This window comes from Ambystoma mexicanum, chromosome 7q (genome assembly GCF_040938575.1).
Source record: "Ambystoma mexicanum isolate Mex_15411 chromosome 7q, UKY_AmexF1_1, whole genome shotgun sequence".
NCBI classification, from domain to species: domain Eukaryota; kingdom Metazoa; phylum Chordata; class Amphibia; order Caudata; family Ambystomatidae; genus Ambystoma; species Ambystoma mexicanum.
In genome coordinates this window covers 845,748,979-846,325,694 of record NC_090941.1, presented here as the reverse complement: position 1 = coordinate 846,325,694, position 576,716 = coordinate 845,748,979, and the positions used below count along the sequence as shown (strand labels likewise).

At 45.8% G+C, this 576,716-nt stretch overlaps 1 protein-coding gene across 1 annotated transcript; it reads right to left on the bottom strand.

Moving 5' to 3' along the window:
- Positions 1 to 241,167: 241,167 nt before the first annotated feature.
- Positions 241,168 to 529,321, bottom strand: GPR83 (G protein-coupled receptor 83). Its single transcript, XM_069639272.1, has 4 exons — positions 528,348 to 529,321; positions 394,938 to 395,063; positions 291,183 to 291,316; positions 241,168 to 242,590 (listed from the first exon to the last, which is right to left on the bottom strand). The coding sequence occupies exons 1-4, from the start codon at positions 528,732 to 528,734 to the stop codon at positions 241,966 to 241,968; spliced, it is 1,272 nt and encodes a 423-aa protein (XP_069495373.1). The 5' UTR covers positions 528,735 to 529,321; the 3' UTR covers positions 241,168 to 241,965.
- Positions 529,322 to 576,716: the final 47,395 nt, after the last annotated feature.

The following is a 576,716-nucleotide window of genomic DNA, read 5'->3' as shown; positions in this document are numbered from 1 at the left end:
GGCCGCGGCAATTGTTACTTCCCATTCCCATTTGAGTCCGCTAGGACTCAATGGGAATGGGGAGGATGGAAGCACCGGCACTGTGCGCAACAGTGCCGGTGCTTCCTCAAACTCTGCAGGCGGGTGCCGTCCCACCCGCCAGGTCTACCCTGGCAGGCGGGAAGGCACCGGCCCGCAGCACTCGTTGTTTGCCGGTCCAGAAACAGCAGTGCCAGTAAGCTTACCAGCACCATTGTTTCCAGACCGGTAAACTGGTAATGAGGCCATTTGGGTTAAAGTTGAAATGGGAACTAGGACACTTTGAGTCAATAATATTAGTAGAAGTAAGTGTAAAAGAGAGCAAATCACATTGTAAAGCTACACTAGAGAATGAATAATGAATTGCCCTATGTTGTTTTGTGTTTCACTCGGGCATGAATATGGACTTTATAAAGCAAAAGAACATGTTTAAACTTGCTTGCCACTCATTCAGTCTTGTGGTCTAGAAATTCTCCAGCTTGCAACAGGAGAAGGCCAGTAGCAAACTCTTCTTATGGTCATTCATGATCATTTATTATGGCCTCTCCCCTCCCTTCGACCATTCATGTTACATGGTGGATCTTGCCGCTAAAGCCTCTGCATGATAAAAGCAAATAACCTTTTAAATAAAGGATTAGTGCAACTATAATGTCTGTTCTGTCCTCCCACCATAGGATGGTAGGGCGTGATCACCAGGAATGTCAGCATGGTAGTAGTGTCAAGTAAATCATTTGCATGCTTATCTGACAATAGAAGTTATTAATTTCATCTTGCACTAAGATTTATACAGCAGGGGCATCAACTGATTGTAGGCCCTTCAAATTGCATTCGAAGTATATATTGTGTGTACAATTTTGATTTATCTAACTAATTTCGAAAACACCAAGGAAGTTACTGTTAAAATGTATTTTAAATGTGGACGGTGCATTGAAATCATAAAATAAGAATAGAGTGTATAACTTTTCATTTAGCAGTTTAAGTGTTTTAATTAATTATTTCAATACAAGGGATGTCAAATGTATGTACTGGGAGGAGGAGTGACGATGCACATGAATATTGATTTTCAAAGCAGTAACTTTATATGTTGGCAATATGAGTCTACTCACATCTGCTTTTTCACTAATCCCAAGTTGAAGAAGGAATTCAAAAGTATAATGTTTATAAAATAAGTATATACAAAATAGAAGTAGCAAAGCTACTACTTAACAATTGCCTCTTGGAAACTGAACTTTGAAGAAAACGATGCTAGTCCATTTGCATACACTGAAGACCTTGGTCAGTTATCACAGCGATTCTCTGTGGAACACACCCATGGAAACTCCTGGGAGTATAGCAGTTCAACGGATAGCATGTTGCAATCTATCTATTTTGAATAAGGAGGTCTTTGTTTTAAAATGATCATGCAGCATACTTCAATGCAAAAGATTCACAGTGAATGGAACAGAACGAAAATAAAACCAGCAAATGTAATGCAGTGTAATTCAATTATTTATTTATGTTTATATCCATGAAATATTTATTTCAGACATTTGAAAAATGGATGTTGAACTTTATTAATCAAATAATAAAAAAGCGAATGAAGTAACATATTGAACAGGTCAGAATATTAAGCTTTTCTTCATCGGCCAACAGGCACATCTGACTAACCTGTCATTGCCACTGAGCTTGTATTCGACCGGGCAGGGTTTGCAACCAACACAGTGACGTTTAACTCCCTAATGGTTAGGTAATTACAATAATATGGCAAGATACTGATGGGGGCGTCGCTGTTAGCTTTCTCTACTATCAGAAGTAATGTGCCTATTCAAAATATGGAGAAAGAAGATTTGGTATACCTCTGCACTCCCAAGCTTTCGGAGGGTATCAGCCTCCATGCCATCAGCTCACTCACCCGCCAAGCCCTTCACACGCAAATATACATCATTGGGCTCTCATTGGAGGCCAACAATAAAATCGGGTGTTTTCACCCGTCTGGAGACACAAACAGTTGAGTGATATGGATTTGACAAAGGGTCCACAGAGCATTGCAAATTAAAAGTATGTTGTTTGAAAGCTGCACCTACACATGTTTTCATTGTGCTCTTTGATTGAGACATTTGACATAAAAACTGTAAAATCTGCCTTGTTTTTTAGAATGAAGAGGAAACCACCTACTAATACAACAAAGTAAAATTAACTATCTCATTGGACAAACATATTATGGCTCAGTTGATTTCAGTGTAAACCAAAGTAGAATCAAAAATGTTATATTTCAGCTATTGTAATTGCTGTACGCCTACTGACCATCCAATGTCAGTTCACATCAGAGGCGTTGCTAGGGAGGGGGCTGAGGGGTCTATAGCCCCGGATCTTTTGGTTGTAGCTCTGGATAGATCCTCAGGAGCTACAACCAAAAGGCTAGCTAGCCCCGAGTCCCGACAGACTATTAGCCCCGGATCTTTCCCATACTTAGCAACACCCCTGGTTTACATTTTGATATAATCCCTAAAGATATATTAACACCTAGACTCATTTAATTCATTCCGCATATGATAATGAAAATTGTTCTTTTGTGCGAAGAGCCAGTGAATGAAATCGGTGTGGGTATGTGTTGCATGAGTGAGCGACTTCCGCATTTGCGTGGAGAAACGTGAATATATAAGTGCGTAGACAGTACATGTAACTCCGTTGTGCGCCAATGTCATGACCAGGGACGTTGCTTTGCGAAGCGGCAGCTGATGTCAAAAGCATCAGGGTGTGCTATGATTCTTTGCCACCAGAGAACGTTGTTATGGGTAGGGAGCTGGTCATGGACATGTACCAGCTCTCCCGTAGGATGCTATTGGGCACCAGCATCAGGAGGCCCGGTGCCTCAGAGGTTAGAATGGTGGGGGCTGGACATGGACATTGCATAAGCCCCACCCAGAGGTGCTATATAACGCCAGCACCTAGGAGGCTTTGGTGCCTCAGTGGGTGTCAGGACTGGCCCTGCCAGCTTTTGAGGACCACCCCTGTCTGCTGAGCAGGGGACCAATGGCAACGTGGCCTGCAGGCCCTGCTCACTCAGGGTGGGCCGGCAGGCCATAATCAAAGACACTCACTCAGTACATGTGGTTATGGAGTCTGCAGCCGTCTGTCCTCCAGGTGCCTGCAGGGCTCCCTTTTATTAGCTTGCATCATGGCCCATCTTAAAACCATTAAAGGGGCAACACACAGAGGAGGTTTCACTACACCACAGACGTGACCTTAGCTTGATCACGTTGCAGATTACATTATAGCAAGGTAGCGGAAGGGAACATGGGCGGTTCACAGATATCAATCCTTCGAAATGTAAGTTATGCTGTATGAAAAAAAAGTTGAATACATCAATATACGGTGCGATATGGATGTCATTACAAATGGTCGAATTAAACGGTGAAACCTTCCTTTAAAAGAATTCTTCATAATGATGCACTTACAAATATCCTTTTCAGAGCTCAGCAATGCTGTAAAATCGCTACCTGTTCTTTTTTTTAGGGGTGAGATTTTACTTTTGAGTTTCACAGCTGCCAACTCCATTAGTTTCCCACTGAGCTCTGCAGACGCCACATTAAGAAGTGCACACCGGCTTTTACCGGAGCTTTCACACTGAGCATAAAATGAGATGCTTTATGTGTATGTGTGCTTATGAGACTTGATTTTACCCTTTTGCTGCGATCAGCAGATGAGTGCCGCTTTTCTAAAAACAACACACGTCATCTCTACCTACGTAAATAAAAAGCTGCCTGGAGAGCGAGAGGCAGAATGACTCACCTGTGCATTAGGAGGTTCATTAAGCGACCTGAGTGAGCCTCTGAAGCAGCATTGGGGCTGTGACACAGTCCCTGCCATGGCCAGGTTAGCAACAGCCAGTTCCCCAGCTCTACCAACCGTTCTGAAGCCCAGCGTAGTGGGAAGTTTCTGTCTGTGTCAGTATTTCTCTGGAGGTTAAAACACTTATTTCTGCCCCTCCACATACCCCTGGATTGTTCTTTATATTTTGGCAAGTACTGTTTATCTGGGCAGTGAGCTACTGTCTTCCCTCCCATGAGTGCTTCACGTATCTGGGAACATTTTGATTTAGGTTACCCTGTACAATGAATTCAGCTGTAGAAGTGCGCTCGTCCTCCTCCGCGGCGCACTAGTACAGGGCATAAGATTGAAACTAGTACTGGTTACTCTGCTTGTGGAAGCCATGATTCACTATAGGACCTTTTATTTGCGGGTACTCAAATCGATGGATACAACAATGAAGTCTTATACATCGAGGAGTATAGCAAGAGAATATGGAATAAATACTCGGGCGATAGTGGGCAATGTTGTGATAGTCTCCATTGGATAGTAAACGGAAAGGCGTGTGAGTGGGATTGGGGTATTTAAAGGGTAAACGGAGAACACAACCTGTTATTACCAATAGGTGAATATGTTTAAAGACTCAAAATTATATTCTCATATTTCCAAATAGCAAGATTCATAGATTATTGATGATGTGTTGGTTTAATTCATTGCCAACCTTGGAAGTACTAGGCCCTCACATGGGGATTATGAGAAAAATATAGGTAGGATATGCTCAAAGGCACAGGACACTAAAGCCCTTAATGATTTATTATAAGAAATGAATGGCACTGTCATGGTCCAAGGCCATCAGGCCAATCTCCTCCTCTTTGATAGGCGCTTCCCTTGCCTCATCAATTTCCTTTCATCTCCTGCTGTCCCCACCCCCTGGGCTACCTTGCACTTTCTTCCCTCCTCTGGTTCCTTCCTCACCTACGCAGGGCATACCTTTGATTTGTCCCACCTCCTCGGAAAACCTTTAAGACTGGCAACCTTCTTCATCTTGCCACTCTCAACTCTCACTCTGCTGTCAAACACTCCTCTGACATCTGCCACCTCCTGGAAGAACTTGACCTCGATGTCCTCGGTCTTACCGAGACATGGTTCGTGGCCAGCTCTGTCACGAGCTTTGACACTCTCCTCCCTGATGGCTACAAGATCCTCTCCGCACCCAGATCCACCCGGTCTGGTGTAGCCCTGATCTTTCCTGAGTAGATTCCTGCCTCTATCATTCCCACGTGGACATACTCCTCTTTCAAATGCCTTGTCTGCAGGCTTTCTCTCTCTCCTAGCCACTCTCTTACTGTGGCCACTATCTACTGAACTCCTGTTCACATCACCTCATTTCTCTCTGCGTGGGCGGACCTCTCCTTCTCCCTCCTGGCCTCAACCACTCAACTCTTCCTTCTTGGTGACCTCAATATCCATCTAGACTCTCCTTGTTCCTCCTCTGTACTCTTCCGTGACCTCTGTGATTCCCTCTCCTTTTCTATCCTCCCTTCTGGCCTGACACACTCTGCAGGGCACACACTTGATGTCTTGATCTCTTCCGGCCTCCCCCTCTCATCCCTCTGACCACTCCTCTCTCCTGGAGCAATCATTCCCTCCTCTCCTCCCATCCCCACCTCTGTTCCCCCAGGCCAAACCTACCCCAGCACTGCCACCTACCTTCTCGGACATCCGGCCCATGAAGCGTATGTCAGTTGAGGCTTTCGTCGCCACCTTCTCTCACCCCCTTCACCTCTGGCTGACTCACATCCTGATGTAGCCCTGTCTATGCTCTACTCTTCTATTTCCGATACTCTTGATGCTCTTGCCCCTGTCATAAGGATCCGTTTGAAGCCCAAAGCCAAGTGCAATTCTTGGTATGACTCTGACCTAACTACACTTAAACGTAAGTGGAGGGTGGCTGAGAGGAAATGGATGGCTTTTTGTTCATCCTCTGACAAACTGGCCTGTCGCCTGCTCCAAAGGCAATACCGACTCTCTGTCCACACTAATAAAAGAGCTCACATCCAAGCCTGTGTCTCTGCGGCATCTAACAACTCGCCCAAACTCTCTAAAATCTGCAAGGAGCTGGCCAACCCTGCTGCAGTCTCTACCTCTCCTGTCGCCTGCCAGGCCCTTTGTACGGCCTTTGCCTCTCACTTCATCTAAAAAACAGAGGATATTCTGTCCACCCTCTCATCCCCTCCCCCTCTTCTCCCCTCTCCTTCTGTGAACTCTGGCCCTCCTATAGCCACCCCGCCACCCTCTTTCTCGTCCTTTCCTCTTTTCTCCCCTGACGAGTTCTCTAGACAAGTCCGATCTATGAAAGTCTCATCAAAACAGCTCCTCCCTGTTCTTCCGAAGCCATCAAGGACCACATCGACACCCTCACTCCTGCCCTGGCTGATTTCTGCAACCTCTCCTTCACCTCATTGGCCCTCCCTTCCCCTCTGTAGCACTCTCTTGGGCACCCTCTTCTCAAGAAACCCACAGCTGACCCTTCTTTCCCGGATAAATATCGCCCAATCTCCATCACTCCTTTTCTGGGCAAACTCCTGGAAAAGCTGGCCATCTCACAGTTTAACCTTCACTCTGATTCTGTTGGTTGTCTCCACAACCATCAGTCTGGCTTTATAGCTGCAAGAAGCAAGGAAATTGCTCTCCTAAACATCGGTAAAGATCTGCTCTCCAACCTTGACTCTAACATTCCCTCTGTCCTCATCCTACTGAATCTCTCTTCTGCCTTCGACACAGTCAACCATACCATCCTGCTCAACCGTCTCTGTGACAACCTGGGTATCACCGATCGGGCTCTGGCCTAGCTGACTTCTTTCCTCTCTGATCGACCCTCCCAGGTCCAACTTGGGTGCTTCCTTTCATCTATCTCCCTTTTTACCTGCAGTGTACCCCAGAGGTCTAACCTCTCACCCTGGTTTTTCAACCAATACCTGGAAACTCTCACCCACCGCATTGCCATTTTCTGCTCCAATTCTCAGTGCTATGCTGATGACACTGAACTCCTTTTCAGGCTTCCCTCAGCGACCTCTTCTCCTTCTCACATCTCTGATTGCCCATGTGACATTCAGGATTGGTGTGCTGCCAGCGATCTCTGCCTGAACGTCAGCAAGACGGAGATCCTCCTCATCGGCACACCTTCACCCTCCTTTCCTGTCACTCTCTGGCCAGGCTCCCTTGGCCCTCCTCCTAACCCCACCTGTGTGGCTAAGAACCTCATTGTCATCTTTGACTCCACGCTTTCCTCCTATGCCCACATCTTTGATGTCTCTAAAAAGTCAAACTTCCTACTGCACCTCCTCAGAGGTATTCTGCCTTTCCTCCCCTTCCCACAGAAGCTCACTGTCTCTCGAGCCCTGGTTCTCTCTAGGTTGGATTATTGCAACAGCCTCTTTCTAAATCTATCTGCTTCTACTCTCCACCCTTTGCAACTTCTCCAGAACAGGACTGCACGACTTGTCCTTGGCCTCAAGCCCTGGGATCGTATCTCTCCAGCCCTGAAATCTCTCTACTGGCTCCCAGTGGCTGCAAGGATTAAATTCAAGACCCTTTGCATTGTCCACAAGGCTTTCTGGGGCTTGGGTCCAAAATACCTTCAGCTGTCCCTCCGTAAATACCTTCCCTCCTGATTCTTTGCTCCTCCACCTCTAACTCCCTCAAAGTCAGTTGTTTTTCAAAGAAATGAGCTGGGGGTTGATCTCTGTCTTCGGTTGGGGCCTCCCTCTGGAACAGCCTCCCTGCCACTCTGAAACCTGAGGAGAACCATCTCCGGTTCCGGAAGCACCTCAAGCCCTTCCTCTTTGCTTCTGCCTTCGCTCCTCCTCTCCCCTGCTGATCTGTTCTGTCTCTGCATCGTGCACCTGGTTACCCTCTGACTTTCGGGCCCAGGTACCTGCTCACCCTGCCACCCACCTGCACATGCACTTCCTCCTGCTAATCCCTGCACTGGGGCCTGTATCTGTAACCCTACATCCCCCCCTCTTTCTCTGCTTATCAGACACACCCTGTCTGTTGCTTTAAACCTAGCACTTGCCACTTGCTGGCTGCACTACTATTAGATAAAGATTATTTATCTTTATTTTTATTCCTTTGCTCAGCACTTTCCACTGCTCTCCCTCTCCCATGCACTTTCCCCTTTCCCTCTCTCATGCACTTGCACGTTCTCAATGTCACTGGGCCTAGTAAGATCAGTGTTTTGTTCTCCCTTGTTCCCCTTCCTTGCCTCGTCGCTCTCTGAAAAACTTGTGTACGAGCGCGATACAGATAAAATATCAATATCAATATCAATAAGAAATTGGAAAGATTGTCTGAAAAATATTTTAACAAATTTGTACATGACATGAATACCCTAAAGACTGATTATTTATTTTAATGGTTGTTTAGCAGGATAACATAACAATTGGTTTTCAATTCAGTTTGTTGCCTCATGCATGCCCCATTGGGGCTCCAGACTGAAAGTATGCTGTTCATTAAGCACTAAAATAGTGCTACATCAGTTCCGCACAGGGACTCCAGACTGAAAGAGGTGTTGTTCACTAAGTGCTACATGCCCTATAGTGCTGCTGACAGGGAGGTGAAAATGCTAGGTAGCAGCTAGCATTAAAGGAGTACCACAGAAGTGCTCGAGAAGCATGCTACCATAGGAGGAAAAGCATCAGAAGAAATACATGCATTAACTATTAAAGAACAATATCACAGGCCAAACTTCCAGGTTTTATTTAAATAAATCAATTGGAAATCTATCAGGACCTGGGGTTTATTCTTTAAAAAGTAATAGAGCTTGTCAGGATTCATCGGGGTAATATTCTTCAAAAGGTTTATATGCAAGGAAGGAATACTAATATCTTGTGTTAGTGGATCATTATATCTGGATGAAAAATGAGAAACCCACGTTTCTTCATTGATATTATGACACATGCCATATGACGTAGAGAAAGGGGCTAGGCTCTGTGCAATAGTGTTCCAATAGGCTCTAGAATCATCAGAAAGAGCAGCCTCTGAATTCAGAGTTTTCCTATACTGCCAACCACACCTGGAATTCTCTGCTCGTTTTTAAAAAACAGAAAGTAAAGGTTTTCATGCTTTACGACGGCCAGCATCAAACCAACTTTGTCTATGCTGTAAAACCCTTCTAACATTCTCAGTAGTAGGATGATTACTAGGACAATTAATGATTTTCATAAAAGCTTCTACAATAAGGCTAGAAGACTAAGCTGGAGAGAGACAGAGTTTGATCTTCCTAAACGTGCCATTAATAAATTGCCTTGCTTTCTTAGTGGGATGAAACAGCTTTCTCAGTCAGATCAAACAAAGACCACTTGCCTGTCCTTCATTTTTTAGCTAATTTAAGAGAAATCAAATATCTGTTGGAGGGAGAACATACATTCCACATAAATGATGTAATTGCAAAAGTTAAAATCAAGGGATTATGATCACTATCCAACGTTGAAGCAATAAAAAATAAATGATTGTGCTCCAACTGGGAAGATCTACAAGAAACTAATGAATTTTAAGAGATACTTTGCCACACCTAAAAGTAGATTTCCCAGGCCGATAAGATGGAAATCTACCATTGGCTGATCTAAACCCTAATTCATAAAACAAGGCAACAAACAGAAATACGGTCGTATCAGTACGTGAGTCTTCTAGGATTGGGGTTGATATCTCAACGAATATCTTCATCTTCACAAAAATAATCATTGGATAAGTCAAAACACATTTTTAATCGTGCTATTAAAATAGAAAAGTTCTCGGAGCAAAAATCTTAAAAAATTGAATAAGACATATTAATCACATTTTTAAAAAATTATCGTAGGGTGGCCAAGAACATATCCAGGTCAGAAAGGCATTACACACATTTAACAATGGAATATGGTTGTCTGAGGCAGGAGAAATTAATACTGCAAGTAGATTCTCCGAAGAAAGTTGCCCAATCAAACCTCTGGCCACCACTGAAACTGCAGTATATGATGCTGATCCCCCACTATTTCTTCCCCTCCTATTCTGTTTAGCAGCCGCAAGAACAAAAAACTCCAACAACATCAATGTCAGGGAAATGTAAATACCAACTTTCATGAAAAAGAAGGATATCAAATGATGAAACAAATTTAACAAAATCCTTGGCAGATAATTTAATAGCAAGGCCAGCTATATTACATAATAGAATTCTAAGCTCTCTAGCATTCAAACCTATTGTAGGTAGAGCAGACAACGAGTTGAAAGAAGGAACCAAAGATTTAGAGCCTTCCAAAGCAGTTTGTGCAATCTCCACTTCATCAGAATAATTGTTTACCTTTGGTGAAGTACACATAGATGTATTAGAATGAATACGGGTCCTCTCATCACTCAAAATCGACCTGTTTTACTTAAGGGGCATCAATCTATCCCCTCTATGGAGGAAAATACATTAAAACGTCTTTTAACAAAATCCCAGAGCTTAAGATGTGCCTAGTATTAGAGAGGCTAGCAAATGAAGGTGGGAGGTCAAAAAAGTCAAGGGGCACAATTGTTATGGTGTCAATGTCATCATTCACCTGCAACAGGTTCCTTAAAACAAAGCTGGCAATATCAGCTTGCTGAAAAGTGATTGTCATACAAACGCTCCCCAAATCTTTTTTATTAGGTCCAACCCAATTTGATCTTCTGGCCACTAAAATATCATGGAGTTGTAGAGTATCCCCCTAAGCCTATTATTAATAAAAATATTGATATATTAATCAGAGAAGAGGTTGTTTCTCCAACTACCTCGGACAGCGCAGGAACATTCATTACCACTATGACTAAAGGGCCGCTTGGGGCGTGGGAGAGAAAAAATCTTGAAGTTGGTCCATGTTTAAAAGAAGGTTGTGGGAGGGTTCTGTGTTAGGTGATGACTTAAAGACTTGTGAGAGATGTGCAGAGCAGACTGAAGTCTTTAAATGATCAGAACTCACTGTAATTGTATTGTTCTTCTTACTCTTATTGTTGGATAATTTCTTTTGTCTGACGTTAAAAGACAACTACTCTTATCTGTGGTTTGTAACCCCGGCTTTACCCTGCAGCCAGTAAACCTTCACACACTCGACACACCAGTTGTGTCATATTTGGGGGGGTCTCTAGATGTTACTGTAGGAGCAAACCCCTCGCGCACAGATTTTTCTAACATACGTAAGCATTCAGATGAATTGATAAGAATACTTTCCACATTTCTAAAAGATTTAAAAGTTGCAGCTTTAGGCATACCATCAATACATGGTTCAGACAAATTATGTATATACTATTTCATAAGGGTCAGGAATAAATTACCAGTAGTCTGTATAATAGAAAATCCATTAGAGAGATTAGAGGAGTTATCCACTTTCTCCACTGGTTTCTCTGCTACACTATTTATTACTATATGTTTCCTAATTTACTTTGTATTTACTTTCAAAACGCTTTAGTGTTACTCCATGGTTTATTCTTAGGTTTCCCAGTTTTTATACTTAATGGTTCCTTTGAATTCACTTGGCTATTTACTTTGGCATATTTCTGTTGATTAACAACAGTCTGAGTGAAAGATAAGTCATTAGTCAAATCAAGATGGAGTGGCGGTGTGAATACACAGGCATTCTCTAAATGAGCACTTTCCATAGTGACAATAGATTCTACCTGAATAATTTCTGTTTCCAGAGCTTGATAAAAACAGATCTAGGGTAGTAGGTGCAGGCTTTCTTTTTTGAGAGATATTACATTTAGGTGAAATGGCCTTATGTTTCCCCATTAGAAATGCCAAATCGGAGGCCACCAGGGGGCGCACAGGCAATGGCAGCCTGAATCCCGTGCTCCGTCAGCGGCCAGGTCAAACTGGGGATTGAGCCCCCCCCCCGACACCCTCCCACAGAGAACGAAGGAGCTGGGACGGGCAGTGAACCCCTGGGGCCCCCATCGAGAGAAACAGCGGCATCGGAGGCCCCCTCGAAGGCTGAGAACCAGAGCCGCGGCCTCGGCGGCAAAACCGCCTCCGGAGAGCCGGGCGGGGGAGGAGCCATGGGCCGCCTAATCCAGAGGTCTGCTCCCACGCCGTGTCTGGCGCTCCATGCAAGAGGACTGAGGAGCGGCGAATCCGTCTCCCCCCGCGGACCCGAGTACATCACCTGCGGATGCGGCGACGACCTCCTCCCGCGGCTCCCGATCGGGTGGCGTGGACCGCCGGAGACCCGCACCGAGACAGGAGGGGGACGCTTCCCCCTGGACAAAGTCCCGGGGAGAAGGGGGTGGTGCCGCTGGGGCTGGGGCCCTTCTCCCCCCCTTTGCCATCTTGCCGGCCAGCCCCGAGGGGCCTCCGGCACCCCGGTGCGGCGTGAAAGGATCCCCGCGACCGGGCCGTGGACCACCCGCAGAGGAGGGGCCTCCCCCACCTTTCCCCGGGCCCGACGACCGTCCCCGCGAGGGACGCCACCAACACCACAGGCAGGTCGGAGTATCGGCTCTTCACCCCGGAGGGAACGAAGCGCCCCCCCCCCTCCCTGGAGTGCGCAGAGGACCCCGAAGGCCCCAGGACCCCTGCTCTGGGTGTGAGGCCCCCGCCGGAGGCCGGTGGGGCGTGTGCCCGCCCGACAGCGATCGCTCAGACACCTAGGAGGCCCATTGAAGGGAGTGCGAGTTACCAGCAGGCCCGCCAGGTGACTTTGTAGCCCCCGCGGGAGCGAGGCACACTCAACGGTAAGCGGGGGGCAATCAGATGGGCTGGCAGAGGGAGCTACAAAAAAATTGTTACCAAGAGTCCAGTCCCCACGCTCTCAGCCCGCCCCACTACAGTGTAATGGCCCAGTCTGAAGCCTCAGCGCCCTCGGCAGAGGCAATGGAAAGGGGCTTCGCCTCCATTTTGCAGGAGATAAGAGACATGCGCTCCGACTTTGCCCAAAAGTTCGACAAAATGGGCCAAAGAGTCGACAAAGTGGAGGACAGACTCCTTCAGGTTGAATCTAACCAGTCATCCTCAGCGACCCTGGAGGTAGAGATGGACATGAGGGTATCTGCCCTTGAAAAACGGGAGGAGGAGAGGTCGAGACAAATGGACGATTTCGAAAACAGAGAACGGAGAAACAACCTCAGATTCTTTGGGGTCCCTGAGGCGGAGGGGGAGACGGAGAGAGAGGTCACCCGAGTGGTGCGAGACATTATTGCCCTCCACTTTGGAGAAGAGATGACCACTGAACTCATATTTGATCGGGTGCACAGGGCGGGGGACGCGCAGGTGGACCTCGACTGATTCTGGTCCGGTTCCACTATTATGCCGACAAGACACGGGTGCTGGAGGCCGCCAGGAAAGCTCAGGAAGTTACGTATAACAACTCCCAGGTCTCCATCTTTCAGGACCTCCCTGCATATACTTTGGCCAAGCGCAGGATGTGCCGCCCCCTCACACAACTGTTAAAAGCGAAGGGGATACGATACAGATGGGGCTACCCCTTCTCTCTAACCTTCGAATACCTGGGTCAGCGGACGACGTTGATCACCGAAGAGGACATCAAGGGGGCCATCCAGGACTACGTGACGGACCCAACCCCTCGGAGGGGTCCAACTGGACCCGTTTTGGGTGGAGCGAAAGGCCAGGGCCCGTCGAGTGAACGAAAGAAGGAATGTGGCCCAAGGAAATTCAGGAAGATGAACACACCCTCCCCGACAAAGGAGGGAGGACCGAATGACTCCGAGGAATAACGCCTGGTATCCAGGCCGGGATCGGCACGGGAGTTCGGAACACGGGGACGTGTAATGGGGCATGACCACTTGTTGGTCTGGAAATGAGAAACTGGAGTCTAAGTAGATCCCTGATCCCCCAGTAAGCAAGTATGGCAGGGGCAGCTGGGGGGACGAAGGGAGGGGGGGTTCACGAAGATAGGTGTTTTTGAAACGATTGCCTGGCCGAGGAAGGCGGGCTGGTGGTCCGGCCGAAATGCCAGAAATGGAGGAACTATCTGGCTGGACGCCGGGGTGGGGTGGGGGGGGTATGAACTAGTTGGGGTTTGTTTGTTGGGGAAAGGGTTTGGGGGGCAGTTGGGGAAAGGTTCCGAAAGTGTCCAAAAGATGAAACAAGGGGAACAAGAAGGGAGTCATGATGCGATGACATTGGCTAACAGAGAGGAAAACATAGATCATGGCTGATGCCCGGCCGGCCCTGGGTATGGGCACCCTTAACGTGCGGGGGCTGAACACCCCCACAAAGAGGTCTCTGGTTCATAGGGAGTTTAGAAGGGCAAAACTGGACCTGCTCTTTCTGCAGGAGACACACTGGGCAAAGGGGAAAGAGCCTAGAATGCGAGGGGGAGGAATTGGGGAGGACTTTCACGCCTCCCACAAGGCCAAAAAAAGAGGGGTGGCCATATTGGTGGCAAGGGACATGGGCTTCGAGAAGGAGGCCATCCAGAGAGACCCCGAGGGTCGGTACCTGATGGTGCGGAGTTCCTTGCAGGGCTCCCCCTTGACTCTAGCAGTAGTGTATAGTCCTAACGAAGGTCAGGCCCAATTCTGGGAGGAGGTAGGGGACAAGTTGAGGTTGTTCGTGCAGGGCCCACTGGTGGTGGGGGGAGATTTTAACATGGTCCTAGACCCAACTATAGACAGAAGACGGGGTGGCCCCCAGAACCTCAGACCCGCGGATGAGGCCATGGCGCAGCACTTCCAGAGGGTTAATGGGGACCTAGGACTGTCAGATACGATCCCAACTCCCAGATTAGGGACCCCCTCCTTTACCTACTATTCAGCCATTCATAACTCGTTTTCGAGAATAGACCACATCTTGGTGGTCGAGGTCCTCATTCCATATGTAGCGGGCTATAGGATAGGCCCAGTCCCCTGGTCGGATCACGACATGGTCCGAGTCACCTTAACGATGGGTTGGTGTGAAGAACGTAGAGGACGCCTGAAATGCAATGATGCCCTATTAAGAGATGAGGTACTCGCCCAGGAGATCCTGGGCTCCATAGCGGAGTTCTTTGAGTTTAATGATAATGGAGAGGTGGCCAGGCACACACTTTGTTACGCCTTTAAGGCAACCCTACGGGGAGTCCTCATAAAAATAGGCTCCATGAAGAAGAGGGAGAGGGAAGCCCAGGAGAAAGCCCTGCGGGGATCCCCGGACCAGGCTTTAGAGCATGACCATGTGGCTGCACTGGAGGACTACAGGCTCCAACTGAAAGATCTGCTCCTACACAAAACCGAGAGGAGCCTCTTAATGGTAAAACAAAAATACTATGAGAAGGGGGACAAAGCAGATAAGATCCTAGGCTGGAAGCTAAGGGTGGTCCAGAGAAGCAGAAGGGTGAAGGAGGTAAGGGATACCCAGGGGCATCTCGGCCGCGACTCCTCCCATATAGGAGAGGCCTTTCGCCAATACTACAGAACCCTCTACTCCTCGGAGTATGACGGGGATGATACCCAGATAGAGGATTTCCTGAACTCCATACAGATCCCATCCCTTTCACGGGAGATGGCAGAGGGGTTGGAGGGCCCGGTGACCGAGGGTGAGATTGACAAGGTGATAGGTGGGATGAAGGTGGGAACCTCACCCGGGGATGACGGCTTCACCGTCTATTTCTATAAAAGATTCCACTCCACCCTAGCCCCGTTCTTAGCGAGAGTCTTCAATGCTGTGCTGGAGGATGGCATCCTCCCCGAGTCCATGATGGGGGCCATAATAGCAGTTCTGCCCAAGGAGGGGAGGGACCCCGCAGAATGCTCCTCATATCATCCCATATCTCTGTTAAATATTGACGTCAAGATTCTGGCCAAGGTGGTGGGGAGGCGGATGGAGGGAATTATGCCAAAGCTAATCCATGGCGACCAAGTGGGCTTTATTACGGGAAGGCAAGGGTCGGACAATATACGCAAGACAATAGACCTGCTCCACTTTGCCCAAACGTCGGGGCTAAACGCATGTGTCCTCTCCCTGGACTCGGAGAAGGCCTTCGACAGGGTCGAGTGGCGATACATGGGGCTCCTCCTCCAGAGGATGGGCTTCGGGCCTCACATCATGAGCTGGGTGACCACCCTCTACAGGGCCCCTACGGCGAGGGTTCAGGTGAACGGGAGCCTGTCCGAACCATTCCCCCTCTCCCGAGGGACAAGGCAGGGCTGCCCTCTCTCCCCCCTGATATACGTCCTCACGATGGAGGCATTGGCAATAGTGATTAGAGCTCACCCGGACATCAGGGGGATCAGAAGGGGTGATGTTGAATTCAAACTTTCTCTGTTTGCAGATGACATCTTGGCCTATCTGGTGGACCCTGGCTCATCACTTCCCCCCTTCCTGGCGCTGGTGGCCGCGTTCGGTCGCTTCTCAGGTCTGAAAATCTGTCTTGCTCCCTATGAGGACAATAGACCCGGGGCTCGACCCTCTGGACTGGTTTCACGGAATTAAAGTGGAGAAGGCCACTGTACGGTACCTGGGGGTACTCCTCACCAGAGATATATCGAAATTGAGCGCTGCTAACTATGACCCCATGATGGCAGAGATCAAATCAGATTTGAGGAGATGGGACAAGATGATCCTATCGTGGTAAGGCCGAATGACTGCAGTAAAAATGAATATATTACCACGGCTTCTCTACCTCTTCACGGCTCTCCCAACCAACATCACAGCTTAGACGTTTAGAGAGCTACAAAAGGGGGTTCGGGACTTTGTGTGGCAGGGGAAAACCCCGAGAATAGGAAGGACCACCTTGACTCTGCCTTAGGGGTGTCACGGTATTAGTTTTATGACGGTACAATAACCTTCTTGCCAAATGACGGTATATCATGGTTATCGCGGTATAGCAGGTGGAGTTAACTAATCTTAACAAATATTTTCTAAAAGGTCATAAATTGTAAGATTTATCATCACAAACAAAACCATGCACCCAGGGCCGGAATTGGGCTTTTCAACATACTTTCCACCCCTTGCTTGCACCAAACACAAACGCACATGTGGAGAGGAGGGGAGGGGGGGGAGCCCTGCTGCGACTGGCAAAACAAACTGAATAGCTTTTCTTAAGTGGTCATTTAGGCTTTTAGCTCCCCCACTGGCTACTGGTGAAGATAAACATGTTGCCATATTGATAATCTGCATGCCACAGATCAATGGAGTCTGATGGTAGTATACGCTTGTGCGCATACACACACACACGCACACGCACTCTCTCTTTACGTTGCAGCCTTTAGTTTACTTCTGGGCCAAAAGGTGTTCAGTAATCACGGACATGTTACCCTTTGGTATGGCAGCAGGGAATACCCACAGAGATGATTACATTTCTCAGTGTGACTTATTATATGTAAATTCAATGCTAGAACCAGGGAAATCCGCCATTGTCATATGTTTAGAAAACATTATCCATTATAAATATATAAACCCCAAAGCCGCCAACCCAAAGTCCCGGGAGGATAGCTCAGCGGCAACGTGCGTGCCTTGGAAGCAAGACGACACGAAGCAACACAGGTTCGATCCCTGGGTCTGCGCTTAGAAACCTGTGGGTGTTTAAGCGAGTTATAAATAGGCAACTAAGACAAAAACAATTACGCAACTAAATAAACAAAACCAATTTCTTTAACAGCGCCTCGATGCCCTGGGGCTGTGTGAGCGCTTTAAAAAAAAAATGTAAATAAAAAAAAGTAAACCCCTTTCCTTCTTGGCACTGTATTTATTCTTCCTATTGCTAACATGTTGATTTTGTGTCAGGCACGTGCGGTTTATGGAATGGCATTAAAAACTGCTCAAACTGAAACTACTTGGCAGACGGCACATCCAACCGTGCAAGACCAAGACTGTGCAGAACTTGCTTACTGCAGCCTTTCCAAATCAGATTGAAAAGCACACTTAACGGTATGAACGGTATACCGGTATAAACAATGTGACGGTTATTATTGTTCAATTAAGTGGTTCACGGTATCTTTAACGGTATACCGTAATACCGTTACATCCCTACTCTGCCTAGGGAGGAGGGGGGATGCTCCCGGACTTTCACCTCTACTTTTGTGCCGCCCAACTGCACGTCCTACTGGAGCATATGAAAGAGGGAATGGGGACGAATTGGTCATACTTGGAAGACATGGATGCCCATCCCCTGAAAGTCCGAGACCTCTTGTGGGCCCCTCGCAGGTCGATTCCGCAACACTTAAGGTCCCACCCGACCCTGGGAGTCCTCTGGGACATTTGGAGAGAGGGCCCCCGGACTGCTCACCTCACCACCTGGCCGTCCCCGATGACCTGTCTCTGGGGCCACCCCCTTAGATTAGGAGGCAGAGGGTTCCGGCACTCTCAGGAATGGTCGGATAAGGGAATGGAATGGGCGGGGCAGTTGTTCAGAGAAGGGGAATTCCTAACCTACGAGGACCTGAGGGACCTGAGGGACGCTCTCGGAAGAGATTCGCTATCCATCTTCGAATACCTCCGCCTGAAGGGCATCCTCTGCGACCCGACATGGGGCCCGAACCTGAGGAGATAGCTGACCCCCTTCGAGAAACTCCTCGACCTGGTGACCTCAAGGAAGGGGGCGGTGTCCAGCATGTACAAAATCTTAAACACCTACGACCTTCAAGGCAGAAGGAACTTTCGTATGTTTTGGAACAACCTAGAAGGGAAGAGATCTTCGAGGACTCCTGGGCCAGAATCTTCAAGATAGCATTTCACGGAAACTTGTTTACCTCGGACATGGAACATAACTTTAAGGTGTTACAGGGGTGGCACAGGGACCCCGTGAAGTTGTTGAGGATTTTCACGGGGGTCTCGCCTAGGTGCCCGAGAGGATGCGGACAGACTGGCACCTGAGGACACATGTGGTGGCTCTGCCCGAAAGTTCAGGACTGCTGGGGTTCAGTGCGGGATTGGATGGCGGAAGTAATAGAAGAACGTTTGCCACTAAATCCCTTAACAATGTTGTTGGGTCTCCCCCCGGAGGAAACAGAGTTATATCGATACCCTAGGATGTGGGAAACCATGCTGAGGGCGGGCAGAGTGGCCCTTGCCCAGAAGTGGAAAAGCCCGAGCCCCCCCCCAAAGAGGACTGGCTGCTAAAAGTGAAAAATATGTTCTTGATGGACAAACTGACTGCGATGGTGAACAAAGAAAGTAGCACGTTCCTCACAAACTGGTATGGTGTGCAGCAGTCTTGGGGCTGGGACGTTCATTGATTTTGATGCTAGGCTTCCGGCCTGAACGAGCCAGGATCGACCCCGAAAGGTGAGGGTTTCTTGAATGTGTTTGTTGTTTCTAAAAATGCCAATAAAAACTAAAGTTTAAAAAAAAAGAAATGCCAAATCATATCATATCATGTGTACAATTCATATTATCTGAATAAGTGCAGAAAACACCAACAACACAAATTGATCAGACAAAATAAAGAGTAACAGGAAATATAGACTTTTTAATAGTTCATTGAATGTTCAGAGACCAAGGACAAAAAAACATTTATACTTGTAAAATCCTGTATATTTAGAGGTGTGAATCGTAAGTCCTTCCAAATTCACCCAAACGTTCAGACAAAAGATGAAAGACAAGTGGGAGGACACTGCTCAAACAGCTCCAGGGGCTGCCATAGTCTGTCTCCTCCACCCTTCCTCACTTGTCAGCACTGTGTAGTTAGATGAAGCAATCCACCTAAACGTTTGTTTCTGTTAGCTAAAGTCAGAATCGATGCAGGCGGCGGAAAAGATTTTAAAACGGTAAAGAAAATTACAAACCTCATAGATTTGGAAATAAGAGAAAAACACTTCAGTGTTAAAAACAAACAAAAGCCCTGAACAGACATGAATAAATTAATAAATGCCTTGCGAACAGCAGTCAGGTGATCTTGCAAAGCGAAATAACTCAGAGCTGTAGGCAAGGCAGAAACAGCGCCATGCATTAAGCAGCCGAGGTTGGAAACAACAAAGACAGACCGCTGCACATGTTTACATTTGAGACCTTGCTGTGACCAGACAACCTGGAGAACAGGTTTATAGAATAACCCTCACCTCTCACAGAAAACGTCAAGCAGCAGAACGGCTACTCACAGTACCGCCCAACCTCATGACGGCCTTTACCTGGCCCTTTGCTGTCTACTACATGTGGACAAGCAGTTTTTAAAAGATCCTTACAGAGGGAAAGCAGCACACAACATGAACGGGTCTTGCAGCTAAGTAATTGGAAACATCAGCCACTCCTTTCACTGCCTCATGTCTGCCCTAAGGGGCCCTTTGCCTTAAATAATTATTTCAAAGTGAGTATAAAAAGTTCTCCCAAATGTAATTAGGACCATTGCCCTGCTAACTCCCTGGAGCGTGGGGAAATTGGGAGGTGGTTTCCACTAGGTGGTGTTAATTCAATTAGAATAACATTTTGTGTGAAATGCAACAGTGCTTTTGCACTATATTTAAAGGCAAGTGAGATTATACTTCTTGCAGAAAGCATTGCATTTTTCTGCACGCACAGTGAATGGGCTGATAAAACATTATTGACAGAATGAAAATAGGGTTATTGCAGTTTGCTAGTGTGAGTTATATCCTGCTTTCCATGTACTAAAGCTGAGGGATGGAGTTGGGCAGGAGAGTAGGCAGTCTGCGGCAGTCTGCCTTGTGGAAAACACCTAGTTTGCTGCTGAGGTCCGTTTTCACTGTTTGCTAAAGGAGGAGGAGCCAGCATTTAAAACCTGCCACCGGCCGCGGAGTTAGCAGGAGAGTTGGCAGTCTGCAGCAGTCCGCGGCTGGAGGTGGCGACGGGTCGGAACTGCGAAGAAGAATCCAGAAGACGCCTTCGAAGTCATCATCACCGGATGGAGGAAAGCGGACTGGAACACCACAGTCCTTTGCGACCAGGGCCCTCGTCAAAAAGAGGTAAGACCCTCATAGAGGAAACCCCTGTGCTGCATGGCCAACACGGTCAGAGTTCATCTTCCCTCCCGCTTGACCGCCAAGAGCAGATTGTGCCTCCAAAAACAAACGCTCCCCTCGGCGCCGCTGACCGGGATTCCGTCAGCCAAGTGTGTCCCCCGGAGGTGGATGCTTGACCGCCTGTGACTGGAAGCGAGTTAGGATGTGGAGAGAGGGAGGGGGAGGAGGAGGTGAGGAGGTTTGCCAGTCCGGAGGTACGGGCACGAGGTGCATGTCTGTGACCCCGGACTTTCACGCGAGGGATGAAGAGAAGGGGCTGAGAGGTGCGCTTGCACCCGTCCCCCAGCCAGAAGAGGTTGTGAGCCTGGAGGGGGGTGGAGGAGGCCAAAAGCCAACCTCTCTAATAACTGAGAAGGGGGCACAACACCAAAGGGACCCTATGAAGGAGAATTACTCTGCAAAACCTGCACGAGAACCTGAGGTGGGGGGTCGCTCGAGGTAACCGAACAATTGAAATCGTTATCCACCCAACCCCCGACATTGAAAATCTTCAAAGCCCGCCCGGCGCAAATAACACAAACAATTGTCAGGAGATGGAAACTTTGGGGAAATCCCAACCTTTACTGGACTCATTGATAATCACAGATAGCATTTTGGGCTTGGAGGACGAGCAGGATCAATTACAAGTGAGAGAAAACCCCCTAAATTGAACGAACAACGAGGAGCTACAAGACAAATTAAAGAAGCGAAAAAATAAAGCTACTATTAAGAAGAATCAGAAAAATCAGAAACCTAAGGATTCGAAGACTATAAAAACCAACAAAAAAATGGCTTAACACATCCTTTGATCTTTACAAAGAAAAAAGGGGTTAGACAGAAACCAACTGAAATGTACGCTAAAGAAAAACAGACATATATAAAGATCAACCCAATGAGTAAAGCAGACATAACAGACCAATCAACTGTCTCAGACTTTTTCTTAAAAAGCAACATAAAACAAACCCAAACTTGGGTGAGCTCTCGGATGCAGAAATTCTGCAAGGGGCAGACATAGCCCCAACACTACAAAAACAAAGCTCTGAATATGGCCCTACAAATCAGACCGAACTGAAGGTCCCCCGGGGAATGGGGCCATTTCCGCCTTTAGTGGAGGAAGCAAACGGCGAATTTAACACGCCGAAACAAATGGAGGGTACGGGGGTATGCATACTCCACTAAGTGCAGATGTGAACCTAGGCAAGGAAAAGGGTAGTGAGCCTAACCGGATAACTCAACTGGGAGAGATGGTCATAGAGGGCGATAGCAGCCCTACAAAAGGACAACAGGGCGGCGAGTCATAACCCCAAACACATGAAAACCGGGATGAAAGAGAGGAACGCATAACCCCGGATATAATCCTTCCAAAAGAGCATGTAGCCTCCGAAAAGAAGAACAATTTGAAAACCACGAGTCCAAAGGGTGAGAAAATACCGGCAGCTACTAACAAGAACGTATCTACTGACTTTGAACTGAATGTCATTAGCCCCAAGGGCGCAAGTGACAAAGAACCTAAACAGATCCCTTTCAAATCACCTCCAAGAAGGCGAACCTCAAAAAGATTAATGGAAACCTCGCAAAAAGAAAAATTCACAAAAAAACTGACTCAATGGCGATAATGTCCACTATAACTATCGCGTTGGCACCCTTTTCAAAACTCTATGAGTCACTCAATGACACACTTAAGGACCATACCTCATTACTAGCCATGATGTACACTAAGATTACTTTTCTGGAGGGTTTCATCACCGCGGCACCCAATTTAAGGGAGGTTCATAAACCTAGCCCCCTTCAAAAACCTGGTGAAGGACCGGAATACAAAGTACATTTAAAGGATCAAAACACTGAAACAAGTAACGTGGAAACAAGGAGCCAAAGTTTGCAAACAATTCCGTGGAAAGGAGGGCAAAAAGACAAACTAAACGCATCTAGTGGACTGCAGCTGGAAAAAAGCATTCCAAAAAAAGAAAGATCATAATGTTTTGGTACAACCTGCTTCTAGTCGGTCTCTAGAACAACCTGTCCAAATAACACACCAGGATCAAGACCAAATCAAAAGGTCGAAAAAGATAGAAAATCCTAACCAACATGCAACAAATCAGAAAACCTCAAACGGGTGTGTCGTCCTGGAACTGAAGGCGGCAATCGAGACAAGGCCTCTCCATAAACCACTGGAACTGCCCTACCAAACACCTCAAAACTCCAAGGGAGACACATACCCAGTGTTCTCTCAGTCATCGGGTAAGAAAATCATTGAGAGAAGGCTTGTAACATTCAAGGGAACAGAACGTCAGGCAGAGGTATTGTCACGCTCACCTGAAAACTCCGCAGGAGCGATGGATTCTCTCGACCTCTGCTCTCCCATCTGCTGAATTCTGTTCTATCTCCCTCTCCTGGGGTTCTTCCTGTAAGAGTAGGTAAAGGACAGGTTAAAGGAATGGTTCGGTCAAAAAATGTTATTGTCCCTACGGGTGGGCCATGTGTTTTTAAGCCTAAGTCGCACGATTTTAGAAAAATTTCCTATGGACCTTACCCGAGTTTTTGTCCATTAAACGCACACGAAAACAGGCACCAGGGCGCTGCCATTTTGTGATAATCCTATCACTTGCCCCATCGCCCTGGCTGACCTGCTTTTGCGGCACTAAATCATATCCCCGCCCCTGAGCGTGACATTATCAAAACATTCATATTCCCCACCTCTCTCCGTGACATTACTGTGCTGAGTAGGCAAACGCGCCCAGTCGTCTTCTACGCCACTTCACACAGAACCCGGAAACCAACACAGATCAACTCACAACACAGCGTGCCACAATTCGGAATATTAAACTGTACTTTAAAATCAAACAGCAACACGGTACATTTGCTAAAGTACATTTATTTGACATTAAATGTTTATAGAATATTCATCAATTTGCATATTAAATCGGAATGTGATTTTTTTTCTTTTCTCTCGATCCGCAAATCCGTAAAAGTTTATCGTGAGTCACGCGCTGTTCCTTTATGGTACACAGGGTGTTGGATTTCGTTAAAAGAAGCACTTTGGTCGCACAGTGAACCGCAAGGCTGTTCCATCAACTAGGCACTAGGCCAGCCTAAAGGTTGATATGTTGCTTCTAGCCGCTAGTACCACGTAAGGGCATATGGGCCCTTGGCGATCGTCCCATAAGATCGTCAAAGTGGTGCAGTTGTTTACGAGAAGCTGCAGCTGGCGGTTGAAAAAACCATCTGCCGGGGTCTGAAACTGGTGGCAGTAGCAGTAGGGTAGGATATACCTGTTTTGAAAACATAAAAATTATAAATAGTCTCGCCAGCCGATCTTTATTACTATTATTCATTTTATTTATTACGGCCGATCAGAAACTATTTGCTTGCAAGGATAGTGCAATGGAGAATGTTCGGCTCTAAAATCAATGTGAAAGCTAACGAAATAAATTGAGGTTAACACACAATGAGAAACGACTGTTTGTCTACATGCGTGTGGAATGTGGACCTGCATGCCCATGTGCCCGGTACAAAGACGATCCCACAAACGTTTTACTTGCTCTTCATTCATTCATTCATCCATTCATTAATTCTTCATTCCGGTACAATAGCGTCTAAAGAGTTACTTACATTATATTTGCAATATCCATTGTGTCTCTGCGTAATGCAGTCCGTAAATCCCACTGTGCTCGTGACAATGATTTTTCGTATACTGAACTAACATGAAACTCGGTCTAGTTTCCGAATGTTCTGCCTTATCGTCTCTTACGTTATTGCCCACCTCCTTCAAATGAAGTCCTTTCGGCATGGTCCCTGTCTCTCAAGGTCAAAAAACAATAGAACCTTATACTGCAGTGCGAGTTCTGGGCCTCTTCAGGACGCAAGCTGAAAATCAAAGCCGCTGACCTTAACTCGAAATGAGCATACATTCTTACTTTGCAACATCCCGTAGTAAAGCCATCTGTGAGAACTTGAATTTTCGAATCCATCTATGTACTGGGCCTCAATGTGCAAATGCAAACTGGCTTCTCTCCCATCTGCAACGGGTCGCTTGGCGCGTTCTAAGGCCCCCAATTTTGTCCTCGTTGTCCGCGAGCTTTGCAGCCCTACAGAACCATAACTATGGGGATATTGACTTTTTGGGGGAAGGTCAGGGAAAGTATAAAGTACCCAAAGAGTTGAGTTGAAAGTGAGATTTATTGTTTGTTTGTTTTATTATTTGCTATACGCAAGCCACCCTTCGGTTAACAGTGTGCAGCATTTACATGAGATTGCGAAACATAGTTACATCAACAAAAATATATACATACACATATTGACAAGGTCAGCGATATGAGGTGAATAGAGAGAGAAGTCAAAGATGACACCCAGGTTGTTCGCCACCCAGGATGGTGAAGGTAGGGGTTAGGGTTTGCATACTTTGTATGTACACTGTACAATAACATTTTAGACAATCAGATTATAATGATTTAAACCGGGATTTGTACTTCTCAACGAGTTCTTCTTTGGGTGGACATGGCACAGTGGCAATGTTTGGTGGCAATGCATCAGTGCTCTGCACAGAAACTCTCAAAATTCCATATCTGTGCTTCTCGAGTACAGCATCAATAAGGCCTTTAACAAAGTTGAACTCCATTTCCTCATAGACTGGTTTGATCACCCATTGCTTACTTCTTTTTGCAAAGGCCGTAGTATAGCGAAGCATCCCTACATTACCTGTAGTTCTAGATTGTTCACGGCACACATTTTCGTTATGGGCCAAGACCGCAAGTAGAGTCCTATATTTCATGCCCTGCATGCTGAAATGCAAGCGCTTTGGCCTGTACTTTAAGCACATATTGTGGAACACTTCCAAACCTCCTGTGTGACAGAATTCTGTCAGCCCCCTCAAATCTCTTGATAGAGTTTTATCGAAAACAATCTTCTCAATGGCTTTGTGTGTGGGTGAAGATGGAACCAACCACTTCTTCTTCCGTGCCTCTTCTGGGGACAAAGGGCCATGTTCACATTGGTGGAAATGTAGGTTTTCTGTCCAGCGTTGAACGTTGGTACAGTGGTGCATCAGTGACAGCCATTTTTCAAGTACGATTTCCACTGACCCTTCACAAGTTTTGGAGCTCCACCAAAGATGGTTGCTGATAGACTGGGACCACTGTGAAATACTTTCCAAACCTTTTTTTTCCCCTGCAGCTGAGATTTTCTTATTGATTGATTTAGCAAGATGCCATACATCACATTGATGTTTAATATGTGGGAACTGCTCTCTCATTGTCTTGGCAATTGAAACGTGTCTGTCCGTGGCTATGAGGTCGATGTGCATTCCCCTCGATTGTAGATATTCCACTGATTTTATAAATCCTAGTTTCTCCATGGCCACTGAGGATTTACATTGGGACACCTGCACGACCACCGAACTCACAATTTTCTTACTATCCATGTCCTGAAAGTGGTAGGTGCAGTACTTGGCAGAAAATCCAGGGCTGTCGCACTGTCCATCGCCGGCTAGCCTGAATCGTTTGCCTTCGAATGTACTTGCTAGAGACAATTGTTCAATTTTCCAAGCATCACTAATGGCCGGAAATAGATAATCACGTTGGTATCTGTGGTACTGCGTTTTAGAAATGAAATGGAGTCCCACAAACTGAAAGAAAGACTTTAACTTTCTAAAACTGGAGCCACTAAAAAGTAATGCAGCTGCACACAGTAGATTGCCTGCTGGCAGTTTCCCCAGCATCGGTTGTGCAGATCATGAGAACGTATGATTTAATCTACAGGCGGCATGTATTGTGACGTTACTGCCTTGTTTTTGACAAGTCACATGAATCAATGGCTTCCGACATACTTTCCCTCTGACGGAATGCCCACATTTCAGCATACTTATAATATCCATCAAACAACCGTCGAATGCTATGTATTTGCCCTCTTTCATAAGACTGTCATCCGGCATCACACTTATTTCGGACTGCATTGTTGAGGACATATCAGCAGCATTGAAAGAAATATCGCCGATATCAGGTTCTGATGCGTCGGTGAATGCTGCTGCTGGTTCATGCTCTATCATTTCATCTGTTACTTCAACATTGATGGGAGAACACAACATTGTCGACAGCTTTTTGGGTGGCATTTCTTTGGCGGGTGTAGATTGTGTGAAATGATCTGCGACTACTTCAGAGCTATCTTCAATACATTCAGTATCATCTTCTTGTGGTGTTGCAGTCGCACTGTAGCAATGGTCCATTACAACTTTACTGGATTCTCCGGACACATTCATTTCATGTTCTGGCCATTGGACATGAGCATCTCTAGTCTCAACACACGGCGTCTGAATTAATAGTTCCTCCATAGTGTAAATGGTCTGGCAAGCAACATCTCTCATTCGCTTCACTGTCTGTGTATGTATAGTTCGTACACCCACTGTAAGTGACTCCAATCAAGCAATCCCACTAAGTCAGTGCCTTGTCTGGGATGCCCAAGGAAAGCCCTTATTTATATATTTTATGGCAAGTTATAATCTGGATGATGAACCCTTGTATAACACCCCTCTCTTAGAATCCCCCTGACCCCACTGAGCCAAGAAGTAGGTTTGTTTTGCAAAGTTAAAAGGTTTATTTGAAAAGTTAAAAAATCTATATATATATATATATATATATATATATATATATATATATATATATATATATATATATATATATATATATCACACTTTTATAATAAATTAAAAATTGATATCGCACTTATGAATATAAGGTTGATCAACAATGGGTAATCTGACACTAGCACACTTCTTTACAATCAATGAGGAATTAGCATAGGATGGATAAGGCAGCGAAAATACTTTTATGGTTTCAAGGGAAAAGCAATGAGGAATAAAATGCAGTACAGAAATAACTTGATATGATTTTAGCAAAAGATAAGATAATCACTTTTTCTCTGGCAATTCACCCCCCCCCCCTATGCAATGTAAGAAATGGAAGGAGAGCACACAGTCTTCAAGAATCCCAACAAAAATGCACTACAAAATGCAGTTCCCCCCTAGCAAGCTTAGAGAAAAACAGGTATGATTTTAAAACACAGGCAAGATACTTTGATGTGGTTGCAATTAAGTGAAAAATACTTTAAAAAGGCTTTTAATTCCCTATAGGGGGTTCAGGGTAGTTGATAGATACTTTGAATCAGTTCAGGATCACTTTAGCAATACTCTATGAATGATTGTCAGGTTGCACACGAATTTCAGAAAGCAAAGCAAGGACATATATTTTTACACGTGGCTGAAATTGAGCAAAATGTCAAATCGCGGCAAATTTAGTCGCGTGCGTCGAGCGCGATTACGGAGGCACTATAAGGAGTAGGAAGTCGGTTCTAGGCTCGTTGGAAAGCTTAGAATCTTAGCTTTAAGATGACAGTTAAAACTCGGTTCCGGAGATACGGCCGATTTAATAAAGGTAGTTTTTCGGATTTGAAATCTTAAAGCTCAGATTGACAGATGACAGTTTTCAGTTTTAAAGATGACAGAATGACACGATTCTAGGAGGCAGTTCTAATAGTCTAAAATAGTTTGGATTAGATTATTTTAAACTAAGAGATTGGTTTTGCACAGTGAGTACTCACACTATATGTTTGAAATAAGCCGTCAAGGTCTGGTCAGGTAGGACGGGACTTCCGGCGGGTGGTTCTGAAGTCCCGGCTATCTGGGTCAGCTCTGCTCTCTGGGTCTGTCAAGCACCAGTTCTGCTCACAACGGTCTGGTTCGTGGTTCTCTCTGGTTCCGGATACAGCACTGCTTTCTGGATACTGCTACAGGTTCTTGCAAAAGTTCTTGGCAAAAAATTCAAACAGCTCGCCCGGCTGTTGAAAAGTTTGGTTGGTTTTGAGGCCTGCTGAAGAGGATTCAGCTTGTGGATTCAGGCCTCTCTGCTACAAATTCTGGAGTTAATTTCTGCTACAGGTTCTGGAGATTGATGGATTTGAAGTCTGGATCTCTGGATGTGAAGTCTGAAGTCTCCCGGCAAAGCGTCCCGCAAGAAAGTGGAAAGTGAATCTCCCTACCTGTCCTGCACTGTCTGCTTTTATGTGTTTAGAAAGTGGGTGTGTGCGTGGCATAACTGAGCCTGCCCCTCTCTACTTGTCATTGGCCCAATTCTCCCCTCTCCCATGATTGGGGGAAGGAAATGGGGTGTCAGAGTGATGCTGTAGGTTTTATGGTCAGAGGAACCTCCCCTTGTCAAATTGCACACAAACCTATTTCTGACCCCAATACATATTTATCAGATACACAAGTGGTTGACATTACATGTACATATTACAGATGAATTAAGACAGGTCTCTGTTCAAGCCCCATGTTCCTGCGAGCTGGGATTCAGATATGACAACATTTTGCGCTTTTTGGTCGGTTTACCAATATCGGACATTTACCAAAAATTACACAAATGTGCGCAAGGAGTATGGACATTAATTGATGAAGTGTCCGATTTTTAACATGCAGACATTTGGAGTAAGACCCTATTTTCCGCTAGCAACCCCCCAGAATACACCACAGGGTCCCAACACCTCTTAAAACGTGCACAGAAAAATCACAAGAATAATGATATTACTTATATAATTCTGACAATTCCGTACTATGAATTATCCGTCTTTTTTAAAATTATGCTCTGGCCCAAAGGGGTGTGGTTTCCCCCAAGCACATGGTGGAGTTTCTGGTTTGTCCACTTGCCCCAAGCTCAGCTTGCCCTCACAGGCACTGCCCCTCCCAGTTTCTCCCAAGAGGATGCCACTTTACGGCCCCCCCAATATAACATTTGTCTGAGTCCAGGACAGGGCTTTGTTCAGTTTCCTGTAGTCCCCAGGTGCCACTCCCCTAATTCAATCAGTGAGGTGTAATCTCCTTTTGGCAGGGGCAGCAGGATGCAGCCAGGCCTGGGAAGAGTTGTTGAGCCAGTTCAACTTCTGTCGGGGGTAGTTGTCAGGCAGAATTCAGCTAAATGTCACTTTAGTTCCCGTTTTTCTACATTCAACCCAAACTTACAATTTTTACACATGCAGCTAGAACACTGATTCTAAGTTCAAAACTATGACATTTAAACAATTGCAACCTATGTGACACTCACAAGTAGGTCACTCATTTATTCCAAACATTTCGATTTTAGTGGCTTTACCCCCAAATTCACTTAAGCTGCTGACATCCCCAGCTATTTTTTTTATATATACATTAAATAATTACTTCCTTCAAGTCATTTCAGAATATAGTTTTACATTGTATCCACCTCTTAGCAAGTCTTTCCTTGGCCTGGTTTGGGTTCATTTGTTCAGTTTTACCCACAATTCTGGTGGTTTTAAAACACCGGCTTTCTGATAGTGGTGGGCACCAGTATTGCATCCCTTTTGACATTAATAAAATGAATTCCCCACAATTCTGGGTTGCTTTTGGCAATCAGCATTGCCATTCCCAATGGTTTCAGGCTACTGTGTGTGTAGCCCCATGGTGGTTTTAGGCAGTGCCCTCCTGTGCTCACAACATAGGCAAAAATGGGTGGCAGCCTATTCTTCATGTTTTCCCTGTGCACTCTCTGGGGAGTTCTGGCCATCATGATGTTTTCAATGCCAGTACTGCACAGTTTATGGTAGGGCTTGGCTACATGGGTAAAAACATCCCACAAGCCCCCCTCTTGCGATGGCCATTCTGATCTTTCACTGATGGAACTCGCAAGATCTGAGATGTTCGCCTCATCTTCTTCCAATTCCGTAGATGGCACAGTTCAGCATCTTTTCCTCCCTCCAGTCGATCAATCAGTTCTCCTTGCTGGTCCTGATGGGAGGATTGGGCGGTACCCCGGGCCCCTCGTATCTTCGCCCCCGGTCCCCAGGTCGCCTCCTTGGTCAGTCTCCGTGGTTTCATCTCTCCTAGGATGATAAAGCAAAAGCGGCAATACCTATTCGTAGACATTTCTCCACCACTATTAATGGTGTGGCGAACACATACATTTTATACATCCGGTTACATTTTTCAGTCTTGTTTTAAAAACAAGATATAACAGGAAATGTTGACATTAGGTTACTATATTTTTGGTATGTGGAATATTTTAGGGTTGGAGCTTTTATTTATCTGGGGCAGCCCCCTCTGGGATTCCAGAGGATTCCTCCAGTTGTTGCAGTGTGTGCCTAGGATGGCAACACTTTAGCTGATTTATATGGACCCACTTATCTTCCCCTTCCGCCAGGCTACCTTTAGGGATGCAGATCTTATAGGCTACAGGGGAGATTTTGTCTAAAATTTCAAACGGTCCCTTCCATGTAGGCAAACATTTTCGCTGTTTGGCCTGGTTCCTTTGGAAATTGTATAGATAGACCCAGTCTCCCACATCATATTCCTTCCTGGTGCGTTTTCATGCTATCAGCTGATCTTTCTAGATTCCGCTGAGCATAGGCAAAAGCATGTTGAAGGTGTTTCCTTAAATTCTCCACATACTCATGAGTTGTGGAGGCATTTATCAACGTCTGCTCTTGGGTCCTGTAGAGCAAATGCTGGGGAAGCACCATCTTACGTCCGGTCATCATCTCAAATGATGACATTTTAGTTGCAGATGAAGGGGTAGATCTGATGGCCATTAGGACCAGAGGTAGTTGGATATCCCAACTTGGCCTAGAATCTGCCACAAACTTTTTTAATATGCTCACAATGGTTCGGTTGTATCTCTCTACTGCTCCAGAAGAAGCTGGCCGGTAAGCAATATGTAGCTTCCTTTTGACCCCCAGTATCTCCCACATCTTTGTCATTACCTCACTGGTGAAGTGGCTACCTCTGTCTGACTCGATCCTTTGAGGTACACCAAAACGGGAAAAGATGTGATTGATCATCAGGGCAGCTGCAGTTTCTGCCTTGCAATTTGGGGCTGGGAGACATTCCACCCACTTGGTAAACAAGCATGTGACCGTCAACATGTACTCATTCCCCCGAGAGGAGCGAATCACGGGGCCTATGTAGTCCACTTGTAAATCTGACCATGGCAGTGTCATTCCCCTCTTTTGGAGAGGCGCCCGGTGCGTGAGGGATGTTGGCTGAAATTGTGCACACACAAGACACCCCTTCAAGTATTGGTCTAGGTCCTGCCCCATGTGTGGCCAGTATGCAACCTCTCTTAAGATTTCCAGTGTTGTGTGAAACCCCCTATGACCAGCGGTGGCCGCATCATGGGCGTGACTTAACATCAGGCTTTGGAATGAGGTAGGAACCACCCACTGATCATGGCCAGCTTTGGATTTCCTTACCAACAAACCGTCTTGGATTCAGAACATTTTTGGACATTTCATCAACACTCTTAGGTCCTCTTTCCCAATGTAATCGGTATCCTTCAGGGGAAAGTTCTCAGGGTCCTCAAGGTGTTGGTAAAACTTACCAATGATTGGATCCCCCTTCTGAGCTGTAATTAAATCAGCATCAGGGGTCTCCTTACTCCATTGGGCAGTTGAAAGATCATTGTGAGCATTTTTCTGGGACGTAGTGATAGCAGTGACCTGGATTTCCCCCAACAGGGACTCCGTTTCTATCAGATCCCCTTGGATGGCCCCGGTTTTGGCCAGCTGATCAGCTAAGTCATTTCCAGTTTTGTCTGGTCCCTCTACTTTGGAATGACCCTTGATCTTTTCCCAATAGATGGTCATCCCATTTGAGGTGACCAGATCATCAATGTTTTGGATTAACTTCCCATGTTTCAGGGGTTTGTTATTAGCACATAACATGCCTCTGGTTTTCCAATTAACCAGATGCTCCACGAACCCGTTCCGTACATAATCTGAATCTGTGATTATGACCAGTTCGTGGAGTTGATTTTGGACAGCGGTGAGGATGGCTTGATGCACAGCCATCAATTCTGCCACCTGACTACTTCGGGGACCAATTTTGTATCCAGTGGAGGGTTCTGGAAAGTCCTTCACCCATGCATTCCCTACGCCGGCCACCAGTTCTTTCTCCCCGTTGTTGTCAAAATGGTAAGAGCATCCATCCACATAGACAGTGGGCATTCCCTCACACTTGTCTTCTTCAAAGACTTTGTGTGGGGAATTAAGGTATGCCTCCATGTTGTCCTTGATTTTTAGACTTTCGTCCTTGAGACAGTTTTCTCTGGCACAATCATGCAAGTCAGCCAGACCTTGCGCGAGGGGACTCTTCTTGTTTTGGCCATATCTGACCTCCACAGGAAAGCCTTGCATTGACAGAATCCAGGAAGTAATTCGGGAATTACTCACATTTCCGGCCCGGATTCTGTCACTTTGGAGATATTGCAGAGGCTGGTGTGGAGTCTCCACTATGATGTGTTCCCCCTGGATGAACGGGCGGTAATTCTTCAATGCCACACCGTTGCCAGGAGTGCCTTCTCACAATCGTTGAATTTTTCCTCCACAGAGGATAAAGTTTTGCTCGCATAGGAGATTACTTTATTGACCTTTTCATGCTTTTGGTATAACACTGCCGTCAAGCACATGTTAGAGAACCCTGTCTCCAGGAAGAACTCCTTGTTTCTGACAGGGTAAGCTAGGCAAGGCGCTTGTGAGAGGCTTCTTTTGAGTTGTCTTACTGCCTCGGATTGTTCTGGACCCCATTCCCACTTGACCCCCCCTTCAAAAGATGAATCAGGGGTCTGGTGATCTCTGCGTAGCCCTCAATGAACTTTCTGCTGTAATTAGTCAGTCCAAGGAGGCTCCTTAGTTCCCGCAGAGTTGTGGGGTCCTTCAGTTTCTGAAGTGCTTCCACTTTCTTTTCCTGGGGACAGAGTCCCTGAGGAGTAATCTCATGCCCCAAGAAATTAACACGGATTCTACCACACTGTGCTTTCTGAAAGGAAAGTTTTGCTCCGGCGGCCCTCAACTGTGTCAGAACATAACGGATCTCCGCTATGTGTTCCTCCACAGATGAACTTTTGATGAGGACATCATCTGCATAGGCCAGGTTACCCCTCGCACGCAGGTCGGGCATGGCCTTATGTAGGAAAATGTTGAATTCATTGCCGGAGTTGAGGTATCCGAAGGGAGTCCGGGTCCATGTGTACTGCTGGCCCCCAAAGGTAAAAGCCAGTTTGTATTGGTGCTCCCTACTGACAGGCACGGTCCAGTATCCACTGGTCAGGTCTATTGCTGTGAATACCTGTGACCCCTGGATCTGGGCCAGCCCTTGGTCAATGTAGGGCAGAGGCCATCGGGAAGTATGGACCCGTTTGTTGAGCTCCCTAAGGTCGGCGCAGAGTCTCCATTGGCCGTTTGGCTTCAATATTCCCAGCACTGGATTATTGAAGGTGCTGTGGACTGGACGGATTATTCCCCGGGACTCAAGATTTTTAATTATTTCAGTAAGGGACTCAATGGATGCGAGAGGCAAGCGATATTGCTTCACAAACACTGGAGTCATGCCAGGGTCCGTGGGAATTGTTGTTGTGTGGATGTCGGTGCGACCACAGTCATATGAGTCTACCTCAAAGAGATCTTGGAAATCCAAGAAAACTAGTTTCAACTTTTGCTTCTGTTCCAGAGTCACACAGGCATCAGCTAGGTTGACTCTCTCTTCCACCATCTGCCTGAAGCCTAGAAAGACTTCTGGTTTGGCTATCTCAGCGGCCTCCTCCAGCTGGGTGGAGAAGTCCCTGGTCAGAGTGCAGATTTGGACTGGAGGCTTCAGGTGGGAAAGGCAGCCCTCATGGACCTGGAAAATCACGTCATCCCTCCTGAAGTCACAAGTCACATCTTCCTTACCATAAGGGCAGGAAGTGTACACCAGGAAGTTCCCCCCATGCCGGGTGAAAAACCTTGTTGGTGTTGTATTGTCATCACTGTCACTGTCAAAACAGTCCTTGGGGATTGGTCCTAACAGTTCATTTCCTAGATCAATGGAAAAATGTCGGTCATCAACCGCCATTCCAATAATGGTAGAGTAATACTCTTTAAGTTGATGTTATCCACCTCTATTGGAATGGTGTCATGTTCTAAGTTGACTAATGGTGTTGGGTTTACCCCTAACCTTTGCTGTTGGAGAAAAGCATTTAGATGAATATAAGCATCAGGGTTTTTCAATTTTTGTCCTCTTTTAACTTTCACTTCCAGGGAGAATTGTCGGGTGTTTTCTGGGATGGTGACTTCCTCTTTAAGCTGAATTTCAACTGCATAAGGTAGCAATTGAGCTGACCTAAATGCTTTTTCTTGATCATCAAAGCCCATGGGATTATCCGCTAATCGGGACCAAGCTTTGAAGTTTATTAGGTCCAAACTAATGGCGAAGCGATTGAGAATGTCACTGCCTAAGTAAAAGGCGGCAGTGACGTCTCGCGCGACCCAACAATTATGGACTATGCTCTTGTTGCCAATGGAGATTTTGAGCATACACCTGCTTGGCAGGAGATGTTTGGAATTGGGTGTTTCCAGATCCATTTCCCATTTGTCTATCAGTTTGAATGTGGGAATGGCGGGATCTTTTGGGAGTTGGCGGAACATGGCTTCGCTGATGAAGCTCTAACCGTTCACACACACTCGAGCGAGAACAGAGTCCTTCCCATCATTTAACTGAACAGGGATGAAGAACTGCTCTCCAATTTGCTGAATATCAGCCAGGCTCTGAGCTGATTTCACATCTTTCTGGACTATAGGAGTGGGAGTGTCTGATTGTGGATCGGTAAAGAATTTCAGAGTGTTTCCTTCCAGTGTGGAATTCCACCTTAAACTGGAAGGAAGGTTGATTTTCAGAAATAGAGAGGACCCCCCATCACCCGTCTGTTGTCCTACTGCTATTACTGTCACGTCTGGAATTTGGTTGTTCTGGAAGTGAAATTCTACTTGGTCAGATTTTTGTTCAACCATGTGGCAGGTGCCGTTTAAACTAACATGGTTGACACTCTGTTTTAATTTTATTGGTCGGCTAGTCTGGGTCCAGAGGACCTTGTTTACACAATCTATTAGGCGTGACAACCTTCTCAGGAGGTCATTCCCTAGTAAACAAGGGGTGCCCTCTGGAGTCACTACTATGACCGGGTGTTTCACCTTGTGTCGCCCAATTTTGATGTCCAAATCTACAGTCCCCTCGACAGGAATTTCCTTCCCGTCAAAGTTCTGCAGTTGTCCAGGAAGAGAGATGAGAGGAATACAGTAATTCTCCACCCTTCCTGCATTTAGTTCATCAAAGGCCCTTTTGGACAGAAGGGTAGCTTGGGATCCAGTGTCCACCAGTGCCAAAATTGAACCCTGCCCCTGTACTTGTACCGGGCATAGTATCTTCCCTCCTTCTCCTCAAGGGGGCACAGATAATGCACATTTTTGGACAACTGGTGGGCCAATTTTCTGGTTTTGGACATTGCAAGAGAAGAGATTTGGGCAGAATTCTGTGGAGAGCCTTGGGAATCTGAAATAAAAAGTTGGCAGCTGGAAATGGTTTCGGGTTCTGGGCCGCCCCCCCCCTTTTTGGAGGCAGTCATCAGGATAGGTTTGACCCATGGGATTTTGGTATTGTTGGTTCTGGGATAGAATGATGGGCGGCGACAGCTCAATCCCCACATCAACCCAGTCTGTTGATTCGGTTTTAGGTTCCCCTGGTTCTGGTTCTGGGCCGCCCCTGCCTTTTGGGAGGCAGTCACCAGGATGGGTTTGAACCAGGGGTTTTTGGTTTTGTTGGTTCTGGGATAGAATGATGGGCGGCGACAGCTCAATCCCCACATCTACCCAGTCTATTGATTCGGTTTTATTCTGGGATAGAATGATGGACGGCGACAGCTCAATCCCCACATCTACCCAGTCTGTATTGGAATCCCTTGGGACCCATTTTTCTTTGGGAGGAGTTCCCCCATCTCTAAAGGAGAAGATCCTTTCCCCAGGATCCTCGGAGGATCCCTCTCCCTCAAATTGGAATATCTGTACCTCCTCCACAAACTGGGCCTGTTTGGGTACTTTGTTTCTCCTACCCCCCCTCTGCTCCTTTGGAGGCAGACTTCCAGGGGCAGGAGATTTTGTTTCCGGTTCCTGGGTTTCCAGGGGCTGTTTACAAGTGGGGAAGGAAGCTTCCTCAAAGGCTTTATACCCCCCTTCCCCTTGTGCCTCCTCCCTGGGAACCGGTGGGTTATCGGGGTGCTGCCCCCGTCATTGTTCTGGAGCACCAGGTCCAGAGTTTGGGGCATTCTGTGCCGGCATGCCCATATGAGGGTTCTGTTGAGCCCTCAGCATGCGGCCCAAGTCCTGTGCCATGTTCTGAACCTGGCGCTCAAGTTGGGAAACCCGCTCAGGTTGATACAGGGTTCTGTTTTCTCCCCTGGGCTGATCCCGGGAAGGGTAGCTATCCCTTCTCTGGTAATACCCCGGGTTGGGAAGATTTGGGTACCCCTCCACCCTTGGCCTCCCCTCTCCCGGATTAGGTTGTCTGGGCTCAGGGAATTGGGAAAAGAAGGATGGATGATTTTGGGGTTGGAAGTTGGGCAGATACCTGGAGAAAAATTTCTGCCCAGGATTTGGAGAATTTCTGCCCTCCTGTGGGAAGTTAGGAGGGAAGTTCCCTGGGTTAGGTGCTTGGCTGGATCCCCCCCCTTGGGCTGGAGGAGTCCACACATAACCTAAGATGGGTCGGTTTCCCTTGTAGCGGGGACTTACATAATCAGGGGAGCGAGGGACCCCATTTGTGGGACTACCTCCTCGACTCCCTGTCTGTAACTGGCCCGAGGGCCTTCTGGGCTGTGAATTATTTGGCGCAGGCAGGTTTTTAGGCCCCCCATCTCCAAATCTAAAACGGGGCAACCTTTACCTCCGCCACCTTGGCAGCAGCAGGGATGCTGTTGGTTTTGGGGTTTTTCTGCGCATTACTTTTGTTTTCTATGGGCTTCTGCACCTCATAGATCCGGGTGGCTTGCTCAATGACCCAGTCTAAAGTCTAAAGATCTTTTCTCATGAAAATCTCTCACGTGCTGGGTCAGTATGTATTTGGGGAGAGCATGGAAAAACGTATTGATGAACTCTCTGCTGTCCGTGCGCACCCTTCTGGTGGTCTGCGCAAAGGCACGCTTCAATTCTTGCACGAACTCTTGTGGGGCCTGATCCTCCCCACATTGCAAATTGTAGGCTGCCTTGCGAGCCTCTTGAGGATTTCTATGAACAGAAAAATGTTTCAAGATGGCCGCCCTATATGCGGACCATCTTGAATGGTTTTGGTCCTCCAGCCCTGCAAAGAAACTGGAGTATTCTGGGGAGAATGTCCATTTGACGTACTGGATGCAGCTACTGCTGTCCTTCAAATGGAAAGTCTCCATCATTTGCTCATAGAGCTCCAAGTGTTCCCAAACAGAATACTTGGCGTTCTGATGATAAGGCGTGATGACACTCCTTATTGCCTTTATTTGTTTCAATGGGTCCTTAAGCAAGGCCCTTTTTGCCTTATTGGCCTTTTTGGTTCGGGTAACCCTTGTCCATTCATCCTCCAACTCAGAAGCACTGCTCCCAGAGGTGCCCGTCTGATTTTCCCGGATTCTGCGAGCCTGGGAATGGCTGGCAGAATGTGGGAACCTGGTCTCCTGTGTCCTGTGACGCTCAGAGGAGTCTTCAGATCCCTCCTTGCTGCCAGGATTTAATGGGTACCCCCCCACTGACCTAACTGGGCATCGGTTTTCAGGATGCCCTTAGTGGGCCTACTCTCCTGGTGTTCCCCACTAAATTGCACTGTGCTTGGGTGCCCATACCCGGATGCCTGCCCCTCCATTCCTGGGTGGTACTGGCCTATGAGCCCCATACCTTTAGCTGGATAGTAATCTGCCATCCCTGTGGCCCCGTGCTCATATGCGCCAGGGAACATGGGGGTGGCAGAGTCCAGGGACTGGTAGAGATGAAGGCCTCTGGCACTGGGGCTCCTGAGGTTATGCTCAGGTATTTCCCTTTCCCAGCGAACCTCATCTCTACCAGCCCCTGCTCCCTGTTGCAATGCAAGAGCCTGCGCTTTCAGTTCCTCAGTTAAGGCCTTACTAGACTCTATCAGTCTCTCCTGCATGGCTACCTGTTGCTGGAGCCTATCATTGTGCTGGCAGAGAGGCTCATTCTCTCTCTGTGCCTCCTGATTGGTCCTGGAGTACTGGGCCAGTCTTTGCTGCAGGAGGGTTACCTCCTGAGTCCCATCCCTACTGGCCTGCTCCTTTCTTGCCAGAGCCTCTTCCACCCTCCTGGTGTGCTCTAACAGGTTCTGATGCTTTTTTTGGAGGTCACCCAGCCCCTGGAGGGCCAAGTGATTTTCTTCAGTTTTTCTTTTTAAATGGCAGACTTCCTGGCCTAAGGTGTCCCTTTCCTGACTAAGAGTCTGCATCTGTGCCGCCAGGTCGTCCCTTTGCCTTTGAAGGGCACCAGCTTTCTGGCGCTCCTGATCAAACTCTGCCTGAGTATCCAGGTCTTTCAGGATCAGTTTATTGCTCTCTGCCTTTTCCCTACCTAGGTGGCTTTGCAGGGTGACTACCTGCTCAGCACATGCCCTATTGAAATCTAATTGTTGCTCTAGCTTTTTCTGGCTCTGCAGTAGGGAGTCCAAACCTTCTTGGTACTCTTTCTGCAAGGCCAGAAATCTGGTATCCTGGTCAGACTTTTCCTGTTGCAGGATACACATGTCCTCTTTGATTTTCATGAGATACTGTCTGCTCTCATTTTCTGACTCCTGGCTTCTCTGCATCCTCTGCTCAGAAGAGACCAGGTCAGATTGGGCCTTCTCTAACGCGATCTGTTGCCTATTTGCCAGATCTTGGCCTTCAGCACATTTGTCCTGCATGGCTCCCATATATAGATACAAATATGCCGCTATCCTAACCATCTTGTCGTGTTCATCTTTAGCTTTAGGAGCCATGTATAGTTCACTCAGGGCCACATGTAAGGGACCCTGATCTCTCCAGTTATCTAACCCAGTTGCAGTGACCTGTTGCGTGATTGCCTGCAACCACGCATCCTGGCCCTGCTCAATCCATTCACCTCTCACAAATAGCTTATGTAATAAGTGCTCTCTGGCTATTTTGATGTCTACCATTGTCGTCATTCTGGAATTTGAGTTCCTTCCTGACTTACAGAAGTTTGTATTTTATTTTGCAAAACAGACCGTTTCCGTAGAGCTTCCTTTGTGGGGTGCTTTCACAGTGTAAAACAGCGTGGTGATCTAACCGGATATGTGTATCTGGTCAGTTGGCACACTGTATTAAGCTGCACAAGTCGTAAATCTAACCCAGAATATCCCGGCTCTGAGCCCCCACTTTGTAAGTGACTCCAATCAAACAATCCCACTAAGTCAGTGCCTTGTCTGGGATGCCCAAGGAAAGCCCTTATTTATATATTTTTATGGCAAGTTATAATCTGGATGATGAACCCTTGTATAACACCCCTCTCTTAGAATCCCCCTGACCCCACTGAGCCAAGAAGTAGGTTTGTTTTGCAAAGTTAAAGGTTTATTTGAAGAGTTAAAAATCTATATATATATATATCACACTTTTATAATAAATTAAAAATTGATATCGCACTTATGAATATAAGGTTGATCAACAATGGGTAATCTAACACTAGCACACTTCTATACAATCAATGAGGAATTAGCATAAGATGGATAAGGCAGCGAAAATACTTTTATGGTTTCAAGGGAAAAGCCATAAGGAATAAAATGCAGTACAGAAATAACTTGATATGATTTTAGCAAAAGATAAGATAATCACTTTTTCTCTGGCAATTCACCCCCCCCCCTATGCAATGGAAGGAGAGCACACAGTCTTCAAGAATCCCAACAAAAATGCACTACGAAATGCAGTTTCCCCCTAGCAAGCTTAGAGACAAACAGGTATGATTTTAAAACACAGGCAAGATACTTTGATGTGGTTGCAATTAAGTGAAAAATACGCTAAAAAGGCTTTTAATTCCCTATAGGGGGTTCAGGGTAGTTGATAGATACTTTGAATCAGTTCAGGATCACTTTAGCAATGCTCTATGAATGATTGTCAGGTTGCACACGAATTTCAGCAAGCAAAGCAAGGACAAATATTTTTACACGTGGCTGAAATTGAGCAAAATGTAACGCTCACCTGATTCCCGTAGAGGCGCCGGTCTTGACTGGGCGTATACCGTATCTTCAAAGGTGATGTGTAACACACGGCTGGCTCTTTGGGCTGGACCTCTGTGCACTGTATGTCTGGCTCGAAGGGTAAGATGTCTGCAGATAGAAAATATGGGATTAAGGAACTGGGTTATTGAATGTCTCTCTCTTCTTCCCTTTCTCTTCTCCTGTAGAACCCCAAAGGTTAACGCTCTCACCTTAGGTAAGTGAACGCCGTGCTCTCCATCTGCCTCGGGGCAGGGTGCTGTAACCAGTTTCTTCACTGGATAAGGGGAGCAGGCCTCTTGACTTCAGAGGACTGCTGTCCGTCGTTTACTGCACGAACGGTAAGTTTCGAGTAATTCTAATGTCTTTAAAGTCTTTAGTAATGATGTTTCTTGTTTTGCAGGGTTCCGGCGATGGCGGATGACGGGCGGAAGTGAGTTGAAGATGGAGCCCGTGTGATGAATAGAAGCGCCTGGGAGCACGTAAGTAAGCGCTTGTTGCCTGCTTCACGATGCGCTCTAACTGTCTTTTTATTTTGCAGGTACAAGTTCGGAGCGGCTGCAGGGTGCCGGAATACCCACTGGGTTAGATGTGGAAAGGAGTAATGGCACGTGAGTATTAAAGTTCCCCAATGTCTTTAAACGCGCCTTGTTTTGTCTTTCAGATGCGGGATGCAGCGCCGAAGGCCTCCGGAGCGTGCGAAGAGTTGGTAAGCTTTTGTCTTTCAGATGCCGGAATGCAGTGTGAAGACCTCCGGAGCGCACGAAGAGTAGGTAAGCCTTTGTCTTTCAGATGCCAGAATGCAGCGCGAGGCGTTGGTGACAGCCGATGGACCAGGTAAGTGAAGAGCTGTCACTGAAGACCGTAATGCTAACCTGTTCTTTCTTGTCTTTATAGGTGTTGCTGAAGACTGGATTCAGGATGGTAAGCCTTTTTCCTTAGGCCCAGGATCAGATGCAGAAGACACGATGAGCGTTCTGCTGCAGAGGATGCAGAATAACGCAAAGCAAGATTCATCCATCGGGTGTGGTTTAAATAGCCTCCTGTAGTGCTTAGGTGTCTCCTTCCACAGCCACGCCTAGGTAAGAAAAGAGTTCCTGCTTTCCAGAAGAGTTCCAGTGTTCTGAATCTAGGGAGTGGCTCCTGCCCCACCCAACAGGAAAAGTAGTTCCAAACAGAAGAGGATCAGAGGCTCAACTGGCAGGCAAGTAAGCAGCATGGTCTGCTGCAGGTAAGTCCACCCAAGCATTATGAGCCCGGCGCTTCCAGCGCTGGGACTGGGCATATTTATGAGCCTGGTGCCACTGGCGCCAGGACTGGGACCAAAAGGTCCCAATTGGGACTGGTTGGCACTCGGAACCTGGGTTATGGATCTGCTTCCAAGGGAGTTGGGAAAACCCTGACCTTTTGGAAGCAGAGATCATGACACAAAATGTCAAATCGCAGCAAATTTAGTCGCGTGCGTCGAGCGCGATTACGGAGGTTCTAGGCTCGTTGGAAAGCTTAGAATCTTACCTTTAAGATGACAGTTAAAACTCGCTCCTAGCACAAACGGTTCCGGAGATACGGCCGATTTAATAAAGGTAGTTTTTCGGATTTGAAATTTTAAAGCTCAGAATGACAGATGACAGTTTTCAGTTTTAAAGATGGCAGAATGACACGATTCTAGGAGGCAGTTCTAATAGGCTAAAATAGTTTGGACTAGATTATTTTAAACTAAGAGATTGGTTTTGCACAGTGAGTACTCACACTATATGTTTGAAATAAGCCGTCAAGGTCTGGTCAGGTTGGACGGGACTTCCGGCGGGTGGTTCTGAAGTCCCGGCTATCTGGGTCAGTTCTGCTCTCTGGGTCTGTCAAGCACCGGTTCTGCTCACAACGGTCTGGTTCGTGGTTCTCTCTGGTTCCGGATACAGCACTGCTTTCTGGATACTGCTACAGGTTCTAGCAAAAGTTCTTGGCAAAAAATTCAAACAGCTGGCCCGGCTATTGAATAGTTTGGTTGGTTTTGAGGCCTGCTGAAGAGGATTCAGCTTGTGGATTCAGGCCTCTCTGCTACAAATCCTGGAGTTAATTTCTGCTACAGGTTCTGGAGATTGATGGATTTGAAGTCTGGATCTCTGGATGTGAAGTCTGAAGTCTCCCGGCAAAGCGTCCCGCAAGAAAGTGGAAAGTGAATCTCCCTACCTGTCCTGCACTGTCTGCTTTTATGTGTTTAGAAAGTGGGTGTGTGGGTGGCATAACTGAGCCTGCCCCTCTCTACTTGTCATTGGCCCAATTCTCCCCTCTCCCATGATTGGGGGAAGGAAATGGGGTGTCAGAGTGATGCTGTAGGTTTTATGGTCAGAGGAACCTCCCCATGTCAAATTGCACACACATCTATTTCTGACCCCAATACATATTTATCAGATACACAAGTGGTTGACATTACATGTACATATTACAGATGAATTAAGACAGGTCTCTGTTCAAGCCCCATGTTCCTGCGAGCTGGGATTCAGAAATGACAACATTTTGCGCTTTTTGGTCAGTTTACCAATATCGGACATTTACCAAAATGTACACAAATGTGCGCAAGGAGTATGGACATTAATTGATGAAGTGTTCGATTTTTAACATGCAGACATTTGGAGGAAGACCCTATTTTCCGCTAGCAACCCCCCAGAATACACACAGGGTCCTAACACCTCTTAAAACGTGCACAGAAAAATCACAAGAATAATGATATTACTTATATAATTCTGACAAGTCTGTACTATGAATTATCCATCTTTTTTAAAATTATGCTCTGGCCCAAAGGGGTGTGGTTTCCCCCAAGCACATGGTGGAGTTTCTGGTTTATCCACTTCCCCCAAGCTCAGCTTGCCTCACAGGCACTGCCCTTCCCAGTTTCTCCCAAGAGGAAGCCCCTTTACGGCCCCCCCAATATAACATTTGCCTGAGTCCAGGACAGGGCTTTGTTCAGTTTCCTGTAGTCCCCAGGTGCCACTCCCCTAATTCAATCAGAGAGGTGTCATCTCCTTTTGGCAGGGGCAGCAGGATGCAGCCAGGCCTGGGAAGAGTTGTTGAGCCAGTTCAACTTCTGTCGGGGGTAGTTGTCAGGCAGAATTCAGCTAAATGTCACTTTAGTTCCCATTTTTCTACATTCAACCCAAACTTACAATTTTTACACATGCAGCTAGAACACTGATTCTAAGTTCAAAACTATGACATTTAAACAATTGCAACCTATGTGACACTCACAAGTAGGTCACTCATTTATTCCAAACATTTCGATTTTAGTGGCTTTACCCCCAAATTCACTTAAGCTGCTGACATCCCCAGCTATTTTTTTTATATATAATTAAATAATTACTTCCTTCAAGTCATTTCAGAATATAGTTTTACATTGTATCCACCTGTTAGCAAGTCTTTCCTTGGCCTGGTTTGGGTTCATTTGTTCAGTTTTACCCAAAATTCTGGTGGTTTTAAAACACCGGCTTTCTGATAGTGGTGGGCACCAGTATTGCATCCCTTTTGACATTAATAAAATGAATTCCCCACAATTCTGGGTTGCTTTTGGCAATCAGCATTGCCATTCCCAATGGTTTCAGGCTACTGTGTGTGTAGCCCCATTGTGGTTTTAGGCAGTGCCCTCCTGTGCTCACAACATAGGCAAACATGGGTGGCAGCCTATTCTTCATGTTTTCCCTGTGCACTCTCTGGGGAGTTCTGGCCATCATGATGTTTTCAATGCCAGTACTGCAGTTTTATGGTAGGGCTTGGCTGCATGGGTAAAAACATCCCACACCACGGGTAACTAGAGGACAGATTGGAAAAGGGATGTTCAGTTTAAACACAAGATAAAGTGTAGTACAATTGACTGGAAAAAAAAATAAAATAGTCCCCAGCACAAAAACATTTCTAAAGTTATGAACTGATTGTAACTAACCTTAATTTTGTTTCTTTTCTTTGCAACTTTTTTGACTCGACCTTCAACATCTGTACGCTGTAGCTCCGATTCGTTTCCGCATCTCTTCCCTTCCTGTTGCGCTGCAACGACTATATTTTCTGTATCCGCATAGACAGCACGGATTGAGGCTCCATCGACTCTCTGAAACACAGTACTTTCATTACTATGTATCACAATATTGTTAGCATAAAACACACGTGAGGACGAACACACAGGTACATCTCAATAGATAAACACGATTTAAACATTGTGTAGAACAATCAAACGACAAGTATTCAAGTTCTGATGACTTAGTTCGATGGAACTGTCAGTATCCATACCTCTGGCTCTGCATGGACTGCCATGAATGATTGTATTGGAGAGAATGCATCAGCAACTCCCTGAAACACAGTACTTGCGTTAGTATGGTTTTCAATATTGTAAACATACACACACTTGGGGTCGACGGCACAGGTACATATAAAGAGATAACCACAAATGATGCTTTGTCTAAAAGAATCATGGAATATTTAAATATGATCACATTTAATCAACTTATTTCTCCGATTTCTTTACCTCTGCATCATCTAAATGGGATGTTGTGATTGTAGTGGAAACTCCATCATCTCCCTGAAACACAGTACTTGCGTTAATAGGGAAGAAAGTATAGCAAATGGAATCACGTTATATGATCACGCTCGATGGAGCTGTCAGTATCCATACCTTGTGCTGCTGAAGAATATCTAGGGATGTTGTAAATCTAGTGCGCACTTCCGAAAGCTGTTGCGCCGGTTCGTATCGCATGGTCCCACTTCCACTTCCCCTGGAATTACATGAATGTCAGGCTCTGCATCAAGTGTGGGGGTTTACGCTTCAACAACTGCCTGAAACATAGTATTTGCATTAGTAAGGATTGCAATATTGAAAACATAACACACACTTCGGGTCGACCGCACAGGTACATATCAATGGCTAACCACGAATGAAACATGGTGTAGAACAAACGACAAGTGTTCCAGTCCTGATGATCACGGTCGATGGAGCTGTCAGTATCCATACCTTGTGCTGCTCAAGAACATCTAGGGCTGTTGTCAATGTGGTGGACGCTTCAGCATCTCCCTGAAAGACAGTACTTGCATTAGTATGGATAACACTAATTATAACTGAAAAGAAACACCAGGGGACGACAACTAAGGTGTATATCAATTGGAAAGCACTAACCAAACAATTGGTAAAATAATCACACGATACATAAAAACTATTACTTGACATGCATAAAACAAGTCTGTAGCGGAATAGCCAAGTAAGATTACCTTATAAGTGCTAGAAGTGGTTGATAACTGCGAGCACGTCACGGAAGTAGAATGTTCTTGCTTCAGATTCAAGGGTTAGTCAAGCAGTTGTAAAGGTAAATTATTGTTTGATAATGAAATGCCAATATTTAAAATTGCCATGTAAGGAGACAGAATACTTGAGTAATGCATTTGAAAATGCGCAATATAGCACAGTTCCCTGTGCCCATATATAGATTTCGCTTGTGGGTTATGAAATCTAAAAATACTATATTGATAAATGTCATTATTCAAAAAGCTATACACTCCTATCAATGTCGAAAGTATTACAAATTGGAAACAACACCTAAAATATCAATTAGTCCATTCGGCTACCTACACACTACCGCAAGGCCTAAAGCTAAAAACGGACACTTGACTCACCAGTGGCGGAATGTGGATGAATAGAGTGGGAATAGTGTTTGCAAGCAATTTTCGTGTCGTTCGCCGTTTATTCTTCTTTGTTACCCAAGATGTGGCGTACATGTTCGAGGGAAAGTGCCGGCTGCAGATGCGGTATCGATCACCCCTCTTGTCCTCAAAGACTTGTTGGACTCTACTTTCAAGCTCATGCAGTGTATATCCGCAATGTCTGACCCATTCTCTTATTCGATCAACAGTTTTCGGGAATACATGCATTGTAGTGCCTTCAGATTTAGCATGGGTCTTCGAAGGGCAACCCCTAATCGAACAGGCAGGCATTGTTGAAAATTGTGAAAAGTAAAAATCGACATTATTAAACAATCTTAATGAATAAAAATGTGATACAAAAGTAAATGAACCATACAATGTTCAATGCAAAGTTTGTTTTACTCGCCGGAACTATACCAGGTCATCATGTGCGGCTTAGTGTTTGCATAAGTTGCAGACATTTGTAAATGATGTGACTAAACTCTGAACATGTGACTCGTCCCTTGGATGTTCTGTCTTGCACGAGAAGGAAACATGCTTAAATTATAGACTGGACCCGCGAAGGATGCAATTCAATGACAATTGACACAGATGAAAATAAATAGATCTATTGATAGCATAACAATTGAAACTCAAGTCAATAGCAATGAGCCAAATGAACATAGCACTATTGGGTAATCTAATCGCAAATAAATAGAAATTTAAAAATGACCGAAATATGACTAGGATACATGGCGTTACCTTGACCAACAAACAGTTGGATTCAGCAGGCCGAGCAGTATGTTGCAGGAGCACAGGTAGATGGCCACAGGTAGCACACTGACGAGTTTGCTCGAAGCGGTCACAGATGGCACGACGATGAGCAGGTTAGCATAGATCTCAGTGCTTCTCAGGTAGAACGTTCAGGAGTTGACTTGCAAAGCACAAAGATGTTCTCATGAGACATATCAAGTGGTTTATAAAGTATTAGAAACAGGGGTGTGTTTGTGAATGAATGTCATGTGCATGTCGTGGTATTATGTGGTTTGCAGGGGGGCGGCCAGCGCCAGGCTTGGCCTGCCTGGAGACACGGGGTCTGAGGAGGCCATGTGAGCGATTGCCCATTTGGGATGGGATACCTTTTGAAGTGTACATGGTGTTTGGCACCTTGGCCGTTATCACCCCTGACAGCACACCATGGCAGCGCTCATCCAAGGGTGCGAAATGCCTTTGATAGGGGAGGGGTGGGTGGATGGATGGGCCGGTGGGCATGCAGGCAAGTGTGTGGGAGCGAGGGGCCATCAAGCCCCTCTCATCCTTTACTTCTCAGTAGAAACTCAGACCAAGTGCCTCCAGTAGTGGGTTCGCCCCTTGCCCTTATGTGATGTTAACTTTGGTTGACATTTGCGTAGATTGGACCACTGAGCAGGACACGGGGCATCCATTTTTGTACCCCCTTTTGACTCCATCTTGGTGACCAGGCCTCACTGCGATAGTACAGCACGCAGAGCACATGGCCGCCACCCTCGTTCCCACTCTGACTGGAAAACTCCGGAGGTATTTACAACAGCTAATAAATGTAACACATCACTCTTCCTCTGAGATCACTGTCCTGCATGTGAACCAGCCTGAACTAAGCACATAGCTCGTTCATCTCCACAAACGTGTCCTTGCCCACGCACCCTCGCCAGTGGAAACTTACTGCCATTCTGACCCTGTGTCCCTGCAAGGTATTCTCTTCATGTGCCAGACCACTTACCACGCCATGATACCCACCTAGCAGATCTCCAACTAATATTAGACCCCTACCACAGTATATCGTTGCCTATCAATAACAAATGACACATACCGGAGATTCTTGTGAGCACAGACCCGCACTTCAACCAGTGTATTATAGTGTTCAAGACCCTTAACCTAAGGCCTGTATAATCCAATGTTAATTGATAGTATAGATATATGTGTGACTTTTATAGAGACATAACCTACTGAAAGACTTTGAACAAGTGTTATTTAGTGCATGCATTATTGAGAATATATTATGTTAGCTTAGATAGTGACCACCCCGCTTCACAGCGACCTGACCTTCACCCATTCGGAGCACAGATGTCTGACGTCCAACCTTGAATGGAGACACACTTCATTCATTTAAAAAATCAAAAAACCGTTGTTAAAATATATGTGGTGTTTTATTTTGTATCTTATTTTGATGGCACAAAAATACAAGACTTTACACATTGTAGAGGTCAGGTTGCAGCACAGCGAGGGAAAATCCCCTTTACTGACCGCTGTCACTCGGGAAAGTTTCTCTTATGGCACGAACGGCAAAGGCGGGTATTACTCTTCGAAAGCGGTGTCCAAGCCTCCCGTGAAGCCACCATGTAAAGGAACGATAGGCCACCAGCCGGTACCACCGGTGAAAAAGAATGATGCAAACTGTTTTTAAATGAACAAGATAAGTTTATTAAACGTTTGTGTCAATGACAATTCTTGTAACTAATGGCATTCTGCTTGGAAAAATGCTATCTAGAGACTGCACACTATTGAACTACTTTCATGCGTTAACATGATATGTATATGTAATTTTGGATACAGTAGAAGATCATGAAATAGGAGTGGCATCACAAGCAGAGTATACTTACTCGTTACTCGGATTGCGAGGACGAACAGTTGCGCGAAGTTCGTGCATAAGCACCATCATTATCCTCAACACGGACAGTGTGAGGCAGGCTGCCCTGAAGTCTGGAAGCTCGGTGATGCATTGCGGTCTTGGCTCGCCTTCCGAGATGTAGGCCACGCATCCCCAGTTTTCACAGCAGCAGCAGTTCTCCTCCTCGGTTGGCATTAGCTCGCACCGATTGCATGTGCACCAGGTCGAAACACCGTCCATGCGACTAGGTCCAGTGTCTTCATCCGTTGATTCGTCCTGCTAACTGCCGTCCGAAGCCCCATCGTTTTCGCGTGTTTCCCTTTCCAGTAGTTCCTCCTCGGTATACTCGGGCTCGTACATGTAGGGCATTATTGTAGCCATTGTGTGGTAAACAAACTAAAATAATTTATAGCGATGGTACAGGTGTTCACACGGGCTACAAGCGGCAAAGGTAGCTGACCAGAGCACAGAAACGAGTCACAGAATACTCAAAGTAACACAGAGAGAGGAATGGAATCAAAATCTGCTGCTGTGTGTTGTGAAACGGTCTGTTTATACTTATTGAGTTCCGAGGCTTCCTGCCGTTTCCATGGCGACACGTCATTAGCTCAAGCGCAGCGATTGTTGACACGAGACGTGCTTTGGTGTTGTGAAATGGGCGGGACACGTCTGCTGATGACAGGCACAGGGGCGGGGGATATGATTTCGTGCCACAAAAGTAGGTCAGCCAGGGCGATGGGGCAAGTGATAGGATTATCACAAAATGGCAGCGCTCTGGTGCCTGTTTTCGCATGCGTTTAATGGACGAAAACTCAGGTAAGGTCCATAGGAAATTTTTCTAAAATCGTGCGACTTAGGCTTAAAAACACATGGCCGACCCGTAGGGACAATAAAACATTTTGACCAAACCATTCCTTTAAGTACTGTGCCTGGCCCTGATAACAACCCCCCTCCCAACTTCCTGAGTGAGCGCAGTGTTTAGGGCCTCACCTCTGATTTTGGTAAGGCGTGCTCTCCGTCCTGGCTCTGCAGGGGCGCTATGGTGCGGGCCGGATGGCTGTTGTGCTGTATGGAAGCTGTCCCCACTTCTGTGGTTTGCGGCGGAAGAAAAGGCGAGACCGCCTCCTAGAGTTTTTAGAAAGTTCAGGTGATCCGAAATAAGTTCAGGGACAGTTAATTCACTGGCCCTTATATGGTGGATGTGAGAGTTCAATGTCCAAGTGTCCTCGGAGGCCCAGTTACTTCACTAGGCACAGGTAAGGCGAAAAGTATTCCTTTGGGTACTCGAACCCAGAATTGTCTTTAGCGACTAATCCGCCTTTCTCTTGTCTTTTTCCTAACAGGTTTTGTCAAGAAATACCTCTGCAGAAAGGAAATCCAACGGGCTGCTGATGCCAGATGGTCCGCGTGATGAAGATTGAGCTGAAAAGACGATCGGACCCGCCGAAAAAACAGGTGAGTAGAAAAATGAAGTTCGCTAATGCTTTCTTTTGTTTCCTCCTTTCAGATGCGGAGCTCGAAGAAGCAAGGATGCCATCCGGCCGAGGATCGGGTATGCAGAAAGCTGTGGAATTGCTCCGGAGGCTGAACCAGGTAAGCGCGTGCTCACTGCTACAGAGAAAACACACGAAGCAAGTCTTGCTCTTTGGGTGTGGCTTTTATAGAGAGCCTCGCCCAAAGACTAGAGCATTGCATGAAGTCCAGATTGGCACAAAAGGAATCCATGTAAATGCAACAGGAAGTCCCTTGCTATTCTATGGGGGGTAGGCGGTTCCTAATGGGGACATGGATATCAACCTGACCTTGCCCTCCAAGCTCTCACCCATAATGCTGATAACAACCCCCCTCCCAACTTCCTGAGTGAGCGCGGTGTTTAGGGGCTCACCTCTTATTTTGGTAAGGCATGCTCTCCGTCCTGGCTCTGCAGGGGCGCTATGGTGCGGGGCCGGATGGCTGTTGTGCTGTATGGAAGCTGTCCCCACGTGTGTGGTTTGCGACGGAAGAAAAGACGAGACCGCCTCCTAGAGTTTTTAGAAAGTTCAGTCGATCCAAAATAAGTTCAGGGACAGTTAATTCACTGGCCCTTATATGGTGGACGTGAGAGTTCAATGTCCAAGTGTCCTCGGAGGCCCAGTTACTTCACTAGGCGCAGGTAAGGCGAAAAGTATGTCCTTTGGGTACTCAAACCCAGAATTGTCTTTAGCGACTAATCCGCCTTTCTCTTGTCTTTTTCCTAACAGGTTTTGTCAAGAAATACCTCTGCAGAAAGGAAATCCAATGAGCTGCTGATGCCAGATGGTCCGCGTGATGAAGATTGAGCTGAAAAGACGATCGGACCCGCCGAAAAAACAGGTGAGTAGAAAAACGAAGTTCGCTAATGCTTTCTGTTGTTTCCTCCTTTCAGATGCGGAGCTCGAAGAAGCAAGGATGCCGTCCGGCCGAGGATCGGGTATGCAGAAAGCTGTGGAATTGCTCCGGAGGCTGAACCAGGTAAGCGTGTGCTCACTGCTACAGAGAAAACACACGAAGCAAGTCTTGCTCTTTGGGCGTGGCTTTTATAGAGAGCCTCGCCCAAAGACTAGAGCGTTGCATGAAGTCCAGATTGGCACAACAGGAATCCATGTAAATGGAACAGGAAGTCCCTTGCTATTCTATGGGGGGTAGGCAGTTCCTAATGGGGACATGGATATCAACCTGACCTTGCCCTTCAAGCTCTCACCCATAATGCTCCCGACTGATTTCTCTTTGTGCCATCATGAACTGGGTATGAAATCGACTGGACAGTTCGACCTAACCTAGTACCCATGACAGTCCTCCCCCTCAAGACCCCTCCCAAGGATGTGTTTCCCGGACCAGGCTTAGTGGGATTGTTCTTATGGAACTTGAGTAATAACCGAGGGGCATGAATGTTCGCACTTGGCTCCCATGACCTGTCTTGAGGACCATATCCCTCCCATTCTACCAAATATCCTCACTATCTTCGAATCTAGTATTTGTTTGTCCTCAAATTCCGGTTCCTCCCCTGGTACTACTAGAGGGGTTGGGGGTGTTAAAGTTCTAGTCCCGGGCTGTACTGGCTTCAACAAGGACACATGAAACACAGTATGCATGCACATTTGTGAGGGTAGAGTTAACCTCATGGCGACTGGAGTTACTACCTTTTCTATTGTGAATGGCCCTAAGAATTTGGGTTGAAATTTCCTGGCTCCCTTCAATGCTAAATACATGGTTGCTAGCCATACAGGATCTCCGACTTGGTAGTTAGGGGACTCTTGTCGATGACGGTCAGCATACTTTTTCTGTGTGATCTTAGCTGTCTTAAGGTGTTCTATTGCATCTTTGTTTGCTTGCGAAATCCTTTCAAGTAAAGTCTCTATGGCTGGGATTTCGATGGCTTCTGGTGGGTCATATGCTGAAGTTCTAGGGTTGCGGCCATACAGAGTGTAAAATGGTGTCATGTGTGTGGAGGCATTTATTGAATTATTATAAGTGTATTCGGCTCTCCACAAGATCTCTTCCCAGGAGCGTTCTGTCTGATGTAGTAGACAACGGTGGTACTGCTCTAAAGTCTGGTTGGTACGCTCAGTTTGGCCGTCTGTTTGAGGGTGGTGACTGGTAGACAACCGGATCTCAATTCCGGCCAGAGAACAGCAACGCTTCCAGAACCGAGACAGAAATTGGCTCCCCCTATCGGAGATTAATATGGATGGAAACCCATGCAACTTCACGATATGGTGGAGGAATTCTCTAGCCAAGACCTGAGCTGACGGAATCCCTTTAAGAGCGATAAAGTGGGCCATCTTGGTGAATAGATCTACTACCACAAGAATGGTGTTGAATCCGGAACTGGGAGGCAAGTCTGTGATAAAGTCCATAGAAACTGTATGCCAAGGTGTGGGTGGTGTAACCAGTGGTTGCAATAAACCGACAGGCATTTGCTTTGAGGCCTTGTTTTGGGCACATGTCCCGCATGAGTTGACAAAGTCTTGAACATCCTGGCGCCAGTTTGGCCACCAGTAGGATCTCTCTATCTTCTCAGTAGTCTTACTCACTCCAGGGTGGCCTTCCATTGGTGAATCGTGATAGTTTACAAGTATTTCTTCCTGTAGGGTACGTGTTGGAAGGTACAGGCGGTCTCGATAGTACGGTAGGCCATTCTTAACGGAAATGTTGACTCCCTTCTTTTCCCATGTTTCTATTTCCTTTACGGGCAGGATGTCTTTTACCTTCTGCTTGACTTCTTCCCATGAAGAATCATTTCCGCACAGACCGAGGATCTTGTCTCCAGGGATGATGTCCACCGGATTAGGAATTCTGTAAGCTTGTTCTCCTTTGCCTATGCGCGATAGAGCCTCCGCTTTCCCATTTTTAACTCCAGGCCGATAGGTAATCACAAAGTCATACTCTGATAGGAATAGAGCCCTACAAAGCTGTCTAGATGATTGTGCTTTAGCGGAACGCAGGTACTGGAGGTTCCGATGATCTGTTATTATGGTAATGCTATTATGGCCTGCACTGGTCTCCCCCTCCCATTGGTTGCAGAGGTCACCATAGACCAATAGCAGCAACCGGGAGGCGGGAGCCTGCCCAGTGCACCCAGGCTCACAGGAGGCCCTGCATTCATTTCTCCTTCGATCCTCTGCACCTCTGGAGCCCTCGTTTTTGCTTTAGAAGACCTCCTGCTGCTTTACAAAGAACTCCAGCAAATGCAGCACCTCTCAATGGGTAAGCGCTCCATTTTTGGTGTGTTTTGCGCCTGATGCTCCGCATTTTGTGCTTTAAATTGGGAAAATACCTTGCTGGCAAAGCACTAACTACCTGGAGAACCCTCGCCTGGTTCATTTCTTCGAAAAACCCTGGTTTCCACTCTATTTTTGCCTCTCCCTCATTGGGGCCCGTTGTTTCTTTCCTGCCTCCAAGATGGCTGCTCATTTTCCCTTTTGCCTAAGCTCCACTGGGCCTGCACTGGTCTCCCCCTCCCATTAGTTGCAGAGGTCGCCATATACCAATAGCAGCAACCCGGAGGCGGGAGCCGGCCAAGTACACCAGGGCCCACACAAAGGCTCCTGTCAGCTTCCCTGTCTGCTTTACAGTCTGCAACATGATATGTCTGCCACAGCCAAACCCTCACTGAGGCTGCTACCCCTGGACTATTGGACTACCATGACTCTTACAACACATTCTGCTGTGGTTAGTCCCTTCTTTCGGACTTCCTTTGTACTACCTACTCTGCTGGTTCTCCTTCAGCTCTCCTTGTTATGTTCTCAAATTGTAGTCGTTTCTGTACTCACCCTTACCATCTGACTCCCTCTTGTCTCCTTAACTACAGGACCCTCATCTATCCTTAAAGTCAAACTTGGGTGTATTTTGCATTTAACTTGAAAGTCAAACTTGGGTGTATTTTGCATTTAACTTGAAAGTCAAATTGGGTGTATTTTGCATTGAACTTGAAAGTCAAACTTGGGTGTAATTCTGCATTTAACTTGAAAGTCAAACTTGGGTGTAATTCTCGATTTAACTTGAAAGTCAAACTTGGGTGTATTTTGCATTTAACTTGAAAGTCAAACTTGGGTGTATTTTGCATTTAACTTGAAAGTCAAACTTGGGTGTAATTCTGCATTTAACTTGAAAGTCAAACTTGGGTGTATTTTGCATTTAACTTGAAAGTCAAACTTGGGTGTAATTCTACATTTAACTTGAAAGTCAAACTTGGGAGTAATTCTGCATTTAACTTCGCCCATTGATTGTAATCCTGCTAGCCCAGTGACTGTCTCATACCGCTGCACCTGCTTTCTCCTCCCCCTGCCTCCTCTCTTCATACTCATGGCGTTGTCTGTTTCTCCCATCTTTTCCAACTGCTTCTCTATCAAATATCCTTCCCTTCTCACTAAGTCTGGAAAGAAGAAGTTTAAAAAGGATATCTTGGCCTCCAACCCTGGTCTCCATATAGCTGATACCTGTACCAGCGCATCTTCCAGACACATCCTCTTTGTTGTTCCTTCGCCTGATCTATGGACCCCCCATATGATCTCTGTGCTCTGTCCTGTCTCCTCCTCTCCCATAAATGGTGGCACTCACTGGGAAATCCTCATGGCTTCTTTTCACTCCTCCAGAATCATCCTTAACGTCTACCTAAATGGCACTGTCATGGTCCAAGGTCCCCAGGCAAATCTCCTCCTCTTCGATAGGCGTTTCCTTCGCCTCATCAACTTCCTTTCTTCTCTGGCTGTCCCCTCATCTCATTCCTTAGCTACCTTGCCCACTCTTCCGTCCTCTGCCCATCTTCTGGCTACCTCCAGAACTCCGCAGGGTGTACCTCTGATTTGTACCCCTCCGCGGAAGGTCTTTAAGGCCGGCAACCTTCTTCATCTTGCCACTCTCAACTCTTGCTCTGCTGTCGAACACTCCTCTGACATCTGCCACCTCCTTGAAGAACTTGACCTTGACGTTCTTGGTCATACAGAGACATGGTTCACGGCCAGCTCTGTCACGAGATTTGACACTCTCCTCCCTGATGTCTACAAGATCCTCTCCGCACCCAAGATCCACTCGCCCTGGAGGGGGTGTAGCCTTGATCTTTCCTGAGTGGATTCCTGCCACTATAATTCCCACTCAGATCTACTCCTCTTTCGAATGCCTCGACTGCAGGCTCTCAATCTCTCCTAGCCACTCTCTTACTGTTGCCACTCTCTACCGACCCCCTGGTCAAATCACCTCTTTTCTCTCTGAGTGGGATGACCTCTCCTCCTCTCTCCTGGCCTCAACCACTCAACTCCTCCTCCTTGGTGACCTCAACATTCACCTTGATTCTCCCTGTCCCTCAACATTGCTCTTTCGTGACCTCTGCGATTCCCTATCCCTCTCTATCCTCCCATCTGGCCCAACACACTCTGCAGGGCACACACTTGATGTCTTGATCTCCTCTAGCCTCCCCCTATCTATTCCTCTCTCCACTCCCCTCTCCTGGAGTGACCACTACCTCCTCTCCTCTCATCTCTCTCTCTCTCTTCCCCCCAAGCCAAGCCTACCCCAACACTGCCACCTACCTTCCTGGACATCCGGCCCATGAAGCGTGTGTCAGTCGAGGCTTTTGCTTCCACCTTCTCCCCACCCCCTCTTCCTCTGGCTGACTCACACCCTGACACAGCCCTGTCTTCTCTCTATTCTTCTATTTCTGATACTCTTGATGTTCTTGCCCCTGTCATGAGGATCCGCCTGAAGTCAAAAGCCAAGTGCAATTCCTGGTATGACTCCGACCTAGCTACACTTAAACGTAGGTGTAGGACGGCTGAGAGAAAATGGAGGGATTCCTGCTCATCCTCTGACAAACTGGCCTGTCGCCTTCTCCAAAGACAATACCGTCTCTCTGTCCGTACCAAGAAGAGAGTCCACATTCAAGCCCGTGGCTCTGCGGCATCTAACAGCTCGGCCGAACTCTTTAAAATTTGTAAGGAGCTGGCCAACCCTGCTGCAGTCTCTACCACTCCCCTTGCCTCTCAGGGTCTTTGGAATGCCCTGGCCTCACACTTTATCTCAAAAACCCAGAACATCCTGTCCACACACTCCTCCACCCCCTCTCCTCTCCCCACTCCGTCGGTACTCACTGACCCTCCTCCAGCCACCCCCCACCCTCCTTCTCTTCCTTTCCTCTCTTCTCCCCTGATGAGGTTGCCAGACAAGTCCGATCTATGAAAGCCTCATCAAAACAGGTTCATCCCTGTTCCTCTAAAACTCTCAAGGACCACATTGATACCCTCGCTCCGGCCCTTGCCAACTTCTGCAACCACTCCTTTGCCTTAGGATCCTTCCCCTCCCCTCTTAAGCACTCCCTTGTGCATCCGCTCCTCAAGAAACCCACAGCGGATCCCTCTTGTCCGGCCAACTATCGCCCAATTTCCATTACCCCTTTCTTAGGCAAACTCCTTGAAAAGCTGGGCATCTCTCAGCTAAACCTTCATTCTGATTCTGTTGGCTGTCTCCATGACCATCAGTCTGGCTTCAGATCTGGCAGAAGCACGGAAACTGCTCTCCTGAACATCTGTGAAGATCTGCTTTCCAACCTTTACTCTAGCATTCCCTCTGTTCTCATCCTACTTGATCTCTCCTCTGCCTTCGACACGGTCAACCATACCATGTTGCTCAACCGCCTCTGGGATAACTTGGCCATCACCGATCTGGCTCTGGCCTGGCTGACCTCTTTCCTCTCTGATCTACCCTCCCAGGTCCAACTTTGGTCCTTCCTATCATCTGTCTTCCTCTCCACCTGTGGTGTTCCCCAGGGGTCTAACCTCTCGCCCTGGCTTTTCAACCAATACCTGGCTACTCTCGCCCGCTGTATTGCCATTTTCTGCTCAAACTTCCAGTGCTACGCAGATGACACTCAACTCATTTTCAGGCTGCCCTCGGCCACCTCCTCCACCTCTCTCATCACTGATTGCCTAACTGCCATCCAAGATTGGTGTGCCGCCAATGATCTTTGTCTTAATGCCAGCAAGACAGAGATGCTCCTCATTGGCACACCATCACCTTCCTTTCCCCTCACTTTCTGGCCCGCCTCCCTTGGCCCTCCTCCTATCCCCACCTGCTAGGCCAAGAACCTTGGTGTCACCTTTGATTCCACACTTTCCTTCGCTGCCCACATTGCTGATGTATCAAAAAAGTCAAACCTCCTACTGCACCTCCTCAGAGGTATTCTTCCTTTCCTCTCATTTCCCCAGAAGCTCACTGTCCTCCAAGCTCTGGTTCTCTCTAAGCTGGACTATTGCAACAGCCTCTTTCTTAATCTACCTGCCTCTACTCTCTGCCCTTTACAACTTATCCTGAACAGGACTGCGAGACTTGTCCTTGGCCTCACGCCCTGGGATCATATCTCTCCAGCTCTGAAATCTCTCCATTGGCTCCCTGTGGATGCAAGGATTAAATTCAAAACCCTCTGCATTGTCCACAAGGCTTTCTGGGGCCTGGGTCCAACATACCTTCAGCTATCCCTCCGCAAATACCTCCCATCTCGAGCACTCCGCTCCTCTACCTCTAACTCCCTCAGGGTCAGTCGTTTCTCAAAGAAACGAGCTGGGGTAGATCTCTGTCTTCGGCTGGGGCCTCTCTCTCGAACAGCCTCCCTGCCACTCTAAAACTTGAGGAGAACCATCTCCGGTTCCGGAAGCACCTCAAAACCTTCCTCTTTGCTTCTGCCCTCTCCTCCCCTCTCCCCTGTTGATTCTGCTCTCCCTCTGCACCATGCACCTGGCCACCCTCTGTCCTCTGGGCCCAGGTACCTGCTCATCTTGCCACCCTCACGCACTGCCTCCGGGCCACCCCCTGCACTAGGGTCTGTATCTGTACCCATACAGCCCTCCCCTTTTCTTCCTGCACTTTCAGACCTACACGGCCTGCTGCCATAAACCCAGCACTTGCCACTTGCTGGCTGCACTCCCATTGTGTGTTGCCTTTTTATTTATTATTTTATTATTATTTTTGTTTTTTTTCCTTCTCGCTCCGCACTCTCCTTTTGTTCTCCCTTCCATGCACTTCTCCCCATTCTCCCTCTAACCTGCACTTGCATGTTCTCAATGTCACTGGGCCTAGTAAGATCGTTGTTTTTGTTCTCCCCTGTTCCCTTTCCCTGCCTGGTCGCGCTCTGAAACACTTGTGTATGAGCGCGATAGAAATAAAATATCAATCAATCAATGGTATGTTTAGTTCCAGGCAAGTAATGCCTCCATTCCTTGAGGGCTTCTTTTATTGCAAGCAGTTCTTCATCCGTAACCCCATAATTTAGTTCTGCTGGTGAGAATTTCTTCGACCAGAAAGCCACGGGATGAAGTTGACCAGTATCTGTATTCCGTTGGGACAAGACCGCTCACATGGCCACGCTTGATGCATCAGTCTCTACAATGTAAGGGAGATCTGGTTGCGGGTGTTGTAGTACTGGGGCGGATGTAAATCGACTCTTCAGAGCACAAAAGTCTTCCTCAGCTGCCGGGGCCCATTCGAATTTCCGATGCTTGTGTAAAAGGGCGGTAATAGGATGCACTAAATGTGAAAAACCAGGTATAAAGCGTCTTTAGAAATTTGCAAAACCCAGGAAGCGCTGCACTCCCTTTAGGGACGAAGGTGATGGCCAGGTGAGAATCGCCTCTACTTTCCTGTTGTCCATATGGATGCCTTGTGGTGACAAGATGAATCCAAAAAACTCAACTTCGGTGACATGGAAGGAGCACTTTTCAAGCTTGGCATAGAGGTGGTTGTTACGCAGCTTGTCAAGAACCACCCGTACATGAGATACATGCTCTTGCACAGAAGCCAAATAGATGAGGATATCGTCTATGTACACTACGGCACAGGTGGTCAGTCATAATCTCGAAAATAAAATGTCAAAAGACAAAAATGTCGAAAGAAAAATGTGGAAAAAAAAATGTCGAATTATTATTTTTTTCTATATTTTTTTTTTGGCTCTAGTATTTATGTAAAAAATAGGTAAAAACAAACAAAAAACGTCATAAAAAAAATTCGACATTTTTTTTCGAGATTTTTTTTTCCACATTTTGACTTTCGAGATTTTGCCATTCGAGATTATCACTATGAACCTACGGCACATACGTCTAGCAGTTCTCGTAGGACATCATTCATGAAGTGTTGGAAAGGTGCTGGCGCGTTGTATAACCTGAACGGCATAACCTGGTACTCGCAGAGGCCATACCTGGTGCGGAACGTGGTCTTCCATTCATCACCCTCTTTAACACGCACCTAGGCCCCTCGAAGATCCAATTTTGTGAACACCTGCACATGGCGCACTTGATCGAGTAATACGGGTATCAGAGGTAACGGGTACCATTTTTTCACCGTGACCTTGTTTAACGCACGATAGTCAATGCACGTCCTTAGATCCCCCTCGTTCTTAGGGACGAAGAAGAGGGGAGACGCCACGGGGGATTTGGAAGGGCGGATAAAACCGTTTGCGAGGTATTGGTCCAGGTAAGCCTTCAGATGAGCGTTTTCCCCTTCCGTCAAAGCATATATGCGGCTACACTGAACCTTTGCCCCTGGTACCAGGTCTATTTGACAGTCATAAGGACGATGCGGGGGCAGGACGTTGACTTGTTCCTTGGCGAATACATCTCGGAATTCCTGGTATTCGGGAGGTAAAACTCCCAACATCCCCAACCCTGGAAGAGTCTTCTGCGATGCTGTTTTTGGATGTTCCAACGCCCCACCTGACTCGTAACAGTGTCTGCAATCAATCCCTGGGGAAGGTTATTGATCTACCACACAAATCTATGAGTGGGTTATGTTTCTCGAGCCAAGGCATGCCAAGGATCATCTGGAACTGCAGAGCCGAAATCAGATCGAATGAAATTTCCTCCTTGTGCCCGTCTTGACAGAGCATAATGACCTTGGCGGTGCAACAGGTAACTGGTCCTGATAGTAACTGAGTTCCATCGACAGCGGTTACATTGTCCACGGTTTCCTTCGAACAAATTGGTAAACTGATCTTGTTGGCCATCTCAAGGTCCAGATAGTTCCCTATGGCTCCACTATCCACATAGGCTTCTAGTGCATGTAAACTGGAGGGTCGGCGCTGGTCCACAATGGTAACTGGGATGGTAAAATGAGAGGTCAGGGGAGTTTTTCTTGCGCTCGACAAACTGACCTCTAAGTTTGCCGGGCGTTGGAGTTTTCCACTTCAGTTATCTCCTTTACCCCATCCATGGCGCCTACAGTCTTTTGGAGTGGTTTGACCGGGCAGTTGCGAAGAAAATGGCGGGATTAACCGCAGTATAAGCATAATTGTTCTTGCTGCCTTTTATCACGTTCAGTCTTAGAGAGGGGACCTCAGACTCCCCCAAGTTGCATGGGTTCAGGATGTGTTTCCGTGGACTGACGAACTGATGTCTCCTTGGGCCGCATGTAAAATGTCCTGCTCTCCGTGCGTGAGCGGTCGGCCCTCTGGGTCTGCAAACGATGATCGAGCTGAAGTGCAAGGTCTGTGTACTCGGTGCACCCATCGGGGGGATTAACTACTTGTGCCAGGACGTCTTTAAGCTCTCCTCTTAGCCCTCGGTAGAAAAGGGTTGTCCTTTTTTCCTAGGGCCAGTTTGTTTCGGCTATCAGGCGGTTGAAGAACGACACGTAAGCCAAAATATCCTGATTCCCTTGTCGCAAAGATAACAACTCGTCGTCCAAGACCTGCCCTTGTGTGCTACGGGCAAAAAGCTTTTCCAATTCACGTTGAAAGCCCGCAAAATTACGAAGCAAGGGGTTATCCCGGTTGACTAACTGTACAGACCACTCCGCAGCATGTCCCCCAAATATGACAACACAAAGGCTACCTTGGACTGGTCTGAGGGAAATAACCCCGGTTTACACAGAAAACGATACTGGTTCATAAATGTGCTGAATTTTTTGGGCTCCCCAGAGAACCTCTCCGGGGGCGCCAGAGGTATATTGCCAGGAAGGACTACTTGTACTGGAGCTGCTATGGGCTGGGGTGGTGCAGTTGGTGTAGCCGTGGCTCACCCTGGTAATGGGGTCATACCCGCTTGAGTCTGAAGCAATTGGCGAGCTATCTCATCTGTCTTATCTTGGTTCACTGCCAATTCACGCCTCAAGGCGTTTGTCTCCGAACGAGCTGCGTGTACCTCTGCCCTCAGCTCCCCCAATAACTGTGACAGTTGGTCTACATCCGAGGTCTCCATTGCTCAGGCGGAGGGGTTTCAAGGTTGGCTTTGTGTTCTGTCACGCTCACCTGAAAACTCTGCAGGAGCGCGGATTCTCTCGACCTCTGCTCTCCTATCCTCTGAATTCTGTTCTAACTCCCTTTCCTGGGGTTCTTCCTGTAAGGGTAGGTAAAGGACGGGTTAAGTATTGTGCCTGGCCCTGATAACAACCCCCTCCCAACTTCCTGAGTGAGCACGGTGTTTAGGGGCTCACCTCTTATTTTGGTAAGGCATGCTCTCCGTCCTGGCTCTGCAGGGGCGCTATGGTGCGGGGCCGGATGGCTGTTGTGCTGTATGGAAGCTGTCCCCACGTGTGTGGTTTGCAGCGGAAGAAAAGGCGAGACCGCCTCCTAGAGTTTTTAGAAAGTTCAGTGGATCCAAAATAAGTTCAGGGACAGTTAATTCACTGGCCCTTATATGGTGGACGTGAGAGTTCAATGTCCAAGTGTCCTCGGAGGCCCAGTTACTTCACTAGGCGCAGGTAAGGCGAAAAGTATGTCCTTTGGGTACTCAAACCCAGAATTGTCTTTAGCGACTAATCCGCCTTTCTCTTGTCTTTTTCCTAACAGGTTTTGTCAAGAAATACCTCTGTAGAAAGGAAATCCAACGAGCTGCTGATGCCAGATGGTCCGCGTGATGAAGATTGAGCTGAAAAGGCGATCGGACCCGCCGAAAAAACAGGTGAGTAGAAAAACGAAGTTTGCTAATGCTTTCTGTTGTTTCCTCCTTTCAGATGTGGAGCTCGAAGAAGCAAGCATGCCATCCGGCTGAGGATCGGGTATGCAGAAAGCTGTGGAATTGCTCCGGAGGCTGAACCAGGTAAGCGCGTTCTCACTGCTACAGAGAAAACACACGAAGCAAGTCTTGCTCTTTGGGCGTGGCTTTTATAGAGAGCATCGCCCAAAGACTAGAGCGTTGCATGAAGTCCAGATTGGCACAAAAGGAATCCATGTAAATGCAACAGGAAGTCCCTTGCTATTCTATGGGGGGTAGGCGGTTCCTAATGGGGACATGGATATCAACCTGACCTTGCCCTCCAAGCTCTCACCCATAATGCTCCCGACTGATTTCTCTTTGTGCCATCATGAACTGGGTATGAAATCGACTGGACAGTTCGACCTAACCTAGTACCCATGACAGGTACACACAGGAGTCGAAGAGGAGACGGAGGAAGAAGCGGCACTTTCGGTGCTAGCCCAACAGGTATCCATTCACAACATTCTTCAAAACAACTTAACTGGACCGGAATCTGCTGGACCTCGCACTCTCCCACTGAGCAAGAGAAGTGTGATCATCGACTTGGAGGAAACAATCAACTTGTCGGACTTATCTCAATACTCTACAGAGGAGGTAGATTTGGAGAACCACTGAACAGAAGAACAAAACCAGCCACCACAAAAGATGTCTATTAACAATAGTAAAGCCAGCACCAATGGAAAATCACCACCTTTTATGTTGTTAGCTGATAAAAGGAAAAAAATTGATAACGACCAAAGGGAACTCCGGGAGCATACGAAACCACAGGAAAAACGCTCCCCGAGAAAATTAAGAAATAATCAAACATGGGATAAACACGCAAGTACACACGATGAAGAAAAAAGAAGAATGAACTTGAGAGAGAGAAAAGATGAGAGACCAGCAAGGGAACAAAGGACACATAACTCTGGAGGCAGCTCCAGACACTCACAGGGTTCAAGAAATAGAGAAGTGAGCAAAACCTTTAACAAGGAGGAAAGAGTACTTACAAGGACAAAATAAAAAGTGCTAGAAACTTTTCTCTCGAAATCATAGGAATATCCGACGGGACAATTTTGAACAGGAAAAATGTGATGACATTGTTTCACTGTATACCGTCCCTAAGAACAATCAATTCAAGTGACATTAAGATTGTGGAATTTGGAACATGAGGAAAACTGGATAGCGTTTCTTTACATATCCCCTTGCCTGTTGTGAGAGCAATGATAGCACAAGCTGTCGAAAGCTTTCTGATATTGGGTTACGAGTTAACAAATTACAATGATGTCAAACGAAAGTGGGAGCGAAGTCCACGAGAAAGAATGCAGACCCTAAATTCGGGTGAACTTATGAGGCAAGATCACCCAAAATCCAGCACAAGGGCTGTAGAAATAACCAGTAAAGGAAATGGAAAGCGGGAAGACCTCGAAGCGAAAAAACTGTTGGAATTAAATCCTAATAAAAAGTCTGGCGAGATGGGGGAAGAACAGGCCTGTGAAGAAAAACGACACAAAGTGGGGTCTACATCACCACAGAACGAAGCAAGAGGGACTTTCAAAGATCCTACGGGGGTGGGTCGATTCCCGAAAGGCCCACTATCAAAAATAAAGATAACATTTAACCTGGAAGAATGTGAAAAAGAAGAATTATCACCTTCAAAGATGGAAAAAGAACTGAATCAAGTAAAAGAATACCAGAAATGGAGGTGGATCTTAAAGGCGTTGAATCAGAGCAGCCGTAGTTAGCAAATCCAGAGAGAGGGACTTGAAGACGCTTCAGCAAAGGAAACCTGGGGGAAGCTTTCCTCTCTGAAATTTGCCTCTTGGAACACGAGAGGCTTTGCACACCTACTAACTCCAAGCGATGTGTGCCTAGGAGACTTTGATGTCTTGTGTCTCCAAGAGATGTGGTTAAGAGATCAACAATGGACGGCTATGAAACATACATTTTTCCGGCAGCGAAAGGGCTCTCAGGTAGACCCTCTTCGGGTCTCTTGACTATGTTGCGGTCAAACAAAGAGCTACGAGTAACAAAAGTGATAGAATCATCATTATACTTCTGTGATACAACTAAAATGGGAAGGGAGAAACCAAAAAACACCAAAACCGAAGGCGGAAGATATGATAATAATTAACACCTATTGGAATCCCCTAGCCATAAGTGATGACCAATTCCTAAAACAAGCTAACAGTATCATGAATAAAATCATGTCCGATTATCATCTATGCCATCTGATTATATGCGGAGACCTAAATCTAGAATATCCAAAAGTGAAACGGACTAACTCAATTTCTACCCTAAAAACTCCTGCGATAAAAAGGGGTATAAAATGGGCAAAATTAATGAAAGTAAGGGTCCTCACCTCTTGAGAAACAAAGACGAAAATCTGACACCAACTTGGGAAAAGGACTCATTATCAGCCACCCTGGATCATATCTTTGTTACTTGTGAATTTCTTACGTATATCACCAATTTCCAGGCTACTCGCACCAAGAAAAGTGATCATAACCTGCTTGAATTTGAGTCGAAATCCCAACATGAAATAAGAAAAACAATGGAAATGGAGATTGAAGAAGCAAGCGGAAGAATAAGATTAAAAGTGAAACCAGAAGATGTGAGAACGCTAACCAAAACATACACTAAAAAGAATTAGTTACCAAAAAGATAAGGTGGCGGATTACGATCAATGTTTAAACATCTACAAACATAAAGTTAATGTCTCAGTGAAAAACGCTCATGATCAAAACCACACCTACGATAAAATCCTGGTTGAAGAGAGGAAAAAATGACAGTTAGACAAGCAAATAAGACTCTTGACAAAAAAGATATGGAAGCAGCACTCAAGGCAAAAAAATAATTTAAGAACTGGCTGAGATCCCGCAAAGCATCTGTGTATCAGGCAGATGCAGAATACATGTTAAAATTGATGAAGGGCCAAACTCGAGGGATTTCTGGTCAGTGATCAAGACAACATCAGGCACCTCTCTGAATGTAATCCATAACAACGTAGGAGAAGATAAGTGGATAGATCACTTCACGAAGCTTTTCAAAAACCCAAACATAGGGACGATGAGTTCCGATAACAGGACGAAAACAAAATGGGACCTTCCTACTGATATAACATCAATTATAACGAAAATTAAAAGACTGAACACCTCCAGGGCCCCGGGGCCTGATGGCCTGACAAACGCCCAATTAAAAGAAGCACCAGAGAACTGAGCACTATTCATCAGTAAAGTATTCAATACCATAATTGAAACGCAATCCATTCCTAGATCTTGGAAAAAAGCCATCATAGTCCCGGTTTATAAAAACAAACCTAGACAAAACCCGAAGAACTACAGGCCAATAGCATTATTAGACGTTATTGGCAAAGTATATTGTTCAACTCTACTGGAGATGTTTCAGAAGTGGGCAATAGACAACGATCTAATGGACCCATTCCAGTCTGGCTTTGTAAAGAACGCAGGAACCTTGGCCAATATATTTCTGATTAACATCTTAAAAAGCAGGACCAAGGAAGGAAGACCCGGCCTATACATGGCTTTCATTGACCTGGTTCAAGCATTTGACCAGATCAATAGGGAGCATCTATAGGAGAAACTGGAAGCCAAAAAATGTCCCAGAAACATACTGGAACAAATTCAAGCTCTCTATACAGAGACGTCCCTATCAATTCGCCTGAACCAACAGGGCACGCTATCAACCCCTATACAAACATCGAGAGGGTTTAAGCAAGGATGCCCTCTGGCTCCCACACTATTTAACGCCCACGTATGGGACTTTAAAGATTGTGAGACTGCAGTGAGATTGTACCAACCAAAAATGGGAGGAGAGGTGATATTGCGCCTGTTATACGCGGACGATCTAATTTTATTAGATCAAACACCGATAGGGCTGCAAAGACAACTAGATAATTTAAGCCGATACATCGGAAAGAACAACTTGGAAATTAACAAGATCAAAACCAAGATAATGACGCTGCAAAAAACCATTAGACCTAACATCGCATTTACATGGTATCTGGAAGGTGTAAAAATTCAAACTCTCTCAGAATTTAAATACTTGGGAGTTGTTATGAGTAATGCCTTAACAGAAACAAACACGCAGGAACATCTAGGGGAAAAAATAAAGAAGTTAACAACTCAAGCAAAGGTTATTGAAAGGAAATTCCGTCGATTTTCAATCAAACCAATTCTCCAATATTATCGAACAAAAGTGATTCCATCATTAACATATGAGGCCGAGGCTTTTTTGAACTTACCAGAGGAGCTGTGGATAAAACTCTGAGCTGGGGGGAAATCCGCGGCAAAATTGCCGGTTTTTGGCGCGATTACCACCAGCGTGAAATCCGCCAGCGGTAATAGCGCAAATTTTCCCCATTGGGCCCAATGGGGAATGAGAAATTCCCGAATGGGCCCAATGGGGAATGGGCAATAACCCTTCCGCCAAACTCGTGATCCGGCGCTAATACCGCCGGGGGGTTTGGCGGTAGGGCTATTAGCGCCAGTGCTAATAGCGCCGGCGTTACCGCCCAACTCGTGATGAGGCCCTATATCTGAAGATTTTCCCAAATAGACAACATCGACAAACTTTGATGAGAGCATAGCTCAATTTTCTGTCAACTAATGAAGTAAGGGCAATCAGAGGAATCACAACTACACATGGCTGTAGATTCTGTGAGAGACCGGACCTTAAGGAAACACTAAGACATCTCCTTCTGAACTGTAAGGGCCTTACAAAAGAAAAAAACATTCATATGATCCACTTGTTCAAGGACTTGTACTCCTATGAAAGTCACGCAATTTTTACAGCATATTGACCTTGGAAAACCTTAATCCTAAAATAGGAACAGTAAGGAAACAAAGAAAACGGGAACTCGGCTTTGGAATTTAGAAAGAAATTGTAAAAAAAATGTGTGAGCATTTTAAATCAATAAAAACAAAAAAACAAAAAAGCTGAGGGACATTACATGTAAAAAAGAGCAAAAATGCTTTCTCTGTGCTGTATGCGCTGTGTAAAACAGGGCACAATTCCTAGCACCGACAGTACAGCGTTTAATAAATAATAGCTAAAATATACAGAATCCTGTGGTATTGACAGGTATAATTCAACACTTTGGGATGTGATTAGGTGGCCATGCTACATGGCCTAAATAGCTTGATAATGTGTGACCTATTTATTTATTGTTTATTTATTTATTGTTTGCTTGTTATGCTCTTGTACAATAAGAATATACTGTTTCAAAGAGCCCACATGGCAACACAGCACTCCACCTAAGTCAATGCCTAGTATGGGATGCCCAATTGAAACCCTTATTTATATATTTTTATGTCAAAAGTTATTTTATTTCTGGATGATGTACCCTTATATAACGCCCCTCTCTTTGAATCCCCCCGACCTCACTGAGCCAAGAAGTAGGTTTGTTTTGCAAATTAAAAGATTTATTTGAAGAATTGAACAATATATATCACACTTGTATATATATGAATAATATCTGAATATCACACTTATGAATATTTATGCAATGATCAGCAATGGGTAATATTACAATATCAACAATCTCTTAGAGAGAACAGTAATGATTTTAAACAGGTCAATTGCTTTTAAATGTTGTTTGAATTGAAAGGGAAAATGCTAAAAATGATTTTAATTCACTAAATGGGATTCAGAACTAGTGAGAGTTGCTTTGGATTGGTTCAGGTAGACACTAGCAATGATTGTTGAATGATTGGCAGATTGAAAACGAAATTCAGAAGTTAAAAGCAAGAAATAGCTGTTTTTACATGTGGTGAAATTGAGCCAAATGAGAAATCGCGGCAAACATTACACCGCACGAAAAATGCTATTAAGGAAAACTATAAGGAATGAGGTTCTTAGTTTGTTTGAAAGCAGTGGATGTTAGCTTCAAAATTACATTTAATTTCGTTCCTCAAACCTGGAACTTTGTAACAATCTCAAAGACTTCAATCCTGAGGCTTTTGGCCACAAAAGGTATGGGGTAATAGCAGAATATCTGCTTAAATTCCCGTCGCATGCATGCAGACGGAAATATTTAAAATGTAGATTTAACCAATATGAAACAAACGAGATCTTGTTTAGAAGAAAGTTAATATCAAAGGATCAGAATTATTGCCGTTATTGTAAGGTTGATGGACAATGTGAATCACTACAACATCTTATAATTGAATGCCCAATTTTAAATGATATTAGAGTGAAATGCTTCGGGGATAAATTGTTGGTACAAAATGGCACCAGTTCTGCACAAATATGGAATTGCTTGTTTTCTAATCCAAGATTGACTATACAGCTTGCAATTGTGCAATTTCTAAACATAATCTTCCCCGATCCGAATTCAACTTCAAACACTGCTCACACTAATTTAAAGTGAACAGTGAATGTTGACCCAAATGAGAATATGGAGGATCTTATCTGTTGACAATTTAATTACTTTGTGGTATTTTGTTTTGTTTAGTTATAGTGCTCAAAAATGTGTTAATTAACTTTATCTTGCTTTTTTCCTGACTGTGATGGGCTGTAAATATTGTTTTAACTATTTTTCCTTTTTCTTCCTTTTCTTTTCTTCTTAAGATGAGGAATAATGTATTTATAACAGTGTATATAAAACATTTGAAAAGTTGGTTTTCCAACTATGACAAATAAAAAAAAAAAAAAAAAAAAATGTCGTTCCTAGCACGTACGGTCCAGAAGTTACAGAGGTTTTAGTAAAGGTCGATTTTTCTCAAAAAGAGATCAAGATTTTACAAATGAGACTGCGCTTTTGAAGATTTACCAACAAGGATGGCCTTATACTAAGGGGCTATGAAGATGCAAGATACCCAACAGTCAGCCACCAGAACAGGGCGCCTTCCTCTCTGAATTTTGTCCACCAGGACACTTGACTTTCTTCAGAAAAATATTAGCGCACAGATGATTATCACTACAATTATCACAGAATTATATGAATGAGAGAAGGATTCAGGATAGACGCAAGAGATTCTACAATGCAGTGTTGGTTATGTTGGAATGGGTTGGATTGGATTACTTAATACTAAGAGATTTGCTATGGACAGTTCTATGCTAAATACTCACTACTATGGCATTGGAATGGAATGGGCCCGTCAAGGATCTGGTCAAAGGTTTGGCTGGAATTTGCTCGCCACCATACAGGTATCAGGCGCTTGGTTCTGCTCTCAGCAAGGCACTCTGGTCTGCACGGCCTCTTGGACTGGATCTGATGGGTTCTTGGTTACAGCTCTGCTGGACTGATCTAGATCTTGGGTTCTAGTAAGGGTTCTTGGCCAGAAGCAGCAAACAGCTCACCCAGGCTGTTGAATGGTTTAGGCCCCGTGGAAGTTTAGGGGTTAAAATCAGGTTGCTAGATTTTAAAGGCCTGCTGAAAAGGGTTCAGCTTTTGGGTTAGGCCTCTGCTTCAGGGTTCTGGAATCTGGTTCTGGAGTCTGGATCTTCCTTCAGAGTGCTTCGCCAGTCGATCAGTGATGAGTGAATGTGTGTCCTCTGCCTGTCCTCAGCAGTCCCTATTTATCCATCTTCCAAAGGGGTGTGGAGGCTGATTATACCATGCCCAACCCTCTAAGGATCTGATAGGTCAGATAATTCCCCCTCTCCTAATTTGAGAAAGGAACAGTGTGTCATGATGTGTTATCATGTGTCAGAGTGACACAGTGTTTAGGTGCAAAGAAAAATCCTCCCCTTTTCTTCTGTTTCAGAAAATCTATTTTTCCTAAAAAACATATTTACAATATCCCCAACTTGTTAATATTACATATATACATCACTGATTAATTAAGGCACGTCTCGGTTCAAGTCCCATCTTCATACTAGTTTTTGTTCGCAAATGACAATTTTTCGCGCTTTTGGGTGGTTACTCAGGGTCAGTTCTGTACCAATGTTTATACATGCATACACATACCATCTACGCATATTCCTGTAATTTTTCATGTTCCTAACATAATCACAATTGCTAGAATATGAACTTTTTCGTGGTTCAGTCTTTGAGTGTCACACCGATTCCAAATTAGTTTTAAACTGTGAGCAAATTTTTCATTTTAATAACCTATAAATCCCATATTTTTACCAGTTCAGTACAATTTGCTATAAGTCTTTTCCACAAACATACAGTTACTTCAGTTTCAAATCCACATTTTCAGTCTGGCCCGCCTCCAAGGCTTGGCTGAGCCAGAGAGTCACATGGGCTTGTCTTCCTGGGCAGTTGGTGTCAGTCACACCCGAATTAGCATTTTCTTTCAGTTCAAGGAACCCATTGTCTCTTTCCCAGAGCAGCAGAGGAAGTCTTCTCCCCTTCTCATTAGCATTCCCATGAGATATTCTCTCCTTTTGGTGGGAATGAACAGGGTGGTGTGTTCTCAGTGGGGGAAAACCTCTTTGAAGTGTTATCTGAATCACGTTATCTTATAGTCAATTGTGACATTGTTCCTTGTGAAAAATTACAGTTACAAATTTAAAATAAGCAAACATACTTTCAATTCTAGTCTTTTTCAATGTGAAAATCAATGTGTGGCAGCCTATATTGCATTTGATGGAAGTCCCTTCTTTGGCATATTTAGCTTTTGAGACACAAGTTTCACCTGACTGATTTAGAGATCGCCAGTGTCTGACAGAGGCGAGTAACGGTATTGCACCCATTTTTGACATATTCCTTTCCAGCAAGCATCTTTAAAGTGGATTTTATTCTGATAAAATATGCTTCTGCTGACATTATATTTATGTGGATTCTTGAAGTAGAATGATGTTCAACACCCAACATGGAGGTTGGATCTTTTGGGTGGTTTGTGAGCCATGAGTGAGCCATGATTTTTGCAAATTTGACAACCAAAAAAAACAGATTTCCACACAGCTCTGTGTTTCTTTTGCAGTCATTTTGCTCTGTGGGCAGTCAAATGATGGGTTTTGGCAGTGGTCTCCTGTGTTTCCACTGACATAGGCAAAAGTGGATGGCGGCCTATTTTTCAGATTTTTCCTGCACACTTCTGGCTGATTTTAGTGCGCATAATGCTTTCCAGCGGCCATTCTGAGGTCCCTGATGCAAGCAGCGCACAGGAATGTTGCAGGGCCTGGACGAGCGGTGTAAAAACATCCCACACTGGGAAGAATTGGTGTGGGAGGTCAAGGCCCTAAGGATTCATAAGGGTCAAGGACATCGATTCAGCAACTGTAGGATTACCAGAGGAGAGAAGGAGGGAAGGAGGAGGAAAAAAGGAAAGTCTTAAGGAGCTTCCGGAATTTGGGAAGATCCTGTTCAAGGCGCAGGGGGGTGCAGAGGGCTATTCCAAAGGAGGGAGCCTACAGAGGAAAGTGAGCGATCCCCTGCCCTCTGTTTAGCAAAACACGTTACACACAGAGAGTTGGTGCCAGAGGATCTAAGTGGTCTAGAAGGAGAATATTTAGTGAGATAAAGTTGAAGATGGTGTGGTCCTATGGCCCAGACACACTTGTGAATGATGCAGAGGGATTTGAATTTAATCCAAGCAGCAACCAGGAGCCAGTGAAGACTTTTTAATGCAGGAGAGATGCAGTCCCTGGGCTTAAGGCCAAGGATAAATCTTGCTTCCCTATTCTGGATAAGCTGGAGGGGTCGCAGAGTGGAAGACGGAAGATTCAGGAGGAGGCTGTTACAGTAGTCAAGTCTATAGAGAACCAGGGCATGAGTCACATTGAGCCCCTGAGGGAAAGTGAGAAAAGGTAGAATTACTTTGAGAAGGAAGAGCTGATAGTTGGACTTCATGGCAATGTCCTGAGTGTGAGGGAGGAAGGAAAGAGAGGAGTCAAAGATGACTCCAAGCTTTCTGGATTCAGTTGAAGGCACAGGGGGAGAGGCCAAGGAGGAATGCCAGAGTGAAGGGAAGAAGGAGGGAGTAGGGGTCCCAATGGGAAGGATCTCGGTTTCACAGGCATTGCAGCAGAGAATATTAGAGGCACAGCCGGGCTGGATGGCAGATAGGCAGTCAGGGATGATGGAGGGTGCAAGAGGGTCAGTAGGGAGTCTAATGAAAAGATGTGTCATCTGCGTAACACTGGAAGTTGGAGGAGAAAGAGGAGATGAGGCATGCAAGGAGAGCAAGGTAAATGTTAAAGAGACAGGGGAGAGTATAGAGCCCTGAGGGACACCACAGGTGGAGATGGAAGTAGGAGAGCTGAAGTGACCCGCGATGACTTGGGAAGAGCGGTTAGTGTGGAAAGAGGACAGCCATTCCAGTGCACATTCTGAGATACCAAGTGTATCGGGAAGCCTTTGTATGAGGATGGAATGGTTAACTGTGTCATATGCAGAGGAGAGATCAAGAAGGATAAGGACATCTCGAGAGTTGGAGTCAAGAGATGTGAGCAGTTATTCAGGGGTGTTCAAAGAGCAGATTCCATGCCTATGGATGCTCGGAATCCAGATTGATGGTCATGGAGGCCTCCAACAAGTTCAGTGTGAGAGTTGAGTTGGGGCAAGGCCAGCTTCTCAAGTAGCTTCCCCAGGAAGGGGGTGATGGGGATAGGACGATAGCTGACAGGGCAGTTAGGGTCAGAGTATGGTTTTTTCAGGAGTGGGCGCACAAGGGAGTGCTTTAGGGGGGAGAGGAAGATCCAATGATAAAGGAGTGATTGTAGAAATCATTGAGAGCAGGGGCAAGAGAGACAATGTTATCCTTGACGGTCCTGGAGGAGTAATGGGAGACCTGTTTAGAAGAGACCTTCATGGAGCAGACAACTCTGGTAACTTCTTCAGGTGTGACAGGAGAAAAGGAGGAAAAGGAGGAAGGACGGGGGAGTCTGGTGGAGGGGAGTAGGATGGGTTGTGAGGGAGTGTATAAAGGATGGTCAGAATGTCCTGACTTTTGGTGGCAAAGTGTGAGGACAGTGCATTGCAGAGGGCCTATGAAGGAGAAGGGGAGGAGGAGACTGCCGAGGGGTTGGCTAGTTCCTTGCAGATTTTGAAAAGTTTATCCATGTTATTGGATGCATCGGAGACCCATGCTTGAATGTGGGCTCTTTTCTTTGCACGGATGGCAAGTCTGTATTGCTGTTGTCGTACCAAGTATTACGCTTTGAGGCAGGTTGCAGACGGATCCTCATACTGGGGCAAGAATGTTAATAGTGTTGGTGATGGAAAGATGGAGGTTGCTGAGGGCAGAGTCAGAGGTAGAGTCAGAGGTGGGTGGTGAGCGGGAGTGAAGGTGAAGGTGATCGCAGTCACTCGTTTCATTGGGCGGGTGATAGTGAACGAGGTTGGTGCGACTTTTGGGGGAGGCGGTCATGGGGCCAATGGGACCCAGATGGAGGAGAGGAGGCAATGGTCTGGCCAGGAGGGGTGACTAGTGGGGGGAGAGAGAGAGGTCAGAGTGTATGAGGGCATCCAGATTGTGTCCAGCTTTGTGGGTTGGCCCAGAAGGGAGAATAGAGAGGGAAAGTGAGGATCAGAGGTCAGTTAATAGAGTGGATGCAGAACCAGGGGAGTCCAGTTGAATGTTGAAATCACCCATAAAGTGTCCTGAGTGTTAGGGAGGAAGGAAAGAGATGAGTCAAAGATGACTCCAAGCTTTCTGGATTCAGTTGAAGGCACAGGGGGAGAGGCCAAGGAGGAATGCCAGAGTGAAGGGAAGAAGGAGGGAGTAGGGGTCCCAATGGGAAGAATCTCAGTTTTACGGGCATTGAAGCAGAGAATATTAGAGGCACAGCAGGCTGGATGGCAGATAGGCAGTCAGGGATGATGGAGGGTGCAAGAGGGTCAGAAAGGAGTCTAATGAAAAGATGTGTCATCTGCGTAACACTGGAAGTTGGAGGAGAAAGAGGAGATGAGGCATGCAAGGAGAGCAAGGTAAATGTTAAAGAGACAGGGGAGAGTATAGAGCCCTGAGGGACACCACAGTGAACGAGGTTGGTGCGACTTTTGGGGGAGGCGGTCAGGGGGCCAATGGGACCCAGATGGAGGAGAGGAGGCAATGGTCTGACCAGGAGGGGTGACTAGTGGGGGGAGAGAGAGAGGTCAGAGTGTATGAGGGCATCCAGATTGTGTCCAGCTTTGTGGGTTGGCCCAGAAGGGAGAATGGAGAGGGAAAGCGAGGATCAGAGGTCAGTTAATAGAGTGGATGCAGAACCAGGGGAATCCAGTTGAATGTTGAAATCACCCAGAAAGAGAATTGTAGAGGTGGACGAAAGTAAAAAAAAGCAGAAGTCAGCCCATTCAGCGAGGAATAGGGACGTGGCGCCTGGAGGCCGGTAGCTGGAAGCAATGGTCAGGGTGGAGGTGGGAGAGGTGACCAACATGCAAACCATGCTTTCAAAGGAGGAATAGGTCTGGGTAGGTAATATGGAAGCAGGAACCCACTCAGGGAAGATTAAGGCAACCCCCCACCAGTGCAGTGAGGTCAAGGCTTGGAGATGATCTTGAAGCCGTCAGGGAGGAGGGAGTCAAAGGCAGAAGGAGACAAATGTCAGAGGAGTGTTTGTTGGCTGAGCAGGTGTTGAGAGTTGCCAGGTGGAGGGGGCCAGCGCTTTTGAAGGTTTTCTGAGGTGGGGAACAGGGGCGTGGTACACCATTCAGAGGATGGAGGGAGAGGGAAGGGGGAGATGCAGGGAAAAGAAGGAAGTTAATGAGAGAAGGCAAGATGCGGTCAAAGTTGGGTTGTGGACGCTGAACCAGAATGGTGCCCGTGTGCTAGACATTAACGAAGTAACAAGAGGATGCAAAAGTAGCCAAGAGGACTTCCCACTTGGTGCCACCATTCATAGAGACGTGTGAGGAGGGTGAGAGAGTGGAAATGAGATCTGAAGAGGGGACAGAGAAAAGGATATCAGTGAAAACATCTCTAAAGGAAGCTCTGTCATAGGTGTCTGCAATGGTAAGTCCAGGGGACAGATGTAGAGAGCCATAGAAGGCATGGCTTTTAGCCAAAGAATGAGGTGAACTCACTAGGGAGCCTAGTAGATTGAGCCGGGGAGAGTATGTGAAATGCAGCAGGAATAGAATTGCATTGGGAGAGTGACACAGAGATGTAACTATACACATGCAATTGATTTTAAAAATGGAGGCAGCAAACAATGCAATTTAGATGGTGCACAGGAAATGCAGAAAACCCAAATTCTATTTTAAAAGCACACCCCAAATTCGACTTTAAATGAAGGCAGCAAACAATGTAGATGGTGCACAGGAAATGCAAAACACAAGTGAGAGTAATAAATGCAGTGAAAGGAATGAAGTTAGTTAGGTGAGGGCGGAGGAGGTGAAAAACACTGATGATGCCTCAAGAGAGTTAGTTAGGGAGCTCAGCCAAACTCACTATCATGACAGCAGGGATTGTGGGAAGCCTTTGAGCCAGTAGCAGTGAAGGAATTAGTCAGGTGGACAGATCATAGTTAGAGAAGCAAATCTATGGCTTTCCAAGCCCTTCTCGGCCCAGGCAGGCACAGACTGGGCCTTTGAATGAGGGCCTTTGAGTTGGGAGCCAGCTTAAACCTTCCGGCTCCTTATTGGCTCAGATGTTTAGAGAGTGGCCAATCAGCTGAGGTGAGGCAGACCAACGACTAGGTACCTTTTCTCTAGGAGCCAGCAATAAATTAACCCAGTTTCAGAAAGAAATAATGCCTTTTCTCTGACACATGGTTTTGACGCTACACATTCCATATAGGTGTTTGCCTTGTGTTTAAATAATATACTATGTTTCTTTGCAATCATTGCACACTTAGGCAAACCACCAATGATTGTGCATCTGTTTGTTTTGTTTGTTAATTTTTCTTAAGCATTTGCCCTTCTTTCTTTGTTGCATCTGTTTAAATAAGATTAATGTGATTTGATCCACATGTACACCAGAAAACGAAAAAGTTTCATGTTAAACCTAAATGCAGAAAATTCTCTCTGCATTTACTAACACTGGCTAAATAAAAAGCTACAGTGCACCCTTGAAGGGCTCAATTGCTCATCTTTTTTGAATACGTATGACAGTTAGCTTAATGAAATATGCATGCTGAATAACATAGCCTTTACTAAGATATATATGTAAAGAGACTTAAAGTAAGTGGCACGACGCCATCCCTCTTGTTTCGAGGAGGCAGGGCAGGCTGCACCAAATGATGCTAGTTGTAAATGATGGCGGCCATGATGGAAGTTGCGATGTTGGTGAGCACCTCATGGCATAGACCCCAGTTAGGCAGAAGAAAGCAGTCCCCAGGTCATACTCAGATGACTTAGTGTGACTGCAGTGTCACATAGAGGCAGATTAAATTGTTAGAGCGCATTTTCGCCATGCTCGCATTGCAGATAAGTACAAATATAAAAGCCATAGATATTTAAAAAGTAATGGAAAAACTATAAAAGCCATAGATATTTAAAAAGTGAAGGAGGCAGTGAAAGGGACTTTACCTATACGGGACTTTACCTATACTAATTTCATTCCCATGGGAATTGATATCCATATAAAGAAATCCTCTCTTATCCTCTACTTCCTCATGAAATTGCACAGTAGGGTATGGAAAGTGCTCCTGTGGTACAGGAATACGCAGTGAAGTGGGAGGGGTACTCATCCTTGTATTAGAAAATCATAAAATCATTTTTCTATATTGCTTTGGTGAACCGATATCCTGCGTACTCTTAATTGATAACACTGTTTTCCAATCCAAACCTTCAGAATCAGATGAAACTCATTGCAACCTGCATTAAAATTGAGTGCACATGCTAAAAATCCACAACCCCACATTCACACTGGAGGGCCAACTGATCTAAATATGTGTACATATATGTAATTTTTCAATGACCCCTTTCTTTCGAACCAATGCTTGTATTTGATACATGAGAAAATAAAATGTTCTAAGCTTGCTGACTGAATTCAGACACGAATTTTATGTAAATATTAACTGAAGAGAGTTTGAATACACTGACCGAAAAGCAGCAATGTTGTCATTTACTGCTTAAAGGTGTCATAGTAATGTTTAGGATTAGAAATGTTAGGAATATATTTCATTGATTTAAGGTGTAACTGCATATATGTGCCACCTACTAGTGAGATTGTCACAGTCAGGCACCTCTAATAGTGTGTATAAGTTTTCAACATTCATGTGTTGTGTTGACTTACCCGCCATAAAGTAAGGGGACCGACCACCTTTGGTTTTCTTTTATTCGACTACATTTGAGTTACAAAGATCCACACAGTTTGTTTCTTGTCTCAGAATTGTGGGGCAGGATTATATATCAAGGAACATTGATGAATCAAGGATTGCCACTTAGTGAAAAGATCAATATTTCAATAAATATCTCAATAGCACTGAAGGCATTTCCTTCCCTGCCCCACCTCTTGTTGAATGATTACCGCCATGTGTGGGCTCCCCAGCCTCCCCTGCCAGGAAATACTAGAAGTGTATTCTACTGTGTAGAACATTTGTTTTATAGAAATGCCTTCCACGTAAATTGTACAACTGTTTTTGTATCTGTAACCTTGAAATTAATTAAAACATTTAACACCTTTTTCCCCTCAAGATGGCAATGTACCGCAGTTGTTGCTACCGTGAAATACAATTTTTCCTGAACAAATGTTTAAAATTGCCCCACAACTTATCAGTGGGTACCAAATGGAAGGTGCTTACGGATGGTAATTCTGCTTACTGCTGCTGTGGAGTTGGCTACTACTTAATGAAGATCTTAACAGAGCATGAGATGAATGGTTGGGGTTGATCATATTATTCTGTCACTCTGTCAACATTTAAACACCATCAATGTTAATATGTTGTGCGTAAAGAATGCAAGAAAAATCCATTGTACCTATAATGTATGAGTAGAACACAACATTTCAGTTAAATCAAGTCATACGTACTTTTAGTACTCATCCCTTGAATGTATGCGGTTGTCGGCAACTTTGGAAGGTGTCTGTATTGGGCTGATCAATTGCAAAGTCTGCCGGCCAAGTCACTGGCGGTATCCGGTCAAATAAACCGTCACTGGCACTTCATGTGTTGAGCTGATAAAGTTATGTATACAATAGTGCTGGCCTATAAGGTAATGACAATTAGCTCACATGAAATGCAAGATTTTCAGTTACTTTGCATGCACAGTGAAATTGAGGTGACCGTCCAAGGGTGGCCACTAGGTGGCACTTTAGCGTGTGTGGGTGGCTAAGTAGGCGGCTCTTCTACCCTTGCCTAGTTATGATATTCTGTTGGCGGGTAATACACATCTCTTTATTACTGGATGAACTTTAGTAGTTCGTCATTTTTGAATACGGCCCTTCAACGTGTGCGTCATAGTGATTAAATGATTCTGTGCGTATGACATTGTTTTGCCGAAGTAAAGTATTCTGTGGTAATTCATTTTTTAAAAACATTTAATCGAGGAAGTAAATATATATGCTTTTAAGGGTTAGGTGGTGTAGTTGGGATGTTGGGGGTAGGGGTGGTAGTGGGGAGACCAAGGGTTATGAGGGACACCCATAATACAATTCTAAGTGATTTCTGTCAATGTGAATGATCACAGAGTACATTTTCGGCAAAAAAAAACGTAGAACCATTCTGTGGTATATCGTTAAACGTTACTGTTTTGGTTATAAATGTTTTATTGCGCTTTGCGTTTTGTCGGACAATGACGAGTACACTTTTTGTGTGCGATATTTCTCACTTCTTCCGTCTACGTCCGTCACATACAAATGTGGCTTTTAGGATGGGCAAGCTGGTAAAATTACTTGGCGGAATCAGGCTTGGCAGTTTTCCAGCATGTAACCAGTGAAGACTAACATCAGGCATGGCAAAGTACAAGCAGACTTTGAAAGCTCTCCTGTTCACAGGGGGGCTGTGCAATTGAATTGCAAATGTGTGTATTTCACTCGAATGCTAAACGCATTCTGTGCCTCCAGTCCTACTACTTCAGCTGTTCAATCTGTTGGGTCATTTCTTTGCAGATGAGGGCTGTACTTCCACATGGACCTGTCTGCTGTAAAGTGCAATGGCAGATCTCTCGAGACTGCTGAGACAATATCTGCCTTGCAATTGTTCTGCCTGAAATGTCTGATCCACGTGAACAATGTATTCTAAAATTGCCTTTTACAATTGAAGCTCTGAAAACTCTAATACTAGCTGCAGGTAATGGGGATGCATTATGTGTAATATTTCTGAAACAGATCTGCTTAGTCGCTCCACACAAAAGAACACATTTTCTATATCCACAGCCGCTCCCCCACACGTCGGACTGGAAATGGAGGGTTATGCTGTCTTCACTCCTTGCCTTCCCTCGTTGCAGAAGGTCAAACCAAGTGCCTATATTCTGATAGTGTCTGTTCTCATATGCCCAGATCCTCAGATTCTGAGGTTGTGCAATGCATTACTGCCAGTCAGTATGACAAGCATTGATAAAGCCCGGCTTTTGTAGTTGGTCATTGCTTTTTACATTTATAAGTATGAATTACCATCAGTTGACTATTATTACTTGACGTATTAGCCTCTGCTGGCTGATTAAATACTTCAAACATTTTTCAACATCAGCTGAGGCACAAAGCCTGCAATTTACACAACCTGTTAGGGAGACCCTTGAGATGCTTTTGATCCCTATAGCTTTCAGCATGGCATCATGAATAATTTGCCAGGCAATAAATGATGTGCCACAAAGAGGTGTAATCCTTAACAATCCAGTTAATACAGGCAAACTAGAATACAGATAGCCGTTGTACTGTGTGATAACTATTATTTGCAACAAGTTGAAAGTGTTGTGCTATCTCAATACTGTCAAGACTTGGGGAGCTACATGTGGTCATAGCCATCTGCCACGGGAAAACTTGCCCTGGCGTTGTGGATCATTCTTGCCACGCACAGTTCTGGGAACTAAACATCTCATGATTCCCAGCAGCAGCGTGCATCATGCACGTGCCGCTGGGTCTTGAAATACTTTGCACCTGCGTGTGCTCCTCGCTGATTGTTTTGAACGTTGGAGGCATGGGCAGGGTGCGGATGCGGAGTGAGGATGCCGACTTGGGAGCAGGGAAGCCGGCATTATGGTGATAAACAGAGCGTCTGGGAAATAGAATCTTGAGCTGTGATGGTGAACTTCTGCAGCTGAGGACTCAGGTCTTGTGGAGGAGTAGGTAGATGCATATACCCTAACTCCCATCCCCTCAACGTCGTCATACTGGAACAGCAGGAGAAGAGCTGTATGTGGGACCCCCTCTGCTGTCCTTATACCGCATCAAGTGTACGAGAGACTATATGCACCCAGACAACCGTATCGAATGTACCCTCATACTGAGAGAGTGGAAGGATGTCTGCACGGATCTTTGGACATCATGCAACAATTAGTGAAATCTGACGAGGGCAGAGTGATGTCATGAAGAAGATATATGAAGACATACTGAAACGATATGAAAATACTTAAGAATAACGATGTAACAGAAGCAACAAGAGAAATGATAAAGTAATCATGTATGCAAAAAGAAGACAAATTAACTTGCTGATTAATAGGTGTAAATACACAGTAACACAAGGTAGATGCGACATATAGAAGCTTGCTACAGAGGAAAATATAACGTGTCAAGGATGGCCATAAAAGGAAAAAGGATGTCGTCGTGTGCAAAGATTCAGTCCAGCTACCTCAGAAACAGACCAGGGCTGCAGAGTCAGGAGACACTGGAAAAAAGCTTTGTGTTCAAATGAAGAGGAGTCTATGTTGACTTGCGATCCAGTAGGCTAATTGAGGAATAACTGTAAAGCACAAAGGGAGGAAGACGGATCACCCATGGACGTGAGACATATTACTCTTAGATTAAAGAAGAAGAAAACATTTGCAAGAGCCAAGTATTGGACAATTAACAATGAATAAGGCTCCTGTAATATGCAGTGAGCAAGTCTCTAGAGGCCAAGAGGAGCACTAATGCTTAGCATAATTGAATCAAACAGCAGTAAATAAGAGGTCAAAATGGACACATTTGCGGTCTCTTCACACGTGATGCAGAAGTCGAAAACAAGGGCTATTCATTAAGCCTTGGGTGAAGATAGTGATGTGCTCCTACTCCCTTGAATATCCCAGAACAGACAGGAGACTACAAGGTCAACTACAGACAGTAAACATTGGCTTATGGTCAGACTGATGAGAGATGATGGACTAACTGCTTTTTAATGTGTTCTCAAAACCCCTCTGTGACTTACTTGTTTCTCTGGGTGTCCGGTTTGCAAACTATGCTGACGACAACCACTTAGTTTTCAAACTAACTGGGGTATACAGCAAAGACGTGAATAAAGTAAACAACGTTTTTGAAGCCATACGGATGGCGGTAAATTCATTGGCTCTTAATGAGTCAAAGACAGAGTTGCTTGTTACCACGTTATCCACGTACCCAACAAAAACTGAAAAAAGCTAGATTCTCAGTACAAATGCTTTACATTAGGAGTCTTTTTTGATTCACACTTGTCCTTTAAGATACATGTTTCTTACCTTAAATCATCTTGCTCCTATTACACAAACCTACTTTGGCAGATTTGTCCTTACCTATCAGAGGCAAATAGAGCCCTGATTGCTTCAGCAATCATAAACACGAAGCTAAACTATTGTAAGAGTCTCTTGATGGGCACTTCTAAGGCCAACATAAAAAGGCTCCAAGTAGCACAGCAGCTCCAAGATTTCTACCTTTTGTAGGAAGCTGCATTGGCTCCCAGTCGAGCAACAAATCCAATTCAAGGGTTCTGTCTTCTATCTTGATGTATAAGTGCCTCTCAGGTGAAGCGTCCCTCTACCTCTCCTCAAGGATAAAGAAATTTCCGTTTAGGCGGACTCTACGCTCAAACAGTAATATGATGTTACATCAGCCTTGTGTGGTCCTTAAGAGGATTGGTGGCACCAGTTTCAATGCATGGGCACCAGCCATCTGGAATTCACTCCCCTTACATCTCAGGAGCTGTGTCTCCACAATTCTTTAAAAAAAACAACTGAAAACAACACTGTTCGATCGAGGGACAATTTAGTAACTATTAGACTCCCGCTATGACCAAGATACCATCTAATGCAGTCTTCTATGTGTTTTCCTGTTGTCTGTCTTGTGAGCGCCCTGCGGCATGCGAGCGAGTGTTACAATATAAAACCCTGCTTTATTAAATTGAGAATAAAGTAGTACCATGCCATATTCTTTTAGTCTGTCTGGTTATTCGGTGTGAGATCTTTATTAGTAATTCCATCTAGAACAAGGGACGCTTCAAGGTGCTAGAGCACATTCTTCTCATTCCAACCGAGTGGTCCAGGAGGCAGCTTGCGTTCCAGTGCGCTCAGATCACTGGCGCTGCCTGCTAGATGTTCCGCCTGCTACAACACAGTTGGGGTAACTTAGAGAGGTCCCGGAGCCAAAGATAAGTATTGTGTGCACTTGAATCATTCTTACTGTGTGTAAGGTATCTACTCTGTGAAGTAAAAGAGTCACTTGTTTCCCCACAAAGCATTGTGTCTGAATTAAGTCACAAACTGGATTGGCTTATGGGGAGAGGAAAAGACAGCTTGAGGCAAGAAGCTGGGGTGGAGAATTACACCATACAATTTGTGCGCAAAAGCATCAGCGTTTGATGGAGGGTATAGATAGACTCTGATTTAATGTTTCATTTCATCACGTGTTACATGTTTCACTGTATCTCTCATTCCATCATGTATTGATATTGTTATGTGCTCATTATGCATTCATTCCGTCATGTACTCATTTCCTGTGTTCATTCAGGCATGTGAATATTTTGACAATTAGGCTATATGGGGTAGGTGTGTAGGCTTGTAGATTGAGTTTACGGTAAGCGACCATACAGGTTGTTGACGATGCCCTCAACATCTTTCATGATGACCATCCTTGCCTCCTGGTTCTACTCGTCCTCCAAGCCGCTTTTGACACAGTGGACCACCAGTCACTCACAGACACCCTACATCAGCGCATGGGGATCAGTGACCATGTCCTATGCTGGTTCAAGTCCTACCTAGCCAACCACCAGCAGTTTGTTCAGATGGACTCCTCTAGATCACCAATGCTACCCGTCACCTGTGGAGTCCCGCAGGTTTCCATACTCTCACTAGTGATCTTCAATCTATACATGGAGCTGCTGCGCTGGGAGCCCCTCTAGACACACACAGCATTCATATCCACCAATACGCAGATGACACACATCTATATCTCAAGATTGACTCCATCAAGGACATCCACAGGCTACAAACCTGCCTCTCACTAACCCAGTCTTAGATGTCCAGTGCATACTTGAAGCTCAAACCCTCCAAGACCAAATTCCTACTCCTCACCAACAACACCAAACACCCAGACATACAGACCTCGCTATCAACTATGAACCTTGAGGGCTTCACACCCAAGCTCACCTCCTGTGCCATGCCCCTTTGAGTTCCACATCAAAAAACACCTCTCGTCCAAGACATACCTAGCTAAGAAAACTCAGACAGCCTGTTATCAGCTCTCCCTCCTGTGGAAAGTCAAGCCCTTCCTCACTCAATACAGCTTTAGATCCACCATTCAAGCACTGGTCCTATCCCTCTTGGATGGGGGCAATGCCTTCCTCAAAGGCCTCCCGTCGTCTATCCTGTGACCCTGAGAAGTGTCCTACATGCGGCCGCATGCCTCATCAAGGGTCCACGCAAATATGACCACATCACTCTGGCCCTCATCGACCTTCACTAGCTCCCACTGCACACACGAATCACCTTCAAGTCTTGCTGCATCATCTGTAGGGCAGTCACCCTTTCAAGTCACTTAGCTACCTCACAGAGAAACTCAGCCTCTCCGGCAGGTCACGCACTACGAGAAGCCAGGACACGTCCAGACTTGAAATCCGCTGCTGCAAAAAGGAAAGGACCAGAAAACAATCCTTCTCTGCCTATGCCCCAAGACTATGGAACCTCCTCCCTGTCAGCATCAGACTTGCCCCCACGCTCCTTCAATTCAGAAAAGAACTCAAGACCCACCTCTTCAAGGAATCGCGCCTCCTTAATACCTAGTCCATCAATTTGCCCCGCGCCACCTGCCTTGCTAGATGCCGGTTGCCCCTCTTCTCCCCCCCACCTTGTAAAGATGTACCCCTTCTAGGTGTCCCTTTGTATCTTACCACCACTGTATATCGGTTCTGTTGTTACCGCTGAAAAGTGCTCCATTATGCATCTGTACTGTTGTATACCTCTATAAAGTGCTCAATAAAAACAATAATAATGATAATAATGAAAACACTATGGCAGGATTAGCAGTGTAGCTGGCTCAGTGCTACCTTAGAGCGAATGTTCAGATCGCAGCAGGATTTAATACAATGGCAAACTTCAGCGTACAGCAAGATTCAAAGCTATGTCAAGAATCCTAAAGCAGTAGGATTCAACACAATGGCTAACTTCAGAGCGCATCAATATTTAAAGCTAGGGCACAATTCCTAAGGCAGCAGGATTCAACGCAATGGCAAATCTCAAAGCACAGCACATTTTAAATCAGTGGCAAAGTTCCTATGCAGTAGGGTTCCACACAATGATAAGTATGAAATTGTACTAATAAAGTAGTGGCAGGATTTCAGGAGCACAGTGATGACTGTGCTTTCAATTCTTACCGCCTTACCCAATTGATGCAGTATATACAGTGTCAAACTTCGGGCCACATCAGAATGCAGCAAAATTGTGAGCAGTTGAGCAACGCATGATTCAACACAATGGAAAACCCCACAGCACAACAGGACTCAACAACAATGGGAAACTAAGGAGCGCAGCCATGTTCAACACAATGGGAAACTAAGGGGCGCAGCAAAGTTCAAAACAATTGCACACTTCAGTGATCAGCAGAATTCAACACAATGGTAAACTGAGGAGCGCAGCAAGGTTTAACACAATGGCAAACTAAGGAGTGCAGCAAGGTTGAACACAATGACAAACTAAAGGGTGCACCAAGGTTCAACACAATTGCAAACTTCTATGCTCAGCAGAATTCAGCATAAGGGCAAACTGCGGAGCGCAGCAAAGATTAACACAATGGCAAACTAAGAAGCATAACAAGGTTGAACACAGTGGCAAACCGAGGAGGGCAGCAAGGTTCAACACAATGGCAATATTCAGTGCACAGTAGAATTCAACACAATGGGCCTCATTACGACCCTGGCGGAAAGTGACTGACCGGACCGCAACAGCGTAAATAGCGTTTCCGCCATTGCACGAAGGAGAAAAGTGCGGCTAATTACGACCCATCGGGCACGAGCATTACGCCATGGCGGAATCCGAAAGGCTGCGATGGCGGAAATGACCCCAAAACGGCCCTTACCGCCGCCGTACGCTGCACCAGGTGCAATACCGCCACCCATCTTAGCGGTCACCGTAATGAGCGGTCACCGTAACGAGCGGGCACCGCAAATTACGGGCACCGTAAATATACGGAAACGGAAGTAAAAGCATGTGGCCGGAACGGGAAACAGCACGCCGCACAACTATAAAATCCGAATCCCAACACAACCATTAAAAATCCGACCCTGACACACATCCCAACCCGTTAGCAACCCCAGTTAAAAAAATAAATATGGGAAAGTTAGCCAAGAAAGCGTGTGATCGCAAGCGGCAGGTACACTTCTCCCGAGAGGAACTGACCGTGCTCACCGAGACCCTCCAGGAAAATGCCGCCGTCGTCTTCTCCAGTCAAATGACCAGGACGGCCCTTGCCAACAAGAAGGCCATATGGGCCCTGGTGGCACAGCGCGTAAGTGCGGTGGGGACAACACCCCGCACGCCACAGCAATGTCGCAAGCGGTGGGACGACCTGCGGATCCGCGTACGCAGCATACTTTCTGCGAACAGGAACATCGCCACAGCTACCGGGGGGGGTTCAGAGTCGCCCATCAAGTTGACCCCCTGGGAGGATATCTGCGCCTCCACCATAGGAATGGAGAGCATAGAGGGAGTCGGAGGGATGGAGAAAGGAGTGCCGACATCCGGAGAATCAGGTAGGTTGGCCAAGAGAAACAATGCGAAATCCACAAAACACGAACATGTGCAGTACCATGTGACCCCATAGTGCAATACATACTTTGCCCTGACAGCGCCCTCTAAAAGTCAGAATGAATAAACAAATCAATCAAGATGCCATAAACAACCCCTACATGTGCAGCATGCACCCCCTAACTGCAGGCAGCCAAATGAATGCATCCTCAATCCACACGAAAATGAGACCACCTCCAAGGCCCAGTCCCAAATCAGCCTCATGTACCACCCCAATGCATTTGATACGTTGCCATTCCAAATCCGACAGACCCATAACTAACGCTCGCCCCTCTTTACTCCACCACAGGGTCCGATACCAACGACGAGCTGCAGGACACCCCTACCAGCACGCCTGCAAAGAGGGCCAGGACCAACGTCCCAAGAGCCTCCACCTCAGGTGCAAGGATCAAGACACGGCAGCAGCAGGAATCAAGTGGCAGCACACTGGAGGGGACTGCAACAGGCACCCCAGCAGCCAGCAAGTCCACAACCCCAGCACCACAGGTCCCCCCAAAGAACGCATCTGATGGCACTGCCTCTGGTGGTAGCAGCACCATAGGTGACACAGCTGTCATGCCAGCATGCTCCGACACGGAAAACAGTGCTGGCGACGTAGGTACCATCCATGACCTTTCCCAATCCCCCTGCATGTTCCATCCCCTACACCATGACGAAACCACGCAGGGGCACCCTGAAGACGACGACTGGCCAACCCCCACAAGTCCTGTGCCAAGGCAACATGTGTTGAGCAGCCCCCCTGTCACACCACCGCAAATGTCCATGGCCCAGCAGAGGCAACAGTCCCTCGACCTGCTGATCGAGCAACAGCAGGAAGTGTCCACGCTACTCAAGGACCATGCAAATGAATGCGGGGGTTCCAGGGCAGCCATGGAAACATCCACCGAGACACTCAGGGCACAAATAGAGAAAAGTAGTGAGAGCCTCAGGGGAGAAATGGAGAAAAGCACCGAGAGCCTGAGAGCACAAATGGAGAAAAGCACCGAGAGCCTGAGAGCACAAATGGAGAAAAGCACCGAGAGCCTGAGAGCACAAATGGAGAAAAGCACCGAGAGCCTGAGGGGGGAACTGCATGCGACGTCCAAAGACGTTTGTGCTGAACTTGCTGCTGTGCGCCGTGTGCTCTCGGAGCTCTCACAAACCCTCAGAGACATGCATGGACGCGAGCAGGCAGAGACATCATCCGTGGCAAGTTCCGTCCAGGGCAGCCCCCAACGCAGATCTGGCAGGAACCTGCGCTCCACGGGCAGGGGTGCCCCTGATACCCGTAGAGGGGGCTTGCAATAGCGTCCAACCACGGACAGCATGCATATTTGGACACTGGTGTTGGGGGGGGAGGTAGTAGGGTGGAGGGGGTGTGTTGGGCTTCACTGGGTGGCGGGTCCATAGGGTGTATAAATCAAATCACATTAACAATACAGCACCTCATTATCATCCAATGACATGTGTGGACATTGATATTTGCGTACGAGGCCTTCATAGGCGTACAGTCCACAATGTGCCTGTACTACACACACACAGTGCCACAGGTCCCCTTTCCGTGTAATAGGCACCATGCGTGGTTGCTAGAAGCATGCATCTATGATGCTCTGTCGGATTGCACGTGCATCCTGTGCCTCATGGACTCCTTGAGGTGCCTCCACATCCCCACCCTCATCATCATCATCATCTTCAGGTGCATGCAGTACAGCGTCAGGGGGCATGGGCACATTCCTACGTATGCACATGTTGTGCAGCATGACACATGCCATGACCATCTTAGAAACCTTCTCATGGCTGTACATGAGTGCCCCGCCAGACCTGCTGAGGCTGCGGAAACGAGCCTTCAGTAGGCCGAATGCCTGTTCAATGACCACACGGGTACGTGAGTGGGCATGGTTGTAGTCCTCCTCATGCTCGTTCTGTGGGTTCCGGATTGGTGTAAGGAGCCATCTCTTCAGTGGATACCCGGCATCACCTGTATGAGACGAATAAAGGGTGTCAGTGGAATGATAGTGCTAAGTAGCCCCCCCCCCCCCTCCTGCAAGGTCATTGACGCATCAAATGGGCCACGATGTCATGCATGGAATGAGACTCACCGAGTAGCCAGGATCTGTGCCCTGCGTGTCGCTCCATGTAGCGTGGTATTCTTGTGTTCCTCAGGACCATAGAATCATGGGTAGATCCTGGAAATCTGGCACAACAATGCGTAAATATCTTGTTGGAGTCACACACCATTTGCACATTGATTGAATGAAATTGTTTCCGGTTGCGGTACTGGACCTCCATGGCATGTGGGACAACCAATTCAACATGGGTGCAGTCGATGGCACCAATGCAACCCGGGATGCCGCCAAGTGCATGGAATCCCACTTTTGCGTTGGTAATCTCCTGGTACGTGCGTGGTAGTGTGATGTGGTCGTCGGCGTGCTTCAGGAGGGCATCGTGCACTTGGAAGAGTGTCCGTGAGAACAGTGGCTGTGAAATGCCATGCAACTGTCCCACTGTGTGCTGGTAGGTGCCTGTGGCCAGGAAGTGGAGTGCAGACACCACCTTCAGTAGGGGTGGGATGGCGGTTGGGCTATCTATCATGCTCACGAGGTCAGCATGTGTCATGTCCACAATGGCGATTATGGTGTCCCGGTCCAAACGGTAGAGGGTGTGGATCTGCTCAGCAGTGAGGTTGAACGGATCGGCTCGGAGGCGTGGGATTGCGGGCCGCCTGCGTGGTGGTAGTGGCAGTGCTTGTGGGCCTTGCTGACCCTGCCTTGCCCTCCTCCTCCTCCTTCTCCTCCGTCTCCCCTGTGCGCCCGGTTGTTGTACCTGTTGTTGTTCGTCGTCTTCTTGTAGTTGTAGCACTTGCAGTGCTATCTGGTCCCCCAGGCCCAACATCGCTAGTCCTGCCGGTAGCATTTTGGAGTGGGAGTGGTTGTGGGAGGGGTTTGGGTCTGCTATATATGTGCTGTCGGCCTGTATGGCCTCCACCTGTGCTGATTGAATGAATCTGTGGCAGATGCAATCCCTTCTGGCCGAGCACGTCCCGCACGTAAGGCTGCATTTGGCCGCATGGCATCTTGGGATTGGAATCATGTATCAAATCCCGATGGCAGTGTGATGTACTTTGACTGATTTTCATGCTATGCTCCCATTGTTACACATGCTATGATTGCAGCCGCTTACATACCTGTGAAGAGTCAGTGGTATGTAGGGCTCGATCGATGGCCGACCCTCATGCAGCACAGTAACGTACTTCACCGACGGGCGTGGCGTCCCATTTGTGATTGCAGCCAGTTAGCATTATGACACACAGCCGCACTACATTGATGTAATTGTGAATGCAAGCGTTCACAGAAGCCTTTTCGACGTAATGTTGCAAGTGAGGAATTCGAAGGCCAGCATTTTTGGTTTTGAAGTAGCGGCGAGGATACGCCCACAGGTCTGGCTGGAAATGTAACGTTCTATTGTAGAATGTCCTTGGGACATGGCCCATAACGAGCAAGCAATGAATGATATGAATTGAATGGGATGCGCAATAGCGTAGTGGACGATAAGGCAGGACGTTCCCAAATCCATCTTGCTTCACAACACTACAGATCCGGCCAGGAGCACAGTGGTTTTTGCAGACTGCATTACGCACAGACGCGATGGAAGTTTCACATATTATGTGAGTGAATATTCATGCGTTTTCATTGCGGGATGAGGGAATGATGAATGGATGCATGGACAGATGATTCCGTTTAGGGTCTGCCATGTACATGGGTTTTTTGAATCACTCCCCTTCCCCTGCGCTATGTGATGCAAGGCTGCCATAGTGGGACTTACGTCTATCTGCCCTTGTCGGATCCTCCCTGTCTCGACGCGCCTTCATACACTTGTGTCTAGGCACGTTACTAATCCCATGTCATGGGTTCTATCTTGACGGACGCATGCACAGTAACCGACGTTGCCAATGGTGTATTTACCTCGATTGATTTCGTTATGAATCGATACTGATTTAGGGGTCTGTATATTCCTTTGGAGTGGGCTAGCATGCATATGGGTGTGGATTTGGTGTGTTGAATGAAGATTGTAATGCATCATGAGTCCCGTAATGCAATCGGTTAATTTGTGTTTCTTTTGGGTGACAGGTATCTCCTGCCCTATTGCAGATGCCATCTCTACGCCACTCCTCCAGATGGTTTTTACTCTCGACACCTGCAGCTTCGGGTGAATCAGTGGAGCACCATTTCGATCTTATGGGACGATCGCCAATGGGCCACATGCCCTTACGCTGTACTGGTGGCTAGGTGCAACATTTCGGCCTTTCAGCTCGACTAGTGCCTGCCTCATGGGACGGACCTGCGGTTCTTGCCGCTTCCATGTTGCCTTTTGGAACGTTGATGTAGGCCCTGTGTGCCATGATGGTACAGGGCGTCACACAAGTGGAAGCTGGTCAATTATTGCAGATGCAGCCCTCGGTGATGATGGTTGTTTTGGTGTTATTTTGCAAATTGCTGTGGGGCCTTTGTCATTTGGATGTGCATTTAAATTGTATTCCGATATTTGTCGTGTTGCGTTATTCTTTGCAGGTGATGTGGCGATTTTCGATTTGTGGCGGTATGTATTGCGAGATGATCTGCATTGTGTTCCGCCTTCTGAGTTGAGTTGTGTGGTACAGTACTGGCCGCGTTTGCCTACGTAGCACAGTATGGTCACGGATAGGGGCTGCCATTGTGACTGTTTACATGATGTGCTGTTCAGGGGCGGGGGATTGGCTTTTGGCCGACTGGTGCCTGTCAGCCAGGTCGATTGGTGGAATGATGGGATGTTCAGAATGTGGCTGGTCACAGGTGACTGTGTTTGCGTGCGTTTGTTGGAGGGGGACTGGGGTCATGTCCATTGGAATAGCTTCTGTATTCATGCCATCTGTGCCCTGCAGCTCCCATCGGCCCCTCTTGGGATGAGCCTGGCTGCTCAGTCACTCTGCCAACTTGTGTGGTACATGCTTCTGCTGATGGTTGGTTTGTTTACTGGCAAGAGTACAGGGCTGGTGCAATCCCCCTCAGGATGCTGTTTTGGATGTTGCCTTGCGCTGGTGGCAAGCGATGGGGGACTACTGTTGTTTTGTGTCATGTGTTCTTGATTTTCATTTTGATGTATTGTACCTTCACATGCCTGTGCTGCATCAGTACGGCTATGGTGACATGCCGTACATGGATGCCCACTCACGGGGCGCTTTGAGCCCCTGCATGCATTTCTACGTTGGCATGCATGGGTGAATTGTAGATTTCACTGGTTGCATAGTGTGAGTACATTGCGCCTGCCAGGAGTTGTGCAATGTGGCCAGGGAGTGGAGTACAGGCACTCAGTGGGCCATTTACGGTTGGTTCACGATGCCGTATTTCTCGCCATGGCGGAATGGTACTTTAAGACGTGCTTGATGGCGTTCAGTACATGTCCGCTAGGGTCAGAATTCGCGTACCGTTGCGCCATGGCGGTGATTCCGGTTTTGCAAGGCGCGCGTGCGCGTACTTGGTGCAGTTAGCGTTGCCGTTCACTGCGGTGTCGCTAATGGCATCGTACTTTACGGTGACGGGTCATAATCGCAACGAGCGGTGTTCGATGGCGGTATTGCATTTCCGCCATCATTTTTCCATTTCCGCCAGGGTCGTAATGAGGCCCAATGACAAACTAAGGGGCGCAGCAAGGTTCAACACAGAGGCAAACCAAGGAGAGCAGCAAGGTTCAACACAATGGCAAACTTCAGTGCACAGCCAAATTCAACACGATGGCAAACTAAGGAGCACAGCAAGGTTCAGCACAATGGCTAGCTAAGGAGCGCAGCAAGGTTCAACACGATGTAAACTAAGGAGCGCAGCAAGCTTTAACATAATGGCAAACTAAGAAGCATAGCATCATTCAACACAATGGCAAACTAAGGAGTGTAGCAAGGTTCAACACAATTGCAAACTTCAGTGATCAGCAAAATTCAACACAATGGTAAACTGAGGAGTGCACCAAGGTTCAACACAATGGCAAACTTCTGTGCTAGGCAGAATTCAACACAATGGCAAACTGAGGCATGCAGCAAGGTTCAACACAATGGCAAACTTCAGTGCACAGTAGAATTCAACACAATGGAAAACTAAGGAGCACAGCAAGGTTCAACACAATGGCAAACCTCAGTGCACTGCATAATTCAACACACTGGCAACTAAGGAGCACAGCAAAGTTCAACACAAAGGCAAACAAAGGAGCAGAGCAAGGTTCAACACAATGGCAAACTTCAGTGCATGGCAGAATTCAACACAATCGCAAACTAAGGAGCGTAGCAAGGTTCAACACAATGGCAAACTTCAGTGCACAGCCAAATTCAACACAATGGCAAACTAAGGAGCGCAGCAAGGTTCAACACAATGGCTAGCTAAGGAATGCAGCAAGGCTCAACACAATGCAAACTAAGGTGCCCAGCAAGGTTTAACATAATGGCAAACTAAGAAGCGTGGCATCATTCAACACAATAGCAAACTAAGGAGCGTAGCAGGGTTTAACAGAATGGTGAACTAAGAGACAGGGTTATATGCCTCAGGTGTTGAGACAAATATATAAAAAGTTGAATTGAATTAAACACAAGCATTTACAGTCAAAAGACTACCTGTTTTTATTAGCTCCTTTTCAACAACTGCCTACTAGACATTTGAAGCAGAGCAGAGTTCTGTGCGTCAGTCCCAGATGGTAGCGGCCGGTGTGGTTTGCAAAACTCTTAATTTGTTCACCGCCAATAGGTTCAGTGTAAGTGATAGAGAGGGTACCCGAATGGGAAGAAGAAGATGAATGTCTGAAGGAGGGGAGTTGGGATGGATATTTGAATCAAGTAGCAGGTGTGTGCCTCAGGTTAAATTGGTTAACATTCCCTCATGGTAAAGTCCTTCTCATCTCCAGATAATATCCATATTCAGCACTCATCCAATAGGAACAGGTGGTGTTCTTCCCGGTAACCTTTTATTCAAGAGTGAGATCCATCCCTTAGCGATCCTGCTTTTTAAAATGTGCAATATTCCCATGCTTATGTCATGATTATATCACAGTTTATAATTGGTTAAGTCTTTCCATTTGCTTGCTTGATAGTCAAACACTCCCGTAGAATACACACCCAGTGTTCATTGGGTAATCATCAGTTCTGTACATGTGACAATAAAAAAGAAAGGGCCAATTTGCTCTTAATAATTTTGAATACAAGATCAGTTGTATTCAATAATTCATGGTAGTAACCTGCCACCATGATTAAATATGAATTTCTGAAATCTGTTATAGTGAGAGGTCTGGATATGTGGCATGATTATGCTAGATATGTATTCATGATATAATTATGAATATAAATGATTTTATTTATGATAAGAAATGCACCCTTTTCTTTGATTGTAAGTAGTGTGATTATGGACATATGTTAAAAAAAGTTTTAAAATGCTAATTATAATGTTGATATAAATTGCCCATGGTTTCCAAAGGAGTTCCAGCCTTAGTTTTGTTTTTGTGGTAAGCCTTTCAGTCAATGATTGATTTAAGTAATATGACAGGTCTCTTTGTTCTCATTGCATTAGCAGACCATATGGTTGACGTTAATGAGAGAACAGGGTTGAAAGGTGATAGCTAAGTGCAATAATTTCCCTTTAAATTCAGAGAATGGGAAGAACAGAGCTTTAACTGGTTACCTCTAAATTACCAATATCTGTTTGCATTTTATTTTGTATTTTATAAGAATATCCCCTCTTTAGATGGACTTGCAAAGGTTGAGGCAGCTCATTAACTCAGAAGACCTGCTCACAAGAGACTTGGCGTGAGAATTCAATGGGGTTTTCTGATATGATAAATGAACCTTCCACCATAGCCGGAATGTATGACACTCAAACCTAAGGTTATTAGAAGTTCAAACCTGGTGTTATGTTAACTTAAATATCCAAAAAGCATATAACATTGCTATAGTCACATTGAAAACCATTGATTTTACATGAACTGTAATATGTCATATTGGAAGTGCACCATATTGCTATAGACTTTGCACAATAACTCGACAGCGGATGGAAAGGAATATACTGTTTTCATTTACCAATTTTACATAAAATCTATTGTCATATTACAAGGCTGAGGATAACAAGCGTTGGAGAGGGAATGCCACACACATTTTATCATGTACATTGATACAATCTTCCATACATCCTCCATTGGCAGTTTAAATAAAATGTCATCTTTCATGCATAATTTCTCTGATATAAAGTCTAGAATCATCTGTATTTGGGGCAATGTCTTCATGTGCAGCAGAAATGTGTTTCTTTGGAATACATGGCAACATCCTATAAAATTACAGGATAATTAACTTGACTTTTATGTGCAGTTCCTTGATTTGTAGGGAATGAAGCAGCATATGTTGAAATATACTGCTGTTCTGTATCTCACCAATATGTTGGATTTGTATATTACTGTCACTATCTATTTTTGGGAAGAGGGCACCCCCATCTACATCAAATATTTTAAATACTACAGCACAGACTAACCCCAGACCATACATTGATCGCGAGTCAACTTTTGGTGCACAAGTTACTTTGGACCTGGTCCAAATCTGTCCAGCAGTTTGGACTGTATACTTTGGCAAACATTGACCTTGTTTGTCTATGGGAAAATAAATGGGAAGCAGGCCGCACTTTAGATTTTAGTTTTGTTTGACGCTTAATAACCTTTTTTATTTTTTAACTAAACTTTGCAGTCTGGGAGGGGCCCACAGGTCCTAATTCACTTTTGAAATTTCAGCCAAAACCTCGAATCAAAAGTTATTAACGATAGAATTTTGAGGGGGTTCCTATGGAAACCCAACTCACCTTAACTATAGGGCGGTGACAGCTGCTCTATAATATATATATATATATATATGTATATATATATATATAAATATATATATATATATATATACATATAATACATCTATATTACACGGCCCACGGTAGCAGCCGTGTATTTATGTAATTATGGTTAAGTTGCTAAACCCATAGGAAGACATTTTTTTGGTTTATGGGTGGCTTATAACTTCACTCCCCCTGGAGGAATCCTCACCAAACTTTGCAAAAAAAAAAGTATATGGGCCACTCTGAATTTGTTTGCCACATTTGGTGAGGTTTCTTCAAGGGGGGGCAAAGTTATAGGGGGGTCCCAAAAAAATGTTATTCCCATAGCCTGAATGGGCAAATTCTTTGTGCATGCCTACAGTCCAAACAGCTGGAAGGTTTTTAACCAAATTTGCGGCAGGGGCTTGGTTATGATATGATATGATAGGTTAATTATAATGCGCTTAATACCCAGAAGTTTCTAAGCGCAGACCCGGGGATTGAACCTGTGGTGCTCCGTGTCATCTTGTTTCCAAGGCAAGCACGTTGCCCCTGAGCCATCCTCCAGAGACCAGCGTGCTTTTGTATGTTTGGTGGAAATCCGAGCCGTACTTTTGGTGCAATGAACTGAAATGTATGTCTCAAAAAAGAAGTGATATCTGGCTCCGCTCCGCGTACCAATTTCCCTGTTCGCTCCGCGGACACAAGTCTCATTGGCTTGCAGTATGCCATGATGTAGGCAAACAGTGGACGTGGCCGGTGGTTTGCTGGAGGGAAGTGTGCCGTGCGTCACAATTTTGGGTGATGCCGCCATGTTCTATCTGTGGACAGTACTGCGCAGAAAGGGACTGGCAAGCATAGTTAACGGCATGTGGTGATGGGAAGAAGGGAGGGAAAGGGTGGGGGAGTGAGAAGGGGTTCATCTGATATATTTCATTAGGTGGAAGAAGATAGTGGTGTGCCTGTAGTATCTGTGCACCCTGCGCCAATTTGCGGGTTCCTCCACAGGGACTACCTTGCATGTGAATGGAGGCAGTCTTCGTTACAGCACGATAGCTTGTGCGGTGACCTCCTTCCGTGGCTACTGGTGGCAGGTCAATTGCAGAAGGGGAGTGCATTGTACAGGACATGAACATTTTAACATAGCATGTCGGGCAGTTATGGTTAAGTTGCTGAGCCCAAAGGAAGACCACTTTTCGGCACGCTTATAACTTCGCTCCCCCTGGACGAATTCTTATAAAGGTTTACAAAAAAAGTATATGGCCAACTGTGAGTTTTTTTGGAAAAGTTGGGTGAGGTTTCGTAGAGGGGGGCAAAGTTATAGGGGGTTTCAAAAACTGTTTTTTTCCATAGACTGAATGGGCGAAAAGTTTGCGCACGCCTACAGCCCAAACGGCTGGTCTGATTTTAACCTTAACCAAATTTGCCGCAGGAGTGGGGGCTTGGTTCTGAAGGTGTGCTTTTGTATGTTTGGTGCAAATCCGACCACTACTTTTGCTGCAAAGAACTGAAATGTACATCTCAAACAATTAGCCATATCTGCACAATAGCTCGTGTGGCAACGTCTTTCCGTGGTGACTGGGGGCAGGTTTATTGCAGAAGGAGAGTGCATTCCACATGCCATCAATATTTCAACATACTGTGCACTATGGTGTGCTGCGTGTAGTAAGGCCTTAGCCCCTTCCATGCATGGCTGGAGGCCCTGCACTGACAACTATGTGCCCTGGTTGCAAGTAGGTTTCCCATTGTTGCTTTGTGTGTGTGGTTTCTCACCATTGCATACATTGTTGATTCCCTGGGTGTCGTGATTGTTAGCACATCCTACAGTGTTTAGTCCATGGCTAGAGCTGATGGAGTGAACACTCCTGCAGTGTGTCAACTGGGTGTAATGTTGAAATACTGTGTACATAGAAGTGGATATGGTACAACTGCATATTTTATCGGCTTGCGTAGTTTCTTTTGCACAGAGTGCTGACTTCTGTATTACACTATGAAGTTGTGTGCAATTAATAGAGTGCTGGGAGCAGGGCAACTGTTGTGAAGATGTTGTGGTCCGGTTGACAGTAACACCGTAGTATGTGAATGTCAGTGGGTAGGGGTGCCGTAGGCCGTCTAATGTTTGTAGATTCTGGTAACTGTTCAATCTTTCCATGCATAGCTGTATGACAGTGCGGCAGTTGGGTAGGAGTGCCGTTGGCTGTGGTACGTTTGTGGCTTGTGGTACTTGGGCACAGCTTCGCATGCATGGCTGTATTACATTGCAGTGGGTGTGGCAAAGGCCTAGACTCTTGGGTGAATGGCCAAAGGCTGTAGGCCGTAGACCATGCACCCAAGAGCCTAGGCCTTCACCACACCCACCACAGCCATGTAGTTTTCACGCTGCATCTTGAAGAGGGTGGTGACCTTTAAAGAATGGTTGTGTAGCACATTTTAGACTTGGTAGAGCTCCTGGAGTGAGCTGGTATGTGTATATTGTTGGTTGCATGGGTGTGTTGAATATTAGAACATCCTACAGTTTTCAGTGTATGGCTGGAGATGCTGCAGTGACAAGTCCTGCAGTGTGCCTAGTGCGTGCAGTATTGGAATACTGTCAATATAGAAGAGGGCAGGTTTGAACTGGATGTTATATGTGCTTGGGTACTCTCCTTTGTGCAAATTGCTGGAAGTAGGCCCGATGTTGTGAAGATTTTGTGCTTTGGTTGGCAGTGACATAATACTTTGTGAATGGAAGTGGGTATGGGTGCCGGAGGCTGTGGTATGTTTAAGGATTCTGCTAACTGTAACATGTTTCCATGCATCGCTTTCTTATGGTGTGTGGGTTGGGTAGAAGTGCAGCTGGCTATGTTACGTTTGTGGATTGTGGTACCTGGCCACATGGTTGCATGCACAGTTTCATTATGTTGTGCTCGGTGTGCGCAAGGCCTAGACTGTTGGGTGCATGGCCAAAGTCATGATGGGTGCTGCTATGGATGATTTTGGGTGCTGAAATGCTGCATTCTTTTGCAGAACTTACTACTCGATGTGCTTTGGAAGCACATGCGACTTAATGGTACATATGCATTGCTGTACAGAAATGATAGTGTTGGATGTAGAGGTATTGGATGTGATTGCTGCATTTGTGTGTGAATATATCACAGTACCAAATGACGGTGTGCAGCAAAAAGAACAGTGGGAAGGGAAGAAGGAATGTCCCTGCAGTACTGGGGCGCAGCCCTCACTGTAGCTGGGAAAGCGCACATGCCACATCCTGCCCTTCTGAGCTTGGTAGCCATGGAAATGGAACTGTGGGGATTATCCAATCAGTTGCTTATAGAGTATTTCACAGGAAGGGGCGGTACTATTTTTTCCCAATACTGTGTGTAGTGAGGTTGGCACAGATGTAGACACATTCAGTGCTGATCGTCGGTGATACCTTTGTGCAAGATCTCCACAGGTATGCTGTGCAAAGAGGCATTGCTGCTAATTTCGGGTTGGAAGGAGTGGAGGCTTTGTGGGGCAGTCTCTATGAGTGCAGATTTTCCAGTATGCTTCACCCTTGCAGATATGTGGCCTCTGTCGCGACTGTTCCATCTTGTCGTGGCGCATTATGGTGCTCTACATTTGGGTTACTTGCCATGTGGACGTTTGCTCTGTCACCGGAAGAAGTTGATGAATGGAGTGATGCATATTTTCCCCACTGCCAAGGTGGTTTTCTCGTGTATACCACCAAGAGGAGTATGGGACAATGCCAGTGTAATTTGTCCGCAGCCAGACCTCGGAAGGCGGCTAATAAACAGAAGCATGTGTGAATTTATGTTCACTGATGGGATGTTCTCCACCCACTATGAGATCATGACTTTCACCGCCATTGGCAATGCTATTTTCTTTTATACTGTGCAAGAAGCATTGACCAGAATTCTTTAAAAATATAAGGAGGAGAAGGAAACAGAAACTGATATAAAGAGCAAAAAGAAAAAAGGTTATTTGCAAGCACGTTAAAAAGAATGTAAAAAAACTAAAAAAATATATATATCTTTTCAGAGCCACCACTAACGACGACATCTCCTACCCTGTGTCAAATTTGTTCCCCCCTCCCGTTTCTAGCACGATAAGCCAGCGCACTCCACAGTAGTTTCAGGATTACACGTGCCACATCCTGGACTTTTCAGGATTGGAAGGCATGGAAACGGCAATGTGGAGGCTAAGGCATTGCTCAATAAGGTTTCTGGTTGTGGTGTGTACGCAAGAACTGTGGCAGAAGGTCTTTTTGCACTGTATGTCCTTCTTTAGCATTGATAACATACGTTCAGTGCTGTGTTTGAGCGATATATGTACCAAGTTTGTATGAAATGGGTTAGTGCTGAAAATAAGTCTGTGCACTGTGCAAGATAAGCAGCAGGTATCCTGTTTGTATGCATTCAATGAGTGCACTTGGTTTAGGTTGCTAAGATGCAATCAGTGTTGCTTTTGTGCGATATTTTAATGTAGGAGATGGGTTAGTCTGGAAAACAATTTGTAGCAATATTTGGAAGGAAAGAAGAGAGTTCCTGTTTCCATATTACAATGGCTGATATGGGTAAATGAAAACATTGAAAGTATCTACCATTGAAGTGGCACTTGATAGTAGGTGATGGGAGACAAAACTGTATGTTTTTTAAGAACGTTATGGTGGTTCACTGGCAGATACCGTGCTCAAAGGCACTTATAATGGGCTTGTAAACATATTGCACAAAAAGTATTCTGTAAGTGACTTCAATCCAGCACTCCAACTAAGTCAATGCTTAGGATGGGATGCCCAATGGAAGCCCTTATTTATATATTTATATGTCAAAGTTCTTTAAATCTAGATGATGAACCCTTATATAACGCCCCTCTCTTTGAATCTCCCGACCTCACTGAGCCAAGAAGTAGGTTTGTTTTGCAAATTAAAAGGTTTATTTGAAGGATTGAACAATATATATCACACTTTTATTAATAGAATAACATCTGAATAGCCCACTTATGAATATGAACAGTGATCATCAATGGGTAATATTACATACAATATCAACAATCTCTTTAATCAGCTAGGAGTAGGAATAGGGGAATAAGGTAGCAGAGAATACTTGCTATGGGTTCAAGGAAATGCAAGACAGGAAAGAATGCAGCACAGAAATAAAACTTGATATGATTTCCACAAAAGACAATATGATCACTCTTTCCCCTGTGACTACTCACTCCCCCCGCTATGCAATATGAAGAGATGGAAATGGGGGCACACAGGTTTCAGGAATACAATCAATAATGCAGTTCAATCCCAGTTCCCCCAGCAAGCTTAGAGAGAACAGGTATGATTTTAAAACAGGTCAATCACTTTTAAATGTGGTTTGCAATGAATGGAAAAAATGCTAAAAATGACTTTCATTCACTAAAGGAGATTCAGGATAAGTGAGAGTTACTTTGGATTGGTTCAGGTCAACACTAGCAATGATTCATAAATGATTATCAGGTTGAAAACGAAATTCAGCAGTCGAAAACAAGAAACAGCTATTTTGACATGTGGTGAAATGGAGCTAAATTGCAATTCGCAGAAACTTTTCTGCGTGCGGGAAACGCGATCACGGCAAAACTATAAGGACAGTTAAATTTCGGTTCTAGGACGTGCGATTCAAAGGTTACAGAGGTTTTTGTGAAGGTAGATTTTTCAGAACTAAAGTCAAGATTTCAAAAGTGCCAAGATGATTATTACTACAATTATCAAGGATTATGTGGAGGAGAGGAGAATTTAGGATAGACAAAAGAGGTTCTATAATGCAGTTCTGGACAGGTTGAAATGGATGGAATAGTCTTACTCTAAACTAAGAGATTGGTTATGTACAGTTCTAGACTGGATACTCACTCCTCTGGCTTGGGAATGGAGTGGGCCCCATCAAAGATCTGGTCAAGGGTTTGGCTGGGATTCTTTCTCGCCACCAGACAGGTCTCAGTTCTGCTCTCAGCACTGCACTGCAGTCAGCGCGGCCTCTTGGACTGGATCTGAAGGGTTCTGGATACAGCTCTGCTTTCTGGGTCTGGATCTTGGTTCTAGCACAGGGTTCTTGGCTAGAATAGCAAAACAGCACAGCCCAGCTGTTGAATGTGAGAGCCCCTTGGAAGTTTAGGGATTAGAATCAGGTTGCTAGATTCTGCAGGCCTGCTGAGAAAGGTTCAGCTTTTGGGTTAGGCCTGTCTGCTTCAGAGTTCTAGAGTTGGGTTCTAAAGTTGGGTTCTGGATCTATGTCTGGAGCTCTGTCTAGATCTTCTTGCAGGGTGCTATGCCAAGAAATCAGTTTAGTAGTGGAAAAGTGTGTGTCCTATCTGTCCTCAGCAGTCCCCATTTATGTATTTCCAAAGTGGGTTGGGAGGCTGATTCTCTATGCCCAACCCTCTAAAGATCTGATAGGAGAGATGATTCCCTGTCCCCTGATTGGAGAAAGGAGCAGCGTGTCATCCTGTGTCATCATGTGTCATGTTTATGGCTTAAGGGAAAGACCCTCCCCTTTTCTCTATACAGTGTATCTTATTTTTCATAAAAACATATTTACAATATAAGCAACTTGTTAATATTACATAAATTACATGACAGATTAATTAAGGTACATTTCTGTTCAACTCTAATCTTCCTAAGAGCTTTGGTTCAGAAATGTCCACTTTTTGCGCTTTTGGTGGGTTTCTCAATATTAGTTCTGCACCAATTTTTAGACATGCATTCACACCCCATCTGGGCACATTTCTGTAATTTTTTATGTTCATAGCATAAACACAGTGGCTACAATATGAATAATTCCAGGGTTTGGTCTCAGAACACCGCACAGAGTCCAGCTTAGTCTTAAACCGTGAGCAAAATATTTCATTTTAACAATCTCAAAGTTCCACATTTTTGGCAGTTCAGTGCAATTTGTTATAAGCATTTTTCTAAAACATATATGTAATGTGCTTTCTGAATCCACACATTGGTTTGTCTTTGCATAAAAGGTCTGGGCTGACTCAGAGGTCACATGTCTCTCCATCCTGGCAGCAGTTTGTTGTCAGTCACACCCAAATTAGCATTTTCTATTCAGCCCAAGGATTCCTTTGTCTGCACTGAGAGCAACAGGCCAGGGTGCCACTCCCAGTTCCTTTTGACACCAGCCTGTCAATCTCTTAGCCAAGGGCAGGGGGAAGTCTCCTTTGTCCAGGGAGAAGGTGTGGAATTTGTTTGAACACAGTGTGGGAAACTTTTAACTCTGAAAACCAATGTCCAAAAACTGTCTTATCGTATAGTATAACTCACATTTTTAACACATCCATTAAACAATTTCTTGCTTCAAGCCTTTTCAGAATATAGTTTTAAATTGTATCCACCTGTTAGGCTTCTGATAGAAAATCTTTCTTTGGCATAGTTTGGGCTCAATGTACAACTTTACACAAAATGGTTTTAAAACGCCAGCTTCTGGTAGAGGTGAGTAACGGTATTACACCAATTTTTGACAGGTTTCTTCCAGCAAGCAATCCTCAAAAGTGGACTTTGTTCAGATATAGATACACTTCTGTGGACCTTATATTTATGTAGATTCTTGCGGGAGAATGATGTTGACCACCCAACAAGGAGGTTGGATCTTTTTGGGTGGTTTGTGAGCCATGATTTGTGCAAATTTGACACCAAATATAAACTGATTTTGAAACCATCTCTGTTTCTTTTGCAATGATTTTGCTCTTTGAGCAGCCAAATAATGGGTTTTGGCAGTGGTCTCATGTGTTACCACTGACATAGGCAAAAGTAGATGGTGGCCTATTTTTCAGGTTTTCACTGTGCATTTTCTAGTGATTTCTAGCGAGCAACATGCTTTCCGGCAGCCATTCTGATGTTTCTGCTGCCAGCAATGCACAATGATGTTGCAGGGCTTGGATTAGTGGATTAAGACATCCCCCCTCTTGCGATGGCCGTTGATCTTCCATCAATGGAAATTCGCAAGATGTCAGCCTCATCTCTCCGGATTCCACAAATGGCAAAGTTCAGCATCTTTTCCTCCATCAGGGGTGGATCGCTTGGTTCTCATCACCAGTCCTGAGGGAGCATTGAGCGATACTCCGGGCCCCTCGGATCTTTGCTCCCGGTCCCCTGGTCGTCCTCCTTGGTCAGTCTCCATGGTTTATCTCTCTCTCTTTCTCTCTCTCCCTCTCTCTCCTATGATGACAAAGCAAAAAACATATTTGTAGACATTTCCCCACCACTATTAATGTAGTGGGACGGACATATACATTTTATAAATCAGGAGACATTTGCATTATTGTATTTTATAGACTATATTTTAGGGTTGGAATTTTATGGATCTGGAGTGGCTCCCTCTGGGGTTCCAGAAGACTCCTCCAGTTGCTGCAGAGTGTGCCTAGGATGGAAACAATTTGTCAGTCACACCCAGACGTGGACTCCCTCCACACTGTGCTTAGAGAGGCACAGCTTCACCTCACTGATGAGGCCCAACAAGGCTGAAACACGTGTATGGGGTTGCTTTTGGTACTCTTGTTCAGAGAGGAATTGCCATAGCATTTCGGTGCTGGACTGCCCATATGGGCGGGACAAAGACTGATATGCAAATGGATATTTCCCATCTGTGAAAGGCACAGAGAGCAAAAAGCGTGTGCTGCAAACTCTCACCTCAGAACAGGTTATAATGCCATGTTCTTTCTGGAGAGGAGCGCCAGCTACCTTTTTTGAAATATTTGTAAGGAACTTTGGGTTGGTCACCCTGAGTTACCTGGGGGCAACCAGACGTGGACTCCCTTCTCACTGTGCTCAGAGAGGCAAAGCTTCACCTCACTGATGAGGCCCAACAAGGCTGAAAAACGTGTATGGGGTTGCTTTTGGTACTCTTGTTCAGAGAGGAATTGCCAGGTTTAGGTCGAAATGACCGAAAAAAAAGGTCGAAACAACCAAAAGTTCTAAAAATGCTACCACCAAAGGATCGAACACCAAAAGTTTGATCCTCTGGTGGTAGCATTAAAAAAAAAAACGGGGGCTGCTGGGGTGTCCCCCGCATTGCCCCGCTCACTATACTTTATAGTATAGTGAGCGGGGGATGCGGGGGACACCCCTGCAGCCAGCCGTGAAAAAAACAAAAAAAAAACAAGAAAAGAAAAGGAGCCTGCAGTGCCAGTTCCCAATCACAGAAGTGAAAGGGAACTGGCGCTGCAGGAACCAGCGTGAAGGTGAAGGTAAGTGGGGTTTCTTTATGTTGGTGGTGTGGGTGGGGGTATGCTGGGGGTTTGGATGCAGTGGGGTGTTATGGGTGTGTTGTGTGTGTGAGAGAATGTGTGTTTTAACAATTATCGGGGCTGAAATGTCCGAAAACAAAGTGTTCGAACTTTTGGTCATTCAAGCACTTTGTTTTCGGATATTTCAGCCTCGATAATTTTTCATTCGGTCAAATCACTTGGATTCGAATTGCCATAGCATTTCGGTGCTGGACTGCCCATATGGGCGGGACAAAGACTGATATGCAAATGGTATTTCCCATCTGTGAAAGGCACAGTGAGCAAAAAGCGTGTGCTGCAAACTCTCACCTCAGAACAGGTTATCATGCCATGTTCTTTCTGGAGAGGAGCGCCAGCTACCTTTTTTGAAACTTTTCAGAATATAGTTTCAAATTTTATCCACCTCTTAGGCTTCTGATAGCAAATCTTTCTGTGGCATAGTTTGGGCTCAATGTACAACTTTACACAAAATGGTTTTAAAACGCCGGCTTCTGGTAGAGGTGAGTAACGGTCTTACACCCATTTTTGACAGGTTTCTTCCAGCAAGCAATCCTCAAAAGTGGACCTTGTTCAGATATAGATACACTTCTGTGGACCTTATATTTATGTAGATTCTTGCGGGAGAATGATGTTGACCACCCAACAAGGAGGTTGGATCTTTTTTGGGTGGTTTGTGAGCCATGATTTGTGCAAATTTGACACCAAATAAAAACAGATTTTTGAAACCAGCTCTGTTTCTTTTGCAATGATTTTGCTCTGTGAGCAGCCAAATGATGGGTTTTGGCAGTGGTCTCCTGTGTTACCACTGACATAGGCAAAAGTAGATGGTGGCCTATTTTTCAGGTTTTCACTGTGCATTTTCTAGTGATTTCTAGCGAGCAGCATGCTTTCCCGGCGGCCATTATGATGTTTCTGCTGCCAGCAATGCACAGTGATGTTGCAGGGCTTGGATTAGTGGGTTAAGACATCCCACAATTCATACCTGTACTTTCTAGTGATGGGTGCCCATGTGGAGGAATATGGATGCAGAAATTGTGGATAGTTTTATTGAACTTTCTACTGGAGGTGCATTCGAATCACATGACACTTGAAGTCTGAATGTGTAAAGGTACATATGAAGTGCTGTACACAACTGACAGTGTTAGATGCTGACATCTCGAATGTGATAGGTGGATGCGTGTGTGACTATTGAACAGTTCCCAATGAGGTAGTGCAGGACAAAAAATAGTAGAAAGGAAAGAAGGACTGCTCCTGCTTCACTGGGGCGCGGCCCTCACGGTAGTTGGGGAGGCACACGTGCCACATCCTGCCCTTCTCTGCATTCTGGGAATGGGACGGTGGGGATTATGCAATCAGATATTTAGAGTGTGCTTCACAGGAAGGGGTGGTAATTGTTTTTTGATTACTATGCATTGTGAGCCTGGCAAAATGGAGAGACGCACAGTGTTGCTCATCAGGGATGCCTTTGAGCTAGATCTGCACAAGTATGCCATGGAAAGAGGCTTTCAAGTCAATTTCGATGTGGAGGGAGTGGAGGCTTTGTGGTATGGTGTCAATGTGCCCAGTTTCGGCGTTGTGCTTGAACGTTGTAGACACGTCTCCACTTTCGCTACTGTTCATGTTGTGGTTGTGCACTACAGAGCTTTGCATTTGGGTCTCGTGAATTGTTCACATGTGTTCCGTCAACTGAAGAAGTTAATGAAAGCAGTGATGCACAGTTTTCCAACACGAAGGTGCTTTTCTCATGTATATCCCCCAAGAAAAGTATGGGACTCTTCCAATGTAAGCTGTCCCCAGCTAGAGATCGGAAGGTTTCTTATCAACAGAGGCATGTGTGAATTTATGAGCGCTGCTGGAATGCTCTCCTGTGACAATGACATAATTGGTACTCGAAATGTGCACCTTTTCCATGCAAATGGCGTTTCTTTGTCCCCCACTGGCGTTGCTATTTTGTTTTACAACCTACAAGCTGCATTGAAGACGTTATTGAAAGAATGTGAGGACGACAGGAAAACAGAAGCCACTATAAAAACGGAAAGTAATTGTGTTATTTTGCAAGCACCTAAAAAACAATAAACAAAGGCTCTTTTCAGAGCCACGACAACCAAATAAATCCACCATTAGAAAATATATACCCTACTGGTCGGATCTGGCGGGACATGTAGTCTTGCGAGATTTCAGACGGAACCGAAATCGCGCAAGCCCCATTAAGAAGGCACAGAGGATACGGAGCAGGTCATGCTCCCGGCACTCCTCATAAGGGAGACATAAAGAGACTTTTGGGGCATTATTCACCAAACCTCCCTATCCTGTAAATGGCCTTTTGCATAGTTTATTACTCTAATAACATCAGCAGTACAAAGATATAAAGTTACAAATCCAGAAGGCATCACAGAATTTTTGTACAACATCTACCCTGGTTGAAATGTATTCCCCCCACTCCTGCGGAGAGCACAAAAAGTCTGCGGAGACAGCGGTAGTTGCAGGATTACACGTGCCACATCTGGGGCTTTTGAGGATGGTGGCCATGGAAATGGGACTGTGGAGGCTAAGGGATTGCTCAATAAGGTTTCTGGGTGTGGTGTGTATGCACAGACTGGTAGAAGGTGTATTTGTGGAGAGAAATGCAAAAGCGTGCAGGTACGGCTGTGCGCTTCAGGAGTCAGACTGTATGGATTTTAGGGGAGTCCTAGATATATTGGTTGAAAGTGAATGTAAAACACTTTGCATTGGCAGCTGATTTTGGATTCTATAATGTGGATGTGCACTGGTATGGAGTGCAATAAAGTGGCTGAGTGTGGATCCTCTTTGTGACATTTTGGTGACGCACGAACATCCAGCCATTACTATTTTTCATTCTGGAGGGAAACGTTTAGGACATGTTACCGGAATTTCTCTGTAGTTTGCGATGAAGGAGGCACTTGGCCAGGTTATGCGTATGTTTCCAAAATGCTGCATAATTTTTTGGACCTTTATGCAGACACGAATGTGGCTGCATTCTTCTTGATTTGGCCCGCAAATAGAGAAAGCAAGCGATATTCCCACGAAGGCTATTAGTTCCTTTTTCGGACATGTGGCCATGTCCTACTTCCACAATGGAAATATTACGTTTCATAGCACCAATGACGTTCATCGGACTGATCCTAGCAATCAGGTTTGTCTGCGGCCTATCCAAAATGCATTGGTGCCCTTTTTGGAAGTATAGCAAGGATTTTTCTAGTAGGTAATGCACTCTTCAACCCTTCCAAATGCAAACAAACACACAAAGAAGCCTCTTTTTACAGCCTGCCATTTGTACCTGACCTGACTGCAATGTTTTTCACAGAGCCACGCCTCCCATTATTTGCCACGCAATGTGCAGAGCGTATAGACTGGGTACTTTTTTCCTTTTTCCGTTGTTTTGTATGTTTCTTGGTTTTGTAACACACAACACCGAATTAAAGGAAGGAAAGGAAAGGTACACAAGGGCCACCACCTATAAGGATAAGATAGGGCAAGTGCAGAGAGAGGAAGATGTTGGTTGGCCTTCACTTAAGTAGGTGGCAGTAATTGTCATGCTCCCGGAACGAACATTCCCAAGCACTTTGAAGTTACACCCTCCTGCAGAGAAGCGCGTCGCAGCACATACACAATACAGTGACCTTTGACAGGTAATGGTCTGTGCGCAGCATATGGTCTGCAAGGGTGCTTTGGGGCTCCGCTGCCTTACAGGAGTGTCATTGGTTTCGGCGGGAACAGATGCAGAGAATGGTGTAGAGGAAAGTAACCTACTACATTGTTGGAAGGGCAGTACACTGTGCACTATTGCCTTCTGTTTCGGTTTTAGGTGCTGTCGCATGGAATATGGTCACTTGATGGTACGGCATTTGCGGTTGCACCAGCATTCACGGACATGAGTAAATTGTGCAATCCATGACTGCTTTCAACAAGGAGAAATGCAGCTTCATTACATGGAGGAAGAACATAATTATTCAGGCAGCCCCACGCAGCCACAGTATGTTTGATACCACTGCTGACATTCATTGAGATCCGGAGGTTCTGCTGTTTACTTAGTTGTCCTTACATTTAGTTGTATGTAAGTAACCAAGCTGCAACAGTGATGCCCTCTTGCAGACTGACTACACACAATGCCACTTGCAGTGAACTGCATGTACCGCATGCGAGAATTTAACACTTTACCTCACAGTGCTCAGTGCGGAGATGCTGTGTCTGTTTCATGGGTCACGGAAGGGCAAGCAGCACATTAATCAAAGTAATGGGCCATTTAACACACCCACCGTACACTGCAGGATGCTGTTCCTTCCTCGCACTGGGCCTCAGGTAGCCAGGCGTGCTGCAGCCAAACTTTGGTAGGTTTGTACAGCAAAATACGTAGGCAGTACGGCGGCTTTAAATGTGGTAGTCTACCACATGCATCCATAGGGTTGCCGGCAGGGCCGGTGTTAGTAGGACACAGAGGCTGCAATACCTATGCGCATAATAGCTGTAGAATGGACAGACGTGCCCTCCCATATCTAATTAAAAGTGCAGTAGAAGATGCGGACATGCAGCCAGTACTCAAGTCCTATGGATACCTGCGTTGTGTTTGCACATACGCCGGGCAGGTGCATTCTCACTAGGAAACCTACATTTTGCTTACATGCTGCCATCTCGCACAGTATTGTGCGCCACAGAATCACCATGCAATTTCAACACAAAAGGAAAAGCTACTTACACACTCACCAACACTTAACATGTACATGTTTAATGTGTACGATACATAGTCCCTATTAGGAAAGGGAAGGGGTAGCACAAATAGATACATACACAGGGGAATTTTGGATTTTAACAGTTCGTCATGAGGGGAGGCAAGGATTGGGGTCTCATTGTTACGTTTCTGCTCACAGAGATATTGTTGGGGATGGTGGGCCGGGAAATGGGGAAGGGGTTGACGTGAAGGTAGGGCAGTGATATTTGCTTTCACCAATAATATGTCCTTGTACAACATCTTTTAAGGGGTCTAAATTGTTTAGCAATTGTTCTATTTTGACCTCCAGGCTGTATAGGTTGCCTTTTAACACGTTTCCTTCATTTCCTGTGGCCTTATGCTGTTGTGCAAGAGGTGCTGCTTCTGCTGCATTGCTTTCCTTTCCAGTATGTTCTGTTCAAGATATAAATATCTCTTAGGTGTATATGAAGCATTACATATTAACTGTCTTACTTTTCAGACTGTGCTACGTACCAATGGCGTTACTAACGTTACTCATTTCGTCACGAGGGAAATTCTTTTCCACCCATTTCAGGGTGCTTTGCATTGCTGGGTACAAAAAAAGTATAATGTTTCTTTACTGTTGTACACTGCACAAGCTGTGCAATTATAGGAGAAGTTTCCGTGTACTTGTTGTGTTGTAGTGATGTTCTGCTCTCAATACTTTGCAGTCCTTACTCTGCCATTTCCTTCTTCCTTTCCACGTGAAGCTACTTTGCGGTAATATTGTTGGCCCCAGACATTACTTCGCCTATTCTATTCTATTATGGTGTACACGCTATGCTTTTGCTCTGTTTCTTTCACAAGTACAGAGTTTGCAGACCTACTCCATTTTGTGATGTCATCTTTCATGTCATGGGTGTAAGTCTTAGCAGTACACAGTGGTGGCGCGAGTTATGGTTGCTTAGCTTACCATAACTGGCGAATTTCTGGGGTTTTGGGGTTTTACGTTTAGTCATAATACGGATAGCTTTTGAATTACTACAGAGTAACGGCAATGTCCCTGTATGAAACTGAACGAAATTTGATAGGTTTTTCTTAGGGCAACTGAACATTGACGTCCCTTTAAGATCGTTTCTTCACTGAATTTGATAGGTTTTTAGTAGCACAACTTAACCATAACGTCCCTTTAACAACGTTTTTTCACTGAATATATATATATATATATATATATATAGCAGAAAATAGTATTTGGTGTATTGAGATGTTCTGTGGAGAAATGGGATTGTAAGGCAGGCCCTTACATAATAGGCCCCACCCTGGACCAAAAACTGTCTGCCTGAAATTGGTCCATGAGTCATCCCCTAACCAGATTGCGCAATTCTCATGCACGATGCATCTCTGCACAGCCAGGGGAGCTTGCTGTGTGAGGTTGGCTGGGAGTGGTACCATCGCTGATTGTGTCTCCAAGCCTGTATGATGACTGGAGCTGCCCCAACCAACCCATGTCTTACCTTTAGCTACTCCTCTCTACCACCTTGGGTTGCTCTAGTCACCTCCACGACTTCTCTACTACCTTTAAATGTTCCTGCCATCTCTACCTTCTCTGTTGATCGCACTGCCTCCTTCCTGGTATGCATTGATTTAAATGAATAGAAAATAAATAACAATATTTATATCTAAACATTTATAACGTAAAAATACAGATTTAAAAAAATATATATATTAAGGGGTTAAAACGAGTGAAGAGGGCTTGTGGTAGGATTATAAACAAAGGGAAATGGGGGTGAAGGGAACCCCTTAAATTATTTTTAAAAAATCAGTATTTTGTTTGTTAAAAATGTTTAGATTAAAAAAGTGTTTGTTATTTTTCTGTGTGCTAAAATCACATGTAACCGAAGAGACAAGGAGGTAACATCTAGGGAAGAAAGCGAGGGGGTGAAATCAGAAATAAAGAATGTAATGGTAGGTGACAGGAGTGGCAGAGGTAACAGAAGATTAGTGGAAGGTGGCAAAATGTGGGTAAAACCAGAGGGGAAGGAGGGTTACATGTGATTTTAACGAAAAGAAAAATAACAAACACTTTTTTATCTAAACATTGTTTCCCTTCGTTTATAATACCACCCCAACCCGTCCCCACCCATTTTAACATCTTACCCCACCACCCATATATATATTTTTCAGAGTTTGTGCTAGGTAAACTACCCATGCAACTGCGCCGACACCACCAAGCACAAACCGCAGTAAATGGCCCGGTCACCTGTGGAAGGACTGAGACCCTGTGAAGAACTGCAAAGAGAGGATTACAACAGAAAAACCAAACCGATCATTCAGAGGAACAAAAGAGAACGTCCCAAGCCCATACGGATCCCAGAGTCGTTCCCCCAGAGCAGTGAAGGTAACGGGGAGAAGGGAAGACCTGAAGACCAAAAGGCACTTGTTATGTCATCAGAGATACTCATGCCAGTGTAAGTGATGAACACTTGAAACAAAAACTAATGAACCTGAACTGTATGAATGTGAGTAATAGAATCACAGAAGATCCTGATAGGGAAACCAATAGTGCTTGGGGATCACTACCGTGAGAAGAGTGGAAACTATCCCATTATTCAACAAGGAAAGAATGGAACATAACAGAGAGAAAGCATTGTGAACTGAAATACAGAGAAACCCCAAAGACATATATATATATACAAAAGAGACCAGGCTGGAGAGAGCTGAACTATAATTGTACAGAAAACAAAAGCCACACAGGGAAACATGCTTTCCAAAGTTACATAAAGCCCATTAAGCCAGATGCAAAGAAATAACAAAAGTTAAAGACATTTCTAATGAGCAGAGAAAAGTCAGAAATAGCTTGAGAGAACTAGGTGAACAGATAAAGAAAGTAACAAGAGATTATTTAAACATTGCAAATTAACAAGAGAAAGAAATAAGACAACTGCAAGGAGCAATCATCAGGAGAAGGGAGTCATTCTCCTGAACTTAGTGTGTTCAGAATAGTAGTAGGGTCTGTTAGTGCTAGTTTTGGACAGCAGACCTGTTGCTTTTGGACATTCACTGACGAGCACCTTAGTTAGTAAAATGGATAGGGAATGCCCCGTGGTCATAGGAAAAGATAGGCCTTATTCTTTAAAAACACACGTAAATGTCCTCAGAGTGTCCGAGTCCTTCTTCTGACCCACCACAGAGGTTAAACACACACAAGTACTTATCACAAAATAGCTACAAACCTATCTATCCCTATTCAAAGAAACTACGGGCCTAATTCACATAAAAAACCAAAGTCCGTGCAAGGTAGTAGCTTGAGTGCAAACATTACACGTCCCAAATGTACTTTGCTGGGAGCTGATTCACAGAATGATATGCCAGCAGAAACCTGCAGCGCAAAGATAAATGAGTAGCGCTTGGCACGCCCACAGCATGCCCCAGGATATAACGAACATAGCGCTGTCTAGGTACTCTGCACCCCAATGTGAAGTGTGACATTGGCCGGACCAATGGGTAAGAAGTAATCAAGGATTACTTACCAGCAATCACCATTACTTCCACTATACTAATGCAACCAACAAGCCCTCTTCCCAGTAACTCCACAAATCTGCTGCCATCCTACATTAAGGCCGCACCCACATACCCTCATCCCAGTACCTCCACTAATCTGCACCCCATAACCCCACATTAAAGCTGCACCTACAAGTCCTTGTCCCAGTACCTCCAGTAATCTGGACCCCCAATCCCACATTAAGGCTGCACCCACAGGTCCTCATCCCAGTAATTATCTGCACCCGAAAATCTGCATCACCCTATGAACCCTCCCCTTCCACACAGTAGTTGCCCCAACAAAGTGTAAACTCACATGCATGCCCCCCCAATACCCATCACCCCAATGGCCACACTTCCATAGCACAGTACTGACACTTGGTGTTGGATGAAATGTCAAATGTGCAAATGTAATCCTTTTGAATCAGCTTGCTGCATAGGTCCATGATGAAGCCCAAGCCCACCTCAGTAGTCCTCACCCATATCCAGGTAATTCGGCTACAACACTCTCTTGACAACAGCTCACTGGGTGTTCCCTCCATACCCCTTGAACTTAGGAACACAACTATTGAACTGCCACTGATGTACTAATCATGTTGGCTGCTGTACACATAGACCTGTATGCTGTCCCACACTCATTGTCTGTTGTGCAAAGGGCACAGTCACCTACCCAACAGAAATGGATCCCCACACCCACTCACAGACCCTAGGAGCTGCTGAACAGGCTGGCGGGCATTGCTCAGTATGATGGTGGTGTCCGCCATACAGTGTTTTTAAGTGCAAGGATACCTGCCAGCTATGCACCTTCAGCAACCGTGCCCAGTTTATTGTTGGCCACGTACCTTCTTCAACCCTTCTGGCTTGCCTCTTCCATGAACTTCACCTGCCAGATATTCTCCTCCAACATGATCACTTGAAAGCAGTGCTGGTGGTCCAGGACAGTCACCTCTTCCATGGCTTCCACTAGGATCACACTCAGTTGACAACAGCCAACCACATGTTTCCTGAAGCTAAAGCTTGGTCATTTGCCCTTCAGGTGACAAAGTCCTCATGTGAGGTGGGGAGCCTATTGAATAAAAGAGATCCAACACCCTTTCTTATCATCCACAATGAAAATAAGCCATATTTGTTGTGGAAGTGTAAGCACCATGGCAGCATCAACGTACACTAAGTAGAAAACCACACATTCTGGAGAAGTGAATGGCAGAGGTGAATGAGCTATCTCCAGATTCCTCAAATATCCCTGCACTGGAGAACATCTGGCCAGACAGCTGAACATATGTGTACACATCCTCAATAAGAGATGATAAACATCTTCCGAAAAATACCCCATCACAAAATGTTGAACTACATTGTCACCAGAAGACACACAATTCAAATCATATTCTACCACCACAGATACACAGAGAGCAAACATGTAATCCCCCTGCACCATAAATGGCACGATCCAACCATAGCTTACTACCCACACCCTTGTGATTCTCAATTCCCTACTGGCGAAAACATATGTCCACATGGCCATATGTAAGTAATGCCACCATGCCTACCTCAAGTAACCCCCACCATGAACCAATACCCATAAAAACATTTTAAAAGGAAGTGCCATGCCAACCACAGCATACATGGTTGACACACCAGCACACTCCATGTACATTTAAGAACACCTCCCTACATCAGCCAAAGCCCACATACGTACATTGGCCATGATGACATCATACTAAACATCATACACACCCGAAGTATGCGCACATGTCCCGCAGTGCCCTAAAACCACCTTACTGCCATAGGACACACTCAGTTGGAAATCATTTAATAAAGAAAGATGCACATGGCCAAAGAACTACAAAAGCACACATACAACAGCAATCCAAGAAATGCTGCACATGGCACAAAGAGATGGCAAATTGTTGCATTGAATAATAAAATATTTATGTATTCATGGCAAAATATGTACAAATATGGCAGAAAAAAAAGGCTTATAACAAAAATAAATAGAATACAATGAAACCTACTATTACAGAACTATGTACAGGAGTCAGTGGGCTTGTCCATAGACATTTCAGACAATGCGTATTCCAAGACTGATTCACCTTCAACATCTGCCTCCTGCAGGCAGGCCTTCATTGTTTCCTGGAGGGCTTGCAGGGCCTCCCTCATCCTTGACTCTATATCCTCCTCTGCCCTGCAAGACTCCGCCAGAATAGCAGCCCGCTCCTGTGCCAACCTCTTTGCAGATGCAGCCATGGCCCTGGCATTTGCCACCTCAAGTACCCGCTGCCTCTCCTCATCATGCTGCCTCAGGAATTCCACCTGGGAAGACACCAGGACATGTACCCACCATATTGCCTCCTGCCTTACATGCACCACGTGTGTACCTTGTTGTCTCCTCCTGGTAGCTATTCTCTCATGGATTTGCCTCCTGAGCACCAACATCTCCTGCTGTCTGGCAATGTGTCTCTTGTGCATGTACTCTCTCTGATTTGTCGACAGTTTGTGTCGGGAGAGTACTGCACCTGCACTGCCAACACTTGCTTGGGATTCCTCTACAGCCTGTTCCCCTGTTTGTTCCTGGGCAGGCTCTGTGACCACCTCATCTGCAACAGTATGGACTTCCACCTCCACCAGGAGCAAAGGCACATCCAGACTCTCCAATGGGAGGACAGGGGCACAGGAGGCCATGGTGTTGGCTAACATTGAGGCCTCAGTGGAGGTTGTCTGGGGCAAAGATAGGGGTGCGGGGGCAAATGCAGTGGCCTGACCATTATGCTAAGCAATCAGCCTATAAGTTGCATGAACAGCATCACAGAAAGACACCTGCTGTCTCAAGCCACCCACCAGCAGTTGCAGCACTCCATCACAGATGGCCTCATCAACCAGAAGTACAGTATCTGTCTGGGTGGAGGCATCAGTGAAGGTGGGAGTGCTGCAACAGATGACCCTGGGACAGGAGGATGTGCTGACCCCTCCACTGTGGATGGCTCAGCCTCCTGCTCAGAGCCAGATGTGCACATTCCCCTCGGTAACCCCACCTTACACCATGGGTCAGCCTGCAGTGGCCTACTCCTCCTTCTCCTCCTCCATCACCCCTGACACCTCCAATGAGGTCTCCATACCTTGGAGCCCCTGTGTGGTTACATCACCACCACCCTGTCCCTCTGCTACTGAGGTGTCCAACACAATGATGGGAACCAGGCTCACCTTCTCAGCAGCAGTGGCATCAGAATGTGACGGGGTCTGCTCTTGCATCTGGAGTCCTTGGCCCTACTAGGAAGCTCCACAGCACAGGCTGCACCCTCTTCTTCAGCCATCGCAACTGTGGAAAAGGGAAGATACAACACAGGAATCAATCACAAGCGCCAATGCATGTGTTTTCTCCTCAATTGTATCAGTAGTATGCAGTCATTATAAGTCGACAAGCAACTTCCTCACACACACAAGCCCATGCTTGGAAATCTGAATGAATCCAGGCTCACAAGTGAAAGGAAAATGGCAACTCACAATGATGGGACATGCACATGTGAACATAGCACATTTATGTGTGGCCAAATACACATGAGAACAACTCATTACACATCCCAATAGCAAAGAAGCAGTGACCCAAGTGTATCCTGCAGGCATGGCCACGGAAAGGGCCCATGGCCACATGGGTCCGTAGCATCATAGTCACATCTCCATACAACCATATCTTGCGACATACACCCCAGACAGCACAACATGAAAGCATGCAACATGTGCATGCGCCCGTTGCAGAGGATCAACCAGCAAAGTTATCGGTCCCAAAACAAAAAACTGTTATGATGACATACCACGTATGCCCCCTCTTTCAGTGGCCTGGCTGGTCCCAATGATGAACCAGATTGTCAAATGCACTAAATTGCCATGACCAGACATCCAAACACATGTGTCAGTCTCACCTGCTGATTAGCTATGATGAAATCATCATTCTGTAATTCAACAACCCAAAGAGGAGGTGTGCATGAATGTACCTTGTATGGTCTCAAAATCTCAATCTGGTGCTGTTCTGTGGCCTTTTTGCATTGTGACATTATCAATTGCAAAATGCGGAGACCTTTTAGTACCAATACAAAGATCGCCAGCAGTTTTTTTAAATGCTTTACCAAGCCAGGTAGGCATCCATGAAAATAGAGCAGTAAACCAGCCCTCATCCTTAACTGCACTGGTTTCTTGCACCATTTTTGCGTGCACATTTTGCAGAGTCATTATTGCCTCAATCGAGCTCCCATTCTGCTCATCGTGTGGAGGTATAAATGTACAACAACTTGAGCTAATATTTGTGCACATGCCTCCCTCCATGGCAGTGAGGAGGTTGAGGACATACCTGTTCTAGACAGTCCCATTAATCTGATTTCTCTCAGCTGTTCTTTAATCACATTAAACCCCTTTTCTGTGGCATTTATGGCCTGCAGTAATTTCCATCTTGTTATCTACAACCATTTGGTACCATCTTAAGTCAGGGATGAGAATGATCGTGAAGAATGTAGGTGCATTGCTAAAAAGCCTGTTCAGATGGGATATTGTCTATCTCATCCACTGATTCTTTTGAGAAATAATTGTCTCTTTTTCTGTGTTGTGACCTTTTCCCCTTCTTGTCGCTTTTTACTAGGGGTAGTCTACAGTTTGCACCAAATCACTTTGAGCTACTACCAGTGCCAGTTCATGCAAAACTACTATTCAGCAGATGGGCATGTGAACCACAGGCCCAAAAGTGGTTCCTCAACGCTGCTGTGTCTTCTTTCATGCCTGACAGGTCCATGATGCATTTACACCCTTCATTCTTCCCTACCTGTACTGTGCCATTGTTTCTGAAACACAGCGATGCAATCTTTATTTTTGTTATGTGTACTGGCCCTTGTTAATCCTCCACCCATTTCAGTAGTCTGGCATATTTGCTCCATTCTTCCAGGCACTCTGTATTTGCAGGTTCAATAGGAAGCCACAAGAATTCTATAAGTGCCTCTGCTCTACACCCCATTATCCCTTCTACCCAACCTTGAGGGGTGCATTCTTCTGTAATGTGTAGCTGAGGTCTGTCCCAGCAAAATGGGGTCTCTCAACCTCTTTTGTCTTTACATTTCAACAAGGGGTGGTCTCTCACTCTCGTGTGACAATATATATTTTATCACTTTGTTGTCCATTGTTTTTGCTTTAATAAATCGATCTTTGTAAGGAGAATCTGCTTTTGTGACCCATTTTATAAAAGCTGAATTTCCCTGGAATCGCCCCTGTGTTTTGCATAGTGCAATGTGAGTTAAGCAGTGTGCCTTCCTTACTGGTATTTCCTCATCCATGAACAATATGGAACCACTCAAGGCATACGGAAAGGAGTGAGCACACAAAACTGTTTTCATCCTATTTCTCCCTTCTCACTTTAGTCACCTAGCGATACCTCATGTTATTAGTCTTATGAGTGAAACCTTGAAAATGTTCTCTTAGGTGATATCCATCATCTATCACTTCACTTTTCACTCTAGTTACCTCTTCACTTATGGTAGCAACTACATTAGTTGTATCATCGCTTACAAATTTCACAGCCTCTGTATAGGCCATACAAAACAAACAGAAGGCGCCATCATTATGTCAGGCGAGTCCATCGTCTGCAGGTATCTTCTTCTCTTCTCATGTGTAAACAATAAAAATACTCTTTCTCGTGCTTGTGAAAAATACATAGGCCCTCACTACGGGTCCGGCAGTAACCGTGCCTGTAAAACCGGCAGGTAGCTGCCAGACCCGTAATGATTTACTGCCGGCTGACTTGCCGGAAACACTGGGGTATTACAGCTGGTAGGACTCAATGGGAATGGGGACCACAGAAGCACCGGCACTGTTAATAATAGTGCCGGTGCTGCCGTGACAGTCTGTGGGCCGGTGCTGTTCCGCCCGCCAGGGCACACCTGGCGGGCAGAACAGCACCCGCCCGCAGACTTGTACTTTGCAGGTCCAGAAACAACGGTGCCATTAAGCTGACCGGCACCGTTGTTTCCGGACCAGCAAAGTTATAATGAGGTTCAAACCAAGCAAAGGGTCACACGGATCAATATACTAATTATTCAATTAATAATTGACTCAGGTAGGTATGGGGAGGAGAAAAGGCACAGTCAGGTAAAGCATTATATCATCATATTTCAATATATATAAAAAAAGATCACAATAGAATTCAAAAATTCAATCACACGATAACATCATAAAATATATAAACATCAAAAAGGTCTAAAAGCAACCTATCTGACACTGCTAAACATAATTCATTTCCATCCATAAGAATGAAGCAGTGTACAATAATCAATGTAAAGGTGCTGTCAAAAAAGTGCTAAGTGCCTACTACGAGTATCTTGAAAATAATTGCAAGGTATCATCTTAAACGTAGTTTCGACAACAAGATTAATCTAGTTCAGTCATAAGAACTGATAGTCGTCTTCATCAGGGCACGAAAAACAGACATCTAATATCGAGTAACCCACAACATGTTTGGCATACAAGATGTAAATAAACATACAGGTCCCATAATAACACATATAATGTATTTCAAACTTGATTGTAGATATGAACCTCTGGTGGAACGCCAAAACAGAAAAATAAAGGAAAAAGAAGAAAAAAAGCAAATTCAAACTTCAAATAATAAACCTGACTGTGCCTAAGGAGACCCCCCAAAACCCATTCAAATTCAATTTTAAGGACTACCAATATCAAGTAAACGATGTTCACCTTGATGGGTCCATGTAGGGCGCAGAAAACAATTGCTTCATTCACGCAGCCCAATGGGACACATATCATGTCAATTATTCATCTGTGGAGACAAGGTACAATGACTGGGATTAAAAGAAAATATAACCCAAGTTCTAACCAAATTACACAGAGACCCTAACTGAGGACGTGTGAAGAGCAGCATGCATAACAGCAGACTAACCTACCAAAATGGGCCAATGAAAGCAATCCCATGAATCCTGTGGTGAAACGTGGGACCATATGATGGTCTAAGTACGCCAATTTAGAAAGTGCTGTGGCGCTTCAAATGGGGCATTCAAACGGAATTAAATTGTAGATGCGCCAAAAAGTGTCAACCTTATGCAGAAGAGAAGAGGAAAATACAAACAAGATATGTAAACAAGTCTGTAATATTAAACAGGAAGCTAAACAATCGATGTAGCACTTAGTAGTTATCTTATACAAATATAAGTTAAAGTAATCGATGAAAGCAAAACACTGCATCTGATACTAAAGGCAGAGCTAATGATGAAAAAATAGAACATGCTGTAGCTCTGAACCTGAATAGAATATGGCAGGTAAACTCTGCTTAGTTGGAGGAATTAATCTGAAAAAGGCTTGGTCTAAACACCACACATATGTAGATAACTAGCTCCTATAAACTGTAGAAGGACTCGCAGATTCTCGCCCTTAAGGAACAAATATCACACAAGGATAATTACAAATCCTAGTCAAGACGAGCTCCGAAACAAGAAGGGGGCTGCTTACCGTAATGGAAACCGAATCTGTTGTCGAAACAATAGCGGAATGCTAGAAAGTAACCGTTCTCAGCGTTCTAAAAATCAATGCTGTTATATCCACAGTCATAGACTGTGTGCGATGGAACACGCAGCGTAAATGCGTTCCGCCCCTCATTTCGCAATAATGATGGAAATTGAAAAGGAACTGGACGCCCAACTAAAAAAGAAAAAAGTAAAGGTAAACAAAGGACAATGTAACATCCTCCAAATGGATCTACTAAGTGACACAAAGGAATAGAATAAAATGAGGCTGAAATTTGTCAATGCCAAAAGAAGGGGAGGGTGGTGAATGAGCGAAAACTACTGCTAAAGATTTATAACCCTGAGAGAGGGAGCCCAGACTACATTAAATCATAACTTGGCTTATGTAGCCAAAAAATATTTCAGGGCACACAATTTAACCACTCTTCTTGTCGGTTAAGGCCTGATTCATAGCTGTGGGTATTATACATTCACCATTGTTCGCGTTGTGCCAGCCTAGATGATGTATTATTGGAGTCAACCCCTAATACTTTCTCAAGAACCCACTATTTCATATCGTTACAGCTGTGATTATTGTCCAAGAAGTGAGATACTGAGGGGGCTGTGAGAGTCTTAGTTCGTATTTTAGATGTATGTTCAAAATTATAATGAGAGCCATAGTCTGTGTCATAGTATCACTTTTCGCATTGCTGGTCGGCTCTTGTCCTCGCTCTTGTCTGTGGTCTGGTCAGTTGTTCTTCCTCTTCTTCATACTGGACTTCGTTCGACAGGGGGGGCGTACCTGCACACTTTTTGACGACACCTTTTTGCCATGCACTTTTACTGCAGTTGGCAGTGCATACTAGACTGTGAATGGGCCCTCAAATCATGGCTTGTGCCACATTTGGACATTCAGGCAAAATTGAGTATATTTAGAGGAGGCCACAAGTGAATAGGGACAAGGGGGTATTACAGAATTCACATCTAATATCCTTTCACTGTTGATGTTGGTTTCTTCTTGGCTCCCCTGTAGCGTTTTGCTCGGTCAAGAGATACATTTCAGACATTTAGTCATGGCAGTTAAATAATCATGCATCTCATCACCTAACACTGTAGCAGAATTCTCTGCATCCAATCGAGCCTGTGTGGGAGGAGCAATGGGAATGTGCATGTGTCTACCCGTTATTATTTCATGAGGTGTGAGGTGGTGGTCCGAGCATGGATTACATAAGGCAAAAAGTTCCAGGAGAAACCAGTGCAAAAAAGTTTTCTTTAGGGTGTCTTTCCATTTAGCAATCCGTTCCTTCAGAAGGCGTAAACAGTGCTAAGCAGGGTTGTTAATTTGAAAAAATAATTAATTTACAAAGTGTGGTCCATTATGTGACTGCAGCACTTCGCAGAACCCACATCGGAGAAACACCTCTGATACCAGGAATTTGGCAGCTGGACCTGCTTCGATCCAGCGGGAACAGGGACACACCACCACAATCATATATTGGTATCCATTACAATTTTGGAGAATATCAACATGTGCAAATGCCAAAATGGACCAGTAGGGTGGGGTATTGCTCTTCTCACCATTCGCAGAGTATGCCCAGAGTATATCACTGGCATGTGGCACAATTAATAACACAATGAATAACATGCTTGTGTAGGTTGGGAACAAACCAGTGTTCTCAAACGTCTGCTGCTACATATTCTCTTGTGGTGTGCGCTGGATGGTGCAGCTGTTCTAACGCTACTGTGAGCAACTCAAGTGGAATGACAGGATTTCCTGTGTTGTCTTGTTGCCACACAAGGTCACTGGGGGATAGGAACATTCCCTTTTACCCAAAGGTCCTGCTCTGCCTTTGATGCATGTCCCTGTAACTCCACTAATTGTGTTAATGGAAAGGCATTATAGCTCTCTTTTATCTTCATTTTGAGCATGTATTTGTGTGTGGCAATTGTTACTTCTGCTATCCCTGTGAAATATGCTGCTCTTTTTGCTTCAGTGTCTGCAGCTAAATTGCTGCATGAAACCAAGGCTGTGGCCCTAATATGGGCTGCGCACTTCACCATGGCAGCCAACGTGGGATATCCCAGTGCATCTAGTAATCTCCCTAATAACGGATCATGCCATACTGGTGTACCATCTACGCACTGGAATCCCCGCCTTCTCCATCATGATAGTCCAGAATGTACTGTAGATGTTACACAGGCAGAGTCAGAATATCTTGTCACTTCCTTGAGGTCATGGTCTTCCAATGGCAATATCATTGTCACTAACGCAGCTGCCTGCACCAGAAAAATGTGCTGGAAATCTGATCTTGCCAAAATCATCCACCTTGCTCCTCATCACTGCTGCTCCTGAATGCTTCAATCTGGTGCTCTGATCGATTGTCTATGAACCATCAATGAAGACCACCTCTGCTCCTCTCTAGTTTTTTTCTTTTACAGGGGGTACATGTTCATATATGACTGTATATGTAGAACAGTCATGAACCCATTCCCCTCCTTTAACTGGTTTAGCTATAAATCTCACAGGGTTTACCGTGCTACATAGATCAATGTTTATTGATTGGTTGGACAATATGACCTATATATATCCAGATGCCCACTGTCTAGTGAGTGTGGATTTTGGTTTCTCTAGGAGACAAATGGGGATTGCTTCACATACAATGTTACTGCACAGCCCATCGTTATTGCAGATGGTTTTTCTATTGCAAAGGCAGCCAATGCTTGTTCACATGGAAAATGCCCTCTCATCACTGGATCTAAGATCCCACTGCGATATACCAGGGCTTTGGGCCCCATTGAAGTTATTTGCATGAGGACAGCCATCATCGTGTACCCATTTGAATGTGAGGATGAATAAAACTCTGCTTTGTAATCTGGTATCCCTAGCATGGGAGCTGTACCTATTGATTCTTTCAGGGCTTCAAATACATTGATCATCTTGTCTATCCACATTGTGGGGCTTTTGTCCTTTTGTATATCCTTTAGTCCTTCCAAAAGGGGACAAACATACATGCTGTAGTCAAAGACCCACCCACAACAATAATTGCATAGTCCCAGAAATTGCTGTAAATCTTTCGCTATCAGTGGATGGGGTGTGCGTGCAATTGCCTCTGCTCTTTTGGGTGTCCTCCTCCTCCCTTCCTTTGATATTATCTGGACCAAATATAATACTTCTTCCTGACAATACTGCAATTGTTCCCTGTCCACCTTATAACCCTTGTCTGCCAGGTGTGTCAAGAAAGTCACAGAGTCTGTCCTGCACCCCTCTTGTGTGGTGTGGAATACTAACAAATCATTGACGTACTGTATAGTGGTATTGGGTGTCTATACATTACACAAGTTCATCTGCAGCACTCAATTAAAAATACCAGGAGATTCACAGTACCTCTTTGGGAGTCTTGTGTGTTGGATCCAGATTCCACTGTAGGTACATGATGTGAGATATTGAGAATCTTCATGCGATGGAATGGAAAAGAAAGCATTTTTAAATTAATCACTGTAAAACATATGGTGGTGGGTGCCATGTTACACAGAATTGTAGCCAGGTTTCACACAATGTTAAACTCAGGATCCACATGGTTGTATAAATGGCATATATCTCGTATGAATCTCCAAGACTCTGCATTTGCTTTTTTCACTGGGTACACCACTGTGTTGCATGGGGATTCAGATGGTACAATGATACCTTGCCGCATCTATGCGACTATACCATTTAAAGGGGGCGGGGGACACCCCCGCAACCCCCGCTCCCCTTAAATGGTAATTTTTTTTTACTGCAACATTTTTACTGTGATTTTATTACCGGATACCGTTTTGACATGGGATAGTGGTTAATTCGGGGTACAATTGCTCCCTTGTTCAGATTTATTCGTACTGCTCCAATCCCTATTAACAACATCATAACGGCCTCTAGTCTATAGTACACTTGGTACTTTTGCCAAATCTTGTTGCATAAATGATGGTACTTTTTTAGCTAACAATATTATCTGAGGTATTTATCTATACTGTATCTGCAATTGGTATGGAAGATATATTAAATAAATCACTTTATCATTGGTATCGACATCGTCAAATATTTCGTCATCAGTCATGTCACTCAACCGTAGTGTTGAATCTAGTGTTATGGCTGTGCGCCAGCTAACACCTTCATCGTCCATCCTGTGCAACACTACTTTGCCCTCTCGCACTAGTGCCTCCTCTAAATGTATCTTTATAATCTCTCCTTCTGCCACATCTGTGGGTGCTTCGGCTCTGAACAAAAACTCAGTAGGTAATCATAACAACTTGTCTCGTATTCGGGGAAGCCATCCCAACAACACATGTACCCTCTAAAGAAATAACTCTGAATTTAGGGGTATCCCTCGTAATGCTTTCAAGCCATAAAATGCCCGTAAAAAGTATTTTGCATTTGCATAATACATGCCTGGTGTCGAACATATTATCTCTGCTTCAGCTAATGAAATTGTCATGTTTAATTTGGCCATGAGGTCTCTTCTCAATATGTCAACCGGTGTCTTTTGGGAATACTGCAATGGCACGGCCATCATATCTTCTCCTACTGTCATAGATAACTGTTCTGTAAATGGATAGGCCCAGACAACCCTTATGTATCCATAGTTATTTCTGACAGTGGAGATCTTGTCGCCCGCTGTCAACCAAAAAGGAAAACGTCCTATCCCCTATTGTCATCCCCACCCGGGGTTCTCTTTCCCGGTCAGGAATTATTGATAACACTGGACACATCAGGCTTCTCTGTGGGCTGTCCTATTGTGAATACATGCTCTTCCCTGTTCCTGTAAAAGAGATCTCTCCTACCACTGCCACACCCCCTATTGTGGATACCGTAGTGTGTGGCAATATATTCCTGTCCCACTGTCTGGACTGTTGCATTTGCATTTGTAATGGGTTCAGCGCTTGCTGTGGCTGTTGTGAGTGCTGTATCTGTGGCGTATGCTGCTGTGGTGGCTGGTGCATCTCTGGCTGCAACCGTGGTTGAGTTTGTGGTTGTGACTGTTGCAGGAATTGTTGCTGCTGTGTATTTTAAAATTAACCCTGGCCTTGTTCAGAATATTGCGGGGGAAATACAACCCCCCCCTCTTGGGCCAGTTTGTTGCCATACTCCACTCCTACATGCCTGTGCGTAATGCCCACATTTCCCACATGTCCAACACTGTGATGTTGGTACTCCTGTTCATTATTTTCCCTTCCAACATTTGTATCATTGCCCCTTCCACCATTACCTTTGATTAATTCTTCTGCACCAATTTTCCTTCCTCTCTTTGTCTCTCCTCTATTTTGTTTCTCTCCTTCTCCTGTCTCAATCGACAATAATGGACAATATTCAACCTTATCTTGGGTCTTTGTTTAATTTCAATCCCTACTATTTTCTTTATCTGTTTCTGCACTTCATCAGGGTGACCTTGGCATAACATGTGTTAAAATATAGGTATATTCTTGTCCCATCCCTCCCTTGTTTCTAACCACCACTTCTCTTGAATTTCTTGTATATATGTCGCTGGGTTTTCGTCTGAGTTAATTTTTGATGTCATATGATGGTAAGGTAGCCATCAAGTTGTTTTTATCTGTTTCTGGCCATGGCACATATTGAGCCAGCCCCCTCCCTTTTTGCAGTAATGGTAACTGCATCACCTTTGCTTTGCATATGGGCACAGACATGCCCTTTGCCTCTTTCGATGTCCTCAGCATGTAGCTTGCTCGGTGTCCAGGCACATTTCTTAATCTGTTCACATATGGTGTTCCCCTTACTGAATTTATTTGGACGAGCCCCAGAAGTGACAGGCTCTCTTTCCGTACTAGCTTGTCATCTCACAAGTCTATTAAAGGATACTCTGAGGAATTCAGTGGCAACTGTCTGCGCCTCGTACGTTTACTATTCCTGACTTCATTGGAATGTACGTTCCTGCTGAGTTGCTAACCGGTTCGAAGCTTCAGAAAATCCATATTAGAATATGTATTATCTTCTTGTAGGGATCATCACATAAGTTCAGCACTTTTGGTCCTGAGGAAGGTGGACTCATTTATTTATACCACCGAAATGTAAAACCCTTGTGCCCTGATTTATTCATGCACTTGGGATGCGCCACATTCAGATTAACCCGGCACATTATGTAGACCCCTGATCTCTTGAACTATTAATGCTTCATTTAAGTATAAAAAGAAGCTGATTAATCCTCAGTAGCCTCTGAGTAGAACAACAAAATACTATAAGGCTCTGGATAAACATGATTAACTGTGTGCATGAATACCCTTTGTTTATATTGAGCTTTTCACTTATGTCACATCTGAGAACTGTATCAGTTACAACGGTTGCCATTGAATGAACTGGAATTCTGTATAGGTGTGCTGGTGGACACTCTTTTTTAGCTTTGTATCTTTCTTATGCTAGTAACAAAGAGAGATGCCAGCACACAACTACCCTCCTTTACACACTTAGGTCTTAGATAACCAAAATCAGAAAATCTCTGGCATTGTCATAGCCAGTATCAATGTCATGATGCCTACCCCCAGGCATCCGGACCAAGCCCATCAGCCCCGGGAGCAGGCATCTAGACATTTAGTAAAACCTCAGCAGCCCCGGCTAGGGGCTATCTGGGTTCAGTCCTGGCGCCTTAGGCGCCAGGCTCATAGTAGTAATCAGTCCTGGCGCCTAAGGCGCCAGGCTCATAGTCATTACTTACCTCAGGCAGACCATGCTGCAAATGACTCCAATCCAACATGAAGCCTGAAAGGGACTATTTTTCTACAGGGACTATTTTGTACTCGGGTGTGGTTCTAGGGACTTCTTACCTGGGACTACTTTTAAGGCTATTTAAACCATGCCCGACCAGCAACACATGCTTCGCGTTATTCTGCATCCAGCAGCGTAACGCTCACCGTGCATGCAGCCTGCATCCAGTCTTCTGCCACGTCTGCCTCGAATCCAGAGCTCCTAAAACAAAGAGAAAAGAAAGGGACAAGGTTAGAAAACGAACTTATTTCTATTCCACACCTGATTCTGGATCCATCTCATCTCCGGACCTGTAAAGAACATCATTTCTGCACGTGCCGCACCTCCAGCTGCAGCGCCGCGCCATACTCACCAGTCTTCACAGCATCCTTCGGGTCGGCGCTGCCTCACTCATTTCTTCGCCGAACTTCGGCACCTAGGAGACAAAAGAAAACCACAAAGTGAGCCGAGGGAACCAACAAATATAATTCTTACCACCATAGACTTACCTGATTTACCACCGGAGGCATCCTTTTGTGACTCTCCATATTTTCACGTGCCGCATCTGTAAAGAGAGACAAAACAACACGTTTTCCACGTGCAACATTTACCGGACAGCGCCGGGTAATGCAGACTCTTACCTGAGCGCCACCAGCTGCCACAAGAGCATCTTTTCACGAGCCAGCTGCAAGACAAGAAAGGAAGGGGGGAACAAAAGTGAACATCGGACATATTGAACTCTATGAACTTAATACGTACTGGTCCTCACCAGGAACCTCAGAGTCAATACTCTCCGGAACTCTTCTGAGCCTTCAAACCAGTGAAGTAACTAGAATCGACGCGCCCCTGCAAATCCACGCAGGATGGAGAGCTCATCTTTCAAGAATATAAGGAGAATATTTCTACAGGTTAAGCAGACAAGATTAGGAGGGCAGATCCAGTCAGTCATCGCTGCACTACGCATCACGTGGGTGGAGACCGCAGCTGTCCGGGTCCGACCGACGCCCCTGTGGGAGCCAGGTGAGCGTAACAATCAATACGGGTACACACTACGGGTACACAATAGATGATTTAAAAGATTTGAATATTTTAATAATCAAACACAATTTTATATATAAACATAAAACAATCAAAAACCTAGGAATAAGTCTTGTCTGTGTCAGAAATATTTGAAATACGCTAACAGATAGAAAAGCAATGTCTGAACAAATTTATGAGTGATAGGCATCTTTCATGATTCACGTTGAAGTACTTACCTCACATTGATCTGTCAGAATTGACTTCTGATTCTGTGATAACTACTTCTGTTCCCGTTTCTTTGACTTAGACCGACTTATTCCTGTGAGTCCAAACAAGATACCAAGAAACTGGTTACAAAAGATCCACCCTCTGGAACCAAAGGCTCACGCTTGGAGAACATTTTTGTTGGAATTATACTTATTTTAGTTGTGAACACTTTTTGGCCAGCTGAAGATATTTTCTCTTACACATTGCCATTTGTTTAAGGTGTGAGGGTCAGGATAGGGCGTTTTGAATACAAGGACAGTTTCTCAGTTGTTGACATCCTGACTTTGACAGATCCTTAGTTTTTTTGGTTTATAGACAAGGAAACTACTCTTTAGCATAGGATAGGGAGGCATTTTCCCAACCCTTTTTCTTTTAATAAATATCTTCTTGTGGAACATGACTACCTTGTGTCTGGCTCTCATTTCTGACCCCTCCAATAATCTATTCTTTCAAGTGTCCCTGTTTGGGTGTCTTGTGCCGCCTCTTCTTCATCTTCCTCTTCTTCATCTTCTCACTCTTCTTCCTCCCCTTCTACCTCTTCCAACTCCGCGTTAATCCTGCCTCCACTAACATACACCCCTTTTGATGTCATCTATTATTTTTCTGCTGATGTCAGCTGCTTCTCGCATGCTCCCCATCTCTGTCCTCTTGCACCCTTCTACTGGTTACAGCATTCACCTCCCTTTTATACTCTTCTCTCCTTCTTTCCTGGTCATCCTCTTTTGTCAATGCTTTCACGTTATGATTATCCGTTCCCTTTCCATCAAATTAAATTTAAATACTATATGTCCTCCTACACATTTCTCTGACATAACTGTGGATCCCTGTTCCCTTCACCCTTTTTAACTCTTCTTTGGCTTCTTTTAGTTGCATTTCTAAGCTATGTTTTTATCATATTCTACTCGCTGCGCTAAGGTGTGCATCTAGCTACCTCTTTTTTCCCTTTCTTTGTTATTAACTTCAGCCTCTGGGGAAATGTGTCGAGGGTTACTATAACCCGTAGCAGCTTGCAATGGATATAAACCTGGCACAGTTCAATACGAAGGACATGGTTGAGGGGGAGGAGGTGCTCTGGGCTTCACACACCCTTCTTCCTCTCTTCTACTTATACTTTCCTTTTTGACCTGCTCTTCATCCTCAAACATTTTCCATAATTTGAGTATGCTTAGCCTACTCTTTAATTGTTTCCACATATGTGTGGCATTTAAATAAGTGTGCATAATTTGCAGAAGATGCTTCGACTGTGTCCCTTCTTGGGGACACGACTGCACCATTTTGCCAGCTGTGTCTTTGACTCACTGTACATGCTACTTCAAAACGTTTTGTTCATATTGGGTAAGCAATGGGCAATGGGTGTGTCTGCCATTATAATAATATAAACTCAACTTACCAACTGTTTTTCAATACTCCCGTTTCGATACACTTCCAACTTTCTTTCCCTTTTTCTCCTCCCTCACAATTCCCCACAATATCAAGAGAATATCCCTCCTAGCTCACACAAACAAAGCACAAACTCAATCTACTCCATACACCTCCACAATCCTAGCTACTAGTCTGCCACCACACAAAAACACCTCTACTGTCCTTCTGAATACCAAAACAATATCAACACAATACCACAACAAAATCTATTCTAAACAGCTGTGTTACCGCATACGGGGTATCTCCTCTTTTCATTTCTTACTGCCTCCTGAAGGAGACAGGGCTTTACACAATTAATCATCAGAAGTATCTCTTCTCTCTCTCTTCTTTAATACTCTTTAAACAGCAAAACAACACAACAATACAAGACGATCCCCTGCAGGTATTTTCGTGCACAGATATACTCACACTCACCGAAGGCCTTACTTCCAAGACTCTAGGCCCTGGCCATAACCACTGCCGCATGTGGCACCCATGCATACACCCCTTGTGTTGCATTTTCATTGACAAGTTGTGGGGAGTGCGTGCAGTGTTGGGTGCATGGTCGAAGGCGCAGGCGGAAGGCCATGCACCCAAGAACAAAGAGGTGGTTGTGGGGAGATCCTGCACTCTTGGGTGCAGGGCCGAAGGCCATGCACCCAATAATACACTTATACATACTTTATGACGTATGTTCTGTGGCCTCCTTGTACGCACAGAAAATGAGGGGTCCAATAAGGCCAGTATTTCAGCCTGTTCAGTGCACGGGGGAGTTGTTAGATTTGTAAGGACACGTGTGGTGTTAGGGAACATTGAAATTGACAACATGCCATGAATGCATTATTTTTTCTAATGGTTATCATTATATTCATTAGTACGCCGCCATGGGTGGCACATGCTACGGTGGTTGTGGCCAGGGCCTAGAGTCTTGGATGCATGGCTGTCGGCCAAAGGCCGAAGGCCTTACTTACAAGACTGTAGGCCCTGGCCACAACCACTGCCACATTGCCACCCATGCACACACCCGTAGTGTTGCGTTTTGATTGGCAAGTTGTGGGGAGTGTGTGCAGTCTTGGGTGCATGGGCAAAGGCCATGCAACCAAGAACAAAGTGGTAGGTACTAGACTTGGAAGTCACTACACACCCATCCCATGTAAGATCTACAGACATACACCTAGGAGGGAAGCCTCTGGGCAGAGGTACTGAAGGATAACACACCTATAGAATAACCCCTACTACCACACATCACCGAGGTGGTTGTGGGGAGACGCTGCAGTCTTGGGTGCATGGCTAAAGCCCATGCATTCAAGACTGAAGTCATAAGCAGTGGAGTTACAAGTTAATATGGGTGTGGTGGATTGTGGTCGTTGTTTTGATGCCCTAGTTTCTTCACTTCATGGCTGCAGACGATGGTCCGAAAAGTAAATTTATAAGCAGCTAATTTACAAGGACCATGTTTTACATATGCAGCGATGGTTGTGGATAGGAAATGTACTCCTTGAAACTTGGTTGTAAGACGTAGGTGGTAGGTTACTCACCGCAGACGAAAGGCCAGCCTACAGGCACTGCAGCATATTACTACCATAGATTAGACGAGTAGATTCCCATGTGTAGAATATACCTGCCAATATACTTACTCCTTACTTTGTTCAGAATCCATAAACTTTTTTAAAATTGGTTTTCGTACTTGGCTTGCAGTACTAGTACTAGTTTGCAGTTCGTTTTGGTGCCATCTGCATCATAACGTAGAAGCATAAGTATTATGTAGGCACTATGTGATTGTATCAGTAAGGTAGAGCGATTGTCTGAATTGCAAATACTACATAATCTGCCATGGTTTGCATTTTGTACAAGTTGCTGAAATGGAATGCTCTCCCAATTTGGTATGGAAATATACACAAAACGCTCATTTGGGTTTTCTTCCTGTATCACTTTGTTACAGAGAGTGCATGTATGTTTCCTCATGTACGAAATTTGGAAGAATTAATTTGCAAGTATGCTTTTGTTTTCCAATCCTAATAGTATGTACATTACAAATTATTGTGGATCTTCTTGTGAGTTCATAGTGAATCTCACCATTCCAGCACAGTCGTCCAATTGTTGCCTTACTCCATGAACACTGTATGTGTTGTCAGGATTGCTTGTTGCATTTCTATGCAGCACTAACATTTGCAAACAGAATTGGTCTGTGCTGTGCAGGTAAATATTGTTAACAATTGGTGGCAATTGAAATAGAATATTCATTGCTACATTTGCATAGCAACTTACCCCACATTCCTTTGTAAATTTGAATGGGCCAGCAAGTTCTGTATCTGAGTGCATTTTTCAGTTTTTCTGTTGCTTCTTTGCCGAGGTGCCTGGTTTACATTCCCTAATAGGTTCTTCTATGTTTGCGGCAATTGATGAAACTCTAGCTTCTTTTCTATTTTTTGCGGAATTTCCTGTTGCATTCTGTTGCATTTCTGTTTCATTTACTTTTCTTTTACCATGTTTCACTTTATCTGGAACAGGGTATTGTTTCAGATGAGGGGTGTACAGTGAACGCAATCTATTGTATTCTAGAATGCAAGGAATATCAGCTTTGACTTTACTTGAATCAAAGTTTATTAGCAATAGACCGTCAAGTGTACGTAAGCGTGATAATGCTACGTAGCTCATGCCTTTCTTAAACACTATCTTTCCTATATCTATCAATGCTTTCTCTAGGGTAAGACCTTGGGATTTATGAATGGTAACTGCATATGCAAGAGTTAGAGAAAATTGCTCTCTACGTACATACATGTTTTTGAAGAGAAGAAATCGAGCCATTGAGCGCCCTATCCTTTTCACTTCTGAAACTTTATCAAAGCGAATATTTACAAACTGAATGCTGCTATCACGTGGGTATGATTGAAAGCCAACAACTGTGCCCAGTGCTCCATTAACTAGCCCTTGCTCTATGTCAAGGTTACGTTTAAGCATTACTCTACAATTTAATGATAATTTCAATACTTTTTCCAACCCAGCTGTGTTGGAGATTGAATTTTCTAAACTATTTAGTCTTGTTGTGGCTTGCTCACACATGGGTACTGTCAAACTATGTACGTCTAGTTTGTCTGTGGCGCTAATTTCTATTATTGCTTGCATTTCTTTCTTTAACATTGTTTCATTGAATTTGAAACAGCTTGCAAGAGTTGGCATTAAGGCCATACAATTGACATGTTTGTGCGCTATTTGTTCTATAACATCAGTTGCACATGCATTATCGCCATAAAGTGCATGTATATGCCGCTTTTTCAATACAGCTTGTGCTTCTTGCGATAATACACTAACTGTAATACTTTTTAAGATGTTGGCATAAGTGAGATCTACAGATTGCCGCATGGTCTCAGTTAATTCTCTGTATTGGAAATGTTGCCAAAGGTTAACATTACCTATGCTACCAAAACTTTTCCGGCAGAGTTTGTGGCCTAAGGTTTTAAAAATCGGTTCACCTTTTACTGGTGTCAATTGTAGAAGATCTCCGAAAACGATAATGTGTTTCCCTGCAAAGAGTTCTTCCTTATTACTTTTAAGTACTTCTTGCAATCTGAGATGAATCAAAGCCAACATTAGATTGGAGACCATGCTCACTTCATCTATTAGTAGCATTTTCATTTGTTTCAATACTCTACGTAATTCCATTTCAGCTTCTGCAGAAAGTTTGTAGTAGTCTAATTTATTTTGATGCTCTACTGGAAGCAGTAGTAATCGGTGTAAAGTCACACCGCCTATGTTGTAGGCAGCTAAACCTGTGGGGGCTGTTACAACAGCTGACAGTTTGTTGTTTGTCAATTGTTGAAGGAACTTGCTGATAATTTTGATTAAGAATGTTTTCCCTGATCCAGCTTCAAAACTGACGTATAGCAGTATAGGTTTGTAATTTTGGCAGGTAAATGTTTTATTTTCGTGTTGTACGCCATGCACAATTTGTTTTGTTACCTCTTCAAAAATGGTGCGCTGATCGTTGTTAAGTTTTCCTTGTTGTACAGTTAAGTCCTCTGTATCTTTTTGATATTGAGACATGGTGTTTTCTACTTCTGCCATAGCAACTTCAGCCTCATTTGCTATTAGTGGTTGTCCTAATGGTTCTTGACTTCCTGTTACAGAAGGTTGACTACTGTCGGAAGAGTCTTTATCTAGTTGGGCCTGAATTTCTTCTTCCTGTTGCTGCTCATTGTGTAACATTGTTTTGTACCGCGTAAAGTTAACATCGGTGATAGTGCTTTCATTTGCTTTGAAAGCATCTTCATAGCACTCATAATTATCTAGTATGTCTTCCTCCTTTCTCCATGGTTTGAAAAGTTGTAACAGAGACATATAATATAGTTCTTTCTGTTGAGGAGTATTTAATGACAATCTCACATGATTAATTAAGCTTTGTTTATTAAGTTCACTAAGCTCCCTTCACAATTGGTCACTCTATATCTACGTTTTCTTTCATCGAGTTTTACATTATTTTTGTATGCAAAGCTTTGAGCTATGTGGTATAGACACATGCTTCCCAGAGTGGTACTCCTGTTCGCATAGTATGTGTCCAGTAAATTGTTGTTTAGAATGTCTTGGCTGTTGGGATTATATCTGGCAATTGTTTCTATGTCCTCATATGATTTTAGCACTCTTTTTCTAGATTTTGCAGGACGAAGACTGAGCCATACTATGTTGTCTGATTTTCCATACAAAGCAGTGGCGGTTAAATGATCTTCTGCTTCATAGGCCCCACATTCTCTACGAGAGAGCATTTTTATGCCTAGGCTGTACATTTTCTGTGATAATGTTTTGTCTGATGCTAGGTCATCCCAGAGGTCTTGAAGCTCTCTTTTTTCTGCTTTTGTTTTGTAGGCTGTAACATATCGTGCAACAGCAGTTGAATTGTCTGCAATGTACTGCACATCTATGTTTGCATTCCATAATAGGGCAAAGATTGCATTGTAAACAATGATATATTTTGATTCTTCCCTTCTTTTTATGTAATACGTGTTTTTAGGTGATTTACCTTTAACACTATGTGGAACCGAAGACATGCAGTTGTTTACTTCACCTTTTTCTGGAACTGTTCTAGGGAAACCAAAGCGGCATTTGGTGTAGTATTTATCTTTGTTTTTGTATTTACAGCGACAATATTTGCCACATTTGTGTCTTTGAAATTGTAAAATCTGCCCATCCAGCTCACTGTGGGCCTCATTACGACCCAGGCGGTAAGGGGTTTACGGCAGCGTAAACAGCGCCGACCCTTACCGCCTGATTCCGAGGTCCCTTAGCGCCATGGAGGTTTTAACACCTGCTTTTAGCAGGTGTTAAAATCCATGGCGCTAAGGGACCATGGAGTTAATTACGCCACCGTAATTTACGGTGGCGTAATTAACGCCTTCCCCACTCCCATTATGCCCTATGGGGCAAAATGGGAATGGGGAAGGGAAAATGGGGATTTACCGCCCCGCCAAGGTTGGAATGGGGCGGTAAATCCGCCAACCACCATGGCGTAAACGTAGTTTACCATGGTGGTAAAGTCACGGCCCAGGCGGTAACTTACCGCCTGGGTCGTAATGAGGCCCTATGTGTCTGTTGTGAAGGGATTTCACATGTGACATATTTTTGGATAAACTGCAAAACAGTGCTATCACTGTCGTGCCCAAATTTCGGTGCACCTTTGATCCATGACAGCATGTGAATATGCTGTGCTCCTCTCACTTGATATTCTTTTCTCCAAAAGAAGTGTTGCACTTCTCCAAGGGGAGGAACAGTTTTATTGCAAATAAAGTGTAGCATTGCAATGAAACGATGATGGAAATATCTTGAGACATTAACTGGATCTAGAGAGCAAAGTTCTCCAGGTGTTAATATATCTATGTTGTTTTTGTTGCTGTTTGCTAGGCGTAGGAACTCATGTAAATCTTCCCATGCATATTCTGCAAAACTTAGCGTAACAAACCAAGTTGGTGGTCCAAGGTTTCAGATCATGCAACGCACGTCTCTGTGCCGTCTAAACCAGTATTCCTTTGTACCACGCATGCTTGCAAACAAATTTGTTATACTTGATTGTAAAACCTCATCTTTTTCTTGTACTGCGTAGCTGACATATTTTGAAAGTGCGTTCCAGATTTAAGAATATGTGCAACTCCATAACATAGTGTTGCTAATTCACTTTCACAGAGTAGGTGGAATACGTATTCCACATTTTGTCTAAATCTGGGATCTTGCGAATACATTCGTAATGAGCGGTATTCTGATGCCCCAATCTGAGTGGGTCTATCATTGTATCTCCCACCTTTGCCAGTAGGAAATAGCATTGGAAAAGTACGTGCGTCTATACTTTTTTCCCAAATACTCATTGGTGACTCTTTGGTTTGTCGCATTTGGTAAGTTTCTAGTGCATCATCTATAGTTTCATTGGAATGCAATGGATGAATTGTGCAATGGTCCAAAAGAGTGGATACTGTAGCTGGATCCAGAAGTTCGAATAGTCCAGTTTTGATGGCTCTTGAATTATTTCAGTTGTTTGCCTTAAGCTTTCATCAATATTTATTTCCTTGTAGTACTCATTGTTGTCTTTTAGATATTGCAATGCTTGTGTAACTTTGTGTAAGTCTACTCATTGTTGGCAATTTTTTTGTCCTTTGTTGGTACTCCATTTACCAAGACTATTAAAGAATGCTCTATTGAACGTTCCACTCCTAGAGTGTGCACATTTTCCGTTACATCTAAGGGCAAGTAAACTACTTTGCCACAAATGCATTTCACCAATTCAGAGGAAGGTAAATTTGCTGTTTTTGGACGAAGGCGTATAATTGCTTGAAATGGGTGAACTGTTTGAATTATTATGCTCTCATACAAATTGAGCTGTTGCAGGATTTTTGGTAATGGAAACAATTCCAAATTATTTGTAATTGCACCTGAAGGAGTGTGGTTATTGTCTAATTTTGCAGTACAGTAACTGCAACATATTAGGCGTTCAGTTATTTCATATTTGCTTTCAGCTAAAAGGTACAAAGCTAATTCAAACCATTTAGAGTCTTCATTGTTTTCTATTTTGTATGCTCTGTCCACATTTTTTGTGTTCCTTTTGTAAAACTTTCTGCGGCAACATACACACACATGGTTTGGTACTTCAGCCGATGACCTTTTAAATTTTAGTATTTCTGTTCTGTATGTGTGTAATAGAAGGTTGCTATGTGCATAATTGTCGCTACTATGCTCTAAAACTGTTGCATTTTCTACGTGGCTCTCACTTCCAAAATACTTTTTCTGAATACAGTCCATTTCTTCTTGTAAGTATTTGGGTGTACCATGCAGAAGAGTGGTATTTAAATTGCCTAATTCTGAAGCGGGACTTTTTGCACAGTATATTTTATACACTAAATTTCTTACTTTGGAATGATGTACTGATATTCTTTTGATATCATGGAAGGTACTTTTGCAAATAGGCCCAGAAATGCAGGCTAATGAATGTCCTTTTAGTCCTGTGCGTTTCCGCACTACACAAATATCCATATTTTGCAGCACTTTCATTTTACTTTTGTCTTTACCTTTTACATAGTGATTGAGGAACAGACGTAAAGATTTGAAAGCTTTGTTTGGAATGGCACACATTGATGTGCATGGCCATTTCTATACTGACGGTGTGGTTCTGCTGAATCGAGAGGTAATTCTGAGTTTTCAGAAGATAGTTTTGTAAGCAGTGTTTCTTGTTCCATGATGGTAGTATTGATTTTCTCATACCCTCGTCCACTGCTATGGATGGCAATTGTGTTTGTTTGATTTTGTTTGTATGCTTCTTCATTAAAATATGGCTCTGTGGTTGTTGTGTGACTCCATTCACCACCACAAACATGCACAAAATTATTTTTGTTCACATTCCGTTTATTGCTGAGTTTCATTTGTAGTTTGGTACTTAGTTTTGTTAGTGCTTTCATCCTTTTTAACACTAATATGAACAACTTCCTTTTGAGAAGGATTGCACTGTCTACGAGTGCTGCTTTTTGGTAGGCATTCTTTGGTGTCTGTTGAGATTTAAAAAAAGTATACTTTCGTCTGTTGTCCAATGTATGTGTGCTGTGTGCATAAGTGTGATGGGGAAGCTCTTTGGCATGGTGTGTCAACGCACAGTGACCTCTAACTATCATTTGGTAAGGCTACTTTACTGTTTGTATACTAGTACAATGTGCTTTCGATGAGAGTACAAAGTGCCCTACTTGTGACAAGAACCATTATTAATAACCGAAATGCCAAAAACCTGCTACCGCAACTTATTTTCACAATCTAACGTTCTAAGGATTTCCTATGTTATTTCAGTACCAAACACACAAGGATTTGTCAGCCATTCCACCTGTTATTCTTTGTTCAATAAATTGATATTTGTCGGTAGAATGGTTTACAAATGAATTCTTCCTTTGGTGCCCAAAATAAACAAATAACCCACGCAGCCTCTTTAAGGAGTAGTTAAAATATGAAGGTTGTACTGTACTTACTTTTTTGTGTAAAATGACCAGGTTTCTTCGGATATGTCGTCTGCAGTATAGATGCTGTTGATTCTCAGGAGAGTAGTCTTCACTGTGAATTAAAAAAACAATATCAATTACTGCAGTGTGTTTGCAGCCGTCATGATACTGCAGACTTTACTTGTACTTCTTTCGTCAGAGGCTTCAACTTTCATATTTCAACCCAGTCCACGTGCACATTTCACTTCTCTCTGTGCAGTCTTTGCATACTACTTTCAATATGGTACTTGAAAGTCCTTCAAAATAACTACATTTTTTAAGGGTTTGCAAATGCCTTGTTCTTTACAAAGTGTAGTATGCATAGGAGAGAGGTTTGTAAGTGATAGGGCAAAGTAGTAGATGGGCAAACATTTTGTACACAATCGGGAGCAATTACTATTCTCATACGATCACATTGCAAGTAGCATGACTGTTGGCAGTACAGAGTACAGAACTCCAACATTTTCACATACAAATTTGAGGTCTGCCCTAAATTATACTTCTCAACTCACACGCATTTGGCGGGTATCACCCGCCTTGTAAAGGGCAGACTCACCCGCCAAGCCTCCTGCACGGCCATTCATTGCAATGGGCGTCTCACCCGCCAAAAACAAAATCGGCTGATTTCACCCGTCTTTCAGACAAAAATGGTTGAGAGCTATGCCTAAATAGGCATGCTTGCAACGTAGGTTCAGGTTATGCAGAAGACAGTAAGCAGTCATGCAATTTGTTAATGACAAATCGGCAATCTTGCACTTTAAAAGGGGGAGCCTTGTTATGTGTTCCCTATGGAAATTTACCAGCATTATTTTGTCTATTTGAAATCATAAGGCTTCCACATGTACTCTGATTAAAATGTACATTCCTGTACTCTATACTGATGCATGTGGACATGCATGGAGCTGTACGTAGAAATTTGCAATCCTTGCACAGTAGCTTGTGAAGTAGGTGCTTTGCAATGGTATGCGATTCCCATTAAGAATCATCGACAGTAATTTTGAAGTGCGCAATGTTGATGACGGAGTTAAAATTAGCGATGTTCTATGTGATTGGTGGATGATTGTGTGCCCGCTTAGTTGTGTCCAATGAGGGACTCGCTTTGGTACCGCTGTAGAAAGGGTGGAAGGACTGGGTAAGAGTTACGTGCCGCACATAGGCAACACTTGTCCGCTGGTAGGGCGTGTCACATACGGGTTTCTACAGCAAATCCTGCATGGAAAGACAACTGTAGGCATCAGCCAATCAGATGTTCACATTACTCTTTTGTGTCAAAAGACGGTGCGCACACTGAAAATGGCAGAGGTGCAGAGGGTCAGAGTTTTGCTGCTTGGAGACATTTTTGTGCAAGGCTTACAACACTATGCCGAGAGTAGGCATGTGGCACACCATTTCGATGTGCGAGGAGTGGAGGTGGTGTGGAGCGCTGACACTGATGCCACTGCTGCAGCAATTCTGCAAGTTTGCAGAGACATGCGTAGAATGACCACTCCTCATGTGGTAATTTTGCACTACGGTGCCTGCCACTTGGGATACCTCACTTCACGTACTTTGTTGGCACATTTGGCACAGTTGGTTGAAGCACTCATGACCATCTTCCCAACATCGAAAGTTATTTTTTCTGCTTTACTCCCGAGACTACAATGGAACAACACTTCTGTTTTCTGTCCAGATCATAGCATCGGGAGGTGCATCATCAATCGCGGCATGCGAGCATTCATGCTACAAGTTGGTATGTTTTTTTGTAGCCACGATAACATTGCTCCAAGCAATGCACATTACTTTGAAGGAGATGGTGTTGCGCTATCCTCTTTGGGAAATACAATGTTCTTTTGGAACATAAGGCTTGCTTTAGAGAATGTTCTGTAATGTTTGCAAGAGTAAAGCAAGGACAAAAAATACAAAAAATACATAAAATACCACATGTCTGTACGATATGTGGCCAAAAATAAAAAAAACGGCTCTTTTCAGAGCCTACCTTAAAGGGGAAAAAGGGGAATAGTACTTTAATGTACCGTCGTCACGCTCTGATCCTGTACATGTCCGCGAACATGGCGGTAGTTAGCAGCCAGCACATATTACCAACGGGGATTGAAGGGTGGAGCCGCATGTAAATGAGAATGAGCGGAGCTAAGGATTGGTCCATAAAGTTCAGTAGGTGTGTTCTGACCGACGTACTTTAGTAAGACCGTCTTTTCCCTCACAGGACACCACACAGCCATGGCTTTGCATGCTCGAAAACAGATTATCTGGATTGTGGGAGACTCATAAATACATTGGTTGAAGGTGGATGCAGAAAGCAGCTGTTTATCTACAAATCTCAGATTTCCACATGCGGAAGTGCACTGGCATGGCATGCGTGGCATGAGATGGCTGGACTTGGTACCTCTATGTTACTTTACAGACAGAGCGTCCTCCAGATATACTCATCATTCATTGTGGAGGAAACAGTTTAGGCCATGTATCTGGAATTTCTTTACAATTTGCCATGAAGAAAGGACTTGCGAAGCTCATGGACGTTTCCACATTGTCAAATTCTTTTTTCCCGTATTGCCCAAAGACAAATATGGTTGCGTTCTTCTGCATTTGGTCCACAAATGGAGAAAGCGAGACGCAATGTGAATAAGGCTGTGTGTGCCTTTTTAAGAGATGTCGGTATGTCCTCTTTCCACAATGAAAACATTTCGTTTCGTAGCAGTTTCATTTTTCAAAGAGATGGAGTCCACCTCACATATGCTGGCAATCAGATGTTTATTCACAATTTACAAAATGCATTGCGCCCTCTTTTGCAATCACACTAACCTATCTGACAATCCGTTTTCCCCAATCCACTGTTTTTGACCCACACAACACACCACCAAAAGGCTCTTTTCAGAGCCGCCACTTACTCCCAACGTACACTTTATTGCGTTTGCTCCACTTGCACCCTCCCTTTTTCCCCTCTACGACTGTCCGCAAACTTTTGCTGAACTCCGCAGGGGTCTACGGCCTTCACTTCATAGTTCTATTATTACACTGAGAAAGGCGGCTCTGAAAAGAGCCTTTTCTGTCACTTTTTGTTGTTTTTACATTTATTGTTTAGCAGCACTCGACACACTAGGAGAAGAGGCGAGAGGAGGGTAAGGAAGGGACACCAGCCATGGGGATAAGAAAGGGTAACTGAACAGAGAAATATTAAGGGTGATCTTTATTTAGGTAAGGAGCAAATCTTCTGGTGCTCGGTGACTGCAGCCTCAAAAGCACTTTGAAAACTCTCCCCCCTGCGTCACAATACGTGCACTCTACTGTCACCTTTGAAAGGTAAGGGTCCCCAGCATTGCAAATGGCTTGTGAAGCAGCTGGAGGGAGGCGCTCCCCCACAGGAGTGTCTCTTGTGGTGGGAGGATCGTATTGCCAGGATGCTGTGGAGGAACTCAAACGACTACGCTCTTCACATGGCATCACTTTGCGAATGTCCGCAGTGTGGAACGAAGTGAGGTGTGACTTCATGGTTGTCGTACCAAAACTGTACGCTCCCAATCTCCCGCGACACAAACCACATCGCACTGGTTACACTTCACCAGGTTCGCACGTGCTTCTGGTACGTTCCCATAAATGGAAAACAACCGCCACACACATGACTCCCACCGAGTGTTCCTAGTGCAGAGTTCCTCCACTTCATTCTCTTCCTCCTCCTCTTCCTCAATCTCTACATCCTCACCCATATATCTCTCTGGTGGCCCTTGGTGAGGTGGTGATAGTGGCGGGTTTAAGGGTGGTGCAGAGGCTAATTACCCAACAGCAGCCATGGAAGCCATACCGATTAGTTTCCTTTTGGTTACTACAGCAGTAAAGGCAACGCACCTCAATCTGCTATAGCTAGATGGACAATGAAGATGCACTCGGGGGTGTGGCCTTTTGAAGGGGCGCAGGGGTGTGCCTCGTGACCGTCTTCATCCCTACAAAGCGGTACACACATTTTACACAGCAACTCCTGAGGTGGCCTATTGTTTGGGATATGTGAAATTACATTTTTACACTCCACAATACTTTGCCTTGTGTCTACAAGTTTATTTATATTGTTGCGGAAGCACACAAACCGCGGAAACTAGTCCCCACGCTCAGCATAGGTGCGGTCACAAGATGACGTCCTCAACACATCCTCCCCCATAATGAAAGTCCCCTGGACAGCAAATGCAAAGAATCAAACATGCGCATGCACACAAGTGTCCTACGGACAGTGTTCGGGTTCTGAAACTACTTCAAAGTGCGACACAAGTGAGACGGACAGTTAGGAACTGGCGCAGTGTGCGCAATCCTTACGTTTGTACTGCGCATGTGCACGCATGCTATGTTCACTGTACGGACAGTTCCAGTGTCCTTAGGACAACTCCATTTTGTTTGCCTATGAACTTGCCGCCCACCGTGCCTGTTCTACGGACGGCACCATTTTGACTGCGCCCAATACGGACCGCTATACTGTCCTTCACACACTCCCTTTTTACTCATTTACACCCATTCCGGACATCTTGTGTGTTCTACGACCATGTATTATCTCGTTTCCAAGCGGTACGCCAACGTAGTATATCCTTTGGACACCCCTTTCTGTTTATGTACGCACATTTTGAAAAGATGGTGCAGTCACACATCACATCCTTCTTACTTCGTATTAGACAGCACCCACATTCCATTGCTTGCGGATAGGTCGAACAGGCGCGCTGTTCGCGAACATTTTCCGTCTTTTTAAAAAAAAAAAAAAATCTACACACACACTCTTTCTCTAGAACTACTGCAAAAAAAACATTTCAAACACACACACATCAATCTACAGAAATAGCGTGGGAAGCGGACACGGAAACAAATATGGGGGAATTAGGATTCAACACGGGCTGGTTATGAGGAGAGGATTTGTGAGGGGAAGAAGGGATGGATATTTCGTCAAAACGTCTATTTTCCTGTTCAAGGTTTGGTGATGGTTCACTAGGGAATGGAGAAGCAGGGCAGGTGCAGGTGGGGCAATGATAATGAACTTTTCCTCTCACACAGTCCTCCACAAACTCCCATAAACTTAGAAAATTGTTGTTCAAGGCGTCCATTTTCTGCTCTATCCTTTTTATCCTGTCTTCTTCTGTCTCGTTTGTTGCCCTTTCTTCTTTTCTTTGCTGGTCTGTTAAAAAAAACAATACATAGGTTGAATGCCTCTAAAATACTGGTCACTATTTTGCTTATGCAGAGCACTCTGTACCATTATTGTCGCTGTCTTCAGACATTTCATCATGTGGGAAATGCTCCTCCAAAGTACTTGCCATTTCTGAACTAAACTAACACCCAGACCATGATATTTGTGATGTCATCTTTGATGTTTTGGGTATTAGTCTTAGCAATGCACGTAGATGGTGCGAGTTATGGTTGCTTAGCTTTCTATAATGGGGGAATGTGCAGTGGTGTTTGGTTGTACTGTGAAGTATAACATTCCTTTAGTGAAATTGTTTCACTGATTGTACATAGATATGTATGGCAGGGAAGGAAAAGAAAGGGGCTAAACAAGGGAGGTTGTCATTGATGTCAGCATTGACATTTGAGATGACATCTTTCATGGTCTGGGTGTTAGTGGTAGCAGTGCACAGGGGTGGTGGCAGGGTTGGGGGCTTAGTTTACCATAACTGGTGAATTTCAGGGGTTTTTCGGTTTTAATTTGAAGCATAAAGGGGAGGTGGAAAGTTTTTTTAGTGAAGTGTACAGGTTTTTGTTAGGGCAACTTAACCATAACGTCCCCTCAACAAAGTTTTTTTTTAAGTGATATATATATATATATATATATATATATATCTATATATATATATATATATATATATATAGTACATGGCCTGCGGTAGCGGCCATGTAGTTATGGTTAAGTTGCTAAACCCATAGGAAGAGCACTTTTTGGGTGGCCTATAACTTCACTCTCCGTGGACGAATCCTCACCAAACATTGCAAAAAAGTATATGGCCCACTCTGAATTTTTTTGCAAAGTTTGGTGAGGTTTGGCCCTGGGGGACAAAGTTATAGAGGGGGTTACCAAAATTGACTGAATGGAAAAAAAACTTTATTCACGCCTACAGCCCAAACCGCTGGACAGTTTTCACCAAATTTGCGGCAGGAGTAGCGGCTTGGTCCCGAATTGTAAATTTGGTGGAAATCCGTCCAGTAGTTTTTTTTTAAATGATGAAAAAGTAGGTCTCAAAATATTAGTGATATCTATGTCCGCTCCACGGACACACTTCCCTGTTCGGTCCGCGGCAGGACTCCGATTGGCTTAGAGGGCCCGCTGATTGGATGGTGAAAAGCGTGAAGTCTGTCAGATTTTTAGAAACGCCTGCCATCTTGGATTTGCGGACAGCGGCCGGTGTCTGCGGACATCACGGTAAAATCATATTAAAAAAGACAACATTGCACTTGTCAAACTTGCCAAATCATCTCTGGGGGGGTGAGGGGTGATGAGGATGGGATGGGATATGGCTGCAAGAAGCAAAAAAACAGGTGTGTTTTGCCGCAAAAGTCTGCTAACAGTTCGAGAAGTTCGGGGACACTTCAGTGTTTGGGGGCAGTTTTTGGATGGCATTTAACTTTGGCACCACTCAATGGAACTGCATAAAGTTTTGCAATTATATTCCTGGCCTGATTCCGAATGAGTTTGCAAAGTTTGGTGGGATTTTGTCAAGAGGGGGCAAAATTAGAGGGGGGTCCCAAAATAATGTAAAGGCTTATAAAGGAGGTGCCGTTTGATGAATCTACACTTAATTTGGCAAACTGATAATAGATCTAGATATAAATGTTTTTGCGAAGTTTGGTGGGATCCTGTCCTTAGGGGCCAAAATTAGAGGGGGGCCCCAAAATATTGTAAAGACTTATAAATGTGGTGCCATTTGACAAATGTACACAAAGGTTTGCAAAAAGATTATAGATCTAGATATAAATGTTTTTGTAAAGTCTGAATGGATTTTGTCAAGTGGGGGCCAGGTTATATGACGACTGTATGTGCATACATTTGACACTTTTGAAAAATAAAACAAGGGTGGATTTCCAGAAAACTTGTGTAAGGAGCATTGGCAAGCACCCTGAAAGCATGGTTTTGCAAAAGTGCCCATTTTTTTTACAAGTGTCATAATGTAGGTACAAAAAATAGTGATATTTCTTTGGTGACTGAGGTGTAGCCTGTGGCCATGGGCAGTGGCCAGATTGTCCGGGTCATGGAATAAGGTCATGATCCGGACAATCTGGCTACTGGCCAGCCATGACCATGAGGGACAACATATGGGTTTAAAGTGGCCATGTCCACCTGGGACTGGCTTTGTGGTAAAGTTATTCGAAATTGGGATAGATTTGAAAGGGAAGAAAAATGTGCTTGTGGTAATAAGGTTATAGGGTTCTCTTTTCGCCTTCTACATGCTTCCATGGAAAGCGAAGAGGGGCCCTGTATGGAACCCCGCCTTCCCTTTCCATGGTGGCCATCTTGGAAAAGGATTTTCCAAGATTTTAGGAAGAAAAATCATTGTTTTTAGCACCCCGGGTTCCCACTTTGGGAACCTACGGTGCTAATGGCCTTCATCCCCCATTACATGGGCTTAAATGGGGGGATAATGGTCCAGAGACCTCAATATCCACGCTTGCTTCGCTTGGGCTGATAACTTGGGTTGCCGGGCCGGTATCCACTGTTCCAGTCCCTGGAACGGAGGATGAACGCCGCAATATTCCCATTAGCATAAGACAAAATGCAAATGGAAATGTTGGAAAATCTTATTGAGTCTATGTTCTTTACTGAGAAATATAAAGTAGATGGAGTCTATACATTTTTTTGTTCTATTTTTCAACTGTGAAAGGTGGTTCCTAAAGGAACATTTCTTTTTTTGTTTTTGGATGTATTTTTCTTTGGCAGGAGAGCTGAGAACGAAATGTGGGGAGGAAATGAGGGAAGAGGCACCAAACACTAATATGGAGGGGTAGGTGGACAGGGGAAAATGTTGCCCGTGTGTTATTTCAAAGGTAGGGGGGCAGTGTTTCACATGCTCCTTGATTACAGCAGTGGTGATGGCTCTTGGGGAGGAGGGATGGCATTAGCTGATGCCATTTTAAGATAAATAGCAGTTTTGGTAAACGTATGTACTGTGTACTAGATTGTTAATGAATAATGAGTAGGAATAGGTCTTGAAGGTGTGCAAGTGAAATTTTGAAGTTGAAAGTTCCTAAATCAGTAGAAAATGCAGTTCCGAACTGTCCGCGAAGCACGGATCTTATTGTGAAGTGTGGACGGGTTCGCGGACACGTCATCATGCCGTGCGCCAGCGTATGGTCATGTGGCACTGTCCAGAAGGTCCGCAATGAAGTCAGATGTTTGTAGACGTCTACGGATGCAAAACTAGTTGAAATAGTTGCAAAAAGTGTATAGAAATGTTAAAAATGATTCTAGAAGGTGGGAAATGGCAGAGTTTTAAGGTGACACTTAGCAAATTGGACACAAATATTGCAATATTGGGTAAGTATGATAGTAGTAAGTTGTAGGAAAAAACCCATGAAATTCACTGAACAAAAGGTTGTTAAAAGGACGTTATGTTAAGTTGGACTCATAAAAACGTATGAAATTCAATGAAAAAGCTTTGTTAAAGGGACGTTATGGTTAAATTGCACTAATAAAAATGTTTGAAAAGCACTGAAAAAACTTTGTGAAACGTTATGGTTAAGTTGGACTCATTAAAACCTATGAAATTCAATGAAAAGACTTTGTTAAAGGGACGTTATGGGTCAGTTGCACTAATAAAAACCTATGAAATTCAATGAAAAAACTTTATTAAGGGACATTATGGTTAGGTTGCACTAATAAAAACCTATGAAATTTAATTAAAAAACTTTGTTAAGGGGATGTTATGGTTAAGTTGCACTAATAAAAACCTATGAAATTCATTGAAAAATCTTTGTTAAAGGGACGTTATGGTTACAAGTAAAACCGAAAAAAAAAATGAAATTCGCCAGTTATGGTAAGCTAAGCAACCATAACTCACACCACCACGGTGCACTGCTACGACTAACACCCAGGACATCAAAGATGACATCACAAATGTCATTGATGACATAACTGATGACATAACATGTGAAATACATTTTGATGAAAAGTCCCTACAAGGAGTTGTGTTTATATTGTTGGTAACAAGATGTCAGGGGTGATCGGGAGACCTATCGTGAAGTACTTAATCTATTAAATAATGTACTCATCTAAAATCATTGTATTGGAGTGTTGTTGTTAATACAGAAACCTAACTACATATAAACATAGGCAATGATTGCAGCATGCACCATAGAAGTACACTATTTATAATCTTGTAATTTTGGTTAGTACAATAATCAATGCTACCTTATTAGAGTTTTGAGTCATGTTAAACATGTAATAAATAGCTAACTATTCAAGACTTAGAACATTTGTGCTGGTACAAACAATACATATAAATAACCACAATATACAAATCAGAGACACATACAGGGAAACTAAAGTAAGGAAGAAAGAAACAAACAGCATCATCAGAAAATGTTAATGAGATTAAAGTTTATCTCCATGTATACAAATGAATTGTGTGTTGGAGGCCTGCTCATTTCCCCATGTATGTGCACCATGAGCTGAGACAAAACCCTAAGGAAAGTATTTAAAGAACATATGACAAGGTTAGCGTCTAGATATATAGCACCTTTTGCAATTTTAATATTCTGACTGTCAGTGAACAAAACCACCTGGCCTATATATGTCAGTGAACAAATATAAGTGGACCAGATATGTGATGTGCTCAGTGATGTCATCAAGGATATTTGTGATGTCATATTTGATGTCCTGTGTGTTAGTCTTAGCCGTGCACGGTGGTGGTGGTTGCTTAGCTTACCATAAATGGCGAATTTCAGGGGGTTTTCGGTTTTACTTGTGTACACCGGGACCCCCAACCGGCACATAGAGCTGGGGTTTGCACAATAGCACTTTAATATAAGATAGCAGCACCCTTGAGATGGATGTGGGTGCAGATTAATACTCCAACTCCAAATCAATAATGACAACTCAAAGGTTTGGAAAAGGGAGTCCATTTAATGACAAGTACAAAAAACGGGGAGTCTCATGAATATCAGTGGATGCGTGATCTTCTCTCTCGCTTCACAACTCCAACGAACTTCATAAAAAACACATCATTTATACTAAAAACTTGTCATCACTGATGTTTAATGCTTTAAAGTTGGCATGCAATTCTATTGGTTCTAGAAAGGTAACTTTAATATAGGTACTATATCTGTATATGGTAACAGAGTAAGGGGATTGTATAAACACTGTTAGGTGGGGCATCTAAGCCCCTCCTTCAAAATGGCTACTGTAGATGTCACTAAAAGTATGACGTCTCATTGGTTCTACTAACTATAGGACCCTATATTACTTGGTCCATTATGATTGGGTTGGCACCAACCCCACTCATACTTTTCCACTTTGCTTAGCAGCATGCAGAATGGTCGGCCAGTTGCAGGGTTCCCCCTAGATCCCCTGGCCTTCCTCCAATTATTGTTATAATCAATCATCACTTTAGTGGTCATGTGTCAATTATTTCACTGTGGTTGGCCTCGAGACTGTGTCTCCTGTCTAGAAAAGTTCTGATATCTTTGCCTGGCCCACTGCCATGCGTAGGTGTGAAAGTCCCACTTCTTCTCGCTCGGCTGATCACGTGATTCAGACACCGTGAATTTGCCTCTTCTTCATGTAATTAATGTATTTGATTTTCGTTTCACCCACCACCTGCCTTCAGTTTCTTATCTTGACCTTTCTGAGCAGGATATTCTGTTCTTTGCTTCAATTAATTGTAGCTACTGGTAATCTATTTTAACTGATCCGACCTTGGCTGCTTTGGCATGATTTGCCTCTGCTGAGTTTCGTTTCTGCCGCTTATTCTCGATTTGCTAAATATGAAGCTCTCCTCATGTGGCCTCTAGTAACCTTTGGTTGATTCTGCTTCTTATCCATAGTGGAAGTATACTTATAGAATGTGCTTCTTTTGAGGTAGATATGTATAGGTGGTGCTAGCCGCAATCCGTCTTCTACTAAGCATAGCAAGCCGCACAATTTTCTTAGCTTTCATGCGGTTCCAAGCATATGTACATGCGTAAACTAGTTGAACATCTTCGTCATGCTTAAAGCTTAAGCTTCTTACATTTGACATCGTCCTTTCACTTTAGGTCCATGATGTCCCTTGTCCATGGCGTTTCGTCTCTTTACGTCATTCTCTGGTCGTCATCTCTTCTATATGTGAATCAGTCCGGGCTCTCGTGTCGTCACCATTTGTCTTCCATTAACACCTTTTTGGTTTCTTCAGGGATTGTACGCAGACGATCTTCATTTCATTTCCTTCGCTGATATGGTTTTCTCAATGGGTACCTTACTGTCCATGGTTTCTTAGGTATGGGTATTTCAATAGGTGCTGCTCTTTTGATAGGTACTGGACAGAGGCCAACTGCAGCTCTCTGCTGTTTTATTTGCTCATCATACGTCACATATTTCGGTGTGAACGTTCCTGGTACTTCAAAATGGACAGATGGAGTGCGGACTGTACTTGGAACTTCCTCTACACTCCCCCCTCTGGGCGATTCATCAACCACTTTCACCTCTTTCTTTGAATTCATCTTCTTTGGTTCCTCTATATTCCCTTTTGCTTCTCTGCTTGGGTCCATTCTTTCTTCATCTTCTGGGTCTGTACATGATGGTCTGAAAAAATGTCTCTTTGGGGTCCATATTTATATGACTCCTTTTAAACTTCCTGCTGTTCTCACGTGTTCGTCCTTGTTCCATGTCATCAGTTGACATTGTCCATTTGGGCTGCAGTAAATTCATCTCTGCACATAATTTCTATGCTTTCTGAGATATAGAAACTTTGTTCCTTCTGGTGCATGAATGGTAGCCTCCACAAAGTCTCTTATTTCTTCATCAGTTAGGTCCTTGGACTTCCATTCGGGTTCGACATCAATCATGATCTTAATCCCTATGGCCTTTCCGCAGTTTTCTGGCACTGAGAGATTATTATCTTGATAACACAAAATGCTAGCCATATCATCACTAGCACGCCTCCTAGGAATTTGAATGCATCTGCCATCCATTCTGAGTGATCCAAACCAGCTGTCATCATCAGCTTTGTCAGTTTCATCGATCATTTGATTCTGCAGTTTTATCAGCATACCTATGGCTTCTATTAAAGTTCCATTTTCTTCGTCATGAGATGGTATAAATGTGCAACATGATTCTCCAATTTTTGCACAAACACCTCCATCCATTGCTGTCATCACGTCAAGTACATATCTGTTCTGGAGAGTCATTAGTCGGATTGCCCTTAACGCTTCCTTTATGGCGTTGAATCTTTTTATGGTTGTGTTGATGGTCTGCAGTAACTCCCATCTGGTTATCTGCAACCATTTAGTATTAGCTCCAACCTGAATTCTTGGCATGAAGATTGTCATGAACACTGATGAAGTGAGGCTGAACAGCCTGTGTTCATATGGGATTGCATGAAAAGCTTCTTCTGATTTGGCAGAAAAGTAATTTTCTCTCTTCATTTTGTTCATTAATTCTACAGATCTCTTCTTCCTCAGGTGAGCATCTGCTTTCGGAAAACGGTCAACATTCAGGTCATTTTTGCTGTCTGAACATCAATTTGTACGGCTACAAAGATCTTTGACTTCCCCATGCTAAAAGGTAGGAGTGCACAAACAAAGCATTCCCCCTCTGAACTGTGTCTTCCAACTTCTTTCATGTGCTGGTACCAGATGTTGATTCCCAAATGTGCTGTGCTGTCCAAGTAATCGTTTAGTTCACTGTCATCTCCTTGTATGCTTCTCTTGATTCTTAAGGTTTTCATGTAGTTCGCTATAACTACATCCCTGAATGCATCTGTATGGCTTCTTCTTGCTGGAGTATCATCAGGTATCCTGGTCCATGGTGCAGGCCTCTTCATCTGTACCATTTGGGTAGACAAAAGTCTGGCAATTCTTTCCTTGTCCTCTTGCATCTTTTTTCTTCTGGTTAGAAATGTCCATATCCACTCTGCCATTGGTCCAGTATATGGCTGTAGTGTAGAACATGTACTTGTCCCCTTCATTGGATCACGTCTGCCTGTCAATGTTGTCTCTGTTGATTTATTCTCCAACTCCTCTTGTCTCTTCAGGGGCTACGCTTCCTTCATGTGATTCTTAACTTCGCTACTTGTGGAGCTTCCCATTGTTGGTACTCCAACCTTCCCCTCTTCTTTGACCTGTGGTTCTGTAGTTATTGACACTAGGCCTGGCATGTGTGCATTCAATGTTTGCATGCGTGTGGTTGTCAGTTACCCTTGCTACATTCATACTCTGCCAACCCTGCCTCCGGCTTTCGGATTTGCTTGTTACCATAAGTGTGTGTGTGCCATTGCTAATCACATCCATCTCAAGTTAATTCATTCCACCATCAGACCTCCTAGGGATTGGAATGACTATGTAAGGTATGGGTGCCTTCGTAGGCTTCATGCATGCATCATTAGGTGGGTGCACTGGAATTGAAATGCTTTGTGCACCAATACAAAATGCAGTTCTAATCGTCAGTGACAGTAAAACAATGATGAATATAATACATAAGTACATAATACCCCTATAGGTCAATCTACAGCATTTACTTCCAGAAAAATACGAACGTCTCTCCCCCTGAGGGAGGACGAGGTTGCTGTTTTGAATCCCCATCTCGATCATCCATTTAATTTTTTTATTTTTTTTTATTTTAAAATGATTGTCATGATGCCCACCCCCAGGCATCCGGACCAAGCCCATCAGCCCCGGGAGCAGGCATCTAGACATTTAGTAAAACCTCAGCAGCCCCGGCTAGGGGCTATCTGGGTTCAGTCCTGGCGCCTTAGGCGCCAGGCTCATAGTAGAAATCAGTCCTGGCGCCTAAGGCGCCTTAGGCGCCAGGCTCATAGTCATTACTTACCTCAGGCAGACCATGCTGCAAATGACTCCAATCCAACATGAAACCTGAAAGGGACTATGTTTCTACAGGGACTATTTTTTACTCGGGTGTGGTTCTAGGGACTTCTTACCTGGGACTACTTTTGAGGCTATTTAAACCACGCCCGACCAGCAACACACGCTTCGCGTTATTCTGCATCCAGCAGCGTAACGCTCACCGTGCCTGCAGCCTGCATCCAGTCTTCTGCCATGTCCGACTGGAATCCGGAGCTCCTAAAACAAAGAGGAAAGAAAGGGACAAGGTTAGAAAACAAACTTATTTCTATTCCACACCTGATTCTGAATCCATATCGTCTCCGGACCTGTAAATAACATCATTTCTCCACGCGCCGCACCTCCAGCTGCAGCGCCGCGCCATACTCACCAGTCTTCACAGCATCCTTCGGGTCGGCGCTGCCTCCATCATTTCTTCGCCGAACTTCGGTAGCTAAGAGACAAAAGAAAACCACAAGGTGAGCCGAGGGAACCAACAAATATAATTCTTACCACCATAGACTTACCTGATTTACCACCAGAAGCATCCTTTTGTGACTCTCCATAATTTCATGTGCCGCATCTGTAAAGAGAGACAAAACAACACGTTTTCCACGTGCAACATTTACCGGACAGCGCCGGGTAATATAGACTCTTACCTGAGCGCCACCAGCTGCCACAAGAGCATCTTTTCACGAGCCAGCTGCAAGACAAGAAAGGAAGGGGAGAACAGGAGTGAACATCGGACATATTGAACTCTATGAACTTAATACTTACTGGTCCTCACCAGGAACCTCAGAGTCCATACTCTTCGGGACGCTCCCGAGCCTTCAAACCAGTGAAGTAACTGGAATCGACGCGCCCCTGTAAATCCACGCAGGATGGAGAGCTCATCTTTCAAGAATATAAGGTGAGATTGCTGTGAGGGCATTTCAGAGGTGATTAGTTGGGGAGGACTGTGGGGGTGTCATCACTTGAATCCACCAGTGGCTAAATCCATCTCTCCACTTGCAGGAGAATATTTCTACGGGTTAAGCAGACAAGATTAGGAGGGCAGATCCAGTCAGTCATCGCTGCTCTACACATCACGTGGGTGGAGACTGCAGCTGTCCGGGTCCGACCGACGCCCCTGTGGGAGCCAGGTGAGCGTAACAGAACGAGAAGCCTATCTACAAATCCCCACCCAGGCGTTATGGAAACCTCAGAAACCGACCAACCAGCCCTATTGTTAGGGGAACTTAGGGCAGAAGTGCACTCCGCGCGCCAAGAGTCTAATGCCCTCAGGAGAGAACTAATTGTGTCAAAGGAGCGCACTGAAGATTTTGCTAGACAATTACTGCAAAACCAAGCTGGGCAAGCACCATTACCTGGATTCGGGGGGAATCCAACTCCTGTTTCATCGAGCAATCCTATGCAAGTGGTTCTATCAGGGAGCATTCCTTTAGCTCCACCTGAACGTTTTGCTGGGGACCCAAAAAAGTTTGCCGCGTTTATGAACCAATGCCGCTTGCACTTTTTATGCAGACCTGGAGCTTTTCCGAACGACCAAACCAAAGTAGCCTTTGTACTATCATATCTTAGTGGCAGCGCAGCGGATTGGTCAATTCCGTTAGTTAACCAGGATGACCCTCTTCTTCGGGATTTTCAAGGTTTTCAATTGAGCATGGAAAGACTATTTGCCAGACATTCACAGGGACTGGTCCTGGATAACGAACTTTTATCATTACGACAAGGTAACCAGGATCTACTAACCTATATCGCCACTTTCAATAGGTTAGTGGTGGAAACCGGATGGCCAGAGGTAAAACGAATTACATTATTTCATCGTGGACTTCGGGGTGAACTCAAAGACAGTTTGGCCCAAGTTGTGAACCCACCTCAGGATTGTGCAGAATATATAGACTTAGTGGTCCAGTTAGACCACCGACTTCAGAATAGAAAGGCTGATCGAGCTAAGTTCGAGAATCGGGTATTGGTTAAACCCAATGTTCCCCTCAAAGGAACAGATGTATCAGAACCGATGCAGATCGGGGGGGTCAAGGGACCCTTAACTCAAAAGGAAAGAGAAAGAAGACGGCAGATGCAATTGTGTCTGTACTGTGGGGCCTCAGGACATTTTCTACGGGATTGTCCTTTAAAAACATCTAAAAGAGTAGTCAGAGTTGCTGATAAAAATCAAACAGAGCCTGATTCTGGAAAAGAACACGCCCGACAAGCATAGAGGTCCGCTTGCCGAGCTTGAAGAAGGATACTCAGACCTCGCACTTCATCATACCAATGGTCCTTATAGATCCAAGGCAGCCATCACGTATGCACGCAGTGAGGGCATACATTGATAGCGGGTCCATAGGAAACTATGTGGATCACGAGTTGGCTTCTAGGATGAATCTATCTCTCTGCAAAAAGACCACTTCGGATGTCATCACCACAGTCGATGGAACTGAAATTGCCTCTGGGCCTGTAACTCATTCCACTGCAGAGATGACACTATTGAGTCAGGATGGGCATCGAGAGACTATTGTGTTTGATTTAATCAAAGCCCTGCAGTTCCAAATAATACTGGGGATACCTTGGTTGGAAACACATAATCCTTGTATTGATTGGCGAGAGAAGAGAATAACCTTCCCGGATTGTGCACATACTTGTTACCCAAAAAAACCCTTGAACCAAGGACTGGCCACAGTCGCTACTCTAGTCATGCAGTTACCTCAGGAATATCAAGAATTCCACAATGTTTTCCAAAAGGAACAGGCAAACACTCTACCACCTCACAGATCATACGATTGTCAAATCGATCTCATACCCGGTGCACAACCTCCATGTAGTAGGATCTACGCCCTTACGGAACCCGAAAACCTTCACCTACGACAATACTTGGACCAATACCTTGCTAATGGCTTCATTCGTCCATCCAAGTCCCCTGCATCTTCAGCTTTGTTCTTCGTGCCTAATAAGGAAGGTGACCTCAGAACGTGCATAGACTACCGCGCATTAAATCAGATCACGGTTAAGAACCGATACCCATTGCCTCTGATCCCCGAATTACTAGACCAAGTAAAGGATGCTTGCATCTACACTAAATTAGATCTCCGAGGGGCATATCATCTGGTACGTATAAAGAAAGGCGACAAATGGAAGACTGCTTTTCGCACTAAGTACGGGTTATTCAAATACCAGGTGATGCCCTTCGGGTTCTGCAGTACACCAGCAGCCTTCCAGTATTTTATGAACGATGTCCTTCGTGAACTCATTGACGTCTGTCTTGTTGTATACATACAAAGGGGGGTCTGGGACGATATTATAGTGTACTTCTCTTCAGAATCAGACCATGTGAAGCACATTCGTGCAGTCCTTGAGAAACTACGCCAGCACAAGTTATATGCAAAATTGGAAAAATGCGTTTTTCATGCTACGGAAGTTTAATTCCTTGGATTTATCCTGACTCCAAAAGGAGTCCGAATGGACCCTTGAAAGGTGGATGCAATCCTCAAGTGGTCATCACCCAGTTCAGTTAAAGGGGTACAAAGCATGCTCGGATTTGCTAATTTCTACCGCAGATTAATTCCGGATTTCTCACATGTTGTACACCCTATCACAGCACTTTTGCAAAAAAACAAACGCTTCTTGTGGACCGAAGAAGCTGAAAAGGCCTTCCAAGAACTGAAAGCGAAATTCACGTCTGCACCTGTCTTAAAGCATCCACGCCCCGAAGTTCCATACATAGTTGAAACTGATGCATCCAGTTTAGCCATGGGAGCTGTCCTGTCCCAGAAGGATCCTGAAACCGGTCAACTTCACCCAGTAGCATTTTGGTCCAGAAAGTTCTTGGCACCCGAGTTAAACTATGCGGTTACCGATAAAGAATTATTAGCCATCAAATCCACCTTGAAGGCTTGGCGGCATTATGTTCTCGCTGCCAGGCATACCATTACGGTAATCACTGATCACCGGAACTTGCAGTATTTAAAAACAGCCAAGGCCCAATCGTCGCGTCAACTTCGATGGCCATTGTTCTTTGCCAAGTTCGATTTCGTGATCACTTATCGACCAGGTTGTAAAAATGGCAAGGCAGATGCCTTATCCCAAATAGGGATGGGAGAAGCATATGCGAACCCGGAACCGGTGCCTATAATTTCAGAACAAAGAATTCTTGGCATAACCACTCTACAGACACTAGAGGATATTCAAGTAAAGATCCAACAACTCTCCGATCCAACAGCCCTGCAGGACTGGGTGAAGAAAGGCTCGGACTACTCAGTCATCAATGACATACCTTATTATCAAGGGCGACTATTTCTACCACACAAGGAACTACAAGAACTAGTCATCTCCAATTATCATGACACCCTGATGGAAGGACACCCAGGTATCGCAAAAACTGAAGCTAAAATTAAGAGACAATTCTGGTGGCCCACCTGGCGAAAAGACGTAAAGTCATTTGTAATGTCTTGTGGCATTTGCGCCCTAAACAAAAGTCAGAAGAAAAAACCAGCTGGCCTCTTACAACCTTTGGATATTCCACCAACACCATGGCACACCTTATTGTTAGACTTTATTACAGATCTACCTCCATGTAATGGATTTAACACCATTCTAGTTATTGTGGATCTTTTTTCCAAGATGGCCCACTTTATTCCTCTAAAGGGATTACCTTCTGCTTCAATTCTGGCCTAGGAGTTCCTCGAAAACATTGTTCGGATACACAGATTTCCTTCCGTATTGGTCTCTGACCGAGGTAGTCAATTCATTTCACATTTTTGGAAGAAATGTTGTCAACTGGCGCAAATCGACATGAGGTTATCAACCAGTCACCATCCCCAGACCGATGGTCAGACGGAGAGGACCAACCAGACCCTTGAACAGTACCTACGTTGCATGCTACACCAGACCGAAAGTAATTGGAAAGATATTTTATGGATTTCCGAGTATGCATACAATAACTCTGTACATTCAGGAACCGGACAAAGCCCCTTTTATACCATATATGGACATCACCCTTGAACCTCAGAACTAGATTCGCCTCAGCATTTAGAAATGCCTGCAGTTAGTCATTTGCATTCTACTATTACACAAGCCTTTAAAGAGGCAACAGAACATTTGAAACAAGCAAAAGAGAAATATAAGAAAAATGCTGATCAACATAGAAGTGAAACTCCACAATACCAGATTGGGGATCAAGCTTGGGTGGCTACAAAACACATACCTCTGAAGGGAACTCTGACTTTTAACCCTAGATATTTGGGACCTTACACTATTAAGGCCATTATCAACCCAGTAGCCGTCAAATTGAGATTACCCTCTAATATGCGCATTCATCCTGTCTTTCATATTTCACTTTTAAAACCAGTTCAACCAGGAACAAGATTAACCAAACCACCCACCCCATTTTGATAGATGGAGAACCTGAATTTGAGGTAAAAAATATCCTGGACTCCAAGATGGTTAAATCAAAACTTTTTTATTTAATCGATGGAAGGGCTACGGACCACAAGAAAGGTCATGGGAACCTAGTGACACGTCCATGCACCTCGGTTGGTGAAAAGATACCATCGGAGCTTCCCAGACAAACCAGGGCCCAGGGGAAGAACAACTTTAGGAGGGGCCTTGGGGGGGAGTGCTGTCATGATGCCTACCCCCAGGCATCCGGACCAAGCCCATCAGCCCCGGGAGCAGGCATCTAGACATTTAGTAAAACCTCAGCAGCCCCGGCTAGGGGCTATCTGAGTTCAGTCCTGGCGCCTTAGGTGCCAGGCTCATAGTAGAAATCAGTCCTGGTGCCTACAGCGCCAGGCTCATAGTCATTACTTACCTCAGGCAGTCCATGCTGCAAATGACTCCAATCCAACATGAAGCCTGAAAGGGACTATTTTTCTACAGGGACTATTTTTTACTCGGGTGTGGTTCTAGGGACTTCTTACCTGGGACTACTTTTGAGGCTATTTAAACCACGCCCGACCAGCAACACACGCTTCGCGTTATTCTGCATCCAGCAGGGTAACGCTCACCGTACCTGCAGCCTGCATCCAGTCTTCTGCCACGCCCGCCTCGAATCCGGAGCTCCTAAAACAAAGAGGAAAGAAAGGGACAAGGTTAGAAAACAAACTTATTTCTATTTCACACCTGATTCTGGATCCATATTGTCTCCGGACCTGTAGAGAACATCATTTCTACACGCGCCACACCTCCAGCTGCAGTGCCGCGCCAAATTCACCAGTCTTCACAGCATCCTTCGGGTCGGCGCTGCCTCCATCATTTCTTCGCCAAACTTCGGCACCTAGGAGACAAAAGAAAACCACGAGGTGAGCCGAGGGAACCAACAAATATAATTCTTACCACCATAGACTTACCTGATTTACCACCGGAGGCATCCTTTTGTGACTCTCCATATTTTCACGTGCCACATCTGTAAAGAGAGACAAAACATGTTTTCCACGTGCAACATTTACCGGACAGCACCGGGTAATACAGACTCTTACCTGAGCGCCACCAGCTGCCACAAGAGCATCTTTCACGAGCCAGCTGCAAGACAAGAAAGGAAGGGGGGAACAAGAGTGAACATCGGACATATTGAACTCTATGAACTTAATACTTACTGGTCCTCACCAGGAACCTCAGAGTCCATACTCTTCGGGACGCTCCCGAGCCTTCAAACCAGTGAAGTAACTGGAATCGACGCGCCCCTGCAAATCCACACAGGATGGAGAGCTCATCTTTCAAGAATATAAGGTGAGATTGCTGTGAGGGCATTTCGGTGGTGATTAGTTGGGGAGGACTGTGGGGGTGCCATCACTTGAATCCACAAGTGGCTAAATCCATCTCTCCACTTGCAGGAGAATATTTCTACGGGTTAAGCAGACAAGGTTAGGAGGGCAGATCCAGTCAGTCATCGCTGCTCTACGCATCACGTGGGTGGAGACCGCAGCTGTCCGGGTCCGACCGACGCCCCTGTGGGAGCCAGGTGAGCGTAACATGATTTAGTTTAAACATAAACTTTTCATTTGTTTCATTGCAATATATCACATTCTTAACAGTAACATAACATAAAATTATTGGAAGAGAGCAAATTTCTACAATGGACAATTTTTGGATTTGGGTCTTTTGGATGCTCAAGGATGTCCGCAAGAAATTGGACAACTGTATAAATCAGTTTCTTATCTTGGCCTTTTAAGATCTTCAGCCATCTGGAGTCTCCTCCTTCTTGTTGGTCGGATATCTTAAATAGATCGCCAAATTAAAGTCTCTTGTCGGCAAGGGCAGGGCAGAACATAATAAGATGTTTCAAAGTTTCAGGTGTATTTTTGTCCAGACAAAAGCAGCAGAATTGTTCCGTCTTGGGCATTTGTCGAATATTGGCTAGTCTTTGTCTAGTCAGATAGGTGTTTAGGAGGATTTTCATGAAGGCAGTACGAATGATTGGATCTGGGAAAAGTGCCAAGTATTGCGGGAGTTTGTAAATTTCTCGGATGTCAAGTGAGCATTATAGGTTCATGGAGTATCTTTGTTTTTCTTCTGTTGTTTTAGCCCAATCATTTTGCTGCATTTTTAGCTTCGCGCGTTGGGGGCGGTTGGTGAGCATTTCTATTGTGATGTCTTCTTTCGCCATTTGTTGGAGTATGGCGGCTTTCCACATTTTCAACAGAGTGTTATTAGTGCTAACTTTTAATACACTCTTAAACAATATTATTTCTGGATTCTGCCAGTTCTGTTTGTGAGTTGCAGATATTGAAACAATTGTCCCTACTTGCCCGAACAATGGATTGTCTAATTATCTCTGGAGAAAGTTCTCTTGCTAGGCTATGGGAAGTGTCAAAATCAGGTAATAATTCAGCAAGTCCCTTTACTGTGCATGTTCAAAATATATGAGTTCCCAATCAGTGCCTCTGATTTGCTTCATTCCCGAAGACATGTTGTGTCCTTGTCAGTATCACAAAAAGTGAAGTCTCTTGCACTACTCTCTCGATCTGTCCCTTGGCGGAAAGTTCAAAATCTTCTCAGATAGTTCTGCTGATGGTTAGAAAGTTTGACTTGCATCATGATACCATGCAAGAGCATGCTCATCTGCGTAGAATTGGCTGGGTCTCTGATGGATTTAAGGACATCAACACTGGAGGGTCTCCCAAAAAGTTCTGGGAAATCCTCAATTAGACAGAAAAGGACGTTGCTTGCCAGTCTGCTATCTTCTGGTGACAGAGACATTTGTCCTCCCCTTGTTGAAGTTTGGAACTGTTTGGCCCTCACTCAATGAACAGCTTCTACAATTTCGGTGTCCGTGGAGCGCAACTTGGATAATAATTCTGTTCAGAACTATACTTAAACGTTCTGTGTTTGCTGGATCTCGAAGAAATGTCAATACGTCCGTGGTTCTCCCAACGAGATCTGGACAGTCTTCAATTAGGCGAAAGAACAGTACTTATCGCTTCTTCCTCAGCTTGGGACATTTGGTTTTTCCTTGCTGTATTCCAGAAGTAGGAGGAACTGCTCGGCAATTGCAGTGAGCAGACTCCTTATGGTTTTTAATTTTCAGGATGTTGAAGAAAGTCAGTGATACTGGTGAGCCTCCCCACCAATGATGGGTATGATCTCAGCACTAGTTTGAAATGTATATTACTACGTCCTTGGTGATGTCGCTACTGTGGGACACCATAGGTAATTCCAAACAAGGTCTCTGTGTTGAAAGAATCAGGATACTGTATTTTCTTCCAATTTGTGTGTCCTTGACCAAAATTTGGCATATTCTTTTCTAATCAAGGCTTCAGTGTGCCTCAGTCCAAAGTTCAAAGTCGACAGACTATGTTGTGGCTTATAAGTGCACTTTTCTTCTTCACCCTGCAACTAGGATGCACAGAGTGTCGGTTTCTATGTTCTTAACCTCCTTTTGCTCAGAGGAATGTCTCAAAGGAAGTCACAACTTTGCACAAAAGTTCTTTGTCTTTGCTTTGCTGCTGGCCATGCGTCCTTCTTCCTCATCATGGATCGCGTCTGCACGTGCTGTGGTTCTTCCCCGTCGTCTGTAGTCTCTTCGCATTGGGGTGCAGGCAGGGGGCCTTCTCTGATGTATGGCTTGATGTCACCCAAAAAGATCCAAGCTCTTCTTCCTTGCAGCTTCACTGCAGAGGGAATGCAGTCTTCCACTGTAAAGAAACGTTAAACCTTGGCTCGTCCCACTTCTTTCCCGTGTGGTTTTTTTACCAGGACGGTGTCTCCAGGGAAGATTGATGGAATACATAGGCTCTGAGCTGTGCCTGCAGTAGTATATCCTTCTGTGTTCTGTGCTGCCCTGCACCCTTTTCGTTGTCGCTGCAGATGGCCTGAAATTACAGTAAGACAAGATGTCATGCAATTCAAGTCATTTTACATTTCAAACCCTAAGATATGTCTTGTCAGCTGAGCATCACATCTAGCGCTGTCTAGGGGGATCAGGGGAGTGTGCATCCTTCTCCCTGTTGTTTTTTCATGCGACGTAAGATGATGGTCAGAACCAGGCTGGTTTCTGAGTACATACAGTGCCAAAGGAAGGCAGTGTAACCATGAATTTCTTAGAGTAAGCTTCAACTTGGCTATCCTTTCCTTTAACAAGCTGTTGAGCTTCTCACAAAGCCTGTTACCTTGTGGTGATACGCCAACGAGAACTTGCGCTTTATACCAGGCAACAAGATAATCTGTTCAAAAACTTCATTGACAAAGTGAGTTCCATTATCTGATCTCATGACTTCACATACTTCCCATCTGGGAAATACCTCTCTAACAAAAAATGTGGCCGCACAGGTAGAGTCTAGGTGTGTACATGGACCTGCTTCTATCCATCTAGAGAATGGACACACCACAACAATTAGATACCTGTACCCGTTACATACTTGAATCATATCGACATAATCGACATGCAAGTGCTGAAAAGGTCCATTGGGCCTTGGGATGACTCCTCTAATTACTTTTAGTGTGTACCCAGCCGTGAACTGTTGGCAAATTATACAGTTCACTATAAAAAATGCAACTTGCTCTGCTAAGTTCGGTATGAACCAGTCTTCAGCGAGTGTTGCCGCGAGATTCTCTTTTGTCATGTGCGCTGGATAGTGTAACTGTTCCAATTCTATTTTTAACAGGGCTACAGGCATTACTGGTTTACCAGTGCTGTCTTGTCACCACAAGCTTTCGGAGGGGTTTAAAGAACACCTTTGCAGCCTCCAAAGATTTTTTTCCTCCTGTGGTGCCTCCACTTGGAGTTCCATTAACTGTGTTTGGGCCTCATTACGACCCTGGCGGAAAGTGACTGACCGGACCGCAACAGCGTAAATAGCGTTTCCGCCATTGCACGAAGGAGCAAAGTGCGGCTAATCACGACCCATCGGGCACGAGCATTACGCCATGGCGGAATCCGAAAGGCTGCGATGGCGGAAATGACCCCAAAACGGCCCTTACCGCCGCCGTACGCTGCACCAGGTGCAATACCGCCACCCATCTTAGCGGTCACCGTAATGAGCGGTCACCGTAACGAGCGGGCACCGCAAATTACGGCCACCGTAAATATACGGAAACGGAAGTAAAAGCATGTGGCCGGAACGGGAAACAGCACGCCGCACAACTATAAAAACCGAATCCCAACACAACCATTAAAAATCCGACCCTGACACACATCCCAACCCGTTAGCAACCCCAGTTAAAAAAATAAATATGGGAAAGGTAGCCAAGAAAGCGTGTGACCGCAAGCGGCAGGTACACTTCTCCCGAGAGGAACTGACCGTGCTCACCGAGACCCTCCAGGAAAATGCCGCCGTCGTCTTCTCCAGTCAAATGACCAGGACGGCCCTTGCCAACAAGAAGGCCATATGGGCCCTGGTGGCACAGCGCGTAAGTGCGGTGGGGACAACACCCCGCACGCCACAGCAATGTCGCAAGCGGTGGGACGACCTGCGGATCCGCGTACGCAGCATACTTTCTGCGAACAGGAACATCGCCACAGCTACCGGGGGGGGTTCAGAGTCGCCCATCAAGTTGACCCCCTGGGAGGATATCTGCGCCTCCACCATAGGAATGGAGAGCATAGAGGGAGTCGGAGGGATGGAGAAAGGAGTGCCGACATCCGGAGAATCAGGTAGGTTGGCCAAGAGAAACAATGCGAAATCCACAAAACACGAACATGTGCAGTACCATGTGACCCCATAGTGCAATACATACTTTGCCCTGACAGCGCCCTCTAAAAGTCAGAATGAATAAACAAATCAATCAAGATGCCATAAACAACCCCTACATGTGCAGCATGCACCCCCTAACTGCAGGCAGCCAAATGAATGCATCCTCAATCCACACGAAAATGAGACCACCTCCAAGGCCCAGTCCCAAATCAGCCTCATGTACCACCCCAATGCATTTGATACGTTGCCATTCCAAATCCGACAGACCCATAACTAACGCTCGCCCCTCTTTACTCCACCACAGGGTCCGATACCAACGACGAGCTGCAGGACACCCCTACCAGCACGCCTGCAAAGAGGGCCAGGACCAACGTCCCAAGAGCCTCCACCTCAGGTGCAAGGATCAAGACACGGCAGCAGCAGGAATCAAGTGGCAGCACACTGGAGGGGACTGCAACAGGCACCCCAGCAGCCAGCAAGTCCACAACCCCAGCACCACAGGTCCCCCCAAAGAACGTATCTGATGGCACTGCCTCTGGTGGTAGCAGCACCATAGGTGACACAGCTGTCATGCCAGCATGCTCCGACACGGAAAACAGTGCTGGCGACGTAGGTACCATCCATGACCTTTCCCAATCCCCCTGCATGTTCCATCCCCTACACCATGACGAAACCACGCAGGGGCACCCTGAAGACGACGACTGGCCAACCCCCACAAGTCCTGTGCCAAGGCAACATGTGTTGAGCAGCCCCCCTGTCACACCACCGCAAATGTCCATGGCCCAGCAGAGGCAACAGTCCCTCGACCTGCTGATCGAGCAACAGCAGGAAGTGTCCACGCTACTCAAGGACCATGCAAATGAATGCGGGGGTTCCAGGGCAGCCATGGAAACATCCACCGAGACACTCAGGGCACAAATAGAGAAAAGTAGTGAGAGCCTCAGGGGAGAAATGGAGAGAAGCACCGAGAGCCTGAGAGCACAAATGGAGAAAAGCACCGAGAGCCTGAGAGCACAAATGGAGAAAAGCACCGAGAGCCTGAGGGGGGAACTGCATGCGACGTCCAAAGACGTTTGTGCTGAACTTGCTGCTGTGCGCCGTGTGCTCTCGGAGCTCTCACAAACCCTCAGAGACATGCATGGACGCGAGCAGGCAGAGACATCATCCGTGGCAAGTTCCGTCCAGGGCAGCCCCCAACGCAGATCTGGCAGGAACCTGCGCTCCACGGGCAGGGGTGCCCCTGATACCCGTAGAGGGGGCTTGCAATAGCGTCCAACCACGGACAGCATGCATATTTGGACACTGGTGTTGGGGGGGGGGGGTAGTAGGGTGGAGGGGGTGTGTTGGGCTTCACTGGGTGGCGGGTCCATAGGGTGTATAAATCAAATCACATTAACAATACAGCATCTCATAATCATCCAATGACATGTGTGGACATTGATATTTGCGTACGAGGCCTTCATAGGCGTACAGTCCACAATGTGCCTGTACTACACACACACAGTGCCACAGGTCCCCTTTCCGTGTAATAGGCACCATGCGTGGTTGCTAGAAGCATGCATCTATGATGCTCTGTCGGATTGCACGTGCATCCTGTGCCTCATGGACTCCTTGAGGTGCCTCCACATCCCCACCCTCATCATCATCATCATCTTCAGGTGCATGCAGTACAGCGTCAGGGGGCATGGGCACATTCCTACGTATGCACATGTTGTGCAGCATGACACATGCCATGACCATCTTAGAAACCTTCTCATGGCTGTACATGAGTGCCCCGCCAGACCTGCTGAGGCTGCGGAAACGAGCCTTCAGTAGGCCGAATGCCTGTTCAATGACCACACGGGTACGTGAGTGGGCATGGTTGTAGTCCTCCTCATGCTCGTTCTGTGGGTTCCGGATTGGTGTAAGGAGCCATCTCTTCAGTGGATACCCGGCATCACCTGTATGAGACGAATAAAGGGTGTCAGTGGAATGATAGTGCTAAGTAGCCCCCCCCCCCTCCTGCAAGGTCATTGACGCATCAAATGGGCCACGATGTCATGCATGGAATGAGACTCACCGAGTAGCCAGGATCTGTGCCCTGCGTGTCGCTCCATGTAGCGTGGTATTCTTGTGTTCCTCAGGACCATAGAATCATGGGTAGATCCTGGAAATCTGGCACAACAATGCGTAAATATCTTGTTGGAGTCACACACCATTTGCACATTGATTGAATGAAATTGTTTCCGGTTGCGGTACTGGACCTCCATGGCATGTGGGACAACCAATTCGACATGGGTGCAGTCGATGGCACCAATGCAACCCGGGATGCCGCCAAGTGCATGGAATCCCACTTTTGCGTTGGTAATCTCCTGGTACGTGCGTGGTAGTGTGATGTGGTCGTCGGCGTGCTTCAGGAGGGCATCGTGCACTTGGAAGAGTGTCCGTGAGAACAGTGGCTGTGAAATGCCATGCAACTGTCCCACTGTGTGCTGGTAGGTGCCTGTGGCCAGGAAGTGGAGTGCAGACACCACCTTCAGTAGGGGTGGGATGGCGGTTGGGCTATCTATCATGCTCACGAGGTCAGCATGTGTCATGTCCACAATGGCGATTATGGTGTCCCGGTCCAAACGGTAGAGGGTGTGGATCTGCTCAGCAGTGAGGTTGAACGGATCGGCTCGGAGGCGTGGGATTGCGGGCCGCCTGCGTGGTGGTAGTGGCAGTGCTTGTGGGCCTTGCTGACCCTGCCTTGCCCTCCTCCTCCTCCTTCTCCTCCGTCTCCCCTGTGCGCCCGGTTGTTGTACCTGTTGTTGTTCGTCGTCTTCTTGTAGTTGTAGCACTTGCAGTGCTATCTGGTCCCCCAGGCCCAACATCGCTAGTCCTGCCGGTAGCATTTTGGAGTGGGAGTGGTTGTGGGAGGGGTTTGGGTCTGCTATATATGTGCTGTCGGCCTGTATGGCCTCCACCTGTGCTGATTGAATGATTCTGTGGCAGATGCTATCCCTTCTGGCCGAGCACGTCCCGCACGTAAGGCTGCATTTGGCCGCATGGCATCTTGGGATTGGAATCATGTATCAAATCCCGATGGCAGTGTGATGTACTTTGACTGATTTTCATGGTATGCTCCCATTGTTACACATGCTATGATTGCAGCCGCTTACATACCTGTGAAGAGTCAGTGGTATGTAGGGCTCGATCGATGGCCGACCCTCATGCAGCACAGTAACGTACTTCACCGACGGGCGTGGCGTCCCATTTGTGATTGCAGCCAGTTAGCATCATGACACACAGCCGCACTACATTGATGTAATTGTGAATGCAAGCGTTCACAGAAGCCTTTTCGACGTAATGTTGCAAGTGAGGAATTCGAAGGCCAGCATTTTTGGTTTTGAAGTAGCGGCGAGGATACGCCCACAGGTCTGGCTGGAAATGTAACGTTCTATTGTAGAATGTCCTTGGGACATGGCCCATAACGAGCAGGCAATGAATGATATGAATTGAATGGGATGCGCAATAGCGTAGTGGACGATAAGGCAGGACGTTCCCAAATCCATCTTGCTTCACAACACTACAGATCCGGCCAGGGGCACAGTGGTTTTTGCGGACTGCATTACGCACAGACGCGATGGAAGTTTCACATATAATGTGAGTGAATATTCATGCGTTTTCATTGCGGGATGAGGGAATGATGAATGGATGCATGGACTGATGATTCCGTTTAGGGTCTGCCATGTACATGGGTTTTTTGAATCACTCCCCTTCCCCTGCGCTATGTGATGCAAGGCTGCCATAGTGGGACATACGTCTATCTGCCCTTGTCGGATCCTCCCTGTCTCGACGCGCCTTCATACACTTGTGTCTAGGCACGTTACTAATCCCATGTCATGGGTTCTATCTTGACGGACGCATGCACAGTAACCGACGTTGCCAATGGTGTATTTAGCTCGATTGATTTCGTTATGATTCGATACTGATTTAGGGGTGTGTATATTCCTTTGGAGTGGGCTAGCATGCATATGGGTGTGGATTTGGTGTGTTGAATGAAGATTGTAATGCATCATGAGTCCCGTAATGCAATCGGTTAATTTGTGTTTCTTTTGGGTGACAGGTATCTCCTGCCCTATTGCAGATGCCATCTCTACGCCACTCCTCCAGATGGTTTTTACTCTCGACTCCTGCAGCTTCGGGTGAATCAGTGGAGCACCATTTCGATCTTATGGGACGATCGCCAATGGGCCACATGCCCTTACGCTGTACTGGTGGCTAGGTGCAACATTTCGGCCTTTCAGCTCGACTAGTGCCTGCCTCATGGGACGGACCTGCGGTTCTTGCCGCTTCCATGTTGCCTTTTGGAACGTTGATGTAGGCCCTGTGTGCCATGATGGTACAGGGCGTCACACAAGTGGAAGCTGGTCAATTATTGCAGATGCAGCCCTCGGTGATGATGGTTGTTTTGGTGTTATTTTGCAAATTGCTGTGGGGCCTTTGTCATTTGGATGTGCATTTAAATTGTATTCCGATATTTGTCGTGTTGCGTTGTTCTTTGCAGGTGATGTGGCGATTTTCGCTTTGTGGCGGTATGTATTGCGAGATGATCTGCATTGTGTTCCGCCTTCTGAGTTGAGTTGTGTGGTACAGTACTGGCCGCGTTTGCCTACGTAGCACAGTATGGTCACGGATAGGGGCTGCCATTGTGACTGTTTACATGATGTGCTGTTCAGGGGCGGGGGATTGGCTTTTGGCCGACTGGTGCCTGTCAGCCAGGTCGATTGGTGGAATGATGGGATGTTCAGAATGTGGCTGGTCACAGGTGACTGTGTTTGCGTGCGTTTGTTGGAGGGGGACTGGGGTCATGTCCATTGGAATAGCTTCTGTATTGATGCCATCTGTGCCCTGCAGCTCCCATCGGCCCCTCTTGGGATGAGCCTGGCTGCTCAGTCACTCTGCCAACTTGTGTGGTACATGCTTCTGCTGATGGTTGGTTTGTTTACTGGCAAGAGTACAGGGCTGGTGCAATCCCCCTCAGGATGCTGTTTTGGATGTTGCCTTGCGCTGGTGGCAAGCGATGGGGGACTACTGTTGTTTTGTGTCATGTGTTCTTGATTTTCATTTTGATGTATTGTACCTTCACATGCCTGTGCTGCGTCAGTACGGCTATGGTGACATGCCGTACATGGATGCCCACTCACGGGGCGCTTTGAGCCCCTGCATGCTTTTCTACGTTGGCATGCATGGGTGAATTGTAGATTTCACTGGTTGCATAGTGTGAGTACATTGCGCCTGCCAGGAGTTGTGCAATGTGGCCAGGGAGTGGAGTACAGGCACTCAGTGGGCCATTTACGGTTGGTTCACGATGCCGTATTTCTCGCCATGGCGGAATGGTACTTTACGACGTGCTTGATGGCGTTCAGTACATGTCCGCTAGGGTCAGAATTCGCGTACCGTTGCGCCATGGCGGTGATTCTGGTTTTGCAAGGCGCGCGTGCGCGTACTTGGTGCAGTTAGCGTTGCCGTTCACTGCGGTGTCGCTAATGGCATCGTACTTTACGGTGACGGGTCATGATCGCAACGAGCGGTGTTCGATGGCGGTATTGCATTTCCGCCATCATTTTTCCATTTCCGCAAGGGTCGTAATGAGGCCCTTTGTCTCATGTTATTGTAGCTTTCAGGTTCATTCCGTGCGACAATCATTTTTTCATTTACATTAGTGACTTCCACATTCATGATCGTCTCGCTCTTGGATGCCATACGCTTGGCTTCTGTGTCTGCTGTGTCCGCTGTGGGAGCCAGGTGAGCGTAACAGAACGAGAAGCCTATCTACAAATCCCCACCCGGGCGTTATGGAAACCTCAGAAACCGACCAACTAGCCCTATTGTTAGGGGAACTTAGGGCAGAAGTGCACTCCGCGCGCCAAGAGTCTAATGCCCTCAGGAGAGAACTAATTGTGTCAAAGGAGCGCACTGAAGATCTTGCTAGACAATTACTGCAAAACCAAGCTGGGCAAGCACCATTACCTGGATTCGGGGGGAATCCAACTCCTGTTTCATCGAGCAATCCTGTGCAAGTGGTTCTATCAGGGAGCATTCCTTTAGCTCCACCCGAACGTTTTGCTGGGGACCCAAAAAAGTTTGCCGCGTTTATGAACCAATGCCGCTTGCACTTTTTATGCAGACCTGGAGCTTTTCCGAACGACCAAACCAAAGTAGCCTTTGTACTATCATATCTTAGTGGCAGCGCAGCGGATTGGTCAATTCCGTTAGTTAACCAGGATGACCCTCTTCTTCGGGATTTTCAAGGTTTTCAATTGAGCATGGAAAGACTATTTGCCAGACATTCACAGGGACGGGCCCTGGATATCGAACTTTTATCATTACGACAAGGTAACCAGGATCTACTAACCTATATCGCCACTTTCAATAGGTTAGTGGTGGAAACCGGATGGCCAGAGGTAAAACGAATTACATTATTTCATCGTGGACTTCGGGGTGAACTCAAAGACGGTTTGGCCCAAGTTGTGAACCCACCTCAGGATTGTGCAGAATATATAGACTTAGTGGTCCAGTTAGACCACCGACTTCAGAATAGAAAGGCTGATCGAGCTAAGTTCGAGAATCGGGTATTGGTTAAACCCAATGTTCCCCTCAAAGGAACAGATGTATCAGAACCGATGCAGATCGGGGGGGTCAAGGGACCCTTAACTCAAAAGGAAAGAGAAAGAAGACGGCAGATGCAATTGTGTCTGTACTGTGGGGCCTCAGGACATTTTCTACGGGATTGTCCTTTAATAACATCTAAAAGAGTAGTCGGAGTTGCTGATAAAAATCAAACAGAGCCTGATTCTGGAAAAGAACACGCCCGACAAGCATAGAGGTCCGCTTGCCGAGCTTGAAGAAGGATACTCAGACCTCGCACTTCATCATACCAATGGTCCTTATAGATCCAAGGCAGCCATCACGTATGCACGCAGTGAGGGCATACATTGATAGCGGGTCCATAGGAAACTATGTGGATCACGAGTTGGCTTCTAGGATGAATCTATCTCTCTGCAAAAAGACCACTTCGGATGTCATCACCACAGTCGATGGAACTGAAATTGCCTCTGGGCCTGTAACTCATTCCACTGCAGAGATGACACTATTGGGTCAGGATGGGCATCGAGAGACTATTGTGTTTGATTTAATCAAAGCCCTGCAGTTCCAAATAATACTGGGGATACCTTGGTTGGAAACACATAATCCTTGTATTGATTGGCGAGAGAAGAGAATAACCTTCCCGGATTGTGCACATACTTGTTACCCAAAAAAACCCTTGAACCAAGGACTGGCCACAGTCGCTACTCTAGTCGTGCAGTTACCTCAGGAATATCAAGAATTCCACGATGTTTTCCAAAAGGAACAGGCAAACACTCTACCACCTCACAGATCATACGATTGTCAAATCGATCTCATACCCGGTGCACAACCTCCATGTAGTAGGATCTACGCCCTTACGGAACCCGAAAACCTTCACCTACGACAATACTTGGACCAATACCTTGCTAATGGCTTCATTCGTCCATCCAAGTCCCCTGCATCTTCAGCTTTGTTCTTCGTGCCTAATAAGGAAGGTGACCTCAGAACGTGCATAGACTACCGCACATTAAATCAGATCACGGTTAAGAACCGATGCCCATTGCCTCTGATCCCCGAATTACTAGACCAAGTAAAGGACGCTTGCATCTACACTAAATTAGATCTCCGAGGGGCATATCATCTGGTACGTATAAAGAAAGGCGACAAATGGAAGACTGCTTTTCGCACTAAGTACGGGTTATTCAAATACAAGGTGATGCCCTTCGGGTTCTGCAGTACACCAGCAGCCTTCCAGTATTTTATGAACGATGTCCTTCGTGAACTCATTGACGTCTGTGTTGTTGTATACATAGACGATATTCTAGTGTACTTCTCTTCAGAATCAGACCATGTGAAGCACGTTCGTGCAGTCCTTGAGAAACTACTCCAGCACAAGTTATATGCAAAATTGGAAAAATGCGTTTTTCATGCTACGGAAGTTTAATTCCTTGGATTTATCCTGACTCCAAAAGGAGTCCGAATGGACCCTTGAAAGGTGGATGCAATCCTCAAGTGGTCATCACCCAGTTCAGTTAAAGGGGTACAAAGCATGCTCGGATTTGCTAATTTCTACTGCAGATTAATTCCGGATTTCTCACATGTTGTACACCCTATCACAGCACTTTTGCAAAAAAACAAACGCTTCTTGTGGACCGAAGAAGCTGAAAAGGCCTTCCAAGAACTGAAAGCGAAATTCACGTCTGCACCTGTCTTAAAGCATCCATGCCCCGAAGTTCCATACATAGTTGAAACTGATGCATCCAGTTTAGCCATGGGAGCTGTCCTGTCCCAGAAGGATCCTGAAACCGGTCAACTTCACCCAGTAGCATTTTGGTCCAGAAAGTTCTTGGCACCCGAGTTAAACTATGCGGTTACCGATAAAGAATTATTAGCCATCAAATCCACCTTGAAGGCTTGGCGGCATTATGTTCTCGCTGCCAGGCATACCATTACGGTAATCACTGATCACCGGAACTTGCAGTATTTAAAAACAGCCAAGGCCCAATCGTCGCGTCAACTTCGATGGCCATTGTTCTTTGCCAAGTTCGATTTCGTGATCACTTATCGACCAGGTTGTAAAAATGGCAAGGCAGATGCCTTATCCCAAATAGGGATGGGAGAAGCATATGCGAACCGGAACCGGTGCCTATAATTTCAGAACAAAGAATTCTTGGCATAACCACTCTAAAGACACTAGAGGATATTCAAGTAAAGATCCAACAACTCTTCGATCCAACAGCCCTGCAGGACTGGGTGAAGAAAGGCTCGGACTACTCAGTCATCAATGACCTACCTTATTATCAAGGGCGACTATTTCTACCACACAAGGAACTACAAGAACTAGTCATCTCCAATTATCATGACACCCTGATGGAAGGACACCCAGGTATCGCAAAAACTGAAGCTAAAATTAAGAGACAATTCTGGTGGCCCACCTGGCGAAAAAACGTAAAGTCATATGTAATGTCTTGTGGCATTTGCGCCCTAAACAAAAGTCAGAAGAAAAAACCAGCTGGCCTCTTACAACCTTTGGATATTCCACCAACACCATGGCACACCTTATTGTTAGACTTTATTACAGATCTACCTCCATGTAATCGATTTAACACCATTCTAGTTATTGTGGATCTTTTTTCCAAGATGGCCCACTTTATTCCTCTAAAGGGATTACCTTCTGCTTCAATTCTGGCCTAGGAGTTCCTCGAAAACATTGTTCGGATACACAGATTTCCTTCCGTATTGGTCTCTGACCGAGGTAGTCAATTCATTTCACCTTTTTGGAAGAAATGTTGTCAACTGGCGCAAATCGACGTGAGGTTATCAACCAGTCACCATCCCCAGACCGATGGTCAGACGCAGAGGACCAACCAGACCCTTGAACAGTACCTACGTTGCATGCTACACCAGACCGAAAGTAATTGGAAAGATATTTTATGGATTTCCGAGTATGCATACAATAACTCTGTACATTCAGGAACCGGACAAAGCCCCTTTTATACCATATATGGACATCACCCTTGAACCTCAGAACTAGATTCGCCTCAGCATTTAGAAATGCCTGCAGTTAGTCATTTGCATTGTACTATTATACAAGCCTTTAAAGAGGCAACAGAACATTTGAAACAAGCAAAAGAGAAATATAAGAAAAATGCTGATCAACATAGAAGTGAAACTCCACAATACCAGATTGGGGATCAAGTTTGGGTGGCTACAAAACACATACCTCTGAAGGGAACTCTGACTTTTAACCCTAGATATTTGGGACCTTACACTATTAAGGCCATTATCAACCCAGTAGCCGTCAAATTGGAATTACCCTCTAATATGCGCATTCATCCTGTCTTTCATATTTCACTTTTAAAACCAGTTCAACCAGGAACAAGATTAACCAAACCACCCACCCACCCCATTTTGATAGATGGAGAACCTGAATTTGAGGTAAAAAATATCCTGGACTCCAAGATGGTTAAATCAAAACTTTTTTATTTAATCGATGGAAGGGCTACGGACCACAAGAAAGGTCATGGGAACCTAGTGACCACGTCCATGCACCTCGGTTGGTGAAAAGATACCATCAGAGCTTCCCAGACAAACCAGGGCCCAGGGGAAGAACAACTTTAGGAGGGGCCTTGGGGGGGAGTGCTGTCATGATGCCTACCCCCAGGCATCCGGACCAAGCCCATCAGCCCCGGGAGCAGGCATCTAGACATTTAGTAAAACCTCAGCAGCCCCGGCTAGGGGCTATCTGAGTTTAGTCCTGGCGCCTTAGGTGCCAGGCTCATAGTAGAAATCAGTCCTGGTGCCTACAGCGCCAGGCTCATAGTCATTACTTACCTCAGGCAGTCCATGCTGCAAATGACTCCAATCCAACATGAAGCCTGAAAGGGACTATTTTTCTACAGGGACTATTTTTTACTCAGGTGTGGTTCTAGGGACTTCTTACCTGGGACTACTTTTGAGGCTATTTAAACCACGCCCGACCAGCAACACACGCTTCGCGTTATTCTGCATCCAGCAGGGTAACGCTCACCGTACCTGCAGCCTGCATCCAGTCTTCTGCCACGCCCGCCTCGAATCCGGAGCTCCTAAAACAAAGAGGAAAGAAAGGGACAAGGTTAGAAAACAAACTTATTTCTATTCCACACCTGATTCTGGATCCATATTGTCTCCGGACCTATAGAGAACATCATTTCTACACGCGCCACACCTCCAGCTGCAGCGCCGCGCCATACTCACCAGTCTTCACAGCATCCTTCGGGTCGGCGCTGCCTCCATCATTTCTTCGCCGAACTTCGGTAGCTAAGAGACAAAAGAAAACCACAAGGTGAGCCGAGGGAACCAACAAATATAATTCTTACCACCATAGACTTACCTGATTTACCACCAGAAGCATCCTTTTGTGACTCTCCATATTTTCATGTGCCGCATCTGTAAAGAGAGACAAAACAACACGTTTTCCACGTGCAACATTTACCGGACAGCACCGGGTAATATAGACTCTTACCTGAGCGCCACCAGCTGCCACAAGAGCATCTTTTCACGAGCCAGCTGCAAGACAAGAAAGGAAGGGGAGAACAGGAGTGAACATCGGACATATTGAACTCTATGAACTTAATACTTACTGGTCCTCACCAGGAACCTCAGAGTCCATACTCTTCGGGACGCTCCCGAGCCTTCAAACCAGTGAAGTAACTGGAATCGACGCGCCCCTGCAAATCCACAGAGGATGGAGAGCTCATCTTTCAAGAATATAAGGTGAGATTGCTGTGAGGGCATTTCGGTGGTGATTAGTTGGGGAGGACTGTGGGGGTGCCATCACTTGAATCCACAAGTGGCTAAATCCATCTCTCCACTTGCAGGAGAATATTTCTACGGGTTAAGCAGACAAGATTAGGAGGGCAGATCCAGTCAGTCATCGCTGCTCTACGCATCACGTGGGTGGAGACCGCAGCTGTCCGGGTCCGACCGACGCCCCTGTGGGAGCCAGGTGAGCGTAACATGATTTAGTTTAAACATAAACTTTTCATTTGTTTCATTGCAATATATCACATTCTTAACAGTAACATAACATAAAATTATTGGAAGAGAGCAAATTTCTACAATGGACAATTTATGGATTTGGGTCTTTTGGATGCTCAAGGATGTCCGCAAGAAATTGGACAACTGTATAAATCAGTTTCTTATCTTGGCCTTTTAAGATCTTCAGCCATCTGGAGTCTCCTTCTTCTTGTTGGTCGGATATCTTAAATAGATCGCCAAATTAAAGTCTCTTGTCGGCAAGGGCAGGGCAGAACATAATAAGATGTTTCAAAGTTTCAGGTGTATTTTTGTCCAGACAAAAGCAGCAGAATTGTTCCGTCTTGGGCATTTGTCGAATATTGGCTAGTCTTTGTCTAGTCAGATAGGTGTTTAGGCGGATTTTCATGAAGGCAGTACGAATGATTGGATCTGGGAAAAGTGCCAAGTATTGCGGGAGTTTGTAAATTTCTCGGATGTCAAGTGAGCATTATAGGTTCATGGAGTATCTTTGTTTTTCTTCTGTTGTTTTAGCCCAATCATTTTGCTGCATTTTTAGCTTCGCGCGTTGGGGGCGGTTGGTGAGCATTTCTATTGTGATGTCTTCTTTCGCCATTTGTTGGAGTATGGCGGCTTTCCACATTTTCAACAGAGTGTTATTAGTGCTAACTTTTAATACACTCTTAAACAATATTATTTCTGGATTCTGCCGGTTCTGTTTGTGAGTTGCAGATATTGAAACAATTGTCCCTACTTGCCCGAACAATGGATTGTCTAATTATCTCTGGAGAAAGTTCTCTTGCTAGGCTATGGGAAGTGTCAAAATCAGGTAATAATTCAGCAAGTCCCTTTACTGTGCATGTTCAAAATATATGAGTTCCCAATCAGTGCCTCTGATTTGCTTCATTCCCGAAGACATGTTGTGTCCTTGTCAGTATCACAAAAAGTGAAGTCTCTTGCACTACTCTCTCGACCTGTCCCTTGGCGGAAAGTTCAAAATCTTCTCAGATAGTTCTGCTGATGGTTAGAAAGTTTGACTTGCATCATGATACCATGCAAGAGCATGCTCATCTGCGTAGAATTGGCTGGGTCTCTGATGGATTTAAGGACATCAACACTGGAGGGTCTCCCAAAAAGTTCTGGGAAATCCTCAATTAGACAGAAAAGGACGTTGCTTGCCAGTCTGCTATCTTCTGGTGACAGAGACATTTGTCCTCCCCTTGTTGAAGTTTGGAACTGTTTGGCCCTCACTCAATGAACAGCTTCTACAATTTCGGTGTCCGTGGAGCGCAACTTGGATAATAATTCTGTTCAGAAATATACTTAAACGTTCTGTGTTTGCTGGATCTCGAAGAAATGTCAATACGTCCGTGGTTCTCCCAACGAGATCTGGACAGTCTTCAATTAGGCGAAAGAACAGTACTTATCGCTTCTTCCTCTGCTTGGGACATTTGGTTTTTCCTTGCTGTATTCCAGAAGTAGGAGGAACTGCTCGGCAATTGCAGTGAGCAGACTCCTTATGGTTTTTAATTTTTAGGATGTTGAAGAAAGTCAGTGATACTGGTGAGCCTCCCCACCAATGATGGGTATGATCTCAGCACTAGTTTGAAATGTATATTACTACGTCCTTGGTGATGTCGCTACTGTGGGACACCATAGGTAATTCCAAACAAGGTCTCTGTGTTGAAAGAATCAGGATACTGTATTTTCTTCCAATTTGTGTGTCCTTGACCAAAATTTGGCATATTCTTTTCTAATCAAGGCTTCAGTGTGCCTCAGTCCAAAGTTCAAAGTCGACAGACTATGTTGTGGCTTATAAGTGCACTTTTCTTCTTCACCCTGCAACTAGGATGCACAGAGTGTCAGTTTTTATGTTCTTAACCTCCTTTTGCTCAGAGGAATGTCTCAAAGGAAGTCACAACTTTGCACAAAAGTTCTTTGTCTTTGCTTTGCTGCTGGCCATGCGTCCTTCTTCCTCATCATGGATCGCGTCTGCACGTGCTGTGGTTCTTCCCCGTCGTCTGTAGTCTCTTCGCATTGGGGTGCAGGCAGGGGGCCTTCTCTGATGTATGGCTTGATGTCACCCAAAAAGATCCAAGCTCTTCTTCCTTGCAGCTTCACTGCAGAGGGAATGCAGTCTTCCACTGTAAAGAAACGTTAAACCTTGGCTCGTCCCACTTCTTTCCCGTGTGGTTTTTTTACCAGGACGGTGTCTCCAGGGAAGATTGATGGAATACATAGGCTCTGAGCTGTGCCTGCAGTAGTATATCCTTCTGTGTTCTGTGCTGCCCTGCACCCTTTTCGTTGTCGCTGCAGATGGCCTGAAATTACAGTAAGACAAGATGTCATGCAATTCAAGTCATTTTACATTTCAAACCCTAAGATATGTCTTGTCAGCTGAGCATCACATCTAGCGCTGTCTAGGGGGATCAGGGGAGTGTGCATCCTTCTCCCTGTTGTTTTTTCATGCGACGTAAGATGATGGTCAGAACCAGGCTGGTTTCTGAGTACATACAGTGCCAAAGGAAGGCAGTGTAACCATGAATTTCTTAGAGTAAGCTTCAACTTGGCTATCCTTTCCTTTAACAAGCTGTTGAGCTTCTCACAAAGCCTGTTACCTTGTGGTGATACGCCAACGAGAACTTGCGCTTTATAACAGGCAACAAGATAATCTGTTCAAAAACTTCATTGACAAAGTGAGTTCCATTATCTGATCTCATGACTTCACATACTTCCCATCTGGGAAATACCTCTCTAACAAAAAATTTGGCCGCACAGGTAGAGTCTAGGTGTGTACATGGACCTGCTTCTATCCATCTAGAGAATGGACACACCACAACAATTAGATACCTGTACCCGTTACATACTTGAATCATATCGACATAATCGACATGCAAGTGCTGAAAAGGTCCATTGGGCCTTGGGATGACTCCTCTAATTACTTTTAGTGTGTACCCAGCCGTGAACTGTTGGCAAATTATACAGTTCACCATAAAAAATGCAACTTGCTCTGCTAAGTTCGGTATGAACCAGTCTTCAGCGAGTGTTGCCGCGAGATTCTCTTTTGTCATGTGCGCTGGATAGTGTAACTGTTCCAATTCTATTTTTAACAGGGCTACAGGCATTACTGGTTTACCAGTGCTGTCTTGTCACCACAAGCTTTCGGAGGGGTTTAAAGAACACCTTTGCAGCCTCCAAAGATTTTTTTCCTCCTGTGGTGCCTCCACTTGGAGTTCCATTAACTGTGTTTGTCTCATGTTATTGTAGCTTTCAGGTTCATTCCGTGCGACAATCATTTTTTCATTTACATTAGTGACTTCCACATTCATGATCGTCTCGCTCTTGGATGCCATACGCTTGGCTTCTGTGTCTGCTGTGTCCGCTGTGGGAGCCAGGTGAGCGTAACAGAACGAGAAGCCTATCTACAAATCCCCACCCGGGCGTTATGGAAACCTCAGAAACCGACCAACTAGCCCTATTGTTAGGGGAACTTAGGGCAGAAGTGCACTCCACGCGCCAAGAGTCTAATGCCCTCAGGAGAGAACTAATTGTGTCAAAGGAGCGCACTGAAGATCTTGCTAGGCAATTACTGCAAAACCAAGCTGGGCAAGCACCATTACCTGGATTCGGGGGGAATCCAACTCCTGTTTCATCGAGCAATCCTGTGCAAGTGGTTCTATCAGGGAGCATTCCTTTAGCTCCACCCGAACGTTTTGCTGGGGACCCAAAAAAGTTTGCCGCGTTTATGAACCAATGCCGCTTGCACTTTTTATGCAGACCTGGAGCTTTTCCGAACGACCAAACCAAAGTAGCCTTTGTACTATCATATCTTAGTGGCAGCGCAGCAGATTGGTCAATTCCGTTAGTTAACCAGGATGACCCTCTTCTTCGGGATTTTCAAGGTTTTCAATTGAGCATGGAAAGACTATTTGCCAGACATTCACAGGGACTGGCCCTGGATAACGAACTTTTATCATTACGACAAGGTAACCAGGATCTACTAACCTATATCGCCACTTTCAATAGGTTAGTGGTGGAAACCGGATGGCCAGAGGTAAAACGAATTACATTATTTCATCGTGGACTTCGGGGTGAACTCAAAGACGGTTTGGCCCAAGTTGTGAACCCACCCCAGGATTGTGCAGAATATATAGACTTAGTGGTCCAGTTAGACCACCGACTTCAGAATAGAAAGGCTGATCGAGCTAAGTTCGAGAATCGGGTATTGGTTAAACCCAATGTTCCCCTCAAAGGAACAGATGTATCAGAACCGATGCAGATCGGGGGGGTCAAGGGACCCTTAACTCAAAAGGAAAGAGAAAGAAGACGGCAGATGCAATTGTGTCTGTACTGTGGGGCCTCAGGACATTTTCTACGGGATTGTCCTTTAATAACATCTAAAAGAGTAGTCGGAGTTGCTGATAAAAATCAAACAGAGCCTGATTCTGGAAAAGAACACGCCCGACAAGCATAGAGGTCCGCTTGCCGAGCTTGAAGAAGGATACTCAGACCTCGCACTTCATCATACCAATGGTCCTTATAGATCCAAGGCAGCCATCACGTATGCACGCAGTGAGGGCATACATTGATAGCGGGTCCATAGGAAACTATGTGGATCACGAGTTGGCTTCTAGGATGAATCTATCTCTCTGCAAAAAGACCACTTCGGATGTCATCACCACATTCGATGGAACTGAAATTGCCTCTGGGCCTGTAACTCATTCCACTGCAGAGATGACACTATTGGGTCAGGATGGGCATCGAGAGACTATTGTGTTTGATTTAATCAAAGCCCTGCAGTTCCAAATAATACTGGGGATACCTTGGTTGGAAACACATAATCCTTGTATTGATTGGTGAGAGAAGAGAATAACCTTCCCGGATTGTGCACATACTTGTTACCCAAAAAAACCCTTGAACCAAGGACTGGCCACAGTCGCTACTCTAGTCGTGCAGTTACCTCAGGAATATCAAGAATTCCACGATGTTTTCCAAAAGGAACAGGCAAACACTGTACCACCTCACAGATCATACGATTGTCAAATCGATCTCATACCCGGTGCACAACCTCCATGTAGTGGGATCTACGCCCTTACGGAACCCGAAAACCTTCACCTACGACAATACTTGGACCAATACCTTGCTAATGGCTTCATTCGTCCATCCAAGTCCCCTGCATCTTCAGCTTTGTTCTTCGTGCCTAATAAGGAAGGTGACCTCAGAACGTGCATAGACTACCGCACATTAAATCAGATCACGGTTAAGAACCGATGCCCATTGCCTCTGATCCCCGAATTACTAGACCAAGTAAAGGACGCTTGCATCTACACTAAATTAGATCTCCGAGGGGCATATCATCTGGTACGTATAAAGAAAGGCGACAAATGGAAGACTGCTTTTCGCACTAAGTACGGGTTATTCAAATACCAGGTGATGCCCTTCGGGTTCTGCAGTACACCAGCAGCCTTCCAGTATTTTATGAACGATGTCCTTCGTGAACTCATTGACGTCTGTGTTGTTGTATACATAGACGATATTCTAGTGTACTTCTCTTCAGAATCAGACCATGTGAAGCACGTTCGTGCAGTCCTTGAGAAACTACTCCAGCACAAGTTATATGCAAAATTGGAAAAATGCGTTTTTCATGCTACGGAAGTTTAATTCCTTGGATTTATCCTGACTCCAAAAGGAGTCCGAATGGACCCTTGAAAGGTGGATGCAATCCTCAAGTGGTCATCACCCAGTTCAGTTAAAGGGGTACAAAGCATGCTCGGATTTGCTAATTTCTACCGCAGATTAATTCCGGATTTCTCACATGTTGTACACCCTATCACAGCACTTTTGCAAAAAAACAAACGCTTCTTGTGGACCGAAGAAGCTGAAAAGGCCTTCCAAGAACTGAAAGCGAAATTCACGTCTGCACCTGTCTTAAAGCATCCATGCCCCGAAGTTCCATACATAGTTGAAACTGATGCATCCAGTTTAGCCATGGGAGCTGTCCTGTCCCAGAAGGATCCTGAAACCGGTCAACTTCACCCAGTAGCATTTTGGTCCAGAAAGTTCTTGGCACCCGAGTTAAACTATGCGGTTACCGATAAAGAATTATTAGCCATCAAATCCACCTTGAAGGCTTGGCGGCATTATGTTCTCGCTGCCAGGCATACCATTACGGTAATCACTGATCACCGGAACTTGCAGTATTTAAAAACAGCCAAGGCCCAATCGTCGCGTCAACTTCGATGGCCATTGTTCTTTGCCAAGTTCGATTTCGTGATCACTTATCGACCAGGTTGTAAAAATGGCAAGGCAGATGCCTTATCCCAAATAGGGATGGGAGAAGCATATGCGAACCCGGAACCGGTGCCTATAATTTCAGAACAAAGAATTCTTGGCATAACCACTCTAAAGACACTAGAGGATATTCAAGTAAAGATCCAACAACTCTTCGATCCAACAGCCCTGCAGGACTGGGTGAAGAAAGGCTCAGACTACTCAGTCATCAATGACCTACCTTATTATCAAGGGCGACTATTTCTACCACACAAGGAACTACAAGAACTAGTCATCTCCAATTATCATGACACCCTGATGGAAGGACACCCAGGTATCGCAAAAACTGAAGCTAAAATTAAGAGACAATTCTGGTGGCCCACCTGGCGAAAAAACGTAAAGTCATTTGTAATGTCTTGTGGCATTTGCGCCCTAAACAAAAGTCAGAAGAAAAAAACAGCTGGCCTCTTACAACCTTTGGATATTCCACCAACACCATGGCACACCTTATTGTTAGACTTTATTACAGATCTACCTCCATGTAATGGATTTAACACCATTCTAGTTATTGTGGATCTTTTTTCCAAGATGGCCCACTTTATTCCTCCAAAGGGATTACCTTCTGCTTCAATTCTGGCCTAGGAGTTCCTCGAAAACATTGTTCGGATACACAGATTTCCTTCCGTATTGGTCTCTGACCGAGGTAGTCAATTCATTTCACCTTTTTGGAAGAAATGTTGTCAACTGGCGCAAATCAACGTGAGGTTATCAACCAGTCACCATCCCCAGACCGATGGTCAGACGGAGAGGACCAACCAGACCCTTGAACAGTACCTACGTTGCATGCTACACCAGACCGAAAGTAATTGGAAAGATATTTTATGGATTTCCGAGTATGCATACAATAACTCTGTACATTCAGGAACCAGACAAAGCCCCTTTTATACCATATATGGACATCACCCTTGAACCTCAGAACTAGATTCGCCTCAGCATTTAGAAATGCCTGCAGTTAGTCATTTGCATTCTACTATTACACAAGCCTTTAAAGAGGCAACAGAACATTTGAAACAAGCAAAAGAAAAATATAAGAAAAATGCTGATCAACATAGAAGTGAAACTCCACAATACCAGATTGGGGATCAAGTTTGGGTGGCTACAAAACACATACCTCTGAAATGAACTCGGACTTTTAACCCTAGATATTTGGGACCTTACACTATTAAGGCCATTATCAACCCGGTAGCCGTCAAATTGGAATTACCCTCTAATATGCGCATTCATCCTGCCTTTCATATTTCACTTTTAAAACCAGTTCAACCAGGAACAAGATTAACCAAACCACCCACCCCATCTTGATATATGGAGAACCTGAATTTGAGGTAAAAAATATCCTGGACTCCAAGATGGTTAAATCAAAACTTTTTTATTTAATCGATGGAAGGGCTACGGACCACAAGAAAGGTCATGGGAACCTAGTGACCACGTCCATGCACCTCGGTTGGTGAAAAGATTCCATCGGAGCTTCCCAGACAAACCTGGGCCCAGGGGAAGAACAACTTTAGGAGGGGCCTTGGGGGGGAGTGCTGTCATGATGCCTACCCCCAGGCATCCGGACCAAGCCCATCAGCCCCGGGAGCAGGCATCTAGACATTTAGTAAAACCTCAGCAGCCCCGGCTAGGGGCTATCTGAGTTCAGTCCTGGCACCTTAGGCGCCAGGCTCATAGTAGAAATCAGTCCTGGCGCCTACAGCGCCAGGCTCATAGTCATTACTTACCTCAGGCAGTCCATGCTGCAAATGACTCCAATCCAACATGAAACCTGAAAGGGACTATTTTTCTACGGGGACTATTTTTTACTCGGGTGTGGTTCTAGGGACTTCTTACCTGGGACTACTTTTGAGGCTATTTAAACCACGCCCGACCAGCAACACACGCTTCGCGTTATTCTGCATCCAGCAGCGTAACGCTCACCGTACCTGCAGCCTGCATCCAGTCTTCTGCCACGCCCGCCTCGAATCCGGAGCTCCTAAAACAAAGAGGAAAGAAAGGGACAAGGTTAGAAAACAAACTTATTTCTATTTCACACCTGATTCTGGATCCATATTGTCTCCGGACCTGTAGAGAACATCATTTCTGCACGCGCCACACCTCCAGCTGCAGTGCAGCGCCAAATTCACCAGTCTTCACAGCATCCTTCGGGTCGGCGCTGCCTCCATCATTTCTTCGCCAAACTTCGGCACCTAGGAGACAAAAGAAAACCACAAGGTGAGCCGAGGGAACCAACAAATATAATTCTTACCACCATAGACTTACCTGATTTACCACCGGAGGCATCCTTTTGTGACTCTCCATATTTTCACGTGCCGCATCTGTAAAGAGAGACAAAACACGTTTTCCACGTGCAACATTTACCGGACAGCACCGGGTAATACAGACTCTTACCTGAGCGCCACCAGCTGCCACAAGAGCATCTTTCACGAGCCAGCTGCAAGACAAGAAAGGAAGGGGGGAACAAGAGTGAACATCGGACATATTGAGCTCTATGAACTTAATACTTACTGGTCCTCACCAGGAACCTCAGAGTCCATACTCTTCGGGACGCTCCCGAGCCTTCAAACCAGTGAAGTAACTGGAATCGACGCGCCCTGCAAATCCACACAGGATGGAGAGCTCATCTTTCAAGAATATAAGGTGAGATTGCTGTGAGGGCATTTCGGTGGTGATTAGTTGGGGAGGACTGTGGGGGTGCCATCACTTGAATCCACAAGTGGCTAAATCCATCTCTCCACTTGCAGGAGAATATTTCTACGGGTTAAGCAGACAAGATTAGGAGGGCAGATCCAGTCAGTTATCGCTGCTCTACGCATCAACTGGGTGGAGACCGCAGCTGTCCGGGTCCGACCGACGCCCCTGTGGGAGCCAGGTGAGCGTAACATGATTTAGTTTAAACATAAACTTTTCATTTGTTTCATTGCAATATATCACATTCTTAACAGTAACATAACATAAAATTATTGGAAGAGAGCAAATTTCTACAATGGACAATTTATGGATTTGGGTCTTTTGGATGCTCAAGGATGTCCGCAAGAAATTGGGCAACTGTATGAATCAGTTTCTTATCTTGGCCTTTTAAGATCTTCAGCCATCTGGAGTCTCCTTCTTCTTGTTGGTCGGATATCTTAAATAGATCGCCAAATTAAAGTCTCTTGTCGGCAAGGGCAGGGCAGAACATAATAAGATGTTTCAAAGTTTCAGGTGTAATTTTGTCCAGACAAAAGCAGCAGAATTGTTCCGTCTTGGGCATTTGTCAAATATTGGCTAGTCTTTGTCTAGTCAGATAGGTGTTTAGGCGGATTTTCATGAAGGCAGTACGAATGATTGGATCTGGGAAAAGTGCCACGTATTGCGGGAGTTTGTAAATTTCTCAGATGTCAAGTGAGCATTATAGGTTCATGGAGTATCTTTGTTTTTCTTCTGTTGTTTTAGCCCAATCATTGTGCTGCATTTTTAGCTTCGCGCGTTGGGGGCGGTTGGTGAGCATTTCTATTGTGATGTCTTCTTTCGCCATTTGTTGGAGTATGTCGGCTTTCCCCATTTTCAACAGAGTGTTATTAGTGCTAACTTTTAATACACTCTTAAACAATATTATTTCTGGATTCTGCCGGTTCTGTTTGTGAGTTGCAGATATTGAAACAATTGTCCCTACTTGCCCGAACAATGGATTGTCTAATTATCTCTGGAGAAAGTTCTCTTGCTAGGCTATGGGAAGTGTCAAAATCAGGTAATAATTCAGCAAGTCTCTTTACTGTGCATGTTCAAAATATATGAGTTCCCAATCAGTGCCTCTGATTTGCTTCATTCCCGAAGACATGTTGTGTCCTTGTCAGTATCACAAAAAGTAAAGTCTCTTGCACTACTCTCTCGATCTGTCCCTTGGCGGAAAGTTCAAAATCTTCTCAGATAGTTCTGCTGATGGTTAGAAAGTTCGACTTGCATCATGATACCATGCAAGAGCATGCTCATCTGCGTAGAATTGGCTGGGTCTCTGATGGATTTAAGGACATCAACACTGGAGGGTCTCCCAAAAAGTTCTGGGAAATCCTAAATTAGACAGAAAAGGACGTTGCTTGCCAATCTGCTATCTTCTGGTGACAGAGACATTTGTCCTCCCCTTGTTGAAGTTTGGAACTGTTTGGCCCTCACTCAATGAACAGCTTCTACAATTTCGGTGTCCGTGGAGCGCAACTTGGATAATAATTCTGTTCAGAACTATACTTAAACGTTCTGTGTTTGCTGGATCTCGAAGAAATGTCAATACGTCCGTGGTTCTCCAAACGAGATCTGGACAGTCTTCAATTAGGCGAAAGAACAGTACTTATCGCTTCTTCCTCTGCTTGGGACATTTGGTTTTTCCTTGCTGTATTCCAGAAGTAGGAGGAACTGCTCTGCAATTGCAGTGAGCAGACTCCTTATGGTTTTTAATTTTCAGGATGTTGAAGAAAGTCAGTGATACTGGTGAGCCTCCCCACCAATGATGGGTATGATCTCAGCACTAGTTTGAAATATATATTACTACGTCCTTGGTGATGTCGCTACTGTGGGACACCATAGGTAATTCCAAACAAGGTCTCTGTGTTGAAAGAATCAGGATACTGTATTTTCTTCCAATTTGTGTGTCCTTGACCAAAATTTGGCATATTCTTTTCTAATCAAGGCTTCAGTGTGCCTCAGTCCAAAGTTCAAAGTCGACAGACTATGTTGTGGCTTATAAGTGCACTTTTCTTCTTCACCCTGCAACTAGGATGCACAGAGTGTCAGTTTTTATGTTCCTAACCTCCTTTTGCTCAGAGGAATGTCTCAAAGGAAGTCACAACTTTGCACAAAAGTTCTTTGTCTTTGCTTTGCTGCTGGCCATGCGTCCTTCTTCCTCGTCATGGATCGCGTCTGTACGTGGTGTGGTTCTTCCCCGTCGTCTGTAGTCTCTTCGCATTGGGGTGCAGGCAGGGGGCCTTCTCTGATGTATGGCTTGATGTCACCCAAAAAGATCCAAGCTCTTCTTCCTTGCAGCTTCACTGCAGAGGGAATGCAGTCTTCCACTGTAAAGAAAGGTTAAACCTTGGCTCGTCCCACTTCTTTCCCGTGTGGTTTTTTTACCAGGACGGTGTCTCCAGGGAAGATTGATGGAATACATAGGCTCTGAGCTGTGCCTGCAGTAGTATATCCTTCTGTGTTCTGTGCTGCCCTGTACCCTTTTCGTTGTCGCTGCAGCTGGCCTGAAATTACAGTAAGACAAGATGTCATGCAATTCAAGTCATTTTACATTTCAAACCCTAAGATTTGTCTTGTCAGCTGAGCATCACATCTAGCGCTGTCTAGGGGGATCAGGGGAGTGTGCATCCTTCTCCCTGTTGTTTTTTCATGCGACGTAAGATGATGGTCAGAACCAGGCTGGTTTCTGAGTACATACAGTGCCAAAGGAAGGCAGTGTAACCATGAATTTCTTAGAGTAAGCTTCAACTTGGCTATCCTTTCCTTTAACAAGCTGTTGAGCTTCTCACAAATCCTGTTACCTTGTGGTGATACGCCAACGAGAACTTGTGCTTTATACCAGGCAACAAGATAATCTGTTCAAAAACTTCATTGACAAAGTGAGTTTCATTATCTGATCTCATGACTTCACATACTTCCCATCTGGGAAATACCTCTCTAACAAAAAATGTGGCCGCACAGGTAGAGTCTAGGTGTGTACATGGACCTGCTTCTATCCATCTAGAGAATGGACACACCACAACAATTAGATACCTGTACCCGTTACATACTTGAATCATATCGACATAATCGACATGCAAGTGCTGAAAAGGTCCATTGGGCCTAGGGATGACTCCTCTAATTACTTTTAGTGTGTACCCAGCCGTGAACTGTTGGCAAATTATACAGTTCACCATAAAAAATGCAACTTGCTCTGCTAAGTTCGGTATGAACCAGTCTTCAGCGAGTGTTGCCGCGAGATTCTCTTTTGTCATGTGCGCTGGATAGTGTAACTGTTCGAATGCTATTTTTAACAGGGCTACAGGCATTACTGGTTTACCAGTGCTGTCTTGTCACCACAAGCTTTCGGAGGGGTTTAAAGAACACCTTTGCAGCCTCCAAAGATTTTTTTCCTCCTGTGGTGCCTCTACTTGGAGTTCCATTAACTGTGTTTGTCTCATGTTATTGTAGCTTTCAGGTTCATTCCGTGCGACAATCATTTTTTCATTTACATTAGTGACTTCCACATTCATGATCGTCTCGCTCTTGGATGCCATACGCTTGGCTTCTGTGTCTGCTGCTTGATTTCCATGTGTGATAAAATCTGTCCCCTTCGTGTGGGCGGCGCATTTCACGACTGCTATGCCCACTGGGATCTGTAGTGCCTTAATCAGCCTATCCAATAGGGCTGCGTGCTGTACTGGCGTGCCATCCGCTTGGAGGTAGCCCCACCCTTTCCAGCGCACTAAGCCTGCGTGCACTGTTGATGTCACATAGGCAGAGTCACTGTACACCGTTACTTCCTGGTCTGCGTGATTCTCAATCGCGAGTATCAACACCAATAAGTCTGCAGCCTGTGCTGAATAATGAGATGGTAATCGTGCACTAAGAAGCACTCGAAACTCTCCATTTGCTGTGTGCTTCATCACAGCAGCGCCTGTATATCTTTGTCCATCGTTTTGATCGATTCCATCAGGGAACCATCAACGAAGACAATTTCTCCTTCTGCCAAAACATTTTCTTTTAGTCTGGGAATTTCATCATAGAATTATTCATAATTTGCACAGTCATGTATTGGCTCTCCTTCAGTGATTGGTTCTGCTAAGAACATGGCTGGGTTCACTATCTTGCATTGGACTACCTTAATCGATGGATTCGATATGATCACTTCATAAGCAGAAGCTCTCTGAGATGTCAATGTGCCCTTCGGTTTTTCTAGAATAGCAAATAGCGAGTGCTCGATGTACAACGTCATTGAGCATCCCATCACAATGGTTGTAGCCTTCTCTATGGCGATGGCTGCGGCAGCTAAACTTTGTTCGCAAGGGAAATGACCTCTCGTCAATGGGTCCAAATTTCCATTATAATATGCCAGGGGCTTGTACCCCAATGTGGTTCTCTGTGTGAGCACTGCCGTCATAACGCTGCCATTTGTGTGTGAAAACAGGTAGAATCCCTCTGCATAGTTTGGAATCCCTAAAACTGGTGCCGTGCAAATGGCTCTCTTGAGTTCAGCAAACCCTTCCTCCATGGTCTCAGACCATTCAATCTTTTCTTTTGTCACCTGTGCCTTCTTTAGGGCCTGTAGCAAGGGCTTGGTATATGAGCTGTAGTCAGCCAATATAGTCAACAGCTGAACAGAATCATGTCTGCATCTCTCCTCTGTCGTGCTGCAAATTAAGATGTCATCCACATATTATAAGACAACACTTTCTAATGCAATGTTGCTTAGGTCCATCTGCAGGACTCTGTTAAAAATAGGAGACTCACAGTACCCCTGGGGTAGCCTTGTGCTTTCAGACGCATTTGTCTGAATGTAAATGACGTCAGATCTTGTGAGTCTCGATGCAATGGGATTGAGAAAAAAGCATTTTTTAAGTCAATCACTGTGACATATTTTGCCTCAGCAGGAATATTACATAGGATTGTAGCTGGGTTAGGGACTAAAGGGAACTGGGCCTCAACAATATAATTTATTGGGTGTAAATCCTGAATTAAAAGCCAAGACCCTCCCTTTGATTTTTTAATCGGGAAAACCACAGTGTTGCATGACGATTCTGACGTTACTTAGATGGCCTGCTCCATTATAGCCGAAATTGTCTTAAAAATTCCTTCATCTGCCTCCCTAGACTGGGATATTGTTGTGCTTTCGGAAGAATTGCTCCTGGCTTCAGTTTCATTTTCACTTCTCTGACTCATTTCAATAAGCCTACGTCATAGGGGCCTGTGGTCCACACTGAGACAGGCACCTGGGCCATGTCGTCCTTGAAATATTCAGGACGGTTCTGTGCCATCATCATTCTCTGAGGCACTTCTCTTTTGATCATTTTCACCCAAAAGTGAGGTTCACCTCAACTGCTTTTTCTCCCCTACCTGCTTGCTCGTCAAACAGATCGTCATCAGTGACGTCAGTCAATCTGTACCCTTCTTCAATGGCGATTACTGTGCACCATTGTCGGCCTTCATCATCACAACCATCAATCAAAGCCAGTTTCCCTCGTATCATCAAGGGAAATACTTGTCCCTTTTCCTCGTGCATAGGTATTCATGGCCTAAATAGAAATTTGTCTGGGGTCCTCATGGTTTTCTCAGCAAGGCCTGGCAGCCCTGCCATTAGCACGCATACTCTAATGGTACAGCCCTCATAGCTGTGTGTCCTGCGTATGCTCTAATCATTTCGCATACATTCAAATAGTGCATTCCTGGAGTTGAACATACTATGCCCCCCTTTGTGAACGAGATTGTCATGTTTAACTTCGTCATTAGATCTCGACCCAAGATGTTTACTGGGGTTTGTTGCAAATATAATAGGGGTACATTCATATCACATTCTCCTATAGAGACTAGACGTGCATCTGTAAAAGGAACACGACTTGTAGATCCTGTGAAACTCTGAGTATTTATAGCATCACTGTGTCAACTAAGAAGGAATTTTCTTTATCCCTATAATGACATCCACCCTTGGTTCCTGGTGAGGGTCTGGTGTCACTGATAGGATATAACACATCAGGGTTCCCAGTGAGCTGTCCTAGTCCAAATATAATTTTGTCCTACCTTGTGCGAATGGACTTCCACCATCACCAGTTTTACTCCTCATTCCAGGGTTCACAGCCTGACCTGTACTTACTGTCTGTGACAGTTGCATTGGCGACTGTTGAAACTGTCCTTGTGGAAAACTCATCGAATTCTGAGGTTGCAAGCTTTGCTGTGCTTTTGGCGTTTGTTGTTGCACCGTGTGATTCTGTGCAACTCCATTTCCTCCCTGTTGCAAAAACACAGGTGGATTCACCATACTTGCTCTTGTTCCTTGGTTGTTTCGCATCATGCCTTGACTTCTGCATGTGCGTGCTAGATGTCCTGTCATCCCACACAACCAACATATTGGCGGTGGTCTAATTATTTGCCCATTTGACATATCTTGATTGCCATTTTGCATGTTTTGAAAGCCTCCTTCATTACTCTGAAAACCTCCCTTATTACTCTGCCATCCTCTTCCTCTGAATTCTCTTCCCCTGGAATAAAACCCAGTATTGCCATGATTATTCTGTTGTGGGTTATTGGCTTTCTGCATGCTCGACCCGTCTTTGCTAGTTATCATTGCCCCTTCAATGGCATATTTTGACAATTTCTTCTGCACTAATTTTGCCTTTTCACCATTTAGTGCAGCCTCTTTTTTGCGATTCTTTTCTTGCAGCAGCCTGTAATAGTGTGCTATGGTCAACTGTATTTCAGACCACGGCTTGGCCTTGATTCCTACCAATTTCTTGAGCTGTTTCTGTACCTGCTCTGGCAGCCCTTGGCATAATATATGGTAAAACAAGGGTATAGATTTCCCCCAAGATTCACGAGTCTCAAGTACCCAAGCGTCTTGGAAGTGCTGGATGTAAAACAAAGGGTTTTCCGACTCCTTCATTTTCTGAGTCATGATGGCTCCCATGTCAGAAGTATCTGGATATAGGAATCGCAATGCTTTCCATACTGTGGCTCTGCAATTGTTGAATGGTGCTCCGTCATGTGCAGTATTAACTGTGGTCACACCAAGGTAACCTGCCCGTGTCCACACATCGTCTTCTCTATCACCAAGTATGGCGATTAAAAGACCTTTGATATCCCCTATAGCTAACGTGTTCCCTCCCGTCATTTTTTCTAGCTCGTGTATCCCTTTTCCAGCTCCCGATGTCAACACTGGAAGCTTATTTTTCAGGTTTTCCCAATCCATGTGTGGCCATGGAATATACTATGGTCTTGTTCCACCTTTCTCGAGCAACGGACATTGGGATGCATAGCCCTCTCTCTCTTCTCTCATTGTTCTTCTGTCTATTGCAGGAGTAATGTTCCCACATCGCCGCCTACCTGGCAATGTCCTTAGCCGGCTCACATAGGGTGGTGGAGACACCCCCCACTGACCGTGAGATACTTCTTCGTGTCGGTCTGACTGTGTGGCTGATTCTGATGCCCTCGGTGCAGACCCACTAGAATCTGACCATCTTATCCCTATAAGCGATATTCAATCAACACTACAGCTAAGTCAATGCCTAGTCTGGGATGCTGAGGAAAACCCTTATTGATGTATTTTTATGTCCAGTTCAGTACTCTGGATGACAACCCTTGTATAACACCCCCCTCTTAGAATCCCCCTGACCCCACTGAGCCAAGAAGTAGGTTTGTTTTGCAAATTTAAAAGGTTTATTTGGACAATTCAACAATATATATCTATCACACTTTTATAATAAATTAATATCTGATAGTACACTGAGGCATATGATGTGGATCCACAATGGGTAATGTTACAGTGGTACACTTGATTACTTAGGAGTAGTATAGAGGATGAGGTAGCTGAGAGTGCTTTTATGGCTTCAAGGACAACGCAATGATGAATGAAATGCAGTACAGAAAATAACTTGATATGGCTTCAACAAAAGGCAATGTAATCACTTTTCCTTGACAATTCACTCCCCCCCATGAAATGTAAGAAATGGAAGGAGAGCACACAGTCTTCAAGAATCCCAACAAAATGCAATACGAAATGCAGTTCCCCCCCAGCAAGCTTAGAGGAAAACAGGTAGAGGTTTGAAACACAGGCCCAAAATGCTTTTAAATGTGATGGCAATGGATGGGAAAATGTGCTAACTGATTTTAATTCCCTCTAGAGATTCAGGGTGAGTGAGAGATGCTTGTTGGTATTAGTTCAGGCTCACTTTAGCAATGCTCTATGAGTTATTACCAGGTTGCAAACGGATTTTAACAAAGGAAAGAATGGAGCTGCTATTTTGACAAGTGGAGAATTGAGCCAAAATCGCAAATCGCGGTAAATTTCGCGAGTGCATAAATCGCGTTTGCGGAAAAATATATAGGGAGTGGGAAGTCGGTTCTAGGTTCGTCGTTCCTAGCCCAAACGTTTCCAGAGATACGGACGATTTAATAAAGGTAGATTTTTGGATTTAAAGTAAAACTCAAAATGACAGGTGACAGCTTGCAGCTGCAGAATTGACAGGTGACAGTTGTGCAGCTTTAAAAATGACTGATGACACGATTTCTAGGAGGCAGTTCTACTTAGGTTAACATAGCTTGAATTAGATTATTTTAACTAAGAGATTGGTTCTGCACAGTTCTGCTAGGTACTCACAATATAAATTTGAACTAGGCCTCGTCACGGATGTGGTCAACACGTCCGGCGGCGGTTCTGTCTGCTCGGCGGGTCAATCAGGCACCGGTTCTGCTCACAGCGATCCGGATCTCTGGTTCTGCTCACAGCGGTCTGGGTCAGCTCTGCTCTGCAGGTCTAGCCTCTCTGGATACAGCGGCCTCTGGTTCTGGATACTGCTCTGCTTTCCGGTCTGGATCAAGTGGATTCTGGATGTAACACTGCTTTCTGGGTACTGGCAAAAGTTCTTGGCAACGAATTCAAACAGCTCGCCCGGCTGTGGAATAGTTTGCAGATGATTTTAAGGATGCTGAGGCCTGCTGAGAAGAGTTCTAAGTTTGTGGGTTTAGGCCCTTGCTTTAAGTTCTGAAGTAAAGTTCTGGTCTTTGGAGATTGATGGATGTGAAGTCTGGAGTCTCCCGGCAGAGCGTCCCGCAGAAAATGGAATTGAATCTCTCTACCTGTCCCAGCAGTCTCTTTTTATGTGTTTTGGAAGTGGGTGTGTGCGTGGCATAACTGAGCCTGCCCCTCTCTACTTGTCATTGGCCCAATTTTAGTGGTTTTCAGTTCAGTTTAACTTAAACTGCTGACCTCCACAGCTCAGCCAGTTTTGTTATGAACATTGTTTTGGGCTCTTTTTCTTTCCAGATTTTGTATGCACACAAAACTTTATTCTGCCAAATGTCTGCTGGTGTTCAGTGAGATTTTTGAATATCCTGCAATGTTTGAAAATAGGCATTTTGAGCTTGCATTCAGAGAAACCAAGGTGATTTCAAAGGGCTTTTTAAGCTAACGGGCACTGCTGTTTTTCCTTTGGCGCACATTCCACTCATGGCACCCCTGGCCTATCACGCTCGCACTGGTGGGTGGAAGGTTAGGCGACCATTTTGGTGTGCGCCCAAACTGCGCGGTTCTCCTGGATTCTGGCGCACATGTGGGCTTTTTGGCCATCTTGGAATTTCTAAGCCCACAGCACCAAATGTTGCAGCTTAATGACTCAAACGTGGGTCAATACACCTGACAAAGCCCCCCCACCTGACTGCACTTTGAATTTGAGTCGAGGGGGAGTCGGGTGCGAAGAATGTTTTGACCCACGCACTGGTATGTCTGCATCATCTTCTTCCAATTCCGCAAATGGCACAGTTCAGCATCTTTTCCTCCATCCGGTTGGATCGATCGGTTCTCCTCTCCGGTCCTGATGGGAATATTGGGCGGTACCCCGGGCCCCTTGGATCTTTGCCCCCGGTCGCCGGATCCTCCTCCTTGGCCAGTCTCCAGGTTTTCTTTCTCCTAGAACAACAAAGGAAAGCGGCAATACCTATTCGTAGACATTTCTTCCCCACCATTGATATAGTGGGGTGGCATATACATTTTATAGTCAAAACATTTGCGTTCTTATTTTAACAAAAAACAAGATACAATTATAAGACATTTTTTTTTTCCAAATCATAATATTTTAGAGACTATATGAGGGATATTTTAGGGTTGGAATTGAATTACTCTGGAGCAGTCCCCTCTGGTATTGCAGAGGACTCCTCCAGTTGTTGCAGAGTGTGCCTGGGATGGCAACACTTCAGCTGATTAATATGGACCCACTTATCTTCCCCTTCCGCCAAATTACCTTTGGGGATGCGGATTTTGTAGGCAACAGGGGAAATCTTGTCTATAATTGCAAAGGGTCCCTTCCATGTAGGCAAACATTTTCGCTGTTTGGCCTGGTTCCTTTGGAAATTGTATAGATAGACCCGGTCTCCCACATCATATTCCTTCCGGGTGGTTTTCAAATCATAGTGTGTTTTCATACTCTCAGCTGATCTTTCTAGATTCCGCTGAGCATAGGCAAAAGCATGTTGGAGGTGTTTCCTTAAATTCTCCACATACTCATGAGTTGTGGAGGCATTTATCAGTGTCTGCTCTTGGGTCCTGTAGAGCAAATGCTGGGGAAGCACCATCTTGCGTCCGGTCATCAATTCAAATGGTGACATTTTAGTTGCAGATGAAGGGGTAGATCTGATGGCCATTAGGACCAGAGGTAATCGGATATCCCAACTTGGCCCAGAATCTGCCACAAACTTTTTTTATATGCTCACAATGGTTCGGTTGTATCTCTCCACTGCTCCAGAAGAAGCTGGCCTGTAAGCAATGTGTAGCTTCCTTTTAACCCCCAGTATCTCCCACATCTTTGTCATTACTTCACTGGTGAAGTGGCTACCTCTGTCTGACTCAATCCTTTGAGGTAGACCAAAGCGGGAAAAGATGTGGTTAATCATCAGGGCAGCTGCTGTTTCTGCCTTGCAATTTGGGGCCGGGAGACATTCCACCCACTTTGTAAACAAGCATGTGATGGTCAACATGTACTTGTTTCCTCTAGATGAGCGAATCACAGGGCCTACAAAGTCGATTTGCAAATCTGACCATGGCAGTGTCATCCCCCTCTTTTGGAGAGGTGCCCGGTGTGTGAGGGATGTTGGCTGAAATTGTGCACACACAAGACACCCCTTCAAGTATTGGTCGAGGTCCTGCCCCATGTGTGGCCAGTGTGCAACCTCTCTTAAGATTTCCAGTGTTGTGTGAAACCCCCTATGACCGGCTGTGGCCGCATCATGGGCGTGACTTAACATCAGGCTTCGGAATGAGATAGGAACCACCCACTGATCATGGCCAGCTTGGGATTTCCTTACCAACAAACCGTCTTGGATTCGGAACATCTTTGGACATTTCATCAACACTCTTAGGTCCTCTTTCCCAATGTAATCGGTAACCGTCAGGGGAAAGTTCTCAGGGTCCTCAAGGTGTTGGTAAAACTTACCAATTATTGGATCCCCCTTCTGAGCTGTAATCAAATCAGCATCAGGGGTCTCCTTACTCCATTGGGCAGTTTAACGATCATTGTGAGCATTTGTCTGGGACCTAGTGATCGCAGTGACCTGGATTTCCCCCAACAGGGACTCTACTCTATTAGATCCCCTTGGATGGCCCCGGTTTTTACCAGCTGATCAGCTAAGTCATTTCCAGTTTTGTCTGGTCCCTCTACTTTGGAATGACCCTTGATCTTTTTCCAGTAGATGGTCATCCCATTCGAGGTGACCAGATCATCAATGTTTTGGATTAACTTCCCATGTTTCAAGGGTTTGTTATTAGCACATAACATGCCTTTGGTTTTCCAATTAACCAGGTGCTCCACGAACCCGTTCCGTACATAATCCGAATCTGTGATTATGACCAGTTCGTGGAGTTGATGTTGGACAGCAGTGAGGATGGCCTGATGCACAGCCATCAATTCTGCCACCTGACTACTTCGGGGATCAATTTTGTATCCAGCGGAGGGTTCTGGTGACTCATTCACCCATGCATTCCCTACGCCGGCCACCAGTTCTTTCTCCCCGTTGTCGTCAACATGGTACGAGTATCCATCCACATAGACAGTGGGCATTCCCTCACACTTGTCTTCTTCAAAGACTTTGTGTGGGGAATTAAGGTATGCCTCCATGTTGTTCTTGATTTTTAGACTTTCGTCCTCGAGACAGTTTTCTCTGGCACAATCATGCAAGTCAGCCAGACCTTGCGCGAGGGGACACTTCTTGTTTTGGCCATATCTGACCTCCACAGGAAAGCCTTGCATTGACAGAATCCAGGAAGTAATTCGGGAATTACTCACATTTCCGGCCCGGATTCTGTCACTTTGGAGATATTGCAGAGGCTGGTGTGGAGTCTCCACTATGATGTGTTCCCCCTGGATAAACGGGCGGTAATTCTTCAATGCCCACACCGTTGCCAGGAGTGCCTTCTCACAATCGTTAAATTTTTCCTCCACAGAGGATAAAGTTTTGCTCGCATAGGAGATTACTTTATTGACCTTGTCATGCTTTTGGTATAATACTGCCGTCAAGCACGTATTAGAGAACCCTGTCTCCAGGAAGAACTCCTTGTTTCTGACAGGGTAAGCTAGGCAAGGCGCTTGTGAGAGGCTTCTTTTGAGTTGTCTTACTGCCTCGGATTGTTCTGGACCCCATTCCCACTCGACCCCCCCTTCAAGAGATGAATCAGGGGTCTAGTGATCTCTGCGTAGCCTTCAATGAACTTTCTGCTGTAATTAGTCAGTCCAAGGAGGCTCCTTAGTTCCCGCAGAGTCGTGGGGTCTTTCAGTTTCTGAAGTGCTTCCACTTTCTTTTCCTGGGGACAGAAACCCTGAGGAGTAATCTCATGCCCCAAGAAATTAACACGGGTTCTACACCACTGTGCTTTCTGGAAGGAAAGTTTTGCTCCGGCGGCCCTCAACTGCGTCAGAACATAACGGATCTCTGCTATGTGTTCCTCCACAGATGAACTTTTGATGAGGACATCACTACATAAGCCAGGTTACCCCTCGCACCCAGGTCGGGCATGGCCTTATGTAGGAAAATGTTGAATTTATTGCCGGAGTTGAGGTATCCAAAGGGAGTCCGGGTCCATGTGTACTGCTGGCCCCCAAAGGTAAAAGCCAGTTTGTATTGGTCTTCCCTACTGACAGGCACGGTCCAGTATCCATTGGTCAGGTCTATTGCTGTGAATACCTGTGACCCCTGGATCTGGGCCAGCCCTTGGTCAATGTAGGGCAGAGGCCATCGGGAAGTATGGACCCGTTTGTTGAGCTCCCTAAGGTCGGCGCAGAGTCTGCACTGGCGGTTTGGCTTCAATATTCCCAGCACCGGATTATTGAAGGTGCTGTGTACTGGACGGATTATTCCCCGGGACTCAAGGTTCTTAATTATTTCAGTAAGGGACTCCATGGATGCGAGAGGCAAACGATATTGCTTCACAAACACTGGAGTCATTCCAGGGTCCGTGGGAATTGTTGTGGTGTGGATGTCGGTGCGACCACAGTCATATGAGTCTACCGCAAAGAGATCTTGGAAATCCAAGAAAACTTGTTTCAACTTTTGCTTCTGTTCCAGAGTCACACAGGCATCAGCTAGGTTGACTCTCTCTTCCACCATCGGCCTGAAGACTGGAAAGACTTCTGGTTTGGCTATCTCAGCGGCCTCCTCCAGCTGGGTGGACAAGTCCCTGGTCAGAGTGCTGATTTGGACTGGAGGCTTCAGGTGGGAAAGGAAAATCACCTCATCCCTCCTGAAGTCACAAGTCACATCTTCCTTACCATAAGGGCAAGAAGTGTACTCCAGGAAGTTCCCCCCATGCCGGGTGAAAATCCTGTCTGGTGTTGTATTGTCCTCATTGTCACTGTCAAAACAGTCCTTGGGGATCGGTCCTAACAGTTCATTTCCTAAATCAATGGAGAAATGTCGGTCATCAACTGCCATTCCAATAATGGTGCCTGCGGCTAGAGTAATACTCTTTAAGTCGCTGTTATCCACCTCTATTCGAATGGTGTCATGTTCTATGTTGACTAATGGTGTTGGGTTTACCCCCAACCCTTGCTGTTGGAGAGAAGCATTTAGTTGAATATAAGCATCAGGGTTTTTCAATTTCTGTCCTCTTTTAACTTTCACTTCCAGGGAGAATTGTTGGGTCCTTTCTGGGATGGTGACTTCCTTTTTAATCTGAATTTCAACTGCATAGGGTAGCCATTGAGCTGACCTAAATGCTTTTTCTGAATCATCAAAGCCCATGGGATTATCCGCTAATCGAGACCAAGCTTTGAAGTTTATTAGGTCCAAACTAATGGCAAAGCGATTGAGAATGTCACTGCCTAAGTAAAAGGCGGCAGTGACGTCTCGCACGACCCAACAATTATGGACTATGCTCTTGTTGCCAATGGAGATTTTGAGCATACACCTGCAGAAGATGTTTGGAATTAGGTGCTTCCAGGTCCATTTCCCATTTGTCTAGCAGTTTGAATGTGGGAATGGCTGGATCTTTTGGGAGTTGGCGGAACATGGCTCGCTGATGAAGCTCTTACCGTTGTTCACACACACTCGAGCGAGAACAGAGTCCTTCCTATCATTTAACTGAACAGGGATGAACAACTGCTCTCCAATTTTCTGAATATCAGCCAGGCTCTGAGCTGATTTCACATCTTCCTGGACTATAGGAGTGGGAGTTTCTGATTGTGGATTTGTAAAGAATTTCAGAGTGTTTCCTTCCAGTGTGGAATACCACCTTAAACTGGAAGGAAGGTTGATTTTCAGAAATAGAGAGGACCCCCCATCACCAGTCTGTTGTCCTACTGCTATTACTGTCACGTCTGGAATCTGGTTGTTCTGGAAGTGAAATTCTACTTGGTCAGATTTTTGTTCAACCATGTGGCAGGTGCCGTTTAAACTAACATGGTTGACGCTCTGTTTTAATGTTATTGGTCGGCTAGTCTGGGTCCAGAGGACCTTGTTTACGCAATCTATTAGGGGTGACAACCTTCTCAGGAGGTCATTCCCTAGTAAACAAGGGGTGCCCTCTGGAGTCACTACTATGACCGGGTGTTTCACCTTGTGTCGCCCAATTTTAATGTCCAAGTCTGCAGTCCCCTCAACGGGAATTTCCTTCCCGTCAAAGTTCTGCAGTTGTCCAGGAAGAGAGGTGAGAGGAATTCGGTAATTCTCCCCCCTTCCTGCATTTAGTTCATCAAAGGCTCTTTTGGACAGAAGGGTAGCTTAGGATCCAGTGTCCACCAGTGCCAAAATTGTACCCTGCCCCTGTACTTGTACCGGGGCATAATATCTTCCTTCCTTCTCCTCAAGGGGGCACAGATAATGCACATTTTTGGACAACTGGTGGGCTAACTTTCTGGTTTTGGACATTGCTAGCGAAGAGATTTGGGCAGAATTCTGTGGAGAGCCTGGGGAATCTGAAAGAAAAAGTTGGCACTGGAAATGGTTTCGGTTTCTGGGCCGCCCCCCCTTTTTGGAGGCAGTCATCAGGATGGGTTTGACCCTTGGGATTTTGGTATTGTCGGTTCTGGGATGAGATGATGGGCGGCGGTAGCTCAGTCTCCACATTTCCCCAGTCTGAATTGGCATCCCTGGGGACCCATTTTTCCTTGGGAGGAGTTCCCCCATCTCTGAAGGAGAAGATCCTTTTCCCAGGATCTTCTGAGGATCCCTCTCCCTCAAATTGGAAGACCTGTACCTCCTCCACAAAGTGGGTCTGTTTGAGTCCTTTGTTTCTCCTACCCCCCCTCTGCTCCTTGGGAGGCAGGCTTTCAGGGGCATGAGATTTTGTTTCCGGTTCCTGGTTTTCCAGGGGCTGTTTATAAGTTGGGAAGGAAGCTTCCTCCAAGGCTTTACACCCCCCTTGCCCTTGTGCCTCCTCCCTGGGAACCGGTGGGTTATCGGGGTGCTGCCCCCGTCATTGTTCTGGAGCACCAGGTCCAGCGTTTGGGGCATTCTGCGGTGGCATGCTCATCTGAGGGTTCTGTTGACCCCTCAGTATGTGACCCAGATCCCCTGCCATATTTTGGACCTGGCGTTCAAGTTGTGAAACCCGCTCAGGCTGATACGGGGCTCTATTTTCTCCCCTGGGCTGATCCCGGGAAGGGTACCTATCCCTTCTCTGGTAGTACCCCTGGTAGGGAAGATTTTGGTACCCCTCCACCCTTGGCCTTCCCTCTCCCGGATTAGGTTGTCTGGGCTCAGGGAATTGGGGAAAGAAGGATGGATGATTTTGGGGCTGGAAATTGGGTGGATACCTGGGGAAAAAGTTCTGCCCAGGATTTGGTGAATTTCTGCCCTCCTGGGGGAAGCTAGGAGGGAAGTTCCCCGGGTCAGGTGCTTGGCTGGATCCCCCCCCTTTGGCTGGAGGAGTCCACACAAAACCCAGGATTGGTCGGTTTCCCTTGTAGCGGGGATTTACATAGTCAGGGGAGCGGGGTCCCCATTTGTGGGACTACCTCCTCGACTCCCTGTCTGTGACTGGCCCGAGGGCCTTCTGGGCTGTGAATTATTTGGTGCAGGCAGGTTTTTAGGCCCCCCATCTCCAAATCTAAAACGGGGGCAACCTTTACCTCTGCCACCTTGGCAGCAGCAGGGGTGCTGTTGGTTTTGGGGTTTTTCGGCGCATTATTTTTATTTTCGATGGGCTTCTGCACCTCATAGATCCGGGTAGCCTGTTCAATGACCCAGTCTAAAGTTCTTTTCTCATGAAAATCTCTCACGAGCTGGGTCATTATGTATTTGGGTAAGGCATGGAAAAACGTATTGATAAAGTCTCTGCTATCCGTGCGCACCCTTCTGGTGGTCTGCGCAAAAGCACGCTTTAATTCTTGCACAAACTCTTGTGGGGCCTGATCCTCCCCACATTTCAGATTGTAGGCTGCCTTGCGAGCCTCTTGAGGATTTCTGTGCACAGAAAAATGTTTCAAGATGGCCGCCCTGTATGTGGACCACCTTGAATGGTTTTGATCCTCCAGCCCTGCAAAGAAACTAGAGTATTCTGGTGAGAAGGTCCATTTGACATACTGGATGCAGCTACTGCTGTCCTTCAAATGGAAAGTCTCCATCATTTGCTCATAGAGCTCCAAGTGTTCCCAAACAGAATACTTGGCGTTCTTATGATAAGGCGTGATGACACTCCTTATTGCCTTTATTTGTTTCAATGGGTCCTTAAGCAAGGCCCTTTTTGCCTTATTGGCCTTTTTGGTTCGGGTAACCCTGGTCCATTCATCCTCTGACTCAGAAGCACTGCTCCCAGAGGTGCCCGTCTGATCTTCCAGGTTTTCCCGGATTCTGCGAGCCTGGGAATGGCTGGCAGAATGTGGGGACCTGGTCTCCTGTGTCCTGTGACGCTCAGAGGAGTCTTCAGATCCCTCCTTGCTACCAGGATTTGTATGGGTACCCCCCCCACTGACCCAACTGGGCAGAGGTTTTCAGGATGCCCTTAGTGGGCCTACTCTCCTGGGGTTCCCCACTAAATTGCACTGTGCTTGGGTGCCCATACCCGGATGCCCGCCCCTCCATTCCTGGGAGGTACTGGCCTATGAGCCCCATACTTCTAGCTGGATAGTAATCTGCCATCCGCGTGGCCCTGGGCTCATGTGCGCGAGGGGACATGAGGGTGGCAGAGTCCAGGGACTGGGAGAGATGAAGGCCTCTGGTACTAGGGCTCCTGAGGTTATGCTCAGGAGTTTCTCTTTCCCAGCGAACCTCATCTCTATCCGCCCCTGTTCCCTGTTGCAATGCAAAAGCCTGCGCTTTCAGTTCCTCAGTTAAGGCCTTACTAGACTCTATCAGTCTCTCCTGCATCGCTACCTGTTGCTGGAGCCTATCATTGTGCTGGCAGAGAGCCTCATTCTCTCTCTGTGCCTCCTGATTGGTCCTGGAGTACTGGGCCAGTCTTTGCTGCAGGAGGGTTACCTCCTGAGCTGTGTGCCTATTGGCCTGCTCCTTTCTTGCCAGAGCATCCTCCACCCTCCTAGTGTGATCTAGCAAGCCCTGATGCTCTTTTTGGAGGTCACCCAGCCCCTGGAGGGCCAAGTGATTTTCTTCAATTTTTCTTTGGAAATGGCAGACTTCCTGGCCTAAGGTATCCCTTTCCTGACCAAGAGCCTGCATTTGTGACACCAGGTCGTCCCTCTGCCTTTGAAAGGCACCAGCTTTCTGGTGTTCTTTATCAAACTCTGCCTGGGTATCCAGGTCTTTCAAAATCAATTTATTGCTTTCCTCTTTCTCTCTGTCTAGTTGGATTTGCAGGGTGGCTACCTGCTCTGTGCATGCCCTGTTGAAATTGATCTGTTGCTCCAGCTTTTTCTGGCTCTGCAGTAAGGAGTCCAGACTGTCTTGGTGCTCCTTCTGCAAAGCCAGAATTCTGGTATCCTGGTCCGTCTTTTCCTGTTGCAGTCTATCCATGTCCTCTTTTACTTTAATGATATACTGCCTACTATCATTTTCTGACTCCTGGCTCCTCTGCAGCCTCTGCTCAGAAGAGACCAGGTCAGATTGGGCCTTTTCTAATGCCATCTGTTGCCTACTTGCCAGATCTTGGCCTTCAGCACATTTGTCCTGCATGGTTCCCATATATAGATACAAATATGCCGCTATCCTAACCATCTTGTCGTGTTCATCTTTAGCTTTAGGAGCCATGTATAATTCACTCAGGGCCACATGTAATGGACCCTGATCTCTCCATATATCTGACCCTGTTTCAGTGACCTGTTGCGCGATTGCCTGCAACTAGACCGTTTGGTCCTGATGAGTCCACTCACCTCTCACAAATAGCTTATGTAAGAAGTGCTCTCTGGCTATTTTGATGTCTACCAGTGTCGTCATTCTGGAATTTGAGTTCCTTCCTGACTTACAGAAGTTTACATTTTATTTTTGCAAAACAGACCGTTTCCTTAGAGCGTTCCTTTGAGGAGTGCTTTACAGCGTAACACAGCGTGGTGATCCGACCGGATGTATGTCTCCTGTCAGTTAGCACACTGTGTTAATCTACACAAGTGATAGTTCTAACCCAGAATCTCCGGCTACGAGCCCCCACTTTGTTAAGCGATATTCAATCAACACTACAGCTAAGTCAATGCCTAGTCTGGGATGCTGAGGAAAACCCTTATTGATGTATTTTTATGTCCAGTTCAGTACTCTGGATGACAACCCTTGTATAACACCCTCCTCTTAGAATCCCCCTGACCCCACTGAGCCAAGAAGTAGGTTTGTTTTGCAAATTTAAAAGCTTTATTTGGACAATTCAACAATATATATCTGTCACACTTTTATAATAAATTAATATCTGATAGTACACTGAGACATATGATGTGGATCCACAATGGGTAATGTTACAGTGGTACACTTGATTACTTAGGAGTAGTATAGAGAATGAGGTAGCTGAGAGTGCTTTTATGGCTTCAAGGACAACGCAATGATGAATGAAATGCAGTACAGAAAATAACTTGATATGGCTTCAACAAAAGGCAATGTAATCACTTTTCCTTGACAATTCACTCCCCCCCTATGCAATGTAAGAAATGGAAGGAGAGCACACAGTCTTCAAGAATCCCAACAAAATGCAATACGAAATGCAGTTCCCCCCCAGCAAGCTTAGAGGAAAACAGGTAGAGGTTTGAAACACAGGCCCAAAATGCTTTTAAATGTGATGGCAATGGATGGGAAAATGTGCTAACTGATTTTAATTCCCTCTAGAGATTCAGGGTGAGTGAGAGATGCTTGTTGGTATTAGTTCAGGCTCACTTTAGCAATGCTCTATGAGTTATTACCAGGTTGCAAACGGATTTTAACAAAGGAAAGAATGGAGCTGCTATTTTGACAAGTGGAGAATTGAGCCAAAATCGCAAATCGCGGTAAATTTCGCGAGTGCATTAATCGCGTTTGCGGAAAAATATATAGGGAGTAGGAAGTCGGTTCTAGGTTCGTCGTTCCTAGCCCAAACGGTTCCAGAGATACGGACGATTTAATAAAGGTAGATTTTCGGATTTAAAGTAAAACTCAAAATGACAGGTGACAGCTTGCAGCTGCAGAATTGACAGGTGACAGTTGTGCAGCTTTAAAAATGACCGATGACACGATTTCTAGGAGGCAGTTCTACTTAGGTTAAAATAGCTTGAAGTAGATTATTTTAACTAAGAGATTGGTTCTGCACAGTTCTGCTAGGTACTCACAATATAAATTTGAACTAGGCCTCGTCACGGATCTGGTCAACACGTCCGGCGGCGGTTCTGTCTGCTCGGTGGGTCAATCAGGCACCGGTTCTGCTCACAGCGATCCGGATCTCTGGTTCTGCTCACAGCGGTCTGGGTCAGCTCTGCTCTGCTGGTCTAGCCTCTCTGGATACAGCGGCCTCTGGTTCTGGATACTGCTCTGCTTTCCGGTCTGGATCAAGTGGATTCTGGATGTAACACTGCTTTCTGGGTACTGGCAAAAGTTCTTGGCAACGAATTCAAACAGCTCGCCCGGCTGTGGAATAGTTTGCAGATGATTTTAAGGATGCTGAGGTCTGCTGAGAAGAGTTCTCAGTTTGTGGGTTTAGGCCCTTGCTTTTAAGTTCTGAAGTAAAGTTCTGGTCTTTGGAGATTGATGGATGTGAAGTCTGGAGTCTCCTGGCAGAGCGTCCCTCAGAAAATGGAATTGAATCTCTCTACCTGTCCCAGCAGTCTCTTTTTATGTGTTTTGGAAGTGGGTGTGTGCGTGGCATAACTGAGCCTGCCCCTCTCTACTTGTCATTGGCCCAATTCTCCCCTCTCCCATGATTGGGGGAAGGAAATGGATTGTCATCATGATGAGGTCTGTTTATGGGTCAGAGGATCCTCCCCTGGTCAATTTACCCACAAATCTATATTTGATTCAAATACATATTCCCAGATACACAAGTGGTTGACATTACATGTACACATTATATATTCCTTATGGTCCATGCTTGTCCGCCTCTGATCTTCCTGGGGGCATGCATTCAAAAATGACAACATGTTGCGCTTTTTGACTGGTTTACCAATATCGGACATTTACCAAAATTTACACACATGTGCGCAAGGAGTATGGACATTAATTGATGAAGTGTCAGATTTTTAACGTGCAGACATTTGGAGTAAGACCCTATTTTCCGCTAGCAACCCCCCAGCATACACCACAGGGTCCTAGCGCCTCTTAAAACGTGCACAGAAAAATCACAAGAATAATGATATTACTTATATAATTTTGACCAGTCCGCACTATGAGTTATCTATCTTTTTAACTTATGCCCTGGTCAAAAAGGGGTGTGGCTTCCCACATCACATACAAACTGGTTTATCCACTTCCCCCAAGCTCAGCTGGCTCTCACAGGCACTTCTCCTCCCACTTCTCCCAAGAGGAAGCCACTTTACGGCCCCCCCAATATAACATTTGCCTGAGTCCATTGTTCAGTTTCCTGTAGTCCCCAGGTAATTAAATCAGAGAGGTGTCACCTCCTTTTTGTGGGGGCAGCAGAATGCAGCCAGGCCTGGGAACACAGCTGTTGATCTAGTTTCAACTCCTGTCGGGGGTAGTTGCCAGGCAGAATCCAGTTTCATTAAGGCAGGTTTCAGCTAAATGTCACTTTTTGTTCCCAGTTTTCTACATTCAAATCAAACTGACAATTTTTACACATGCAGCTAGAATGCTGATTCTAAGTTCAAAACTGTGACATTTCAACAGTTACAAACTATGTGACACTCAAAAGTTGGTCCCTCATTTAATTTAAACATTTCAATTTTAGTGGTTTTCAGTTCAGTTTAACTTAAGCTGTTGACCTCCTCAGCTCAGCCAGTTTTGTTATGAACATTGTTTTGGGCTCTTTTTCTTTCCAGATTTTGTATGCACACAAAACTTCATTCTGCCAAATTTCTGCTGGTGTTCAGTGAGATTTTTGAATATCCTGCAATGTTTGAAAATAGGCATGTTGAGCTTGCATTCAGAGAAACCAAGGTGATTTCAAAGGGCTTTTTAAGCTAACGGGCACTGCTGTTTTTCCTTTGGCACACATTCCACTCATGGCACCCCTGGCCCATCACGCTCGCACTAGTGGGTGGAAGGTTAGGCGACCATTTTGGTGTGCGCACAAACTGCGCGGTTCTCCTGGATTCTGGCGCACATGTGGGCTTTTTGGCCATCTTGGATTTTCTAAGCACACAGCACCACATGTTGCAGCTTAATGACTGAAACGTGGGTCAATACACCTGACATCCCTTTCCCTCCTGAGAATTTCTTTTCGCGTCTTCTCTCTTCCTCCTTTTCCTCATGCTCCTCTCTTTCGGTGTCTGACATTGTCTGTGCCCAACTCGTGCAACTTCTTGCATCCTCTTTGTTCCTACTGATTTCCAACCTCTCTAGGGACAGTTCTCTATTTCTACTACTTCGAGATGCGTCCTCAGCATCGTACAGCTGAGTGCTCTCCAGTCTCTCGCCTTCCCCCTCCCCTTGGGGTACTTGTTCTAGCCCCATTTTGTCATATATTCTATCGATCGTCTCTCCAATGCTTCTGGTGTCAAAGTCATCTTCCATATTTGCCCTAGATGTGCCTGGTATTGAATCGTACTCAGGAAATAATTCTTCTATGTCTTCCCAATCTACTACTGGCTCAGGTTTTTTAACCTCCCTTTCCAGATATTCAAGATCGCGTGCTCTCTGTCTTCGTTTATGTTCTACATAGTCATCGAATTCTCTACGTTTCCTCGCTTCTTCTCTGACCTTGTCTTCTTCCTCTTTCTTTGCGTCTCCACGTTCATTTGCCCTTTGGATTTCCTCATCCCTTTGCGTCTTTATTCTTTTCTCCCATTTCCTTTGTTCTTCTTCTAACTTTCAATGCTCCTGTCTGTCCTTATCATTGGCTGCTCTCTGTTTACGATCGCGTTGCCTTTCTTGCTCTTCGCGATATAACTGTTCTCATCTCTGCCTATCTTTTTCCATATTCTTTCATCTCTCAATCCTTTTTCTTTTTCCTTCTCTTTTCACTGTAAATCATCTAGCTTCTCTTTTTGTTTCACATCATCAATGCCTTTACCATCGAGTTTCAATAAAATCTGCACTCCCATCCATTCGTTCTGTGTGAATGCTATCTCATCAGGTCTATCCTCATTTCCTTTCCATCTTTTGCCTTCTCTCTCTGCATCGAGAGATGTACTTGCTTGTGCCTGGTCTTTTCTCTCATTCTCACGTCTCTCCTTGTCCCTCGGGACTTTAGAGGTGATATCTCTATCTTTATCCTTGTCTGGGGTTTTGTCACTACTTTGCATAGGTGACTCACCTGCCGGATTGCTCTACCCTGTAGCCACATTAAGTTCTCTTAGCGGGTATAACCCTTCATCCTTACTGTCCTCAGTTTTCACTTCAGATGGGGCAGGTGTTCTCACCTCCCCTCTGTGCATATGTTAAGTATCCAGTCTAATGGTGGCTCCTCCTTCTTATCCTTTTGATACAACCTCCAAAGCTCTAGACTAGTTAGGCGTTTGTCTAACTTTTTGCCCGTGTATGTGGTGTGCAAATATGTCGTCATATGCTGTAGGACGGTTTTAGATAACGATCCACCCTGGGGCCATGGCATAAACATCTTGTTTGCGGTTGCTTTAACTCATTGTAAACTGTACTTTTTCAGTTTAGGTGCATGTTTTGGCAACTGTTTGTACAGGTGTAGTAATGGAGTCATGTCTTCCATGCTTAAATCTGTTAACTTTCTCTTTATATAACACTTGTTATGTCTCTCGTTACTTAAACAATTTCAACAGTATGAGCGTGCACCAATCGTCGCAATCTCCACCGCCTCTCCTGCCGTTCGCCCGCTCAGCTGCCCGTAGGAGTGGGAAGTGGTTACATGGGGAAGCACAGGTCCCTTCAGATCTCTGACTGCAGGTTCTGCTTTTTACTCTAGCCACTGTCTACGAGGAGCTTCACGGTCTACTTAGCCGGATGGCAAAGGACTCGTGATATTGCTGAGGACCTAGAGTTACTTCATGTCGACGGTCAATGGGTGGCTTATCTAATCGATAAACCATCCGATCTCTGCTACCAAGTGTACACTGGGACCCCCAACCAGCCCATAGAGCTGGGGATTGCCCAATAGCTCTTTAAGATAAGATAGCAGCACCCATGAGATGGATGGGGTGCAGAATAATACTCCAACACCAAATCAATAATGACAACTCAACGGTTTGACAAAGGGAGTCCGTTTAATGACAAGTACAAAAAAACAGGGAGTCTCATGAATATCAGCGGATGCGTGATCTTCTCTCTTGCTTCACAACTCCAACGAACTTCATAAAAAACACATCATTTATACTAAAAACTCGTCATCACTGGCGTTTAACGCTTAAAAGTTGGCATGCAGTTCTATTGGTTCTAGAAGGTAATTTTAATATAGGTACTATATCTGTATATGATAACGGAGTAAGGGGATTGGATAAACACTGTCAGGTGGGGCATCTAAGCCCCTCGTTCAAAATGGCTACTGTAGACGTCACTAAAAGTACGACGTCGGATTGGTTCTACTAACTATAGGACCCTAGATTACTTGGTCCATTATGATTGAGTTGGCACCAACCCCACTCATACTTTTCCACTTTGCTTAGCAGCATGCAGAAGGGTTGGCAGGTACAGGGTGCCCCCTAAATCCCCCGGCCTTCCACCAATTATTTTTACAATCAATCATTACTTTAGTGGCCATGTGTCAATTATTTCACTGTGGTTGGCCTCGAGACTGCGTCTCCTGTCTGGAAAAGTTCTGATATCTTAGCCTGGCCCACTACCATGCGTAGGTGTGAAAGTCTCACTTCTTGTCGCTCAGCTGGTCACGTGATTTAGGCACTCTGAATTTGCCTTTTCGTCATGTAATTCGTGTATTTGGTTTTCGTTTCACCCACCACCTGCCTTCAGTTTCTTATCTTGACCTTTCTGAGCAGGATATTCTGTTCTTTGCTTCAATTAATTGTAGCTACTGTTCATCTATTTTAACTGATCCAACCTTGGCTTCTTTGGCACGATTTGCTTCTTCTGAGTTTCGTTTCTGCCACTTATTCTCGATTCGCTAAATATGAAGCTCCCCTTGTGTGGCCTCTAGTAACCTTTGGATAATTCTGCTTCTAATGCATAGTAGAAGTATACTTATATAACAAGCTTATTTTGAGGTCGATATGTATAGGTAGCGCTTGCCGCAATCTGTCTTCTACTAAGCATAGCAAGCCGCACAATTTTCTTAGCTTTCTTGCAGTTCCAAGCATATGTGCATGCATAAACTGGTTGAACGTCTTCGTCATGCTTACAGCTTAAGCTTCTTATATTTGACATTGTCCTTTCACTTTAGGTCCACAATGTCCCTTGTCCATGGCGTTTCATCTCTTTACGTCATTCTCTGGTCGTCATCTCTTCTATATGTGAGTCAGTCCGGGTTCTCGTGTCGTCACCATTCGTCTAACATTAAGACCTTTTTGGTTTCTTCAGGGATTGTACTCAGAAGATCTTCGTTTCGTTTCCTTTGTTGATATGGCTTTCTCAATGGGTACCTTACTGTGCATGGTTTCTTAGGTATGGGGATTTCAATAGGTGCTGCTCTTCTGATAGGTACTGGAGAGAGCCCAACTGCGGCTCTCTGCTGGTTTATTATAGCATTAGACGAGGTACTGTAAACAGGCCTTAGAGCATGCTTTTCACTAAAAACAAATTCACATTTTATTAATTTGCTTAGTAGCCGCCGAGGCTGGTAGCACATTGCGAACTGCACGTTCCCAGGATCGTAAAGTAAGAAATGAACAGCCTTTGATACTTTCGAGGTCAGGAAGACAAACTCATGGGTGCCGGGGGAAAGCAGTGAATGCACAATCATTTTATAATTCTGCATATTAGTTTATGTAACTGGTCTACTGATGGTTTCAAAATGTCCCATGATGGTTTCAAATTGCCCCTTTGCACATGTGAGCCTGGGAAGAGGTTCAAAGAGTTCCTCTTAGGATATATATATATATGCTTTCCTCACCACATTATATGCAATCAGATGTTGCAGTAAAGTTGTTCAGGGTCCTTCTCTCCTATCCATGATTATATGATTATTACAGTAATGCATCCATGGTCAGGTCAATTACATGTTGTGCATCATAGAAGGTAGATGCTTGATCTATGTTTCCGGGTGAAATTAATCTTACAGCAAAGCACACATTAGTGTGTACAGTAACGTTTAGCAAGGTCAATACACCTATATGTGCCTATGGTCTGCAAGACACATGTCGTTGAACACACTCACAGTGTCATGCTTGTGGATAGTGCAGTCTCAATGCTAAATTAAGCTCACATGGTATCACACTCAGCAGTAGATGATGGCAGGGGAATCCATTCACTGGCCCTGTCAGGGACATTGTAGCTCATCCAGTTCCATGAAGGGATGTACTTGACAGAAGATGTAGTGGTTGGCTTAAAGATATCCAATATGTAATGTTGATTTCACATTTGGACGCTCAAGCATTCAGTGTTCTTGCAAGTGCACACTGGTCACATCCATGTTGCAGTCTCCTCACACGTGGTAAAGATGCATGTGAGCGTGGTGTTGGGGAGGCATGCTATCACAAGTAAGACACTGACACAATGGGTACAATTTATAAAACCTTTATTGAAAATGGTGGGGAAAATCCTCTTCTGCCGTATAACTAAGATGGGAGTAGTCTCGACCATCAAATAATAAATAACGCAGTCCCAGTGGAGTCTGTCAAATCAAAATGTCCTTTGCTAACGAAACCTAATGCCTGCACTATCTCTTGTACACAAAGTGTAAAAAGGAGAAATATGTGCAAAAAGGAAAAGTCGGTGTTCAAATGAATAAAAGTGATGGAACCAGCTCTCCTCCTCATGTTAGACCTCACGGAGTAAGGCTGTCCCTGTAGGCAGGATGAGACACTCTGGCTCGGCTTCCGATACAATAAACATTTGCAGAACTTGGATCGAGGCCCATCTGGGCTTCCACGTTTAATTCTCTTTTTTTGACTTCCAAATAATAATTCCACCAGACCTTTCATCTCACAGTTCTCGTAGTCCCCCCTCAGTCGGGCTCAGACCGCTCACGATAGAGTTCAACACAAACTTTTCAGGGTGCTCCCTTCCCCAAGCTTATTTCACTTCGGGTCTCCCTCTGTTGGGCTCAAACCACTTTCGTATTTCAAAGACTTTCGAATGTACATGGCTTGCTTTTCAGACCACTGCAGGGCCACTTTGACTCAAATTCACAGTTCAACTTTCACTCTCCCCTTCTTTAGGAGTTAAATCCCTTTATTTCACCTTTGCTGTTCATTCGCTTTATCGCTTAGAACAATTTACTTTTCACTGAGACATTTTCGAGTGGGCTACTTCCATTCACTGGACCACTCCATTACCTAGTATAATGGATTTTGCATCTGTCTTTCACTTCAAAGTTCATTCACACGTCTGCCTTTCCTTCTGTCTCACTCACACGCATGCAGCCTTCAATTGTGTTAAAGTATTGCTATTTCAAAACTTTAACACACAAAGGTCTTTCACGGTGCTTGCCAACTCACCAGCTGTGTGTATCTTTTTCTTGGTTTTGTGATTCCCAATTCACGAGTCAAGGTTAGTGCCAAAGGCTTGGCCTCGCCTCCCCAACTCTGCCGTTCACCCAGGCGGGTCTCTGGCATCCTTGAAACACAATGCAGGCTTCACTTGTGGGATTTAGCCTTCTCCACGTGTCTTTCGCGGCCTGTCGGAGACAATGACCTCCAGTAGGGAACCCTTGGGGTATTCGACCTGCTGCTCTTGTCCCTGGATCCATCTCTCTGCTCCAGTAGGTTTTCCTTCTTCCTGGAAGCCCTGCTCGTAATCGTGTTCTGCCCTGCTCAGAGTGTGTCTTTGGGTTCTACCTTTTTACTTCATGTAAGGCTAATTGGTGTCAGGTGTATGCACTTAGAGTCAAGTGCCTGACTTTGCCTGACACGATTAGCGGGACATGTCCAGTACAATGTGTGAAAGTTAATGTTGTTACTCTCAGTCACCCTCTTCCTCAGCCCAGTGTTTGTGTAAAAAGAGGGGGGGGGAGTTGGGACCTCGTAGCATCCTAAAATATAGGATGGGTTGAATAAACAAAATAAGGGAAAATACCACGTCTCACCATCGGCTATCTCAGCCCCACTCCCCAAAGACCCCTCACCCAGGTGATCCTCCCCCACTAGTCCACCCCCAGGAACTGAATCCAAAAGCAATGGCCGTGTCCTGGCCACCTGGATGACAAGTCCCGAAGGACTAGCAGGTGAGACACCCTTTGGTTTCTCACATTCCCTTCCCCTATGCAAGGTGGATAGGTTTGTTCATCTCTAAGGTCCTCTAGTCTGAGTGCTCTGGAGAGGACAAGTAGGAATTCCATCCAGGGACTCTTGTATAGCTACGTAGTTTCTTTTTGGCTGTGCTGGTAGGGGTTCTATGTCAATTTTAGTGCCTTTTGAGTAGCCTATGAACTGGGATCGAGGTTTTTTGATACCCACAATGTCTCTATGAGGGTCTGTTTCCGTCCATTCCCATAGCAGGGAGGTCTGGAAATAGAAATCAGATTGCCACCGATCTTGAGGTGTACATTCTCTGGGTGGAAAAGAAGGTTCTTAAAGAAGGGTGGAGAATTCTGGAAAATCTCTCCCTATAATAACTTTGTCTGGAGGTCCACAGATAATGCCAGATCACACTAGCCGGTTTTCCCCTCTGATATTAATGTACACTTTTACTCGGGGTAGATCTCGTTATCTCCTTGTGCACATGTGACCCTAACCATGGTTGCATTTCTAAATCTGTCGAGTTGATTAAATTGGCTCTTATGGCTGTTTACTGCCAGAATTAATGAATGCTCTCACTACTTTGCCATTTACCAGCGCTCTCTCATATGTAAACTCAACTGAGGATTGACACAAACAAATGTTAAAGGTTTCTAGATCTTCATCTTGTTCTTCCCTTTCCTCTGCTCTTAGGCATCCTATTTCCATAGGCTCGCCCTTTTGATTTTTAGGACATGTGAGGCCAAATGACCAGTCTAACTACATGAGAAGCAGATGCGTGGTGACGGTTTAATCGCTCTGGGTTCCTATCTCCTTAGCTCTTCCTTAGCCTTAATATCGGGTTTTTTAATTTCTACCCTTTCTTTCAGGATCCACTCTCGGGTTTTAGAGAGTCCCCCTTGTTCTAATGTCAGGTTTTTTGAGTGGTAGGTTCGTTTTTGATCTTTTCTATCTTCATTTTTATGTAAGGAATGGAAATGTTTTATTGCATCCAAGTGATTTTGGGCAGTCTCGATAGCCATGCTAAGGGTGGCCGATTTAATTATAATACAGCTTTCTGTAGAAAAGGCATTCACGACTTGGTAAACAGTTCCAAGGTAATCATTTCGATTAGCTCCTCCCGAGTTTTACTGCTGACCTACAGGCAAATAGTGTTTTTCATTTGTTCCCCTACTTCCAAGGGGGTCTCACCAGAGTTTAATTTGATGGACCTTAGTTTTTGTCCATAACAATTATTGGTCTGGCCTACTCTTTTAAGTAGTTATTCCTAGATGGACATGAAGATGCTCCCAAGGCTAGATTAAGTAACTGATAAGAGGTCTGTAGCTCACCTTTTAATAGAGGTCCCAAGTAGCACTTCTTTAAGTTTTCTCCCCATCCCAGGTGTTCAGCTAATCGTTCAAAATTCAGAACTATATACCGTAGGTCTTCTCCTTCGTGGTAGGGTTAAAATATCCATTGAGGTAATAGGGGTCTGGCCTGTAATTTGACTAACTTAATTTGATTTTCTTGAAGTCGGGCTTCAGCCGGCATCAGATAGGAGGCCAGTTGAGCCATGGCTATTTCAATGTCAGCCATATGTTCACAAGGGGTAAGGGTTCCCTCTGTCATGTCTTCAGACTCAGAGTAGAAAAGAGTCTTTGCCTGACCCGATTAATGGGACATGTCCATCACGATGTGTGAAAGTTAATGTTGCTACTCTCAGTCACCCTCTTCCTCAGCCCAGTGTTTGTGTAAAAAAGGGGTCGTGGGGGGAGTTCGAACCTCGGAACATCCTAAAACATAGGATGTATTGGATAAACAAAATAAGGGGAAATACTGTGTCTCACCATCGGCTATCTCACCCCCAATCCCCAAACACTCATCACCCTGGTGATCCTGTCGCACTGGTCTACCCCCAGGAACTGGATTAAAAAGCGATGGCCGTGTCGTGGCCACCTGGATTGCAAGTCCCAGAGGACTAGCGGGTGAGAGACCCTTTGGTTACTCACAGTGAGTAACCACAATTCAGTTAGGCAAATTGGTGAAGGGGTGATGGGGATTTTGACAACACAAATTACTGCATGCATGTTTTGTGAACAGGAGAAAACGTGATACTTCCATATGTTGCAAGTAGGGATGGATGAAGTAGAGAAGGGGCTCAGCAATGAAACACAGAGCATCCATCTACTGTTAGACCTTCCACTGTCATACATGTATGTATGTATGTATGAATGTATGATCACCTAATTCTTCAATCCATGGCTTGATGCAGGAACTAATGTAAACTGACATGATTGCACAAAGCGCTGAATGTTCGTCACCTGTGCCTTCCACTTTTCAGAATGACCAGTCTCATGCATGTGTAGGAGAATCTTTTTGTCTGTATGCATTTGAATTTAAATATGCATGTTCAATCTCTGAATATTGTTGTATGGCTTTGTGCAGGTGAGGATGCAGTGGATGGGGAGGAAGAGTAGGAGAAGGAAGAGGATGAGGAGGAGGAGGAGGCAGAGGATGTGGCACAACCATCCACCAGTGCAGACCGGGGTGTTTTGCCTGGTGAGAATCCCATCCTGTTGCAGGCCATCATCAGTATGTCAGCAGACTCGTCTTCCGATGGTGATGCTGAATCTGATGTGAAAGGCATACCGAGGGACATGGTGCACAGCACTGATTAGTCCAAATAGCATGGAGCTCCTTCAGTTCTTAGAGGCTGCTGAGTCTGAGGAGAGTCAGGAGACCAGGAGCCTGGCAGCATAGATTCCTGAATCAATGGTGGATTCTGTGTCTGCAACATTGTCTTCTACTATCATAGAAGCAGCCATGGCGGCTGATGTCAGTGGAAGGGTTGAAGACAGCCAGCCTATGACAGTGTACTCATTGTGACAGGCCCAGCTGCAGCATACCAGCTTGGTAGGCCTCAGACATGTGGTGGACATGTGCCTGCCGGACACTTGGAGTGGGAGGAGGAGTTGCTGCGTGCAAGTGCCCAACAGGGTGAGGTCCTGCAAGAGATGAGCCACACACAATGCTGAACGTCGTCTATTGCGGCAGGAGAGCAGAGAGGACATGCAACACCAGAGCTAGGCAACTCGAGAGGAAGGTCCTGCCTTGAGACAATACCTGCATGATGAGTTTTTGGCATCAAGAAATGTCCTGCAGGAGGAGATGGCTATCATGAGGCGAACCATGCATACAGTGCTTTTGTCCTCCAGGGAAGTTTGCCGTCAAGATATGGATTCCTTGAGGCAATTTCTGCATGAGGAGATGTTGGCTTCAAGGGATCTCCACTGCCAAGAGATGGATTCCTTGAGACAATCTCTCGACATGCATGTTGACGCTTTGGCCACTCACGATAGCCGCAATCAGGACCTTGCTGTAATTGGGGCAGTCATGCATGCATCTCTCTCATGAGTGGCCCTAGCCAATGAGGACCAGGTTTTGGCCATGCATGAGTGGTCAGAGGGCCCATCCCTAGATCCACTACACGATCAGTGTTCCAACTGAACCATGCAGGTGATGCAATTGGCCACATCCCCACACACCCCTATCACTTACACCCAAGTTCCCATCACCGCTCCTGGACACTGATCCTCCAAACCCCAATGCAGAGGCCCATTGTTAGGTGGAGGTGGTGAGAGATTCACAGCACAGCAGCAGTACCACCAGATAAGGTTGTGCACTGTCATGCATTAGCATGGCTGGTGATATACGTATCCCAATAGTGGCATGATGTGTTACTAATAGGGTTGAGCATGTATCATTCAATATGGTGATAATTGGGTGATGGTCACTGTCACTAAAGAAGTGAGTCGTCCTACACTACACCATTGAGTGTGTACATGTCTCCTTGATCAGCTATACATGTGCTTGTGTTATTGGGTACACCTCCACAACATGCTGCTTGGAGCCAATCTCCTCATTATGTACCTCTGCACATGTTTTTGGTGAGGGATGATGCAGTTACTTCTTTTTTGTGCAGCATTACATTTGGACTCTTGTCATGTCAGCCTTGCATGCCATCTCCTGACATATGTCATGTCAAGTAGCCACTCCATGATGCATGAGCATGCAACACACCTGACTCTTACAATCCAAGTAAGAGGATGATCCAGTTGACAACTATGCATGTGGAAGGTGTGTGGAGTATGCTGTGCATTAATGGTGTGCTGCGGATGTCGGAGGCCTAAATGTCTTTCGCATGTGTCTTGTGAAATAATCCATTAATGTAGACACGAACTGTTGATAGTGAGGGATGTGAAGTCTTATATCATGTAGACACATTTGTGTCTTTTGGGAGTGACTACATTTCTATCTGGGAGATTTCGAGGACATCTACATGATAGGGCAAGGGACATGTTAAGGTTATAGACACATGCATGAGAAGGGGGGCAGTTGACAGTGTATGCCCAGGAGGATGCAGCTCACAGGTAGGGTGGTGGGTGGAAGGCCTGTCTGCTAGATCTCACATGAATGCACCAACAGAGACTAGTCTACACTTGTCCTCACTTCGGTTGTGTTATGGGTCTGCAGAGATGTTAACTTTGTGGTTGATGAATCCTATTGACTACAAGATAACAGCCTTGTGAAGATGCTGCAGGATTTGAAGCTGTGGTATACTTGCAATGGGTGACAGTGCAGGTATATGTTATACAATTTATGTTGCCTCATTTGCTGAGTACATTCAAGACTGTGGTGAGTTTGAGCGGGATAGTCCTCTCGGAAGCTGTGCCTACTTTTACCCAGCTTCTTCAACAATACTGCGGCTATATTTGAAGTGCAACTGATCTACACATTCTGCACTTCATCCTTCCTTATCTGCAGCGAGATCCAACGAGGTTGGAACCTCCAAGATGCCGGTCTGAGTTTGCTGACTCCTTTGTCGCTCGCCTGCTTCCTGAATTGCCACTCCACCTGCCTCCGATTGGCAGCCTTACCACATGGCTATTTAGCCAATCGCAGGGCACCGGCAGGCGTTAGCCGGCCCCACATGAAGGCTCACAAAAAGGCTCCTGACCGAGCCTGACAGAGCCCGACACCCTTATCCGTATCCCCTGCAGTTCAGTAACCTGCTTGAAGAAGGTGAGATGACAATGAACTCTGACTGTCTAACTCTCACTATGCTACGCTACGATAGAATCCATACCCTATTACAACCGCCACCCTCCTTCCTGCCTCCTAGTAATATGGGCACTAGCATTCGCCTTTCACTCGCCTGACATGCAAGCGCCTGCTCCTGGTTTATCCGCCACTAACCACCATTACATCGCCGCACAGACTTTTCCTCTAGCGCTGAGAATCGCTGCACAGCCTCACCTTAAACTGGTGCACTACAGCCCCGACCTGACAATCCATTATGCTGCTGCACTACTCCTAACCACGCCACACCCTGAAGTATTGCCATACTTCGTATTATTTTACTCTGATTTCTGCCATTATTTAATTGCCACCATACTTCGTATTATTTTACCCTGATTGCTGCCTTCTGAATTGCCGCCATACTTTGTATTATTTTACTCTGATTGCTGCCTTTTGAATTGCTTCCATACTTCGTATTATTTTACCCTGATTGCTGCCTTTTGAATTGCTGCCATACTTCGAATTATTTTACCCTGATTGCTGCCTTTATTGAATTGCCGCCATACTTCGTATTATTTTACTCTGATTGCTGCCTTTTGAATTGCCGCTATACTTTGTATTATTTTACACTGAGTTGCTGCCTTACCGATCTATTGCCTTACTCTGAACTGCTGCCTTTCTGATTTACTGCCACACATTGTTTATCCTATTTTGAGCTGCTACCTTCACTAATTGCTGCCATACTTTGTATTATTCTACTCTGAATTGCTGCCTTTACTGAACTACTGCCCTACCTTGATTTGCTGCCCCACATTGTATTGTTGCATTACTCTAAACTGGTGCTATACCAGGCTACTGCTTAATGCGGAACAGTTCTTTTGAACTAGTGCCCCAAACTGAATACTGTCTCATACTGTGCTGTGGCCCAGCACCAGCTGCCACATCATAATAGTGTCACGCCCCATATGGGACTCATGCCGACGCCCCCCCAGAAAGACTATACCATGCTCAAACACTGCGACCCTCATGCTAGTGTGGCCTTACTCCAACAATAAGCTCCCATTGGCCCAAGGTCCCAGCACCCTAGAAAATTACCCTTATTCTATACTAGCATGCCCATCACAGCCTCTAACTTGTCTGTCAGCATCGCTTTCCTCATACAGTGCATTATACTTTACCTCACGTCATCTCGCATACCAACCTTTGAGAACTTATCCACCATGATGCCCACATACTCGCCTATTACAAGCACATTTTCCACAGATAGATACACACAACTCTCAACACCCTATACCAAGTAACCATTGCACTACCAAAGCTAGGAATAGTCACCTCAGAGCTTGATTAGCAAAAATATTTGAGCCTCCTATCAACTCACTCCCTACCCGTATAGGAAATAGAATAGCTAAAAATGTGACCAGCCCTAAGCCGGCAAGTAATAACTCAGAACACAACTGCCCTACTACAGCAAAAAAACCACACAGCCCGGATCTGCAAACCCAAAATCCACCAAGCCACTCACCTGACCACTACTAATACCAATAGCCCTCCCATCAAAGGAGCCTTAATAAACTCCAGATCACTAACAGCACACGCCACGGAAATGGCAGACCTAATCCAAAAAGACAACCTAGACTTCCTTGCTATCACAGAGACGTGGTTACATACTGCAGCAGGTCCCATGCTCATGCTAGCAGTCTCTGAGGGCTACACCATCCTGAGACAAGACAGACAAGGATCTAGGGGTGGAGGGATTGCCATTATCTGCAAATGTAACCTTGCCATGAGACTAGTCACCCCGACTAACACTCAATCATGCGAAGTACTATCTGTCAAAGTACCTCTGACAAAAGCCCAAACCCTTAATATCCATCTAATATATCGCCCGCCAGGTCCAACAGGGACATTTGAGGAAGACATCAACACAATTCTATCCAGCAATCTCAAACGTTCCACACAAGTACTTGTACTTGGAGACTTCAACCTGGGCTTTAATGACCCTGCGGACCAGCCTGCCTTAGCAACTGCGAATATCCTAGCAGAACTTGGCTTTACTCAGAGAAGTCAGACAGCTGCCCATAATAAGGGCAGAATACTAGACTGGGTGGCAGACTACACTTGCCATGCCAACATGCTTTCCATCTTACTGTTAGCCTCGACTGACCACTACTTACTCTCATTCTTGTTCTCTACCAACCGGCCTCCACCTGCACTCACCCCTAGGGCCCCACCAACACTAACCAGAAACAAAAAGTGTATCACAGTGGATAGACTTATCCCTGCCATACTCCCTACCCTTAACCTAATGCACAACAGTACTGACCCTGAGACATTGGTTAAGGAGTATAATAAAATGATGGCCTCCTCCTTGGACCAGATTGCCCCCCTTAAACTCAGACCTAGCAAGCCGAAAACCCACCTGAACAAATGGTTCACACCATTACTAAAAAACTTAAGACAACAAAAAAGAAACTGTGAGGCTGCATGGAGATTACTACCATCTGAAGCCAACACACTCAAGCTGACCAAAATATCATGCCTATACAAGAAAGAAATATGCCTAGCTAAACAAATATCCCAAGCCAAATCCAATATGAAGGAACTATTCACTATTCTCAAAGAAATAGAGACCCCAATAGTTATACCAGATACCTGTTCCAAAGACAAAAAATGGTGTGCAGACATCCAACAGGCACTAGCTAACAAAATGTCCACTCTTCAAAATAAAATAGTCAACAAAAAAGCATCCCTAAAGAACCCACCACCAACTATCATAACTGGGAACACTAATGAAATCCAACCTACTCGATTCAACTTTGCCAAAGTATCTATTCTCGAGGTGGAAAGAATCATTTTGTCCCTCAAACCTTCCATTGTCAGGGGGATCTTTGCCCTGCACAGCTAATCAAGGACGCAGCTCGAGACCTATCTCCCTTCATAACCAAACTTATTAATGCATCCTTTGCCACAGGTGTCATCCCCACAAACCTCAAACAATCCTGGGTACTCCCACTCCTGAGAAAAACGACTCTAGACCCTTCAATACCCACTAACTACAGGACAATTACAACAGTACCATTTCTCCTAAAAATCTTGGATAAGGTGGCCTATATGTAAATACACAAATATCTGGAATCACAACACCTATTAGGAGCTAGACAATCAGGTTTCCGCCCTCAACACGGGACGGAGACGGTCATCATAGATCTTAAGACTCAAGTTGATGAGCATAGAGACAATGGCAAATCAGCCTTGCTCCTCCTGCTAGACCTCTCAGCCACGTTCGACCTTGTTGATCACACAATTCTTTGTAACCATCTCGACACAGCAGCACATTTCTCCAAGGAAGCCATAACCTGGATTAGATCCTTCCTAAGTGGCAGAACAATGAAGGTCTTCTCACCTTCAGCAGCAGCAGACCCTATACCCATCACATGTGGAGTGCCTCAGGGTTCTTGTGTTTCACCTACACTCTATAACCTCTTTACCAAGCCCCTTTTCGATGAGATGGATCATCTCGGTATCACCTACACAAACTATGCAGATGATACCCAGATCCTCCTCCCACTTTCAGGGGATTATGCCAAGGATTTGGCCTTGGTCAACAGAGTGTACATCATCATCCAGGCATCGATGGCCTTGCACGGTCTATGCCTGAATGATGATAAAACGGAACTCATCATCCTGGGCACCCCCCACCAACTTAAAAAAACTAGGACCCGACTATTCCTCATTTATAATTGACGGCAATTGTATTAAGGTGGAACAGGAGGTAGGCGTCTATCTAGATTCAACTCTCTCTTTCACCGAACAGGTGAATGCACTAGCATCTTCTATGGCTTACACGTGTAAACTTATCAGAACGGGTAAGCCTTTTCTTTCCAAAAGTAGTTGCATCATCCTGGCCAGAGCCCTAATCTTGTCCCGTCTGGGCTACTGCAATGCCCTCTACCTAGGCTCTTCCAATTCTACTATCAGAAGAATCCAAACATTACAAAACAATGCCCTCTGAGCGGCATTAGGCGTCTTCAAAAGAGAACACATCTCGGAGACTAGGCGCCAGAATACCTGGATCCGGACTAACGATAGAATCACCTTAAAAACCCTGTCGCTTATCCACAAATCCCTCAATAAAGCTGCTCCTATCTACCTTGCTGATAGATTCCACAAACAGGTGTCCCTAGGACCATCCAGATCTGCAAATAGAGATTGCCTGTCCATCGCCAGGTTCAAGCTATCCACGATTGGTGGCAACAGCTTCCCCGTGAAGGCGGCCAAATTATGGAACTCCCTGCCCTCCTCACTGAGAATTGACCAACCCTACCACAACTTCAGAACTAACATTACTGCGTGGCTGAAATCTAATGACCACTAAGCAAACTTCATAGAACCCTGCACGACAACTAACCATATCCTCACTCACTATATGTAAATATTTAGGCTTGTACTTTCTGTAAATAGTAAACTTTTGTATATATTTGTCTGTAAATATTACTCTGCTTGAAGGCACCTTTACCTCGATAGAGTTTTGTAACAGCTTTGCATATTCATGTACTGCTGCGCCCTGTTACCTCCGGGTCTGACACGCATTATAAATAATAAAACAAACAAACAAACATTGATGGTTGGTGCAGCTGCATGTGGGAGACATCTCAGGGCTGGAGGTTGTTAGACAGAAGGGATTACAAAGGGTTGTGGCACACACCCAGGTTGGAAAGCAGCTGGAAAACTGCACAGGGCAGGTTGATGTTACTACTTTTTGAGATATGATTTTCACTTTCATGCACCTGTCATACATCCGTTGGTGTAGAAGGAGTGGCCGTCCTCACATTGTGCAAGTACCATTATAAATCATCTTAAATTGCAACTGTATTGTGCATGTTTGATACCTGTGGCAGAGGTGGACCACCTATTTAGTTTATGTATGGGAACAAGCTACAGTGACAAGGGGGTTATGATAGCTGGGAGTCAGTAGATGGAAGGTTCATTGGGTAGTGCACACAATTCTTGCAGGTGTATGAAGGAGTGACAGTGCATGCTGCCTGTGAGTTGGCATTTGTTTCTGATGGTGTGGGGTGAGCTGGGGACTCTCTTCAGACTTTTTCTGTGAATAATTATGTGTTTCTATTGCTGCTTACAGTGTACATGTGTGTTTTCATGTCCGTAAGAAGTCGTGGTACACAAATGACACATGTGTTGGAGCCACTGGCATCCAGGGGTGATTGAAGTGGTTATCATGAGTTGTCTTTCACTAAGGATGGCCTGTGTAGTATTGTCATATGACAAATGTGTGTGTATAGCAGGTCATTCTGAACTCAGCCATTGGGTGGCGGTTGCCGCAAACAAGCAGAAGGGATGTAGTAGTACATCTGCCTCTACACATATTGGCTGTGCAATGGTGTCGGAATGGTCTTCACAAGGCAGGAGACACCTTTCACAATTGGTGGTGTGGGAGTTGACACAGAATTTTGTACATGTATGTTTCATTTGTCTGTGATGTGTTGAGGCATGTGCAGATGTTCTCATGTGTGTGCTGGTGTGTGCATGTTGTACATGTTCTGTCCCAGAGGGCAGCAGGATGGTGTCCCATGGAACATGTCTGCTGGGCAAACAAGGTTTTGGGTACTGTTCGGGCTACGCAGCATTACCTGTTGGACATGGACTCTCAAGCACAAGCTTGACATGACGACGTGTGGACAGAACTGTGGAGCTGGTGTACTCAGCTTTGTTGGGAGGAGCTCCAGCAAGCTGCTACAGTGCAGGCCCAGCCACGACAAGAGGGGCAGGTGAAGTAGGCAATCATTGCCCGGTGCGTGGGGGAGTAGGGCTACATATTGCCTTTTCCCAGGGAGCAGGGCAAAGGGACAAACCATGAATCTGCGTTTGGCAGGGATAGCCAACAGGGGGTGACTGGAGGTGGGGATGAAACGGGGGCAAATCTACTTAACACCTAGGGGTGAATAGGTTGTGTTTATCCATGGTATTTTGCAAGGGTACCTTTGCCTTCACAGACCTCCGACAGTTGTTGGCTGGGCCAGTGGTCAAGGGTGAATAGCAATGGAAGGGGTAGCATGAACCCCAAGAGACACAAAGTGTGCACCTTTGAGTCATTGGTAGGGCATGTATGTGAAAGCTGACTGAGTTGGTGTCAGCAGGTGGAGGTGGAGGAGGGATGCCTCTGAGGTTTGGTTCACTGGCAAAATGTAATCAAAACTACCTAAATTGCAATCTGGTTTCAATGGGGAAGACTCTATTGAAGCGTTAATATGGTAAAGAAGATATCAAGAATCCCCCTGAGATCACAGGCGCGACCCAGCACTGTAAGACTTAATCACAAAGGCAATCCCAGGGAAACCCTCATGGGGGAAAAAACCCTGTGCTGAGCTGCTAGGGAGCGCGGGCCCTGCGTTCCCCAAAGCCGCGTGTTGAGATGATATGGCCTTGATCTGAAGTCCCCAGGATGGATGATTTAAATTCCACCTTTGCGCTCAGCAGGATACAAAAGCAAAAAGTATTAACTCGGAGCTGGAGTATAGGAAAGATAGAATATAGACTCAGAGAACCTAAATGACCTTACCCTAGATTGAAGAGGTAGAAGACGTGATTATATTGATGCGGTGAAAGACGTGTCGGCTAGAACCCGCCTCTCTTGTAGTTCTTAATATCAAAGAATAAAAAGGAGTCCTGAATAAGAAGGAAATGTAACTAGACCAGATGAAAACAGACAACGGAGAGAGTAAACTCGCTAACCTGGGAGTCTAAGATGATACGATGCAACTAGTGATGAAGGATTGTGGGATTTGTAGTTCCTCCAATCCGGCGCCTCCGTTATCCAACCTAAACAACAATAAGTTGCTATTACAGATGAATACACACTAGTATGGGTCAACCCCACCTAATTGCTGTCTGCAAGAACAAGCTAAACATACCCGCGTCACCAGTAAAAAGACCTGGATCACGTGGGGAAAAAGACCGGCGGTAGAAAGTGTGATTTGATATCAGAAAGTCCTTGAATCGGGTTGCCATTCGGTAGATATTCTCTCAGGATGCAGAAAGAGTTAGATAATCAGAATAGATAGACAGAGGTTTACAACAAAGTACTGTAAATCCTTGAAACAAACTCACAGAGAATTGTGCAGTCGCTAGGAGATTAGCTACGCGCTGTGTTGTCCGTCGGCCATCTGTATATACTGTTTGCTTCCTCAACAGTGGGCATGGCTTTATCCGGAGGTCTCGTTCTCTCTGCTGCCGTAAACACTAGCGTGCTGCTGCAACCTACTTGGGAAGCCATGTTGGAAGAGGATAATCTAGTGAAAGTGCCCCTGTTGTGTTCCAAAGCTGCCGAAACCATCACACACAAGGAGTACCAAAGCAGGAAGGATGTAAACCCAGAGGCAGAGCGTAGAGACACATGAAGAGAGGGGAACCTAACAGGAGCGGGTTGAGCGGGGGATACAGCATGGAGATTGGCACTGGTGCGGGCATTGATAGGGGAATGGGGTGGTGATGGAGGTTCTGTTTCTTGTGTTGATGGGGCATGGGGCAGGAGGATACACAGGCAGCAATCGCTGTTGAGTTTGGCAGAGGTACTGCCAGGGTCAGGGTTTATGAGGGACATGGTAAGGGGTTGTAGACACATGTGCCATGACTGTTCATGTATAACGGAGAAGTGTGAGCTCTGGGGAACAGGAGGGAAAATGGGTGCATGGGCAGGGCTCCACCAACAAACGTGGCCACAGATGACAGACAAAGTGGTCCAACCCTACAATGGGTGGTGGCAGAGCAGCAGAGGTAGAGTGGTGCTTCAGCATGGTTGGAGACAGAGGCTGGGGAATCAGGTGGTATGCCCACACATATGATGTGCAGCAGGGTAGTGGGTAGGCCATTGCCCACATAGGTAGGAGCATAGATGTGTAGGGATTCCACCCCCCTGGTGAGATGTGGAAGAGACAGTCACTTGGTGTATGGGGCGTGTGCAGTGGTTCAGGGTGATACAGGAGTCGTGAGGTTGCATTGATGGATTTATAGGAAGGGAATGATGATGACTCGGGGGAGGTGTAGGGCATTGAAGAGGTTTATATAGTGGAGATGTTTTAAGTAGACGTAAGTGGAAAGGGTAGTGATGGGCTTGGGCAGAATTGGGGAGAAGGAAAGAAACGTTAACAGGTACAGAGGCTGGGCAGCTGTTGATTTTCCCCATTGCAGGAGCACGTGCATTGCAGTGGTGTGTGGGGTTGAGCAGGACCAACAGCAATGGTGCAGAGGGACCCAGCATCATGGTGGCAGTCCGGTGAGCCTTTTTTGTTGCACTTGGTCCATGCGAAACAGGGGAAAAAATGTTATGGAGCCATTCTACCAGGGGCTGACTTTCCAATATTTAGAATTTTAGGTGTGTGACATGGACACGTTTCTTCCTAATTGACATCAGTTTGGAAATGGTTTGTGCACTTAATGGCAAGGATGTTGATGAGGTGGCAAGGTACTTTTACTGTTCTGTGACACACAGTGTTTGCCAATCCACAAGATGCATTCTCCTGGTGTTGTTATTGGCAAGCTGTGTTAGCCAGATTTCATCATTTAAGGCCATCAGGGATTTGGCTTTAGTGGGTGTGTTCCACAGGGGTTGTACTTTATGTGAAGTAGGTTTGTACTATCTGGTTGCGTGTGTCCAGTTTTTGTGCCTTTTGGCCTGCTAAAGGAATGAGTGGTATCTATGGATGAGGGCAGAAGGCCTCCTTCACCTCTACTGCTATGTCACGAAATGCAGCAATATTATGCAGGACACAACATGCCACAATGATTTTGCATACTGCAGGGGTGCATGTAACAATACGCCAACTGAATGGTCAAGGGAGCGGAAGCGTGGCTTGAGCACTCCGAATGTGCACACCACTGTGCCCCTAGTGGCCATGTGTGCTGCATTGTAGCGCACCTCACCTGGGTGGCTAAGTTACTGATCAATGTCAACAGGAATGGTGACAGGAGGTAGGCACTGTCGTATGTAAAGGAGTAAATGGTTATTAATAGCATATTTTGTTTTTGTTGTGTTTCTGTGTGTCATGTGACTGCTTGTGTGTGCCTGATAGTTGATACTCACCCATGAGCCAGGTGTTGCCAAAGGTTCACAATGGAAGAGCCTGGTATATGGAGAAATGACGCAAGATGTAGCTACCATGCGAGCATCCTGGAAAATTGGCATTCAAATACATGATGTGTCCCTTGGCATCACAGATCACCTGCACATTTATGGAATTCCAAGGTTTCCTGTTGCGATATTTGTGCTCAGTGTCTAGGGGGAGGTTTCAGCGATACATGGGTGCAGTCGGTGGTGGCTTCAAGGACCTGTGGAAAGTGAACAACTTCATAGAATTCCTGGTACACTCTTTTTTTTCCTGCACTGTGTGTGGCATATCAATGTATCTATGCACACATGCTAGGATGCAGCGCAAGACCTGGTGAAGGCACCTTGATTGTGTGGGTTCTGATATACCCCAACAATGGCTGTGGTACGCTGGAATGATCCAGTGGCTAGGAAGTGTAAGGCCAATAGCACATTGACCAGAGGTGTCACAGCCTGTCAGAACATGGTGGGTGATACCATGCCATTCTCCCACTCTGTGACCAGATCTACGATGACATGGGATGTGAAGCAGTATCTTCCATGCATCTCCCTATCTGGCATCCCTCCTCCTTCTATGTAGCAAGATCAGTGCTAGCAATGCAGGATCCAGCTTTGTGGCAATGGATTGTTCGTTAGGATTGCGTTGTGCTTTTTATCTGTGAGATTTCATAGCACGTTTGTGCTTTGTGGCGGGTGACGGTAGGATCTATCTCCGTTGCAGTGAATGCGGTAGCATTGTTGTTTCTGTGAATAGGGTTTACTCAGTACTTGATGGGTTGTGTTTGTAGTTTGCACAGTACCTCCCTCTCCACGCCCCTGTTAGTCCTCATTTTCGTCCTTTAATGTGGATATTTACATGTGGCGTCCCCATTTCCTTCTTTGTGCTGGTCCTTCCCGCGCGCTGAGTTCTAGCCCGTGAAAAGCACTCACACAGGGCGCTAAGTGGGAATGGCCAGCGCAAAGTAAGATCAGTAAATCTGTAAATGTTTTTTAGCGCAGCGCAATGTGTACTTTTGCGGCGCAAAGTTACTTTGACCCATGCTAAACTTTTTGTAAATTAGGGCCTTCATCTAAGTAGCTGCATGATAAAAAACGTATTTAAAAGTATAAAAGTGTGTACTTTTAAAAACGTCTCTTTAAAAAAAGGTCCTACCTGTAGCAGGCAGCCTTGGCAGTGGACATTGGGCCTCATTACGATCATGGCGCTAATTGATTAACGGCGCCGTAAAAGGCTGCAACGCTGTTAACCCATTAGCGCCTAATTACGAGGTCCCTTTGCGGGACCCGACCTTAACGGCTCTAGACCAGCCGTTAAAGTAGGGACCCGCAAAGGGACCTTCGCGGTAAGTATGATACCGCAATTTGTGGTACCGTACTTAGCGCCTTCACCATTCCCATTATGCCCTATGGGGCAAAAATGGGAATGGGGAAGGGCCATGGGGAAATGGGGGAATACCGCCCCGCCATCCTTGGAATGGGGTGGTATTTCCCCATTTCACCATGGCGGACACGTTACGATAACGGCACCAACCATGGTGCTAATAGCGCCATGGTTTAGCGCCGGTATCGTAATGAGGGCCATTGTCCCTCTGACTCTTAGCAGTGGTGGAAGCCGGCCTCTATTGCATTGGGAGACCTGCCTGGTAGCCCGGCCATATTACCGTGGGGGAGGAAGGGTGGATGAGAGAAGCAGGTAGCCTAACAGTTAACACTTGTACTGGCTGAGGAGCCATGCGTGGAAGATGCAGCAGCAGCAGGGGGCCACCAGGAAAGAAAAAGCCCAGGGCTGCGTCTGCCAGATGCAGACCGGATTAATATTTGGTCCCCCCGTGATCCCTCTTTGGTCCCCCCGTGATGTTCCCTTGTGCCCCCACCCATTTCCGCACACAGGTGTTGCCTGTTTTGCTTGATTCTTCTACCCTGCTCTCCCTCCTCCTCCAGCCTACTTCTGCAGGAGCCTGTCCTGATACATTCTGGTTTCACCATCTCTGTCTTGTGGCCAATGCTGGATTTGACTTTTATGGACTTCATTGATTCACGGTGCGTCACCCTTTCTCAACTCTCATGCTGGACTTCCTTTGCATCTTGCACTCATGGTGGCCCTGAATCATGCTGTTCCCATCTTCATCTTGTATCCTGGCTTGCAACATTATGTGTTACTACGGACTTCTGCAATTGTATTCACTCTCCCCTCTTGCTTCTCCATTCTTTTTGACTGCTTACTCTCTGTTCTCTCCTCCTCTCCCTTTCTCCCTTTTCCTATCTTCTCCCCTCCTCCCCTTAACTTCTTCAATGCACTTACTCTATCAGAAATGTCCCTAGACCTAGTATGATAGCAACCTCGTCTGTCTCCTCCCACAACCCCTAACCTGTTTCTCACCCCCCTCCACGCCCAGCACTATCTGAAATGTCGTCAGGCCTATTACAATAGTCGCTTGTTTTGCTCCTCCCTTCCCTTTCTGCACCCCTCTCCCTCACCTTTTGTTTTTCTCTGGCTCTACCAGAAATGTCGTCAGGCCTATTACAGTAGTCGCCTGTCTGTTTCCATTTCCTTCACACTCTCCCTCTCCCTTCCTTACCTATGTCTTAGCTCCTGCACTATCTGAAATGACGTCAGGCCGAGTAGGATAGTTAATTTCACATCCTTACTGTTCATGGCCTGTAAGAATTTCATTGTATTTTCCCTTGTTCCCGCCCTTGCCTTGAAGCGCTTTGAAACACGTTGGGTCTCATTATGAGTTTGGAGGTAGCCATGCCGTTTTTAGCAGCATGGCTACCCCCAAACTCGGGTCCAGGTCCCGAAAAATGGGAATTACCAGGCCATTCCGACCTTTGTGGCCCGGTAATTCCCATTCGCGGGACCCGGAACCGGTACGTCCCCATTCCCATTTGAGCCCCCATAGGGCTCAATGCGAATGGTGAGGATGCTATCAACGAGCCTGTTAATGACGGGACCGTTGTTAGCATCCTTTTCCACTAGCTGATGCCGCTCTGCACGTCTGGTCTTACCAGGCGTACCGGGCGCCCCCGCGAGCAGAACTCATAAGGAGGCGGTGAGGCAACAACGGCGCCGGTAGCACTACCAGCGCCGTTGTTGCCTTACCGCCAGGGTCGTAATGAGGCACATTGTGTATAGGCGCTATATAAATGAACTATCATATCATCAGGTGAAGGACCGGGGTGAATCAGAGCCAGTGAGGCATTGATAGCACAGCCCGGGTGTTGAGGCTGATGAGCAGGCTGATGTGCACACAAGATAAACTTGCCATTTATCTTAGCAATCAGGAGGCACCTGACGGGTAGGTGGCAAAAGCCATCCTGGGCGGGGCGCCTCAGCGGGATCCTCCAGCAGTGAGGGTGCCACTTACTGATTTCATGATGCTCAGTCCTGAAAAAATAAAAGCCCTCAGAAGGCCTTAGTTTGAACTGTCGCCCCCCCGACCCCCGCCCCTAGGCACGTGGGCTGAGCAGCAGGAGAACGAGGGTATACCATTTAAAAAAATAATAATACACATGTGCTAATCTATTTAAAACCCTTTTAAATCAGAGGCGGAGTGTGGCAGTCTGTGCAGGACGGGAGGACGGGAGCCAGGCTGCACTGAAGTCATATCTGACCCCCGATCGGTTTGGTGTGTGGAGCGTGGTGCCTCGATCTCCCCTTACTGGTGAGTGTCAGCTGTGCGTAAACGGCGAGCAGCAACGCGAGGTGGTCTTGGCGTGGCGTTCTGGTTGGCGCTGTGTGGGGCAAAGTTCAGTGTAAACCGCTTCGTCCTTTCCTGTACTTAAGGGCTTGGCTAGGAAAGCGGCAACAGGACCACAAAATTACGAAGGAGGGCCGCGCTAAAGACTCCCCATGAGCTGAGTGGGAGGTGTGGCGAGACTTTGTCGCCCACTTCATACTTGCCAACCCTACAGATTTAGGCGGTAAGATACTGCTTTTTAAGCAGTCCTACCGCCTACCGATTTTTTGACACCAAATACCGATTTTTTTGTTAAAAAAAAAAGAAATGTTTTTAATGTTTTTTATTTTTTGCCCACACCAGCTCGGGGGAGTCTTTCAAGGGCTCCCCTGAGCTGGCGTAGCAGGAGAAGGCGCGGCATGCAGGCTTTTAATGTCAAAGGCACCCACGGCGGTGGGCTAAAAGCGCCCCTCCGCCGCGGGTACCTTTGAGAAAAGGCGCCATTAGCCCCCCACCACGCCAGCGCGGGGGAGTCTTTCAAGGACTTCCCCGAGCTGGCGTAGCGGGAGAATGCGCAGCATGCAGGCCTTTGATGTAAAAGGCGCCCCTCCGCCGCGGGTGCCTTTCACAAAAGGCGCCATTAGCCCCCCACCACGCCAACTCGGGCGAGTCTTTCAAGGGCTCCCCCGAGCTGGCGTGGTGGCAGAAGGCGTGCCAGGCGCCTCATTGTCATTGAATGCACCCGCGGCGGTGGGCTCATTCAATGACAATGGGCTGCTGACGCGCCCTATTTCTATCATTACCTCCTCACCTGACTATTTTTGAAACTTTAAGATTCCTACAGATTTTTGGTCACAGAATGTTGGCATGTATGCCACTTTGTTAAAGCCTCCCCATAATTGGGAACCCGGGCGCGCCGGACAACACCATTACCATCAATAAAAACATTCATGAAAAATGGCCGCTTCCATATGTTAAGAGGGGAGAGGTGCACCCTGCTAACAACAACAGTAATGGACAAGAGGTAGAGGGTGGCGTGTGCACTCTTGCAATCAGTGGTCGCGACATTTTCAAATAACAGCGCAGAGTCCATCACTACCACCAGCAAGTAACAACTTGGACAGGACTCCAGTTCTGGAATACAAACGAGGGGCCTCCCAGACATGAGAGAAGAAATGGGGGGAGCCCTTCGATTGTGGCTGCGACACACCAAGGAAAAATGATGCATTGATATGGAGAGCATTATGGAACGTTCCCACCGTGCAAGTCACGTAGCGAGGAACAATGTTTTAATAAAAAACGTTCAGTGGTTTCTAACAGGTATTCCATTTTCCAGTTCCTTCAGATTGTGACTTGTTTGCTCACTTTCAACAGTTGATGCATGTTATTCCCATTTGCTTCACTGTATCTGGCTTGCTCTTGTGCTATGGAGAATGTTCTGTTCTATAACTTATTTTTATTATTATTTATTTAATGTGATACAGTCTATTTAATAAACTTTACACATGTTAATAAGTGAACATCATATATAAAAATTTAAACTTCCACAAACAGAATAATAACAATATAGTAAAAATACAACACTATAATAATAATAACCTATTTACACATAAAAATCAATCACAAAGCTCAAAGCTCCGGTAACAAAAAGGTGCAAAAAAGAGAAGACCAACAGACCAGGTCAAAGATAGCTAAAAATTTCGAATACTGGTTTTAGATCTGAATATTCAATAATTCCTCTACCTTAATCCAGATATTGAAGAGAGCTATCATTTCTCGCATGCTCTCAGAGTTCATGCAGTGATGCCAGAATAATGACGTTCCGATTGATGCTAGATTATGAGTAAACTTTCCCAGATGACAATGAATTACATCAATCATGGTGCCACATTCTGTCAAAACATGTCTTGCTGACTCTAATACTTTATTTCTTACACACAACTTATTTAGTTAAGTAACAGTGGCTTCTCTTGAGTTCCATTGGTGAAGTCCGACATGACTGTTTTCAAGCGCCATTAAACCTTGTGGCGAATTTCGAATATTTCAAGTGAAACTTGTCTTCATTCATGCAGAAGTAGAGCAGCGTCCACCTACAGGAAACTTGAATGCAGGACAGTGACTTACAAATACAGAGAAATTACATTTTCCGCCCCTTTGCTGCAGAGGATCATATCACAGCTTATCGAAAACAAACCTTTGGATCATTAAAGGCCAAATTAAAAAATAACTGTATTGTTCCAGTTAAAATTCAAATCCATCACATACTTTCAACACAGTTTCTGAGCATGGCTGTTTTTACACAAAGATTTATATTTTAATATAATTTAACAAATCACTTGATAAAAAAAAGTAAAGGCAAAATAAATCATTTCAAATCTGTACTCTCAAAGTCGTGTGCTACATGATTGCAGACAGCATTCCAGTTTCCTGTCCATTCAACTTTGGTTCGCTCCCAAAAATGTTATGGTGCCAGAAAGTGCAATACTAGAAGCACACAAATCAGGCAAATGGCCCTTTCTTGCACATCAGATTGTTATTTAGTGAAATAAATTAATCAGAAACGGTATTCAGCCACCAGTGTACAGCAGTCAGATTCACATCACATGTTTAGCTTTGACTATTAGGTGGTCCAAAACTATTATCATAGAAGTGAATATAGTGAAAGATGGGGTGTGTGGCAGGACACAGCCTGTGGGTGTTGTTTTGATTTGTACCCACGCATTGATCGCACATGGCCATGCTAGTCCATATGGCCATTCTCGCCAACTGTCTTGCCTGCCCAAAACACACATACCTGAGATCTTTATGAGCTAGCTCTGGGCTCTTTGGGTAGTATTCTGAAAGGTAATTGCTATATTGCAGCTACAAACCAGCTCATGATGTAATAAAAATATATTTAAAAAGTGTGCCTTCAGCCACTTGATTTGTAAGAAACAAGTATAACCTTGCATATGTTCCGTGCACTGAATGTGCCGGTGGTTGGTGCTGGGCTCCACCACGGCTTCCTCTTTTTGGACCACTGACTTTTGGCCTCCCTCTATTGGCCTTTTTCCAATACCTGTCTCCCCTGTTAAAGACCTAGGGGTAAACCTTTCTGCCTCACTATCTATGGAGCCCCAGGTCAGTGCTGTTTGTCAGCGGGGCCATTTTCAGGTTAAGCTCCTTCTCTGCGTTCTCCCTTTCATTACGGCTCATCTTCACACCCCGGTGGTCACTGTGCTCGTTTCTTCCTCTATTGACTAGTGTAAGTCTGTCTTCCTCACCAAACCGGCCTACGTGTTACAGCGCCTTCAGGTTCTTCAGAACTGTGCTGCACAGTTAGCCACTTCCAGCCCCCCGCTGTTCCCACATCTCTCCTGTTCTGTTCGAACTGCATTGGCTTCCAGTGATTAAGCACATTCACTTTAAATCTCTTTGCCTGGTTCACTGTGCTTATTATGGACTAGCTTCAGAGTATTTAGAGGTAAAGTTTCGGCACTACATCCCTGGTCATGCTTTGCGTTCTGCCGATACTTGCCTACTGTGTATCCCTGTGGTGAAATACAACCGTATTGGGGGTCTCTCCTTTTCTGTGGTAGCGGCTGATCTTTGGAATGCCCTTCCTTGCCTCCTCAGGTCTACAGTTAACCATTTTGCCTTTTGTAAGGCTTTGAACACTCTTCTTTTTTTAAAAGTTTCCACTAGGAGCGCCAAGATGGCTGCGGACGAATGCTGCGCTTAATGCATGTAATTCAAACCAAATAAAATACAATAAAATCAATGTCTGTTAAAAAAAAATGTAAAAGCATTGTCAAAGACAACATACAGGCACTGCCCTAATTTGTTCAGCTACTATTACCATTTGCCAGCTATTGCCATCTCAGGACTAGGTAGTTCCCTTAAGGCACTGCTGCCAATGTACCAATTCAATGGCTACCCAAAAAACCAAAACAGTTGACTTAGCCAAATCTTGTTTTGCATGCCAATTCTGCCCATATGGCACAGCCTCCTCGTGTCAAGTGCAGGGCATTCACAATAAAATGACCCAACAATTGAGCATATGCATGCAACAGGTCTAGAGGCATTTTACTATATCGAATATATACAGATTTTAAATCAATATTTGAACATTGATTTTCTAAATACAGTTTTTTTGAGAGGGTGGGGGGTTGAGGTTGTTACATTTTCAGCTTTTTACCCTGCCCTCACTGATATAGTGTTTAGAAAAGGAGGGAGGGACACTCCCACAGCTCCCCCCTATCCCGACAGCATAATGTATCTTCATGCAGTTTCTTTTAAGTTTTGGCTATTAAGTGGCACTGTAAATGGCACCCTCTAGCAGAAACTATTGGCATGGGAAGTGAAAAAATGAGAGATGGTGTGAAGAATTCGATCATCCGCACAGGAAAAGTGCACTCGCAGGGGCTTTTTTGTTTGTTTTAAAAATAATGAATGATGAGGCCATTCCTGTGCACATTTTCCACGCTCACCGTACAAAAGAAAAATAGTCATGTACTCATGGAGGACACCGCTTACCAGTGCCGCCCTCCCCTGTCATGTGTCGCTGACACCTGGCAGCCGTGGGTACATCAAAAGCCTTTGGTCATACGATTCCAAGATGGCGGCCGAGCCGGGCAGACGAGCGTGAGCGTAGCTCCGTCCCCCAGCTCGGGCCGCGGCAATAAAGAAAATAACAAAAGCCGGCGATGAGCCCATCGAGATGACTCCTTTACCCCTCCGATCTCAGATAGAGATTGGGAGCAAAGTCTCGCCGAACGAAGTACATCGGTGGCAGCAGCATCGTCACCGCGGCCCCGAAATACCCCACCTTCCCGCCGACACGGAGCTCCGCTTGGAACTGGCCACCGCGGCAGGCATCCGAGAGAAGTGCGTCCAGCCCGGGATCGGCGTCCCCCCCCCCGACAGCGGCAGAAGAACCCGTGCAGCATAGGTCCCGGTCCCCCACCGATGAGAAATCCGGTGAGAGGCGGCGAGGGACCCCCCCAGGAGTGACGCACCCAAGGAGGACCAGACGGGCGCCGAGGACGCCTCAAAGCGGGAAAAGAGGGGAACAGCCGTAAGAGAAGCCGCCAGTGAGAGGGAGCAGCCCAGGAGGGAGCAAAGGTGCCTCCGATAGCCCAGCAGAAGGAAGCTCAGCGGTGAGAGGCAGTCGGAGTCCGGCGGCTCCAGAAGCAGCGCTCGAGTCCACCGGAGCCCGGAGTCCCGAACGGGGACAAAGCAAACAGGTACGCGGCTGCGGCGAGAAGATCCTGGGGTACACGGGGAGGACCCCCCACTTGCGCACCTCCCGCACGCCCCGCGGACCCACAGGGGGATGAGAAGGACCATCCAACAATCGCCCACAAAAGCAAACAGAGCCCCCCATGAGGCAGGCTTGAGGCGACACATCGAATCCGGGGAAGACAAGATAAAAAGGACACGAGAGTCACGGGGAGACCGCCTCAGCCCCTACGGAGACAGGCCCACAGTCCCATACAAAACACCCCAACACCGGGCGACCAAGCAGAACCGGGGAATCAAGCCGGCCCAGGGAATCAGGGCGAACCACACCCCAACAGCGGTTGAGCAGAGGGGCACAGGCTCTGGCGAAGAGACAAGCGGACCCCCACAAACGCTCCAAGATCGGGGAGAGAGAGCCACACAGAGACAACGCCTAGGGAAAGAAAAAACCACATATGTCCAAACCCGGGACCAGGCATAAGTCACAGGCTATATCCAAAATCAAAAGAGGGTCCACACAGACACAAGACCTAACCCACATCTGGGGGTTAGGAAACGCGGGAATAAAGCAAGAAGCCAAATACTCAAGCCCAGAAAGACCCCCTGCGGAACGCGACGTAAGCGTGGAAATGGCGACCTCACAAGAGGATTTGAAAAAGTGGTTTAAGGAGCTTCAAGACCAAATTATTGCCTCTACGCAATCCCAATTTGACAATATGAAGGGGGAACTGAAACAAGCTGTACAGGATTTTAAAAAAGACATCCAATCTCTAGAAGAGAGGACGGACAACTTGGAAAGGTCGGTCCAGAACATGGACGAAGAGGCGACTTCGAAGGCCGAGGCACAAGACCGCCTTGCACGTCTGGCGTTGGAACTCGAAACTCAATGCGAAGACTTGGAGAACAGATCTAGGAGAGCGAACATACGCATTAAAAATATGCCGGAAACAGTGGAGGACAAAGATCTCCACACTGCGGTACAACAAGTGTTCCAGAACATACTGAAGGACGACCCCAGTGAAGATATTCTCATCGATAGAATACACAGGGTAGGCCCCCGGCGGGCAGGGGACCCTCGGTCCCGCCCCAGAGATGTCTTAGTGGCCATGACCAGATACGCACAAAAGGAACGAATATTGAGAGAGGCCAGGACTCTGGACCAAATTAGAATGAACGGCAAAGACATTTTACTCTTCCAAGACCTGGCACAATCCACGCTCAGAAAAGAAGAGAAATGGGCCAACTGACCAAGATCTTATCGGAAAGACAAATTCAATACAAATGGACATTCCCCTTTGGCCTTCTATTCTCATGGGAAGAAAGGCAACACCGCGTCACTACATGTGAAGAGGGCCTGAGGATCTTGGGATGCCAGGAAAAGGAGCAAGATCCGACAGAAACTAGGGAACCCCAAAAACAACAAAGACAGCCGAAGGGGTGGCAAACGGTGAAAAGAAGAACGAGACTCCAGTCACGCAACCCAGACTAGAATCAAGAACCCGGAGGGAATAAGCCAAGACAGATCCGGAGAAGGAGTCTACAAGACTAGAGGAACAATAGAGAGGGCAAAAGCCGAAAACTATGCGCGGCGAAGCCATGGGACCATCGTGGAATCGCGCGACATGCAGGGTTTAGGATGCTCTGCGAACTACCACCCTGAGACTTTTGAGGGCATGGAGCAAAGGCGTAACGCCAGAGCAACCATAGGGCCCAGGGCCCTCCTCAGGAACATTGTTGGGGGGATTGGAAGGGAGGGGGGAGGGTAGGGAGTTCTTGGGAAAGTTTGGGAGGGAATAAACTCAATCACCGGATCAAATGCACACTATAGCCAACCACAGGAGGCCCCTACCGAGGAACTGCAAAAACAGAGGACAGAAAGGGGCTGAAAATACTAAGTTTTAATATTAGGGGGCTGAACACGCCAGTGAAGAGGAAAAAAACAGAACACTTCTTATTCAGGGAAAAGTTTGATATGATAATGCTCCAAGAAACTCACATACAGAAGAAGAGGAAAAATCTACTCCGCATAAGAGGATATAAACAGCTTATTCAATCTAACGATGAGGAAAAGAAAAAAGGCGCCCTTATTGCATTCGACAACCACCTGCAGGTCCAAGTCAAGGAAACATTGGCAGACAAAAATGGCCGCTATGTCTTTGCTAAGATCCAGATAGACAACCGTAATCTGACCATTGCAACCCTTTACGCCCCTAATACGGGCTAGGAGGGCTTCATCAAAGCAATACTCAACAAACTCGAAAGCTTTGCGGAAGGGGAGGTGATCCTCACGGGAGACTTCAACATAGCGTGGAACCTACCAGAAGATCGCTCAAAACCAAAATCATCCCAACAGGGGCCCCATCACCAGTTCTCAGACAGGCGATGCAGAATCTGGCTCTAGATGACGTGTGGAGAAGACTCAGAGGACCAACGGACGGATACACCTATCACTCACACGTTCACGATACAAGCTCTAGAATATACTACATATGGGCATCAGGTGCATTACTCGGGGAAATCCGGGGCATCGAAAAAGGCATAATATCACTATCAGACCATGCCCCGCTATGGATCACCCTCCCCAAGATCCGAAACCACTCAGGGCTGTGGCGATGGACTCTCCCAGGAGAAATATTACAAGATCCAGTGTTAAGAGAAACTATCAGGGAAAAAATAGATGAATACTTTGAGCACAACGATACCCCGGATGTCACCCAGTGCACCAAGTGGGAAGCATTCAAAGTCGTGATAAGGGGTCAACTAATAGCTCTAAAAGCGCGGAAGAATAAGCTCATCCACAAATGGGAGGACGAACTGGGGGAGAAGCTGGAAGAAATAAGGCAGGAAATGACCAAAAACTCCTCCAGAAAACTGAAGAGAGCATACCGACACACACAGAGCCAGTTAGACCTGATAATAACCAAAAGAGCCGAGACGCAACTACTCCATGCAAAACACTGGTATACGAAGAAATCAAATAAAGCGGTCAAGCTCCTAGCGAGACAACTAAAAGGCAGGCGCCAGGATCAAACAGTGAAAACCTGATAAATGGGCGGGGAGAAAAGAAGACGCAAATGAAGGACATAAAAGAAGAGTTCCGAGAGTACTACCAGAACCTATAGACGTCGCAGCGGCCGAGTAGCGAGGCTCAAATGGAGTTTCTAACAGGGATTACCCTTCCGACAGTATCAACGTCAGAGAAAACGGCCCTCGACCAACCAATAATGGAGGAAGAGGAGGGGAAGGCAATCAGAGACCTCCCTGGGAATAAAGCCCCGGGGCCAGACGGCTTTACTGCAGCATTTTATAAAACATACGCAGACATATTAACACCCCATCTAACTACACTTTTCAACACCTTCAAAACTTCAGGTAACATCGTACCATCAATGAATGAAGTAAAAATACTAGTCTTCCATAAGAAGGGGAAAGACCCTGAAGCTCCGGGCTCATATCGCCCATTCGCTCTAATCAATATCGACGCCAAACTCTATACAAAAGTCCTGGCCAACAGACAAGCTCCTTTACTCCCCAAATGAATCCACCAGGAACAAGCAGGCTTCATCCCCAAAAGGAAAACCCACAACAACATTAGAAGAAGTATACACCTCATAGGGAAGACAGGAATCATGGAAATCCCCTCGGCAATAATAGCGCTTGACGCCGAAAAAGCATTCGACCAGGTGGAATGGAGTGTTTGGAGTGAGACTCTCTGAGTTTTGTTTTGCCATACGTATTTCAAAATGGTTTTGGAGAGGGTTCTAAAGAATGTCAGTGGGACCCGGAATGGGAGAGCCTGGAAGTAGTATAGTAATCTTGGTAATATTGTCATCTTGATGACTGTGATTCTGCCCCACCATGAAATTGTCAAGGGGTTACACCTGAGTAAATCGCTTTTGACGTCTTCTAAATGTTTGGGGTAGTTTCCTTTGTAGAGGTCCTGTATCCACGGTGTCAATGTCACTCTGAGATATTTGACACCTGCTTCTGCTTATTGTAGTTGGAGGTCTGTCGTTGTCTTGTATATTTCTTTCTTGTCGCCCGCCAGTGCCATCACGGATGATTTCTGTTTATTTATCTTCAAACCCGAGATCACTCCATAGTAGTCTATTTGCTGATTAAGGTGGGGGGAGCGTTTTGCCTGGGTCTGCTAGAGTTCTCCGTTGACTGCGATTCTGGCCGTCGGGGAATTATAGTTGGCCCGTATCATGTTGATAAAGTCCATTCACATGCCCATTTTCTGTAAACAAATTGCCACATCCTTCTCAGAAGGCCCCTAGAGACAGTTATGACCCTTTGCCCCTTTGGTGCTGAAACCAAATAATCTTGAACTATAAGACTGACTACTTTACCACTACCCTCCTGTCAGTATCCAGCGTGCATACCTTTCCTTTGTGAAACTGTCTGTCCTCTGTGTTCCTTTACAGTGGGGGTTGTAATTGTAGTGTGCTAGAACTGTCTGTTGTAGTAATAATAAAGTAGATGTTTGTATACAACCTTGACTGGACAGTCCCTTTTATCATTGGGTAACAATTGTATTTTTGCTGTGTTGCAACTAACCAACGATCCACGACCTTGCGGAGATAAGCCTGCCGTTCTGTCCACGTTACCAAAATTGGACAAAGAGGTCTTATAATTTACTTGTATTCAAATCTGATCGGATCCCTTTTGGTGTACTAGAGGTGTGGGGTTAATTGAGGGTTTAGAAACCAATATTCATGCATGGACCACTGGTGCCCCGGAGGTTGATTCGTTACAGATGGGATTGGAGGAGGGACACAAGCTGTGGATGGGGTTTGGCTATTTACCCAGCCATTGCCTGCCAATGGTCATGTCAGTGCCTAAGGCCATTGCCACCCCTTACTTGCCCCTCCACATCCAAAACACACACCCTTGGCATCTCTTTGAGCTACCTCTGTACTTTTAAAGGTATGCCATTGTTATTTCTAAATTTTGTAAGTTGAACATGGTTGTACTGTTGAGATTGTCCGTTGTTAAATTGACACGTTAGCAAAAGAATTTATATATACGTTTTGTAATAGGCTAACTCAATTGAGACCATTTCAGGAGGAATCTTTTTTCATAAAACGAAATGTTATTTCTAAGCCACCTACTGCCAGTTAGTAGCTTAATTACAGCTGTAAACGTGTTCTTAATATAATGAAAAAAAGTCTTAACCAATTGTGTCTTCTGCCCTTGATTTGTAGGCAATATGTGTTTTGTGGAATTTGCTCCTTGCACTGAATTCCTGTAAAAACATGGACTGGCAAAGCTAACAGTTTGGGCTCTTTTAAATGCATTAGAAAGGTATTTGCCAGGCACTGCCATTGTATGCCAAGATACTAACATAATTTGCCAGCTTTTGCCTTGCTATGCCCAGGTAGTGCCATTATTGCAGTGCCTGTAAAAGCCCAAACTGTTGGTTTTGACACTGATTATTTGCTTTCTCTTTCGGCCGCTTCCAGAAACAAGTGAGTGTCTTCTGTTCAGTGGCTTAATGCCCCCCTGTTCTCTTCCAGAGTAATTCGGCAAAAGGAACACTATGCAAAAAACATATATTACCGAAAACAGTAACCAACGTTTAATTTCCCCCGTTTGAGGAATTTTAGATAATGTTTTTCTGCTGTTTGTTTGAACTCATACTCACTCAAGTAAGCCTTTAGTGGAAATGTCTTAATCTAGGGGTTTTTTGTTTTGTTATTCTATTTAGCCGAAAATCAGCTTTTTACAAAAACACATGAGTTTAACATAATCAAATTTACATTAAAAATGTACATTCTTTAGAAAAAACATAAAATTCATCACAATGTACAACTCAAGAAAAATTCATATAATTTAACAAAAAAAGAAAAGGGGAAAAAAAGAATGAGGGGAAACAAACAGCCAACACAATAAATGAAACCAACAGGCCAGTTTTAGTACCCCCAAGGTTAATTTGGTTTCATGGTTTCATAGCCAGAAGGCAATCTCTCCCAAAAAAGCCTGGCTTCATGATGAAGAAAATGAGAAAGAGTTCTAGTTCTAAACTGATAGCGCCGCGCACTTCTGTGCCAAATTGACAATGATGTTTGAGCCACAGACTATATCCCGCTCTGTAGTAGTAATTATTCCGACGAGGATGTAACCAAACTAGGGCTGCGCATTCTCTTGGGGTGTGGTATAGCTTATGAGACTAATCAGTTTTCCCAACAAACAATGAGAAAACAGAGCCAAACCTCAAACAAATCGTGTCTTTAATGTGCAGGCTGGTAACTTTCATAATATACCAATTAAAATATCCAATGCAACATGTTAGTCTACCTATGACATTTCGCCTGTTCTCGCCCCTCCTGCTCACAAATGAAGCACTTGCATCATCTGCTTCACCACCTTAACCTTCCATCAGTGGGCCAGTTTTATCCAGAGAGGTGTCTGTTGACGACTGTAACCTGTCCAATTCTTTATCTCTAAATTAGGTCTATTAAAGCACATTTAACTTTTGTGGCACATCTGTTTGGAATGTTCCCGGTTGTGTACTAGTGTGTACACTTGCATTTCCATTCCCAAATGCCCATTAAGCCTACATGAGATTTTTCTGAGTAGAACAACCATTAAAGGGTTTTCAAGATCCAGCTGTGGCTTCCAGTCAGTGCCTTGTTGAGCATCACCTCTCTCCTCCGGGACAACAACACTATAGGCTTTGATAAAGTCTGCTAGTTCCTCCTAAGCTTTAGCTCACAGCCACAATGGGTTCCACAGAGGAGAGGTCGGTCTTTCCCGACTGGATGTTTGAGGTTGAAGGAAGGGCATGAGAGACCAGGGACCTCTTGAAATGGCTGCTCTCTGGCCAGGCTAACCTATAGGACGGAACTGCAGAGGGAAGCATGTGTTCCCTGGGCCTGGTCTGTCTCTTGCACATGCTGATCAAAGATTTCAATTCCGAGCGGAAATTCTCATTGAGCCAACAGTAGATGAAAGGGTTGTAACAGGTGCTGCTCATGGCAAACCAGTGGAAGGCAAAATAAAGTGCGTTGTTGGTGCGGATGGTTTGGCTGGAGAGAAGGACCACGTAGCAGTTCAGCGGGAACCAGCACACGGCAAAGAGCACGACCACCAGCATCAGCATTTTGATGGTCTTCTTCTTCTTCCGCCGCAGCGCAACGTACTGCTCTGTGGTCACATCTCCTATGGCGTTGCGCAGCCAGAGCTTCTTGGCCACTGTTGTGTAGGCAACAGAGATGATCAAAAGGGGCAACACATAGAGCAAAAAGAAGGTCGCCAAGTCAAGGTACTTCCAGAAGAGATAAGCTGGCTCTGGGAAATCTGGAAGGCACAAACTTCTGATATTTTCCTCGCTGAAAAGAGAATATCAAGTAGTTTAGTGGCTATGTAACATTTATCACAGGCAGCAAGCTCTGAGGTTCATTTTCTTGTTTATTTACACTAGATGCTGCTTTCATTTAAGAGAGAGTGGAAACAATGGTATTGTATGTTTGAGGCTCACTCCAAAATACATCACAAAAAAAGTGATCCAAAGACTTAAATCTGTGTCGCTGTCCCACTCCACATAGCGCAGGGGTCTGCAACCTGAGGTTCTCCAGATATTTTGGACAACTCGCATGATCCCTCAACATTGATTATACTGTCTGGAGCTGAAGGGAGTTGTAGTTCAAAACATCTGGAGTGTCAAAGATTGCAGACCCCTGGCATAGCGAGACCACACGTCTCCAGGTCACCATGACAGCAATTTTCAGTACTGAGCTTCCATTTAACAAACAAATGTAATTCTAGGAGTTGTGGTCTTGGTTAACTTCGATTTAACAAATTGGACTTAAGGCCCAAACCCCAATGAATTAACTTTTTGTTAGACGTGTTTATATTCAAACACATCATGCGCCTCTGTCAAATTATAGTACAACAGATGTAGTATAGATACAAGTTACAGATCGATTACCTCATTTACATAGCTATGAAAATGATGTCTAATAGTAATACATTGGAAGAACTTATGCAAAGGGTATAACTGCCTAGAAAAAATAAGAGGGAACATCTGTATTCCAACTTAGAGGCTAATCAGGAAAGTATATAACTTGATAAAAAACGATTTGACAATGATTTGCCTCAAACGTTTTCAAATATTAAAGGACAATATTATTAATATTCATTTTCAGAATGTCCGTATTAAACAAAGCATTGAAGTTGTTAAACTACCAATCAGATACCTATATATTATGTACTGTTAAAATACATAACATTGTTTTCTCAGACAAATAACCCAAAACGCGCAGTTCTTGTGACAAATCAACTCTGGGGCACCAGTGGTCCAGGGATGAATATCTGTTTCTATACCATCAATAATCCTCACACCGCTAGAACACCAGAAGGGATCTGAACAGATTGGAAACACAAGCAAATTATAAAGCTCCTTGTCCAATTTTGGTAACGTGGATGGAACGTGAGGCTTATCTCCTCAAGGTCGTGGATCCTTGGTTAGTTACAACATAGCAAAAATGCCATCATTATCCAATGATAAAAGGGACTGTTCAGTCAAGGTTGTATAAACAGTTTATTTTTATTATTATAGTTCTAGCACACTACAAAATACAACCCACACTGTAAAGGAATGCAGAGGACAGAACGTCTCAAAGAAGGAAAAGGGATGCACCATGGATACTGACAGGAAGGAAAGTCAGTATAGTAATTATTCACAAAAGTTCAAGGACACTTCATTTCAACACAAAGGGAGCAATGGGTTGTAAAATGTCACTAAGGACCTTCGGAGAAGGACCAGGAGGACAGAATCACAATGTACCTTGTGCTTGTAGAAGATATTGCTGCTTGACAGTTTAGAGTCGGTTTCAGGGCACCTTGCAGCTTCTGTGACAGAGTTAAAGATGGGAGACAGCTGCGGCAGGCAGTTAGGCAAGCAAGGCTGGATGGACGGCTGCAGGCTGGCTTACATGGCGGCTCAGGGTCAGGAATCATTGTCTCAATGCTGGTCGGCATTTCTGAAGCACTGGTCGATGTCTCAGATGACTTTAGTGACTGCAGCATAACAACAGTCAGCGGTGCGATCGGTTTGCAGCGCAAGGGGCTTGACTGGGTTGAAAATGTCTTTTATGGCATACGTCGGTAGATGCTTGTTGATGCACTCTTCCTAGCTTCTTCACTAGGCTCATGTCGTTCTTTAAGGCGGACGTCCCAAAGCTGAGGAGAGTGTTGCAGGCAGCTACTTTGTTCTTGGTTTGGGTCAGAGACTTGGTTTGGTTCAGAGACCCTCTGGCACTTCCTACCTAGGAGGCTTCCTGCAGAGCTTAGCAGGACATGCTATGTGCATGCTCGATACCAGTTCTGGAGCTGCTAGAGGGTTCTCTGTTTTCAGTATCTCCCTCTGTTCCCCAGGAGAAGTTTAGGGGAGGGAAACTTCCTTCCCTCTACGAGGTGCTAGGAGGTGCTGGCCTTCCTTCACTGTCGTAAGATGTAAGGCAGACTGTACTTTCAGCCAGGGTCCAGTCATGAGTTCTTCTTGTTACTCCTTGCAAAGTCTACAGATGATCTGCCCAAAAGAGGGCTTGACCATTTTTAAAAGCCAAATGGACCACTGGGATTGATGTAGGCTAAGCCTACCATAATGAACCAATCCTGGGCCCCCACCAACAATCTCCAGTATGCGTGAGGTCATAACCAGAGTGCTTTGCAACAGAAAAGGTAAAGGGGTGAAAACATGTAATACTAAGTTCCACCAATCTTCCTGTCTGTTGTGGATCAAAGGTTCTCTGGTTAAAGGGGCTCTATATGGTTCCTGATTAAAGCAGCAGGTCTCTCCTGAAGCTGCAGCGATACCAGACTTAGTGGTACCGTCAATCTACATACTCAAATGTTCTGAATGGAGTCCCCCTGTGGGGATGATTACTGTAATGTACGCAGTCCCAGACATGACATTTCACTATTAAAGCAATACTGAGGGCGGGAGCTAGCTTCAGGTTGACAAAGTGCGTCTGAAAGGTTGTTGGGTTCCATGTCTCCTTTGTTAGCCTTTGCAGCCAGGCCCCATGTGGGCCTATTTGAAGTACACTACATTAGTAGGTTAATTATGTCAATCACTGCCACCATCTACAGAGCTAAACAAAAGGACAGGGCAGATCCATGGAGCCTTTGTTAGTTAATTAGGCATGCCATGGCAGGAGGATGGTTTTGCACTCCCCTTCTGACATGGCATACTGTTCTTTTGGCTGTCATATCCCAACTAAATATGATAGGGGGTAATGCACCTGTAGGCTGTGTCCACCCAGAGTACACAGATCTATGTGTATGTTGTGGGGTGAGCATAGAAAAATGTGTGCGGATTAGCCCCACACATTTTCCGGAGGTTGATCCACCATCATTCAATTTCATTAAAATAAATCTAAAAAGCCCAGGTGAGCGCAAACAAACAGTGCGGATGGTTGAATTCCTCACATGGCCCCCGGCCTCAACATGTGAACCACCACCCTAATGAGGGTCTGGTTTGTCATCAATGCATAAGTAACAGCTGAGGCCATCTGCATTTCCATGCTGGGAGCCTGGCTTGTACTGAATGTCCATATCGAATCCCTGTAGGGATATGGCACAACGCAAAAGCGTAGGGTTCTCTCCTTGCATGGTCATTAACCATCGAAGAGGCTGATGGTCTGTCTGGATCGTAAAGTGCGACCCAAAGATGTAGAGTTTCAGCTTCTTTACGGTCCACATGACCGTGTAAGCCTCTTTTTCAATGATGGCCCAGTTTCATTCCCTTTTTTTTCAATTTTTTGTAGGTGACAGGTTGCTCTACCCCTTGAGAGTTCAGCTGAGCGAACACTGCTCCAATCCCAAAAGCACAGGCGTCTGTCTGGATAATGAACTCCTGACCATAGTCTGGCACTTTTAGAACTGGGGCCCTGCACAAGCCATCCTTTAAATCCTGAAAGGGGGTTTGACAGGCGGGGGCCCATGTTACCTTCTTCGGCATTTCTTGGAAGTTACATCATTCAGGGACATGCAAATGGTCCTATATCCTCTGAGGAATGACTGGTAGTACCCAGTGAGACATAGCCTGGCTCTCACCTGCACCTGTTTGGTGGGGATGTCCCAATCCTTTACAGCTGTACCTTTGCTTTGAGAGGTTGTTTCTTACCTCCACCGACTAGGTGGCCTAGGTAAGTCGCTGTTCCCTGCGCTATCTGGCACTTTGTGGCCTTGATAGTCAGACCTTCATTCTGCAGTGCCTGAAGCACTTGTTTCTGGTGCAATAAGTGATCCTCCCAGGTGTGGCTGAACACAGCAATGTTGTCTTAACATGCGACACTGAAGTTTTCCAGCCCAGACAAAACCTAGTTAACCATACGCTGAAAAGTGGCTGGGGCATTCTTCAATCCGAAGGGCATCACAGTGAAGTGATAATGTCCTTCTGAGGTTGAGAATGTTGACCTCTCTCTGGCTCCATCTGTCAAGCCAACCTGCCAGTACCCCGATGTGAGGTCAAATGGGCTCATCTACCGAGGAATGGGGTGAGCATCTGTCTTTGTGACAGAATTGAGCCCCCTGCAGTCCACACAAAAGCAAACTTCAGTCTTCCCAATACTGGTCTTTTTAGGGACTCGTACCACTGGGCTAGCCCAGGGACTGTGGGATGGCTCTATGACTCCTAAGGACAACATCTTGGAAACGTCCTGCTTGATGGTGTCCCTGACGTTATCGGACATCCGCTGAATCCTACTCTTCACCGGCTTAATGTCTCCCATATATACATCATGGATGCACCAATCTGTGCAAACTGGAGTCAGTGAAAGCAGACCGACAAACTGACCCAGTAAACGGCGACAGTCTGACAGTTGCTATTCTGACAGGTCCTTTGCAAGGTTGACACCTTCAACTGACCAATCTGTGGCTTCAGTGTGCAGGAGTTCTGGGAGGGGATTGTTCTCCTCCTCAGTCACTCCATCAGTCACTAATGCCATGGCCAAGTCATTCCGGCTATAATGGGGTTTTAGCCGGTTGATGTGAAAGACCCTGCATATCTGTTTAGGTCCTTTCACGTCAATGAGATAATTCACCTCACTGACTTTTTCCAGCACACAGTAAGGCCCAGTCCACTTGTCCTGAAGGGCACAGGCCTAGATAATAGACTGTCACTGTGGCCTTCTGGTGGTGCCAGTGCTTCATCAGCTCCCAACTGGCCTTTAGGTTTTTAGTTGAGTGTTCCATGTACTTTGCCTTTTTAGAGCAAAGGCCAAGTACACTGTCCACACATCTCACGTAGGGGATAAGGGCTGTCCTCCCACCCCTCTTTCACTAGACTGAGGGGACCTCATACAGGGTGTTCAAACCGAAGCTCAAAGGGGCTAAACCCTACTCCATTCTGTGCCACCCCCTGTAGGTGAACAGACAGCAATGCAGGAGAATATGCCATTTTCTCCTCAGGTGCTCTTCCAAGCCACCTATCATGCCTTTCAGGGTATTGTTGAACCGCTCGTTTGTGGATGGAAAGATGTAGAGAACAGGTAGGTGACTCCACACTCTTACCACATAGCCTTCATGTATGCGGATATGATGTTTGATCCCGTCAGAAATGACTTCCTTGGGGAATACAAAGTGGAGGAATATCCCAATCAGAGCCTTCGCAACCACAGGGGCTTTGATACTCCTCTGAAGGACAGCCTCAGGGTACCTTGTAGCGTGGTCTACCACCACCAAGATGTATCTGTTCCCTGAGCTGGTTTGGGGATCCAAAGGACCCACAATATCCATACCTATTCTCTTGAAAGGCCACCCAACCACACGTAGTGGAATTAAGTGGGGCCTTTGTGGCACCACCTGACTTGCCAGAAGCTTGACAAGTCAGGCAGGACTGGACAAATTCCTTAACCTTTACGCCGAACTGCATCCGGTCCTAAGTCGTATTCACTCCCAAGTATCCCGCTAAAGGAATTTGGTAAGCAATATCCAAAAGGAACTTTCTGAAGCATTGGGAAATCACCAACCTTCTGGTGACCTCAACCTCAGAGTCGTTTTTCTCACTGTACAGAGGTCTCTCCTTCCAGTACACTTTGAACAGTTCCGGGACCTCGCCCTTAGCCTGCTCCACCACCTGCTTCTGCAGCCCTGCCAGAGTGGGACACTTTTTCTGGGCTTTGAAGAAGTCAGTCTGATCTGGACCCCCAGTTGATGCAAACTCATCCAGCTTGAGCAGGCCCTTCAGATCTGCGCTCACCTGGTACTCCACCTCAGGTTTTTGCGCTGCACCAGGCAACTCTGAAGTCATTCAGTCCCCTGCTACTAAAGTACGATCCTCAGTGGCTACTGGCCCCTTTCCTGCAGAGTAAGTGACGCAGCAGTCTGTGGAACTGGGTTAGTGGCTACTGGCTAAACCGGTGCTTCCAACAAGCCCTCTGGAAGCACTCTGGGCCCTACATCTCTGAGAGTCTTCAATCTGGAGGCCTCTTGGGCACTCAATCTTGTAGCTGTGTAATGTGTGTGCGAAAATGATCTAAAAACATGGCGCTGGTACACGGCAATTTTGGACATTCACTTCCAAACCGCAATGAAAGTCTACATTTTTGTGAGCTCAGTTAGAAGGCAGACACAAATTCTGCAATGATTGCAATAGTATATCATGAAACAGAGGAGCTCACTATGAAGGATAGTTGTTGTATTGTTCGCTCAAGGACGAGCCAAGAAGGGAGTCAGAGATGTGCGGGTGCATTGATAAGGGGTGGTGGGAAAGAGCCCACCAGAGATAAACTGGGTTTTTCCACTACTGTCTGGATTTTTCCTCTCTTTGTCTCCCATGCTTGCTGTCTGTCCTTAGGCTGGGGATAGTTTACAACCTATGAGGGGCAGGGATTTGTCCCCCATAAGAAGAGAGGTATCCTGATGAGGAGACAGAGTATTGAAACCCTGGGTAATGAAGTCTCACTGAGAGGGAGGACGCTCCGCTCTAGACCCTGTTCGTACGTGTGATCTCTCTGCCTACCTGCCTTGGGACTGGGTAGTGTCATCGTGGCTGAGATGAAGTTTTCTCCTACAACTGCACTAATGGTGATGTAGACCCTTTGTAACTATCATTGTCTATGTGTTTATGTATAACCAATTGCGTTTATTCCAATAGTTATTTGAATGCTTATATTCTGTATGTGTGAACAAAGGGCCTGTAAAGAGCCAATTATATTCCAATTGTGGGTTTCAGTGTGTATTATTGCCTCCCTGAGTCCAAGAACTTTTTGGCCGTGTAATAAGGTGAGTAGTTCTGAGGTCATTACATGTGTCCGAATTATCTCGGGATTAGAACGATCATTAACCAACAGACATGGGACAGGGATGGAGTCTTTCACCCCTACACGGCGCTGGGTTGTTTCACATCACAAGCTGAACTCTACTATCGCTGAGGGTTACTTACTCTTTCCGTCAAGCCCACTGATGCTACAATCATGCCCATCAATATACTCGCCTGGCTGTACTCACTGCCGGATGACACAGTGAGACTTTCGGCAGTGTCTCGGACCGCAGGAATTCTGTGTCCATTGATATACACATGTTCTAGATATAGTTGAGTATTATTCGGAACTGGGATCTCTTCTGGAGACCCGGTACTGTTCCCACTGAGTGTAAGCAATCCATATTCAGCCATTCCCATGCCTAGTGGGAAGTCCTCTTCTAGGAGTCCCACACTAATGATGGCCTTGCCCACGAGTCCAACATGCACTATGGCTTGCATGGGTAAGCGCTTGCACGCAGGATCCCATTTCCTATGGCCCAGGTCCTTACTTACACACAAAACAACCTTTGGGTGGTGAGAATGTAGGTGTCCCAGTGTTAGGGATGCCTGCACTCTTATTTTCATTGTGTACAGCTGAACTAAAAGTCTAGGATTTTCCTTCATTCTTTTGGGGACTTGACTTCATAGACGATAGGATTGAACCTTTGTCCTTCTCTTGCTTATTAATTTTTTTGTCCAAAGATTTATCTTCCGGTTTGGTGTGCTCACCTGAGCCTTTTTCTGGACTTGAGTACTCACAAACCTGACAGCAGCCTTTGCAAGCTCCCTAGAGTCTGTGATAGTCTTGTCCACAAGATGCTGGTGTAGGTCAACCACAAAATTCTTCAATACATGCTCACATCCAATTAACTGTACATCCCTTTAAATGTGTGAACTTTGTTACAAGCCACCCACCCGCTCAGATATTTCATTAAGTGTGTGAACACTTCAAATGTCTGCCCACTTTTCTTTCAGAGCTCTCTGAAGCTCTTGAGATACTGTTCAGGGGTTTTACAGAATTTCCTGAGGAGGGATGCATTCATGCTCTCATCAACAGGCCTTTCCTCTGGAGTTAACTGAAGAATTGTATCAGTCCTGGTGTCAGGGCTGCATCCCACAGTACATCGTCCACCTCTTGTAGCTGAAAAGCAAGCTTGAGTGCTTCAAACCAGTCAAAAACACCCTTCCCTGCTTCATAAGCCTGCACTACGTCTTTGGGGATGTGCAGCTGAGGCTTATCCCAGGCACTCTGGCTTGAGTCACTACCGTTGCTTTAGCTAGAGGTGGATCTGTTGGCCTCCTTCTTCTCTTTGAGCGCCAACTTGCACAGCTCTATGGTGCCCTTGTTCCGCTGTTTCTGTTCCTTTAGCACTAGTCTCCTCTGTTCTAGGAGGTGCTTTCTAGCCGCTACCTCGTTAACAGCCGGAACAATAACAGGGCCACTTAGAGACCTTGCCGAGGCCTGGGACCTGCGGGATGCCGCACTAGCCCCAGACCTCACGTACACTCTCAAGTTTTGGGAAACCATGCTTGCACTGCGGAGGGATTATTGGCGAGAAACACTGCTCATGCTGTCTTCCTCATCATCTTCCACTACCCCTCCGAGAAGGTCTTCTTCGTTCAGGTATTTTATTTTATTTTTTTGTTTTATTGGATATTTGTAAGGCGCCTATACAACAAATGGTATTTCAAGATGCCACAAGACAAAAAGGGGGAACAAAGGAGAAAGATAACAATAACTGTCCTATTAGGCCTTGTGAGATTTGGATCGTGCAAGTTCAGTAACAAGAAGTGGGAGGGAGCAAGGGGGGAGTGTCGGTTTGCGCCGAATGTGAAGGGCTTGGGTGGGAAGGGGAGTGCAGGACAAGAGGAGAGAAGGCAAGTGAAAAGAGGGGTTGGAGGAAGAGGGGAGAGGGCCACACAGGTTAGGCAAGTGCTAAGGGTAGGCCAGGTGGGCCAGTGCCAGGGATTGCATGGGGTGCAGGGGGTGAGGGTCCATATGCTAAGTGTGAGGAGGTGGGTGTACTGGGTGGGGGGAGTCTGGTGCCCTGTAGAACTGGGAAACCAGGCAGCCAGTCACTGCAGCAGACAGGGGTGTTAGCAGGGGAGGGGGAAAGAGAAGAAGAGAAAAGGAGGACATTGAGGAGCTTCTGGAACCTAAGGAGCTCTGGCTCAAGCCTCAGTGGGGCAGGGAGACCATTCCAGAGGGAGGTTCCTGTGGTGGAGAGAGATCTACCCCCACTCTCTGCTTAGAGAAGCATCTGATCTGCAGAGAGTTGGAGCTAGAAGACCGAACGGCTCTAGCAGGGAGGTATTTAGGGAAAGAGGGAGTTGGATGTAGTGGGCTCCCAGAGCCCAGGAAGCCTTGCGGGTGATGCAGAGGGTCTTGAACTTGATCCTAGCAGCAACTGATAGCCAGTGGAGATATTTTGGGGCTGGAGAGATACGGCCCCTGTGCTTGAAGGCAAGGATAAGTCTTGAAGTCCTATTCTGGATTAGTTGAAGGGGGTGAAGGGAGGATAATGGAAGATTGAGGAAGAGGCTGTTTGAGTAGTCCAGCCTAGAGAGGACCAGAGCTCTGGAGACATTGAGTTTCTGGGGGGAAGGTGAGGAAAGGGAGAATGCTTCTAAGGAGGTGCAGCTGAAAGTGGTCCTTCTTAGGAAGATCCACAATGTGAGGAGAGGAGATAGAGGAGTCAAAGATGATACCAAGGTTTTTTGCCTCACAAGAGGGTGAGGGGAGGAGACCCACAGATGGCGACTAGTGGTTAGGAGGGAAAGAGGGGACTGAGGTCCCAATGAGAAGGATCTCAGTCTTACTGACATTGAGGTAGAGATCATTGGCAGCAGACTGGTTCCATGTAATAGTGTCCCTGCAAAAATGTCTCCAGACAAAAAGTTGCTCTTTTTTGTGGAGACATTATTACATTGAACATGCGGGGGACACCCCGGCAACCCCACATTTTTTTTTACTTTTACATTGGGAGCAGGGGACATCCCCGCAACCCGTCCCCATACATAATGTCACCATATATAATGTTGCCAATGGCTTTTCCCAGCGACCTTATGTATGGGGACATTATGTATGGGGACATTATTACCCGATACCAGCACACCATGCCTGAATAGCAGTCAGGCAGTCGGGGATGAGAGAAGAGGAAGAAAAGACAATGGAGGAAAGCTTGAAGGAGAGCTACGTAACACTAGAAGTGAGGAGAGAAGGAGGAGATCAGGTGGGCCAGCTAGGCAATGTAGATGTTGAAGAGCCACAGCGAGAGCATAGAGCCTTGAGGGACATTGCATGTGGAGAGTGTGATAGGGGGGAGAAAAGGGCCCAATTGAATCTGGGAAGGTCCGTCAGAGAGAAAAGAGGTCAACCAGTCCAGTTCCAGGCTTGCGATGCCCAGGGTGTCAAGGAGACGATTTGTCAGGGTGGCATGATTGACCATTTTGAAGGCAGAGGAAAGATCTAGAAGGATAAGAATGAAAGGAGAGTTGGAATCGAGATTTGAGAGCAAGTCATCACAGGTGTTCAGGAGAACAGTTTCTGTGCCTCTGGCTGCTCTGAAGCCAGACTGGTGGTTGTGGAGACAGCCAACAGATTCAGCGTGTTGGATCAGTTCAGAGAGGACTAGCTTTGCCAGGAGTTTGCCCAGGAAGGGGGTATTGGAGATAGAGTGGCAGGAGACGTTGGCAGAGGGCTTTTTGAGGAGAGGATATACAAGGTAGTGCTCGAGAGGTAGCAGGAAGGAGCCAGTGGCAAAGGAGTGATCATAGAAATCTGCCAATGCTGGATCAAGGGAGGCAATGTTGTGCTTGATCGTTTTGGAGGGGGGGGTTCACCTGTTTGGAGGAGTCTTTCAAAGAGAGGACCTGTCTAGAGACCTCATCCGGTGCTATTGGCGAGAAAGAAGAGAGTAAGAGGGAAGAGGCGAGGGGGGCCAAGGGAGGCCTGAGAGCTCGGGAGGGAGAAGGGATGGGTGTGGAGGAGAGTGAGGAAAGGATGTCCGGAGTTTTGGTTAAGAGGTGGGAAGCCAGTGAAGTACATAGGCTCAGGGATGGTTGGGGGGAAGTGGAGACCGCAGTAGAATTGGCAAGTTCCTTGCAGATTTTAAATGGTGTGCCGTGTTAGTGACCTCAGAGATCTGGGCTTGGATATGGGCCCTCTTCTTCAAGCGAATGGACAGTCTGTAATGCCTTTGTAGCAGGCGGCAGGCCAGTCTGTCAGACGATGTGCCTGAAGCCCACCACTTCCACTCATCAACTCTGCACTTGCATTTCAGAGAGGCCAGGTCGCAGTCATACCAGGTGTTGAGCTAGGAGGCAGACTTCATGCAGATTCTCATGACAGGGGAAAGGATGTCCAGGGTGTTGGCGATAGAAAGGTGAAGATTAGCAAGCACATAGTCAGTGTGGGGGTCCGTGGCAAGAGTGGGAGGGGGAATGAAAGTGGCGGCAAAAGCAGCAACTGACACTCGCTTCATCGGTCGAATGACAGAGAATGAGACTGGCAGTGCAGGCAGAGGCTTAGCCGGGGGACCTAAGAGATCCAGGTGGGAGGACAGGAGAACATGGTCAGACCAGGAGAGAGGTCTAGTGAGAGTGTTGGAGATGGTGATGTCTGCTGAGATGAGAGCCTCCAAGGTGTGTCCAGCTGAGTGCATCAGACCAGTGGGAAGAATGGTGAGAGAAGAAAAGTCAAAGAGGCTGCGGAACAGTTCAGTGGCTGAATCAGGAGAGCCAATGAGAATATTGAAGTGTCCGAGGAGGAGAAGCTTGGGGGTGGAGGCAAAAAGAGAAGAAGTGAGGTAAGAGCACTCTGAAAGGAAGAGGAAGACCAGACCAGGGGTCCTGTAGATGGTGGTAAGAGTCAACGAGAGGGTTGGAGAGACACTAATCCTGCAGACGAGGCATTTGAAGGAAGAGTAGGGGTGAGTGGGAATGATAGTAGCAGGGACCCATTCAGGGAAGATCAAGGCCACTCTGCCTCCAGACCAGTTACTGCCTCCAGACCAGTTAGGCATGGGCTTAGAGAGCATCTTGTAACCCTCAGGGAGGGGTGTGTGAAAAGCAGTGCCAAAGCTGGCAGTGAACCGCATCTCAGTGAGAGCGAGAACATCAAGGCCAAAGTCTACACAGGGCCTAGCCCATCCCTTGGGGTCTTCTGCTCAACCGCCCTTGCTTCTTCTCAAGCTTGGAGGCTGGACAGCAACTCAGGTTTATTAACCTTAGTGCTGCGTGGAAGTCCCCTCTCTTGACACAGGATGCGTAGGACATCGTTGCTCATGTCTTTCACAGTCGCTATGTCAAGATCCATGATTATTACAAATACCTAGTAGTACCTCAACATTGCCTGCAACAGTACTTTTATCGTTGGGTTAATAAGCTGTGTGCAAAGTTCCAACTAGATCCCACTGCCTGTCACCAATGTGACGGATCAATGGGGCACCAGTAGTCCAAGGAGAAATATTGGTTTTTAAACCATCAATCGGCCCCACACCTCTAGTACACCAGGAGGGATCCAACAGATTGAAAACATAAGCAAATTATAAACCTCCTTGTTGAATTTAGGTAACATGGACAGAATGGCAGGCTTGTCTCTGCAAAGTTGTGAATCATTGGTTAGTTGCAAAACAGTGAAAATACAACTAGAACCCAATGATAAAAGGGACTGTCCAGTCAAGGTAGTATACTCATTTCTACTTTATTACTATCACAACAAACTGTTTTAGGACACTGCAAATTACAACCCACCCTGTAAAGGAATGGAGAGGACAGAGAGTCTCAAGAAGGAAGGACAAAGGATGCAATCTGGATACGGACATGAGGGTAGTCAGTATAGTAATTAATCGCAATATTTCAAGGATACTTGGTTTCAACATTGTGCTTGTAGAGGTTCTTGGTGCTTGACAGTGTAGAGTCAGTTTCAGGGCACTTTGCAGCTTCTGTGACAGAGTTCAAGATGGGAGACAGCTGCGGGTATCTGTCGGGCAAGCAGTTCAGCAAGCAAGGTTGGATGGACAGCTGCAGGCTGGCCTACACAGCGGCTCAGGCTCAAGAATCTTTGCCTCAGTGCTGTTCAGCGGTTCTGAAGAACTGCGGCATAACAACAGTTAGTTATGCCATTGGTTGGAGCACAAGGGGCTTGACTGGCTTGAAAATTTCCTTTAAGGCGGACATCGGTAGATGTTTGTTGATGCACTCTTCCTAGCTTCTTCACTGGGCCTGTGTCGTCCGTTAAGGCGGATGGCCCAAAGCTGAGGAGAGTGTTGCAGGCAGCTACTTTGTCCTTGGTTTGGCTCAGAGACTCCTCTGGCAATTCCCACCTAGGAAGCTTGCTGCAGAGCTTAGCAGGGCATGCTGTGTGCTGGCTGGATACCGGGTCCGGAGATGCTATAGAGTCCTCTGGATTCAGTATCTCCCTCTGACCTCTGGGAGATGTTTAGGCACAGGATTTTGATTCCCTCTTGGAGGTCACTGGAGGAAGATGTAAGCCAGACTGTACCTTCAGTCAGGGTCCAAAGCTGAGTTCTTATTGTTACTCCTTAGGGAGTCTTCAGATGATCTGCCCAAAAGAGGGGCTTGAACCTCTTTGAAAGCCAAATGGACCAGAGGGGTTGGTGTAGGCTAAGCCTATCTTAATGAACCAATCCAGGGTTCCAACCAATAATAAAGGTAAAGGGGTGAAAATATGTAATACTAAGTCCCACCCATCTTCCTGTCTGTTGTGGATCTGGTTGAAGGAACTCTCTGTGGTTCCTGACTAAAGTGGAAGCTCTCACTTGAAGCTGTGACAAAACCAAACTTCCTGGCACTGTCAATCCACATACTTGTACCTTCAGAATGTCCCCCCCCCCTGCGTGGGGATGACTACTGTAATACATGCAGTCCCAGACATTACATTTCACTGTCCAAGCAATACACAGGTTGGGAGCTAACTTCAGCTTGACACAGTGCATCAGAAAGGTTCTTGGGGTTTCCTGTCGCCTTTGTTAGCCTCTGCAACCAGGCCCCATGTGGGCCAGTTTGAAGTTTACTCTAGAAGTATATTAATTATGTTAATTGCTGCCACCATCTACATAGCTTAAAAAAATAAAAAATAAACAGTGAGGATCTATGGAGTCTTTGTTAGTTAATTAGGCTGGCCAAGGCAGGAGGAAGGTTGTACCCTCCCCTTCTGAGATGACATGATGTACTCTTGGCTGTCATATACCAAATAAATATGACAGGGGGCTGTGCCTGTAGCCTGTATCCACCCAAAGTGCATGGGTCTATGTGCATGTTGTGCAGTGAGCATAGGAAAATGTGCATGGATTAGACCCACACATTTTCCTGAGGTTGATCTACCATCATTCAATGTAATTAAAAATGTCAAAAAAGCCGAGGCGAGCGCTCACCCACCGTGCAGATGGTCGATTCCTCATAGGACTAACAGGTATTCTTAATTGAGACATGACTAACAGAATACAACAATTTCCTGTAACAGTTCAGCACATAAGGTGTACAATGGATTTTATTCATATTCAGAGGAGATGGATTTGCGAAATCCATGCCTGCAGAATATCTGCCTGCCGAACCTCAGAATGCATTGTCCACTTTCTATGAGTGCCACACCATAGGAGGGGCCAGTCATTAGCGGTCATGGAGTGGGGCCGCGTCATCACAGAAATCCCTGCCTCTTCCAGGCAGTTGTGCCGGAAATGGCATCAAATGAGACGTTCCCATATAAGGACTTGAGGGCCTGGCATCAGCCTCTTTTACTGCTACATTGTTCATCAAAAATATCATCAGGAAACACCCGTGTATCAGCTTCAACCGAGGGAACATCAAGTGGTAGTGCAGCAGCCGTTACATGGGAGTGACAATGCCAACAAATTGGGTTTACCCGAGCCAGCGAGAACATGCTACAAAGCAGGCGTGGCTAGAAAATGCTTACAATAGAAAAAACATGGATACCTCAGCCTGGTTGAAAAGGCAGTACTTCCGCTCAAAGAGACTGACATGACACCCTAGATATGTGGTCTTTCCACTTCTGCCAACATTGCCATGAACCTCAAGGATTACTGTATGACCCCCCAAGCCCGGGTGGAATGCATCAGGATACCACGCCACAGCAGACAATCGCGGGCTGGAGTTGCCCTTCATGCTGCGCCTTCGCAGGCTAACCCGACACTACTACAAGAGGCCACAGTAGATTCCATCCCTAGACACCAAATTGACAACACTTGCCTGGGTGGTAACCCGTATACACCACCACTTATACATCTATGCCTCGATTACTGTATCGCTCCTCTTAGTGGGTGGGAAGCGTCAGGATTCCATTCCACAATAAATATACTCACAAACTTGAATCAAACCGTTTTCCACCTTCGCCAGGCGCACTGATAAGAAAATAGGAGGTGCAATTGACACCCGCTGGGTAACACACGCATGGGTCATGATAAGTATATGATGCTACGGCATCTACCTAAAGCAGGCTATTATCTGGGAACGCCACTCTTATTTGGTCCTCACGCAGTGCGGGCGGCTCAATCTTCAGCCGCATTCAAGGCAGACAAGAGTATAGTGATTAGATTCCAAAACGTACCACATGAATAATCCATGAAGAGACCATCTAGGTCCCCCTATGCACTTCACCTCAAAACAGTATATATCATTCCTAATAAACACGGATCACACATGTACCAGAGTAAGAAGAGGGATGGAACCTGCTTATCCTAGCCAAGGCAAGCCCGTTTTGCCGGTAACAGCCGCCACCTGAGACCCAGGGGAAGCTTTACTCTTGGTTAACAAATAATCAATTTTGAATCCTGCAAGAAGGTGCTACCTTTCATATGACCAGGAAGACTATATGTAGGTTTCAATTGGCCAAATATTCTGAAACAAAGGGCTACCCAACCCCTTCGAAGGAAGAAATATGTAAATGTGCTAGGGCCCTTTCTATATTCGGTCTAAGGCTCTCCCCGCTGAGCTACTTCGTCTTAATACTAAGATACATGACAAAGGACTCCTGTCACTCCATTACTGGCAAAAGGGCGACACTCTGCCGCATTAGTCGCAATTGAATCCTCCTCTTCTTCCTGGCTGTGCGGCTCCCTTCCCTTCATGCATGGCGTTCAAAGCCCAACTCAAAATGTTTTGCCACCAAACATGCGGAGGAAAGAACTGAAAAATGCACATATGGGGCCTGCGCCCATCCTTTAGAAACACTCTTCTGCAAGAGAATAGCCTACTCGCATGATCGGACCTTGTGCTGCTGGGCACTGCATGGATTGAAGGTCAGAAGGCTGAGGGCCAACCTTACCCAATTAGTGTCGGAAATGTAATGTGAGCCAAAATTATGAGCCTTGTTAAATGGCTTCGGACATTTCCCAGAGGAAGGCCTTTGCTGCACGCCCTCCCGAGAATTGCCCCCCCCTTATTGAATAACAGCCCCCAGGGCAGTGCAGCGCAGACAGGCCCTGCATTCCTGCAGTGTGCACGGATGAAATAGAAAAGTCACATTCGAGGACCTGTGTATTATACAACATCTAAACCCCAATCTGATTCATATAAAGAGGGACCAAGACCACTAAAGGATACATATTAAAATGTTTCCACAGCACCATCATCATAGGGTGGATTTGAACCCTGACCATCGAGGTATAAAGGCTGCAAATTAATCACTTGTGCCATGAGTCTGCCATGTAGTGAGGGATGTTATTTCCCCCCCCCTTAACCATATAGCAGGCAGAACACCCACCACAACCGGCGGTCCCGTACTTCAAACCGTCACAGAACATGTCTTCTTGCAAGACCCCCACCTGCAATATATAGGTAAGTATTTTTCCTGCCACTCTGCTCTCGCATGAGCGGTGGCTTGAACAGGGACATCATTTCACCAAAATGCCAGGGGTAGCAGAAGTGACATCACACGACCCTTGACCTTTGATGACTTCACAGGAAGTGATGTTATTTGGACCCACCCCAAAGTGACATCACATGAAGCAATGGAACACAACCTTTCACACCTAGTGGCATCACATAACATTGTTTCGGAGTACACTACGAAAAATATGGTTACGATATCACTGTAAAGTGATATACATTTCATACAAGAACGGATCACCATGTGTACCATTAAAATCAATGTGTATAGGCCCATGTGACTAAACCACTGAGAATGCAAGCAGACGTTCAAGGACAAACAATAATGATGTGTTATTATATAGCACTTATGCTTAAGCGCTTCATAAAGAACAAACATACATACAATATCACCCAACCTGTATTGGTACTCATTTATCAACCTCAGCTGGATTAAAGGCTGAGTTCACCTTGCTGGGAGTCAAACCTGCAACCTGCAGATCTCACACACACACATTGCAGCACCCAGCGGTCAACCCCTGAGCTATCTTACCGGCTACAGCCATTGGAAAACCAGCTACTCCAGAAACAAAGAGACACATGCTGCTGGCCACAGCCTATGAGCCTCAATGTAAAAAAAATATATATATATTTATATATATATATATATATTCACAGAATAAACGTTGTTAAAGGGACGTTATGGTTAAGTTGGACTAATAAAAACCTATGAAATTCAAAGAAAAAACTTTGTTAAAGGGACGTTATGGTTAAGTTGGACTAATAAAAACCTATGAAATTCAAAGAAAAAACTTTGTTAATGGGACGTTATGGTTAAGTTGGACTAATAAAAACCTAAGAAATTCAAAGAAAAAAACTGTGTTAAACGGACGTTATGGTTCCAAGTAAAACCGAAAAAACCCGGAAATTCACCAGTTATGGTAAGCTAAGCAACCATAACTCGCGCCACCACCATGCACTGCTAAGACTAACACCCAGGACATCAAAGATGACATCACAAATGTCATTGATGACATCACACGTGAAATAATTTTTTTTTAATAACATCTTTTATTGGTTAATTTTTAAACATACATACAACATACCAACAGTTCCCCCCCCCCCCCCTCCATCCCCCGGTCACCGGGTTGGTCCATCAAGTGAAATACATTTTGATGAAAAGTCTCTACAAGGAGTTGTGTTTATATTGTTGATAACAAGTTGTCAGGAGTGATTGGGAGACCTATCATGAACTACTTAATCTATTACAGAATGTACTCATCTAATATCATTGTATTGGAGTGTTGTTGTTAATACAGAAACCTAATCATATATAAACATAGGCAATGACTGCAGCATGCACCATAGAAGTACACTATTTATAATATTGTAATTTTGGATAGTACAATAATGAATTCTCCCTTATCAGAGTTTTGAGTAATATTAAACATGTAATAACTAGCTAACAATTCAAGACTTACAGCACTTGTGCTGGTACAAACAATACATATGAAGCACCACAATGCATACACATCAGAGGCACATACAGGGAAACTAAAGTAAGGAAGAAAGAAACTGCATCATCAGAAAATGTTAATGACATTAAAGTTTATCTTCATGTATACAAATTAATTGTGTGTTTGAGGCGTGCTCATTTCCCCATGTATGTGCACCATGAGCTGAGACCAAACCGTAAGGAAAGTACTTAAAGAACATATGACAAGGTTAACATCTAGATATGTAGCACCTTTTTAAATTTTATTATTTTGACTGCCAGTGAACAAAACCACCTGGCTTATATATGTCAAGGAACAAAAACAAGTGGCCCAGATATGTGATGTCATCATTGATGTCATCAATGACATTTGTGATGTCATCTTTGATGTCCTGGGTGTTAGTTTTAGCAGTGCACGGTGGTGGCGTGAGTTATGGTTGCTTAGCTTACCATAACTGGCGAATTTCAGGGGTTTTTCGGTTTTACTAGGAACCATAACGTCCGTTTAAAAAAGTTTTTTCATTGAATTTCATAGGTTTTTATTAGTGCAACTTAACCATAACGTCCCTTTAACAAAGTTTTTTCAGTGAATTTCAAAGGTTTTTATTAGTGCATCTTAACCATAACGTCCGTTTAACAAAGTTTTTTCATTGAATTTCACAGGTTTTTACCAGTGCATGCTATTTTCCTACAACTTACTAATATCATACTTACTCATTATAGCAATATTTGTGTCCAATTTCCAAAGTTTCACCTTAAAACTCTGCCATTTCCCAACATCTGGAATAATTTTTAACACTTCTATACACTTCTTGCAATTATTTCAACTAGTTTTGCATCCGTAGACGAACGTCTACGAACATCTGACTTCATAGCGAACCTTCCGGACAGTGCCACATGACCATACGCTAGCGCTTGGCATGATGGCGTGTCTGAGAACCCGTCCGCACTTCACGATAAGATCTCTGCTTGGCGGACAGTTCGGAACTGCATTTTCTACTGATCTAGGAACTTCCAACTTCAAAATTTCCCTTGCACAGCTCCAACACCTATTCCTACTCATTATCCATTAACAATCTAGTACACAGTAAACACTTTTAGCAAAACTGCTATTTATCTTAAAATGGCATCCCTCCTCGCCAAGAGCCACCACCACTGCTGTAATCAAGGAGCATGAGAAACAGTGCCTCCTAACTTAGAAATAACACATGCACAACATTTTCCCTTGTCCACCTACCCCTCCATATTAGTGTTTGGTTGCTCTTCCCTCATTTCCCTCCCCACCTTTCGTTCTCAGTCACCTGCCAATAAAAAAAAATCCACAAACAACAAACGACATATTCCTTTAGGAACCACCTTTCACAGTTAAAAAAATAGAACTAAAAAAAAATGTATATAATCTCCATCTACTTTATATTTCTCAGTAAAGTACATAGACTAAATAAGATTTTCCAACATTTCCATTTGCATTTTGTGTTATGCTAATGGGAATACTTTGGCGTTCATCCTCTGTTCCAGGGACTGGAACGGTGGATACCGGCCCAGCAGCCCAAGTTATCAGCCCAAGCGAAGCGAGGGTGGATAACGAGGTCTCTGGACCATTATTAGGATTTTTCTTCCAACACCGGGACGTCCCGGTGTAGGAAGGAAAATCCTTTTCCAGGATGGCCACCATGGAAAGGGAAGGTGGGGGTTCCATGCAGGGCCCCTCTTCACTTTCCATAGCAGCCTGCAGAAGGCAAAAAGAGAACCATATAACCTTATTACCACAAGCACATTTTTCTCCCTTTCAAATCTATCCTAATTTTGAATAACTTAACCACAAAGCCAGTCCCATGGTGGACCTTGCCACTTTAATCCTATGTTTTGTCCCTTGTGGTCATAGCCAGTAGCCAGATTGTCCGGAGCATGACCTTATTCCATGACCCGGACAATCTGGCCACTGCCCATGGCTGCAGGCTACCCCTCAGTCACTAAAGGTATACTGCTATTTTTGTAGCTACATTATGGCACTTGTCAAATAATAATAAAAGAAACATGCTTGTAGGTCCTTGCCAATGCTCCTTACACATGTTTGCTGGAAATCCACCCATGTTTTATTTTTTCAAAAGTTTCAAATGTATGCACATACAATCGTCATATAACCTACCCCCACTTGACAAAATCCATTCAGAGTTTACGAAAACATCTAAATCTAGATCTATAATCTTTTTGCAAACCTTTGTGTAGATTTGTCAAATGGCACCACATTTATAAGCCTTTACAATATTTTGGGACCCCCACTCTAATTTTGCTCCCTCTCGACAGAATCCTACCAAACTTCACAAAAACATGTATATCTTGATCTATTATCAGTTTGCCAAATGAAGACATCAAATGGCACTTCATTTATAAGCCTTTACATTATTTTGGTATCCCCCCCTCTAATTTTGCCCCCTCTTCACAAAATCCTACCAAAATTTGGAAAACATTCATATCTAAATGTGTTATCAGTTTCCCAAATTAAGTGAGGATTCGTCAACTGGCACCTCATTTATAGGCCTTTACATTATTTTGGGACCCTCCTCTAATTTTGACCCCTCATGACAGAATCCCACCAAACTTTGCATACTCACTCAGAATCAGCCCAGGAATATACATGCAAAGTTTCATGCAGTTCCATTAAGTGGCGCTAAAGTTATATGCCATCCAAGAACTGCATTTCACCAACCCTGTAATGCTAAGGTGTTCGCGAACTTTTCAGGACTCTTCGCGAACATCCGAACTGTTCGCAGACTTTCGCAGCAATAAACAACCATTGCAGCCATTTCCCATCCCATCCTCATCACCCCTCACCTCCCCAGAGATTATTTGATAAGTTTGACAAGTGGAATGCTGTGTTTTTTCATATGTTTTTACCGCGATGTCTGCGGACATTGGCCGCTGTCCACGAATTCAAGATGGCGAGCGTTTCCAAAAATCTGACACACTTCAAGCTCCACACCGTCCAATCGGCGAACACATCACATGTCCACGGACATGACGCAAGCCGATTAGCCAATCAGGACACTGTCCGCGGAGCGAACAGGGAAGTGTGTCCGCGGACTGGACATATATATCGCTAATTTTTTGTGACCTACTTTTTGGTCATTTTTTTTAAAACTACTGGACGGATTTTCACCACGCTTTCAGGACCACGCCGCTGCTCCTGCCGCAAATTTGGTGAAAATCCTTCCAGCGGTTTGGCTGTAGGCGTGAGCAAAGTTTTTTCCCCCATTCAGTCTATGGGAAAAAAGACATTTTGGGACCCCCTATATCTTTGCCCCCCACGGACCAAACCTCACCAAACTTTGCAAAAGAATACAGAGTGGGCCATATACTTTTTTTGCAAAGTTTGGTGAGGATTTGTGTAGGGACAGCGAAGTTATAAGCCACCCAAAAAGTGTTCTTCCTATGGGATTAGCAACTTAACCATAACTACACGGCCACTACTGTGGCCGTGTAATATTCATTTTCATTTTTTTTAGGTGTAGCAAGGGAAACCACAGGGGTAGCAAGGGAGACCTCAGTGGTCGCAGTTGTGACCCCTGGCGACAGCCTAATTGACATCCATGGTCTTGAACTCAGCACATTGCAACTGTTATGCACTGGCTCCCTGCTATCACTAGCCCGAATTTGCAGACGAAATTGCCTACTCACAGAAAATGCTTTCACCTGTTGCACTCCTTATCATTACATTTTTTGCTCACTCTGTCCCTCACTTTCACATGCCCCTGGGGAGGCTCAAACAATAGGTCCCACTACAGACTGCCATGCCCTCTAACCATTTGGCACAAGGGCCACTACAGGTGTGGCCCTTGTGCGAGGGATCACCTCATGCCTCTGCTTCTCCACCTGCATCCTCACCATCCTCCTCCTCCTCCTCTCCCTGGCCTCATGTTGCCTCTGCTGGTCCTCCAGCCCCTACAGTTGTAGACTGGCATGTAGCACCTCAGCTCTATGTTTGCCGCAATGAGTGGCAGCATGGTTGTGTTGTGTTTTTGGGTTAGGTGTGGCTCTTTTGTACAATTCCTGTGTGCACCTGGGTGGATTGGGTGCACCTGTGGCCTCATTACCTTCACCTGTGTCGATTACCAGCTGCTCTGCGGTGCTGTTATCTCCACCAGGCTTTTGCGGAAATTACCTACAAAAATCTGTCAGTATTACCAGCAAATCCAATCTCGTGATATGCCGGTGATACCAGTGTGCTGGTTTTACCGCCACAGGTTTCAGGCGTTGTCGATATTTTTGTTGCTGGTATTATGAGCACCGGTAATTCCAGCTGAGGTCAGATTGGCACTGGTTATTCCGGAAACTGTTCAGTTAAATACATACTTTGTAGAACCAGTAAAAGTGCTGGTAAACGGTATTGCCAGCACTTTTACAGTGTACCAGAAAACCTGTAATGAGGGCCGTTGTTTTTCCAAAACGTACTCATTACCTGACTACTGAAAGCGCAAGTTCTTGGACCACTTATCTTTTCACTTTAATGAGGACATTGCCCTGCTGATCGCTGATCGATTTTTAACACTGCCGTCCTAAGCACCGGACAGGCGGACGGCTTGCTTTTTTAGAGCATTTATCATTCACAAAAGCAGTTAGCAGCTTCAGTGGCTGGTGCTCCGTCAATTAATCTTAATTCAGCATTTAATCGCCCAACCTTTAGTCCAAACTTTAGTCTGACATTCTGGTGCGGGCGCTGCTGGTGTAACGTCACTTTTTCCTATCTGTCAGAAAATCCTATCTTGCTGAATGAGCATGCGTGCGCACGCTCAGTCAGTACTTAAGGGATAGGATTTATTGACAGCAGGAATGTGGTGTGCCTGTGTTTGTGGGGGCCCAGGGGTGCAGTTTCTGTAACTTAATGTGAGCCAGGCTCACTGAAATAACAGAACATGGTGAAGCCATGTTAAGAGCGACTCATAAAGGGAAGAAAACAGCACGAACCCAACGGACTCGGCAGCGGACACTGTGTTTCATAAATTCCACGGATTCTAATAGGCACTAAATGTGCAAAACATATGAAAGTATCCATAACAAATATAGATGTACGTGCATGTGAACTAAGTGCATCATTATCACGTTAATAATGCACTTATTTCACATACAAGTACATATTCGTGATAAATCCAGCTGACTGGGCATGTGTGCGCATGCTCAGTCATGACTTATATTGTATATAGTGTATATATAGTTTGTATATATGCAGATTTTCGCTGTAATGCCTTAACAGCAAAGTATCTCAAAGTCTGCTATTCTGGCCAGAGCACAAAAAACCAAAAAAAATGTTGCCCATACTTACCTACGAGTACCACAACAAACGCTAGTAGTACCAACGGCTACCAAATTATGAACGCCTGGTAAATGACTTTTCAAAAGACAGAAACGTTATGCAATGATTTTTGTATTTGAAATAAGCTTTAATACAATCTTTTTTTAAAAAGTCACAGCTCAAGATGTAAAAAATCCCATGTTAATAATAGCGTTATCGAAATGTAATCGAAGAGTTACTCTGCAATTCGATCTGTCACTGGTTGTAGTAACAGATCCCCTTGTTTAGGACGAAGGATGAATGACTTTGATAACCTCATAAAACACCCCTTTTTGTACCGCCCATTCCACCTCTTCTGCTGTCTCAGTGAGGAGCGCCGTGCCCCTCCCTTCACTTTACAGAAATCCTGTTTATCATGCAGCCCTCGCCCTGCATAAATTATGTTCACGACGCAGTTGCTTAAAAAATATGTTCAAGTCAAAAAAGAAACTGCAGTGAAGTTTATAAGTGAAGGAGACGGTGGATGTCTATGTGTATTTTAAATATATCGTTACATCTTTCTCAAATAGGAAAAACGAACAAGAAAGCCTTGTTAAGGCACAACACATGATGTTTATATATTAATGAGGCATTTTACGGCTCTTTTTGCCCCTTTGTGTGGGAAGCCGAAGCATCCAAATAAAGCACCGGGAGCGTTTCAATATTTAGAGCCATTTTACATTTTTTAAGACGAAAAATATTGCACAAAAAGAAGCTTCTTCACCCTTTCGCACCACGTCAAAATGGGCTAAGAAAGGAAGGTTTTTACACTGCAGGAGAGGAGGGGGTCATGGAAAAATGGGAGGTTTTACTTTCTTGTGGCTTTAATATGCAATGGGAGTTAATTAGCATAATTTATATATTTATGAATAAAAGCAGAATATAAGGGAAAGGTGGTAACGTCTGAAGGGTAGTTAAGCAGTGGGGGCAGGGCCGCCAAAATAGCAGAGGCATCTTTGTACAGAGGAAAGCAGGGGAGGGGGCGCTCAGCAATCTGTCCACATTGGCCTCTCAGCCCTTGGTGATGTTTCCCCATGCCCCCCTGAGCTCTTTCACACATGCGCGCATGGTCACATCCATCCGCTCACCCCCCTTCCTGTCCATGTTCTGTAACTTTGTGTGTTCCTCGACATAACACGTACATGCCAATTCCTTCTCAGTACGAAAAATGAGATTTCCATATTTTAACGACTTGGGCTACCATGTATTGCCGTTGTGTTTCTGTGTGTCGTACGGACATGCCACATGCAGAAGCCCCGTACCGCACCTCTCTAGTAATATTGGTAGCCAATACGTCCCTACTGAGGGTGTCATTTCGGAAACCTGTGTTCCGCATCAGTAGCACCCCTTTTCGAGAGCCGAGCCTGTAAGGGGACACCCACCACAGGATTGCTCTTTTGCAGGTTTTATGTCAGGGGGTCTGCTTATCTGCGTTTGCACTCCTTAAGAGCTTTGAAACACTTGCTTGTGCGTATGCACTATATTAATACACAATACCATACCAATTCCATGTACAAGGCATTGTCAGAATGAATGGGAGAGGAAGTCTGTTGCCCGGCCCTCCTACAACGCGCCCATTAGTATTGAGGGTCGCCATCCAGCTAACAAATAGAGCCTTGTCTCATAGTTGCATTAAGGGTGTTTTTACATGGTGCATTCTGGGAGTTGTAGTTGAGGTGCCGCATACCTTACCAACCTTGTCACAGCATGATTACCGTTATGCACTTTTATATTCCCTTGAAGTCACCCTAATGCATTGGCGCTCCTCCTCTCGGCATACAAAGGCCCGCCTGGTGACTCCCGCTGCTCACCAAGCTGGAGGGCCCTAATTCCTTCATTGTTCCGTTCCCCACCTCGTGCCAACACTCCCGCTACCCGGCGCCCCTCCACCTTCAAAGTGGATCTTGGCCCTCTGCTTGCACTCGGCATATGCCAATTAACCCCATATTAATGATAATTATGTGTTATTTATATAGCGCCTTAATCCAAAGCGCTTTACAGAGCACATAATTACATACAATATCACCTAACCGAAATTGGTATTCATTTATCGACCTCAGAAGGGTGAAAGGCTGAGTTGGCCTTGCCAGGATTCGAACCTGCAACCTGCAGTTCATGCTCAGATCGCAGCAGCGAGCGCTCAACATGCTGAGCTATTTTACCGGCTGATTATTAACAATGGAAGGACATAGGCAGGGCCTGGAGAGGGAGGACGAGACTAGGACGAGGAGCAGAGGGTGGACAACACTGGTACGAGGAGCCTAGGCAGGGCGTGGAGTGGGAGAACAACAATGGAAGGACAAAGGCAGGGCTTGGAGAGGGCGGACAACAATGGGAAGAGGAGCATAGCCAGGACATGGAGAGGGAGACCACCCTGATAAGAGGAGCATAGGCAGGGCATGGAAAGGGGGAACAACCCGGACGAGAGGAGTAGGGCGTGGAAACGGAGGACAATACTGGCAAATGGAGTATAAGTTGGGCGTGGAAAGGAAAGACAACAGTGGGAAGAGTAGGATAGGCAAGGTGTCAAGAGATGACGTCCACAATCTTAGAAGCATTTTCAGGGCATGGAGAGGGAGGACAACAATGGGAAGCGGCCATATATAGGGCACAGAGAGCAAGGACAGCCCCACTTGCCCCCAGGAAGCTCCTTTTACTGTGACCATAAAATGGCCAGAGAGAACGCTGCCATTAGTGGACCTCTCAGCATGTCCACATTGGCCTCTCAGCCCTTGTGGATGTTTCTCCATGCCCCCCTGGGATCTTTCACACATGCGTGCATGCTCGCATCTATCCGCTCACCCCCTCCCCGCCCCTACTGCAGTACATGCCCAGGTTTCTTCCCTCATGTTCTGTATTCAGAGAAAGCTTTCTTGTTTAACTTTCTGAGGTCGATAAATGAGCACCATACTCTGTTGGTAATGAGCAGCGCTCAGAAGCCTGTAGCGCTATTTAACTGCAAAAATGAATACTAAATAAAGCGTGAAGTGCGTGCGCATGCTCTGTCATGACTTATAGTTAAATAGTGGGGGCAGGGCTGCCGAAATAGCAGAGGCATCTTTGTACAGAGGAAAGCAGTAGGGGCAGGGGAGGGGGAGCTTAGGGCAGTGTCTACACACCTCAGCCATTTTACACCGGCCCAGGGCGTGGGCGAGGGGGTGCCCCCGCCTTAGATCTTGTTTGATGTGGTCAAGGCTCAGTGCTGCCCGGATAAGCCATCTTCCCCAGCAGTAACATGAGGCGGGCAGGGCAAAGCATGCTGATGTCAGGGAGAAGGGAGAGGGCACCTGGCGTTCCACAAGACCCTCATTCATGGGGGATCTGGGCTGGGCTGGGGGCCTCATCAGGATCGAAAGTCAGAGAGGCAGGGCTCTTTTGTTGGGGGGGCGATTTTCTCGCACCCCAGTCTATATTTACACAATAATCTGCTTTCCTCATTTTGCCATTAACATGCCTGCCCCCATTAAGAAATTACCTGCAGATAAAACGCCTCTTTAAAGAAAGCACATCAGTGTTTGGGCTGCCGTAAGAGGGCACTCTGCACCCCACCCACGTGTGACAGCATACTGCCGGGAACTCACAGGGTCTCAGTCCCCGACTCTTTAAGCAATGTCCCCATCTCTCTATAGGCTGCTACTTCCTAAAGCGCCTTGAACATTGCCCCCTCGGCGCACACACGCTGGATGGGAATTCGGAAACCTCCACCGAGCGCGATGAGTATCTTGCATCAGGAGACGTTTCAATCCACTTGGGTATGTCATCAAACTGAAAAAAGAGGAACTGTTTCCATAACCTCTTACTCCACTTACCCCACTTTCCTGGTACAAGGGCAAATGCCTGCTGTCAGTAGGATTTTCTGACGGGTAGCAAGAAATGACAGGCCAGACTGTCAGATTTTCCTACCCCATCCCTTTTTCCTACCCCTGGGTGGGTTGCCCAATGCCTGCTTTAGGTAGGATTTTCTGACGGGTAGCAAAAAAATGACAGGCCAGGCTGTCAGATTTTCCTACTCCATCACTTTTTCCTATGCCTGGGTGGGTTGCCCAATGCCTGCTCTCGGTAGGATTTTCTGACGGGTAGCAAAAAATGACCGGCCAGGCTGTCAGATTTTCCTACCCCGTCACTTTTTCTTACCCCTGTGTGGGTTTCCCAATGCCTGCTCTCAGTAGGATTTTCTGACGGGTAGGAAAAAATGACAGGTCAGGCTGTCAGATTTTCCTACCCCGTCACTTTTTCCTACCCCTGGGTGGGTTTCCCAATGCCTGCTCCCGGTAGGATTTTCTGACGGGTAGGAAAAAATGACAGATCAGGTTGTCAGATTTTCCTACCCCGTCACTTTTTCCTACCCCTGTGTGGGTTGTCCAATGCCTGCTGTTGGTAGGATTTTCTGACGGGTAGGAAAAAATGACAGGTCAGGCTGTCAGATTTTCCTACCCCGTCACTTTTTCCTACCCCTAGGTGGGTTGCCCAATGCCTGCTGTCAGTAGGATTTTCTGACGGGTAGCAAAAAGTGACGTTACACCGGCACGGTTTGAAATGCACACGGTCAAACTACAAGTACTTTGGAACAATTGGAATTTGTTTTGTAGGGTGCCACCTAAATATGCAGAAAGAAAAGCCTTCCTCACATGTTATGCCTACTGGCCTTTGGGGCCGTAGCTGCCACCTGATTAGCTGTCATGACTCATGAGGGCATCTCACTCTGAGCCCAGCCTTGGTTTATCTAAGACATCCAGCCTTTGCATTCTGGGACTGGTAGTTTTGCTTTTATCCGTAAAAGTATGGGCCTACAGTCCTATTATGTGTAGGGCAGATGTAAAAAAAAAAAAAAGAAAAAATATAATAATACTAGTTAAAGGTGACTCTGGCCGGCCAGAAGTCAGTCCCATGTTAGTAAACAGCTGCATTGCTTTCAACTCACCTGTATTTGGTGGGTGTCATCTGCCTGGTTCAGTCCATCCTCATAGACAGCCCCAAACTCCTGCATAGACTTCAATGGGCTCTCACTCGCCAAAAACAAAAACATCTGATTTGTCTTGCCTTACTGCCTCAGCAGATTGGGAGGTATGAGCCTGCCTGTGACTGACCCTGTCCTGGACTACTGGCCTTTAAAAGGGACCAACATGATTAATGTTCATGCTATTTGTCAAGTGTTCATCTGCCATTGGTATGACCTCATAGCGCTTTCACCAGTCGGGATGCGCCAGTGTGCCCTTTCTGGATTTCCAGTGGTAGAACGGTGCATAAAAAGGCATGGAATCAATACATTGAAAGGCCGAGAAATGTGTTAAAGTCATATAAGGGATACAAGGTGCAATGAAAGGGTATTTAAAAGGCATGGAAGTCCAACAAAGGCACAAAAGTTGCATCGAGCAGGAAAGGCACCCAACAACATTAGAGGGCATGGAAGACATGGGGGAGGGAGGCGTGGCCAGGTGCCATAACAGATGGCAGCTTAGTATTGAGCTTCCGTCTCAGTTAAATATATAAAGCTTTCCTTTTTTTGTATTCGCAAAGGAACAATAAGGAAACAACTCTAACCTGTCTATGAGAGATGCAGGCGGACCTCCGGCGCCAGGGAATGCGTTGGTCTGAAGATATCCATGTTTTTTTGCTGACGCATAGTTCCAGAGGTGCGGCCTAAGTGTCACCGGACTTGCGTCGTTACAGAAGCTGTAACGCTTGTTGGGCCTATACTCGGCCACAGACATACGCGGGAGCCGGGGTAACAGGGAACCTTCTTTATTCTTATCTTCGCGGCAACTGCCGAACTCCCCCCCGCCCCTCCCCTTCCCCCGACGTCACGTCCTGGACGTCTTGACGTAACGGCCGCAACGGCGGCCGGGCCACGCATAACGATGCGGGTGGGCTGACATCTCCTCCCTTTTTAACCTGAGGGGTGCTCCCATCTCCTTACCCCATTTCTTCTATCAGACGGAGCGGCTTGATGCGACTCCCCTGGGGGCGCCGTGCCCCACACGGTGTCGAGCAGTCTCTGGCCGGGGTTGCGCCGTCCTTTTCTGTCTCTGATTCCTCGGCGTCTCCCTGGTAGGGTTCCTCTGAGAGGCCATCTCCGTCACTGTCTCTGTCCCATTCCCACCGCTCTCCATGGTGGGGTTTTACCCGCTTGAATTGCGAGCTGTTTCGGGTGATGGACGTGCAGTCACTTCTTTGTGCTGTGACCATTGTTCCTTTCTTATGGGTGATGATGAGGGGTTCATGTGCGAATGTCGCTTCTTCCTTCCTGTGTTTGGGTTGTCTGACCCATTCCTCATCGCCTGTCTGCATCGGATTTTCTCTCGCCCTTCTCTTTCTGTCCGTTGCTTCCTTCATTTGTGCCTTGTTCCTCTCGTCATTGACTCTTGCCTCGCGTTCGAGGCTTGTCGTGTCCTTGGGTCTTGGGTCCTCTGGTAGCCTTGTGGTGATTGGCCTCCGGAATAGCAGGTCTGCCGGGCATATGCCCGTGGTGCTGTGTGGGGTGTGACGATATTCCCTGAGCAGTTGATTGAGGGCCTGCTCGAACGGTTTGTTTTGGATGTGAGCAATCTGTAGTGTTCTTTTGATGTTGGTCATGAATCTTTCGACCATGCCATTTTCCTGAGGCCATCGGGGAGTTATCTTTTGGTGTTGGAATCCCATGTATCGTGCAAACTTCTGGAACTCGTGGCTTATGAAGGTGGGGCCGTTGTCTGATTTTATCACTTTGGGGATTCCGTATGCTGACAGCATCCGGTCGAGGGCGGGGATGACGCTCGATGTTGCACTGCTGTCCACGAGCTGGGCGCCAGGGTATCTCGAGTATTCATCCATGAGTACCACGACGTGAGTTCCGTCATTCAGTGGTCCGAACAGGTCCACAGCTAGTTCCTCCCATACCTTAGTGGGCAGCGGTGACATTTGTAGCGGATTTGGGTGTGGCGGCGGAGCTACCTGTGCACATATGTGGCATCCTCCTATGATTGTTTCTACTAGGTTGTCGAACTGCGGGAACCACACCTTCTGTCGGAGAAGCCGCTTCGTGGCTGCTATCCCGCGATGTCCTTCATGGGCCAGGTGTATCGTCCTTTCCCGGAGTGCTCTCGGAATGACGACCTTGCACCCTTTTAGCAGTACCATGCCTTCCACCACTGTCAATTCGTCCCGGACTAGATGTAGTCCCTTGACTTCTTCCTTGACTGCATCTGTTTCTGTCTTCGCTTGCTGTCTCATGAGGGTCCTTTTGTCCGTTAGAAGGCAATGTCTGACGATGCGCAATGCGGGGTCGGCTTCCGACTGCGCTGTTATCTCTGCCCATCCTATGGGTAGCGGCTGTAGGTGGTGAATGACATAGTTGATGTACGCATCTGCGATAGAGGGTTGAGATGCCGTGGATGCCGTGGGGTGACGAGAGAGATAGTCGGCGGGATTGTCCTCCTTTCCGGGCTGGTGCTTGACCGTGAACTGGTAGTCTTGCAGCCTCAGACCCCATCTGGCTATCCTTGGTGGCATGACGGCTTTGGGATTTCCGTAGATGGTCAGGAGGGCCTGGTGATCCGTGACTATTGTGAATCTCTTGCCAAAGAGAAACAGGTGAAAATATTCGCAGGCCCATACTACCGCCAGGCTTTCCTTTTCCGCCTGGGAGTATGCCTGTTCTGTGGTCGTCAGGCTCCTGCTGGCGTATGCGACTATGTGAGCGTTTTGCGAGTCCTCCGGATCTTTTTGTGTCAGGATGGCACCGAGGCCTACCGGGCTGGCGTCTACAATCACTTCGGTGTCGCGCCGAGCGTCGTAATACGCCATGTCTTCTGCCTGTGAAATGGCGCTTCTGATGGCTTCGAACGCCTCCTGACACTCCTTTGACCATACGAACGGCGTGTCCTTTCGCGTGAGCAGTCGAAGGGGGTTGCTGACCGTTGCATATTCCTTCAGATATCTAGAACAATAGCTGGCTAGGCCCAAGAATGAGCGTAGGTCTGTGGTGTTTGTGGGGGGGTTGGCGGAGTTTAGCGCTTCCACTTTTTCCGGGTCCGGCCTCATGCCTTTCTCCGAGAAGATGTGACCGAAGAACCTCAGCGACCCCTTGGAGAATTCGCACTTTGCCTTGTTTAGCGTGAGGCCGGCCTCTTCCATTGCTTGACATACTTTGTGTAGCGCCCTGTCGTGTTCTTCTTGCGTTTTGCCATATACCAGGACATCATCTGAATAGTTCAGACAGTTTGGTATGTGTCGAATTACTTTGTGGATCTCTTCCTGGAAGATCTCGGCCGCCGACGAGATACCGAAGCTGAGTCCTTTGTATTGAAATAATCCCAGGTGGGTGACGAACGTGGTGATGTATCTGGATTCGGCTGCGATTTCGATCTGGTGGTATCCTTTGGTTAGGTCCAGTTTTGAAAAGACTCTTGATCCGTGTAGAAGGTGGATCATGTCAGTGATCCTGGGCGCCTGGTGCCTCTCTCTCTCGATGGCGGTATTGGCTCGTCGCATGTCGACGCACAAGCGGATGGACCCGTCCGGCGACTTTTTGGGGACTGGGACAATGGGTGAGACCCAGGGGGTGGGCCCCGCCACTGGTTCAATAACGTCCATCTTGATCAGTTTGTCCAGTTCTTCTTCCACGTGTCTTTGGATGTTGAATGGAATGCCCCGGTAGTGTTGGGCTACTGGTTTGACGAGTGGGTCTATGTGCAGGTGTACTTTCCGGTGTTTTAGTTTTCCTAGGCCGTGAAATAGTTTAGGGAATGTCTGTTCAATTGTATCCAGCTTGGCAAAGTACTTGTGGGCCATCAACTGATAGAGGATGTGTACTAGGCCCATCTCCACCGCTGTCCGGAAGCTTAGGATGCAGCCACTGTCTGCTTCCGTTTTGAGGATGTGCAGTGGGATTCTCGCGGAGTGCTGCTTGTGAGAGCACCACGCTGTTATGGTGCCCTTGCACGGTAGGGGCGTCGTGGATCCATATGGATAAATGTCTATTTCAGCCTTCTTGATTTTTGGAGGTGGAGTTAGTGCTTCATAGGTTTGTTCATTTATGATATTCACCGTGGCCCCGGTGTCTATAAGGAATTTCACCGGCGTGTTATTAACGGTCAAAGTGAGTATGGGACTGTGCTGTGTGGCTGACGTATTAGTCTTGACAGCCCATACATAGCCCTTTTTCCTTTGGTCATCCCCTGATGACGGAGTGTCGCTGCTGGTGGGGGATCGCGTTTCAATGTATCGGACGTATCGTCTTCTGTGGGAGCGACGCGTGTCCTCTGATGAGCGCCTGTCGTCCCTAGAGTAGTGGCCGGATCTGTTGCTGTCCTCTCTTTTTGTCGGCTTCCTGTCGCTCTCTCCTCTGGGTTTGGGTGGGCTTTGCCGGCTGTAACGGCGTCTGTCTAGAGTTCGGGGTCTCCCCGGTGCAGTCATGGGGGCGTTCTTGCACGTGGCCCTGAAGTGGTCCATGCCACCACATGCCGCACACTGTTGTCCTAGGGCCGGGCAGTCCCCGACGTGCGGATATTCATACCCACACTTGTAGCAGGTGGCCTCTGTGCGTCTCCCGCTCTGGCTGGGGCTTGTGTATAGTTTGTTGACGGATTCTGCGGGTTCCCCTTGCTGTTGTATGGAGACTTTCCCCAGGTTGTCTAGTTGTGAGTCCACGGCGGCCTCCATGCGAGCCAGTGCTAGGATCTCTTCAAGTGACCTTTGTTTTTGCAGGAGCTGTTTGCGGAAAGGTTGCGAGATGCAGCCTGCGATCACTTGCGATCTGAGGGCTTCTTCGTTTGAATACCTATGGAATTCGCAGTGTTTTAGTTTTATGCGCAGGCGCATCACGAAATTGTCGATGGATTCGCCCTTTTCCTGCCTGGTTGTGTGAAATATATGGCGTTCGTAGTCGACGTTTGTGTGTGGGGCGAAGTATTCGGATAGTTTGGTGTGAAGTTGACCATAGGTTACTGTGTCGACGTCGAGTAACTCTCCGGCTATGTCTCTCACTGCAGGCCCAACCTCCATGAAGAGAGTGTTCTTTAGTCTTGCGTCATCGGTAAGTCCTATCGCCCCCGTGTAGAATTTGAAGTCCCTGAGCCATATCGTCCAGCGGGGCCCCAGGTTCGAGGTGTCTCTGATTTCAAAGGGGTTTGGCATGTGAATCACCTGCGCTGCTTCAGTGTGAGGGGGCTGATTGTCGCCACTCCCTGGCGCGGCCGCTGCGGTGCTTGCACTTCCCGTGGAAGAGGCGGGCGTGCTAGCCGTGTCCGACATCTTACCCGCTTGCCGCCGACCGGTGCTCCTTTATCGTTGGGGTGTGCCAGCGCCTCTTTGGTGGCCATGGAGCTGTGCCTGCCGGTCCTGCCCTTGATGAGGCTGTGGTGCTATGGTAGCCGTTCCCGTGACCCTGCCGTGACAGTGGGGCAGAGTTTGCGGCCGTGGGGCAGTGTCTGCCAGTCCAGCAGCACCCCTGCTGTGGTCGTGGGGGCGTCTGTGCGTGTGGTCCAGCGCAGCATCCCTGCTGTGGACGTGGGGGCGTCTGTGCGTGTGGTCCGGCGCCGCTGTCGGCGATTTACAGCTACCAGCTGTCGTGGAGGTGCGCCGACGCGCCGAGCCGCACGATTGCGGGCCTCCTTACGGCACACGTGGGCCGTGTTACTTCGTCGCCATTGTCGGGCCTATACTCGGCCACGGACATCAGGTGCGCACCTCGCGCGCACGCCTCGCTGCGCAATGAAACGCGGGAGCTGGGGTAACAGGGAACCTTCTTTATTCTTATCTTCGCGGCAACTGCCGAACTCCCCCCCGCCCCTCCCCTTCCCCCGACGTCACGTCCTGGATGTCTTGACGTAACGGCCGCAACGGCGGCCGGCCCACGCATAACGATGCGGGTGGGCTGACAACGCTCTGTCAGATGTGCGGCCAACGTTCTAAGAAGACTCTGTTGATGTTGGGAAGCACGTTTGCTTCAGAACAAAGCCCCATTTTCACACGCCTATGAGCTTTAAGCAAGAATTCTTCATTTTTTGAGTAAAGGTGAGCTGTTAAAGTCAAATATCTGACGTTATCTTCATTTTAAGCTCTCTACACAAGACATTTGAAAACTAAACTATCTGGAAACGTTTAAGCTTCTTCCAGCTTGTAACTGGAACTCAACAACAGCTTTTTACCATAGTAGTTATCCAGAACATTTTACATGTTTAATATGATTTGATGGTTACGTATTTTAAATGACATTTTTCCTATATTGATGCTGATATATGGCAAAAGGATACTCCCGCTGTAAACTTGGCAAGACTCTGGCATATATTACAGGTGGGGAATATCCATATAGCATTATTAGTTTCTTGAGCACTTTTTGCTGATATGAAACTGCAATATTACAAATATATATAAATAAGAAACTACCCTGTGGACCACAATAACTCTGCTAAACGCTTCATCAAGTCAGTACTGTTGGTTGCCTTAATTCTTAATGGATAATACATATGTCTGGATAATAGATTGCCCTTATTTCATGAGAGTAATGCAGAGGTGTGATATGTATAGGCCATGAAAGCATAATTATGAGCTCTTACCTCAAGTATTGGAGAGAAAGCAAATTATCACAAGCAAAGTTTCCTAATATTAAGTGTTACGCCATATATCTTGCCATAGCCACAAAGAAGGTACAATCCAAAGAAATGACATCATCTCCTACCAATAATGCCCCCAAAAGACAAAAGAGTGACTCTCCCACACATAAAGATGTGCAATATTCAATCATGCAAGTAATCTTAATGGAAATAAAATACCTTAAAACATTTATGAAAGCCACGACGGCCAAACTCATTGAGTTCAGAATTAATGAGGTGGAAAGAAGAGTGAGCGAAGCGGAAGATGTTGTTGGAAGGGTGCAGTCTTTGGAAAACACTGTTGTGTCTCTGCAAAAGCAGACAGAAAACGTAGAAAATAGGAACAGAAGGAATAACATACATATTGTTGGCCTTCCTGAGGACATTGAAAATGATAACCCTACTCAGTTTCTTTATCATATGCTCACTACACTCTTGAATCTCACCACACCTCCACAGTTCAATATACAAAGAGCCCATTGGATTGGTCCCAGAAATCCTTCTCGTAATGCTCAGAGAACAATGATTTTTGCCTTACATGACTATACCCACGTAATGCTCATATTGGACAAAGCTAAACAGAAGAAAACCCTTATATGGGAAGGCACCAAAATTGAATGAAATATGCAGAACCGTATACTTCTTTAAGTGTGTATATCTGTGGCCCATGCATAAGTACGTTAACCGATGCCCACGTACTCTTTCCAGGGTATTTGCACCAGACTTTTGCAATGGAACTACTTGTTAATTTTCAAGATGAGACAGAAGGTCGCATGGTCCTCGGTTCACATCGGGAACCCCAGGTATGACCGTATCCATACACTTTTCGATTTTCAATGAAGATAGTTTCTACATTCTCAGTTTCGTTTTGCCGGTTCTTCCCGACAGATCTCTGCAGATTGCACCGCACTGTTGCAACCCATATTTGAGACGGAATCACATTTTCAGATGACTCACCTTATAAATGCTATTTTTTTTGCATTCTATTTTTTGAAGAAACAGTGTGCTGTGCTACACAGGTAGGATTCCTACCATTACACAGGCTTGAATACACGTTCATACCAATATGTGACCACTAATTCATAGTGTGCATTTTATGTTGGTAGGTACCCATAAACGTCAACCAGGTAAGGCACTGTACAAGGTGGCCAGCATATAGAATAATCTTGAGGGTTCTTCACACACACCTTATGCATATCTATCTTGGAATCAGTGCACTTAATCCTTCTCATCACAGTTAGACTGCTGCTTGGGCAGCATATATAATATCCCCTTTGGTATCCACAACTTCTAACATATAAGGCTGGGATATAATGGGCTTGGTGACCTTACATTACTATCCCTGGAATACATATTCAACTAGTGATGTATACTACTAAGTAGGAGTAATTAACTTGTGCATGCAAACATATTTTAATGAATACGAGATATAATGCTTACAGAGTCTACGTATTTGTCATTTTTTTCAGTTATCTGCTCCTGAAGAAGGGGCATTACACCCCGAAACGCGTTGAGCTGAACATAAGTTTGTTTGTCATAAAATTCTCTTTCTTCTCCACATGTTTGGGAGAAATATATTTTTTGTTAAAATTGTATTGAGTAATACTGCATTGTAAAATGTGACATGATGCATATGATTTGTTTGTACCCGATTACGTTTTCTTAATTGCTGAGTAAAAAGTTGAACTTGTTTTCTTAAAAAGTTGGCTGGTTTTCTAGTTTAATTGGTGTGCCTGGGACGTGAGTGTCTCAAATTGTGGACACTTTGTTTGCATTCACTATTGTTGGGACCCGTGCCAGGGTCTGTCCCCCTACCCTGCACCCGAAATCAATAGAATTCGATATTGAAATTTGTATATGTCCACTTACACTAGGTGTGCACCTATATACCCTTAAGGCACCAACATTTTCATTACCCAGGATGTTTCCAATACCACGGCTGCAAGAAGGAAAGATCTATTGGTGTTCAGACCAGTGCTACGTCAGCTCAATGCCAGACACGGAATTGTTCATCCAGCTTCTCTAAAAGTCACTCTCAATGGCCATATGTATACTTTTCAAGACCCTAAAGACTTGCGAAATTTCATGCAAAGCCACAGAAGAGAAGAAATGGATACTACCAAGCCGCATATATAAACTAGAGACTATACACGGAAAGTTTTTGTTCTATAAATAAAAGTGGAACCGAGATTGGGCACGGACGAGCCCATCTGGAATTGGCTTTCCACACCGTACTTAATATTGACAGTCTACGAACATGGTTTGGAGTGGCTGTTTCCTGTTAGCCACTACTTTTTCATTCATAAATTCAGCGCTATGTAAACTGCAAAACTCCATGTTCCACCTGTTAGTCTTTTCCCTTCCCTTGTGCTTCCTTCCTCATGTGTTTTATCTCACCAGATGTTCACTCTTAATGTTAGATTGCTCACACTAATAGTATTAACGTATGGCACTTAATATTGTAACATGGAATGTAAAGGGACTATGTAAAGGGACTACATAATCCTGTTAAACGGCAGAAAATACTGTCACACCTCAATAGAGCCAAACCAGCTATTGCGTGCATCCAAGAATCCCACCTCTCACAAGAAGCAGCCAAACTAAAATGATTATGGGTGGGCGAGTGTTCTCGAGTGCAGCAGATGGCAAAAAGAATGGGGTTATTACCCTGATTTATCTATCTATATTCATTTTTGTATTGCGCTAAATCGCCGATAGGCCTCGAAGCGCTCACATTGACAGGAAAAAAACAAAGACATGAAACACAGAAAGCGGAATAAACAGAGAAGTTAAAGAACCAGAAGCAGCAGGGCATAAAGAAAGGAGGGGAACTTACTCCACCCCATCAACAAAGAGCCAAGTCTTCAACTGCCTTTTAAACAGATTTTTAATGTTAGATGATTAGCAAACATCTTCAAATAAGATAATATCCGCAGAGACTGATGATGTAGGATGATGGGTTCTGGTCAAACCTCTTATTCAATCTATAGAATATTCTATCCTAAATGTATATGGCCCTACTAAGGCTGACCCTGGCTTCTAGACTTACTTGAGAAACCATACTTCGAAATCTTCTCCTAACAACTTGATTGTATGCAGTGACTTTAAGGAAGTCATGGACCCCGTCCTTGATATTACCAAGTCCCACCTACCATTTGTTAATGTTGTGTCCGATTTAGTTCTTATTTTTTTTGTAAAGTATTTTATTGGCATTTATAGACAAACATACAGTGTTGAGTGTACAATGTTGTGGTCTTATTTGTAGGATAATGTCTTTTGTTTTTTAACTGATAACAAACAAACAATAAACAACGATTAACAGAGTCTGTCTTCGGGCTGTATTATGGTTGTGTCTCTTTTTCTTCGTAAGTGGTGGGATGTTGTGAGGTTTGTAGTTATTGGTCTGGAGAGGTCAATTTAGGAGGTGTGTTCGGTGTGTCTTTGTCGCGTCGCGCTTGTGATGGGTGGTGTATTTGGAGTCAGGGGGTTTGTCGTCCGCCGAGAAGAGCCTGTCTCTTATTAATGCTTTCCATGATTCAAACGTGGTGTTTATGTCCCCCTCTTCTCCAGTGATTCCTGCGTTCCAGGCTCCGGTTTTAGCTTCTGTCCATCTCTCCATCTCCTTGATCCAGATTTCGCATCTCGGGCCCCCAGGTGATTTTCACGCCATCGCAATCATTCTCTTTGCAAGGATGCACAACATGTCCATTAGTTTTACAATGTGCTTATGTTTGCTCACTCTGGGGTATGTGCCTAGTAGGCACTCTTTCGGGGTCCATTCGTATCTGTTTACTCCCGTTTTCCTGCAGGTTTGTTCAATTTTGGACCAGAAGCCCAGCTTCTTGCGGCAGGCCCAGAACATGGGGATCATGATAGCATTGTCGTTTCCACACCAGGGGCATTGTGTCTGGCATGTTTGTTGAAGCTGGCTACTCTTTGCAGGGTCATGTAAGTTCTATATAGGACGTTCAGCTGTATTTGCCTGAACCTGGCGTTTCTGGATAACCTCTTTGGGGTAAAGTAATACCCTTTCCCATTCGTTCTCAGTCATATTGGCTCCCAAGTCTTTCTCCCACTTCCCCTTCAATGATGTGCTGTGTGGGTTGGACCTGTCTATTATTTGGCTGTCTAATCTGGCTACAGGTTTCCAGCTGTTGCTGAGGTTGTAGATTTCTTGTAGCAAGGGGTTCAGTGTTGGTTCCTCAGGCCACATGCTCCATTTCTTTTTTGCAGTGTGCTTGACCTGTTGGTACCACAAGAACTGACCTTTTGCCAGTCCCTCCAGTGCGTGTAGTGATTCGAAGTCTCTGAAGGTTCCACCATTAAACATGTCCCCCCAGGTGTACAGTCCCACCTTTTCCCAGCTCCTCATCACAGGAAGGTCGGTGAAGGTCTTGCATACATCTGCTAGCATAGGTATTTCGTGTGAATATGGGTGGTGTAGCTGAAGCATCAAGCTGGTTTTGGTCCATATTTGTCTTCCTAGCTTTACTATCATAGGGATGCCTTGGGGTTCAATCAATGGGTTCCATAATATTTCTTTAGGAAATAGTGGAGCTGTTAATTGTTGTAATAGTTCTGTTTCGGCTGTTGGTTCGTCTGGCAGCCACCTCGTCACATGGCTGAGCTGTGCCGCTAAGTAATACTTCTAGAGGTCGGAGAGTTGTATCCCTCCTTCTTTGTACGGTAGTGTAAGAATGTGTAGGGGTAGTTTGTGCATGGTCGGTCCCCATAATAATTCTTTTAGCAGTGCTTCTAGCCCCCTGAAAAAGGATGGTTGTATGTAGTAGCATATGTGTATAAACTAGTACATGAATCTCAGGAGGATTATCATTTTGGTGATGGCTGCTCTTCCCATCATAGAGAGTGGTATCTTGGACCAGAAATTCCGATTTAGGTCTTATTGATGCCTGCCACTGTACTCATCCCTCTGATATGGATTTTACCTTCTTTTCTCCACCTCAATTATTTTTCAAGGATAGATTACATTCTTATTTCTAAATCACTGACCAATGGCTTATTAGATGCAAAAATTGAACCAATCGTTCTGTCAGATCACGCCCCAGTCCACATCAGATTGTCAGCTGCTCATAACTCACATGATAATAACAGATGGAGATTCAATTCAGCCCTATTGAAGGATGAAGATTTTGTTAAGTTTATACACAAACAACACTCTTTCTTTTTTTGCGGAAAACTCTCCCACTCATACATCAGTACACAACAATTGGGACTGTTATAAGGCAATCCGAAGAGGACACATTGTAGCATATACAGCTGCTAAAAAGAGAAAACTTAAAAAAGAAACAGAAGATATTCTTAAAAAAATTGAAATCCTACAATCACAATACATGCAGACTAGCTCCACTCATATTCATCAAAAGATCATTAAACTGAGAATACAATATAACTTAACTACTGAATATTCGTGTCCTAATCTCTTAAAATATAAGTAAAAAATCGATCAGTTCTCCAATAAATCAGGCAACGCACTGGCTTCTTATCTCAAATTTAAAAAAGATAAGGCAAAAATTACGGTCATGAAAGACCAAAAAGGTAATAGAGTTCGTACCTATAAGGATATTTTACAAGTATTCTCAACATTTTATCAAAAATTATACACATCTGAAACCACATCTAATAACACTCATGCATCAGACTTTCTCAAACATATACATCACAACACATATCCTAATCCCAATCTCCAATCTTTAAGTGATCCACTAACCTTGAGTGAAATCTAAAAAGCTATTAAGCATCTTATAAAAGGCAAGGCCCTGGGTTCGGATGGTTTCTCTATTGATTACTCTGCCCATTTGAAAGAAAAATCTGAAGCTATGCTTATTAATTTTCCTAAACCTAATAAAGACCCTGAACTAGCCCAAAACTATAGACCTATATCCCTAATAAAAAAGCAATTGTAACATTTTTGCCAAAATTCTAACCAATAGACCCTTTCCCCTCCCTCCAAATTTAATTAAAAATGATCAGGTAGGGTATGTCAAAGGGAGACTGTCATCAGCAAACATTAGATTATTTACTAATATTATAAGTGTTATTCAAAATTCCCTAATCCCTATGCGGCTATAGCCTTAGATGCTGAAAAGGCCTTTGATAGCGTTGAATGAAGCTTTATGTTTCAAGCACTGGCCTGGCATGGGATCCCGACACATTCATATCAATGATTAATGTATTATATTCCAATCCTACAACATCAATTTTCATTAACAACCAGATGTCTCTATTATTCCCTCTTATTCCCTCTCCATAGAGGTACACATCAGGGCTGTCCTTTCTCTCCTCTTCTGTTTATATTGGCATTGGAACCCCTTTTAGAAGCTGTTAGACAAGAGGACAATTTAAGTGGAATACAGTATAAACATATTCATATCAAAACAGTTGCTTATGCAGATGATATATAACTTTTATGAAATGTTTCAAATATGTTTATAACGTCTAAACATATCATTACACAGTTTTTTCTTGCATCAGGGTATAAACTTAATACAGATAGGTCAGAAGTGCTACCACTTAATTTACACTGCACAAGTCATCATTCTTCAAACCTGGGAATGAAATGGTGCCCTAAAGGCATTAAGTGTCTAGGCATCCAAATTTCGCCTTCATTTAAGAATATGGTGGATCAGAACACAGTGTATATCACAACTAGAGTTAAGGAGCGAACAAATACATGGTCACCTCTTTATCTTTCTTGGTGGGGAAGACTGGAGGCTATCAAAATGATGACTTCACCTATTATATTATATTTGCTGTACATGCTTCCTATTCCCTTCCCTATATCTTTCTTCAAATCTTTAGACTCCTGTCTCCTCAATTTTTTATGGGGAAAGAAGAGGAGAAGGATCTCATTGTGTAAACTTAAAAAACCCAGATCCTAAGGGGGAGTGGGTTTTCCAGATTATAACAAAATATCATTCTGCCTTTGTTCTAAAACAAACACAGCTATGGTTCTTCCCGTACAATTTGGACTTGCCGAAATGGCTGCTTATTGAGAAAGCGATGGTCTCCCCTCATGTTCTCCCGGATTGCATATATATCAATAACAAGAATAGAAGCTTTACTTGCACAAGTATCAATATCTCCATTATGTGCTCTCACTTATACCTACTCCCATCCCTTACAAATAGTTCTATGTTTACATCACAGTATATTTGGATGACCCCTTTAATTAAAATCAACGGGAGAACCATTTGTTGGAGACCATGGCTATCTCTTGGCATTAAATATATTGGACAGGTGTTTATTGAAGGTATCCCATTAACTTAGAAATAATTTGCAACCAAATTTCAAATCCCAAGGTCCTTTCTCCAGAAATATGTCAGTCTAGTAAATGCTATTATGGAAAATTATGAATTGCTAGTCCCTAACCCCTATAGCTTTGATGCTCAAAGACTACTACATATATCAAATCCTAATTTTACAGCGTCCATGATATATTAAGTTTGCTCATCGACATCAACAGATGAAACGCGTAAATGTTGAGAAGCATGGAATCAAGGCTGTTCCCATAACATCATACAATGTAGATGGCCAGGTTTATGGATCAAGATTTCTAAAGCAATCGTTTCAGCTAGCCTATTGCAAACATATTTTTTCCATCAAAAAAAAGTTGAACTTCTCAAAATGGCAAATGTTGGAGTTGTCAAAACTCTCAAGGATCCTTTAAGCATATGATTTTTTACTGTATTCATATTAATACGTATTGGGAAAGTATTGGGTAGATTTTCAGAAGTATCTTCTTAATACAGTTTACTATCACTTTTGATGTTTTATATCAAGGAAGTTGAATGATTCAACCCGCAATGGACAAACATAAAGGGTATCTGTTTGATTATTTATCGCCATAGCTATCCAAAACATTACGTCTAATTGGAAAAATCTTAAAGGTGTTCACTTTAAATTGTGGTGCAATTCAGTGTGCAATCTTCATCGGATGGAAACATGTAATGCAGTTTCCCCATAACTACCTGTTGGAATGGCAATCTTTCTTAGATTATTTTAATAACAAACTACCTAGCCATGATTAGAGAATTCTGCTAACTATTGTTGGCTCATACTTTATATATAAGACCCACCCCCTCCTTATATTTATGTTAGTCCAGTGAGTCTTCTTTGTCCATATATTTAACTTACAAAGGAATTATATAACTATTAGCTTATTAGAAACTGCATTATATGATTAGAATGAACATTATATGTACATTATATAAGGTTCCACTGTTGATTAGATGATTATGTATAAACCTTTACTATTTTAGCCAACTGTGGTAATTGTACCATTTCACTTGCTCTTTGAATTGTTATTGATCCTTATATACTTACTGTACTTAATAAAATACTTAAACACAAAAAGAGTGTATGGAAGACATAAACGTGCATCCATCACACAGAAGTTCTGCCAGATTTGCAGCCCCTCCTCACTAAAAGCTATGTCGGTTTCTCCAGATACCAAGTGCCCTGTGATAGTTCCTTTTCTTCTGTACTTGCTTTCATGACTCCCTGGCCTCGAAGTGCCTGCAGTGTGTGGCCATTTGTGGAAACCGACAGAGGCAAAGTCACAGAGAACCAGCAGGTCTGGGATCACTACGCAAATGGATTACAGCAGTGAGACATGTAGACTTCAAAAGAAGTATGACATGTGGGTAGCGAACCTCTATGTGCTGCTACCCCTGGAACCTCGCTTCACCATCTTCCTACCGGAATTATTGTTTTCCCTGCACCAGCCAGTCCCACCGTGCCCCAGCAGCAGGAGAATTTCCTTTCTTTCTTTCTTTCTTTCTTTCTTTCGTTGTCTTGGTAAAGTCAGCTCCAGCTCCCTGAAGTGTCTGAGGATTCACAACAATGGTGGATCCGCCACAGGAATCCAAAGGACCCAGCACAGGAGCCAACCCGTAACAGGGGAGCTACAGAGTGCTTCAAACTGACGGAAAGAGATGGAACTTTCTAGCTGCAAAGTTCACTTGGGCAAATATTGCCCGCTGCATAACACTGGGACAGTCTCAGCATGAGGTCTAGAAACATTTGTGACAAATCAGCTGCAAGTGTTATCACTCATTATAAACATTTGTCAGTGTTGAGGGAAATATATCCTGACACTTGCTAAGAGTTAACAGGCAGGAACTTTGGACATTCTGGCGCAGGTCGGCTAAACCTTTATGGTCACATGTTTAGCCGAGACTGCTCTATGGCCCAAGCAGAAAGTGTACATAAAAGGTATTACTTACCTGCAACAGTGGATAAAGTAAATACAAAACTGTAGCCTCGTGTGGACATTTCTTTATTTCAACCATTAATTTGTTGTGCTGCATTTCTGTAACCCCAGACCGCCTTTGCCAGAAGTGTGTCTTGGCTGCCCTGCAATAGCGACCTTAGGCTGGCTAAGAGAACTTGTAAAGGGTTGCAGCTTTATTAGATCAGTGTGATCATCTGCAGGCTTGAAAATAAAACCCAACAGGTTCCTCCTGACAAGCCTTCTGCAGAAAGAAAATGTATATACATTCAGAACAGAAATGCAAAGAGATTTTATTGTGGCAAAAGTGATCCGGTCTACATAAAGCCACTAAAACCTGGATCAAAATTCAACCCACTGGGCACAAGGGTGCCAATTTCTTTATAAAGAATGCTTCACTGAAGCTGAGCCTCTCTTATGATCGACTCCACTCTAGGCCCTAGGGCCGTGCCTCAGGTTGCCTCCTCAATGCCCCTGAGACAAGCCTTATGATTGAGTCCTATCTAGACCCTACGGCCATGCCTCATGTTGCCTCCTCAATGCCCCCGAGATGAGCCTTATGGTTGACTCCTCTCTAGGCCCTAGGGCCATGCCTCAGGTTTCCTCCTCAATTCCCCTGAGACAAACCTTATGATTGACTCCTCTCTAGGCCCTAGGGCCATGCCTCAGGTTTCCTCCTCAATGCCCCTGAGACAAGCTTTATTATTGACTCCTCTCTAGGCCCTAGGGCCATGCCGCAGATTTCCTCCCAAATGCCCCTGAGACAAGCCTTATGATTGACTCCTCTCTAGGACGTGCCTCAGGTTGCCTCCTCAATACCCCTGAGACGAGCCTTACGATTGATGCCTCTCTAGGCCCTAGGGACATGCCTCAGGTTTCCTCCCCAATGCCCCTGAGACAAGCCTTATGATGGACTCCTCTCTAGGCCCTAGGGCCATGCCTCAGGTTTCCTCCTCAATTCCCCTGAGACAAACCTTATGATTGACTCCTCTCTAGGCCCTAGGGCCATGCCTCAGGTTTCCTCCTCAATGCCCCTGAGACAAGCTTTATTATTGACTCCTCTCTAGGCCCTAGGGCCATGCCGCAGATTTCCTCCCAAATGCCCCTGAGACAAGCCTTATGATTGACTCCTCTCTAGGACGTGCCTCAGGTTGCCTCCTCAATACCCCTGAGACGAGCCTTTCGATTGATGCCTCTCTAGGCCCTAGGGACATGCCTCAGGTTTCCTCCCCAATGCCCCTGAGACAAGCCTTATGATGGACTCCTCTCTAGGCTCTAGGGCCGTGCCATAGGTTGCCTCCTCAATACCCCTGAGACAAGCCTTATGGTTGCTTCTTCTAGGGCCCAGAGGAGGCAATCGTGAAACATGTCTTTGGATAAAGAAAAAACAGTTCCCAGTGGCGCCATGTGTGCTAACATGCCACACCCTGGTTTTCTGTTAGAAAAAAGGTTTGTTCACTGTGTGTTTCAGCTAATCTGTTTTCTCAGGTATTATATACCCTTTAAGCTAGAATAATGCTATCATTTGTTTTCTCTCTGTGTGTCACGTTAACACTAACACATGTTTTATTATTGCCCCCTACTGAGTTATCTATCTTGTGATAACAGTGATACGTTTTCAATATGAGCAGTGGTCGATGTTCCCTCTGCCTCGCCCCCTGTTCTGCTCCCTCCACTCATCCATACTAACCATCACTCCTACCCTCTACCACAATTCAAACCCCCTACCTGGTTCCTTCCTTTCCTCCACTCCACCACACAGCCCCATGTTTCACAACAGTTCTAGCAAGGCTGAAGAAAACAGGGTGAAAGAATCTACATTTAAATGACCACCATTAGTGTGCCATTGTCCCACTGAGCATGCAGCCTCCCCTTTCAGTCACCCATTATTGTCACCTCTTAAGGGACATGCTCAGGACCACAGCCACTGAGACACCCCTCACGTTACCTGCAAACACTCCTGCGCTTACAGCAATTTGCAGATCTGTGACGAGCTGGGCTTTTTGACTGTTGGGAATGGGCTTTATGTCCCACGCAGTCTATTGACATAAACAAAGCCAATCCAGCACCTGCCAGTCAGTTAGCGGAATGAGATGGGACACTGCTTTGTTACTGACAGGGCCTATGATCGAATCACCTGCAGGTGAACATTTTAAAAACAAAAGCAATCGTGGCTTTTCCTACCTTTCTGGATTGGTACTCCTAGTCACATAAGATAAGGGAATGATGACAGATTTCCCAGAAAAGTAAGGGAACGTAGTACTCTTTAGTTCCCTCTCACTTTGACCTCTGAATATGAGAAAGATGAGTCAATGAGCGTGGTAAGGAATACAAGGGGAGGGTGGAATTAAAAGGGCCATACTCACCCATTAGATACTATAACAGTATTTCAAATAAGTCTAGCGAATTTATTTGATCCTAGCATTCGTAACACACAACTTTTTTAACTTAATCCTCATACAATTAAATCTAGAAACATCATAGAGTATGAATTTACTAATGTCTATTCAGATGTTGACAGACTCAAGGCGCGTGTCTCAAGGGGCCCGATTCATGGAAAAGTGTGCATTAATCCTGCAAAAGCTGCATGCCGAGAACAAGACTGCAGGAGCCTGCCTGTAGAATAAAAAATGCGTGCTCTGCGCATTGATGGAATTGTCTGCGCAGAGAAACCATACACGCGAGTCGCAGCCGGAAAGCCCCTGCACACACCGCCATGCAAAGCAAAAACAGCGAGAGCAGCTACCTTTGTGTGCTCCCCCGGGCGTGAATACATGCACCCTTCAAAAAGTGCATGGGGTCCCCAGCAAGCAGATTACATTAAGTTTCCGATATGGGAAAATGTCACTCCAATGCGCCAATTCCTTATGAAAATTAAGTTAAAAAGTGTTTAACGGTGATTCAAATTAATAAAGAGCCATTCAATTCTTCTTTAAGTTGGGTTTTCTTATATATTGATATTTATTGACTTCGTGTTTATTCAAGTTTCATAACTCATAACGAAGTTTCCCAGAAACAAATTGCCCCTTTTTTTAGTGTTAACTTCACACTAATTCAGTTTCATAACCATTTTATAAGGAGCAAGTTTCCTTTTTCATAACTATTAACCATTTTGTCATGAACAAGTTTCTTTTCTCTACGCGTGTTTCCCCACTGCCAGTTGCAATGGTTCATCAGGAGAAAAAAAAGGAGATAGTTGCAGTCCTATTTTGTTACTAGTTGTATTAAATTATCCTTTTTCTTGAACCACCCTTCACTTTCTTTCCTACATCTCGGGGATCCTGTGCGGGGTCCCCTGTAACTGTTACCGGCACCAAGACAACATGTGTACAATTTATCGTAACTTGGGTAAAGCTCAGAAAATCTGTGTGTGCGCCCCTGTAAACTGTCCCTGCACCCCGCTACAATGCGTATGCTCACCCCTATGTCATATCGAAGCCATGGTTATATATATACGCACCCATAAATCCGACAGCTGATCTTACTCCTGCACAGTGAATGTACGTCTGCTTTTGGGTGGCGGATAGTATGAGGGCTTTGCGTGGCCATTTTCCGGCGAGAGGTTGCACGCTCTGATCCATGAATACATATTGTTTCATGCAATAGTCCCCCTTGAGACACGCTCCACATGGTATGGGTAACTCCCCTGCCACCTGTAGATCTCTCATTGATGTGCAACTCCCACACACAGCCCCCAAAAGTCGCCACTTGCACCGAACCGCCCCACTGACCATAGGCACATTCCTTCTTCTGCAGGCGGTGCTGTGAGCACATGCACTCCAACGTTAAGCCATATGGCCAGGCATTCTTGCCCTCTTGCCGGTCAACATCATCACTCCCTTGACAGCCACCTTTGCCGGTCTGCGCCCCAAAGTCTGACGCTGTAGCGGCTGTCACAGGGCACCGGACTTGGCCCCTCATTTTAGACCTTCTGGAAAAGTTCAGGGCTGACTGCTCCGCAACCCTGGAGGCCTCCTCCATCCGGGCAGTGGTCACTTGTCAGGCACAGGCAGCGAGCCACATGTAACCACTTGCTTGTTCCATGCCCCTGGAGCATGGTGCGCTACAAACCGCTGCCACCTCAAAGTTACTAAAAACGCTCTATGGCAGATGTCCTCCGTCCATTATTATTATGACTTCATTTTCAGCTCGTTATATTAGAACATAAAAGAGCAATGTTACCTGTATTCAAAAGTGAACAGTTTTTGGTACATGGCATGTGGGAGAGAAAACCCGGTGGCCATAATCCAGATCACTGCAATATACACTACTCCCTTTACTGTTGATATCCGGGGTTTCAATGGATGCATAATCACCTGCAAAATAAAAATAAAAACAAGTTATTATTTGGGTAAGGGTGCACATTAAACATTTTCCAGGGGGACGCAAAGCCTCTCCTCAATGTGAAACAACGCAGTAGTTTTGAATGGCAAAGTGTCGACAGAGATGCAAAACCCCTGTGTTGAATCAGAAACTAAAGTGGGACAAGCCTGAATAAATACAAAAAAGGGTGAACTGATACCACCTGAAGACGAACAAACAAATTTCACGCTCTCTCTGAAATATGAAAGGGGTGTGAGCTTAACCTCCACTTACACCTGATGGTAAAACGTACATCTCAGGCATTTTCATTGATCAGCTGCTATTGGAACCCTTTGATTTTACAGGGCTATGAGCGGGAACCTAACTGGGCAATATGCGTGATATTAGGCAGGCTCACATGATCCTCAAAGGCTATAGCACCCGAGGCCTTGCAACAGGACACCTGGGATGATATGAAAGGGCGAGATACCCCTTTGCCTAAATGAATCTGTACTCCCATTCACTATTATAATACAATTCAAACTTCATAATCCAAACATTAATTAGATTTGATCAAAGACCATGAGCCTGAAGAGAGAATATATAATGCACGGTCATCATGTACACACGATACTTTAACTCGAATCCACCTCATACATGCTCACTCACTTTCACCATCTCAATGTTAGAAATCAGTTTCTAGTACGGAGCACCAAACGACATGTCCCAAAATGCATCTGAACAAAGATTAAAAAGGGAGACAAAGGGTTGGAGAGTTCAGTGTTCCAGTGGGAGAAAATGAACAACTGCAGCTGAAAACACAGACATGTAATGGCCAAAACATAACCTTGCTTGCATCATAAAGTAAGGCATAACCTAATTAACTCTTATTGTCTTCAAACACCTTGGGCCCACAAGCTTGTTTCCTCTGTAGTTCCTCAAATAGGCAGCCTCAGTGCACTACAACACTTTGAAGGTGCACAGAACAGACCCAGGAGTTAGGGGAACTCTCAGTGATATTCAAAAGCAGGCTTTGTCCCCGGAAGACAGCAGATTAGGATTACTAGATACAAAGGAGTGCTCAGACAGGACGGCCCACAATGGATCTTCTCAACACAAGTTCCCACAGGAAGGCCATACTTAGGGGTGGGGGGAAATTGTTAGATTCCATTCTGCCCGCCACGAAAGCGAAATCTTTTCTATTCGCTTTGACCCAAGTGGCATTCCGCTAGACCTGCATTTCAAAAAGAACTACGCCAAGTTTCTCTTGCTGTTACACGAACCCAGCACAAATCGAAAAGAGCTGCCCGATATTTCTTGTGCTGCTGCGCGAACCTAGCACGAACCTAATGCAGCAGCGCAAGGTTTCTCATGCTGCTATGCGAATCTAGTACAAATAGCAATAAAATCTGTGCAAAGTTTCTCGTGCCGCTGTGCAAACCTAGCATGGATTGAAAAAAGCATGCAAAGTGTCTTGTTCCACAGGGCAAAACCTGTATGGATCAAAAAAAGGCCAGCGCAAAATTTCTCGTGTTGATGTGCAAAACTTGCAGGGATCGAAAAAGAACTGCATGAAGTTTCTGGTTTTGCTGCGCGAAACTGGCACTGATCAAAAAAAGACCTGCACAAAGTTTCTTGTATAACTGCACAAACCTAGCACAAATCGGAAAAACCATGCAGTTTCTCATGACACTAGGCGAAACTAATATGGTTCGGAAACAAATGCACAAAGAATCTCGTGTCACTGCAAGGAACTAGCACAGATCGACAAAAAAGGCCTGTATGAAGTTTCTTTTCCCGCTACATGAAACCAACATGGAAATGGAACACCACTGAAGAGGGATGGGGAAGCCTACCCCCTCGCCCCCCTCCTATGTAATTCATGACATGGAAGAAGGCCAGGAAACACTGCAATCACCCATTCTATTTTGGACGAATTCCAACGGACCAATGGTTGACAAATATGTCAAGAGATACCCCCTCAGCCAGCCATATGCCAACAACCAGCCATACAGACTAGGTGTGGTACAAGTTTACCCCAGGGTGGACGAGGAGCCTCAGGCTATAACCAAAGACACCTCAATTGACAGTCTTGATTATAGCTCCAAAAAGCCATGTTGCTGACATTGTTAGAGACACCACGACTGGGCAGCGTTAGACATGAAGCACACGTGCCATCCGCACTATGGGACATAAACACACACTCGAATGAATACATGAAGAAAACGAGCATACAGTTCTATAGTTAGAGGAAAGACACATACACATACTGTTATTGCTTTATTCATTTTGACATTAGCTAAATGCAGCAACGCAGAAACCCGCAAGAAGCAAGAAGATCCTGAGCAAGGCTTGCAGTTGCTAACATGCAAATAACCATATGGAACTGCAGGAGCACCTATGGGACCTGACAGAACCAAGTGTGAATAACCTATCGAGAATGTAGTATAGCACGCACATCGTAGAAACCGCATTATAATGGTTTAGGAAAAGTACAGCAGGCTACAGGCCTCTCAGCAAGAGCCGAGCTGAGCTAAATTGAAGCTGGACAGAGAGCAAAACGTGTGAGACAGGACCCGCTTCCAAGGCCACAAGATACTGATGACATTCCATTCCCTGGATGACAAAGGTACCAGCTGCAGAAAATATGAATAATTCCTCATAATTCAGAGCGGCACAGCTAAAAATCATGGTCTTGGAACACGTGAACCTGCCGACGTAGACAATGGATAGCGACCAGCACTGAGAAAGGGAGCCGATCTCAGGCTACCAGACACAGCACTGCAACAAATATGCTACAATTTGAGACAAGCGTTGCACCAAGCAAAAGAGCACTCTCATAGACTAAGGTGGTACACACAATTTACAATGCAGACACATAGTCATTCTTATTACCTTGAAAAGGTACACCGAGGGTTGAGAACCTTTGTGGATTCCAGGCCTGGGGACATCAGCTCTAGCCATCCACAGTTCAGTATCCTAGGGGTGGGTAGAAACGTGTCAGAACCAATGGTAAGCCCACCACACTGCAAAATTGTTACAGATAGTGACTTGGGGATGGACCAGGCCAGCCACCTGACATTCGAGGGCCAGTAGAATAACATGTATAGTGTCCACTATAGGTGGTAAGAGGCTCAGTAGCCAATTAGGAGGGCCGATAGGTTTAGGTTTTTTGGAGCAAGGCCCAAGTAATGACAGAGCAGTGATGTAATTTTCCATCAAAACTGGCCTGCGGGCCAGGAGACGTTGAGAGGTGCATGGATTTTCCCTGTTCCTGTGCTGATCCCTGTTGGTTTTGTCTGCAATAAACCACAGTTTGACCTTGCCGCTGACTGAGTCCTCCGTTTATCCTGTGGAAGGTGTTGTGCCTTCCGAGAGTCCACAAACTCCTAGTGGCCCTCTGGCATACCTGGGAGTTTTTTGTCCAAGCAAACTGGTAGCAGAGATATGGTTGGCTGCGCCAGCCCGGCACCAAATCATCACCTTCACCGCCGAACCTGAGAGGATGCAGGACACTCTCATATTTCAAGAAAATGGGAAAACGCATGCCGGTGTACATGTTGCCAGGAGCCCCTTGTGAATATCCTGCCCAAAGTCAGTGAGTTGGGGAGGAGAGCGCCTCAAGATGGGGAGTCGAGCGCCTTGACGGGGAGCCGGCAGCCGAGCAGTGCTAGCAAACCATGCAGTGTAAGTATTGACCCAGTCTAACAGCAACTCAGGGTGTGAGGGAGGGTATTGAGTATTGTGGGGTTTTATGTAGTAACATCGACTACTGTTCAAATATTGTTAAGTAGTGTTAAGTGAGTAGGGACAGGAGTGGAGGTAGGAGTCCCTTTTCTGTGTTTAGGGCACATTCGGTCTTAGAGTTAAAAGGTTCTGGTAAATAACCTAGACTATTGACTTGCGGGCTTGGATGACAAAAGATATGTAAATAGTGGTATTCCTGTGGGTTAGGCGTTTTAGCTCGAGTCATAGATGACGCTAACCCCGTGAGGGTTAGCAAGGGAGCTGGCCTAGATTGCAGAAGGTGAGTTGACTGGTTATGTCTCCTGGAGTGAGGCGTTTCGCATGCTAGGCGACGTAGCGGGTGCAGTTCAATCACAAGAGAATATTGGTATACACTGCCTGGAGAGCAGGAAGACAGCTGTGTTTTTTTTTGTGGTTTGGGAGTAATGGGCTATTACAGTGTGCGCGCAATATTTGGTTTCCCTATGTTGTTCTGGTAGTTTGGTGACGTCACCCTTAGGCTCGCACATAGGACATGGAGAGCTTGAGACGATGAGGAGCTAGTATTGGAAAATTGGGATTGGCAGACAAGGTGAACAAGCGGCGGTGCACGGAAGGCGCATGTGCAAGATTTGGGGGGTGCCTGAGGAAGCAGAGGTTGTGAAGGGGGTGCAGTGCACAGAGCACGCCTGGTAAGTTGTGGAGTCAGAGAGGCTTGTAGAAACTGGAACGTATTTCTATTGCATTGTGTTTTTCTCTCTAAACAGCAGACGATTGAAACCCTCGACTTGAGGTCAGGTAAAGGCACCAAAATGTATCAGGGCAAATGCGGGGGGGATACACCCCATCAGAACCTATGTAATACACTCCCGCCTTATAGGCAAAATAATCTGTACAGGTAGCATAGAATTGTCCAAACGTACAGAGGGAAAATTAACTAAACCATGGCCGCCTTGTGGAAGTTTCTCCAAAGACATGTAGCAATCCCTTTTGACACACGTACAGGGTACCTATTAGGGGAAGAAATTGACAAAACGCATGGCAATATTTGAGTTGTGGTGCATGTTTCAGGAGGGCAAGGGGGATGCCACGGGCATCAGTGGATGCTAAGCCAGCAGGAGGTGAAGGACGCAGGGGCCCATCCTTCTGCGCCTCTCCCTACTCCCTCAAGTATAGCATTCGATGATACAGATGATGAACAGGGAATGTATGATATGATATGATATGATGGTTTATTTAGATAGCACCTATACACAATGTGTTTCAAAGCACTTCATGACAAGAGAGGGAACAAGGGAAAATACAAAACATTCTTACAGGCCATGAACAATAAGAAAGTGAGAAAATAAAATGTCATACTCAGGCTTCCAACATTTCAGATAGTGCAAGTGCTAAGACACAAATAGAAAGGAAATGGGAAACAGACAGGCGACTACTGTACTAGGCCTGACGACATTTCTGGTAGAGCCGGAGAATACACAAGGTGAAGGGGAGGGGAGGAGGGGGGGGACCAAACAAGCGACTATCATACTAGGATGGATGAAATTTCAGATAGTGCCGGGGGGTGTGGGGGTATCCAATGAGGGAACTAAGGGCAGCATAGGGGTATTCAAATCTGACATATAAGCCACCACCATACACAAAGGAGGAGAAGACGAAAGACGCAGGACAGCCAGTTAGCGACCCAGAGGCGAGCAGTGAGGCGCAGCAGGGCGTGGAGGAGGGCCTCGAGGGCATAACTACCAACAAATGGATAGCAGCACAGGTACTCTTGAAACTTCAAGGGAAGACAAATGGAGAGGCAGAAGGGGAGATCGAGGCGATAGCAGGCCTGAAGAGGAACAGCGACACAACAGATTGGGCAGAGATAATGGACGAGGAAGAAAGGAGGCAGAGGGACAGGAAAGGGAGATTAGAGCGCGAAGACAGGGAGAGAAGGAGAAAGGGAAGTTGGAAAGGGAGGATAGAGATTGTCAAAGGGAGGAAGAGAAGGAACACCTGGAAAGGGAACGGGAAGAAAGGATCGAGAGAGATCTCAAGGAGCAGAAGAGGGCAGAAAGAGAGAGGAGGAAGAGAGGAGGAAGAAAAGGGAAAGGGAGCTGGAGAAGGCAGAAAGACAGAGAGAGATAGCAGAGAAAGAAAAACTCAAGTTAGCTGAGGGGGAACGTAGAAAGTTACAGTTGAAAGACTGGCAAGGGAACGAGCGTGCAGGGAGGAGTACAAGCGAGCAATTAAGATCAGTAAAGACACAAGTAGCACTAGATAGGGGAAAAGATAGATTTGAGGAGGACAGACGCTCACGGGGCAGGTGCACAACCAAAGGAGGAGGAGCAGGCCTAGGGGCCAGTGAAGGAGGCAGCAAGTATGACTTGAGAGACATCAATCTCAGCATGAAGCCCAACACAGACTTGACGTCGAGGAGACTAAGTTTTCCAGATGATTTCTGTAGCAACATGGACACAGGATCTGAAAGTGAGGACAAATACAGTAGGCACAAGAGGGGGATCAGTTTCAATCGCAGTCAGTGGGGGCGGGGACTGAGAAACGGGTGTCATGGGAGTTTAGGACGCATACACAGGGAGAAGGGCAGGGCAGCTCAGATGGGAAGTACAGCAGGCGGATGACTTTTGCATCCTCTTCTTAAGAAACCCTCTTCTTAAGAAACCCTCTGCTGACCCCACCTGCCAGGCTAACTATCGCCCAATCTCCATCACTCCCTTCCTGGGCAAGCTCCTTGAGAAATTGGCCATCTCCCAGCTTAATCGCCACACTGAATCTGTTGATTGTCTTCATAACCATCAGTCTGGCTTCAGAGCTGCTAGAAGCACGGAAACTGCTCTCCTGAACATCTGTGAAGACCTGCTCTCCAACCTTGACTCCAACACACCCCTGTCCTTATCCTACTTGATCTCACTTCTGCCTTTGACAATGTCAACCATGCCTTCCTGCTCAACTGTCTCTGTGATAACCTGGGTATCACTGGTCAGGCCCTGGCATGGCTGACTTCTTTCCTCTCTGATCAACCCCCCCAGGTCCAACTTGGGTCCTTCCTCTCCGCTATCTTTTTCTCTACCTGTGGAGTCACCCAAAAGTCTAACCTCTCTCCCTGGCTGTTCAACCAATACCTAGCACTCCTTTCCGACTGCATTGCTGCTCTCTGCCCCATCTTTCAGTGCTATGCGAATGACATCCAGCTCATTTTCAGGTTACCTTCGGCCACCTCTTCTCCTTCCCTCATTTCTGACTGTCTGTCTGCTTTCCAGGAGTGGTGTGCCGTCAATGATCTCTGCCTTAATGCCAGTAAGACCGAGATTCTCCTCATCGGCACACCCACTCCCTTCTTTCCTGTAGCTCTCTGGCCAGCCTCTCTTGGCCCTCTTCCTGCTCCCACCTGCAAGGCTAAAAACCTTGGGGTCATCTTTGACTCCACACTCTCCTTCCCCCCCTCACATCTCTGACGTCTCTAAGAAGTCACACTACCAGCTGCATCTCCTCTGTGGTATTCTTCCTCTCCTCTCCTTCCCCCAGAAGCTCACTGTCTCCTGAGCTCTGGTTCTCTCTAGGCTGGATTACTGCAACAGCCTCTTTCTAAATCTGCCTACCTCTACTCTCCACCCTTTGCAACTCATCCAGAACAAGACTGGAAGACCTTTCCTTGGACTCAAGCCCAGGGATCGTATCTCCCCAGGACTGACATCTCTGCACTGGCTCCCAGTGGCTGGGTGGATTAAGTTCAAAACCCTATGCTTTGTCCACAAGGCCATCTGGGGCACGGGGCCTCAATAACTTCAACTCTTCCTAAATATCTTCCTTCTCGAGCTCTTTGCTCATCCGCCTCCAACTCCCTCAGGGTCAGTCGCTTCTCCAAGCAACAAGTTGGTGGTAGATCTCTTTCTTTGGCTGGGGCCTCCCTCTGGAACAGCCTCCCTACCGCCCTTAAACCTAAGGAGAACCATCTCCTGTTCTGGAAGCACCTCAAAACCTTGCTCTTTGCTTCTGCTTTTTCTCCTCCTCTCCCCTGCTGACCTCCTGGCTGTAACTTGAACTGCACTGGCTATCTGGATGCCCTCTGATCTCAAGCCCAGGTCCCCCCACCAGTATGACACACCTGCACTGCATGGCTGGCAACCCCAGCATTTGGGGACTGTTTCTGTATCCCTACAGTACCCCTACCAGCACTTGACACCTGATGTCTGCACTTACCCTTGCCCTTGCCTCTGCTGGCCATTACATTACTTATTGTTATTTTCTATTCCCATGTACTGCACTGTCCCTTCCCCCATCCCACGCACTTGTGTGATCTAAATGACACCTGGCCTAGTGGGATCGTTGTCTGTCCTCCCTTTGTTCCCCCTCCCTTGCCTCGTCGTGCCTTGAAACACTTGTGTATAGGCACGTTATAAATGCCATATCATATCATCATATCATATCATATCATACCTCGCACAGCACCTACATCAATAGACTAAGGGATCTCCCAGGATGACTGAGAGGGGAGACAGCCATAGCTTGTTCAAGGGGACGATTGTCTAGGGCTTATGACGATAGCAGAAGAGTGCCCATATTGGAACCATTAGATGTATGCGCAGGTATTGAGAGCGAGGGGGGGGTCGACAAATTAGACTGACTAGAAGGTCACATGAGGAGGAGACAGCAAACATTCAGAGGCCCTTATTGGAGAATGGAGGGGTTAGACCTCAATACGTGCCATGGAAGCACATGGACAAGGAGAATATGAAGTGCAGACTGCCGTCGTTGAGTGCGGGGGCTAGGAAGTGGATTTACGAGATGGAGAAAATGACACAGAAAATGGTTCCCAGGGTGATGACACAGAACACAGCATACAACGGGTCGCCATTTGCAAACTGCAGGGCAGCAGTATGGCAAGCATTGAGAATACAATACCCAGACACGTCAGGAGGCAGATGAAGCAAAATTAGTGCAGAGAAAGCTATCGAAGTATGCAATGGAAAGGGTGGTTGTAACCAGCCCCACCTCACAGGCACAACAGCAGCCACAACAGTTTGCAATGCCCACGGGAGGAGGGTTTATGGGTGGGGTGGACCACAGCAAGGGTTCCTAGGAAGGAGAGGCCTACAAGGGGTGTGGCTTTGGGCCAAAGATGCATCACAACCAAGGAGGGTTTCGAGGAGGGTTTTGAGGTTATGGGCAACAGATGCAGCAAAACCCAGGGGAGTTTTCGGGTGTTTCCAGGGGCAAGGGAGGGAGCCACCACAGTGTTGGGCCTGTGGGCAGATAGGGCACATCTCAAGGGTATGTTGGTCCAGAGGGATGCAAAGAAATTGGGGAGGGCAGGGCCAGCAGCCATATAAAGGGGATCAGGATGATTACTATGCACAGGACCAACAACCACAAGGGCAGTGCACCATCAGCACAGATGCAGGTACCACAGATGTCATCACCAGTACCACAGTATCTACAAGCACCACAGATACGAGAGAGCACACAAGTAGCACAGATACAGAATGATGATGCACCAGCACACGTGGACACATTAGCGACAGTACCCGCCCGATGACGGGGAGAGTGACCATGGTAGGGAACAACTCCTTTATAGGAAATGGGTTGTCCCTGTACCCTCAATAGGACAACTCACAGAAGAACTTGATGTGTCCAATCCTGACGATCACACCCAACCCTGTGGAGGAACCTCGCATAGGGGTAGCGATAGGTGAAAAAATATTTTCCTTTCTTGTTGGCATTGGGGCAACTAGGTCATGCATTAGGGATGGAGAATTCACATTGTCAGGCGATGCCATGAACACTCAAGTATTCTCAGGTGCTCGGGAAGTGGTTTCTTTTACAGAAAATATCTCACTATCTATAGGAGATCACGATCTATCACTGCCTTTACTTTACTCTCGACAGACATCTGTAAATATACTGGGCGACGCATTATGAGCAGACTGAACATGACCATCTCATTCACAGACAAGGGCATAGTGTGCTCAACACCAGGCATTCGCATGCTAAATGTAAGGCAGACGTACGGTACAGAGGGGGGTGCCAGTGGACCCAGAGATGTTGCAGTATGGGACTGACATTACCATTGCATGGCTTCCAGGCATCACAGGGAAAGTGTGGTGGGTCCCAAACGAGTACCTGTTCAGGCCAGAAACACCATTGGATGAGCCACCAGAAACACCATTGGATGAGCCAGAAGGAACAATAGTGCCCATAGAAATAGAGGCAGTGGTGGCAAGAGAGGAATGGATTGCAGTGCATGGGATGGATGGCACGGGCGGGCATAGAGAGCAATAATTGCAGTTCCAGGTTAACTACAGTGACAAATGACAAACTATTCAAGGAAGAGAGACAGGAACTGGAGATGGTGTTTGAAATGAGAGTAACCTATTGGTTACAAATACATTACAGAGAAGTGCCACAGAGAATGGCAATAGTGCTGCAGGCGCTGCCCTCATTCTGGGAGGAAGACATGGCCAAAGTGCCCAGAAGTTTATGGACCACAAGTCCTCATGACGTGGGTTGCATAAAGAGCATAGAGGGAGTGAAGATCAAGCTGAAGCCAGGAGCGATTTTGCCAGTAGTCAAACAGTAGCCCCTAACAAACGAAGCACATGAAGGCATTTATGAGGCAATCACTGCACTGATTGAGAGAGGCATCCTGGTACCATCAGAATCCCCATGTAAAACAGCGGTGTACCCCATGCACAAGGCACAGGTAGGGTCATGGCATTTCATACATGATTTAAGACCTCTTAACCAAATTGTAGGAGCAGAGGATCCTCTAGTTGCAAACCCAGCGACAATTCTGTGCAGCATTCCGGCGGAAGCTGCCTGTTTCACAGTAATTGATTTGAAGAATCCACTATTCTCAGTACCACTCCACCTAGACTCATAAGATTTGACCACCTTTATGTATAGAAACCAGAAGTGGAAACATACTCGGCTCCCACAGGGGCACTGCAAGTCACCATCTATCTTTAACAGAGTAATCCAGATGGACCTGAGCAACATACAGATGGAAAGCACAGTTTTACAGTATGTAGATGACATTTTGATTTGCAGTGAGACAGAAGACCAGTGTAGGAAGGACTCAGTGGTAGCGGACAAAGGGTACAAGGGGGACAATACCATGTTACAGCACTGTCAGAAGGAGGTGCTGTACGTTGGATAAACAATATCCCAGAATGACCGACAGATCACCCCACGGAGAGCAGAGACAATACGCAAGACACCTCAGCCCATGACAGTGAGGGAAATGCAACAGCTCTTGGGGTTATACAACTACTGCAGAGCATGGATCTTTGACTACAGCACATACACAAGGCCACTAGTGTGCGCCCTGAAAGAGGCACATAGGGGAACCAAGACATTAACATGGACCATATAGATGACTGAGGCCTTTGCAGAATTTAAGGAAGCAATAAGCACTGCCCCAGTGTAGGGATCCCAGACTTCAAAAAGGCATTTTTCCTATTCTCACACACTTACGGTATTGTGATGATGGTAGTACTGACACAAAAGACAAGCATGGGCCACAAGCCAATTGCTTACCACAGTGGACAACTTGACCCAGTGATGAGAGGACATTATCCGTGCGAACAAGCTTTGCAGCTGCAGCCTTCACAGTGGAGAAGTCAGCAACAGTAAAAATGGGGTGCACCACCACTCTTTAGGTGGGGCACGCCCCCTTTGTGATACTGCAGAAGCCAAGGGTTTAAGGATTAAGCGTTGTTTATGTGCTCCCGGTCAGATCTTGACTACAAGGTCAAAAGTGAAGTGCAAAAACTCGGGTCCCTCAAGAAAATCAGGGCGAATGACCTGGGCACACCTATGGCAAGATCAATTCCCTAAATAAATTAAATTACATTTCACAGTTTTAAATAATGTGAAGTTATTTGCTCATAAAAGAAAATTAGTACAGAAATTGAATGTAAAATGTAGCAATACAATTGTTACAAAATAGAGAAATTAACAAAGATTTCCAAAAAGAAAAAATATTTCAATTATAAGATAATTTGCACTACTTCTGCGAACTGTCTGTGACTAAGCAAATTACATAAGTACATTTGAGTACAAAAAGATAACCTGATAGGGTCACATTAGGAATTATAGAATTCATGGAAACAGATATCACACTAAGGAAGAGTTCCAGGCTGAGACAAGGTGGTATGTTTCGGCGTGTCTCCTCCTATTGGCTACGACACATTTTGGGCAATCAATGCCCTTCATCAGGTAAGTTATATCTGTGATTATGTGCCTCTCCTGTAAATTCAAGTAATAATGTGTAATTTTTACAAAAGGAAAAGTAGCATATGTGGCCTGTGCTAATGGTAAACTGACCTGAGAGTTTTCAAGAAGACTGTGTAAATCATTACTGCCAGAGTAGACCTTTCGCCGTATCTGGTGAAAAAAATGTTGCATTTAGATCATTGGCAATGATTGACAGAAGGCAGGCAAACATGGGACCCGTCGCCAATCAATAGCAATGGGTCCCATGTTATGACCGCACTGTACATTTTGGAGATGTAAAGTGAGTTGTACTGACCCTAGATTACAAGGGATCAGGCTGTCTGGCAAGATGCTTTATGTATCGAGGACTCAATACGTAAAGAAAAGTCCTGCAGGACAAAACGGCTGTTAGGAAATCAGGAGATTTGAGATGCAGTATTTAAAAGTAACCCGGAAACTGCCCGGGAGCTGCCGCTCAATTGGAATGAGGGCAGTGTTTAGATTTATGATGGATTTGTGAATGAATCTATGGACTTACTGGAGTGGGTGCCGGAAAGAGATGCAAGCATGCTCGGACAGAGCCACTGTCTATTCTCATGTCACAATGCTTGCAGTATATATGCAACCTGAACGCAAGCGCTTATGTTTAGAAAAGGCCCTTGGGACCTCAATGAAGTACGCGGTAGCGCACCACCTTGGAGTACTTTGTTGTACTGCAAATAAATGTGTAAACTGACAGTCAAAATAAAAGACTGGATCAGTCTAAAGTACAGCGGTGAAGAGCGATGTTTAAAATTAACTGAATCACGTGATGGGGAAGACCCATGTGTCTGGGTGTAATTATACCATGGTTATATATGTTTTGAGGACGACAAGGGTGGACTGGGAGCTTATAAATATCCAGATACTAATCTGGAAGTTAAATTAGAAAACACATGACATGTAGGGACTTGGGACATGTAGTCCCAATGAGGGAGTCAGTATGGAGTTATAAAAAACAACTTAAGTCCCAATCTAAGTTCATCCGTCATGGGGACATCGAGTCAAGCCGATCGATCCATTCAATCTCCCTTTGCTGCAATAGTCTGTTTAAATTGCCACCCCTTCTCGGTAGGCATACTTCTTCAAGAATGATGAACTGTATTTGTGCAATCGCGTGTCTTGACTGATTGAAGTTATGTGCCACTGGTGATTTTTCAGATGCTTGTCTGATGTTGGATTTGTGTTCCACAAGCGCATTTTGGCTTTCCTAGTAGTTGTCATGCCTATGAAATATAATCCACTGGGGCATCTGATGCCGTAGATTACATTCTTTATGTCGCATGTGGAGGTATGGCGAAGAGCAAGGTTGTAACCTTAATGGGGAGGAGTAATGAAGTTACCTTTAATAACATTTTGACAGTCGGGAGAATGGTGCAACACTTATGCTATTTGGTTGTCATTGTTTGCCCCTTCTCTTGTTTGGTTGAGGTGGCCACATTTTTAATATGAGTTTAATATGAGAAGCGTTTCCCTGCTAAGCAGTGTGTGAAGTACTTAGATCTGATAATGGCACTGACTTCTTTAATTATTTATTTAAATCACAACTCTTTTAGGAATAAAGCACAAAGTGTGTTCCATATGCCATCCTCAAGCCAACAGCGTTGTTGAGCTGTATAATGATCTTTTAAAGGTTAAACTGTCTAAACTATGTGTCACGCTGAAGAAGAATTGTGTCTATTGTTTGCCCCTGGACCTCTTTAGTACAGAGACACAGCCAGTGGGAAACAACAGCAAGTGCAACAAAACACTGCTCATTCCTGACCTGGCCAAAGGCAAGGCAGCCCTCATGGACATTTATTGGGTGTGTGGCAACAGCCTTACATGCATCTCCCACCATCAATGAGAGGGACATGTTTGTGAACAACCTTACATTCAGCCATCCTCGTAGTACCTGAAGCACACCTAACTATAGCACCCAGGTATGTCACAAAACTGCTGAAGCAACCTCCTGCCCCCGCAAGCAAGAAGAAAGAAGAGCTCACTGAGAAGACAAAAGAGATGATCAAACTATCTGTTTAAAGAATCCTCTAAACTGCTTAAACAAATTCCAGAAAACTATCAGTTGTACAGCAAGACAGAGGTCTTCATTGCTTGTCCTATGTTACCAGGAGTCCAGGCTGCAGCTAACACCAAGTGGCTCCAGATTGTAAGGTGGGAAATGATTCAGTTGGTGAATGATACAGAATAAGTACTGAACGCAATCAAGAGCGAAATGCATGCGATCCGGTTGATGACCATTCAGTAACGGTATGTCCTGGACCTGCTCACTGCCATGGAAGGGGATTTGTGCAAAAAGATTGGACTGTCATGTTGCACATATAACCCGCCAAATGATGCTGAAAATGGGTCCCTGTGGCACATCATAGGGGCCCTCCACAAGCTAAAGACAGGCATGGAAAATAAAGCAGAATCTGAAGCTGAAGATTGGTTTGATGCAATGTTCTCCTGGGCGTCACATGGCTTGGAGGGTGGTGGAGATATTGGTCCCTATCGTGGTACTCCTGCTGGTGATGTTCTGCCTGTGCCAAATGATACCCTGGTGCTGCGTAAAGACACTCCTGAACAGTGCTATGAGGATGGTCATGATAGGGGCATGTATGGCAACTCCTGTACAAAAGATGGGCATACTCAAACAGACGATTCAAACAAACCGTGCATGTTCAGAATCGAGAGGTCTATAGATCCCCGAAGGACTCTGACTACACCCCCACCAGACCCAGAAAATTATGTCGAACACTAGGTCGACCTAGAAGGTGATGGAGGGTGTATAAACATCACGTGTAGCCTGGAGAAATATGCCCAAGCAGGAGAATGCTTATGTCATGTGTGCCCATGGATTATAGTTATAATTGGTTATTTATAACGTGCTTAAAACCAAAGAGGTTTCTAAGTGTGGACCCACGATTTGAACTTGTGTTGCCCTGCATCATCTTGCTTCCAAGACGAGCGCATTACCACTGAGCTATACTACCCAGGATGAGTATAGGGCCCGGGAAGCAACTGTGTTAGTTAATGGAGGATTAACAAAAGAGGGGAATGTTGGGATGCACGTCCAGCTCCCATGTCCCCCATATTGAGGAAGATACACCAAGCGCACCCAAAAATGGACGTGTGCGACTGCAGGGTGGTGAAACATGCAAAGTAGGGGTAATGTGCGGGCATGTGTATAGCAAGTTTTGGAACCTTAGGTAGGTAAAATATAAGTATGAAGAAACCATGAAGAATAGCATAATAGCCAGCCCGAGTCCCTGTTGCAGGAAATACTGAAGCCCCACCATATTAGAACGAGGACTATTTTGCAGCGGGTCATTGTAGCAGTATATCATGGCAATGAGTCCCCTTTCCCAGCCAAGAGAGCTGAACAAGGAAATCTTCAGGCTTGGTAGATGAAATACAATTGTATTGTGTTGGAGACCTGTGAAACTAGAAAGGAATGTGGCTAGCTGAGCATGAATAGGGCTGCGCCCGTCCCAAAGGACACACCCATGGGAGCTGGGGCAGAGGTCCTGAGCTGGCAAACAACCTTTCTCAGATTTAGGGAACTAGACCCCCAAGATAATGGTCATCCTATTTAAACTGCCAGAGGCCTGCAAACATAACACCTAAATCCTTCACAATTTGACTGATTAGTATGGTCCTGGAGAGGCTCTAGAGAGGGGCAGCTGCCAAGGGGGTGCACAGAGTGAGTTATCCTGTGATTTGTACTATTAGGTGCAAGGGCTGATGCCAACAAATTCAGTACTGCACTGGGAAGGCATGACGGGCGCTTGAGTGTCTGGGATCGTGAGAAGCTCTTCTTCATCCGAGAGGGCCAATTTGACTCAAAAGTATCCACTGGTCTCATGTCAATGACCAGATGCACATCATGTGACTAGGCCAATGGGGAGGGTAACATTCCCAAAAGCCTGCCAATCATGCAAGCAGAACCCGAGGTGGCAAGGCAGAAGACCACGTGTCAGGGGGCTGCAGTAGATTAGATACGGCCAATCGGTCGAGACAATATAGGGTACTGATAGCATGTACATAATGGGTAGTCAATGAGGGTGGGGGATGTGTACGTAATATTGTGTGCATCACGAGTGGAAGTGATGTAGCTTATAATGACTTGTCTGCTTTGAACTCACTCAGAGAGCTCTGTGGCAGTTGGGTTCTATGGCACCCTCTGTCACCTCTTACCTTTTGGTATACAAAATAAACCTTGTTATCCTTGCACCAAGCCTTTTTCCTGGTTGTCTGTCCTACGACTTGTTCCTGCAAAAGGACCAATCAAAAACAAAGTGGTAACCCTAGCCCAAATCCTTCATGCTCTGGACCTCGAGGACTAATTGGTGCTCCTGGACCTCCAGAACATGTAGTTCCATGTTGTCGTCCACCCAAAACATTGAATGTTCATGTAATATGTGGTGGGGCAACCACTATCAATTTGCAGTCCTCCCCTTCGGCCTTACCTCTGTCTTCAGAGTCTTTATGAAACCTGCAGCTGTGTGGCAACTCATCAAAGGACACACACCCCAACTGCAGTCTCAGTACACCTATTTCAGATATGCCATCTACTCCGCAAATTGGGATTCTCTCTCAACTTAAAGAAGTTGACCCCTACATTCGGAGGCTTCAGTTCACTTGGGGGTGATAAACATGTATGAAGGCAGAGACTTCCTTCTGGAGCAACAGGTCAAGCACATTCAGCAGATGATCCTCACACTCCAGAATGGGCTTTAGGCCTTCCTAGGCCCCTTTGACCTCATGGCCTAGTCCATTTCTCTGATGCCACAGGCCAGGTTGCACAGGAGATCCCTTCAGTGGCCACTGCTGTACCAATACACCCAGTCTGAGGGAAAAAACGGATCTGGTCCAGGTCTTGAATGATGTGTTGCGTGACAGCATGTGGTGGGCTAAGAGAAAGCAGCAGACCCACTTAACCCACTTAACCACTGTTGGTAAAAAAGACTATGGTAACCGATGTCTCCTTGAGAGAGTGGGGGGCACATCTGGATGACCTCACAGGTACTGGCCAATGGACAATTATGGAAGACACAGAGCAAATACACCTCTGTGCTATTTGGCTGGTTCTCATGGCTTTTCTCCCCTCACCCAAATTCTAATTAACAATACAGTGGCCATGCACTACCTCCATACGAAAGGTGATGTGGGGTTGCTGCTTCTGTTCAGGGAAGCCATCTGACTGTGGTTCTGGGCTCTGGACAACCCTGTCTCCTACATAGCAACTGATCCGGCATGCACAAAGAGCATGTTGAGTAGGCACTCATTAGTTTTGCATGAATGGGAGCTTTGTGGGGAGATCCTGGAGAAAATCTTTGCCTGATGGGGGACTACTGAAGTGGACCTGTTCGCTTCCAACAGGATGTGAATGTTGTTGTGCTCGAGAGAACAGAGGAAGATTAGGGTGATGTGTTAATTCTTTATTGGACTTATAATATCATGTATATATCCCCCAAATATCCTCATCGCTCTAGTGCTTTGGAGTGTAAGGAGGTTTAGGCCAACATTCCCTTGAGCTTCATGAATTGGGCCAGGAGGACATGGCACCTAGAGATTCTAGACGTGTCTCTTTGCCAGTCCTGCTGCCTTCCAGCCAGAGAGAACTGATCCTAGTAAGAGGGCATCATTCTCCATTCCAAACCGAATACCCTCTACCTTCATGTTTGGCTGTGGAGAGGCAGAGGTGCACAGACTGAGATTCGGTTGGTGAGGGTCTAAATATCATACTGCCAAATCTATCTATCCCAGAAGATGACAGAAAACTCTCCTTGGAGCCAGGAGCGGGACCTACTCATTTTAACTTGGTCCACTTCCTCTTTGTTGGATTTCCTCCTCTCTCTTGCAATGAAGGTCATTCCGATTTGGCTAATTAAATCAATAATGCCCACAATAATTCACTGTGAAGGTTTCCTGATGGCCATTTTGGTCTTTAAGAGGAGTCTGGAGCAAGAGTTCTTCTTCTCTTTCAGTTAAGCAGTGTACTGGTTCACCTCCAAGGATGGCGTCACAGATTCATTTACTATAAAAAGACTATTGTTTCTTTGGGTCACAATAAAAAAGGAATTCTCTCTCCTTTAGTCTCTGGCTCTTTGGTTACTCTTTAGTTCAAATAGCTTTCACTCTGGCTAGCGATGATTATGTCTCTGAAATGTACATTGAGTCAAATCGTGGTTGTAGACCCTCCCGTGTGGGAACCTACACAGAGAACAGGTTATTTGGCCGTTCTCAGTAGAGGGGCTACAAGACCTTTGTTGAAATGTTTAGAGACTTGGGGCTTCACCCTAAGTTACACATGCCTGGGGTTGCTGTTGGTACTCGTGTTCAGAGGAGAATTGCCTAGCATTTCGGTGTTATACTGCCCAGGTGGGTGGGACCAGACTGATAAAATGTATATTCTTCTCTGTGAAGCATACAGTGAGCTAAAACGTCGTTGTAGACTCTCCCGGGTGGGAACCTAGGCAAACAACAGGTTATTAGGCCGTGTGCGTTCTCGGTAGAGGGGCTGCCAGGCCTTTGTTGTTATGTCTTTGACTACTCTATAAGGTCGCTTCTTGAAGGATAATATCTCTTTCGCTATCAGTGCCTCATGCCCCGGTTACAGTTCAATCTGGTTCTCTGAGACTTCTCTGCTCGACACGCGTGTCCTGTAAAGTGGATGGGCACTACTTCTGATTTCTTTCTCTCCCTCAGAACTTCCTGTGACATGGCTTGTCTCGTCACTATCTTTGTTACCTTTGTGTCTATGTCAGCGCCCCGATGCCTGCAGGCTTTTAATAAATAAATAAAATGTTGGGGAATGACTCGTCTCCCACTGCCAGAGTAAAGTTGTGTTCTCTTGAGCCGTCTCAGTGCCACAGGCTTGACTTGTGAAGTGTTAGAACCACTACTGTCATTTTCTCGCTTAACGCCTCTTTCACCAGATTATACTTCTCTTGCATTCTCTGCTCACAGCCGGATGCTTGCTCTGTGAAGTATTGGAACAACTAATTCCACTTCATATATTTCTCTCTGTACCTCATACACCTGTTGGGGAGTGGCTAGACTACAAATCCCAGAAGACAGCTAGCCACAGCTTCTCAGCACTACACACTTGAAGTGTTAGAACGGCTGCTACCTCTTGCGCCATACTTTCCACTTTCTTTCTTCCAACATAGGTTTCATTTTCTATGACTCAGCACCTCTTGTGCTTGTTACACATGGGAAAAGGACACTGCCCCTTTAAGGGCAGCCAAGGAGAAAGAGCGGGAGGAGAGACGGAAAGGGAGGGGCGAGAGAGAGGGGAGAGGCAGTTAGAATTGAGAGGTGAATAAAGTTGGTTCGTAGTGAATTTGGCTCCGTGTCGTTTGTAGGCCTGAGAGCGTACGTATGAACGAGGTCCAACACTGGCGACGAAGCCGATACGACCCGTTGCGTGCCGGCAGCAGTTTGGAGGGCCTGTGAGCCCAGCAGTGCGAGGAGGGCCTGTGAGCCCAGCAGCGTTCAGGGAGGGCCCGTGTGCCCAGCAGTTAAGGAGGGCTCGTGAGCCCAGCAGACCAGGTGGGCCCGTGTGCCCTGCGGCATCAGGACCGGAGAGCCCAGCAGTGGTGGCCTGCCAGCAGCAGACCAGCCGACCAGAAGATCGGGGAGGACCGTGCGCCCAAGACTGGAGAGCCCGGTGGCGAGGAGCCCGACAGCGGAGGACTGCCAGCTAACCAGCCGACCGGAAGATCGAGAGGCCCGTGCGCCCCAACTGCAGAGCCCAGCAGCGAAGAGCCCAGCAGCGGAGGCCCACCGGCAGCTGGCCAGCTGACCAGGTGATCGAGGGGCTCGTGCGCCCGAGACTGAAGTGCCCGGCGACGGAAACCCGCCGACAGCAGCCCAGCCGACCAGGACCGCAGCGCCCAGCAGAGGAGGTCCCGCGCCCCTCGACAAGAAGAGGACCGCGGACGCCAACAACGAGCGGAGCCCGCGGACCAGAAGAGGCCCACAAGAGGAAGGAGACCACGAGGGAACTCAGCAGGCCCACACGTCACGGAAGAGGAGACCCGCAGGCTCGCGGCATCCACCCTCAAGTAAGGAGTCGGAAAGGGGTAGCGAGAAGGGAACCCCGAGTCTCCCACCCACGTGACACATCAGGGAACCAGTGAAATCACCCGAAGGTGACACCTGCAAAAGGGAACCCCGAGTCTCCCACCCACGTGACACATCTGTAGAGACACCCGAAGGTGACATTTGAAAGGGGAACCCCGAGTCTCCCACCCACGTGACACATCTGTAGAGACACCCGAAGGTGACATTTGAAAGGGGAACCCCGAGTCTCCCACCCACGTGACACATCGGTGAACACACCTGAAAAACAAAGAACCCGAAGGTGACATTGCCAGAACGCCACTCTGCACACAAAAAGCAGAGGGTGAACAACGTGCCCCAGTGGGCGAACATACACCGCAGCAGTTCAAGAGAACCACGGTGCAAAAGCCTACCAGAGCACCCCGAGCATCCGCGACGCAGCACTCCACGCTACACACCAAGATACCGCCATGTCATCTGCAGACGCGGCAGACCCTAATGCACCACCACCACCACCGGGAGCTCCCTCCTCTCATGCAAGCCTAATGAGGAGACCTGCCCCGTTCACGCTAAACCCACACCATGACCAGGGGCAGAGATGGGAAGAATGGATGGAGGAATTTGACGACTTCGTGGGTGCCATTGGCACACAAGAACCTCCCAACATACTGAGCATATTTGCAAATGTCGCAGGGAGAGAAATCAAAAATATTATACGCACGATCCCTCCACAAGATCGCACCACATATGCAAGACTCCTGCAAGCCATTAACGAAAAACTGGTCATCTCACCCAACCGGGACTATGAAAGGTACACTTTCAACCAATGTGGCCAGCTACCTCACGAATCAATAGGGGAGTTCGTAATACGCCTTCAGAGGAAAATATCCAAATGTGACTTTGCTAACTTTAATGACGAAGAAGCCATTAGATTACGCATCATAGAAGGGTGTGTATCCTCGATGTTCCGGAAGCACCTCCTCAAGAAACCCCTATCCCTAAAAGAAGTGCTAGACCTAGCCAGGATATACGAAAGAGTGGACATTCAAGCAGCAGCCATTGAGAACCCAAAAAAGGGAGAAACCATAGCCGCAATACATCCCTACGCCCGCCAGCCAAACACCCAACCAAGGACCAACCAGAGGTACCCGACACAACGAGCACAGGGTGACCGCCAATGCTATCGCTGCGGATTTGAATATCCACACAGAGGACCGTGCCCCGCCATTGGGCAACGATGCATGAGATGCGGAATGGAGAACCACTTCCAAGTGATGTGCAAAGAACTACTACCGGAAGGAGGATCAGCACCCCCACGATCTGCCCCTCGCACGATGGACGCACATAAAGAACAGCATCACCATGTGGACAGGAACGCACCTCTCGCGCCATCATATCAACGCCCAAACACAGTGAGAGCCTTGGAAGGACTTCAGATTGAACCAGACAGGAAAGACCACGAATTATACGATGCCTATCAGGATGACTTCATGCGGGAACTGGAACGTGAAGACACCCGCAGAGTGGAAGCACCAGACAACCGGGAACGTGACAGGGAGCCATACCCTTACCCCCCACCACACTATCCACCAAGTGGAAACGAACAGCCTCAATATCTGCAGGACGGCTACGACCGAGAGTATGTATGCCTTCTCAGCGTGGAGGAGGAGGACACCGCGGCTCCCAGAGTAACAATTCAGATGGGAAGAACCCAAAATAGATTTATTGTTGATACAGGAGCGACGGTCAACGTCATGAATGAAGACATCTATCGTGAAATAGCTTCAACATACCCCATCCAAGAGTCTAGGACACACATCTTCCAATGGGGAGCAGCCCAACCCATGACATCAAAAGGGAAATTTCAATGCGACTTACGACACAGAGGCATCACAGTAACCGCCACGATACATGTGATAAGAAGCCCAGCTATTGGCCGCTGCCTTCTCAGTTACAGGACAGCTAACGCACTTGCCCTGATTGACCTACACTATGACCAGTCGGAGGTCATTGAAGGACTACCACTACCATGCGAATCCGTCAGGGCAATCATAGACAGACCATTGGCAAAAACAGAACTCAAGAACACTTTCCCCAAACTGTTCGAAGGAGTAGGAATGCTAAAAGGGCCATGCATCAAACTACACATAGACAAAAATGTCAGGCCAGTTCCACAACACCCACGGAAAGTGGGTTTCCACCTCCAGGAACAAGTGTCAAAGGAAATACACCTTCTCCTCCAGAACGACATCATAGAGAAAGCGGAAGGGCCAACACCCTGGGTGTCACCGATAGTAATTGTCCCCAAGGACAATGGTCGCCTTCGCATATACGTAGACATGCGCATCCCGAATACTGCCATCCAGAGAGAAAGGCACCCAGGACCAGGATTGGAGGACATGCTAATCAGGTTAAACCAGGCGAGGTTTTTCTCAAAACTTGACCTCAACCAGGGCTACCATCAACTCGTCCTGGATCCAGAATCACGGCCCATAACCACATTTGCAACGCACGACGGCCTGTTCCGATACAAAAGGTTAAACTTCGGCATCTCATCTGCCGCAGAAATATTCCAAGAGACCATCAGGCGTCTCATAGCATCAGAGACGAATGCACTAAACTACAGTGATGACATCCTCATATTTGGGAAAGATCAAGACCAGCACGATAAGGCTCTCAGGAACATCTGCTCCATCCTACAAGATGCAGGGCTAACACTGAATGAGTGCAAGTGCGTCATTAACAGAACAAGTCTCAAGTTCTTCGGACACACATTCTCCAACAACGGCATATCTGCAGACCCAGACAAAATAAAGGCCATCACTGATCTTCGAGCGCCGACGAACACAGCAGAGTTACGCTCGCTATTGGGAATGGCGGGATATTGTGCGCGATACCTTCCAAACTACGCCACAACGACTGACCCGCTCCGCAACCTCCTGAAGAAGAACCAACCATTCACATGGGACGCACCCTGCCAGGAGGCATTCACAGCGATAAAAGAGGGACTCACCAACAACAAACAACTGGCATATTTTGATCCCAACTGGCACACCATCATCACAGTTGATGCGAGCCCGGTGGGGCTGGGAGCCATCCTAGCACAAACTGACTCCGCAGACAACGGCCACCACGCAATAGTCGCCTACGCCAGCCGAGCCCTGTCACACACGGAAAAGGCCTACTCTCAAGCAGAGAGAGAAAGCCTGGCCGCGGTATGGGCGTGTGAAAAATACCACCACTTCATCATTGGCCGAAAATTTACCCTAGTGACAGACCACCATCCCTCCTATCTATCTTTGGGAACCCCAGGACGAAGATGCCACCCCGCATAGAGCGATGGGGGATAAGACTACAGGAATACGATTACACCATCATCCATAAACCAGGAGGAGACGCAAACCCAGCGGACTACTTGTCCAGACACCCTCTACCAGACAAAGATGACACTTTGGCACATGAAGCCACTGAATATGTCTTGTACCTATCGTCAAATGCCATGCCGCCCACCATCTCGACCACGACGTTCGAGGAAAGGAGCAAAGCCGACCCAACGATCAGGGCCGCTATCACCCTCACCCGCTCCAACAAATGGAGGGAACACCACTCAAATAGAACTGAAGAAGGAGACGTGGACCAGAAAGAATTAGACCGGCTAGCCAAAGTAAAAGATGAACTTATAGCAACTGACCAAGGGCTACTACTATGAGGAAAGAGGCTAGTAGCACCAAGAGACCTAAGGAAGACACTAGCAATGCTGGCGCACGAAGGGCACAGGGGAATGGACAACACCAAAAGGTTCCTCAGGAACTATGTCTGGTTCCCATATATGGACATGATAGTGGAGGACATGCTCAGACACTGCAGACCCTGCCAACTGGCAGCCCAAGGACAAAACCCAAACCCCCTCCAACTCACCACGCTGCCAACGAGACCCTGGCAAAAGGTCGCAATGGACTTTTATGGACCCGTAGAAGAGGGAGGGTATCTATTAGTAATAATAGACGAGTACTCGAGATTCCCATTTGTGAAGCAAACACCCTCGACATCCTTCGCTGACAATGCGCCCATAGTGGACGAACTTTTCAGCGAATGGGGCATCCCCAACGTCGTGAAGACCGACAACGGGTCCCCTTTCCAGGGACGGGAATTCGCAAACTTCGCAAAACACCTAGGCTTCTCCCATCAAAAGATCACACCACTCTGGCCCCAAGCCAATGGGATGGTCGAACGGTTTATGGCCACGATCAAATTGACCCGACAAAAGGCAGTAGCGGAACAGACACCCCATCCGAAAGCCATCTGCAGCATGCTCCGAAGCTACCGGAACACTCAACATGACGCAACTGCAAAGCCACCCGCTGAACTCATGGTGAGATACCAACCCAGGACACGTATCCCACAATGGGAGGACTATACACCGGAAGAAGACCTAGCCATCAGGGAACGTGACGCTGAGAAACGAAGGAAAGCCAAGCAATGGGCTGACACAAGAAGGAGAGCAAAGGAACAACAGCTGGAAGTTGGACAAACAGTACTGGTCCGACAAACACAGCGCAAGAAAACGGACACTCGATACCATCCAGAGCCAAGAATCATCACAGCTATCAAAGGGCCCATGGTCACGGCAACCGGAGAACTAGGGGACATTACCCGTAACTCCTCATTCTTCAAGAAGCTGTATTTGGAAGAACCTGAACCACCAGAGATACCCGACGAGAGCCTCAATGAGGAAGAGGAAACGGAACCCCCAATAGAGTCAAGCGGCGAGAGGAGAGAATCACCAGGGAGACCCCCGAGGACGATAAAGAAACCGATGAGGCTCATCGAACAGATGTAGCCGGACTGTTATGATAAGCACGGGGGAGGTGTTACACATGGGAAAAGGACACTGCCCCTTTAAGGGCAGCCAAGGAGAAAGAGCGGGAGGAGAGACGGAAAGGGAGGGGCGAGAGAGAGGGGAGAGGCAGTTAGAATTGAGAGGTGAATAAAGTTGGTTCGTAGTGAATTTGGCTCCGTGTCGTTTGTAGGCCTGAGAGCGTACGTATGAACGAGGTCCAACAGTGCTGTTGTTCCAAAGTCTCTCCGAGAATGCTTCTTGCAACACAGTTCAATTGTTTTTTCTTTCAGCGCTTCTTGCACCCCTTTTCACTTTCACTGTGCTTCTGGCACCATATTTCACTTTTTTTCCCTTGAAGCTTTGCCAGCACCACAGGTTTGACTTGAGAAGTGCTAGAACGACTCCTTCCAATAAATCATCCTTACCAGTATGCGTGCATGCGCCTCGTGCACTATACGTGGGAGTTACCATACTGCAACTCATAACTCTTATCCACATTTGTTCAATATTATAGTGCCTCGTCCAACTTTTGGTAATCCCTGGACTGAAATTCCCAGCATCCAGCACTGCTTTCAATGTTTCAGCACCCCTTGCATTAATTGGGGAAGTCATTGAACTAAAACTCCCAGCATCCAGCAGCCCTTGGCTTTCTTTCATTGCTTCGGGGTCTCCTGCGCCCTTTTGGTGAGTCGTCGGGCTGCATCGCATAGCATTGAGCTCTACTTGGCTTCCTTTCAATTTTTCAGTGCCTCTCATGCTCCATTGCAGGCGGCCAGGAGAGACAGCTCCCAGCACATGGGTCCCCTTACCTCTCTTCCGGGTACTCGGGGAGCTCTTGCTCTGATCTACTCTCTCAGCCTCCTTCTCATCAGAGGCAACGGTGTCCGAACCTTCCATCTCCTGCCAATGGTCCTCTCACCTCTCCATGTCCTCCTTTTCATGCATTCACTGATGTGTGTGCTGGTTCCCTCTCTTAGGCCTTGCTACATGGATACATTTGGGGAATCATCTTCTCGGCATCTTCTGCACACCTTCACCATCCTTTCCCTTCACTCTCTGGCCAGCCACCCTTGGTCTTCCTCCTAACCCCACCTATGAAGCTAAGAACCTTTCGGTCATCTTTGACTCCACACTTTCCTTCTCCGCCCACATCTCTGATGTCTCTAAAAAGTCAAACATCCTACTGCACCTCCTCAGGGGTAATCTGCCTTTCCTCTCCTTCCACCAGAAGCTCATGGTCTCCCAAGCTCTGGTTCTCTCTAGGTTGGACTATTGTAACAGCCTCTTTCTAAATCTACCTGCCTCTAGTCTCTGCCCTCTGCAACTAATCCAGAACAGGACTGCGAGACTTGTACTTGGCCTCAAGCCCTGGGATTGTATCTCTACAGCTCTGAAATCTCTCCATTGGCTCCCAGTGGAGGCAAGGATTAAATTCTAAACCCCCTGCATTGTCCACAAGGCTTTATGGGGCCTGGGTCCAAAATACCTTCAGCTATCCTTCCGCAAATACATCCCCTCTCGAGCTCTTCGCTCCTCTACCTCTAACTCCCTCAGGGTCAGTCGTTTCTCAAAGAAACGAGCTGGGGGTAGATCTCTGTCTTCGGCTGGGGCCTCTCTCTGAAACATCCTCCCTACTTTCTAAAACTTGAGGAGAACCATCTCCGGTTCCGGAAGCACCTCAAGACCGTCCTCTTTGCTTCTGCCTTCGCTCCTCCTATCCCCTGTTGATCTGCTCTCTCTTGGCACTGTGCACCTGACCACCCTCTGTTCCCTGGGCCCAGGTATCTGCTCACCCTACCACCGTCCTGCACTGCCTCCTGGCCACCCCTTGCACTGGGGACTGTATCTGTACCCATACAGTCCCCCTACCCCCATTTTCTTCTTTTTCTGCACTTATCAGACTTACCCAGTCTGCCGTCTTAAACACAGCATTTGCCCCTTGCTGGCTGCACTACAACTGTTTATTGCCTCTATTATCTATTTACTTTTTTATTTATCTGTTTCTCCTCTGCTCCGCACTTTCCACTCTCCCCCTTCCATGCACTTTTCCCCCTTTCCCTTTCCCATGCACTTGCGCGTTCTCAATGTCACTGGGCCTATTAAGATCGCTGTTTTGTTCTCCCCTGTTCCCCTCCCTTGGTTGTCGTGCTCTGAAACACTTTTGTATGAGCATGATACAAATAAAATATCACATCATATCGGCAAGGTTAGACATTTTTTATCCTCTGACATGGACTCTGCAACTCTGCACATCAGCAGCTTCTAACGGGTTTATCAGATCGCCCTAACTTAATGTTTTTGCTTGATCTTCATTCAGCCCTGCCCCTTCTTCTTTGCTCAGCAGAGCAGCAGAGCAGGTTAGATCACCATACACTGGAGCAAAAGTCTTACGTATTGGCCATTTGGTTTTCTCTCACAACAGAACTTTGCCACAGCAGTTTTTCAAAGGTTCAACAAATGTTTTTCCTGCCACACCAGTTTATTGTTCCTGTATGGGATTTGAGTTTGGTTTTGGACTTGCTTATGGCATGATTCTTGGTTTTTTACGAATTTCTCACCCTTACAAGGATTCTCCTGATTGCCATCACTTCAGTCAAATGAGAGATTAGCTTGATAGTATGTAAGATTTGACCCAGGTTTCTTTTGATTAAAGACACCAAAGTTTATTCAATATATGCTTGCTTGGGAGTAAACTCCTCTTTCCTGCTTACGGTGGTAATCGAGTTACTCATCTGTCAAATTATTATTTTGCTGTATTTTTCCTTTATCATCCCAAGATGGGGTATCAGTTCAATCGGGCAGATAACAAGAGGACCCTGAAGTTCCATGTCTCTTGGACAAGAGGCTTCCTGAAAGATGGCCAGCCTCTTGTAAGGTTTGCTGGTGCTTGTGCAGGAGGAGCGGTTTTAGACATTTCAGCTTGTAATATCGTCTGCTGCAGGAATCCATTTCACACAAAGGTAGCAGGATCAAAATCCTGTGGGCCACATTCGGCATATATTCCCCTCATCTATTTCAATTGAATTTTGAAGCTGTCTGGTATGATCGGAGGTTTAGCATTAAGTAGAAAAAGATTTCATGATTATCATCCTAGACACATCGAGAGCTTTGTAATAAATGTCAGTGTCCCAATGATGTGTCTTTTCTACTATAAATGATTTACTGAATAATAACTTAGGAATTACTTGCTAGGATGTCCTTGGCACCTTCTCCCTCCCACCACACGCGCCCATCGCTCCTTACCACTTCTGTCTGTTTGTTTTACGCGACTCTGCCTTTGAGGTGCAATCTATGGAAGTGTAGCTATTTGTGCCATTACTTCTCTGTCTATGTGACTGTTGTTGTAATTTCTAAATGGACCAATACAAATTCTAAATTTAAAAATAAACATACAAAATTAGAGTCATCCTCTTGTACACTGAAAGTCAATTCAACTCTGCAATGCACTTACCTGAAGGTCGTTATTCAATCTATGTGAGCTTCTTGTATTATTTCCTGCTTACATTTCTCATAGCTTTTAAACTACTGTAGACCTTGCAAAATCTACTCACCCACTAACCCTAGCACTTTTAAGATGGGTCGAGTACCATTTTAATGGTACTCGACCTTTCTGACGAGTGTACCTAGGATTTTGTTTTTCAATCAATATTTTGCTTTGAGTGCATTTGGCAGACCGCACTTCCAGAGTCTTTGCCGACAACCACTCTTCCACCCCTACAGCAATCACCTGCGGAGTGCCCCAAGGCTCCTGCATCTCCCCTACCCGCTACAATGTATAAACTAAACCCACTTCAACCTCCTTGACTCTCTCAACATTAAGTATACAAACTACACCAACGATACCCAGATCCTCATCCCCCTCACCGGTGATCACCGCCTAGACTCCCAAAAAATCAACACCATATAGGAAACCATCCAACCCTGGATGGCCGCCCACCGCTTATGTCTCAACAATGAGAAAACAGAACTCCTCGTTGGCAACCCCTCACACCTCGCCAAACTCAGCCCAGACTACAAGCTGTTCACCATTGATAACCACCCCACCACATCTCGTCGACTGTCAAGATACTTGGCTTCCATGTTTTCGCCACTCTCACCTTGGCCCACCACGTCAACGCCACAGCCTCATCCACTGCATACGTGACGTTGCTCATCAACGCGGACTGACCCTTTCTATCGATTGGTAACTGCCTCAAGTTTGCCAGTGTCATTATTGGCTCGAAATTAGACTACTGCAACATCCTCCTCGGAGGCACCTCAGAGCGTAACCTGAGCAGGCTACAAAACATTCATGTTAGTTGAAAGAGTGTTTTCAGTTCTCTGCTGCCCAAGATTTGGAGAACAGTTGAGTGCACAAAAGGTAATTGTTATGGCTAATTGTCTACTTTCGGTTAGGTCCGAAACAATCTGTTAAAGGAAACGATAAGAACATAAACTGTCTGCCAACGGCACACAAGTAAGATAGGGTTGGAACGAGAAATTGTGGTTTCAATGCTAATATCTGCTTTCTCTCACAAATTGCCTGTTGTTACTCTATGAGTAATATTAATTCAATTTCTACATCCAGTCTTATCAAATGGTAAAGTTTACATATGAAATGTATGCAAGTGGTACAGGCACATCCTATAAACATGTTAAATGTTTTTTAAAAACAACCCCCTTGTCATGGTTACAGCTTTGGTGTTAAGTGGAAATAAGGTAAATTACCTGCTGCAGCCCATTAACTCCAATCCTTTGGGCTGGAACGCCATTTAAATATGACAAAATCCCAAGTGAAGTGACAGTTGGAGTAGCCTCTTGGAATGTTTGGCTGTACATTCTCACGTTGGAGTAATGAATAAAGGAGACACAGAACATCATGGCCCTGATTCATGGATTATTTGCGCCGAAAAAAAACAGGATTTGTACGCCATTCTGCCCGTAAATCCCTGTTTAACAAATGGGGATTTGTGGGCAGAATGGCACACAAATCCTGTTTTTTTCGGCGCAAATAATCCATGAATCAGGGCCCATGTGTGGGAAGCAACATCATTTCTCGTAGCTGCACAATGCAAGCATTTTTTATAATAAATGTAGTGGTACATACTGTTTACATCATTGCTGTTTGAGCAACTGTTAAAAATACCCAGCACTCCAAGAGTAAGATTAAGCAATGGATCGGGCTTTCCAGCACAATATTACCTTTGTGGGTGTGGTTAAGGCTATGGGTCTTGCCAGCCTGTGTTTAAGGTGATTTAAAATGTTTGGTAACTCCGTAGAGTTGGACTGTACAATGCATAGACACATGTTGAGATTTGTGGGTATAGAGACAGATGCCCTGCTGTCGTTTGAAGTACTGTTTCATAGTAAAAGTCCTACCTTGTATTTAAAATATAATCAATGTAAAGATTACTTATAAACATCCCGGTTATGCATTGTGTGACATACTTTGCAGTTAGTTCTGCTGGAATTAATGAGCGTGCAGCAGAATGTCATCAAAGAAACATGATAAACCCAGCACAGATTCCATTTTCTTGCTTAGCACTGAGCAGTTTATGTAAAGATGACGTAATGGATATCTTTACGAGACACCTTTACAGCTCTGAAACGGTGTGTACCTTTACCACACAATTCTCACCTTTCTATGGCTTTGGGTATCAGTTCATAGGTGACGCACTTGCGCATTCAGATGTACTCTTTGCCATTTTAACTTCTCTATGGTCTATTTCATGCTTACACCTTTTGGGTGGACACAGACCTCTGGAATTGCGGGCATAGGGAGGGAAATTAGTACTTGCTTTTGAACATCATTTTAGTGCCATCTGTGGGAACTATGTGCTTGACTTAAGCATAGGCATGCGTTTAACCCCTTAAGTGCCAGGCTACTATGCAAGTCTATGCAAAAAGGACGAGCATACTCGCCCTTGGCACTAAAATGATGCATCATTTTTTACCTTTACTTTTCTGGAGGGAAAACCTTCCTTTTTGCAAAGGTTTAAAAAACCTTTGCATGTTGTGTATCGATGTGGTACCAATAAAACCAATGAGGTTTTGGCTGTTTTGAATATTAAAGAGCATTTTGGGAAGATAAAAATGACCAAAAAGCTTTATATCTGTCACATATGTTGGAGTTGTATGACTGGATCTCTAAATACCGAAAGCACACTGTGCTTGGCACACATTTCCTTTATTTTTTATTTTTTAAAACAACGTACCACAAACAATAAAGCTTTAGTAAATATCAAGCATATATACAACTTTGGCCATCAACAACTTTAGCTATAAGAGTGAAATGACTGCTAACAGCTCATCATTTCTCGCAGTGTTGTGGATCAGCCAGACTCAGAGAAACAAAGTTGCGTTTATATCTAAAAAATGACAACCAGTAAATAAAAAATACACTGCAATAAAATGCCACTCTTCAACATCCCAAAGCCCTCAAACTTCTGCAAAAAAAGACTTGGTCATATCATGGAAACCAGCACTTAACGCAGGGCCTTCTTCAAGGGTAAGGAAAAGGCAGCACATCTGCTCTTTTTGTTTTTTAACCTCAGAGACTCTATTCATGTACCTCTTGGCCATGCATCCCCACAGCACTGCTGTTTGCAAAGACTCTTTCAGTGTCAATTTATTTCTTACGGTTGTTGCTCTTACCCTTTTCAGAAAATAGAAACTTAATTGATCTGACTGATAGCCCACTTCCTTTTCACTTGCATGAATCAATATTTAATTGTTCGAAGAACCTTAATGTGTACTCTAAACATCCTACTGCTCATTGGCAATAATAGCTTCTCTCTTTAAATGCCCTGGTAGCCCTGCACACAGTTCAGTGCCCATGGAGCAAAATTAGCCTGTCTTTGTTTTGTTTGTCTGTTTTGTGACCTGATTTCAATAGTGTGTCCATAGTGATCTCGATTCTTGCTCTTCAGTTTTGTGTCCATTCCCCAGAGATCATTATTAGTTTTGGCTATTAGGTGACACTGCAAGCACTGCCTATAGGCGTAAGCTATTGGCCTGGTAAGTGAAGAGAGACGAGAGATGGGATGGAAGTATGGATACACAAGTTGTGGATACAGTATTGTTTGTTATTCTACCCATGCATTGACTGGCAATAGCACTGCTAGTCCCTAGAACCTTTCGCATCCACTACCTGCCATCCCCAAAACACACCTCTGTGGGATATATCTGAGCTAGCTATGTGCTTTTAGGGTGGTGCCATTGTTATTTCTGCCCAGTCTTTTGAAAGTTAATGGCTTAATTGCAGCTCATGTAAATCAGATCCTGATGTAATAACAATTTCTCAATCAAGTTTACCTTTAGTCACTTGTTTTATGAGCAGTATATGTGTCTTTGTGTCTGTTTCTTGCACTGAATTCTTGTTAAACTAAGCATTGGTAAAACCAACGGTTTTAATTCTTGCACAGGTATCAGATATAGGCATTTGCCAGGCACTGCCATAATATGCACAGGTGCAACATTTACCAGCTGTTGCCATCTTATGTCCCAGTTGTGACAATTTTGACAGTGCCTGGAAAATGTGTATCCCATCCCTACACAAAAGCCAAAACTGTTGGCTTTGTCAGTGCTTGTTTTAGACTTATTTTTTCCCTTGGACTTCTTCCATGCTTAATATTATTTGTTAAGCTATTGGGGGGGGAGTGAAATTATCATTGGCGGGGCAAAAACAGCTGATTGGAACTCATAATTTACTACTGTTTTTATGTTGAAAGAACTAATGCTGCATGCCAACCCTGATTGCATTGTGCACTGCATGCCCGCAAGTTTCTTTCGCATGCATTCCACTCCCACTCACATATTTATTTCTGTGGCCTTCCAGTGCTTTAAATGGGCAGCTCTATCCGGCCCTCAGTACCTGCACTTCTTATTCTTGGCTGTAATGAGGGCCGGGACTTTTCCAAACTCGAAGAGAGTACCAGTAATCATTGCCACCGTCCCTTATTTGCTTTTCCCAGCTGAGGTTCGCTCTTTCTCAAAGTGCAGGAAAGCACAGTTGCTCTCCCTGTAGTTTGCTCTGTGTCAACAAAGCATTAAAATAAGGGCAATTAGAGGTTGATAGCCCAGGCGCAGGGGTGCCTGAAGGAGGACTATTGTCCATTAAGAGTTGGGAATGGGGGGTGGAGAAGGTAGGGGATAATAAATGGGAGGGACCCATTACATTGCATGCATAGACTTAACAGGTGACATTACATTGTGTTGCATTTTCTTTAACACCATTTAAAAATAATTTTCTTTCCGTGTGAAAACAGTTTTTAAAACGTACCCACCTTTGTAAACTTTTAGTGTAATCTTCTTATCAGGATGGGTAAAATAAGGCTATAATCCTATTTTTGCTCCACATGATATTTAAACGATTTATTTAATGTCAAGTTAGTGTTTTATGAAATTTGTGTAGTTTGAAATGAATTGCCATTCAAATTAATCTTTCCAAACCTAAACCTGAACACATACTTATATAACTACAGATGGAAGATATGTAGCCAAGAGCTTCATTCGCAGACTGACCTCAAATCCTAGTTTACCAGCTAAGCAAAGTGTGTGATCCTGGGCAAATCATTTACTCTCACTGTGCCTTTTTTTTCAAAAATTGAAAGTCCTAAGGAAAAATAAGTCCCCGAAGATTTCCTTTACACAGGCACCCTATGTCCTTCCACGGATTTCAGTGGGGATTGTGAGAGTTTATCAGTTACTTTGCTGTTTAAACACTCTAGATTAGCCATAGATCATGCGTACTCAATGGGATACATTGTCTTTCTGAATCTCCTTAAACACTCTAGATTAGCCATAAATCATGCGTACTCAATGGGATACGTTGTCTTTCTGACTCTCCTTAAACACTCTAGATTAGCCATAGATCATGCGTACTCAATGGGATACGTTGTCTTTCTGACTCTCCTTTCCTTCAAAGCCTGCCAACTTTTATACATGACAATATTTGTGCGAAAACAGGGCAAATTCAGTCCGTGACTGATGGACGTCTTTGATAGGCGACAGCATTAGGCTGACAGAATCAAATTTCAAGCAAATTACTTAAACGTACACCATTATACTGAGATTGTGGTTGGAATCACTTATTGTAATATTTCAGTGTGTCAGGGTCCCAATGCCCAAGATCAGAACAAAGGGACTTTCACAGAGAGAAAGAGAGTGAAAATATGATTGGAGTCGGGATAAGTGGTCAGAGGGACAAATAGAAAGTGATACAAATAGACAGTGAGACACAAAGGGCCTCATTAGGAGGTTGGAGGTGGCCATGGCCTATTAGCGCCATGGCTGCCTCCAAACTCGTTCCGACTCCGCCCTGGTGAATGGAGCAATTACCGGTCCATTCCAAAGTTGGCGGGACCGGTAATTCCCCATTCACCAGGGCCCTTCCCCATTCCCATTTGAGCCCCCATAGGGCTCAATGGGAATGGGGAAGGCGCTAATAATGGTACCGCAAATTACGGTACCGTTATTAGCTCCAGAGTCCCTTTGCGGGTCCCGTCCTTAACGCCTGGAAAAACCAGGCGTTAAGGGAGGACCCGCAAAGGGAACTCGTAGTAGGGTGGTAAGGGATTACCGGCACCGGTGCCTTTACCAGTGCCGGTAATCCCTTACCACCCGCCTCGTAATGAGGCCCAAAGAGCAAGACACACATATGGGCCTCATTACAACTCTGGCGGTAGCCGTGCCGTTTAAAACGGCACAGCTGCCGCCAGAGTTGCATTATTTCCGGCACCCGCAAATGGGCAAGAACCGGGTCATGCCGTGCTCGGCAGACCCGGTAATTGCCCATTTGCGGATGCCGGAATCAAGGGCCTCCCGATCCCCATTCTGCCCCATAGGGCTGAATGGGGATGGGGACGTCGGATGCACCGGCACATTCAGAGTTGTGCCGGTGCATCCGAGGTGCTCTGCTCACGGGTGCCGTTACACCCGCCAGGTTTTATAGAGCTCATAGTATGGCGGTCCGGGAACTACGATACCGGCATGCTTACCGGTACCGTAGTTCCCCTACCCGCAATGCTCGTAATGAGGCCCATAAAGTGAGACACATAGGGCCTCATTACGACCCTGGTGGTACAGGGTTAACGGCGCCGTAAAAGGTGCCGGCGCCGTTAACCCCGTGCCTCCTCATTACGAGGTCCCCTCGCGGGACCCGGTAAGCACGCCTGGTTTTCCCAGGCGTGCTTACCAGGTCCGGCGAGGGGAAGAGGGAGCAAACAACGGGCCAACTCGTAATGGCCCGTTGTTTGCTCCCTCTCCCATTCTCATTCAGCCCTATGGGGGCTGAAATGGGAATGGGAAAGGCCCGGGTCCGGGTCTTTGGAGGGAGGAATTACCGGGCCTTCCGAACTCGGAATGGCCCGGTAATTCCTCATTCTGTGGACCCGGACGCGATTTCGGCAGCAGCCATGCCGCCAATAGCGGCATGGCTACCGCCGAGGTCATAATGAGGGCCATAGAGAGCTTCGTGACTGGGCAGAAATACAGGGAATTTGATGACGGGGAAATGCGCAAGAGCAATTTTTGGACATTAAGGGGTCTGAGCCCCAGACCATTTAAAGCCTACATTGGTGAGTCCATGCACTTCCCTTTTTCTATCTAAAGCACTGTGGCCTTCTGTTAAGAACCACTGAAACCTTGCCAATCGCACGTTACTTGCCTAAACAGTCAGTGGGCCTCATTCCGAGTATGGCGTTAAGGGTCAATGGTCACCGGTAACGAGACCGGTGCTATTAAACCCTTACCGCCCTACTACGAGTTCCCTTTGCGGGTCCTTCCTTAACGCCTGCTTTTAGCAGGCGTTAAGGACGGGACCCGCAAAGGCACTTTAGTGCTAATAACGGTACCGTAATTTACGGTACCGTTATTAGCGCCTTCCCCATTCCCATTGAGCCCTATGGGGGCTCAAATGAGAATGGGGAAGGGCCCTGGTGAATGGGGTATTACCGGTCCCTCCAACCTTGGAATGGACCGGTAATTACTCCATTCACTAGGGCGGAGTCAGAACGATTTTGGAGGCAGCCATGCCGCAAATAGCGGCGTGGTTACCTCCAAAGTCGGAATGAGGCCCAGTATGCCTCGCACAAAAGGTTTCTATTTGTGTTCACTAAATGGGATTTGATAAAGATAAACGTGACGTCAATAACGGCAAGCATCTCTTCACAGCAAAATTTCGACCACCCTCCGTAAATCGCACGTTTGCAACGTTTCGCTCACCATGTTATCTGCGTGGACTGTCGTAATCGCACAATGACACTGCTTTTTTCAAAAATTTCTGTGAAAAGGCTGTGTACAAATATTGCTCTCTTTCGCCTACCGCTGCTTTTAACCCTTACCCTATTCACCAGTGACTGCTGCAGACATGCCTGCTGCAGTAACCACTGTGCCAAAGACAGGTAACAACAACAGGATCCAATCCCAGTGCGCCGGACTCAACCGTTGCCTCTTCCAACCATATCCATTGGGCCTCATTACGACCCTGGCGGTACGGGGTAAACAGCGCTGTAAAAGGTGCCGGCGCCGTTTACCCCGTACCGCCTCATTACGAGGTCCCCTCGTGGGACCCAGGAAGCAACGCCTGGTCAAACCAGGCGTGCTTACCGGGTCCCGCGAGGGGAAGAGGGAGCAAACAACGGGCCAACTCGTAATGGCCTGTTTTTTGCTCCCTCTCCCATTCCCATTCAGCCCTATGAGGTCTGAAATGGGAATGGGGAAGGACCGGGTCCGGGTCCTTGGAGGGAGGAATTACCGGGCCTTCCGAACTCAGAATGGCCCGGTAATTCCTCATTCTGAGGACCCAGACCCGGACGCGATTTCGGCAGCAGCCATGCCGCCAATAGCGGCATGGCTACCGCCGAGGTCGTAATGAGGCCCATTGACTAATGGAAACTGTTTCGCATGAAATAAAAACTCAAGTTATTATTATGATTGCATCCATATCGACAGTTTTGAAATGACTGTAAACGTCCCCAAGGCCGCCCAGTTTATACTGTAAAATGCGTCTTGTAAAGGAACAAGCTGAAAACACGAGAGAGTCATTTCATTTCGCACTGAGAAAGAAACCGAGAAATGTATTTTGTTTTACGGTGAAGGTCGTTTTCCTGAGCAGCGCATTTACAGAAGCTCTCTGTGTTCGGCCTAATTGGGCTGCTCTGTTATTTTTCGCTGGCGATTCCCACAGTCTTTAAGCTACTTCCCATTACTCGAGAAGAGCTGCTTACACCGAGCATGTTCCTCGCCCTTTCTCGTGCGGGACTCTGGCAGCTATACTTTTGTCTCCTCGTCTATTGAGAACGGGAACGATTTTTTAATCGCCCCACCGCTTGGGCCCCGATTCGTCTTGGAATTATATAACTTTAAAAAAGTATTTGATATAGAACGACCATTCGCTCTATGTACAGCAGAGTGTTTTTACAAATAAGGGTTTTAGTGTAGCCTCGAAAACTGGAGGCCATGCCTAAAATTAAGAGAAATAGAGAGCTGCAGGAAGCAGCATACTGTGCCCCTGTGTACAGTAGTTCTAGCTAAAGAGAGTTTTAGCTCTCTGACAGAGCTCTTGTATCATTATGTAGAGCATGGGTCTGCAACCGTTGGCTCTCCAGATGTTTGGGACTATAACTCCCATCAGCCCTAAGCAGTATAGTCAATGACGAGGGATCATGGGAGCTGTAGTCCAAAACATCTGGAGAGCCATAGGTTACAGACCCCTGATTTAGAGGGATCCCAGGGCCAATCAGCTGAGCTATGATGGTTGTCTGAGAGCATCATGGTGAAGGATCTGTTGTAGGACAGGGTATTTTGTAGAAACCAGGGCTATTGTGTAAGCTCGAGGGAGAGTTGTAGAATATGCATATACAGATGATTGTGTCTACTTTGCCTAGTTCAATACGTTTCCCACCTATGTGCTGCAGTTATAGTTTACACCTAATGCTTTTTATATTGGTAGTAGACTGCTCCGTATTCATGGCTAAACAATGATACCAATTTTGGGGCCAATAATAATGATGCAACATTCCTCACCCTAACACCAAGCTACAGCATCGGCTAAAGTTAAGTAGAGAGACGTGCAACACAAAGGAGGAGTGTGCAATATCCCTGAAAATGAGCAAAACTGGTGGTGAGTGCATCACTGTAAAGGCTCTGTTAAAGAATAATCCATTCACTAAAAGGCAGGGGTAGTGTGTGGGGTGGGGAGGGGGGAGAATTGTAGAATGGTGCATGTAACAGCTCCTTTTGGCTTGCTTGCATAGTTCATTAATATTTTCTCCACCTACAGACTGCATTATAAATATAAAAGGTGAGGGGGGATAGCTCAGGGGCAACGCGTTTGTCTTGGAAGCAAGACAAGGCAGCAAAGCATTTGTCTTGTAAGCAAGACAACGCAGCGCAACACAGGTTTGAATCCTGAATCCGCGCTCAGAAACCAATCTCTGGTATTAAGTGCATCATAAAATAATATTTATAATGACCATTTATATGTATTCTTAATTTTGTAAACGCTAAACGCAGCAGATTTCTCCTTGAAGCATGGATGAACAATGGCCAATACGTCTTGAGTCAAAAATAACGACACAACATTACCCTCCCCCAGCTGAAGTAATCTGATAAGGTTATAGATGGAGGCCTGCAACACAGAGGAGAATGATTGCCAAACATTTGAAAAATGGCTGGCGAGTGGATCACGGCGAATGCTCTGTTATAGGCTGGGGCATTTTTCAGAAGCCGGAGTACAAAACTCCATTCTCTGAAAGTTGTAAATTGTGGCAAATGGACAAACATATTGACACAAAAGTCTGGTTTTAACTCATTATTGTGTTTTGTTTGCATATGGTTTTGATGAATGCCTATGGCGACTGGTCCTTTATCTACAATATGGTACGGGAGGATATATTAGGGAAAAGAAAAGGTAGAGCAATATAGGTTTTGAATCCCAGGCATGCGCTTAGAAACTGGTCTACCGTCTTAAGCACGTTAGGAAAGATTAATTCATTACATGAAAATCGGTGTTCCTATCTTGGAACGTTCTAAGCAAACAATGTCAATATGGGCTAAACCATAAGGTGTGAGTGCACTCTCTTTGATAGGGTTACTGTTCTCCTTCAGTATTGTCACAGTATATTATGCAGCACCAGCAAGTCAGGGATCTCTTCTCTTGCAAAGTAGGTGGCGCACAATAAAAAGCTTTTTATTATTACACAGAATTCTTTTTTAAAGGAGGCCTCCAACCCGTCTCGCACCCAACCTCCGGCCGCCCCTTTTGTCACCATAGACCAGGAACCAGGCTGGTGTGTTGTCAATGAATACTTTTATTAATGTATTATTTTCATGTCCAATCAGAACAAATAGATGACAGCACCCACTAATGGTGTGGCAACACAAATGCACAGACTTCTAGAAAGTTACCAGGTTAAAGATACTGTGATGCCACTCCTATTTTGTTTTATGAAAAGCAATACAAACAGTTCAATCAAATGATTGCATGAAGGTTAAGTGCTCCCCCCTGCGACAATGGAAAAATGGGTTTTCAGTGATTTGATACTACTGCTATGGGGCAGACCACAAGGGTATTTTGGGCTGCTTACACTCGAGGACAATTAGGGCTTCAAAACAGACTAGCTAGCACACATTAGGAAATTCGATTTAACCACATGCAACACATGAGAAAGAAAATTAAAAAAAGTATATGTGGATACAATTCAAATCCCTGATCAGGGTATGATAGGGGAAGAAGGATAGAGAACGATTTTTTAAAGGTTAAAAGAAATATTTAGAAAAAACGAAAATGGAAATCACTCTAATTTTTGCTGCAGCTGGAAATGACAGACGCGCTCTAAGCCATGAAAAATGAAGGAAAGGCAATGCAAAATCTGCACTCAGAGTACGATACGGAAAGGGGAATACTCTAGGAAAATAAACTTTTTCAAAGGGGAATTGAATTTTTTTTTTAAATGAAATTGCAAATCACACTCATTTTACTGGGGCTGGAAATGACACACAGGCTTCAAACAATGGGAAACTCACATAGGAACTTGGTTTTCAGTTACAATGACAGAGGCACATAACAGGGGGACTTTGGGCAAAGGGATGACTCACAATGGGAACCACAGTTTGGGGTGGAATTTGACAGATGCAAATGGGAATTTGTTTTTATAACACTTTAACACATAGAAAAATGGGGTTTCAGCTCTTAATGAAATGACTTCTTGGGGAATATTTTATACATACAATGACTCGCAAGACACAGGGAAGGTATAGGTAGTTTTGAATGCTACCTGTCCCTATCTCGTGAATTATTGTGGGCAGTGTTTATTTAATAAGCCAAATATACTAATGATCTATACACACACTGAGCATTCTTAAATGGCAAATGGCAAAAATACATGGACATACAACAGTTTCTTCCACAAGAAGATAACTTAACTGTGCAAACAAAGGACGTTTCAGGGGGAAAACGACTATAATCAACAGGTAAACAAGGGATGATTTTGTTCGATAGGAAAAATGACTTAAATGCACAGGTGAACAAATGATTTGTCAATGGGAGAGTTCCCACAATGCACAGGCAAATAAAATACTTTTCAATAGAAAAATTACTGAATTTCACAAACAGATAAGATAGAGGATTTTTCCTTGTGTGGGCTCTCTAGGGTAGTGCTTGAAAGATAGGGATTGTTTAATCTATGGCTGGGGAGGTCTATACTTACAGGAGAACAGGGCTGTATGGTCATCAATGGGTGCCAGGGCTTCACTGCAGGGACTATCACAGGGGTCAGTCAAGGCCTCTCTCTGTCCTCCCAATCATCTACTCCAGCTTCCTGCTTCACTCCAAGACTAGGCCCACTCCTGTAGCTCCAGATTTTGGGCATCTGCACACCTCAGATTTTGAAAAGAGAATCCTCATTTGGGGTGGAGTAACCTATTTATAAGGCAAATTATATCACTGATGTGTCATCCTTCTCATACAGCTGATAGGGCAATGGTCAGGGGTTCCCCCTCTCTGCGAGCCAGTAGGTCCAGAGGAATGGGAATTGATTTGAGAAGCCAGGGGAGGATACCCAATCAATCAGCTAACTGAGACAGGGGGTTGGATCTGGACTTTGCACATCAAAATCTCACTTTATGATAAATGCCCTTTCTCGTCAGATTATGCCATATATGCCAGCATGTTCAGACACTATATTCTTTGGTGAATCAAATGATCCGACATAGAAGTGTGTAGGTTATTCTATGGCAGCATCATGGTTTTTCCTCTTTTAAGCCAACTATATTACTGCAAAATCTGGCATTCGCTGGGCAGAATACCTATCACCTGTTACACATTTTCTCACATTTTTATGATTGTTATATTTATGCAGGGGACACAGTCAATTTTTTTAGTATAACTTTTGATCTGTTGGTATAACCGAAATTGTTTTTGGCCCACCAACAGCAGCTCACAGACAGCTTTTCATAAACCCAATCCTCAATAGTGTATCATTAATACGTCCCAATTTATCCCTAAAATAGCATATCTCCTATTGTGTGCAATGGGTGTGAAACTCTGCCTTCACTCTGCCCCTCTCATAGCAGAGATCTGGTTTTTAGCTCTGACGTTAAGAGGGACACTTTTGTTTAGGTTAGCCTGCAGCTTCAAAGGCTAATTGACCAAAGTGCTTTTGGTCATAAAACTTGGTGACCAGGGCAATTCCTCAACTCATTCCCTTGGCAACACAGCTTTGAAAGCCAGTTTCACTCATGGGGGAGTCGCAGCTAGGAATTGAAACTTACTGGCAATGAATACCCCTTAACATTTCTTCAGCTGAAATTGCCTTTTTAGCTTGCATTTTAATTCAACATTAACTCTGGAAATGCAACCCATTAATATATTGAAATATCACTGCAACACTGTTCCCTGCGTGCAGTGGTTACCTGTGTGAAAAATAATCACACTTTTCAAGACTTTGATGCACCTCTGGCTTTACAAAGTGTTACTTAAGGCAAAATCGAAATGTCTTTGGTATGTCCAGCTGTGGAAAAAGGCCTTCAAATGACTGCAGCATTTTAACTCAGTGCAGGCTCCCAACATGACAGGAACCCAACTCTTATGTTGAAAGTTTTGCACACACTTTGAGGAGCATTTCTTTAACTGAAAAAGGAAAAGTGGCTTTTGAAGGCAATGCTTTTGGTCAAAGTACAAAACTCCATTCTGTAGTGCAAACCCGCACACAATCTGGTCATTTTATTTACACACTGGCTGACATTGTTTCTTCCAACATGGTCTCAGTCTTTCCAGCCCTTTTGCTAAAGTTTCATGAGATCTTCCCCTCATATGTGGCAAGGACCATTTTCAGGCATCCCCAGGCTTTTCTGCCTGAATTCGCCCCTTTTCAGTTTAGGCATTGCAGGGCCTTATTTCCAGGTGGATACACAGTGGGCCTTTTATTATGGGGAGCCCTCATACTAACACTGGCCTTTCATTATTAAATGCAGGGCTATTTCCCCCCACAGTATCTCTACTCTAAATACATTCTCTGGGGTATAGTATCCAGAGCGCTTCTTTGACACAATCCCAGCCCAGGGATATAGCGTCCAGCTTGCAGTTTGCAGTCTACCCAGGAGGATCGCATCCAGCTCACTTCTTCCTGCTCCAGGCACTATGATTCCTAGCATCCCCTTCAGAGTTATAGTGCCCATATCACTCTTCATGCATATAGTGCCCCACCCACTGTTCTACAGTCTCAAGACTTTAAAGGGCACTCAGGCATCAGAGTCTCTCAAGCTTCTCAGCTCTCTAAGGGTTCACTCTCTGCTGAGGCTTTCTCGGGGCCTTCAGCTCCTTCCAAACAGTTTGCTGGTTAATCAAACCCAGTCGGTGCTCTATTTCTGATGTCCTGGTGTCTGATTGTTGTAAAAATCATCCTTCACACCTGACTAACTGATCCACCCCTTTCCCAAACATCTTCTGTTCTGGTCTTACATGGGCTTGTCCTCTCCTGGAGTAATCTTCCATGGCCCTGGATTGGTTATACTCTGGCCTTTGTTGTGTGGAGCTACCGGATAGGCGCCACTTCTTAATTGTTTTATTTTCCCCATGTGGCGCAGGCCTGCAGCATACTGAGACTTTCTAAGCCTCACTGGCCATCTTTGAACCAGATGGGGGTCCTGCCTTATTCACTTGGCCCTGTTCTGTAGGGTTGTGGCTCCTTGGCAGCGTTTGCACTGCAGAATCTCTCATTCACTTGGAGGGTACCTGCATGGAACCCTGCAAAGCAGTTTCATCTGCCACACAGTTTTGTGTTTGGTTTATGGCTCTGCTTTGCTTTTCTTCGTGAGGGTCTCGCCTGGAATACAGAACCCTTCGGTCTACCGTTTTCTTTTTAGAAGGTTTAAGAAATATCTCTTGGCCTAGATATTGTATCTCCAATGAGGGTCCCCACGTCACCTCATGGACAGATTCTCTTAGGGATTGGTCCTTCCTGTCGAATGCAGGTGCTGTGATGATGAACAATCAAAGTGATTTCAGTAGAGTTTGTTCTCCCTTCCACTGACCTCATGAATAGATCAATACATGTATTTGGCAACATGGAAAATACGCCTTGTTGTAGTCCTCATCGCCAGGTTCTTGCTCACAATGTTTGGAAAGGAGCCATGGACAAATAGGTGGAATCTGCGACTGCTCCTCTATATACCACCTCCAACAAGGCCCTGGTAGGCTGGCCTTCCTGGTTCACCAATTCCCACTATGCCTTTGGACAGGGTCAGGCATCAGACTTCATCATACAGGAAGAGTTGTAGAATGCTGCATGCAAGATTTCCATTTGTCTCCCTGGCTACTAATACCTAAATACCTAAATACCTACTGGTATTCTTTCCCCTAAGTGCTGCATCTATATTTATTATTTTTCATTCTTTTGTAAAGAGAGCAGGATAAACACTAGAATTTTGTCTATAACAAAAAGATGCAATATTCTCATCCATGCATCCCAAGATAGAACATATGTGAATATTAAAGAGGGAACTCCTAAATCTCCCTGAAATGGAGCAAAACGGCTGGTGAGTGCATCATGGTGAAGATGTGTTTCACTGCTGGGCCCATTTATAGAATCCATGATCCATGACCACTGTGCACGCTTGGAGGGTGAGAAAAGCTGCAACATGCTGCCTCTAAAGAAACTGCATTTTTTAAATCTAAAAATAATGTCAGCACTGAATGATTATTTGCAGGTCTATATAGAGAGATATATAGCTCTCTGACTAGGCACTTGAAGGTACTGTTATTATAACATTTCAGTACGCACCAATCTGCGATAAGATGGCATCTGTATCATTGTGTGATTATTTCAATATATTCCTGAAATGTTAATTGTCATTCTAGAATGAATTCATGATTTTGTACCCAATGCGAAGAAATATAGCCATCTTATGCTTGTGGGAGCACATATTTCATATATGAACGTTTTTGAGTGTCCGTGGTATTAATTTTGGCTGTCCAAGAGGCGGGCTGTTTGATTCAAGAACACCAGGATAACATACAGTCATCTGATTGTCTTGGATAACATCAATATTTGCAGTTATTGATTAAATTGTATGAACTGGAAATGAAACACACATGCAGTGACTACTGTTCTATGTGATTTATTCTTAGGTTATTCATTGTTATATAAGAAACTTTAAGGATTCAATCTGTGAGGTTTTGCTCGGTACCTCAAACCGACAAAGGACATATCACGCGGGAGCCGGGATAACAGTAACCTGCTTTATTCTTAACATGGCAGTAACTGAAAAAACCCTGCAACCCCCCTCCCTCATCCAACGTCACTTCCCTTGCTGTGGGAAGAAAGGGCCGCAATGGCGGTCCACCCACACAACGGTGTGGGCGGGCTGTAAGCCCGTGGGGACGACCTGACATCTCCCCCCTTTTTAACGTGCAGGGTCTTTGCCTCCTCTCACTCCATCTCCTCTATGAGTCTGTGAGGTTTTATACAGCTTCTCTGTGGCCTGCCTGAATTTCTCGGCGTCCGCCCCATCTATTCATGTTGCATTAAGCTGTCTTCACTGTTGGAGGCCTCACTGTCTCCCAGATAGGGGGCGTCCCGACTTCTGTCGTCATCACTCTCCTCAACTCTATCGTGAGCATTTTGTGGGTGTGTCACCCAGGGCTTGAAGTGCGATATGTTCCGCGTCACTGAGGATTGATTCGTTCTTTGTGCCGTGACCATCGTTCCTTTTCTCTGTGTGACTGTCAGAGGTTCTTTTGCGAACGTGGCGTCCTCCTTTCTTTGCTTCGGTTGTCGCATCCACACTTGGTCCCCTGGTTTGATGTTCGACTCTTGTGCTCTCCTTTTGTGATCAGTTGTCTCTTTCATCCTGGCCTTTGCTGTGTCATCTTTGGCTCGGGCCTCCTATTCTAACGGTGTGGCTTCTGCTGAGCGAGTGTCTTCCGGTAGCCTTGTTTGGATTGGCCTTCTGAACATCAGGTCAGCCGGGCATACTCCCGTCGTGCTATGAGGTTTGTGCCGATAATCTCTGCGGAATTGGTAAAGCGCTTGTTCAAAAGGTTTATTGAGTATGGCTGCTATTTGTAGTGTTCTTTTAATGTTGGCCATGAATCTTTCGACCATTCCGTTCTCCTGAGGCCATCTCGGTGATATTCTTCGGTGTTGGTACCACATGTATTTTGAGAAGTTCTCAAAGTCCTGACTCATGAATGGCGCTCCGTTGTCCGACTTTATGATCTTGGGTATTCCATAAGTGGACAACATGCGGTCTAGTGCTGGGATGACGCTAGAGGCAGCAGTGCTGTCGATGATTTGAGCTTCTGGGAACCTTAAGTGTTCGTCTATTAGTACCAGTACATAAGAGCCGTCTCTCAGAGGTCCAAAGAAATCCACTGCTAATTCCTCCCACACGTGTCCCGGTAGGGGAGACATATGTAGTGGGTTTGGGTGTGGGGGTGGTGCTACTTGTGTACACGTCGGGCAGTTGCCTACTATGTCGTCCACCATTGCATCCAGCCTGGGGAACCACACTTTCTGCCTTAGTAGCCGCTTGGTGGCGACCACCCCTCGGTGACTTTCATGCGCTACTTGTATGGTCCTAGTTCGTAGCGATTTCGGGAGAAGTACTTTGCATCCTTTTAGAACGACATGTTCATCAACTATCGAGAGTTCATCTCTGACTTGGTCTATGTATTTGACATCTTCTTGAACGTCCTCAGATTCCTGTCTCACTTGTTGCCGCATGTGCGCTCTCCTCTCTTCTTGTATGCAGTGACGTATGATCCATAGCGCCGGGTCCTGTTCCGATTGCGTGATTATGTCTGCCCATCCTACGGGCAAGGGTTGCAAGTGATGGACGACATAGTTGAGGTATTCATCTGCAATGGATGGTTGAGGGCTTGCGGGTCCAGTGGGGTGGCGAGACAGATAGTCTGCCGGGTTGTCTTCTTTGCCTGGGCGGTGTTTGATGATGAACTTATAGGGCCTCAATACACGGTAAGGGCACCGGTACCGGTAAACCCTTACCGCCTTACTACGAGTTCCCTTTGCGGGAACCGACCTTTGCAGTACCGTAATTACCAGCTTCCCCATTCCCATTAAGCCCTATGGGGGCAAAAATGGGGAAGGGCCTTGGTGAATGGGGAATTACCGCCCCCGCTCACCTTGGAGTAGGCCAGTAATTCCGCCATCCACCAAGGCGGACACATTACAATACCAGCGGCAACCATGGGGCTAATAGCACTATGGTTACCGCACAACGTGTAATGACGCCCATAGTCTTGTAGACGCAGGCCCCATCTGGCTATTCTTGGGGGCATTCTTGATTTTGGATCCCCGTAGATTGTGAGTAGGGCTTGATAATCTGTTATTATGGTGAATTCCTTACCATACAGGAACAGGTGGAAGTACTCACATGCCCATACCATGGCCAGACTTTCCTTTTCCGCTTGGGAGTACGCCTGTTCAGTGGGGGTTAGGCTTCTGCTGGCGTATGCTACTATGTATACACTCGTGGGCACCTGAGGGTCTATTTGCGTTAATATGGCACCCAGGCCAACGGGACTGGCGTCGACATTTACTTCCGTGTGTCGTTTGGCGTCAAAGTAGGCCATGTCCTCCGCTTTTGCAATGGCGTTCCGTATTGCTTCAAATGCCTTCTGACAGTCTGTGGACCATGTGTAGGGTTGATCTTTGCGCGTTAGTAGGCGCAGGGGGTTGCTAATTGTAGCATAGTCCTTTAAGTATCTGGAGCAATAGCTGGCCAGTCCTAGGAACGACCTGAGCTCTATCGCAGTTGTCGGGGGTGAGGCTGAGTTGAGGGCGGCCACTTTGTCCAGGTCTGGCCGCATTCCTTTGCTGGAGAATATGTGACCGAAAAACCATAACGAGCCTTTGCCAAATTTGCATTTGGCTTTATTTAGTGTTAATCCAGCCGCTTCCAGCGCTTCTCACACTCTATGAAGAGTGGTGTCATGCTCTTCCTTCGTCTTCCCAAAGACCAGAACATCATCCAAATAGTTTAGGTAGTTCGACACATGCCTGATGACTCTATGTATTTCTTCTTGAAAAATTTCGGCGGCAGAAGATATCCCAAAACTAAGCCTTTTGTATTGGAATAAACCCAGGTGTGTGACGAATGTTGTTATGTACCTGGACTCGGGAGCGATCTCGATCTGGTGGTACTCTTTTGTGAGGTCCAATTTGGAGAAGACTTGTGCCCCATGAAGGAGGTGGATCATGTCAGTGATCCGGGGTGCCTGATGTCTCTCCCTTTCCATTGCTGCGTTGGCCCTCCTCATGTCTACGCACAGGCGTATTGATCCATCAGGTGACTTTTTGGGGACGGGGACGATGGGGGATACCCATGGAGTGGGACCCGAGACTGGTTCGATAACATTGAGTTTGATGAGCTTGTCTAGTTCTTCTTCAACTTGGTGTTGTATGTTGACGGGTATCCCGCGATAGTGTTGGGCAACTGGTGGTATGTCCGGGTTTATATGCAGCTGTACCTTCCTGTGTTTCAGCTTGCCCAGATCTTTGAATAGGTTTGGGAACGTTTGTTCTATCGCATCAGGTCTGGTGAAGTATTTGTGGGCCATGAGTTGATACAGAATGTGCACCAAACCCATTTCTACGGCCGTCTTCAAGCTGAGAATACACCTGCTGTTGGCTTCAGTTTTTAAAATGTGTAATGGAATCTTTGCAGCGTGTGATTTGTGCACGCACCATGCTGAGATAGTCCCTTTGCTGGGTAGTGGGGTGGTGGCGCCATACGGATAGATGTCCACCGTTGCTTTCCAGATTTTTGGAGGGCTGATGAGCGAGTTGTATGCTTGTTCACTTATGATGTTGACTGTTGCCCCTGTATCAATAAGGAATTCGAGCGGGGTGTTGTTAACTTATAATGTGAGCGTGCGACTTTGTTGGGTGGCCATGGTATTGTTGAGCGCCCACACATACCCCTTCTTTCATTGGTCATCCTCTGACGACTAGGATTCACTGCCGGATGGAGATCGCATTTCAATGTAACAGACGAACCTCCTCCTCTGAGTCCGTCTGGATCCGTCTGATGACTTTCTGTCTTCTCTTGCGTACGCACTCCTCCAGGTCCTGTCCTCTCGTCTTGGTCCCGTCAGTTCATCTTCCCCTCTCCCTGCGGGTGGGCTGAGCCGCGAGCTTCTCCTTCTTTCGTGTTGTCTCGGTCTGCTGGGTACTGGTCCCGGCGCATTCTTGCATACGGCTCTGTAGTGGTCCATTCCGCCGCAGGCGGCGCATTTCTGTCCAATAGCCGGGCACTCACCCACGTGCGGATATTCGTAGCCACATCGGTAGCATATGGCATCTGTGCGTTTTCCGCTTTGTGAAGGGGTAGCATAGAGTTTGTTGATGGTGTCCGAGTTGGATGACGGTTGTTGCAAGGTGACTTTGCCTAGATTGTCCAGTTGCGACTCCACTGCGGCTTCCATTCTGGCTAAGGTGAGGATTTCCTCAAGGGATCTTTGTTTTTGGAGCAATTGTTTCCTGAATGGTTGTGATATGCAGCCAGCTATCACCGCGGATCTCAATGCTTCTTCATTGGAATATTTGTGAAATTCACAGTATTTCAGCTTGATGCGCAAGCGCATCACAAAGTTGTCCAGCGATTCTCCTTTTTTTTGTCTAGTGGTGTGGAACACGTGTCGCTCATAGTCAATATTGATGTGGGGAGCGAAATATTCAGATAGTTTCCCATGAAGTTCTCCGTAGGTGACAATGTCTACGTTCATCAGCTCCCCTGCTATGTCCCTGACTGCTGGGCCTACTGTCATGAATAAGGTGTTTTTTAGTCTTGCGTCATCAATTAAGCCAATTGCCCCCGCATAGAACTTAAGGTCCCTTAGCCATATGACACACCTGGGTCCCAGATTGGAAGTGTCTCTGACATCAAATGGACCGGGTATAGGCATGTTTTGAGAGGTGTTACCTGATCCTTGGGCCTGTTGTGGATCATCCGCCGTAGCTCCTGCTCCTCCTTATGAAGATGCCACTGGGCTTGCAGGAGACAACATGGTTCTGGGGGCTTGCCTGATTCACTCCAGTGACTGTGTGTTATCCAGGGCCCACCTTTGCTCTGCTGTGCCTTGTAATGTTGCTAGGCTGTGGCCTGGATGTGCGTGCTGCTTCCTCGTGGAGCATGTGACTTCACAAACCACGTGTAGTGTGTGGCTGTGGTGTGTGTGTGTCTCCTCACACCCTGGGCCTCCGTGTGGCAGTCCGTGAAGGACTTTCCCCCATCTTCGCGGGACTTCCCGCTGTCCCCCGGCTCTTTAACGCCTGCCGTGGCGTGTGGTGGATGGGGGGCCGGGGTTGCCTCCCTCGACGCGCTCCGTGTGTGTTGGGGCCTCCTCGTGGACTGCTGAGCACTCCCGTGCTACGTGTTTGTTGTGGCCTGCATCTGCTTTACTTGCGGTGCTGATGGAGCCCCTCAGCAGGGGCCTCTGCCACAAGAGGAGCGCTGACGTGCCACGCCGCTCGACCGTGGTCCTCTGCGTGCCTTCCAGGGCCTCTGGTCCTCAGGATTGGAGGTGCGCCGACGCGCTGCAAACCGCTTGACCGCGGGCTTCCCTGGCACGGGTGGGTGTCACACACCCCTTGTCACCAGATGTGAGGTTTTGCTCGGTACCTCAAACCGACAAAGGACATATCACACGGGAGCCGGGATAACGGTAACCTGCTTTATTCTTAACATGGCAGTAACTGCCAAAACCCTGCAACCCCCCTCCCTAATCCAACGTCACTTCCCTTGCTGCGGGAAGAAAGGACCGCAACGGCGGTCCACCCACACAACGATGTGAGCGGGCTGTAAACCCGTGGGGACGACCTGACACAATGGGCCTCATTATGACCCAGGCGCTAAGTGTTTAACGGCGCCGTAAAAGGCTGCTGCACCGTTAAACACCTAGCGCCTAATTACGAGGTCCCTTTGCGGGACCCAACGTTAACGGCTAGTTTTACCAGCCGTTAAAGTAGGGACCCGCAAAGGGACCTTGGTGCTAATTGCAGTACCGCAATTTGCGGTACCGTAATTAGTGCCTTCCCCATTCCCATTGAGCCCTATGGGGCAAAAATGGGAATGGGGAAGGGCCATGGCGGCATGGGGAATTACCGCCCCACCAACCTCGGAATGGGGTGGTAATTCCCCATTCCGCCATGGCGGACTCCGGCATGGACCATGGTGCAAATAGCACCATGGTTTAGCGCCGGAGTCCTAATGAGGCCCAATCTGTATTAGAATAGGTTAACGAGTTCTGTCATTTGTCTTAATTCCGAGTCTTCCGTAAGAACTCTGTACGGTCCCGACAATGACCTCACACTGCCACTGCGCGATGAAGTCGCGGCAAGCTATGTGCACGCGGTCATTTCGTTTTCCTTTTTGGCGTCTTTTATGCGCCTGTTCAACATTCACCAAAAGAAAGGTTAGTACTTACAGCAACTGTGCCACACTACATTTACGTGGTATGCTGTGAGATGGGTAGAATCACATGAATGCATAGTAGCTGCATAACGCTGGACATTAGAAAAATACTTACTCTGGAATGTGCTTTAGGAGGTGAACTCTGTGTGTTGCTTACAGCTCTGCTGTACTGTTTGAGCTGGGCAGCTGCTGCTGCAATCACGAGGCTTTTGATAATAGTCATTCTTTGAAGAGAGGTTGTTTAATTTCTAGCCTTTTGTTGCTTATGTGTGCAACCCGTTTTTTTGGGATTCTTTCCTCTGTTTTTCTCCCGGCCCTGGAGAGTATCAGCTGTTCCGTGATCCAGAAAGAGTATACCAGGGTGAAAACCATTCTGTAGAAGCAAGTTCATGCGTGCAAGTTGGGGAAAGGTTGAATGCTGGTTTTACAGGCCCCCTTTTATCATTGCTGCGTCATACATCCATGTTTTTCCACTTTTGTGCTGCATTGCAACAGTTTCGCTTCTACGGCTGCTATTTAAGCTTCTTGGAACACAAGTGTTTTTTGTTGGTTTATAATTTGCCTTTTATTTGTCTTTGGCTGCCTCTGTTAATTTGGTCAAAGAACATCATAATGAGGCTCCCAATACATAACGATCAAATGCTCCATGATGGATAGGGTGCTTTTAATTGTCTCGTTGAACCTTAACAAAACTGTTTTTTCATGGACACCATACTGCAGCTTAAGGACCCACCTGTCACTGTTATTGTTCACTTGTGTGTGATGACTTTCAGCAGCTTGCTGTATGTAAAATAACCATACATTACAGCAAATGAATTGCTCCATTATTTGACATGACACTTTTTTTACAGTTAAGTGCTTATTACAAGATTGTATCATAATTACACAAAGTTGGTCAGGCAGGAGTGTGCATCCCTTTTGTTGAAGCAACTTGTACTATTTCTTGCCAGGAAGAAAGCAACAGTGTCTAATCAGAGCATTTTAGTTGCCGGTCAGAAAAATTAAAACAAGAATAAGGCTGCAGTGCAAACAAAAGAGCTTGTCAATTAGGGAGCCATACTGAAGTGGAAGCTTAAGGAACCCTCTTCAGCGGTATATCTATAATAGCAAGCACTGGCAAAGCCAATCGTCTGGCTTTGCAAATGTAGAGGGTGGGCCTTTTTTGTCCTGTGGGACTTTACAAAAGAAGAGTACCCTTTACATTTACAAAGCTATTGCTACTGGCATTTTAGGGGCTTGCTTATTTTCTGTGTACCTCCACAACATCTGCAGTCCTCGGCAAGCCTACAAAAATACCATACTGCTTATGGAACTGAGCATTGCGTTCCATGAGGACAGGTTTTATAATGTCTTCCTTTACCATGATTTTTGGAAATAGAGGACCAAGCAAAATCGCTTCTCAATGAAACCTTGTGAGTGCAGTGTTTCTTCCGTTGCCTAAGTAAAACTATGACTGGAGAGTAGGAGAAAGCACAGCCTCCTACAGTGCGAGCCTACAAGAGTCCAAGTCACAAGGCCCCTGTCCATTGCACTTCACAACTGAGCTGTCGCCTGTCAAGTGTGGGAGCTGCATTCCGGTTGTACCGCTGCCCTGGATGTCTCCCAGCCCCACAGCTTTATTTTTCAGGGCAGGGTGAGACTATGGATGCCTCATTCCTGCTGTCACCATGACACCACAACTGGCATATAGCGTGACTATTTCATAAAAATGCCTTAAGCAAGTGTGTCTTCAGCAACTTGCTTTTTAAACAATATGTTTCTCCAACATTATTTGCTTTGGAAAGACGAATTTGCACCCGGGAAAGGGCCAACAGCCAATCAGGTGGCTGGAACAGCGGCTGAGAAGAGACATTCTCAACACGCTGCTTGCAGCTACCTTACGCCTTTTTCTCGGTGGCGCCATTTTTGAATGTATTAATTTAATGATATGTCGTACGCACACACTGTCTAAAGAGCTCACTGAAATTATACAGCCTAAGCCCATACAGTCTGTGGAGACCTATTTTGCATGCCACTGAGAGATCTAGCTTATTGTGTTCGCTACCTAAGCCACCCCGCAAGAAGTTTTTGCTGGCTGTGGTAGAACGTTGGATCCTGGAAACATTGGGAAATAGGCAATGACGTGCTCAGACATTTTGTTCACATACATTACTCTCATGGAGCACCAGAGGGTATTGGTCATTTTTAAATAATCCTTATGGTGTATCCATAGTAACTGCAAGTGATATCTTCCTATTACAGGAGACTTGGTCTTGTGTCAAGTTTATGATAGATAGCTGCACCATAGTATGGCGATCTGCTATATCCACAGAGAAGGGGTGCCCTATGGGAGGTCTTTGTGTGGGAAATAAAGTACACATAAAGTTGAGCAAATTCTCCAAAGATAGATATTCTCCCTATGTACTAAGTGTTGTATTAGAGGGATTGCCCCTTCCTGTAGCTAAACCTTTACTCATCAACCTGTATGACCACCCAGTTGGTGGCAAAACCTCTGGCATACAAACTTACATTGAGTATACTTTGACTGAGTGGACCGCCACGTCTTCTCGCAATAACATTATAGCGGCAGGTGATTTTCATGCTTATTGTGTTTCGTATACCGAATCTGATCAATTGGACAGCGAAAGCGACATGCAAAGATTGATGAAGGGACCAAAAACGGATTCGTATTTCTCGAAACCTACTGCCTTTGGGTGTAATTGGGTTGGATTTTTAAATGGTTTCAATATAACGTATCTTAGTATGGAAATATGCATTGCATATTTTCCATAATAAATACAGATCATATCTTTGTTAAAAATCCACATTAAATATGTATGTTTGCCTTCCAAAAATAAAGTGCATCGTGCTGTGAACCTGATATGACTCATTCATAACATTGCAATTAAGACCCCCACGTAATGCATTGAATTAAAGTATATGCAATTTCGACATATTCAAAAATGCCTGTCATGATATAACCATGTTAAATTCAGAAAACCTTACTAAATAGTGTCAGACTGTACATGTCCAGTGTTCAAAAATCTATATTGCATATGCCATAAAGTGCTCTGTGCTTTCCTTAACTATAACACAGTCTCTCCTGCTCAAACTGGACACTAGGACACCTCCTAGTTAATAAAATGCAAAGTGCTTAGCAGCAGTCAACTCATGAACAAATGTGCAAATATCTATAGGTTTTATAAGGGGAAACATAGTACAGGTGTTGGACTAAATATTCAAGCCTGGGTGTTGGTGTAGCTTTGAAATTCATGCCCACTAAAGTGCAAAGTACTGTGAACCAATAGTGTCAGATAGTCATCTAGTTAAAATTGAACTAACAAAATATTCAGTTGAGTGTGACACAAACTTACATTCACCCTAATAATTTGCCTTCACACACTCCACAATTAGTTCCCCAAAGTATTAATACACATTGGGCTTCATTACGAGTTTGGAGGTAGCCATGCCCTTAACAAGGGCATGGCTACCTCCAAACTCCAGTTCGGCTCCGGTTCCCGCAAAAGGGGAGTTACCGGGACATTCAGACATTGGAGGGCCAGTAATTCCCTTTCGTGAGACCCGGAGGAGGCCCCATAGGGCTCAAAGGGAATGGGGAGGATGGTAGCAGCAGTACCGTTCATAATGGTACCGTTGCTATCATCCTGGTCTGCTTGTGGGTGCCGCTCTGCACGCCTGGTCTGACCAGGCGTGCAGAGCGGCACCCGCGAGCAAACTTTTAATGTTGCGGACTGGCAACAACGGCGCTGGTAGCACTACTGGCGCTGTTGTTGCCTTACCGCAACAGTTGCAATGAGGCCCACTGTTTATGAATTTCTAATAATAATCCTTACTCCAAAATCAGTACTATAAAACTGAAAAATGAAAAGAAACAAAAAGAAATAAAGAAGGGGCAACAATATCGGAAAAACTATATGCCAGAACATTACAGAACCATAAGAAGAAAAGAAATTCAGAAAATGAGCAGTGAAAGAATCAATCCAAAAAACATAGCAAAAAGTGTATATACACAAATCACCATCAGAAAACCTTAACAGCAACTCGTCCACAAATCCTGAATATATATCACAACTTCCAAATCCTGAATGAGATTTGAGTCATAGATGAAGCTAATGTTACTATTGCCCTAATCCAACCTCACTAGGATGAACTCTCCATTCAACGAGAAATGTTCCCAAACAGCGAAATGTTCCCAAACAGCGAGAAGATTATCACCAACATCAGTCATTAGTTACCAAGAGGGACTTAAAACACAGGTCAGATTAAGGCCACCTATCTGAACCTGGTCCACTTCAAAATCTATAAAAATAAATATACCGCTCTTCATCTATATTGTGGCCCCCGGGGAAATTGAGTTTCGAAATCTAGTATGGCTCGTCTTAACATCAACTCTCGATTGCCCCTCTCAATGGCTGAGCTATGTTTATCAAACCAAAACACTTGGAACCAGTCAAATCACCCCCATGGATCTCCCTCAAATGTTTAGCCATTGGGTATGACTGGTCATTGTTTTTAATTGCACGGATATATTGTAACACACGTAATTCAAGTCTGCAAACCGTACTTCCTACATACTATATCTCACAGGCACACATTTGTGTATATATGACACTCTGAATCCCGCACAAAGTGGGAAGACCGCACTCCACAGACCACTGGCAGTCCCAGTAAGAAAACATGTCCTTTATTATGAGTATAAAGCCTCAGGTGCGCAGCATAAAACTAACAGCAACGCATTTTGCACTGCGCAGTGCTTGTCCACACAGCACGATCGGGCGCTCGCGCCAAACAAATGCAATGAAAGTCAAACAGTCATTTCCAAGGCCCATCGTGTATCCTGTATAAGAGAAGCCGAAAGTGCAGCTCAATACTTTAGAATGCATCCAAAATCGTCCGTTCCATTCCAACGTTCATGATTGTACATGCATAAAAGCAGAACATAGTCACAATTATATTTAAAAGCCACATTGTACAACATAATGGCCCTCATTACAAGTCAGGCGGTGGACCATGGTGCAATTAGCACCATGGTCCATGCCGGATTCCGCCATGGTGGATGGCGGAATTACCGCCCCATTCCAAGGTGAGTGGGGCGGTAATTCCCCATTCACCATTTGCCCTTCCCCATTCCCATTTTTGCCCCATAGGGCATAATGGGGATGTGGAAGGCGCTAATTACGGTGCCGTAATTAGTACCAAGGTCGCTTAGCGCCTTGGACTTTAACGCCTGCAAAAAGCAGGCGTTAAAGTGCGAATCAGGCGTTAAGGGTTAACAGCGCCGACGGCGCCGTTAAACCCTTAACGCCTGCCTTGTAATGAGGGCCAATGTCATACACTCATAAGTGAAACCGTCTATTCACAATGTGATGCTGTATTTGATTCTTGACATGAATGTGGAAAACGGACTAAAGGGTGCGTCCTGTGCAAAAGTACTGAGACAAGCAGAGGCATATTACCAATACACCTAAAGGGCGAAACACATGCAGGCTTAACAATAAATCAAGTGACGCTAGACGTAAAAGCTCTCTACACATCTATACAGCATGACCAAGCAATAGGAGCAATTACGTATACGTTCAGAAATAGTTCAGCATCATACTCTGAGCACATCAATATGTTGAAAGAAATGTTAAGGGTCACGCTTGAGCATAATACATTTATATTCAACTACCAATATTTTCAACAAATAAAAGGAGTGGGCATAGGTGCATAAGCCCTGGGAAATCTCTTCATGGGCGAATTTGAGGATAAACAAGTATACCAAGATTTGGATTTTAAGGAGCGTGTCATAATGTGGCGCAGGTACATTGATGATGTATTGATGGTATGGAAGGGCAACCAGACAGAACTAGAGGAACCATTTTGCAATTACCTTTACGCATTATAGTAATAATGAAAGGATTGCCTTTCTTGACTTAACAATATATACAGGGGGGGGTGCTGTTGCGCTCAGAGAAGATGGCCGCCTACTGATCTGCTCCGAGCCGTGAGGCGCCCTTTTTGTAGAAATCCTCCTGTTTGCCTCGGCGACATACACAACCAACCGACAGAGGTGAATGCTGGTGTGACTGGGCATCCGCTGATCGCTTCCCGTCCCCCGGACCTCTTCTGCTGCGGAGCTGCGAGCCGCCGCAGGCGAGGCGGGAGCGAGTGCTTCCTCCGACCCCGTTCTGAGTTCCGGAGGATCGCGGCCGTGTCCCGTGGCTTGCGGCCTTCTGTGGGGGAGGGGCGTTCTTCCCGCCCTGCGCGACCGCTCTCTCCTGCCTTACGGGAGAGTGGCTAATCGGCGCTGCGGCCTGCCCCCTGGACCTTCGCGGGATTCGAGAGCCTTTCGCTCCACTGCCCCATCCTTGGCGGCATGCTGACTTGGACCAAGCCTCCATTCCTGGCACCGGGCGGGGAGTTGCCCCCGGTCCCCTGATCTCCGCTGCACCCATCCCGCTGACAGCCCCTCCGGAGCTCCACATTCCCGGCCGCCTGGGCGGCGTATGGGCGTCCCTGAAGCACTTGGGGCTCTGCAGCATTCCATCACCTACGCTGGATCCCTTCCCATGATTTCGGGTGCTACGCTTGGCCCTGTCTGGTGGCGGCAACTCCATTCCTCTTTTATCCTGGTATCCTGAGAGGTGGTTCCCTGCCGCTCCGGAGCCTACCCCCCGGCGGATCCCTTCTCCGGCTACGCCACCCCCCGGGCCCATCAGCCTGTGACCTGCTTCATAAATTGGCCCGGGGGCAGCCTGAGGCATCTGCCCCCTCCTAGGTACCTATTGTCTGGTCTCTTTACTGTGCCGAGGTGCGCTCTGACCCCCGATTTCCCGTACTGATGCACCATTGATCCGGGACTTACTCGCCTTGTTGGCCCTTGTCTTCCAGAGTGCTGTCCACCTTGCAACCTCACACAGTGGTATACCCCTGTCCCACCTCATCGCAGTGGCAACCAGAGGCTTCTCCTGGCTCTCCTACAAGTCATTGTCTCCTTGGCCCTGGCCTCTACGGGATCTCTGAGGTTTACTTGTGGTTCACTGGCTGCCACAGATATTAGCTGTCTGGGGAGGAACTCCTGACCCAGAACCGGCAGTCCAGCATAGATTGGTCCCCCCCATCTGGATTCGAGTCGCCGCATCTTGTGTTGCTGGCCGGCTGCGGCCCCACGCACACGCGGGCCGAGTCGGTCCGGGTGCCCCCCCCTTGGCGCCCTACTGACCCCCCTGTCTGGCCCACTGGTTTTGAGCCCCTCTCGGGTCGGCATCATGTCGACACGGACGGGAAAGAAACAATCCTCCATCAATATGTTTACGAAGCCTCCGGGGGGATCTGGGGCGGAGACACCTGCACAAGAACCATCCACTTCACATGAACTGGAACCATCCGAATCTCAGAAAATGATGGAATACATCCATGAGGGGTTCACCACAATCCACAGCAAACTAGACGACATGAATGGTACGATATCCTCTATTAAGGCGCATATGGAGAGGACAGATGGTCGTGTGACCGAGATTGAATCGCGGGTGAGCACTGCTGAGGATGGTCTGGGCTCCCTTCGGGCGGAGATTTCCACGCTATCCGCCCGCGTGACAGAGGTGGAGAAGAAGAATGAGGATCTTGAGTCTCGCTCGAGGCGCAACAACCTCCGCATAATCGGGGTACCGGAGGATGGCATACAAGAACCCATGGAGGACTACGTGGAGAGCATGCTACTTCGACTCCTCGACTCCCCAAAACTCTCCTCACAATTTGCAATCGAGAGAGCCCACCGTGCACTTACAGCAAAGCCCAGGCCTGGCGCTCCTCCGCGCCCTATCATAGCCAGAGTCCCAAATTTTCGCGACCGAGATGCCCTCCTCAGGGCGGCGAGAAACAAGGGAGACCTTTTGTTGGGCGCAGCCAGAATCCACCTATATCCAGACTTTTCGATGGCGGTCCAGCGTGAGCGTAAATCCTTCCTGGCGGTGAAGAGAAGACGAGTTCCAGGTCAAATATGCTATGCTATATCCCGCCAAACTCCGAATCGAACATGCAAACCGAGTATACTTCTTTACGCTACCGGAGGAGGGCTCTAAGTTCATAGATGAACACTTCCCCGGCTGAATTGTACCCACAACATTCACTGTCATTGCTTTATATCTTGTTACATTGGACCACACACTGTGACACTGGCCTAACACAACATGGTCTTATTGGGGAGGCGATTCCGTTGGGCCCTAGCCCAGAACTCAGTTAGACTTGTAGCATTCCGCCATTCCCAGTTGCGGCATCTACGAAGGCTCATGGGCCGACGGGATTGCCGCCCATCCGATCCTGTTCACATCGTGATGGAGAATGTTTATGTCTTTGTTTTCTCTCTATGCGATTCAACTGCTGGTTTGGGTTATGATACAGTGTGTTCTGGCTTTTGGGCGGTTGACGGCACAGACTTCTCTCCGTCGATGCATCCCAGTTACTCACCACATGCATCCTTTGCCTTTTCGAATGTCCAGGAACTTTGTGGGAATCCCTCGTTCCTAATGTTTGTGTCTGAACACTTACATCATCTCGATCAAGTTGATCAGATGGTTACTCCTTGTAATCTCGTTATATTGGTTCATTATAGATGGTCATGCCTACCCTTCCCCCCCCCGCGGGACCATCCCCGGATGAGTCTTGCTATCATTGTCAGGCATTAAGTTTATCCTAAATTGCCTCATGGTACGGAGCACCGCCGCCAGGCCGACTTACAGGCCCCCCAGGCGTTGATGCCACTGTTTTCGATCTGGTTGGTTGGATATGGGGTGTTCATCCCTCTCATTGGGGGAAGGTTGTGGGAGGGGGTGGGTGGTTGGGAAGTTTACGTTAAAAAAGGCTTGGTAATTGCAGAGAAGGTAGAGCTCAGAGCACCATGGTCGCAATGCCGTCACAGATCTGACTTCAATGGGGACCGATTATGGGGGGCCTGTTCCATCCACCTGTATTCCTCTATGTCTACTTTGGGAGTATCGAGTGAGGAAACCCTGAAATTCATGAGCTGGAACGTGCGGGGGCTGGGAAACTACAAGAAAATGAGACTACTACAGCTTCAGGCTGAACGGCATGGAACTAAGATCCTGTTTCTCCAAGAGACACATGCGGTTACTGAGTATTGCGAAAAGTTTGCTAAAGCATGGGGACCACAGAGATACTATACCTCCTACTCTACACAAAGCCGGGGGGTTATGACCCTTATTCACAAGAGCATTAGATTCAACCCCATAGCCACGACAATAGACCCCCTGGGCAGATATGTCTTACTCCATGGCACTTTGCAGAATAGGGAAGTGGTCCTGCTAAATATCTACGGTCCCAACATCGACGATCCTGAATTTTATACACACCTTACATCTCTCCTAGATGGCTTCCCGTTGGTACCGATTCTCTGGGGAGGCGATTTTAACACGATATTTGATGTGGATCTCGATAGATCTGGCTCTCGTCCCCGTCAACTCACTAGGGCTGCATATACTACACTCTCTTCACTTCCTCGCCTGGCCCTGTTCGATGCATGGAGGCTCCTTTACCCCGACTCCCGTGCTTACTCCTTTTATTCCTCGGTGCATGATTCCTTCTCCCGGATTGATAGATGGCTAGTGTCTGATATACTCATAAGGAGTGTCTCAGGCTTGACGATCCTCCCCAGGACTCTTTCCGATCACTCACCAGTGACTATCACCCTATGCTGGGGCCCGGATCACGACCGTACTAGATACTGGAGGATGAAACCACTCTCCCTCCTCGACCCGGTCTTCAGTTCGGAGTTGGAGTCAGCGATCAAGGAGTTCTTCGAAACCAATACCGACTCCGTCTCATCACAAGCCACCCTTTGGTAGTCTTTCAAGGCCTATATTAGAGGCATTGCTCTCTCTAAGGAAAATGGCATCCTTAGAACCATCCGTAGGGAGATCGCCGAGAGCGAGGCCACCCTATCCGAGTTGGAGGCCCAATATACACTAAATCAAACTCCTGAGACCCTTGCGTTGATCGGCACGGAGCTAGATACCTTCCGCGCACTTGCGGACCGTGAGCAGAGGTTTCTCGATAACCCTGGGCTTGCGAGGAAATACGGTGAGGGTGAACGCCCATCCCGTCTCCTGGCTAGGCTTCTCCGCCGTGAGTTTGGTGCCCCACCCATTCCTGGAGTCGAGAGACCTGATGGATCCCTGGCCACTTCCCCGGGTGATATCAATTCCGAATTCCTCTCCTTCTATCAATCCTTGTATGCTAAAGCGGACAATGCCACTATATCAGAAATCGACGTCTTTCTCGACAAGCTTCCCCTATCGGTTTTCTCCCCCGACACCATCAGAGCCCTTGAGAGCCCATTTACCCCCTTGGAATTCTCGGAGGCCATAGACTCCCTCTCATCAGGCAAATCCCCGGGATCGGACGGTATACCCGTTGAGTTCTATAAGCGGTTCAAGTCTCTCCTACTTCCTCGTCTGGTTGCGCTCTGGGAGGAATCGGTGGAGGTGGGTCAGTTCCCTCCCACGCTCCGCGAAGCCACCATAACCGTCCTGCTAAAACCTGGTAAATCCCCCACTCAATGCGGCTCTTACGGCCCACTCTCATTAATCAATTGCGACGTCAAGATTTATGCAAAGTTACTTGCTTTACGACTGGTCCCCTTCATGCCACATATCATTCATCCAGATCATGCGGGGTTTATTCCGGGACGCTCTACCTCCCTGAATTTGAGGCGCCTCTTCAATATTATAAGCAGAGTGAGCCCTGATGTCCACGCAGTGGCCGCCACGCTTGATATGCAAAAAGCTTTTGACTCAGTCTCATGGAGGTATCTCTGGCGGGTACTCTACAAATGCAAATTCGGCCCCACTTTTCTTTCCTGGGTCAGGCTACTATATTCAAATCCCGTTGCCAGAGTCCGCACTGAGGACCGGTGCTCCACCCTTTTCCAAATAGCTAGGGGTACTAGACAAGGCTGTCCCTTCTCTCCATTAATCTTTGCTGTGGCAATGGAGCCGTTCGCGGATATGCTTTGCCATTTTCATTCTCATAGAGGCCTACGCACCACCGGTTTCTCTGATATAGTCTCTCTATATGCTGATGATGCTCTCCTCTTCATTCGCTCCCCTGAAATCAATCTGGCCCCAATACTAGAGGATATTGTTCTCTTTGGTCGTATCTCTGGCCTGACGGTGAACTGCGCTAAATCAACTCTTTTCCCGCTCACCCCCAGCACACTCCCCCCTCCCGATACCCTGGGATTCACTTGGGCCCAATCTGAGTTTACCTATTTAGGTATAGTGGTGTCACGTCACATTGATCGGGTATTCTAGGAGAATTATCAAGTATACCTCACAAATCTTATGTTAAAAATTCAGGGTTGGGACAAACTTCCGATTTCACTGGCAGGTAGGGTAGGAATACTGAAGATGGTAGTACTCCCCCAGCTATTGTACAGATTCGCTAATGTCCCGCAGTGGCCGGGAGTGGAGTTTTTTCAGGCACTGACACGAACCCTCAATACTTTCCTCTGGCACTCGGGTGCGGTACGCCTTAAGATCAAGACCCTTGCCGCCCCGATGGAAGTGGGTGGCTTTGGTGCACCTGACTTTCTCAAGTACTGGCTGGCGGCACAACTTCAACACATTGCACATTGGTTCAATATATCTGACCCCCCTCCCCATGTCAGACTAGAAAAGTTATCGGTTAGTGGCCGCGACATCCAATCTCTGGTGATCGCACCCATGCCAATAGAATCGGGCTCACTAGATCCGGTGAGGTGCACATCCCTGGCTTTATCCAAAACGTGGCAAATATTGGGCACCACCCATCCCTTCCATGGTAACTTCCCGATCTGGAACTTTGTCCCGGGGATCCCACAGGTCCCCCCATCGGTTGTTCGCACATGGGCTGAGGCGGGATTTGAACTGCTCCGAGACATATTCGAAGGTGGTAATTTCATAGAATGGCCTGACCTCCCACCGTTCCTCAAACAGAGGCCCTCTGTATGGCTTCAATACTCATCCCTCCGTAGAGTCCTCAAACATAAGTACACATGCTTCCCAGCATTGCCACCTGATGAGCTGGCGATCACTGAACTGTCCTCACCTTTCCCTATGAGGGGCAAAATTTCTAGACTACACACCCTGATCCAATCCAGATCACCCCCCTCATTTTCTAAATTAAAGCACGCTTGGGAGGTTGATCTCGGATTGGAAATGACCGACGATCGTTGGTCCCACATGTGCTCACGTATCCATAGGGTCTCCTTCAACTCCCGATTCAAGTTAATTCAATTTAAGTTACTCCACAGATACCACTACACCCCAACCAGACTACACCGCATTTCTAACAACTCCTCCCCTAGATGCCCTAGATGTGGCTATGATGACGCCGACTATATCCATATGATCTTGTCATGCCCCCGCCTCACCCAATTCTGGAGCGCAGTTTGCTCCACTGTCTCGTCTATTCTTGATCACCCTATCTCCCCAACCCCAATGAAATGCTTATTCCACGACTTTCCCGAGCTCCACCGGGATTCCAGGAAACTGGCTGGCCTCTGTATGCTGCTGGCTGTGCGTGCTATACTACTTTGCTGGCTTCCGCCTACCACCCCTACTCACGCACAGTGGCTCAGAGCAGTTACATGGGCTTCCGATACAGAGGAATCATGGGCGGTACAACAGCCCGTCTGTTCTAGACCCAGAGACATTTGGTTGAAGTTCCGCTCATTTATGTCCCCCCCGACACCGACTCAGGTCCCACATCCCCAGCCACCTCTTCTCGTTTATCTCCAGTTGTCTTCTGAATTGCCCCCCACCGGGTTTTGTACTGTCCTGCTATGTACCCTCCCTTGTGCGCAAGACGAGTCTTTGGACTTATTGTATGAGTCTGTGATGTTTTAAATTGTTTTGATTTTATATGCTCTGTTATTGCTCACCTGTACATGTGCTACCAAGCTGAATAAAAATAAAAGTTTAAAAAAAAAAAAAACAATATATACAAGTGACAGTAGACGTAGGACCTGTGCATATCGAAAGGAGACTGAGGTGAACTCTACACTGTACACCAAAAGTTGCCACTGAAAATCAGATATTAACAACATCCCCATGGGGGAATTTAGAGAATGGTACAACTGTGGTGATAAAGATATGTTTGACAGAGAATGCAATCTTTTGAAAACACAATTCTTGGAAAGAGGATACTCATCAAACTGTATAAGCAAGGCTCAGGAACAGCTTCAGACTATGGAAAGGGAATCAACAATGGTACCAAATGAATACGGAAGGAAACAAGTTCAAGGTACCACGAAATGTATTACCAAATATATCAGTGACACTACTTGATTACGAAATTATTGAGGAAGCATCGGCACCTCTTAGATTTTGATATGGACTTGAAAGGGAGGGTGGATGACACTGTGAGGATTATATTCACAAGGGCACCGTCCCTAAAGAATAAATTGAGCCCGCCCTTTCTTTCAAGTAAGTACAAGTAGGCTACAACTGAAAGCAACTGGATTTTCAAGCTGTATCACATGCACGATGTGTAAATATGCTGAAAGGAACACTCAGTAATTCAGTGACAGTATGAAACTGAATACTTTGAATTATTAAGTGGACAGGTGCATGATAAGGGATGCCATACTATATGATACTTCTAACTAAGGTTTGAGGATACCATTAGTCAATCCCTCCAAGCGACAGTCCTTTTTCATATATATATTACTAAAGTAATAGGTTCAGAGTGATGTAATATCCTCAAGGTCGCATTTTTAGATATTCACAATATGATGCAGTATTTAATTCTCGACATGAACGTGGAAAACAGACCCAAGGGTGCGCCATGTGCAAAAGTACTGAGACAATTAAAGGCATATTACAAATACACTGGCTTAAATGGGCAAACACATGCAGGCTTAACAATAAAATCAAAATAGTACATTAATTCTCTGTCCAAATGAAAGAACCAGGGATGTCATTTAGGAGTCACCAAGGGTCGCAATTGCGACCCCTGAGCTCTCCCTTGATACCCCTGTGGTCGCAATTGCTACACCTAAAAAAAAGAAAACTAAAAAAAAAAAATTAAATGCAAACTCCTGGGCTGTGTCCAGCGCCATGTGGCTCTTTGCTTCTGGAGTGGCTGGCTTTCTTATTTGGGCCTCTTAAAAAAAAAAGACAAAAAAGAACAGGGGTTCCTTAAGTCTAACACTTTCAACAGTGACCATAAATAAGAAAAAATAGGAATACCAAATAATTTGTCTTTCTGGACTTGTAATAGCTAGACTCATTAAAAGTGTATTTCAGGCACATTTCAGGGGGTGAGTCACTGATTTAGTCTGTTCTTAAACTCCTCAACTCAGCCTTTCATCCTTCTGAGGTCGATAAATGAGTACCAACACAGGCTGGGTGAAATTGTATGCATATTTGTTCTTTATAAAGCACTTAAGCGTAAGCGCTATATAATTGCACATAATTATCCATGGGAGTCTGCTTGCATTCACAGTCATTTGGTAATATGGTCCTATACACACTGATCTTAACAATACATATTGCGATCCATTCTTGTATGAAATGTATATCACATTATAGTGATATGGTAACCATATTTTTCGTACGGTACTATGTGATTCCACTGTTTTGTCAAGGGGTGAAAGGTCGTGTTCCATCGCTTCCTGTGATACCACTTCGGCGTGGTGTCAAATGGCGTCACTTCCTGTGATGTCATCAGAGATCAAGAGTCATATGATGTCACTTCTGCCACCCTTGGCATTTTGGTGAAATTACGTCCCTGGAAAGAACTCATAGGTGTGCTGCCAGAAAGGTGCAATGTTTGTCATGCGATCTCAATATCGAAAAATGTAGCACAAGGATATAGGCATATCAAACAAAAAGAGATGAGGTCGGGTTAATTTAAAGACACTTCAGCCCTCGAACTGCCAAAGGACAATCAACTACTAAGGAACCAGAGTGTCTGTCCTTTTCTTCCATCCGCTATTTACATGACTCGGTCCGTGTACCAAATAGGTCCTGAGTCAGAAATCTATTTTTTTAACTTTCTCTTTATTAATTCATCAAAAACACATATGTTATCAAAAATATACACACATCAAAACGCATTTAGACAACAACTAACATATACCAAAGAAGGACAATTATACACAGTTTATGCAATAAACATTCTAAAATTCATACTAAAACTACCTAAAGTGTAAAACCATACATAGAAATGATTCATAAAAACACCCTTCCTAAACAAAGATAAAAACCAATAGTGCAGTGTTTCCCACAAATACCTTTACAGTACAACGATAATGTGCAAAGTTGCTAATAAAGTGCAAATAAAGTTGAGTGTTGGTTTGGCAGAGCCAGAATGTTCCTCTTATTTGAGGATGCCTAGATGGAGAAATCCACTAACTAATGTCATCCTTGTTCTGCCTATAGAGGGCCAGGAACTCAATTTAATACCATTTGGTCACACTGTTTACTTTCCAATGTGTAAGACCCAACATGTTTCGTCCATCATAAAGAAATTAGAATAATTTTCTGTAGACTTCCTCGGGGGAACCAACTTCAAATTATTTGAGTTAGACTCAAAGTCTCTAACACCTTCCTATAACTAATGTCTATTCAAAAAGGCAATTGATTGTGTCCTTCAACACATATGAAGTGTGGAAGCATGAAGTCCAAAGACCGTGTTAAAAGGTGAAGTTCTGTTCCCTTTAACACATATTCAGTTTGGAGGTCTTCTCAGTAGACCAAAAATTCTTAGGCAAGAAAGAATCACGTGTTAGTGCAGCGTCCGTAAAATGAACAGTGTAGGTTACTTTCTGAGGTGTAACGAGCAAAAAACCTCTCAGTTGTCCATTTTAGTTGCAAGGACTCAAGGGCGTTTAGATATACCGCCGATAGAGCCCTCGATGAGGCTTCTGTTTGAAGACTACCGTGATGTCTCCGCAATGTGTCCGGGTCCGCTCGATCAACCTTGCACTTAAGCGTAAGCGCTATATAATTGCACATCATTATCATTTGGGCACAGGGGTCTGCTTGCATTCACAGTCATTTGGTAATATGGTCTCATACACACTGATCTTAACAATACATATTGCGATCCATTCTTGTATGGAATGTATATCACATTATAGTACTGTACTTAGGAACAATGCTATGTGATGTCACTGTTTTGTCAAGGGGTGAAAGGTCGTGTTCTGTCGCTTCCTGTGATACCACTTTGGCATGGGATCAAATGATATCACTTCCTGTGATGCCATCAGAGGTCAAGAGTCATATGATGTCACTTCTGCCACTCATAGCATTTTGGTGAAATTACGTACCTGGAAAGAACTCATGGGTGTGCTGCCAGAAAGGTGCAATGTTTGTCATGCGATCCTAATACCGAAAAATGTAGCAGAAGGACATAGATCAGGTCAGAGCAGGGGTGGCATGGCCACGTGTGAATACACAAAGATGGAAAGGGAAGGGCTTACGTGAAATGGATGGGTACGCAGATAGTGCTGCTTGCATTGGGGTGACCCAGCGAGGAGCAGGTCCCAGTGCACATGTGAATATCTTTCTTATACAATACAAAATGCATGCTACCTCACAAGATGGAAGTGTCTGGCAACAAGGGCTGAAAGGATGTAATGACTGTCCAAAAGAATGGAACTGTATACGAGAGGGTGTGTGAACGGCGGAACTGCTGGTCATCAAATGACGAGCATACTGCTCGAGGATGGAGCAGGGTGTAAGTGTCCTATACATGTGCACAGGGCAGTTTCTAGTCCATTTGGTGCTAAGGCGAAACACTAAAATGCGCCCCCCTCCACGCACGACATGCACCACTCCCTAACTACACTCCACGGTTAAGTAACTCCTACCCAATGTCAACTAATCATTGCTATACAAATGAAACAGGTTTTATTACATTGTGATTCAAGAACTTTGCAGTAATTCCTTAGACAAAGCCGAGTACACAAACAGCACATACTAGTCTTGATTTTGTGTCCATTTTTTATCTATGTTAAGGGCACTCTCCAACACTTTGCTGCTGCGAAAGCATGTATTGCTCCCTTTCCCCCTCAAGCCTCTGCTCCTTATTGATTTCCCCATACCCTGCCTCCTGGCCCTGCAATCTCTGTATTTTGATAACATTTAAAAATGTACCTGGAACGAACAAGAAAATGTGTTTCCCTGAGGCCTGGTGGGTGCTGCTTTGTTGGCTGATGTTCCATGCGCACCTGTGGGGCTGGCCCTTATGTGCACGTGCACTGTTCCGGAAGATGACTTTAATTAAAAAACATTGTTCACTAGCGCATCACACTTTGCCAGTCCCTCATTTTGATCACACTGGAGTAAGATTTTGCAAAGACACAAAAAAACAGCACCATTAATTTAAAACTGTTTGCAGCGGTCTCTGAAAAGTGCTGATTATCATCAAATCAATTCAGTTATGTCTTCTCTACAGTGGAATCTAAACACACTTTCAAACCAAAGCGGAGCCCTTCCCACCCCCCTCTCTTTAAACTTTATTATTATTTAAAAGCCAAGCACATGGCAACCAGTGCTTCATTTGTAAAAAAATAAGTGCCAGTGCCCAGAAAATATTGGCCCCATAATGCCGGGTGCGGTGCCGCCCCGCAGTGCGGACGCGTGCCCCGCGCCAGTTCAGTGCTAGACCTACCTAAATCGGCCCACCAGCAGCCCATCACACTGCTGCTGCTCCATGTCACATGTTTGGCGCTGCAGCAACTGCTGGCACAGGCTAGTAGTGGGATGGATGGGGAAGGGCACACATGGGTTTAAGAAAGTAGAATGCTTTAAAGTTTACCCAAGCTCTAACTAAAAATTAACAGGGGCGCGGGTTGGGGGTTGGGGAATGGTAGCCAACGTTGTACAGTGCTATACACCCATTCTCCATTGCAAATTGTAACGGGGTGGCTCTCCGTGCTCACATGGTAATTGTTCTGTTTTATTGTTTGCCCCACTACAGTGTGTGCTGGCATTTTTTGCAACCAAGCCAAACCACTCTTCAAATAGTTAATTACGTTCACCCTTGCAAACTGGATGAAAGACATGTTCTCCATGTGGGTGGAAATACCAACCAACTTCGATTGGCAGATGCCAGTGCTATCTTGATAGCCCAGCACACCTGGCCCCTCAGTAAACCTGCCCGAGCTCTTAATTTGCCTGGAGCTATGCACCCACACAGCCGCCTAACTGCTACACACAATCCGGCGTGCACACATTTGGAGCCAGATGCACACATCTTTATTCTTAAAGTGCTAAATCGTAACTGCTGTTACTTCCCCGAAAGCAACAGGGGATGTGGCCAGCATATTAGATTGCTAATATCTAATTAAGAAAAGAGATGTGCCGTGGGGTGGGCTTGCCATGCAAAACACTTCAATTGAGCCTGCTCTGTCCTGTCACAGCCCAGGTGTGGGGAACGCACGCAACAGGCAAGTTCCATTTCAAACTACTGCTAGCCTTAAAGTGGCAATACTAGAAAAGATCATGGGTGAGCGTTTCTATTCATATTTTCCATTCATAGTATGGACATAGGGGTGGGAATACAACATGGCCGTCCAAGTGACCCACTCTTTACAGTGCTTTACTCGAAGCGATTAACCGTGTGGTGGTGTGCTGGCCCTATTCCTCCACCCTTCACCAAAATGGCTGAGGGGTGGAGTCAGTATTTATTTGGATATCAATATAATATCACATTTTGTGACCAAAATTCAGATATGGGAGTTCGGGGCAGTGTTTTGAAGCAGGTGCGCTTCCTTCTTAACCTTCCATCTGCAAGCAGGTCCACTTTGTGAATCAAGAGTCCTGCGTGGTGGTCCGGTTGGTCCCAGGATTCGATGAGCTGTATGATCATTGAATTGAGTGTTTGGCTGCAGTTTTCATAAATATCCCCTTCCAATTCTACTACATTTATGGGCAGAAAATAAAGCAACAATACCACTTGATTTAGAACCTTCATGAGATAATTGGCTGTTTACCAATTACAGTCTTGGTGGTCTGATAAATACCTGCTGCCAGATATTTCTTAAGGTATAAACAAACAGATTTGAACACAGTTCTCCAAACTCTAGTACTAAAACACCATCCAGATTCATCGAAATATACGAATGGAAGCGCACATCTACATTAATAACTAAGGGCTGGAAGACCACTGATGCTATGGCTGATGTCTGTTTTGATAGATAATCTGTTGTACTGGCTTAAAAGAAGGATGCTCTTCAAAATATTGCAGCATTATGGCTTTGCAAAGTTATCATGTAAGCCTGTCAACCAACTGATCACGTATAACATATAGGAAACATTAATAACCAGAATATAACAACGCTCTCCACTCTTGCTTAAGGTAATAACCTAATAACTATCATAGATTGAGCCTATTAATGTAAGTTAATTTATGCAGCAATCATCAAATAATCACTAACAGTTGCACAATCACTCCACACGTATTTTCCCAAAGTGATATCTAATACATTTTCTGGACCTGTACTCTGACAACTATAAGGGTACAACATTGAAGTTTGTGCTGGATGGAAATGTAAATCCGCCTCACAACGTTGGAGGTGTGGTAATAGGAGGGTGGTGCAGCCTCCACCTATACATATTGCTTCATATCCCAATGTTACTCATGTAGCACCAGCTTGACTGTGCATTTGATTGGACTGCTGATCAGATGGCTCTGCTGAGCCACACAAAGTTGAGCACACTTGTTTAAAGCATTGCAGTTTCCCAAGAGGGGAAACACCAAAGCTGCCGCGGGGGCGGGGCACTTTCCACACTTCTTCACGCTCGGCTTGTTATTGCGGGCAGCGGCTGGCGGGCAGCGGCTGGCTATGGGATCATCTGCATCATCAATATTGATGCATGCAGATCATGATCCCATTAGCCAGTGCCGCCGCCGCGCTCGCATTCTCCTCGCGGGCTGCGACCTGCTCGCATTCTCCTTGCGGGCTGCGGCCTGCTCACATTTGCCTCGCGGGCCGCTGCCTGCTGCTGAGTCGGACTCCGGCACTCGGGGCAGGTGCCAGCCCGGCTGCGGAGCAGGCAGGGCGGCCACAGGGCGGGCCGCGGCTGCGGCGGCAGTGGCACACACACTGCTGCGCCTGCAATGCATGCAGCATGCTGCATTGCATTTCACGACACCGGCGGCCTGGGTCAAAGTTGGGGGGGCGGGTGTGCGGGGGGGTCGCACTGCACTCCCCGTCATATGGATGGCGGATGCGCGTGCGCAGGGCCCGCCGCCGTGGATGTCACAGAACTGAGCATCATGTACATTCACGGCGGCGGGCAGAGACGCGGCGGCACTGCAGGCCCGAGCAGATAGAAAAAAAAGACAGTCTGAGTCAACAAGTTAACTTTCTTCACTTACCTTACCGCCGGCGGTGCTGCGTTGTTCAGCAAGAGCGGCGCGGCCTGGCCTGCCCCTGAGGAACTCAAGTAGGCCTGGACGCGGAGGCGGAGCACAAACAGAACACGAGTCTCACCCTCACCACGCCTTAACAAGTGTGCTCCTGCCTCTGCTCAACAACAGACCCACATGACACCCACCCCCACTCACTCACGTCATCATGTCATTTCACTGGCTGGAGCCTGGAGTCAACAAGTTAACAGCACAGCCAATGAAAACTGTGCATTCTGTGTTACTATACAGAATGTATCCGATACTGCATAGTAACAACAGAATGTTGGTTTTCATTGGCTGTTGTTGTTGTACTCTGTAGGCCCAGCCAGCCAGGAGCCAGCCATGTCTCTGCAAGGAGACCAGCAGCAGAATGATTTATGATGATCATGAAACTAGTTTAAGTGTGCAAACAAAGGAATTAGCTGTGCGGCAGCCGCCCAATGATGTTCCGGTCCCCAAAAAAGAGTGCTGGTGTTGGGGACCGGCAACCACCCCCACAAATTAAGCACTGATGGCAACTGAACACATGTTGTGGGTCAAATGCTTCACGGTGTGAAAAGTGCAAGTGTGCATAACAGCTCCGAAAGCCACAATGTAAGGCATAATAGTGGATGGTCTAACCAAATCCGTATGTATAAAATAATGGGGGTCAGGGATTAAGCTGAAAGGCAAAATGCATGACAGCTGGACACAAACCATGGGTCTAATAGCATGCCGTACATAAAGTGCAACTGTGCATAGCAGCTGGAAAAACACGATTTATAGTATGATAGTACATGACTAGAGATCGATAATGGTGCAAACTGCCCCATGAAGTGCACTGGAAGTCAATATGCAAGGTATGCATGAGTAATGTGAGCCAGTTCACAATTAAGTGCAAGTGCATCAATGATGACATAATAAAATGTGCCTTAAACACAGCTTCAAATCTCTAAAGATCGACAATAGTCCAGGGTGTCACATAGAATGCACTGAAAGTAGGAGCTGTCAGGGTGCAAAATGTTCATAGGTTCTGTAAACATTCAAACAGCGAATTGCATATGTATATATGTTCTCCTCACATGGTTCTTGCACTGAATTCCTGCTGAAAACAAGCATTGGAAAATCCAATAGTGTTGGTTCTTGTATAGGCATTAAGCAGGCATTTTCCAGGTTCTGTCGTTAGATCCATAAATGCTAATACCATGTACTAGCTATTGCCATCTTATGGCCAAGCGTGGCAGTGCATGGAAAACGGTTATTCCAAGACTTCTATTAAGCATAACTACTTGCTTCCATTAATAGGCGTTGGGTGTCCATGGTAAGCCTGCTTACCTAAGATTAATAACCCTCTAGTGCTCTGCAATATTATTAAACTTTATCATTTGGCAGACTTACCTCCACAACATTTAAGAATGCATTTGTTACTCAGCACTATGGGCCTCATTACCAGTCTGCCGGTTCGGAAACTAGGGTGCCAGTAGCAATGTACTGGCACCCTTTCCGGACCGGCAGACTACAGCTCTGCCTGCTAGAGCAGATACGCCCGGGAGGTCTGACCTGAGGGCTCATCGGCCCCGGTAGGTAGAGTTGTCACGGAAGCATCGGCACACTCCATGGGAATGGGGACTAACAATTTCTGCCGCCCGTTGGCTTTGGAATGAGGCCCTATGTGTGTCCTTCACTGAAGTTCTGTGAAAAACAAGCATTGTCAAAGCCAACAGGTTTGGCTTGTGTATAATTATAAGCCATTTGCCAGGCACTGCTTTTATTTGCCCAGGTACTTGTACCATGTTACACCATGTTACAGCTGCTACCATCAATGGCAAGTTAATACCACTAGGACAGTGTCTGGCAAATGCTTTTCCCATGCCTACACAAAAGCTGAGACATTTGGCAATGCTTGTTCAAATATTTAGCCCCTTTCCCTTGACCTGGGAATATTGAATGCTCATGCAGACATCCTTTTCAAAGTCAAATATAAATGCTGGGAGGCTTCGTAATTTTTCTATGTTTGTCTTTGTCTTTCAACACCTCCAGTGCTGTGTGTAGGGCTCGGTTGGAGCAAGAGTCTTGTGGCATATCAGTTCTCTCTAAGCAAAAAAGAAAGACTAGACACAAAGTAAAAGTTAAAAGGTTATATCAAGGTAAATGTTATCTTGATGCTCGGATCTTTGGTGTCTCTTCTTCGGAATCCAAAAGTCATCCTTGCCTCGCACAGTCTAAAAAACACCTTCTATGTCAAGACTGGAGTCGAGCATTATGCTTCAACTTCTTTTATTCACTCTTCAGCAGTTTCAACAACAAAACATACGAAAACTGAAAAGGTGTCTCTTTTCGTCTCTTTTCTTTTCTTTCCAAAACTACAAATCTCACTGTGCTTGTAGTCCTCCTAGTGTCAGTGCAGCCTATGATCCACTTTCCTGTTCCTGGACTCCTCCTCTTCTTTTCCTGCTCTTCAAGCAGATAAGTACTCTTTCACCTCTATTCCAGAAGATAGCATGTTTAAACCTTTTCGCATGCATAATAGATAGTTTATAACAGTTGGTTTATAAGCAGTTGTATCTGTGGATAACTGATGAATTCTGACTGAGAACAGTAATAGACGAGACATGGATATGTAGCAGGTGACAGGCGCAATTAGCAGCAACCACATGAGGCAAGCAAGTTCAAGCTTAGAGCGCCGCGAACGTAATGCAGTGCGTGATGGAATGCAGAAATAGTAGCGAATAACAGAAACCGTTTGAGCGATCGCGTAAAGTCAGGCGAGAGATAGGCGAGCCCCATGTCGCATTATCGGCATGCTCGGGGGCTCATCCTACCTCGCAGCTGACAGGAGCTCTATGGCCCCCACCCTCACGGGGGGCAGAGTTATAGCGGGAGAAACATAACGGCCCACTCCTTCCGAGAGGCGGAGCCGGAGAGCCGTGTCGCACTCTCGCATTGATTGTGTGACATCCACAGAGCACGGTGGATGTCACACAAAGTCGGGCCCGGCGGTGATTAATATTATTCCATTTAGATGAATGACCCAGAGGAAGTGTCGGGCATGTTTGCTCCAGACAACATCAGGAACCCAAGATCCTCCTATTGGCAGCCCTTCCCCAGGGTGACGAAGTACATGGCTCTCAGACTGAGGAAAGCACTTGACAAGGAAGTGAGACAGTGCTTGAGGGTGGAATGCCCCCGGCCGGACCTGCCAGGCAAAGTGGCAGAGACACCTGAATCTGACCCAAAAATGCTGGTTTTTGTCTCAAAGACTAGCAAATACCCTCGCTAAGGGTTAGACAGATCTTTCCAGAGCTGCCAGGAGAAGGTTCTGGATATTTCAGAACCGCTGGCCAAGATAATGGACCTGGCCAAAAGAGCCAGAGACACAGGGGAAGAGATCAACCCCAAAGTCCTCGCAAATTGGATGCAGAGAGCAGTATGTTTACTAGGCAATGCGAACTGTGCCATTTCCTCAAGAGAGGAGGAGAGGCCTTCTGCTCAAGATAGATGCCAAGTTGAGTGACCTAGCTTCCTACTAAGCCGGAGATGCAGCCCAGGGCCTCCTTTTCGGGGAGACCTTCGGCAAAGAGATGGGCAGGTTTGTGGGCACCTACCCAACTCTGGAAAAAGCATAAGTGTCAATTTACAAGATCTTAGCAGGCAGAGTTTTTACCGGGACGGACCGCTACCAGGGTCGCGCAGCCGGTCGTTTCCACGGAGGCAGAAGTCCCCAGAATTCCCGAGCCCAGTACTGGGAGACCAAGCAGCAGGATGCGTTTTTTCCGATGAGAGGATGCTTCCCAAGGGGATGCAGAGGAAGAGGAGCAGGCCAAGACCAGAGCTTCACCCTAGGTGAGAGAGGCAGTTTATCCTCCGGTGGGGGGAGAATACAGCTTTTTTGGGAAACCTGGCGCAAGCTCTCCAGCGATGCATGGGTCTTGCAAACCGTCAGAGGTCTACAGCTTGAATTTATACAGGAGCCAATACAAGAGAGCTGGCCCCAGGAGATAGAGCTAGCTCAAGCAGAGCGAGAGAGTTTACACCGCAAGCTTCAACAGCTAGAGTTGAAAGGAGCCATAGAGAAGTGCAGAACAGCCCCGAGATTTGTGAGCTCTATGTTTCTGCTGCACAAAAAAAAGAGAAAGAGCGGCCAGTCATAAACCTGAGTGAATTGAACGGCTGGATCGTATACCATCATTTCAAGATGGAAGGCATACACCAGCTGAGAGTCACCTTGAGAGAAGGGGACTGGCTAACGAGAATAGACTTGAAGGACACCTACCTTACAGTGCCGGTGCAGACGGAGTTGAGGGCCTTGCTAGCATTCCGCTGGAACAGTCAACTGTGGCGTTTCAGTACAGTGCCCTTCGTGCTAGCCTCGGCACCCTCGGATTTTACCAAGTTGATGAGGCCAGTAGCAGCAGCGATCCGAGAGAAAGAGATCCAGATGATTATATACCTAGAGAACCTACTACTCCTAGCAGAGGATTGTCAAACGCTCGTTTACCAGACCGCATGGCATGGGTCCAGAATCTCTTATCCTTGCTGGGATTCTTAGTGAACAGGGAGAAGTCAGAGACCACATCAGTACAAAGGCTAGATTTCCTAGGTTTCGTGTTGGACACCAGGAAAGCGACCTTAGACTTGTCAGCCCGAAAGATCAAGGCTATCAAGAAGGAGATCAGAGACTGCCTGAGCAAGCAGGAAATATCAATCAGGGGGCTAGCGAGGATAGTGGAGATGCTGGCAGCATCAATCCAAACGATATTCTCAGGGCCCCTACACTATTGGGCACTGTAGAGGTTAAAAAATCAGACACCTACACTAGGGTTTGGGAAATCATCGGATGAGACCCCTGGACCAGGATTCTATCACAGAACTAGAATGGGGGCTGAAGAATATAGACGCCTGGAATGGACATGCTTTATTCGGAGACCGGCCGGACTTAGTGATAGGATCGGATGCAAGCCGAGTGGGCTGGGGAGCGAGATGCGGGTCCCTAGAGGCCGTAGGGAAATGGAGCAAGGAAGAGCTCTGTCTCCACATAAACTGCCTAGAGCTGCTCGCAGTCTCCTTCGCCATCAAGGCGTTTACAAGAGGGAGAGTGAGTTCATGTGTTCTTCTCAAAATTGAGATACATGATACATGAATCATAAACCACTTAGGCGGAACAAGATCCAAGTTACTGGCAGAACTGGTGAAAGACTTCTGGCATTTCTGCCTTCAGTAAGGGACGTCGGTCAAGGTGGAGTATCTGCCGGGAGAACTCAATGTAGTAGCTGACTGGAACTCTCAGTATCTGACAGACTCCAGTGACTGGAAGCTGGACCCAGCGACATTCCGGCAGCAGAACCAGCGGCAGGGACCAGCGCATGCTGACTTATTTGCATCTCGTCTCAATGCGCCGATGAGCAGCTTCTTCAGCTGGAGGCTCAACCCGTCCTCCCAGGGCACAGACGCTTTCCTCCACTCGTGGGCAGGGGAGATACATAACGCATTCCCCCCCCTTCGTAATGTTGATTAGAGTGCTGGTGAGGTGCCGGCGAGAGAAGGCCGAGCTGATTCTGATAGCACCGATATGGAAGTCACAAGAGTGGTTTCTGATGCTGATGGAGCTGACAGTGGACATTCCGCAAGTTCTCCCAGAAGGGGAATACTTGCTCATGGACCCAGCTGAGTCATTTCACCCTCTGAAAGTGAGGTGGACTCTCCCACTGATAGCTTGCAGGATATCTGGAAACGCTGGCTGCTGCCTGGCACTTCCACGCAATCTGCTGAGCTCATCGCAGAATAATGAGCTCCATTCACTAGGAGGAACTACGGCGCGACTTGCGCCAAGTGGTCGAGCTGGTGCAGGGGGAGACATTTTCATCCCATTTCAGCGCTCATAGTGGTGATCCTGAATTATTTTCTAGCGCATCTTTTACAAGATGGGAAAGCTTTTAGCACAGTAGAGTTTACAGGTCAACCATTTCAGCAGGCCACCTGCCGGTCAAAGTTGTGCCGGCAGGAGAGCATCCAGCGGTGACCACGCTTATAAAAGGACCCTGATACAAAGCACCTCCTGAGCCAATTTGCAAGCAATTGTGGGACATTACAGTAGTGCTGTGTCTACTAGCTTGCTGGCCGTCAGACAGATACTTGTTATTGAAGCAGTTATCAGGCAAACTAGCAATGCTTCTATGTTTAGTGTCCTGCACACAAGTAGCAGATGTTAAAGCCCTAATGATACACAGGAAGTCTTTTGGCCCAGAGGGAGTTACCTTCTCAATAGTAAGGAGAACTAAATCAAGGTCCACGTCAGTATACTACTCCTATTTCCCAAATAACGCTAAGTGGTGTGTAGCGAGATGCATTAGAGAATACGAAAACAGAACAGCAAAGTGCAGAGCGTCAGGTACTACACAGTTATTGATAGCGAGAAGGAAGCCATTTCAAGCAGTAACAACTGCCACCATAGCTAGGTGGGTGCGCGAGGTAATCAATCTAAGGTAATGCAGCACGCATTCAGTGAGAGGAGCTATGGCATACAAAGTGTTTATGGCAGGGGTGACTCTGCAAGATATCATTCAAGCAGCAGACTGGGCTAGCGATTCTACTTTTAAAGAGTTTTATTTCAAGCCAATTGAAGGGATGGCAGCAGCTGTTTTAGAGAAGCTTTGAACAAGCATAATGCTCGCCTCCACTCCAGTCTTGACATAGAATGAAGATTACCCCTGCTAATTGTGCAGGGAGTCTTGGTTCTATTAAAAACTAAGAAGCGAGCATTAATTTCCCACCCTCTATGTACTGTGCAGACTTATCAATGTTATGTTGGCTGAGAGACAGTACAAGGACTCCACCCTGATATTGTTGTTTGTATAATCCCTAAGGGAAGACCAGAAGAATAATTGAGAGCAAAGGTCCATAGGCAGCGAGGCCTGGAAGAAATGGAGCGCTGTACCCGCCAAGCAAAGGAGTGGAGTGGGCACCAGTTGATATGTTTCACCCCGTTGGATGGACATAATGGTTCAAGTTTAAAGGATGTAGTTCAGAGCATCAAGAGAAGAGGAGGAGTGCAGGAACAGGAAGTGGATCATGGGCTGGATTGACACTAGGAGGACTACAAGGACAGTGGGATTTGTTGTTTTGTATAGAAAAGAAAAGGGATGAAGAGAGACACCTTTTCAGTTTCTTATGTTTTGTTGTTGGAACTGCTGAAGAGTGAATAAAATAAGTTGAAGCATGATGCTTGCCTCCTAGTCTTCAATAGAATCAAGATTCCCTGCGCAATTAGCAGGGGTGATTTTCATTCTCCAGTGTGTTTTACAGTCTTTGAGTTTCCTACGCCGTTTCAATTTGGTTCTGCATTTTACCAGGATCCAGTTTATAAATGCAGGTCAAATTCTGATGAAGTGACTTTTCCATCAGTTTAATGTTGGTATCTGTTTGATGGTTGTTGTGTTGTGACCCTGGTTGGCTCCACCATGTCTTCACTAAAGATTTCTGTAGAATGTATAACTCTACCATAGGTTAGCGATGACTGATTGCGTTAGTAGTTGAACGGCTTTGTTCTGGGCCCTTGAATGCAGCCAGCAGAGACATTCATGACTTTCTGAATAGAAAGCTGAACTATACACTTCCTAATAGAGGCTGTGATTGGTTCTTCGAGTTAGGGAATCGTTTGCTATACAGACTGCATGATAAATAATATCAGTGATTCTGTGACCTAGAAAAGTGTGCCCTTCATTTACTTATGAATCACGATTTGCAGAGACTTCTAGGCACTTTTGCACGTGGAAACACCTTGTAGTAATCGCTTTCAAATCACTTTGATACTTGGGTTAACTGTGAGTTTCCACACGCACTTTCAATTCATACATTCATTGCTTTTTTACTCTCTGCGCTAGTTGTTGGCCTGGTTTTCCCAGCGTTACAATAAGTCATGTCTCTCGGTGTGAAAGCACCAACTATCAGTGCCAACATACACCACCCTCTTTTTCTATTTCCTGATTTGGCCTGGGTCCCCCAGCTTCTGCTTTCTCTGCAATGATTGTTCTAACTTGGTTTGGGCTTCCCCGGAATCATGATTCAAGTCTGTCTCGGCCTGTTAATAACTACAACCCGTGTCATACCTCTATCTCACAATGGTCCCTGTTTGTCTCATCTTGGGATTTTCTAGCTTTATACTGGGTCAAGCCTTTTAGGGCTTAGCACGATGATGGGACCATATGGACTACGCTGTGCAGCCATTTTGGGCATGTTTTGTTATTGTGGAATGGCATTTTTAAAGGCAAAGCCAACAGGGATATGTTCTTTTATGAGGATACTGCTGCCATTTCTTGGTAGAGCCAGTGTGGGCATGTTTTCATTACTGGCATTATGTGCAAAGCAAACATCAGTATGCTCTTATATAGGAATGCTGGCATATATTGGTGCATCCGGCATGGAAATGTATGGGTACAGCACTGTGAAAATGTTTTAGACTGGCACATATTGTGGGCGAAGGCATCATGAAAATGCATTGAGAGATGTTCCAGTGCACTGTTGGTGACCTGCATCTATTGCATTTTTGGATTGGAGTTACCCTACAAAACCCCTACAAAACCAATTGCAAACTGCCCATTTACCCGTTTTTTTCACAGAAACGTTGTTGTATGATGCACCATGTACACCCAATATTAAATGCATGTAATTTAAAGTGGGCATTACTCAAATCTCAGGGGACCCCCCAAGCCCTCACAATTATTTAGCACCCCCGCTCTACACTCGGTTGCTCTCACTAATTTGAGGGAAAATGTAGGACCCTTCACTGAAAATCTTCACCATCCCCATGAGGGCTCACCCATGAATCATTTAGAATCTTTGTGCCTCTTTAGGAGCTATCAGTCCCCCACCACCAGGCACCAAAAGCTACCTCTGCCACTGCCCATGTTATACCTGTTTGCAAGGGAAGCTTGCATTTGCCCAGTACATCTTGTACCTATTTGTGAGGGAAGCTTTCAGAGACCCTGCGCCTGCTCTGTTTCTGAGCAATGTTTGGACTGGCCCTGCCTGTGCTGTATATGTATCCATTTGTGAATGAAGCTTGACCTAGCTCCACCCATTCTGTCCATGCACCCATTTGTTAGTGAAACATTTTTTGGCCATGTCCATGCTGCACCTGTACCGGCTTGTGAGCACCTGTCTATTCTATACATGTACCTGTTTGTGAAGGAAACTTACAATGACTATGCCCACAATGTCAATTTTTGTGACAAAACTTATATTTGCTCATTCTGAACCGTTTGTAAGAGAATCTTGCCCTCAACCTTCCCATGCTGTGCCTCTTTGAGTGGAAAGCTTGCATAAGCCCTGTCCATGCTTTATGTGTTTTGGTTGCTAGGAAAACCTGCAGTGACCCTGCTCATGTTGCACCTTTTTTTCCCCGTTTTTGTGATTAAATCTTCAATGCCTGGAATTTGCTAGACCAGATGGATTTTGAGGGAAGCTTGCACTAAACCTGTCCATGCTGTCCCTGTTTGAGGAACTGAGCTTAGGGCCCTTTAGGAACGTGCATGTAATGGATGGGATCACACAGAATAACTCTGAGTCCAAATAACAGAACCTAATCAGGAAGATGGCAAAGGACTGTTTTATTAACACTTATCTAAAACAGGGAGTTACAACGAACATCAACAGACGTACGCTTGATTTCTCTCAGCAATCTTTTCACAAAACAAAGATTATATATAAACAATACATCAGAGGTGACATCAAACTATGTGGCAAAAATTGAAAAACCTACTAGGGATTGGGATTGGCTTATGGGGGTCATCTAAGTATATTATCCATAGGAACTAGGATTGTAATTGGCCGCCCACTGTCAGGTGGACAACATACCTCTAAAACACCATCTTCAGAAACATTAGATAGACGGTTTCTCATTGGTTTCAAACTATAAGGTCCTTTGTTATATGGACTACTAAAATTGGTTGGCACGCTTGTGTCATGTCTGGAACATTTGGTGCACTTAGCAGCACATAAGCCCAGACCCTGGTGCAAGGAGCATGACACTACCTCCCCACCCAATTAGCCCAGCATCTCTCATCACCCAAGCCTTCTGCCATGAAGATTGTCTTTGAACTTGGCCATGCAAAAATATCCTTGTCTTCAGAATACATGGGAGTGCGGGCACTCGCTATCGTGTTCTGGGACTCCAAGTCGGAACTCTATTTTCAGCCTTCGCTCACGTGGCAGGAGACCATGATTTGGTCCATTTTGCAGGTTTTAAATGTCTTAAATGAATAAAACTTGGCACTCTTGGTGTTCTCACCTTCCACCTTAACAAGGGATGATTCATCCTTCACACTTTCTCTCCTTTCCAGAATATATAGAAGACCTTGGCTGCTTCAGTCTTGACTGCAGGCCAGATAACCTTGCCATGCAGCGCCACGATCCAGCTTATTCTTGCTGCGACATGGTTGTCTCTTCCTTCTTCATTGGGTCCTGGCTTACTAAATTCATGGCTTTGTCTGCATTCTATTCACTACGTATAGCCAACTTCTATGATGACTTTGTATACTTGCATTTCAGCGTCTGTGCAATTATTGAACGGTTGATTCTCTGCAGCACTTTTTTTTAAAGTTTGATTTTATTAAGTTTTAACACATAACAGTTCTCTCAATGAGAAAAGAGAAAAAAGAAAAAGTTACATATGCATCCATATTCGTTACACAGGTGGAAGTAATTCCAATATACAGTGCTTAGTTTCGTTTCTATACATCCAACGGTATAACAATGGAAAAAAACAACATATTTTTCTCGTTCTCTTTATTCTTTTACACCTTCCCCCCTCCCGCCACCCCTCACAGACTAAGAAATCGTGTAACCAAGGAGTTGTGTTTTCATGGTCATGCGCTCGTTGCCGCAGGCTGAAACTGTTTTGATGTGGCATGTTCAGGGACTCGCCATAAGGAGGGTGTCTTGTCACGGTTCTACTGATGCCTGAGAGGTAGCGTAGAAGCGGTCTCATAACAGGTAGAGGGGGAAAAGAACCCAAGAGGAGAAGGACCCAGTCGGGCCCTATAGACAGTGAACCCTATCTCCATTTGGGGTTGGATGTCTGTTCGCTTAGGAAATCTGACCACAGGACTTCACACTGTGTCGCCCTGCCGTGGAGCGATGCGGTAATTTTCTCCATGGTTCATATGTTCATTGCAACATTGATCCATTCATTCTCGGTCGGGGTCGTGTTTGATTTCCATTTGGTGCCAATTAATGCCCGAGCAGCGAGTAACAGATGGGGAGCTAGGCCTTGGACTCTCTGCCATTAGGCCTCTATTTTCTCGAGACCGAACAGGACAAGATGGGGGTCCGCCGTTCTTTGAATCCCGTCTAGGTGTCTAATCCACCCCAAGACCTCATTCCAATAGATCTTAATCTTAGGACATCGCCACCACATGTGCCAATAGTCTGCGACTTGTCCACATTCACGCCAACAGAGGGGGGAGGATGATTGATACATTTTGGATAGTTTATAAGGGTCATACTGCCAGCGGTGCAAGAGTTTTATGGAATGGAGTTTGTATTGGCACAATATGGAAGTGCGTGTTGCCATGCGGCACATTTTATCCCACACGTCTTCATCAATTTCCGACCCCATGTCATTCCTCCAACGTGTTCTGAGGTTATATGTGTTCCCTCTACCCACCTCCACTAGTAATTTGTACATGGCGGAAATCAGGCCCTTCCTGTCAGTCTTGGAGTCCAACAGCTTTTTTTGAAGAGGGTGAGCTCCCTACTTAGTTTTTCTTTCCATGCTGCTTTTGTTAAGACCCCTTTGATCTGTAGGTAGTGGAAAGTGGACAGCATGCCTATATTTAGGGCCTCTGTTAGCTCCGGGAGAGTGTTAAAGGAATCGTTTCAGAGAAGCTGACACACTCTTTCTAGTCCTGCTTCATACCACGCCTGGAATCTTTCAACATTGGGGATGTGGTTATTTATGCCCGGGAACCATAGGTGGCTCAGTTGAGATGGGCATGTTGTGATTTCTCTCATCTCTGGACCCTCCCTCCAAATTTCCCATATGGTGGCAAAGAGTGGATGCTCCTTCGTCCTCCCCAACACTCTCTTTCGTGGGGCCCATAGCCACTCCGAGAGCGTTGTTGGGTCTGAATAGTTATTGTCCATTGCTATCCACTGTGGTTCTTTTTGGTTACGTAGGTGAGGGACGAGCACCCGTAATTGGGCAGCAACATAATACTTCTTGAGGTCTGGGAGGCCTACCCCTCCTTTACCTTTGGGCAACGTTAATGTGTTGTAGGCGATCCTGGCTTTTTTCCCATTACACAGGAATTTCAGGGTCACTTTTCTAACCTTGGTGAAGTATAGCTCCGGTATTTTAATGGGAAGCATCTGAAAGGGGTAGAGAAACCTCAGGAGACAAGTCGTTTTAATGGCGTTAAGCCGGCCAAGCCACGAGATTGTCAATTTGTCCCACCTGGCCATATCTGCATGGAATTTGGCAAGAAGCTGTGGAAAGTTCGCTTCATAAAGATAGTCTATTTATTTCATAATTTAAATCTTTAAATATCGCATGGTGTCGTGCTCAAGCGTCAGTCCAAGGGATGAGTATTTTGTTTCATTTACCTCCGCCGCACCCTGGAGGGGGAACAATATGGATTTGGACCGATTGACCTTGAACCCTGATAACTGACCATATTCTTCAAGGAAGGATATAGCTCGGGGAATGGATCTTTCAGGATTGACCACATGCAGGAGTATGTCGCCGGCATCAGGGCTTTAAGTGGGCCGGGGCCTGCCGGGGCTGGGCCCCGGCAGGCTCCGAAATTTCGTTTTGAGGCGGGGCCCTGCCGGGGCCCACTAATCTCCCCGGGCAGCCCCAGCCACTACACGAAAAGGCATTTTTTTCTACAGCCTGAAGCTCTCGCTCGTGTGCGAGAGCTTCAGGCTTCAGAAAAAAATGCCTTTCAGCTATAATGGTGGCACCGCACCTGCGAGGCATCCCTTTAATCAAGGGATGCACGTGGGCCGGCGCCACCATTATGGAGAAACGTGAGGCCGCTGGAAGCAGAGGCCTTGCTTTCTAAATACTGAAGCTCCCGCGGATTCGCGGGAGTTTCAGTCTTTAGGAAAAAGGCCTCTGCTTCCAGTGGCCTCACCCTGTCAGCCTTAATGGTGACGCTGCCCCTCCACAGCTGGCGAGGGGCAGCAACACCATTAAGGCTGAATAGGCGAGGCGCTGTCCCCTGCCAGGCAAGCCTATACAAAATAAATGCCGAGATCAGCACCCTCTCCCCCATAGGGGAGAGGGTTCTAATCTCTACAAAAGGCTGCCTGGCAGGGGTGCCAGTAGCCCATTGAGCCGGGGCTCGTCAAAGGGGCGTGGCCTAACGGCCCATCAAGACCCCTTAGGCCACGCCCCCTCGATGGGCCCCGGCTCGATTTGTAGTGCCACTTAAGGCACTGGCCGGCATACAATGCCAACTTGTACTCTGCGTGTCCCAGGTGCATCCCTTCTATACTGGTGTCCGTTCTCATCTTGTGTGCTAATGGTTCAAGCGATAAAGCAAACAAGATGGCCGACAATGGGCATCCCTGTCGGGTACCCCGCTTCAATTGGAACCACCTAGAATATACCCCATTTACAAATACCGAAGATGTAGGCATTGAATAGACCGCCTGGATTCCCTTTCTAAGCTTGGGGCCCGTCCCAATTTTTTGAAGGACACCCATTAGAAAGTCCCAATCTACCCTATCAAATGCTTTTTCTGCATCAATGGAAAATAGTGCAGGATCAGTGTTCAGGTTGTGGGAGGCATGTACCAAGTGCAGGGTCTTGCGCATGGTGTCTGCACCCTGACGACCCAGTATAAAGCCCACCTGGTCAGGGTGGATGAGTCGGGGCATGTATGTTTCAATTCTAGCTGCCAAGACCCTTGTGTATATCTTTGCATCTAAGTTGAGTAGGGAGATAGGACAGTATGATCCGCATTTTTTGGGATGACAGTTATGAGTGCTTTGACAAATGAATCCTGAGGTTTCCCCATCTCCAGGATCACATTAAATAGTTTCACTAGAAAGGGTGTGAGCTGTGAGGCAAATATCTTATAAAAACCTGCAGTATACCCGTCTTCGCCTGGGGATTTACCTAGTGTTAGTCGTTTGATGGCCTCCTGAATCTCCTCCTCAGTTATGGGGGCGTCCAGGGTCTCAGACTCAATGTGTGTTAGTTTGGGCATATCGATATCAGCTAAATAGGATCGAATGCTAGACGGGTCCGATTCCGTCTCTGGGGTATACAGGGGTTCATAGAAGTCTGCAAAGGCTTCGGGGATGGTGGTCCTACTTATAACTGTGTTGGGTCCTCCATCAACTATTTCCTGTACTCTGCGCTCTGCCTGCTGTGCTCGTAGCCTGGCCGCTAACAACGCATCTGCTTTGTCTCCTTTCCCATAAAATTTTTGTCTTAGGAAAAGAAGTTTGTGAGCTATTTGGTCATGTTCTAGGAGACGGAGTTCCTCCCTTTTTTCCTTGCTTAACTGACTTTTTCATGGTCCATTACATCCCCTTCCTTTGCTTCGTTATCTAGTTCAGCGATTTCTCTACAGAGTCTATTTTCAATCAGGGTTCTCTCTCTCTTTTTATTGGCTCCCTCCCTCATCAGGACCCACCTCCAGGTCGCCTTGCCCGCATCCCAGACCCCTTGTGTAGAGACTTCACCGGTATCATTCAGTCGAAAGTAATCAGCAATTTAAGTTTCCATCTCCGACTTAAAAACAGGGTCTTTCCATAGGGTCTCGTTGCATCTCCATTTTCCACCTCTAAGTGGTAGGGATTCCCATATTATATCGGTGGTCACCATGTCATGGTCAGACCATGTGATCGGTGTGATTTCTGTGTGTGAGGCCGTATCACATAGATCTCTTGAGAGGTAGAGGTGGTCAATGGGGGTGAGTGTGTTGTGAGGGGCTGAAAAAATGGTGTAAACTCTCGCCGTGGGGTGCATTCGTCTCCACACATCAGTCAATCCATACAGTTCCATCATCACCCTGAATTGAGCGTGGTCTCCTCCGAGTTTATCACGTGTTTCTGGGTTACCGGGTTTCCAATCTAACGTGGGATCTGCCCATGTATTAAAATCTCCTCCAAGGATGTTATGACCCGTTGACTCTAGCATGATTTTGGGGATTGTTTTGGAGAGGAATCTAACCTGCCCTACTTTGGGGGAGTAAATCGTGACGATCGTAGTCGACAAATTCCCAATGGTCCCTGAAACAAGCAAGGCTCGGCCTTCAGCGTCTGACCAAACCTTTGTGGTCTTGAAGTCTATCCCCTTCTTAATGATTATTCCCACCCCCCCTCTTTAATGGTCCAGAGCCCCGGAATTCAATCCCGGATCGCCACCCCAGGACCGCCCTCTCCTCACCCTTCATATATTTAGTCTCCTGCAATAAAAGGATATCGATATTTGATCTGCGAAACTCTCTAAAGACAAGTGATCTCTTGGTCAGTGAATTAAGACCTTTGCCGTTCAGCGTTCCCACCCTTGTGGCACCCCTGCTATATGGTTCAGCAGTCATCGTAACAATGGTATCTGAGACCATACATACTCTCTGACCATTTCAACCTTCCTCAGTGTTTAAACAACCATGTAACCATTGTAACCATTGTACTGTTCATAGTTCTTGAATATCCCCTTGATTTGACACGTGCCTTCGTCCATCTTCCCCACCCCCCCTAACGTCCTTCTTCCTGAGTTCGGTGGCGTCCGATCGAGCTTAGTTAAACGCACTAGCCCGGAACCGAACCACCAGTGGAGACCGTTACCTCACAGTCCCTTTGTAAAATAAGCATCAAAATAACTAATGAGCCCCCGGTAACCTCCCCCCAGAGCGAGCACATTTCTGCAAGATAAGTGGAGGTCTCAATCACGTTACCCCAATAGACACCCATGTTTTCCCCTTATCAAATGTCAATTCAAGCAAAGAGTACCATACTTGTTGAGGATCAGCTGCCCCCTTCTGGGGAGCCGTTTCCCCTGTGATATTTCCTCGAGCCCTTCACCTTCTTCCTCTTCGGCCCTCTATCTGCCATCCCCTCCCGTCTTTGGGGGCATGGTCACGGGATTCCTCCCGATCCTGCGGGCCCAGCAAGTCAGATATGCAAGCTTTGATTTGTTGCTCAGAGCTCAACCTGATTCTTGTGCCTACATGTTTGAAAGAAAGAGAAAAAGGGTATCCCCATCTGTAGCGTGTGTCACGAGATTTAAGCCATGTGGTGAGTGGTTTACACATTTTCCTCAGGGCCAAGGTCAGGGAGGAGAGGTCATGGTATATCGTTATTTGGGATCCATTTAGGGAGATGGTGCTCCCGCTCCTCACCTTTTCCAACACTCTCATCCTATCCTGATAATGGTGAAATCTTGCCAGAACTGATCTCGGGCCTCCAGGTGGGCCTCCCGCTCTATGAATGCGCTCTGTCTAGGGTTCGTCAATGTTGTCGTCGGCAACCAGGAGTTTGATGATGTCGTGGAGGGTTGTTTTCAGGTCCTCTTATGTTTCCCCTTCTTTCTCAGGAATCTCAAAAAAAAGGTAGGTTGTTTCTCCTTTCACGATTCTCCAAATCGTCCATCTTAAGTCTAAACTCCTGCTCTCTTTGTGCTAGCTCAGTTATTCTCTGGACCAGCTGTGTTTCCAAGACATCGATTGAGGCCTGGTTGTTTTCGACACCTTCAACCCTATCCTCTATGTTGTCAAGGCGCTGTGTAAGGTTATCAATCTTTCCTCCTATATTGGCTGCCATGTTCCTTATTTCCGCCAGTAAATCTGCTATGTCTCCTTTTGTGGTGGTGGTTTCTGTATCTGTGATTGGGGATGTGGCCATTTTGGAGCTGACGTCGATTCGGGGTATCAAACCGTTTGCGTATATGGCAAGTTTCTGTCGGGCGTTCATGCGCCTGATGTCGTAGTTTCAACGTGTCGGACAGTGCCGCTGCTAGAACGCCTGTTACCACAGAGGAGTGCTTTTACTTTCCGTCCCAAGGGGGCCTTTCCCTCTGTGAGCTAGATGCGTCAGTTATTACAGTCTGGGTATGGTCCTTATCCTCTGGCGGGTGAACGGAGAGGGGGACAAGGGCAGACACTTCTCTTGGGCCACAGAGGGCGTGAGCACCTCGCTGCATGCATCCCAGGCCGCACCTCAGCCCGGTGACGTGCCCGCCTCGCTTGGTCCATCAGGGGGAGGCGGTCTAATCCCGCCGCAAAGGTTTGTTTCAGCGGAGGGGGAAGCACGGGGCCCGTGCCTCCGTTTTCTTCTCGGGGCGCACGGCGTCGGACCGTGTCCAGAGTTCTCCCTGCTCCTTTGTCCACTATTGCGGTCTACCGTCTCCTCCGCCGGGTCCACCCATCCAGGATTGGCGTTGTGTGGACGTGGGGGCCCAGCCTCCAGCGTGCACTCCACTGGGTGTTGCTCCCAGCAGGCCAAGAGTTCCGGGCAGAGTCGAGGCCGATTCTAGTTTCGTTTTCACCTTCACAGTTTCACGACGTTATTTGGTGGAAGCCGGGGCCGTGTTCTCCCGGGATTTCTTCCGTATGTGGCGAGTACCTTCACAGACCTTCGTCTCGAGTTTCCACCCCAGGGGGGGGTCAAAAAACGGGGGCTCATTCCGTTTTTCAGGACCTCGGGACGGGAGGTCACGCGCGAGAGGATCTCATCTGCGCGCCTCGTGGTGGCCACCCCCCTCTGCAGCACTTTAAGCATGTGTAATCTTCTTTTTCGTATTTATAAGTTCACTTGATTCTTTACTTCGTCATTGGTCTCTTCAGGATCTATACATCCTCCTCAGCCAGTATCCAGAGGCATCATTCATACTGTTTTATGACATCACAGGCATCTTTTCTTCTCTCCTTCTCATATTCGTTCAGGGAGTTCCTTCCTCAAATTGTCATACCTTCGGGAATACATTCGATAGGGTTGTCTCAATGGGTATCTTCTTTCGAACATACCTTGCAGTAATTGGCACAACTGCTGGTGTCAAACACGGCACAATCTCAGGCTCCCAACATATAGGAGGTAGGGGCGGGGTTTCCTGCAGAGGCATGTAGCTGCTCCTCTACAGAACTCTTGCATTGGCACTGCCTATTATGTGTCTGTACCTGTTTTACTTTTGTGGGAAGCATGTGAGTGACTACCTCTGGCTTCTCCTACAGCTTTTTGCTCCAAGCACGGCTTGGTTTCTTTCCCTCCCTTCCACTGTTCTTCCAGCAGACTCAGAGGGGAGTCTCTGGTCACGTCCCCAGCACAACCTCCTCCATATTTTCTAACTAAATGGTGCTTAGCTCTACCTCCTTCAGTTTGTCACACTACACAGTGACGACTTAATGGTGTGGTTTCTTTTCCTCCCTTGCAGTGCTTTTCCACCAGTCTCACAGGAGGGTCTCTGGTCATGTGAGAAGCTCTACCTCCTCACGCCCTCAAGTCAATCAGGAGTCACCTAGTTTTCCTTATATCCAGCCTTGCCCAGGTGTCCTTATGGCCTGGGCCCTCTGCTACAGAAAAAGACAAGGGCATCACCTGCTTGTGCCCGGATGAAGATAAGGACATTGCCTGTGTGTGCCTTGACAAGGAAACACATTTTTTTCCCTGGACAAAGAAAAGTATATCAACTGTTGGTGTCCTTTAGGGCCTGGACAGACCCAAGGGCTGGAACTCATGCATCTCCAATGTCATGTAGGCATTACAAGTAGCCTCCTACATTCACAGGCCATTCCCACACTCATGAGTAAGTCTGGGCGAATGTATTAATTCGCACTTTGAACCACCCTCATTTTAGGCGGTTCGAAAAGTTTGAATCAAGTTCATATTTATGAAAATTTTGAACGAAAATTTCAAACAATCTGGCTATATAAGAAGCCATGCGGTTGAACTTAATGTAGTGCCGGGCTGCCGTGCAGCCTTTAGAGAGGCAGGAGCTTTTTATAAAATCAGGTTTTGGACATTTGGGAAAATTACAGAGTAGATGAGTTGGAGGAAGTGTTGGGGGACGTGGTGGTGTGACGGTTTAGGAAGCCAGATGTAAAAAAACAGTGACGTGACACTTGGAGCGGGAGAAACTTACAGACAATCAGGGAGGCAGGAAATACCTAGTAGCGACCATTCATCTCTTGAATTGAGTGAACTGTGCAGGTTTCCCTGGGTGACAAACGGGTGCAGGCATTCAGGGAGTCGCTACACAAGATAACATCTCGACCTGAGGAAATACGCAGGTGCCCCTGAGCGACCTGGGTACATGTAGGAGTAGATAATCCCTTCACGCAGCTTGTGCTATTGTGTTGAAAGAGGCAGTGACATGGGGAGGTAGACAGTTACAGACAGACATCAGAAGAGAACTAGTAAAATGGCCCTGTTTTTGTTTTAACATGGCAGTGCTTTCTGCCCAAAAGCTCTGCCTATGCTACGATGCTAAAGTTTGCTGTTCAATGCTACTGCAGTACCAGCTACTGCTCCTATACTTGCACGGGTAATGCGAACTCCCAAGCAGTCCTTAGCTGGGAAGGGAGTGTAAGCAATGGAAAAGGGAATGAAGGGAGGAAGGTTGAGAGGCAGGGAGGGACAGACATTAAGATCCCTGTGAATTAAACAAGCATTGGCAAAACTAAAATGCATTTACAAAGCCAAGGGTGTTGGCTTTTGTGTAGGCATGGGATCCACACTTTCCAGGCACTGCCATAATGGTATTACCTGACCATTCGATGGCAACAACTGGCAAATGGTGCTAATACCTGGGCATGGTATGGCAGTGCCATCACAGGTCCCAATCTGTTTACTTTGCCAATGCTTGTTTTTAACAGGAATTCAGTGCAAATACCAGATACACACCCCTACTGCTTACTTTGTCTGCCTCTTGGTTTAAGTAGTTTTATTACAGCAGGAGCTGTTCAGCTAGTTTGAATCTGCAATGAATGCTTAAAAAAGCGCCTATGAGGCAGGGGTTTTATGCAAAGCAAAGTATTTACAAAGTGCACCATCCAAGACAAGTTCCTTCCACTAGGAGTCCCTAACCTTGAAATGTGCACAAGGCCGCATGCACGTTCATAAATGTATGCAGCCACATTAAGCCCACGCCATTTTACAGAGACATTCTCTGATTCATTCATTTAATCTCTTAATGCGCCCTATAGGGCTCTCAGCCACAGGTAGTGACGTGAGCGGTGCAACGCTATTTAAGGAGCATGAATCACGTAGTGTGCGTAACAGATAGCCACTCACTGAAGATCAGCTGTTCCATCATTAAAACCGCGAACCTGCCAGGAGTCTGACTGTAATTGCTTCTTGCTTTATTGTTCTGTGCGTTGGATGGGTTACAATCTGAGTTGCCGTGTAAGTCACCAATAATCGCGTGACGTGTTCCCTGCGGACTTCCACTATAAGATCCTTGCTTTAAACTAGTCTGTGTACGAACAATGCTAGCGAGTGATACATCAGAGCACACGAGATATGTGAAAAGAGTTTACTCTCATTCAGTCCCCTGCAGGTTTAGTACTAAATATCAAGGTACTTCCGTCCCAAACAAGAACTGTCCATCAGTATGTGTGTGCCTATAGTGTATCGCAAAATGATACCACTGGGTTGCAATCCAAACATTTACACTTTGTGCTGTTCAAAAAATAATCTCGGCTTAAGAGGTGTTGCTAGGTCTGGAAAAGATCCGGGCTACGCTAATGTGGGAACTGTCGGGACTCAGGGCTAGCTAGCCTTTTGGTTATAGCCCCCTAACTTCAGTGGAGTAACTTTTCTAAAAATGTTGGGGGGGGACGTGACATCTGAAGAAAACTTGCCCCAGTCAAATGAATGGGGACAAAATGCTGTGCCATGAAAATTGGGGGCGGGGGACAAACACCCTTGTCCCCCCTAAAATTACGCCCATGCTTAGCTTCCATCTAAGACCTGGGCTGTAGCCCACCCACAGCCCCCATAGCAACGCCTCTGCTCTGCTTCAACTGCAGTGGGAATTCTTGGAAACCACCGACCACAGAGTCATGGTACACTCAATGAGAAAAGAATGTCCTGTCATTGTTAGTCTACCAGACAATGCACTGCATGTGTACATCCTCATGCGGTAGACTGATTTGAGCGTGTGTTTTTCTCAACAAATGTGTGTAGGTAGCAAACAGCATAGGCATTGAGTGCTAGGCGGCAACTGTCCAGTTAGTTCTTTAGCAACAGAAAGCTCGTTTTGTCCCCATAGAGACATTTATAGTTTTATGTTTCTAATTGTACTTCCTAAATATAACTCTGTAATGTAATTGTTGCTGGGAACGTTGAGTGACTATTGCTAAGATTGTTTATGTTCTGGGCTGGTTTTAGACCCCTATTACTTTGTTCCTATAACTTCTGCAAAGTTTTCTGTAAAATTCACCATTTCAAACTGGGGAGGCGTCTGTGAATCCAGTGACCCTATTGGAAATAAAATGTTTCTGATGAATAGATCCCATTCCCGTCTTTGCTGTTGCAAGTGTAGAATGCTTCTTGAGTACTGTGAGATATTTTAAATGACTACCCAGCAGAGGTGGTGTGGGGGGGGTGGCAGCCTCCCAGCCATTGAGGCAATCCACATGGTAATCCCCCACTCCGAGTCGCCTCACGGCTGGAGGCCTCCATCTTCCCCTGCCAGGGATTCAGGTAACTGCTCCCCTCCCCCCTCTCCCTCCACATATTTCTATCTCCCCCCACACCCCTTCCCTCCACTTACCTGTTTTTTTCCTCCTAATCAGGAGCACACGTAATCCCTTCTCCCCATTCCATGGTGGCCATTATTTTTGTTTACATTTTCCCTTATTTTTTTAATGGCTGCCATGGAAAGGGAGAAAGGACTACATGTAGTCCCTTCTCCCTTTCCATGGTGCCAATTCTATTTGTTTACTTCTTTTATTATTTTCAATGGCCGCCAAACGAAAATGGACTTTGTTTTCCCTTACACAGCCATTACTTTTTTTTTCTTCCTTTCCGAAATGCCAGAGCATTTCCGAAAGGAAGAAAATAAGCTTTTAGTACCCCAGTCCAACTGGGCCAGGGTACTAATAGCAATAATACCTTAGCCATGTAACTATGGGCCCTGGGGCATTATCTAATTAAGTAATGCCTCCCGGCTCGGGGATTATTGCTTAAGTATTGGATGAATTCATAAACTGCCCATTAGAGCTTTCTGTAAATTAAACTGCCCATTAGAGCTTTCTGTAAATTAATCAATTTTTAGCCAATTTTACCCAGAAAAAGTTCTTTAGTGTGGACCATCTGCCAAAATCTGTGTGGAATTCTTGACTATAGCTTTCACACACGAGTTAGGCCGCGAACATGAGCTTTAGAATGTTTCTATCTGCAAGCGATTACACAACCAATAGTCAGAGGCAGTATTGATGTAAGCTAAATTACTGAAATACACTAGTTCCTGGAGCCCCTGCATATGCTCTCAAATGACTTCAGGTTATTATGAATACTGTGGTACCCATTGTTACCAATACTCCTCACCACACACACACACATTAATCCTGTTGTAAGGAAAGTGCACTGGCTCACTCTTCCTGCAAGGATCAAGTTTAAAGCTTTGTCCCTGGTTTTTAATGCCCTACATGGGCCCATCTCTCTTTACCACCGAGCCAAGTTTAAATGGCATTGTCTGAAGATCTTTACACTCTGGCAATAAAAATTTGATTTCGCCTCCTGTGGTCAACCGAGCCAGAGGAAGGTCTTTTTGGTGCCAGGCTGTTGAACGAGGTGTCAAAAGATATCAGAGCTATCAGTAGTCTCGTGGAATTTGTTTGTTTGTTTGTTTGTTTGTTTGTTTGTTTATTTGTATAGCGCTCCAGACCCGTAGGTAGAAGGGCGCTTAAGAAAACGGTTACATATTATAGTTTATACAGTTGCAGTGTACAGTTACAGAGTATACAATCATGGTTAAGCGGTTGAGGGGTGTGCACCCATATCTCCGGGTACTACGATTACAAATACAGCAACAGTTAACAAAGTTAACAGACATATTTAAGCAGAAGGAGGAGAAGCACAAGTCTATGGGGTTACTCTTTGTTCAGGAGCCAGCCGATAACATGTTTCCTGAAGAAATGAAAGGATTCAATGGCTTTAATGTAGAGTGGAAGTGTGTTCCAGAGGAGGGAGGCAAGTACTGTGAAGCTGGCCCCTCCAGCTCTTTTTAAGGAGAATCTGGGCACTGTCAGGCATAAGGTGTTGGAGGATCTAGTGGTTCTAACGGAAGGTTTCATGGTGAATTTGTTGGTGAGATAGGGTGGGGCTAGGTGATTCAGAGCCTTGTATGTGAGGCAAATGTTTTTCAAGTCACTTTTTGTCGTATGGAGAGCCATTTGCATGATTTCCTAGTCGTGGAGATGTGCTCTCACCTAGGGATGTTGAGTGCTGCTCTTAGAGCGTTGTTTTGAAGTACCTGTAGTTTGTTAATTATCGACTGGTTAGCACCTAGGTATAGGCTATTGCAATAGTCCAGATTGGACTGTATGAGGGCTCTAGCAAGAGTGAGGCAGCTGTTAGCAGATAGGAAGGGTCTACTGGCCCTGATAAGCTTGCCAGTGTAGGCGGATGCTGAGGCGATCATGTTGGTTTGTTTGGAGAGGTTAGAGTTGGCATCAAGGTGAAAGCCAAGAGTTTTCACGCTTTTGGCAATAGGGATGGTGTGACCATCGATGGTGATGTTATTGTAATTGGGGTTAAGTTTAGACAGGTTACTAGGAGAGCCGACAAGGAGGAGCTCTGGCTTCTCATCGTTCAGTCAGAGGCCATGAGAGGCCATCCAGGCCTGAATGATGGAAAATACTTTGTTCATCTGGGTGACGTCTTCATGGTAGTTGCCAGAGATAGTGAGGAGTATCTGGGTGTCATCAGCGTAATTTGTGTAGGTGGCACCCAGACGGTCCAGTTGGTCAAATAGTGGCTTTGTAAATATGTTATACAAAGTGGAGGAGAGGCAGGAGCCTTGTGGGACCCCGCAAGAGATGGGGATGGGGTCAGCTGCAGCAGTTGTAGAGAAGACCCGCATGGTTCTGTTTGCCAGAAAGGATTGTATCCAGGTGACGGCAGCGGAGGAGAAGTGAGCTGCGGGTGCAGAGGATTTTGTGGTCGACCAGGTCGAAGGCCGCTGAGAGGTCTAAGAGGAGTAGGATTGTGGTGTTGCCTTTGTCTTTGATTTCATCAATCTGACTTGTGAGATCAACAAGGGCCGTTTCTGTGCCATGCTGAGGTCTAAAGCCAGATTGATGTATTCCTAGCAGTTGGTTGGATTCCAGATAGTCCTGAATTTGGATGTAGGCAACTCTGTCTAGGATTTTTAGTAGGAAGGGGACTGTGGAGCGGGGGACACCCCTGCTACCCCCTCTCTTCATGTTCAGTATCTTTGGCTTTGAACTAATGGTGGTGACCGAATTCGGTAAGAAAATGAATTCTGTAAGAAAATGAAACTCTGCTTCTTTAAATACATACATCTTCCAGAATAACACAAAATATAGCTGGATAAATGGATTTGGGTTGTTTGACCGAGGTAAAAAGATTTGCAGCAGAATTGACCAAAGTCATTTTTGCTGCGGATATTTTTTTATCTCAGTAACAAAACAAAAACATGTTTGCTCAAACCCCCAGTACACCCACAAGCACCCCCACTTACCTTTTCCTCTCGCCCTTGCCTCTCCTGTACCCTGTGGCATCAGTTCCATCCCTCTAATGCATGTTGGATCTGACGCCGCAGAGTCCCTTTTTCTTTTTTCTTCTTTTTTTTGGGTCACCCGCCTCCAATGTTGAGGAAGCAGGGGACACCCCTGCAACCCCCGAAGCAGAAAATACCGAACATGTGGAGCGGGGGACACCCCTGCTACTCCCTCTCTTCATGTTCAGTATCTTTGGCTTCGAACTAATGGTGGGGACCGAATTCGGTCAAATCTACCATTCGACCAAATGTTTATGAACAATTTGGGAGAAACGGTACAAACCATGTAGTACTTTAGCTTCTTGCTTCTCACCTTTCCTTTGCCACATCAAATGCCTTTCTCTTTTCCAGTATATCCCTGATAAGATCACAGAAAATCATGATTTTATCGCCCTCCCATGAGAGATCACCAATCTCAGAGGCTTTTTTCAGGATCATTCTGGAGGGTCAGTAGCATTGTTTCACTGACTATAGGAGTGCAGAAGTCTTTTTGACTGACTTGGATCACGAGCCAATGGAGGAGACAGCGCCAATATCACAAAGGAGCTCTCAGACCAAAAAGAAGAGATGATTTACAGAGAAGTCCTTGAGACTGTTGTTTGTAGTTGTGTGTGGTTTTTCATCATTTAATAACATTGGTTCAGGTTTTTTGCAATTCTAAATACATTTATTTTTAATATAGCATACTGTGTTTTCATCATTTTCATGGTAAATGTAGTTTAAAAATGGACCGTTACCATTACAGCAGTTTAGTATGTCTTTACTATTGCTCCGTAGTTCAGAGCGTGAGGCAGAGGATACTTGAATAAAGCATCTTGCAATGTTGCAGCGAGATCATGTGACCGTGATGCATCCAGAGCTCCGTTAGTAGTTGGGAGTCCGGTCTGTGTTAGTCACGACATTTGCCAACTTCGGCAGAGTGAAGTCTGACCAGCATTTGCATTGAAAATGCAGATGGAAAGCACACGCTCCTTATGGGATCGGAGCAACCGGAGACGATGGGCGCTGGGATCTGTAAGTACTTATGGAGGAAAAGTAAACTTGTAAAGACCTGCTGGACTGCCGTACTCTTACGGATGATTATGATGATCTTGGTGATCAGCGGGTAAGGGGAGTGACATGAGTGAGAGGGCGGATGGAGTGGCCTTATGCTCTAGGACATCCTATAATGTGCTTGCAGTGTTATCTTTGATGGAATAATGTCTCATGTTTCTAGTACGAGATGGGCGTAACACTCGCAAATACTTTTTTCAAAAGCTTATTTTCTTTCGGATGGTCCTCCTTTGAAACTATCTCCACTCAAGTGTTGAATGTAAAGCAATTCGAGACCTTTTTATATACCGGGAAAAGGAAATGAAGGAAGAAAGATATATATGTATAGTATGACTAAATGTGTGCCGATATATTTATCCCTAAAGAGAATGTTACTAACTGCATAGCCTGAATGCAACGGTTGACACTTCCAATGCATGGACTTATAATAGCTTGAAAAAATGTTAGCAGGAATATGTTAACTTGATTATGGCTTTACGTGAAGAATATGCTTCACTTGATAGAACGAAACAGCTTCTATTAGGGGCTGAATTATTTCTTAAATGATTTAGGAGGTTTGCGAGCTAGTTACACTTTACTTTATTATACATATCTCAAGCTTCCACACTGATATTGGTGGGGGATGGGGATGTATAACAGTTTTCTTTTTGGTCTACGATTTATTGACACAGGAGGAATTAATGGTCTTATAGGCTAAGTAGGTATTGACGCAATGGAATGTGGCCTTGTTGGTCAGGGTTATCCAGGTTTGGGATTGTTAAGTGTGATGATGAATTGGGCAACTTAATATTTGTAGACTCTAAGGGAGGGAGGGTGGCCAATATCTTTCTTGCAGTATTGACTAAAAAGGGCATGGGGCTTTGGAGGCACGGTTCAGAACAACGGGCATGATGTACATATTTGTACTTTCCATCAGTCTGAAGTGTCTCAGACTGTGGTAGATATATTTTTCTGTGTGTGGTCTTGTGTTTGTTGTTTGTGCATTGTGTGGTTTGAATGTAATGCGAGATTTTTGTTTGTAAACTTTATCTTCTGCCTTGCTTGGCTTATAATGCCTATCTGACTTGAATGGTTTCAGCTCCAAGTATTTGCGGAATCTAATATCATAGACATCTGAATTGACCTTCCTATTTGCATTACCTGTGGGCTCCGAATTTCGCATGAAATTGTTAATAATATCGATGAGAGATCCAGGACATCGAGGCATGTCTATCGTGACCTAAAGCAATCTCTAGAACTGACATAGATTTATACCCTGTGTATGGTTTCACATCAGGGTAATCTTATAATTATTTTGGTATTCACTTTTAATAAAAACCCTTTTATAGTACCAAATCTGAAAGTTTAAAAAGATTCTGGCCATGTTAAATGCACTGATATTGTGCGTATTAATACATTTCTTTGTGAAAATGTTTAAAATGATGGCACATCAATGGGTCTGTTAACAGTCTCCACATGGAATGTTAAATTTCAATTGCCCACAAAAGAGGAGAAATGTCATGTCAAGGCTATGGAGAGCTAGGGCTGAAGTTATTTTCTTGCAAGAGACACATTTGATTGAGTGTTCTAAAATTCTTTTGGTTAGTTCAAGATTCACTAAAGTATTTTTGAATTGTTATGCTTCAAAATCTAGAGGAGTGAGCATTTTGTTCCGCAGAGGATTGGGTGTGGTGGTGGAAAGAGAATCTATGGATGATGAAGGCCGGATTATTCTTGCTGATGTGCAGCTTCATGGGAAATTAATTGCATTAGGGCCCATCTATGGTCTGTGTTCGGCAGGGTGTACCCTTGTTGCAGGTTTGATATCCTTGTTGCGGGATATGCGGAATATGCGTGGAGAGAGCATTATTTTGGGTGGTGATTTCAACTTTGCGCTTGACCACAAAATAGATTGGTCAGTGTTGTGCAGATTTACAGGGCTGAGTGCAAGTAGGGGGTTTAAGAATTTCTTTCAAGGATTTGATCTGGTGTACATTTGGAGAATCTTACATCCTGGGGAAAGGAAATATTCGTTTTCTTCTCCAGTACATGACTCATATTCGAGGATTGGCTATTTTCTAGTTTCGGACAGGCTCATTGAAAAGACTACTGGTGTAAATATAAGAGAACGTGGACTGTCCGATCACTCCATGTTAGATTTGGGTTTGGATTTGGAAAATGTGAGATCTACCTTTTTTAGGTGGCACCTAAAAGTATTTGGGCCTCATTACACGGTATGCGGTAAGGGTTTACCGGTACCGGTAAGGGCACCGGTACCGGTAAACCCTTACCGCCTTACTACGAGGTCCCTTTGCCGGACCCGACCTCAACGGCTGGTTTTACCAGCCGTTAAGGAACGGGCCCGCAAAGGGACCTTGGTGCTAATTACGGTACCGCAATTACCTCCTTCCCCATTCCCATTGAGCCCTATGGGGGCAAAAATGGGAATGGGGAAGTGCCTTGGTGAATGGGGAATTACCGGCACCGCTCACCTTGGAGTAGGCCGGTAATTCCGCCATCCACCAAGGCGGACACGGTAAAATACCGGCGGCAACCATGGCGCTAATAGCACCATGGTTACCGCATACTGTGTAATGAGGCCCTTTATACTGAACCACTGTGAAATTCTGACGTGCTTGGAGAACTTCATAACATTTTTCTTTGAAGAGAATAGATGGTCAACATATGTTTTGGGATAGTTTTAAAAATGCTATTCGTGGAGAACTGATCAACTGGACATCCTGCTTTAGGAAGTCAGGGTTAGAGGACTTGAGGCATTTAGAAGGCGAGCGTGGGAGCTTGCAACAACAGTATGAGCTGACGAACAGTATGGAGGACAACTTGAAAATGGAGAGGGCTAAGGAAGCTTTGAAATGTGAAATGGATCTACAGATGGAGATGGGATTGTTCTTTATGGACCGGAAATATTGGGAGCAAGGAGATCAGGGGTGACAGCTCTTGGCTAATAAGTTGAAAGGTATGGTGGAGAGGTGATACTTTCAAAAAGTAGAAAATGAACTTGGGGTAGAAGTGGTGAAAAAAGCAGAGATTTGTGAATGTTTTCGGTCCTTCTATGTATCTTTATATACAGAGGACTTATTTCCATCAAGATCTGATCTTGAAGGTTTCTTTGGAAAAATGTTGATACCAAGCTCGTCACTGGAGGGTGCATCCGCATTGGATGCTCAGGTTAGTGTGGCGGAAGTTCTGATGGCAATAGACCAGCTTAACATTGGTAAATCTCTGGGTCTGGATTGCTTGCCTGTAGGATTTTATAGATCATTTAGCTCTCAATTGGCACCATTCTTGTGTGAGTTGTATAACTGTTTTCTATCAAATGGAGTACTTTGCCGATCCTTGAGGGAGGCTATTGTTACCCTGATTCCTAAACCAGGAAGGGATCATACGAAATGCAGCAATTACTGGCCAATTCCACTACTTAATGTAGATCTTAAATTGTTTACTAGGATCATGACTAACAGATTGGATAAATATATGAGAGACTTGATTGATCAATCGCAGGCTGGGTTTATGAGGTAGCGATACGGTTATGATGACATTAGGACAATTATAGTATTTTATTTTTATTCCCAGATGCCGAGGTCGAAAACATGTTAATCGTTCTGGATGCTGAAAAATCTTTCGATCACGTAAATTGGAAGTTCTTAGATTATCCTTGCTCAAGATGGGGTTTGGGGCTACTTTTTTGAGAGCAGTGGGCGCTTCATATTCGGCTATAACTGCATGAATTTGGTTGATTGGTGAACTTTCAGCCCCCTTCCCTTTATCTAGGGGCACTAGGCAAGGGTGCCCGTTGTCACCTTTTCTCTTCAATTTGGCACTGGAGCCTTAAGGGGCTTACATTAGGCAGGAACCGGGAGTACAGGGCTCGCAGGTAGGAGATAGAGAAATTAAAAATCTGTCCTATGCAGACGACATGACTATAATCCTGGCCAAACTAAATGGAGGCAGGGAATTGTTAAAAAGCATGTTTGAAGAGGTGGGCCAGTTGTCAGGCCATAAAAACAACTAGGAGAAATCAGGAATTTTTCCACTTAAAGCGTCCTTCCCACGAGGGAGCTTGGCATGTGGTATCATCAGTGGGTGGGCTCAAGTGTAAAATACTTGGGGGTTCATCTTGTCTGAGATCTGAGGAGGATTGTTGAATTTAATGTCAATAAATTGACAGAAGCACTCCAGTTATATGTACACAAATGGGATCGATTGACTCTGAATATTTGAAAAAGAGTTAATTCCATTAAGATGGTGCTTTTACATAATGTGCTCTATATTATTTAATCCCTCCCTTTAAATTTTGCAAAGAAGATGCTTAGACTTATAGACAAGGTTTTCCAGTGGTTTCTGGGGGGTGAAGGGAAGAGACCTAGAATACCACAATATATCATGGTGCGCAGTGTACCAGAGGCTGAGTTTGGATACCCTATCCTTGAAAATTATCATAGGGGATTTATTTTAAAGAAATCCACTTCTTACTTTGGGGTTAGGGGAGTTCCAGAACCAATATGGCTGTCTCTAGAGAGATATAGGTTTTCACTGTATTCTCTGAATGGCTTCTACTCCATGGGGAAGATGCTCAATTTAGCTACCAAGTTGCCATCTATTGAAGCTACCAGGATTGTGCTTGCATCATGGACTATCAGTAATGGCGAGAATGTATGGATACACTATGGGACTTCACTCTGGCACAATCCTGGGTTGCAAATAGGGAATAGGACATTGTTTTGGCAAGCTGGATTACAAGAGGGATTCTGAAGGTTGTGGATGTTTGGAATGAGGGACAGATGGTATCATTTGCTTCTCTTAATCGCAAGTTTGGCTATGGTAGAAGGGAATTCAGGAGGTATACTGATTTAGCGACTCTTTTGTCAGAAAGACAGGGGATGTTGAATGCTCCAATGAAGACTAAACAAGTGGTTTTTGATTTGTTTGACGCTCCACCACATATGGTTTCAACCTACCTTAAAATTATGCATGTAAAGGATGTGTATGTGTCCTCATGGGAAAAATTGAGCCAGGCCTGGATTGAGGAGTTTGGGAGAGATATTTCTACCAGGGAATGGTACGGCATATTGAGGGTGGGAGCTAAATCCAAGATTGATTTGAATGTGTGTTATACACATCAAAGAACATTAGGTCATCTGTACTGGACTCCGTTGCGGATGCATGGGTTAGGTATGCGGGATGATGAGTCCTGTTGGGGTTGTGTTCAGAGGAGAGGCACATTATTGCACATGCTGTGGGATTGCTCGAGGGTTACTGAATTTTGGAAGGAAGTGTTAGATAGGTTGGATACAGTGTGGGTGTGGCATTCCCGAGGTCACCTCTCTATGTGGTCTTGCTTTCGGTAAATTCGAGATGTAATGTTGCTCGCATCTATAGGTGTTGGATAGATAAAGCATTGATGCTTGCGACCAAACACATTTTGGGAGTATGGAAAACGAGACAGGAACTATGATAGAAAGCTGGTTGTCAGACCTACAGATCTTGTCTAGCTACGAGAGGTACATGATGCAAAAAATAGGATCGAGAGGTACCTTATTTGGAAATGTGAGGGCCATTTAATGAGTTATATGGCTGAGGTTGGACTTTGAGATGTTTGTGGGAGAGGGATGCAAGGTACACTAGTTATGCATTAGTGTGCGCTTGGTGGGTAGGTGTGTGTTTTTGAAGTATGCCTTATCGTCTTTCTGTATGTGTATGTGTATGTGTTTTCACTATTTGATTGTTCATCCTACATGGGTTAAATTATATAGAGGTGTTTTTGTTTTATGTTATATTACATTGTAATTCGTTTTATTATGTTTTTAGTAACTCATGTCAAAGTTATTGCTTAAATTGTAAGAGCATATTATAATAATAGTGTTCTCATGTTTGCAACTTAACTGTTTGAATTGATGAAAACCACCAGAGTGATAGATATTTTCTAATACTGCCTCATATATATTTTTAATTCTGCCTGATCTGATCATTGTTTCAAATCCTACCCGAGTGTAATATGTTGTGCCTGTAAGGGAGAAGGATTTCATTTGTCATGAAAAGAAGGTCTAAACTTGGTGGCAAAACATCAGCTTGTCAACATGGTGGGCAAGACATACATTTTAAGAGAAAAAAGACAGATAAGCGGGTGGGGTGTGGTATAGTCAGGAAACATAGAGTTGGTAGCAGGGGTAGCAAAAGACCTTTCAGCTAGGGTGGCGAAAACTATTGCATCGGCACTGCGAAAAGCCCTCTCCCTCACTCCAACGAAAGAATCCCAGAAGGAATTTTTCACAGGGCAACCCTAGTCTGGTTGCAAAGGATTCCATTGGTACCAGGAATTATCACCACCTCTCAGACAGTTTCTGTCCTAGCACAAGATTCACAAGAGTGATTCTGTCTAAGTCACATCTGCTTGCTCGTATATATATCTGTACTGTCTGTCCATCTCCCTTGGCACCAAACACACACACATTTCAGCAAATTATGGTGATTGACCTGTCACTTACAGTATGCCAAGGCTCACTAAGCTCACTCGACCATACCTTTCTAAAAATCCCAAGGCAAAACGTCCACTTCAGAATCCCATGTGATGCACACTCTAAACATTAATGTTACACAAGTTAGTAGAACATATTTATGTAGGCCAGTCCAAAGACATCCGGGTTATATGAACAGCAGAATACTACTAAATGCATTGTTCAAAGTGTTTTCTTGGGAACAAATGGCCACTCACCTGGTGTCTGTCTACGGCAATTGCTGTGAGTGTCAGGGCTGAGACATGTAGAGAGCAATACTGAGCAAACCGGCTGACATGGCACATGCCCTTTCCAAACATCCATGTGCTGTTCACAAATCGAGCCTGGGAAAGGTTTCAAAATGTGGTATCGTTATTCATGTTGGATAAAAAATTATCAAAAGATCCCCTGCATATGTAATATTACAATAGCCAGTCAAACCTGTTTATTAGGATTACAGAGATCCATCAAACAACACAATAACAATAAAACACATCATAGATTATGTTGAAAAATATAAGAAAAAGGAGAAAAGAGAAAGGAGAAAGAACATACAATCACAGTTAATCAGGTCTCATTCCCATAAAATGAATATAACATTGATAAAAGATTTACAATAGTAAGGCATCTGGTTTATACGCAAAACTCTACTTAAGGTCTTCCAGCTCTCTTTGATATTCTTGATGGTGATAAAGGCATTAAAGACCTGTATGAGAAAGGGGGCCCACAGGTCGAGGTTGGTATTCAATAGATCATTTGGTAGCCCATCTGGATCTGATGATTTTAGCTATTTTTGTTTCCCTATTACAGACGAGAGTTCGCCAACAGTGATAGGGGGCAAAGACCAGTCACACTCAGCTGTAACAAATGTCCCTGTCCTCTCAGAGGCAGAATGGCAGCTGTACAAGGAACCAACGTGCAGCGTCCAGTCCTTCTCTGGAACACATGTCTCAGGGGCTTCCAAATGACCTTAATCCAGCCCATCCAGGTTCCTAGCTATAATTCTCCAGGAGGCCTTAGAGTCGTGAGCGGCAGCTGCAGTACGCAGTGCTTCCCATTACTCCTTGGCAATCTCAGCCCTTCTCTTAGCCAATTCCTGTTTATAAACCTGCCTCCTAAGCCTAATATCCCTAGCGTCTGGGGTGGGTGCTATTAGAGCTACAAGTAGGAGTCTCTTTTTCTCTTTACAGCCATGATTTAGATCTAGAGAACCTACATTTTTCCCAGGCTTGTGAGATCTAAAGACGGTCCTACAATTGGCCACAAAAGAAGCAAAGTAGTTAATGATAGTTCAAACATAACTGTGTTAAAGGGATTCAAACAGATCATAAGGGCACCCTTGTTGGCGACTACTACCTTATTAGTGAGCTCTGGCTCCCTCTCCATTTTCCATCCAAGCACCCGGCCCTGTATGCCTTTAGTCAGCGGTTGGGTGTATATATCCTTAGTATTAACCACCTCTCTTCCCCCCATGCCCACTTCAGTGAGAGAGGAAGGTAATCACTCTCACACTTCTCAAGAATCACAAAACCAATCACCCAACCCCACCACTTCATGGGTATCAAAATATAATCTATGATGCTACGCGATTGTCAGTTGTTAAATTTATTATTCCCTGCAGTAGTAGAGTCAAATCTACCAGTAACTGCTCTGAAGCCAGTCTGTATCAGGATGTCCCAAAGGACTAGGGCACTGCTTGAGGTAGTTGGGTACACCACGCAAGGTTTTGGAATCGACAAATCGAGTTCTTCCTCATTATCATACAGTGAGTACTCCCCAGAGCCCATGTGAATGTTGAAATCATCCCCTAGGATCACAAGGAAATCACGCCCCTGATGGACATGGCTATATAGCATGAAATTAGATAACGAATTAAATAGGGATACCATTCCCTTACTGCTTTGTTTGTTATAAAAATTAACCAAGCCCAGAGGTTTTGCTCAAAGGATTGTGACTGTCACAGATAAAATAGTTACGTTTGACTAAGTGGAGAGTTAAACATCCCAGCCCATGTGATCAAGATGTAGGTGACCAGGCCCCAGAGTCACTGTCCCTAGCACTGTTTTTTACCACTGGCATATGGACGAGATGGATCCCATTGAAGTGGATAGACTCAGTTGCCCAGATCTCCTGAAACATAATACCCTAAAGGTTATGTATAAAATCCCTCCAAGCACTGTCTTGAATTTTTCTTTTTAAGCCTGCAGTTTTCCAAACAAGACCTCCACACCCAACCAACCTACTTGAACTACCTCGGCTGTGTTATCACGGCACCTTATCACGGCACCTCCCTATTTGCTCTTGGGCCTCTAGTTGATAGTCCTTAACTAGCAGTAGCCCGGAGGGGACTGCAGGAGGAGCAGCTCCCTTGGGCCAGTCCAACTGTCAGTCAATCTCCTCCAGACCCTGTAGACAATTGAACCTGTTTGGGGTCAGAAAGGTCAGGGTGCTATGGTCCATGGCCATTGGGCTTAGAGAGGGACCTAGAATCATTTCACTTGATAACGCTTTATTTCAACCTAAAAGTCATAAAAGCAAACACACATTGTAACAATACATTCATAAAAATGAATTCATTCATACCTTTTTCAATCTTAATCTCCATGCCCACACAAGATATTTACTAGTTGCATAGACTGCGAGAGTATTGCTGGTATTCAGGCATATTTTCATGTCCTAATTTGTTGACCGACAGCCTATGGCCAGGAACAAAGGCTTTAAGTATTGTTTCCACAGTGGCAATGTGACTGCCATATCATTAAGAAATGAACCATGTTCTCAATCATGATGTCACATAACGGGCACTCTCGAGGTACAGTACTGTTCCATGCATGCCTTAAACTTGCTGTTGGTAGGTCCCCAAAACGCACCTTGATATATAGGGATTTTTCACATTTCTGATTGACGCAGTGAAGATAATCCTCGTACCCCCCTTTCACCTTGATACTGCTAGATCTTGAAAGAACTGTAGAACCAGCAATCTTACAAAAAGTATTACGCTGCAATTTAAAATATTGAATCAATACATTATACCCCTGCACGTATCTCAAAATGTGCGCCGAATGTCAGAGTTGAATATGTGAAATGTGGTAGAACAAGTTTGGGTTCCTTTCACATGTACTGGCACTGCCCAATGATTACTCAGTTCTGGCAAGAGGTTGCAGACATCTTATATGATATTGTAAAAATATCTCCTGTACTCCCTCCCCCTAAGTATCTCCTAGGAGACATCAGGAAGGTTCCTGTAAAGGTTTGTAGATTCTTTAATTTGAGTTGCATAATTACTAAGAAATGTATTTTGAAATATTGGAAATCCAAAACAGCTCCTGGTGGAGCAGAATGGCTCAAAGAATTAACTTTTTCTAATGAAAGGGAGGAGGGATATACTACTATGGTTATATCCAAATGCTGACTGAAGGATATTTGGGGACCTTGTTGAAATGACCTTTTATGGACAAATGAAAGTGGGGAACCGGTTGGAGTGTATAATTGTGGGATAACCCACTATGTCTGATACTATGGCCCTCATTACAAGTCAGGCGTTAAGGGTTTAACGGCGCCGTCGGCGCCGTTAACCCTTAACGCCTGATTCACACTTTAACACCTGCTTTTTGCAGGTATTAAAGTCCAAGGCGCTAAGCGACCTTGGTGCTAATTACGGCACCGTAATTTACGGTGCCGTAATTAGCGCCTTCCCCATCCCCATTATGCCCTATGGGGCAAAAATGGGAATGGGGAAGGGCAAATGGTGAATTACCGCCCCACTCACCTTGGAATGGGGCGGTAATTCCACCATCCACCATGGCGGAATCAGGCATGGACCATGGAGCTAATAGCACCATGGTCCACCGCCTGACTTGTAATGAGGGCCTATTTCATTGAGTATACTTGTGTATTACCACACTTATGAGTTTTTATAGTATCGCATCACGGTTTCTCTGCCAGTATAGTTTGTCTATAATGTAACATGTCTGCTGACTTCTTAAATAAAGGTTTTAAAAAAATGAAAAAGTATCACGCTGGGCCTTTCCCAGTGCTGCGGTCCTTATCACAGCCTTCAAAGAATTAGATATAACACTTGGGTCAGACCAAAACTCTCCACAGCCCAGGTCACCCAACCATTTCTGGACCACTCAGACTAGGGATGAGCCCCCTGCTTGGTCAAGTACATACATCAATGCTTCTCTGTATTTAAGCAAGGATTTATTCGACCACAGCCGAACCCAATAATACACCAGACGTTGTTGGCAAATAGACTCAATGCTTTGCATACCTGTTTCTAGGAACAGTGGTAAAATGAACGTATAGAGAGATAGTCCCAGAATGTTCTTTAAATACTTATTTTCCACAGTTACCAGGGAGGCAATGCTCACCTGGCCCCAAAGTTCTGCACCATAGATAGTAGCCTGTTTCGTCTGGGCTTTATAAGCCTCCAGCGACTAGACATGAACCATCCCATTGTCCTGTTCAGAAGTGAACCTGGCAAGGGCACCACTGTACCTAGCTAGTGTGACCCTTGCCTTCTCCATTTGCATTCTCCAGCTGCAGGACGCCATCACCCGCATCCCCAGGTAACCATTAAAATCAACCAGTTCAATCACCCCCTCGTCCAGGACTAGTGTAAGTCCCCTAGGTTTCCTCCTGGTATTAGTACTGAATATCATGGATTTCATTTTGCTCACATTGAGGGCCAGGCCATGTCCTTACGAAAATCAACAAATATCCCCAATTATTTAAGCTTGCTGGTAGGTGTTAATGACAGTAGTACTGTGTCATCAGCAAGCAATAATACCAGGATCTTGTCCCCAGCTAACGTTGGGGCATCAGTCTGAGAGTCCAGAAACTCTTTGATAACTCCATTAATGAATATAAGGAATAGTTCTGGGGCCTATACGCACCTCTGGTGGACCCCCTTTTCAATATTAGGATATCTTGTTGTGCTGCCATCAATCCCCCAACGAACCACAGCTGAATTGTGAGAATACAGATTTTGAATGGCAATTAGGAGGCTAGCCGGAAAACTAAGCCCCCTAAGAACACCCCACAGGCGGCGCCTGGGTACTGTGTCGAACGCTGTCTGCAGGTCTACAAAGGTTGCAACCATCAGCTTTGATCGACTGTGCTCAGCCCCCCACAGAATCCAGCTTGGAGGTGGTTGATGATGTGATTGTCATCAGACCATGGTTCAAGATGTGATAGTATTGCCCTTCCATAGATTCCCCTCACACCTCCCTCCCCCTCCGTCCCATAATGATATTGGACAGTAATTGGCAGGCAGTTCTCTGGCTCCAATCTTATGAATGAGGACTATCTCTGTGCAAACCCAAGATGCACGGACAAGGTTATGCTTAAGGACTGCTTTAAATAATGTAGTTAAATATGAGATCCAGATGACTTGCGTGCTAGGATACAAATCAATTGGGACGCTATCTGGGCCTGGGGCTTTCCACAGTTTTTGGCTGAATAATGCTCTGCCCATTTCTTTGACCGTAAGGACCAGCGGCATGATTTCAGATGCCCCCATCCCCAGGCCCTGTTCTCCATTCACAGACATCGGGCTGTTCTATGTTCTTTCTTGCTTGTAGAGCCCCATAAAATACTCCGCCCAGGTTTGCTCAGAAATACAACCATGCAACATGTTGGACCCCATTTGTGCCCTGCCCCCATTAGCCTCCAGACTCCCCTGGAGTCCCCATCGTCTATTGCCATCAAAAGGGCACCCCCAGTGCCTTCATACTAGGTCCTCCTTTTGCTCTTCAAGAGCTTACGGTACTCAGTACTAGCTACCCTCAACCCAAGGGTGTTGACGGGACCTCGAGTTCTGGCCTCAGAAACCAACCTGCTCTTAGCCTGCCTACATTCCTTATCATACCACAGGGTCTTAACCTCCGTCAGCTTGCGCACTGCTCTCGATTCTTTTGAGAAGATAGGCCTCAGATTACGTCAGCTTCTCAAGTTACTAGGATACTACTGTCTTGTGGATCCACGTATGCAAACTCACCCAAATGAGGAACAATTGCATGATATGGCATAGGCAATATCGTGTCCAGGTTGAGCTTTCCCCAACTAATATTACATCTAGCGTGACCATGGCCAACCAGAGGAACACTGGCCTCAAGTATATTTACTTCATCAGCTTTCGTGAGCTCCATTAGGGATTCTTTTAAACTCCAAGACCAGGTGATGATGATCACTTTTGACCCATCTTTGGATGCAAAAACGATTCACTAAGTGCCAGGCCTCTATGTTCTCAAAGATATAATGTATTCTACTTCGAGCCACACTACTTTCAAAGGGCTGCACTGCTGGGGAAACCCCAGGGAAACGACCGTTGCAGGCCCTCAGGTTAGCAGTAAGTTGCATAATAGCTACCTCCTCGGCATTCCTGTATTGCCTTCTTGGGGAGATGGAGTTAAGACTACCTGTGCCCCAGTGACTATCCTCCTCATCCATGATTTCAACCATACGGGCCAGGGTCTCAAACTGTAGATTCAAGTCCCCCATAACCAATGTCCTTTGGAGACCAGATGAACTAGTTCTCCAAATGTGAATGCGCTCAATTATTCTTGAAACAAGGTCCACGCCTGAGCATGGTGAGACCTGATTATCGAAATGTAAGAGCATAATCATGGAATTGTCCTTTAGTTTATGCAGTTCAAGCATGTATGGGGAACTGGAATCCACTAACTGGATAGACTTAAACAAGGCAACATCCACCCATGTCACCAGCCCCCTGCTTCTACGGCCCTTTTTGCCTTTAATCGCTGAGATGGCAAAAGTAGCATACACCTGAATGTGGGCTGCATCAATGGCCCAAGTATACTGCAGGCTAATAAACCCATGTCCCTGAATAAACCTCTGCCAATTGTTATCTGCCAGGTACTTATTAGGGTATCCAGCAATGTTCCAGGATAGGACGCGCACCCCAGGTCTTGAGAGGCAAAGACTTCCAAGAAGGTGCTCGGGGCCATCGGCCCCCACACCCACAGGATCCACCTCACTCATAAGAGGAGCAGTGTCCTGTCCCTGTCCAGGATGCCCAGCCCATCAATGAACAAAAGCTGCAGCAGAATCCCGGGTTAACTGGATCAATCTACACTGAAGCCTGGATGGACCACCCATGGTACCCAAAGGACCCCTATTGCCTCAAGCACTGTCTTCAACACCAACGTCACCACTAGGTCTCGTAGGGGGGGCTGGAAAAGTCCTGTGCTGCCCAGTGGACATAACAGCTGGCAAGGCACCGACCAATTGGCGTAGCCCCTGTCAGCCTACTGGGATCCAGGGATTGTTTCAGCGCCCACGTGGTCCAAATGCCCATTTTAAGTTTAATTGTAATAAGCAGACCGATCAAAGGTAATGACCGTTGCTCCATTGTCAAGATGCCCTGGACCATTAAGTGATCCTTCATGAAAATGTGTCGAGTCTAGACCCTGGGGGCCTTCTAATCTAATGCAGGACAGTATGTGACTGCGTATGATCGGGTAGCAGCCTCTTTTCGCCCTCAACCAATGGATAGCTTGTTAATAAAACTGTCCCCCTGTCCATGTTTTACCCTCTGGGGTCTGGCGACATACACCAAGAAAAAACGGGCAGACTGCAGTTTACTTTCAGTTTTACCACTTGTCTTAAAACATGTACTAGTCATGTGCCTTCACAGGGTTTAGTGCCACAAACATGTCCTTGAGGTCGAGGATATGGATCTAGATATATTCTAGCCTTCTCCTGTGCCGACCCCCCCATTGCTGCCCCCTTTACTTTTGTGAATGTCACCTAAAAGCCCCCTGCCAGGCTCTCCACCCCTAGCTACAGATGCTACCTCTGCTACTGGTTGCCCATGTGATGGATATGGGCGTAATACCAACCCCTTCGCTACTTTATTAAGCCTTGCACAATTCCGTTTTTAATTCCTTGTTTTCTTTCTGAAGTAACACTACAGGTAGTAAGATATGATTGCATCCCCCACAGCTAAAAGGCCCTTTATCTACCATAACGTTACTTTCTTCCTCTACCATCACTATTGTGGGGTCATGATACATAGGTGTGGGGGCTACCTGGGGGTGCAGTTTCATAATTGCTCAGGGTCGCAAACCGATTACTGAGGGTAACTTCAGGGGGATAGGTAATGCATGAAGTTGCATCTGGGGCAGCCTGTAATATATCATTGCCCTCGTCCTCCCTCCCCCAATTCCCTCAGTGGCACCTCAATAGGGTGTTGGTTGGCCTTTACTGAAATGTTAAAATATTTTCCTTCATGCTGTTCGGGGCGGGCAGGTACTTCATAACCAGGCAACATTGTATCTACTTCCACTAGAACAGTTAGGCACAATTTCTGGGCACCCATGTTCTCTTGGGCATGTTTACACAACTCGTCAACACTAATCGGGCGCTAAGGTGGGTGCAGCTGTCTTGCCTGGGTGCATGGTCCTACATCCTTACTAGCCAATGCTATAACCTCTTCGCAAATGCCATTAGAATCCACATTATTTTCCTTAGAGAGCCCACCCCACCCACCTTTCTCAGGACAGTAGGCCCTTTGGTGGGGGGACTGACGTCTTGAGAGTCAATATCATACATGAGCCCTGCAATTTCATCAAGCATTCCATTGGCCTCTTCTATTCGCTCGACAAACCTGGAGTTTCTTTTCGCTGCAGTGCTATTGGAAGGCGGGCTTGCAACCTTTTTTTTTACATAATTGCCTTGGGTTTGTACCAACCCTGTACTTAAAAAGTGCCTAGTGCTAAAGTGCTCAGTGGCTGGCTACAGACGTGCTAATTCCTGAATGCAGATATAACCACAATTATTTTTCAAAAATAGATAAAACAGGTACAAAATCTTATCAAAGGGCTAAATAGATTTAAAAAAAGCTACATGTATTTCAGTGCCGAATGAAGTCCAAAGTAGGAGCTATAAAAATACCTTAAAAAGTAAGAATACAAATGTAGCCAATAATTAATCAATAAGCAAACAACATGCCCTGTGTCTCTACCCCTTATTCCAGTTGTTCAATGTGTTATTATTGTGAAATATTAGTAGCTGTACATATATAAAGTATACAATGTAGGCAGTATTAAACCTATAAATCAGTAAAATATATGAAGCCTAAGACATGAACTCTATATAAATCTATATGTTACAATCCAAAGAACCAGCAACTCTCAAAAGTGCGCTAGTGCACTTTACAATGTCCGAGGTCATACAACACTCTCCAGCTGCTCCACAGTGCCCACCACTGGGGTGAGTTCAAATAGTCCTCCCTGTGAAGAAAAAAACGATTGAGGCTGAGGGCTATTCCTGTGCTCAGGGTGAGACACGCCCGACGGCTTGAGGGGCCGCCAGAGTCCATCTCCCCCCTCACCCTGCAACTCTATAGGCCGCTGCTCGAAAAGGCCACCTTCAAGTGCCTCAAGTGCTGGCAACTTTGCACTCGCTGCATTTTATGCACCTTCTGTTGCACTTGGTCCAACCCACCCCCCGCCCCCTCTGGGGATAGAACTTGGGGTAGAGCGAACAGGGGATGCTCTAGCAGGGACTCTGGATCCCGGCAAGGACGTTTTTCTTCCCAAAGTAGGCAGCAACTTCCAGTGAACACGCGGGCAGAATTTAGCAAGTTACAGTCAATGACAGTTAATAGCAGTAATTAGCTGTTGTTATTCTGATTGGTTTTTAAGTCAATAATGAGCCGCAGTTCCCAGCAAAAATATTTCTCCGCTTAGCTCACTGCAGCCTTGTACTTGCAGCTCGTAACATGACCGCTGCCAGCCGCAGCCCCAAGACCCGGCTCCAATCGAATGATGAGCAAACAGTACCTGTCTTTTGTACCTGTCTTTTGGTGCCCAGGATACCCCTGCTCAGACGCTTTGCTAAGGTGGGGGACGGGGGGGGGGGCTTAAGGGGCTATAGCCCCGGATCTTTTGGTTGCAGCCCCGGATAGAAGCTCAGGGACTACAACCAAAAGGCTCTGGCTAGCCCCGAATCCCGTGAGTCCCGACATTAGCTTAGCCCCTGTTCTTTTCCAAAACCCTTGCTCCTGCTCCCAAGTCCCACTCCTGGTTTCACCTGATGGCTGTATTCCAACGTTACAGCATTGCGTTTTGCAAGTTGATGAAATTAAATCAGAATCGTTCCCAACACCAAGGGCAGCTACCAGCATCTTTTCTTTTCTTTTCTCTTTACATGCGTTTCTGCTTGCCTCTGGTCACATTTTTACCACATTCTGGTCAATGCTTCTTGCACAGTTTAAAAGAAAACGGCATTGCCAATGGCGCTCAAATAAATGCCATATCTACGAAACCACTGCGTATTTTGCGATCTCATAGTGGGTGGAGAACATGTCAGCACTCTGCATAAACTCACACATAATTCTGTTTATAGCACACCTTCCGACCACTGGCTGCGGACAAATTATGCATGAGTAAACTACCTTTGCACTAGGAAAAATATGCATCACTGCGGTCAGCAGCCTCTTCAGGTGACGGATATTAATTGTCCACACGACATGTAACCCAAATGTAGACTTCCATAGTGCAGCACGACAAAGTCAACGTTCGTCACAGACGCCACATATCTGCAAAGGCGACCCATCCCGCCGAAACTGCAGTCACCCTGACAGGCCCAGAGAGCGTCCACTCCTTCCAACCCGAAATTACCAGCAACGCCTCTTTGCACACAACACCGGTGCAGATGGCGCACAAAGGTATCACCGACAATAAGCATTGTGCGTCTCTCCATCTCGACTATCCTCATGACACAGTATTGGGAGAAAATGGTACCGCCCCTTCCTGTGAACCATGCCCTAAACTCCTACTTGCTTATTTCCCACAATTCCATTTCCCTTTCCACCCTGCTCATAATGGCAGGATGTGCACGGACGCTTTCCCATCGACAGTGAGGGCCACGGCCCAGTAAAGCTGAGACAATACGTCTTCCCTATGCACTGTCATTTCTATACAGCACTGCATATTTACCATTTGCAAAGCCCCTCCACCAGAAACTTCTGCTAAATAAAGCACGATTGCAGCATCCACAAAGATCCTAAGATGCACCCAACACACCTTTGGCCATGCACACAACATTGCAGCCCTTTCCACACCCACCATAACACTATACATCCAAGCAAGCAACCATGTGGGCACCTACCATTATGCACAAACGTAACATACGTAGCAGCACTTCCACCCAACTCCCCCACACCAGAAAACATCCATTCATGAAAACATGTCACACTTAGCAGAATTCACAAACATACCACAGCCTGCATCACCCCTACGCACTGATAACAGAATAAGTTCCCCATTAGGGAACTCCCGTCCCCTGCACACTGTCTAGGGCTATATAGCCAAGTATTTAAGGGTGAGTGATTCAATATTCATTCTGTTACTTGAATAAAAATTATTTAGACATTCAATTTCTAGAGTAGGATTTAGACATCACATAGTCTGATCATTAGGTAAAGTAACAATAACATTTTCATTTTTCAATAACGTGCAAAAGATCACAACTTATAACTTGATATTTGGTTGGTTAAGGATTTATTGTTCCAGACTAAGTTGCCCAACGTGTTTTGAGAAAGGTTCACTTCTTCAGGGGCTGTAGTATAAAAATCAAACTTTAAATCTAGTAGAAAACATAAATTTAAACAATATTCTCGATTAGATGAGGGATACAAACTTAATAGATTAATAGTTTATTCGCTAATGGTAAAGCAACTCACCATTAGTGAAAAAACCATTAATCTAGATCTAGAATCATTTTTGTGGTGTATTGACACCTACTTACCTTATTACAGTTTGCATGACTCCAATATCTGGTCCTTTTTCTTCTAATGTGATGACAATGTTGGTCAAACTTTGATGATGTCAAAATTAAGTGAAATTTATATAATTTTTATTATAACATCAATGTCTGAAAATGTTTTAAAACTATTAAGTTTGTATCCCTCATCTAATGGAGAATATTGTTTAAATTTATTTTTTCTACTAAATTTAAAGTTTTATTTTCATAATACAGCCCCTGAAGAAGAGAACCTTTCTCGAAACAAATGTCTAAATAATGTTTATTCAAGTAACAGAATTAATATTGAATCACTCACCCTTAAATACTTGGCTATATAGCCCTAGACAGTGTGCAGGGGACGGGAGTTCCCTAATAGGGAACTTATTCTGTTCTCACTTTGTCCACAACCCATATGCCAGGGTTGTTATCTTTCTCCCCCGCACCTTGATCTCACATAACAACTACACAAATATAATCCCTAACTATTCAAACTAGTTAAGATACACTTTGAAGTACTTGGTGTTAACTCACATTTGGTTCTTCGTATTACCCATCATAGGGTTGGCATAAACATACACCTGCACCCACCCATTGAAATATGTCATTTTCGAAGATCAACTAACTAAGATATAAATCAGCAATAACCTTTGCCTTTAGTGAAGAAGAGGCCAATCGGATACTAGGTCTCCTCAAAGACACTGAAAAAGAATCATCAGGAGATGATAATCCAGATAGACTTATCTTTAAACTAGAGAAACATATTAGGAGGGAGATCTCCCAAAACCCAAAGGTTGCATGCAACTACTCTTGCACAATATTATAAAAGCAAAAAAATACCACGAGATTTGAGGGTCTATCTATGACCAACTTTATGCAAAGACAACCAACTTTTCGTGAAACGATGGGAATACATTTTGAATAAATGTTCATTAGACCTTATTCTTCTGACCATCGAAGAATTGTCAAAATCATTGTCATCTATCAAAGAAGAGATTGAAGATCTAACACAACAACTGTCCAAACTCAAATCAGTGATGACCTAAAAACCAACTTAGAAGACACGAATAGAAAGCTTGACGGATATAAAAGAGAGATTGAACAGAGGAAAATCAGAAAATTCTGGCGTAATACTTTAGATTACGCATGTGATATTGTGTACACGTGGCAAGATTTTTATAATAATCAAAGACCAGCACCCACAAGACCGCCAAGACCAACAGGACCAACAGATAATACTGAAAGTAGCGATATTACAAGTGGAGAAAACGAGACTACAAATCAGACACCATCAACAAGTCAAAAAAGTACCACCACACCCGAGGCAGAATTACCAACATCAGCACACCCAAGTACAGCACCCGCAACAATTATTGAACCCCCTTTTTTAGGAGGAGGAAGGCCCGAAGAGGGCAAAAAAAACCAGGAACGAAAAACAAATAACAGAATCGATTGTTTTAAACATTTCATCTAAACAGCTAACAAAAACCCAAATTGATACTCTTAATTTAGGCTTGTCATTTATTCTAACAAATAACACCACAATGTTTGATGAAGAAGTGAACTTGTTCAAACTAATAAGAAAAATGGAATTGAAAGTATTTTTGGATTTGCTTCCAGAAACAGTCGAAAAGAAGAAGACCTCAGATTACTTGGAATTAAGAAATAAAAGTTCTTTCCATCCTCAAATCAACCATCCCACAATTAACCTCTTCAACTTGAAAACAGTGAAAGATCTCAGACGTATCAAGTACACATCCACCAACAGAGTAAACATTAGAAAACAGCAATTCAAAATAATCAAAGAATTAGCTGAGGATTCATCCATTACTTTGAAACCAGCAGATAAAGGTGGAGCTTTGGTACTAATGGACACCGAATTTTACAACAAGGGATGCTTGAATTTGTTAAATGACCGAAATACTTACCTGGTGTTGGATTCTGACCCAATATTGTCCATCAAAGAAGTGGTTAAGAAGACCATAGATAAAGCCTTGGAAATGGTATGGATCATGGACCATACAGGTGATTTTCTAACTAAAAAAGTTCCGGTTACCCCAGTATTTTAATCATTACCTACAATCCATAAGAACAAGACTAGTCCTCCTTTTAGACCAATTGTAGCAGGAACTGAAAGCATATTCCATCCTCTGGCAATCTATTTAGATCGAGCTCTACAACCCCTCGTACAAAAGACCTCAACGTATCTAAAAGACATGCCCCATTTTCTCAGGCTACTTAAATAAACACAGATTGATAATCCATCAGTGATTCTATTCACCCTGGATGTGGATAGTTTATATACATCGATCCCCGACAATCAAGGAATAGAAGCACTTGAATGGTTCCTCTTGCACCACCATAACATCTTGATCCATAAGGTATTCACAATAGAGTTGATAAACATCATCCTCTACAACAATTATTTCCGGTTTGAAGGAAAATACTACTTACATACATCTGGGACATAAATGGGGTCAGCAGTGGCCCCATCATATGCAAATATCTTGATGTTCCATTTTGAACAAACACACGTGCTGAACAAAGATCCATGGAAAAACAAAATTATCTGTTGGAAACTTTTTATTGATGACATCTTTGGGATCTGGCAAGGTACTGAAGAAGAACTCCAACTATTCTTCGATTACTTAGACCAATGCCACAAAGGAATCAATCACCTTCACCTTGGAAATAGGCCGACCTAATATCCATTTCTTGGATGTCAACATTAACAAAGTAGGTACAGCCCTAATTACCAGTAGCTACAGAAAACCCACAGACACCAACAACACACTCCACTTTGGGAGTTTTCATCCTACACACCTAAAGGACAACCTTCCTTAGTCAATTATTACGATTGAAAAGAATTACCTCAGATACCACAAATCTTCAAAATGAGTATGAGGATATGAAACTAAGATTTAAGAAAAGAGGATTTCCTGATGAAATACTAAACAAGGCTGTCCAACGTGCAGAATCCTTATCTCGGACTAAACTTCTCGAGGAACAACAAAGAAAAATAACAACATGACTGATCCATACCTTGAAATTCTCTAGCCAGAGCTTTCAGATAAAAAGAATTATCACCAAAAACTGGGACCTTGTCAAATCTGATCCAAATCTAAACCGTTTATTCCCTGAACCGCCAATGTTGGCATATAAGAGAGGTAAAAACTTCAGGGACACTCTCATCAGAGCTGAAAGACCCAAGAAACCCACCCAAACCATCCTAAGGAAACAGAAGTCAGGAACATGCCCATGTTTGAACTGTCCACACTGTGCCAACATCATAAAAGGGGACCATATAAGACACCCCAGCAGTAGAAAAAAAATCCCCTGAAAAACTTTGCGACCTGTGACAGTAAAAATTTGATCTACACACTCCGATGCCCCTGTGGGAAATACTACAGGGGCAAAACAATCCGGAAAGCAAAGGAACGTTGGACGGAACACAAATGAAACATCAGGACATGCAATAATAAATCACCCGTATATAGACATTTTTAAAGAGAATGGAAACAAAATCAGCCAATTGTGATGGGCAATACTAGAAGTGATCCATCCCCTCCCAATGGGTCGAGATTTCGCCAAATGATTATCCCAGAGAGAACTGTTCTAGATTCATAAACTCGACGCACTGGCACCAGATGGCCTCAATGAAGAATACTATTTAGGCCCTTTCTTATAAATATTACCTCATTTATTGGTCAATATATGGTATAAATAACTACATGGGAACAACCACATTATGTTAAACCTAGGAATCTGTTACATTGAGGATTTTTTCTAGTCAAATGAATACATCATATTGGTGAAAATTGAATTAATGTATTCATTAAAGAAATGTACTGACAATATTGCAAATTGAGGACAGTAGATAATCAGGATACAACATTTGACAAATCACTAAACAAGTCACTAGATTGTGAACTTAATATGAGACAGTAAATTGTTGTAAATATGGTAAAATGTATGTATTTTGAGCTATGTACTGATTTGGATATTTTATCCTGATGTTTAAACTCTTAGTTATGTATCCTGAGGTACGTACCAAATTGATAAAATCTCACCCGCTGTCCAAAAATTCTCAAAGTAGTTTACTGTAAACTGCACTGTTATTTGAACCAAGACATGACCATCTGATGAAGGAGGGATAGTACCTAATGGTTATTAAGATTAACCAACATAATATGACCAATCAAACATTAATTGTGAGGAAGGTCTCTATAAATCTCTCTCTCTATACCTCTACGTCTCCTAACATCGCAATTATTTTTACAAATTGCTAAATCGTACATAATTCTTGAAATTAGAAATCAGATTGTCTCTAAAACTCAGTTTATAAGTAAGGGCATCCACTCTTGCCTTTCCGCATCATCAAGAGACTAAAATAAAATAACAATCCGTCACTCGGACTTTGTTTACATATGTGATGTCATTCACGCACGTTACGTGATGACGTCACACAAAAAAGGCCATAAATACGGCTATTTTGTTGGGTATGACAAACATCCGGTGATGCACCAGCCCACCGACCTAAACAGCACTGTCACTAGGAGAGGAATTAAACTGAAACCAGTAAGTACTTATTTAGGAATTTTGTTATTTTACCCTCATTCTGCTTAACAGAAGTAACACGCTCTAACCATGGGTATCTCCATTCCCAAGTGATTTAGAGCTTTATTTGCTACACCGTTTGCTTCAGCAACTGATTATTAGGAACATATTGAACAAACATTTAATATCCATTGGAAATACCTTTCTTTTTACTAAATAAATAGGACATTATTTGAAATATTTTTAGAACTTTACCAGATTCAACAGTAATATCAACAGCTTGAATCGTTCTTTTTAGAATAGAATCAGAATTGGTCATCTTTATAAAGGTTAGGCTAATCCTGCAATATATGTCTTAGATATTTCTGAAGAAAACAAGAACATAACCATTATCGGTCATAATCTTTTGAAAGGTTAGGCTAATCATGCAATATATGTCCTAGATAGTCCTGGAGAAAACGAGAACATATCCATTATCAGTCTGATAATTACCATGGAGGGAAGAACGTCCTTCTAGCCACTTCTTAAAGAAAAAGGAACAGGGTAAGCACATCCCCATTTATTACTACCACTAGGCTTTACAACTTATTTTGGAAGGTTAACAAAGGGTGTATAATATCAATTGACCACTGAGGTTCTTTCTTAAATACCATACGACAACAATTCTTTTGAGTTGCTTCACCATTAGTGAATAAACCATTAATCTAGATCTAGAATCAATTTTGTGGTGTATTGACACCTACTTACCTTATTACAGTTTGCATGACTCCAACATCTGGTCCTTTATCTTCTAATGTGATGACAATGTTGGTCAAACTTTGATGATGTCACAATTCAGTGAAATTTATGTAATTTTTGTTATAACAACAATGTCTTAAAATGTTGTAAAACTATTAAGTTTGTATCCCTCATCTAATCGAGAATATTGTTTAAATTTATTTTTTCTACTAGATTTAAAGTTTGATTTTCATAATACAGCCCCTGAAGAAGAGAACATTTCTCGAAACGCATTGGGCAACTTAGTATGGAACAATAAATCCTGAACCAACCAAATATCAAGTTATAAATTGTGATCTTTTGCACATTAGGGTAAAATGAAAATGTTATTGTTACTTTACCTAATGATCAGACTATGTGATGTCTAAATCCTACTCTAGAAATTGAATGTCTAAATAATTTTTATTCAAGTAACAGAATGAATATTGAATCACTCGCCCTTAAATACTTGGCTATATAGCCCTACACAGTGTGCAGGGGACGGGAGTTCCCTAATAGAGAACTTATTTTGTTCTCACTTTGTCCACAACCCATATGCCAGGGTTGTTATCTTTCTCCCCCGCACCTTGACCTCACATAACAACTACACAAATATAATCCCTAACTATTCACACTAGTTAAGATGCACTTTGGAGTGCTTGGTGTTAACTCACATTTGGTTCACCCCTACGCACTGCCATTCACAAAGTATTGTGTCACTGGCACCCTATGCACAACAGTTGCACAATAATGGGCCTGCCTCAATGTGTCAGTCTAGAAAAATGGATACCTCTCATGATTGACGGCAAACGTATTTTGGTGGCCAAAGGCCAACCGTCTCATGTACGAAACGATAGAAATACAGGTTTCCGAGTTTACCAATGAACGGCCATTTTGATGTAACAAGGATCGCCATTTTGTTTTCTAACAATTGCTCATTGCTTTCCGTTCAAATTGCTTCGCAGCCCATTTTCTGCTTACACTGCTCGACTGTTAACATTGTTGTCTGAACGTGAAAGGACAAGGCCGCAGGGCCGCGATTCTAATGAGAGTTCGTTGAAACACAACGTAGGCAGCTCCAGGGAGGAATGCCCGGCTCCCTCCCGAATGTAGCCTTGAAGCAGAGCCGCAGGGCATTTAATCATTTCACAGCTGCCAGCCAGTCTCGTTATATGGTAGAATATGTTAGAATAAAGCAGCTAAAGGCTTGAATTATGCTCTTCTTACGGCCCCCCTTTACCGAGCCCTGTAGAGCGTGTCGGCTCCCAGGACACGAATAGCACCTCATAGATAGCAAGGTCTGGAATGTGACTCTTCCCCCGTATGTAGCTTGCTTCCAAGAACAGAAGCACTGTGTTCTGTTCAACAAAGAAAAGATGTCTCTGCACTTGCAAAGTTGCATATTGTTACTAGAATAGATATTTGAAGGTGTCACATTCGTCGAAAGTGTCCATCATCAAACCGAGTTCAAAGAAACCCAATAAAGGGGTGGGGTGTTAAACATGTCACAGTTGATTGTATGATATGCATTTTGTATATATGTAACTGGTGTACGTAATTCGCTCTCTTGCGTCCCTCGAGGTCTCGAGATACACGTTGCGGGGTGTGAGACCGAGTTGGCCAACTGAGACTATTTGCTTTGCAATAAACCCTAGCTTTGGGAATACAACCTCGTGTCTGGCGTATCTATCGTGTGTGGTGACTTGCCTTGTTTCCATAATGCAAGGAACCCCTAGGGGCACCTTTCAAGATGGCGCCCGAATAGGACCCTCCCCCACTTGTTCCATCGTGTACGTTGTAATTGAGTAAAGGCGGAGAACGACGAGGACGGGACGATCGAGCCGGGATCAAGAGGTGTTCGGTACGCCCTGTAGAAGTGATGAGAGATTCCTCTGCAGATCTGCACACACCTGATCCCTGATCGACGTATCTGGCTAGAGAACAAGGAGGCGAGGGTCCCGAAACGAGGCAGAAGCCAAGAAACGCAGACACAACGTCATTGGTTGCATCAGTATAAAGACAAATTGTGTCCTGGAGGACAAATTGATTTATCAGGTGAGTCATTCCCCGATTCAAAGTAATCCTGATATTGGTTGAGAGTTGACTTTGCAAAATCAAACGCCCTAGGTAAGGTTGATTAACCAGGTGAAGGTTGAAACATGCCTGGGGTATTGTCCACCCTAGCAGGGTTTTTCCGCTGTGATAGACAATCTTTGGAAGATGGCCAAATTGCACCACCTGGGGGAACGCCGGCGTATGAGATGTATGTGAAGTATGGCGTAGGAGCGATAATATTCTGTGAGACTTGGCATAGGCAAACCAGAAAGCAACAAGACCATCAGTGGCCGATAAATGGTAGTTTTGAAATAGCGAGAATAGATAATTTGGAAAGGGTGTTGATAAGAAAGAAAGTGCGTCCTGCAGAATTTGATATTGTTAAGGACTGGAGAAGGGAAGCAATGCTCCGATTTAGAAGTAGAGCGAAGCATGCGCGCAGGCATAAATCAAAAGGTGAAGTAGCGGAACAAAAGGAGGAGGAGGAGTAGACTGAGAGTCTAAGAAGGTCAGGTAGACGTGACCAGTTAAATATAGAAAAAATATACCCACAACGAGAGTTGAACATAGCAGATGAAGTGATGGAAAACATATTGATCCATACAAAACAAGGCCCAGGATCAGAAGCGAGGCCAAGCACGTCAGTAACTATTGCTCAAGCCCCTCCCGTAGCTCAAACTCTCCCTCCCGCAGCTCAAGCCCTCCCACAACCACAGACCGCACACGTAACAATTCCTATTAGCCAACCAGGCCCACAGCAGACACTCCCCGTTCCCATTGTCCCATCCGCACCTCCCACCTTAGATACAGACTCGGTACCATCCGTCCCTACAGGGGTTGAAGTTGAAACCGCGGGGGTGAGAGGCGGGACTGAACAAAGTGGATGCACGAGGTTAACTCGCAGTGCGATCAGCAAAGAAAGGAAGGTGGAATTGCAGCAACAGGCAGAAATGTATATAGACGGGAATGATGGGACGGCAGCATTGGATTTGATGTATGACTTCCGAAGAAGCAACGAAAGACAGGTAGTGTTGGAATTAATTTGGTGGAGAGATGGAAACAGTTAATTGGGAAATTACCACCGCAGCGATTGTTAGACTTAAATGCATTAGCACATTGTAGACAAAGAGATGAAGAAGTGAGGGAACATGTGTATGGACTTTTTGAACGTAAAAATGAATTGGATAATGAATATGCTGAAATGTTTACTGCACCTGGGTACAGGGGTAAGGATATCGGGAGAGATAGGAAGGAAGTGCCAGGGCCACACAATCGACAGAAACAGTTACCATCGCCGGGGCGAAAGGCGATGGTGGACAAATTATTGTTATTAACACAGGTGGGGAAGACCTGAAAGAATGCATATTGAAAACAAGGGTGTTACTGCAGCAAGTAACAGGACATAATAGAGGAAGGGGGAACGCACAGGGGAGGAGTAATTTGAATATGCATGGGGGGCCATTTGGACCAAATCAGTGTGCATACTGTAAGGAGGAAGGACACTGGTGAGCGCAATGTCCACATTTACAGAATAGAAATGGACCCGATCAGAGAAGACAGCACAGAGGGCACCAAGGAGCTAATGGACCAAATAGGAATAGTATGCAGCAGCACCACAATAATGAAGGTAATCAAAACCAAGCCCAAAACCAAAGTGCTCCTAACCAGAGTCAGGGTCAGCAAAACCAACAGTATGGGAATCAGAGTGGGGGAAATAGAGGAAAGAGTGGGAACATTTTCAATACGCAGCCAAATAGGTATTACAGTAATAGTAGTGACTACACATCGGACGATGTGTTATTTCCCCAATAGGAAAGCCGAGGGCAGGGGTCGTAACCAGTGTCTATTCCCGTGAATCAGAGAGGACCCTACGTAGAAATTGGAGTCTGGAATAAGCAGCAGCGCTTCCTTATAGATACAGGAGCGCAAAAGTGTTCAATAGACCATCACTTGGTTCCGGATATACCACTATCAGGGCAAAAGAATGTTTTCGTAGGGTTCGCAGGTACACCAGTCATAAACCCAGTGTCCCAACCAGTCCCAGTTACTATAGGACCATTCACTGAACATTGTCCCTTTCTCTTAACAGACAATTGTGGGGAGAACTTGTTGGGATTGAACGTGTTGAAAAAGCTAGGTGCGACTATACATTGTACGTCAGACGGGGTGTTTCTAACGATTTGGCCACAAGATGCCCCTGTGTCAGAATTCATGTCTGAAACCTTGCCAGGAGAGTTAAGAGAAGTACCAACCTGTATATGGGCGATGCATGACAACGATGTAGGATGCTTGAAGATAGAGCCAGTGAGGATCATTTTGAAAGAAGGAGTTACACTGCCAAGAATTCCCCAGTATAAAATTTCGGCTAACGGAGAGAAAGGATTGAAAAGTATTGTTTCAGATTTGGTAAAATTAGGGGTAATTGAAGAAATTACAGGCAGTACATGTAACAGCCCGATTCTTCCAGTGTTTAAGAAAGGAGGCAATGAAGTACCATATTGTTTCATAATTGATTTGCGCGTGCTAAACAAAGTAGTAGATCCACAATTTCCTTTGGTCCCAGACGTCACTACAATATTGACAATGATACCTACCTCAGCAGAATACTTTCGCGTAATTGATCTAAAAAACGCTTTCTTTAGCATTCCGGTGGACAAAGACAGTAGATATTTGTTCGCGTTCACATTAGGAGGATGATCATTTACATTCACGCGCATTCCAAAAGGATATATGGAAAGTCTGAGTATTTACAGTAGAGCGTTAAAAGAGCAGCTAGACATGCTAGAATTACCAGTGGGGTGTGTACTATTGCAATACATAGATGATCTATTGATCGCTGCTGATACAGAAGAGATTTGTAAAAAGAGCACCGTATTACTACTGTCACACCTAGCGGTACATGGCCATAAAGCTAGTTTGAAGAAGTTTCAATATAATCGAAAGGAGGTAGCTTATTTGGGCTACCTACTTTCGAAAGAGGGGAGAAGGCTGACGCCAGAACGCATAGAAAGTATTTCTTGTATGCCTATTCCAAAGACAGAGAAAGGAGTCAGAGCCATAATAGGCACGGCTTCTTATTGCCGACAGTGGATCAGTAATTTTGCGTTAATTGTGAAGCCAATGGTGCTATTAACTAAGAAGGATGCGGTGATGCCTTTGCAATGGAATGAAGAATGCCAGAGAGCGTTTGATCAATTGAAAACTGCATTATGTTCTGCTCCAGTTTTGGGCACGCCGAATTATGAAAAAGTTTTTAGATTATTTGTATGCAAGAATGAAGGATGTGCATTAGCTGTTTTGACACAGGAACAAGGTGAAAGAAATAGGCCGTGCGGCTATTTTTCTTCTGCGCTGGACCCTGTAGCGCGTGCACTACCACGATGTTTGCAATCTGTCGCAGCGGCTGCTGCATCGGTGAAACAAACGGAAGGGATGGTATTGGGGCATCCTTTAATTCTGATGGTGCCACATGCCATAGATGTCTTATTAAATAGGACACAGAAGCAACACCTCACCTCCGCTAGATTGACAAGATATGAGATTATCTTGTTCGTGCCCCATATCCAAATTATGAGGTGTAGCGCTTTGAATCCTGCAGAATTAATGCCATTGCTCATAAAAGAAATTGGTGACCACAAATCACCACCCCATGATTGCTTAATGCTCACTGAGGAAGAAACGAAGGGGAGAGTTGATTTAAGTGACATCCCACAAAAGGAGCCAGATGGAGAGTTATTTTTTGACGGTTCTTGTTTTAAACTACCTGATGGCACGACAACTGCTGCTTACGCTATCACTACCCTAGAGAGCATTGTAGAAAGCAAAAGAATTCCGTACAATTCGGCACAAGCCACAGAAATAATAGCATTGACCAGAGCCTGTGAGATTTCTGAAAATTTGAACGTGAATATCTATACTGATAGTCAGTATGCTTTTGGGGTGGTTCATAACTTTGGTCGACTCTGGGCTGAGAGTGGTTTCTTGACATCGCATGGGGCCAGAATTTAACATGGCCCTTTGATTGTACGATTGCTGTCTGCACTCACGTTTCCAAAGCGCCTAGCAATAGTGAAATGCGAGGCACATAAAAAGGTAACATGCAAAGTAGGAGAGGGAAACGCATTTGCAGACAGAATTGCGTAACAAACTGCCACTGATTTGAATAATTAAATGATGACAGTCCAGACTGAGGAAGTACCCTGTATGATAGAAGATGGAATTGCCACTGTGAAAGAGATGCAGGCCGAAGCCACGGCCGATGAGATACAAGGGTGAGCAGAGGGCTCTGCTGAGTTAGATTTAGAGGGTTGTTGGTTGGACAAGGGAACTAAAAACTGGATGTTGCCAAATTCTTATGTGACTGCAATGGCCACAATGGCTCACAGCCCTACCCACATCTGTGCGAAAAAAATAATACAGCACCTATCTACTGTTTGGCAGAATGTAAACATAAAGAAGAATGCAGAGAGGTTGGTGCAGAACTGTATCACGTGTTTACAACATAATGTAGGAAAGGGAACAGTGACTCCAATAGGCAGTTTTGGCCCGCCCTCTATGCCTTTTGAGGTAATCCATTTTGATTTCATAGGGATGGAGAGGTGCCAAGACTTGAAATATGTCTTAGTGATGCTCTGTGCATTCAGCAAGTGGGTGGAGGCATATCCCTTAAAAGACTGCACAGCAATGAGTACGGCAAAAGTAATGTTTAAAGAATACTTTTCCCGTTTTGGCTTGCCCCGTGTCATATGGTCAGATAATGGTCCACATTTTGTGGGCGCAGTGGTGTTACATATATGTGCAGGTCTTCAGATTGATAAAAGATTTCATAGTTCAAGGCATCAAAGTTCGGCCGGTCTTGTTGAGAGGCACAACGGAATCCTCAAGTCAAAAATTAGCAAGATATGTGCAGGAAGCAAGTTGAGTTGGGTGGATGCATTACCGATAGCGCTATTGTGCATGCGTACCTCTGTACAGGCTAGAACTGGGCTCTCCCCGTATGAGATTGTGATGGCGAGGCTGGCAAATGTTTGGTGTGCACCTCAGCCAAAGCGACTGAGTGAAGTGCATAGCATCCTGTACTTAGCACTTATTGTGGCCTTTTGATGCAGAAATTGTGTTTGATTCATCAGCAGGTGCAGGAGGCTCTACCCGTAAGATATACTGGTCCGGGGGAAGCGCTGGAGCGAGGCGACTGGGTGCTGCTAAAGAACTTTGAGAGAAAATCGTCGTTAGCACCCAGGTGGCGCGGCCCCTATCAAGTACTTCTGGCAACGCAGACGGCAATACGGGTGGATGGGAGGAAGTCGTAGATCCATGCCACCCATGCCAAAAAGATCCCATCTCCACTGAAAGACTTGCCCAATCCGGACGACCAGAAAGAGACAGTGGTCCCAGAAACGAAAGAAACTGCTGCCAGTCCGCTGCTGCTAAATCTGTCCGAGCGGAATGTGAAACTCGAAACAAAGCCTGAAAAGATTGCCAAAAAAGGGGAAAGGGCAAAGAGTGCCCGAATGCTGCCCAGCAGAACCTTCATCACTGTTGGCCGACACGAAATCTGCATTGCAAATAATGTCAGATACAAAATGTGTACCCCTTTGGCGCCCACCAGCACTTGCCATTGCTCCAGAGCCAAAGACCGAATCCGTATCACTGTCACGGCGCACACCAGCATCTGCCATTGCGCCGCAGGCTGACGCTGAGCCTGGATCTGGAAGTGCACCGGCACTGTTCACGGATCACACAATACCAGGAGTGAGGCGATAGGATTTGCGGCCTCGAAAGACAGAGTGATCCACAGTTCTTTGGTGTTTATGCTAACCTCTGGTTCCGCTCATGGGCGGAGAAGGAACTAGAGGTGTAGAGGAGAGAAGCGTGAGAATTGTGCAAATCGGACAATTCAAGACTCGCACCTCCTCGGTGCGATCATAAAAAGTACATGTGTCCTGAACCAGAGCGGACAGGCTGGGCGCACATGGTACTAAGGCAATAGAGAACTGTTCAGAAGTCCTCTGAGCAGTATGAGAGAGGATAAGTGATCTTGCCTAGAACGAATAAGTAAATCAGGCTGCAAAGGGCTGGCAGACTAAACTGTTGACAATTCCTTTGAACTTATTGACATCCGGACAAGTGCGACGAAGAAAGATATCCACGACGAACTTTGTCGGGAAGAAGGACGGTGAGAAAAATGTCGGGACCGGTTTCAGCCTCCTCCTGCACCACGGCTGAGAATGAGTTAGTTATAAAGACTGTAAACTCAGGGAAAACGCATGGTAAAAAAAATGTATGCTGGCTTTGACGATAATAATGTGCTTCATGAGTGCGGTAGCACCAATAACGACAGTGTTGGTGTTATGGTATGTGGAATCTATACACCCATTGGGAATGTTTTTACCAATAGTTAATATATCCACTACTGAAAGCCCGGTTCAGGTGATTACTTATACCTTGTCCCCAATGGAAGAGAGACACAGAGAAGGGTATGGGAACAATACGCTATTACTCATCATGAATATGACACATGCAATTCTAAAGAAAAATAATTGTTGGGTATGCGCCCATTTACCGCAGCATGCGGGGAAAGGAATAGGGTGGTATGTACAACCATTACCATTGAGTTCTGCATGCAGTGCATCTTTAAGTGCAATGTTCTATGGAAAGTGGAATAAGAGTAGTATGGGTCAATTAGACAGAACAAACATGAATGAGTTTGAGGAAATAATTATGAGGCCTGTGGGTTGTTCCATTTTCCATAAAGCACAAGTGATGATCTCAGAACCTACGCCAGAAAGTATGCGAAAAATAACACGACAAAATAGACAAGATAGATTGTCCCCACCAGTTAAAACATCTGTGATGATGTTTCGTGTAAGAACAGACGGGAACAAAGATGCAATTCCCACTTCTTACACAGTGAATTACAACCCAAGAACTGTCCCTTTTTGTCTAAAAAAGAGAGGCTCCTATTTAGTAGGAACATTTACTGGATGCATGAATACAGAGGTACTAAAATGGGAAATAGAACCAGTATATGTGGGAGATCCAGTCTATTTTATATGTGGAGAGAAAGCATATCCTTGGTTGCCCAGAAACTCGGGAGGTACATGTTACCTAGGTCTACTGTTCCCGGGAGTGTTCCTCTTAGAAACAGCAGACATGGCCAGGCTATCCAGATCTAGAACCAAAAGGAGTAGCGAAGGTGTTTTGATTCGTTCCATTCTTGTCCCAGATAGTGAACTCCTACAACATAAGGCAGCTGTCCGGAATACTAAAAGATACCATAAACACAACGACAGATATACTAATTAACATGACGTTGGAAGAAAAAGGAATTAGGTTAATGACGCTGCAAAATAGAATGGCTCTCGATGTTGTAATCCTGGTTGATCCTGGGGGAATTTGCAAGATTGTGGGATCAGCGTGCTGCGTATTCGTAGATGACTATTCCCCTACGATTTTTGAAGCAATAAAGAAAATGCATGTCCTAAGCTCCGAACTCCCTACTGGAGAAGGGGGCTGGGGAATAGAGTCCTGGTTTTGGGGAATACTGCGTTCTTGGGGATGCAAGTTGATCTCGATATTAGTAGTGTAGTGGTGTTTGGAATATTCATAACATGCTGTGGTAACTGAGGGATGTACTAAGGGATGTATGCATATGATAACAGAAAGAAAACAAACTTATGGCCGGGATGACAGAGACACAAATGAAATGAAAACAGTGAAAGAATGAATGGCTATAGATATTAATGAAGTTGATGATGCTTATAATAGCATGCAAAATTCAGACATAAGTGTTTCAGACTTATCGTCATCGGAGGAGGATACAATAAATGAATGAGACGTTTGGCATACGGCCAAAGGAGGGTTTGTCAGTCTAGAAAAATGGATACTTCTCATGATTGACGGCAAACGTATTTTGGTGACCGAATGCCAACCGTCCCATCTACGAAAGGATAGAAATACAGGTTTCCGAGTTTACCAATGAACGGCCATGTTGATGTAACAAGGATCGCCATTTTGTTTTCTAACAATTGCTCATTGCTTTCTGTTCAAATTGCTTTGCAACACATTTTCTGCTTACACTGCTCGACTGTTAACATTGTTGTCTGAACGTAAAAGGACAAGGCCGCAGGGCCGCGAGGCTAATGAGAGTTCGTTGAAACACAGCGTAGGCAGCTCCAGGGAGGAATGCCCGGCTCCCTCCCGAATGTAGCCTTGAAGCAGAGCATTTAATCATTTCACAGCTGCCAGCCAGTCTCGTTATATGGTAGAATATGTGTCAATAAAGCAGCTAAAGGCTTGAATTATGCTCTTCTTACAGCCCGCCTTTACCGAGCCCTGTAGAGCGTGTCGGGTCCCAGGACACGAATAGCACCTCATAGATAGCAAGGTCTGGGATGTGACTCTTCCCCCATATGTAGCTTGCTTCCGAGAACAGAAGCGCTGTGTTCTGTTCAACAAAGAAAAGATGTCTGCACACTTGCAAAGTTGCATATTGTTACTAGAATAGATATTTGAAGGTGTCATATTCGTCGAAAGTGTCCATCATCAAACCGAGTTCAAAGAAACCCAATAAAGGGGGGGTGTTAAACATGTCACAGCTGATTGTATGATATACATTTTGTATATATGTAACTGATGTACGTAATTCCCTCTCTTGCGTCCCTTGAGGTCTAGAGATACATGTCGCGGGGCGTGAGACTGAGTTGGCCAACTGAGACTATTTGCTTTGCAATAAACCCTAGCTTTGGGAATGCAACCTCGTGTCTGGCGTATCTATCGTGTGTGGTGACTTGCCTTGTTTCCATAACGCAAGGGACCCCTAGGGGCCCCTTTCAAATTAATCTGCACACAGCACAGTAACCAAGCACATATAAACTGCACTTCAACCATACCCACTTCCATACTCACATTACGTCCAAACTGCACCCTGTGGCCACACTGCACATCTTCTCACTGCAGCATCTCCTGCTGCACACCAAATACTGTAGCATGTTGCAACTGTCACCACAACCATGGAATGCACAATACACGCTTCACAACTCGCTTGTAGTGCTATAGCACGTCGCCAATGTGCTCCACACCCATTCTACAAAGATCACCAACCTGTGCATCATGCACTATTAAACCTGCATTTCTCCAGTGAGTGTGCTACTTGCACACATTCCCTGTACCATAATGCAATCATGCATGTCAGCATGTCACCAACTACCACTATGCACATATGCACCACTGACACCAACACTCCTAACCAACCTCCACACCGCAATGCACATGCACAGCGTTACATGCAACAGTTACCATAATGTATAAACTTCGCACTGTTTCCGGTACCCCTACGCCCTTTCATTCACATACTATTGTCTTATCGAATTCAACTCAGAAGGTATTGTGCCAATACAACCACAAAATGTTTACAACGTTGCCCATACTGCAGGCATTGTGCACACAGCACACTATCCAAGCACATATAAGCTGCCCATCACCCATACCCTCTACCATACTGACAGTATACAAACACTGCACACAGAGTCCACACTGCGTGACTTTTCACTGCAGTATCTCCAAACACAGTGCACTGCCATGGAGCTATGCAGCAACAAATTGCAACAGTAACCATAATGTACAAACAAAAGAATCTCTCCTCTATCCCTGTGCACTTTCAATCACATACTACGGGTGTACCCACTTCCATTCACAAAGTAGTGTGCCACTTCCAACCTACCCACAATCTGTTTGCAACACTAGGCTATAACGGCTGAAATGTGCTCCACAGCCATTCCTTACATGTCACCACCCTCTAACTGATGCACATTCAAAAATGCATTACTGCCATGGGTATCCTCAAGGCCTAGGCTCTTGAGTGCATGGCCTACGGCCAACGGCCTTTGGCCATGCACCCAATAGTCTAGGCCTTGAACACACCCACAGCTCTACCATACTGACAGTATGCAAACACTGCACCCAGAGCCTGCACTGCGTGACTTTTTACTGCAGCATCTGCAAACACAGTGCACCGCCGTTGAGGTATGCAGCAACAAATTGCAACAGTTACCATAATGTACAAACAAAACAATCTCTCCTGCATCCCTTTGCACTTTCAATCACATACTATGGGCGCACCCACTTCCATTCAAAATGTATTGTGCCACTTCCAACCTACCCACAATCTGTTTGCAACATTGGCCTATAACGGCTGAAATGTGCTCCACAACCATTCCTTACATGTCACCACCACATACACACAACTGCCACCAGCACTCCTACCCAACCTGTACAGCGCCATGGCGCTATGCAACACCAAATTGCACCACTTAACATAAAGCCCATGTGGGCAGCTAACATTGCGCACACACAAGGCACCCATGCATGAAAACACGTTGCAAGTACCAGAATACACCACAGCCTCTGCCACCACTACCCACAGCCATTCACAAAGTATTGTGTCACTAACCACAACATTTTCACAACATTGGACCTACTTGAAGAAATCTGCACACAGCATATGCCGTGAACACACCACAGCAATGTAATTCCACCATGTATGTCACCATGTCGCCCACTACAACCATCCACATACACACCACTGCCACCAGCACTCCTACCCAAATTGCGCACCGCCATGCAGCAATACAGCAACAAATTGCAACAGTGAATATAATGTGCAAAGAAAACACTCTCCCATGCACCCCTGTGCACTTTCATTCACTTACTATGGGTGTCCCTACTTCCATTCACAAAGTACTGTGTCACTGTCAACCTACCCACATTCTGGTCTCAACACTAGCCCTACTGCAACTAATTTGCACATACCACACTATACAAACACCACCCTGTACCGAATGCAGAGTCAAACATGCGTTCCTGCGCTGAGTATGTGGCAGCCCTACACTCTTGAGTGCATGCCCTACACCCTACGGCCTATGGCCTTCGCCCATGCACCCAATAGACCAATGCTTCCACAGACCCACCGCACCTTCATTCACCCATGCATGCCACCAAGTCGCCAACTACTGCATTCCATCCGCAGCGCACCACCACCCGCGCTCCCACCCACCCTATGTCATGTGCAAATCACTCTGCTTCTGCAATTCACTTGCCACCACTCACCACGAAAAGAGGTTACCGCAAACAGGTTGCGACAGGAGCTATAGGACCGTTTCGACAGCTGCCTCCAATCACCACACACAGTACTCCCCTACATATGTCACATTAACCACTTCTCACTCCCCCACCCGTTCCCTCCCTTATTGCTGCCAACGCATTCCGTACAGTACATTTTCCAGCCCCGCCGCTGCACTGTCCTCTGATACACCATGGCGGCTTTCCCAAAAAATGTTGACGTACACCACGCTTCCTTCCAGCCAACCACCGGCCACGTCCAAACTTCTTTGACAGCATGCCGTACCGCGAGCCAATGACACTTCTGTCTGCGGAGCGAACAGGGAAATGGGTCAGCGGGGCAGAACCAGATATAACTAATTTTTTGGGACGTACATTTCAGTTCTTTGCAACAAAACTACTGGTCGGATTTCCACCAAACACACAAAAGCACACTTTCTGGCCCAAGCCCCCGCTCCTGAAGCAAATTTGGTGAAAATCCGTCCAGCCATTCGCCCTGCAGCCGTGCACAACGTGTTTACCCATTGAGGCTATGGAGAAAAATAAAATGTGGGACCCCCCTATAACTTCCCCCCCCCCACACGAAACCTCCCCCAACTTGGTGAAAAAATTCAGACCCGACCATATACTTTTGTTTGGTGAGGATTCCTCCAGGGGGAGCAAAGCTATAGGCCACCGAAAAAGTGCTCTTCCTATGAGTTTAGCAACTTAACCATAACTAAACGCCGGCTACTGCGGGCCGTGATATATATATATATTCTTGTAACCACCAATCTTCTGTCAGTGCTTTGGAATCACACTAACAGCTATAGAAATCAATAGCTCAAAGTCACATCAAGAACATCATTGTCCAAAGATTTCTTCAATTTTAAAATTTATTTTTATTTCATCAATCTATGATTAAAAGTTGTTGCTGCCAATATGTACCCAGCTATTTCAAATGGAAGGCAAAAGCAAACCGGCAGTCCTCACCATCACAGGGTACACTGTAAACTGCTGTGACCTTCTGGGCATTGTTGTTCCATATTGCTGTCTGCCGCTGCCCACTGATATTTCTTTGCCTGGCTCCATACAGCTCCTCACAGTGGGCCACTACCTCATCTGTGAGGACCACAAGCTCACCCTTGCGAAATGTGTGCTTTCTGAGGCGATGTTTCCCCCCTTGCCTCTTAGCCTTATCTAAGACATTTTGGATAGTTTGCACTGCTGGATGGCTCTAGGAAGTGTTTAATATATTGTTGTTTTCAAAATGGCCAGCACAATGCTTCCCATTCTGGCGGTGACGGAATTTCCGCCGATGCTAATAGCACCGGGGTTGCTGGCAAAAGCACTATTAGTGCCGGTTTTCCAGCAGTAGCCTTTTTTTTGTACAATTACCGCTGGGCGCTAACAGAGCTACCGTCGGAGTCAGGGGCATGTGCACACCAGGTTGTGATCTGGCGATAAATACCACTGCACAACCCGGCGGTAATGCTATTTGCACTGAGCGATAATTGCGTCAATTGACTGTCAAACTTGTGACGAGGCCCTATGTCACTCACAGTACACAGAAGCATTTAACGATATTTTCCTGATATCTGTTTTCACACAATATGTCAGAACTGTGCTTGTGATGTATACCAACATTGTCACTGTACATCACTTAATGAAGCTGTAGCCACAATATATGCCAGTATTGGCTCTGTAAATTACTTCCATGAAGTTGTTGCCTCAATCTATTACAATATGATCACTCTAAATCACTTTCATAAAGCTGCAGCCAAATTATGATCACTGGTAATCACTTTCATGAAGCTGCAGCCACAATCTAGGACAGTGATGGTCGCTACAAAGCACTTTTATGAAGCTATGAAAACAGTTTCTGCTAGTGTTGGTCAATGTAAATTACTTTCATGAAGCTGCAGCCACAATCTATACCAGAATTCCCAATATAGCCCTTTGATGATATTGCATACACACAATAAGGTGGCAATGCCAAATAGCTTTCATGATGCAGGCAGCCCTAGCCTCCCCACCCCAAACAAATGCACACATCACTCTTCCACAGACACAAACTCCCACAAACATATGCATGCACACACATCGAATTATTGCGCGCACACACACACACACATTGCAGTACATTCAAACATGCACTTATAAAAACACTTTCTTTAATTTTAAACTTACCTTAGTTCACACACTGCTGCTTCCGTGATCTTCTCTTTGGCCCTCATTACAACTCAGGCGGTAAGGGGTTTACGGCGCCGTAAACAGCGCCGACCCTTACCGCCTGAGTACGAGGTCCCTTAGCGCCATGGCGGATTTAACACCTCCTTTTAGCAGGTGTTAAAATCCATGGCGCTAAGGGACCATGGAGTTAATTACGCCACCGTAATTTACGGTGGCGTAATTAACGCCTTCCCCACTCCCATTATGCCCTATGGGGCAAAAATGGGAATGGGGAACGGTAAATGGGGATTGGGGACTTACCGCCCCGCCAAGGTCGGAATGGGGCGGTAAGTCCGCCAACCACCATGGCGTAAACTTAGTTTACGCCATGGTGGTAAAGTCACGGCCCAGGCGGTAACTTACCGCCTGGGTCGTAATGAGGCCCTTTGTCTCGGCGGGGCAATGACAGTGCTCCTCGACAACAAGTGGGCTGGGTACCTGGGCAAGCCTGTCTTGGTTACCTAGCAACCAGTGGGAGTATGCAGTGCAAATGCCATAGGGCTGGCACAGTATGCACAGTTTTTTGAAAATGTTTTGAAAGTGCTATGCTGTGGTGGTTCTCATCTAGTGGCTCTCTGATGACATGTGAAGCCCCCACACCACTGGGATGTTGATTGAAAGGAATGTAGGCCTGAGGATCACACTTAGAAACCTGCATATAACATGCATGCACCCCTTTTGTTTGCAATGTCCACCAGAGATTCCCATTCCGTTCTTGCAGAGCTTGGTATTATCAAGATATGGTGGTTTGAATGGTTGTTTATGTAGTGGCAGCTTCCGCGGCATTAACCATAGTTATGGAAATCCAGGTTTGACACTTCTAGGACTAGATCTCCCAGTTGCCCTTTGCTACACCCTGCGTCACTGCCGGCGAATGCATGGGTGTATGATGTCAACATACCCATGCACCTGGTGCACGGCTTCTTAGATGGAGCCGCGTGTGGTGCAGACACTCAGGAAATGTTACTGTGAGCTTTTGTTTCTTTGCTATAATGCCAGCTCTGTGTTTGTCTCAGCGTCTTCCCGGGACCTTCCTACTGACTGCTCATTTGGTCTGTCATCATATTCCTGGCTGTGACCTGGCTTTCTCTCATGGACTACCCTATGTCTGCAGTTCTGGTATTGTTTTTTGCAGCCCTGTTTTCTGCTGATTTGTCACTTACTGTATGTTTGATGTCTTAGTACCATATTGTATATAGCTCCCTCTGTTACTCATTTCCTTTATAAAATGCTGTTGCAGCCATCTTTCTATCTTTTCTCATGGTTCCCTCTGGCTTGATTAATTCTCCTTCTGGCCTACCACTGCCTGAACCGGTGCTACCAACCATGCTACCTTCCCTTTGGAACCTCCCTTCTCCCTGGATCCCTCACCTTCTACTGTCATCATGATAGATTCACCCCTACAACTCCTTTTCACTACTTGTAATCTAGCGATGGACCTAGGATTACCTTCACAGGACTAGCTTCCTATCCACTACGTAGGGAGTATTATTTTTATATTCTGGTGTATGGATTCAGGTGCTGGTGGGTGGAACCCCACTGAGGTTTCTGGTATGTGCCTTGCCCAATAAGGTAAAAGGTAATTAAAGTACATCTTAAATCATACACTGATTATAAATGTTTCCCTTATTAACCTATTGTTCTTTTCCTTTCTCCCTGAAGCCTGGGGTGCTTGTCATGTTGTCTGTCCCATCTTTCCATCTAGTCACTAGCAATCTATCATGGGGTGAGTGGGAAGGTTTGAGGGGCTAACCTCAAGGTCGCCTGGAATCCTGGCACTCAAGCAGATCCCAAACGTGCCTCACATTCATTGGAATGCTGCATTTGGAATGCGACACAAGTGCAAAGTACCCTTGATGGCTGCTGTGGGGGAAGGTCAGAAGAGCAGCTCGACAGGCAACTACTGGGTGACACCTGGGAAAAGGGGGCAGTGATGAAGATGGATGTAAAATCAAGGGATTGCTAGAGTTACTGTACAGGAGCCAGTAGAAACCCTCTCCCATCATCTTACATTCACATACATGACAGCATAACCAATACACAAACAATAATTATTATTATTATTAAAAATGGGCAAAAAAGCAAAGGAAAAATCCTTGATTTGTATGTGGGGTCAAGAACTTTGAAAGGTGCCATCCATTTTCCCCAATGAAGAGAACATTTTGACATCAGGAGATATTATAATGCCTGAGTTAGCTAATTCCCCTATGAGCATTAATCCATTGGGGCAGCCTACCTTTGGCTCGCCTGATGTTTTGGACTACAGCTAGCTTCAACCCAGCCAGCACAGTGAATGATGATGATCATGAGAGAACATCTGGGGAGCTGCAGGTTACCTAATCCTGCCCTGGGGTGATCAAACTCGATACTAGTTAAATGTACAGTAAAAGTTTAGGCATCTGCCAGTTCCCCTAGACGACTGATGCCTTGCCCAAACTTATGCATCAAGTTCTAAGTATTTACTGTATCATGCCTGTACTTCGAGAAAATAAACAGCAGTCATCTAATGGTCTATTTGGGATGCAGATGGTGGGAGGGCTAGGACCTCAATGTGAGTCTGGTGTGGGGAATGGTGATGTAAGGGGATCCCAAGATAATCACTGACTTTTAGTGAAAGCAGTGATTATGTAAGGCACCTGTCACCTTGGATGTCTTTGGTGGAATCTGTGTTTACATCAATGGCCAGTGTTTATACTCCCCTGGATTACCAGCACTCTGCCTGAATCTTCTAGTCAGGTTTTAAGCACTCTTATGGTAAAGGGGATAAACAGAAGACTCAAGAGGGAACGCGTACTTGAAAAAACTCATGTATTTTGCAGTACACTAGAGTAGGAGTAAAAAGTGAAAACCAAGGTAGGATATGTCTCTGTAACCACCAGGAGCATGAGAAATGAGTGCAAGGGAGATTGACAAGACTCAGAATCATTCTCTGGTAGAATCGTCAGCCTGGTCAAGAAGCTTAACAACAGTGCAAGGTAAAGTGTTCAGAAACCAAAGTCACTACTATTTCATGTCAGGTTGGTTTTCCAGTTCTTTGTGCTCTGGGCCTTAGGAAACATACCCAAACAAAAGATCTCCAGTGGTTTAGTCATGACATTTCCTTGGGCCATGGTCTTTCGGGCCCTCACTTGCATAGGTTATGGCCTCAGAGCGCTTTATGCCTGTCAGAAAGGCAAAGGAGGAGTATGATAGAACATTCAGTAGTGGTAGGGGTAAAGTCGGGTAGATATTTGGGATGATGCTCAGGAAGGCATTTGAAGGAAAGGTGGAGGAGCTATGTGTAAAATTGGATTGAATTTATCTTGAGACAACTGTATTCTATGGGGCGCTGCGCTGAAAGGAGAGACAGCGGGGAAAAAGGTCTTTGCTGCGCCAAGTCACCGAAGGGTAGATCTCAAAATCGCACATACTCAACTTCGGGACATTTGGGGATGACAAAAACACTGGGACAGGTTGTGATTCGGTTTTATTGGCCAGGCATGTATGCAGACATTAAGAATGTTGTTGCTACATGTTCTCTCTGTCAAAAGACCGCTCCAAATAACCCTCCTCCAGCTCCATTACAACCATTGCCTATTATTGGGGTGCCCTTTTCCCGAATAGGGAGGCATATAATAGTCCCATTGAAACTATCTTTGGATGTCATCCAGCAGGTGTCCTGGACATGTTGAGGGAGCCCTGGGAACAACGAGAGTAGGCTATCATACCTCTGTCTCAAACCGCATAACAGATTAAAGAAGATAGGACTGTGGTGAGAGTTATAGTACATTCCTTCCTAGCAAAGGTACTGGAAAATAAAAAAAGCCCAATATGATACAAAGGCAATGCCCCAGTCATTTTCTTTTGGGCAGAAAGTATTGGTACTTCTACCCACTTCAGAACACAAAATGATATCCTACTGGCATGTCCATATGAGATCCTAGAGAGACCTGCCCCCTTTATTGAGTTGCCCAACCCGATAGACGAAATAAGATGCAAATATACCACATCAACCTCCAGAAGGAATGTGGTAATGGCCAGTCTTCTCAAAAGGACAGCGGGAACCAATTTAGTAACCCCTGTTCTTCCACTACAGCAACAGCAAGACATCCACGATCTTTTGGCCCAGCTCTCGGATGTATTATTTGTGAACCTGGAAGAGCAAAAGGAATCCAACAGCACATCTGCACTCCCCACCAAAAAATCATCAACTTAAAGCCTTATCGGATCCCAGAGGAAAGGAAGGAAATAGTCCACCAAGAGGTGGAGAAAGTGTTGGCCACCGACATTATTGTCCATAGTCCTCACCAATAGTTCTTGATGAAACACCTGATCAATTGTGGTGGTTTTGTATAGAGTTTAGGAAACTCAATGCCATATCCCAGTTTGATAATTATCCGATGCCACAGATTGATGACCTTATTGATCGGCTGGGGTCAGCAATCTACCGCTCTATGATTGATCTTACCAAGGGCTATTGGCAGGTGCCTTAAATCCCACGGACAAAGAAAAGACGCCATTCTCCACCCCTAGAGGACTATTTCATTTTAACGTCCTACCATTTGGGCTCCATGGTGCTCCCACTACTTTCCAATGACTAATGGAACAGATTTTGCGGCCATATTGCAGCTTTTGTGGCGCATATCTGGATGACATATTCATAGTCAGTCCTGGGAAGAGCTTATGTTCCATCTTTATGAAATCACTAGAGTCGTGAGACGCACCGGCCCCACCGCTAACACCAAGAAATGCCACTAAGCCTAGTCGGCTGTGAAATATTTGAGATTTTTTGTGGGGAATTGGTTAGTCCAACCCCAGTTAGAAAAGGACAGTGCTGTCCAGGAAACACCAGCTACAAAAATGAAGGGAGACGGAAGGGCCTACTTAGGACTTATGAGGTATTACAGGAGGTTCATCCCCAATTACTCCGCCATCACCTCTTGTCTAACCGATAAGTTAAAGAATGCAGAGCCCCAAAACCGCACAGGCAGAGGGAGCATCAAGCCAGTTTCAACACCTTGAAATCAATCCTATGTAGTGAGCCAGTCTTAAAATTCCACAACTTTAACCCCTTAAATGCTGAGCTCTATGCAAGTCTATGCAAATAGGACAAGCATACTCATCTTTAGCACTTAAGGGGTTAATATGGAATTCATCCTTCAGACTGACACCTCTAAGGTGAGGTTAGGTGCATTGGTGTTCTCAGGAATATGATGGCGTGGAACATACGTGCTATACATCACCCAGAAGATATTTCTGCGAGAAATCAATTATGCCACGGTCGAATTTGAGGCACTGGCAATTAAATGGGCCATAGGATACCTAAAATATTATCTAACAGGGAGAAAATGTAGGCTTATCACTAGCCATTCACCCCTCACTTTGCCTAGTCTCCGAAAATGTACCAGCCCTAGGAGCATCCGCTGGTTCGTGGACCTACAGCCCTTCTGTTTTTGTGTAGAACATAGGAAGGGAAAAGAGCAGGGGAACATAGATTTCCTATACCATTTTCCTATGGAAGGAGATGGGGAAGCCAGTAGCATTAGGGAAAGTGTATGTGATGAATCACTGGATGTCATCACTTCTCCCCGAGGGGGGTAGCCCTTTCCTATGAGGGCAGGGAGGTGAGGCCACTACCCGATAGTCCACCTGGGGGTGGTATAAGGCGGGAGGATCTAATCGGGAGGGACTGGACTCCCCCCTTCCCTTAGGGAGAAGTAAGACCATCTAGGGTACAGCCGTTATGAGAACATCACACATCACATACTCTAGCCTCTCCCTCTGCTAACTTCTTTGTAGACAGTAGACCTATGTACTGTTATAAAGCAGACTACTTCAAGGTTGTGGAAAGTACTGCGACGAAGAAGAACATCAGGAACGTAGGTAATCCAAGTACAGGGACTAGTTGGCCCTGCGGAGCAATGAACATGAAACATGTGAAAGAGACAAAGGACTTATACAGTGGGCCCAGACACTGCTGGCCACATTGTATAAAAGTCAAAAAATGTACTAAGCACTGTGCCTCGGGCATCCACTGAGGATGGCAGGTGTGCTGCACACCCAGCTCAGGAGATATGAACCTGTGTCACTGAGCCGGAGAGGGAGAACTCCAAGGACGTGGGCAGTCCCCCACGTCTGATGATCGGGAGGTGCAGACCGGTTCCCAGCTGCATTAAGAACCGGAGAAAGGAAACCAGAAGGCTGCCGAGAACGTAATTTCACAGCCGGAGGGAAGGCAAGACGCTGGAGAAGCTGGACAGAGCGCCCACCATCCTAGGAAGCCCTGCGACATGTCGAAGCCCTCAACGAGGTAAAGGGCAGTATGGGAGACCCTGAGGGGACGCTGGGTGGATTTCCCAGAGGGCGCGTGCAGCTGGCCTTAGGCCTCTTTGCTACCGTAATGCTTGGGTGGCACAGCAGGGGGAGACACCCTATAGACCTTCTCCTCCCAATTTCAAGAGTGAAACAAAGCCTGTTGATCACCAGGGAAGGGTCGAGGATCCCAAATAGCCTAAAGAGAACTTGAGAGGGAGAGTAGGAGAGTACCACACAACAGTGGCAGGGATAAACCCACTAAGACAGAAACCAAGGTCGGGGTCCCAAACCAATAGAGCAATATGAGTCATCTTCCTCGTGGCAAAACTTGGCAGGGAAGTGAAACAAGTGGGCCAAACCAAAGAAGAAGAGAAACCCAGGTCTGGGGCCCTGACCAGGAGAGTAATGCGCGTCATCTTCCTTGTGACGGTACTTGGCAGGGAAGCAAACCAAGTGGGCCCAATCAAAGAAGAAGAGAAGCCAGGGCTGCAGACTCTCTGAACACTCAGGGTTGGGTGTTATAGGTGTGAAACCTAGTGAAGAGAAGACATAGGGAAGGGAGCTATTCCCCCTGGTAACGCGGACCATGAGGAAGGTCCACAGGCCTGGGGAAGGGAGTCTGTTGGGTTGGATCCCTGGCCAATAATAACACTGACATCTGTGCATGAGCAAACATCTTCTGTACTCTGCTCCTGGTACATCAGGTCAAGTACATCAGTACATCAAGTCAGGTAAGTCATAGGGACAGGAAACATCCACCGGCATCCTCTCTCAGTGATCACATCCTCTCAACTGACATTCATGGAACCCGCTCATAACACAACATTCTCTCACTCTGCATTCCACGTCAGTCACTCACAGCATTGCATCCATACAAAGCAGGGTACAGGTAAAGCTAGATATGACAGAGTCATTCCCCCAGGCTAATTTGAGACTGAGGCTGAACGCCAGGAGATGGAAGGCACTCTCCTGGCCCACAAAGTAAATATTGTTTGGAGCTTTGTGTTCTGGGGAAGGGAGTCATTCCCCCAGGCTATCTGAAAATGAACGCCAGGAGAAGGGTGGCATTCTACTGGCCCACCATGCAAACATTGTGTGGAACTTCGACCATAGCCCAGGAGAAGGGAGGCATTCTCCTGGGACCAGAACAGTACTGCTTTATTCTTTAGTTTATAGTTTAAGGCAAGAAGTAAGGGTTTCTTGACACAGGACAGTGGACACTTTTACTTTAACAGACATCAAGACAGTCACCTTAGATCTTTAGTTGAGACAGGGAAACCCCTCTTAGGAAGAAGGAAAGATAGGTTTCTCTTGCTTTATTGTTTAATAAAAGTATTTAGCCCCAAACATGCCAACTTTGTGTCAGAGTCCCTCTTCTGCACCCTTACACCTGTTATTTTGTAGTACCATATTTGTTGCTATCACCAAAGTAAATAAAATACAATCGACCTCAGAGAGCGAGGAAAGGCTGACTCAGTTTAGTATACATTTGTCAAGTGATCACTTCCAAAAGTGTGTAACACAGTAAGCTATCCTCTGTTCAAGGGTGGCAATCAAATGTATTAATATGCATTTCAGTATATTGAACAAAACGAGGTGCAAACACCACTCCGTGAGAGAATAGACAGTGTTTATTGATGTGAGCTTATAACACAATACAGCCTACATGAGTCAGATTGAATGTACTTATCAAAACAGCCCAGCAGCAGGGTTTGGGCGTATAGCCTCAGGAGTGCTCTGTACAATACCATGTCTTATTTATTTGTGAAATAATGTGGGGCATGCACTTCTTTGAAACAGGCAACCATGTGGTAGCCCCACCAATGGTGTCTGTGACAGGGAAGTGCTTATTTTGCCATTATACAAAGACATTACTGCCCTATCCTCATGTCACAACTCTATCTGTTGCTTGCCCACCAGTGGTCTAACATGGATCTCTTGCCATGGCGGGCCTGCACATCATACATGTGGGCTCATGGCAAGGGCTCCTGCAAATAAAGGAGATGTATTTATTTTATGGGGATGTTTTGTTTCGTGTGCTCACATGGACCATGGGAACGTTTGAACTATTCAGGGCCATTGTCTACTTTTAACTAGTTAAGAGACACAGTTCGGCCCCTTCCATCGAAGCCCTTCCATTGTCCTAGAACATAAAGTAATTTGAGCCCAAAAAATATAAGGCTAAAAACTGGCTGTCACAGATGGATCTCGACGGCTTCTCCCCAAACCTCTCCCCTAGTGCACAATCCCTCAGCTTCCCCATTGATTGTGACCTCTTCTTCAAAGCACACATCGACAAGAAGATGGAAACAGCATGGTACCTGGTCACACTTCTGCGTCAAATTAAACCCATAATCCTTGCCTCAGACTTCAGACCTTTGTCCAGGCCCTTTTGGTCTCCCACCTGAGTGAGGGCAAAACCACTACTGTAGCCCCTCTGAAAGCTGTCCAGCACACTGCAGCATGTCTCATCGCAGGAAATTCAACTACATTTCCCTGACTCTCAAGGAACTGCATTGGTTAAACCTCCAAGCTCACAGCACCTTCAAAAAAACCTGCCTCGCCTACGAAGCTCTAATGTCCAAGATACCGTCATACTTAGCTGAAAGAATCAACATCTTAGAAGGTCAACGCAAAACCAGGAGCCATGATATTGCCAAACTGGAATCTAAGAAGTTCATGAAAGATAAGGCCACAATCATGAATTCTCCTTCTATGATCTCACACTTTGGAATAAACATCCTGCTAACATCAGGCTAGCTTCCTCCCTCCTGCGATTCAGTTAAGATATGATGTCCTTGGTCTTCAAGGAACTCTTCACTAGCAAATGAGGACCACAGACCGACAAGGTGATCTCCTCCATGTAAGAGCCCCTTTATTGCACAGCGTTATGTTGCTTTCAAGCTACATTTATGCTATATGGATCACCTACACACATTCTATGCTGACGACACACGCTTCCTTCTCATTCACTGGCTCACTTAATTCTACTGTCTCCAAATGTATTTCCGCTATACAATTCGTGATTTCCTCTCATTTCCTTCACCTCAATCCCTCCAAAACTCAGATTCTCTCCTTTCTTGCCTACATTCTGCTTCCCTCAAGCCCCCTCCTTCCCTTTCTTTTCACCCTTTCATCTCTTCACTGCTCTACTTCGCAACTTAGGAGTTATCTTTGATTCCTCTTATTGTTTCTCTCTCCACATCTCAAACACTGCACGGCCTTTCCGTTTCTCTGTGTTTAACATCTCAGGTGCTTGACCGTATCTATATTTTCATGCTACAAAGCTCCTCATCACGTCTCTTGGATTGACTATTGCTCTGGCCTTCGCCTTGGTTTTCCTGCCTCCTATTTCACTCCACTCCGCTCTGTCTATAACTCATCTATCTATCTTTTATTCTCACTTTAATCATGCTCCTCTATTATTTCTTCTCACTTATCTATATCTCACCTACCTTTTGATACACGTATCCTTTTTCCCTTTCTTTCTATTGTCTTCAAATGCATCCATGATCTCACTCTACTCAATCTCTCATGCTTAATTTATCTCCACTTTTCCTCCGGTTCCGTACATTCCCCAAATCTGTTCCTACTATCTGTTCCCAAACCTCCCTGTGCTGCGTCCCATTTCCGTTCTTTTTCACTTCTCGATCCAAAGCAATGCGCTCTTCCCGTACTGACTTGTTCATCATCCTATATGCATATTTTTCAAACTCGTCTAAAAGCTCACCTCTTATCTCTCTCTAATATCTGATTTGTATACATTCTTTTTCACTGTTTGAATTAATTTATCATTGCCTTTGTTATTGTCGTTTTTTATCGTTATGTTCAGCGCTTTAGCAAAAGTGATTAAAATATCTAAAATAATATAAATGCATACATAATACATACACAAATAATAACAAAACTGGTTGATAAGAATACCTGATTGTATGTAGTCACTGACAAGAGCATGCAGATTGTTGATGTGTGTGTTGTGATAAAAAATGTGAAGTGCTACAAAAAAGGAATGGAGGATTACTTTTTCATTCATTTTGTAGTTTTAGAATATGACATTGCTTTAGTGGGTGATTGGTGTCCCGACTCCACTTGCATCTGTTGAAATCCACACTCACCAGACAGAATTATCACAGGTAAAAGGTGTCAAATTCACTGCATAATAGTGAGAACCAGAAGCCTCAAAATATTGTAAAGATGCATATTAGTCGTGTATGAACCACACATGTTAGGGTAAATGGGGGAGTTGGAGGGGGGGGGGGAGTTATTGTTAATATTATTTAGATTATATAAAATAAAATCTCAAGATCACAAAGGACATGTAACAGGTCTAATGAGGCCATCAAAGCTACTGAATGTTTAATCTACCAAATGAACCCAATAAGAACTGAAGCAAATGTCATGCGCTTGAAACATGTGAATAGGAGAAAATAAATAAAATATTTTTAAAAATGCATATTAGTATTACCCAACTATTATTATTAAGGTATTTATTGAGCATGGATCTAGCTTTGGGAAGCAATTGAGCACTTTACATTCATAGGGGGAAGAACGGGGAGAAGGAAGCAGAGAAACAAGGGAGTGGGAAGCTAACAACGGGGAAGTGGGAGGGCCGGCAACTTGGCAGCAAAGTATCTATGAAGTAAACAAGGGAGAAAACAGTGGGGAGCAGATCACTCAGTCTCAGGTATGGTGCATAGTGGGCAGTGTGTGGAACTAGGTGTTAGGGAGGAGACTTTCCTTGAAGAAGAGGGTCCTAACCTCCTTTGTGAACTGTAGAAGTGAGGGGGTGAGTCTTGTTGACTGTGAGGAGGTTCCAGAGTCTTGAGGCATAGACAGAGAAGGCAGGTTATCTCTGTCTTTTCTTCCTGCAGTGGCAGAGGAGTTCATGTCTGCACATGTCCTTACTTCTGGTGGATCATAGGCCTCTGGAGATGCTGAGTTTCTCAGTGAGGTCGATTGCAGACTTCGAGGTGACAGCCCTGTAGATGATACAGCAGGATCTGAAGATGATACAGGCTTGCAATGGGAGCCAGTGCAGTTTGATGAGGGTCAGGGTGATGAGGTCGAATTTGCAGACTCCTTTGATGAGTCGTGCTTCTGCATGCAGGACACATGTCAAAGGCTCCAGGGTAGTAGCTGGAAAGCCTTTCAAACGGGCATTGCCACCATCCGGGAGGGAGAGGACCAAGGCTTGGAAAGAAGATCTGAAGTTGTTTTCTGTGATGAAGGGCTTTATTTTCGGCAGGCGAGAAAGTTGGTTATTTTAAGCAGGTGAGAAAGTTGGCAGCAAGCTGTTTCTGTCTTCCTTTATATGTGCTGTTTGAAGGAGAGATGTCTGTTGATGTCAAACCCTAGGGACTTGACGCAAGTGGCCAGCTGGGGTGTGAAGCCCTCAAGGTTCATAGCAGAGACTGAGAGCCAGGTCTGGATGTCAGGGTGTTTGGTGTTGTTGGTTAGCAGTAGGAATTCAGTCTTTGAGGGGTAAGCACTGGACATTCAGGACTGGATCAATGTGAGGCAAGCCTTGAGTCTGTGGATGTCTTTGATGGAGGAACTAAACAGTGATCATTTATTAGACTGTGTAGAAATAAAAGAAAGAGTTGACCGTTGCAGAATTTAAGCATATGCATGTTTTTGCTTCTGGCACAGAACAGTAGAATGGATGTACAGTAACTGCAGAATATGAACATTCATAAGCCTGCTAAAGGTGTAAATGTAGGAAAATCACAATCCCCTTTTCTTACTCAACACCCTTCATTTATGCACACTCCAGTTTCTTAAAAATATACCAAATCAAAGCTCTTAGATCATGTCCTAAAATTCAGGGCGTTTGTATTGGATACTATTTTGTATTCTTGAACATTTTATACATGCAGGACTACACATGTCAGAATTGTGGCAACAATGAATGAAGAGACTGCCCAAGTGGTGCAATATTGGTTGCTATAGACTTTTATTAAATGAAAACCGAAACCTATCTATCCCTAACTTTAAGGGGGTTTCCCTAACTAAACTAAAGAAACTCAGGTGCTTGTCAGGAAGTCCATGTGTGTCAAAACAAAAATGCACCGTCCCGGTCACAAAGGCTCCTATATTACCGCTGAGAGAAAAGGAGACCTAGGTTAATTAGCCCTCGGTGTGGGCTGCACACTCTAATACCCTCAAAGGGTTTTTTCTTAGAGTTATCAAAAAGTTAAAGAAATTTTACAATGAGGTATATAGAGTCAAAAAAGATTTGTAATTTGTGTTGATTATAAAGTTTTGCTGTTTTAATTCATATCTATTGCAGTTGCGAGAAATTGGGAATGCATTTCGGGCGCCAACGTCCTTCATCAGGGCCTAATTTCCTTGCCTAATCAAAAGTTCATCAGTCATAAGCATTAATAATACCACAAAAATCATATGGGCAATCAATAGTTTGAATACCCAAACATCAGATAAAATGTGCATCAGGAAGGCAGAACAAAATAGTTCAAATGGTGGTCAGTGATACAGATCAATAAGGGTAACAATTGCAAGTCATGGAGCATTATGACAAATGATCGTGTCGACAATACATTTCAGAGTGTATCATCATGCAATTCAATGGCCACAATACGGACGTAGACAAAACATACAGACAAATCAAAGAACATGTAGGAAAACATAAAGAAAACGTTCATAAGAATCTTGAATCACTTGGTTATCTCTGTTGTATTCATTCTCATTACACCTTTTAGCACTTAACAGTAGCATTAGTCCATTCTATGCATGCTTCAGTTACACCTCGTGTCTTTATTTGTCAATAACTTGTGCTTAATACTGTTAATAATGAAGATTACCCCTGCTATCTGCGCAGGGAGTATTAATTCTATTAAAGACTAGGAGGCGAGCATTATGCTTCAACTTCATTTATTTACTACTCTTCAGCAGTTCAACAAACTCATATATAAAACCTTGAAAAGTGTTCAACAGTACTTTTCCTCTTTTTTTTTTCAAACTACAAAACCCAAGAGTATCTGTAGTCCATGTCCTCTCATCCAGTCGCAACCCACTTCTTGTGCTTGGACTCCTACTCTGCTTTTACTCGCTCTGAAAGTCTATCAAATTTCATAACTGTTCCTCGCTAACAGGGCAAAGTATTTGTTGAACTTGACAACTCAACTGCCGGTGAACCTCCGGTCTCCTGGAGCACTTTGCTCCTTACTCTGCCTTCAGCTGTTCTTCTGATCTTCCCCTATGAAACATATAATGGGAGATTTTAGGGTGGTGTCTGTGTAGCGCACTTGCTAACATAATACAATACAGTTTTAAACAGCACAATACTCGGGTGGGAATTTAATGCTCGCCTCCTAGTCTTTAATAGAATTAATACTCCCTGCACAGATAGCAGGGGTAATCTTCATTCTATGACAAGACTGGAGGCAAGCATTATGCTTGTTCAAAGCTTCCCCAACACCGTTCCTGCTAGACTCTCTGTTGGTTTAAAATAAAACTCTTTAAACGTACGATCCCTCGGCCAATCTGCTGCTAGCATGATCTCTCTTAAAGGTACCCCTGCCATCACGGCTCTAGAAGCCATTGCTCCTCTACCTGAATGAGCTCCATACATGCTCACATTCACACCTGCCGCTTGCATAATCTCTTTGACCCATCTCGCGATGGTAGCCAAAGTAACTGCGTGAAAGGGCTTCCTACGTGCTATTAGCAGCTGTGTGGTACTTACTTCCCTGCTCTCCACTGTCCTGGTTTCGTACTCTTTAATGCATCGTGCAACGCACCATTTAGTATTACTCGGGAAATAGGGGTAATGGACCATAGTAGTCCCTGTCTTCGTTCTCCTGACCATAGAAAAGGTCACTCCCTCCGGCCCGAAGGACCGTCTGTTAATCTCCAAGGCTTTAACGTCTGATACTCATTTGCATGAAATTAGGCATAATAGCATTGCTAGCTTACCTGATAACTGCTTAAGGGAAAGGTACCCATCCGCTGGCCAATCTTCTAATAAACGCAATACTGCTGACACGTCCCACATTGTACTATACCTGGGCTCTGGTGGAACTCTGTATCTTGCATCTCTGATGAGCCTCACTACTGCAGGATGCTCTCCTGCTGGGACGCCCTCTATTGGCAGATGTCCCGCTGAAATTGCTGACCTGTAAACTCCTATTGTACTGAAAGCTCTTCCGTTCTGCAATAAATTCGCTAAGAAATTCAGTATTTCCACTACAGTCGCTGAAATGGGATGAACACTTTTCCCCTTGCACCAACTTGTCCACTTTGCCCCAGCTGCGTCATAGCTCCTCCTATTGGATGGAGCCCAGGATTCAGCGATAGGTTCTGCAGCGTGCGCTGAAATTCCTGGCAGTGCCCAACGTTTCCTGATATCCTGCACGCGGCTAGCGGGAGTGTCCCTCTCACTCTCAGAGGATGACACGACCCAGCTGGGTCCGTGAGCAGTCGCTCTCCTTTGGGGAGGACTCTGGGTATATCCGTCACTAGTTCCATCAACGTTGGAAACCACACCTGCGATTTCCACAATGGCACTACTAAGACCAGCTGCGCCTTCTCCCTCCGACATTTCGCTAGAACTCTGCTCAACATCACGAAGGGAGGAAACGCGTAGTGAGGTCCTCCTGACCACTCTTGCAGGAAAGCATCGGTCCCTTGCGCTCCCGGGTCCAGCCTCCAGCTGAAGTAGTGGCTCGTCTGAGCATTGAGCCGGGAAGAGAAGAGGTCCATGTGTGCTGGCCCCCATCTCGTGTTCAGCATCTGAAACACTTCCAGATCCAGTCTCCAGCCACTGGAGTCTGTCAGATATCGGGAGTTCCAATCTGCAACTACGTTCAGTGTACCGGGCAGGTACTCTGCTGTCACCGATGTCTCCGAGCATAGGCAGAAATGCCAAAAGTCCTTTGCTAGCTCCGCCAGCATCTTGGACTTCGTCCCACCTAGGTGGTTTATGTACCACACTGCTGATATGTTGTCCATTTTCAGCAGCACGCATGATTTCACTTTTCTTTTTGTGAATGCCTTGATCACGAATGACCCTGCTAGGAGCTCCAGGCAGTTTATGTGAAGACGAAGCTCCTCTTCGCTCCACTTGCCTCCGGTCTCTAGACTTCCACATCTGGCTCCCCAGCCCTTCCGGCTGGCATCTGATTCTATTATCAGATCCGGTCTGTCTCCGAATATGGCTCGCCCATTCCAAGCATCCATATTCTTTAACCACCACTCTAGTTCCGTAATTGACTCTTGATCTAGAGGCACCTGCTGGTGATACCTCAGGCCCTGTTGAAGGTGCTTTATCTTCAACCTCTGCAGTGCTCGGTAGTGCAGGGGACCTGGGAATATGGCTTGAATAGATGCTGCTAGTAACCCTACTATTCTTGCCAAGGCTCTGAGCGATACTTGTTGCTTCTCTAAGCATGCTCTGATCTCCCTGTTGATATCTTTTATCTTCCGAGCTGGAAGCTCCAGGGTAGCCTTCTTGATATCTAGTACGAACCCTAGGAAATCTAATCTCTGCGCTGGCGTGGTGTCTGACTTCTCTATGTTCACAAGGAACCCCAGTGATCCCAGTAGGTCCTGCACCCATTTCGTCTGGTACGCTAGTACCTCTCAATCTTCTGCTAGGAGTAATAGTTCGTCTAGGTAGATAATCAACCTGATCCCCTTCTCCCTGATCGCTGCTACTGGCTTTATTAACTTTGTGAATGCCCAGGGTGCTGAAGCAAGTGCGAATGGCATCATACTGAATTGCCAGAATTTTCCTTGCCAGTGAAAAGCTAGGAACGTCCTGTACTCCTTGAGTACTGGGACTGTGAGGTATGCGTCCTTCAAGTCTAGTCACTTCAACCAGTCTCCCTCTCTCAGGGAATCTCGAAGCTGATGGATGCCCTCCATTTTGAAATGTCGGTATATGATCCATCCGTTCAGCTCCTTGAGGTTTATAACCGGGCGCAATTTTTCTTTCCTGTGCACTAGGAATATGTTGCTCACAAACCTCGGGGCTGTTGCGCATCTCTCGATAGCCCTCTTCTGAACTAACTGTGCTAGTTCGCTGTCTAGGCATTCCAGTTCTGCCTGCGCTACTCTCTGCCTCTGTGGCCTGCGTGGCTGGACTGGGGTCTCTATGAAATCTAGCTGCAAACCTCTGACGGTCGGCAATATCCAGGAATCGTTTGAAAGCGTGCGCCAATTCTCTAAAAACATGCGCGTCCTCCCTCCTACTAGAGGATACTGAATTGTTCTCACCTAGTGTAAACTCTTGTCCTCGACCTGCACCTCTGGACCTGCGGCCTCTCGGGAATCTCCCTCTGGATGGGAAAAACGTGTCCTGTTGCTTATTTTCCCAGTATTGTGCTCTGGGATTCGGGGGTCTTCTTCCGCCCTGACCGCGACCGGCTGCACGACCTCTGAAGCGGCCGGTCCCGCCAAAAACTCTGCTCAGGAATATTTTTCTGATAGATGCTTGTGCTTTTTCTAGCGATGTGTAGGTTCCGACGAATCGGCCTGTTTCTCCTTACGCGCTCTTTTACCTCCACTGGGCTTAGCCCATTCTTCCTCTGCGACCTCTTCTCCTTCTTGTGAGGCTTCGTCGTCTACCGGCTCTTCTTCCGAGCCTGGGTCATCTCCTGTGTTATCTTCCCCTGGAGAGGGGGTCATGTGGTCTGGCACTGCCTGGCGCTGAAGGTAAGGCTCTTTCAGCTTTGCGAAAGCGTCGGCTACCTCTGGGACCTTTTCTTCTGCCCCGTCCAATGAGCCCTGGGGGTCGTCAGAGGCTTTCCTCTTAAGGGCTGTATTATTCCCCTTATACCCTCTTTTTGAGGGTTCTGTGGGCGTGCACTTCAAGTCTCTGGTGCTACTGCTGGGTTGTGAGAGCATAGCCTCTAGTGTCTCCAGTCTCTCTTGTAGGGGCCTGACCCCTTCCGCCACTGCTTCAATCAGGAGCTCCCCAGCACTTCTTTGAAGCTGGCAGCGAGATCCAGAGTCTGTTCCTCTTCGCTCCACTCAAACTCAGACATATTATTACTGTGCTGTGTGCCTGTGTACCTGAATCAGGTGTCTTAGGACACCCACTGCTCCTGTGATGCCTTCTTTGATTATATGTATTCTTCCTTTTTCTTTTTTTCTTTTTCATTTTTTGTGTGGCTGCACCAGTTGTAATTACTCTCTGCCTTCAATAGGCTGCTGCGAGGTCCCTCACTCCCTTGCGCTCTGGTCTTTTGGTCTCTAGCAGCCTGGGGAGCCTATGGAGCTCTGCTGCTTATGGCCTGCCGTATTCTGTTGCTCCTGAGCAGCTGATCTGTATTGTCTGCTCTGCCGAGCGCGTGCGATCGCTATGATCGCCTTCTTTAATGATTTAATCTCTCTCTTCAAGCCGAACGTATGCCAGGTGTGCGGCTCTTCAAACAACTCCGTCGCTTAATAGCGATGTTCGCTCTTGACGGGTGCCTCTGAGCGCTCCGACTCCTCCTCCCCAAGGGAGGGGGCCGGGCGCCGGTGCGCCGCACACTGCAAGCTGCGTGCGCTTCACTCCGCTCTCTCAAGGGTGGGGGCCTGTGCGCCTGCCATTCTTCTGCGCTGAGGGGATGGTGAAGCTCGCGAGCGCCAAGCTCCGCCTACCCGAGGGTGGGGGCTTGGTGCTGCGGAAGCTCTCCCCCATACGCAGAAGGCCTGCGTATGCCGTGAGGCTGAGCTGAACCCCTGGAGTGTCAAAATTGCGACACTGGCCGCCAGCCTCGCGGATAAACTGAAATACGTTACCTATTACGAGTGCTGCGATCTGGTCCCCCCAGTCACTCACTCGTCAACGCGTGCATGCGAATTCCCCTCATAACTTAAAGTGAATTATTTCGAGGCGCTCCTCACGCTACTTACTTGCTCCTAAAGCATCTTACCCGCACTCCAAATCAGTGCCTAAACTTTCACGTTCACTCCACTCAATTTACAGTCTATCACATACAGATATACAGAGAGGAATGAAATGGTACTTATCTGCTTGAAGAGCAGTAAAAGAGGAGGAGGAGTCCAAGCACAGGAAGTGGGTTGTGACTGGATGAGAGGACATGGACTACAGAGACTCTTGGGTTTTGTAGTTTGGAAGAAAAAAAAAGGAAAAGTACTGTTGAACACTTTTCAAGGTTTTAGATATGAGTTTGTTGAACTGCTGAAGAGTAGTAAATAAATGAAGTTGAAGCATAATGCTTGCCTCCAGTTTTGTCATAGAATTGAGTGTCCCTCTGTACTATGAAATAATGCTGATGTGACTGCGTGAAGGGTGAGAATCATGCTCTGTGTGATTGTAACTGACCTATCTGTTGCGATAATCGTGCAAATCACTGCCCGCTCGTGCTCTCTCTGGAAAATGTATAAAGTATTCTATTAGGGTGTTTCATATTTCTATATCCCTGGGTGAATTCTATCGCTTCCTTGCAAGTCTTACCGTTATCTACTGTGAGGGTCAACGGCTCGTAGCTGCAGTGCTGCGAATGGTAAAATGTCTGGTGCGACTGGTCGTATGACATTTGTTACATCTCCATTTCAATGATTACTTTGACCTGGCTTGCCTGACAAGATGGCTGCCTGTGAAGGACACAAACGGCCATCTTGATGAGGGATATCAGGGGCTCTTGTGCTCGTAACTCTAGAAGAAGGTGTGTGAATTGAATTAATTTAGAATCATATGTTTGATGTAACCTATGCAGAAAGGGGTATGGGAAAAACATAGCAAAAAGAAAAAATATAATTAATACAAATAAAAATTAGGAGAGCGTGAAGGTGGAAATGGTTTTGATGATAAAGCATGTGTGTGTGGTGTGAGAACATTCTTACCTCATCTGTATGGAAACTGATATGTCTGTAGTCAGGATGTAAGCCTCCCAATATAGTGGATCTCAAGGATAAAGCTTATTGGGTCTATATGGCCCTCATTACAAGTCAGGCGTTAAGGGTTTAACGGCGCCATCGGCGCCGTTAACCCTTAACGCCTGATTCACACTTTAACCCCTGCTTTTTGCAGGCGTTAAAGTCCAAGGCGCTAAGCGACCTTGGTGCTAATTACAGCACCGTAATTTACGGTGCCGTAATTAGCGCCTTCCCCATCCCCATTATGCCCTATGGGGCAAAAATGGGAATTGGGAAGGGCAAATGGTGAATGGGGAATTACCGCCCCACTCACCTTGGAATGGGGCGGTAATTCCGCCATCCACCATGGCGGAATCTGGCATGGACCATGGTGCTAGTAGCACCATGGTCCACCGCCTGACTTGTAATGGGGGCCTATGTCTCCTTTGAGGTACCATATGCATGGACACAAAAAGGAACTAGCAGAGTTGTTGGCATATATCAACACAATAGACTGAAGAATACAATTTACAGCAGAGATAGGTGACCCAGGGGACCACAAGATCTCAACAGCATTGTTTATTAAACCAACAGACAGAAACAACCTTCTCAGTAGACTTAGTTTTCATCCTCACAACACTCTGAAAAATGTACCGTATGGACACATGTTAAGGATTAAAAGGAGGAGAATCAGCGACTCAGAAGAATGTGAAACAGAAATGATGCACAATTTATCTGATGTTTTGATATTCAAACCATTGGTTGTCCATATAATTTTTGTTGTATTATTAATGCTTATGATTGATGAACCTTTGATTAGGCGAGGAAATTAGGCCCTGATGAAGGACATTGGCAGTCCGAAATGCACTGGCAATTTCTCACATCTGAATTGAAATAGATATCAATTAAAACAGCAAAACCTTATAATCAACACGAATTATGAAACTTTTCTGACTCTATATACCGCATTGTAAGATTCCTTTAACTTTTTGATAACTCTAAGCAAACCCCCTGGGAGTAATAGAGTGTGCAGCCCACACTGAAGGCTAATTAGCCTAGGTCTCCTTTTCTCTCCATAATTTCGAGTGCTTAGCACGGTGGCACCAATCAGCGGGCTGCACCCCACACACACCAATCAAATTTCAAAGATCAAGTTTGAACGTTAAAAATATCACGAAGAACAGAAACAAGCTGTGCCCACTCACAGTGCACGATATCCTATCCTATCCCTGTCACTACAAAAAACACCAAGTCCAGCTACTGTTTGTAATCCAGGCTCCTGGATGTAAAGCGTCCAAGCACCTCCTAGATTGTGCAAAGCAAACGTCTACAAACGTTCTCGGTTTTACATATCCCAACAAAAAGTAAACAGTTGTATAAAGTTCTCATGGAGCTGGGAGAATGACTCCCTTCTCATAGATGGTTCCCCAATATGATTCTCAATAAGGTTTGTAGTTCCCTTACAGGGTTTTCACAGTCTCTAGGGTTCTGTACAATTCTTGATCTGCCCCACTGGGAGGATGAAGCTGTTCCTGTAGTTCTTCTTGACTGCCCAGTACCACCCTCCTGTGGGACTGGCCAGGGAACTGTATCACAAAAAATGATGTTACTGTCTTCTCAGTTTCATTTTAGTGTATTATTAAAGGGTTCTTGATTCTTTCTGGTTTTTCAAGCACAAAAGAAATAACAACAATAAAGGTTTTCTTTGTAAAAGGCATGAGTTGCAAGAACAGGACTCTTGGTAGGACCTGGTGTTGAACAATGGTCAAGGTGTAACAGCCTGACAACAGAAGATGATTGGTTTGTCATGCTGGTCCAGCCCTAAACAATTCTGTGGTGTGTACAGTGCTTCACTGTTTTGACAGGGGGTGCCCCCAGCTATTCGATGTTCAGATAGAGAAAGAGTGCATGAACTATCCCTGTGCCTCCAACCCTTTTAGGCCCCTCTGTTGTACTTTCCAGGGTTGATAAGATAACCCCCTTTTATGGTGCTTGCAGGAGTTGGGGTCTCGGGTTCACGGACAACGTGTCTTCTTAATTAATGAGGTAGGTGCCCTCCATTCAATCTATTCACTGTTTTCCTGTGTTGCTTTAAGTTTCATGGAATCTCCAAAGAAATTCTTAGACAGCTCGCCCGCTCCCTTCCGGACTTTTGGTATCTCCCGTTACTTGTGCTGGGGTCGTGATGTTTCGCTGGGTTGGTAGGATTTCGGATGATGCTGTGAGTATTCTCTGTTGTGGGACACCAGTACACAGTTGTCCCTGGCTCATTCTCACTTCGCTGTAACAAGCCTGGGGTAGCGGTCTCAATGTAGTTATCGGACCCAACAGTCCACCCACTACAGGTCACGCCACTGCAGTACACTCTAGGCCTCATTACAAGCATGGCAGTCTGGAAATAAGGGTGCCGGTAAGCTTACCAGCACCCTTGTTTCCGGACCACCACACTACGAGTCTGCCTACCAGGACCACTGCACCCCACAGGTCTGACCCTGTCGGGCGCAGTGGCCCTGGCAGGCAGAGTAGTCATGGAAGCACTGGCTCCGTCAGCGACGGTGCCAGTGCTTCCGAGTTCCCATTCCCATGGAGTCCTCTTGGACTCCATGGGAATGGGGACTTACAAGATCTGCCGCCAGACTTCCCGCTCTGCCGGGACTTGTAATGTCCCGGTGGCACTGGGAAGCCAGGCGGCAGATCTGGTGTTATGTGGTCGGCGGCAACCCACAGGTCGCACTGGCAGGTTACATCCGACCTCTTTATGAGGCCCTCTGTCTTTCTGTCGGACCCTCTGCCGGCCCTCTGAGGATACGCTTTCTGCTCATTAGGGGAATTTGTCTTGCCGGGACAAAAAAACACTTGTTCTTGGTTGCAGTCTTACTTTCACCTGCTGCCCCACAAGTTTAGTTATGGTAAAGTTTGATGTTCTGTCTTCGTACAGAACGCTGGCTCCAGTCTCTGCTTCTACTTCTCCTCCCAGCACCGGAGCGGCCTATGGGAGTCCTTGTGCGTTCTCCTGAACCACACCCTCTACGCCTGTAATGCTGGAAATGCCTTATGGAGGGCCAGGACCTCCTGTCCTTGTCCTACCACTTCTCTGTGTGTGTTTTACTTGGTATACAGTGATTATAACAAAAAATAAATAACAAATAGCTTTTTCAGTAAAAAATAAATAATGAAAAAACAAAATGACAAATATTTGGTTAAAAGTATATATGGAGGTGGGATAATGGATTAAAAAGGGTGGGGGTTTTGGGGGTTAATAAAGCTGGGAAAATGGGAGGATTGGGGGGCCAAAATTAAAAAAAGAGAACAAAAATATTCAAAATGTTTTTGTTATTTTTCTTTCACTTAAAATGTTTTTGTTATTTATTTATTCGTTATAAAGACATGGAACCATTTTCCTTATGTGTCCTGTCACTGAGGTCCAGCCTGGACCTCTGGCAGTGCAGATCTTCATTTTATCTTTTGGTGTACAACACCCATGATATACCCTTATGGCACCCATGGGTGAGGGTACACCCTTGTATCCCTTATGTGTGTTTTGGGCACCTGCGTTTTGTCCACACAGCAGGGTATGCTGACTTGGCAGTGGCTCTGAGTGTCCTCCATTTTTGTGACACCCAGGCCTTGCCATAGGAATCAATGGATTCCTGATAGACAGCAAGATGGTCCCGAAGATCTCTTGGGTTCTATTGCCGTTTACCTTGTTTCCCTGGGAAACTCTGACTCTGTCCCTTCCTCCCCAGTGGCTGTTGGGTGCAAACACCATGTCTCAGTTGTTACGTTTCCCACTAACTGGCTGTTGGGTGAAAATACCATATATGGCTCTGGGGCTGCATCCTATCAGACTGACTGGAGCCTTCCCAGTTGTTGTGTGTACACCCTATGGGTGGGGCCTGAGTAAATGGAGCTGGGAGTGAATGAGACAGCCCTGACTGAAACTGACATGAAAGCAGTGTTGTGTGCTGAAAGGCTGGGCACTTGCCCCAATCCACATTCTTTGTTTTGGGTGTCTGGGTGGAGTGAATGGCCTGAAGTCCTGTGAGCCTGATTGGCTGCCTGCCTGCATGAATGCCCTTATGTATGATTGGCTGACTGAGCCTGGCTCAGGCATAGTGAAAGAGGGACAGATGTGTATATCTGGGGACCCCTCACTTACCAATTTGTTCAGAAGCCGAAGTCGAAGCTTATCAAGAAGAAGCTGTTTCTTGAAACCCAGCTGGAAGAGAAGTCTGCTGTTGCATTTCTTCAATGTATTCCAAAAGCTCTTGTGTCTCCCAAGGACTGATCCTGAAAGGACCTGCAAAGGAGACCTCTCCACGAGCTACGAGGGGCCATCGTGCAAAGCTGCTACTTTTCATTGAAGTACCCTGGAAGCCAGTCCTGTGTGCCTGCCGTCCAGAGAAGGGGTGTTCAACGTCCAGAAGAGGATTGCCAGACATCTCAAGCCAGAGAAGTCCAATGGTGTCACCCAGGGTCTAAAGGTGCATTTCGTGACCACTGGAAGCCGCTGCTGTCTACTGCCCAGAGGAGGGGTTACACTGGCATAGTGCTGCTGGACACCCGGAGCTGCGAAAGTTCCAAACTGCCTAAGAACATTTCAAAGGACATCCTTGCCATTCCCACTGACCACTTTTCCCGCCAGAGAGAGCCCAGAGTCATTGGGTGAAGTGGAAGGTCCGTCAGTGGGTTTCCCACCACCAGGAGCTAACGAAGATGTCCAGAGGGTCCAGACTTGGTGAGGGTCTGAGGTCCACTCCAGTGGTCGAGTCCAGTTCACCAAAATCCATCCAGAGGTCTTTGCTGCGGCTGCAGCACCGAAGTACCGAAAGTCACAAAACCGAGATATTACAAAAGCCGAAAACAAAAGTGACCTATGCACTTGTTGCCGCCAGAAGTCATCAAAGGGTCCCAGGGGTCTTACTTTCATCTGCCGAGCCTTTAAGGAGCCCACAGCAAGTTTCATCTTCACAGGACTCTATAGTCAGAGAAATAGTCGACCAAAAGAGAGCACCGCGGAGAGTAAAACTGCTGCACTTCAGAAAGATTTTGATTCCTTTTTATTCTTGGACTCCGCATCCCAGCGGCTCCTTCTTCCAAAGGGGGTCCATCCTCGGGGGGAATCGTCGAGTAAAGCCAAGAAACTCTGCCACTTCGCCTGCCAAGGCACCAAAGGTACTTTGACGAGGAAGAACATCTTCTAGCCTCAGGAGTTGTCCAGGACTCCCAGAGTCGTCATGGATCCTGTTCTCCTGTGGCCTCTCATGTACTTTGGGATGGTAAAAACTTTTAAAGAAAGCAAAGGTTATTGAACATTATTGGACTGGGCTGTAAAAGACAACATAGGTTACTCCCTAACTTTTCCCTTTCAGGTTGCCCAGGTGGGGGGATCCTCACTTAGGATTACTTGTCTAGTCTAAAGAAAGCATTCTGCCACTGTTCATACCTAGCCTGCCATTCTTTCCTGTTCTCTGCTGTTGCACCTAACTTAAGAATCCACGTGCCCATTTAAAACTGTCTGCAGTAAGTGCATCTATTACTGGATTAATGTGTGGTACCACAGAGAGTGTATCTAATTGCCATTCTTTGAATAAGTATTCCAAGTACAAGTGTTATTATTTATATATGTATATATTCCTGAACCCTTATTTTATATAAAGAAGCTGTGTTATCACCTAACATAGTGTGTGGACGTTCCTTTGTGGGGGCTATGGGGAAATACTGTACTTAAAAACCTTCCTGCATCACCTCCTGAAAGCTTAAGCCTGGCTGATCGCCACATTATACCAAATTGAGAGCCTTGCTGGGGTGTTCTGTGCATTTACCCTGCCATATAGGGGGCAGAAGTACAAATACTCCAATCTTTACACTGGTGGTACAGCAGTGGAATCACTGGTTTTAAGACACATGGGGTCATCATGAGGTGTGCAGTAGCCCTTAAATGCGCCGGTAAAGCTTTTACCGCTGCTTCTAAGGGTCAGCCCAATCACAAATATGGCAGCATTTTTTCCCCTGATGCAAGCTGGGGTAAATGCGCCGAACAAATTGCCATTTTCGGGTGCAATTTGCGCTGTGCTATTAGCACATGCTAATTGTGCCAAAAATGCCCCATTGGGTCCAATGGGAATGGGAATACCCATTACCGCCCAACCCTTGATCCGGCGCTAATAGCACCGGACCGGGTGGCGGTAACGCTATTAGCGTGGGCAGTAATACCGCCGGGATACTGCAACAACTCGTGATGAGGCCCACAGTGTTTAACCTACCTACTACAAAATATCCACGCTTCTTTATTGATTTAGAGTTCTATTAGTGTTTAATTATAACTACACTATAAACAATGGAAACTATTGCAAATGGTAAATTGACCAGTATGAGCTTAGAGTAAGGGTTCACAACTGATTTTGCCAAAGGGCCTACATGATGCCTATAGTGGGCCGAAAAGTAAATGTGGGTGGGGCGGTAGGCAGGTCAGTATGCGGGGCTGTAGGCAGGGCAGTCCGCGGCACAGTAGTTTTTTCAAACACCAATTTTTATTAAACACATAAAAAAATAATTAGTTTTTTAGGTGTACCAGTCTTTATTTGTATTTCAAACTTCACCTTTGTACTAAACATTTTAAATTTTTACCATTTCTTTCTCTCATAAGGACAATTGGCAATAATAGACAAAGTAGGCAAATCCTTCAGGAGAAAATCACTGCGCTCAACATTTCACACATGTTGCTTTACATTTGCAAGGCACAAACTCTGCCTTTGCACAGCTTCTGGCACAGCTGTAAGTGGGCAATGAACAAGGACATACTTGGTCAGTGAGAAACATTGCAGCTTTTCTCAGATGCCTGTTTCTGGATCTCAGGCTCCAGTGATGTTGTGCCGACTCCACAATAGCATGGAGATGGTGGTCAGTGAGTCTTGTCCTTAGACTGGATTTATGCAATTTCAACTTAGAGAAAACTGCTCCCAAATAGAGGTACTGCCAAAAATGGACACCATCTTTACTGCTTCACGGGACAGATTGGGAAATTGGTAAGTGTTCAGAGACTGGTAAAAGGCTAATAAAGACATCTCTCCGTGTTTAGTTTTGAGGGCACTACAACACTGAAGTTCAATCACTTCGAGCTGAATATCAAATGACACATCTTAAACATCAACAGAGAAAGGGTCTGCAAAAAGTTTAAAAGAGACTCGCTTTGATTTAAATTGTGTGAAACAATTCCCAAAAACAACCTGCAATTCCTTCAGGACCTTCACGAAGCGATGCCATGTTACATAGCATGGGGGATAGCCTCTGCTCATGCAGGGAAGTGTACCAGCATCCCTTTCTCCAGTTGACCTTTCAGAAGTCTTAACTTTATTTCAAAATTACAAATTGCCTCAAACAGATCACAAATTAGATTTTGGCTTCCTTGCAACTTTAAATGTAAGTCATTCAAATGACCAGTCAGATCAGTCAGAAAAGAAAAGTCAGTTACCCAGTGAATGGGCCTCATGCCAAGTTTGCCGGTCTGGAAATAAGGGTGCCGGTAAGCTCACCGGCACCCTTGTCTTCCGGACCAGCAAACTATGGGTTTGCCTGCCGGAGCCACTGTGCCCGACAGGTCTGACCCTGCCGGGCGCAGCAGTCACGGAAAGCAAAGCCATCAAGGAAGCACTGTTAACAACGGTGCCGGTGCTTCCATGCCCCCATTCCCATAGAGTACTATTTGACTCTATCGGAATGGAGATTTACAAATCTACTGGCACCTGACTTTCCGGCCGGCGGACTCATAATGAGCCAGTGGCACTGAGAACTCATGTACTGTAATTGTTTACAGGTGCAGCGGCAACCCGCCGGTAGCACCAGCAGGGTTACCGCCGGGCCCATAATGAGGCCCAAGATCTTGAATGACAGAATTGTCCATTACCTTTTCATCAAGGAATGGTTTTATTTCCTGTCGTAAAGCAAAGAATCGCTTCAGAACATTTGACACGACTAAGCCAGCGAACATCTGTGTGATACAGGACTTCCCCATAAAATGCTTTTGCCTCTTCTAAAAACACCTAAAACAATCTGTGCTTGAAAGAGCATGCACAGATAAAATGTACTGTTAAGATGCTTTGAAACAGTTTTGCTAATTGTATAAGCACCTACCAAATTACCAATAAATACATTTTAAACATAATGCTTCCTGGTGTATAATGCAATGATACTTTTTCAAATGGACAGCCTTCTCACCCAACTGTCTTTTCAAGCAGCCAATAAAACCATTTCGCTCTCCAACCATTGCTGGTGCCACACCAGTGGTTACACCTATCAGATTATCCCATGGCAAATTTAAATCATCAATTACTTTTTGAAAGGAATTAAAAATGTCAACACCAGTAGATCTGCCATGCAAAGATACCAGGGAAGCCAGTTCCTGAAATACTTTGCAATCGTTATTGACCCCACCAATGAAAATGAAGAGCTGGGTTGTGTCTCTTGCATCGGTGCTCTCATCAAGGGCTGCTGCAAAGAATTGTATGTCCTTACATTGCATTTTCAGTTGGCTGTAACAATTGTCAGCCATATCTTCAATACGCTGCTGAATGCTCATCCTTGCAAGGGGAACATTTGTAAAAGCATCTTTTTTTCCTTACACACTGCTTCACAAATCTCCATCGGCCAGACGTTAAAAAAAAAAAAAAATTATTGTTGTATTCATGGTTTACAAAAAACCACAACATAAAAATAATTGTTTTAAAAAAAGGTAGCAGGCTCCCCTTTCCAGAAAGAACATGGCATGATAACCTGTTCTGTGGTTTTTTCCCACTTTGAGAGTTTGCAGCCATCTCTTTTTGCTCACTGTATCTTTCCCAGATGGGAAAATGTCCATTTGCATATCAGTCTTTGTCCTGCCCACATAGGCAGTCCACCACCGAAACGCTATGTCAATTCCCTTCTGAACAAGAGTACCAACAGCAACTCCATACACATTTTTCAGCCTTGTTGGGCCTCATCAGTGAGGCGGAGCTGTGCCTCTCTGAGCACAGTGAGCAGGGAGTCCACATCTGGGTTCCCCCAGGTAACTCAGGGTGACCAACCCCAAGTTCCTTGCAAACTTTTTTCAAAAAAGGTAGCAGGCGTCCCTCTCCAGAAAGAACATGGCATGATAACCTGTTCTGCGGTTTTTTCCCACTTTAAGAGTTCGCAGCCATCGCTTTTTGCTCACTGTACCTTTCACAGATGGGAAATACCCATTTGCATATCAGTCTTTGTCCCGCCCACATGGGCAGTCCAGCACCGAAATGCTATGGCAATTCTCTTCTGAACAAGAGTACCAACAGCAACCCCATACACGTGTTTCAGCCTTGTTGGGCCTCATCAGTGAGGTGGAACTGTACTTCTCTGAGCACAGTGAGCAGGGAGTCCATGTATAGGTTCCCCCAGGTAACTCAGGGTGACCAACCCCAAGTTCCTTGAAAACATTTTTAAAAAAAGGTAGCAGGCGCCCCTCTCCAGAAAGAACATGGCATGATAACCTGTTCTGTGTGTTTTTTTCCACTTTCAGAGTTCAGAGCCATCACTTTTTGCTCACCGTACCTTTCACAGATGGGAAATGCATAAAAAGAATACAAAAGCTAAAACATTTAACACTCATGATACTGTTAAAACTAAAAAATAATATAATAAGAATTCAAAATACAAATTTCGAATTTCAAATGCATACCACAGCATGACATCACACAGTCAATACATTTGTCATGTCCAATAATGTAGTAAGAAACTTAAGAAAAACAGTTAAGGCCAGTATCAAAGAAATACTAGTACCTCACATACCTCTGCGCCAGAGGAGGTTCATAGACACATCCATGTTGTCAACAATGTTATCCTTAAAACACATTAGACGGTTGTTATCAAAATAAGAACACATGATGACGAAATGTTTCAACGTTTCAGTGGAGTCCTTGACCCCACAAAATCCACAATTATAATTAGAAGAATCACTGGTAAGCAACAGTGAGGAGTCCGTCCAATGCTTAATCCTCTCGTAGGTGGGGAATTGGTTAAGCCTAAAGCGCATATACATCACGTGAATAGTAGCACAGGGAAAGCATTGAAGGTATAGTGGTATGCGGTTTATAGTGATAATACCTAACGCAAAAATCTCGAAAACAAAAATATCGAAAAAAAAGGCCGAAAACAAAAATATCGAATTTTTTTTTATGACGTTTTTTTTTCGAAATGGGGGGGTTCCCCCCAACCCCCCTTTTTTCTATTTTTTTTTATTTTAACCCTTTTTTTTACTTACTTGACCCCCAAAAACACATATAAATAAATAATTAAATTATTCGATATTTTTTTTTTCGAGATTTTTGTTTCGAGATTTTTGTCATTCGGTATTATTGAATCGGCCTTTTGACTGACCACCGTGGTATGCATTCTCTTGCATGGAAAAAATGAGAATGCTCCACATAGGTAGAGTAAGACGCAATTCAGTCCGCAGTCTCCACCCAGTCAGCCCTGATTAAGCTCCTCTTAACAAACCCTGGACGCTGCACAAGATCTACCTCTGTAACCCCAATAGAGACCAATGCATACTGCATCATTAATATGAACTCTTGGATGGAAGGAACAGATTTCGCACACATAGCTGAATAAAGAATCTCATATAGAGAATAATTTTTTCGGAGGTTCAATCAGTTTCCTGAAGATTGAAAGCTGTTTCCAAATATATCTGGCCTTCAGGGAGACCAAGCAAAACTCCTTCCATAGCTTTCCATGTATAATGTAAAGCATAGGGCCCATATCACGGGTGGCCAGGTAAAGACCATATAAAATGATAGGGTCACACTTGGCCAGATAATAGCGCCTCAATGGGAGCAAGGAGAATTTACATACTCTTAGTTTCAAAGATTTGAGTTGGGAAACACATTTTTTGTCTTATCCGAGAGGCTGCATCTCCAATATTCAATGCTAACTCTGTTGGTGAGGTTATAGCCTAGATATACGATGGCCTTGAACTGATCCACACCATCCGGCCCCATCGCCCAGGTGCGAGTCAGCACCTTAATTCCCCTCGAAAGGACCAGAACCTTCGGTTTAGATGCATTGGGCAAGAGATTATTAGCCAGGGCATAGTTGAAGAATAACTGCATTTTTCTCCTCAGGCCAGGCAGAGTTCTGTCAAGCAGGATGAAATCATCCACAAAGGCCATCCATCCAACCTAGTATTGCCCAACTTAGCAGGCACAATGGAGGGACCCTGCCACAGTCTCTCCATGTCACACACATAAAGGTTGAAGAGTATGGGGGCCAATGTACAATCCTGTTTCACCCCAATGAATGAATATATCTCCTGCGATAGGGACCCTTCCTTGGTTATTCATACACGTAGGGTGGGATGTGTGTGTAATAATGCAAGGAGCTGAACTAACTTACGAGGTATATTCATATCGAGCAGTTTGAGCCAGTGCCTAGACCTAATGACTCCATCAAAAGCGCTAGACATATCCAGGGATGCTATAAACACTTCCCCCACTTGTGTGTGATGAACATAATGTCTGAGATGGGCTAAGATGGTCGCATTAAGTGAGGTACCCATTTCTTCCCTGAACCCCACCTGAAACTGGGTCAAAAGGTTATTGCTTTTAATTACTCGATTAAGATCCATCACGAGGAGGATGGAAAAACTTTGCACATAGCATCTATCAACACAATGGGCCTGTAGTTGTTTGGGTCAAGAACGTCCCCCTTTTTATGGACAGGTATAATGATAGATTGTGCCCAAGAGGCTGGGATAACATGGGACCTGAATATAAGGTCAAACATGGGCTTAAGAAGTTCAGCCCATAACTCAGGTGCGTCTTTAAGGACAAATGGAGGGATCCCATCTGGTCCCGGAGCACGGGACGGCTTGAGTTTACCTATAGCCCAGGAAATACCGTCTCTTTCCCAGGTACACGGGCCTTATACAGGTTTCCCCAACTCCAGACCTCCATTCTCGCTAAAGTTTACAGGCAGGGCGTATTTGTTGGTATAATCTCAGCCCATACGTGAGCCTCTACAGGACATTCCTTAACGCCCTCAATGGCCCCAAGAGACCTGTTGATAGATGACCAAAATGTTCCATCCTTCCCCTTACAGAGATTTTCCAGCATGGTCTGATGTATCCTATGATATACATCCATCTTCAAAGATTTGACGTAGTTCTTATGTCTTTGGGACATTTTTAATTTATAGGCCACATAATCAGATGCAGTCAGAGACTGCTTTTTTAGAGCAGCCAGTTCCCTGCGTTTGAGTAGCTTAGATTGAAATATATCCCAAATAGCTACCAAACAGTGTGAGCCAAGGGACATTGGCGCCTGATTTTATAGATACAGGCCAAAATGATATTATATTATGAATCCTCAGGGCCCTCTCTCATATTTCGCAAAGGAGGAGGGAGGGCTCAGGTTCAGCAAAGAGGTTGTCAGTAGATGATTACATTTAAGAATGGTCTTTCTGTTCCAAATAACTACAGCCCCTTTTTTAGTAGTAGAGAGCCCTACTAAATCTGGTCTTAGTTGAAAGGTTAGGATGGGAATAGTCAAGGAGAAAAATAGCGGTGCATGGTCTCCCAGTGTAGTGGATATATGTTTCAAGTGACTGCAGTTGTTCCCAAGGCCATTTGCAATATAAAAAAATTCAATCCTGGAACTACAGTCCCCTCTATGCCAAGTGTGTCTAGGTGACCGCGAAGATGGGGAATGGTTCAGCAAGGACATATCCCAATCCTCAAGAAAAAGATCCCAGCATATGCCACGTTTGATGTTAGGATGCAAATTAGAAGGAGTAGCCCCAATGTCATTCCACGGGGCTCCCGCAGCACATAGCGAGCTAAAATTACCTTCTACGATAATACGTTTACCAAAACCCTTCTCATACTAGGCACGAAGAATATCATTCCAATAGAGATTCAGTAACAAAATAGGCTGTAAGAATGAGCCCAGGTCCAGCTTGATTGCCAAGAGCCATTTGTTACTGCACATAATGTCACATTTTAACCTTAAATTGCTATCAATAGCTACCGCAAGTCCCCTTTTAGGTCTCCCCCCTTTCACCCTAACTGCAGGACAGGTGATAATATGGAAACCTTCTATTGCTGGGTGGGCTAAAAGCATAGTTTCCTGGAACATATATATCTGAGGAAACCCGCTGCCAGGCGGTTTAGCCATAAATGTAAACAAATTTGCACCTCCACAGACATTCCACGAGGTCACCTCGCTCTCAGTAATTTCATACATGCCCCGAACCTAGTCTAATGCTCTGAAGAGTCTTCAGGGCTGGGTGTATCCAGGACCAATCCTGACCATTACCCAAGAGATTAGTAATGAGTGACAAAGTACTGCCCGTATCTCGTAATGGAGTAGGGATAGACATCCCAGCAACTTCTTTCGATACAATGAATGATCACCCACGTGGTGCCAGACCCCTCTGCAGCTGGTTTTACCTTAAAGTTAACAGTTCTTTGAACTTCACTTTTCTGCCATTTTGCAACTTTCATTCACCACAGTTCGGTTTCCTATCAGCCCTCCCCTCAACTCAATGGCTGTGATGAACCGCTTGGCTTTTCTTGTCTCTGGGGTCAAGGCTGGTACCACGGTAGCAAGCGTCTCTCCCTGGCTTGGTTATCAGCAGAGGAGGGCTCTCTGTACCGCTTGCATCAGCTGCAACACATGTCGGCTATTGTTTGCGGTCTTACGATTCCTTCCACAGAGGTTTAGCAGGCCTGGGTCAGAAAGGGCAAGGTTGCATCTCTCCTTGTCACCCTTTCGGCTGTTGCTGCCTTTTTTCCTCCTTTTGAACTGCAGTGCTTTGTTAGCTCTCTCGTCGTGCGGTCTGCCTTGCTCGTAGTGTGCTCTCATTCTCCACCTTTTATCCCTGTGAGGAAGGGAAAGGGCTGTCAGGTGTATGTGTCTGTGATTCTGGTCAATTTCCTGAATTTGCCTGACCCTTGTATTGGGACATGTTAGGTGTTAGGCTCTGGTGTTTGTCCGTCATCTTTCATGTTGTGCGAAAGTGTTCATGTCGGAAAAGGGGGAGGGTAGAGTGTTTGAGAATCCTACATGGTACCCCGCAGCAACTAGGTCTAATAGCGATGGCTGTGTCCTGGCCACCTGGATGACAGATCCCCGAGGACTAGTAATTGAAACACCTCAAGGTTTCTCACATACCTTTACCCTGTGCAAGGTGGATATGTCTGTACTTTGTCCAAGTTCCTTGTTGTTGAAACATGGAAGAGGACAGGGATGAGAGATGTCCAGGAACTCTCACATATTCAATTGATTGATTTTGATTGATGTAGATAGAGGTGAAGTAGTTTTACTAGCCTCACTACAGTAACCTATACAGTGGGTTTCAAGGGTTGTCTGGGGTTTCATTGGTTCAGAGTTTTCCCAGTCCCATATTGGGGAATTTTGGGAGTAGTAGTTCACCTGCCAGGATCTCTGGGGTAGAAAATCTCCAAAGGAGGTGGAGATTCCTGTAAGAGAGTAGAGAAGATGGGAAAGTCACACCTGAGAATACCTTCGTCGGGGAGTCTGAGAATCATGGCAGATGGTATTTTGTGGAATTCGCCCGGATCTCAATGTGTACTGGTATATTAGGGAATACCTCATTATCTCCATGCACACATGTCACTCTAACTACGGCTGTGTTATCTAGATCTTTTGCCCTAACTAGATCAGCCCTTATATTGGTTTGCTTGCTACCTGAGTCGATCAAAGACCTTACTTGCCTCTAATTCACCCAAGCCTTTTCATATGTAAACTCAGTAGGAGTTTGACACAAACAAATGCTAAAGGTCTCTAGCTCTTCCTTGGGTTCTTCCCATTCTTCACCCTACAAACAGCCTATTTCCATAGGTGCGTCTTTTATAGTCTTTGGACAGTGTATAGCTAAATGCCCGGTTTCTCTACAGGGAAACCCGACAGAGGAGGTGGTTTGCTTGCTTTTAACTCCGTCTTTCTACTTTCATCCGTGGCCTCCAGATCAATTTTTCTGAATTCTACTCTTTGTCAGGGTATCACTTCCTTGGTCCTATGTAACACCCCCCCCCCCCCGATTTATTTAACTCCTGAGGTTGCGATCAATGGGTGGGTTTATGATCCTTCCGTTCTTCCCATCGATGGGCCAAATGGAAGTGTTTAGCTGCATCCGAATGCTTTTGTGCAGTCTCAATGGCTATGGCTAGGTTAGGTTGATTTAACTGAAAAACTGATTTTTGCAAAAAAGGGGGTAAGTAATTTGTTAATTGTTCTAAAGTAATCATCTCTGTCAGTTCTTCTAAAGACTTGTTATTGATCCACAGAGCCACCATGTTTTTAACACGTTCACCTAGCTGTAAAGGGGTTTCTCCCGGGTTCAACCTAATGGCTCGTAATTTCTGCCAATAAAAATTGCAGGTCTGCCGACTCTTTTTAACAACCCTTCCTTGATGGATAGGACGGTGGCTCCCTGTGCAAGGTTAAGTAATTGATAGGAAGTTTGGAGTTCGCCTTTCAACAAGGGACCCAAACAGCATCTTCTTAGGTTTTTCACCATCTCAATTGTTCGGCCAGGCATTCGAGGTTTAGGAAAAGAATTCCTAAATCCTCGCCTTCAAGATAGGGTTGAAGAACGGCCAGTGGCAGTAAGGGTCTTGTTTGCAATTCAATTAATCTAGTTACATTTATTTTGGAGTCTATTTTTGGCCTGTAACTGATGGGCCGCTAATTGGGCGATGACGCAGGCTAGGTCGACCATTTCCTCCTGGGGTCTAAGGGTTCCATCTATGGTGTCCGCATCAGAAAAGAAACAGCTTTTGATTCCCTCGGATAAGGTTTCAAAATCCTCGGAATCTTCTGATTCTGAGTATGTCGAAGGAGTGGACTGTGGTTAAAGGATAGTTCCGGGACTTTTTTTTTATTGTTCCTACGGTTCGGCCATGTGTTTTTAAGCATAAATCGGTAGATCGTAGAAACTTTCCTATGGACCTTACCCGACTTTTCGTCCATTAACGCACTCGAAATCAGCCGCCATTTTGTGATAATCCTATCATTTCCCCCCATCGACCTGGCTCACCTGCGTTTGCGGCACTAAATCATATCCCCCGCCCCTGAGCCTGACATCAGCAGACGCGTACCGCCCATTTCCCAACGCCAAAGCACGTTTCGTGTCAACAATCGCTGCGCCTCAGCTAATGAAGTGTCGCCATGGAAATGGCAGGACGCCTCTTTCCTCAATAAGTATAAACACACCGTTTCACAACACACAGCAGCAGATTTTCGATTCCATTACTCTCTCTGTGTTACTTTGAGTATTCTGTGACTCGTTTCTGTGCTCTGGTCAGCTACCTTCGCCGCTTCTAGGCCTTGTGAACACCTGTACCATCTCTGTAAATTATTTTACTTTCTTTACCACACAATGGCTACAATAATGCCGTATATGTACGAGCCCGAGTACACCGAGGAGGAACTACTGGAAAGGCAAGCACGCGAAAACGATGGGGATTTGGGCGGAAGTTGGGAGGACCAGTCAACGGATGAAGAGCCTGGACCATGTCGCATGGACGGCGTCTCCACCTGGTGCACGTGCAATCGGTGCAAGCTAATGCCAACTGAGGAGGAGAACTGCTGCTGCCGTGAAAATTCCGGGTGCTTGGCCTACATTTCGGAAGGCGAGCCAAGTCCGCAATGCATCACCGAGCTGCCAGAGTTCAGGGAAGCCTGCCTCTCACGGACCGTGTTGAGGATGATGATGGTGCTTATGCACGAACTTCGCGGCACTGTTCGTCCGCGTAATCCGAGTAACGAGTAAGTATACTCTGGTTGTGATGTCAGTGATGCCACTACTATTTCATGGTCGTCTCCCACATATAAAATTACATCTACATATCATTCGAACGCATGTAAATTGGTTCCATATTGTACATTTTCTAGATAGAATTTTTTTCAAAGCAGAATGACATTTTTTACCTCAATCAACATTGATAAGAAAGTTTTGTCATTTTAATACAGTTTGCATCTTTCTTTTTCACAGGTGGTACAGGCTGGTGGCCTATCGTTGCTTCACTTGGTGGCTTCACGGGAGGCTCGGACACCGCGTTCGGAGAGTAATACCTGCCTGTGCGTTACTTGCCATTAGACAACATTTCCCCAGCGACAGTGGACAATACCGCGGATTTTCCCTGGATGTGCTGCAACCGGAACTTTACAATGTGTAATGTTTATTATTTATGTTCAATTGAAATTAAGATCTAAAATAAAACCCAACATATATTTTAACAATGGTTGTTTTGATTTTTTAAATGAATCTAGTGTGTCTCCATTGAATAGTCTTCCTGTGCCTTGTCTTGTCACACCACATGTCTCCGGCCAGCATCCTCCCTCACGCTGGCCGCCCACCTTCAATCCACATAACCGTTGAACCCATATGCAGCAGACATACATATGTTATTTTGCGGGTTGGCATCAAGCCTCCCGGCCTTGCCTCCTCCCCCAAAAATACTTACCACACCACTTTGTTCAAGCGTTGGCAATAAAAGGCTGTTGGATTTTATTGATACAAAACATGGTTATAGGTAAATAATCAATATGGTTGATCATAATAAATCATCCTTTTGGGCACCGGGTACAGAGATGACCCCCTCTGGCCCGTGCCGCCTTGCCACCACAGGCCAGCCTGCTGCTGACTAACTGCCTAGGCATCCAGGGTCTCCAGGGTGAACTGCACCCATATATTCTCCTGGGAGGGTGAGGTATTTATAAACTCACCCCCCTGCCTTCCATGTACTAGATCCTGCAGCCTGCCTCTTACATGCAGTAAGATGGCCTCTCCTTGGTGAGGCCCTGCGGCAAACGAGTCTTGTCTGCACGACCACCGCCCCAATCCACCCCCCGCCCTATCAAAGGCAGTTCGCACCGGGGTACTTGCGCTGGCAAGTGGAGCTGTCAGGGAGCGATAAAGGCCAAAAGGTGCCAAAGACCATGTACACTTCAAAGTGGTTTATAGAGCATGGGTTGTTGTTCCCATGTCTACCTCCAGACCCCGTGTCTCCTGCCAACAATCCCCACTCACGCTGTACGCCCCCCTGCAATCCACATAAGTGTGTCTCCATTCACGAGTCTTCCTGTGTCTTGTCTGCACGACCACCGCCCCAATCCACCCCCCGCCCTATCAAAGGCAGTTCGCACCGGGGTACTTGCGCTGGCAAGTGGAGTTGTCAGGGAGCGATAAAGGCCAAAAGGTGCCAAAGACCATGTACACTTCAAAGTGGTCTATAGAGCATGGGTTGTTCCCATGTCTACCTCCAGACCCCGTGTCTCCTGCCAAGCACCCCCCCTCACGCTGGACGCCCCCCTGCAATCCACATAAGTGTGTCTCCATTCACGAGTCTTCCTGTGTCTTGTCTGCACGACCACCGCCCCAATTCACCCCCGCCCTATCAAAGGCAGTTCGCACCGGGGTACTTGCGCTGGCAAGTGGAGCTGTCAGGGAGCGATAAAGGCCAAAAGGTGCCAAAGACCATGTACACTTCAAAGTGGTCTATAGAGCATGGGTTGTTGTTCCCAATGTACCTCCAGACCCCGTGTCTCCTGCCAAGCATCCCCCCTCACGCTGGACGCCCCCCTGCAAACCGCATAATGCCACGACATATTCACGTCATTCATTCACAAACACACCCCTGTTTCGATTCTTTATAACCCACTTCATATTTCTAATGAGAACTTCTTTGCGCTTTGCAAGTCAACCCGTGAAGGTGCTGGTTATCTGCTCTTCGTCTCTGTGAACATCCAGGACCACTTCGAGCAAACTCGTCAGTTTGCAACCTGTGAACTGCTCCCTGTTCTACGACAAGAAACTACTCTGATCCCTGCATCTAACTGTTTGTTCGTCAAGGTAAGGCCATGTACCATAATCATTTTGCGTCCAATTTTTTAATTTATATCTATTTGCTAGTAGTCATCAAATTGCATCCATGTTTTCTTTTCGTTCAAGACAGTACATGCAAGGAACTAGTCACATGTTCTGAGTTTAGTCAAATTATTTTTCTATTTTTTTAAAGTGATTCAAATACTTATCCGCATGTGAATAACGTGTATAGTTCCAAGAACCAAAACGAACCTTGCATTAAACCTTTTATGTGTCATTTAATTTTTTAACACATTGGTATTCATAGAGAATTGTTGATCTTTACTTTTCAGAACTTTCCACAATGCCTGCCTGTTCCATTGGCGGTTGCCCTTCGAAGACCCATAATAAATCTGAAGGTACTATAATGCATGTTTTCCCTAAGACAATAGATAAGATAAGAGAATGGGTCCGATATTGCGGATATCCACCGTCTGAGCTTGAAAGTAGAGTCCTAGAAGTCTTTGCGGACAAGAGGGGTGATCGATACCGCGTCTGCAGCAGGCACTTTAGCTCAGACATGTACTCCACATCATTGCTAATAAAGAAGAACACACCGCGAGCGAAGCAAAAATTGCTCTCAACCGCTATTCCCACTCTATTCGTCCACATCCCTCCACTGGTGAGTCAAGTTTACGGATTTAGCTCTCGGCCTTGCGGTAGTGTGTAGCATTAGCTACAATAATTTCCCCATTTATGTATCCACTCAATATGAAGGCGGAAGATTCTCCATCCGTGTCGTTATTGCAGTCATCAGCCACTTCAACCGCCTATCGGGTAATCTTACTTAGCTATTCTGCCACTGACTTGTTTTAGGCATGTAAATCAATAGTTTTAATTTATCGTGTAGTTATTTTACCTAATGGTACACCCTAGTACTCGTCCTCTAGTCTTTGTTTTCAGTTATAATTATTGTTATCCAAAATAATGCAAGTACTGTCTTTCAGGGAGATGCTGAGGAGTCCAACGCATTGACGACAACCGTTGATGTCACTCAGATGCTCGAGGTACGATTCCGGACAGTTCCATCGATGGAGATCATCAGATCTTGCATTCTTGTAGCGTGATTGTTACACACAATGTTTCTTTCGTTTTTAGCCATTGATATGTCCTTCTGTCGTCGCCCTCCTATGTGTCTTCTTTTTTCAATATTGTGTTCATTACTAATGAAAGTCCTATGTTTCAGGGAGTCGATGGAGCATTAGTCCAAGAAGAAGGGGGAGCATGCAGTTACGGGTCGGCGCAATGTTCTACAAGAACATCACCCCTAGTAGTTGATGCAGATCTCTGGGTGGTGACACTTCCAACGATCGAGCAAATCGAATCATATTTAGATATCCATTACTTATTTTAGACAACTGATCATTTGTGCAGGTCTATTTAGATGAGCCGTTGACGCCTGCACAAAGTTTATGTTATTTTTAACAAAATAGAAAACCATACTAATGCAATTACTGTGTTTAAGGGAGTTGCTGAAGCGTCATCTTCAATAATATCATCAATGGAAGTCTATGCGGAGCCCGAGGTATGGATCTTGACAGTTCCATCTAACTAGATCAACAATGCGTGAATAATTGTCGTTTGAATTTTCTACACAATGCGTTCATTCGTGTTTTGCTATTGAGATGTACGTGGATATTGGTCCCCCAAGTACATTTGTGTTTTCAATATTATTATACATACTAATGAAAGTTCTATGTTTCAGGGAGTCGATGGAGCGTCAGTGCGTGATGGATGTGCTTATCATGAAAATATAGTCGTTGCAGCGCAAGAGGAAGTGGAGACATGCACACACGAGTCGGAGCAACAGCGTCCTGATGTTGAAGTTTGAGGCAAGAAAGTTCCAAAGAAAAGAAAGCAAAAGAAGGTTAGTGTCCTGGTCACTATATTATGTTGTTTTTCACTGTTAATAGTTCAATACTGTAAGTTGTGTTTAAACTGAACATCCCTTTTCCAATCTGTCCTCTAGTTGCGAGTGGGTGTACGAACTAGATCTACACAGACAGTGAAGCGAACGAGAGATGTTGCTTGTCAAACCTTTTGGCAGGGACTTGAGACTGGAGATGCATCGTGCCAATGGGACGAATATGAAGTGATTGACAACGGAGCTATACCACCACCAGCCATTGATAGTGAATGTCCTCCTGGTAGTTCGGATGCAGTCGGAGATCAATTCACAGAATCCACACCCGCAAAAACTAAGACCGCGAGAAAGTTGAAGAAATTGTTTTATTCACCCATCGCCGGAGAAGGAACAGATGTTGAAATGGAGGAGAATGAAGTGGACGGCAATGAAACACCATCAATATCACTGAACATAGCGGAAGACGATATCAGAGATTCTACCTTTCATGTGAGTGACATGTCCTCAACGTTACAGGCCGAACCAGCTGGGATGCAGAGTGACAGTATAAGGAAAGAGGCCAAATTCATTGTATTCGATAGTTGTTTGATTGATATTATTATTAGGATGAAATGTGGGCATTTGGTTGGTGGGGAAGTATGTGGGGAGCCATTGATTAATGTGACTCGTGCAATTCGAGGCACTAACCTTAAAATACATGCCACCTGTACAAAATATCATCCTTTCTCATGGTCTGCACAACCCATGCTGGGGCAACTGCCAGCAGGCAATCTACTTTGTGCAGCGGCCGCACTTTTTAGTGGTTCAAGTTTTAAAAAGTTAGAGTATTTCTTTCAGTTTGTGGGAATCCATTTCATTGCGAAAACTCAGTTCTACAAATACCAAATCGATTATCTATTTCCAGCCATTAGCGAAGCTTGGAGAATGGAAAAAATGTCTATTGATAGTACATTCGCGGGCAAACGGTTCAGGCTAGCCGGTGATGGACAGTGCGACAGCCCAGGATTTTCAGCCAAGTACTGCACCTATCACTTTCAGGACATGGAAAGTAAGAGAATTGTGAGTTCGGTGGTCGTGCAGGTGTCACAAAGTACATCCTCAGTGGCCATGGAGAAAGTTGGCTTTGTAGCATCATTGCAAGAACTACAATCGCGGGGAATGGTGATCGACCTGATAGCCACGGACAGACACGTTTCAATTGCCAAGACAATGAGAGAAGAGTACAAAAATATAAATCACCAATTTGACGTATGGCATCTTGCAAAAACAATCAATAAAAAAATGTCGGCTGCAGGTAAAAAAAAAGATATGCAAGGTATTTCACAGTGGTCCAAGTCAATCAGCAACCATCTTTGGTGGAGCTCAAAAACATGTGGAGGGTCGTTGGAAATTCTACTGGAAAAATGGCGGTCAGTAATGCTACACTGTAGCAACGTTCACCGCTGGACCACAAACCAACATTTCCACAATTGTGAACATGGCCATTTGTCCACAGAGGAGGCACGGAAGAAGAAGTGGTTGATTCCTTCATCACCCACTCACAAAGCCATTGAAAAGATTGTATTTGATAAAACTATAACAAGAGATTTGAGGGGACTCACGGAATTCTGCCACACAGGAGATTTGGAGGTGTTCCACAATATGTGCCTAAAGTACAGGCCAAAATGATTGCATTTTGGCATGGAGGGCATGATAAATCGGACTCTTCTAGCGGTCTTGGCACATAACCATAATGTTGGCCGTCAACAAAGTAGGACGACCGGAACTTTAGGGACGCTTCGCTACAATAAGGCCTTCACTAAAAGAAGTAAACAATGGGTGATCAAACCAGTGTTTCAGGAGATGCAATATGAGTTTATTGAGAGACTTATTGTTGATGTCCTAGATAGGCACATACATGGAGTTGTGAACGAACCTGTGCAGGGGACAACTGCATTGCCACCCAACATTGCCTCTGTTCCATGTCCACCTAAAGCAGAGCTCATTGAGAAATACACATCACGGTTTAAATGATTGTAATTTGATTGTCTGTTCTCTCGAGTCTCCTCATGTTGCAGGCCCATTGAATATGTGTATCTATGTAATGTGTAAATAAAAGTGATTGCTCAGTGTACATGCAATGTGTCTCTCCACCGTTGCCCCTCCCTTCACCGTGCAGTTGTGCGAACCACCCGGGTGTCACCTGTGACTTTGCTCTGGAGTCTCCTCATGTCGCAGGCCCATTGAATATGTGTAGCTATGTATTGTGTAAATAAAAGTGATTGCTCAATGTACATGCAATGTGTCTATCCAACCTTGTTCATTTGCGCATTAAATTAAACCAAACAGTAATATAAATCATTTTTCAAAAAATATAGAATGTCTCCGTATTTATGGTTCTCTGGGGCTGCAAATGCACGCAGACAAAATGCAAAGATGGAGTGTAAATTTCAAGTCCTGTGAGATGGCCTTACACTGAATGTAGCTAACTAGGAATGTGTGCTCGTTCAAAGTGAAGGTCAGCTGCTTTGATTTTTTGCTCGGGTGCCGGAATGGCCCACGACTCAGTATAAGGTTCTATTGTTATTTGACCTTGACAGGCCGGGACCATCCCGAAAGACTTCTTTTTGGGGGTGTGGTGCAATAACGTAAACGATAATGAATATAATTTCAGAAACGAAAGCCATTTAATGTTCGTTCATTAGAAGAAATAACGTCGGCATAGAAGGAGTGGTATTTCGGGGCTGCCCTACGCACAGACACAATGGAAAATGCAAATATAATGTAAGTAACTCTTTAGATGAGTTTATACCGCAATTTAATTACTATACAGTAGCTTTAAAGACGGGTTAAGTTGTACTTGTTCGTTCTATGTGGCATATTGTTTTGTACCGCGCACTATCTTGAGGAGAACCATCTCCTTTTACGGAAGCACCTCAAAACCTTCCTCTTTGCTTCTGCTTTCTCTCTCCCTCTCCCCTGCTACAACTGGTCCACTGTCTGCGACCTCGGTCCTGGGCCCTTCCACTCTCCACCTGCACTGCCTCCCTGTCAACCCCTGCACTGGGGGACTGTCTCAGTATCCTACAGCCCCCCCTTCCCAGCACTTGTTCTGCACTTACCTTGCACTCGCCACCAGCTGGCCCTATGTATTTATTATTTTATGCTACTTACCTTGTACTCCACTTCCCCCCTTCCCCTTCCCCTTGCACTTTTACCTTCCCCCTACCCCTGCACTTGCGCAATCTGAATGACACCTGGCCTAGTAGGATCGTTGTCTGTCTTCTCCTTGTTCCCCCCCCTCCCTGCCTCGCCACGCCTTGAAACACTTGTGTATAGGCGCGTTGCAAATGCCATATTATATCATATCAGTGACGAAGTGGTCCACTGGCGCTCAGGCAGCTCTGAAAAAGGCGGAGGAGAGGGGGTGGGTTACTGGAAATGACGTATAATACCCAGTTGCACTGTCCTAGCTATGAAATAATTTCCCGACCTAATATATAAAATGAATAATTTTAATAAAGATCTGATGGTGAGACTAATTTCATTTTTTATGTTTTTAAAACAGGTACATCCTTCATTATTGTATGTGTCACGAGTACCAGACACCGGCGGATGGCTTTTACAACCGCCAGTTGCTTCTCCACGTGAACAACGTTACCACCCTGACCATTTTATGGGACGATCGCCAAGTACAGGTATGCCCTAACGCGGTACTAATGGCTAGATGCAACATACATACCGTTGTGGTGGCCTAGTGCCTCGTTGTTGGAACAGCCATGCGATTATCAGTGCGACCAAAGAGCTTATTTTATCGTAAACCAACACCCTGTGTACTGCACACGAACATCGCTTGCCTCAAGACGAACTATTTTGGATCGAGAGCAAAGAAAAATGCAAATCGCTGAATATTCTCTAAACATTTGATGTCAAATAAATGTACTTTACCAAATTTACAATCTTGCGGTTTGATTTAAAAGTACAGTTTCATATTCCGAATTGTGGCGCGCTGTGTTGTGAGCTGATCTGTGTTGGTTTCCGGGTTCTGTGTGGAGTCGCGTAGAAGACGCCTGGGCGCATTTGCCTACGCAGCACAGTCACGTCACGGATAGAGGTGGGGAATATGAATGTTTTGATAAAGTCTGTTTCAGGGGCGGGGGATATGATTTAGTGCCGCAAACGCAGGTGAGCCAAGTCGATGGGGGGAAATGATAGGATTATCACAAAATGGCGGCTGATTTCGAGTGCGTTAATGGACGAAAAGTCGGGTAAGGTCCATAGGAAAGTTTTCTACGATCTACCGATTTATGCTTAAAAACACATGGCCGAACCGTAGGAACAATAAAAAAAAAGTCCCGGAACTATCCTTTAATTAATTTGTAATCCTGATGGTCCCACAACTGATGAAGACTAGATACCATGGGAAAAAAGGCTCAGAGGGAAGGGGATTCAGAGCCCTAGGTCTGGTGAAAGAAAAAACAGGTCGAACTTTTAGGATTATTCGGTCCCATTAGCTGTATGTTGTAATGGGAGAGAGGAAGGGCATAGATTATACTATACTGTTCTTTATACTTGTGTTTTAAAGAACAGATTCTGTTAACTAGTGGAAAAAGTAATTGGGAGGACAACACCACTTTAAGTGTGGTTACACAGATCCTCTCTCACTTCTGTGCCCCCCCCTCTCACGTGATGGCCTTTCCCTGGCCACCTGTGCAGAGAATCCAAGGGGAGTAGGTGTAAGAATACCCTCCGGTTTCTCACAGTACCCTTCCTTCTATTCTTCTGTCTTTGTTTGTCTCTGACGCCCTGATTTTGTAGGGCCTGCCCTGACGTACAGTCCAGTTCATTGACTACAGCTGGGCTGGTATTTTTCCCGTTCGCTTGCAGCGTTCTAGTGAACTTCTTCATCTCAGTACCAAAACCGTCAGGGTGATTCGATGTTTCACAGTAACACATGGTTTCAGTCTTCAGCTTAGACCCATATGGTTGAGTTCCTATCATCAGTCTACTGGGGCGGGGCTTAACGGGGATGTGACTTCCAATCACGTCCTTATCCCCAGGAGAGGAATCTCTCTCCATGAGATCCTCTGCATGTTACCACACCTAGGGGGATGATTGGTTAGCGGCCTCACCTCCCTAGCCTCATGGAGAGGGGATCTCCCTAGTGGAGATGTGACGCTAGCTGAAGGATTGTCACAGAATGCAATATGAAGTGAACCTACAAGCAAGAATGAGTTTATTTCACACCTGAAATGGCTCAACTTTAAATCTCTGCAAACTCCCACATGTATGGCTATATGTCTTTCAGACTTACAACCAAGACGAGTCTGTGCTTCAGACAACAAATGTAGCTTCTCAAGTCTTAGGGTTCCCTTCCCCAAGTCTTTCATCTCAGTATCACAATCAGGTGGGCATCTTGGCTACTTCCTCTATTTCTTTGATCCATAAACTTTAATTCAGCTCTTCATGTAGGATTAACTTCAATAAATATTCATACCTTTGAAGCTTTCAGTTAGTTTTATATTCACAGCGTCTTTCTTTTGCTCCTTTATAAAGTTCTATTAATTCAATCTTCTTAAGTTTAAAGTTCCATTGAATTCAGAATTCAACATGTAATGTTTGTGCTTATATTAAAGTTCCCTTCACTTTGGAATTCAACAAGCGTTAGTTTTGCTTAATGGATAAGTTTTTATTCCGTTCGGTATTCAATAGGTATCGCTTTGACTTAAAGTTCAGTTTCATTCAGCCCGCTGTTTAATAGTTGTTTGTTTCACTTTATTTGAAATGCCCAGCACTCTGAGACTTTCGAAAAAACGTTCTTGTTAAGACATGCAACCACTCTGATACAAAGTTTTCCTTACGCTGCAACTTTCAACAATGGAATTGACTTTACACCGGAGACCTTCGAAAACGCTCTCTTCAGAGACACGCGACCGCTCCAATGCAAAGTATTCTGTAACCATACCAATCTTCAATCATTTGCGTACGGGATTTCTCATCTAGTAGAAAGTCACTGTACTCTGTAATTCATGGGTGCACAACATACGGCCGGCGGGCCAGTTGCGGCCCGCCGTGCTGTTTTTTACGGCCCGCGAGGCACAAAGACTTTCCTAATGGAGGGCGGCCGATGCTGCTTGTTGGCCGCCCTCCATTAGGAAAGTCTTTGTTGTCTTCCGGGCCGGACAAAACACTGCCCGTCATTGGCTCAGCACACACGCGCCACGTCCAATGTTCCCTCTAATTATTTTTCTCTATGTGCGGAACTAGTTGGTTGTTGTGCGCACATTATTTTCCATGTGCGCAACTGACTAATGAGGTAAGCCACTTTGTGAGTTACCGTCGCCCGAAGAGAGTTCGGAAAGGAATTTCTTCTTGCCAGCCACTGCAATTCTTTAAAAATCTTACAACACTTTTTCCAAACACTTAGGCTAAAATAAATATGTCATATATAATTTTACAGAAAACTCATCAACCAGCCCAAGAGTTCAATATCTACCACAGTACCTTGCAAACGTACTTCTGTGCCGAGAAAAATGTCGGTCTCATTACGTGATTGGCAGTAAGTGGTAAAGTTGGCGGTAACTCTATTACTGCCAACTTTACCACTATGCCAGGGCTGGAGTGTGGCATTTGCCTCCAGGAAAATCCTGTAGGTAAATCCTCCAACTCAACGCCGAAATCATCGGAATTTCGGCTGTGATAAGTCCGCCAAAAAAGCCACATTGAGTCCAGTGGACTCAATATGGACTCAATATTAATGGGGAATTACACCAGTTGTAATCCGGCGGAAATTCCTCCCGAACAAGTGGTGGTAACAGTAATTCATTTTGCCAGTATTCTGGCGGATATATGCCGGGATACTGCCCAAAGTCATAATGAGGCCCTGCATGTTTTATGCCACTGGAAAATCACTCATTTGTATTACAAAACACAAATATCTCTTGTCATAATTGATGTGGCTGTTAAGAAATTCAGACAGAATACATTTGCAAATGGATTAATGGCAATTAAAAGCAGTGTGTCAAAAACCTGCTGAAAGGAGTTCAAGTGCCACTTTAATGAAGTAATTCAAGGGCCAGGAGAACATGCTTCTAGTAATTTTGTAAGGATGATAGTTGCATCAGAATAACTGCACCTTAGAATATGATGATCCAAAATTCCTGTGCCTCTGCTTACTATCCACATTCTGTTCTCCTGTGGGTAGTGATAACACCAGCCTTAGAGCTAAGAGACATATGCACCATGCATTTTTATTCCCTAAAAAAGGAAAAAGACAATGAACGTATCACTGCTTCAACCCACCAAGCCCCACTGATATTTTATTCGAATTAGTGACCAGTAGAGCAGTGGTATATGAAGGAAGGAACCCTAATAATATTAATGCCCAGTCTCAAAAGGGGAAAGAACATCTTTTAATAAGCAGAAAGTATCCCTATTGGTAAAGCTAATTACTTTTTTACTCCCTGAAAAATCATTTGACTCCAAGTAGGGAGCACAATCTGCTTGTACCCCTGACATAGGGAGTGAAATGACAGGGCAAATAATAAAGTGTATAGTTTTGCCCACCCTTCCGCACCACAGCCTAGATAACATTAAACAAGGGCCTTACTGAGGTATATTATGGAACCCTGTTGAAGAAAATCACACATGTATGCCTTTTAAGGTAATTGCATCAATTCATCAGAGATACAACTGATTGAGTGCCTTCTTCTGTAACTATGGATTCCTCTTCTGTAATTCTTTGTGATCAATTCTGGTCATCAATTCTTGTGTATAAGATGCAGGGCGATGCTAGAGACTGCACACACAGAACACATGGTTATATTGAAAAGCCCTCAGGAGTTGAGCATAGAAAGAAAAAGAAGGTGCTGTTGTCTAGATGGGTACTAGAATTTCCTATCCTTTAGCAAACAAGCAACACATTTCCTTCAATGTACTGCTGAAACGTCGGACTTGGTCTTTGAAATGTGCTGCTTTGTTCATCACCAGCCAGCAGTGAGGCTTCCACCCATACCCTTCCCCGGCCCGTACTTGCCTCCAATATTAGTTGATCGGCCACTTTAAAAAGTGAGGGTTTGTAGCAGTAAACACTCAATGGGATATTTGCAGACCCACAATACTTTGCAAGCAAGGCATATTTAAATAACTCAACATATGATGTGCATTTTAAGAACGTCTTGACTCTGCATGTACACAATTACTTAGCAGTGCATACAAGATTGTTTGTAACATACCCCACCCTTTTGTATAGAAGCAAGTTACCATATAATGTGTGAAGGTCTATGCCCAAAGGAACTCTGAACACTTGGAAATGATGCAGATTGTGTGAAAAGCATTTTCCTGTCTGAATATCCGGTGCCCTGACACTATGGGTGAGTAATCCCAGGCATAGTCCATACCCATTATTCCTTGTGGGCTAAGTAAATGATATTGCAAAGTTGCTCTCCACTTATCCGATATTTGAGCTGCTTGTTCGATTATATAGTGTGGGTGACGCTTTTGGTAAGGTACAATGAGTAAAGGAAATTCTGGCACGTGAACCTTATTCTTTTTACAACAAACATAAAACAAGTGGATGTAGGTACATGTCTGCTAATCTTTCGCAAAGCCAAGAGAGGAAGAGTCAAGGCAGTAGCGTAACACAAAATGTGGGGGGCCCCATGCGAACCATTCTGAGGGCCCCCCCCCCAACTCAGCAACAAATCACGGTTCGTGCTACACACTGGGCAGGCCTAGATTATCACGCTCGCACAATACGCATGAACATGCTGCTGAAGGGGTATTCCGCACACTGTGCTAGGAGAAAGATATAAATATGTGTTTGAATGAAATATACAGCACACTTTGAGAATAATTGGCTAAAAAGCCAGAGTGTTTGCAATTGTTTTGTAGGGTAACACCAATCCAATACACGCTAGTCACCAACAGTGCACAGGAACATGAATGCTTTGTTATTGAAAATGTCATGCCAAATTGAAAACAGGTCCCACTGGCTGTACAATGCAGACCAGTGTAGACACGTCCTAACACTACAGTAAAGCATGCCAGGCCACATTTAGACATACCTAGACTGATTGCACAAAAATGCCAGTCGAAACAATAACACTCATCAAGAAGAGAGCACACACTGAAGCCTGGATCTCTGCTGCCTCTAACAACATGGCCAAACTCTTTAAAATCTGCACGGAACTGGTCAATCCTGTTGCGGTCTCCATCTCTCCTGTTCCCTCCCAGGCCCTCTGCATGGCTCTGGCCTCTCACTTCTGTGCTAAAACTCAGGACATCCTGTCAACTATCTCCTCTTTCTCTCCCTCTTCCTCTCTCGGCCTCCCTTTGGCCATCTCTACCTCTCCTCCTCCTTTCTCCTCTTTCTCTCTGACAACACCTGACAAGGTTTCTAGACAAGTCTGATCCATGAAAGTGTCATCCAAACAGATGCTCCCCTGCTCCTCCAGAACCATGAAGGACCATATTGACACCCTTGCTGTACCTTGGCCGATTTCTGTAGTCAGTCTTTCATCAATGGAATGTTCCCCTCTCCCATTAAGCACTCTCTTGTGCACCCACTCCTCAAGAAGCCGTCTGCCGATCCGACCTGTCCAGCAAATTATCGCCCAATCTCCATCACCCCTTTCCTGGGAAAACTCTTGGAAAAAAGCTGGCCATCTCCCAGCTTACTCTCCACATTGAATCTGTTGGTTGTCTCCATGACCATCAGTTTGGCTTCAGAGCTGCCAGAGGAACAGAAACTTCTCTCCTGAACACCCGTGAAGATCTGCTCTCTAACCTTGATTCCAGCCTTCCTTCTGTCCTAATCCTTCTTGATCTTCCCTCTACTTTTGACACAGTCAACCACGCCATCCTGATCAATCCACTATGTGAGAACCTGGATATCAAGGATCAGGCCCTGGAGTGGCTGACCTCCTTCCTCTTGGACTGCCCCTCCCAGGTCCAACTTGGTCCCTTTTTCTCCGCCACCTCTCTCTCTAAATGTGGCATTTCTCAGGGCTCTTATCCTCTCACCCTGGTTTTTCAACCTCTACTTGGCTCCTTTGGCCCACCTGATCTCTACCTTCTCCTCTAACTTTCAGTGTCAAGCGGATGGCACTCAGCTTTCCTTCAGGCTCCTTTCATCTCTTGCTCATTCCTGACTGTCTATCTGTGATTCAGGATTGGTGCACCTCCAACAATTTCTACCTTAGTGCCATTAAGATGGCGATCCTTCTCATTGGGACCCCTGCCAACTGCGTTCCCTCTCTCACTCTGGCCGCCCACCTTGGGCCCTCTTCCTTCGCCATCATGCAAGGCAAAAAACCTTTTGTCATCATCGACTCCACTCTCTCTTTCTCTCCTCGCATCTCGGACGTCACCAAGAAGTCTCACTACCTAACAGCTGCTCCTTCTCAAAGGGACTCTTCCCTTTCTCACTTTCCCCCAGAAGCTCACTGTCTCCAGGGCCCTGTTTCTCTCTAGGCTGGACTACTGCAAAGGCCTCTTTCTCAAGCTGCCTTCCTCTACTCTCCGCCCTCTGCAACTAATCCAGAACCGGACAGCAAGACTTATCCTTGGCCACAAGCCCAGGGATCATATCTCTACAGCCCTGAAATCTCTCCACTGGCTCCCGGTGGTTGCAAGAATCAAGTTCAAGACCCTTTGCATTGTCCACAAGGCTTTCTGGGGTCCGGCCCACACTACATCCAACGCTCTCTTCCAAAATACCATCTTTCAGGCCCTTCCTCTGGCTACCTCCAACTCTCTAGGGGCTAGATGCTTCTTTAGGCAGAGAGTGGGGGTAGATATCTCTCCTCTGCAAAAGCCTCCCTCTGGAATGGCCTCCCTGCCCCTCTCAAACATTAGCAGACCACCTGATGTTCCAGAAGCAGCTCAAAACCTTCCTCTTCTCCTCTGCTTTCGCTCTCTCCCTCCCCTGCTGACCTACCTGTCTGCTGTACTGACTGGTTGCTTGGCAAGTCTCACTGAGTCCAGGCTCTTTATTTATCAGTCACCCTTGCACTGCCTCCAGCCTACCACGCACTTAGGGACTGTGACTGTAACCCTACAGTCCCTTGTTATCCTTGCACTACCCGGAGCCGCACTGTCCTGGCTGCACTTACTAGGAGCCTTGTAGCCCTGTTTTCCCCTCCCTTCTTCCTTGTACTTGCCCCCTCCCTTTCCCCTTGCATTTCTCAATCTCACACTTGCACGATTTGAATGACACAAGACCTAGTAAGATCATTTGTCTTTTCCACCCTCTATCTTCACTCAATTGCTTGTCGCGCCAAGAAACACTTGTGTACAGGCGTGTTATAATAGATTTATATCATATCATTTTATCACAGATGCTCCAAAAAATATACAATGCTGCAGTAAAAAATAGCTAGACTGGCAGCACCCAAATGCCAATCTAGCCAGGTAATTACACTTAGCAGGACTGCGCAGTAAAAAGAAAAGTGATACCAAACTGAGGAATAACTAGACTGGCTGCACCAAAATGCCTCTCTAGCCACTAAGACCACATATCATGCCTGCTTAGCCTGAACATGGACAACCATTATGATTTATTGCACAATCCCACAACTCACAGATCCCCTCTCCCTCTTATGCCCTAACCCAACCTCCAAAATCAGCTGCTTGGCCCAGAATTACCTTCATTTCCCTCTTCCTTGTCCCAGAACTTACGTTTGAGGCTCCTTGCCTCCTAGGTAAGTACTGGGATGAGGAAGCGTGGCATTAGGAGTAACGAAGATACAGGTAGCTAAGTCAGGGATTACCTCCATGTACCTCTACCTCATCGCAGTGCTTGTGTATGAGGCATACTGTCTCATACACAAGTACTGCCTCATACAGAAGTACAGGGACAAGGAAGAATAGGGCTAGGAGTAATGATGATTATCAATAAGTAATTAAGGCATTAAACACAAGTAGTGGCTTAACAAAATTCAGTTGACTGGGCTGCAGCACTCACCCCCAGAAATGTTGGGCTGTGTTGACTCAACCTGGCCGACTTTCAGAGAAGTTGCCGGACAGAACAGGAGACAGATGTTAAACAGCACCTGGGTTTCGCTGTTAACAAGGGCCCATCAGTTACTAATGTAAAGCATTTCACTGTTAGTACCTGCATTCAAATGCCAATTTCTTTAGGCAATTGTGATGTGGGCTTAGTACTTTCATGCCAGGGAAGTGTAGAAAGGGAACAGGAACAGGGGACCGTTCATTCTCACAACAGTTCATAAGAGGGTGCTTTCACACTTAAAGTATAGTGTTAACTGCTTGTAACATTGAAGCTGCACTAGAATAGTCTCATTAAAATGCGTAAAGAAGTTAGATGCCCCCACACAAATAAGTTTGCCTCCCCCACCACCCGTGAAGTTAGCGCCTCTCCCAACATTTGAAGGATCAGCCCAACGAAATGTAGGTTTTGTTGCGCCCCTGAACACAAGCACAAACACCATTCACCATATACATGCATGCACACCCAGCCATCCTTACATTTAAGTGTGCACTCTTTCACCATACAGGCACACCCAGGCAGCCATTCATACATTTAAGTGTGCACCCTTTCACCCTGCAGGCACACCCAGATAGCCACCCATACATTTAAGTGTGCACCCTTTCACTGTACACGCACACACGCACACCCAGTTACCCATACATTTGTGTGCACCCTTTCACCATACACTCACACAGGCAGCCACCTCCACATTTAAGTGTACACTCTTTCCCAATACACTCACACACGCACACGTAATGGGGTTGAGGGGAGCCCTATTACTTCAAAAAGAAATTGAGCCTCAGTATAAGTTTGTCGGTCCGGTAACAACAGTACCGGTAAACTTGCTGATACCGTTGTTACCAGACCAGCAAACTACGAGTTCTGCTCGCGGGTGCCTTCCCACCCTCCAGGTCTGACTTGTCGGGCGTACCAGCACCCACGAGCCGAGCATGTTGGATACACCGGCAGCATTCTGAATGCTGCTGGTGCATCCAAGCTCCCCATTCCCATTGGAATATGGGGATCAAATGGGAATGGGGAGCATTTTTTCCTGGCACCACTGAATGGGCAATTACTAGGTCCAGTGGAGCCGGAATGACCCGGTAATTGCCCATTCGCGGGTGCTGGGAAAAAGCGCAAGTTGGGCAGCAGCATGCCGGTTTTACCGGCAAGGCTACTGCCAAACTTATAATGAGGCGGATAGTTTCTTTTGAAATCACTCTGACTTCATAAAGAAATTATTTCTGTTAAGGACCGAACCATAACTGAAATCATTTCTTTATGAAGGCAGAGTGACTTCAAAAATAAACTATTTCTTTTTGTAGTCATAGGGCTCCCCCACCACATGACATGGAGGCCTCCAGCCTAGGGTCTTCCATGTCATGGGGGTAGGAGAAGCCCTCGGACTTAAAAAAGAACGTTTCTTTTTGTAGTTACTCCGTCTTCATAAAGACATTATTTCTGTTACAGAAATAATTTCTTTATGCAGGCAAAGTGATTTCAAAAAGAAATTTTAAAAGAAAGATTTTGAAAAAATATTTTTATTTTCATTTTTTTCTCCAAGTGGGGACCCCTTCCAGGACATGTGCTAGCGGGGCTCCCCGCACCGCGGGGGCTGCGGGGGCCTCTGTTACGCCAGTGAGTCAAGGTTGTCCTGTAGATTCTTAATGCACTCTGGGGCAGAAGTTATAAGGTAAAACTGTGATAAAGTCAGGTTTACGAGTCATGGGTGGGAAGGGAACATTTTTGGTTAATGTGTGCAGGCATATCTTGGTTAGCTTCTTCTGTTCATGGAGCCAGTTTTTCATATTAGTTTTTAACCTCTTGGGCCTCATTACGACCCCGGCGCTAAACCATTGTGCTATTAGCACCATGGTCCATGCCGGGGTCCGCCATGGTGAATGGCGGAATTACCGCCCCATTCCAAGGTTGGCGGGGCGGTAATTCCCCATTCACCATGGGCCCTTCCCCATTCCCATTTTTGCCTCATAGGGCTCAATGGGAATGGGGAAGGCGCTAAGTATGGTGCCGCAAATTGCGGCACCGTACTTAGCACCAAGGTCCCTTTGCGGCACCCTACTTTAACGGCTGGAAAAACCAGCCGTTAAGGTCGGGTCCCGCAAAGGGACCTCGTAATCAGGCGTTAAGGGTTTAACGGCGCCGACACCTTTTAAGGCGCTGTTAAACCCTTAACGCCAGGGTCGTAATGAGGCCCCTTGTGTTTAATTTTGCTGTTACCGATTCTAGGTGCATTGTAGTGTAATGCAAATTAGAAGAATATCAAGACTAGTTGATTATTTTAAAAGCAAGAACATTTCTGGTAATTGTGGTGGCTTGTGCCTTATTAAATCTTTTTGAATAGGTGAAAATTGTCTGTGTGCGCTGCTAAAATTCGTCTGAACGGCACCCAGAAGGAAGCTGGGCAAGCGCACACGCGCACAGCTTAGAGGGAACATTGATCACGTCACTCCTACGAGCCACGTAGTGCGTGTGTGCTGCACCAATGGAGTGCCAGCACTACCGCTGGCATGGCCAGTAACGCTTGATGCCGGAAGGCATTTCAGCCTTGCTTGCCACGCCAGCCGTAGTACGATTCCACTTACCTCGCCAGCGTTCCAGCTTACCTGCCTTCCAGCACGTCTCTGGTAAGTGGTCTGTGTGTTTGTGTGTCGGGTCTGTTCTGCTGTATGTTTGTGTTGTGTATGTTGAGATGGGGGGTTGGGGGGGTGTCGGATGTGTATGAATGTTTGTTTTTGAGTGTTTGTGTTGTGTATGTGGGGGTGGGGGGGGTGTCTGATGTATATGAATGTTTTTATTGAGTGTTTGTTCTGTGTATGTTGAGATGGGGGGTGGGGGGAGTGTCAGATGTGTATGAATGTTTGTTTTTGAGTGTTTGTGTTGTGTATGTTGAGATGAGGGGTGGGGGGCATGTCGGATGTGTATGAATGTTTTTTTGTGAGTGTTTGTGTTGTGTATGTGGGGGTGGGGGGTGTGTCGGATGTGTATGAATGTTTTTTTGAGTGTTTGTGTTGTGTATGTTGAGATGGGGGGTGGGGTGGTCGGATATGTATGAATGTTTGTTTTTTAGTGTTTGTGTTGTGTATGTTGAGATGGGGAGGTGGGGGCATGTCAGATGTGTATGAATGTTTGTTTTTGGGTGTTTGTGTTGTGTATGTGGGGGTGGGGGGTGTGTCGGATGTATATTAATGTTTTTTTTGAGTGTTTGTTCTGTGTATGTTGAGATGGGGGGTGGGGGGAGTGTCAGATGTGTATGAATGTTTGTTTTTGAGTGTTTGTGTTGTGTATGTTGAGATGGGGGGTGGGGGGCATGTCGGATGTGTATGAATGTTTGTTTTTGAGTGTTTGTGTTGTGTATGTGGGGGTGGAGGGTGTGTCGGATGTGTATGAATGTTTTTTTGAGTGTTTGTGTTGTGTATGTTGAGATGGGGTGGGGGGTGTCGGATATGTATGAATGTTTGTTTTTTAGTGTTTGTGTTGTGTATGTTGAGATGGGGAGGTGGGGGCATGTCAGATGTGTATGAATGTTTGTTTTTGGGTGTTTGTGTTGTGTATGTGGGGGTGGGGGGTCTGTCGGATGTGCATGAATGTTTTTTTGAGTGTTTGTGTTGTGTATGTTGAGATGGGGGGTGGGGGGTGTGTCGGATGTGTATGAATGTTTGTTTTTGAGTGTTTGGTCTGTGTATGTTGAGATGGGGGTGGGGTGGCGTGTCGGATGTGTATGAATGTTTGTTTTTGAGTGTTTGTGGTGTGTATGTTGAGATGGGGTGTGGGGGGCGTGTCGGATGTGTATGAATGTTTGTTTTTGAGTGTTTGTGTTGTGTATGTTGAGATGGGTATCGGGGGTGTCGGATGTGCATGAATGTTTGTTTTTGAATGTTCGTGTTGTGTATGTTGAGATGCATGTATGGGTGCATGCTTCAGAGTTTGTGTGCTGAGTTGGGGGTTTGGGTCTGTATGGGTGCATGCTTTAGTGTGTGTGCTGAGTTGGGGGGTGGGGGGTTCGGGTCTGTATGGGTGCATGTTTGAGAGTGTGTGTGCTGAGTTGGGGGTGGGGGTGGGGGTGGGGGTGGGGGTTCGGGTATGTATAGGTGCATGTTTGAGAGTGTGCTGATTTGGGGGGGAGGGGGTTCGTGTCTGTATGGGTGCATGCTTGAGAGTGTGTGTGCTGAGTTGGGGGGTGGGGGGTTCAGGTCTGTATGGGTGCATGTTTGAGAGTGTGTGTGCTGAGTTAGGGGGTGGGGGGTTCGGGTCTGTATGGGTGCATGTTTGAGAGTGTGCTGATTTGGGGGGGAGGGGGTTCGTGTCTGTATGGGTGCATGTTTGAGAGTGTGCTGATTTGGGGGGTGGGGGGTTCGGGTCTGTATGGGTGCATGGTGTATGCTTGAGAGTGTGTGTGCTGAGTTGGGGGCTGGGGGGTTCGGGTGTGCATGAATGTTTGTTTTTGTATGTTTGTGTTGTGTATGTTGAGATGCATGTATGGGTGCATGCTTCAGAGTTTGTGTGCTGAGTTGGGGGGTTCAGGTCTGTATGGGTGCTGCTTGAGTGTGTTTGGGGCATAGTGTTTGGTTGGGGGTGAGGGACAGGGGGCATAGTGTTTGCTTGAGGCGTGGGGGCCATGGGGCATAGTGTTTGGTTGGGGGTGGGAGCCATGGGGCATAGTGTTTGGTTGGGGGTGGGAGCCATGGGGCATAGTGTTTGGTTGGGGGTGAGGGGACCATGGGGCATAGTGTTTGGTTGGGGGTGAGGGACAGGGTGCATAGTGTTTGCCTGAGGCGTGGGGTCAATGGGGCATAGTGTTTGGTTGGGGGTTAAGGGGCCATGGGGCATAGTGTTTGGTTGGGGGTGAGGGACAGGGGGCATAGTGTTTGCTTGAGGCGTGGGGGCCATGGGGCATAGTGTTTGGTTGGGGGTGGGAGCCATGGGGCATAGTGTTTGGTTGGGGATGAGGGGGCCATGGTGCATAGTGTTTGGTTGGGGGTGAGGGACAGGGGGCATAGTGTTTGCTTGGGGGTGAGGGACAGGGGGCATAGTGTTTGTTTGGGGGTGGGAGCCATGGGGCATAGTGTTTGGTTGGGGGTGAGGGGGCCATGGGGCATAGTGTTTGGTTGGGGGTGAGGGGGCCATTGGGCATAGTGTTTGGTTGGGGCTGGGAGCCATGGGGCATAGTGTTGCACTCCAAGAGTGAACTCAATAATAAAGCTAAAACAGGCACCGTTAGGAGATGTACATCCTTTGCTTTTTTGAGGAAACCTGACTCAACGAAGGCCATATTCCTCTTGGGTAACCCAAACAGCAAACTATAGCAGTCCAAAATAACAGAATGTCCAATCAAGGGTCAATAAAATATATATAATTTAATTAAACAGACGATATACAATAACTAAATCGAAATAAATGATAACAATGGAAAATGTGTAGTACAAAATGTAAGTTTGAAATGCAATAAAAATCGTTACCCCTCAAAAACATATTCTTTTTCCACGTGTTTAATACAAATTGGGTGTTGAAAAAGCCTCCTGACATGTCCCGCCTACCGCCCCGCCCACTTTTACTTTTCGGCCCACTATAGCCCTCATGTAAGGTACTTTCGGCCCTCTTTCAAAATCAGTTGTGCACCCCTGCTGTAATTGCTCTCCCAGCATCATGGAGCACAGGAACTGCAGCCTCTGCTGCCAGGGGTGCAACTCCTGCCCCTTAGACACTCCTCTGCCAGCTTCTTGACACGGGGGAAGAAGCACTTCGAATGATAGGAAAAAGGGTAGCGTCTCTATACGGCTCCCTTTTCAGCCGTCATTCCGCTCCACAGAGCCCCAGCTCCCATGCCACACTTTCTACGACCACTTCTGCTTGCAGTCCCCAACGGTGTGCTGCACATAATAGACCAACACACAGCAGTTCCCTCCAGCGGCTTGCCTCTCTTCCAACAAGGTTCCCTGCTGATCACACAGGCCGCCCTGCTGCTCCTCCCTACGTTGTTTTCCCTCCACCTTTTATACACCTGCAACCCTTTAACAGGTTGCAGGTGTGCTTTCTCAATTAGCCTTGCCTGACCATGATTAAGGGGACATCCCTGACCTTACAACACATTTCAGGCATCTTCTTCGTCCCAGTACCAAAGTGGAGAAATGGGGGGAGCTGATTTACAGTAACCCATAAAGGTCGGGAAAGGGTTAGGTTGGCCATCAATAGGGAAAGGGGGATACCATGTCTCCCCAGAGGGCACCCCACTCCCAGTCCTCAAGGACCCTGCACCCAGGTGTTCCTCCCTCACTTCTCTGCTCAGGGTCAAGATCCACAAGTGATGGCCTTTCCCTGGACACCTGTGCAGTGGATCCAAGGGGCGTAGGTGTGAGAATACCCTAGTTCCTTTCTGACGCCCCGATTTTGTAGGGCCTGCCCTGACGTACAGTCCAGTTCATTGACTACAGCTGGGCTGGTAATTTTCCCGGTCGCTTGCAGCGTTCTACAGAACTTCTTCATCTCAGTACCCAAACCGTCAGGGTGATTCGATGTTTCACAGTAACACATGGGTTCAGTCATCAGCTTAGACCCATATGGTTGAGGTCCTATCATCAGTCTACCGGGGTGGGGCTTAAGGGGGATGTGACTTCCAATCACGTCCTTATCCCCAGGAGAGGAATCTCTCTCCATGAGATCCTCTGCATGTTACCACCCCTAGGGGGATGATTGGTCAGCGGCTTCACCTCCCTAGCCTCATGGAGAGGGGATCACCCCTGTGGAGATGTGACGCCACCTAAAGGATTGTCACAGAATGCAATATGAAGTGAACCTACAAGCAAGAATTAGTTTATTTCACACCTGAAATGGCACAACTTTAAATCTCTGCAAACTACCCCAGGTATGGCTGTATGTCTTTCAGACTTACAACCAAGACGAGTCTGTGTAATAGTCATCTGCGTGTAGTCATTGTTTGAACCATGCAAGCATTTTAGTACTATGCATAATATGCACATTTGTAATTCTTCAATTAAAAGTATTACATCCCTTACAACAGATAGCTGGTCAAAGCCGCCTCCTGCTTGGTTTTGAGTTTGGAATATCATATATATTTTTATTATATGTGTGCATATATATGTTAATGTTGTGTCCAGAAATACTGTAGGATTCTCATATTTCATCTGTTCCACTATGTAATACAATGGATGAGGAGTACAGTAACTAGCCCTGCCCCTCCTGTCTTTTAATAACATTCTTTTTATATTGTTTTATCTCGTACTCAATACGATTTTAATTCACTAGGTGGTTGTCTTTTTACCAACAATTTTGCACATGTGTGATATTTGACTGTGCCTTTTTAAACCAGACTTTGATTTAGAACTAGTATTACAGAGCCTGAACTAACAATTGCTGAGTTATAATACGAATAAGATGACATGGTAGGCTTCCAGACCAAATCGGACAAGTCTTAGATCGGTATTTGGTGCACTTTTGCATTTCACACGAATGAAGACATTTGCACTATGCACTTTATAGTGATCGTTGCACTTTAAAGAGACTGTTGCACTTTATCATGTTGTTTGCACTATGCACTTTATAGTGATCTTTGCATTTCATTGTGGCACCTTAACGATGAAATTTGATATATACTTATCTGGTAAAAGAAGGATCTTACTCAAATTATGTTATTGTTGAAATATTGATTCATTTAAATCATAACATAATAGGTTGATTAGGCATTCATGCCACCATGCATAGAACTGGGAAACAGGAAGTTGCGAAAATTGAACTTCTATGAACCGCAAATGATGCTAATGATCATTACATGCCAAAACCCGAGAGAAACAAACAGAAGGTCAGCAAACACATGTACTGTATTCCCAATAGGTATTCGGCACAGAGGGGCTCCGTTGAGACACGCTTACCTTTCGTGGCAGACCATGGCGGACCAACATTGGATTTAATTTAATTAGTTTTATCCAGACCATATACCCAAAAGAAGGGCAGTTGACAGGGACCACATAGTTAGATCATGGCGAAGGGGCATGCATCAGCATGCCATTAGTGTGGCTCCAACAATACTAAGATGTCCGCCATGGGTCAGCTCCGAATGGGCCGCGTTTCAAACAGGAGTCCCTCCACTATGTTGGCACAATTGGTTACCGTCGGCTCTGCACAACAGTTCAAAACTCTATGGTTTACTGGGAACGCATTGTTGTGATCAAGCGGCGAGGCAAGCCGCGAAACACGTTAACGTTATTTTTATTTTTTTGCACTTGGGAGAGCCTCAGTGTAATGGCTTTTTAATCTTCTTTTGCCGCATTGCAAGGCATAAATAAAGAATATATTTTATTTCAACTCTGATGTCCGGACTGTGCTAATTTCGAAAGAATGAAGAGTGCTACTCACCCTGCCTGACGTACGTTTCTCAGTGCTTTGAAGATATATATATATATATATATATATGAGATACATTACTCACCGTAATCGTATTTCTGATGCTTGTATCTGCTTAGATTCACATGCTGTGCATAGGCCGACATCTAGTGGAAGCTGCGGAGTATTACAGTTTGTTTTTCGAAAATCGAAAATGGGCGTCGACACAGGGCGTGCCAGTAATACTATCCCTAGTGTGACGTCCACTGTACCCATGATCCCTCACGCGTCTAGGATCCCCAGATTGTGTTTTTCCTGACATGAGGTAGCATGAGGAGTAGCGTGAGTACAGATAATCCAAGCAGATAGGTAGAAAGGTAGGACTACAAGCAACCATGCGCCTTCTCTCAGAGGGGAGGAAGGGTGGGTCGCATGTGAATCTAAGCAGATACAAGCATCAGAAATACGATTACGGTGAGTAATGTATCTCTTCTGAGGCTTGTGGAATCTGCTTAGATCACATGCTGTGCATAGATTAGCGAGCAGTACCTGAAGAAGGAGGTGGGGTGTGAGAAGGGTCATGAGCAAATAAATGTCTTAGAACCGCTTGTCCCACTTGTGTATCTGTCTTGGAATGAGTGTCAATGCAGTAGTGCTGAGTAAAAGTGTGAATAGAGCTCCAAGTAGCTGCTTTGCAAATGGTGTCAAGGGGTACATTTGCAATGAAAGCCAGAGTGGCCCCAATACCTCTTGTAGAGTGGGCCCTAGGCGTGAAAGGCAGAGTCTTTTCAGCGAGTGAGTAACACAGCTGGATACAGTTAACAATCCACTTAGAGATGGCACCCTTAGAGACGCGATCCCCCTCTCTGCCTGTAGCTACGGAGACAAACAGCTGATCTGTTTTTCGTAACGGTCTGGTCTTGTTTACATAGTAGAGGACCGCCCTACGCACATCTAGTGTGTGTAGTTTCACCTCAGCCGAGCTTTGTGGGTTTTGGAAGAAAGCCGGAAGCTCGATGGACTGGTTTACGTGGAATTTAGAGATAAATTTAGGTGAGAACCTAGGGTGTGTGCGTAAAACCAGTTTGTCCTTGTGGACAGTAAAGAAGGGATCCTGCACTGACAGAGCCTGGATTTCACTGACCCTTCTTATAGAAGTAATGGCTACTAAGAAGGCTGTTTTATAAGTCAGATGTTTGAGACTACTTTTATGCATGGGCTCGAAGGGCGGGCCCATGAGTTTAGACAGCACCACGTTCAGGTCCCATCCTGGTGGTGGGTTGGAAATTGGAGGATGAAGTCTCTTTACTCCTTCCATGAAAGCTTTAACCACTGGTATTTTCCACCACGATACCTTGTTATGGGAGGTGGTGTAGGCTGATAGAGCTGCCAGGTGCACCTTGAGTGAGTTAAAAACCAGACCTGCATCTAGCAGGTGGAGCATGTATGTAACAATAGTGGAAGGAGTGCATTCAATTGGGTTGATTTGTTTATTCTGGCACCAAATAACAAATCTCCTCCATTTGTCAAAGTAGCAGTGCCTTGTGTTTGGTTTCCTAGATTCTTTTAGGATGTCCATACATCTTTGTGGTAGATTGAGATGTCCAAACTCTATGACCTCAGGAGCCATGCTGCGAGGTTCATTGAGTTGGGTTGAGGATGCACTGTTTGACCCTGGTGCTGGGACAGAAGGTTGTACCAGGTTGGAAGTCTGATGGGTTCGCACACCGCCATCCTGCGTAAGTGTGGGAACCAAGGTTGTCTTGCCCACATGGGAGCAATTAGGACGAGCGTCATCGACTCTCTGTTCATCTTGTTGACCACCTTCCTGATGAGAGGAGTTGGTGGAAAAGCGTACGCAAACATCCCTGACCAGTTCATCCACAGGGCGTTCCCCTGGGAGTCTGGTTGGGGGAACCTGGATGCAAATCCTGGGCATTGTCTGTTTTCGCTTGTGGCGAATAAGTCTATAGTGGGGCAACCCCACTGAGAGAAGATGTCTTCTACGACCTCTTTGTGTAGAACCCATTCGTGTTCCTCTGGGAGGGAGTCTCTGCTTAAAGCATCCGCTAGGGAATTGAGTTCCCCTGGAACATGTTGTGCTGACAGGAAGATGTTCCGTCTGAGTGCCCATATCCAGATTTTCTGGGCAAGCTTGGACAGATTTGGTGAACGAGTCCCTCCTTGCTTGTTCAGGTAGAACATGGCTGTTGTGCTGTCCGTCTGGATTTGCACTGCCAGGTTGAGCAGGTAGGGCTCGAATGCTAGAAGTGCTCTGAATACTGCCAGAAGTTCTAGCAGGTTGATGTGGTTCCTGGCTACTGAGGGAGACCAGAGACCTTGGGCTGTGTGGAGGAGATGGTGAGCTCCCCACCCAGTGAGGCATGCATCGGTAGTGACTATTGCCTGTACCTCGGGATCGTGAAAAGGTTTCCCCTGAGCAAGATTTACTCTTGTCCACCAGTGAAGGCTTTGTACCAATGTTGGCGAAACGACCACTAGATCGTCCCACTGACCCCTTGCCTGAGACCACTGTTTCGCCAACCATTCCTGCATGGGACGCATGCGCAGTCGCGCGTGGGGGACCAGGTAAATGCATGAAGCCAACATGCCCAGCAAACGCATTGCCCTGCGTACCGTTATTTGGCGACCGGCCTGATATTGCGGAATTTGCAGTAGTATATTCCGAATTCTTTCCTCTGAAGGAAACGTTAACCCTCTTTGAGTATCCAGGATAGCTCCTAGGAACTGTTTGGAGGTGCTTGGCACTAGGCTTGATTTCTTCTCGTTGATTGAGAAGCCTAATTCGTGAAGGAGGTCGATAGTCCTTTGAATGTTTGTCCTGCAAATCACTGGGGTTTCCCCCGTTATGAGCCAGTCGTCCAGATAAGGGTATACTGGGATAGCTTTCCTGCGTAGGTGTGCAGCCGCCACCGCCAGTACCTTGGTGAATACCCTTGGTGCTGAAGCTATCCCGAAGGGCAGCACTTTGAACTGATAGTGTTGGCTGTCCACCTTGAAGCGTAGGTACTTTCTGTGCGCTGGCAGCATGGAAATATGAAAATAGGCATCTTTCATATCCAAAGTTGCCATGTAATCCCCCTTTTTTAGGAGGGGGATTACCTCTTGTAGTGTAGTCATACGAAACTTTTGGGGCTTGACATACTTGTTGGCAGGCCGCAAGTCCAATACTGGGCGCATTGTTAAGTCTTTCTTTGGAACAAGGAAGTAAGTTGAATAAATACCCTTGTTTACCTGGTGGCTTGGGACGATTTCTATCGCGTCCTTTTGGAGCAGATTGTAGATCTCCTCGAGGAGGATCTTCTGATGCTCTAAAGAGTGGACTTTTTGTCTTGGAGGATGGTTTCGGGGACGTTGCAGTAGTTCTATACAGTACCCATTGGATACCGTTGACAGCACCCACCTGTCGGATGTTATCCCTTCCCATGCCTGGGTGAAGCTGGATATTCGTCCCCCTACTGGGGTTGTATGGGAAGGGACCCTGAAATGAGCGTCACTGCTTTGGTGGAGGCGTGCCGCCTCCTTTACTGGGGCTGCCTCTGCCTCTACCACGTCCTCTTCTACTAGCCCTACCATACCCCTGGGTAGACTGTTGTGAGTTGGTGTTCCACTGTGTACCCTGGGTGTGGGAATAGCTATTTCCTCTATTGGAATTTTGGCCGCGGGGGCGACGAAAATTGCCGTTCCCTCTTTGGTTAGGTGGTTTTGTAGTTAACTGGCCAAGGGATTTGAGGGTGTCGAATTCCTCCTTAGCGTTTTTTAGAGCGTCCTCGACTGCCTTACCAAACAGGAGATCACTTTCCACTGGTTTGTCTAAGAGTGCAGCTTGTGTTTCTGCTTTGAATCCCGACTGCCTCAACCAAGCATGTCTTTTGATGACAGTCCCCTCTGCTATAATTCTACCCGCATTGTCTGCGGCGTCCAAAGTTGCTTTTAAAATGCAGCCTGAGACGTTTCTTCCCTCTGCACAAATGCGAGATAGCTGGCTCTTAAGGGGTTCGGGAGCGGAATCTATTAGTGCTGCCACTTCTTCCCACTGATGGCAGTTGTAGCTGGCCAACAGTGTGGTGGAATTCGCGATTCTGGTTTGGTAGGCTGCCGTGGAAGCTACTTTTCTACCAAAACCATAGAGTTTCTTACTTTCCTTGTCGGGGGGAGCCTCAGAGGAAGATAATGGGGTTCCAGCTCTCTTGCGGGTGTTAGTTACGACTAGAGAGTCTGGCTTAAGTTGACCTCTAATATATAGAGGGTCCGACTGGGCTGCTTTAAACAGCTTCTCTACTCTCGGGTTTACAGGTCTTGTCAGGTTTGGGTTGATAAGGGATGGTGCTATTCTGCATTGAATAGATTTCAGGATGGGAATGGTCTGGGCTACTGTCTTCCTTTCCCCTATTAGTTCCTCCGCGAAGTCCCTCTCTTCTTGGACACCTTGTGTGTCTATGTGGAAGTGGTTAGCTGCCCGAGAGAGCAGTTCATTCAGGAGGGGCTGATTATCTATTGGGGAATCAGACACTGGGGCTTCCCTTTCGACTGGTGAGTCCATTCTGAAAATATCTGGGCTATTTTCTGGCTCATCCTCGTCTTCGTCCTCCCCGTAATAATCTGACACTGCGAGATCTTCTGGCGTCTCAAATTCTTGACCCTCTATAAGGGAAGAGTCTCCTTGGCCTGTAGGGAAAAGGCAAGAATAGGGTTGGACCTCAAAGGGGTCTGAAGCCCTTAATGGTGTCTCGACCCGGGGCCTTTTATTTGAAGGGATAGGGTCCCTTGAACCTGAGGGAGAAGATTCCTGAGGGTTTAAAGCTAGGAGTTGGTCAGGGTGTCTTTCGAAGAAATTTGCCAAGGAAGACATCCTTGACATTACTCTGTCAATGTCCTCGCATGACCAGAGTTTGGAGCTTGGGGTGACCTTGCTGGAACTTTCTATGGACTGTCCCTGAGAAGACTTGGACGGGGAAGTCAGTTCTCTTGTTGTGGAGGATTGCAAGGGTTGTTTCCGTTGCTGCTTACCCCCTTCCCCGTGGGTGGAAGTGTGTTTACCATTTCCCTTATCTTTCGACGCCTGGCGTCGAGGATCGGAGGTGGAATGCCTGTGTTTCGAACTAGGCTTCGAAACTGGGCCCTCCTTACTCCCAAGTGATGTACCCTTTTCCTGGGGTGCAGGCTGGGGATGGAAGTCGTGTTCGTCTCCGGACGAGTGATCTTCCGTGATGTTAATGGGCGAGGCACTATGTGCAAGTGTGGAGGCTTGCCTGACGTCGTGCGGCGACCTCGACCGGGACCGCCCAGAGGACGTCCTTTCGGACCGCTCCTTCTGTGCCTCTTTTCGAGGTTTCGACGACGTCGAATCTCGGGTGGCTTTTTTGTGTTTAGCGTGTGTATGTGTAACGCTTTTGTCGCCGGGGGACTTCCCCATAGTCGCCGGACGGACGACCTTCCGAGGCCGGGGACGTGCGTTAGGCTGTCTTTCGACGCCTTGGTGCCCTCGCCGTCCGAAAGTCCGGCGTCGCTGCCGTCGCTGAAGGTACCCTCCGCCTCCATAGCTGCTAGCTTGGCGTGGTGGGCCCAACGCTTGGTGGAGCGGTCCTTAAGAGTTTTGGTCTTAAACCTACTACAGGCCCTGCAACCCGCCTCGGGGTGGTCTCTGGGCAGGCAAAGATTGCACGTAGCGTGCTTATCTACCCAAGGGTATTTCTTATTACACTTGGGGCAAAACTGAAAGGGCGTACCCTCCATACGCGCCTGTGGGCAGCGGGCAAGTGTGTGTAGGTAAGAAGGTGTCTATATGATTATATATATATCCGAGTGTGGAAGTGTACCACCCCCCACTCTCCCTACTTGTAGGGCCGAGGCCAGCGGCCCAGGCCCGAGCCGAGGCGGAAGCCTCAAGGCCCAATCCGTCGGGTATTCGACGTTGATCTCCTCCCCGGTTCGGCGTCGAGATGTTGATCGACGTAAGGGACAAAACGGGGCAAATTAGAATTAGTTTTGAGTGCAAATATGGCAAAGCCAGGGAACTCCGATGAAGTGCTTCCGACCAGAATGGCGGAAAAAAACAATCTGGGGATCCTAGACGCGTGAGGGATCATGGGTACAGTGGACGTCACACTAGGGATAGTATTACTGGCACGCCCTGTGTCGACGCCCATTTTCGATTTTCGAAAAACAAACTGTAATACTCCGCAGCTTCCACTAGATGTCGGCCTATGCACAGCATGTGATCTAAGCAGATTCCACAAGCCTCAGAAATATATATATATATATATATATATATGACTGTGCTTTATTTGTTTGTGTTATAGCAGCATGATCTTTCTGCAGAGGCCCCCAGTGCTTTCCTTTATGGTTGAGGACTTCAGGTGAGGTGAGAAATAACTCTTAGTATGGATGTAATGCTTCTGTGTATATTTGTCCATTGTAGCAGAAACAGCCAAAATCCTGAAGTCAGAGAAGGGAAATAGTTTGCAACAAGATGTTTACTTCTGTTCCCAAGCTCCATTTGCATACATAAAAGTCAAAGACATTGGTGAAATTATTTAATCTAAAGGAGCAGACTGAATTGCCGGCAGATGCAGAAAAGGCTCTGGTGGTTTATTTCTCTCCTGACAACTTTGGGATTCTACTATCTCTTGTCGCCCCCCACCTATTCGTCACGGTCACAACCTATAGCTTGATATGTTGCCCTCGTTGGGATTAAAAGAGGATGGAAATCCCTTCACGTCCCTCCCCTTCAGAGCATACCCTGAGAACAAATCTACTTGTAGGGGCAGACAATTCGGACATAGTAAGAACTGGCAATTTTGAGAGGTCAGCCAGTATGAATTTGAATGAGTTGCCAGGAGCACACATTTTGGGCACACTCTGCAATTGTGGCACGTTACAGCATTGCTTCCCAATTATTATCAAGCATCAGCATGTGTGTATTTGTATCATGAACTAAATATAATAGTATGTTTTGTAGACCAGGCTTGGAAAGTGCACAAATCACATAATAAAGCAACATAGCAATATTTCTCATCTGGGTTGTCTACTGTATTTTAAAGATCTAAATACATCCAATGAAAGAACATTTGGAATATGTTTACCTACTTGTAGCCATTGTTTGACACACTGGCACAGTCATGGTGAAGAAAAATCTTTGAACGTGTAATAAAAGCAAACCGTTTGTATGTCTTGCTCGAGGCCTGTGACAATTGGTTGACTCTCTCGTGTCTTTCCACTTACAAGGCCTACATGAAAGGAAAGAGTAGGTAATGAGCTTCACAATGACATCAGAATGTGAGAAGTGAAACCATTCCACCAAATATAGCACAGTACTATATACTAAGATAATATGGTGTTTCCAGGATCACAGTATCATGTAGGAGAAAGACAGATATGGGCCTGGACTCCTTTGCTGCACCCTCTCTGTAATTTGTCTACCTAAGCACTTATTCTGACAAACGCATTCTGATCTTCATTGGGGGTGTCTTCCCAGTGTTTACAAACCTCGTTTTGATGCATCAAGATCTGGGCCTAAGTCATATTGATGCTGTGTTCATTATTATGACTAGCCTTTTCTGGTGCAAAATCATTGTTCGAGTGGAAAAGTAGGTATTACTTAATCAATATAACCCAACAGGGGGTCACTATCGGTCAGGTAATGTCCTGGGGTACAGGTTAGACACCCGAGTGAAGCGTGGGCTCTAACTGTGGCCCCACAGCATTATCTGACCGATAATGTCCCCCCTGCTCCAGTTATATTGCCAGTACTACTCCAGTACGTTGTACCAGGGTACTAATAGTGTTTTTCTCAAGTTGAGAAGCAGCGTGTTTACCGATTCTCATCTCGAGAAAAAACTACAAAAAAGGAAGGCCGCCATAGATGGGGGAGAAGGGAACTACACGTAGTTTCTTCTCCCTTACCATGGCAGCCATTGCCATCAGGGATGCACCGGGAACACTACTGTTCTAGTTGCCAGTGAGGGGTTCGGGAGCGCCAGGTAAGTGGGGCAGGGATGGGGGGGATATAAATATGTGGGAAAGGAGAGTGTGGGGAAGGGGATGCAGGGGAGCGCAGGGAGCACTTACTTTGGACGCGACGAGGGAAGATGTCAGCCTCCAACTCGGAGGTGGTTCGGAGCAGGGGTTTTACCATGTGTTAAAGCCCCCGTTCTGAGCCTCCTGGTTGGCTGGAAGGCCGCCACACTGCCCTCACCGGGTACTAATATAATTCAAGTTTTTATACTCAAGTTTATCAACCTCCAAGAGAGAAAAGGTGTATGCTGCGTTGCTGGGATTTGGAATTGTGATCTGACACAGATCTATTCTACAAGTGTTTAATGCACTGAGCTATCCTCGGAACCATTGTGGTGTTCAACTGAACAACATGCATTTCAACGTTGGTTAATGCACATGATCAACATATTCCCCAAAGAAAGATGAGAATATGACATAAATTAAGCTATGATGATCACACAAACCGTATGTTCTACAGTGAACACAGAATGCATTACAGAATCAATTGATACATTCAGACCTTAGTTATTAACAGCCAGACAGCATGGTCCGTACCTCAGCAGTGCACTACAAAACATCACATTTTATTTGGATGTTTTTCTTTCAAAAAAATGTGCACTGACATCTTTCTCACAGGTAACCAAATAGGAGGCCCTCCAGGCATTTAAGTGTGTTTCACCTATCAGCAAAGTGACCCAAGAACAGCAGCAGCGTCCCACTCCACACTCATTCCCTCCCCTACATTTAATCTGGCAGGATGGGCACTGGGGAATTGAGGGCAGGCCTTGCCCTTCAGATCACAACCTGGCTATGCCACTGAGACTCACCCTGTTTAGAAAAACAGAATACAAAAGTAGGCGTGCATATGAAGACAGATCACCTCAGAATGTGTTTAACTCACAAAGATATGTGCTCAAACATCTCTGCATTCACATACCATTAATAGGCATTGAAAGCTGTTACAGCTGTATAGAGAACTACTCACTATCAAGCTAACTCTTTCACATACCTCCACGATAATGCTACCCCTAATCTATCATGCTCCAGGTCCACTACTCTCATCTTTTGAAGAAGATATCCTTCATCTCCTCTCTTCAAATGTTAAACCATCATCCAAGACTATCCTCCTTGGCGATTTTAACTTGGGATTTAATGATGTGAACGACATAAATGCCTTATCTCTAGCCAGCTTCCTTAGGGCGGTTGGCTTCATACAACGCATCTTCTGCCCCACGCACTCCAAAGGCCGCATCTTGGGTTGGCTAGCTGGCCTGAATTGTAACATCTCAATCACCTCCAGCCTGACCTGCCCCTGGACAAATCACAATGTTATCGCCTTCACCATTCCAGCAGCCAACCCCCTCCCAACCATATCACTGCCCCTGCCTCTAACACTTACAAAGAGCACACACAACCCAACCTGAACCTGCATCTTGCCCTTACTGGATGAGCTGTCTAGCCAAGGACCTTGCTGCCCTGGTAGATATTTACAACCTAACCCTGACACTGGCTATTAACACTGTAGCGTCCCTTACACAACGCAAAGCCAAACCAACCTTGCACATTAATGCCTGGTTCTCTGAAGACCTCAAAATCCTCCGCTTGAAGCCAAATGGAGGCTCAACCCCTCATCCAGCTTGCTTCACCTCCTTAGCAATGGAATACAAGCAGGCGATTCTTCAGACAGAACATTCCATCTAGAATACAAGAATTACTAACACAAAATCAATCCCCCCAAGCTCTTTGCGATCATGCACAAGTTAGAATCTCCCACGCCCCCTCCAACCAACTGCACGAAAGACAGCACCTTTTGCGCTAACATCCAATCAGACCCTGCTAGATGAAATCATCACGCTTCACTAAAAGATCCTAAAAAGAATATCCCTGAGTAATAACATTCTAGACCCCTCTACCGTGGGGCCACTGACTTCCCCCCAAAATCTACCTTCTTTTAACTTCAAATCGGTCACCGACACAGAGGACATACAAATCATCAAACGCCTCAAACTTTCCCAATGCCAAGGGGATGCCTGCCCAGCTGCTGTCATCAAGGAATGTGCGGAAGCCCTCGCACCGCTTATCACTACCCTATTAATGCCTCATTTGCCACCAGCACAGTTCCAACCAACCTCAAGGATGCATGGGTCTTTCCTCTGCTGACAAAACTCACCTTAGATCCATCCATCCCTACTAACTAGCGTCCCATCACCACTGTCCCTTTCCTCCGTAAAATCCTGGACTGCGCTGCATGCTTACAGATTCAAATTTACCGTTAATCTAATAACCTCCTTGGCTTGTGACTATCAGGCTTCCGTCCAGGCCATGGTACAGAATCCGCATGGTTGGATTTAAAAAACGACTGGATGAATACAAAGACTCCGGCAACATATCCCTCCTCCTTTTGCTTTCCTTATCGGTGGCCTTCGACCTCGTTCACCACCAAATTCTGTGTCAGCATCTCTCCTCAGCACTCATTTCTCAGACGCAGCCGTTGCCTGCATTTCCTCATTTCTGTCTGATAGATCTATGAGAGTCTTTTCTGCCACATATTCTGCTCCCTCGTACCTGTCTCATGGATCTTGTGTCTCCCCCACACTTAACCACAAGAAAACACTGAGATGTTTGAGGGGAAAGTTATGCGTCACAAGCAGACCCTCACATTAAGGCTGGAACCCTTGGCATATAACAAAAAGGCTTGTGACTCGCAAAAGTACTGCTCTCTTAAAAAGAAAAAGGCTATCTCATGTCAACAGAGGCTACCGTGTTCATCGATATTGCACAACCACAATCGTGAACATTAAAAACAATTACATATTTTATTTGAAAATTTCATATACATATTTAATATATCTTCAATACAAAAGATCATTTCAAAAATATTAGTTAGGAAATTCTAATTAAGAAATGCTCTCCTTGAATTAATCACGAGAGTACAAAATAGAGAAAAAAGAGCAAGAACATAAACAAAAAAGAATCACTCCATATCACTGATGCAATGTAATTCACTAATGGCGATCTGTAAATGGGAGCCGAGATGACAAAGTGGCTTATACATAGTGATAATATGCGATCATAATTCAGTTATTCATTTACTCACTCCTCACCATTCGTACCAAACAATCTCATACAGAACGTGTGATTCATTCATACAGATAAACACCAAATAAAACTTTTAAACAATGATAAAAACAGCCCCAACATGTTTCTTTCCTTATACAGGTTATTCTAGGAAATTCATCAGGGGCAGACTAAAAAACAAATCATTGCATACTGACAGTGATTGGTTTTATATGAACTCGAAAATGCTCCTCAAAGTCCAAATACTTTGATAACTGGCAATCCCAATCTTTGCATTCACGGAATTGCTTGTCGATAGTTTCACGAGATAATTTTCACCCACGGCTGGGGCACGTTATCCTAAGCAAATTAACGCTGTCTTTGTTGATAGTCGCAACCTTCCTTATATGTGTCAAACTCACTGGACGTCAACAAGATTATAGATCCTGTAGAAGGTGAATAATTCATCCTACAGCAGAAGCTGAACCACTATTGCTGTTTGGTAGCCGGAATTCGCACCGCCGAATTGACCCGAGGTCTAGAGTGCGACTTGTTTGAAGTCAGACTTATCCCCATTACGTGGGATCATCGAAAAGCGTCCATGCTTTGTATGGGTCTAACACCGCATCCTGGATATTCCGGGCTCTGTTCGATTCGCCTCCTCGTCTGGCTTGTTACCAGTGGACCCGTCACAGCGTACGGTCATTCGCTGCGTTGGTCCGTCTCAACGACCTTCCTAGTGACTGCCGTTGTCCCCCGTGTTCGTATCCCCCACACTTAACAACATCTTTACCAAGCCTTTATTCGACTGCTTGGACGACTGAGGCATCTCTGTCACAAACTATGCAGATGACATGCAGATCCTCCTCCCCCTCTCTCTGGAAGCTACGCCACTGACTCTAACACCCTGCATTCAGTCTCCCAAACCAAAAAGGCCTGGATAGCTTCCCACCTCCTCTGCCTCAATGACGATAAGATGAACATTCTTTTGGTCGATTCACAAAACTCCCTCAGCAAACTTTACCAATCCTACAAATCCTTCACTATCGATGGCATCACCGTCCCATTATCCAGCAATGTCAATGTCAAGACTCTGGACATGCACCTAAATGCCACCCTGTCCCTATTGAGGAATGGAAACGCTATTTTGTCCTCTGCTGCATACACAACCAAGTTAATCAATGCCTGCAGACCATTCTTGTCCACTGACAGTGGCCTCACCATTACCCGGACGCTCATTGGTTTCAAACTGGATAATTGTAATGCAGGCATGTCCTGCTGGTAACATTAACAAACTGCAGGTCATTCAGAACAAAGCCCTCAGGGACGCACTAAGCATTCCGAGACGTGAGCAAATTTCAGCCGCAAGAAGAAGTGCACACTGGCTGCCCATTCATGAACGCATTATCTTCAAATCATTAGCCATCACCCATAAATGTCTCTGGAATACTGCCCCTGTGTAACCACTCTGAAAAGTTCAAAAAAGCACAATCAACAAGGCCCACCTGCTCCTCCCACACTCACTGACTCATCACTACTAGATTTAGGAGGCTAAAGAGATTGGGCGGGTTAAGCGTCTTGGTCATAGGCTCCAAAAACTGGAACGCATTACTCCAGGGTTTAAGAACAGAACAATCATATTGAGCTTTCAAAAAACACCTCAAGACCATGCTTTTCTCTAAGGTCTTGAACTCTTGCTTGAGCCACATAAGGTTGCCTATGTATTAAAATATCTGCTGCTTGAAGACCAATAGGAGGCGCGGGACAAGATGGCTGCTTAAGCTTGCAGCTCCCGCTCCCTCCAGCAAAACGGAGAATATATCGAGCATCTGCCCCAGAGAAAAGTGCATTTTAGCACATCCGTGAGGAGAGGGCTGCCTCAAGCGTCTGTGTGCTTAAAGATAGAGTCGAAGGTACACAAGGGAGGAGAGAGAACGGCAGATCCCCCCCAACAAGGAACGTGGTGAGGAGGCTATCGGCCGTTGTCAGCCCAGGTAGCATAGAGGAGGAGTGCCCGGCAGCAAGAAGAACATAGGAAAAGAAGCAAAGGCCCCATAGTGAACGGGCTGGTGGGCACCCCTCCTGAGAGTCACTTCACATCCGCAGCAAAGACTCCCACACAGGACACTGGGGGAATGCCCTCCTGAGGAGCTGAGAGTAGGGACACCGCACAGAAGATCCGGGGCAAAATGGAAAGAACCCAGAGCAGAGCCCGCCCAAGAGGAGCCAGTGGCCGCCCAGACGGAAGCAGGCAGCCTGGCTCGGTTAAGGAGAACCCCCACAGTTGGCAGAGAGGCAGGAGCATCGAGAACGGAGCCCAGAAACGACAGGGGGCACTCCACCCGGAGCACAAGGTACGTCCAGACCCCTCTCAACACTGCGACCCTGAGGCCACGTAGGCGGCCAGCACGAAGAGATTGGGGAAGTGAGAGGGACCCAGGAGGGAGAGTCACGGTGCAGCTGATGTGCGCGGCTCCCCGGCAGACTGGACAGCCTTTGAACAGAGGGAAAGGGAAGAGAGGGGAGAGTGATCATGTGCACACACCCCAATCATTCGAGCCCTGTGAGACTGGATGGCAAACCACTCTGCGCATGTCGCTGCAAACTCGGTGCTGAGTAATGCGAAGCCACCGGGCAAGGAAAAGGGTTCGAGACAGTGAGAGGCCCCACCGGACGTAAAATGCACGCAAGGTGCAGCGCACCGGACCAGCGGATGCCCCTAACGGTTTAGCAGCACACCGAGGTGAGGGCCCGAAAAGTGGCAAAAGGAATATGCCTCTGCTGAGACAACAGCCAAGACGACCGCCCAAAGGGGTAAGGATGCCTGAGTGGGGGAATGGAACAGAAGAGAAAAGAGGAGCAGCACAACAGTCCTCGCTCCAAGCCCCCCCCCGCGGTGAGACATTGAGCAGGCGAAATGGAGGCGGATCAAGGTGCAAGTTAACGCTCTAGGCAGAAGAACAGGAGGCACAACATGGCACTGTAACACTTGAAGAGGAGAAGCGAAGGGACTGGCAGTGCAGCTGAAGGGTGATTAGGAGAAGATAACACAGAAGTACCTGAAACACCAGACCCACGGATCACTCGAGGAACGGGGGGGCTAACTTGACACAGGGAACCGTGTGGGACTCGGAGGGCAGGCCAAAAAGAGTAATCACTGCCTGGGAGTTCCTGCTAGCGACTCGAATCCAAACAGCAAAACACCACTGAGGTATATGCATAGTGGTCAGAGAGACAGAACAAATGAGTTAGAAGCCTCTAGGGTGGCTGGACACAGAAGAGAAGAAGAAAGAAAGAAAGCTGGAGACACAATAGGGAAACCACAGGGCCACAAAAGACTGGATAAGAACGGACCAACACCGCACTAAGAGATATCGAAACGGAGGAGGGCAGAGACCGACACCCAGAGAAAGGAGGCAAACAGACGGAAAAAGCCCCTATAGTACTAATTGCTACAGGAATAGACCTCTCTAAGTTCTCCACAAAATAAGATACAGGACATATCCTGGCTGAGATCAAGGCCCTCAGAGGGGACATACAGGCTTCACTGGCAGACCTGACGGGTAGAGTGACCACAGTGGAAAGCAAGATTGAAGAACTCGAACATAATCAAATTAACGCAGACAAGGTCGAAATGAGGCTGGATGCAAGAATGACAGAACTAGAACTCAGAGAAGAGCAGGTGATGCTCAAAATCAATGATCTTGAAAATAGGGAGAGACGTAACAACATAAGAATACTAGGCCTGAAGGAGCCGGAAAGGGAAACCCCAAGACATGTTGAGGGAAAAGTCCTTGCACTGATAAACCAACTCTTTAAACAGAAGGGGGCAAGACAGTGCAACCCGAAAGGGTGCACAGAGGGGGTAGGCCTTATGGCAATGGCTCCCGATCCACAGTGGCTAAATTCTTGAGCTACAAGGACAGAATGGGGGTCCTGAACAGAGCAAAGCAACAACAGGAAGTAGAATTTGAAGGCTCTAAAGTTACTATATACCAGGATCTTTCAAACCTCATGCTCGCACAGCGAAGAAGCTGCAGACCACCCACAACATGGCTGCGGGAAAAGAGGATTAGATACAGATGGGGCTACCCCTTCTCGCTGCAATTCCAGATGGAAGGAGTGGAGTACAGACTAACATCGGCGAAGGAGGCAGAGCAGGCCCTGAGACATCTTACATCAGACACGTATGCCCAGCTATGGAGCCCGCAGGGGCCATCCACAGACGGGGTATGGTCGAGACCCACACCAGGTCCGCAAAGGAGAAGTGTAAGCGATATTCAATCAACACTACAGCTAAGTCAATGCCTAGTCTGGGATGCTGAGGAAAACCCTTATTGATGTATTTTTATGTCCAGTTCGGTACTCTGGATGACAACCCTTGTATAACACCCCCCTCTTAGAATCCCCCTGACCGCACTGAGCCAAGAAGTAGGTTTGTTTTGCAAATTAAAAGGTTCATTTGAAAAATTAACAAGATATATATCATACTTTTATAATAAATTAATAATTGATATCACACTTATGGATATAATGTTGATCAACAATGGGTAATCTGGCCCTAGCACACTTCTTTACAATCAATGAGGAGTTAGTATAGGATGGATAAGGTAGCAAAAATACTTTTATGGTTTCAAGGGAAAAGCAATGAGGAATAAAATGCAGTACAGAAATACTTGATATGATTTTAGCAAAAGATAAGATAATCACTTTTTCTCTGACAATTCACCCCCCCCCCCCTATGCAATGTAAGAAATGGAAGGAGATGGAAAGAGGAGCACACAGTTCTCAGGAATGCAATCAAATACAATACGAAATTCAGTTCCCCCCAGCAAGCTTAGAGGAAACAGGTAGAAGTTTGAAACACAGGCCCAAAATGCTTTGAATGTGATGACAATGAAGTGAGAAATGTGCTAAAATGCTTTTAATTCCCTCTAGAGGTTCAGGGTGGGTGATATCTAGTTTATATTAGTTCAGGCTCACTTTAGCAATGCCCTATGAATGATTGTCAGGTTGCACACGAATTTCAGCAAGCAAAGCAAGGACAAATATTTTTACACGTGGCTGAAATTGAGCAAAATGTCAAATCGCAGCAAATTTAGTCGCGTGCGTCGAGTGCGATTACGGAGGCACTATAAGGAGTAGGAAGTCGGTTCTAGGCTTGTTGGAAAGCTTAGAATCTTAGCTTTAAGATAAAATATCGCTCCTAGCACAAACGGTTCCAGAGATACGGCCGATTTTGTGAAGGTAGTTTTTCGGATTTGCAATTTTAAAGCTCAGAATGACAGATGACAGTTTTCAGTTTTAAAGATGACAGAATGACACGATTCTAGGAGGCAGTTCTAATAGGCTAAAATAGTTTGAATTAGATTATTTTAACTAAGAGATTGGGTTCTGCACAGTTCTGGCGGATACTCACTCCTAATTTTGAAATGAATGGGCCTCGTCACGGATCTGGTCAACTGGGCTGGACTTCGGGCAGTTCTGCTCACAGCGTCTGGGTCAGCTCTGCTCTGCTGGTCTAGCCTCTCTGGATACAGCGGCCTCTGGTTCTGGATACTGCTCTGCTTTCCGGTCCGGATCAAGTGGATTCTGGATGTAACACTGCTTTCTGGGTACTGGCAAAAGTTCTTGCAAAAGATTTCAAACAGCTCGCCTGGCTGTTGAATAGTTTGATTAGGTTTGCTGGATTCTGAAGGCCTGCTGAGAATACTTTTGCTTGCAGTGGGCCTTCTAGGTTCAACGTTCTGTAGTCTATGGGTCTCTGGTTCTGGTCTCTGTCTGGATGGGATGTCGGCCCTCAAAATGCTCCGCAGAAATGGAAAATGAATGTCTCTACCTGTCCCAGCAGTCTCTTTTTATGTGTTTTGGAAGTGGGTGTGTGCGTGGCATAACTGAGCCTGCCCCTCTCTACTTGTCATTGGCCCAATTCTCCCCTCTCCCATGATTGGGGGAAGGAAATGGATTGTCATCATGATGAGGTTTGTTTATGGGTCAGAGGATCCTCCCCTGGTCAGTTTGCCCACAAATCTATATTTGATTCAAATACATATTTCCCAGATACACAATTTGTTGAAATTACATGTACACATTATATATTCCTTATGGTCCATGCTTGTCCGACCCTGATCTTCCTGGGGGCTTGCATTCAAAAATGACAACATTTTGCGCTTTTTGACTGGTTTACCAATATCGGACATTTACCAAAAATTACACACATGTGTGCAAGGAGTATGGACATTAATTGATGAAGTGTCAGATTTTTAACATGCAGACATTTGGAGTAAGACCCTATTTTCCGCTAGCAACCCCCCAGAATACACCACAGGGTCCTAACACCTCTTAAAACGGGCACAGAAAAATCACCAGAATAATTATATTACTTATATAATTCTGACAAGTCCGTACTATGAATTATCCAACTTTTTAAAATGATGCCCTGGTCAAAAAGGGGTGTGGCTTTGCCCATCACATGGTGGAATAACTGGTTTATCCACTTCCCCCAAGCTCAGCTTGCTAGCAGAGGCACTGCCCCTCCCAGTTTCTCCCAAGAGGAAGCCACTTTACGGCCCCCCCAATATAACATTTGCCTGAGTCCAAGACAAGGCTTTGTTCAACCTCCTGCAGGTGCCCCTCCCCTAATCTAATCAGAGAGGTGTCATCTCCTTTTGGTGGGGAAGCAGGAGGCAGCCAGGCCTGGGAATGCAGTTTGATCAAGTTTCAACTCCTGTCGGGGGTTGTCAGGCATAATTCAGCTAAATGTCACTTTAGTTCCCAGTTTAAATCAAAACTTACAATTTTTACATATACATTAAATAATTAGTTCCTTCAAGTCATTTCAGAATATAGTTTTACATTGTATCCACCTCTTAGCAAGTCTTTCCTTGGCCTGGTTTGGGTTCCTCTGTTCAGTTTTACACAAAGGTCTGGTGGTTTTAAAACGCCTGCTTTCTGATAGTGGTGAGTACCGGTATTGCATCCATTTTTGGGATCTGTCTTGAATTACTGCATTTCAATAGAGTGGTCTTTTGCTTGATAGTATAGGACCCTTGCTTAACATTGTTTTGATGTCATCCTTACAGTAGAGTGGTGATGTGGAACCCCCCACAAGAAGGTTGTATCTTTGGAGTGGTCTTGTGCCAACTGCGCAGTTCTCCTGGATTCTGGCGTGAATGTGGGCGGCGACAGCTCATCCCCACATCTACCCAGTCTAAGGATTCAACATGGGTCAAAACCCTTGACAGAAGGAAAGGACAGACGAGGAGGAAATACATGAGACTCAATGGACCCTCGCTCTGCAAGGTGCCTACAATGCAAGAACAGCGGCTGTAGTGAGTCGGCAGAGACGGGTATGTGGGCAGTAATAAGTCCGACTTTTTGAACCTGGGCAGAAAAACACAGATAAATTGCTGGAGAGAGGCAGAACCATTCCCTCCAAAGTGGCCCCTTGTGAGAGAGGGGGCGTCTCCAATACAAACACTGAAAACACCAAGTTGCGGTTCCTAACAGTTAAACAGTTAAAAAGTTAAGTTGTAAGTTGAGTAAGGAAGCTGGCTCCAGGACGACAAGTGTCAGGGATGCAGAGCCCGGTCCCCGGATGCAAGAAGACACTGAAAGAAGAGGGTTGATAACCATAGGTCAACATGAGTTATGTGCAAAGGGAAACACCCACAATGGGGAACGGTGAAGCTACGAGGGGTCTGAATGTGGGCACACTCAATGTGAAAGGTCTAAACTCCCCGACTAAGAGGTCTCTAGTCGTAAAGGAATTCCAGAAAGCCTCATTAGACGTACTATTTTTGGAGGAAACACGCCTTATACAGGGGCAGGAGCAGGCGTTAAGAGGTGGAGGAATAGGACAGGTACACTGGGCATCAGGGAGCACTAAAGGAAAAGGAGTTGGCATAGTCCTCCACAAACAATGTCGGTTGCAAGATTGTGAAGCTACAAACCTGTTAGAAGGAAGACTGCTTATACTGCAGAGTACTCTGGAGGGAGCTAAGATATTGCTGGCAGCCATACATGCACCAAATCAGGGGCAAGAGAGGTTCCTAAGGGAAGCGCTAGACAGAACACAAGAGCATGAGGCAGACTTGTACATTATAGAAGGGGACCTAAACTCGTGGGCAAACGAAACCTGGGATAGGAAGGTAAAGGATGGAAATGCGGACAAAGGGGCAGACAAATGGAGAGGTGGGCACGGAAGTGGTCTGGAACGCCGGCAAAGCTACCTGGAGGGGTCTCTTGATTAGAGAGGGTGCATGGAGAAAAAGGGAGGGGGGCCTGAGGGAAGAAAGACTCCTGAAAGAAATAGTGGAAAGGGACGGGAAAGGGACGGGAGGATGCACGCCGCAAAAGATAACACAGAAGAGTTTAGGGACCAGGTGTTGTCTAAAAGGGCGGAGCTTAAAGCGCTTGCTATGGGAGACACCTTATGGAAATTGAGATATCTAAAGCAGAGATACTATGAGAAGGGGGACACGGTGAACGTGCTTCTGGCAGCAAGACTCCAGGCTCAGAGAGCAGAGAGATGGGTAACCAAATTGAGGGACCCCGAGGAAGGTGACCAGGTCACACCGAAGGACATTGCTGAGGGTTTCGCCCAATACTATGAAAAACTATACACCTCCGAAGCGCAGGGTAAAGAGGAAGCGGTGGGGGCATATTTAAGGGGGGTGAACATGACCAAATTCACACGCCAGGATGTAGAACACCTAGAAAGCCCAATTACAGCTGAAGACGTCCGGTACGTGATAGCACACCTCCCCAACAAGTGTGCATGTATGTACACTCCATCACATTCCTAACCAACAGGGTCAATCTGTCTCCAGCATGTGCACAGTTCGCACAGTACATGACACTGTCCTGTCTGCTTGATGTATGACACACTATTCACTGATTCCAAGTAGATGTGGCGCACACAGGTGCACAGATACATGCCAACGCTGCTTTGTGTGTTCTTGTGCATCTGCATGTGCGCATGTGTGATGCCACCATACGTGCATGGGGGAGTACAGGTTCCATGCATGCACTACTCCATGTGTGGAACCAGTGAACATCCTCAGGCCGTTGTGGAATGCCAGCCACCCCATAGCATAATGTCTGCCTTAGTATGGCCAGGTCGAGTGTGGATATATAGTGACCCACTATTTTATTGTGGTTGTTATCTTGACCAACAGCTACTAAAACAAATTAAATCAAATTAACTCAAAAAACAAATTGACACAGGTTGAAGAAAAAGACATGCATTCCCAATAGGAGAACAACAAAAGACATTGAGGGAAACTAATACATTTAACGTGAATCTAATCTTAAATAAAGGCGTTATGCCTTATCTGAAGCACAATATTTCTTTTTGTATGCCGGAAAAATCGGCATAATCAACCATGTTGTATGTTAGACAATGTCTGACGATGGCGTTATCGACGTGTCTGTGTTTTGGCCTTGTACCACGAGGTGATGTGATAATTGTATCAGCCTTCATCAGGACAGTGAATTGTGTATTCTGGAGAAAGCCCTTTTACAGCACTGCCCATTTTGTTAGGGCCATTAGGGCTGTTTGAGTTAAGATGGGATTTGCTGAATACTGCTCCAAATGCCTTTCTTTCTACCCTGTTGCTCCGTATAATGTTTTTTCCCCTTTTATGCTGCACAGCGCTACATTGTTTCCTCCTGTGTGCTGCATTACATTGTGTTTTTTCCTTTAATTTGGCCACTATGTGCTTACAGACATAATACTGCTAATAGGAATAGAGAAAAAGCCTTCTGTCAAACAGGCAGACTGGAAATCATTTTGCTATGTCTATTTATTTTGGTTCAGTGTCTGCATACTATGGCGTGCCCATATCTCGGGGGCTTTGTAGGAAATGAATAGTCACCTAGGGCTCCTGCAGACTATTATGGTGCTTTGACCTGGCGTTATGAGGTCATTATAACATCTCAAACCTACTGTCAAGTCACCATATTACTTATATGAACCCTACATAATTAGCAATTACTTGCAATGTATGACAAATGGGAAATATATTGTGTACACAGATATAACAGAAATAATAGGAATGGTAAAAAGGACTTCTATCCGTCCCTCTCGAAAAATCCAAACGTAAGAACTGAAACTGCAAAAGACAGATGCCTCAAATTTTGGAAAGCAGAGCAATCAAATCAGTTTACGGCATATCATGTACGTCACTCTACTGATATGCCCCACTTGTCATGTAATGTCTTGGTCTGGTTAAGAGAGAGATGTGCTCTGCCAGAGCTGTAGCAGGTACATATTTAGGGCAGCCCTAGTGTCAATCAACTCCTCTTTGTTGCAAAACACCTCCATAAGCCATCAATTGTTGCATTTTCCTGGTAGCCATATTGTGAAAGCTACACTATTATCATTATCCCTCATTCTCACTAGCCTCACAACATAACTACTGCATGGCCCTGCATTTTTGCTCACAGCTTTAATGCCAGTTACCCAACAGAAAGGTAATTTTCAGGGAACATTTTACGTTGTGATGGTGCAGAAAACTGGCATCTCAAAGCCCATGCACTATCCTGGTGCTTCCCTACTTTTATTACTAAGGGAACATGACCCTGGCGTAGCGTGGGGCCCCCTCAGCCCTCACCACACCATGTCCTGGGGGAGGTGCTGTCCAGGCAGCCTCCAGAAGCTTCTGAAATACATTTTGTGTCTTTCAGAAGTGGGAAGGAAATTATTTATTTCAGAAAGAGATGTTCCTGTTGCACAGCGGGATGAAGGATTCATTCCGCCGTGCAACTGGAACCCTTCTACGTAATGCAGGCGACCTTTTGCGCATGACAGGAACAAGGAAGCAGGGTCTGGAGAGCCCCTGCGTTCTGGTTCCTGTTGGCGTGGCCCAGTTCAGAGAGCAGGATGCTGGCCTTGTAGAGGAGTCCTTCGCACCAGCAGCAGGAAAGAAAACAATACGGTTTTAAGCAGTGGTCGAAGTGCACGAAAAATAGTAGTGGAACTGTGTTCGCTGCTGGTCTGCCCCATTCCACACAAAACCCATCACTGCGCCCCCTCCCACACACAATCCAAAACCCCAAACAAACACACCATCCATTTTTGGGAATGTGCAGTGCAGTGCACTGAAGTGCAAGCTTCAACTTCTTCCTACACTTTTATTTTAAAACTAAACCATTGCAGAACGGTTTCTTGTTAAAATAAAAGTATAGGAACAGTTAAACTTAAAAATAAAAAGTATAGGAGCACCGCTCCTGACCGCTCCCGCTCACTTCGACCTCTGTTTTTAAGTGTATGTGCGAGGATGTTTTCATGTGCATGAAGGATGTTTGTATGCATGCGTCCGTTTAAGGTGAATTCTATGTCAAGACCAGAGGCGAGCATTATGCTTCATCTCCTTTATTACTGCTTCCAACAGCTTTTAAAATCTTCAGCTTTCGTTCTTTTAAAAAAAAATGTTTTTAATCAGTTTGAAAACTGCAAACATGAGAATAAAAGAAACAAATAAAACATAGAGGGAAAATGTAGGCAAGGGTCTCCAAGGGTCCTTGCAACATAGTAGTCCTGAGCCTGTGTCCTGCTGTCCAATGTTTGCTGTATGGTAGCAAGGGAGCAGAGCACAGATTTTATGCCATGGCAAATGCTCCATGAGAAATGCTGTACCTCGGCCTTGGGGTGACAAGGGCTCCAAAGAAAATGCAGTGCACCCTCTATAGATGCCTATACGCAGACAGGTCTTTAAGGGTCCTGGGACGGGGCCCCCACCTTCTGCCCAACTTTGGGTGGTGGGGGACTGGAACTTGAGGGTCGAGGGTGAGTCTGATGCCCAGCCTGGAGGAGAAAGCTGGCTAAGACAGATATCGTTGCCTATTAAAAATGTAGGCGCTTTTTTTTTTTTTTTTTTTCTGAGAGGAGCTGCAGCGACGTGGTTGTGCTGCCGCTTGGAGTCCTCCCGCACTGTGCCTTTAAGGAACTTGCTGGTGCTGGTGCCGGTGGGCGTACTCTACTTAAACTCACCCCAAGCGCGGAGCGCGCGCGGAGTCGAGCGTAGAGTCAGTCTACGGCAGTCCGCGGCTGGTCAAGGCTCTGAGGCTCCTAACGAACAGCGCGACCGCAATGACGGCGCAATCAGGCACGAGTGGCCTGGCGGTTCCAGGCACTGGCCCCCTCACCCGACGAAAGACAATCCAACAACGTCGGATGCAAAACCCATGGACCGCCCTGAAAGCCGACTCGTCGCTTGAGTCCTCGAAGGTAAGCACAGTGCCACGGAAACGAGTGCCTGAGAACTGCTTGGACTTACGTTCAGCACAAACGGTATCCTGCCACCGCGACAGTCCTTCACCTGTATTAAAGAATAAGCTTTTTGAATGCTTATCAACCGACCTATTCCCTGCCAGTACAGACACCTCTATTGTTGAGAACGGGGCAGAAATTGCAGGCCCATTGAGCGTGACCATCTCTTTCGACAACTCCGATAGTACAAATTGCCTACTATCATCTGGTCACGTTGACCTAAACGAAACTGTAACTGTTGTCGATGAGTGTCTCACTGAAATGAGACCATCGAGCCCGGCAACAGACTTTGCGGCCACAGGCGTGACCGAGCCTGACCCAGTAAACGAGGTTGAAAACCCAATTGCAATCATGGATGTAAACAAAGAAGATGCTTACCTCCCACAAAGACCTTTACTATCCTTACTTGATCTGCCTTTCCTTCAACGAAATGGTGTGTCACCAGCCGTTGTCACTCAAATTCACTCCGATAAAGGAGATGAGTTTTTTACGGCTTTCGACTTGACCGACGCCAAGCTTATGGAAGCTTCGCAAGACGAGGAGGGCACCTTATCACAAACCGATCTGGACGCACCATCTTCAAAACTTTTGAAAGAACCTGCTACTTGCGTCAACGATCATGACGACACCATTCTGGCCGGCGGCACCACAGCAATCAATTCAAACAATAAGGATCACATTGACCCTAAAAACACAGGACAAAGAGCCTCCCCCTGTCGAGAAACTGAAGTAAAATCTCTCAAAAAAACACTCCCTTGTGCCTCCTTTATTTACCCACAGGCTCAACTTTTTGAGACAGACGATGCCACGTCGCGAACGTGTAGTTTCCCCTTCGCTGGCCAGATCCAACGAGTCCAGGAGACTTTGCACGACCAGGCCCACAAGTCAAGTAACGCGCTGCTAAAACCTCCTTGTGATGCGCAAATTGACCTTTCGTCTGGGCTCGCCCCACACTGTGGAAACCTAGTACACAGCCGCAGTAGCTTTGATGATAGAGAAATCCATGCTTTAAGTCGTCGGTCACACAATTCTTGCATCCAGCAGCACAGGATGTCGCCAGTGTATTCTTCGAGACACAGGAGAACGCTTTTAAATCCACCACAGGCCCCAAAGGGTGCCGTTATGAATGTAAATGGAGACTCATCTCTAACATCTGATCCCCAGTCTGACTCAGTAAATAGCTCCCATTCAAATACGGCCGACAAAACTAGTGCCGAGTCTAAGCCTAGCCTCTCGTCGGCAGCTGCCATGCAGATCTACAACAACGTCTTGGCCGCCTCGTCAGCCGCACTTCTGCCCTTCTTGAAGATGTATGAATCACTCCACGAGGCCCACAAAGACCAGTCTTCACTCATCATTTCTCTAAAAGAAAAGATGGATAGCTTCAACTCAGTTACAAACTTTCTACAAAGCCAGCTCATCCAGGAAGCTGAGCGAACCTTGCACTGGCAAGAGCGCTTAAGCGACCTCGCCGCACGCCATCATTGCCAAAACGACTCTCTTGCAGACGGTCTACTTGAGGCAGTGAAGTGGATGCGGCACTCTTCTGCTGAGTTAATATCCAGAGTGGACACCCAAACAACTGGATTATCATCAGTTAGCACAGCTGACGCAAGCTCAATTTCTTCATCAGAGTCCTCGAGCCAAGGCTCTAACAAATTAAAAGAGCGGCCATCTCCCAGCTCTACAGCCAACTTAATACCCAAGGCCATCCCCGCAATAGTGTCTCAACTGAATCAAGCTTCGGTTCCAAGCAAGCACAAGTCTGATTCAACTGGCAATGCTGCAGCGACCGCTCAATTTACGTGCCAATCACAGCTTGATTCACCAGTGATACACACTGACACGTTGCCAATAGTGTCATTTGGAATCTTCCAAGGACCGTCAAAACAACAAGAAGCTCAACCAATAACCACTGAAAGCTTTTTAAAGGGGCCATCGACACAAACACGACCAAGAAAATCAAGGCAGGCAACCAGGAAAGGTGTACCGTCTCTAAACACACGAAACCTGATTCGCAATCTACCTATAGATGCGAACCCAGGCCTTTTTAAGCGTGCTGATACAACTAAACAGGCTGTGGCTAACACCGCAAAAGATCAAGTCAGATCAACACACGCTGTAGGGCCATCGGAAGTCCACTCCAGTAAACGTCAAAGAATGGACTCCGATCCTGAAAGCTCTGCAGGGAATATCTCTAAATCCATGATCGATATTTGCGATCTATCCACATATTCTGATGACACGTCGGACGTTCAACCCACCGCCAATCTTGGCGTGGCTTTGGAAGTTCCACAAGTGGGGCGTTTTTCGAATAGAGTGTCAGCATCAAGCGGCAACGTGAAACCTGATAACAAGTCAAAGATGTCTGAGCAAAACAAGGAACAAAAGTCATCTCGCCTGAATCCAAAATACACCAGCTCTCAAGGAAATAAGTCTGCGCGTTACATCTCAAAGGCTTCCACATCATTGAGTTCTCAAACCAATTTTTCAATTTACAAATTACGATTGCAATATCTCCATCAAGATGAGGATGACTTGAACATGAATCGCCGTAATGTGATGAAATTATTCACCTGTATTCCATCACTACGAACAATTACATCTGACGACATAAAAATCGTGGAGTATGCAACTGAACGTAGCTGCGATCAAGTTCTCTTGCACATCTCGTCTGCCTTAGTCCGCAACACCATCATGAACGCTGCAGACGCATTACTGAGCTATGGATTCGATATTTCTCTTGAACCAACAAGCACCAGTCATGCCAATCTAAAGTTAAGTCCAGAACAGGCCAATCTCAATCAAAAGGACCAAAGACGTTCGGACCCACGGCAGATTGACCACATTACCGACTGCCAAAGATCGCATACTGATCAGACTACTAAAAGCAATACGAGAAATGGCAAAACAGACTGGCATTAGCCATTAAATCCCGGAAACGAATGTCCGCGTGATTTCATCTCTTGGAACACCAGAGGGTTCTCCCATTTATTTAATCATTTTGATGTGGATGTGGGAAAAGCTTTTGTCATATGTTTGCAAGAGACATGGCTAAGTGTGCCTCCAACAAGAGACGGGTTTATGATCTTATTAAATCCTGCAATCAAAAACAAAACAGGGCGTCCTTCATCAGGCCTTCTAATGATGATTAGGATTAATACATGGTGGCAGCTCAAGGATGTATACATCCCCAATCCGTTTGTACAAAGCGCCTTACTACATTCAAATCATCCAAACATAGGCGCGAGGAAGCATTTGCTCATTTTAAATGGGTACTGGAACCCGGGGAAAATCACTACGAAATCCTTCATCGAGTCTATAATCTACATACTTGATGACGTCATATTGAAGTATAAGAATCTCTCAATAATTTGTGCAGGAGACTTGAACTACAATTGGTTCAAGTACGATGAAGGAACCCAGAGTTACAAGCCAGCTCCTGCTAAAGAAATAGCGTTTCGGGGTCGTCAATGGAGTCAAGCACTCCACATGAGGAAATGCCAAATGGTCAACGGGCATGTGACAGGCGACCGCCCTCCACAGCAAACGTGGTCAAACAATAAGGTTCATTCAATCATTGATTATTTCTGGGTATCGCAAAACCTGTTTGAAAAAGAATTGTTATTAACAATCGTACCCATGACCAACAGTGACCACAATCTTATGCGGCTCACCTGTCCGGTGGAATGGCCAACAAAAAATCGACGCTACGACATTCCTTCCTATCTCAGTGAATGCAGGTGGCAACCGACTAAGGATCGACAAAGCAAAAATTCAAAAGATCAGCCAAAACTTCAGCAACGAAGAAGCAACAGCGGTCGATTATCTCCCCTTGCTCTCCGATTTCGTAACTGTTCGAGTGGCAAATTCTACCATGGGGCATAAACACAAACATATATCATCGTCAATTCTGACGCAAGCCAAAAAAACGATGCGACATGACGTGAGGAAGCTGAAGAAGTTGCTCAAGATTACCAACGATACGAGCTCCATCATCTCTGCAATCCATAGACGACGTAAAGTATATCGTAACTGGTTAAAATCTCAGAAAATAATAATAGAGCAGGACAAAGATGAGCTACTAATGAAACAACTAGTCCAGAAAAACTCACGGGAAATATGGGCAATCCTCAATTCTGGGAATACCAAACATCAGCCCACGGCGTCAAATGAAATTGACTCAGCGCAATGGATGCGTCACTACGCAAACATTTTCAGTAATCCACAACATGAAGTCGCAAGCGGCTCTAAGCAAAATCCGTCTTCATGGGACTTGCGTATTTCAGCCGAAGACATAAAACTCGCAATTCGGTCTTTGAAGAACTCTAACGCCGCTGGTCCGGACCTCATAACGAATGTAATGTTAAAAAACAATGAGGCAGAATGGGCTATCTTCATAGAATCCCTTTTTGCTAGAATATCTTCAACGAAGAAAATACCTGTTTCTTGGCGGGATGCTATGATAGTTCCCATCCATAAGAAGGGCAATCGGGCAGATCCTTCCAACTATCGCCCGATTGCCCTCTCGGACACCATTGGAAAAATGTTTGCCTCTTTTCTACGTCAGCAGCTTTCTCAATGGTCAGTCGTGGAACAAATCCCAGACATGCGACAAACAGGATTCACAAAAGGAGTCAGCGTTGAAGTGAACTTGCTGCTAATGACCATCTTAAAACTTGAAAGTATAAGGGCTAAAACACATCTGTATGTCGCCTTTATCGATCTACGTGGCGCCTTTGATAGTATCAATGGCAACAATTGGAAAACTGGAACTGTCCAAGTAACTTGATCGATACAATAAAAGCGCTTCATTCTGACACAGCCATCAGCATACGCTTAAACAATCAAGGCGCCTTATCTGATCAAATACCTACGAACATGGGCGTGAAACAAGGCTGCCCACTAGCTGCCGAGCTGTTCAAACTCTTCATTGCCGACATCCCAGCCCATCGTACAAATGTGAGATGTTTTCCACCAATTCTAAATAACACCGAAATTGGATGTCTCATTTACGCGGATGACGTGGTCCTTTTAGATAAGACCCAGATAGGCCTACAACGGCAATTGATAAACTTACACGAATATTTCATCAAAAACGATCTGGAGATAAACACTGACAAGACCAAGATCGTTGTCATTGGTAGACCAAACCTTAAAAGACAAAGGGCCTTCACCTGGTACATCGATAAGAATCCGCTTGATGTAGTGGACTCAATAAGATACCTAGGAATCTCTTTTAATAATTCCCTTTGTGAACATCACTGGAAAACCGACCTAATAGCTCGAATGACTCAATTCAGCATACAAGCACAGCTCTTGAACAAATTACATGGGAAATTCACTCTTACACCCATATTGACATTTTATTCTCAAAAAGTAGTTCCGGCCATTACTTTTGGCTCGGAAGCAGGCTGGTGCATAGACGTGGCTTTTTGGCAGAAACTCGAGGGCACTTTTTGGCGGCGAGTCCTGAAGCTACCAACATACATTTCAATGACTCAGCTAAGACATGAGCTTTCTTTAAACTCGTTACACACTACTGTCTTGTGGAAATCTTTAATGGCATTCCGGAAAATGATTGCATCGCCCATGTCTCCTGCTTATCAGATTTTTTCCAAGAGTGCTGGACCTGGTCACTCCAATTTACTTGAAGAATGGAAACAACGTTCGACACAGTTATTAACTGGTGCCGATTTAAATACCGACGAACTAATAATGAGACCACAATCTGCGAAAAAAAAGTTTGAGACTGTGAAGTGGATTCAGAATAACGAACAAAGGAGAAAGATGGCCTCAACATTAGATGCTGGAATAGGTGAACTTAAGCAGGGAGTTCCATGTAACTATCTGACGAACTGCCCGTCGAGACACCATCCTGAGCAGTTCCTGCGAATACGGCTGAACGCCATTGACACAAGAGCCATGTTGTGGCTTCGGCATTCCAAAGAAGTAACTGATGATATATGCCGATTTTGCTTGAAGGAGCCCGAAACCCTTGAACACTTAATAACTAAATGCACGTCAATTACGGCAAAACGTATCCTACATCTTGGGAACTTTTGTCCTGCGAGCCCAGATTCTCGAGATTGGTGGTCTCATGCAATGGCAGGCAATTCGGTGAAACTATGCTGTGCGATAGTTGATTTCATCGCCTCTCTCAATTTGAAGGCTGTGGGTCAATTAACTCAGACTGTGCAGCCCTAATCACGAAGCTAGATGGCACTTGCACGGTGGCTTCGGTTGCTCCTGTGTGTTCTCTTTGCACATATTTTTATTGCATTTTTCTCTCTCGGTTTGATCTAATGGTAGTGTTTTTGGAGGAACACGAAAAAATGTTTGTAATAAAAGTCTGATGTCACAGTGTTACGCTGAGACATATTAGACTGATGTTGCAAAAAAATAAATAAATAAATAAATGTAGACGCCTTTTTTTTAATTTGCAAATGTCACATATGCACATACAGAAAAAAAAGGCTTGTTGTGGAGGGCGCAGGCGGGCAACCGAGCCGGTGAGACAAAGCCCGCAGGTACACATTATTAAACAAAAAGTCAAGTCTTACTTTCACAGCTCCCCCTCCCTGCCCGCAGCCCCCACACACCAGGCCACCAATCAACTGCTGGGGCCAGGGCACAAGTTGTGGAAGCTGCACCCTGGCGCCAGTGCAGCGACAGGAATGATGATAGGAACAACAACAATGTTGATTGAGGGGTACATGCGATGTGGCGGACCAGCCAGCTTGTGTTGTGTATGGCTGAGCCTCTGCTCAGCCCCTGCTGAACTGGTGCTGCCTGACCTCCTTGCATATCAACCAATCAATGATGCACTGTTCAGTGGCCAATCAGACGACCTGGACCCTGGTTTTGTTTCCAGTGTCTGCCAGTCCGACTGCCTGAATCCTGAGGAAAGAGGACTGGGTTTGGTACGAGCCCTCATGACATGAGCCAAGCACGAGGGTCACAGAGCTTCAGGTACGTACGTGTTTTTTTTCGATTTTGTAACTTTTCATTTACAAAAGGAAGTTGAAACGTCAATTGAGTTTGAAAAAAATAAATGGCTTGTCGGTTTACCCTCTGCAGCTCCTGTCTGTGTTTCTTTAGGCCCCTACCATAATTAAAGAGGTTTATGCTAAAGGTATTGGTCAGTAGCACCAATGGCCTAAGGTATGTGTTGTGAAGTGCTTGTTTGTGGTGTGCTTTACATGTGTGTGTATCATTGGAAAGGAAGGAGGTGTGTTGTGATGTGCTTGTTCTTGGTGTGCTTTACATGTGTGTGCATCATCGGAAAGGAAGGAGATGTGTTGTGAAGTGTTTGTCTCTGTATGTAGAGCTGGTGATGTCATGGGGAATGTTTGGTGATGAATGCTGTGTGAAGGTTCTGTCTAATGTCAGTTAAGCCTGGGTGATGAGACCAGTGGTTCTTTTCCAGCTATCTTGGTGTAACTTGTGATAAAGATGTGTTGAGAAGCTCAAAGAAGACTGCAAAGATATGATTATTACAGTATGCACGGAACAATATAGGTTAAAGGGCTGATGATCCTTGAAGCACTCTGTGCGTGTTATACTTAAGTAGGTTCAGGGGTAAACTAACCCTAGACGTGGATTGGACAAGGAGGCGGCACAGTTCAATTCAGTGCCCACTATCCTGAACACCAGTGTTAATCATCTGAGCAATCAGGACTGAGTCGTGACCATGTCTGAGGCCGCCACCATTGCTTTCTCGTTTTCTGGCATGCAGTTGTAGGGCAGGCCTACCCTGTTCTGGGTTTGTATGCACTTGGAGTGAGTGGAGTTGTGTTTGAAGGGAGAAAGTCAGAAAATTGCCTTCGATTGGATGCAAAGTCAAATGCTCTGGTAGGTGCCCCCATCTATTGGGTTATAACTCCCCATCCCCATGCGCTTCAGGAGCATAGCCGCCATCCCACCACATGCGAACGCATGGCCCAGTGCATATTGTCTCTGGTATATAGAGGGTTAATATCACACGTATGTCACACTACCATATTCCACATCCTGACCCTCCCACTGTGTTCGGGTATCTCTTTAACCAACAGCACCTACACGGGTCTGGGCCAGACCTTTACTTGTGGGACTTTTGCTGGGTCAGTGTCCCGTGTCCGTGATTTATCGCTCTAGTCCCTACTCTCTGGCACTCGCAGATGTTGCCCCCATCCACGCCTCGCATTTATGAACCACACTCCTGCAGATGTGTGGCAGGTGTTAGGGATGTCATAGCATATCACAGCAAGGAGGCACTTTTCAGGGTTGTGTAGTGCACCATTACCTCATTGCAATGTTTAGGTCCTGTTCTTGTCTCCAGTTCAATTAATGTCTCTTAGCAGCTTTGTCGTTGTAGTTCCCTAGATTTAAATGTTTCGGTCTGGTAAACTATGTGTTCTGAGTCCCAACTACGCTGAATATTGCGATTAGCTTCCAGGAGAGTATGATCTGTGGGAACAACGGCCTTTCATCGCGGGACGTTTTTTCACAGGGTTTTTTACAGAAAAAAAACCCATCAAATTATTTTGGGGGGGTTAAAAAATTATATATATGGGATGTGAGTTTTTGGTAATAGATATAAACTGAAAAGGAATGGGGGTTAGGGGGAACGCCCCAAAATAAAAAAATTTAAAATTCGATGGGTTATTTCTATAAAATATTCAAAGTAAAAAACCCTGCGAAAAAACATCGACGATGAAATGACATGGAACCGATCTGTGAAAGTCTGTTTTGAAGCCCTAGCATCCCTGCGACTCAATGCTTTATTTTGTGCAAACTGACCGTGTGGGGCAGTGCAAGGTGTCAGAGAGCCTCCTGTATAAATAACGACTAAGCTTTCTTTGGTCTAAATGACATGGGTCGGTGTGAGGGGGTGGCAGGAAGCCAAGCGTGTCAGTTTATAGGCCAGAGAATGCAATAGGCATGCCTATACTCCTTGCAAACCCTTCCCCCCAAAGTACCCCATAAATATGTATCAGTGGGAGCAGCACTGAGTGTTTCCACACACACCAGGCCCTTTTTTCTATTGCCGTAGTATTGATTGCGTGGTTGTGATTGCTGGCAGGGTATTAGGGTTTCCTTCTCCCAGGCACTTGTCACAGGAATGAGGTAAAGCCTGGGCAGCTGGTAGAAGTGGGAGCATTTTAGCTATTTTCTGAGCTAGAGCTAATACGTAGGTTGTCAAACATATGTGGGTTCTAACCGGTATGTGGGAGTGTTGCAAAAGTTTAACTTATCTCCCGAAATACATTTTTATAAAATATGTACAGTGGGTCAATGCACCTGCTGCAGAGAATCGTGTATAACCCTTGGTTTCCAGATAATAATGGCACACTGTATGTGTTTGGAAACAATACCACTGTGGATTACAATCTGGGAGGAGCTTTCGTCCTTCCTTTAAAATGGGATGTGAGGGCGACAGGCTCGGATTGGCCTTTAGGGCAATGGCAATGACCGAAGTACAGGCACAACATGCTACTGTCGGCAAGTTCTTCTTTGTGTAAAGGTGGGACAGTTGAAAGGGTAACTTTACTATGCAGCTCCTAGATTTGAACCCTGTTGCCAAACAAATATTCTTTGAAATGAAGAATCTGCAACACATTTTACCAAAAACCTTCCCCTTGGGTACTACTCGGGGATGGCAATGTAATTTGTGACACTGGAACACTTTTTCATGTGTGCCCGAGATATTGTTATGCCCAGGTCTGACCGTTCAGCAACTAACCTTATGTGTCCATGGATTGCAAAGCACAAACCAAAGGAGAGAGAGCAAGCTCTTCGGGGCCTGTTTGGATGAGCATCGTCCTGCATTAAGTAGCATATTAGAAATCACTTTTATTCAAGCGTCATGTGTTTTATCAGTCTGTGTGGAGTGTTACATGAATGGTCGCTTGGTGTTCACATGACGATCAAGTTGCAGGTGCCAACACAGGCAGGGCCGGCTCAGCTTTTCATCCTTTAAAGGTATGGAAAATAATGGAAACATTTGCCCATTAAAGCGCTTCCTAAGTGGAAAAAGTGAAATCACGTGGATTAAAATCAAGGTTATTAGTACATTCCGACAGGCCCATTTTGAACTATCATCCTCTGTAGACGATAAAATGAGTGTCATTAACTTGGGTTATGACAGCACCCATTTGTTATGTAACTTGCAAGGTGCACACTCGTGTACCTCTTGGTTCAGTGACATTTGCGTGGAGACATGGGACGCAGCCAAGCAGGTTGTGTGACTAGTACTGATTGCGCTCAGGGAGGGGTGTTGGAGCACCATATGTGTAACTGTTTGTGGAACGTGTGCATAGATGGGACTTTGGTTTTCCCTCTCGTGAAGATCCCACTTTTATCCAAGAATGCCAAATGCAGTGGCCGGGGGACCCTTTTTGCGCCTGATATATCAGAGGTATGGTTTGGGATTACAGGCCCGGCTGAACTCTAATGCAATAGTTTCGGCTTATAGGAAGTGCAAGCGCCGCATAATAGCCCACATTGAAATGAGATTACAAGAGGGGGTTTTAGATGAGAAAAGTGGGCATTTGTCAACATTACCAGGGTTATTGAGAGTTCCTCTTCGTCCGTTTCTTTACACGCTGCTCATTACTGTGCATCAGAAAGACCACATCTAGTGTGAATAAAGGCACTGCATCTCCAGGGGTCGGGGCTGGCAATGCATTGCCTTACACTATGGCTTCGCGTCCTCTGGCGCTGCTTGCTGTACATTTGAACATTCCATACTATTTGTCCCTGTGTCTTGTATTCGTTTTGGTCTTGTCTGCTATGGCTATTTCCTCAAATCCTCGGTGAGGGGACCTTGATAAGGTAAGACCACACAGCGGTAGCATGGCTCTAGTACACTGCTAGCGGGAGGATCCTGGGCACTGAAACATCCAGTCTGGCTTCATGTAGCTTGGTGTGCCCATTGGGCGATTTCTTGGCACTGGTTCCCTTCGTGCAAATCAAAGTGAAAGTGTCTTTAATATTGAGCATCCTCTGGGGAAGCAGGTCACAGAGATGAGTAATGTTTATATTGTATTAACAACTAGATCATCCAGTCAAAGACTAGATGGGTATCTGTTCAATTTGACTTGAGGTATGGAATCCGTTCGTGTTCCAGATTGGGAGGGGGCATGGGTTTTGTGGGGCATGGGTTATGGGAGGGTTGACATGGGTTTTCGAGGGGGGGCCAAGTCTGTCTTTGCACCGGCCCCAAAAACTGTTAAGATGGCCCTGTCTGTACATGCCACGTGCTTTCCCTTTGGCCAGGTAGGGGTGCATGCATGGTAAATGAACACCTGTAGCAGTGCTGCTAGGCTTTTATCCAAACAGCTGAGCGTCTCTCAGATTTAATGGAACAGGCCACATCTTGAGCTGGTTGGACGTTTCTAGTCACATCACTAAAGCTTCTCGCACACAATTTACTGAAGCAAGGAATGAAATCTCTGCGCACAGCCAAGTCATACAGCTTCTCATTTACAACCACTGAGGCCGGTCATAGACGCTGCGTTTGCAGCTTATCGCCTGCATCCACGAGTTGCCTTCCTGTGCCACACGCTGTTTCCCTTCCCCTGACAGCAGCATGGAAACGTTTCCGGGACCCTGCACATCGTCCCGCAAGCAGGATGGTAGCCTGTTCATAGCCTGTATCCATAGTCTGGGATCATTCCTGAGCTTGGGAAGTTACAGAGCGGGTTGTGCACAGTGACTGGCCGTTGTCGCTTTCTCAAACTTCACAAAGGATACGGCAGCACAGTGCCAGATTTAACACCACATAAATGTGATGGAGAAAATTGCGGCACCAAGTGCGTGAGGTGTGGGATTCGGGCAGTTTGTGGAGCTACTTTGACATGGCAAAATTAGGGGTGGTCTTGGGGGTAAAAATTGTGCTTTTTAAATAGTATAAATAATTTATTAACCTTTTAACTGCCATGGGTTCCCCCCCCCCCAGTGCCAAGGACTTTTTTGGTGATTTCGGTATTTAACCATTCAATGCCTTCTAACATTTTCTCCTTCATTAACCCCTTAAGTGCCAAGGACGAGCTATCTCGTCCTTGCAACAGGGAGGTAATCCCAAGGACGAGATACAGTAAGCAGGGTAAATAAGCATTTTCCCCTTTTCTTTGATCCTCCTAAATCGTGACATTTGAGCAGCGAGGTTGCACACATCCTTTTCATTCTTTTCAGCCCCGCGAGTCCCATAGTGACATTCTTCGATCAAGAGAGTCAAGAAATCGTTTCTTTCAGAAGTCTGAACTCTACTGTGGCATGTCATTTGAATGGCAAAGCCAACAGGAGTAGGTCTTCTGCTGGGATATTGGCTGAGCCAGCCTAGACATATTTTCTTATATGATCGTTACTGGCATTATGCGCAAAGCAAAAATGAGAATGTTTTTATATGGGAATATTGCTGTCAAAGTGGACATGCATGGGCACAGCCAGCTTGAACATGGTTTAATACTGGCATATATTGTGGGCAAAGGCATTATGGAAATGCTCCTGTGCGCTGTTGGTAAATTTCATCTGTTGGATCTTTGGATTGAAACCAATTGCAAATTGTCTTTTTAACCAGTTTCTTACAGAAAGTGTGCTATTCATCACACCATTTCAACCTAGTATTCAAAAATATTTCTCTGGGAGGGAGTGACCCTTAACCACCCAGAACCATTTTTGGTTAGTTCGGACTCCCGCGCTATGCTATGGCCTATTTGTGGGTAATATTTACACCCCTCCAATTAACTTAATCACCAGCCACCAGTGGGTGCAAGGCTGGTGGGTGAATGGGTATGAATGTGTGCATGCCAGGCTGGGGCCCAGGCAAGGGGCACTGTATCATGAATGTTTTCTTACATGTTTTACTGGTATTTTTTGGCAAAACCAACTTGATGAATGTTATTACATGGAGAAGGGGTGGGGGTTTATGGTGCAATGGGGCAGGCAGACGGGAACAGTGCTCCAGCTATGATTTTGAAGTGGAAGTATTTTACTCCATATTCTTAAAAGTTATAAGTAAAATTATTTTTAGGGCCTCAAAACATAAGTCCTGTTCCCCATGGGAGTATTTCCTAAACGAGTAAAAATATGTTCAACTGCAAAACCCAAATATTTTTGGGAAGAATACTCATTTGCACCAAGTTATTCATGCACTTTAAAAGATACATTTGACCTCTTCCATAATTATAGCCGTTTCTTCGTGTGGTACTACATGCACTACTGGTCCAAACACATCCATGGATCTACTTGGGTGAAAGCAGGAGCACAGGCTTCTATGTGTCCAAATCCTATTTTTATTGGAAGTATTTTTACTCCCTATTTTTATTTTTTGGGAGTATTTGCCTATTTTTAGCGAGTAAAAGTGGCCGTTACACCCCTTATCTTTAGGGCTGAACGGGAAATGTTCTTTCTTTGGCATGGCATTTACTACTCACATAAGGGGCAAAGCCAACATGATGTGTGTTCTTACATGAGGAGGTTGGGGGCACTTGTGCAGTCAGCAAGTAAATGTCTTCTTGCGGTGCCATTGCATGTTTTACTGGTGTTAAATGCAAAGTCAACATGATGAGTGTTTGTACATATTGGGTGGAGGCATGTGTGCATTCAAACAAGCAAGTGCTTCCATGCTGTAGCAGTGCATGTTTTACTGGCATTGAGGGCAAAGTCAACATGAGTATTCTTACACTATGGTGTCGGGCTTTGGACAAGCAATTTATGCAGCAGCAGTAACATGCTTACTTCTTGTGGCAGAAGAGTTTTACTGGCAATAAGGGCAAAGCCAACAAGAGAATGTACATACATGGCGATACTGGCAGAGCTAGCATGAACATATGTTCTTAAGGTATCATAAGTGTGCATAATATTACTGCCCACAGCCAAAGTGTGCTGGTCCTTTTGGGTGTCGGGACTCAGGAGCCAGGTGCAGCCCCCTTGTTTCTACCCTACGTACACGATGTAAGGTTTGTTTAAAACACATCCTTCCATATGTCGCCTAGTGCAGGGCGCAGCATTTCCCGGCAGCAGCATGATCATCATGCACAATGTACATGCAAGGTGGTCCGGGCATGCTCGGAGTGTGGCGCGGCTCATGCTTTGTTGCAGAGCTTGGGAGGGGCCCTCAGTATGGCTTGCGGGGGGGGCTCAGCATGGCTTGCAGGGGGGCCCTCAGCATGGCTTGCAGGGGGGGGCCTCAGCATGGCTTGCAGGGGGGGGGCCCTCAGCATGGCTTGCGGGGGAGGCACACATTTTGTGTTCCGCCACTGGAGCATGATCTTCACCTGTGACATTCCCCACCATAGGCTGATCCTCTGCCACCACTGCAGCTTTCTGTACTCGTGACTGGTCTTGCGAGTCTCATTGCATTTTTCCCCACTTCAGATCGGATACTGTTTTGTTGAAGCCACGGAGCATCCCACCAAGTACCCAGCACTGGAGTGTGGTGCTCCACCATGGCCCGTGAGTATTCCACCACCATGGCCCGTGAGTATCCCAAGGGGTTTCAATGTGTCCACGGATGCCCCAGAGACCCAGCACTGCAGTGTGGTGCTCCGCCATGGCCATGAGTAATGCAAGGGGTTTCAATGTGTCCACGGATGCCCCAGGGACCCAGCACTGGAGTGTGGTGCTCCACCATGGCCTGTGAGTATTCCAAGGGGTTTCAATGTGTCCACGGATGCCCCAGAGACCCAGCACTGCAGTGTGGTGCTCCGCCATGGCCATGAGTAATGCAAGGGGTTTCAATGTGTCCACGGATGCCCCAGGGACCCAGCACTGGAGTGTGGTGCTCCACCATGGCCCGTGAGTATTCCAAGGGGTTTCAATGTGTCCACAGATGCCCCAGAGACCCAGCACTGGAGTGGGGTGCCCACCATGGCCTGTGAGTATTCCAAGGGGTTTCAATGTGTCCACGGATGCCCCAGAGACCCAGCACTGGAGTGGGGTGCCCACCATGGCCCATGAGTATTCCAAATGGTTTCAATGTGTCCACGGATGCCCCAGAGACCCAGCACTGGAGTGTGATGCTCCACCATGGCCCGTGATTATTCCAAGGGGTTTCAATGTGTCCACGGATGCCCCAGGTACCCAGCACTGGAGTGTGGTGCTCTGCCATGGCCATGATGATTGCAAGGGGTTTCAATGTGTCCACGGATGCCCCAGAGACCCAGCACTGGAGTGTGGTGCTCCGCCTGGCCCATGAGTATTCCGAGGGGTTTCAATGTGTCCACGGATGCCTGGGTTTAAGGGTAGCATCTAAGGAAGGCAGGCGCTGAGGATGTTGAACTTGCTGCATGTTCTGGTTCACCAGCAGCATTCCTCCTCCCGTGGCCCGTCTATGTGAAAATATTGCATCCGATACTGCGATTGCAACGATTTTTTTACAACGAATTTCAATGTAAATAAATGTGGTGGGAGACCCCTGCGTCCCCCCTCCTTGACTTCCCCCTACTTTATTGATTACCCCCAACCGCCATCTCTATTTTCATTGGCACTCATTGTTTTTGATACGTTGGAATCGCATTCGCAGTGATGGGATGTAGCACTGTTGTATGATACCCGTCTTAGCATCTCCGCGCCATCTCCTCAGGTGGGGCTGCCTCTCTACTGCTCTACTGCTCAGAGAGACACACTCCAGCGGCATTACTGAACGCGTGAACTTGTGGGTGTCTTTGAGCAAGGTCCACTATGTACATTGGGGCAGAGAAGCATAACTCCCAGGTTGCGCTACTCCTTTAATAATCACAATAGTTTGGTATTCAGATTCGATTCTTTTTTCATAATCATACCGAGGCAGCAGGTGCTGCTGGAGGGAGACTGATTGCCTGCCCATAACCAACATAAAGTGTATAGGGAACTTGATAAGCCCTTTCACTGTGCCACTACTTAGGTTTATATGTGTTTCCTGGCGCAGCTGAATTGTTACTGCCTAGAATGTTAAACTATAGTGCTCCAGCCTGGGCTGTGGTGGTTGTACCTCGCTAATGGTCTGGGTAACTGAGGTATGGCTACAGTGCCTGGCACACCACACGAGCACTGGGACAGGTTATGGCACTGCATGAATAAAGGGTGCCAATGCCTTTTGTATGGAGAGGGACCTGAATATACGTGACCCTGGCACGCTCGTGACCCCACATCGCTGCAGCAGTCCCCCCCCCACTCAATGTTCAACACTTCTGCCGCTGCCTGATTACTCTCATGCACACCATTGGCATGTGGTGTACTGCCCGCCACACTTCCCTTGCCTCGCATAAGCCAGACAGCAAAGCTGAATACTTGATCACTGGCACCCGCTACGGATCTGGCGTTAGTGTAGCGGGCATATCGTGGTGTAGCGGTATCCAGTTAAAATGTCGAAAAAAAAATTTCGAATGACAAATATGTCGAAAACATTTTACAGAATTTTTTTTTTTAGAGTGTATTATCTTTTCATTTACATGTTTTTTTTGTTTCGCGAGTAGAAAAAAGGGTTAAAAAAATTTAAAAGGCGGGGGTTGGGTGGGAACCAACCCCCCCCCACCATTGCAAACAAAATATAACAAAAAAAAAAGACATTCAACATTTTTTTTTTTCGGTATAATGTTTTCGACATTATGGCATTCGAAAAAATGTCATTCGGAATACTTACTAGGAACCCGTGGTAGCGTCTGGCATATGTGGAACTGCAAGGGTACATGTGGAGACTGCCTGTACATATGGTGTAAATGCGTTGCCATGGGCATATGAGGGCCGTATATGGGGACATGGTGGCACACAGGAGATAGGAGCACCTGGGCATAGCTTTGCAGCTTACTATGGTGCTAGGAGCCGATTATCGGATGCCATTGCCCGCCATATAGTGTGAGTGCACGCGCATATCTTGCCAGTACACATAATGTGACACGCGTGCCATGGCAAAGTATGACTCTTCTTGGGCATAGGGTACCATTCCTACACTGTAAAACCAACACGTCCTTGATACATAACACCATCGAACCCCGCATATTCTAATGATACCACCAAAAACACAGTTTCACAAAAATGCATTGGAAACCGCACGTCCATCCACTCCCCGTGAATACAGCATTGCAAACAATTCAAGAGACATATGCTAAAAACAAGCCAGGCACGTTGGCTTTGCAAAGGCGTGTTTAAAAATGAAGAGCTGTGTGGCCCATATCACCTGGCAGAAATATCTCACAATTACAAAATGATTGCTAAAGTCATCTAAAACTCACCCAGCGTATTCAAAATATCAGATGCTAAAGAGTGCCCTTTTCGGTGTTGGGAATGTCTGACATGCCCATACATCATTGTATTCCCATACAATGTACTGTACTTTTCCTGTAACTAAGTGTAACTACAAGTAACAGCGCCGCGATGCCTAGGGGCTGCCTTGTGCGTTATACACATGTAAAATAAATAAATAAATAAATAACTCCGCACCCCATACGAGACCACGACAGAGGCAGATGTGCACCACACACATGCCAATTAACATGGCGTAACATATTAGCTGGTGCCTGCCTATACTTGCCCGCAGGTAAGCCTACACTAAAAGTTGGTGCATGGAAAAAGACCCTTGCGGGGCAGACTCTGGGCGCCAGCAGACTAGCGGCCGCGCGGCGCAAGGGCGCCCTTACCAGAGTGAAGGGCGTGTTGAGGAGGGTGATGAGGATGTCGGCCACCGCCAGGTTGACGATGAAGAGGCTGGTGGCCGAGTGCATGCGCTTGTTCTTGATCACGACGTGGCAGACCAGCGTGTTGCCGAACAGGGAGAAGACGATGATGAAGGAGTAGGCCGCCACCAGCAGAGCCTTCACCAGCGGGTCCTGCGACTCGGGCCCGGGGCGCCGCTGGCTCACGATGCTGCGCCACTCCGCCAGCGTGTAGTTGTCCCAGGAAAACAGGCTGGAGATGTTCGGCGCCCTGAAGGGCCCCTGCAAAGTTGCGTTGTGCGGCGAAGTTGCAGACCGAGCCGAGGCGCCGGCCAGACACGTCAGAAAGAGCCACACGACGCGTGTCACCATGTCTGAAGCGCGACCTGTTCACTTCTACCTCACGAAGCTGCCACTCGTGTTCCGTTAGTCCAGCAGTGACGAGAAGGTGGAGCGCGGTCCTGTCAGACCCCCGAGCCGCAAAGACTCTCCATGAGGAGGCTTTGCCGGCAGAAAGCAGCCTCCTGCTGCCCCACTCTCGCCCTGCCGCGACCAGTGCTGATACCCAGGACACCAAGGCAGAGGATATGGCCAGTGCTGATACCCAGAATACGCAAGGCAGAGGATATGGCCAGTGCTGATACCCAGGACACGCAAGGGACACGCAAGGCAGAGGATATGGCCAGTGCTGATACCCAGGACACGCAAGGCAGAGGATATGGACACGCAAGGCAGAGGATATGGCCAGTGCTGATACCCAGGACACGCAAGGGAGAGGATATTGCCGAGGCAGCCGCTGTACGGTGCTGTCATCCTTCCAGTGTTATCTGCACGCTTATATCTCCGGCGAGCTGGGCTTCCACACACCGCGCACTGGCGGGGGGCTCCGCCGATTGGACTCCATCTAATTCCTCACTCTGACGCTCCTGTCTGGTCAAACCCTCGGTATTCATTCACATTTCCCCGTTCGCAGAGCCGAAACAGAACCCCTGCTACGGATAGCAACGTCAAGAGGCACCTGTTTCATTTAAAGCCTCTTTCCATTATGTGCTTTCCACTGGCTGACTGCAATACAACATCTACTCTCGGGAGGTTTTATTGTTACATTGTCTTTTGTTCTGTATTGTTTTGCTCAATCTACATAGGATTCCCATGCTGTCTAGACTAGGCAAGTGTAACTTAATGATACATGAAATATGCAGTCTGAAAATATAGCCAAAAACTAACAATACAATCATGTTTATTTATTTATTGTGCGTAAATTGAGTAAATTGTGTTTCAGAGCGTCCACAGGGCAAGGTGGAGGGAACATGGGAATGAAAATCAAATATCCTGGATGAGGAATTGTCCAAGAAGCCCCACGTATCTCACATTCGGTGTCCATGTGCTTTTATCAACAAGCGCATACAATATAATCCCCTTTTATCACCACTGAAAATTGCGCTCTGCTTTCCACTGCCCCATTCAACTGCAGGCTGGATTATTGCAACCATTTGTTGGCCGCACCACCGCTCTTAACATCAGAGCCCTTCAGGTCACGCAGAACAATGCTGTGCGCACCACTTTCCAGCTCTCTCAGCGAACACGTCTCCACATTTAGGAGAACTTTACATTGGGCCCCCATGAAACAAAGGATCTCTCATAAAGTCCTTACATTGGCTCACAAGTGCATGTCCCATTCATGTACCTATCTGATTGTGCTAAAACTAACACGACCACCAGAAATCTTCAATGGAGCTGACGACGGAAAAATCAGCTCAAGATGGAGGAGGCAGCAGGGTAACCCCTGCGGGGTCATGCCGCCAGGACCTGGGACCCTCCCCTGGGGGTCAAAAGGCGAGGGGCGGAACGGCGCCAAAGGCCTAATGGCCCAAAAGCCCGCGAAGGGCTGAACAAAGGAAAAGGGGCGGGGCCATCAGGATTTAAGCAGGCGGGACCGGGGTGCCAGGCATCTCGCTCCTGCACTGGGACCCGGTCGCCGCCTCGCAGGTGGAAGAAATTTCGTTTTGTTTCCCGTTTGATGGCGAGGACTTCGTGGGCTCGGCTTCCCGTTCCTGTTTGATGGCGTGCTCTGGTTGCTGGTGGGTTTCCAGTTAAAGGGCTGGTCCGGTGAAGTGTTTTCAGCGCTGAAGGAACGGGGTCTCAGTGAAGAGGGAGCCACGAGCGCAGGAAAAAATGCGCGGTCAGAGGTACGTGTGGGGAAGGGGCAAGGAATAAGAAAGTTTCCTTGGCGGGTCGGGCCCTTATGGCCCTCGGGTATCACCCACCCTACCTCTGCTTACCTCACGTTAATAGGTATGGGCGCAAGGGCATTAATTTGCGGTATGGTCGCAGCTACGAGCGACAGGTGAGGGTGGAGATATGCGCTCTTGCGAGTGCGCAGCAAAGAGGTCAAGCCTTGCATGGGCGGCATGCACACGGCATTAGGTGATAGAGGGGCGAGGCAGATCAGCGCGTGGGGGTAGCAAGCAGGATGGATTTAACCACTGTATTAGCCCAGGTGGGAAGCTTAATGGGATTAAAAACGGGGCGGGTAGGCTTCCTGCGAGTATCGCAGAAGTTTGACCGACCCGCCTTCGGTTGCAATCGGTGGAAATGTTGATTTTATGGCGGGGCTTGTTGAGGCTGCATAGAGGTTTAATTTTGGATTACGTGCATAGATAAGGGGGTTTGCGGTTGCATCGTTCTGGGTCTCCTTTCGGGCGCGTTGCACAAGTAAAAGTGTGTGGACGATAAACACGGGTGAGTCAGGATTGGCATCTCTCACCTAGGGTATGGGCACCAGTTCGAATATTACCAGCTGGTCAAGTGGCACAGGGAGTAGGGCGCTATCTTTAACATCCGCGCAGAGCCTGCTAACGCAGGTTCGAATCCCCGCAGGGCCAAAGCACAGTGGTTAAGGTCCTGGGCTCGGCACCGAACAAATGTGGCCCAAGCGGTTGAGTAATTTCCAGGGGCACGTGCTAAGGCTGGTGTACCGGCCATCTTGGTATGAGTTAATAATAAGCAGCGCTTAGGTACCTGAGGTTTCGCAGCACTATATAAATGCCAAATTATTAATAGAAGGCCTCTGTTTTGTCGTGCCACAGCGAGAAGTGTGGGGTAAGAGTGGTCGTGTTGCCGGTTTTGGGCACGACGTCTCGGTTAAAGGCAGTTCAGAGGAGTAATGCAGCCACCGTGCAGCACTGGATTGCAGCTGAATTCTGTAACAGGCGGTACTTTCGGGTACTGCATGCATTTTGATTCCGCAATCTATGGCCGGCCAATTCCAGGGGCCTCTAAATGCATAAACAACTGGTTTGCCCTCGTTCAAGTAGTACTGTGTAATGCACCATTGGGGACACGGGTGCAGGGAAAGTATTGAAAATATACATGATAGAGTAGTGGTAAATGCAAACAGTATTTTGTACATGGGTTAAAGAATATGGCATGGGGCATCACCAATATCGGGAAAGGTGCATGTAAAGTAGTGGTAAATGCGAGCAGTTTTGAAGAAGGGATAAGAAGGATGGCTGCCTATTATAGTGTTTAGTTGTATGACCGCACACCAAACGAGAGACCTTTTAAGGGAATGGGGACAGGAGAGATCAATGCGAGCAAACAGGTATCGGGCCTGGCATATCGTTCCCGCGGGATGGGGTGACTCCAGGGAGAAGCAGCATGAGGAGGAAGGTTGGTTAATGAGTTAACACAAGTAGAGTCTGTTTTTATAGGGGTATGCGGTGCAGGTCAGAGCAAGGATCGGGGTTTATTACAGTGGCCGGAAAGCGCGCAAGATTCAGGATGAACCAATAATGTTGCAAACGTGAGCAGGTCGCACCGCCTTCCACCCTTAGCCAAAATTGTCCCTGGGGGCACTGGGGAGATAGAGGTCTGCCCTTTTGTGGGGTGTGTCACTAATAAGGGGTTAGTTGGCACAGGGGGCATTGCCGATTTGTGTTTGAGGGAGTAAACTGAATGGGCGAAACCGGTAAATGTGCAGTTGTAACAAGATGTATCTACAGGATAGTAGGCTGGTAATTTATGTTTGCTTGGTCCTATTGCTCGACTATGGCATTTTCTCTGGTCGGCCCAGCGTTTGGTTTTCTACTGCTAAGGGGTGAAAACATGTGTGGATTTATTTCAGAGGCGAAGAACGATGGGACGGAACGTGTAATTGAGGCTTGGTTATAGTCAGCTGGGCATGGGCTGCCAGGAATTAATAGTCGCCCTTGGGATGCAGTTAGCAGGCTTTGGTAAACGAAGGGGGTAGGCCATGTGGATTTCTATGGTTTATTACTCCATTGTTTGCAGCGGGGGCATAAGAAATGTATTGGTAAATAAGGGCAGGAGGTGGTAGTTGGGTTGGAAAGTATGAGCAGCCGGGATGGGGTTTAGCTTGTACAGCGGCGCGCAACCCCAACCATAAGAGGCCATGGGAAAGGATGGGTAGCGAAAGCATTGCGCGCGGGGGTATTATCACCCATCTGCTGGAATGGTAGCTGCAGACATATCGCTTGTTTTGATGTTGCGCAACATTTGGGGCTCCCCTCGTTGTACTGTTGCGCTACGGCTTATTTAGAGTTTTCGAGGGCGTACACATCGTCCCATCTGGGTGGGGTAGGCCCAGGACAGGTGGACTTAACGGGCATGTTTGCCGCAGAGGTACAGGTTACGAGTTGTACCTGCGGGACGGCAATGTATTCATTGCCGCGGGCCGATGGTGAAGCTTCCGTCGTTAGCCGCAGCTTGTTAACTGAGGAGGGGTGAAGAGCAGAGTTCAGGTTGGACCCGCAGCGGGCCTAAAGCAAGCAGGCGTGGGGATGGTCTGCGGGTGGGGAATACAGCTTGGTAGCTCAAGTCTAATTGGACAAACTGTGCCCCCATACACCTCACTCGGGTGTGGAGTGGGAAGGGACCGATACTCAGAATCTCTCTACACCTGGAAGGAGGGTAGATCTCCACATTGCTTTGCGGGCCGGGGCCCCCCAGTGGTGGCATTCTAGAATCAGTTGCGCTAGGGAGCCACTCGGCTGCCTGTATGGGGGCGGGACGGGATAGCCGGACACCTCAACTACCGTTCTTGGCCTCCCAATTTCAGAAAGTGGCAAGTGGAGGACACAGGCTGGTTATCAAGGTTCCAAAGGTTTAGGAACGCATGTCGCAATTGATGGGGGCACATTGTAGCTGGAAGGGGTCGGGGCTTGGCAGCATGATCACCCTTTGAGCAAGAGGAGAGGGAACAGCACACGTGCAGACACCGAATAAGCTCGGTGAAACTTCTGGGTATTAAGCATGTTAAAAATAACGCAGCATAGCAGATACCGATGGAGTCGAGTTAAGTTTCGGTTAGTGCTTTTGCGTTCAGGGCCCTTCCTTCGCTCCACCCACACCCGGGGAGGTGATAAGGGCACGGAGGTAGATGGATACCTTTTTAGGCGGCCATAGTTGAGCAGAAACTGGTGTTCTCTGTAAAGGGTATATTATAGTTGACCAGGGGGTAAAGGCTGCGCTCTATGGTCAGACATTTTGGCGGTGGTACGGATTATTAACGCAGGGTCATCCAGCAATCTGAGGGTTTTGAGGCTCCTCAGGGAACTCACCAGAAGTCTGTTAATGCTGAACATTGAGGTTAGGACACGGCACATTCCAGGAGTGAAAAACACGGCCGCTGATTCTCTGCCTCGCTTACAGTGGGACCGGTTCCGAGACAGCTGCCCCGAAGCGAGGATGGAGATGACCCCATTCGAGGAACAGTGGTGGGGGAGGATTGGGGCGAGCTGACCTCGCTGGTAGAGACTGCCCTGGCTTCAGGTACAGCCAAAAGGTACAGGGCTTGTTGGGATCGTTTCATACAGTTCCAGGAAGAGGTGTTGGCAGGTGGCCGGGGGGAGAACCCGGTGAGGGCATTCATAGGCTGGTGCTGGAAGACAGGGAAGATCCGGGCGTGGGTGGGCTACCACCTGGCGGCCTTAGCACATTACGCGAAAGTAAAAAGGGAGAAGGACCCCACTAAGGAACACTACGTCTTGCTAGCCATGAGAGGTGGGGCTAGACAAACCATAGCAAAGCCAGACGAGAGGCAGCCAATCGATATTGGGAAATTGCACGGGTTGGTTAAATGTCTAGGTGCAGTGTGTAGGCAGGAGGCAGAGAGATTGCTCTTCACGGCCGCCTTCACGGTGGTGTTTTTTGGGGCTCTCAGGATCAGCGAATTGGTGCCGGAGAACAAGGCCGGCAAAGGGAATGGGTTCTTGCGCGTCAGGTACGTCCAAGTGGGAAGCGCTCAAGTCGTCATTTATGTAAGGAGATCAAAAACGGATCAGAAAGGAAAAGGGGCGGCGTTGACCTTACAGGCAATTCAGGCAAGCAGGGTTTGCCCGGTGGCGGCGGCGGAAAACTTTATGCAGTAGCGGCGGCCATCAGGAGCAGAGGCGCTGTGGCTCACGCACAGGGATGGGTCCGCACTAAGCCGCTTTCAGCTCAGGAAAGTGATGGCGCTAGGTTTGGATAACATGGGCCTGGCAGGGGGCCGGTTTGGGACGCATTCATTTCGGATAGTGGCCGCCACCTCCGCGGCGGTCGGGGGGGTTAGGGGCGGAGGACATCAAGAAACTGGGGAGATGGTCTCCAGGATGTTATAAAAGTTATGTCAGACCAGAAAAAATGTAAAGATAACCATGGCGTTCCCTCCATTTCATTTCCCAGCAGTGCGCCAAAGGAAACTACGCACAGTGTGGGTAGTGGGGCATTCATTCATCTCAAGGGCAGAGGCAAGTGTCCCAGAGCAGGCCCGCCCTGGTTAAGGCGGAGCAAGGTGGAAAGGTGGCAGGGGCAGAAGTGTCCCAGAGCTGGCCCACCCTGGTTAAGGTGGAGCAAGATGGAAAGGTGGTAGGGGCAGAAGTGTCCCCGAGCAGGCATGGCCGGAAGACATCAATAAAATTGGGGAGATGGTCTTCAGGATGTTACAAACGATATATCAGGGCCGCAAAAATATAAGTTAACCATGCCGTTCCCTCCTTTTTGTCATTTCACAGCAGCACAAGGAAGGAGGAAACGTACCGGGTATGTAGTGGGGCACTCATGCATCTCAAAGGCTAATGCGAGCTAGAATCAGCAGCAGGAGGCGCTGACGGATGGCGAGCTCAAGAGTGAGTGGCACGGGGTGCCAGGGATGAAGTGGGCTCAGCTAGAGGGGCAACTATGGAAATTGCTGAGTAGGCGACAGAAGCCAGAGGTGTTGGTAATACACTTGGGAGGGAACGACCTGACCAGCCTGGGGAGGGGTGTCCGGCTGAGGGACATTACGAGCTCATTGCAGGAAATAGCAGCACAGTTGGGCGAAACTGAAATTGGATGGTCGGAAGGTATTCCCCGGGCGCAATGGAGGGGGGCAGAGAGCCATGCAGCAGTTGAGAAGTCAAGGAGGAAGCTGAACGGGGCCGTGGCAAAATTCTGCAGGGGCAGGGGTTTCCATCAGACCAGGCATGGCTTGATTGATGGGAAAACACCCGAGTACTTCCTAAACGGACGGATGAAAACTTGTCCACGAAGGAAACGGAGCTCTTTTTCTGGGACATCTCTACCAAATTACTGGAATGGGAGAAGGAGACAGGAAGAAGGGGAGCCACAGTGGGCGAGAACCCACTCAGTGGCGTGGCGGTGTTTGGGCAACCAAGCACAAATGATAGACTCCGGACGAGCCAGAAGGAAACGGAATGGGTCTTCGCTCTTCCGGACCAGCGCCTCTTGGGGGCCTAAACGGCGGGGGCGTCTGGTAGGGACAAATAAGGCTCAGCTTCCCCCAAAAACAAACGGCGCTCTCCCCACCTACGGACACCTGCACGGGCAGGATTGGAACAGGTACAATGGGTCGGGGGAGTTGGGGGCCTACTATACCAAGTATAGGGGGAAGCAAAGGAAATCCGGCAAGCAAGCGCCACACGGACAGAATGAAGTTCACAAATGTGTACAAATAATTCTGTTGTCATGGAAATAAAACTGCGGCCAAGTTTGCCATTTGAAATTCTGTGTCATGCCAATTTGTGGGGATAAGGAGTAATGCATTGGGGTGCATGCGCAAAGAATAATTGGCAGTAAAGGCAAATGGACGGCTGCAGGGGTTATCATCTGCAGCACCTACCCTCATCCAACCCAGATTTAAACTGGTGCGTTTTGGCCGCTTTGATGTTCAAGCTCCACTTCTGTGGAACCCTCTTTCTGCTTCCATACGCCTTATGAACAATTGCTCCTCATTTAAAAAGGCAATTAAGACTAATCTTTTTAACCTGAGCCCTAATTAAAGAGTATTTTTTTCTTCCCTTGCCCCTCATTGGTCTGATTTCTTTGCTTGTTGTGTGTTTTGTCGTGTTTTATGTGCGCCTTGAGGCCGACGGGCATGAGGCACAGTACAAAAATAAAAAAGAAATAAATAACAATGAAAGAGGCCTTTTGAGCATTCAGAACGTCTTAGTGGAAAAAACGATTTGTTTTGTAGAACGCAGGTTCCACCAATGTAAAGTAATATGGCATTTGTATAGCGCCTATTCCCATTGGTATGGCCTCAAAGCGCTGTAGGTGAACACCCTCAGGGGACCGAACTCTATGGTATGGGAGATTCGTCAGAATGCGTGTGTGCATTTAATCAATACAAAGGCATACAATTTGCATTTATTTGAGCACTTCCTGTGCCGAGCCTATGCCAATATGGTGGTCCTGTGGTACGAGGCCAAAATGGCATGAATGAAAGAGAGATTAAAAGGGGATAGAGAAGTTTTAACAACCTTGCTGGATGCCAATTATATATGCAACCAATCCGGTCTGTTATGGAAAGGGATTCCAATGCCCCCTTTCCTCTCGCTCGCAGCTTGTTGTGTTGTCATTTCCTTTCCTGTAAAGCACACTGATAGCATGTAGTTAGGTCAGCACAAAATAAATAAATAAAGACTGTTCAGTGCTATAGAAAGAGAAGGTTGTCTGGTAAACTGAGCTTTTGCATCTTCACCCTACTGCCACCTCTTAACTACACAACTGGAGCTCGGGGAAGTGATTGAAAAGAGGTTGTGTATATGCAGATTATTCAGAGCGGAGAGAAGACACCCACCTTAGAGGGGCCCAGTATCTATGATGCCCCAGGAATCCTCAAAGGCTTCCTGGCGGGGTCAATGAAAGCTCAGAATGCAGCCTCAGGCCCATATCCTGGACAGCATATCTGCATACTGAAACCCATCATGCCTGGTCACCCTCTTATCATTACCATAGAATTGTCTGCTCGGAGGCTGTGGGGCTCTTCAAAGCTGATCTTTCTGTGCATAAGTGTTCAATATGTTAGCTGAATGAGTCCCTCCCTCGCAATTCATCAATACTATGATGTGGTATTACTGCAGCATAAACCGCTTCACAAGCAGCAAGTGTGCCTTCGCCTTTCACACTGTCTATTCTAGGCTCGGCAGGATATGGGTATATATCTAAGACAAGGAGTCCATGGGAGGAACATCCAGTAGAAAGAACATTACCAGGGTAAGTAATGTGTTCTTCTCAGGGATTGTGTCCTCCCAATGATTCCTAATTGTAGATAGACCCCCATAGCAGTTTTGTAGATGGAGTTGGGAGGAGTGGATTTTTCTTTAATGTCCTGATTATGGATTGCTATTGTGCAGAACACCTCTTCCAAATCGAGTGTCGTAATTTTAGGGGGGACAGGTGTGTTTGTTCCCCCAACATTCATGGCACACCATTTTGTCCCCATTCATTTGGGTGGGGCACATCTTTTTCCTACCTGGCAGATTTCATCCCACCCAAGGCCTGGAGGAAGTGGTTGACAAATAGGCGGGCTATAAATGACCTAGCAGGTGCTTCTATTGAGGCCTAGGTCCAGGCCTACAGGATTTCAGTGGCTGCCAGAATTTTGTACGCCCTAGAAATCTTCCCAGCAAGGGCATTAAATTGGTTACCTGTTTTAGAGGGTAAGATTTTGCGATCACTACTAGAACTACCTAGTCCTGTACCAGTGGAAGCAATTAGAGGCTTGGATATAGGCTCTCTTCTTAGAACTGATGGAGAGTCTGTATTGCCTTTGGAGCAAGCGGCACGCCTGTTTGTCAGAGGATGTGCGTGAAGCCTGCAACTTCTGCTCAGCCACTCTGCACTTGTGTTTCAGAGCGGCTAGGTCAGCGTCATGCCAGGAGTTGCACTTATCAGGTTTCATGTGGATCCTCATGGCAGGGGCAAGGATGTCCAGGGTGTTTGAAATGGAGAGATGTAGGCTAGTGAGGGCTGTCTCAGGGTGCGTGTCAGTGGCATGAATAGAAGGGGGGAGTGAAGGTGGCAGCAAAAACTGCTGACACTTGCTTTAATGGTTGAATGAAAGAGAAAGAGGCTGGCAGTGCTGGTGGAGGCTTAGCCAGGGGCCAAGAAGGTCCAGGTGAGAGGACAGGAGAGCATGATCAGACCAGGAGATAGGAGTAATTAGAGGGTTGGAGATGGGGAAGTCTGAGGAAATGAGAGCATCCAAGGTGTGTCTGGCAGAGTGCGTAGGGCCGGAAGGAAGAATGGAGAGTGAAAGAGTCACAGAGGTTTCGGAAGTGTCCAGAGGCTGCATTGGTGAAGGTGAATATTAAAGTCACTGAGGAGGATCAGCTTGGAGGAGGGGGTCAGGAGAGAAGAGGTGAGGTCAGTCCAATCAGAGGAAGTGGGAGACCTGGCCAGGAGGCCTATCGATGGAGGCCAGAGTTAGAGAGAAGCCAAGGAAGACGTCAAGCCTGCACACAAGTCATGCGAAAGAGGAGTAGGCCTGAGTGGGAATGATGATTGCAGGGACCCACTCAGGGAAGATCAGGGCCACTCCACCCCCGGGCCGGTTAGGCATAGGTTTAGAGTGGATCTTGTAGTCCTCAGGGAGGAGAGTGTCAAAACTTGTAAGAGAGCTGCCAGTGAACCATGTCTCGGTGAGAGCGAGGACATCAAGGTCAAAGTCCTCAAGAAGATTGCAGACGTCAGAGGAGTGTTTGATGGCAGAGCGAGAGTTGAGGGTAGTCAAGTGGAGCAAATTGCCCCTTTTGAAGGTCTTCTGAGGAGGGGTACAGGAGTGTGGTCACCCGTCAGAGTTGGCAGAGGAGTCAGAGGGAAGACAGAAAGAGTAATGTGGGGAGGGGTGGAAGTTGATGAGAGACGGGAGACACCACTCAAGGAGGAGGAGGTTGGGTTGAGATCCCTTGGCCATGACAGTGCCATACAAGTAGACATTAATGATGACCCTAGGGAAAAGGAAGGGTGGCAAGAGTTCCTCCAAACGGTTGTCAACATTAATGGAAGAAGAAGAGAAAGGGGAGAGCGCAGGGACCATGCGGGGAATCCAAAGGTCCAGCGAAGGAACGACAAAGAGGACGTCATTGACAGTTTGTCTGAAAGAAGCATTGACATAGGTGTCAGCAATGGGGAGGCCTGGGTTGGAGACCAGGAGGTCCTTCTTGAACTTTTTCCTTCCAGACTTAGACACACAGAGAGGATAGGTGATAGAATAAAGCGTATCCACAGAGCAGAAAAGAACTGGAAATCCCAGCGCTTCTACACAATAACATTAGCTATGCACAATTCAAATCCTGATCAATTACTCAAAGATTGACAAGCTCGCAGCGGGTGAAAGTATCAGGTCATGGAGCCTCTTCTCAGGTCTCCAGCAATTAGTAACTGATAAGCAATTGATACGATCACACTGCGCGTGTGTCCTAAAAATTCAATTAATGCAAACAGACAAATTCAATGTTTGCATTAGCCGACACATGTTTTGAGCTCAGCTCTTTTTTCTGGGGCTTATGATCCCTTGTATACCGAATCCAAACTAATTAGATTCCAAATCTGGTGCATTCACCCATCAGATATCATATATCTCCTCGCTATTGCAGCATAGAAACTCACTGCTGAAACAATTACTACCATGACGGCTACTAACTCTTAGGTGATAGAATAGCAATTCTAGAAGATAGGGGAGATAGAGAGCACCATTGGGGAGCAAGAGGGGCAAAGGCAGAGGGAGAACTGAACTGCAAAGCACGACCCAAATACACAAAACAATGCAATAATCGAACGAAGTGTGAAAGGAAGAGGATACAACATACAGAAGAAAAAACATTGTACAATAAGCACATTTGAATTTCCAGAAGAATAGAAAAGAGCATACAAATTCAACAGGGCCAGCATAATTTAAACAAGCAGATTTGAAATTCCCAGAGAAGAGTGAAAAGGCCAAATTTAAGCACAGCAGCAGAAGCAAAATGGAAATGGTTCCAAACTATGCATCAGTTACACGTTACAGCCAATATGAGGAAGGAGAGAGGTGATTGCAGAGTGCAGGCAGGAAGACCATAATGCAGATTAGGGTAGAAGGCGACACAGTGCAGGGAAAGTCAATAGCACAATGGAGGCCAATAAGTAAAGTCAGAAGGTTGGAAGTCAGGAAGATATAGCCGGCCAGTATGCATGAGTGAGGAAAGGCATTCAAGGTGCCGAAGGTGTAACTCCAGGTAAGCACAATAGAGAGCACAGGAGCGAGAGTCAGGAAAATGAGTGCTGTGAAAGACGGCAAAGAACATGGAGAGTTGGCAGCAGTGACACAGGGACAGCTGCAGCACGACGAGGATGCAAGGCCACATAGGGAGAGAGCGCTATGCAGGGGAGTAAGGCAGCAACAGGGGGGCCTGTGCAACGCTCAGACGCGATATTGCTGTGAGTGTGGAGGGAGTTGCCAACTGTACACTACGAGAAGTGAATAGGTGAGGAGAGTTGAAGTTTGGATCGGTGAAGAGTAGGAGAGGGCCCTCCAGAGGCCAGACAGGCCCAGGCAGGGTCACTCCTATGACCTTATAGGTGGCCCTTTGATGGGGCCGGTGTTGCCTGCCGGCTCTCGGGCCAGGCAGCACTATGGAGGTGAGATTAGCCATTCAGGTGGTCTTCAGGCAACTAAAGCTGTCCAGAGGCAGTGAGATGATCTTGGGAGTCATGATGGAAAGGCCTCACAGAACCGGGTCAGCAGTGCAGCTCCATGCGATCACGGGTTCTCATGGGCAGGATGATGTGAGCCCAGGTGAAAAAGGAAATGAGGTCCAGACAGGGTAACCCCTGCACCTTATAGGTGGCACTTTTAGCGCGCCAGCATTGTCTGCTGGATCCCGTGCCAGGTAACACTATGAAGGTGAGATTAGCCAATCAGGTGGTCTTCTGGCAACCAAAGGTGTTCAGAGGCAGTGAGATGAACTCAGCGGCCATGATAGAAAGGCCACACCGAACCGGGTCTGTAGTGCAGCTCCATGTCGATCTCAGGGTCTCATGGGCATGATGATGTGAGCACAGATGAAAAAGGAAATGAGGCCCAGACAGGGTCGCCCCTATGCCACTATAAGTTGCTCTGTGAGGGGGCTGGTGTTGCCTGCCGGCTACCGGGCCAGGCAGCACTATGAAGGTGAGATAAGCCATTTAGGTGGTCTTCCAGCAACCAAAGATGTTTAGAGGCAGATAGATGATCTTGGCGGCTATGATGGAAAGGCCACATCAAACCGGGTCAGTAGTGCAGCTCCATGCAGTCTCAGGGTCTCATGGGCAGGATGATGTGAGCCCAGGTGAAAAACTCCTTGGATGATTCCTCTGCTCAACTTTCATTTGGCTCCTCAATCAGTCGTAAAGCTTTTCTTGTGTGACAACTTTTCAACTGATTGATGTGAACCCATTTTTCTTCTGTCTGTTCTCCTTTTGGAATGCAGATCTTGTAGGCGACAGGTGATATTTGATCTACAATTTCAAAGGCACCACGCCAATACGGAAGACATTTCCGCTCTGTGGTCTGATTCCTTTGAAAACTGTACAGAAAAATATTATCCCCTACTTCGTGCTCCGTTTTGGTGGTCTTTAGATCATAATATGTTTTCATCCCTTCAGCCGACATTTCTAAATTCTGCTGAGCATAAGCAAAAGCATGCTAAATGTGCTACAGTGAACATGTACGTGTTTCTTCTAGCGGAGCCAACCACTGGTCCGATGAAATCGACTTGCAAATCTGACCAAGGCAGTGTCATTCCCCTTTTTTGTAGGGGGGCTCTGTGTGTGGGTGAACTGAGTTGGAATTGAGCAAACACAAGACACCCCTTTAGGTAAATGTCGAGGTCCTGGCCCATGTGTGGTCAGTATGTAACCTCGCACAAGATTTCTAATGTTGTATGAAACCACATATGACCGGCAGTTATGGGTGTGGTTCATCATCAGGCTTCGAAATGAGGTAGGTACCACCCACTGGTCACAGCCAGATATGGCTCTCCTTACCAACGAACAAACTTGGATACGGAACATCTTGGAGAACTTCATCAACACCTGGAGATCCTCTTTACCAGCATAATCCGACTCTGCTAGAGGGAAATTCATGGGGTTTTCAACATGATAGGAGCACCCACCAACAGAGACTGTGGGCATACCTTAACAAGTGTCTTCTGCATAGACCTTGTGTGAGGAAGTTAAGTGATCCCCCGTCCTAGGTTTCGTTGGTCAAAGGCCTTTTTGGACAGGAGGGTGGCTTGGGATCCAGTGTCCACCAGAGCCGATAATTCACACTGACCTTGCACCCTGACCGGTGCATAAAATTGGCCTTCTTTCTCCTCCTGGGTGCAAAGAAAGTGTGAGTTAGTTGCCAGCCCGGTGGTCATTTTCTTAATATTGAACTCTGACGCTGTGTGATCTTGGACAATTACTAAAAATGGGCGGATTGGGGGAATCCTCTTTCTCCCCCAATTCTTTGCTATCCTCCTTTACCTGGAGGCAGTTCTGAGAACCTGTTTGGAGGGAGGACACCTCAGTTTCTATTCCGTCTGGCTCACATTTTTGGGTAGAATAGTTTCTTGATCTTGGTCGGTCTCCATACTTACCCTGTCCCACTCAGGGTCTTTTGGGACCCATTTCTATTTGGGAGGTATCCCCCCATTTCTGAAAGAGATGGTCTGCTTACCTGAATCCTCCAAGAACTCTTCTCTTTCAAAGGGGATAAATCCTGAGTTCCTCCACAAAGTGGGTTCTTCTTTGGCATCTCCTACTTGCTCTTTGGGTTCTAACTTTCCAGGGGTAGAAGAGTCACTTTCAGGCTGAGAGGTTTCTAGAGATTTTGTCTGGGTGATAAAGGAAGTTTCCTCAAGGGCTTGGCTTCTCCCCTCCACCCCTCTTCGGGTTAGGTTTAGGGTTGGACTGAGCCCTCAGCATACACCAAGGTCGTCTGTCAGTTGCTGGAACTGGCAGTCCAGCTGCAAGATGTTTTCTGGGTTGCAGGGAGGTCTTGAGTTGTACCTCTGCTGCTCCCGAAAAGGGTAGCTGTCCCTTCTCGGGTAGCTAGCGCACTGGATATTTCCCCCATAATTTTTCATCCTGAATCCCCCTTCTCCAAGGTTCAGGGATCTATTGTTCTCGAATCGGAGAGAAAGAGGAGGATTATTTTGGAAGTTCTGGTTCAGGGGGTATCTAAGGAAAAGGTTCAGGATTGTAGGTGGAGTGATACTCCTCTCCTGAAGGAAGTCTGAAGGGACGTTTCCTGGGGCAGTACTTACCTGATTGGTTCCTGTGAGAAACCTGAGGGCAGCCTCATATCTACTCCCCTTGTGTCCTCTTCTCATCACTCTTGGATCCCGACCCTGGGGGTGTAGAAGCAAGGGAGGATCACATGGGTGGAGTGTCCTTGGGGATTTGGAGTGGAATGTCCTCAGGTAAGAGGTGGTATTCCCCATTTCCCTTTTATGGCGAACCCTATATCCCAGAGGCAGTTTAGGGGTATTGCTATCCCTGTCCCACTGACCCAGAAAATGCCCAAAGATATTATCACTCTAGATGCATCAGAAATAAGGTGAAGAAGAGTGGAGTTAAGGATAACACAGGAGAGACACAGTATCCCCCTTTTGTCTATTGAAGAACAACCTAACTCTCCCCCAGGCTTTATAGGCTATTATAAGCCAACTCCCCTCATATTCCCATATTAGACCTCTGACACTACTGAGACGAGGAAGAGGCGACTAAGAGTAATGAACACTAAGACTTCATTTCACCACTCTGGTACTGGGACCAAGAAGATGCCTGCAGAGTGCTTTGAAAGTCACGCATGTCCGTTTAACTATGGTCAGGCAATCCACACCACCAACCTGTCAAGCGGTTGCAGGTGTATATACCCATGGAACAGCAGAGAGAGCTACAAGGAGGCCTGTTTGGGTGAGATCAGCAGGGGACCTGTATCGTGAGGTGACAGCCGTGGTGATATGATATGATATGATATGATATAAGTCATTTATAATGTGCCTGTACACAAGTGTTTCTAGGCGCAAACCTAGAACCTGAGTGGGACCTGAGAGGGAGCCAGGATGCCGGTCAATGTCGCAGACAACCTCTGGAGCCCAAGTCGAGCCGTTAGACTGCCAAATGTGTGGGCACCTCCATTATCCAGAGGAAGCTGCTGGTGCTGAGAGCAAGCCGGAAGGGAGAGGACACTGTCTGCATACGTGGAGGAGAGCAGAGCTGCCAGTGTGTGCTCTGAAGCACCAGGAATATGAGCAGGGCTTGCAGGGATCGGCCTGCTCGCCCGTGAAGTAGCAGAGAAGCCAGAAGCACCCGGAATGGGAGCGAGGCTCGGAGAGACTGTCCCGCTCACCAGTGAAGCAGATTAGAAGCCGCGTAGCCACCGGAGGAGGAACGCCAAGGACTGGTGAGTGGAAAGAGATGTCACTCAAAGCCTGGGGCGCTGCTAGGGCTACACATGAACACAAAAGTGTCATATAATGCATATTGAATCCCGAACTGAAGGAAAACCCGAAGAAGAGTTGAACCATACACATTGAATACCAAAATGAATGAAACATTGAAACAAAGCGAAACTACACACGTTGAATGTTGAATTGAATGACACTTTATGAGAACAGCTAATAGTGAATGAAAGCTAAAAGGGAAAGTGCCCTTTTTAAAGCAAACTATGGAAAAGAGCACAAGTTTGAAAGAGTGTGACAGAAAGGTGGGGATTACATAAGACTCTCTCCAATGGAACCTTTATGAATGGATACAGTGCGGCAAGGCCAAAGACTGGCAAGAGGTGTATGACACATAATGGCAGAGCTAAGTGGCTGATCAGGAGAAGCCAGGAGAGTGTGAACCTGCACATAATGCCACAAGGACAACAAAGAGAAGCAAAGTGAAGGTGAGTTCAGACATAAGGGCAAATGCAGAAGAACCTGTGTGGGCTGAAGAGCCTAGGGTTCCTGGTTGCGTGACCTGTGATGGGTGGACCATGTGGTCTGACAACTGCACCTAGACCAGGCAGCCGTGAATGGTGAAAACCAAAGACATTATGAAATATACCAAGAAGGAGCAGAACTGTAAGTGAGCTAGTGAAGTAAACCAGAAGGGGGATTAAGTTAGCCTGGAGTTGTGTTGAACTTTGAAAGACTGAAGCCAATATCAATTAATAGTTTGAAGTCTTGGGGAAGGCCACCTTGAGACATGATAAACTACAAATGCTATCTTGAGGACGGAGCCTCAAGACCCTCTTATTTGAAGTGTGTTCCCTTAAACTTGGGGAAGTGAACCCCATGGATTTGTGGAAACACTTTGAACTTGAGAAAGGTAATCTTGGGACTTGTATGGAAATGTCTTGAACTTGGGGAAGGGGATCTGAAAGAGAAGCTGAGAGCTGGAAAAAGCTCCGAACTTTGTGTTGATCACCATTTCTTTGAGTATTGACATCCCTACACATTGCTTAGCTTTAGTTGTGAGGGAAAGGATAGGGTTTGGACACAGACAGACTTTTAAGTTGAACTCTTTGACTCAGACTTTCCCTTATTTTCATTCAGGTAGGGAAATCCCACCTTAGCATAGGGCAAGTTAGACCTTCTACCATCCTGACATTTACTTTAATAAATTATTTTGTTTTAAACTTTGAATCTGTTGTCTGTGTCTTGCTTCATGATACCTTCACATTCCCTCCCCCATGGGCCGGTGGAGTGTATACATACCCCAGGATTGGCTTGGTACCCTAGTACCTAGGCCTTACATAGGTAGCCGGATCAGAGGGATCATTGTTCTGAGCCCCTGCCTGACTACCATTCGACTGGGATGGGTTGGAGGTCCCTTCTTCTTTCAATTAGTCTTGTTGGAAGGAGGGTTACTTTTAGGCCCCTTATCTCAAGGTCTAAAGGAGGGGTAGTTCTTACCTCTGCCACCTTCGCAGCAGCAGGTGTGTTAGATGGCTTAGGGGTTTTGGGGTGCTTTTATTCTCAGTGGGCTTCTGGACCTCATATATCCTGGTGGCTTTTTCAATTACCCAATCGAGGGTCCTGTGTTCATGGAAATCATGTACAAGCTGAGTTATTATGTATTTGAGGAGCGCATGTAAATAAGTGGTCATGAACTCCCCACTATGTGTGTTCACCCGCCGGGAAGTCTGCGCAAATGCACTCTTTAATTCCTGCACAAACTTCATAGGCGCCTGATCCTCCCCACATTGCAAATTATATGCAAACTTACGGGCTGCCTGTGAGTTTCTATGTGAGAAGAAATGTTTTAAAATGTCCTCCTTATAGTTGGACCATTTATAATGATCCTGGTCCTCCAGTCCAGCAAAGAAACTGGAGTACTCAGGTGAAAATGTCAATTTCTCAAATGCGATGCAATTCACAGCATTTCTGAACTGGAGTGATGCCATCATCTGCTCATAAAGTTCCAGGTGCTCCCATACTGAATACGTGGCCTTTTTGTGGTATGGGGTCAGGAAGATCTTTATGGCCTTAATTTGTCTTATTGGCTCTTTCAGTAAACCATTGCTGTTTCCCTGTCTTTTTCTTCCTCTGCACTCGAGTCCATTCATTTTCTGACTCAGAGCTACTCTGTGTACTCCATTCCCTGTCCACTATGTGCTCCCTATCTCTGTGAGATCAGGAATACCTCCCAGAGTCATAGGATCTAGACTCCTCTTACCTGGACCCCAGTAAACCCTCAGGGTCACTCTCCCTGTAGTTACTTTTAGGCCCAGCATGGAACACAGTTTCATCATCCCTCCTTCCAGGGAGTCTGGGCAATTCCCCCCCCCCTTCGCCTGAATGCGCAGAGGGTTTTACAATGCTCTTCTTAGGCTGAGGGTCTGGTTTTTCTCCTTCAGTGAAGCGGATAAGGTGGTCTTTTTGTAGTCTCGTCTTCAGCCAATCTAACTCCCTGACCTTCTCATCATAAGAATTTTCATGGTCTGAAGTACTTACAGAATCCTTTTTTAGCCTCCCATGACACGCTGGTCTGGCCCCCTTCCCTTCTGTACGGTACGGGTCAATACTCATCAGAATCAAACAAGGACTGTCCTTCTGGATCAGTTTCGCCAAACCTGGGTAAGTCCAACTGCCTCATGTTCCCCTGTTCTTTTTCGGTGGCATGCATGAGGTCAGTTCCCATTTTTACATGGTGGGTTGTAAATGACTGGCATGAGTCCCCTGGTGGGAGGGCCACCTCACCTTGATCAGTGGGCATTGTCCCATATCCCGATTTGTCTGGGTGCCTCAGAGCTTGTTTGTAATTCTCAATTTCCTTTGTGAGACTCTCACACCTGCTTTTCTGTGTCCTTATTTCCTGTTGGTATTCAGAGAGCTGGCTTTTTAATTCTCAGACTAAGGCCCGATTAGTCTCAAGCACCCTGCTCTGAGCTGCCAACCGATCCTTCGTTTGCTGCACCTCATGCTGAAGTGATTCATTCTCCCTCTGTGAGCCTTGTATTCTGCATGCATATTCAAGGCGCTTTTCCTTCAGAAGACTAATCTCCTTCTCTTGCACATCCCTACATTGTGCTGCCTCTGATGGTTTATAGTCATAATGTAGAAAAAAAAATGTCGACTTACAAAAATGTAGAAAAAAAAATGTAGAAAACAATAATGTCGAAAACCTATACATATAATGAAAAGAGTCCATTTTTTGAAAAAGAAATGTCGAAAAAAAAATGTCAATTAGCACTATCAATAAATAAATAAACAAGAAGAGTATCATTTACTAGGGGGGGTCCCCCCCAACCACCCTCACCCAACACTCCCCGGCTACCCCCCCACCCCTCCACCACCCTCTCACCCCTCATACTCAACACATTTTAATTATATATATATATTTTTTTTTTGAAAAATTCGAAAAAATGTAGAAAAAATTCGACATTATTGGTTTTTGACATTATTGTTTTCTAAAAAAAATCGACATTTTGACTTTCTACATTATTGCTTTCTACATTATGACTGACCACCGCCTCTGATATCTTCTATTTGTCTCAGTCGCTCTACCAGCTCATTCCTTTCTTCTCTCACTTTGGTGAGTTCCTGGAACCTGGGCTCTCCCTTTTCTGTATCCATCTTTAATTTGTTTACTTTTTGTAGCAAGACACTATTGTCCTGCAGTGCGCTTTCTTTTTCTTTCACCAGTTGCATTTTATGTTTTTTAAAACTTTAAAATCTTAGTGCAACTGATCAAATTCATTCTTGGAGTGAACCCCTTTTATAATTAACTGGTTATTTTCATATTTCAGTTCCTTAATGATGTCATGGTCATGAAATCAGGGGCACAGGCATGCAGGGGTCGCATGCACAGAAGACCTGGGCGGACACTGTCCTGGCGCCTTTGGCGCCATGCTCATGAACAAAAGTAAACAAGAACATCCATTTCACACCAAAAGACTTTTATTATGGACATAGCACTTCAGATGCATTAACCTTAAACATTCCATCCCTTAAGCAGGATGCATTAACCTTGAACATTCCATCCATTAAGCAGCCCCAAGTTTATCCTTGGGTGTGGCTGCTAATGGACTGCCTTCACACGTGCTCACTCTCTAGGAGTGGCAGGGTGTGGCTGGTAAGCCGGACCTAATGGGCGTACCCACGATCTCAGCTATATAAGCTGCCCCAATCCTCTAGACAGACGCTTCGCGTTATTCTGCACTTGAAAGCAGTGTAACGCTCACCGTCACCTGTGGTCAGACTTACCTTTGAAGATCCTGCTTCCTGGACATCCTGCTTCCTGCCAGTATACTTACCAACTGGGTGAAGCTGCTCTTACCTGTACCTCTCTTCGGCAAACCAAGTATTCATCTTTACACTTTCCAGAACACCAAAATCTTCATCTTGGCACCGCATCACGACACGGTCCATCGTCGACAGCAGCGCCTGCAAGGAAAAACAAAAGACAAGGTTAGACATCGAAAAAAACAGTCAGTTTAAGGTTGCGCTTCGCCATACTTTGTGCTTTTCCTCAAACCATCACTTACCTGCTGTCGAACATTGCGGTAGCATCCATCTTCCATCCGGCCGCGTCTCGCATCTCATAGCTGCATTCAGGTCGCATTTCCATGTAAGGCAAGAAAACAGAAGAGAGACATTATTGCGGGCATAAATAGGAGCAACATATAAAGACATTAAACAGAAGGAATAGCATCACAAGAGCTCAAGAAAGACTTAACAGTCATAAGGAGACTTATGCCAGCTGGACTGGACTAATCCTTAACAGGGATCAGTGAAGGAACTAGATCCAATTCGATGCGCCCCTGCCAGAAGTAGCAGGACAGAGAGCTTATCTTCCATAATTGCCTTCACGCCATTGCCTCTACGGCCGCTTACCATGCAAAACTCCTTAACGCAATCAGACCTTATCTGTCAAAAGACACCTGCACTAACATAGCCAGGGCCATAACCGGCTCGCGACTTGATTACTGCAATATTCTTTTCCTTGGGACCTCCAACAAAAATCTTGAGAAGCTCCAAGTAATACAGAACAGTGCCCTACGCGCTGCACAAGGCATTGCCAAGAGAGAGCACATCACCGCTGCCAGAAAAGCTTCCCACTGGCTCCCCATAAAGGAGAGGATCCTATTCAAGGCTCTAAGCATCACCCACAAATGTGTCCATCTTGCCGCCCCAATGTACCTTTCCCAGAGGATCCACCTGGTCTCCTCCACAAGACCCACTAGATCACCCTATGCCAGCATGCTCTCAGTACCCAGGGTAAAAAGGACCAGAGCAGGGGGCTCCAGTTTCCCGTACCTCGCTGCCGTACACTGGAACACCCTCCCTAGCTCCCTGCGCTCTGAACCTTCACTGACCGCCTTTCGGAAAACCCTGAAAACGACCCTGTTCATCTAACAATTACATGGCCTAGCCCTCATAATTGTATTGTATGATGTATTATGTGATATATCTGATCACAGGTCACTGCCTTACTGTAACCCAAGGCACAACCTGCTCACATTGTAACTAAGTCTTCCTTGCAAGTAACAGTGCCACAATGCCCCTGGGCTGCCTGCGCGCTATATAAATTTAATAATAAATAAATAAATAATTCACAGGTGAGCTTTATGGGCCGGCGTATGCTCACAGAAACCATACTTTGGGGTGAAGGGTTCAAGAGGTACAACAATCACAGATTGGCGCACTCACACACTGTTATCTCCATGCAGGAGCAGTATCACCACCTACCACCTCTCATAGCTTTTCTACTGAGGGAGAGGCCTGAAGGGGGGTGATTCAAGTTCAGGGAGGGCTGCAGCCGTGCCCCAACACCTCTGCAGAGACCACGTGAGCGTAACAGAACATGAAGACTCTAATACTCTCTGCCTGGATGTTATGGAAACTTCGGAAACAGATCAGTTCGCCCTGTTACTACGGGAATTAAAGGCTGAAGTACATGCTTCAGGACAGGAAACCAATGCATTACGGAGGGATCTTATTGTAACTCGAGAAAGAACTGACGAATTGGCAAGACAAATGCTACAAGCACAAGCAGGGCAGGTTCCACTACCTGGAGTGACCCATTCTTCTCATTCTTCCACACCACAACAATCAACACCGGTTCAGGTGGTTATTCCAGGAGCAGTGCCTCTAGCCCCTCCCGAAAGCTTCATCGGCGACCCAAACAAGTTTGCTGTGTTTATGAACCAATGTCACCTTCATTTCTTGTGCAGACCAGGAGCCTTTCCTAATGACCAAGCCAAATCAAGATGACCCTTCACTCCGGAACTTTGGGAATTTCCAACATGAGATGGAGAAATTGTTTGCCCGTCATACTCAAGGACAAGGTCTGGACAACGAGTTGTTGTCACTCAGACTAGGGAGTCAAGATCTATTAACCTATATTGCAACCTTCAATCGTCTCATAGCCCAGACCAACTGGCCAGAAGAGAAGAGGATTACACTCTTTTACCGAGGGTTATGTGGAGAACTTAAGGATGTGTTGGCGCAAGTGGTGAATCCCCCTGAGAGGTGTGCGGACTACATAGAACTGATGGTACAACTCGATCATAGGTTGCCGAATCGGAAAATGGATCGAGCTAGATCAGAGGGATGCTCAGTTTACGTACGACTTTGTGAGAATCAGACTAAACCACATGAACAGTCTGAGCCAATGCGAATTGGTGGATTACGAAGTCCCCTTACCAAAGCAGAAAGGGAAAAAAGAAGACAACAACAGCTTTGCTTATATTGTGGGCAAGCAGGTCACTTCCTCCGTGACTGCCCGGTAAAACCACCCAAGAAAACGGTTGGGGCAACAGACAAAACTGATGAAGAAGAAGAACAGAACTCGGGAAACGCCAATGCCCGGCAAGTGTAGGGATCTGCTTATCGGGCATGAAAAAGGAATCCGTACAGACCTCACATCTAGTCCTTCCAGTGCTTTTGGTGAATCACAAGCAACCATCAAAAATACATGCCTTGTAGGCATATATTGATTGTGGAGCTGTGGGTAACTACTTTAACCAAGATTTGGCTCTCTGAATAGGCCTTACTCTCCGACAGAAGCAGAAATCGGAAAACATCACTGCTGTGGATGGTTCTCAGCTATCATCCGGCCCGGTGACACAATACACAGAGAAAGTCATGCTTCTGTGTCAGGATGGGCATCAAGAGGACATTACTTTCGATCTCATCGGTGCTCCTCAGTTCCAGATGATATTGGGAATGCCCTGGGTGGAGCCCCACAATCCTAGGATCGACTGGCAAAAACGAGTTCTGACATTTCCTCATGATTGTGCCGACACATGTTACAAAAAAGATGACACCAATCTGAAACCGAAGAAAGCAATCATGTTGGGCTTCTTCAGCTCCTTGCCGCTTGAATACCAAGATTACCAGGATGTCTTCAAAAAAGAGCAAGCCAACGTTCTGACCCTGCACAGACCCTACGATTGTCAAATAGATCTTGTACCCGGAGCCCAGAACCCTTGCAGCCAAATTTACGCTCTGACAGAACAGGAAAATCAGCATGTTAGAATTTACAAGGATCAGTACCTGGCAAATGGTTTCATTCACCCGTCCAAGTCACCCGCCTCCTCGCCCTTATTCGTCATGTCTAAAAAGGTGGGGGACTTAAGAACTTGTATCGACTATAGAGTCATCAATCAAATCACAGTAAAAAATCGATATCCTTTACCACTTATACCAGAGCTTCTGGACCAAGTGAAACATGCTCAAATCTACACAAAACTGGATTTAAGAGAAGCATACCATTTTGTAAGAGTAAAAGAGGGAGACGAGTGGAAAACGGCCTTAAGCACGAAGTACGGCCTCTTTGAATACCTGGTCATGCCCTTCAGGCTATGCAATGCACACGCAGCATTCCAATTCTTTATGAATGATGTACTCTGTGAACTACTGGACGTTTGCGCTCTTGTTTACATTGATGACATTCTTATCTACTCAAATTCCATGGAAGAACATGTAGGCCATGTCTGGGCAGTCTTAGAGAAGCTTCGACAACACCAATTGTATGCCAAGTTGGAAAAATGTTTTTTCCATGTATCCGAGGTCGAGTTTCTCGGTTTCATGCTCACACCACAGGGGGTACAAATGGATACACGAAAGGTGGATGCAATCCTCCAATGGCCATCACCAACATCCATGAAAGGAGTGCAAAGCGTGCTCGGATTCGCCCACTTGTACTGTCGGTTTATACCTGGGTTTTCACAAATTGTTTATCCAGTTACCTCCTTGTTAAAGAAAAAGTTCCATTGGTCGACAGAAGCTGAAGAAGCCTTCCAGAAGTTGAAACTAGCATTCACTACAGCACCAGTCCTTCGACACCCACGACCAGACCTACCTTACATAGATGAGACAGATGCTTCAAAAATAGCCATTGGAGCAGTATTGTCACAACGAGACCCTGAAACAGGACAACTGCACCCCGTCGCATTCTGGTCTCACAAATGTTCAGCCCCCGAGTTGAACTACGCAATCACAGATAAGGAATTACTGGCGATTGAAGCAGCATTCAAGGCCTGGAGACATTACCTTCTTGGGGCGAGACATACGGTCACTGTCATCACGGACCACCGTAACTTTCAATACTTGAAAACCGCCAAAGCACAATCCTCGCGTCAACTTCATTGTGCTCTCTTTTTCATGGAATACGATTTTATTATCACCTATAGACCTGGAGTATGCAATGGGAAAGCAGACGCTCTATCACGCATGAGTGAAGAAAAAGAGGCTTTTACAGCATCCGACCCAGTGGCCATAATTCCTGAGGAAAGGATTCAAACCAGAATAGCTGCCACCACATGTGTGAATGACCAAAGAACCAGTTTACAATCCCTGATGGATCAATCAACACAACAGGAATGGCTGTTAAAAGGTGACCAGTACACCATCGAAGACCATCTACTGTATTTCCAAGGACGATTATATGTCCAAGACCAAGAACTGCAAAAGCAAATCATCACAAATTACCACGATTCATTAGTGGAAGGACACCCAGGAATAGCCAAAACTCAGGCTAAGATAAAACAAAACTACTGGTGGCCAACATGGCAAAAACACATTGCCCAATTTATTGAAACCTGCGGTGTCTGTGCACAACAGAAGTCTCAGAAACAGAACCCCGCTGGCTTACTACATCCCCTAAGAGTACCGCCAGCACCTTGGCATACCCTGTCGATGGACTTCATCATGGATCTTCCACCCTGCAGTGGACACAACACCATATTAGTCGTTGTGGATTTATTCTCCAAAATGGCCCATTTCATCCCTCTGAAGGGACTCCCAACTGCGTCAACTCTCACTTCTGTGTTCCTAGAGCAAATTGTTCAATTGCATGAATTTCCATCAGTATTAGTATCTGATCGCAGAATTCAATTTGTTTTTGCCTTTTGGAGAAAGTGTTCTACGATTGCCAAAATCGATCTCTGGTTGTCCACAAGCCCTCACCTTCAAACTGATGGGCGAACTGAATTAACCTACCAAACTTTAGAGCAATATCTCCGGTGTATGTTGCAACAGTCCGAGGATTCTTGGAAAAATATACTCTGGATAGCTGAGTTTTAGCTGAGTATACTTACAACAACTCCATTCTAAACTGTGCACGGAAGACATCCGAGGACATCAGTATTTGATCCACCCGATACCCTGGAAATGCCAGCCATAAAAAACGTGCATAAAACCATCACTCAGGTTCTTAAGGAGGCGACCGAGCATCTGACCAAGGCTAAGGAAAGACAAAAACTGTTTGCTGATCGACATTGGAAGGAAGCTCCCACCTACCAGATTGGAGAAATGGTGTGGTTAGCATCCAAATATATTCCCCTGAAGGGGACAAGAGCTTTCCGCCCAAGATACCTAGACCCCTATACTGTAAAGCCCACAATCAATCCTGTCGCCATGAAATTGGAGTTACCATCTCACATAAAAATTCACCCCGTGTTTCAAGTCACTATCCTCATACCCATGAAATCCAATACACGGCTTAGTTCTCCGCCAGAGCCCGAAGTAATAGATGGAGAACCAGAATATGAAGTCAAATCCATCCTGGACTCCCAGGTGGTTCGATCAAAATTGTATTACCTAATTGACTGAAGAGGTTACGGACCTCAAGACTGAACTTGGGAACCCAGTGAACACGTCCATGCTCTGCGTTTAATCAGACAGTTCCATCGCAATAATCCCAACAAACCAGGACCGGGAGGAGAACTACCCTTGAGAGGGGCCTTGAGGGGGAGTGCTGTCATGTCCTTGAAGTCAGGGGGACAGGCATGCAGGGGTCACATGCACAGGAGACCTGGGTGGACACTGTCCTGGCGCCTTTGGTGCCAGGCTCATGAACAAAAGTAAACAAGAACATCCATTTAACACCAAAAAGCTTTTATTATGGACATAGCACTTAAGATGCATTAACCTTGAACATTCCATCCATTAAGCAGGATGCATTAATCTTGAGCATTCCATCCATTAAGCAGCCCCAAGTGTATTCTTGGGTGTGGCTGCTAATGGATTGCCTTCACACGTGCTCACTCTCTAGGAGTGGCAGGGTGTGGCTGGTAAACCGGCCCTAATGGGCGTGCCCACAATCTCAGCTATATAAACTGCCCCAATCCTCAAGACAGACGCTTCGCGTTATTCTGCACTTGCAAGCAGCGTAACGCTCACTGTCGCCTGAGGTCATACTTACCTTTGAAAATCCTGCTTCCTGGACATCCTGCTTCCTGCCAGCATACTTACCAACTGGGGGAAGCTGTTCTTACCTGTACATCTCTTTGGCTAACCAAGTATTCTTTACACTTTCCGGAACGCTGAAATCTTCATCTTGGCACCGCAGCACGACACGCTCCATCGTCGACAGCAGCGCCTGCAAAGAAAAACTGAAGACAAGGTTAGACATCGAAAAAACTGTCAGTTTAAGGTTGCGCTTCGCCATACTTTGAACTTTTCCTTAAACCATCACTTACCTGCTGTCGAACATTGTGGTAGCATCCATCTTCCTCCGGCCGCATCTCGCGTCTCACAGCTGCATTGAGGTTGCATTTCCATCTAAGGGAAGAAAACAGAAGAGAGACTTTATTGCGGGCATAAATAGGAGCAACATATAAAGATATTAAATTGAATGAACAGCATCACAAGAGCTCAAGAAAGACTTACCAATCATAAGGCGAAGCAAAGTCACAGCTGGACTGGACTAATCCTTATCAGGGATCAGTGAAGGAACTAGATCCCATTCGACGCGCCCCTGCCAGAAGTAGCAGGACAGAGAGCTAATCTTCCATAATTCACAGGTGAGCTTTATGGGCCGGTGTATGCTCACAGAAACCGTACTTTTGGGTGAAGGGTTCGAGAGGTACAACAATCACAGATTGGCGCACTCACACACTGTTATCTCCACGCAGGAGCAGTATCACCACGTACCACCGCTCACAGCTTTTCTACTGAGGGAGAGGTCTGAAGGGGGGGTGATTCAAGTTCAGGGAGGGCTGCAACCATGCCCCAACGCCTGCGCAGAGACCAGGTGAGCGTATCAGATTACTTGCTTGGAAGCCACTATTTCATCCAGCAATGCACTACTATGAACAGTCTGATCATTCAATTTACCTTGAATGTGGTTTACCATTTCTGCACACTTACTATAGGTGTCTTGGAGTGCAGCAAACTCTGTTCCTTGCTCTGAACTGGCTTACAAATGGGTTTTTAACTCATTTTGTAGTTGCTCAATGAGCCTTTCTTGTTGTAACTCAACATTTTCGCTCTGCTGCACTTTATCTCCAAGCTGTGTGAGGTCTTATTGAACCTGTATACAGGCCCCAGTCTGCTTCGTCACATCAGCCTCTTTATTCTGCAATCTTTCCTCAAGCAACTGCACATGAAAATATAAGTGAGCTGTGAGTTCAGCCATTTGGATCAGTTCTTCCCAAACCTTTTGGAACATATGAAATGCCTATAATGCTTTGTCCAATATCCCACCTTCACACCAAATGTCAGTGCTCACTCACTGAGGTGACCTGTTTCACCATTCTGGTTTGCCAGTTCCCGGCTTCGCCCTCACTCTATTCTCCTCGAATGAAAAACTTAGCCAGGAGATGTTTCCTGACCTCACACACATCTATTGTAGTCATTTTAAAATGGCTTTTTGCATTTTTTGTAGAACTTAATTTGCTCAGGGGCAAACACCACCCTGTTCCCACTTAATTTCCACTCACAATGCCAATCAAAAATAAATTCTTACTCATTTTGCTTTTTGCCTTAGCACTCTACACAGTCTGTTGTTTTTCACACCTATAGACCCCCTGGAGCTCAGGGGTCAAGCTTTACAGTGGTCTTTTAACAATGTACAGTGACCTTATATTTACCTCAATGCAGTTACACCAAAATGAATATCCTGTCACCAATGCACTTGTCATGAGTCAACAATAATGGACCAGACCCCGGCACACAAGCCCCCAATTTGTAGGGTTATATGGAGAGACCACCCTTAACCTGGGGAGTTCCTTCCCACCCCCAATCAAGGAGCCCTACAATACTTTCTTAGGTTTTTTTTTAGCACCAGCCTTATTAATGACTCATTTAGAGCCACATAAATCTCCCCCGCCACCCCTGTGCCCACAGTGAGCCAAGAACCAAGCCAGATATAGAAATAATATATATTTATTTTAATTATAAGCTTAATGAATAATAAGTTGGTTAAATTACAGCCACCACATTCTTTGTGACAGAAAACACAGCTGCAATTACAAAACACACTTTTTCTACATTTAATTTTGTCTCCCAAACAAGGAACACAGGGTGAATACATTGGTCAAGTCTCTCTTCTCGTGAACCCAGCTAAATGTTGAATTTCAATAATAATATGACACAATGCTAGAATATAATCTTCACGTTTCTGTTAATGTCAAATGTAGGCCTAATTTTGTTTTATACAAGCTAGTTCTCCTTCAAGGCTTGAGATATGGAGTTCCCTGCGCACTCAAAATACTAGCAGTTTAAATCACAGATTTGTAAAATGCATATGGCAAATAGGACTTCACCAGAATTTAGCTTAGGAATAGACACAGGGCTAATTTATAAACAAGACATACCTCACACGTTCAGTATTAGATACATATGGTCTCACTTTAACAAAGCACTCCCCCCCAACCCCAAACCCAAGCCTCAAATAATATGCAGCACCCTGATGTTCAAATGCCAGGTCTAGGGATTGGGGACAGTTTAGAAGTTAGTATTTCAGACCACCCCCTCACGTAAAGGCCCATGTTGGGGAAGTTGGACAGTAAAATGGGGATGATTTCGGATTTTGGCATTTCAGACCCCTTCACTTAAAGGCCTGTGTCGGGGAAGTTGGGCAAGTCAGAATTTTCTTTTGTGGGGCCAAGGGCACCCCTTGGTTAAATACAATGGGCCTCATTACAAGGGTGGCTGTCTGGAAATAAGGATGCCGGTAGCAACGTACCAGCACCCTTTCCTGACCACCACACTACAAATCCGCCAAAAAGGGGCCATTGCACCCGGCCGTTGCACCTGGCAGGTCAGACCTGCCAGGTGCAACGGCCCTGGAGGGCAGAGTTGTCACGGAAGCACCAGCACCGTTAGCAATGGTGACGGTGCTTCCGTGTACCCATTCCAATGAAGTCCTATGGGACTCCACAGGAATGCAGACTTACACTTTCTGCCGCCTGATATCCGGGGCCAGCTGGGACTTGCAATGTCCCAGTGGCACCAGATCTCAGGCGGCAGAAAGGTGTTACAAGTTCGGCGGCAACCCGCCGGTATTACCGGCGGGTTGCCGCCAAACTCATAATGAGGCCCAATGTTATAAGAGTGGTGACAAGTGGGAATTTTGTTTTAAGATAAGAATACCTTTTTATCTCAAAGCAAGGTTTGGGAATGGGTTTCAGTTAGGAATTTTCATCTTAGGAATAAACACCCCTTCTAATTAGAGAAGTCAGGGGTGAACAGGAAAATGTAGGCACCCCAATTACTTTAAATGACTATTTTGTATTTTCCCGCTAGAAGACACTGCGAAAGTTTTGAATTCTTCCAAGCTCCCCCCTTTGTCAATCTGTTTGGGAGGTAATTAAATTAATATACTGTCAAATATGTTAATGCTCTACACAATCTTACCCCCTCCACCCACTAATGGAAGAGAGCCCACTATGAAAGGGAATGGGCGAATTAAATAAATCCCCATGCTGACATGTGGTTGCACAATCTACTTACATTTGGAACTCTGGTACTCATGGCCTGAGCAGGGCTTTGCTCTAAGGGAAAAACAGTGTTCTGGCCAGCACTTCAGTTAATGGTCCACAGCAATTCTCCTTCTATGGTTCCAGAGAAGTCTCGCAGCCTCTGTTTTCTAGTCTCCCCGGCAATATTTCCACCCAGAGGAAATTTCAGCAGATATCCTTTGGTGATTTTTGCCAGCTGTTGGTTGGTAATTTATTTAGCTGTTCTCCCTTCGTAATCTTTTTACAGCTCTCGCCGTAATCTTTTTGCAGCTCTCCCCTGGTAATCATTTTGCAGCCCCCCCTTCTCTCATAGTGCTTTACATACCAGTGATGACACAATCAAGATTTCAATATTGGGCCGTGACCTGCAAGAATTCTTGCATATTTAATTGGTCCTTCACTCATCTCCCCACCCTAGAAGTCCGGCCTCTCTCTAACGGTTGGTTTAGGAGTCTAGAACAGAATTATTGCAACTCCGATTTGAAATTCCCCCTTTTCTCATGTCCACTTTTTTGCCAAAAAGTACCTACATTGCAAAACTTTGTAATTGACTAATAAATGCTAATAATAGGGGATTTAATAAAATGACAGCTGTGTCCGCACCATGTTTCACTGGCGTGTGGCGATTTATTGCTGTTTATACAAAAAGTATAATAGTTACAAACATGCAATTTACTATCCAGATACCTAATTTTATGCTCCATCCGCTCGCTATTTCTTAAATTTGGGATGTTTTCAGGGCATCCAGAAACACATTTTAGCTTGCTATTGCAATCCCATGAGTCACATGTGGATTACTTTTATTTTAACACAATCGCTTTGAAATTATCTTTAAAATTACATCTTCCACAAGTCTGTAACTATAACCATTCATCAATTGCTAAATAAAATCACATGTCCAATGTAAGTCTATGGCCCCCTCATTAACATATATAATATTTAGTTTCACTTCACAGCTCTCATTTCTCTGCAATCATGTGACCAGAGCCTCCTGGGTTGAATGTTTTTCTAAGGCCGAAGTAAAAGTCACTAGTCTCTTTGTTCTTAAAAGTTGATGGGTTTAGGAGATCCTTATCAGGTAACAGCCTGATATTTGGCACTTGGTTCTGTTATCTGAAGTTGACCACAATGTCGATCAGAAAACCTTTTATTTTCTTGTATTTTTCCCCACCGAGGGCTGCTAGTCAGTTTATTACAGGTCTAAATAACTGAGATGCAGGAACTTTAAAGGAATTCCCTTTCCAGATCCAGGGGCCTGCAGGCTTGCAGTGAGGGAAGCCATTTGCAAATTCTGCCCAAATTGTCCTTGGCTGAAATTAACATAAATGTTGCATTTTCAAATATCAGCCGTTATTCTTTGAAATACTGTGTATTTTACTGATCATGGTCCACTTTGCTTTTGCGTCAGTGGATTTCTTATTTCTTTGCACAGAGCATTGGTTTTTAATTAGTAATTCATAATATATATCTTTAATTATCGGCTGTTTGTTTTTGTGCTGAAAAGTGAGTCTGCTTTGTTATAGTGCAGCACCTTTCGATGGTTGGCAGTTTCACTGAAAAATGATGCTTTTCAGTTCGACCTTTCCTTTTGTAATGAAAGATAGGCCTTTTGATTTCCAATGCTTGGCCATTCATATAGCATAGCTCTTTCTTGCGTTACTTGCAGAAGCCACACAGTCTGCCTTAAGTGTGAAGATTTTTTGTTTGAGGCTGGCAGGTCATTTTTCCAGTGGGCCTTTCAATTATGTTTGGGCATTTTATTAAACTCCACAATTCTTCCCTCTACGACTTCCGATTAAACCATCTGTGCTCAACCCCTTGTTAACACTTTCTTCCTACACTTCCTATTGTGGGAATATAACGGGGAGAGGTGTTAACACGTTCCCACTGATCACACATGCAATCAGAATCACTAAACCACATTCTTTTAAAAACATACATAAACATATGCATGCCAATATGCACAAACATCGAACATGAATGCAGATATAACGGCCACAAGCACCAACATAAGGCTCACAGACAATACACAAGTATATACACATATGGACAAATATACATATGACCAAACACACAAATGTGCATGTGTATGCGAACATATGCAAACCCCAAAATGTGTACACAAATATATGCAACCCATATAGAAACACAATAACAAATTCAGCACACACACGAATATAATGAGACAAGTGTCTTTATGAAATATGATACAGTTATATCTGTTTATTTCAACACAACAAAGAAGTAAACTGGACTCGACAGGTGAGATCAGAAAGGCAGTGGGGATTTCACTGCTTTGCTGTAATAAAAAAAAACATTGGCAAAGCCAATAGTTTTGGCGTTTGCTAATGTTCATTGCAGATTTGCATTTATAGGCATTGGAAGCAAGGGGGAGACAACAAACATCCATGGACAGATGCAAGAAGGGATGCAGGAATGAAAGTTTGGGATAGAGAGAAAGAGAGAGAGAGAGAAAGAGAGAGAGAGAGAGAGAGAGAGAGAGAGAGAGAGAGAGAGAGAGAGAGAGAGAGACTGTGTGAGCAAGTAAGGCTGCCAGTGAGAGAGTCCAGAGATGTGACAGAGAGAGGTGATAGCGGCATTGTAATGATATAAATGAGTATGAGTAGATAAGATGTCCTGAGTGTTCCTTAGTTATCATTAGCATTTTCTTTGTTGAACAGTGCCCTAAAGAAGAAATGTGTTGAAATGTTCATGACAGCAGGAATGTTTTAACTTATTGTTCCATCAGAACATTGATTGTGATTTCATTGCAGGATGCCGTATTCAAATTAAAACTGCTCTTGTTTTCACTCATTCTGAAGAAAATGAAAGGTAATCCGTGATTTATAAAAATGGAAACCTCAAATGATAGCTTTTATCCCTTCCCATGTTCAATGGCATGGCCTTTTCTCTGTGAACTTGTAATGCATTTGCTTTTAAATCATGCATCCAAACTAAAACGTAGACGTCTATGCTGGTTGTTTCATTAACAATCTTTAATATTTAAGGTTGAATGAGAAGCATTCAGCCTTTGCCAGCATAATTTTACAAAGGGGCTCGTGGAGGCTGGGAGTTGTCTGAGTGGATGCAAGATCAAAGAAATGTCAAAGGGGTCATGTTGTAAAATGCATGGTATCTCATATCTGCTCCTGGAAGGTGAATATCTAGAGGATGGAGTGATGGATAAATAGAGACAAGTTATCAGTCGGGGAAAGGAGGGACAGATTAGGAGAGACTGCAGAGAGACAGGGATGGGTAGAAAGAAACAGGGTGGAGATCTCGAGGCAGAGAGAGGAGATATTGAGATGAACACGATGAGATGCATCAACCAAATGGTGCTAGATAGTGTACCAACCATCACATTATTCCCAGATTCTAACTGTCCTCTCTCCATTGCTTACATGCTGTTATCCCTATCCACAGAAACTACCCTTCCACTCTTGGAGACTGGACAGAGAAAGAGGTAGAGATGGTGCCGGAGGGTGGAGATATGGAAACAGCGAGTGAATAGATGGAGAGGGAGGAGAAGCTGAGGAGACAGAAGACAGCGGGATGGAAACGGGAAAAAAGGATGGACACAGAGAATGTTGTGTGATTTTAATGGAAAACCTGATTGGCACACTTACTGTTAAACGTTTACTCACTGGTTGAAATGGCCCTAGGACACAGAAATGAAAATTCTGGGATTTGGCGAATTCATGCCTGAGCATTTCACATTACCATGGCAACCAGATACACTGCTCTCAGAACCCCTTTCTTCCCTCTTGTATGTTAGCAATGCTTTGGCACATAGCTGGCTAATGCCACCAGATGTGCCAAAACCAAAAAGTGCTGAGGAGTATGTGCATTATTACAAGTAACCCAGTATGGCTCATTGCAGACAAGTCAGATAACACACATCAATTTTATACTGCAGCGATAACCAAGATGATCGGATCGCACAACGGGATCAAAGATAAGCTGCATCTGAGTTTAAGGTACGTATAGACGCACCACGTTGGTGGACACTCTGCCACAGGCACTGCTTTTCATCCACAGTAGAATGCAGCTACACCTACGAAAAATTCGCTCCAGCTGGGCACATAATGTTTTTCGCCTCCTTACACCAGACTTGCCTCATCACCTCTGCCATTACAATACAGCGACAACCTATGACAATATTCGGTCTAGCTGGCCACATAACGAATCTCTTGCACAAGAGCACTGTCGTGACCTCCCTCAGAACCCAACCACATGCCTTGGCTCTTGGGTTGCTTACTGGAGCCTAGCCAGCTCACCTAACTCCTAATCTTGGCCAAATGCACACACGAATCGTAAGCCTTGTCTAAGAATTTTCCCATACCTGGACTTCGTTCCCACCATAAGCACGTTGAGACCATACAAAAGGGAAAAGGCGCTATATAAATGACTACTACTACTGGTGTGCAAAACTCTCTCAATGCACATATGATGTTATACTAATTTCACTTGGCAGGTGAGGGTGATGGGGCAGCATTTGAAGAGAGGGTTGATCAGTCTCACTCACAGGAAATGCAAATGGCTTAATTAACAACTCCAGGCAGCTCCGGGTTACACCCATCCAGATTTGTGGGGGAGCCCTATCAAACGAAGGACATTGTTGGGGGGCCGAAGAAGTGTGAAAACAAAGGGGGAAGTCATAATGCTTCATCTATTGGAACCTACTAATCCTAGTAAAAAGGGGGACTCGATTTACTACAGCTCCCGTGCGATGTACTGTGTTGGGTCAGGATGGTATTTGTTTACTAGGCATCTCTAGGGGATACAATAAAGTTAAATAAAGACTCAATGTATTAATTCATATATGCAGGGGACCATACATTATAAATTTGAAGGAGAGAAATAATTAAATTTGCTCCTTATTAAATTCAATTAAAGTACAACTTTTATTATTAAGAATCAAGTACATGAATAATGAATAAGAAAATTAGTTGTAGAAAAATTGTGGCCAAATAGTAGAAAAAATATGAAATGCCAACTATTACAACTTCAGGTTATTAAATTAAATGAGTACCCGGCGAGGGGGGTCTGCGGCCTCCCAGGCAATGGTGATGCTCAGAATGCGGGTGTTACCAGACAATTATCCCGCCGCCCTGAGCTTCCTCAGGGCTGATGGCCACCATTTCCCCTCACCGGGGAATCAGGTAAGTCTTTCGCTCGCCCTTTCCCCTTGCATCCCATCCACAATTCCCTCCCCGCCTTCCCAACCCCACTTCTGTCCCCAGCGTGTCCACTCCCGATCTGCAACCGGCCGTCATAGACTTCCTTTTCTGTTCCGAAAACGATGGCGCGTTTCGGAACAGAAAAAAAATGCTTTTAGCACCATGGTCTTATGGGCAAGGGTAATACCAGCAATTAGCCCCTCGCAGGGGGGGCATTACCACTTCAGGTAATGCCCCAGGGCCTCCATTAACTAGGACCCCGGGGCATTACCTGAAGAGGTAATGCGCCCCTGCTAGGGGCTTAGTGCTTAATTAACCTTGTAGAGCATTTTATAAAACCATACGCATAAACAGAGATATACCAACATAAATTACATTCACAATACAGATAAAATTACATACACTACAATCTATGTGATTTACAATTGGCTTATTCAATCATGAACTATTTTTAAAAAAAATTGATTTGCCTAAAAAATACAGGCTAATATTATCCCAACGTGTTTCTTTCCTTTTATATCATCATTATTATTTGATTTCGGAAATTCTTCAGAGGAATATTCTGTGACAAATATTTTGTTTGTATAGTGAAGGTGCTTGACCAGATGATGTTCTTTGCTCCTTTTCGATTCTATGGTCATCTGTATCCAGAAATACAAAGATACTATTTGATTAATTAAGAACCAAATTGGATAGGAAAAAATCTATTTCTCTGTACTTACTCTCTCTTAATTTAATTCTATCAAGTAGCTAGTTTACGTTGCTCTTCAAGGCCAGAATGGTCTACTAGGGCATTGTAATTTGTCCGTTCAAAGGGGCAGGGGATTGCAGGCAGCAAATATGTATAGTTATGCGGCTAGAACTCCACCCATTAGTTGGAACTATGCGCCGGATTCGGTATGTATTCAGATGTCCAGCGAGTCAGCGTATAGTTCCCATTAGGCTTGTTCATTGTTTGGTTACAGATTGATTTAGTTGCACATAGCAAGTATCGGTGGACCATTTATGGAGTAGGATTCTTGAATTCTGTTTTCCTTTCCTCCGTTTGTGTGCGGTCTCTCTGTACCGTATCTACGACTGTCGACATCTCTAATGGATGCCTACTAAAAAATACCATGCCTGGCCCTTAGGCCCCCCAGCGTCTCACATGCACACATAGTTACATTGGGTGTGTGTGAGAGGCACTGGGGGGCAAAGAGGACAGGCATGGCATTTTTTACTGCCCATTTATGACAAAGCAAGCATGGTAACTGTTATAATGTAGCTAAACTGGCAGTTGAATGTACCCAGTCTAGTCATTTCTTATCCGGTATGCCATTTTGTATTGGACATCTCTGATAAAGCAAGCATGATAAGTGTTATTACGTGGCTAGACTGGTGTGGTAATGGAGATGAGAGTTGAACCAGCATTGGCCATGCCCCAAACAGCCTCACCTGTTCCCCATCACGGTCACAAAAGAAAGTATAAGCTGAGCAAGGTGCATTAGGTTGCTAACAAAACGTTAAGAGCCATGTGGTTGCCATTAAGAGTAGAATAGATGATGTGACACAAATAGGGTGGCACGTAGTTTCATTTATTATACACATATATAGGGAGTAATTAAATGGTCACACACACACAAAGTACACGTAACAGATGTGAAGAGCACCTATACATGAAGAGCACGCAGACATGAAGAGCACGCACACATGACGAACACCTGCACATAGACATGAAGAATATTTGCACATAGACACAAAGAACATTAACATGTAAGAGACGAAGGGCACAACATGGTGGTGAATGAACTGAAATACTGCAATTTTAGATGAAATCCTAAAAGGCCTTAGTTCTGAAATACTTCAGCCTAACACGCGGTTTCCAGGCCTTGTGAAGCTCAGACAGTTGCCCCCAGTAGCAAAGGTCTGTGTGCCGAGGGGAGTTAGGCAAAGCAAGCTGAAACCACACCAGATAACATTTCCCAGGGCACATAGCTCAATTGTTAAAGTTAATCGGTTTTAATTGGAAGCAGTGAGAAATACACATATCCTTGAATCCCAGGTGTGAGCAACTACCGTGCCAATTGATCACATAATCAATGAATATACAGCGCACCAAGTGGAGACCGTGAGAAGAACAAGTTACTTTCTTACCTGGTAATGTTCTTTCGATGGGATGGTCCGACGACGTATTCCATATCTATGACAGGTAATGTCCACAGCTGTGCTGCTTCGGAAAATCTTTGGCGTCTGCGTCCTGCGTCGATGACGTTGATGCGGCGTCCCCGAGGACCTCCTCCGACGGTCGACGTCACCCGATGTGATAAGTAGGACGCACGACGCCCATAGCCTCAGTTAAAGTTTTTTCCCAGAACGTGTGCCACCAGTTTTCTGCCAGTCAGTCACACAAGGCCTTGCGGAATGCAAGCTGCAATCGCAAAAGAAATTCTGCAGCGCGGAAGGCAGGAAGGGAGTGATATGGAATATGTCGTCGGACCATCCCATCGAAAGAACGTTACCAGGTAAGAAAGTAACTTGTTCTTCGAGGGGATTGGGTCCTCCAACGTATTCCATATCTATGACAGACTCCCAAAGCAGTACCAAGCAAGAAGGTGGGAAAGAATTTAGAATACAAATTTAGCATGCCCAATCAAATTGCGGAATAGAGAACTGCCTTGCCAAAGGCCAGATCTTGCCCCCTGATGGAATCGAGGGAATAGTGACGTACAAAAGTATGTACTGAAGCCCAGGTGGCTGCATCACAGATGTGACGAATAGGAACTCCCCTCTGCAGGGCAGTAGACGCAGCCACTCCTCCGGTAGAATGGGCCCGCAAGCCAGCCGGAGGGTCCTTACCCGCCAAGCGGTAACACTCAGAGATAGCTAAAATAATCCAACGAGACAAAGTCTGTTTCATCACAGCTTGTCCCAAACGCTTTCCAGCGTAACCAATGAAAAGTTGATCGTCCACTCTGACCCGGGACATGCGCGAGATATAAAAGCTCAATGCTCTCCTAGGATCAAGCCTATGGAGCCTCTCCTCTTCCTTACCAGGATGTGGAGGAGGATAGAACGCCGGAAGAACAACCTTCTGGCTCAAATGAAATTTCGAAATCACCTTCGGAAGAAAAGAAGGACGAACTCTAAGGACAACCCTGTCCTTGTGAAATACAGTGAAGGGTGGCTTAACTGAAAGTGCCTGTAACTCACTCACTCTGCGAGCGGAAGTAACCGCAACTAAAAACACAGTTTTCAGAGTTAACAGCCTCAAAGGGCAAGAATGTAAAGGCTCAAACGGAGCACCCATAAGAAACTTAAGAACAAGGTTCAAATCCCAACCTGGCACCAAAAAAGGTGACGGAGGGAACACATTAGTGAGCCCTTTCAAAAACTGCGAAATTAAAGGAATCTTAAAATAGGAACACTCTTCAGACGAGCGCTTAAATATGGACAGCGCCGCCAGGTAACCTTTAATGGTCCCCACTTGCAAGCCCCTGTGGGCCAAAGAAAGCAAAAAAGACAAAACCATGGGAATGTCGCATTCAAAAGGATCCACATTCTGAACTCTGCACCAGTCGCAGAACTTTCTCCAACGGCAACGGTACAGAGACTTAGTTGCCGGCCGCCTAGCCGAGAGCAACACCTCCATCACGTCTTCAGGGAGGTCCCAATCCTTATACCTCAACCTTTCAGAAGCCAAGCGTGAAGATTGAGGGATCTGACCTCTGGATGGAGAACCTGACCCCCCTCCTGTGAGAGCAGATCGTCTCGGTAGGGAAGACGACGTGGAGGGCAGATGGACAAGTCTAGAAGGTCCGGGTACCACGTCATCCGGGCCCACGCCGGAGCAATGAGGATCATCCGGGAACCGAACCTCCGTAACCTCCGCAACACTTGCGGGATGACGGGGACTGGAGGAAACGCGTACAGCAGTGGGAATGACCACTCCACCACGAACGCATCTCCTAAGGCTCCTTTTGGAGGAAATTCCCGCAAGCAAAACCTTTCGCACTTCCGATTGACACTGGAGGCGAAGAGATCCACTTGAGGGGTCCCCCAAAGGGCGAAGATCTCCAGGAGAATCTCCTGAGGCAGCTCCCACTCGTGAGAGATCGTGCTCTGCCTGCTCAGAGCGCCCGCCGTCTCGTTGTCGTCTCCGGCCAGATGAACTGCTGAGATCGAAACTTCCTGCTGGATGGCTTAGAACTCGAGCTGCATCGCCTCCCTGCACAGCGGAAGTGACCCTGCCCCCCCCTTTTTGTTGAGGTAGTGCATGACCACCGTGTTGTCCGTCAGAATCAGGACACTCTTCCCGCGCACATTCGGCAGAAAAGCCTTCAGGGCTAGCCTGACGGCCCTCAGCTCCAACAGATTGATATGGAGTCTGGACTCCGACGGAGACCAACGACCGCTGACTGTCAGCTCGTTGGCATGAGCTCCCCATCCCGTGAGGGATGCGTCCGTCATGATCGTCACCTCCGGCCAGGGCAGCCAAAATGGGGCACCCTTCATCAGATTCCCCTCGACAGCCCACCACAGAAGGCCCCGGGCTACCGAGGGCGGCACCTGAACAGGGTCCGACAGCCTGCCGGAGGACTGAGACCACTGGAGCTTGAGCGCCCACTGCAAAGATCTCATCCGCAGACGAGCCTCTGGCACCAGAAGAATGCAGGATGCCATGAGGCTGAGCAGTCTCAAGAACTCGGACGCTGGGAGAGTCTGGGTAAACTGAAACTTGTGCACCATCTGCTGAATGTGAAGAGCCCTCACCTGAGGAGGAAAACACTGCCCCAGGGACGTGTCGAGCACTACTCCGATGTACTGGAGCCGCTGCGTTGGTGTCAAATGGGACTTCTTTAATTTGAGGGAGAAGCCCAGCCTGTGAAGGGAGTGGCAGGTGACGGACGGATGATCCAGGACTTGCTCGGGAGAGCTCCCACTGATCAACCAATCGTCCAGGTAGGGGTAGACGTAAATCCCTCCTTTCCTGAGATGCGCTGCGACCACCACCATGAGCTTGGCGAAAACCCTCGGGGCGGAGGTCAATCCGAACGGCAGGACCCGAAACTGAAAGTGCGAGTCGCCAACCGCGAACCTCAGGTACTTCTTGTGCTTGGGATGGATCGGCACATGGAAGTAAGCATCCTTGAGGTCGAGAGACACCAACCAGTCCTGGAGTTGAAGGGCCTGGAGGACTTGAGAAAGAGTCACCATCTTGATCTTCTCCTTCCTGAGGAGTTTGTTCAAACCGCGCAAGTCCATGATGGGACTCAAACCCCCGTCTTTCTTTGAAATCAAAAAATAAGGGGAATACCATCCCTTGTTCCTCTCCACTACAGGCACCAGTTATATGGCGCCTTTCTCCAGCAGGGCTTGAATTTCCTGCGCAAGGAGCGGATCCGGACTCTTCAAAGAGAGGTTCGCTGGTGGATTGTCGTGAGGCCTCTGCTGAAAAGGAAGACAGTAGCCGTGGGTTATGATCTCCAGAACCCACACATCCGAAGTAATGGCTTGCCACTCTACAAGATGCTGCGCCAGCCTTCCCCCAACCGGCGAACCATGGGACCTGGCCTCATGACTGAGTGGTAGCGGCTGCGGCGTTGCCTGAGGGCAAAAAGGCAACTGCACGAGCGGCCTTGGCACCTCGATACCTTTGTTTCCCCCTCTGGCACTCTTACGATGGCCTCTTTGACTGCTAGCTCCTCTCGCTTTACTGAAGGACGAGTAATAGCGAAAGGAACCTCCCCTCCATTGCTGTCCCCTAGGACGAAAAGGCGGAGGTTGGCGAACTGCAGCGCCCAACGACTTCGCTGCAGCTTTGGAGGTCTGCAACTTCTCAAGGCTCTCGTCAGCCTTGCTGCCAAAAAGGTGTTCACCGTCAAAGGGCATGTTGAGGAGCCGGGACTGCATATCAGGAGCGAACCCAGACTTCCTCAACCACGCAAACCTGCGCATTACGGTGCTCGCCGCCATGGACCGGCTGACACAATCCGCCAAGTCCAAACCCGACTGAACGGCTTCACACATGGCATCCTTGCCATCCTGAACCATAGCAAGGAAACCATCCCGTTCGTCCCCTTCGGGAATATGATCAGCCGCTAATGCAACACAGTTCCACAGAGTGTGTGTGAAACGAGACAAGGCACATATGGAGTTGGCCGCCTGAAGCGCCATACCCCCAGAAGAAAACACTTTCTTTGCCCAGCCGTCAAAACGTTTGTCATCCCTATCCGGAGGGATGGTAGGACACGACGCCTGCTTTGCCGGGGCCATAGTCGCTTGCACCACCAAACTCTCCGGGGTGGGGTGCCTAGACAAGTAGCAGGGGTCGCTACTGGCTGGACGGTATTTTCGCGACAAAGAATTGCCCACTGCCGGGAGACTCTCCGGAGCAGTCCAAGCCGCCGCCACCCTTCTCTGCAAAGCCATATGAAAAGGCAAAACCGGGTCAGTGGGTGGACCGAGATCAAGGATGTCTGTGAGATCATCCTGAACGAACCGACCCAAGTACCCGGTAACCCGAGACATAAGGCGCCGATATGACGAATCGGCATGAGTGCCAGGCTACGGCCGACAAAACTCCACCTCCAGAGAGGTGTCCAATCCACTGGCATCATGCAGTGACTGCCTCAGGTCATCAAACTGACTATGGCCCGAGATAAGTTCATCTGGAACCGGAACCAGACCGCCATCAGAGCCTTCATCACCCTCTGAAATGTACTCCAGGCAGGGAGAGGAAGACCTCTGCGGACCAAAGCAGTGCCAGACCTTAGCCATAGCCTTTGTAGGAGCGAGTCGGCGCCGGCGTCGACAGAGAAGGCATTGAGGGCGCCGAGCGAGTCAGCACCAGCGTCGACAGAAAAGGCGTCGACGTCGAGCGAATCGGCGTCAACATCAGCTGCAACGCCTCCAGCATCGGCGGCGTCGACACAGTCCTCGAAGCCGGAGCTCCGTGCGTGTCTCTCGACAGCCTGCGCGCCGACGGCGTTGACAACCCCCTCGAAGACGGAACCTCGAGAGTAATCGTCGACGATCTCGGCGCCACAGGCATCGACGTCTTCTTCAAAGACGGCACAGGATCACGCGGTCTCGAGCGCGTCGAGGACCGGGACCTGGAACGGGCATGGCGAGAACGGCTACCCTTGTCCGAGCGGGACCTCTCCCGCGAGCCGTGCCGACCACCCGAGCCCGAAGGCGTACGGGCGGTGTCTCTCGACCGGTGCCGACCGACCCCACTCGGAGGCGCAGACGGACCGGTGCCCTGCGATTCCAGAATCGCTAGCATCTGCTTCCCGAAGGAAGCCCATTCCTCCGGTGTCGCTTGCATGGAGGGATAAGCGACCCGCCGACGGGCGGAGTCCTCGGAAGAGGACGGGGAAGGCACCTATGCCGGCTCTTCCTGGAATGTCTAGAAGAGGCGGAGGAGTTGCGAGACCGACTCCTGGAAGGAGACCCACCGGACTTCTGACGACGACGCGGAGGGTCACCCCTCGAGTCATCGGTCGAAAGCCCCGCAGACCTTGACTTCCGGGGCTTAGACACCCGACCTACCGACAGTTTCTTCTTGCATTCTCGCAAGGCCTTCGCAGTGAGCGACTGGAAGTCAACACAGTAGTCCGTATCGTGGGCCTCCCCGAGGCACCAGAGGCAGGCGTTGTGCGAGTACGTGACCGACATCTTGGACCCACAGTCCCCGCAGTTCTTGAAGCCCGGACGCGGGGTCGAAGATGAGAAAGACATTGCCACAAACAAACCAAACAGGTTCAACGAACCGAGAAAGAAAACAGTAACTCCAACGAGTCGAGGCGTACCGAGATTCACAAAGCGAACACGTTCGCGGAAAAAACGGAACTGAGGCTATGGGCGTCGTGCATCCTACTTATCACATAGGGTGACGTCGGCCGTCGAAGGAGGTCCTCGGGGACGGCGCATCGACGTCATCGACGCAGGACGCAGACGCCAAAGATTTTCCGAAGCAGCACAGCTGTGGACATTACCTGTCAGAGATATGGAATACGTCGGAGGACCCAATCCCCTCGAAAACACACACACGTTCAGACAGCAGAACAACTAATAACTAGATTAAATTAGGTCCCGAGCAGTGGTCCTCTACCACTTGACTGAAACCATGGCCATTTATGCCAGAGCCAATTAGATAGAGCTCCTGCCATTTCCTCAGCACATCTCAATACAGAGGCAGCGCGCCAAGGCCACAAACAAGACCGATAGTGATAACATCTGGCTTAGGAACAAGTAGGGCGTATCTTCTTAAACTGGATCATAGAAGTTCACCCATCCCTCCTTCCTCACCACCTAACTTGGATTTGAAGGTGGCCAAGGCTAATGGTCTAAAAACTGTCCAATCACCTTATTTTCCTCCTATTGAATAGTGTAGTACAGTGCCAACCAATAAGGTGTTGAAGTGGAATGTATCATTTGTAGAAGGTTTTACTTAGGAGGAGTTATTAGTTAAAGAGGAACCAAATATAATGATGTTCCCTTATATATAACCATATATCCTAACATCTACCACCCAATAGAGGACTAGAATAGAAGTTTTAGGATAATAGCTAATTGTGACATTATTTATAAAAAGTTACTGTTCCTGTTGCTATTTTGAGATTGTAATGTATATGCTCTCCCAACTGTTTGATTTTGAATAAATCTGGGTTTTCTTGTGCACCTGCAGTTACTCTGAATATTAAGTGTTTTCCTTTATTGGTACATTTTGGGCCTATCTCAGCACTGGCATTTTGGTGCAGCCAGCCAGTCTAGCCATTTCTTACTGTGACATGACATTTTGTTTTGGGCACCTTTGATAAAGCAAGCATAAGTGCTATTACATGGCTAGACTGGCATTTTGGTGCAGCCAGTCTTGCCGTTTTTTCCTGTGGCATGATATTTTGCATGGGCATCTTTGATAATGCAAGCATGATAACTGTTATTACGTGGTTAGACTGGCATTTCGGTGCAGCCAGTCTAGCCACATCTTACTGTGGCATGACATTTTCTATTGGACATTTTGATAAAGCAATAATGATAAGTGTTATTACGTGGCAAGTCTGGCATTTTGATGTAGCCAGTTTGGACAGGTTTTCATACTGTGTCATGGAATTTGTAATGGTAAAGCCAACTTGAGTAAGTTCTTACGTGGGGATACTGCAATGTTTTGGCAGAGCAAGCGTAGACATGTTTTCTTATAGTAGCATCACTGGCATTATGTGCAAAGGAAACACAAATATGTGCTTATATGGAAATACTGACATATATTGTTGCAGCCAGAATGGAAATGTAGGGGCGTATGAAAATGTTTTTATTCAGGAATATATTATGGGCAAAGGCATCATTAAAATGTGTTGCTGAGATGCTCCTCTGCACGGTTGGTGACTTGCATCTATTTTTTCATGAGTTAGCCTACCAAACCAATTGCAAACTGTTTGGCATTTTATCAAATGTTTCAAAAAAGTGTGCTGTAAAATGCACCATTTTAAGCCATTATTTAAAAAATGTTCTAGGGGGGGCGGGAGAACACCTCTTGATTGGTTCGGGTTCCTTGCTACGCTCCATCAAACTGGCATATTTGCTGGAAATATTTGACGCCCCTCCAATAAAATAATTAACCAGCCACCACTGGGATGTTCAGTCAGAAACTGAAAACCTGTAAACAATTCTATGAGGGCAAAGTGGGATTCGTGCAACCATTACTAAAGAACCAAGGGAGCAGTTGCCTCCTTTCCCCCTGTACTCAGCGCCTTTATGTGATATTTCATCTGTTAGACTGCCCTTTACCATCATTTGAAACTGAGCTATGAGTGATATCTCTTCTGCTAAACTAACTCTTTTTTGACTGGCTGTTATTTAAAACTGAGCTGGAAGTGATGTCACTTCTGCTAAATACCATCTTTTAGTGCATACTATTTGAAGCTGAGCTGGGAGTGGTGTTTGCTTGAGTTAAAATAATGCAGTCTCTTGCTGAGTGCAGGGGCATTTTTGCAACTGTTGAACATGAGAGAACTTTTTAGGATGTATATTAACTTGATGCAAAACCTGTATTGCATTAAACCTACTCTGAACATGGCACGTTTTCTTAACCAGCTTGGCGCCACTGATGATGTACTGTTGTGGGAATTTTGAGTGAGGGCTTCTTTCCCATTTCGCTAGGATGGATGCCAAATAAGGTCGAACTGGCAGCCAATGAGTTTGCCCCCAGACCCCCCACCCCAACCTCCAGGGCATTGTCACACCAAAGCTAATGAGGAAGGTTTGGGAAGGGAGCTTCCAGTTTGCATCCGAGAGCAGGACAGGCACTGGCCAATGTCTGATGAATGGAGAGAGAGCTTAATGTGTATTGCGGATGGGGAGAGGAGTTTGAAATATGGTAGCCAAAAGAATAACTAGGAAAACATCTAGAAAATTAATATGCACATCCCCAGGGGCCAAAAAGCAGCAAAACACCAGTTAACACAGTTACAAACAGCTGACGTCATGTCATACCAAAGACCACTGATGCAGTGGTGGTCACAGTCTTAGTAAGTACATACAAAGGTACAGTTAAAAATGAACAACACTGACAAGTTATGATCAATGAGCTACATAATCTATACAGTGAATGATCGATTAATCATGGACCTGACAAAACATAGAAAAGCACAAACCCACCTGAAGCACCAGGCCCTGCGCAAGGAGGAGACTGCTAGCCTAGCAGGACCCCAAGAGCAACAGCGCCTGCAGAAGACCTTCTGCTCCTTGGCACTGCCAAATCCCTGCAGCACAAGACACCATGACTGGAAGAGTCTTTGCTCATGCGCACATATCCTGTACGTGGCACGATGCCATGCCCACGCTCTTCTGGCAGTGCTGTATTGATGTTTTGCATCAACATGCCCACCTTCCAGCTTGGGGCCCAGATGGAAGAGGTGGGTCGACCGCCTGGACATGTACTTTCGAGCCGCTTAAGTGGTTGATGATGACTCCAGACTGGCGACCATGTTATACTCAGCAGGGCCATCAGTTCAGGAAATGTTTGAGTCTCTTCCGCCGGGGGATGGGTCCTATGTTCAGGCGAAGGCCGCCCTTCAAGCGCATTTTCTACCTCTAGCCAACGCGGACTATGAGCGATTTGGGATGTTATCCGCCAAACAGAAGGAAGACAAGACTCTGGACACTTTTTATGGACGCCTAAGGCGCCTGTCGTTGGCTTGCGCGTGGGGTGATGCTGAAGATATGATCAGGACCATGCCCATACAGGCGTGATCTTCAGGAAAGCTCAGGTGACAAGTGCTAAGGGAGCCTGGAATCACACTCCCACGCATCCTTGAACTGGGTAGGTGCCATGAGGTGTCTGAGGCGAGGGCAGCGAGAATGGAGGCTGGGTCGCGCTCCATCAAAACCGAGGAGGTGTGTGAGATGTGGCGCGGTGGCAGGGGCACCGGAAGACCTGGCGGTGGCCCCCGAGACAGAGCTGGGAGGGAAGGTGAGTCTTGCCAGAAGTGTGGCTACGACCTGCCCCACCCAACGGAATGCCCTGCGACCGGAAATACTTGTGGACGGTTTGGGCTACCAGACCATTTCTCAAGAGTGTGCAAGGCGGCGATTCCTGTGCTGGTGCCGCGAGGCCCCGCCCGGCCCATCTTCAGTCGCCAGGGTCGACCTCCCAACGTCGCTCAAGTAGACCAGGGCGAAGAGGATGGTCAGGCAAAGAAGGCTGACAAAGATGAGGAAGAGAACATCTTTTTTGTCTCAAGTGTGGAGGTCCTGAAAGGAAAGAACAGGAGACAGCCACGATGTGTGGTGGAGGTAAACCATTCTCCAGTCCCGGTCCTGGTAGACACGGGGGCGTCTGTCAATGTGATGGGCCGTGGACACTATGACGCCATGGACCGGCCTCCAAAATTGGTCGCACCCAAGGCACGCATCTTCGCGTTTGGTGGCGTTGACCCTATCCCATTAGACGGCGTCTTCGTGGCGAAGGTGGAGCACGATGGATCTCAGATCACTGTACGGTTCTATGTGACACCACTGAGCAACAACACATTGCTGAGTTGTGCAGCGGCAGAGGCCCTTGGCATTGTCAGCTTTGTGTACTCTGTCTATCTAGAGGACATAAATGCCTTGCTGGAAAAGTATGCCGCACTATTCAAAGGGATTGGACAGATGGCTGGCGATCCAGTGAGGCTGCACATTGACGAATCCGTGCAGCCCATCGCCCTGAAACATCGCAGG

Excerpts from the sequence above, each read along its gene's own strand:
- GPR83 (XM_069639272.1), bottom strand. The coding sequence starts at position 528,734 with ATGGTGACACGCGTCGTGTGGCTCTTTCTGACGTGTCTGGCCGGCGCC. Across the intron at positions 395,064-528,347 it reads TCAACACGCCCTTCACTCTG|GCTCGATTTGTGAACAGCAC; the intron begins GTAAGGGCGCCC and ends AACCTTTCCCAG. Across the intron at positions 242,591-291,182 it reads CTGTTCACTTTTGAATACAG|CGAGGAAAATATCAGAAGTT; the intron begins GTAACATTGCTC and ends TTCTCTTTTCAG.